This window comes from Haematobia irritans, chromosome 2 (assembly GCF_050003625.1).
Source record: "Haematobia irritans isolate KBUSLIRL chromosome 2, ASM5000362v1, whole genome shotgun sequence".
Classification (NCBI taxonomy): Eukaryota; Metazoa; Arthropoda; class Insecta; order Diptera; family Muscidae; genus Haematobia; species Haematobia irritans.
Genome location: NC_134398.1, coordinates 186,462,904 through 186,945,450, shown reverse-complemented (window position 1 = coordinate 186,945,450; position 482,547 = coordinate 186,462,904). Strand labels below are relative to the sequence as shown.

At 27.0% G+C, this 482,547-nt stretch overlaps 3 protein-coding genes and 5 long non-coding RNA genes across 12 annotated transcripts; 4 read left to right on the top strand and 4 right to left on the bottom strand.

Moving 5' to 3' along the window:
* Positions 1–25,528: 25,528 nt before the first annotated feature.
* On the bottom strand, positions 25,529–218,898 carry Cdc14 (cell division cycle protein 14). 4 transcript variants are annotated; one of them, XM_075297035.1, is made up of 11 exons: positions 217,982–218,645; positions 166,297–166,317; positions 139,924–140,074; positions 82,016–82,788; positions 54,513–54,778; positions 53,905–54,436; positions 53,382–53,520; positions 52,444–53,316; positions 45,389–45,832; positions 26,503–27,467; positions 25,529–26,253 (listed from the first exon to the last, which is right to left on the bottom strand). In XM_075297035.1, exons 4-11 carry the CDS (start codon positions 82,068–82,070, stop codon positions 25,700–25,702), a joined length of 3,828 nt encoding a protein of 1,275 aa, XP_075153150.1. In that variant the 5' UTR covers positions 82,071–82,788; positions 139,924–140,074; positions 166,297–166,317; positions 217,982–218,645; the 3' UTR covers positions 25,529–25,699. The 4 variants fall into 4 exon arrangements, with proteins under 4 accessions (XP_075153150.1, XP_075153148.1, XP_075153147.1 ...); XM_075297033.1 differs by lacking the exon at positions 217,982–218,645 and adding an exon at positions 218,655–218,898 and having other exon boundaries at positions 25,529–27,467; XM_075297032.1 differs by having other exon boundaries at positions 25,529–27,467; positions 217,982–218,646.
* A 1,162-nt stretch (positions 218,899–220,060) lies between these two features.
* LOC142224410 (uncharacterized) lies at positions 220,061–220,696 on the top strand. The gene is made up of 2 exons (XR_012719151.1): positions 220,061–220,442; positions 220,510–220,696. It is a non-coding gene; the product is annotated as an uncharacterized LOC142224410 (long non-coding RNA).
* Positions 220,697–222,308: 1,612 nt separating this feature from the next.
* On the top strand, positions 222,309–366,643 carry Tpr2 (Tetratricopeptide repeat protein 2). Of its 2 annotated transcripts, none has more exons than XM_075297030.1 (4): positions 222,309–223,021; positions 357,161–357,613; positions 357,693–358,537; positions 363,537–366,643. In XM_075297030.1, exons 1-4 carry the CDS (start codon positions 222,897–222,899, stop codon positions 363,623–363,625), a joined length of 1,512 nt encoding a protein of 503 aa, XP_075153145.1. In that variant the 5' UTR covers positions 222,309–222,896; the 3' UTR covers positions 363,626–366,643. The 2 variants fall into 2 exon arrangements, with proteins under 2 accessions (XP_075153145.1, XP_075153146.1); XM_075297031.1 differs by lacking the exon at positions 222,309–223,021 and adding an exon at positions 259,328–260,089.
* Positions 266,093–266,799, bottom strand: LOC142224409 (uncharacterized). Its single transcript, XR_012719150.1, has 2 exons — positions 266,412–266,799; positions 266,093–266,327 (listed from the first exon to the last, which is right to left on the bottom strand). It is a non-coding gene; the product is annotated as an uncharacterized LOC142224409 (long non-coding RNA).
* A 6,116-nt stretch (positions 366,644–372,759) lies between the features above and the next one.
* On the bottom strand, positions 372,760–375,039 carry LOC142224408 (uncharacterized). The gene is made up of 3 exons (XR_012719149.1): positions 374,877–375,039; positions 374,713–374,815; positions 372,760–372,838 (listed from the first exon to the last, which is right to left on the bottom strand). It is a non-coding gene; the product is annotated as an uncharacterized LOC142224408 (long non-coding RNA).
* Positions 375,040–391,461: 16,422 nt separating this feature from the next.
* On the top strand, positions 391,462–392,593 carry LOC142226810 (uncharacterized). The gene is made up of 2 exons (XR_012719755.1): positions 391,462–391,964; positions 392,015–392,593. It is a non-coding gene; the product is annotated as an uncharacterized LOC142226810 (long non-coding RNA).
* Positions 392,594–394,130: 1,537 nt separating this feature from the next.
* LOC142226809 (uncharacterized) lies at positions 394,131–473,341 on the bottom strand. Its single transcript, XM_075297028.1, has 3 exons — positions 472,827–473,341; positions 453,382–454,664; positions 394,131–395,730 (listed from the first exon to the last, which is right to left on the bottom strand). The coding sequence occupies exons 2-3, from the start codon at positions 454,093–454,095 to the stop codon at positions 394,420–394,422; spliced, it is 2,025 nt and encodes a 674-aa protein (XP_075153143.1). The 5' UTR covers positions 454,096–454,664; positions 472,827–473,341; the 3' UTR covers positions 394,131–394,419.
* LOC142226811 (uncharacterized) lies at positions 414,103–417,118 on the top strand. Its single transcript, XR_012719756.1, has 2 exons — positions 414,103–414,344; positions 416,718–417,118. It is a non-coding gene; the product is annotated as an uncharacterized LOC142226811 (long non-coding RNA).
* Positions 473,342–482,547: the final 9,206 nt, after the last annotated feature.

Below are 482,547 nucleotides of genomic sequence, written 5' to 3'. Positions count from 1 at the left end.
TTGTCAAATTTTTATTTCTATAGACTTTCTCTAAAGACAAAAATTTCTATGAAATGAAAGACAAATTTTCCATAAAAATAAAATTTTGACAAAATTTTCTATAGAAATAAAATGATTTTTTTTCATTCGTTTTGTTATTGTTGGTTTTTGTTCCTTAATCATTGTTGTTGTTTTTTGATTTCAGCTTAAAACCATACATTGACTAAACTACAAGTGTAGCTTAACCAACAGAGGAGAAGAATGCCGGCTATCAATGTAAAGCCTTTTTTCGGAGGGTTCAAGTGTGGTTTATTGTTGGGTTTAATGAACTGCCTGAATTTATTCTGATAATTGGTTGATAGTTTTGCTGCAAGTAGAGGATGCTGATGAGGAATGTAATTCCGAAATAAAATTATGACAAAATTTTCCATAGAAATAAAATTTTGTCAAAATTTTATTTTTGTCTTAAGAGAAAATTTCATAGATAGTTTGTATTTAGAGATAATTTCATAGAAATTTTGTCTTTACAAAAAATTTAATACAAACTTTGTTTTTGACGAAATTTTGCAAAATTTTATTTCTATATAAAATTTTGTTTTTTTATCTGTACAGAAAATTTGTCTTTAAAGAAAATTTCATAGAAATTTTGTCTTTAGAGAAAATTTCATAAAAATTTTGTTTTTGGCGAAATTTTGTCAAAAAATTATTTCATAAAAATTTTAGCACAATTTTATTTCTATAGACAATTTTGTCCAATTTTTATTTCTATAGAAGAATTTTGTCTTTAGAGAAAATTTCATAGAAATATTGTCTTTAGGGGAAACTTTATAGAAATTTTTTCTTTAGAGAAAATTTCATAGAAATTTCATAGAAATTTTATCTTTACAAAAATTTTAATAGGCATTTTGTCAAAATTTTATTTCAATAAAATTCTTTATTTTGCCAAGCTTGAGATCTATAGATAGATAGATATCAAGCTTGGCAAAATAAAGAATTTTATTTAAACTGAAGAAGATCGAATAAGAAACAAAATAAATCAAGAAAAATTTTATTTCGTAAAAAAATTTGTCACAATTTTATTTCTATAGAAAATTTGTCTTTAGATAAAAAATTTCATAGAAATTTTGTCTTTAGATAAAAAATTTTATAGAAATTTTGTCTTTAGAGAAAATTTCAATCAAATTTTGTCTATGGAGAAAATTTTATCGAAATTTTGTTTTTGACGAAATTTTGTCAAAATTTTATTTTTATAGAAAATTTTGTCAAAATTTTATTTCTATAGCAAATTTTGTCAAAGTTTTATTTGTATCGAAAATTTGTCTTTAAAGAAAATTTCATAAAAATTTTGTCTTTAGAGAAAATTTCATAGAAATTTTGTTTTTTTTTACAGAAAATTTCATAGAAATTTTGTTTTTTACGGAAAATTTCATAGAAACATTGTTTTTGACGAAATTTTGTCAAAATTTTATTTCATAAAAAAATTGTCACAATTTTATTTCTATAGAAAATTTTGTCATAATTTTATTTCTATAGAATATTTTTTCAAAATTTTGTTTCTTTTCTTTAGAGAAAATTTCATAGAAATTTTGTCTTTTGAGAAAATTTCATAGAAATTTTGTATTTAGAGAAAATTTTATAGAAATTTTGTTTTTGACGAAATTTTGTCAAAATTTTATTTCTATAGAAAATTTGTCTTTAAAGAAAATTTCATAGAAATTTTGTCTCTAGTGAAAATTTCATAGAAATTTTGTCTTTAGATAAAATTTCATAGAAATTTTGTCTTTTTCATAAAAATTTTGTCTTTAGAGAAAATTACATAGACATTTTGTCTTTAGAGAAAATTTCATAGAATTTTTGTCTTTAGAGAAAATTTCATAGAAATTTTGTCTTTATAGAAAATTTCATAGAAATTTTGTCTTTAGAGAAAATTTCATTCAAATTTTGTATTTGGAGAAAATTTTATTTTGTCAAAATTTTATTTCTATAGCAAATTTGATCACAGTTTTATTTTTATAGAAAATTTGTCTTTAAAGAAAATTTCATAGAAATTTTGTCTCTAGAGAAAATTTCATAGAAATTTTGTCTTTAGATAAAATTTCATAGAAATTTTGTATTTTTTCAGACAAATTTTGTCTTTAGAGAAAATTACATAGACATTTTGTCTTTAGAGAAAATTTCATAGAATTTTTGTCTTTACAGAAAATTTCATAGAAATTTTGTCTTTACGGAAAATTTCATAGAAATTTTGTTTGACGAAATTTTGTCAAAATTTTATTTCGTCAATAATTTTGTCACAATTTTATTTCTATAGAAAATTTGTCTAAGAAAATTTCATAGAAATTTTGTCTTTAGAGAAAATTTCGTTCAAATTTTGTATTTGGAGAAAATTTTATAGAAATTTTGTCAAAATTTTATTTCTATAGCAAATTTGATCACAGTTTTATATGTATAGAAAATTTGTCTTTAAAGAAAATTTCATAGACATTTTGTCTCTAGAGAAAATTTCATAGAAATTTTGTCTTTAGAGAAAATTTCATAGAAATTTTGTCTTTAGAGAAAATTTCATAGAAATTTTGTTTTTTACGGAAAATTTCACAGAAATGTTGTTTTGGACGAAATTTTGTAACAATTTTTTTCTATAGAAAATTTCGTAAGAATTTTATTTCTATGGAAGAATTTTGTCCTTAATGAAAATTTCATAGACATTTTGTCTTCAGAGAAAATTTCATCGAAATGTTGTCTTTAGAGAAAATTTCATAGAAATTTTGTCTTTACGGAAAATTTCATAGAAATTTTGTTTCGTAAAAAATTTTGTCACAATTTTATTTCTATAGAAAATTTATCTTTAGAGAAAATTTCATTCAAATTTTTTCTTTAGAGAAAATTTCATAGAAATTTTGTCTTTAGAGAAAATTTCATTCAAATTTTGTCTTTAGAGAAAATTTCATAGAAATTTTGTCTTTACTTGAAAATTTCATAGAAATTTTGTTTTTGACGAAATTTTGTCAAAATTCTATTTCATAAAAAAAAAATTGTCACACATTTATTTATACAGAAAATTTTATCAACATTTTATTTCTATAGCAAATTTTTTCAAAATTTTATTTCTATGGAACATTTTTCTTTAGAGAAAATTTTGTCTTCAGAGAACTTTTTATAGAAATTTTGTCTATAGAAATGACTCGATTTCTCAGGAGATAATTCGAGCTTACTCCATTAGAAGTTAGTTAGGGCCCAAATCGTGTCATCTATCCCAGCCAGATCTATACTGAAGCCTATGGGAAAAGTCCATTCGCCTGGACGGTAACATTTATCAGGCGTATATAGATTTGTATATGACGTTTTGTGTTCAAGTCTCTAATCTCCTTTGTCCATATTGCTCGAATAAAATGAATTTTGGCTATAAAATAAAATCATGGATTTGGTTGTTAATCGTTTGTTTCGATACCAGGCAAACATGAAAAGTAACAAACCTATTTTCATAGGTAACATTTTCATCTTTTGTTCCCTTTCCAATGCAATCCAATGCAGTGTTGCCAGTATTGGGGATATTTTTTCGTAGATGGCAACGAAATTTTTGAGTTGGGGACTTGGGTGGAGAGTTTCCCTAAATTTGGTGTTTTATTCACTTTTATTATTTTTTCAATATTTTCTAAAGAAATAAAAATAAAAATTTTGTATAGAAAAAAAATTTGACAAACTTTTCTATAGAAATAAAATTTTGCAAACATTTTCTATAGAAATAAAACTTTGACAAACATTTTCTACAGAAATCAAATTTTGCAAAAATTCTCTATAGAAATAAAATTTTGACATAAATTTTCTACAGAAATCAAATTTTGCAAAAATTTTCTATAGAAATCAAATTTTACAAAAATTTTCTATAGAAATACAATTTTGACAAAATTTTCTATAGAAATAAAATTTTGCAAAAATTTTCTATAGAAATAAAATTTTGTAAAAATTTTCTATAGAAATACAATTTTGCAAAAATTTTCTATGGAAATACATTTTTTTGTAGCATTTTGGTAGATTTTTTTGGTCGAGTGGCAGCCGTGTTTATATAGAAATAAAAAGAATTTCATGTAAAGCTGATTTATTTATTATGCTGAACCGATTTCGAAAAAGTCGTCAAATTTATGCGAATTCTTCACCAAATCTCCAAATCCAAATCTCAAAAATTTCGTCACCATCCTCGAAAAAATATCCCCAATACTGGCAACACTGGTATGAAATAGAAGAGGAAAATGGGTTTGTTACTTTTCATGTTAGCCTGGTATCGAAACAAACGATTATAGCTCATTATGGGAGCTATTAGAGATGTGCACATGAGTAATACTTTACTCACGCTCACGCACACTCACGACGGAAAAATCTTACTCACCCACACTCACGCACGATATTGTTTGGTAGGACTCACGCACACTCACGTACGATAATGGCGTGACTCACGAAAAATACCGTGACTCACGAACAATTTTTTGAGTAATTTGCCTTAGCGACGTGTCTGAAAACATGATCATTATTAAAATCAAGAGCGTTATTACACCCTTCACAGCCAAGGTGTCACTAAAATTGTAAATTAATTTAACTCTTAAGCGTTTTGTTGGTGAGTGGGATTTTTTTTTCGTGAGCGTAAATCTTTACTCACGCACACTCACGAAGATAATATTTTCGTGACTCACACTCACGCACGACATTTGGGTTCGTTAATCACGCACACTCACGCCGTAGCCATGAGCGTGACTCACGACTCACGCGTGATTCACGAAAATGTTCGTGAGTCACGACAATTTCGTGTCACGTAAACACCTCTAGGAGCTATATGGATAAAGGAAAAAATATCCCCAATCACGCTCACGCACACTCACGCCGTAACCATGAGCGTGACTCACGACTCACGCGTGATTCACGAAAACGTTCGTGAGTCACGACAATTTCGTGTCATGTGCACACCTCTAGGAGCTATATGGATAAAGGAAAAAATATCCCCAATATTGGCAACACTGGAATGAAAGAGAAAATGTTTGCTACTTTTCCTGTTAGCCTGGTATCGAAACAAACGATTTTATTTTATAGTTAAAATTCATTATGGGAGCTATATGGATAGAGGATATCAAGGACCTTGATAAATGATTTTTTTTTTATGACAAAATGTCCATTTTCTCTAAAGACAAAATTTCTCTATGAAGTTTTGAATTCACCTGATTGGTGTACAAACCAGCAACAATGCCTTGTTTCTTTAGACAACAACAATTTGTGATAAACTGGTTTTAGTGAGACAACAACAATTCTAACAAGTACATTAGTAGCGTTTTTCCTATTTTACGATGAGCTCATCGTTGCTTATTAGTTTTCCTGCTAGCCTGGCATCGGAGCAAACGATTCAAGTCCAAATGCATGATTTTATTTTATAGTTAAAATTTAATATGTGAGCTACGAGTATACGGACAAAGAATCTATAACGAAGACTATGGGGAAAAGTCCATTCACCCGGACGGAAACATATCCAGGGTGTCTGATATGTACTGCAACAAAGTAAAGCTTTTTTTAATTTTTTAAATTTTACTGTTTATTGTTTACGATATTTCGGCCCATTGCGGGCAAAGCGCCGAAATGAGCTTGGACTTATGAGTCCATTAAATGGATGACGTTATCGTCCTGGTATCGCCCCCATATAGGACCGATATCCCGATTTGAGTTTTTGGGCCCCTACACCCAGAGAAGGAATATGATCACCTCAAACATGTTTTAAGAGCAAAATGTTATTTTTGGGTGGTGACCATGTAACATGGTTTTCGCAACTATGTTATTTTCTCGAAGATCATGTATCTGATTTCGGCAAGCAGGTTATATTTGACGACAAAATAACATTTTAGTGACAAACATGTTACATGGTCACCATACAAAAATAACATTTGGTTCTTGAAACATGTTTGAGGTGATCATATTCCTTCTCTGCGTGATACATCAGGCTCACTTAGACTATTCAGTCCATTGTGATACCACATTGGTGAACTTCTCTCTTATCACTGAGTGCTGCCCGATTCCATGTTCAGCTCAATGACAAGGGACCTCCTTTTTATAGCCGAGTCCGAACGGCGTTCCACATTACAGTGAAACCACTTAGAGAAGCTTTGAAACCCTCAGAAATGTCACCAGCATTACTGAGGTGGGATAATCCACCGCTGAAAAACTTTTTGGTGTTCGGTCGTAGCAGGAATCGAACCCACGACCTTGTGTATGCAAAGCGGGCATGGTAACCATTGCACCACGGTGGCTTCCCAAAAAAAAAGAGTTATAAAAAATTTAATTAAAATAACTTCCTTTGTATTTAAAATAAAGAACATCTTTAGGACATTTTAAAGTTGTGCCTTTAGAAGAACTTCCAAAAAATTTTGCTGGTAATTTAATACTTACTCGTATAAGTCTGCAGACATGTGGCGGTGAAAATCATTCCCCTATATTCACTTAGTGATGGACGAGGACCTAATGGAATAGCAATCACGGTTGCCACTCGGGTCAAAAATAATCTACCAAAAAGTCTTGTTTTGCTAAATTTTATTTCTATAGAAAATTTTAGCAAAATTTTATTTCTATAGAAAATTTTGGTAAAATTTTATTTCTATAGTAAATTTTGTCAAAATTTTATTTCTATAGAAAATTTTGTCAAAATTTTATTTCTATAGCAAATTTGTGCAAAATCTTATTTCTATTGAAAATTTTGTAAAAATTTTATTTCTATAGAAAATTTGTGCAAAATTTTATTTCTATAAAAATGTTTGTCAAAACTTTATTTCCATAGAAAATTTTCATCAAATTTTGTTTCTATAGCCAATTTGTGCAAAAATTTATTTCTATAGAAAATTTTTTCAAAATTTTATTTCTATAGAAATAAAATTTGTGCCAAATTTTATTTCTATAGAAAATTTTGTCAAAATGTTATTTCTATAGAAAATTTGTGCCAAATTTTATTTCCATAGAAATTTTTGACCAAATTTTATTTCTATAGAAAATTTTTGCAAAATTTTATTTCTACAGAAAATTTTTGCAAAATTTTATTTCTATAGAAAATTTTGGCCAAATTTTGTTTCTATAGAAAATTTGTGCAAAAATTTATTTCTATAGAAAATTTGTGCCAAAGTTCATTTCTATAGAAAATTTTGTCAAAATTTTATTTCTATAGAAAATTTTGTCAACATTGTATTTCTATGGCAAATTTTGTCAAAATTTTGTTTCTATAGAAAATTTTTGCAAAATATTATTTCTATAGAAAATTTTTGCAAAATTTTATTTCTATAAAAACTTTTGTCCAAATGTTATTTTTATTTCTATAGACAATTTTGTCAAAATTTTATTTCTATAGAAAATTTTGACCAAATTTTATTTCTATAGAAAATTCTGTCAAAATTTTATTTCTATAGAAAATTTTGACCAAATTTTATTTCTATAGAAAATTTTGTCAAAATTTTATTTCTATAGAAAATTCTGTCAAAATTTTATTTCTATAGAAAATTTTGTCAAAATTTTATTTCTATAGAAAATTTTGTCAAAATTTTATTTCTATAGAAAATAAAGATATAAAAAATTTGCATATTTGATGGACGAGGACCTAATATCCAAGTGGTATGGCAATCACGGTTGCCACTGGAGTCAAAAATAATCTACCAAAAAGTCTTGTTTTGCAAAATTTTATTTCTATAGAAAATTTTTGCAAAATTTTATTTCTATAGAAAATTTTGTCAAAATTTTATTTCTATAGAAAATTTGTGCAAAATTTTATTTCTATAGAAAATTTTTGTAAAATTATATTTCTATAGAAAATTTTTGCAAAATTGTATTTCTATAGAAAATTTTGTCAAAATTTTATTTCTATAGAAAATTTGTGAAAAATTTTATTTCTATAGAATATTTTCTCAAAATTTTATTTATTTAACAAAATTTTCTCAAAATTTTATTTCGTTTGTTATTATTGGTTTCTCTTTAATCATTATTTTGTTTTTGATTTTAGCTTAAAATGCAATGCATTGACTAAACTACAAGTGTAGTTTAACAACAGAGGAAAAGTGTTGTTGTCAAATTTATTTGGGCAAAGCCCTATGGACTGTAAGATGGTTGGATGTACAGCTGTTTCGGACTTACCACATTCCTCATCAGCATCCTCTAATTGCAGCGAAACTATCAACCAATTATCAGAATAAATTCGGGTAATTCACTCAACCCAAAGTGAACTATACTTGAACCTTCCGAAAAAAGGTTTGATAGTCGGCTACTGCCTAAACAAATTTGCAAGCATATATCTTTTCCTTTTAAGCTGAAATCAAAAACAACAATACAAATTTTATTTCTATAGCACATTTTGTGAAAATTTTATTTCTATAGAAAATGTTGTGAAAATTTTGTCAAAATTTTATTCATTTAGAAAATTGTTGCAAAATTTTATTTCCATAGAAATGTTTTGCAAAATTTTTTTTCTATAGAAAATTTTGTCAAAATTTTATTTCATTTCATTTTGTTTTGTTATGGTTGGTTTGTACTTCAATCACATTTGTTGTTTTGATCTCAACTTAAAAACCAAGATTTATTACGGCAAAAGCTGACTATCATAAACCTTTTTTCGGAAGGTTCAAGAGTGGTTCACTTTGGGTTTGGTGAACTACCAAAATTTGTTCTGATAATTGGTTGATAGTTTTGCTGCAAGTAAAGGATGCTGATGGGGAATATGGTAATTCCGAAACGTGCGTCCATCCAACCATCTTGCAGTCTATAGGGTTTTGCTCAAATAAAATTGACAAGCATTCTTTTCCTCTGTTGGTTAAGCTACTCTTGTAGTTTAGCCAACGCAATGGTTTTTAAGCTGAGATCAAAACAACAATTTTATTTCTATAGAAAATTTTGTCAAAATTTTATTTCTAAAGAATATTTGGTCAAAATTTTATTTCTATAGAAAATTTTGTCAAATTTTTATTTCTCTAGAAAATTTTGTCAAAATTTAATTTCTATAGAAAATTTTGTCAAAATTTAATTTCTATAGAAAATTTTGTCAAAATTTAATTTCTATAGAAAATTTTGTCAAAATTTTATTTCTATAGAAAATTTTGTCAAAATTTTATTTCGATAGAAAATTTTGTCAAAATTTTATTTCTATAGAAAATTTTTGGCAAAATTTTATTCTATAGAAAATTTTGGCAAAATTTTATTTCTATAGAAAATTTTTGCAAAATTTTATTTCTATAGAAAATTTTTGCAAAATTTTATTTCTATAGAAAATTTGTGCAGAATTTTATTTCTGTAGAAAATTTTGTCCAAATTTCATTTCTATAGAAAATTTTGTCAAAATTTTATTTCAATAGAAAAATTTGTCAAAATTTTATTTCAATAGAAAAATTAGTCAAAAATTTATTTCTATAGACAATGTTTGCAAAATTTTATTTCTCTATCTTCCTATAGGAAAATAAAAATATAAAAATTTGTGAAGTACCTTTTAGTTGGAGATGAATATTTTGCAAATTCTACCAAATCATCAGGAATTCTACAAATCTACCAAACAGTAAAAAATCTACCATGTGGTAAAATTCTACAAACTGTGGCAACCGTGATTGCATTGCATACTTCAAAGAAATCAAGAAACAGAATTTTATTATTTTGAAGTACATAATATTTGCATTTATTAGTTCAACATTTTTTTTTTATATGGTTCAGTTTTTTTAATTCATTTTTTGTTTCTTATATTTAAACATTTTGTTTTACATTTTCCATAGAGACGAGAATTATTTCATGCACTATATGAGGATGTGTACGCATTTCCATAATAATTTAAATGAGCTACTAACTATTGTTTCATTGTTGTTGTTTTTATTAGTTTATAAATTATGACTATTTTCATATCCATTATATGCGGAGTTATATATTTATAATTTTCTTTTATACTACAACTGTATATGTATGTACTCGTATTTATATATGCATAGAATATGAGCCTAAATATTTATAAAAATATGGACATACATTAGTGTATTTCATAACAAGACCAATTTCATTTGGATAGCTACTATAAAAAAATATACAAATAAAAATAATTATGTGTATGGATATAGCCTTTCAATATTGTCCATATGGGCATCAGATTTGAATACGAAAAAATTATTTTTAAATCATCCATAGTAATTTTTATTACAGAGAAATTTCATTAAAATGTTCGATAACAAAAATTATCGATTTTGAGTTTTAAATTAAAATAAAAAAGTATAATAAATTGATAATAATTATATTTGTATAATAGTATATTAAAAAATTCAATGTTAACCATAAAAAAAAAACTTAAATTAGGTGATCAAAAATTAAAATTAGGAAACTCGGAAATTTTAATTTTAGGTTGAAATCTAAAATCGATATTATTTTATATTTTAAATATAACAAATAAAATTGGCAATTGTAGGTCGAAAACATTTGTTTAGTACCTATCTCATTTAATATTATAATTTATTATGGTTTTAAATTCTTTAATAAATAAATAAATAACTAAAATAAAAAATGGCAATAGTTAGATTTGTATAAAAAAAAAGTTTTAACATTTTTAATATAAAATTTCAATAAAAAAAACGACAATGAAATTTAAACGATCTAATATGTGTAACGGAAATTACACAAAAATTTATACAAGTCAAAGTTCTGGCGAAGTAGTCTTGATATTCATGATATTCATCACCATCCGATTGATTTTCTTTACAACACTTCATATCTTATTGATATGAAGTATTGAAAATAATTTCTGTAGAAATAAAATTTTGCAAAAATTTCACATAGACATAAAATAATTTCCTATAGAAATAAAACTTTTGGAAATTTTCTTATAGAAATTAAATTTGTAGATAATTTCATTTCGAAATGTTCCAGAAGAAATGACATTTTACATAAATTTCTTAAAGAAATGAAAGTGTGGAAAATTTTCCTGGAAATAAAATTTTGCAAAAATTTCCTGGAAAAACATTTTTGCAAAAACAAAAAAAAAATATATATGATATAGATATGAAATTTTGCAGAAACAATTCCTATAGAAATTTTGCAAAAAAAAACCTATAAAAATGGAGATTTCAAAAAAAATCCTATAGAAATGAAATTTTGCGAAAACTTCCTCTAGAAATGAAAATATTTCGCTAGAAATGCAATATGGCAAAAATTTTCTATAGAAATGAAATGCTAGAGAAATGAAATTTGTCAATAATTTTGATAGAAAATTTTGCACAAATCGCAATCCAGTTGCAATGAATTTTTTCAAAATTTTTTTATAGAAATAAAATTTTGCAAAAAAAAATCCTATAGAAATGAAATTTTGCAACAATTTCCTGGATAAAAATTATGCAAAATTTTTCTTTAAAAATAAAATTTTGCAACATTTTTTTAGATATAAAATTTGGAGATAACTTCCTATAGAAATAAAATTTTGTAAACATTTCCCATAGAAACGAAATTGTGAAAAAGTGTTCTATCGAAATGAAATTTTGCAATAATTTTTTATAGAAAGGCAAAACTTTCCTATTGAAATGAAATTTTGAAAAAAAAAATCCCGTTACAATGAAATTTTGCAAAAAAAAAAAACAAAATACTGTATAAATTAAAGTTTAAAAAAATCCTATATAAGTTAAATTTTGTAAAATATTCCTACGGAAATGCAACTTTGCAATAATTTTGATAGAAAATTTTGCAAAAATCCAAATCCAGTTGCAATGCAATTTTGCAAAAATTTTTTATAGAAATAAAATTTTGCAAAAAATTTCCTATAGAAATGAATTTTTGCAAAGATTTCTTGGATAAAAATTATACAAAATTTTTCTTTAAAAATGCAATTTTGCAAAATTTTTTAAGATATAAAATTTTGCAAAAACTTCCTATAGAAATGAAATTTTACAAACATTTCCCATAGAAACGAAATTTTGAAAAAGTGTTCTATAGAAATGAAATTTTGCAAAATTTTCTATAGAAATGCAAATATTTCCTTTTGAAATGAAATTTTGAAAAAAAAATCTTGTTACGATGAAATTTTGCAAAAAAAAAAATTGTAGAAATTAAAGTAAAAAAAAATCCTATATAAGCTAAATTTTACAAAAAAAAATCCTATGGAAATGCAATAATTTTGATAAAAATTTTTGCACAAAAAAAATCCAGTTACAATGAAATTTTGCAAACATTTGTTATAGAAATAAAATTTTGCAAAAATTCCCTGAAAAAAATTATGCAAAAATTTTCTAGATACAATTTTTTTTTTAAATATCCTATATTTTTCTTTAAAAATAAAATTTTGCAACATTTTAACTAGATATAAAATTTGGAGATAACTTCCTATAGAAATACAATTTTGCAAACATTTCCCATAGAAACGAAATTGTGAAAAAGTGTTCTATAGAAATGAAATTTTGCAATAATTTTCTATAGAAATGCAAAACTTTCCTATTGAAATGAAATTTTGCAAAAAAAAAAAAAAAAAAAAAACAAAATACTGTATAAATTAAAGTTTTAAAAAAAATCCTATATAAGTTAAATTTTGTAAAATATTCCTACGGAAATGCAATTTTGCAATAATTTTGATAGAAAATTTTGCAAAAATCCAAATCCAGTTGCAATGCAATTTTGCAAAAATTTTTTATAGAAATAAAATTTTGCAAAAAATTCCTATAGAAATGAATTTTTGCAAAAATTTCTTGGATAAAAATTATGCAAAATTTTTCTTTAAAAATGCAATTTTGCAAAATTTTTTAAGATATAAAATTTTGCAAAAACTTCCTATAGAAATGAAATTTTACAAACATTTCCCATAGAAACGAAATTTTGAAAAAGTGTTCTATAGAAATGAAATTTTGCAAAATTTTCTATAGAAATGCAAAAATTTCCTATTGAAATGAAATTTTGAAAACAAAAAATAAAATTTTGCAAAAAAAAAATTTGTAGAAATTAAAGTAAAAAAATTCTATATAAGCTAAATTTTACAAAAAAAAAAATCCTATGGAAATGCAATAATTTTGATAAAGATTTTTGCACAAAAAAAATCCAGTTACAATGAAATTTTGCAAACATTTTTTATAGAAATAAAATTTTGCAAAAATTTCCTGAAAAAAAATTATGCAAAATTTTTCTAGATACAATTTTTTTTTTTTGAAAATATTCTATAGAAATAAAATTTTGCAAAAATTTTCCATAGAAGAGAAATTTCGCCAAAAATTCCTATGCGAATGAAATTTTGAAAAAAATGCTATGCAAATGAAATTTTGGAAAAATTTCCTATAGAAAAGTATATTTCTAAAAATTCCTATTTTCTATAGATGATAGTTTCTAAAAATTTCCTATAAGAATGAAATTTTGTAAAAATTTCCTATAGAAATACAATTTGGAAAAAACCTATAAATGAAATTTTGCAAAAATTTTCTAGATACAAAATTTTGGGAAACTTAGAAATGAAATTTTGCTAACATTTCCTATAGAGACAAAATTTGTGAAAAATGAAATTTTGCAATAATTGTCTAAAGTAGTTAATTTTTCAAAGATTTCCTATCGAAATGAAATTTTGAAAAAAATCCCGTTACAATGAAATTTTGCAAAAAAAAATCCTATAGAAATTACATTTTACAAAAATTTCCTATATAAGTTAAATCTTGCAAAAAAAAAATCCTTATGGAAATGCAATTTTGCAAAAAAAAATCCATTTATGAGAATTTTTGCAAAAATTTCCTATATAAATGAAATTTTACAAACATTTTCCAATAAAAATGAAATTTTGAAAAAAATTCCTATAGAAATAAAATTTTGCAAACATTTCCCATAGAAATTAAATTTTTAGTAAATTTTCTATAGAAATAAAATTTTGCAAAAATTTTCTATAGAAAAGAAATTATGCCAAAAATTGTTATGCAAATGAAATTTTCTAAAAATTCCTATAGAAATGATATTTTCTAAAAATTTCCTATAAGAATGAAATTTTGGAAAAATTTCCTATAGAAATACAATTTTGCAAAAAAAAATATAATCTTATTTATATGAACTTTTGCAAAAATTTTTTATAGAAATTAAATTTTGCAAAAATTTCCCATAGAAATATTCGAAAATTTTTCTATAGAAATGAAATTTTGGAAAAATTTTCTATGAAATTTTCTATGAAATTTTCTAAAATTTTCCAATAAGAATGAAATTTTGCAAAAACAAATAATCTATTTATTTATATGAAATTTTGCATAATTTTCTTATAGAAATAAAATTTTGCAAAAAAAAATTCCTATAGAAATTAAATTTTCGAAAAATTTCCTATCGAAAGGCTATATACATACATATAAATTTTAAAATACATATTTAAGCAATCATTCATAATGGATATTTTTGTCATTAAGATATTTATATTTTCATATAATAATAATTATTGGATTAAGGGGAGATGAGGGTTGAACTTTTTTTTTGGCTTTATAATGTAAAACTTAAATAATATTAATACATATATTTGTTTAAATTAACAAAATACATAATATGTTTATAAGACATTGGTATTCTACTATATTCATTTTCATTATTATTTTCTTTTTATTTTGTCACTATTTGTTTGTACAATTTAAGGCATATGTTTTATATATAAATTTTGTTACATGACAATGAGATATAAATTGAATTACCCGAATATGAAATTAAATTTACATATTAATATATAATTGTTATTATAAATATTTTCATATGTAACCATATAATATTTTTTATATCTATAATATAATTCATATATAGATTTACACAGGGTATTTATATATATATAAATAGATGAAACAACAATAACAAAATGGGATTTAATATCTTAGAATTAAAGGGGAAAACCTAAATCAAATTTGATTTGCTTTTCTTTGAAAAATAATGCACAATCATGAAAATGTTTAAATTAATTTAGAAAAAAAAAAATGTTATAATATATATATTTTTTTAATTAAATACATTTGATTTTTAAATCAAGGTACATCATAAAAATCATTAATTCGTTTGATAACATTATATATTATTTTTTTTTTCTCAATATTCTTATATTTTAGAGATTTCTATTTTCAATAATTGTAATTATATATTTACGCTAGTAAAAAAAAATTATATATAAAAAATTCGTAAGAATTAAGATGATGTTTGGGGTGTTTTTTATATATTTGCACTTAGTTTTTTTTTTTTATAGAATTTGAAAGGAAAGTGCTAGGAAGGGGAGATGGAAAATTCTATTTATAATTTTATATGTATGTATATAAAATATGTATTTATTTGTTTTAAAGCATAAACCACATAACATTTTTTTTTAAATAATAAATAAATATAAAAAACATTGCATCAATACTTATATATAAACATTTTATGAGTTTCATTCATAATTTCTAATAATATAAAAGATACTCATATTAATTGAATTTATTAAGGAAATTCAATTAATATTAGAATTATCTGTACACTTTTTCAATAAATTAATAACAATAGCAAAAGTCTTTTACAGACAGAATATATTCGAATTAAAGAACCCCATTTGATCTTTTTGCACAGAAAAAATATTTTTGTCTATACTTTTTTTTTTAATTGGAAGTTCTTCAATTGCCAACGATAATAAAAAAATTTATCGAAATTAAACGAAATTGATATAATTAATTTTTGATTTTTGGTTAAACAAGTAGTTCAAACGAATTAATAGAATTGAATTAATTTTTTATTTGAATATTTTTAAAATTTAATTGGAATTTAAAAACAAAAGAAGATTTTTTTGCCTTAAATTTTTAAAAAAAATTGATAAAAATTATCAAATTAAACAATTAATTGATAATATGAATTTTTATCATTGAACTTTGTGTTAATTAAAAAAATTACTTGAATCAATTAATTTTTTAATAGAATATTCTTTTTAATTTAATTTTTTAAAGAAAAGAAAAAATATTTTTTATCTTTATAATTTCTTACCAACGTCAATTAAAAAATTAATTGTTATAATTTAACAACAAAGAGTTATCCAATTAAACAATTAATTGATAACATGCATTTTTATCATTGAATTTTGTGTTAATTAAAAAAAATTACTTGAATCAATTAATTTTTTAATTGAATATTCTTTTTAATTTAAATAAATATTTTTTTCTTTATAATTTCTTACCAACGTCAATTAAAAAAAATAATTGTTATAATTTAACAACTAATTAATTATACTAATTCTTGTTTTAAATTTTTGTCTCATTGATTTTTGTTTTAACTAAAACAATTTGTTGAACCAATTTTAATTTAATTGAATATTTTTTAAATTTAATAAAAAATTTTACTTGAATATATTTTAATGTACCTAAAATTTTAATTGAAAATATTTTTAATTTAATAAAACTTTTAATTGGAAAAATGTTGGTGATATTTTTTTTCTGTGCACCCAGATTTTCAAGATAAATAAGAAGAATAGTTGAACATGCAAACGTCGAACAACTTTTAAGAGTGGTCATATGCCTGGAGTCTCATTAGTGAACAACATTTTTGGCTACCATGGGTGTCTTCTTGGGAGAAGTTTCATCGTATGTGTTTTAACCAGGAATATTTAATGCGATAGCTAAAAATCAAAATGGTATTTTTGTTTGTCGAAATTTTAAATATAATATTGAGATTTTGTTTATCTCTCATAATCGATTATCGAATGATTTTTTTTTCAAGATAGTCTGATGAAATTTTTCAAATAACTATAACAAAATATTGAATCGATAATCTTAGATTACAAAACGAATATTTTTAATTATAAATCCATAACTATCGATTTTAAATCGATAACTATCAATAGCAATCGCTAACAAATCGAAAATACAAAATTAAATATTAATCAATCTTTCAATAGAAATTGATGACATCAATTTTAAATAAAAAAAAATCGGCTTTAAGGATTATAAACACGGTTGCCACTCGGATCAAAATTAATCAACCAAAAATTGGGGAAAATTTTACCAAAAAACTATCAAACTAAAAAAAAATATTTTGCAAAATGTTATTTCTATGTTTGTCAAGATTTTATTTCTATAGAAAAATTTTGCAAAATTTTGTTTTTATAGAAAATTTTGTCAAAATTTTATTTCGAAAGAAAATTTTGTCAAAATTTCATTTCTATAGAAAACTTTGTCAAAATTTTATTTCGAAAGAAAATGTTTCTTAAAATTTTATTTCTATAGAAAATTTTGTCAAAATTTTATTTCCATTGAACATTATATTTCTATAGAAAATTTTGTCAAAATTTTAATTCTATAGGAAATTTTGTCAAAATTTTATTTCGAAAGAAAATTTTGTCAAAATTTCATTTCTATAGAAAATTTTTCTTAAAATATTATTTCTATAGAAAATCAAAATCCAAAATTTTCATTCTATAGGAAATTTTGTCAAAATTTTATTTCGAAAGGAAATCTATAGAAAATTTTTTCAAATTTTTATTTCTATAGAACATTTTGTCAACATTTTATTTCTATAGAAAATTTTGTCAAAACTTTAATTCTATAGGAAAGTTTTGCAAAATTTTATTTCTATAGAAAATTTTGTTAAGATTTTATTTCTATAGAAATTTTTGTTAAAACTTTTTTGCTATAGAAAATTGTGTGCAAATATTATTTTGTCATAATTTTATTTCTATAGAAAATTTTGTCAAATTTTAATTTCGTCAAAATTTTATTATTATAGAAAATTTGTCTATAAAAAATTTTGTCAAAATTTTAATTCTATAGAAAATTTTGTCAAAATTTTATTTCGAAAGAAAATTTTGTCAAAATTTCATTTCTATAGACATTTTTTCTTAAAATTTTATTTCTATAGAAAATTTTGTCACAATTATATTTTATTTCGAAAGAAAATTTTGCCAAATTTGATTTCTATAGCAAATTTTGTAAAAAATTTTATTTCTATAGAAAACTTTGTTAAAATTTTTTTTCGATAGAAAATTTTGGTCAGATTTTATTTCTATAGACATTTTTGTTAAAATTTTATTTCTATAGAAAATTGTGGGAAAATATTAATTTGTCATAATTTAATTTCTATAGAAAATTTTGTCAAATTTTAATTTCGTCAAAATTTTATTTCTATAGAAAATTTTTGCAAAATTTTATTTCTATGGAAAATTTTTGCAAAATTTTATTGCAATAGAAAATTTTCTCAAAATTTTATTTCTATGTTTGCCAAATTTTATTTTTATAGAAAATATTTTGAACATTTTATTTTGACAAATATTATTCTATAAATTTTGTCAAAATTTTATTTCTATAGAAAATTTTTGCAAAATGTTATTTCTACAGAAAATTTTCGCATAATTTTATTTCAATAGAAATTTTTTCAAAATTTTATTTCTATGGAAATTTTTTTTCTTTCTATAGAAAATTTTTGCCAAATTTTATTTCTATAGAAAATTTTGTTAAAATTTTATTTCTATAGAAAATTGTGTTACAATTTTATTTCTACAGAAATTTTGTAAAAAATTTTATTTCTATAGAAACTGTTGTCAAAATTGTATTTCTATGGAAATTTTTTTCTATAGAAAATTTTTGCCAAATTTTATTTTTATAGAAAATATTTTGAACATTTTATTTTGACAAATTTCTATATTATTCTATAAAATTTGTCAAAATTTTATTTCTACAGAAAATGTTGTCAAATTTTAATTCCGTCAAAATTTTATTTCTATAGAAAATGTTTGCAAAATTTTATTTCTATAGGAAATTTTGTCAAAATTGTATTTCTATGGAAAATTTTGTGAAAATTTAATTTCTATAGAAAATTTTGTTAAAATTTTATTTCTATAGAAAATTGTGTTAAAATTTTATATCTATAGAAAATTTTGATAAAATTTAATTTCTTAAGAAAATTTTGTAAAAGGTTTTATTTTTATAGAAAATTGTGTTAAAATTTTATACCTATAAACAATTTTGATAATATTTTGTTTCTAAAGAAAACTTTTTCAAAATTTTATTTCTATAGAAAACATTGCCAAAATTTTATTTCTATAGAAAATATTGTCAAAATTTTATTTCTATGGAAATTTTTTTCTATAGAAAATGTTTGCCAAATTTTTTTTTTATAGAAAATATTTTGAACATTTTATTTTGACAAATTTCCATATTATTCTATAAATTTTGTCAAAATTTTATTTCTATAGAAAATGTTGTCAAATTTTAATTTCGTCAAAATTTTATCTCCATAGAAAATGTTTGCAAAATTTTATTTTTATAGAAAATTTTGTCAAAATTTTATTTCTATCGGAAATTTTGTCAAAATTGTAATTCTATGGAAAATATTGTCAAAATTTAACTTCTATAGAAAATTTTGTTAAAATTTTATTTCTATAGAAAATTGTGTTACAATTTTATTTCTATAGAAAATTGTGTTAAAATTTTATATCTATAGAAAATTTTGATAAAATTTTATTTCTAAAGAAAATTTTGTAAAAAGTTTTATTTCTATAGAATATTTTGTCAAAATTTTATTTCTATAGAAAATTTTGTCAAAATTTTATTTCTATAGAAAATTTTGCCAAAATTTTATTTCTATAGAAAATTTTGCCAAAATTTTATTTCTATAGAAAATTTTGCCAAAATTTTATTTCTATAGAAAATTTTGCCAAAAATTTTTTCCCCAAGAGAAATTTTGTAAAAATTTTATTTCTACAGAAAATTTTGTAAAAAATTTTATTTCTATAGAAAATTTTGTTAAAATTTTATTTCTAAAGAAAATTTTGTAAACATTTTTTTTTGAAAAATTGTGGCAACCGTGATTATGAATAGATAAACCAATTTATCGAATAGAATGTTTATCGATGGCAAAAAGAATCGATTATAATTTGAAAGTTATCAACTACAGACCGATAACTGTCGATTAGAAACCGCAAAACCGACTTTTAAGCATTCAAAATTCTGAAAAAACGCCTTAGTTTATAAAAATGAACATGTTGTTTGATTAGAAATGACAATAGTTTAACTATCGTCATCGAAAAATCTTTTTTATGTCAGACTGATAGACTCTTTCAATATCGATAATTGTAGATTGCAAAACGAATATTTTAAATTTAAAAACCGATAACAAATTCATAAATAACGATTTAAAATTGATAGCCATCAAGGAATATCGATTTTATTGAATTGACCATTTATTGATAACCATCAGTTATAAATTAAATTTTTTCCACAGCAAAGAGAATCGAAATCTACCGATTATAAACCGACAATTATTATTGTTTATAATTGAAAAATTATCAACTACAAACCGATAACTATCGATTAGAACTAAATATAAATCGCAAAATCTACTTTTAAGTATCAAAAAAAATATAAATAATAATTAACATGTTTGGAAATTAAGAATAAAAATTTGGCTACTGAACAGTCTTATCGATTATTTCGCAAGGGAGTTACATATTTGAATAATTACGTTTTGGATTTAATTCCAAACTGGTCTGAGAATAACCAATCTCTTCTATTTGTTTATTATTTACTCTTAAGTTCAACTTAAAAGTATTATAAACTGCAAATATCATATATTGTAATGGGAAGTTCACATTTAAATCATAGAATTTCAAATCTATAGTGTGAATCGTCCTTAATGTAATATTTTTTTTTGTATGTTTAGAGATTTAGAATTGTTTGGAGATATCATTCAATAACTCATATATTGAAAAGAGTTATAGTGATGTCAGAGAAACATATACAAAATTGTAGTTGTATGAAATCGTTTAATATTTTTTTAACAATAAATTAAAGTTATTGTTTTATTTTAAGATAGAAAAGCAAGCAAACTCTTAATATTACGCTCCCTTCGATATAATTTTCATTTTCTAAAAATTCCGCTTAAATTGTATCAAAATTGTTCAAGAAAATTTTGTTGCATTGTGATTCCGTTTTTTCCTACCTTTCGAAATGAAAAGGGACAAAGTCAAAGTTTCTAACATTCGATAGCCGGTATCGAAACTTTTTTTCTTAACAGTCTCTATAAGTTTACATTTTATTGCACATTTTTTTTTAATTTGAGACTTATCTACTAAAATAGATCAGTCTTGTTCTATACTAAAATATATCGATTACTAATCGATAAGTTTCTATTATGAATCGATAGCTATGAATTATAAACCGATAATTACCTATTAGGAATTGGAAAATGTCTTGAGATGCCTATAAGTAAGGAATGGTGTAAAGCGTTCTAAATATAGAAAATATATCGATTAATATCATCCATATTTGGCAAATTGATGTAAATCCATAAATGTTGTTTGTAAATCGATAAATAACTGTAAATCGATAACTGTCTTGTAGATCTATAACCATCGATTAGAAATCGATAGCAATTGGTTTTTCGATAGATAAACGACAACATTCGATTATAGGAGATTACTTTCGATAATTTTTGATTATAAATCGATAATGCACCAATACACAAATTGATGTCATTTTTGATAGTTTGTTCCTATCTATATTTTCTCTTCTAAAAACCAGATTAAAGCAAAAATCTAAAATATCGATTACAAATCGATAAGTATCGATTGAAAGTAACAACTACACACAAAAAAATTTTTTTCTGTCTTCAATTACAGAAATGATAGTATCAATTAAAAAATTAATTGAAGGTCAATTAAAAAGTTAATTGATCCAAAAAAAATTAATTGATACTATTATTTTTGTGATTGATTTTTGTTTCAATTAAAAAATTTGTTGAATCAATAAAATTTTTAATTGAATAATTTTTAAAACTCAATTAAAATTTTAATTGGAAAATTTTTCGTGAAATTTTTTTGTGTGTAGGGAGTAGGAATCGATAACTATAAATTATAAATCGATAAATTATCTAATATAAATTGGTAAATCACTTTAAAATATAGGTAAGCCGATATGTAAGGATTTAAATTTTTGTTCGCAAATATAGATTCTAAAACTCGCTAAAAAAATTGATAATACATCGATTAATAACGTCTATGTGTTCAGTCATTGATGGAATCCACTAGTCGTTGATCATTAATCGGTAAATATGTAACTATTACACGATAACTATCTCTTGTAGATTCATAAATAACGATTATAAATCAATTACATATGGTTTTTCGACAACATTCGATTATAAGTAGATTACTTGCGATAACTGTTGATTATAAATCGATAACACACCAGTATAGTAGTATTAGTAGATTTGTTCCCTCTCTACTTTTTTTCTTTTAAAAAAATCCGCTTATAAAAGAGAAATCTAAAAATATCGATTACAGATCGATAAGTATCGATTAAAGTAACAATTAGGGATTAGGAATCGATAACTATAAATTAAAAATCCTTAAATTACCAACTATGAATTGGTAGATATCTTTAAAAAAATGGATATCCATCAATTAAGTTAGAGAACCCTTATTAACATAAAAGCCGATAACTAAAATTTTTTTCGGGAAAAATTGATAATAAATCGATTACTATATATTTTGGGAAATTAATGGAATTCGATAGACGTTGATTATTAATCGTAAATATAACTGTAAATCGATAACTGTCTTGTAGATCTATAACTATCGATTAGAAATCAATAGCAATTGGGGTTTCCATAGTTTAACGACAACATTCGATTATAAGTACATAACTTTCGATAACCTCCGATCACAGATTGATAATTATAAATCGATAACTCATAAGTATTAAATTGTTAGTTTTTTTAATATTTTTCTCTTCTAAAAAAATCGATTATAAAAACGAAATCCAAAAATATCGATTACAAATCGACAAGTATCGATTAGAAGTAACAACTATGGATTATATATCGACTTTTAAATGAACGAATTACCTATTACAAAAATATATGGAGAAAATCGATGACTACGACTTTTAAATGGATGAATTTCCTATTATAAAAATATCTGGAGAATATTGATTATCGTCAATTAAGGTAGAGAGTCATCGATTATAAGGCGATAAGTATGGATTAAAAATTTTATGGTATAAGAATCTCTAAATATTGCAAGTTAATCGATTAATAATATCTATATTTAGAAACTTTATGGAAAACGATAGGCTTTAATTATAAATCGGTAAATATCAACTGCAAATCGATAACTATATCTTGTAGATTTATAATTATTATCGATTATAAAGCAATCAATAGTTAAACGAAAGCCATCGATTACGAATAGATAACTTGCAATTATAGTGCTAACTTTCAATTAATAAATCGATAGTAAATCGATTAAGATTCTCTGTATTTAGAAAATTTGTGGAAATCGATAGGCTTTTATTATAAATCGGTGTAAATATCAACTGATAATCGATAACTATATCGTTTAGATTTATAATTATTATCGAGTACAAAGCAATCCGTAGTTAAACGATATCATTTGATTAAAAGTAGACAACATGCAATGACTTCCTATTATATATTGATAACATCCGATTATAAATCGATAACACATACGAACACTAATTGATGTCATTGTTGTAGATTTATTTCCCCACTAAATTTTTTCTTCTAAAAATATCGATTATAAAAACGAAATCTAAACATATCGATTACAAATCGACAAGTATCGATTGAATGTAACAATTATTGTTTATGTATCGATAACTACGACTTTTAAATGGATGAAATATCTTCAATTAAGGTAGAGAGCCATCGATTTTAAGGCGTTAAGTATGGATTACAAATTTACTGGTATAAAAATTTCAAAATCAAATTTGTAGATTGATAACTTTCGATTATAAATCGATAACTCACAAGTAGAAAATCGATTAATAATTTCTATATTTAGAAAATTGCTGGAAATCGATAAATTTTTATTATGAATCGGTTAATATCAACTGATAATCGATAACTATATCTCGTAGATCTATAATTATCGATTACAAATCAAACGATAGTTAAACGACAGCATTCGATTACAACTAGACTTCCGATTATAAATTATTAACTTTCGATTATAAATCGATAACTCACAATTAGAAAAATCGATTAATAATCTCCATATTTAGAAAATTGCTGGAAACTGATAAGCTTTTATTATAAATCGGTAAATATCAGCTGATAATCGATAACCATATCGTGTAGATCTATAATTATCGATTACAAAGCAATCCATAGTTAAACGACAGCGTTCCATTAAAAATAGATAACATGCAATAAATTCCGATTATAAATTGATAACTTTCGATTATAAATCGATAACACAATTGCTGTCATTGTTGTAAATTTATTCCCTGACTACAATTTCTCTTCTAAAAAATCGATTATCAAAACGAAATCTAAAAATATCGATTACAAATCGACAAGTATCGATAATTACGATTTTTAAATGGATGAATTACCTATATATATTCAATTAAGTTAGCCATTGATTATAAGGCGTTAAGTATGGATTAAAAAGTTATTGGTACAAAAATTTCAAAATTTAGAAAATTGCTGGAAATCGATTAATTTTGATTATGAATCGGTTGATATCACCTGAAAATCGATATATCTTGTAGATCTATAATTATTATCGATTACAAAGCAATCAATAGTTAAACGACAGCATTCGATTACAAATAAATAACTTTCGATTATAAATCGATAACTCGCAATTACAAAAATCGATTAGTAATCTCCATATTTAGAAAATTACTGGAAATCGAAAGGCTGTTATTATAAATTGGTGTAAATATCAACTGAAAATCGATGACTATATCGTGTAGATCTATAATTATAGATTACAAAGCGATCCATAGTTAAATGACAGCGTTCGATTAAAAGTAGATAACATGCAATAAATTCCGATTATAAATAGATAACTTTCGATTATAAATTTGAAAAACATTTCGATTAATAGTCACTATATTTAGAGATTATAAGGCGATAAGTATGGATTACAAATTTATTGGTACAAAAATTTTAAAATTTGAAAATAAATCGATTCGTAATGTCTATATTTAGAAAATTGATGGAAATCGATAGGCTTGAATAATAAATCGGTAAATATCAACTGCAAATCGATAACTATATCTTGTAGATCTATAAATATCGATTAAAAAGCAATCGATAGTTAGACGACAACATTCGATTAGGAATAGATAATTTGCAATTATACATTGTTAACTTTCGATTATACATCGATAACTCACACTTAGAAAAATCGATTAGTAATCTCCATATTTAGAAAATTACTGGAAATCGATTAAATTTTATTATGAATCGGTTAATATCAACTGAAAATCGATAACTATACCTTGTAGTTCTATAATTATCGTTTACAAAGCAATCGATTAATAATCTCCATATTTAGAAAATTGCTAGAAATCGATAAACTTTGATTATGAATTGGTAAATATTAACAGAAAATCGATAACTATACCCTGCAAATCTATAACTATCGACAGCATTCGATTACAAGTAGATAACTTGCGATTGCGAAATTTATAACTTTCGATTATAAATCGATAACATAGTATAACATAGATAACAAGTAGAAAAATCGATAACTAAGAAGTAGAAAAATCGATGTTAGGTTTATCGTTTACTCCCTTTTCTAAATTTTCTCTTCCCAAAAAAAAAAAAAAATACCACTTAATTACTTCTTATGCATCATTGAAAAACTGGTGTTTTTATCCCAAAGGGCATTGGGATAAATGGTGGGGGGGGCAATATATCGAAATAATTTCTCTTATATTTGATTAATAAAACGCCGCTTATAGCGTTCATATTTGCGAAGATACCTACGAATAGGTAAATTCCCCAAGTTCTAGTAACTTATTTTCTTTCGCAGTTTTAAAGACAAACGCTGCTGTTGCTGTTGTTGGTCACGATCACTGGAGTTCATTACCCCATATTTGCCACCACTTCCACGTGGCATATATACACCACCCTGACCAGTGGGCGTTGGTATGCCCGATGTTGAGGCCGAAGAGGTTGAAGAGGCTGTGGATGATTCAACCAAATGACCAGTTGGGGTATGCCTGGAATAGCGTGAACGAAAACTTCCACCACCTGTAGTTGTATGACTCTGGGATTGTGATGAATTTGTAACATTGCTGTTGTTGTTGTTATTGGACGTTTGGTTGTTATTGTTGTTGTTGTGACTGCTGGTCTTCCTTAGCAATTTGTTGTTGTACTCATCACATTTATCCTTCTCGATGCGGGTACTACTCAAGGATCTCTTGTTGCGTTTAATATTGCCGCCACCGCCACAGCTGCTGGGTGATGTTGCCGACCCATATGGACTAGAGCACGATGGTATGTGAGATGATGAGACTGCTCCCAGCGAACGTTGTGAGGTTCGACTAAGACGATTTGTATCTAAATTTTGATGGACAGGAGAGGAACAAGGTGATGAGGGCGTAAATGTGGGAGTATTCGAGGCCGATGTGCCCGGTGAGGAAATGGAAATGAGGATGGGATTTGACGGGGATGACATGGTCATGGGAATTAGGGTTGTAGTAATGGTGGACGTAATGAGTAATGGTGAGTGAGTAGAAAAAGTAGATGGAGAGATATTTGTGTTTAATTGTGTTGGAATAATAGCTTCATTATCGATTAGGACATTACTGTTATTGTTCGAATGGATGGTCGTGGTTGTTGTTGTTGTTACTGTTCTAGTGGTAGTATTGGTGTTGGACTTAAGGGTCTCTGCATCAGAGGAGGAATTTGAATGATTGGCCGAAACTGAGGTAGCTGTACAAATATTGGAAGAGGATGATGTTGGTGATGGAGATTTGGCGTTATTGCCAGAGATGCCTGAGATGATGGGACTAAGGCGCTCATCTAATTTCCTACTACAACTACTACTAATGTTGCTGGTGCTCGTGATGGTGCTGCCATCGTCGTGGATGTTCATGTTGCCACCGCATCCCCCCATTGATGAAGACACTGGATTTGAATTCAAATCCAAATTGGCCGATGATGAACGCGTTGTTAGACCACCGCCACTGCCACCGCCACCACTCAAGACCTGAGGTAAAGCTGAAACATCACGATAATAACGGGCCGTGGTTATGGTACATGTTGGTGGCGGTTGACCACCATCATTATGACGATTGTGATAGCGTATGCGGGAACGACCTCTAAGGGTCATATGGTGAGTGGAAGTCATACCGCCACCTCTACCACCACCGCCACCACCACTGTTGGCCCCACCACAAGCCGTTAAACGATTGGAGCTTCTCGATGGCGGTATAGTGGCACAAGAGCCCGCTATTCCAACCGACGAACCTCCTCCGGCCAAGGCAGACGTATTTAAATCTATCAGGGCCGCAGTGGCTCTTACAATGGGAATTTTACTTTCTACGTTGGACGTTGTTGCTGAACTGATTAGGGTATTTTGATAGGTTTTCGTTTGTTTACTTAGGCTACTCAATGTGGGAGCGGCTACATTCGGATGTGGTGAGGAGTTGTTGTTGTTATTATTATTGTTGTTATTGCTGTTGTTGTTGTTGTTGCTATTGTGATGGACGGCAGTGATATTATGGGCGATTTGCTGTTGTTCGGCTTTACGTAAATGCATTAGGCCCATTCTATATATATTTATGGGGGGTATGTGGGAGTAGGCGGACGCGATCATAGGATGGTCAGAGGATTTTTTGTTGATTTTGAAAATTTACAGATGGGTTAGTACACAACAGTAGAGTAGTAGAGGTCGATCGGTTTTTGTTGCAATTCCATTAAGAAAGATAAAAAAGGATTCAATCACCACAAGGAAGAAAAATCAGATTTACATCAGAAGAAGAAAAAAAGAAAGAAAAATGTACAGTGATATTTTAATAAATATTCAATAATATATTCAAGGCAAATACAAAAATGATATGAAAATTGAAAAAAAAATGTAGATTAGATATGTAGAAGTGAAATAAAAACCATTTTGTGAACATTTTGAATTCTTGTCCACTATTCAAACAAGTAAGAAAGACTATAAGCTCATACGGACCTCAACCTCATATAAGACCTACCATAGATTTGAAGCTGTAGAGTGAGTTCATTTTACTTTATTTTCTAAAGAAATAAAATTTTGATAAAAATTTTCTATAGAAATAAAATTTTTATAAAAATTTTCTATAGAAATAAAATTTTTATAAAAATTTTCTATAGAAATAAAATTTTGACAAAATTTTCTATAGAGTAAAATTTGTATAGAAGTAAAAAATTTCTATAGGATTAAAATTTTGACGAAATTTTCAATAGAAATAAAATATTGACAAAATTTTCTATAGAAATAAAATTTCATGTTAGCCTGATACCGAAACAGGCAATTGACGTCCAAATGCATTATATCTAATTATACAATTATTTTTCGAGTTTTATGGACAGATATAGATTAAGGAACATGGGTAATAGAGCCATTGAAAAGAAATCTGTCTATATCTTTCCATAAAGCTCGAAAAATAATTGTATAATTAGAGAAATAAAATTTTGAGAAATTTTTCTATAGAAATAAAATTTTGCAATATTTTTCTAAAGAAATAAAATTTTGCAAAAATTTTCTATAGAAATAAAATTTTGCAAAAATTTTCTATAGAAATAAAATTTAAAATTTTTCTATAGAAATAAAATTTTGCAAAAATTTTCTATAGAAATAAAATTTTGCAAACATTTTCTATAGAAATAAACTTTTGCAAAAATTTTCTATAGAAATAAAATTTTGCAAAAATTTTCTATTGAAATAAAATTTTGACAAAATTTTCTATAGAAATAAAATTTTGACAAAATTTTCTACAGAAATAAAATTTTGACAAAATTTTCTACAGAAATAAAATTTTGACAAAATTTTCTATAGAAATAAAATTTTGCAAAAATTTTCTATAGAAATAAAATTTTGCAAACATTTTCTGTAGAAATAAAATTTTGCAAACATTTTCTATAGAAATAAAATTTTGCAAAAATTTTCTATAGAAATAAAATTTTGAAAAAATTTTCTGTAGAAATAAAATTTTGAAAAAATTTTCTGTAGAAATAAAATTTTGCAAACATTTTCTATAGAAATAAAATTTTGCAAAAATTTTCAACAGAAATAAAATTTTGACAAAATTTTCTATAAAAATAAAATTTTGCAAAAATTTTCTATAAAAATAAAATTTTGGAAAAAATTTATATAGAAATAAAATTTTGCAAAAATTTTCTACAGAAATAAAATTTTGACAAAATTTTCAACAGAAATAAAATTTTGACAAAATTTTCTATAAAAATAAAATTTTGAAAAAATTTTCTGTAGAAATAAAATTTTTCAAACATTTTCTATAGAAATAAAATTTTGCAAAAATTTTCTATAGAAATAAAATTTTGCAAAAATTTTCTATAGAAATAAAATTTTGCAAAAATTTTCTATAGAAATAAAATTGTGCAAAAATTTCCTATAGAAATAAAATGTTGACAAAATTTTCTATAAAAATAAAATTTTCACAAAATTTTCTATAGAAATAAAATTTTGACAAAATATTCTATAGAAAAAAAATTTAGCAAAATAATATTTTTTTGTTTGTTAGTTTTTTGGTAAAATTTTCTCCAAATTTTGTTCGATTATTTTTGGCTCGAGTGGCAACCGTGCTTATAATACGAGGAGACTTTCCCGTAAGAAACGTAAAGATCGCCTCTGGTCTTGTCATACGTGGAGACGTGCTCGTGAGAAACGTAGTCTGTTGCATTGCTCTTATCTTACGTAGAGACGCTCCCGTAAGCCATGAAGCCTTGTTCTTTGCACCTATCTTACGGGGAGATGTTTCCGCAAGCGACGTAACCATAACCATTGTTCTTATCTTCTGCGGATACGCTCCCGTAAACAAAGTAATCTCTATTTTTATACCCTCCGCCATAGGATGGGGGTATATTAACATTGTCATTCCGTTTGTAACACATCGAAATGTTGGTCCAAGACTCCATAAAGTATATATATTCTGGGTCGTGGTGAAATTCTGAGTCGATCTAGCTATGACCGTCCTTCTATTCATTCACGCTAACTTCCGAACGAAACAAGCTTGGCACATTGCAAATGAGCCATATCGGACCATGTTCGCGTATAGCCCCCATATAAACCGGGTTGCGGATCCTCTTGAAGGAGCAAATTTCATCGGATCCGGTTGAAATTCGGTGCGTGGTGTTAGTATATGAGCTCTAATACCCTCACAAAAATTGGTCCATATTGGTCCACAATTACATATAGCCCCCATATAAACCGATCGACTGATTTGACCTCCGGATCGTCTAGGGGGAGCAAATTTCATCCCAGCCGCTTGAAATTCGGTACGTAGTGTTTATATATAAAGGGTGATACGGTCAAAATTTGGTCAATATAAACGTGACGTATTTCTTTCAATTTTGCATTTAAAAAAACCTGAACACCCCTCATTTTGAAGGTGTGTGTGTATAGAATGTTGCTCCTATTTTGATTTTGGAATTCACTCTTCAGTTGTCAAAATGCCGTCCAAGCAAAAAGAGCAGCGTATCAAAATTGTGCTCGCGCATCGCGAAAATCCAAGCTACTCGCACGCAAAGCTGGCAAAATCGCTAAAAGTTGCCAAATCAACCGTTACAAATGTAATTAAAGTGTTTGGGGAACGTTTGTCGACAGCCAGGAAGTCTGGATCGGGGGGAAATCGAAAACCGGAAGCCGCTGAGACGACAAAGAGAGTTGGCGGTAGTTTCAAGCGAAACCCTAACCTCTCTCTCCGAGATGCCGCAAATAAGCTGGGTGTATCGTCTACAACCGTGCATCGAGCCAAAAAACGAGCCGGACTATCGACTTACAAGAAGGTAGTGACTCCAAATCGCGATGATAAACAAAATACGACGCCCAAAGCGCGATCCCGGAGGCTGTACACGACGATGCTGACGAAGTTTGACTGCGTGGTAATGGACGACAAAACCTACGTCAAAGCCGACTACAAGCAGCTTCCGGGACAGGTGTTTTATACGGCAAAAGGAAGGGGAAAGGTAGCAGATATTTTCAAGCACATAAAACTGTCAAAGTTCGCAAAGAAATATCTGGTTTGGCAAGCCATCTGTACCTGTGGCTTGAAATGCAGCATTTTCATAGCTTCCGGGACTGTCAAACAAGAAATTTACGTGAAAGAGTGTTTGAATAAACGTCTGCTGCCTTTCCTGAAGAAACACGGTTGCTCCGTACTGTTTTGGCCGGATTTGGCATCTTGCCATTACGGTAAAAAGGCCATGGAGTGGTACGCCGCCAACAACGTGCAGGTGGTTCCCAAGGACAAGAACCCTCCCAACACGCCAGAGCTCCGCCCAATTGAGAAATACTGGGCTATTGTCAAGCGGAACCTAAAGAAGACAAAAAAAAAACTGCTAAGGACGAGCAGCAGTTCAAGGCAAACTGGCTTTCTGCGGCGAAGAAGGTGGACAAAGTGGCTGTACAAAATCTGATGGCAGGTGTCAAGCGTGAGGCCCGGCAATTCGGATTTGGAAAAGCGAAAGCCTAACAGAATATTTTTCCTGAATTTTATACTAATTGAATTTGAAAAAGAAATTTAATTTGATTTTTTAAATAAACGATTTCACCGATTTACACGCGTTTTCCCTTGACCAAATTTTGACCGTATCACCCTTTAGGCTCCAACATCCACGCAAAAATTGGTCCAAATCAGTCCATAATTATATATAACCCCCATATCCCCAGATTTGACCTCCAGAGGCTCTTGGAAGAGCAATTTATATAGCCTCTAACTCCCATGCAAAAATTGGTACAAATAGGTCCATATTTATATATAGCCCCCATATAAACCGATCCCCAGATTTGACCTCTGAAGCCTTTAAATTTCATGTGCAAGGATATGGCCACTAACAACCATGCCAAAATTGTTCCATATCGGTCTATAGTTATATATAGCCCTCAGATAAACCGATCCCCAATCACACAAAAATTGGTCCATATCAGTTCATAATTGTATATAGTCCTCACATAAGGCGACCTCCATATTTCACTTCTGACTCTCTAATTACCACGCAACAGTTCATATCTGTTCGTAGATATTTACAGACTCCACTATATGCCGATAAACAACAGAATTATATACGTATTTAATCGGACTTTTATTTTTGCCTAATATATACCCCGTATGGACTAACCTACAATTTAGAAGACGATGTTAGGAAGTTTTAAGATACCTTGCCATCGGTAAGTATTACAACAACAAAGCATGTAATTCGATTGTAGGTGATAGTCTTTAGTATGTTTCTACGCTTTCCATGGTGGAGGGTACATAAGATTCGGCCTGGCTGAACTTACGGCCGTATATACTTGTTTCTCTTATTTTACGTGGAGACATTTCCGTAAGCAACGTAACTATTGCCTTAGTTCTTATCTTACGGGAAGACGTTCCCGTAGGCAATGAAATCATTGTCAGTTTTCTTATCTTACGAGGAAACGTTCCTGTAAGCAAAGTAACCATTGCCTTTGGTCTTATCATACGTGGAAACGCTCGTGTAAGCAACGAAATCATTGTCAGTTTTCTTATTTTTGGTGAAGATTTTCCCGTAAGCAATGTAAATCTTTCATTTGTTCTTACCTTACGTAGAAGAGTTCCCATAAGAAACATAACCACTGCCTTTATTTTTATTGTACGTGAGTTCATTCCCGTAAGCAACATAATCCTGGTCATTGTTCCCGTTTGATATGGAGACGTTCTCGTAAGCAACTCAATACTTGTCATTGTTCCTATCTCACGGTGAGATTTTCAGGCGTTTTCGTAAGCAACGTAAATCCAGATTTAACCTCTCCGGCCGTTCCAGTAAGAAATGTACTCCCTGTAATTGCTCTTATCTTACGCGGAAACGTTCCCGTAAGCATTGTCAGTTTTCTTATCTTACGTAGAGACGTTCCGTAAGCAACATAAGCATGGTTTTTGTTCTTATCTTTAGGTTAGGTTAGGTTAAAGTGGCAGCCCGATTAAGATTCAGGCTCACTTAGACTATTCAGTCCATTGTGATACCACATTAACTAAAAGTACCTATTACATATGGGCACGTCTAGTTTTAACCGCTGAACCTTCTTGATTATTTTTCTTTGTTGAACCAACCAGATTGTTCCAAAAACATTAGCAGACTGCTTAAGTTAACGTTTTCCAGATCCGCCAGTATTCTGAAGCTATATGCTCCTAAAAGTTGCTTGCGCTTTACACAAAATGCAGGACACTCACACAAGAGGTGTTTAATTGATTATTTTTCCTCCGCATCATGACAGCTCATACAATAGTCATTATACTTCGCGCCAATAGTTTTTGCAAAATCGCCTATCAGGCAGCGACCCGTTATAGCAGATATCAGGAGTGATATCTGACGTCTCGAGAACATTAGCATATCTAGTGTGCGGTTTAAGTTGAAATGGGGCCATATTTGCTTGGTGTCGTTACAACCCTTGCAATTCTCCCATCGAACATTTGCCATCCTAACAGCCTTCTCACGCAGCATGAGCTTGCAGGTAGCTAGGGGCATACCAACAAATTCCAGTTCCCCTGGAATATGTAAGGTAGTCCCTAGCCTTGCCAACTCATCCGCTTCGCAGTTCCCCGGTATGTTCCTATGGCCAGGCACCCATATTAGGTGAATATTGTACTGCTCAGCCATCTCATTGAGAGATTTGCGGCAGTCGATGGCCGTTTTCGAGTTGAGGAACACAGAGTCCAAGGATTTTATTGCAGGTTGACTGTCTGAGTATATATTAATGCCAATATTTGTTGGAACATTACTTCTCAGCCAATTCGCCACCTCTCTTATTGCTAATATTTCAGCCTGAAAAACACTACAGTGATTAGGTAATCTTTTCGCTATTCGAATTTCCAGATCTTTAGAATATACTCCGAACCCCACTTGTCCATTCAATTTGGAGCCATAAGTATAGAAATCTATATATCTTTTATTCCCCGGGGTCTGTGTACACCACGCCTCACTGTTGGGAATTAGAGTTTCAAACTTTTTGTCGAAAAGTGGTTTTGCCAGGGTATAATCCACTACGTTAGGCACATCTGGCATTATTTTGAGGACCGAACTATGACCGTACATTTTTTCCGACCACAGCGATAGCTCGCGCAACCGCACAGCCGTTGTTGCAGCTGACTGTTTGGCCAAAATGTCTAAAGGCAATAGATGTAGCATGACATTAAGGGAGTCTGTTCCTGTCTTACTAAATGCGCCTGAGATACATAAGCTCGCCATACGCTGAACTTTATCTAAACAAGTCGGTTTCTGAAGTGCCGGCCACCAGACTACAACACCATATAGCATTATAGGTCTAACTACTGCAGTGTATAGCCAATGCACAATTTTTGGTTTTAGTCCCCACTTTTTCCCTATTGCCTTTTTGCACGAGTACAAAGCTACCGTGGCTTTTCTCGCCCTCTCTTCAATATTAAGCCTAAAATTCAGCTTCCTGTCCAAAATAACGCCAAGGTATTTTGCACACTCACCAAAGGGAATTTCAGTACCCCCTAAGGAAATGGGCCTAACCGTGGGAGTTTTACGATCTTTGCAGTACATGACTAGTTCTGTCTTTGCTGGATTTACACCAAGACCATTATCTTTCGCCCATTTCTCAGTCATCCGGAGAGCTCTCTGTATAATATCTCTGATTGTGGATGGGAATTTTCCCCTGACTGCTAGCGCCTCATCATCTGCGTATGCCACCACTTTTATCCTTTCTTTTTCTAGGGAAACCAGAAGGTTGTTTATAGCAACATTCCAAAGAAGAGGTGATAGAACTCCTCCTTGGGGAGTGCCTCTGTTCACATACCTTTGTATGTTTGCTTGCCCTAGTGTGGCTGAAATACGTCTCTTTATTAGAAGTTCGTCTAACAGCCTAAGTATACCTGGATCAACATTCAGAGTTGTCAGTCCATTTAATATCGAGCTCGGATGGACATTATTGAACGCCCCTTCGATGTCTAGAAACGCCACGATTGTGTATTCTTTGACAGATAGTGAGCTTTCAATAAAGCTGACTAGTTCATGCAATGCGGTCTCAGTAGACCTGCCCTTCGAGTATGCATGCTGTCGTTTCGAGAGCAAACTTGAATCCACGCTAGTTCTAAGATACATGTCTATCATCCTCTCCAGGGTCTTAAGTAGGAATGAGGATAAGCTGATTGGTCGGAAATCCTTCGCACTCGAGTGAGAGGCTTTTCCTGCTTTAGGTATGAAGACGACTTTTGTTTCCCTCCACTTTTCTGGAATATATGCTAAGTTTACACATCGTTTATATATGACCGTCAACCAGGGGATAACTCTTTCAGCCACTGCCTGTAACTCCGCCGGAGTAATTCCATCAGGTCCGGGGGATTTGAATGGTCCAAAGCTATTTAAAGCCCATTTTATTCTAGATTCCGACACAATTTCCTCGATAGGAAATGATCGCTGAGCCTCTGTTACACCGCCGGAACATGGTTCAACCGTCTGATTTCCAGGGAAGTGTGTGTCCAAAAGTACCTCCAACGTCTCCTCACTGGACGTTGACCAATTTCCCTCCGATGTTTTAATGAAACCTGGAGCGGTGTTAGTGGATGCTAGTACCTTCCGTAGTCTGGAAGCCTCTGACGTATTCTCAATACTGCTACAGTAATCATCCCAAGAGTTTTGTTGAGACCTTCTCAGTTCTCGTTTATATTCTCTCAGATTCATCTTGTAAGTGTCCCAATCCTCCGGAGCTCTTGTGGACTTTGCTTTGTTAAAGAGCTTCCTGCAGGATTTCCTCATATTACTTAACTCCGTAGTCCACCATGGCGGCCGATTTTTTCCCCTTGGCTTTCCTCTAGGGCAAGCAGCTTTCAGTGAAATGTTGAAGGCCTTAGTAATCCGCTCCACTGCGTGTTCGATATCTTGCACAGTGCTCATATTTGTCTCCGGCATTTCCGGTATCATCGAATTGAACGATTCCCTATACCTATTCCAATCAGCTTTCCTAACATTTGGCGGAAATATGGTCTTTGAAGTACGAACAGCCAATCTGAAACTGATGTAGCGATGATCTGAGAAGCTATGTTCCCTCAAAACTTGCCACTCAGATATCTTATCATTCAGTTCCGGAGAGGTCAACGTTACGTCCAAAACCTCTTGTCTGTTCCTGGTGACGAAGGTTGGTGCATCTCCCATATTGCAAACTACCAGGTTAGTACGCAAAATAAACTCTATTAGCGACTCTCCCCTTGTATTAGTATCACTACTTCCCCAAATACTATGATGTGCATTTGCATCGCATCCCATAATGAGTTTTGTCTTTGTTTTTAGTGACTCCTCAACTAAGGTCTTAACGGCACAGGGTGGCATCTCCCTATCATGTCCCATGTAGACCGAAGATACCCAATATTTGCATGTGGATATCTCTAGACTGGCTACGACAGTGTCTGCATTGCTCAATGAAGGAAGCAGAAACAAGTTTAGTTCGTTTTTAGCAATTATACATGCTCGATTTATATCGGTACCGGTATAATGCAAAAGTTTGAAACCCGGAGTGCTTAATTCACAGATCTTGTTCTTATATATGTATGGTTCTTGAATAAGAACTATATCTATGTCTCCTTTCATCAGGAGAACTTTTAAGGCAGCACAAGCGGCCTTACAATGGTGAAGATTTATCTGGAGGAACCGTAGAACCATCCAAATTTTCAACCACCGTCAAATCAGCCGCTTCAATTGAGTCATCAAGGGCTTCCTCTTCACAGATCTCGGTGACTCTCGCAACAATCTGCGGTTCAGTTTTGGTGAGGCTTGAGCCTGTAGAAACTTCCCGCATATGATTTTCGCCATAGTCTGCAGGTTTTATGTCTCCTTTGGCTTCGCTAGGAGATTTTTCCACTGCTGACTCTACCGGAGGCTTGTCCGTTTCGGAATCCTTTGGCTGATCGCTTTTGTATACCTTCATATGGATATCATGAAAGCCATAACTTACGCGTCCTTGGGGTCTGGGCTAGATGTGGCAGCGACTCTATGTTTAATATAAACACCGCATGCCGTCTTGGTCCATCCACCTCATCCAAACGACCAACCTTCCAATCGGCGGTTGGAAGATCTGGGTTACATTCTTTTAGTCTTTCTAGTATTGACTCAGGATCAGGAGGGTTTGCCGGTATCCATGCATGTGCTCTAGGTTTAGCCGGTATGTCTTTTTTATCGACTAACTCCAAAGCGGCTCCTTCCCAGACTTCACCAATTAGCATCAATGCAGCTTTAAAGCAATCCATAGACCTCTGGTCTGCAAAAGCTATTAACTTATATCGTCCTTGATACCATCCAGCATCTTGCCGTCGAGGACTTGGTCCGGAAACTTTTTTCGCACCTCTGAGTAGACACCAGACATCGCGTTCTCAATGCTCCTTTATTAATAATAGCCATCACAAGGCTGTCTTTTGCAACTGAGGCAAACGATCTTTGATCCCGTTTAGAGGATGGCAGCTCATCCGGTGATCGTTCCCTTTTTCCAGCTTCAAGAATTCCTTGAGCCCATTTTAAGGAATCGCTTTGCTTAGCCGACAACGTGCTTGGGTCGACTGATCCTAATTTCTTCAGGATAAACAAAGCATTTCTTCGTTCCTTGAATCTCTTTCGAGAGGGATTGCCTCCTTTTGATGTCGTCACCTTAGAAAAGGTTCGACTTGCCAAAGTGTCACCGCCAGTCGACCCGTCTACAGGTCGACTAATTGGGCCTGACTCTTGGTCGATGCCCAAATTTATAACTTCAGTCGTTACCCGTCCACTGGGCCCTGAAGTTAGCAACCCAGTGGATGACTTTGAATTTCGCTGCATGGTGGTTTATTATTTCCACCACACGTGAAATTCGTAATAAGTACTTATTACGATGAAATACTCCGCTATTAAAAAACACGTCCGTTCAGTTCGACGGTTGAAGAACAATCTTACGTGAATAAGCTTTCGTAAGCGAAGAAATCATTGCCTTTGCCCTTATCTTAAGTGAAGACTCGTAAGCAATATAATAATTGCATATAATACGTGGAGACGATCCTGTAAGCAACGAAATCATTTTCATTTTTATCTTACATAGAGGCGTTTCCGTAAGCAACGTAACCATTGCCTTTGTTCATTTCTTACGTGAAGAAGCTCCCGTAAGCACCGTAATCTGTGAAACTGTTCCTATCTTTCGAATGCTTTTGTCCTTATGTGGGGACATTTCCGTAAGAAAAGTAGTCTCTGTGATTGCTCTTATTTTACTTGGAGATGTTCCCGTAAGCAACGTAACCATTGCCTCTTCTTCTTACGTGAAGAAGCTCCCATAAACAACATAATATGCGAATCTGTTTCCATCTTACGTGGAGAGGTCCCCGTAAGCAACATAATCTTTGTAATTAAACTCACTTTACGAGGATACGTTCCCATATGTAACGTAACCCTGGCTATTCTTCCCATCGCACGCTCGCGTAAGAATCTTAATCCCTGTTTTAACCTCGACGGCTTCTAATCTTGCGTGCAAATGTTCTCATAGGCACCCTAACGCCTTCTGTCCAACTGGGAGTTATATTAATGTGTTGTAAGAGTGTATTTCCTAACAGCTGAGTCATCGTAAATCGTGGTACGTCCTTCGTGTTGGAATCTTGCGCTGAAGTGGACAAAACTGTGGAATAGCGCAAAGAGCTATTATCACTCACCGCCCTATGAACGTAGTGCCGTTTCAAGCCACGTTCAGACCTTCGTTGGTGAATTCACCTCAATAAGCTGCATTGAAACCCGTAAACTTCTGTTTACGGGTTCCGTCAATAATTGTAGATGCTCAGTCCGTCAGTCCATTAGTCCATCCATACTGGCCACCCACGTCGCTACTAACCCTTAGCACGAGTCATAGCCCAGAATTCAAGGGAAACCCCGCCGTTTCTGATATCCAGGAAGATTTAGTGATAGGTTTCAAGAGTCAAGGATAGAATCCCATGGGAAATTGGGGCAAATTGCCTCTGAAAATTCCATAAATAGAAAAATCACACATTTCAAAAACAATGACAAAATGGTTTTTATATTCACCCTAAAAAACAATTTTCTATATTAAAATAATATAAAAAAATTACAATTAAATTAAAAATAAAATAAAATAAAACAAAACAAAACATGAAAAAAAATACCAAGCCAGTGAGGGGGGAAAACAAAGAAAAATAAAAAACTTAAGACAATACAAACCAGAAATATATAAGGTGTTGAACAAAGGACAGCGAAAAGCCAAACTAAATTAGGAGATTTATAAAAAACCAAAAAAAAGTAAAGAACACAACATCCATTTTTTGGGAATATTATTACGGTTGTTTGTAATTTGTTTTTTTAATAAATTTTATTGAAGGAAAAATTAAACATGCATAAAATATATAAATGGTTTTAATTTAAACATAAAAAAATGGTCAGTAATAGTTGTATATATAGCATTATATAAAATACAATTTTGAATATCTACAAAATAAATACGAGATTTACAAAATAATATTTTTTTCATCATATTATTACAATACATACATAATTTATTAATAAGTATTATTGTATAAAACAAAAAGTTATTATCCAAACAAGAGCTAAAATTTAAAACAATCCAGGAAAATTGTTTTTCTAGGGTATTTATTACAAACAAGACAAAAATATTGGTTAATAACTATTGCTAATAGTTTTGTATATATATTTGTGCATGTAAACTTGCTTTTAATTTTAAGTTTTTTTTTATATAAATCTATAGAAATATTACAAAAACAAAATATTGGAGCAAACAATAATTTCGGGTTGAATTAAATATTTTTTTTAAATTGTTATGTATATAGATTTTATTTATAAATTTGTACATTAACTGCAATTTTTATATGGAAGTCGTGGATGGGTGCAAGATATAGGATGTGAAGTAGGCTTGAAAGTTGTTTGAGGTGTCATTTTATTAGAAACACTTCGTCGGCTTTTAAAGTATTGCATAAGACTTCGAATAAAGCTTTTTGGGGGGTGGAAGGAATAGGAATTATTTTTATAAAAATAAAACAAACTTCTAACCATATATCTGTGTGTTTGGAAACTGTTTGTACAATATTTTACTTTGTACCTGTATTTTATGTTATTGTTAATTATAAACAAATTAAAATTACAACCTCTACAACATTAGTAAGTAATTTTATGCTCTAACTACTTAAATACAACACAAAAATAAGTACAGTAGATTTAGTTAAGAAAAATTAAAAAAAAAATGATTAACGAAATACTGGCCCTATATTGCCACATATTGTTTGTTTTTAATGAATATAAAAATAAAATTCCAAGCATATTTTATCAATAAACACATTTATCACTCACATAGATTAATTGGATCAATTCTAATTTTAATTGAATGAAATAATTTTAAATAGACATCGGAAAGCGATACTATAATAATAAAAAATAAAATTTTGACAAAATTTTCTATAGAAATAAAATTTTTCAAAAATTTTCTAAAGAAATAAAATTTTTCAAAAATTTTCTAAAGAAATAAAATTTTTCAAAAATTTTCTATAGAAATAAAATTTTTCAAAAATTTTCTATAGAAATAAAATTTTTCACAAATTTTCTAAAGAATAAAATCTTGACAAAATTTTCTATAGAAATAATATTTTGCAAAAATTTTCTACATAAATAAAATTTTAGATCGAAAGAAAATTTTACAAAAATTATCTATAGAAATAAAATTTTGACGAAATTTTCTACAGAAATAAAATTTTGACAAAATTATATATAGAAATAAAATTAAGGCAAAATTTTCTATAGAAATATAATTTTGAAAAAATTTTCTATAGAAATAAAATTTTAACATTTTGCAAAAATTTTCTACAGAAAAAAATTTTCTATAGCAATAAAATTTTAACATTTTGCAAAAATTTTCTACAGAAAAAAATTTTCTATAGCAATAAAATTTTGAGAAAATTATCTATAGAAATAAAATTTTGACAAAATTTTCTATAGAAATAAAATTTTTCAAGAATTTTCTATAGAGCTAAAATTGTCTATAGACTTAAACTTTTTCAAAAATATTCTATAGAAATAAAATTTGGCAAAATTCTCTGTAGAAATAAAATTTTGATAAAATTTTCTATAGAAATAAAATTTTGACAAAATTTTCTACAGAAATAAAATTTTGACAAAATTTTCTATAGAAAAAAAATTTTCTATAGAAATAAAATTTTGACAAAATTTTCTATAGAAATAAAATTTTGACAAAATTTTCTATAGAAATAAAATTTTGACAAAATTTTCTATAGAAATAAAATTTTGACAAAATTTTCTACAGATATAAAATTCTGACCAAATTTTCGATAGGAATAAAATTTTTTACGAATTTTCTATAGAGATAAAATTTTCAATAGAATGAAAATTTTGATAAAATTTTCTATAGAAATAATATTTTGCAAAATTTTTCTATAGAAATAAAATTTTTCAAAAACATTCTATAGAAATAAAATTTGGCAAAATTCTCTGTAGAAATAAAATTTTGAGAAAATTTTCTATAGAAATAAAATTTTGAGAAAATTTTCTATAGAAATAAAATTTTGAGAAAATTTTCTATAGAAATAAAATTTTAACAACATTTTGCAAACATTTTCTATAGAAATAAAATTTTGCAAAAATTTTCTACAGAAATAAAATTTTCGATAGAAATAATATTTTGACAAAATTTTCTATAGAAATAAATTTAAGGCAAAATTTTCTATAGAAATAAATTTAAGACAAAATTTTCTATATAAATAAAATTTTTCAAAAATTTCCTATAGAGATAAAAATTTCTATAGAAATAAAATTTTGAGAAAATTATATATAGAAACAAAATTTTGAGAAAATTTTCTATAGAAATAAAAATTTCAGAAAATATTCTTAGAAATAAAATTTGGCAAAATATAAAATTTTGACAAAAAAATTTATAGAAATAAAATTTTGCAAAAACTTTCTAAGAAATATAATTTTAACAAAATTTTCTATAGAACTAAAATTTTGCAAAAATTTTGAGAAAATTTTTTATAAAAATAAAATTTTGAGAAAATTTTCTATAGAAATAAAATTTTGAGAAAATTTTCTATAGAAATAAAAATTTCAGAAAATTTTCTATAGAAATAAAATTTTAACAACATTTTGCAAAAATTTTCTATAGAAATAAAATTTTGCAAAAATTTTCTACAGAAATAAGATAGAAATAAAATTTTACAAAAATTATCTATAGAAATAAAATTTTGACAAAATTTTCTATAGAAATAAAATGTTGACAAAATTATATATAGAAATAAAATTAAGGCAAACTTTTCTATAGAAATATAATTTTGAAAAAATTTTCTATAGAAATAAAATTTTGACAAAATTTTCTATAGAAATAGCATTTTGCACAAAATTCTATAGAAATAAAATTTTGCAAACATTTTCTATTGAACTAAAATTTTGACAAAAATTTTCTATAGAAATAAAATTTTGCAAAAATTTTCTATTGAACTAAAATTTTTACAAAATTTTCTGTAGAAATAAAATTTTGACACGATTTTCTATAGAAATAAAATTTGGACAAATTTTTCTATAAATATAAAATTTTGACAAAAGATTCTATATAAATAAAATTTTGCAAAAATTTGCTATAGAAATAAAATTTTAACAAAATTTTCTATAGAAATAAAATTTTGCCAAAATTTTCTATGGTAATAAAATTTTGCAAAAATTTTCTATAGAAATAAAGTTTTGCAAAAATTTTCTATAGAAATAAAATTTTGCAAAAATTTTCTATAGAAATAAAATTTTGCAAAAAATTTCTATTGAACTAAAATTTTGACAAAATTTTCTATAGAAATAAAATTTTGACACAATTTTCTATAGAAATAAAATTTGGACAAATTTTTCTATAAATATAAACTTTTGACAAAAAATTCTATAGAAATAAAATTTTGCAAAAATTTGCTATAGAAATAAAATTTTAACAAAATTTTCTATAGAAATAAAATTTTGCAAAAATTTGCTATAAAAATAAAATTTGAACAAAGTTTTCTATAGAAATAAAATTTTGCAAAAAATTTCTATTGAACTAACATTTTGACAAAATTTTCTATAGAAATAAAATTTTGACACAATTTTCTATAGAAATAAAATTTTGACACAATTTTCTATAGAAATAAAATTTGGACAAATTTTTCTATATATATAAACTTTTGACAAAAAATTCTATAGAAATAAAATTTTGCAAAAATTTTCTATGGTAATAAAATTTTGCAAAAATTTGCTATAGAAATAAAATTTTGCAAAAATTTTCTATAGAAATAAAATTTTGAAAAAAAAAATTTATAGAAATAAAATTTAGCAAAAATTTTATATAGAATTATAATTTTTCAAAAATTTTCTATAGAAATAAAATTTTGCAAAAATTTTCTATAGAAATAAAATTTTGCAAAACTTTTCTATAGAAATAAAATTTATCAAAAATTTTCTCTAGAAATAAAATATTAATGATGAAAATCGGTTGCTGGTGAGATTTAAACATTAGTTAATTAACATAATTTTATTCATAATTTACTTAATCAATTTATAAATTTTCTAATAAATATTCTAAATCTACTGTACTTTTATTTAACTACAATTAATCATAATTTATTTATATCAAACAAATATATATAAGTCAAAAAGAAAAAAAAAAAACATAAATACATACATAAGAATGCAAGCGCTGGCAACATGAACAAAAACAATTCGAAGGACATAAGTAAACAAAATTTTTAATACGGCAAAGGGACAATAATTTTATAACATTTTTAAATAATTTTGGGCTAACGGACGGGCTTTCACATCACATGTTTTTTCTATTTTTCTATTAACTCTAATTAAGAAATAATAATATTAAAAAAGGGCATTGTAACGACAAAAAAGGGAAAAACTTTTAAAAACCTTAAATTTACTAAAGAAATTAAAATTATTAATATAAATAAGTAGACAAACTTTTTTCGTTTGAAACGTATTTGTAGTAAAAATATTATGTAAAAACAAGAAAAATATCCTTGAAGACATTGAACGCTTAAAGCGATGACGAAATAACAATTATACTAAGGGGACTAAATAGATGTGAAATCATAATGCACGATGTTATTTGTGAGCTTCAATTTAATTTCACTTTAAATCAAAATTTCACCACACTTATTGATCCCTATCTGATTGGCAAATAGATTCCAAAATCTATTGAAAAGCCCCTAACAAACAATGCGAACGAACGAATACAAAATCGTTTGAGTCGGGTAATGAACCTTCTACAAAAAGCTAAAATTGAATAGGCCGTTCTATATTTGCTAGAACTTTGTTGTTGGCCAAATCAACTAATCAACTGTTGATAGTGTTCAAAATCGACTAATCGACTTCTAACGAATATGTTATAGATTTTTAACGAATTTTTTTATCATTTTTTTTTTAAATTTTTGGAAAAGTCAAATTATGACATCGATGTCAATACCATGGATTAACTGTACATGGTCATAAATTTGCAATAGTTGACAATTGATTTATTTTTCGACTTTCATCGAATATGAAAAAATTTTTATCGAAAGTCGATGTTGCCATCATATATGGAAAAGTCGATTTTTTTTTAAATATTTGAATACCTTGAATTTTGCGATTACTGAAAAGTCGACATTGACCTCGATGACAATACCAATATCATAAATCATTTGAACGTGGTCCTAAATCTTTGAAATAGTTGAAAATCGATTTATTCAAAATTTAGACATATAATTCATCCATTGCAAAAATTTTAAAAATCGAAAAATTGATTTTTTTCAAATTAAAAAAAAATATTTTTTCGGATAGTCAAAAAGTCGGTATTTCAAATTTGTTCTATTTTTTTTTAATTTATTTATTTTTTTCTAATATTAGGAAATATCAACTTTTTGAGTTTCAACTTTTTGACTTTTTTTTTTAAATTTGAAAAAATCAATTTTAAGATTTTTTAAATTTTAAATACGAAATAAATATTCCTAATTTCAAGTTTCCCTTTAAATTCAAACTCTAGTTCGATAGGCCGATTTTGTCCAATATCAAGGTTTTATTAGTTGATTGATGCCATTTAAAAAAGAAATATTTGAAAATTACAAAAATTCGGCTTCGTTTTGATCAAATAAAAAAAAAACTCATAACAAGTTACTTAAACATTTTTTGTATCATTTGCAATTAACATCGTGCATATTATTTGGTTCCCCTTATTTATTCATCGCAACAGAAGGGATGGAATCGAAAACAAAGTTATAGAATATGGAAAAACATCAAAAATCTCTATCAAACGCATATAACAAAAGACGAAACAACAACTCTTTCTATAGAGGATTTTGTTTTTCATTTAGTAACATTTTGCTAAACAGAAACTATCAGAGCTATTAGCAAAAAAAAAATATTATTTTACGCAAAACAAAGGAAAAAGGATTTTCGAAAGGAATTAAGCTGTCTGCGTGTAATGTCTGTGTGTGTGGGTGTCTGAAGGGTTAATGTCAAAACTTACCTTTTACTATATATAGCTAGACTTCGTGCTCGGGTTGTTATATTTGTATTGTTAATGCCTGTTGTTGTTGTGGTGGTAGAAGAGGTAGTACCCGTTCCAGTAATGCTTGTTGTTGTTGATGATGATGTATGGACAACTGTGCCACTGTTAATAATGTTATTGTTATTATTATTATTGCAATGATTGTTATTATTGATGTTGTTGTTATTATTGTTGTTGTTATTATTATTTAATAGATTATTGTTAGCTGCTTGAGCTCCACTATTGCTCGAAGCATTAGCTGCCAAACAATTATCATTGGTTGATTTTACAATACCACCACCCATTGTCATAAATTGACCACCTGATCCAGCAGTTTGTGTTGGTAACATATTAGCTATGTTGTTATTATTACGAAAAGGTTGTGATCTGGCTCGGGTATGCCGTAAAGGATTTTCAATTTCCCTGTAAATAAAATAAAATGTGTAAGAGTTTAGTTGTTTCGAACAAAAAACAAAAATATTTCAAAATAGTAAAGTGTGTCCTCTAGGATATCTATTAAAGAAGGTGGGTAGATCTACTTAATCATCATCACAGATGCCTTCTAATTTCCCATAAACTATTTAATAATGGAATGAAATGACAAAATTTTCTCTAGAAATAACATAATGCAAAAATTTTCTATAGATATTAAATTTTGAGAAATTTTTCTATAGAAATAAAATTTTGCAAAAATTTTCTATAGAAATAAAATTTTGCAAAAATTTTCTATAGAAATAAAATTTTGACAAAATTTTCTATAAAAATAAAATTTTGAAAAAAATTTCTATAAAAATAAAATTTTGACAAAATTTTCTATAAAAATAAAATTTTGACAAAATTTTCTATAAAAATAAAATTTTTACAAAATTTTCTATAAAAATAAAATTTTTACAAAATATTCTATAGAAATAAAACTTTGACAGAATTTTCTATAGAATAAAATTTTGACAGAATTTTCTATAGAATAAAATTTTGACAAAATTTTCTATAGAAATAAAATTTTGACAAGATTTTCTATAGAAATAAAATTTTGATAAAATTTTCTATACAAATAAGATTTTGACAACATTTTCTATAGAAATAAAATTTTGAAAAAATTTTCTATAGAAATAAAATTTTAACAAAATTTTCTGTAAAAATAAAATTTTGACAAAATATTCTATAGAAATAATACTTTGACAGAATTTTCTATAGAATAAAATTTTGACAAAATTTTCTATAGAAATAAAATTTTGACAAAATTTTCTATAGAAATAAGATTTTCAATATTGAATAAAATTTTGACAAAATTTTCTATAAAAATAAAATTTTGACAAAATTTTCTATAGAAATAAAATTTTGACAAGATTTTCTATAGAAATAAAATTTTGATAAAACTTTCTATAAAAATAAGATTTGACAACATTTTCTATAAAAATAAAATTTTGACAAAATTTTCTACAAAAATAAAATTTTGACAAAATTTTCTATAAAAATAAAATTTTGACAAAATTTCTATAGAAATAAAACTTTGACAGAATTTTCTATAGAAATAAAATTTTGACACAATTTTCTACAGAAATAAAATTTTGCCTAATTTTCTACAGAAATAAGATTTTGACAAAATTTTCTATAGAAATAAAATTTTGACAAAATTTTCTATAGAAATAAAATTTAGACAAAATTTTCTATAGAAATAAAATTTTGCAAAAATTTTCTATAGAAATAAAATTTTGCAAAAATTTTCTATAGAAATAAAATTTTGACAAAATTTTCTATAGAAATAAAATTTTGCAAAAATTTTCTATAGAAATAAAATTTTGCAAAAATTTTCTATAGAAATAAAATTTTGCAAAAATTTTCTATAGAAATAAAATTTTGACAAAATTTTCTATAAAAATAAAATTTTGAAAAAATTTTCTATAAAAATAAAATTTTGACAAAATTTTCTATAAAAATAACATTTTGACAAAATTTTCTATAAAAATAACATTTTAACAAAATTTTCTATAGAAATAAAATTTTGACAAGATTTTCTATAGAAATAAATGTTTGATAAAATTTTCTATAAAAATAAGGTTTTGACAACATTTTCTATAGAAATAAAATTTTGACACAATTTTCTGCAAAAATAAAATTTTGACAAAATATTCTATAGAAATAATACTTTGACAGAATTTTCTATAGAATAAAATTTTGACAAAATTTTCTATAGAAATAAAATTTGGACAAAATTTTCTATAGAAATAAGATTTTCAGTATTGAATAAAATTTTGACAAAATTGTCTATAAAAATAAAATTTTGACAAAATTTTCTATAGAAATAAAATTTTGACAAGATTTTCTATAGAAATAAAATTTTGATAAAACTTTCTATAAAAATAAGAGTTTGACAACATTTTCTATAAAAATAAAATTTTGACAAAATTTTCTATAAAAATAAAACTTTGACAGAATTTTCTATAGAAATAAAATTTTGACAAAATTTTCTATAAAAATAAAATTTTTACAAAATTTCTATAGAAATAAAACTTTGACAGAATTTTCTATAGAAATAAAATTTTGACAAAATTTTCTATAGAAATAAAATTTAGACAAAATTTTCTATAGAAATAAGATTTTGACAAAATTTTCTATAGAAATAAAATTTTGACAAACTTTTTTTACAGAAATAAAATTTGCAATAGAAAATAATTATTCAAGCTTGAGATCGTTTTTTGTGTGTATTTGTTTCTTTATTCTTCAATATTTCGCAATTCCATTGAATTGCTTCATCAGGAGGATCTACAATAAAAATGATTTGATAATTTTACTCATGCCATGTAAATTATTTATCAAAAAATTGTTTTTATAATTACAAGTAATTATAGTGGTTACTATTGATTTTAGTTTACAAAATGTTTTATTAAATAATTAAAGATTTTAACAAATGTATATCAACAAGTATCAGGAGAACAGGAAATACAAAAAGAATTTCATTATACACCTACGTATACAAAACTTTCAAATGGAAAACAACAACAACACATAAAGCTTACAACTAGAGTAGTATCACTTCGTTCGTCTGTTACTTTTATTGCACTGATTTCCCTGATTTCTCAAGCTTGTATAATTATTTTCTATTGAAATAAAATTTTGCAAAAATTTTCTATGGAAATAAATATTTGATAAAATTGTGGAAATAAAATGTTGACAAAATTTTTTATAGAAATATATGGAAATAAAACTTGGCATACATTTTCTATAAAAAAATAACATTTTGACAAAATTCTCTATAAAAATACAATTTTAACAAATTTTTAATAGAAATAAAATGTGAAAAAATTTTCTATAGAAATAAGATGTTGACAACATTTTCTATAGAAATAAAATTTGACAAACTTTTCTATCGAAATAAAATTTTGCAAAAATTTTCTATGGAAATAAAATTTTGATAAAATTGTCTATGGAAATAAAATTTTGACAAAATTGTCTATTACTTCAATATCTTCAAAATTTCAAATCCATTATCAAAGCCCATTATGAGTATCAACAGGAAGTAAGTTTCCTTTGTTGGAAAACAAAAACATTTAAAATTTGGTGTAAAACATTTAAAATTCGAAAAATTTTTATGGAAATAAAATTTCTATAGAAATAAAATTTTGACAAAATTTTTTATAGAAATGAAATTTTGACAAAATTGTCTATAACATAATATCTTCAAAATGTCAAATTCATTATCAAAGCCCATTATGAAGAAGAATATGTATTCTCTTTTTGTAGAAGAAGTAAGTTTCCCTTGTTGGGAAAAAAAACATTTAAAATTTGGTAAAACATTTAAAATTCGAAATATTTACAGTGCAAAGGATATTTATACAGCCAAAAAATTGTCGCTAATAAGAGATCTGCAGAGCAGTCCAAAAAACAATATCATAACTTGTCTGTGTAAATTCGCCGCAATTTGGATAGCGAAATCGAGCTATAGAATTATCACAAATTGAAGCTTCTGTTTATTTAAGAAAAAAAGAAGAAAGTGTGATACATAGTTGGGATGTCACCGTGGGCATTTCAACGTTGTCACAGTAAAAAAAATTAGCCAACAGGACGATCAAGAACTTAAATCGGGGATCAGATCAGAAATAAAAATTTGCAAAAATTTTCTATAGAAATAAAATTTTGACAAGCTCTTTATAGAAATAAAATTTTGCAAAAATTTTCTATAGAAATAAGATTTTGACAAAATTTTCTATAAAAATAAAATTTTGACAAAATTTTCTATAGAAATAAAATTTTGACAAGATTTTCTATAGAAATAAAATTTTGATAAAATTTTCTATAAAAAAGATTTTGACAAAATTTTCTACAGAAATAAAATTTTGACAAAATTTCCTATAGAAATAAAATTTTGCAAAAATTTTCCATAGAAATAATATTTTGGAAACATTTTCTATAGAAATAAAATTTTGACAAAATTTTCTATAAAATAAAATTTTGACAAAATGTTCTATAACAAGCATATACAGCAGTAATTTCGGCCGGGCCGAATCTTAAATACCCACCACCATGAACCAAATATTAGGGTTTCCTTTGAAATTGAAGGAGGGCTTGAGGACACTTCCCGAAGATAAATTTAAAAATTTCACTTATTAGGACTATATCAGATTCTGGATTTATAAGAACCATTTTTGTTTGAGTTTTAGAGGAATCATTAACATCTCTTGTAAGTGTGCAAGAAAATTATAAAATAACGTCTTGATTTGAAATCTTAAATCTGTAGATTTTCACCCGAGAAATAAAATCTGGAAATTTTACATTGAGTTTCAAGCTATTTTCATGATCAGTGCGCCTTCTATACCCACAAGAAGTGAAGTCTGTCTATATGGAGGCATTACCAAATGGACCGATAAAAACTTAATCCGATACACGTTTTTGTGAGCCTAAAATACCAGAATATTTACAATTTCAGGCAAATCGGATAAAAACTACGGTTTCTAGAAACCCAAGGAGTTAAATCGGGAGATCGTTCTTATGGGGGCTATACTAAAATATGGACCGATACTCACCGTTTGTGGCCCGAAAATACCTCTAGATTTCCAATTGCAGGCAAACTGGATAAAAACTTCGGATTCTAGAAGCCCAAGAAGTAAAATCGGTCTATATGGGGGCTATTTCAAACCATAGACCGATACTCACCATTTGTGGCACACCTCTTTATGATCCTAAAATACCTATAAATTTCCAATTTCAGGCAAATTGTATATAAACTACGGATTCTATAAACCCAAAATGTAAAATCGGGAGATCGGTCTATATGGGGGCTATACCAAAACATGGAACGATACACCGCATTTTTGGCACACCTTTTGATGGTCCTCAAGTACCTCTAGCTTTTCAATTTTTCAAATTGGATAAAAACTACGGTTTCTATAAGCCCAAGACCCCAAATCGGGAGGTCGGTTTATATGGGGACCATACTAAAACATGGACCGATGCTCACCATTTTTGCCACACCTCTTTACGGTTCTAAAGTACCTCTCGATTTCCAATTTCAGGTAAATTGGATAAAAACTGCGGTTTCTATAAGCCCAAGAAGTAAAATCGGGAGATTGGTCTATATGGGGGCTATACCAAAATATGGACCTATACTCACCATTTTTGGCACACCTCTTTATGGTCATAAAATACCTCTAGATTTAAAATTTCAGGCAAATTGGATAAAAACTACGATTGCTATAAGCCCAAGACCCCAAATCGGGAGTTCGGTTTATATGAGGACTATATCAAAACCTTGAACGATATAGCCCATCTTCGAATTTGACCTGCCTGCAGACAAAAGACGAGTTTGTGAAAAATTTCAGCACGATTGCTTCATTATTGAAGACTGTAGCGTGATTACAACAGACAGACAGACGGACAGACGGACGTCGTCATATCGTCTTAGAATTTCTCCCTGATCAAGAATATATATACTTTATATAGTCGGAAATCGATATTTCGATGTGTTACAAACGGAATGACAAACTTATTATACCCCTGTCACCATTCTATGGTGAGGGGTATAAAAATAAAATTTTGACAAAATTTTCTATAAAAAAAATTTGACAAAATATTCTATAGAAATAAAACTTTGACAGAATTTTCTATAGAATAAAATTTTGACAAAAACTTCTATAGAAATAAAATTTTGACAAAATTTTCTATAGAAATAAGATTTTCAATATAGAATAAAATTTTGACAAAATTTTCTATAGAAATAAAATTTTGACAAAATTTTCTATAGAAATACAATTTTTACAAAATTTTCTATAGAAATAAAATTTTGCAAAAAATTTCTATAGAAATAAAATTTTGATAAAATTTTCTATAGAAATAAAATTTTGACAACATTTTCTATAGAAATAAAATTTTGAAAAAAATTTCTATAGAAATAAAATTTTTACAAAATTTTCTATAGAAATAAGATTTTGACAAAATTTTCTATAAAAATAAAATTTTGACAAAATTTTCCATAGAAATACAATTTTTACAAGATTTTCTATAGAAATAAAATTTTGATAAAATTTTCAATAAAAATAAGATTTTGACAACATTTTCTATAGAAATAAAATTTTGAAAAAATTTTCTATAGAAATAAAATTTTGACAAAATTTTCTATAAAAATAAAATTTTGACAAATTTTTCTATAAAAATAAAATTTTGACAAAATTTTCTATAAAAATAAAATTTTGACAAAATATTCTTTAGAAATAAAATTTTGACAAAATTTTCTATAAAAATAAAATTTTGACAAAATAAGATTTTCAATATAGAATAAAATTTTGACAGAATTTTCTATAGAAATAAAATTTTGCAAAAATTTTCTATAGAAATAAAATTTTGACAAAATTTTCTATAGAAATAAAATTTTGCAAAAATTTTCTATAGAAATAAAATTTTGACAAAATTTTCTATAGAAATAAAATTTTGACAAAATTTTCCAAAAAACTTCTAACCTCAAAAATATTTACGTTATAGAATCCTAAACTAAACAAGAAGAAAAGGAGGACCATTCGTTATGCAAGAAAATGAAAACTTACACATTAGCACCGCCAGATCTTGAATTATGCTGACGTCGCATGGCCTTGATTTGATTCAATTTATCACCCTGTGTCTGAGCATTTTTCTTCTCAATGGCTGCCTGAGCCATTTTAACCGATGAGGCTATGGTTGGTCGTTGAAGTGCTGTAGTAGCTGGTTCATATGCTGAAGGTTTTTTCAATTTCTTTTCCGAATATAGTGGAGACCCCACACCGGTGGACATTGTATTGCCATTGTTGTTGCTGCCACCAATCATTGTCACTGTTTCATTATTATTTGTGGGTGGAGTTCTTCGCGCACTTAGTATTTCTGCAGCCAAGGGCGACATACCGAATCGAACAGCTGTTTGTGCAAGCACTGTTGCCGACGAGGTTTTATAATGGTCAGCCATCAATGTGGGTGATTTACGCCTTCGTGACAAAATAAATGTACTATTGATATTCGATGTCGTCGAATCCTCTTCGGTCTCTGTGACATCATTATCATTGTCACTGGCACTTGTGGGCGGTGTTATGGCACCGTCTTTACTCATCAATATTCTTGAGCGGGGAGTGGACGTTGTCGTCGTCGTCGTCGTTGCTAACGTGGTGGTTGTCGACATTGGCTTATTGCCATTTTCATAGGAATCCAATGAGTCCAATTGATTGGAATCACTTTGATCCTCATTCAAATGCATGGTATCGACTTTTTGTGATATTCCCTTGACACGGGTCATCAAGAGTTCAGTATTAGTCTCGTTAACAAGTAACTGGCCAGCAGTTAGAGGACAATTCTTATAGACCATGCTATAGATGCCATATTTATGAACAGGTGTCTGGGCACTAGTGCGCTTGCGCAAACGTTCACCCTCAGACCAAAGCCAAGATTGCTTACTGGAAAACAAAAAGAAAACATCCAATATAAGAATACAAATCAAATATTAGTTCCAGGTATTTACTCTTCCATCCATTGCTGTTGATGACCAATAACCGAACCTGGCCTACATAGACGTAACCAAGCTATAGCTTCCAGAGCCGAAAAATTGTAATGTTTCATGATATAGGCGCCAATCAAACTACCAGTGCGACCAAGACCAGCTAAAGTGAAAACAAAAAAAAAAAAATAATAATGAAAAAATAAAATTCACTGTCCTTGCACAGAAAAAAATTTCACAAAAAAAATCCAATTAAAGTCTTAATTGAGTCTTAAAAAACCAATTCTCTGTCTTTGCACAGAAAAAAAAATCACAAAAAAAAATTCCAATTAAAGTGTTAATTGAGCCTTAAAACATATTCAATTAAAAATTGATTCAACATTATTTTTTAATTGAAACAAAAATCAATCACAAAAATAGTATCAATTAATTTTTTAATTGACTTTCAATTAGTTTTTTCTGTGATTGAAGACATTTCAATTAAAAATTGGATCAATTAATTTCGTGATTGAATAGGATTTTTTTTTTGGGTATTTCAAGACCCTACCTTTACAATGCACTGCTATGGCACCCTTTGTAGTCTCACATATTTGCAAGAATTTCTTTAAAATCAAATCACTAGGTGTACTTCCATCTATGAAAAAGAGATCCTTATGATCGAAACCAGCATTTTCAAAACTTGATGCATGATACACCTTGGCATTCAAACGGATAATGGTGGTGACATTATTACTGCGAAAGTATTCAAAGTATGTCTCGGGCGAGTGACAGGGATATCCATTTGGTAGTGTTTTCGATTTCTGATGTGGCCCACAAAATGCTATGAATTTTTGTGGTACAATCCAATTGAAATCACCATTCTCTACACGTTCATAGTATTCATATTCCTCAGCATCGAAATCCTCAAAGTTGAAGAAACCAGCCTTCATGGCCTTCGAGACAGCATTTAGACAATCGATTAATGAAATTTTATAACCACTGGGCCCATATGAAGCATCACAGAAACGTGTATAGGCAGGTATATCACCCATAACCAGAGGCCTATAGGCCTCTTCAGGGGCTTTGTTTAAGTAGATAATCTGCAAGAACAAGAGTAAGTGGTTACCATTAGAAATTCCTATATTTTTTTTTGTGTCGATTTTTCTACATTCTCACCGAAAAGGCTCCAATTAAGTAGGCTGCATTAACCCTCTTCGCTGGATTCATGGACGTATAATGTATAATTTTCTTATTGGCCAAAGTTTTATTATTTAATTTGGCATTTAGCTTTTGACAATAACGATAGAGCATGCAAATATTGAGTGGACCAAAATCATTGTAGAAATTCTCATAGATGAAATCATCATCAATGGAAAAATAATGTGTAGTGGCTGTGTTTTTGGGTTTGATATTCTTTTTAAATGCCACAAAGTATAAACGATCTGAAAAGAGATGGTAAAAATAGTTATAAAAAAATTAATAATTTTTTTTTAAATATTAATAATATTAGCGATAAATAAATAAATCTTAATTTTCCATAGAAATAAAATTTTGGCAAAATTTTCTAAAAAAAAAATAAAAATTTGACAAATTTTCTATTAAAATAAAATTAAAATTTGCAAAAATTTTCTATAGAAATAAAATTTTAACAAAACTTTCTAAAGGAATAAAATTTCTATAGAAATAAAAATTTTGCAAAAATTGTCTATAGAAATAAAGTTTTGCAAAAATTGTCTATGGAAATAAAATTTTGACAAAATTTGCTATGGAAGGAAAGTTTTGCAAAAATTATCTATAGAAATAAAATTTTGACAAAATTTCTTATAGACATAAAATATTGACAAAATTTTCTATAAAAATATAATTTCGACAACTTTTTCTATAGAAATACAATTTTACAAAAATTTTCTATAGAAATAAAATTTTTCAAAAATTTTCTATAGAAATAAAATTTTGACACAATTTTCTATGGAAATAAAATTTTGGCAAAATTTTCTATGAAAATAAAATTTGGACAAAATTTTCTATAGAAATAAAATTTTGACAAAATATTCTTTAAATTTCTTCTTTAAACTGCACTCAAATCGATTATTTGAAATTGGCAAAGGAAACGAGAAATTTTTGTACAAAGATTTATTTCGGCAAAAGCCGACTATCATAAACCTTTTTTCGGAAGGTTCAAGTGTCGTTCACTTTGGGTTTGGTGAACTACCAGAATTTGTTCTGATAATTGGTTGATAGTTTTGCTGCAAGGAATGTGGTAATTCCGAAACGTGCGTCCATCCAACCATCTTGCAGTCTATAGGGCTTTGCCCAAATAAATTTGACATAAATACATTATTTTCCTTTGTTGGTTAAGTAGTTTAGTCAACGCAATGGTTTTTGAGCTGAGATCAAAACAACAAATATGAAATAAAATTTTGCAAACAGTTTCTATAGAAATTAAATTTTGCAAAAAAAAAAATTTATCGAAATTAAATTTTGCAAAAATTTTCTATAGAAATCAAATTTCGGTAATAATTTTCTATAGAAATACAATTTTTAAAAAATTTTCTATAGAAACAAAATATTAAAAATTTTTTTTTAGAAATAAAATGTAGACAAAGTTTTCTTTAGAAATTTTGACAAAATTTTCTATAGGAATAAAATTTGGACAAAATTTTCTATAGAAAAGAAATTTTTTTTTTTTGGAATCAAAAACAAAAACAAAAGAAATTTTGCAAAAATTTCGCTATAGAAAAGACATTTTGCAAAAATTTTCTATAGAAATAAAATTTTAACAAAACTTTCTAAAGGGATAAAATTTTGACCAAATTGTCCAAAAAAATAAAATTTCGACAAAACTGTCTATAGAAATACAATTTTGCAAAAATTGTCTATAGAAATAAAGTTTTGCGAAAATTGTCTATAGAAATAAAATTTTGACAAAATTTGCTAGGAAAGAAAATGTTGACAAAACTATCTATAGAAATAAAATTTTGACAAAATTTGCTAGGAAAGAAAATGTTGACAAAACTATCTATAGAAATAAAATTTTGACAATATTTTCTATAGAAATAAAATTTTGATAAAATTTCTTATAGAGATACAATTTTGACAATATTTTCTATAGAAATAAAATTTTGACAAAATTTCTTATAGAGAAATACAATTTTGACAAAATATTTTTTAAATTTCTTCTTTAAACTGCACTCAAATCGACTATTTGAAATTGGCAAAGGAAAAGAGACATTTTTGTGCAAAGATTTATTTCGGCAAAAGCCGACTATCATAAACCTTTTTTCGGAAGGTTCAAGTGTGGTTCACTTTGGGTTTGGTGAACTACCAGAATTTGTTCTGATAATTGGTTGATAGTTTTGCTGCAAGTAGAGGATGCTGATGAGGAATGTGGTAATTCCGAAACGTGTGTCCATCCAACAATCTTGCAGTCTTTAGGGCTTTGTCCAAATAAATTTGACATACATTCTTTTCCTTTGTTGGTTAAGTAGTTTAGTCAACGCAATGGTTTTTGAGCGGAGATAAAAACAACAAATATGAAATAAAATTTTCTGAAGAAATGAAATTTTGCAAACAATTTCTATAGAAATTAAATTTTGCAAAAAAAAATTCTATAGAAATTAAATTTTGCAAAAATTTTCCATAGAAATACAATTTTAAGAAAATTTTCTATAGAAATCAAATTTTGGTAATAATTTTCTGTAGAAATAAAATTTTTAAAAAATTTTCTAAAGAAACAAAATTTTTGTAATAATTTTTTGAAGAAATAAAATTTTGTTGGTGTTTTTCCTCTGTTGGTTAAGCTACACTTGTAGTTTAGTCAATGCATGGTTTTAAGATGAAATCAAAAACAAAAGAAATTTTGCAAAAATTTTCTATAAAAAAAGAAATTTTGCAAAAATTTTCTATAGAAATAAAATTTTGACAAAATTTGCTATGGAAGGAAAATTTTGACAAAATTATCTATAGAAATAAAATTTTGACAATATTTTCTATAGAAATAAACTTTTGACAAAATTTCTTATAGAAATAAAATTTTGACAAAATTTTCTATAAAAATAAAATTTCGACAAAAATTTCTTTATATTTCTACAATTTTGCAAAAATTTTCTATAGAAATAAAATTTTTCAAAAATTTTCTATAGAAATAAAATTTTGACAAAATTTTCTATGGAAATAAAATTTTGGCAACATTTTCTATAAAAAAATTGACGCAATTTTATATAGAAATAAAATTTAACAAAATTTTCTATAGAAATTAAAATTTAAAAAAAAATTTCTATAGAAATAAAATTAAAAAAAAAATTCTATAGAAATAACATTTTAACAAAATTTTCTTTAGAAATAAAATTTTGACAAAATTTTCTATAGAAATAAAATTTTAACAAAATTTTCTGTAGAAATAAAAAATTGACAAAATTTTAAGAAAATTTTCTATAGAAATCAAATTTTGCTAATAATTTTCTGTAGAAATACAATTTTTAAAAAATTTTCTAAACAAATAAAATTTTTGTAATAATTTTCTGAAGAAATAAAATTAAAAAAAAAAAATCTATATAACTAGTATTTAATAGATTTTCTATAGAAATAAAATGTAGACAAAATTTTCTTTAGAAATTTTGACAAAATTTTCTATAGGAATAAAATGTGTGTTTTGTTTTTTATTGTTGATTCGTACTTCAATCATATTTGTTGTTTGGACAAAATTTTCTATAGAAAAGAAATTTTGCAGAAATTTTTTTATAGAAATAAAATTTTGACAAAATTTTCTATAGAAATAAAATTCTGACAAAATTTTCTATAGAAATCAAATTATGACAAAATTTTCTATAGAAATAAAATTTTGACAAGATTTTCTATAGAAATAAAATTTTGACAAAATTTTCTATAGAAATATAATTTTGACAAAATTTCTACAGAAACAACATTTTGACAAAATTTTCTGCACAAACAAATTTTTAACAAAATTTTCTATACAAACAAAATTTTGCAGAAATTTTTTTTATAGAAATAAAATTTTGACAAAATTTTCTATAGAAATAAAATTTTGACAAAATTTTCTATAGAAATAAAAGTTCGAGAAAATTTTCTATAAAAATTAATTTTTGACAAAATTTTCTATAGAAATAGAATTTTTACAAGACTTTCTATAGAAATAAAATTTTGACAAAATTTTCTATAGAAAAAAAATTTTGACAAAATTTTCTATAGAAATAAAATTTTGACAAAATTTTCTATAGAAATAAAATTTTGACAAAATTTTCTATAGAAATAAAATTTTGACAAAATAAAATTTTGACATTTTCTATAGAAACAAAATTTTGACAAAATTTTCTATACAAACAAAATTTTGACAAAATTTTCTATACAAACAAAATTTTGACAAAATTTTCTATACAAACAAAATTTTGCAGAAATTTTTTTATAGAAATAAAATTTTGACAAAATTTTCTATAGAAATAAAAGTTCGAGAAAAGTTTCTATAGAAATAAAAGTTCGAGAAAATTTTCTATAAAAATTAATTTTTGACAAAATTTTCTATAGAAATAGAATTTTTACAAGACTTTCTATAGAAATAAAATTTTGACAAAATTTTCTATAGAAATAAAATTTTGACAAAATTTTCTATAGAAATAAAATTTTGACAAAATTTTCTATAGAAATAAAATTTTGACAAAATTTTCTATAGAAATAAAATTTTGACAAAATAAAATTTTGACATTTTCTATAGAAACAACATTTTGACAAAATTTTCTATACAAACAAAATTGTGACAAAATTTTCTATACAAACAAAATTTTGCAGAAATTTTTTTATAGAAATAAAATTTTGACAAATTTTTCTATAGAAATAAAATTTTCTATAGAAATAAAAGTTCGAGAAAAGTGTCTATAGAAATAAACGTTCGAGAAAATTTTCTATAAAAATAAATTTTTGACAAAATTTTCTATAGAAGTAGAATTTTTACAAGACTTTCTATAGAAATAAAATTTTGACAAAATTTTCTATAGAAATAAAATTTTGACAAATTTTCTATAGAAATAAAAGTTCGAGAAAATTTTCTATAGAAATAAAATTTTGGCAAAATTTTCTATAGAAACAAATTTGTCAAAGTTTTCGATAGAAATTAAATTTGGCAAGATTTTCGATAGAAATAAAATTTTGACAAAATTTTCTTATGGAAAAAATTTTGAATAAAATTTTCTTATCGAAAAAAATTTTGACAACATCTTTCTTATGGAAAAAATTTTTAATAAATTTTTTAATTTTTTTCGGAAACACAACACCATGAACTACATGCTCGAATGCATAGACGTGTATTGAATATTGACTTCAATTTAAAAATAAGGATTTCAGTTTTACATTTCAAACTACATAATAAATACGTTTTAGTTATAATACGTGTGCATTATAAAAGTGCACCTATATTTATCGTCAATTTTTCCTTGTATCGAATAGTTTTTTTGCTATAGTTGATGTACTATTACAACAACTCACACGCTTGGAAGAAACCTAATAACAACGTTGATGTAAAATCCATATACATATTTGCTTGTAGTACCATCTTCCACCTACTCAGGCATAAAGTACTCCTCTTGTTAAACGTGAACGTGAATCAAATAAAATTTATTGGAAACTACTATATGAAAATACATGTCCAAGAAAGTAGAATTGCCATTTTCGAATTTCGAAAATTTGAAAGTTGTGCTGGATTGTGCCAGGTTTGTGCCGATTTGTGCTGCAATTTGTTTTTTTTAAATTTTATCAAATAGCCGAGATATTTCGAAAAAAACTTTTTTCAACAAAATTTTTGCCAGAATCGCCATTTTCGAAATTCGACATTTTGACAGTTGTGCTGAGTTGTGCTAGCCGAGTACATTATTGTGCCGTTTAAATAAAAATTCTATCTCTTATAGTTTTCGAGAAATTCTAAAATTTCGAAAAATTTCCAGAATCGCCATTTTCGAATTTCGAAAATTTTAATATTGTATTAAACCGTTATCGACTTGTGCTAAGTTGTGCCGTTGAGATCACCTTTCTATCTCAAGCCGTTTCCGAGAAACAGCCAAATTAAATTTTTAAAAAATTTCAAAAATATGTGTTTGAAAAACGCCAAAATTTAAATTTTCGAATTTCAAAAAACTTAATGTTGTGCCAATTTGTGCTAGTTCAGTACTCATTTGTGCCGTTCGAATCAACTTTCTATCTCAAACCGTTTTGGAGATATTCGCAAAAACTTTTTTTTTAAAAATGCCAATTTATGATTGAAAATAGTCAAAATTTAAAATTTTCGAATTTCAAAAAACTGAACGTTGTGCCAATTTGTGCTAGGTTAGTACTCATTTGTGCCGTTTGAATCAACTTTCCATCTCAAACCGTTTTGGAGATATTCGCAAAAACTTTTTTTAAAAAATGCCAATTTATGATTGAAAATAGTCAAAATTTAAAATTTTCGAATTTCAAAAAACTGAACGTTGTGCTAATTTGTGCTAGGTTAGTACTCATTTGTGCCGTTTGAATCAACTTTCCATCTCAAACCGTTTTGGAGATATTCGCAAAAACTTTTTTTAAAAAATGCCAATTTATGATTGAAAATAGTCAAAATTTAAAATTTTCGAATTTCAAAAAACTGAACGTTGTGCCAATTTGTGCTAGGTTAGTACTCATTTGTGCCGTTTGAATCAACTTTCTATCTCAAACCGTTTTGGAGATATTCGCAAAAACTTTCAGTTTTTTGAAATTCGAAAATTTTAAATTTTGACTATTTTGGCATAAATTGGCATTTTTTAAAAAAAGTTTTTGCGAATATCTCCAAAACGGTTTGAGATAGAAAGTTGATTCAAACGGCACAAATGAGTACTAACCTAGCACAAATTGGCACAACGTTCAGTTTTTTGAAATTCGAAAATTTTAAATTTTGACTATTTTCAATCATAAATTGGCATTTTTTAAAAAAAGTTTTTGCGAATATCTCCAAAACGGTTTGAGATGGAAAGTTGATTCAAACGGCACAAATGAGTACTAACCTAGCACAAATTGGCACAACGTTCAGTTTTTTGAAATTCGAAAATTTTAAATTTTGACTATTTTGGCATAAATTGGCATTTTTTAAAAAAAGTTTTTGCGAATATCTCCAAAACGGTTTGAGATGGAAAGTTGATTCAAACGGCACAAATGAGTACTAACCTAGCACAAATTTGCACAACGTTCAGTTTTTTGAAATTCGAAATTTTTAAATTTTGACTATTTTGGCATAAATTGGCATTTTTTAAAAAAAGTTTTTGCGAATATCTCCAAAACGGTTTGAGATAGAAAGTTGATTCAAACGGCACAAATGAGTACTAACCTAGCACAAATTGGCACAACGTTCAGTTTTTTGAAATTCGAAAATTTTAAATTTTGACTATTTTCAATCATAAATTGGCATTTTTTAAAAAAAGTTTTTGCGAATATCTCCAAAACGGTTTGAGATGGAAAGTTGATTCAAACGGCACAAATGAGTACTAACCTAGCACAAATTGGCACAACGTTCAGTTTTTTGAAATTCGAAAATTTTAAATTTTGACTATTTTGGCATAAATTGGCATTTTTTAAAAAAAAGTTTTTGCGAATATCTCCAAAACGGTTTGAGATAGAAAGTTGATTCAAACGGCACAAATGAGTACTAACCTAGCACAAATTGGCACAACGTTCAGTTTTTTGAAATTCGAAAATTTTAAATTTTGACTATTTTCAATCATAAATTGGCATTTTTTAAAAAAAAGTTTTTGCGAATATCTCCAAAACGGTTTGAGATAGAAAGTTGATTCAAACGGCACAAATGAGTACTAACCTAGCACAAATTGGCACAACGTTCAGTTTTTTGAAATCCGAAAATTTTAAATTTTGACTATTTTCAATCATAAATTGGCATTTTTTAAAAAAAGTTTTTGCGAATATCTCCAAGACGGTTTGAGATGGAAAGTTGATTCAAACGGCACAAATGAGTACTAACCTAGCACAAATTGGCACAACGTTCAGTTTTTTGAAATTCGAAAATTTTAAATTTTGACTATTTTCAATCATAAATTGGCATTTTTTAAAAAAAGTTTTTGCGAATATCTCCAAAACGGTTTGAGATGGAAAGTTGATTCAAACGGCACAAATGAGTACTAACCTAGCACAAATTGGCACAACGTTCAGTTTTTTGAAATTCGAAAATTTTAAATTTTGACTATTTTGGCATAAATTGGCATTTTTTAAAAAAAGTTTTTGAGAATATCTCCAAAACGGTTTGAGATAGAAAGTTGATTCAAACGGCACAAATGAGTACTAACCTAGCACAAATTGGCACAACGTTCAGTTTTTTGAAATTCGAAAATTTTAAATTTTGACTATTTTCAATCATAAATTGGCATTTTTTAAAAAAAAGTTTTTGCGAATATCTCCAAAACGGTTTGAGATAGAAAGTTGATTCAAACGGCACAAATGAGTACTAACCTAGCACAAATTGGCACAACGTTCAGTTTTTTGAAATTCGAAAATTTTAAATTTTGACTATTTTCAATCATAAATTGGCATTTTTTAAAAAAAGTTTTTACGAATATCTCCAAAACGGTTTGAGATAGAAAGTTGATTCGAACGGCACAAATGAGTACTGAACTAGCACAAATTGGTACAACATTAAGTTTTTTGAAATTCGAAAATTTAAATTTTGGCGTTTTTCAAACACATATTTTTGAACTTTTTTAAAAATTTAATTTGGCTGTTTCTCGGAAACGGCTTGAGATAGAAAGGTGATCTCAACGGCACAACTTAGCACAAGTCGATAACGGTTTAATACAATATTAAAATTTTCGAAATTCGAAAATGGCGATTCTGGAAATTTTTCGAAATTTTAGAATTTCTCGAAAACTATAAGAGATAGAATTTTTATTTAAACGGCACAATAATGTACTCGGCTAGCACAACTCAGCACAACTGTCAAAATGTCGAATTTCGAAAATGGCGATTCTGGCAAAAATTTTGTTGAAAAAAGTTTTTTCGAAATATCTCGGCTATTTGATAAAATTTAAAAAAACAAATTGCAGCACAAATCGGCACAAACCTAGCACAATCCAGCACAACTTTCAAATTTTCGAAATTCGAAAATGGCAATTCTACTTTCTTGGACATTGAAAATACACATAAATTTTACACAACGATTGTATGGAAACAAAACGCGACATTGGCACTTGTATCAAAAACATGAGAGCGTCTGTAGAAGAAGGTGAAGGGAGAAAGGGAGGAGTAATTTTTGTATTCTATAAAAAAAAAATTTTTTATCGAAAGTATAAAAAGGTTATATTCGGTGGGTAAAAAGGGGTTGCGCCGATTGTGGAGAACGAAAAATGTATTATGAAAAGTTTTACAAGTTCGCAAAAAAAAGAAACAAAAAATTTACAAATGTAAAACTAAAAAATAATACGAAACTAACTTTGAATTTACAAGCCAATTTGTTTAAGAAAAAGTTTTAAGGAAACCACTAAATTAATTACCATCTTCCATAAAACTAATTGTCGGATAAAAATTCCAGAAAATAATATAAATTATTAAACAAACATTAAAAAAAATAGCAAAAATATTTGGTGTCAAATTCCTACATAATTTATGAAAAAAAAAGTTTATGAATAAAAAAAATCTCGACAATATTATATGAAGTTCGACATTAAAATACAATAGTTTTTTTGGCCGCTAAAAGTATGCTGCTTAAAAAACGACATCACTTTTCAGCAATGCGGCAATTCTGTATAAAAATTCTCCTTAATATATTTAATAGTTTTTTAATAAAAGTTTAAAAAATTTTATGTGTTACAAATAATTTGATAGAAAATAAAAAAATAAAATTAACAAAGACAAAGAATTTGGGATTAGCATACATTTTCGTGAAACAAAATATGTTGCATATAAAAAGGCTTATGTAAAAGCATGTAAAAAAAAGTTTTTTTTTTTAGATTTTTTGATTAATTTGCATATTAGGGAATTTAGACGTAAAAGAATTTAACCGTTTTCACAAGAGATAAGAGATAAGAAAAAAAATTTATTTATTATAAAAACAAAGATCTGCAAAAGCAAAAGTAAGAAATAAAGAGCATTTAATTTAAATTAAAAAAAGAAATTTAGGGAAACCATTAATACAATTACCATCTTCTACAAAACAAATTTTCGGCAGATTATTGCAACAATATATTGTTTAATTTAAAAATCATAAAATATAAATTTAGCAAATTTCAAATTTCTACAACATTTTTATATGAATGTCAAACTTTGACAATACTATATGAAATTGAGCCTTAAGATATGCAATAGTTCTTCCACCTCTAAATATATACTACTTTTTATTGGCAATTCTCTATAAAAAATCTCCTAAATATATGCAATAATTTGTCTTTTCGAGCCACTAAATACATGGTAAAACAACTTCATAACAAATTCTGGCTATTTCAAGTCCAAGGCAAAGGAAAACAAAACTCTTTAAATTGCTGTTAAAGTTAAATTACATCCACAAATAAATGAAAGAATGTGTAGGTTGATTTTAGAAAATTTTAACTAAAATATTTTAATAACTGTAACATTAATTTCATACATTTTGTCAAATTGAAGAGAATTTATTAAACAATATTTTTTTTCTATTTTTTTTTTAATTTTATAATTTGAAGGAAAACAAGTATATACGGCCAGACTGAATCTTATGTACCCTCCACCATGGATTGCATAGAAACTTCTACTAAAGACCACAATCGAGTAACTTGGGTTGCGGTAAAACCGATGGCATATATTAAACGGCAAATAAGGCCGATTAAATACGTATATAATTCAGTTTCACAAATGTTCTATAGAAATAAAATCTTAACAAAATTTTCTATAGAAAAAAAAATTTTGCAAAAATTTTCTATAAAAAAAAATTAAAACAAAATTTTGTATAGAATTAAAATTTTGACAAAATTTTCTATAGAAATAAAATCTTGACAAATTTTTCTATAGAAATAAAATCTTCACAAATTTTTCTATAGAAATAAAATTTTGTATTGAAATAACATTTTGACAAAATTTTCTTCAGACATAAAATTTTGACAAAATTTTCTACAGAAATAAAATTTTGACAAAATTTTCTTAGAAATAAATTTTTGACAAAATTTGCTATAGAAATAAAATCTTGGAAAAATTCTCTACAGAAATACAATTTTGACAAAATTTTGTATTGAAATAAAATCTTTACAAAATTTTCTATAGAAATAAAATTTTGACAAAATTTTCTATAGAAATAAAATCTTGAAAATTTTTTCTATAGAAATAAAATCTTCACAAAATTTTCTATAGAAATAAAATATTGACAAAATTTTCTTTAGTTATAAAATTTTGACAAAATTTTCTATAGAAATAAAATTTTGAAAAATTTTCTATAGAAATAAAATTTTGACAAAATTTTCTATAGAAATAAAATCTTGAAAAATTTGTCTATAGAAATAAAATCTTCACAAATTTTTCTATAGAAATAAAATTTTGACAAAATCTTCGATAGACATAAAATTTTGACAACTTTTTTATAGAAATAAAATTTTAACAAAATTTTTTATAGAAATAAAATTTTGACAAATTTTTCTATAGAAATAAAATTTTGATAAAATTTTCTATAGAAATAAAATTTTGACAAAATTTTCCATAGAAATAAATTTTTTACAAAATTTTCTATAGAAATAAAATTTTGACAAAATTTTCCATAGAAATAAAATTTTTACAAAATTTTCCATATGTTAGAAATAAAATTTTGACAAAATTTTCTATAGAAATAAAATTTTGACAAAATGTTCTATAGAAATAAAATTTTTACAAAATTCTCTATTGAAAATAAATTTTGACAAAATTTTCTATAAAAAAAAATAGAACAAAATTTTCTATAGAAATAAAATCTTGACAAAATCTTGTATTGAAATAAAATTTTGACTAAATTTTCTATAGAAATAAAATTTTGACAAAATTTTCTATAGAAATAAAATTTTGACAAAATTTTCTATAGAAATAAAATTTTGACAAAATTTTCTATAGACATAAAATTTTGACAAAATTTTCTATAGAAATAAAATTTTGGCAAAATTTTCTATAGAAATAAAATTTTGACAAAATTTTCTTCAGAAATAAAATTTTGACAAAATATTCAATAGAAATAAAATCTTGACAAATTTTTCAATAGAAATAAAATCTTGACAAAGTTTTCTATAGAAATAAAATCTTCACAAATTTTTCTATAGAAATAAAATTTTGACAACATTTTTTATGGAAATAAAATTTTGACAAAATTTTCTATAGAAATCAAATTTGGACAACATTTTCTATAGAAATAAAATTTTGACAAAATTGTATATAGAAATAAAATTTTGACAACATTTTCTATGGACATAAAATTTTGACAAAATTATCTATAGAAATAAAATTTTGACAAAAGGATCTATAGAAATAAAATTTTGACAAAATTTTCTATAGAAATAAAATTTTGTTGTTGTTTTTTATTTCAGCTTAAAACCATACATTGACTAAACTACAAGAGTAGCTTAACCAACAGAGGAAAAGAATGTTTGTCAAATTTATTTGGGCAAAGCCCTATAGACTGCAAGATGGTTGGATGGACGCACGTTTCGGAATTACCACATTCCTCATCAGCATCCTCTACTTGCAGCAAAACTATCAACCAATTATCAGAATAAATTCAGGCAGTTTATTAAACCCAACAAAAACCACACTTGAACCCTCCGAAAAAAGGTTTTACATTGATAGCCGGCTTATGCCGAAATAAATTCAAAACAAACATAAATTCGGAGGGTTCAAGTGTGGTTTTTGTTGGGTTTAATAAACTGCCTGAATTTATTCTGATAATTGGTTGATAGTTTTGCTGCAAGTAGAGGATGCTGATGAGGAATGTGGTAATTCCGAAACGTGCGTCCATCCAACCATCTTGCAGTCTATAGGGCTTTGCCCAAATAAATTTGACAAACATTCTTTTCCTCTGTTGGTTAAGCTACTCTTGTAGTTTAGTCAATGTAATAACTGAAATAAAAAACAACAACAATGCTTAAAGAACAAAACCAACAATAACAAAACAAAACAAATGGAAAAAGAAGAGGAGGCACGCTCAGAATAAACCCAGCCATGTGAATTCAAATCGATGATTTGACAGTGGCATAGGAAAAGAGATATGTTTGTTTCGAATTTATTTCGGCATAAGCCGGCTATCAATGTAAAACCTTTTTTCGGAGGGTTCAAGTGTGGTTTTTGTTGGGTTTAATAAACTGCCTGAATTTATTCTGATAATTGGTTGATAGTTTTGCTGCAAGTAGAGGATGCTGATGAGGAATGTGGTAATTCCGAAACGTGCGTCCATCCAACCATCTTGCAGTCTATAGGGCTTTGCCCAAATAAATTTGACAAACATTCTTTTCCTCTGTTGGTTAAGCTACTCTTGTAGTTTAGTCAATGTATGGTTTTAAGCTGAAATAAAAAACAACAACAATGCTTAAAGAACAAAACCAACAATAACAAAACAAAACAAATGGAAATAAAATTTTGACAAAATGTTGACAAAATTTTCTATAGAAATAAAATTTTGACAAAAGGATCTATAGAAATAAAATTTTGACAAAATTTTCTATAGAAATAAAATTTTGACAAAAATTTCTATAAAAATGAAATTTTGACAAAATTTTCTATAGAAATAAAATTTTTACAAAATTTTCTATATGTTAGACATAAAATTTTGAGAAAATTTTCTATAGAAATAAAATTTTGACAAAATTTTCTACAGAAATCAAATTTTGACAAAATTTTCTACAGAAATCAAATTTTTACAAAATTTTCTATAGAAATAAAAATTTGACAAAATTTTCTATAGAAATTAATTTTGCGATATGCACCAATTTTTGTGTGATTGGGGATCGGCAATATAAATGGTGATTCTTTTGAGGTTAGGATTTTCATGCATTAGTATTTGACAGATCACGTGGGATTTCAGACATGGTGTCAAAGAGAAAGATGCTCAGTATGCTTTGACATTTCATCATGAATAGACTTACGATCTGCCACAACGTCGAATTTTCAGTGAATGGGCCCTAGAAAAGTTGGCAGAAAATCCGCTTTTTTATCGACAAATTTTGTTCAGCGATGAGGCTCATTTCTGGTTGAATGGCTACGTAAATAAGCAAAATTGCCGCATTTGGAGTGAAGAGCAACCAGAAGCCGTTCAAGAACTGCCCATGCATCCCGAAAAATGCACTGTTTGGTGTGGTTTGTTCGCTGGTGGAATCATTGGACCGTATTTTTTCAAAGATGCTGTTGGACGCAACGTTACGGTGAATGGCGATCGCTATCGTTCGATGCTAACAAACTTTTTGTTGCCAAAAATGGAAGAACTGAACTTGGTTGACATGTGGTTTCAACAAGATGGCGCTACATGCCACACAGCTCGCGATTCTATGGCCATTTTGAGGGAAAACTTCGGAGAACAATTCATCTCAAGAAATGGACCGGTAAGTTGGCCACCAAGATCATGCGATTTGACGCCTTTAGACTATTTTTTGTGGGGCTACGTCAAGTCTAAAGTCTACAGAAATAAGCCAGCAACTATTCCAGCTTTGGAAGACAACATTTCCGAAGAAATTCGGGCTATTCCGGCCGAAATGCTCGAAAAAGTTGCCCAAAATTGGACTTTCCGAATGGACCACCTAAGACGCAGCCGCGGTCAACATTTAAATGAAATTATCTTCAAAAAGTAAATGTCATGGACCAATCTAACGTTTCAAATAAAGAACCGATGAGATTTTGCAAATTTTATGCGTTTTTTTTAAAAAAAAGTTATCAAGCTCTTAACAAATCACCCTTTATAACTATAGATCGATATAGACTAATTTGCGCATGGTTATTAGTTATTATTATTACTAACACCACGTACCAAATTTCAACCGGATCGGGTGAATTTTTCTCCTCCAAGAGGTTTCGGAGGTCAAATCTGGGGATGGATTTATATGGAGGCTTTATATAATTTCAACCGGATTGTATGAATTTTGCTCCTCCAAGAAACTTCGGAGGTCAAATCTGGGGATCGGTTTATATGGGGGCTATACGTAAAAGTGGTCCAATATGGCCCATTTGCAATACCATCCGACCTACATCAATAACAACTACTTATGCCAATTTTCAAGTGGATAGCTTGTTTCGTTCGGAAGTTAGCGTGATTTCAACAGACGGACGGACATGCTTAGATCGACTTAGAATTTCACCACGACCCAGAATATATATACTGTATGGGGTTTTAGAACAATATTTCGATGTATTACAAACGTAATGACAAAGTTAATATACCCCCATCCTATGGTGGAGGGTATAAAAATTGGAGTTAAAAATTGTTAAAATATCTTTAGCGCTATGCTAAGACAGACACATTTTATTTAAGCAAAATTTACTTAGTTTAGAAAAATATAAACTATTCTATGTGAATATCGAAGGGGTTATATACACCATCTAATCAATAATTATAGAGAAAATTTTACATTAATTTAAATTTAAAAATAGATTTAAATTACAAAAAGAAAAATCTTCAACACAAAAGAAAAAACTTCTTTAGGAGAGAGGAAGACTATAATCTAGTTCATAGGCTCGCATCTCTAAAAGTCTAAAATCAATTACATATTTTCCAAGACTTGTTTTTTTTTCTTTAGTAGAAAGAAACACTAAAAACTATTGCATACTATTAGGCTCTCTTCTCAGAAAAATTGAAATATATTGCATACCCGTAGGCTCTCATTTCAGAAAGTCTAAAATTTATTGCATATTCTTGGGCTAAATTTAACTGATAACTCTAAATGTTCCTAAAATCTAGGCTTCTAAACAAAATTTTACGCATTACTTAATAATATAAGCTTACGAGTATGTTGCAATTGTTCGAACAAATTCCCTATAATCGCTTTAGTTTACGCCCCAATTGAAAAAACTAAACGTTTTAATTTTCAACGATTTACATAAATTTTCCTTTCCCAGGCAAAAGAACTCTGTGCACTAGGCATATACACATTTTTGGTTCATAAAAAATAAAATAGAAGAAACTAGAACTCATTGTTGAATTTCTAATAATTGACTTTACACTTTTCCTTCTTCCCTACTCAATAGCAAATATTCCGTCTGGTTCTATTGGCTTAGACAACAACATTTGCTTAAGTTTCCCAAGTTCTATTTTTACTTGCAGACATGGTTGGTTCGAGTATTGATGTGATGTATGGTATCATTAAAGATTTTGTTGAACTTTTGTGTTCCCTTATTTATTATGCTTATTTATTATTCTATCGGTGATATTCCATGACTTCTTTCAATTTTCTATTATTTCTGGTTATTCTAATTATGTCACTTTCACTTGCCACCTGTCAAATAATGGGAAGTTAACATCAATCAATTGCCAAAGGGCTTGTCATAAAAAAAGCCCCTAATAGTAGGCCACAACTATTCATCAGCCTTAGAATATGCTCATATATTGGTTTTTGTTGTCTTATTATTTATTATTAACAAATACGGCCACATTCTCTTGGCAACCCAATCGATAACATTTAACCCCAAATTTTCTTTGAATATGGAAAAACAAAACAAACAAAAATGTGAGGTGTCATAGCAAGTTTTCTATTTACAATGGCTTTAAGGTTGATCACCTCATTCTGTTTGTCGGTGATTAAATTTTTGATAATAAATATTAAGATTTAAAAGTAAATACAAAAAAATCTTACAAATTGAAGGGATTACAAATAATTTGAAATAAAAAATATTATTTTTAAAATCAAGGAAAAAAACTGAATTTGGGATTAGCATACATTTAGGTGAAAGGTGAACATATATAAAATCATGCATTAAAAACAAGTTTATTAAGGTTGTTGCTCCCAAAAGTATGCAATGTTTTTCATTTTAAAAGTTAATCTAATCTAAATCATTTGGTATTATAACATTTTCAAATATCGCAGGGCCCCACAGGCCTGATTTGAGAAAGAGACGGAAAAATTATAGTCCCATCTGGACACACAACAAAAAATTTCTTTCCTCGGCATCGAACTTTTACACCGATGTAGTATTCTCTTATTGCTCCTTTCAAACCAAACAAAGTTCATTGGGGACAAAAAATAAAAAAACAAGTTTAAAGGGTGATACGTTCAAAATTTTTTCAATATAAACTTGACGTATTTCTTTCAATTTTGCATTTAAAAACCCTGAACACCCCTCATTTTGAAGGTGTGTGTGTAGAATGTTGCTCCTATTTTGATTTTGGAATTCACTCTTCAGTTGTCAAAATACCGTCCAAGCAAGAAGAGCAGCGTATCAAAATTTTGCTCGCGCATCGCGAAAATTCGAGCTACTCGCACGCAAAGCTGGCAAAATCGCTAAAAGTTGCCAAATCAACCGTTACAAATGTAATTAAAGTGTTTGGGGAACGTTTGTCGACAGCCAGGAAGTTGGATCGGGGGGAAATCGAAAACCGGAAGCCGCTGAGACGACAAAGAGAGTTGCCGGTAGTTTCAAGCGAAACCCTAACCTCTCTCTCCGAGATGCTGCAAATAAGCTGGGTGTATCATCTACAACCGTGCATCGAGCCAAAAAAGCGAGCCGGACTATCGACTTACAAGAAGGTTGTGACTCCAAATCGCGATGATAATCAAAATACGACGGCCAAAGCGCGATCCCGGAGGCTGTACACGACGATGCTGACGAAGTTTGACTGCGTGGTAATGGACGACGAAACCTACCTCAAAGCCGACTACAAGCAGCTTCCGGGACAGGAGTTTTATACGGCAAAAGGAAGGGGAAATGTAGCAGATATTTTCAAGCACATAAAACTGTCAAAGTTCGCAAAGAAATATCTGGTTTGGCAAGCCATCTGTACCTGTGGCTTGAAAAGCATCATTTTCATAGCTTCCGGGACTGTCAACCAAGAAATTTACGTGAAAGAGTGTTTTTGAATAAACGTCTGCTGCCTTTCCTGAAGAAACACGGTTGTTCCGTACTGTTTTGGCCGGATTTGGCATCTTGCCATTACGGTAAAAAGGCCATGGAGTGGTACGCCGCCAACAACGTGCAGGTGGTTCCCAAGGACAAGAACCCTCCCAACACGCCAGATCTCCGCCCAATTGAGAAATACTCGGCTATTGTCAAGCGGAACTTAAAGAAGACAAAAAAAATCGCTAAGGACGAGCAGCAGTTCAAGGCAAACTGGCTTTCTGCGGCGAAGAAGGTGGACAAGGTGGCTGTACAAAATCTGATGGCAGGTGTATTATTTTTCCTGAATTTTATACTAATTGAACTTGAAAAAGAAATTTAATTTGATTTTTTAAATAAACGACTTCACCGATTTACACGCGTTTTCCCTTGACCAAATTTTGACCGTATCACCCTTTAAACTGAGAATTTTTTTCGAACACAGACCACGGTTGTCGCAGTTGAAAAATGCTAAAATTCTGTTCGGTAGGATTGGTAAAATTCTAGATGTTTTGGAAAATTTTACAAAAACAGTCCTTACCAATTAAGAGGTACTTCAAATTTCTATAGACATCAAGTTTCAATAAAATTTTGTATAAAAAAACAACAATTTTCTATAGAAATAAATTTTGACAAAATTTGCTATAGAAATAAATTTTTGACAAAATTTTCTACAGAAATAAAATTTTGACAAAATTTTCGTTGGAAAGAAAATGTTGACAAAATTTTCTACAGAAATAAAAAATTTTCTATAGAAATAAAATTTTGCAAAATTTTTCTATAGAAATAAAGTTATTACAAAATTTTCTATAGAAATAACATTTTGACAAAAATTTCTAAGAAATAAAATTATGATACAATTTTCTATAGAAATAACATTTTGCAAACATTTTCTATAGAAACAAAATTTTGAAAAAATTTTCTATAGAAATAAAAGTTTGCAAAAATTTTCTATAGAAATAAAATTTTGAAAAAAAAAATCTATAGAAATAAAATTTTGCAAACATTTTCTATAGAAATAAAATTTTGACAAAATTTTCTGTAGAAATGAAATTTTGACAAAATGTTCTATACAAATAAATTTTTGGACAAAATTTTCTATAGAAAAAAATTTTGACAAAATTTTCTATAGAAATAAAATTTTGCAAAAATTTTCTATGGAAATAAAATGTTGACAATTTTTTTTTAAAACTGTAAAATCTATATTTTCGTGTTATTTCAATCAAAGTCTATTGTGAGTTTGTATGTTTTTTTTTAATATGGTAGATTGTAGTTTTGATTAGATGCTTGATTGACGTTTGCCATCTTCGAGGACAAACAAATTTCGAAAGGTTTTCAATTTAATATTTTTAGCTTTCTATTATTAACATAGAAGAAAATGCTTAAAATAACTTTCCAATATTAAATAAAAACTTTGCATACTTTTAGGCGTAATTTTACCTTAAAAACTATTACAAACTCTAAGGTGCTTTTATATGATTTTACATCAATCATTAGACAATTTCAATAGATCTTTCAAACATAGCAATGATTTTGAATATTTTTACTACATTTGTATAAAAATCACAAGATTTAATCTGAGAATATTTATTGGACCTGTGGATATGATTTGATTATTTGCTAGGTTATGATTTTTGTTATCTTCAAATAACAAATTTTGCAAATTATGAAATTTAATTTTTTAACGTTTCTTTTATCTTCATAGATTAAACTATTTGTTCAGTTTAATACTAGATTGTTGAATCTTATACAATATAGAATAAACGTCGTAAGTGTTAAGTGTTTTTGTTGGGGGCAAATAATTGAACAGAAAATGAGAAAGAAAATCAATACTGATGCCCTCTTAGTATGGTTCACCAAACAATTGGTTTTAAAACATACATTCGCTCGCGTAAACACTTAGCAAAGACCAGACTAAAATCGAAAAAAAACCCTTAGTATGGTGGGTTTTGGATGATTATGTACAAAGCACGTTAATGCATAATTTCATTACAAGAAAATCGAAAATCTAACATTATTGTGTAAGGGTAGGTCATATAAAATTTTATAACTAAGAAAACTAAATTGAATTGACTAAAATTAAATAAAAAACGACAATATTGGCTTTTGATTTAACTTAATTTAACAAATTTAACATAATTTGTGCTTTGTGCCCACGGCAATAGTTTTTGTTTCTTCAAAGAGAAAATTTCATAGAAATTTTGTCGTTGGAGAAAATTTTTTAGAAATTTTGTCGTTGGAGAAAATTTCATAGAAATTTTATTGTTAGAGAAAATTTCATAGAAATCTTGTCGTTGGAGAAAATTTCATAGAAATTTTGTCGGTAGAGAAAATTTCATAGAAATTTTGTCGTTGGAGAAAATTTTATAGGAATTATGTCTTACCAAAAATGTTCATAGAAAAAATTTCATAGAAATTTTGTCGTTAGAGAAAATTTTATAGGAATTGTGTCTTACAAAAAATGTCCATAGAAATTTTTTCTTCGGAGAAAATTTCCTAAAATTCATGGAAATTTTGCCTTCAGAGAAAATTTCATAGAAATTTTGTCTTCACAAAAAATTTTGTTTGCATTGAAAATTTCATAATTTTTTTTTTTTTCATAGAAAATTTCATAAAAATTTTGTTTTCATAGAAAATTTAATAAAAATTTTGTCGCTAGAGAAAATTTCATAGAAATTTGTCGTTAGAGAAAATTTCATAGAAATTTTGCCGTTAGAGAATATTTCATAGAAATTTTGTCGTTAGAGAAAATTTCATAGAAATTTTGTCTTTAGAGGAAATTTCTAGAAATCTTGTCGTTAGAGAAAATTTCATAGAAATTTTGTCTTTAGAGAAAATTTCATAGAAATTTTGTCACTAGAGAGAATTTCATAGAAATTTTGTCGTAAGAGAAAATTTCATAGAAATTTTGTCGTAAGAGAAAATTTCATAAAAAAAACTTTGTCGCTAGAGAAAACTTTATAGACATTTTGTCGTAACAACAAAATTTCATAGAAATTAGAGAAAATTTCATAGACATTTTATCGTTAGAGAATATTTCATAGAACTTTTGTCGCTAGAGAAAATTACATAGAAATTTTGTCGTTGGAGAAAATTTCATAGAAATTTTTGTCTTTAGAAAAAATTTCATAAAAATTTTCTCTCTAGAAAAAATTTCATAGAAATTTTGTCTCTAGAGAAAATTACATAGAAATTTTGTCTCTAGAGAAAATTTCATAGGAATTATGTCTTACCAAAAATATTCATAGGAATTATGTCTTACCAAAAATATTCATAGAAATTTTGTCGGTAGAGAAAATTTCATAGAAATTTTATCGTTAGAGAATATTTCATAGAACTTTTGTCACTAGAGAAAATTTCATAGAAATTTTGTCGTTGGAGAAAATTTCATAGAAATTTTTGTCTTTAGAAAAAATTACATAGAAATTTTGTCTCTAGAAAAAATTTCATAGAAATTTTGTCGTTAGAGAAAATTTTATAGGAATTATGTCTTACAAAAAGTGTCCATAGAAATTTTCTCTTCAAAGAAAATTTCATAAAATTCATGGAAATTTAGCCTTCAGAGAAAATTTCATAGACATTTTGTCTTCATAAAAATTTTGTTTTCATAGAAAATTTCATAAAAATTTTGTCGTTAGAGAAAATTTCATAGAAATTTTGTCGTTAGAGAAAATTTTATAGACATTTTGTCGCTAGAGAAAATTTCATAGAAATTTTGTAGCTAGAGAAAATTTCATTGAATTTTATCGTTAGAGAAAATTTCATAGACATTTTATCGTTAGAGAATATTTCATAGAACTTTTGTCGCTAGAGAAAATTTCATAGAAATTTTGTGGTTAGAGAAAATTTTATAGGAATTATGTCTTACAAAAAATGTCCATAGACATTTTTTCTTCAGAGAAAATTTCATAAAATTCATGGAAATTTAGCCTTCAGAGAATATTTCATAGAAATTTTGTTTTCATAAAAATTTTGTTTTCATAGAAAATTTCATAAAAATTTTGTCGTTAGAGAAAATTTCATAGAAAGTTTGTCTTTATAGAAAATTTCATAGACATTTTGTCGCTGGGGAAAAATTCATAGAAATTTTGTCGCTAGAGAAAATTTCATAGAAATTTTGTCGCTAGAGAAAATTTCATAGAAATTTTGTCGCTAGAGAAAATTTCATAGAAATTTTGTCGCTAGAGAAAATTTCACAGAAATTTTGTCGCTAGAGAAAATTTCATAGAAATTTTGTCTTTAGAGAAAATTTTATAGAAATTTTGTCGTTGGAGAAAATTTTATAGAAATTTTGTCTCTAAAGAAAATTTTATAGAAATTTTGTCTCTAAAGAAAATTTTATAGAAATTTTGTCTCTAAAGAAAATTTTATAGAAATTTTGTCTCCAAAGAAATTTTATAGAAATTTTGTCGGTAGAGAAAATTTCATAGAAATTTTTTCGTTAGTGAAAATTTCATAGAAATATTGTCGTTAGAGAAAATTTCATAGAAATTTTGTTGTTAGAGAAAATTTCATAGAAATTTTGCCGTTAGTGAAAATTTCATAGAAATTTTTTCGTTAGTGAAAATTTTATAAAAATTTTGCCGTTAGAGAAAATTTCATAGAAATTTTGTTGTTAGAGAAAAATTCATAGAAATTTTGTCGGCAGAGAAAATGTCGTAGGAATTTTTTCGCTAAAGAAAATTTCAACGAATTTTTGTCGTTAGAGAAATTTCGTAGAAATTTTGTCGTTAGAGAAAATTGCATAGAAAATTTACATTCATTAACATATAATTTGTGCTCACGACAATATTTTTGTTTCAGTGCATGGAGTACTGTGTTTTAGTGTTAAAATCATAAGGAGTAAACTTAATTCCATAGTCTGTATTTAATGTTATTTCAAAGAGCATATCAACCATAAAAAATCTGTTTATGTGGTCGTTTTACTTTTAACCTTACGGGCTACAATCATTTCTGGGGGAAGGAGGGGCAATTTGAGGAAAATATCACGAGAAAAACCACGAAAAACATGCATTATGTCCTGCTTCATTAATTTCCACATGATGTCCTGCTGTTTATGACATATTTCTCCTCTCATTTGTTGCTGCTGTTGTGTGTGTTAAGCTTCCTTCAACTGTCATACAAAGAGAAAACTAAAGAGGATAAATAACCATCCAGCAGATTGAATCAAAAGGATATGGGCTATTACGAAACGTACATATACAGCCACGCCACCATTAGGTCATATTATATCAGAAAAATATTTCATTTTCATTGTGTTGTTGGTAAAAATTGAGAAGATAAAGACTAGAGCCATCAATCATAGCTCTCGTGGATATTTTTACTTGGTTTGTTAATGGTGTAACACAATTGTGCCAATAAAATAAATTTTGGATAATGCTTAAAAGCATTTATGGATTTATGGTTCAGGTGTAGATAAATTTCATTAGGTACAGATTTATTACCTACGAGGATTGTAAATATAATAAAATTTGCATATCGAAGAGATTTAATGTTTTTTACACTGAAAACAAATTTGGAATAATTTACCATGTCCATTCTTCAATAAACTGTTTATATTTTTTTAATATATATAAATTTAATTTTGTTTTTTAATATTATAAAATGTTAAATTTGTGGTAAGTATAACAAAGAAAAGTGTAGTTCAAAATGTATTTCATATTACGAACCGTTTTTATTTTTCTGTTTATAAGAATTATACACCAAAAAGGCATATTCTTAATACTATATCTAATTTCCTTTTCCGCTTTCAATTCCCTAGAAATAATAAATCATTATCCAATCCATATACGGCCGACAAATGCCGTTTCAAATGAAAAGGCAAGCAACAAACGAAAATTGCAAGAAATTAATTAAAAATAATCAAAGACAAACCAAACAAGTGACGGCAAGCTAATAGACAAAGAGAATAATAAAGGAACGTTCAAAAATCAATAAATAAACTGTTGCATCAGATAAATACCGCCGAGAGAAGAATGAAGGAAAACAAAATTTTTTTCTCATTAAAAGTAAATAAACAATACTTTTATTTTTCAGAAAAAAATGTATTGATATTTTGTCGTTAGAGAAAATTTCATAGAATTTTTTTTTTTAGAGAAAATTTAATAGAAATTTTCAGAAAAAAATTCAGAAAAAAATTCATGAACTTCATAAAAAATTTCATAGAAATTTTGTCTTCAGAGAAAATGTCATAGAAATGTTGTCTTCAGAAAAAATTTCATGGAAATTTTGACTTCATAGAAAATTTCATAGAAATTTTGTCTTCAGAAAAAATGTCATAGAAATGTTGTCTTCAGAAAAAAAATTCATAAAATTTTTTTCTTTAGAAAAAATTTCATAGAAATTTTTTTCTTCAGCAAAGACTCATACTTCATAGAGAATATTTCATAGAAATTTGTTCTTTAGAGAAAATTTTATAGAAATGTTTTCGTTAGAGAAACTTTCATAGACATTTTTTCTTCAGCAAAAAACTCATATTTCATAGAGAATATTTCATAGAAATTTGTTCTTTAGATAAAATTTCATAGAATTTTTTTCTTTAGATAAAAGAATAGATAAACGAATTTATTTTAGAGACGCTTTCATAGAAGTTTTTTTCATTAGAGAAAATTTCATAGAAACTTTGTCTTTAAAGAATATTTCATAGAAATTTTATCTTTAAAGAAAATTTCATAGAATTTTTTTCTTTGGAAAAAATTTCATAAAACAATTTTTCTTTGGAGAGAAAAAATTTCATAGAAATGGTTGCTTTAGAGAAAAAGAAAATGTCATAGAAATGTTTTCTTTACCGAAAATTTCATAGAATGTTTTTTTTAGAGAAAATTCATAGAATATTTTTCTTTAGAAAAAATTTCACAGAAATTTTTTCTTTAGAGAAAATTTCATACATTTTTTCATTAGAGAAAATATACAGTTTTTATTTTAGAAAAAATTTCATAGAAATTGTTTCTTTAGACACAATTTTATAGAATTTTTTTTTGTTAGAGAAAATTTCAAAGATTTTTTTTTTGTTAGAGAAAATTTCATAGATTTTTTCCTTAGAGAAAATTTTTTTCTTTAGAAAAAATTTTATAGAAAGTTTTTTGTTAGAGAAATTTTTACTTTAAAGAAAATGTCATAGAAATTGTTTTCTTTAGAGAAAATTTAATAAAATTTTTTAAGAGAAAATGTCATAGAAATATTTTCTTTAAAGAAAATTTCTTAGCTGATGGCCTCAGTTGTCAATGCTTTTTATATCTTTATACTAATATTATATTTACTATAAATTTTGTATCAACTATAAATAAATAAAGAAAATTTCATAGAAACTTTTTCTTTAGAGCAACATTTCATAGATATTTTTCTTTTAAAGGAAATTTCATAGAATTTTTTCCTTTAGAGAGAATTGCACAAAAAATTGTCTTTAGTGACAATGAAATTGAAATTTTTTCTTTAGCGAAAATTTTATAGAATGTTTTTTTAGAGAAAATTCATAAATTTTTTTCTTTAAAGAAAATTCATAATTTTTTTTTCTTTAAAGAAAATTTCATAAATTTTTTCTTTAGAGAAAATTTCATAGATTTTTTCTTTAGAGACAATTATACAGAATTTTTTTCTTTAGAGAAAATTTCATAGAATTTTTTTTTAGATAAAATTTAATAGATTTTTTTTTTGAGAAAATTTCATAGAAACTTTGTCTTTAAAAAATATTTCATAGAAATTTTATCTTTAAAGAAAATTTCATAGAAAATTTTTCGTTGGAGAAAATTGTATAGAAATTTTTTCTTTAGAGAAAATTTCATAAAACAATTTTTCTTTAGAGAAAAAAAAATATAGAAATGATTGCCTTAGAGAAAAGGGAAATGTCGTAGATTTTTTTTCTTTAGCGAATATTCCAATGTTTTTCTTGGAGAAAAATTCATAGAATTTTTTTCTTTAGAGGAAATTTTTTCTTTACACGCAAAAAAAAATAATTCTTTCCTCCCAAACGAAATTGTAGACAAACAAAGTTCGTTTCTCATTTGCTTTTCGCTGTAAGGATGTGTATTTGGGAGAAAAGTATATACTTTTTGTGATAAACGTTTATTCTTTTCCAGGATGTAAAAACAATTTCATAAGGACAAACTCAACAAAAAATTGCATTTTCCCTCACATCTTTCTCACATCCACGATGTTTTTTAGTTCTTAACACCTTTTCCTGTAATACCAACAATGTAGAAGAAATTATACGATTTTACAAATTTTTAAATTTTTTTTACCTTTCGCCTGGACGGAGAATCGAACCGCGGACCATGCACTTTGTAAGCCAACACACTAAGCACTGACCTATGTACCTGTTATGGTCATCAATAGATAAATGTCCATATAAGTTATATTTATATAGCATAGCTTGCGGCGCCCACGAACCGAATAAACAAAGTTTATTTAAGAGAAAAAAACATTTAGTTTGGCACCGTGGTGCAGTGGTTGCTACGTCCGACTTGCATGCCAAGGGTCGTGGGTTCGATCCCTGCTTCGACCAAAGTTTTTTTTTTTTTTTTCTTTACATATATTCCAGATATTTTCGGAAGATTCCGAAAAAATGTTCTACATTACATCGTAGTATATTAAATTTTGAACTGTAAAATGTGTCTTATTAAAGACCTAAAGTCAGAAAAGAACAGTGTTTGATATAAACGAAATGGATGTGTTGTTGTTTCAAAAATAACTTTTTTTATTGAAAAAATAAAAATTTTGTAACAAACGAATTTTTTTTTGGTGATAAAGTTTAAAATTTTCGAAGCAATTCAAAAAACTCTAACAAACGAAAAACGTTTTCGGTACACGTTTTCCAAACGTTTTGTTTTTTTTTCTTTGCGTGTAGAGAAAATTTCATAGATTTTTTCTTTAGAGAAAATTATACAGAAATTTTTTCTAAAGAACAAAATTCTGTATAATTTGTTTCTTTAGATAAAGTTTCATAGAATTTTTTTGTTGTTAGAGAAAATTTCATAGATTTTTTCTTTAAAGAAAATTATACAGAATTTTTTTCTTTAGAAAAAATTTCATAGAAAGTTTTTTTTAGCGAAAATTTCATAGAAATTTTTACTTTAGAGAAAATGTCATAGACATTTTTTCTTTAGAGAAAATTTTTTCTTTGGATAAAATTTCATAGAAATTTTTTCTTTAGAGAAAATTTTACAAAAATTTTGTCTTTAGTGACAATTTCATAGAATTTTTTTGTTAGAGTAAACAGGAAATTTCATAGAATTTTTTCTTTAAGGTGGGTATTAAGTTCGAGTTTAGCCGATAAAATCGTCATTATTTCACGATTACTTTTCTTTAATAATCCATTGAAAGGAATACAAATTTTGTGAAAATTTGCTTTGGGCAATTCTCCATCAAGTTATAATAAAATTTGCAACAAATATGTATAAATAAATTTATGCCGTTTTTACTGATAGTTTTCACTTTAGCGGCTAAACTCGAACGTAATACCCACATTTAGAGAAAACAATTTTTCTTTAGACATTTTACTTTAGAGAAAATTCCATAGACATTTTTTTCTTTAGAGAAAATTTCATGGAAATTTTTTCTTTGGAGAAAAAATTAATTTTTTGAGATTTTTTTGTCTTCAGAGAATGTGGTAGTTGTTATAATAGCATTGAGTAAATGTATTAGTAATAATATTCATTTTTTTTTGTACTTACTTCGCTGTATTTCAGAAGCCGAAGCCAACAAATCATTGTTGTCATCATCCAACATTTTGCTGCCGAGATGTCTGTTATTCCTGGTATTAAATGGGAAGGGTAATGCAACAGTTGGTGCTGTTACCTCAGGCAATCGATTATTGAGTGTCGATAAAACCAATTGAAAATAACAATTGCGACGATGTTAGTGCGGCAAAAAGATTAATAGCCGCAATAAAACTTGACGTCATATGAACGATGAAGTTTGCTACAATGGTTGCGGGTTCCAAAGAGATTGTAGGTGGAGATCTCTATAATGATATTTGTTCACGTAACACGGTATATTTGGATATTTTGAGTTTAATTTTAGATTACGTTATTAATTTTCTACGAAAGAATTTAAAAATTCTTTTTCGAATATCATAATTTTTTACGAACTTGGAATTTTGTAAAAATATAATTTTTTTTATATTGTTTTCAAAATGCCATTAAAATTTCACCCTTTTACGTAGTCCTCTCGTTGCTAGTAGTTTGGTGTCCTAATTTTACAGGTGCTCTCACAATTTGGCCATCTAACTTCAGTCGCGGTAGTAGCTTTGGCAGCAAATGCTTTTGAAAATATTTATTAATGGTTCAAGCTTTCCCCTAAAGCTGGGAGATCTTAGTTTATTCAATTTTAGTTTTCGTTAGCATGCAAATTTTGCTTTTTCAGTTAATCATCCATTTAAATTCTATTCCTTCTAAGTAAATATTCCAATCTGCAGCAACTGGCATTCAAATAAATGCGTGTTTATCTGAAAGAAAATGAAAAAATATATTTTGATTTAACAAAATTTAGCACAAAATAGGTTTAAAAATTTTAAATAAATTACAAGAGTTTTAGTTTGTTTTTTAAGAGATGAAAAAGACAAATTTCTATGAAATTTTTTCTACAGAAATTTTCCTTAAAGACAAAATTTCTATGAAATTTTCTCAAAAGACAAAATTTTTATGAAATTTTCTCTAAACACAAAGTTTTTATGAGATTTTCTCAAAAGAGAAAATTTCTATGAAATTTTGACAAAATTTTTACAAAATTTTCTCTAAAGACAAAATTTTTATGTAATTTTTCTCTAAAGGAAAAATTTCTATGTAATTTTTCTCTAAAGGAAAAATTTCTATGAAATGTTTGATAAAGACAAAATTTCTATGAAATTTTTCGCTAAAGACAAAACGTCTATGAAATTTCTCTAAAGACAAAATTTCTATGAATTTTTCTCTAAAGGAAAAATTTCTGTGAAATTTTTGCTAAATACAAAATTTCTATGAAATTTTTCGCTAAAGACAAAAATTTCTATGAAATTTTCTCTGAAGACAAAATTTTTTTTAATTTTTTCTACAGACAATATTTATATGCAATTTTCTCTAAAGAAACACATTTTACGAAATTTTCACTAATTAAAAAAGATTTACGAAATTTTCACTAACGGAAAAATTTCTATGAAATTTTCTCTGAAGACAAAATTTCTATGCAATTTTCCCTAAAGACAATTTTTTTTTAATTCTCTACAGACAAAATTTCTTTGAAAATTTCTCTAAACACAAAATTTCTATGAAATTTTCTCTAAGAACAAAATTGCTATGAAATTTTCTCTAAAGACAAAATTTCTATGAATTTTTCACTAACGACAAAATTTTCTCTAAAGACAAAATTTCTATGAAATTTTCTCTAAAGACAAAATTTCTATGAATTTTTCTCTAACGACAAAATTTTCTCAAAAGGAGAAAATTTCATAGAAATGTTGTATTTAGAGAAAATTTCATAGAAATTTTGTCTTTAGAGAAAAATTCAAAAAAAATTTTGTCTTTAGAGAAAATTTCATAAAATTTTTGCATTTAGGGAAAAATTCATAGAAATTTTGTCTTTAGAGAAAATTTCATAAAATTTTTGCATTTAGAGAAAAATTCATAGAAATTTTGTCTTTAGAGAAAATTTCATAGAAAATTTGGCTTTAAAGAAAACTTCATAGAAATTTTGTCTGTAGAGAAAATTTCAAGAAATTTGTCTCTAGAGAAAATTTCAAAGAAATTTTGTCTTTAGAGAAAATTTCATAAAAATTTTGTCTTTAGAGAAAATTTCATAGAAATTTTATCTTTAGAGAAACCTTCATAGAAATGTTGTCTTTAAAAAAAAATTGTCTTTAAGGAAAATTACATAGAAATGATGTCTTTAGAGAAAATTTCATAAAAATGTTGTCTTTAGAGAAAATTTCATAGAAATTTTGTCTTTAGAGAAAATTTCATAGAAATTTTGTTCTTAGAGAAAATTTCATAGAAATTTTGTCTTTAGAGAAATTTTCAAAGAAATTTTGTCTGTAGAGAACTTTAAAAAAAAATTGTCTTTAGGGAAAATTCCATAGAAATTTTGTATTTAGAGAAAATTGCATAGAAAATTTTCCGTTCGAGAAAATTTCGTAAATCTTTTGTAATTAGTGAAAATTTCGTAAAATTTTTTTCTTTAGAGAAAATTTCATATAAATATTGTCTAGAGAAAATTTAAAAAAAAATGTCTTTAGAGAAAATTTCATAAAAATTTTATCTTTAAAGATAATTTCATAGAAATTTTGTCTTTAGCGAAAACTTTCATAGAAATTTTGTATTTAACAAAAAATTCATAGAAATTTTGTCTTTAGAGAAAATTTCATTTCATTGCAAATTTCATAGAAATTTTCTCTAAAGACAAATTTTTTTTTGAATTTTTTTCTACAGACAATATTTATATGCAATTTTCTCTAAAGAAAAAAATTTTACGAAATTTTCACTAATTACAAAAGATTTACGAAATTTTCACTAACGGAGAAATTTCTATGAAATCTTCTCTGAAGACAAAATTTCTTTGCAATTTTCCCTAAAGACAATTTTTTTTTAATTCTCTACAGACAAAATTTCTTTAAAAATTTCTCTAAAGACAAAATTTCTATGAATTTTTCTCTAACGACAAAATTTTCTGTAAAGACAAAATTTTCATGAAATTTTCTCTAAAGACAATTTTTTTTGAAATTTTCTCTAGACAATATTTCTATGAAATTTTCTCTAAAGAAAAAATTTTACGAAATTTTCACTAATTACAAAAGATTTACGAAATTTTCTCTAACGGAAAATTTTCTATGCAATTTTCTCTAAAGACAAAATTTCTATGGAATTTTCCCTAAAGACAATTTTTTTTTTTAAATTCTCTACAGACAAAATTTCTTTGAAAATTTCTCTAAAGACAAAATTTGTATGAAATTTTCTCTAAGAACAAAATTTCTATGAAATTTTCTCTAAAGACAAAATTTCTATGAAATTTTCTCTAAAGACAACATTTTTATGAAATTTTCTCTAAAGACAAAACTTCTATGTAATTTTCCTTAAAGACAATTTTTTTTGAAAATTTCTCTAAAGACAATATTTCTATGAAGTTTTCCCTAAAGAAATAATTTCTATGAAATTTTCTATAAAGACAAAATTTCTATGAAATTTTCTCTAAAGACAAAATTTCTTTGAAATTTTCTCTAAAGACAAATTTCTTGAAATTTTCTCTAAATACAAAAATTTTATGAAATTTTCTCTAAAGACAAAATTTTTATGAATTTTTCTCTAAAGACAAAATTTCTATGAATTTTTCTCTAACGACAAAATTTTCTCTAAAAACAAAATTTCTATGAAATTTTCTCTAAAGCCAAAATGTCTATGAAATTGTCTCTACAGAAAACAATTGCTATGAAATTTTCGTTAAAGCCAAATTTTCATGAAATTTTCCCTAAAGACAAAATTTCTATGAAATTTTCTCTAAAGACAACATTTCTATAAAATTTTCTCTAAAGACAAACTTTTTATAAAATTTTCTCTGACGACAAAATTTTCTCTAAAGACAAACTTTTTATGAAATTTTCTCTAACGACAAAATTTTCTCTAAAGACAAAATTTTTATGAAATTTTCTCTAAAGACACAATTTCTATGAATTTTTCTCTAACGACAAAATTTACTCTAAAGACAAAATTTCTGTGAAATTTTCTCTAAAGACAAAATTTCTATGAAATTTTCTCTAAAGACAAAATTTTTATGAAATTTTCTCTAAAGACAAAATTTCTATGAATTTTTCTCTAACGACAAAATTTTCTCTAAAGACAAAATTTCTATGAAATTTTATCTAAAGACAAAATTTCTGTGAAATTTTCTCTAAAGACAAAATTTCTATGAGATTTTCTCTAAAGACAATTTTTTTTGAAAATTTCTCTAAAGACAATATTTCTATGAAGTTTTCTCTAAAGACAAAATTTCTATGAAGTTTTCTCTAAAGACAAAATTTCTATGAAATTTTCTCTAAAGACAAAATTTCTATGAAATTTTCTCTAAAGACAAAATTTTTATGAAATTTTCTCTAAAGACAAAATTTCTATGAAATTTCCCTAAAGACAAAATTTCTTTGAAATTTTCTCTAAAGACAAAATTTGTATGAATTTTTCTCTAAATGCAAAAATTTTATGAAATTTTCTCTAAAGACAAAATTGCTATGAAGTTTTCTTTAAAGCCAAATTTTCTATGAAATTTTCTCTAAAGACAAAATTTCTATGAATTTTTCTCTAAATGCAAAAATTTTATGAAATTTTCTCTAAAGACAAAATTTCTATGAATTTTTCTCTAAATGCAAAAATTTTATGAAATTTTCTCTAAAGACAAAATTTTTATGAAATTTTCTCTAAAGACAAAATTTCTATTAAATTTTCTCTAAAGACAAAATGTCTATGAATTTTCCTCTAACGACAAAATTTTCTCTAAAGACAACATTTCTATAAAATTTTCTCTAAAGACAAACTTTTTATGGAATTTTCTCTAACGACAAAATTTTCTCTAAAGACAAAATTTTTATAAAATGTTCTCTAAAGACAAAATTTTTATGAAATTTTCTCTAAAGACAAAATTCTATGAATTTTTCTTTAAATGCAAAAATTTTATGAAATTTTCTCTAAAGACAAAATTTTTATAAAATGTCCTCTAAAGACAAAATTTGTATGAAATTTTCTCTAAAGAAACAAAGTTTATGAATTTTTCTCTTAAGACAAAATTTCTAAGAATTTTTCTCTTAAACCAAATTTCTATGAAATTTTATCTAACGAAAAAATCTATATGAAATTTTCTCTAAAAACAAAAATTGCTTCATTTATTTGTATTGGCTTTGGAAATGAATGGAGTTGAGCTAATATTATTTTATGGTAATTCACATTTGTATTGAATGAGCTAATTTTAGTTTGCATTCGTGTCTTTGATGTTGGAATGTGGGTGGAGGGAGAAAAGTTGTAGCTACAATCAGTTCGGTAAGAGATTGTCGATAGTACATATTTACCGTCAAAACACTCTAGTCAGGTAATTAAAATAATGTAATAAATATAATAACGAATATCTATCAAGATACCGTGATGTGAATGATGCGCAAATTAGGAAAATACGAGGCCGCTTTAAAGAATATGAGAAAATATTGTTTATATGTATTGGAGTAGAACAAATCGGAAATCTAAATACAATATATATTTACAAGGGCAATTTTAAATTGTCTGATTTATTATAGTCATCAACGATAATCCATGTGTATAGAAAGGCAATCAACGATGATCTTTTCGTATAGACAAGTCCCAAGCGGTAATCTTTTGATATAGAAAATTTATAAACGATTATCTCTTCGTATAGAAAATTTATCAACGATAATCTTTTCGTATAGAAAAGTTATCAACGATAATCTTTTGTTATAGAAAAGTAATCAAAGATGATGTTTTCGTAGAGAAAAGTCATCAACGATGATCCTTTCGTATAGACAAGTCCCAAGCGGTAATCTTTTGATATAGAAAATTCATAAACGATGATCTTTTCGTTTCGTGGGGAGCCATCGTGTTTATTTTGTAATTTTTTGTAAAAATTTTATTTCTACAGAAAATTTTGATATTTTTTTTTGTTGATTAGAAAATTTGGTCAAAATTTTATCGGAGAGCCACCGTGGTGCAATGGCTTGCATACACAAGGTCGTGGGTTCGATTCCTGCTTCGACCGAACACCAAAAAGTTTTTCAGCGGTGGATAATCCCACCTCAGTAATGCTGGTGACATTTCTGAGGGTTTTACAGCTTCTCTAAGTGGTTTCAATGGAATGTGGAACGCCGTTCGGACTCGGCTATAAAAAGGAGGTCCCTTGTCATTGAGCTTAACATGGAATCGGGCAGCACTCAGTGATAAGAGAGAAGTTCACCAATGTGGTATCACAATGGACTGAATAGTCTAAGTGAGCCTGATACATCGGTCTGCCACCTAACCTAACATAACCTATGATCTTTTCGTACAGAAAATTTATCAACGAAGACCATTTCGTACAGAAAAGTTATCAACGATGACTTTTTCGAATAGAAAAGTCATCAACGATAAACGTTTCGTATTGAAAAATCATCAATATGATCTTTTCGTACAGAAAAGTCGTCAACGATGATATTTTCGTACCGAAAAGTTATCACTGATGATCTTTTCGTATAGAAAAGTTATCAACTATTATGTTTTCGTACAGAAAAGTCATCAACGTTGAGCTTTTTGTATAGAAAAGTCATCAACATGATCTTCTCGTATAGAAAAGTCATCAACGATGCCCTTTTCGCATAGAAAAGTCTTCAACGATAAACCCTTCGTATAGAAGTCATCAACGATGATTTTTTTTTCGCAATAAAAAGTCATCAACGATTATCTTTCCGCATAGAAAAGTCATCAACGATGATCTTTTCGTACAAACGAGTCATTAACGATGATCTTTTCGCACAGATAATTTATCAACGATGATCCTTTCGTACAGAAAACTCATGAACGATGACCTTTTCGTATACAAGTCATCAACGATAAACTTTTCGTATAGAAAAGTTATCAACGATGATCTTTTCGTACAGAAATATCACCAAGGATGACCTTTTCGAATAGAAAAGTCATGAACAATAAACGTTTCGTATTGAAAAACCATCAACATGATCTTTTCGTACGGAAAAGTCATCAACGATGGCCCTTTCGTATCGAAAAGTCATCAACGATTATCTTTTCGTACAGAAAAGTTATCAACGATGACCTTTTCGAATAGAAAAACAATCAACGATAAACGTTTCGTATTGAAAAATCATCAACATGATCTTTTCGTACAGAAAAGTCGTCAACGATGATATATTCTTTTAGAAAAGTCATCAAGGATGATTTTTTTGCAAAGAAAAGTCATCAACGATGATTTTTTCGTACGGAAAAGTTATCAATGATCTTTTCGTATAGAAATGTAATCAACTATTATGGTTTCGTACAGAAAAGACATCTACGTTGAGCTTTTCGTATAGAAAAGTCATCAACGATGACATTTTCGTATAGAAGTCATCAAGGATGATTTTTTTCGCAACGAAAAGTCATCAACGATTATCTTTCCGTAAAGTAAAGTCATCAACAATGATCTTTTCGTCATAAAAGAATTTCTTTTCGCACAGAAAATTTATCAACAATGATCCTTTCGTACAGAAAACTCATAAACGATGACATTTGCGTATAGCAAATTCATCAACAATAAACTTTTCGTATAGAAAAGTTATCAACGATGATCTTTTTGTACAGCAATGTCACCAAGGATGACCTTTTCGAATAGAAAAGTCATCAACGATAAACGTTTCGTATTGAAAAATAATCAACATGATCTTTTCGTACAGAAAAGTCATCAACGATGGCCTTTTCGCATCGAAAAGTCATCAACGATGATCTTTTCGTACGAAAAGTCATCAACATGATCTTCTTTTCGCATAGAAAAGTCATCAACGATAAACTTTTGGAAGAGAAAAGTAATCAACGAAGGCTTTTTTCGTATCGAAAAGTCATCAACGATTATCTTTCCGTATAGATAAGTCATCAACGATGATCTTTTCGTACAAAAGAGTCAATAGCGATGATCTTTTCGCACAGATAATTTATCAACGATGATCCTTTCATACAAAAAACTCATCAACGATGACCTTTTCGTATGGAAGTCATCAACGATAAACGATATATTTAGTAGTCATCAACGATATAGAAGTCATCAACGATAAACGATGATCTTTTCGATACGAAAAGATCATCGTTGATGACTTTTCGTATCGATATATCCTTTCGTACAGAAAATTTATGAACGATGAACGTTTTCTATAGAAAGGCATCAACGATAAACTTTTCGTACAGAAAAGTCATCAACTATAAACGTTTCATATAGAAAAGTCATCAACGATGACCTTTACGTACAGAAAAGTTATCAACGATGATCTTTTCGAATAGAGAAGTCATCAACGATAAACGTTTCGTATTGAAAAATCATCAACATGATCTTTTCGTACAGAAAAGTCGTCAACGATGATTTTTTTACAAAGAAAAGTCATCAACGATGATCTTGTCGTACAGAAAAGTCATCACCGATAATCTTTTCGTACGGAAAAGTTATCAATGATGATCTTTTCGTATATAAAGGTCATCAACTATTATGGTTTCGTACATAAAAGTCATCAACGTTGAGCTTTTTGTATAGAAAAGTCATCAACGATGACTTTTTGTATAGAAACATAACGATAAACTTTTCGCAGAGAAAAGTTATCAACGATGATCTTTCGTATTCAAAAATCATCAATATGATCTTTTCGTACAGAAAAGTCGTCAACGATGATATTTTCTTTTAGAAAAGTCATCAACGATGGCCTTTTCGTACAGAAGTTATCAACGATGATCTTCTCTTATAGAAGTCATCAACGATGATCTTTTCGTAGAGAAAAATCATCAACGATGAGGTTTTCGTATAGAAAATTCGTCAACGATCATGTTTTCGTATAGAAAAGTCATCAACGATGATGTTTTCGTATAGAAAAGTCATCAACGATGATTGTTTCTTATAAAAAAGTCATCAGCTATGATCCTTTTGTATTGGAAAGTCTTTAACGATAATCCTTTCGTATAGAAAAGTAAGCCGCAATGATCTTTTATTGGAAAAAAGTCATCAACGATCATTCTTTCGTATAGAAAAGTTATCAATGAGCATGCTTTCTTATAGAAGTCATCAACTATGATCTTTTCTTATAGGAAAATCATAAACTATGATGTCTTCGCATAGAAAAGTCATCAAGGATTATCCTTCCTATAGAAAAGTCTTCAACAATAATATTTTCACATATAAAAAGTCATGCATTTTTTTCCTATAACTTTTAGATATCGATATTAGTGAAAATCGAATAAGAAATTAAACATTGATTTATTTTAAAATATTTTGTTTGTTTTTCCATAAACGGAAATTTAAATTTCGTAAAATTGTGATGTACTCCTCGTTATAACTTCTGCAATAAATGGATTTAGCTTATTTCATAAAACTGACAAACATAGCGCAATTCATTACCGATACCACTTCATTGAATTGTAGTAGTTTTGTTTTCGAAATTCAAGTTTATACGGAATCTTAAAAATGCAACCATTTTCAGCTATGGGAATGATTGTACTTTAAAAACTTGAACTTGACTCTCAAAATGGAGATACTAAAAAAAATTCATCATTAAGTGGGAATTCAAGGTGAAGTAAAATAGAATGAAATGGTATGGAATTAATTATATTGGCGTCAACAACTTTTATTAGATGGCAGTTTCCGATGGCAAAATTAATGACTTCGTAGTTTAACTCAAATTTGAAATTTAGATTTGTTTTGTATAACGGCAAGTTTAATAGAATGACTGCATTGAAAAAATTTTGTATGTGTTAACAGGTTGGCTGATAAGTTCTCGGTCTGACACATAGATGGCGTCGCTAGTATTAAATGCATATTATTTTTATATAGTACCAACCTTCAAATGATTCGTGTCAAGATTTGACGTCTGTAAGTCAATTAGTTTGTGAGATAGAGCGTCTTTTGTGAAGCAACTTTTGTTATTGTGAAAAAAATGGAAAATAAGGAATTTCGTGTTTTGATAAAATACTGTTTTCTGAAGGGAAAAATACGGTGGAAGCAAAAACTTGGCTTGATAATGAGTTTCCGGACTCTGCCCCAGGGAAATCAACAATAATTGATTGGTATGCAAAATTCAAGTGTGATGAAATGAGCAAGGAGGACGGTGAACGCAGTAGACGCCCGAAAGAGGTGGTTGCCGACAAAAACATCAAAAAAATCCACAAAATGATTTTGAATGGCCGTATAATGAAGTTGATCGTGATAGCAGAGGCCTTAAAGATATCAAAGGAACGTGTTGGTCATATCATTCATCAATATTTGGATATGAGGAAGCTCTGTGCAAAATGGGTGCCGCGCGAGCTCACATTTGACCAAAAACAACAACGTGTTGATGATTCTGAGCGGTGTTTACAGCTGTTAACTCGTAATACACCCGAATTTTTCCGTCGATATGTGACAATGGATGAAACATGGCTCCATCACTACACTCCTGAGTCCAATCGAGAGTCGGCTGAGTGGACAGCGACCGGTGAACCGTCTCCGAAGAGTGGAAAGACTCAAAAGGCCGCTGGCAAAGTAATGGACTCTATTTTTTGGGATGCGCATGGAATAATTTTTATCGATTATCTTGAGAAGGGAAAAACCATCAACAGTGACTATTATATGGCGTTATTGGAGCGTTTGAAGGTCGAAATCGCGGCAAAACGGCCCCATATGAAGAAGAAAAAAGTGTTGTTCCACCAAGACAACGCCCGTGCCACAAGTCATTGAGAACGATGGCAAAAATTCATGAATTGGGCTTCGAATTGCTTCCCCACCCACCGTATTCTCCAGATCTGGCCCCCGGCGACTTTTTCTTGTTCTCAGACCTCAAAAGGATGCTCGCAGGGAAAAAATTTGCCTCCAATGAAGAGGTGATCGCCAAAACTGAGGCCTATTTTGAGGCAAAACCGAAGGAGTACTACCAAAATGGTATACAAAATCGGAAGGTCGTTATAATCGTTGTATCGCTCTTGAAAGGAACTATGTTGAATAATAAAAACGAATTTTGACAAAAAAAATGTGTTTTTCTTTGTTAGACCGGGGACTTATCAGCCAACCTGTTATTATTCATTCATGTTTTAAATTTGTTCTTTTGTCGATATTAACATGTTGTATTATTTTTTTGATCACTTTTAATTTTCTATGTTTTATTACTTAATAAAGTTAATTGAATAAACATTCTTATTATCATAAATTTTCTGGTATTTTATTTTTTTACACATTTCTAAGCAAGCATTTTATAGTTCTCACAAATAAAATTCAAACTGAAACTACCACTACAGTTTTAATAATTCATAATTGTTTTGAAATAAGGCCATAATTTTTTTTCAACACATCTAAAATTAATTATAAGAAAATTTTCACACAAATACCTTAATTTGGAGTAATCAATTTGTATGCGAACTAGTCGTCGTCTGTTACAAACAACAATTCTAGATGCTGACGAAATCAAGACTTTAATAAAAATGACAATCAATTATCGACGATTATGTATGATTGAAATTGTTAACATGGACCACAATTAGCCTGCAATAATCAACACCAAACACTACCACCACCACCACTTTATCGAAGCACTTTACATGAAATACTAACTCTGATGCAAGTTTAATGGTCTGCTAATCTCTGGTGATCTGAACAAATCATGGTGTCAATAAGTTTTTTTTTTTTAATTAATTTTTAGTTTTATTGTCGTGGCACGTTGACTGTGGTGTGCCATAAAAACAATGCGAAAGCAGAGAAATAAAAACAAAATCGATGATGAAAACAAAAAAAAAATATTATGATGCTCAGGCACTGTGAATCGAAATATTTAAAAGGAAACTATTTTATATACAACAAAAACGATTGGAGAATACATAGATACAAATTTTCGATCAAAAGTCATCCAGCACGATGTTCTCAAATAGAAAAGTCATCAACCATGCTCGTTTTGCATAGAAAAGTCATCAACGGCGATCTTTTCGTATACACGCAAAGAAAAAAACGTTTGGAAAACGTGTACCGACAACGTTTTTCTTTTGTTAGAGTTTTTTGAATTGCTTCGAAAAGTATACACTTTTATCACCAAAAAAATTCGTTTGTTACAAAATTTTTATTTTTTCAATAAAAAAAGTTATTTTTGAACCAACAACACAGTCCATTTCCTTTATATCAAACACTGTTCTTTTCTAAATTTATGTCTTTAATAAGACACATTTTACAGTTCATAGTAAAAATTTAATATAGTAGAATGTAATGTTGAACATTTTTTCGGAATCTTCCGACCGTAGTTGGAATATATGTAAAAAAAAAAAAACTTTGGTCGAAGCAGGGATCGAACCCACGACCCTTGGCATGCAAGTCGGACGTAGCAACCACTGCTCCAAGGTGCCCAACTAAATGTATTTTTCTGTTAAATAAACTTTGTTTAATCGGCTCGATAGCGCCGCAAGCTATGCTATATAAATATAACTTATTTATCTATTGATGACCATAACAGGTACATAGCTCAGTGGTTAGTGTGTTGGCTTACAAAGTGCATGGTCCGCGGTTCGATTCTCCGTCCAGGCGAAAGGTAAAAAAAAAATTTAAAAATTATAAAATCGTATAATTTCTTCTACATTGTTTGTATCACAGAAAAAGGTGCTAAGAACTAAAAAACTTCGTGGAAGTGAGAAAGATGTGAGGGAAAATGCAATTAGCAAGAAAAAATTTTTTTTTTGAGTTAGTCTTTATGAAATTGTTTTTACATCCTGGAAAAGAATAAACGTTTATCACAAAAAGTATATACTTTTCTTCCAAATACACTTCCTTTCAACGAAAAGCGAATGCGAAACGAACTTTGTTTGTCTAAAATTTCTTTTGGGAGGAAAGAATTATTTTTTTGCGTGTAGGAAAGATATCAACGATATCCGTTTCATATAGAAAAGTCATCAACGATAATCTTTTCGTATATAAAGGGTGATACGGTCAAAATTTGTTCAAGGGAAAACGCGTGTAAATCGGTGAAATCGTTTATTTAAAAAATCAAATTAAATTTCTTTTTCAAGTTCAATTAGTATAAAATTTTCCAAATCCGAACTGCCGGCCTCACGCTTAACACCTGCCATCAGATTTTGTACAGCCACCTTGTCCACCTTCTTCGCCGCAGAAAGCCAGTTTGCCTTGAACTGCTGCTCATCCTTAGCAGTTTTTTTGGTCTTCTTTAGGTTCCGCTTGACAATAGCCCAGTATTTCTCAATTGGGCGGAGCTCTGGTGTGTTGGGAGGGTTCTTGTCCTTGGGAACCACCTGCACGTTGTTGGCGGCGTACCACTCCATGGCCTTTTCACCGTAATGGCAAGATGCCAAATCCGGCCAAAACAGTACGGAACAACCGTGTTTCTTCAGGAAAGGCAGCAGATGTTTATTCAAACACTCTTTCACGTAAATTTCTTGGTTGACAGTCCCGGAAGCTACGAAAATGCTGCTTTTCAAGCCACAGGTACAGATGGCTTGCCAAACCAGATATTTCTTTGCGAACTTTGACAGCTTTATGTGCTTGAAAATATCTGCTACCTTTCCCCTTCCTTTTGCCGTATAAAACTCCGTCCCGGAAGCTGCTTGTAGTCGGCTTTGACGTTGACTGCGTGGTAATGGACGTTTCGTCGTCCATCACCACGCAGTCAAACTTCGTCAGCATCGTCGTGTACAGCCGCCGGGATCGCGCTTTGGCCGTCGTATTTTGTTTATCATCGCGATTTGGAGTCACTACCTTCTTGTAAGTCGATAGTCCGGCTCCTTTTTTGGCTCGATGTACGGTTGTAGACGATACACCTAGCTTATTTGCGGCATCTCGGAGAGAGAGGTTAGGGTTTCGCTTGAAACTACCGGCAACTCTCATTGTCGTCTCAGCGGCTTCCGGTTTTCGATTTCCCCCCGATCCAGACTTCCTGCCTGTCGACAAACGTTCCCCAAACACTTTAATTACATTTGTAACGGTTGATTTGACAACTTTTAGCGATTTTGCCAGCTTTGCGTGCGAGTAGCTCGGATTTTCGCGATGCGCCAGCAAAATTTTGATACGCTGCTCTTCTTGCTTGGACGGCATTTTGACAACTGAAGAGTGAATTCCAAAATCAAAATAGGAGCAACATTCTACACACACACATTCTTAATGATGAGGGGTGTTCAGGTTTTTTAAATGCAAAATTGAAAGAAATACGTCAAGTCTATATTGACCAAATTTTGACCGTATCATCCTTTATTCGTATAGAAAAGTCATCAACGATGATCTTTTTGTATAGAAAATATGTTTTCGTATAGAAAAGTTATAAACGATGATTTTTTCGTAGAGAAAAGTCATCAACGATGACCCCTTCGTATCAACGATGATCTTTTCGTATAGAGAAGTCATCAACGACAATCTTTTCGTATACAAAAATTATCAACCATGGTCTATTCGTATAGAAAAGTCATCAACGATGGTGTTTTCGTATGGAAAAGTTATAAGCGATGATTTTTTTCGTAGAGAAAAGTCATCAACGATTATCTTTTCGTATAGAAAAGTTATAAACGATGATTTTTTCGTAGAGAAAAGTCATCAACGACGATCTTTTCGTATAGAAAAGTCATCAACGATGATATTTTCGTATAGAAAAGTCATCAACGATGATCTTTTCGTATAGAAAAGTTATCAACGATGATGTTTTCGTATAGAAAAGTTATCAACGATGACTTTTTCGTATAGGAAAGTTATAAACGATGATTTTTTCGTATAGAAAAGTTTTAAACGATGATTTTTTCGTATAGAAAAGTTTTAAACGATGATTTTTTTCGTAGAGAAATGTCATCAATAATAATTTTGTTCGTATAGAAAAGTTATAAACGATGATTTTTTTCGTATAGAAAAGTTATCAACGATGATTTTTTCGTATAGAAAAGTTATAAACGATGATTTTTTTCGTAGAGAAAAGTCATCAACGATTATCTTTTCGTAGAGAAAAGTTATCAACGATGATTTTTTTCGTATAAAAAAGTTATAAACGATTATATTTTTCGTAGAGAAAAGTCATCAACGAAGACCTTTCGTATAGAAAAGTCATCAACGATGATCTTTTCGTATAGAAAAGTCATCAACGATGATCTTTTCGTATAGAAAAGTCATCGACGATAAACTTTTCGTACAGAAAAGTTATCAACGATGATTTTTTCATATAGAAAAGTTATAAACGATGATTTTTTCGTAGAGAAAAGTCATCAACGACGACCTTTTCGTATCAACAATGATTGTTTCGTATAGAAAAGTTATAAACGATGATTTTTTTTCGTAGAGAAAAGTCATCAACGATTATCTTTTAGTAGAGAAAATTTAATAACCATAATTTTTTCGTATAGAAAAGTTATAAACGATGATTTTTTTTTCGTAGGGAAAAGTCATGAACGATGATATTTTCGTATAGAAAGTCATCAACGATGACCTCTTCGTATTAACGATGATTTTTTTCGTAGAGAAAAGTCATCAACGATGACCTTTTCTTATAGAGGAGTCAGCAACGATGATTTTTTCGTATAAAAAAGTCATCAACGATGACCTCTTCGTATCAACGATGATTTTTTCGCATAGAAAAGTCATCAACGATGATCTTTTCGTATAGAAAAGTCATCAACGATAATATTTTCGCATAGAAAAATCATCAACGATATACTTTTCGTATAGAAAAGTCATGAACGATGATATTTTCGTATAGAAAAGTCATGAACGATGATATTTTCGTATGGAAAAGTCATCAACGATGACCTTTCGTATAGAAAGGCCATGAACGATGATCTTTTCGCATAAAAAGTCATCAACGATGATCGTTTCGTATAGAAAAGTCAGAAAAGTCGTTTCGCATGCACAAAAAATAATATCACCAAAATATTTCCAAGAAACAAGTTGATTGAAGTTGAAAATTTGTTCAATTAAAACATTAATTGATACAATTAACTTTTTAATCAAGATAGAAACATTAAGTTAATTAAGACAATGATTGAAATTTTTTAAATGTTGTAATTACAAAAACTTATTGATACAATTAACTTTTTAATCAAACTTGTAAGACTAACCCCCATTTTCATAAAGCTCCGTTAGTGTTCCGTTAACTAACCAACTTTTAAACGGTATTATGGACGAAGCTGTCATCTTGCATATATATTCCATATGCCAGTTAGGAACTTAACTGACGAAAATTTTTCAGTTAAAGTTAACTGGAGAGAAGATATTTGCGATTTACTTTCTGTTAACTAACAGTTAAAGCCTAACGGATCTATATGAAAATGGCCGTAAGTCAGTTAAAAAAAGATGATAGAAAATTTTTTAAATTTTTCATTTAAAATATATTTCAAACAATCAATGTTTTAATCAAACTAAAAACAGTTTACGAAGTAATTGAAAATTGTAACGTTTTTAATTTAAAAAATACTGAGCTTTGCAATTAACATGAAATTTTTAATGGAATCAATTAACAAATTAATTGAAATTTACTCATGAAAACAATTAATTGTTTAATCACGTATTTTTTTATGCCTAATTAAAACTGTGATTGAGCTATCATTTTTGTGATTAAAGACAATTCAATTACAAAATTAATTTGATCAATTATAATCGTGATTGAATCAAAAATAAAAAAAAATTGGGTGTGTAGAAAAGTCATCAACGGTGATTTTTACGTATAGAAAAGTCATGAACGATGACCTTTTCGAATAGAAAAGTAATCATCGACGATCTGTTCGTATAGAGAAGTCATGAACAATTTTCGTATCGAAGTTGTCAACGGCAATGTTTTCCTACAAAACCTATCAACGACGTACACCTTTAATAACTTTTTAATGCAAAATCATTATTGTTGACTACTATTGTATATAAAGATATTAAATTAAATTCCAAGAAGCAAAAGTTTTTTATTTCCAATTTTCACAACTCTGGCATTAACAAATACACTATACAGAAAAAAAATCACGAAAATTTTTCCAATTAAAATCTGTTTTAAGAAATATTCAATTCAAAATTTAATTGATAAAACAAATTCTTTAATTGAAACAAAAATCAATCACACATAGTATCAATTAATTTCTTAATTGACTGTCAATTAATTTTTTAATTGATACTATCATTTCTGTAATTGAAGACATTTCAATTAAAAAATTAATTGGATCAATTAATTTCGTGATTGAATCAGAAAAAAATTTTTGTGTGTATGAACCATTGTACTAATTGTCATTATTTATAGCAAACAAGAAAACAAACCTTAGAAAACAATTCATTCGAAAATAATAGAATTGCAGAGAAAAACAAATAAATAATCAATCAAACTATCCATCTCTTTTCTAAAAAATCAATAAAAACACACACCAATAGGGAGGGTTGGTAGTCATCACTCGTCATTCAACCATCATCATTGCAAAACAATGCATTGCAGTTTTGCAAAAGAAAAAATGTGAAGACAAATTCAAACAAACAAAATGTAATATAAATAAAACTGGAATTTAATGAAACAAAGCCGACTTTAAGAAAGGTTGCCAGCCTGTAAATTAAGTTTCTATTTCATTTGATTGACGAGTGAGTAAAGTTGGCAACACAAACACTATTTTTTAAATTGATGAAAATTTTATAGAATTCTGTCGGTAGAGAAAAATTCAAAAAAAAAAATTATCGTTAAAAAATTTCAAAGATATTTTAACTTTAGAGAAATTTTCAAGAAATTTTGTCGTTACAAATAATTTTATAAACATTTTGTCTTTAGAAAAAAATTCATAGAAATTTTGTCGTTAGAGAAAATTTCATAGAAATTTTGTCGTTAGAGAAAATTTCATAGAAATTCTCTCTCCTTAAAAAATATTTCATAGACATTTTTTCGTTAGAGAAAATTTCATAGAAATTTTGTTTTACAAAAAAAAAAAATTAAAAGCAATTGTCTTTAGAGAAAAATGCATGGAAATCTTGTCTTCGGAGAAAATTTCATAGAAATTTTGTCTTTAGAGAAAATTTCAAAGAATTTTTGTCTCTAGAGAAAATTTCATAGAAATTTTGTCTTTAGAGAACATTTCATAAAAATTTTGTCTTTAGAGAAAATTTCATTGAAATTTTGTCTTTAGAGAAAATTTCATAGAAATTTTATATTTAGAGAAAATTTTATAGAAATTTCGTCGTTAGAGAAAATTACAAAAAAAATTGCTTTAGAGAAAATTCCATAGAAATTTTGGATTTAGGGAAATTTTCATAGAAATTCTGTCTTTAGAGAAAATTTTATAGAAATTTTGTCTGTAGAGAAAATTTTATAAAAATTTTGTATTTAGAGAAAATTTTATAGAAATTTAGTCTTAAGAGAAAATTTCATAGAAATTTTGTCTTTATAGAAAATTTCATAGAAATTTTGTCTTTGTAGAAAATATTATAGAAATTTTGTCGTTAAAGAAAAGTTCATACAAAATTTTGTCTTTAGAGAAAAATTCATAGAAATTTTGTTTTTAGAGAAAATTTTATAGAAATTTTGTCTTTAGTGAAAATTTCATAGAAATTTTGTCTTTAGAGAAAATTTCAAAGAAAATTTGTTTTTAGAGAAAATTTTATAGAAATTTTGTCTTTCATAGAAATTTTGTCTTTTGAGAAAATTTTACAGAAATTTTGTCTTTAGATAAAATTTCATAGAAATTTTGTCTGTAGAGAAAATTTCATAGAAATTCTGTCTTTAGAGAAAGTTTCATAGAAATTCTGTATTTAGAGAACATTCCATAAAAATTTTATCTCTAGAGAAAATGTCATAGAAATTTTGAATTTAGAGAAAATTTTATAGAAATTTTGTATTTAGAAAAAATTTCATAGAAATTTTGTCATTAGATAAAATTTCAATGAAATTTTGTCTGTAGAGAAAATTTCATAGAAATTTTGTTTTTAGAAAATTTCATCGAAATTTTGTCTTTAGAGAAAATTTCATAGAAATTTTGTCGTTAGAGAAAATTTCATAGAAATTTTGTCGTTAGAGAAAATTTCATAGAAAATTTATATTTAGAGAATTATTATAGAAATTTCATAAAAATTTTGTCTTTAGAGCAAATTTGATCGAAATTTTGTCTTTAGAGAAAATTAAAAAAAAAAAATTACCTTTAGAGAAATTTTCAAAGAAATTTTGTCTTTAGAGAAAATTTCAAAGAAATTTTGTATTTAGAGAAAATTTCATAGACATTTTGACTTTAGAGAAAATTTCATAGAAATTTTGACTTTTGAGAAAATTTTACAGAAATTTTGTCTTTAGAGAAAATTTCATAGAAATTTTGTCTTTAGAGAAAATTTCATAGAAATTTTGTCTTTAGAGAAAATTTTACAGAAATTTTGTCTTTAGAGAAAATTTCATAGAAATATTGTCTTTAGATAAAATTTCAAGGAAATTTTGTTTTTAGAGAAAATTTGATAGAAATTTTGTCTTTAGAGAAAATTTCATAGAAATTCTGTCTTTAGAGAAAATTTCAAAGAAATTTTGTCTTTAGAGAAAATTTCAAAGAAATTTTGTCTTTAGAGAAAATTTTATTGAAATTTTGTCTTTAGAGAAAATTTCGTAGAAATTTTGTGTTTAGAGAAAATTTCATAGACATTTTGTCTTTAAAGAAAGTTTCATAAAAATTTTGTCTTTAGAGAAAATTTCAAAGAAATTTTGTTTTTAGAGAAAATTTTATAGAATTTTTGTCTTTAGAGAAAATTTCATAGAAATTCTGTATGTAGAGAAAAATTCATAGAAATTTTGTTTTTAGAGAAAATTTTATAGAAATTTTGTCTGTAGTGAAAATTTCATAGAAATTTTGTCTTTAGAGAAAATTTCAAAGAAAATTTGCTTTTAGAGAAAATTTTATAGAAATTTTGTCTTTCATAGAAATTTTGTCTTTTGAGAAAATTTTACAGAAATTTTGTCTTTAGAGAAAATTTCATAGAAATTTTGTCTTTAGATAAAATTTCATAGAAATTTTGTCTTTAGAGAAAATTTCATAGAAATTTTGTCTTTACAGAAAATTTCAAAGAAATTTTGTTTTTGGAGAAAATTTCATAGAAATTTTGTCTTTAGAGAAAATTTCATAGAAATTTTGTCTTCAGAGAAAATTTCATAGAAATTTTGTTTTTAGAGAAAATTTTATAGAAATTTTGTCTTTAGAGAAAATTTCATAGAAATTTTGTCTTTAGATAAAATTTCATAGAAATTTTGTCTTTAGATAAAATTTCATAGAAATTTTGTCTTTAGATAAAATTTCATAGAAATTTTGTCTTTAGATAAAATTTCATAGAAATTTTGTCTTTTGATAAAATTTCATAGAAATTTTGTCTTTAGAGAAATTTTCATAGAAAATTTGTTTTTAGTGAAAATTTCATATAAAATTTTGTCTTTTGAGAAAACTTCATAAAAAATTTTTCGTTAGAGAAAAATTCATAAACATTTTATCATTACAGAAAATCTCACATTTTAATTTTTTTCCTTACTTTTCACCGCATCCCTCGTTTCATTAGAAGACCTTTATGGACTTGCCTCCAAATACAATTCTTCTTCTCTCTCTATCACCGACCACATTTGAAACGCGGCAGCTTCACATGTAGTTTTATTTTGTAAATATGGCATTTTCAACAATTCTATTACTTGTCATTCCCACATAGGTTTTCGATGAATAGATCTGAGCTGTGCAAATATGACAGCACTCAGTCAGAGTAGACGATTAGGGAGCGAGTAAGGCTAGCAAATAGAATAGAAAACGTGAATTGCGCCCACACTAACTTGTTGTTGTGCTATACATGTTGGCGAATCTTATGGAGATGGGCGGATGAAAGCTGTTTCATTATTTCCATTTTTTTAGGTTTTTTGTGAATTTTTCATGTTGATGTTCTTTCTAGCAATCATTCAAAACAAAACCAAATCGACGTATATATTTAAAAGGTAAACCAAACAATGGTAGACCAGAACAAAAAGCTTCCGTGTGGTTTTATTATTGACACCAGAAATTTTGCATGGTAAGCAACATAGGTGACTTGACTAGAGTATAAAAAAAAAAAATTAGAAAAAAATGTTCATTATAACTTGAAACAAACCGACAAAATTTCTATGAAATTTTCTGTAACGACTAAATTTATGTGAATTTTTCTATAATGACAAAAAAAGTACCATGTGAAAATTTTTTTAACAATTTTTTTTTTTTTAATTTTCAATAACAAAAAAAATCTATTAAATTCTTTATAACGATATAATTTCTATGAAATTTTCTGTAAAGACAAAATTGTTATGAAATTTTCTCTAAAGACAAAATTTCTATAAAAATTTCTATAAAGACAAAATTTCTATGAAATTTTCTTTAACGACTAAATTTCTACAAAATTTTATCTAAAGACAAAATTTCTATGAAATTTTCACTAAGGACAAAATTTCTATGAAATTTTCACTAGGGACAAAATATCTATGAAATTTTCTCAATAGACAAAAAACACAAAATTTCAACGAAATTTTCTGGAATGACAAAATTTTTATGAAATTTTTTCTAACGACAAAATTTCTATGAAATTTTCTGTAACGTAAAAATTTCTATAAAATTTTCTGTAACGAAAAAATTGCTCTAAAATTTTCTCTAACTACAAAATTGCTATGAAATTTTCTGTAACGGCAATATTTTAAGGAAATGTTCAACTACAAAACTTCTATGAAACTTTCTCTATCGTCGAAATTTTTATAAAATTTTTCCAGCGTCAAAATGTCTATGAAATTTTCTATGAATTGTTCTCTAGAGACTAAATTTCTATGAAATTTTCTCTAAAGACAAAATTTCTATAAAATTTTCTCTACAGACAAAATTTCTATGAAATTTTCTTTAACGACAAAATTTCTACAAAATTTTATCTAACGACAAAATTTCTATGAAATTTTCTCTAACGACAAAATTTCTATGAAATTTTCTCAATAGACAAAAAAAAACACAAAATTTCTACGAAATTTTCTGGAATGACAAAATTTCTTTGAAATTTTTTCTAACGACAAAATTCCTATAAAATTTTCTGTAACGATAAAATTTCTATGAAATTTTCTCTAACTACAAAATTTCTATGAAATTTTCTGTAACGGCATTATTTTAAGAAAATGTTCAACTGCAAAACTTCTATGAAACTTTCTCTATCGTCAAAATTTTTATAAAATTTTTCCAGCGGCAAAATTTCTATGAAATTTTCTTTGAATTGTTCTCTAGAAACTAAATTTCTATGAAATTTCCTATAAAAACGAAGTTTATAGGAAATTGTTTCGAAAGACAAAATTTCTATAAAATTTTCTCTAAAACAAAATTTTTATGAAATTTGCTCTAAAGACAACATTTCTATGAAATTTTCTATAATCATAGAATTTTTATGAAATTTTCTTTAGCGATAAAATTTATATGAAATTTTCTACAACGACAAAATTTTTATGAACTTTTCTCTAACGATAAAATTTCTATGAATTTTTCTACAACGACAAAATTTCTGTGAAATTTGTTGTAACGACAAAATTGCTACGAAATTTTCTCTCAAGACAAAATTTCCATGAACTTTTCTCTAACAAAAAATATTTATGAAATTTTCTCCAACGACAAAATTGCTATGAATTTATATCTGACAAAAAAAAAATCTATGACATTTTTTATATCGACAAAATTTCCATGAAATTTTCTATAACGACAAATTTTTGTAACAAAAAATTTCTACAAAATTTTCCCTAACGATAAATTTTCTACGAAATTTTCTATAACAAAAAATTTTCTACGAAATTTTCTATAACAAAAAAATTTCTATGAAATTTTCTCTAACGGTAAAAATTTCTTTAAAATTTTCTCTATAGACAAAATTTCTATAAAATTTTCTCTAAAGACAAAATTTCTATGAAATTTGCTCTTTAAACGAAATTTTCTATAACAACAAAATTTCTATGAATTTATCTTTCACGACAAAAAAATTCTATGACATTTTGTATAACGACAAACTTTCTATGAAATTTATCTAACGACAAACTTTCTATGAAATTTTCTCAAACGACAAAAATTCTATGAAATTTTCGCTTACGATAAAATTTCTATGAAATTTTCTCGAACGACAAAATTTCTATGAAATTTTCTCGAACGACAAAATTTTTATGAAATTTTCTCGAACGACAAAATTTCTATGAAATTTTCTCAAACGACAAAATTTCTATGAAATTTTCTCGAACGACAAAATTTCTATGAAATTTTCTATTTCTATGAAATTTTCTCCAACGACAAAATTGCTATGAGCAGCAAAAAAAAATTTGAAAGTTGTTCCAAAGGCACAACTTTAAAAGCACTTCCAAAAATGTCCTCCCAAAGATGTTATTTATTTTTGACTACACAGGAAGTTATTTTAATTCAATTTTTTTTATAACTCGCTTTTTTCATATTTTTAATGAGTAATTTTAATTTTTTTTGCTTTATTAGATAGGCTAAAAACAGATTAAGAATTAAAAAATGGTACGAATTATCAAAGTTTTGTCGAAAAAATGCTAAATCCAGTCCAGAAAATTTGTGAATTTTTGAAAATATTTGAGATTAAACGCTTCATACAAGCATTGGAAAGCAAAAAAAATCATAGCAATTATACAAATTATTTATTTAGCAAAATATTAGAAAATTTTTTAATTTACATCCAAAATACTGAGTCCGAATCACAATTTAAGAAGTGATGGAAATTCAGTGCAACGGCTATTGAAATAGTGGACATCCGTCTTATGATAAATTTTGCACCACTTCCGGATGCAAAAAGAACATTTTCACTACTGTTTTGGCGACGCATTTTTTGCTGGGTTATATCTGCAAAAAAAAAATTTTATGACATTTTTTATAACGACAAAATTTCCATGAAATTTTTGTAAAATTTGTTGTAACGACAATATTTCTATGAAATTTTCTATACAACATTTTTATGAACTTTTCTCTAACAAAAAAAATGTATGAAATTTTCTTCAACGACAAAATTTCTATGAATTTATATCTGACAAAAAAAAATTGTATGAAATTTTTTATAACGACAAAATGTCCATGAAATTTTCTATAACCACAAAATTGCTGTAAAATTTTGTGTAACGATAAAATTTCTAACGATAAAATTTCTATGAAATTTTCTCTAACGATAAAATTTTCTCTAAAGACAAAATTTGTATGAACTTTGCTCTTTCTACGAAATTTTCTATAACAACAAAATTTCTATGAAATTTTCTCCAACGACAAAAATTTCTGTGAATTTATCTCTGACGACAAGAAATTCTATGATTTTTTTATAACGAAAAACTTACTATGAAATTTCCTAACGACAAAATTTCTATGAAATTTCCCTAACGACAAAATTTCTATGAAATTTTCTCTAGTGACAAAATTTCTATGAAATTTTCTCTAACGACAAACTTTCTATGAATTTATATCTGACAAAAAAAATTATATGAAATTTTTTATAACGACAAAATTTCCATGAAATTTTCTATAAGAACAAAATTTTTGTAAAATTTGTTGCAACGATAACATTTCTATGAAATTTTCTTTAACGATAAAATTTCTATGAAATTTTCTCTAAAGACAAAATTTGTATGAAATTTGGTCTCTCTACAAAATTGTCTATAACAACAAAATTTCTATGAAATTTTCTCCAACGACAAAAATTTCTGTGAATTTATCTCTGACGACAAGAAATTCTATGATTTTTTTTATAACGAAAAACTTACTATGAAATTTCCTAACGACAAAATTTCTATGAAATTTCCCTAACGACAAAATTTCTATGAAATTTTCTCTAGTGACAAAATTTCTATGAAATTTTCTCTAACGACAAAATTTCTATGAATTTATATCTGACAAAAAAAAAAATTATATGAATTTTTTTATAACGACAAAATTGTCATGAAATTTTCTATAAGAACAAAATTTCTGTAAAATTTGTTGCAACGATAAAATTTCTATGAAATTTTCTTTAACGATAAAATTTCTATGAAATTTTCTCTAACGATAAAATTTCTATGAAATTTTCTCTAACGATAAAATTTCTATGAAATTTTCTCTAACGATAAAATTTTCTCTAAAGACAAAATTTGTATGAAATTTGCTCTCTCTACAAAATTTTCTATAACAACAAAACTTCTATGAAATTTTCTCCAACGACAAAAATGACTTTCTATGAAATTTCACTAACGACAAAATTTCTATGAAATTTCCCTAACGACAAAATTTCTATGAAAATTTCTCTAACGACAAAAATTTTCTCTAACGATAAAATTTTTATGAAATTTTCTGTAACGATAAAATTTCTATGAAATTTTCTCTAACGATAAAATTTTCTCTAAAGACAAAATTTGTATGAAATTTGCTCTCTCTACAAAATTTTCTATAACAACAAAACTTCTATGAAATTTTCTCCAACGACAAAAATTTCTGTGAATTTTCTCTGACGACAAGAAATTCTATGAATTTTTTTATAACGACAAACTTTCTATGAAATTTCCCTAACGACAAAATTTCTATGAAATTTCCCTAACGACAAAATTTCTATGAAATTTTCTCTAACGACAAAAATTCTATGAAATTTTCTCTAACGACAAAAATTCTATGAAATTTTCTCTAGTAACAAAATTTCGATTAAATTTTCTGTAAAGACAAAATATAAGATATTTTCTGCAAAGACAAAATATAAGATAAATCCTTTGTAACGATAAAATTTCTATGAAATTTGCTCTACAGACAAAATTTCTATGAAAAATTCTCAAACTAAAAAATATTGTTTTTATGAACAAAATTTTTATTAATTTTTCATGTACGAAAAAAATTATCAAAATTTCTATGAAATATGTTTAAGTTTATTAGTTTTTCTGTGAAATTTGTTGTAACGACAAAATTTCTATGAAATTTTCTCTAAAGACAAAATTTCCATGAACTTTTCTCTAATAAAAAAAAATTTTATGAAATTTTCTCCAACGACAAAATTGTTATGAATTTATATCTGACAAAAAAAAATTCTATGACATTTTTTATATCGACAAAATTTCTATGAAATTTTCTATAACGACAAAATTTCTGTAAAATTTTTGTAACAAAAAAATTTCTATAAAATTTTCTCTAACGATAAATTTTCTACGAAATTTTCTATAACAACAAAATTTCTATGAAATTTTCTCTAACGGTAAAAATTTCTATAGAATTTTCTGTAAAGACAAAATTTCATTTACAAAAAAAAAAATCTATGAAATATGTTTAAGTTTATTAGTAATCATTTAAAACTGATACAAAATGACACATATTCTAAAAATAGAAATAATCTAATGTTCCGGTTTAAGATACTAAATCTAAAAATGGTTATTGATTTATGGGTTTGAATGATGGCAAAAGAAAACAAGGTTATTTATGAAAACTGACAAAAGGTTTCCTCGAGTAACATTAAATTCCCACCAAAAAACAACATAAAGAGAATATGGCAATTTTATGCCCACACCAATCGATTAATTGCCGAATAAATTGTTCAGAATGAAACGTCTACACGAAACATTTAATATGTGAAAATCAGCCATGTGTAAAAAGACTTTTGAAATAAAATAAATAAAAATAATAGCTCGTGCCATATGATAAATATTATATCAGCATATTTGACTTCGAACAAAAAGCTGAAAAAAACACAAAAAAAATAAACAAATTTGACATGACGTGGAATAACGATATCACATTTTAAATCCATCTATGTGAAAAAAATCATAAATAGAAATAATTCAATTAAATATGAAATATATCTACATGGATGGTTTAATTAGCAAACCAAGCATATAATATGTTTATTGTTTTACTATATGTATTTTTTAATGCATTTTTAAACCACTTGTGATTTAATTTTTTAACAAATTCTTCTCAAGAAAAAAAATAAATACAATTTCCTATAATTAAAAATATTTACAAAATGTTTATATGTAAACATTTTTGACAAAATTGATTTCTTATTTTTAGTTAAGTTAATTGCCTAAAAAAAGAAACAAATAATAAAATCCGTATCTGCATAAATATTTTTCTTTTATTTAAGCTATTGTGGTATAGTTTCCAATGACATTGCCTTGATCTAAAAAACGAAATAAAAAAAACAAACAAATAATAATGGTAGCAATAATCTAATGAAATGTTCCAATAACTTTGAATTCTCAAATCAACTGCTAAGATACCAACTAAAAACAATTTGAATGGCTAAAAACAAAGTTCGTAGTTCCAACATTTAAGTATGTTCGACAATTATCACCATAATTGTATGGTACAAACCAACAAATTTAGCATAATTAAATAAAGCAAAAATTATTAAGATTTATACAATTAATAAATAATTGGTGATTTGTATTTAGGATGAAAGCCTCTACTTTAAAATAACACAGATAAATAATTCGAACCTAAATGGGGAAATAGAGTTTGGTGTTGTTTTCGAATGTTCTCTTAAGTGGACATTGGTAGTGAAAGGGTTAATTTTTTTAAATGATTATGTTTTCAAATACAATTAACTTTTTAATTGGAAATATTTTAGTGATAGTTTTTCACAGGGTACAAAAAAGTAACCTGTGAAAACTTTTCTAACAAAAACATTTTTTTGAAATTTCTCTAACGACAAAATATCTATTAAATTTTCTATAAAGACAAAATTTCTATGAAATTTTCTGTAAAGACAAAATTTCTATGAAAGACAATATTTCTATGAAATATTCTCTAACGACAGTTTAATGAAATTTCCTCTAACGAAATTTTTTTTTATAAAATTTTCTTTAAAGAAAAATTTCTATAAAATTTTCCCTAAGGACAAATTTTCTATGAAACTTTCTCTAGTCATTTTTTCTCTAAAAACAAAATTTCTATAAAATTTTCTCTAAAGACAAAATTTCTATGAAATTTTCTGTAAAGACAAAATTTTTATGAAATTTTCTCAAATGACAAAATTTCTATGAAATTTCGCCTAAAGACAAAATTTCTATAAAAATTTCTGGAATGACAAAATTTCTATAAAATTTTTTCTAACGATAAAATTTCTGTAACGACAAAATTTCTATGAATATCTTCAACGACAAAATTTCTATGAAATTTTCTGTAACGAAAAAATTCCTATAAAATTTTTTCTAACTACAAATTTCATTCGGAAATTTTCACTGCAAAATTTCTATGAAACTTTCTCCATCGTAAAAACTTCTATGTAATTTTCTTTAACCAAAAAAAACTTGTATGAAGTGTTCTCTAAAGAAAATATTTCTATGAATTTTTTTTCTAAAGACAAAATTGCTATGAAATATTTTCTTTAAAAACAAAATTTCTATAAAATTTTTTCTAAAAACAAAATATCTATGAAATTTTTTTCTAAAGACAAAATGAAATTTTCTATAATGACAAAATTTGTATAAAATTTTCTATAAAACAAAATTTTTATGAAATTTTCTCTAAAGACAAAATTTCTATGAAATATTCTCTAACGACAAAGTTTAATGAATTTCCTCTAACGACAATTTTTTTATAAAATTTTCTCTAAAGAAAAATTTCTATGAAATTTTCTCAAAAGACAAAATTTCTATGAAACTTTCTGTAACAACAAAATTTATATGAAATTTTTTCTAACAATAAAAATTTTATAAAATTTTCTCTAAATACAAAATTTCTATGAAATTTTCTCTGAAGACAAAATGTCTATGAAATTTTCTCTGAAGACAAAATTTCTATGAAATATTCTCTAAAAACAGAATTTCTAAGAAATTTTCTCTAAAGACAAACTCTCTAACAATAAAAATTTTATAAAATTTTCTCTAAATACAAAATTTCTATGAAATTTTCTCTGAAGACAAAATGTCTATGAAATTTTCTCTGAAGACAAAATTTCTATGAAATATTCTCTAACGACAAAGTTTAATGAAATTTCCTCTAACGACAATTTTTATAAAATTTTCTCTAAAGAAAAATGTCTATGAAATTTTCTGTAAAGACAAAATTTCTATGAAACTTTCTGTAACAACAAAATTTATATGAAATTTTCTCTAACAATAAAAATTTTATAAAATTTTCTCTAAATACAAAATTTCTATGAAATTTTCTCTGAAGACAAAATGTCTATGAAATTTTCTCTGAAGACAAAATTTCTATGAAATATTCTCTAACGACAAAGTTTAATGAAATTTCCTCTAACCACAATTTTTTATAAAATTTTTTCTAAAGAAAAATGTCTATGAAATTTTCTGTAAAGACAAAATTTCTATGAAACTTTCTGTAACAACAAAATTTATATGAAATTTTCTCTAACAATAAAAATTTTATAAAATTTTCTCTAAATACAAAATTTCTATGAAATTTTCTCTGAAGACAAAATGTCTATGAAATTTTCTCTGAAGACAAAATTTCTATGAAATATTCTCTAACGACAAAGTTTAATGAAATTTCCTCTAACGACAATTTTTTATAAAATTTTCTCTAAAGAAAAATTTCTATGAAATTTTCTCTGAAGACAAAATTTCTATGAAACTTTCTGTAACAACAAAATTTATATGAATTGTTCTCTAACAATAAAAATTTTATAAAATTTTCTCTAAATACAAAATTTCTATGAAATTTTCTCTGAAGACAAAATGTCTATGAAATTTTCTCTGAAGACAAAATTTCTATGAAATTTTCTCCGAAGACAAAATTTCTAAGAAATTTTCTCTGAAGAAAACATTTCTAAGAAAATTTCTCTAAAGACAAAATTTCCAAGAAATTTTCTCTAAATACAAAATTTCTATGAAATTTTCTCTAAAGACAAACTTTATATGAAAATTTCTCTAACAATAAAAATTTTATAAAATTTTCTCTAAATACAAAATTTCAATGAAATTTTCTCTGAAGACAAAATTTCTACCAAATATTCTCTAACGACAAAGTTTAATGAAATTTCGTCTAACGACAATTTTTTTATAAAATTTTTTTCTGACGACAAAATCTCTATGAAATTTTCTCTACAGTCGTTTTTTCTTTAAAAACAAAATTTCTATAAAATTTTCTCTAAAGACAAAATTTCTATGAAATTTTCTGTAAAGACTAAATTTCTGTGAAATTTTCTGTAAAGACAAAATTTCAATAAAAATTTCTGGAATGACAAAATTTCTATAAAATTTTCTCTATAGACAAAATTTCTATGAAATTTTCTCTAAAGAAAAAATGTCTATGAAATTTTCTCTAAAGACAAAATTTCTATGAAATTTCCCCTTAAGACAGAATTTCTATAAAAATTTCTGGAATGACAAAATTTCTATAAAATTTTTTCTAACGATAAAATTTCTGTAACTACAAAATTTCTATGAATATCTCCAACGACAAAATTTCTATGAAATTTTCTGTAACGAAAAAATTCCTATAAAATTTTTTCAAATTTCATTAGGAAATTTCCACTGCAAAATTTCTATGAAACTTTCTCCATCGTAAAAATTTCTATGAAGTGTTCTCTAAAGAAAAGATTTCTATGAAATTTTCTCTAAAGACAAAATTTCTATGAAATTTTTTCTAACCATAAAATTTCTGTAACGAAAAAATTTCTATGAATTTCTCCAACGACAAAATGTCTATGAAATTTTCTGTAACGCCAATATTTTTAGAAAATTTTCAACTTTCGCCAGCTTCAAAATTTTTATGAAATTTTCTCTATCGTCATAATTTCTATGAAATATTCTTTAACAACAAAATGTCTATGAAATTTTTTCTAAAGACAAAATTTCTATGAAATTTTTTCTAAAAACAAAATTTCTATGAAATTTTTTTCTAAAGACAAAATTGCTATGAAATTTTCTCTAAAGACAAAATTTCTATAAAATTTTCTCTAAAACAAAATTTTTTATGAATTTTTCTCTAAAGACAAAATTTCTATGAAATTTTCTTTAAAGACAAAATTTCTATGAAATAAGTGGGGAAATAGAGGTTGGTGTTATTTTCGAATGTTCTCCTAAGTGGACATCGGTAATGAAAGGGTTAATTTTTTAAATGATTTCTTTTTTAAATACAATTAAATTTTTAGTCGGAAATATTTTAGTGATAGTTTTTCTGTATGTGTCTGAACATTTTCAATCAAAAAGTTGGATCCATGAATTTTGTGAAAAACTTTCTTTTTTGTAAGTCCAACATTTTGGCACTAAATCAATAAGAACTACTTGTGCCAAGTTTCTAGTCGATAGTTTGTTTCGTTCAGAAGTTAGCGTGATTTCAACATACGGACGGACGGACAGACATGGCTAGATCGACTCAGAATTTCACCACGACCCAGAATATATATACTTTATGGGGTCTTAGAACAATATTTCGATGTGTTACAAACGGAATGACAAAGTCAATATACCAATATACCGGCTTTAACGGAGAAATGCAAATTTTAAAGATTGGTGTCCTAAATTAAAAAAAAAAATAATAATAAAAATCAAATTTGAAGCAAAGGAACATTTTCCTTAAAATAGTGTGAATTGAGTGTCCTAATATTTATGTTACATAATCTTTCATATTAGGTCAATAGTTTTTATTTTAGTGTAGGATTGAATATTGTTCTCCTTACGTCAGTTATCACTCCTAGAATGTATTATGACATATCATCCTGATAGGTAAGTTTCAAACCTCTCACATACCCTGGTTATGTGTTAGGCGTAAGCAAATTTTCTAATTAAATATATGTGATTTTTAAATTAAAATTGTGTGCTTAGATATATAAAACTAAATAATCTTAACATATTTCCATAATATAACAGTTAGCAAGATGCCTCATAAATGATAACTTATCCTTACCATATTAAATGTATCCTTGGGCGAAGCTCTCATGAGTTATTGTCTATAAAGACAAAATATGATTTCTCTCATTGTCGTTGTCGGTGGATTGTTTGTAATTAAATTATTTTTGGGTCAAGGAATGATTATACTAACACCCCATATTACCCTGACACTTCAACACGCCTTATGCCTTATCAAGCCGTCAGTGGTCGGTGTGAGAAATCATAAGACCAGAACAAAAATTCCCTCTTAGCCAACAAACAACGATCTACACATCATTACCATCATCCACAATAATCAAGAGTCCTCTTCTTAATGCCACCACCTCATAGCCACCCATATACGTATTTGCTTCTTTGGAGACATGTATGCTTGTATGGCATGAACCATGCCCATGCCCATCACCCAAAGTGGCTTCTTTTCTAAGATTCCAGTTTGGGTTTATAACATTTTCTATTACCATTTTGCCAATTCATGCACAACAAACACCACCCAGAGAAACCCTAGAGAACTGAACAAGCTGTAATGGTTGAGGGAATCCTTGCGAATGTGACTCTCAACAATTTTCATACGAACATTTGCATGTTAAGCACAAAAGTGAGTTTAATATGCATTTTTGACGTTTTAGTTCAAGTTGGCTAAAACACTAGGGTCTACCGCCGCCACATGCCAATCGCATTTACCACTCTAATTCGTGTTTCACACCAAGAGTAGGCTTACGACCTACTATCCTAGGAAAAGTAGTTGGATTTGATGGCTACCCCACACACATCCTACTATCATATAATTGTCTTAACACCTATGTGAAGTGAAGTGGCAAAGGATTTCACTTTTGTAACCCACTTTTGTTTTTTTTCATTTAAAAATAATAATTTCCCCTTATAAGAAAGAAAAGCATTTCGTGTTTTACAATAAACAAAAAAATATTCATCAAAAACCAAAAGCCAAGGAAAGTGATTAGGGACAACGTTGCAGAGCTTGTCATAAATTTTATTTTTAAAGAAAATACTTTTATTATTGTTAAAAAAATTTTATTTCTATAGAAAATATTTTCAAAATTTTATATGTATAGAAAATTTTTGCAAACTTTTATTTCTATAGAAACTTTACTTGCAAAACTTTATTTCTACAGAAATTTTTTGTCAAAATTTTATATCTATAGAAAATTTTTGCAAACTTTTATTTCTATAGAAATTTTTTGCAAAATTTTATTTCTATCGCAAATTTTTGCAAAATTTTATTTCTATAGAAAATTTCTGCAAAATTTTATTTCTATAGAAATTTTTTGTCAAAATTTTATTTCTATAGGAAATTTTATCAAATTTTTTTCTATAGAAAATTTTTGCAAAATTTTATTTCTATAAAAATTTTTTGCAAACTTTTATTTCTATAGAAAATTTTTCCAAAATTTTATTTCTGTAGAAAAATTTTGCAAAATTTTATTTCTATAGAAATTTTTTGTCAAAAATTTATTTCTATAGAAAATTATTGCAAAATTTTATTTCTATAGTACATTTTTACAACATTTTATTTCTATAGTAAATTTTTACAAAAATTTATTTCTATAGAAAATTTTTTCAAAATTTTATTTCTACTGAAAATTTTGTCAAAATTTTATTTCTATAGACAAGTTTTACAAAATTTTATTTCCATCACAAATGTTTGCAAAATTTTTTTTCTATAGAAAATTTTTGCAAAATTTTATTTCTATAGAAAATTTTTGCAAAATTTTATTTCTATAGTAAATTTTTACAAAATTGTATTTCGATAGAAAATTTTTGCAAAATTTTATTTCTGTAGAAAATTTTTGCAAAATTTTATTTCTATAGAAAATTTTTGCAAAATTTTATTTCTATAGAAATTTTTTGACAAAATTGTATTTCGATAGAAAATTTTTGCAAAATTTTATTTCTGTAGAAAATTTTTGCAAAATTTTATTTCTATAGAAAATTTTTGCAAAATTTTATTTCTATAGAAATTTTTTGTCAAAATTTTATTTCTATAAGAAATTTTTGCAAAATTTTATTTCTATAGTTAATTTTTATAAAATTTTATTTCTATAGTAAAATTTTACAAAATTTTATTTCTATAGAAAATTTTTGTAAAGTTTTATTTCTATAGAACATTTTTGCAAAATTTTATTTCTATAGTAAATTTTTACAAAATTTTATTTCTATAGTAAATTTTTACAAAATTTTATTTCTATAGAAAATTTTGTCAAAATTTTATTTCTATTGAAAATTTTGTCAAAATTTTATTTCAATAGAAATTTTTTGTCAAAATTTTATTTCTATAGAAAAATTTGGAAAATTTTATTTCTATAGAAAATTTTGTCAAAATTTTATTTCTATAGACAATTTTGTCAAAATTTTATTTCTATAGACAATTTTGTCAAAATTTTATTTCTACAGAAAATTTTGTCAAAATTTTATTTCTATAGAAAATTTTGTCAACATTTTATTTCTATAGTAAATTTTTAGAAAATTTTATTTCTATAGAAAATTTTTGCAAAATTTTATTTCTATAGTAAATTTGTACAAAATTTTATTTCTATAGTAAATTTTTACAAAATTTTATTTCTATAGAAAATTTTATTTCTATTGAAAATTTTGCAAAAATTTTATTTCTATAGAAAATTTTTACAAAATTTTTACAAAAAATGTTTACAAAATTTTATTTCTATAGAAATTTTGTCAAAATTTTATTAGTATAAAATTTTATTTCTATAGTAAATTTTACAAAATTTTATTTCTATAGTTAATTTTATAAAATTTTATTTCTATAGTAAAATTTTACAAAATTTTATTTCTAGAGAAATTTTTTGTCAAAATTTTATTTTTATAGAAATTTTTTGTTAAAATTTTATTTTTATAGAAAATTTTTTCAAAATTTTTTCCTATAGAAAACTAGCGTAAGCCGGCCCACTTTGCTGAGCCTCCCGAAGCCTATTTTCTTTAACTTAGTCAACATTAACCTTCGATCTGAAAACAAATTCGAAAAGATTTGAACTCTTCTAAAGAGTAGGTCTGGCACAAAAACTGAAGTACTGATTAATCACTCCATGGTTTCCACACACGTGTCCCGTACATTTCAAAAAATCGGACTACTTGCTTTGTCGTTCATATAGAGAAATAGGGCGGTTATGCAGATGTAAAACGTCGGTATCGAAAATCCTCTACTTTCGTAAATTCACGTACTCTACACGCAAAAAAATAATTCTTTCCTCCCAAACGAAATTTTAGACAAACAAAGTTCGTTTCTCCTTTGCTTTTCGCTGTAAGGAAGTGTATTTGGAAGAAAAGTATATACTTTTTGTGATAAACGTTTATTCTTTTCCTGGATGTAAAAACAATTTTTACTTTTTTTATTGAAAAAATAAAAATTTTGTAACAAGCGAATTTTTTTGGTGATAAAAGCTTAAAGTTTTCGAAGCAATTAAAAAAAACTCTAACAAAAGAAAAACGTTTTCGGTACACGTTTTCCAAACGTTTTTTTTTTCTTTGCGTGTATATTCACTTCACAAACTACCCAACTTCACTATTCCCCTTCCCCAACCAGACATCGAAAAATCATGTGCCCAGTATAACTTTAATCATCGTCTCCCAATTTCAAGTAAATCGGAGAAGATTAGATTTTGCTCCATTTTTTTGTAAAGGGACGTCACTTTCTCTGCAAATTCCAAGAAAATCTGTAAACTTTCCTTCAACTTTCATAGTGTAAGGAGAAGGTTCCCGCCCAAAATACCCAAAAATCAGATACACCATATTGATTTCATAACCTTCCCCTACGGCCTTTGTAAATTTCAAGGAAACTTGAGAATTCTAGATTTTTTCCGGTTTTAGAGAAGGTCTCCCTCCCAGTCCCAATATCGAAAAATGATATAGCGTATATTGTGTAGACGTCCCAGAAAATCTCATGTAAATTATAAGCCCAATTTTTAAACAGCAGGGCAAGGGCCCTCTTCCCTTCCGAATATCACAAAATCAGATATCCATTAAAATAATATAACCTACCCCACATCCTCTGTAAATTTCAAGTAAATTGGAAAAGTTTAATTGTTTCACGGTATGTGCTTGGGGCGAAATGAAGTCTCTCTGTGCTTTTTTATTTTCCCCGATCAAATATTAAACAAATCATATAAATTTCATAGATTACCCCAACTTCTCCGTAAAATTTCAGTAAGTCGAAACATTTTAGTTTTTTCACTGTACTTTAAAAAAAGTCGGACAAAGGAAAGGCCCCCTCCTCGACGAAATATCGAAAAATAAAGTAGCTGCTCTTTGCCTAGACGCCCCCTTCAACCTTCTCTTCAAGCAAATTGGATAATTTTGTTATATTTTCAAAAAGTGGGGCAAGGGGCAGGTCCCCCTTCCCGTCTAAATATTCAAAAATCAGAAACTTCATAATAAACTCATAACCTCACGGCGTGTTCTCTGTTCTCCGAATATTTTTCATATGAAAAAATAAAATTATTTTATAACAAAAGTAGCTGCGATGATTCAAATTATAATTTTTTAAAATGTGCGCTGTATGTAAAAAAGATTTCCCCGCTTTTCCATTGCAACTTTTCTTTGCTATAAACATCATGGAGCCCGAGACCTTTCTAACGAATGCAAAACTGTGGAAATCGGTTCGTGCGTTCTGGAGTTATTGCGTCAGGAAGGAAACCCCAACTTATTTATATATATTCGATTTTTGCAAAATTTTATTTCTATAGACAATTTTATCAAAATTTTATTTCTATAATACATATTTACAAAATTTTATTTCTATAGTAAATTTTTACAAAATTTTATTTTTATAGAAAAATTTGTCAAAAATTTTATTTCTATAAAAAAATTTTGTCAAAATTTTATTTCTATAGAAAATTTTGTGAAAATTTTATTTCTATAAACAATTTTTGCAAAATTTTATTTCTATAAATAAATTTTGTCAAAATTTTATTTCTACAGAAAATTTTGTCAAAATTTTATTTCTATAAAGAAATTTTGTTAAAATTGTATTTCTATATAGAACATTTTGTCAAAATTTTATTTCTAAAGAAAATTTTGTGAAAATTTTATTTTCATAAAAAATTTTGCCAAAATTTTATTTCTACAGAAAATTTTGCCAAAATTTTATTTCTACAGAAAATTTTGTCAAAATTTTATTTCTATAGAAAATTTTGGCAAAATTTTATTTCTATGGAAAATTTTTGCAAAATTTTATTTCTATAGAAAATTTTATGAAAATTTTATTTACGTAGAAAATTTTTTTAAAATTTTATTTACGTAGAAAATTTTTTTTAAAATTTTATTTACGTAGAAAATTTTTTTAAAATTTTATATTTCTATAGAAAATTTTGCAAAATTTTATTTCTATAGAAAATTTTTGCAAAATTTTATTTCAATAGAAAAATTTGTGAAAATTTTATTTCTATAAAAAAATTTTGTCAAAATTTTATTTCTATAGAAAATTTTGTCAAAATTTTATTTCTACAGAAAATTTTGTCAAAATTTTATTTCTATAGAAAATTTTTGCAAAATTTTATTTCTATAGAAAATTTTTGCAAATTTTTATTTCTATAAATAAATTTTGTCAAAATTTTATTTCTATAGAAAATTTTTGCAAAATTTTATTTCTATCGAAAAGTTTGTCAAAATTTTATTTCTATAGAAAATTTTATTTACGTAGAAAATTTTTTCAAAATTTTATATTTCTATACAAAATTTTGTCAAAATTTTATTTCTATAGAAAATTTTTGCAAAATTGTATTTCTATATAAAATTTTTGCAAAATTTTATTTCTATAGAAAATTTTTTGCAAAATTTTATTTCTATAGAAAATTTTGTAAAAATTTTATTTTTATAGGAAATTTTGTTGAAATTTTATTTCTATGGAAAAATTTTGTTGAAATTTTTCCAATGTTTTATATTCTCTAATCTTATAATCTTTCTATAGAAAATTTGGGCAAAATTTTATTTCTATAGAAAATTTTTGCAAAATTTTATTTCTATAGAAAGTTTTATTTACGTAGAAAATTTTTTCAAAATTTAATATTTCTATAGAAAATTTTGTCAACATTTTATTTCTATAGAAAATTTTTGCAAAATTTTATTTCTATAGAAAAATTTGTGAAAATTTTATTTCTATAAAAAAAATTTTGTCAAAATTTTATTTCTATAGAAAATTTTGTCAAAATTTTATTTCTGTAGAAAATTTTTGCAAAATTATATTACTATAGACTGTTTTGCAAAATTTTATTTCTATAGAAAATTTTATAAAAATTTTATTTCTATAGAAAATTTTGTCAACATTTTTGCAAAAATTTATTTCTATAGAAAAATTTTGCAAAATTTTATTTCTATAGAAACTTTTTGTCAAAATTTTATTTCTATATACAATTTTTGCAAAATTTTATTTCTATATAAAATTTTTGCAAAATTTTATTTCTATAGAAAATTTTTGAAAAATTTTATTTCTATAGAAATTTTTTGTCAACATTTTATTTCTATAGGAAATTTTTGCAAAATTATATTACTATAGAATTTTTTTGCAAAATTTTATTTCTATATAAATTTTTTGCAAAATTTTATTTCTATAGAAAATTTTGTCGAAAATTTATTTCTATAGAAAATTTTTGCAAAATTGTATTTCTATATAAAATTTTTGCAAAATTTTATTTCTATAGAAAATTTTTTGCAAAATTTTATTTCTATAAAAAATTTTTGCAAAATTTTATTTCTATAGAAAATTTTATTGAAATTTTATTTCTATAGAAAATTTTGTCAAAATTTTATTTCTATAGAAAATTTTGTCAAAATTTTATTTCTATAGAAAATTTTGTCAAAATTTTATTTCTATAAAAAATTTTTGCAAAATTTTATTTCTATAGAAAATTTTTGCAAAATTTTATTTCTATAGAAAATTTTATGAAAATTTTATTTCTATAGAAAATTTTATGAAAATTTTATTTACGTAGAAAATTTTTTTAAAATTGTATATTTCTATAGAAAATTTTGTCAACATTTTATTTCTATAGAAAGTTTTTGCAAAATTATGTTACTAAAGATTTTTTTTGCAACATTTTAGTTCTATAGATTTTTTTGCAAAATTTTATTTCTATAGAAAGTTTTGTCAAAATTTTATTTTTATAGGAATTTTTGTTGAAATTTTATTCCTATAGAAAAATTTTGTTGAAATGTTATTTCCAATGTTTTATATTCTCTAATCTTATAATCTCTCTAAAAAAATTCTCATAATACCTCACAACCAACCAAGCAAATAAGCACCAAGATTTTTTCTTGCTCCATTACGGGTTCCGCGTGGCTTAATAAATAAGAAAACGAAAACAGAAACGTAAGTGAAGTATTTCCGTTTAGAAATTATTTTCGTTTTAAACTAACCCGCCCTTATTTTCTTTTTTAAATGCAGTTTCTTGTTTTATTCGTCGCGTTCTTGATGGTGCTGGTGAAAATTAACATTTGTAATTTATTTGTGGCATAGTTTTTATTATTACAATGCATATTACTGAATTTTGCTTACATTAATAAAATACGAAAGTTCAAAAGTCAAGATTTTCTTTAGAAAACGAGGTAAATGTCAATGGAGTATTTCCTTATACGTAAGAAAAAAATTATATGATAAATACAATAATAACTAAATAATAAGTTGGTATTTTCAAATAGCTTTAAATGGCTAAATAAATAAATAAAGAGGTAAACAAAATCAATTAATTTTTTTAATTGAACCAATTAAAAAATTAATTCAAAGTGTCTAATATATATATTTTTTTTGTTTAATTGAATCATTATAATTTCTCTTCAAAAGTTCTTTGGGAGAAATTAATTTAATAATAACTAGAAATTCATTAAAAAAAAATATAATTTTATATTCTTTTGCATTTTAATACCCACAAAAATTGTAAACATTTGCCAAAGATAAGATTATGCCCAAAACAACTGCATAAAAGTTCCTCTTGTTTGCAAATCTGATAACAATTAGAGACTATGAGCAAAGATCTCAAAGAGTTTGTGGAAATACAATGTCAGAGGGGGGTTGAAGGATAAGAGAAAAAGTTTTAGATTTTAATAAAAGTTCTTTGTTCAAATTTCCACGAAAGCAACTCTACTAGATATTATTAAAGTTTCCTGGTTTTAGAAACAAAAAACAAAAACAAAAAACCTGGAAAAGAAGTTAACCTTTAGCACCATTACTAAAAAGAAAATTTGTAAACGTAATCACCTAAAAGTATGAGACGATATGCAAATGATGACAATTATAGAAAAATATTTTGCAAAAATAAAAAAAACAGTTTTATGTTAGCATGCAAATTTTGTGATAAATTGCGTTTTACAATGGTCATTTATATTTAGCTTTCAGCATTGCTATGCAGTAAGAATAGTTTTGCCAACACAGAGAAAATTGAATTGGTTTTGATTACAAGTAAATAGAGTATGGCAGAAAGGCGAATATCGAGTAAAGATAACAAAACATAAAAATAATATATTTTCATAATAAAACATAAAAATAATATATTTTCTTGTTTTGATATTTTTATGTTTTATTAATTCTGTGATTTGCTAAATAATTTTTAACATTTTATTGATTTAATCAATTAATTGTTTAATTGATTCAATTACAATTTTAACTCCCTTTTTGGATCCTTTGCATTGCTTTAGAAGTTGTGCCCTGGAAGTTAATTTGAATGAAGAAATTTAAAAAGCGGAAAAAAAATTTTTTTTCATCCATATGTTTTATTACACAATTATTTTCCTATTATCTAATTTTTACAATTTGAAAAACTTTTTCGCTCCGACCAGGGGTTGAACCTGGGTTTGCTGGCACCATAACAGAACGCCTTAACACACTCAGCCACAACACCATTGAACATAAAGCGTCGAAAGGTCCATTCAAATGTTTGTGATATGATCGTAATACGACACCAAGGAATAACATTCTAATTGCTTCTCGAGATGTTCTTTATTAGTATGAACGAAAAAATAAGAAACGCAGGTTCAAATCTCACCAGCGGCAATTTTTTTTATCAAATATTTTTCTAAAAAATTATTTTTTTATGTCATGCATCGTTTTTATTTTTTATTTTCGGCATATATTTTCGTATAAATATATTTTTTCCATTTAAAATCAACAAAAAAATTAAAAATTCTCGTAATTTGCAAAACCTTCTCAAAAGAACTTCCATGGAAGCGAAAAAGTCAAACGGCACAGGTTCAAATCCCAGCGGGGATGATTTTTTTTTTTACTTTTTTTATTAGTTTCTATTTTTTTTTTTAGTTTTTTTATTAGTTTTCTATTTTTTTTTTTGTAAAATTTAATTGTACAAAATTTGCACTTAAAATAGCCTGATTGCGTTCTTTCTAATACTTGTCCACAAGGACTGCATCGGAAGTAGAAAAATATTATTGGGGGATCCCACGATACGCTTTAGAATTTGCAAAACCTTCTCAAAAGAACTTCCATGGAAGCGAAAAAGTCAAACGGCACAGGTTCAAATCCTAGCGGGGATGATTTTTTTTTTTACTTTTTTTATTAGTTTCTATTTTTTTTAGTTTTTTTATTAGTTTTCTATTTTTTTGTAAAATTTAATTGTACAAAATTTGCACTTAAAATAGCCTGATTGCGTTCTTTCTAATACTTGTCCACAAGGACTGCATCGGAAGTAGAAAAAAATTATTGGGGGATCCCACGATACGCTTTAGAAGAAATGGTTGTGCACTTGTCCAAAAGGACTGCATCGGAAGTGGAAAAAACTCGGTGGGAGATTCTGGGATGGGCTTTAAAAGAAATGTTTGTGGAACAACTTCCAATTTTTTTTTGCTGGGCGTATTATAAGTTAGTGTATATGTTTCCAACACCCAGAAGGAGACGAGATAGGCACATGGTGTCTTTGGCAATGATGCTCAGGGTGGGTCCTTGAGTCGATCTAGCCATGTCCGTCTGTCTGTCTGTGAACACATTTTTGTGATCAAAGTCTAGGTCGCAGTTTAAGTCCAATCGCCTTTAAATTTGGCACAAGTTCCTGTTTTGGGTCAGAATAGAACCCTATTGATTTTGGAAGAAATCGGTTCAGATTTGGATATAGCCCCCATATATATCTTTCGCCCGATATGCACTAATATGGACCCAGAAGCCAGAGTTTTACCCTGATTTGCTTGAAATTTTGCACAAGCATAACACTTGGTCGTATAGTCAAGTGTGCAAAATTTGATTGAAATCGGTTCAGATTTAGATATAGCTCCCATATATATAAATATACTTATATGGACCCAGAAGCCAAAAATTTACCTTGATTTGCTTGAAATTTTGCACCAGAGGAACAATAAGTACTATAGTCAGGTGTGCCAAATTTGATTGAAATCGGTTCAGATTGAGATATAGCTCCCATATACATCTTTCGCCCGATATAGACTTATATAGCCCCAGAAGCCATAGTTTTAGCCCAATTTGCTTGAAATTTTGCACCAGGAGAACAATAAGTACTATAGTCAGGTGTGCCAAATTTGATTGAAATCGGTTCAGATTTAGATATAGCTCCCATATATATCTTTCGCCCGATTTTCCGTCATATGACCACAGAGTTCAAAGTTGTAATCCGATTTACGTGAAATTTTGCACAGTGAGTAGAATTAAAATACTAAGTATGCATGTCAATTTTGGTTGAAATCGGTTCAGATTTCTATATAGCTTCCATATATATGCTGTTCCGATTTGGGCAAAAATTACCAAAATACCCACATTTTCATAATAAAATCGCCACTGCTAAGTCGAAAACTTGTAAAAGTGACTCGAATCATAAATCATAAATACACTTTTGCGAAGATGCCTCAAAATTGGTTCAGATTAAAATGTTTCCCATATTTGTTTACTACACTGCACACAAAAAAATTTTTTTCTGATTCAATCACGAAATTAATTGATCCAATTAATTTTTAATTGAAATGTCTTCAATCACAGAAATGATAGTATCAATTAAAAAATTAATTGAAGGTCAATTAAAAAATAATTGGTCCAATTAAAAAATTAATTGATACTATTAATTTTTGTGATTGATATTTGTTTCGTTGATTCAATTAAATTTTTAATTGAATATTTTTTAACACTCAATTAAAATTTTAATTGGAAAAATTTTCGTGAATTTTTTTTTTCTGTGTGGTAGAAAAAGTTTCGTTAATACGATGAATTCCTACGTTGTATTAACGAAATTTTTCATTAAAAGTCAGCCAACGTAGCATTTCATTATAACAACGTAATTTTTCGTTATATTTACGAAACCCTTTATGGAATACATTTTCGGGAGCCACCGTGGTGCAATGGTTAGCATGCCCGCCTTGCATACACAAGGTCGTGGGTTCGATTCCTGCTTCGACCGAACACCAAAAAGTTTTTCAGCGGTGGATTATCCCACCTCAGTAATGCTAGTGACATTTCTGAGGGTTTCAAAACTTCTCAAAGTGGTTTCACTGCAATGTGGCCGTTCGGACTCGGCGATAAAAAGGAGGTCCCTTGTCATTGAGCTTAACATGGAATCGGGCAGCACTCAGTGATAAGAGAGAAGTTCACCAATGTGGTATCACAATGGACTGAATAGTCTAAGTGAGCCTGATACATCGGGCTGCCACCTAACCTAACCTAACCTAACCTACATTTCGTAGTATTAACGAATAATTACGTTGCTATAACGTAGTCTTTTCGTTGTATTAACGAAAATTATTCATTGTATAAATGAAACTTATTCATTGAATGAATGCAGCTTATACGTTGTATGAATGAAAATCATTCATTGTCTGAATGAAAGACGAACGTTGTATTAATGAACACAAACGTTAGATTAATGAAACCTAACCCATTAATGTATTTGAGTGTATGTACACATTACATAGACGCCACAGACGTATTAGAGAGAGAGATTATGAAGAGACGTATTAGAGAGAGAGAGAGAGTATGAAGAGACGTATTAGAGAGAGTATAGAGAGACAGAAATACTCAAAGTCCCATTCGTACTATTAACGAACACATTTCATTAATAATGACGAAAGATACCAATTTTAAATTTATTTTTTAAACGATCCATCGTTATATAACGATCACATTCGTTTTATAAATAAAATTGTCAATTCCAGTTTGGGAGTATATAAAAGGACTGTGTTTTAAAAGCTAAAACTTTCCAAAAGTTTCTCTCTATGTACAAATGATTATAATAATTCCACCTTTGCAAACAATTTTATTCTAATTCTCGAAAAAAAAAACTACAAAGTTTATATTCGTAATATTAACGAAACGTATTTCATTAATATAACGAAAAACAAAAACACAAAATTGTTTTTTTTTTTTACGATTGATTTCATTGTATTAACGATCACTTTCGTTCTTACAACGAAAAATTTCGTTATATTAGTATACTCTTAAAAGAACTCCTGGTGCAAAATTTAAAGTATGTCAAGGCAAAACTCTGGCTTTTGAGGCCATATAAGTACATATCGGACGAAAGATATATATGGAACCTATATCTAAATCTGAACCGATTTCAAGTAAATTTGGCATAATTAACGATACTATTAAACGTATTCGTTGTGCAAAATTTGAAGGAAATCCGGGCAAAAATCTAGCTTTTGAGGTCATATAAGTGGAAATCGGATGAAAGATATATATGGGACCTATATCTAAATCTGAACCGATTGGGTTGATAATTTGCATATTTTACGAAAGCCCCAAAACATTTGGCTGTCCGAAATTTTAAAGAAATACGTTGATAAATACGTCAATTATGACCACATCGGTGATAAATATATATGACAGCTATATCTAAATCTGAACCGATTATTTTCAAAATCAATAGCGATTGTCTCTCAGCCAAAGTAAAACTCTGTGCCAAATTTGAGGACGATCGGACTTAAACTGCGGGCTGTACTTTGCACACAAAGAAAATTTCATTAAAAGTCAGCCAACGAAAAATTTTCATTGATATAACGAAACATTTTAGTGAATACAATGAAAATATTCGTTAATAGTACGAAACGTTACATTGATTGACAGAAAATTCGTTATATTAACGAAAAAAAATCGTTGTATTAATTTCATTGGCTGACTTTTAGCGACACATTTCGTTAATATAACGAAACTTTTTCTATTAGTGTTGCACACAAAATTACATATACAGACAGACAGACAGACGGACATTGCTAAATCGACTCAGAACTTAATTCTAAGACGATCGGTATACTAAATGATGGGCCTCGACTTTTCCTTCTTGACGTTACATACAAATGCATAAACTTATTATACCCTGTACCACAGTAGTGGTGAAGGGTATAAATAGAAACAAAATTTTAACAAAATTTTCTATAGAAGTAAAATTTTGCACAATTTTTCTATATTTTGACAAAATTTTCTATGGAACAAAAATTTCACAAAATAAAATTTTGACAAAATTTTCTATAGAAATAAAATTTTGACAAATATTTCTATAGAAATAAAATTTTGACAAAATTTTCTATAGATATAAAATTTTGACACAATTTTCTATAGAAATAAAATTTTAACAAAATTTTGTACAGAAATAAAAATTTGACAAAATTTTCTATGGAAATAAAATTTCGACAAAATTTTTTATAGAAATAAAAAAATTGTCTATAGAAATAAAATTTCGACAAAATTTTCTATTGAAATAAAATTTTAAGAAAATTTTCTATAGAAATAAAATTTTGACAAAATTTTCTATAAAATAAAATTTTGACAAAATTTTCTATAAAATAAAATTTTGACAAATTTTTCTATAGAAATAAAATTTTGACAAAATTTTCTATGGAAACAAAATTTTTTATAGAAATAAAAAAATTGTCTATAGAAATAAAATTTCGACAAAATTTTCTATAGAAATAAAATTTTAACATAATTTTCTATAGAAATAAAATTTTCACAAAATTTTCTATAGAAATAAAATTTTGCAAAATTTTCTATAGAAATAAAATTTTGACAAAATTTTCTATAGGAATAAAATTTTGACAAAATTTTCTATAGAAATAAAAATTTGACAAAATTTTCTATGGAAATAAACTTTCAACAAAATTTTCTATAGAAATGAAATTTTAACAAAATTTTCTATAGAAATAAAATTTTGACAAAAGTTTCTATAGAAATAAAATTTTAACAAAATTTTCTATAGCAATAAAATTTTAACAAAATTTTCTATAGAAATAAAATTTTGACAAAATTTTCTATAAAAACAATTTTCTATAGAAATAAAATTTTGCAAACATTTTCCATAGAAATAAAATTATGCAAAAATTTTATATAGAAATCTAATTTTGCAAAACTGTTCTATGAAATAAAATTTTGCAAAACTTTTCTATTGAAATAAAACTTTGCAAAAAAATTCAATAGAAATAAAATTTTGCAAAAATTTTTTAATAAAACTTTTTTAAATAAAACTTTGCAAAAAAATTCAATAGAAATAAAATTTTGCAAAAATTTTTTATAGAAATAAAATTGTGAAAACATTTTCGATAGAAATAAATAAAATTTCATTCATAGGAATAAAATTTTCTATAGAATTTAATTTTTGACAAAATCTTGTATAGAAATACAATTTCGACAATATTTTTATAGAAATGAAATTTTGACAAAATTTTCTATAGAAATAAAATTTTTGACAAAATTTTCTATAGAAATAAAATTTTTGACAAAATTTTTTATAAAGTAAAATTTTGACAAAATTTTCTATAGAAATAAAATTTTGAACAAATTTTCTATAGAAATAAGATTTTGACAATTTTTTCTACAGAAATAAAATTTCGACAAAATTTTTTATAGAAATAGTTTTTTGAAAAAATCTTGTATAGAAATACAATTTCGACAATATTTTTATAGAAATAAAATTTTGAAAATCTTGTATAGATATAAAATTTAGAAAAAATTCTATATAAATAAAATTTTGACGAAATTTTCTATAGAAATAAAATTTTGTACAAATTTTCTATAGAAATAAAATTTTGACAAAATTTTCTATAAAATAAAATTTTGGCAAAATTTTCTATAAAATAAAATTTTGACAAAATTTTCTATAGAAATAAAAATTTGACAAAATTTTCTATGGAAATAAAATTTCGACAAAATTTTCTATAAAAATGAAATTTTAACAAAATTTTCTATAGAAATAAAATTTTTACAAAATTTTCTATGGAAATAAAATTTCGACAAAATTTTCTATAGAAATAAAATTTTAAAAAAATTTCTATAGAAATAAAATTTTGTAAAGATTTTCTATAGAAATAAAATTTTGCAACAATTTTTTATAGAAATAAAATTTTGACAAAATTTTCTATAGAAATAAAAATTTGACAAAATATTCTATAGATATAAAATTTCGACAAAATTTTCTATAGAAATATAATTTTGCAAAAATGTTCTAATAATAAATAAAAAGAAATAAAATTTTGCAAAAAAAATCAATAGAAATAAAATTTTGCAAAAATTTTTTATAAAAATAAAATTTTGCAAAATTTTCGGTAGAGATAAAATGTTGACAACATTTTCTATAGAAATAAAACTTTTACTAAATTATGTATAGAAATAAAATTTTGAAAAAATTTTCTCTAGATATAAAATATTGACAAAATTTTCTATTGAAATAAAATTTGGAAAAAAAATGATTTTTTTGTTTGGTAGTTTTTGTTAAAATGTTCTCCAAATTTTGGTAGATTATTTTTGACTCGAGTGGCAACCGTGTCGAGATAGTCGAATGCTAATTTGGCATCGAACACAATGGCATCAACCCGATAACTGCAGTGGCTCAATGGGGCTCTTAATAGTAGTGGTAAAAATGGAAACGGAAACAACAAAACAAGGGCTTGTCAGAAAATATTTTACGGATATGCTAAGGATCGATTATGTATAAAAATTACCTCCAAGAGAATACGAGAGAGAGAGAGAGAGAGAGAGAGGAAAGAAAGGAAAAAAAAAACACAGTAGCCTAAAAAAATATATGAACCCCTAACAAAGAGAAATAATGATGAAGTGTGGTGGTGGTAAAACGGAACTTCCAAATTTCTTGGTTGGAGTACAAATGTAAATTTACATTTATCCAAAGTAGCCGTCTCTATAAACAAGCAAATAGTTGTTGCCCCACTCCTCCCTCTTTTCACTAAAATAACTAATAGTAAACGTGCTGCCAAATTAAAGGGCCCAAATAGGAGAAGAAGATAACCAAAATTGATGGCTGCTACACACACTACCAAAGACGAATATAAATTTGATTTTTTTTGAAGAAAATTGCTAGGGAGTCCCCGCCACACAAAGGTAATAAACATTTGCAAAAGTTCAATTGAATTGGTCTTGTGGGAGAATTTACTTTTGTAGGCCACTACCAATCACCAGCACCATGCCATCGCAGTTTGGCTTAGATGAATTTAGCCCATTCACTGAATAGTTTTGGAAAGTAATCAAAGTCATAGAAAAAAATTGCCCCTTTAGGGATTGAATACAGAAATTTCTCTAAATGAAGATTGAAGATTTACCCTTTTAACCAAAACAAAAGGATTTATTCCAAATTTCATGGTCTTTGAATGGCGTGCAAAGGTGAAAGCCGTTGGAGAAAATGAACGAGATGATGGCCCATGATTATCACCCAAAACCTTTTTACGAAAATTGAATATTTATTGATGTAGAATGCTTATTAAGAATATGGTATTACTCAACATCCTTGGGCGATTAGTATTAGCGAATAATGATATGTGTTACCTTTCGAGAAAAGAAAAATGGAGTATAATAAAGTGCCGTCCAGGAATTTTGACAAAATTTTCTATAGAAATAAAATTTTGACAAAATTTTCTATAGAAATAAAATTTTGACAAAATTTTCTATAGAAATAAAATTTTGACAAAATTTTCTATAGATATAAAATTTCGACAAAATTTTCTATAGAAATAAAATTTTGACAAAATTTTCTATAGAAATAAAATTTTGACAAAATTTTCTATAGAAATAAAATTTTGCAAAAATTTTCTATAGAAATAAAATTTTGCAAAAATTTTCTATAGAAATAAAATTTTGCAAAAATTTTCTATAGAAATAAAATTTTGCAAAAAATTTCTATAGAAATAAAAAGTTTGTATAGAAAAAAAAATTTTTACAGAATTTTCTATAGAAATAAAATTTTGACAAGAGAAATAAAATTTTGACAAAATTTTCAATAGAAAAAAAAAAATTAAAAAAAATCCATAAAAATAAAATTTTGACAAAATTTTATATAGAAATAAAAATTTTAACAAAATTTTCTATCGAAATAAAATGTTGACAAAATTTTCTATAGAAAAAAAAATTTGACAAAATTTTCTGTAGAAATCAAATTTTGACAAAATTTTCTAGAGAAATAAAATTTTGACAAAATTTTCTAGAGAAATAAAATTTTGACAAAATTTTCATATGTTTTAAGGTACTAAAGCACACAGAACCATTTGTAGGGGAAAGTAGGGAACTTTTTTGTCCTTATAGGGTAAACCAAAAATTTTGCCTGGAAACACTGGTGAGATGTGGGTCAGTCGGTCAGCAAAAGCCAAGGAGGACACAGCTAGAGGTGTGCGATCACTCTAACCACATGTTCCTATATTACATCTTTCTCTCCTATTCCTCAGTTAGAGGTGTGTGAACATTCTAGCCACGTGTTCCTACATTTCCTCATCCTCTCTTATTCCTCAGCTAGAGGTGAGGGACCACTCTAGCAACGTGTTCCTACATTACCTCCTTCTATTCTATTCCGCAGCTAGAAATGTGCGATCACTCCAACCATGTGCTCTCCTTTTCCTCATCCTCTCCTATTCCACAGCTAGAGGTGTGCGATCACTCTAACCACGTGGTCCTCAATTTTCCTTCTTCCATCCTATTCCTCAGCTGGAGGTGTGCGATAAAACGACAGGCCAAGAACTAAAGTGGCTTAATATAGGTATTTATCGACATTTTTATCGAATATAGATAGACAATTTTAAGAAATTGTAAAATTTAAGATACATCGGCAAATGTTACCCAGCGTTGATAATATTGTACTTTTTTGGTACTATTTAAGTAAAATATGTACCATGGTAACCCCGTGACGTATTTTGGTACCTTTTTCGATCAATTGTGTCTTTGTAGCCTTAAATACGTTTCGGGCCATTCCAAAACCGAAGACCCAAACTAATCCCTGAGAATCGGTACACTTGAACCCATTTCGAGAACTTTGTTCGCAATACATGGTAGAGGTAAGATTCGGCCGTATATACTTCTTTTATTATTAATGCAAACCATTTTCCGTTTCCTTTAGACAAGAAATATGTAAATGAATTCCTTAATTTCCACATTCTTTATAGTAAAAATATAATTTTTCGTTCTCTCTTACGGCAATTCTCAACTATAAATTATTTCATTTCGACATCATTAGGTGGGTGGTATACTGCGTATATTTTACAAAACCATAATCAAATTCTACCGTCATAACCACTCACCCGGAAAGATAGCCGCACGAGCCATATACCCTAACAATTGGTTGAAGGTAAAGCAAAGGAACCATAAATAATATTTCATCAATGTCGCCTCCCAATGTGGAGCTTTATTTCTCTGCTGATTCGATTGTTAGTTTCTTTTAGTGCTACACATGGAGGTGGCATACATTTCCGTTAATTTTCATAAGAATCATTAAATAAAAACACACACAAACACATAAAATCCGCCAGGATAATATCTAAAGAATATAAAGATACCAAGGATTCAATTCAATGAAATAATCATCATCATCATCTTTGCAGATACAAAGAAATGTTAACGCACACTTATTCACATACTCAATGCCTTAAAGACCGATATACAAAACCCGTATTGGCTGTGATAGTGAGAATAACTGATATGATGGCATCTGCTGAAAGATCTTACAATAGAAGCTGAAAGGAAACCAAAAGGATGAGCAATACTTGAAAGAAAATTGTATTTATATTAAGTCATTAATTAATTACTCATTAACAAAGAAGTTATTTAAGTCTATGATAATTTACTTAAATGCAAGAATTTCGTTGTTTTAAGGAAAATTCATAACATTAATGAAATGTTCATAATATGTATGAACGTTTACATTTGCTTCGTTTTGCATTAAGTTTTTCTTAAGCTACATAGAAACTGTTGTTAATGTTTTATTTCTATAGAAAATTATGTCAACATTTTATTTTTATAGAAAATTTTGTCAAAATTTTATTTCTATAAAAAAATTTTGTCAAAATTTTATTTCTATAGAAAATTTTGTAAAAACTTTATTTCTATAGAAAATTTTGTCAAAATTTTATTTCTAGAGAAAATTTTGACAAAATTTTATTTCTATAGAAAATGTTTGTTAAATTTTTATTACTATAGAAAATTTTGTAAAAATTGTATTTCTATAGAAAATTTTGTCAAAATTTTATTTCTATAGAAAATTTTGTCAAAATTTTATTTCTATAGAAAATTTTGTCAAAATTTTATTTTTAGAGAAAATTGGTCACAATTTTTTTTCTATCGAAAATTTTGTGAAAATTTTATTTCTATAGCAAATATTGGCAAAATTTTATTTCTATAGCAAATACTGGAAAAAATTTATTTCTATAGAAAATTTTGTTAAAATTGTATTTCTATAGAAAATTTTATCAAAATTGTATTTCTATAGACAATTTTGTCAAAATTTTATTTCTATAGAAAATTTGGTCAAAATTTTATTTCAATAGAAAATTTTGTCAAAATTTTATTTCTATAGAAAATTGTGTCAAAATTTTATTTCTATAGCAAATATTGGCAAAATTTTATCTCTATAGAAAAATTTGCCAAAATTTTATTTCTAGAGAAAATAATGTCACAATTGTTTTTCAATAGAAAATTTTGTCAAAATTTTATTTCTATAGCAAATATTGGCAAAATTTTATTTCTATAGCAAATATTGCCAAAACTTTATTTCTATAGAAAATTTTGTCAAAATTGTATTTCTATAGAAACTTTTGTCAAAATTGTATTTTTATAGAAAAATTTGTCAAAATTGTAATTCTATAGAAAATTTTGTCAAAATTTTATTTTTAAAGAAAATTTTTTCAAAATTTTATTTCCTTAATTTTTTAAAAAAATTTCTATACCAATAACATTTTGACAAAATTTTCTATGCCAATAAAATGTTGACAAAATTTTATTTCTATAAAAAATTTTGTCAATATTTTATTTCTATACAAAATTTTGTCAAAATTGTATTTCTTTAGAAAATTTTATCACGACAAAATTTTCTATACCAATAACATTTTGACAAAATTTTCTATGCCAATAAAATGTTGACAAAATTGTATTTCTATAGAAAATTTTGTCAAAATTTTATTTCTATAAAAAGTTTTGTCAAAATTTTATTTCTACAAAAAAATTTGTCAAAATTTTATTTCTATAAAAAATTTTGTCAAAATTGTATTACTACAGAAAATTTTATCAAAATTTTATTTCCATACAAAATTTTGTCACAATTTTATTTCTATACAAAATTTTGTCAAAATTTTATTTCAATAGAAAATTTTGTCAAAATTGTATTTCTATAGAAAATTTTATAACGACTTTATTGCTATGGAAAATGTTGTCAAAATTTTATTTCTATAGAAAATTTTGTCAAAATTGTATTTCTATAGAAAATTTTGTCAAATTTGTATTTCTATAGAAAATTTTGTCAAAGGTTTGTTACTATAAAAAATTTTGACAAAATTTTATTTCTATGGAAAATTTTGTCAAAATTTTATTTCAATAGAAAATTTTATCAAAATTTTATTTCTAAAGAAAATTTTGTCAAAATTTTATTTCTGTAGAAAATTTTGCCAAAATTTTAGTTATATAGAAAATTTTTTCAAAATTCTATTTCTCTAGAAAATTTTGTCAAAATTATGCTTCTATAGAAAATTTTGTCCAAATTTTATTTCTATAGAAAATTTTGTCCAAATTTTATTTCTATAAAAAATTTTGTCAAAATTTTATTCCTATACAAAATTTTGTCGAAATTTTATTTATATAGAAAATTTTGTCAAAATTGTATTTCAATAGAAAATTTTGTTAAAATTTTATTTCTATCGAAAATTTTGTAAAATTGTATTTCTATAAAAAAAATTGTCAAAATTTTATTTCTGTACAAAATGTTTGTCAAAATTTTATTTCTATAGCAAATTTTGTCGAAATTCTATTTCCATAGAAAATTTTGTCAAGATGGTATTTCTATAGAAAATTTTATCACAATTTTATTTCTATAGAAAATTTTGTCAAAATTTTATTTCTATAGAAAAACAATTTTTTTTTGGAATTTTATTTCTATAGAAATTTTCTGCAAAATTTTATTTCTTTAGAAAATTTTTGCAAAATTATATTTATATATAATTTTTTTGCAAAATTATGTGTCTATAGAAAATTTGTGTAAACATTTTATTTCTATAGAAAATTTTGTCAAAATTTTATTTCTATTCAAATATTTATTTCTATTCTATAGAAAATGTTGTCAAAATTCTATTCCTATAGAAAATTTTGTCAAAATTCTATTTCTATAGAAAATTTTGTCAAAATTCTATTTCTATAGAAAATTTTGTCAAAATTTTATTTCTATAGAAAATTTTGTCAAAATTTTATTTCTATAGAAAATTTTGTAAAAATTTTATTTCTATAGAAAATTTTGTCAAAATTTTATTTCTATAGAAAATTTTGTTAAAATTGTATTTCTATAGAAAATTTTGTCAAAATTGCATATCTATAGAAATTTGTTTTAAAAATTTTATTTCTATAGAAAATTTTGTCAAAATTTTATTTCTATAGAAAATTTTGTCAAAATTTTATTTCTATAGAAAATTTTGTCAAAATTTTATTTTTATAGAAATTTTGTAAAAAATTTTATTTCTATAGAAAATGTTGTCAAAATTTTATTTCTAGAGGAAATTTGGGAAAAACCTCTTAGTTGGGGATAATATTTTGCAACTCGTATTCATCGACCGTGTAGTCAAACTAAATTCCGAATATTGTTAGGTTGCATTACATATCACCCATCCTCTACATGCCTAAGTATACATATTTCAATCCTGGCGAATGGACATTTCCATAGTCTTCAGTATAGATCCGGTGGCGAAGATGACTTAATTTGAGTAGAACCCAAAATTCTAAGAAAACATTGAGGAATTATCCCTTTGCGAATCGAATAATATCTACGCCCACTGCTCATCGTCTTTTACTATAATTACAAAACCCTTAATCTTATTTTTATATCCTTTGTTGGTTACTACACCAATGCAACAACAACTCGAAATATATTTTTAGAGTTTATTTCCTCATAAGTAGATGGTACTATTTCTTCACAACTTGAAGGTACTCTTCCCAAAAGATTATGGTGCAGGCTCCCGCCAGGCTGATTTTTCGAAAGAAGAAATACAAATTAGATGGGCTTATATATTAAATTTTTATGTAGGTCTAAAATAATTTAACAATATTTTTGTCTCCATTTCATCAAACATCATTCCTTGAAATTTGTAGTTTCGGGGAGTAGCTCAATTTATCCACTACTGAACATTTTCTTCCCTGTTTGCAATATAACATTTTTCGAGGACTATTAAATCATATTAAGTCTTGAAAACTTCCAAAAGTTCGAACTCGGCTGAGAAGTAAGAAGTTGCCCATTTGTCTTTGTACGTGGGAATTATGTGGAAATTTCCATATTTTTAATATTTATTTATTTTTTTTTTTTTTTCACTGAAGAAGGCAAATATAAAAACCTTAACCAGGATTTAATGAACCGTTTCCTTTTTTAAAGGACTTGGGTGAATACAACCTTAATTTGAAATCCTTGACTACGATATTCGAGCAAAATATCCTAGTAGGGTATCATCCTTTGCAAATATACTCGTAACTCACCCACTTAAATAATGCGAATAACATTATTAACAAGCATGACCTTGTTGCCAATGTATGTTACAATCCAAAGGATGATTGGAGTTCACACGTATCCAAAAAAAATGAAAACCAGTAGCGGAAATAAGGAAAATTACACAATAACAACTACCAAAATAACAAAAACAACCAAAAAATAAATAAGCATTTTCCTCAAGAATACTCAACACTTAATAGGAATTCAATGCCAGAATATAGACATGAGGATGACCTGATCACAGTACATACACTGACATAAAAAATTGTCCTCATATGAATTATGCAAACTTAAATTTTAGGATATGCAATTTACACACTATTAAGGACAAATTTCATTAAAATAAAGAAATTTTAATTAAAGAAAGTTCATAATCTTTGCTTTATGAATTGTTTTATTTCAATTTAAGACACGAATCTGTCAAATTTGCGTCCCTGCGTAAAGGTAGTATGTGTTTGAGGTAAAGCAAAAATTTTCTATAGAAATAAAATGTTGACAACATTTTTTTATAGAAATGCAATTTGAAAAAAATTCCTATAGAAATAAAATTTTGAGAAAAGTTTCTATAGAAGTAAAATTTTAAGAAAATTTTCTATAGAAATAAAATTTTGAGAAAATTTTCCATAGAAATAAAATTTTGAAAAAAGTTTCTATAGAAATGAAATTTTGACTAAATTCTCTATAAAAAATAAAATTTTGAGAAAAGTTTATGTAGACATAAAATTTTGAGATGTTTCTATAGAAATGCAATTTTGAGAAAATTTTCCATAGAAATTAAATGTTGACAAAATTTTCTATAGATATAAAATTTTGAGAAAATTTTCCATAGAAATACAATTTTGTGAAAATTTTCCATAGAAATAAAATTTTGAGAAAATTTTCTATAGAAATAAAATTTTGAAAAAATTTTCTATAGAAATAAAATTTTGAGAAAAGTTTCTGTAGAAATAAAATTTTGAGAAATTCAGAAATAAAATTTTGAGAAAATTAGAAATCAAATTTTGACAAAATTATCTATAGAAATAAAATTTTGAAAAAATTTTCTGTAGAAATAAAATTTTGACAATATTTTCGAAATAAATAAAATTTTTGAGAAAATTTTCTATAGAAATAAAATGTTGAGAAAAGTTTCTGTAGAAAGAAAATTTTGACAAAAATTTTTATAGAAATAAAATTTTGAGAAAATTTTTATAGAAATAAAATTTTGAGAAAATTTTTATAGAAATAAAATTTTGAGAAAATTTTTATAGAAATAAAATTTTGACAAAATTTTCTAAATAAATATTTTTTTTAGAAAATTTTCTATAGAAATAAAATTTTGAGAAAAAGAGTCTGTAGAATGAAAATTTTGACAAAATTTTTTATAGAAATACAATTTTGAGAAAATTTTCTATAGAAATAAAAGACAATATTTTCTAAATAAATAAAAATTTTTGAGAAAATTTTCTATAGAAATAAAATGTTGAGAAAATTTTCTATAGAAATAAAATGTTGAGAAAAGTTTCTGTAGAAAGAAAATTTTGACAAAAATTTTTATAGAAATAAAATTTTGAGAAAATTTTTATAGAAATAAAATTTTGACAAAATTTTCTAAATAAATATTTTTTTTAGAAAATTTTCTATAGAAATAAAATTTTGAGAAAAAGAGTCTGTAGAATGAAAATTTTGACAAAATTTTTTATAGAAATACAATTTTGAGAAAATTTTCTATAGAAATAAAAATTTGACAAAATTATCTATAGAAATAAAATTTTGAAAAAATTTTCTATAGAAATAAAATTTTGACAATATTTTCGAAATAAATAAAATTTTTGAGAAAATTTTCTATAGAAATAAAATTTTGAAAAAAGTTTCTGTAGAAACAAAATTTTGACAACATTTTTTATAGAAATACAATTTTTATAGAAATACAATTCTATAGAAGTCTTTCTATAGAAATAAAATTTTGACAAAATTTTCTAAATAAATTTTTTTTTTTTTAGAAAATTTTCTATAGAAATAAAATTTTGAGAAAAAAAGTCTGTAGAATGAAAATTTTGACAAAAATTTTTATAGAAATACAATTTTGAGAAAATTTTCTATAGAAATAAAATTTTGACAAAATTATCTATAGAAATAAAATTTTTCGTTTGGTAATGTAAAACATTATCCAAATTTTCTATAGAAATAAAAGACAATATTATCTAAATAAATAAAAATGTTTGAGAAGATTTTCTATAGAAATCAAATGTTGAGAAAATTTTCTGCAGAAAGATAATTTTGTCAAAAATTTTTATAGAAATACAATTTTAAGGAAATTTTTTATAGAAATAAAATTTTGATAGTCTTTCTATAGAAATAAAATTTTGACAAAATTTTCCATAGAAATAAAATTTTGACAAAATTTTCCATAGAAATAAAATTTTGACAAAATTTTCCATAGAAATAAAATTCTGACAAAATTTTCCATAGAAATAAAATTTTGACAATATTTTCTAAATAAATAATTTTTTTTAGAAAATTTTCTATAGAAATAAAATTTTGAGAAAAAGAGCCTGTAGAATGAAAATTTGGACAACATTGTTTATAGAAATAAAATTTTGAGAACATTTTCTATAGAAATAAAATTTTGACAAAATTATCTATAGATATAAAATTTTTGGTTTGGTAATGTAAAACATTATCCAAATTTTGGCAGAATATTTTTGGTTCGAGTGGCAACCGTGGATCTGTATCCCAATTTGATATTTATAGAGCCTTGATTTAATGAAAGTTTCTTAAAAAATAGTTTATGTCGGAACCAATACCAAAATCTTTCAGGGAAGATCAATATCTATGAATTCAAGTACTTGTTTTTTTTTTTGAGTGAATAGATGATGTAAAATTTCAATAAAAAATAACACGGAAATATATTCAATTCTTCTTTGTACACCGCATGAGTGTCATAATCAAATTTTAGTTGGAACTGAAAAAAATGTTGTCTTCAATCACTTCTTCAAATTTTGTTTAATCACTAAAAATGTTTAATTAAATTATATTGGATATATATTGGTGATATTATTGCTGTGTGTGCGGTTCACCCTAATATTTGCTCAAACCATAGATTCTACTCTAATTTCATTGTTTTGTATTTTCTTCTGTTGTTCATTTCCAAATGTTCTCCCATTCTTTGGTCCCTCCACATTTCCAACGTGTCTGACTTCATGAAGTGTCAGAGGATTTAACGATAATGAATTGAAATTAAGTGTAAGCGTGGAATACTTACCGTCGTGTGTCAGTGTTATTTTATTAATATATCCTCCAAAAACCAGAAAAAAAGATTCCTTTTATTGAATTGGTTGGAAATTTGGTGCTGGTGTTGATGGTAACATCTGCAAACTATTGTGGCAATAAAAGTAACAATTTTTGTACACAATCTGCAAAGAAAATAAACATAACAAAAGAATAAAGTCATTAATGATATTACTTATTCAGTGTGTCGATGATAAGTGGTTTTTAAAAAAAAATTACTTGCTAAACGTGATTCCGAAGAAGAACAAGCACTTTGAGGAATTATTTTCGGACACTTGTTATTGAAAAATAAATAACATAAAATTTTGTCAAAATGTTATATCTATAGAAAATTTTGTCAACATTTTATTTCTATAGATAATTTTCTGAAAATGTTATTTCTATAGGAAATTTTGTCAAAATTTTATTTCAATAGACAATTTTTGTCAACATTTTATTTCTATAGAAAAATTTTGCAAAATTTTATTTCTATTGAAAATTTTCTGAAAAATGTATTTCTATCATTTTCTGAAAATTTTAGTTCTATAGAAAATTTTCTGAAAATTTTATTTCTATAGAAAATTTTGTCAAAACTTTATTTCTATAGACAATTTTGTCAAAATTTTATTTCTGTAGAAAATTTATCAAAATTTTATTTCTATAGAAAATTTTGTCAAAATTTTATTTCCATAGAAAATTTTGTCAAAATTTTATTTCCATAGACAATTTTGTCAAAATTTTATTTCCATAGAAAATTTTCTGAAAATTTTAGTTCTATAGAAAATTTTCTGAAAATTTTAGTTCTATAGAAAATTTTGTCAATATTTTATTTCTATAGAAAATTTTGTCAAAATTTTATTTCTATAGACAATTTTGTCAAATATTTATTTCTATAGAAAATTTTGTCCAAATTTTATTTCTATAGAAAAATTTGTCAAAATTTTATTTCTATAGAAAATTTTGTCAAAATTACATTTCTCTAGAAAATTTTGTCAAAACTTTATTTCTATAGAAAATTTTCTGAAAATTTTATTTCTATTGAAAATTTTGTCAACATTTTATTTCTATAGAAAATTTTGTCAAAATTTCATTTCTATAGAAAATTTTGTCAACATTTTATTTCTATGGAAAATTTTGTCAAAATTTTATTTCTATAGAAAATTTTGTCGAAATTTTTTTATATAGAAAACTTTGTCAAAATGTTATTTCTATAGAAAATTTTGTCAAAATTTTATTTCTATAGAAAACTTTGTCAACATTTTATTTCTATAGAATATTTTGTCAAAATTTTATTTCTATAGAAAACTTTGTCAACATTTTATTTCTATAGAAAATTTTGTCAAAATTTTATTTCTACAGAAAATTTTCTGAAAATTTTATTTTTATAGAAAATTTTGTCAAAATGTTACTTCTATAATATATCGAAATTTTATTTCTATAGAAAAATTTTGCAAAATTTTATTTCTATTGAAAATTTTCTGAAAATTTTATTTCCATAGAACATTTTCTGAAAATTTTAGTTCTATAGAAAATTTTCTGAAAATTTTATTTTTATAGAAAATTTTGTATTTCTATAGAAAATTTTGGCAAAATTTTATTTCTATAGCAAATTTTGTCGAAATTTTTTTATATAGAAAACTTTGTCAAAATGTTATTTCTATAGAAAATTTTGTCAAAATTTTATTTCTATAGAAAACTTTGTCAACATTTTATTTCTATAGAATATTTTGTCAAAATTTTATTTCTATACAAAACTTTGTCAACATTTTATTTCTATAGAAAATTTTGTCAAAATTTTATTTCTATAGAAAACTTTGTCAACATTTTATTTCTATAGAAAATTTTGTCAAAATTTTATTTCTATAGAAAATTTTGTCACAATTTTATTTCTATAGAAAATTTTGTCAAAATTTTATTTCTATAGAAAATTTTGTCAAAATTTTATTTCCATAGAAAATTTTCTGAAAATTTTAGTTCTATAGAAAATTTTCTGAAAATTTTATTTCTATAGAAAATTTTGTCAAAATTTTATTTCTATAGAAAATTTTGTCAAAATTTCATTTCTCTAGAAAATTTTGTCAAAATTTTATTTCTATAGAAAACTTTTTCAAAATTTTATTTCTATTGAAAATTTTGTCAACATTTTATTTCTATAGAAAATTTTGTAAAAATTTCATTTCTATAGAAAATTTTGTCAACATTTTATTTCTATTGAAAATTTTGTCAAAATTTTATTTCTATAGAAAATTTTCTGAAAATTTTATTTTTATAGAAAATTTTGTCAAAATGTTACTTCTATAAAATATTTTGTCAATATTTTATTTCTATAGAAAATTTTGTCAAAATTTTATTTCTATAGACAATTTTGTCAAATATTTATTTCTATAGAAAACTTTTTCAAAATTTTATTTCTATTGAAAATTTTGTCAACATTTTATTTCTATAGAAAATTTTGTCAAAATTTCATTTCTATAGAAAATTTTGCCAACATTTTATTTCTATTGAAAATTTTGTCAACGTTTTATTTCTATAGAAAATTTTGTCAAAATTTCATTTCTATAAAATATTTTGTTAAAACTTTATTTCTATAGAAAATTTTGTCAAAATTTTATTTCTGTAGAAAAATTTGTCCAAATTTTATTTCTATAGAAAAATTTGTCAAAATTTTATTTCTATAGAAAATTTTGTCAAAATTTCATTTCTCTAGAAAATTTTGTCAAAATTTTATTTCTATAGAAAACTTTTTCAAAATTTTATTTCTATTGAAAATTTTGTCAACATTTTATTTCTATAGAAAATTTTGTCAAAATTTCATTTCTATAGAAAATTTTGTCAACATTTTATTTCTATAGAAAATTTTCTGAAAATTTTATTTTTATAGAAAATTTTGTCAAAATGTTACTTCTATAAAATATTTTGTCAAAACTTTATTTCTATAGAAAATTTTGTCAACATTTTATTTCTGTAGAAAATTTTCTGAAAATTTTAGTTCTATAGAAAATTTTCTGAAAATTTTATTTCTATAGAAAATTTTGTCAAAATTTTATTTCTATAGAAAATTTTGTCAAAATTTTATTTCTATAGAAAATTTTGTCAAAATTTTATTTCTATAGAAAATTTTGTCAAAATTTTATTTCTGTAGAAAATTTTCTGAAAATTTTAGTCCTATAGAAAATTTTATTTCTATAGAAAATTTTGTCAAAATTTTATTTCTATAAAAAATTTTGTTAAAATTTTATTTCTATAGAAAATTTTGTCAAAATTTTATCTATAGAAAATTTTGTCAAAATTTTATTTCTATAGAAAAATTTGTCACAATTTTATTTCTTTAGAAAATGTTGTCAAAATTTTATTTCTATAGAAAATTTTCCGAAAATTTTATTTCCAAAGAAAATTTTTTCAAAATTTTATTTTTATAGAAAATTTTGTCAAAATTTTATTTCTATAGAAAATTTATCAAAATTTTATTTGTTTAGAAAATGTTATCAAAATTTTATTTGTTTAGAAAATGTTATCAAAATTTTATTTCTATAGAAAATTTATCAAAATTTTATTTCTATAGAAAATTTATCAAAATTTTATTTCTATAGAAAATTTTGTCAAAATTTTATTTCCAATGATCTACAGAAATAAAATGTTGACAAACTTTTCTTTAGAAAAAAAAAAATTGACAAAAATTTCTATAGAAATAAAATTTTGACAAAATGTTCAATAGAAATAAACTTTTGACAAAATAATTGTCAAAATTTTATTTTTATGGAACACATTGTCAAAATATCATTTCGATTGACAAATTGTGAAATACCTCATTGTTGGAGAGGAATGTTTTGCAAAACCTACCAAAACATCAGGAATTCGACCAATCTACCCAACAGTAAAAAAATCTACCAATCTTAGTATAATGCTACCAACGGTGGCAACCGTGGATATGAGACCAACAATCCAATTCCAATCCCTTAATTTTGAAGCACATCATTTTTTTTTATTCAAACAGAAAATTAATTGATCCAATTAATTTTTTAATTGCTTCAATCCCAATGGTGATAGTATAAATCACAAAAGTAATTAGAAATAAAAATATACCTAAATGAACTATTAATGGAATTCTTCGACACTTCAGTTATTTGATTCAATTAATTTATAATTATTTTATTTTCGAAAAAACATTTAGTTGTTTTTTCGAAATTATAAAGTGTTTACGTTTCAACCGAAATTCAATTCAAGCGAACTTTTGTAATATTAAATTAATTTATATTGTGGCATTTATAAAATTAAATTACATCTTCATGCATTATATAAAATTTCCATTGTTGATATAATTGGATTAATTTTTAATTGCTATTTTATAGTACATTTTCATTGGATTTCCCTTACATTTTTTTATTGGATTATTTGGCCACATATAAAACAAAAGACTGATGGTTTGCCACCACCAATGCCAATATACATTAATTTTACGATTCGATATCAAACCACAGAATATGATTGCAATGATATTGTTCATTTCAATTTATAGACATTTTATAAAATAGTTAACCTTTCAATTTAAGTAGAAGAGTGCCTTGTAAGTGGGATAAAGAATTGAAAACTAATTTTGAGCATGAAAACGTTTAACAGAGTTTTAGAGAAAATAGACGCTAGAGAAAAAAATATTAAAATTTTATTTCTACAGAAAATATTGCCAAAATGTTATTTCTATAGAAAATGTTGTCAAAATTCTATTTCTATAGCACATTTTGTCAAAATTTTATTTCTATAGAAAATTTTGTCAAAATTTTATTCCTATAGAAAATTTTGTCAAAATTTTATTTCTATAGAAAATTTTGTCAAAATTTTATTTCTATAGAAAATTTTGTCAAAATTGTATTTCTATAGAAAATTTTGTCAAAATTTTATATTCTATAGAAAATATTGTCAAAATGTTATTTCTGTACAAAAATTTTGGCGAAAGTTTATTTCTATAGCAAATTTTGTCGAAATTGTATTTCTATAGAAAATTTTGTCAAAATTGTGATTTCTATAGCAAATTTTGTCAAAATTGTATTTCTATAGAAAATTTAGTCAAAATTGTATATTCTATAGAAAATATTGTCAAAATGCTATTTCTGTAGAAAAATTTTGTCGAAATTTTATTTCTATAACAAATTTTGTCAAAATTGTATTTCTATAGAAAAATTTGGCAAAATTTTATTTCTATAGCAAATTTTGTAGAAATTTTATTTCTATAGAAAATTTTGTCAAAATTTTATATTCTATAGAAAATATTGTCAAAATTTTATTTCTATAGAAAATATTGTCAAAATGTTATTTCTGTAGAAAAATTTTGTCAAAATTTTATTTCTATAGCAAATTTTGTCAAAATTTTATTTCTATAGAAAATTTTGTCAAAACTATATTTCTATAGAAAATTTTGTCGAAATTTTATTTATATAGAAAATTTTGTCAAAATTGTATTTCTATAGAAAATTTTGGCAAAATTTTATTTCTATAGAAAATATTGTCAAAATTTTATTTCTGTAAAAAATGTTTGTCAAAATTTTATTTCTATACCAAATTTTGTCGAAATTTTATTTCTATAGAAAATTTTGTCAAAATTTTATATTCTATAGAAAATATTGTCAAAATGTTATTTCTGTAGAAAAATTTTGTCGAAATTTTATTTCTATAGAAAATTTAGTCAAAATGTTATTTCTGTAGAAAAATTTTGTCGAAATTTTATTTCTATAGAAAACTTTGTCAAAATTGTATTTCTATAGAAAATTTTGTCAAAATTTTATTTCTATAGAAAATTTTGTCGAAATTTTATTTATATAGAAAATTTTGTCAAAATTGTATTTCTATAGAAGATTTTGTCGACATTTTATTTCCATAGAAAATTTTGTCGAAATTTTATTTCCATAGAAAATTTTGTCAAAATTTTATATTCCATAGAAAATATTGTCAAAATGTTATTTCTGTAGAAAAATTTTGTCGAAATTTTATTTCTATAGCAAAATTTGTCGAAATTGTATTTCTATAGAAAATTTTGTCAAAATTGTATTTCTGTAGACAATTTTAGCAAAATTTTATTTCTATAGAAAATTCTGTCAAAATTTTATTTCTATAGAAAATTTTGTCAAAATTTTATTTCTATAGAAAATTTTGTCAAAATTTTATTTCTATAGAAAATATTGTCAAAATGTTATATCTGTAGAAAAATTTTGTCGAAATTTTATTTCTATAGAAAATTTTGTCGAAATTTTATTTATATAAAAAATTTTGTCAAAATTGTATTTCTATAGAAAATTTTGGTAAAATTTTATTTCTATAGAAAATATTGTCAAAATTTTATTTCTGTAAAAAATGTTTGTCAAAATTTTATTTCTGTAAAAAATTTTTGTCAAAATTTTATTTCTATAGAAAATTTTGTCAAAATTTTATTTCTATAGAAAATTTTGTCAACATTTTATTTCTATAGAAAATTTTGTCAAAATTTTATTTCTATAGAAAATTTTGTCAAAGTTGTATTTCTAATAAAAAAAATTTTGGCAAAATTTTATTTTTATAGCAAATTTTTGGCAAAAGTTTATTTCTAAGGAAATTTTATCGAAATTTTATTTCCGTAGAAAATTTTGTCGAAATTTTATTTCCTTAGAAAATTTTGTCAAAATTTTATTTCTATAGCAAATTTTGTCGAAATTTTATTTGTATAGAAAATTTTGTCAAAATTGTATTTCTATAGAAAATTTTGTCAAAATTGTATTTCTATAGCAAATTTTGGCAAAATTTTATTTCTATAGAAAATTTTGTCAAAATTTTATTTCTATAGAAATAGAAAATTTTGTCAAAATTTTATTTCTATAGAAATAGAAAATTTTGTCAAAATTTTATTTCTATAGAAAATTTTGTCAAAATTTTATTTCTATAGAAAATACTGTCAAAATTTTATTTCTGTAAAAAATTTTTGTCAACATTTTATTTCTATACCAAATTTTGTCGAAATTTTATTTCTATAGAAAATTTTGTCAAAATTGTATATTCTATAGCAAATATTGTCAAAATGTTATTTCTGTAGAAAAATTTTGTCGAAATATTATTTCTATAGCAAATTTTGTCGAAATTTTATTTCTATAGAAAATTTTGTCAAAATTGTATTTCTATAGAAAATTTTGTTATTTCTATAGAAAATTTTGTAAAAATTGTATTTCTATAGAAAATTTTGGCAAAATTTTATTTCTATAGAAAATACTGTCAAAATTTTATTTCTGTAAAAAATTTTTGTCAAAATTTTATTTCTATACCAAATTTTGTCGAAATTTTATTTCTATAGAAAATTTTGTCAAAATTGTATATTCTATAGAAAACTTTGTCAAAATTGTATTTCTATAGAAAATTTTGTCATAATTTTATTTCTATAGAAAATTTTGTCGAAATTTTATTTATATAGAAAATTTTGTCAAAATTGTATTTCTATAGAAAATTTTGTCAAAATTGTATATTCTATAGAAAATATTGTCCAAATGCTATTTTTGTAGAAAAATTTTGTCGACATTTTATTTCTATAGCAAATTTTGTCAAAATTGTATTTCTATAGAAAATTTTGGCAAAATTTTATTTCTATAGAAAATTTTGTAGAAATTTTATTTCTATAGAAAATTTTGTCAAAATTTTATATTCTATAGAAAATATTGTCAAAATGTTATTTCTGTAGAAAAATTTTGTCGAAATTTTATTTCTATAGAAGATTTTGTCAAAATTGTATTTCTATAGAAGATTTTGTCGACATTTTATTTCCATAGAAAATTTTGTCGAAATTTTATTTCCATAGAAAATTTTGTCAAAATTTTATATTCTATAGAAAATATTGTCAAAATGTTATTTCTGTAGAAAAATTTGGTCGAAATTTTATTTCTATAGCAAAATTTGTCGAAATTGTATTTCTATAGAAAATTTTGTCGAAATTTTATTTCTATAGCAAATTTTGTCGAAATTTTATTTCTATAGAAAATTTTGTCAAAATTGTATTTCTAAAGAAAATTTTGTCAAAATTTTATTTCTATAGAAAATTTTGTCAAAATTGTATTTCTGTAGAAAATTTTAGCAAAATTTTATTTCTATAGCAAATATTGTCAAAATTTTATTTTTGTAAAAATTGTCAAAATTGTATTTCTATAGAAAATTCTGTCAAAATTTTATTTCTATAGAAAATTTTGTCAAAATTTTATTTCTATAGAAAATTTTGTCAAAATTTTATTTCTATAGAAAATATTGTCAAAATGTTATTTCTGTAGAAAAATTTTGTCGAAATTTTATTTCTATAGAAAATTTTGTCGAAATTTTATTTATATAAAAAATTTTGTCAAAATTGTATTTCTATAGAAAATTTTGGTCAAATTTTATTTCTATAGAAAATATTGTCAAAATTTTATTTCTGTAAAAAATGTTTGTCAAATTTTATTTCTGTAAAAAATTTTTATCAAAATTTTATTTCTATAGAAAATTTTGTCAAAATTTTATTTCTATAGAAAATTTTGTCAACATTTTATTTCTATAGAAAATTTTGTCAAAGTTGTATTTCTAATAAAAAAAATTTTGGCAAAATTTTATTTTTATAGCAAATTTTTGGCAAAAGTTTATTTCTAAGGAAATTTTATCGAAATTTTATTTCTATAGAAAATTTGTCGAAGTTTTATTTCCTTAGAAAATTTTGTCAAAATTTTATTTCCATAGAAAATTTTGTCAAAATTGTATTTCTATAGAAAATTTTGTCAAAATTTTATTTCTATAGAAAATTTTGTCAAAATTTTATTTCTATAGAAAATTTTGTCAAAATTTTATTTCCATAGAAAATTTTGTTGAAATTTTATTTCCATAGAAAATTTTGTGGACATTTTATTTCCATAGAAAATTTTGTCGAAATTTTATTTCCATAGAAAATTTTGTCAAAATTGTATTTCTATAGTACATGTTGTCAAAATTTTATTTCTATGGAAATTTTGTCAAAAACAAACACATTGTTTAGTTAATGGGCTTTGAAGAGACAATGTCGTGTTTAAGGGCCATTCAAATCCATCATTTGGACAGAAAATGTGGAAAGGGTAAATCACTTTTTCTACATTTTCTGTCCAAATGATATTTGAATATCCATTCATACGACGACCTCGTTCCTTTATTGGCCAATATATATTTCATATTCGCTTTTTATGACAAACCAATCGTTCTTGAAAGGATGAAATCCTTCGACAAAAACAAATAATTTCCATATATGAATATTTGTTTGCCAATAACAAAAATAATAAAATAACTTGGAATTTATGATCTATTAGCACCAAAGAACTTACATTTCACTTGTCACATAGGTCAGAGTCGTAGCCGTAGAAAATATAACCATTTCAAATTACAATCTATTTCTAAATTAATAATAAAAAACACATCTCGTACAATTTGAGAATTAAAAAATGTATATATTTGGAAGGCCTTATATAAAGCCTTTCGGAAGTAGTGCAGGGGAAGGCCAATAATTTCCGAATACAAACAACCTTGCATACAATTTTTTCTATAACGTGCAAAAATAAATTTTTAAATATAAAAATATTACAAAGAATTGTCGACAGTAAGTACAAGGGACGGATAATAAGTTACGAAAATTATTTAAAATAATAACAAAAATAAAAACCACCTTTCATACAATATTTCCTATAACTTGCAAAAATAAATTTTTTGAAGACCTAATTTTAGGCCTGTTGGTAAAATTAAATTTAAGTACATTGATATTTATATAAAAAAAAATTATTTTATTAAACCTTTACTCACAAAAAAATGCACTTGAATCCAAAGATTTTGAATTTCCCTTTTGAGATTTTGGTATTAATTCTGAGCCAATAATATGAGCTAAATATTAGAATGATGATCTTATTGATCGAATTTTCATTCCCTGTTTTGCGATAAATTTACAAATTTATTCACTTTACAAAATTGCCTAAAATAATAAAAAAAATCTTTCTCAATCAATTTTTTGAGAATTTACAAAAGAACTTATTTGGAAAGCATTTTTCAAGACCTCACAGAAGAAGGTAATACATTTTTTTCGATTACTTTCAAAATAATATATTGAGAAGATTTTTGAGACTTCGCAAGAGAACTTATTTGGAAGCAAGTCCTGACAGAAGAAGTTATAGGGGAAGGCCTTGATCTCAAATGACTTTCAATGCAATTTTGAGCAGAGTCGCGTCAGTTCGCATGTTTTTCTGATCGCTTTGCAAGATCTATCGTAACATCGATTTCTCCTACAACCTTGAAGTAAAATATATTTTTAGGAATGTCATTACTTCATTTTGATATAGTGGTAATATTTCCTCTAGACTCTATGTTTTCACAACGTTAATAACTTAATCTAGAACCCCAAAAATAATGTTGATTTCTAACGAAAGTTATATGCAGCAGACTTGTTTCACAATTATCCCAAACCTCAGACACAAAAGCTTAATGAAAGCAAAACAAAACTTAAAATTTTTCTGTGCATAATAAAACAAAAAAAAAATATTTCAACTCCCTAACGACCATGCTGGCGGCAACTATGACAGTCTGTCATCGTTGGATAATAATGGTAACGAAAGCAGAACTTTACTACGCGTCTGGAATGCCACCCCTCCACCCTGCCGAAATAGTTTTGTTTCCATGACGTAATTTCTCCGGAATTTTATAGCAATCATCAAAAAGCCTATGGTGTTTTTTATTTTATTTCAGAATTGTTTTTCTTTTGTTGTTGTCCTTGATAATGGTTGTGTATCAAAAACTTTTCTAAATTGTATTTGTATCCTTATTGTGAAATGGCTGTATATAGGATGCTTTGAGATTGTGATGTGCCATGCTTTTGGCGAAGAAATTAAAAAGCAAGAATATGAAATAGAAATAAAATTTTGACAAAATTTTCTATAGAAATAAAATGTTGACAAAATTTATTATAGAAATAAAATTTTGCCAAATTTTCTACAGAAATAAAATTTTGACAGAATTTTCTATAGAAATAAAATTATCTATAGAAATAAAATGATGACAAAATATTCTATAGAAATAAAATTTTGACAATAGAAATAGAAATAAAATTTTGTCTATAGAAACAAATTTTTGAAAAAATTCCATAGAAATAAAATTTTGATAAAATTTTTTATAGAAATAAAATTTTGACAAAATTTTCTAAAGAAATAATTTTTTTACAATATTTACTACAGAAATAAAATTTTGACAATAGGTTCTATAGAAATTTGGATAAAATTTTCTATAGAAATAAAATTTTGACAAAATTTTCCAAAGAAATAAAATTTTGACAAAATTTTCTATAGAAATAAAATTTTGACAAAAATTTCTATAGAAATAAAATTTTGACAAAATTTTCTATTGAAATAAAATTTTGACAAAATTTTCTAAAGAAATAAAATTTTGAGAAAATTTTCTATTGAAATAAAATTTTGAGAAAATTTTCTATTGAAATAAAATTTTGACAAAATTTTTTATAGAAATAACATTTTGAAAAAAAATTCTATTAGAATAAAATTAATAAAATTAAATAAAACAAATTTTCTATAGAAATAAAATTTTGACAAAATTTTCTGTAGATATAAAATTTGGACAAAATTTTCTATAGAGATAAAATTTTGACAAAATTTTCTATAGAAATAAAATTTTGACAAAATTTTCTATAGAGATAAAATTTTGACAAAATTTTCTATAGAAATAAAATTTTGAGAAATTTTCTATAAAAATAAAATTTTCAGAAAATTTCTATAAAAATAAAATTTTCAGAAAATTTTGTATAGAAATAAAATGTTGACAAAAATTTCTATAGAAATAAAATGTTGACAAAATATTCTATATAAATAAAATTTTGTCTACAGAAAAAATTTTTGAAAAAAAAATCTGTAGAAATAAAATGTTGACAAAATTTTCTTTAGAAACAAAATTTTTGCAAAATTTTACAAAAAAAAATTCTATAGAAATAAAATTTTGACAAAATTTTCTATAGGGATACAATTTTGACAAAATTTTCTATAGAGATACAATTTTGACAAAACTTTCTGTAGAGATAAAATTTTGACAAAATTTTCTATAGAGATAAAATTTTGACAAAATTTTCTATAGAGATAAAATTTTGACAAAATTTTCTATAGAGATAAAATTTTGACAAAATTTTCTATAGAGATAAAATTTTGACAAAATTTTCTATAGTGATAAAATTTTGACAAAATTTTCTATAGATATGAAATTTTGAGAAAATTTTCTATAGAGATAAAATTTTGACAAAATTTTCTATAGAGATAAAATTTTGACAAAATTTTTTATAGAGATAAAATGTTGACAAAATTTTCTATAGATATAAAATTTTGACAAAATTTTCTATAGAGATAAAATTTTGACAAAATTTTCTATAGAGGTAAAATTTTGACAAAATTTTCTATAGAGATAAAATTTTGACAAAATTTTCTATAGAGATAAAATTTATACAAAATTATCTATAGAGATAAAATTTTGACAAAATTTTCCACAGAAATAAAATTTTGACAAAAATTTCTATAGAGATAAAATTTTGACAAAATTTTCTATAGAGATAAAATTTTGACAAAATTTTTTATAGAGATAAAATGTTGACAAAATTTTCTATAGAGATACAATTTTGACAAAACTTTCTGTAGAGATAAAATTTTGACAAAATTTTCTATAGAGATAAAATTTTGACAACATTTTCTATAGATATGAAATTTTGAGAAAATTTTCTATAGAGATAAAATTTTGACAAAATTTTCTATAGAGATAAAATTTTGACAAAATTTTTTATAGAGATAAAATGTTGACAAAATTTTCTATAGATATAAAATTTTGACAAAATTTTCTATAGAAATAAAATTGTGACAAAAATTTCTATAGAAATTCAATTTTGACAAAATTTTCTATAGAGATAAAATTTTCTATAGAGATAAAATTTTGACAAAATTTTCTATAGAGATAAAATTTTGACAAAATTTTTTATAGAGATAAAATGTTGACAAAATTTTCTATAGATATAAAATTTTGACAAAATTTTCTATAGAGATAAAATTTTGACAAAATTTTCGACAGACATAAAATTTTGATAAAAATTGTTATAGAAATAAAATTTTGACAAACTTTTCTATAGAAATAAAATTTTGACAAAATTTTCTATAGAGATAAAATTTATACAAAATTTTCTATAGAGATAAACTTTTGACAAAATTTACCACAGAAATAAAATTTTGACAAAAATTTCTATAGAGATAAAATTTTGACAAAATTTTCTATAGAGATAAAATTTTGACAAAATTTTTTATAGAGATAAAATGTTGACAAAATTTTCTATAGAGACAAAATTTTGTCTATAGAAATAAATTTTTGAAAACAAAAAATTCTATAGAAATAAAATTTTGACAAAATTTTCTATAGAAATAAAATTTTGAAAAAATTTTCTATTGAAATAAAATTTTGACAAAATTTTCTATAGAGATAAAATTTTGACAAACTTTTCTATAAAAACAAAAATTTTGACATCATTTTTGACAAAATTTTCTATAGAGATAAAATTTTAACAAAATTTTCTATAGTGATAAAATTTTGACAAAATTTTCTATAGAAATAAAATTGTGACAAAATTTTCTATAGAAATAAAATTTTGAGAAAATTTTCTATTAAAATAAAATTTTGAGAAAATTTTCTATTAAAATAAAATTTTGAGAAAATTTTCTATTAAAATAAAATTTTGACAAAATTTTCTACAGAAATAAAATTTTGATAAAAATTGTTATAGAAATAAAATTTTGACAAAATTTTCTATAGAAATAAAATTTTGACAAAACTTTCTATACAAATAAAATTTTGACAAAATTTTTTATACAAATCAAATTTTGCAAAAATTTTCTATACAAATAAAATTTTGCAAAAATTTTCTATACAAATAAAATTTTGACAAAATTTTCTAAGAAATAAAATTTTGACAAAATTTTCTATAGAGATAAAATTTTGACAAAATTTTCTACAGAAATAAAATTTTGAGAAATTTTTTATAAAAATAAAATTTTCAGAAAATTTTCTATAGAAATAAAATATTGACAAAATATTCTATAGAAATAAAACTTTGTCTATAGAAATAAATTTTTGAAAAAAAAAATTCTATAGAAATAAAATTTTGACAAAATTTTCTATAGAAATAAAATTTTGACAAAATTTTCTATAAAAATAAAATTTTCTATAGAAATAAAATGTTAACAAAATATTCTATATAAATAAAATTTGGCTACAGAAATAAATTTTTGAAAAAAATCTATAGAAATAAAATCTTGACAAAATTTTCTATAGATATAAAATTTTGACAAAATTTTCTATAGAAATAAAATTTTGACAAAATTTTTTATAGAATTAAAATTTGGACAAAATTTTCTATAGAAATAAAATTTTGATAAAATTTTCTATAGAGATAAAATTTTGACAAAATTTTCTATTGAAATAAAATTTTGAGAAAATTTTCTATAGAAATAAAATTTTGAAAAAATTTTCTATTGAAATAAAATTTTGACAAAATTTTATAACGAAATAAAATTTTGACAAAATTTTCTATAGAGATAAAATTTTGACAAACTTTTCTATAAAAACAAAAATTTTGACAAAATTTTTGACAACATTTTCTATAGAGATAAAATTTTGACAAAATTTTCTATAAAAATAAAATTTTCTATAGAAATAAAATGTTGACAAAATATTCTATATAAATAAAATTTTGTCTACAGAAATAAATTTTTGAAAAAAAATCTATAGAAATAAAATTTTGACAAAATTTTCTATAGAAATAAAATTTTGACAAAATTTTTTATAGAAATAAAATTTGGACAAAATTTTCTATAAAAATAAAATTTTGATAAAATTTTCTATAGAGATAAAATTTTGACAAAATTTTCTATATAAATAAAATTTTGAGAAATTTTCTATAAAAATAAAATTTTCAGAAAATTTTCTATAGAAATAAAATTTTGACAAAATTTTCTATAGAGATAAAGTTTTTGCCAAATTTTCTATAGAGATAAAATTTTGACAAAATTTTCTGTAGAAATAAAATTTTGACAAAATTTTCTATAGAAATAAAATTTTGACAGAATTTTCTATAGAAATAAAATTGTGACAAAATTTTCTATAGAAATAAAATTTTGACAAAATTTTCTATAGAAATAAAATTTTGACAAAATTTTTTATAGAAATAAAATTTTGACAAAATTTTCTATAGAAAGAAAATTTTGACAAAATTTTCTATAGAGATAAAATTTTCTATTGAGATAAAATTTTGACAAAATTTTCTATACAGATAAAATTTTGACAAAATATTCTATAGAAATAAAATTTTGTCTAGAGAAATAAATTTTTGAAAAAAAAATTCTATAGAAATAACATTTTGATAAAATTTTCTATAGAAATAAAATTTTGAAAAACTGTTCTATAGAAATAAATTTTTGAAAAAAAAATCTATAGAAATAAAATTTTGACAAAATTTTCTATAGATACAAAATTTTGAAAAACTGTTCTATAGAAATAAAATTTTGACAAAATTTTTTATAGGAATAAAATTTGGACAAAATTTTCTACAGAAATAGAATTTTGACAAAATTTTCTATAGAAATAAAATTTTGACAAAATTTTCTATAGAAATAAAATGTTGACAAAATTTTCTATAGAAATAAAATTGTGACAAAAATTTCTATAGAAATTCAATTTTGACAAAATTTTCTATAGAGATAAAATTTTCTATAGAGATAAAATTTTGACAAAATTTTCTATAGAGATAAAATTTTGACAAAATTTTTTATAGAGATAAAATGTTGACAAAATTTTCTATAGATATAAAATTTTGACAAAATTTTCTATAGAGATAAAATTTTGACAAAATTTTCGACAGACATAAAATTTTGATAAAAATTGTTATAGAAATAAAATTTTGACAAACTTTTCTATAGAAATAAAATTTTGACAAAATTTTCTATAGAGATAAAATTTATACAAAATTTTCTATAGAGATAAACTTTTGACAAAATTTACCACAGAAATAAAATTTTGACAAAAATTTCTATAGAGATAAAATTTTGACAAAATTTTCTATAGAGATAAAATTTTGACAAAATTTTTTATAGAGATAAAATGTTGACAAAATTTTCTATAGAGACAAAATTTTGTCTATAGAAATAAATTTTTGAAAACACAAAATTCTATAGAAATAAAATTTTGACAAAATTTTCTATAGAAATAAAATTTTGAAAAAATTTTCTATTGAAATAAAATTTTGACAAAATTTTCTATAGAGATAAAATTTTGACAAACTTTTCTATAAAAACAAAAATTTTGACATCATTTTTGACAAAATTTTCTATAGAGATAAAATTTTAACAAAATTTTCTATAGTGATAAAATTTTGACAAAATTTTCTATAGAAATAAAATTGTGACAAAATTTTCTATAGAAATAATATTTTGAGAAAATTTTCTATTAAAATAAAATTTTGAGAAAATTTTCTATTAAAATAAAATTTTGAGAAAATTTTCTATTAAAATAAAATTTTGACAAAATTTTCTACAGAAATAAAATTTTGATAAAAATTGTTATAGAAATAAAATTTTGACAAAATTTTCTATAGAAATAAAATTTTGACAAAACTTTCTATACAAATAAAATTTTGACAAAATTTTTTATACAAATCAAATTTTGCAAAAATTTTCTATACAAATAAAATTTTGCAAAAATTTTCTATAGAAATAAAATTTTGACAAAATTTTCTAAGAAATAAAATTTTGACAAAATTTTCTATAGAGATAAAATTTTGACAAAATTTTCTACAGAAATAAAATTTTGAGAAATTTTTTATAAAAATAAAATTTTCAGAAAATTTTCTATAGAAATAAAATATTGACAAAATATTCTATAGAAATAAAACTTTGTCTATAGAAATAAATTTTTGAAAAAAAAAAATCTATAGAAATAAAATTTTGACAAAATTTTCTATAGAAATAAAATTTTGACAAAATTTTCTATAAAAATAAAATTTTCTATAGAAATAAAATGTTAACAAAATATTCTATATAAATAAAATTTTGTCTACAGAAATAAATTTTTGAAAAAAATCTATAGAAATAAAATTTTGACAAAATTTTCTATAGATATAAAATTTTGACAAAATTTTCTATAGAAATAAAATTTTGGCAAAATTTTTTATAGAATTAAAATTTGGACAAAATTTTCTATAGAAATAAAATTTTGATAAAATTTTCTATAGAGATAAAATTTTGACAAAATTTTCTATTGAAATAAAATTTTGAGAAAATTTTCTATAGAAATAAAATTTTGAAAAAATTTTCTATTGAAATAAAATTTTGACAAAATTTTATAACGAAATAAAATTTTGACAAAATTTTCTATAGAGATAAAATTTTGACAAACTTTTCTATAAAAACAAAAATTTTGACAAAATTTTTGACAACATTTTCTATAGAGATAAAATTTTGACAAAATTTTCTATAAAAATAAAATTTTCTATAGAAATAAAATGTTGACAAAATATTCTATATAAATAAAATTTTGTCTACAGAAATAAATTTTTGAAAAAAAATCTATAGAAATAAAATTTTGACAAAATTTTCTATAGAAATAAAATTTTGACAAAATTTTTTATAGAAATAAAATTTGGACAAAATTTTCTATAAAAATAAAATTTTGATAAAATTTTCTATAGAGATAAAATTTTGACAAAATTTTCTATATAAATAAAATTTTGAGAAATTTTCTATAAAAATAAAATTTTCAGAACATTTTCTATAGAAATAAAATTTTGACAAAATTTTCTATAGAGATAAAGTTTTTGCCAAATTTTCTATAGAGATAAAATTTTGACAAAATTTTCTGTAGAAATAAAATTTTGACAAAATTTTCTATAGAAATAAAATTTTGACAGAATTTTCTATAGAAATAAAATTGTGACAAAATTTTCTATAGAAATAAAATTTTGACAAAATTTTCTATAGAGATAAAATTTTGACAAAATTTTTTATAGAAATAAAATTTTGACAAAATTTTCTATAGAAAGAAAATTTTGACAAAATTTTCTATAGAGATAAAATTTTCTATTGAGATAAAATTTTGACAAAATTTTCTATACAGATAAAATTTTGACAAAATATTCTATAGAAATAAAATTTTGTCTAGAGAAATAAATTTTTGAAAAAAAAATTCTATAGAAATAACATTTTGATAAAATTTTCTATAGAAATAAAATTTTGAAAAACTGTTCTATAGAAATAAATTTTTGAAAAAAAAATCTATAGAAATAAAATTTTGACAAAATTTTCTATAGATACAAAATTTTGAAAAACTGTTCTATAGAAATAAAATTTTGACAAAATTTTTTATAGGAATAAAATTTGGACAAAATTTTCTACAGAAATAGAATTTTGACAAAATTTTCTATAGAAATAAAATTTTGACAAAATTTTCTATAGAAATAAAATGTTGACAAAATTTTCTATAGAAATAAAATTGTGACAAAAATTTCTATAGAAATTCAATTTTGACAAAATTTTCTATAGAAATTTATATTTGCAAAAATTTTCTATAGAAATAAAATTTTGCAAAAAATGTTCTATAGAAATAAAATTTTGAAAAAAATGTTCTATAGAAATAAAATTTTGAAAAAAATGTTCTATAGAAATAAAATTTTTGCAAAAATTTTCTATAGAAATAAAATTTCGCAAAATTTTTTCTATAGAAATAAAATTTTGCAAAAAAAGTTCTATAGAAATAAAATTTTGCAAAACTTTTCTATAGAAATAAAATTTTGCTAAAAATTTTCTATAGAAATGAAATTATCATAAAATTTTCTATGGAAATAAATTTTTCAAAAATTTTCTATAGAAATAAATTTTTGCAAAAATTTTCTATAGAAATGAAAATTTGACAAAATCTTCTATAGAAATAAAATTTTGCAAAAATTTTCTATAGAAATAAAATTGTGCAAAAATTTTCTATAGAAATAAAATTTTGCAAAAATTTTCTATAAAAATGAAAATTTGACAAAATCTTCTATAGAAATAACATTTTCACAAACTTTTCTATATTTTACATCTTTACTTTTTCCTTAAATCATGACTACTTAAACGACTTCCCGAAACCAAATCATTGCTCCTGAGTCTGCACTGATATTTCTTTCTTTTTTTTTGCAAATCATCAAGACCAGCAATCCTTTTTTCATTTTGAATATCTTTTCCTTTGCTTCCGTAAAGGATGAACAGATTAGTTTCAGTAAAAAACAACACAAGCCATCAACAAAATCAAATACCCAATTTCCGGTGGCAACCTCTCATGTTTTTTAAATAGATTTTGAAAATGATACTCGCAAAATGGTAGCATGGACATCTGACACTACATTATTTCAGAGTAGTGTTTTTGGATTTTCTTACTTTGTAACAGCAACAGCAACTCCTTCACGAACTCAAAAGATGCATTAACGTCATACATCCTTTTCATAATATCATTTTCAAGAAACATAATTGAAAAAACACGGAACAGAAATAGAATAGTGGACAGCAAAATCCAATTACTATTACATGCTGAATGGTCAAGTCATTGACCCTTTTCCATTACGAAAAACAAGACGAATTTTTATATTTAGGATACGTTAGTGGAAGAAGTACAACGATGATATCATTTAGCATACATAGTTTGAAGAAGATACCAGCTACTTTTGAAAAGAAAAACTTAAATTATACGCATCGGTATAAACAGAAAATTCTTTAGAAAAAAAATTATCTCAATTAAAACAACGTTTACTTGGATCGAAAGATTTTTACCTTCCCTTAGGGACTGTGGCATAGATTCCGAGCCAAAGGCACGATTTTTGTTTTATATGAAGATATTTTTAGGAAGCTACATAGATTTTTTTCGGATTCAATGACGAAATTAATTGATCTAATTATGTTGTTTTTTTTTTTTAATTAAAAAGTCTTCAATGACGAAAATTATCATTTACAATTACAGAATTAATAAGAAATAAAAAATATACTTGATTATAAATATATGGTAATTATAGTTAGATTTTTCTTTAGATTTGAGTCAATATTTAATTTAATTTATTTATTTAATAACTATGACGCTAATTATTTCCTAACAATAAACCGGAAAAAGGAAAAGTAAATTTGAAGAACAAATTTTTACAAAAATTATAAAATTATGTAAAGAGTTCCTATTTATGGGCAACCCTCTACATTCAATGTTCAAAAAAATCGGGCAAAAGAGAGCCCTCTCCTTCGTTCTTCACCAACCAGATATTTCACAAACTACCCAACGGTACCTATAAATTTCAAGTAAATCGACGAATTTTATATTTTTCATTATTGTCCTTCCCAACTTGACTTTAATAATTCAGAAAAATTCTTTAAATTTAATGAAATTGTCTTTAAATTTGTTGTCTTTATGCATCTTGACTACAAAGCAAAAAATCGTTCAAATATAGGACATGTTTTTCAAAACTTTATTTTAAAGAAGTTTTTTACTTCAAACATAGCATAATTTCTACTGGAAGTCGAGTCGTAATTTGGAAAATAAAGTTGCCGTTAACTCGTTTTTAAAGGACTTTGATAGCATATGAAGAAAAAAAGCTGAGAAAGCGAAAAATTAGAATTTGCTTCCTAGAAGCAAGTACACAAAACCTAAATTTAAAAGAGAATTGTGTCTTAAAAGTATCCTTACTTGTATTCTACGCTTCTTTGGCTCGGAATCAATACCAAATTTTTTAAAGTAAAGACAAAATCTTTGGAACCGAGTATGCTTTTTTTTTGCAGTGTATATTAATTTAATCACCTGGGAGAAGGTGATTAAATTAAAAAAGTAATTAATTTAAATTCATAAATTTCAAGTTAAGAGGCTGTATTTTGCTTTTTTTTTAAGGGCCGACGGTTTCCCAGATCAAATACAGAAGTGGACAGCACTCTTAACCGTCCAGAAAATTTTAAGTAAATAAGGGTATTTTCCTTCAAGTTTCATAGTGTAGGGCAACGAGTACATCCACTCTCCGTCCAAATATCCAAAAATCAGGTACTTCATATTAATTTTATAACCTCTCCCTACCACGGTTGCCACAGTTGGTATAATTCTATCAAAAATGGTAGATTTTTTACAGTTTGGTAGAATTCTTGATGTTTTGGTTGATATTGCAAAATATACCTCTCCAACTAAGAGGTACATCAAGTTTATATAGATATAATATTTTGAACAAATTTAAAACAGAGTGTGAAGCTCTGTACACCAGAACAAATCCTTGAAAACGGTTTTGACGAAGTCAACCGAAATATTGGAAATAAAAATAAAAGAAAAACATCATATCTATGTTTTTTAATCGACCTATAGCCGAAACTATGAAAAATAATTCTCAAATTTTCTATAGAAATAAAATTTTAACAAAATTTTCTATAGAAATAAAATGTTGACAAAATTTTCTATCGAAAAAAATTTTAACAAATTTTTCTATAGAAATAAAATTTTTCAAAACTTTCCTATAGGAATAAAATTTTGACAAAATTTTTTGTAGAAATACAATTTTGAGAAAATTTTCAATAGGAATAAAATTTTTTCTATAGAAATAAAATTTGGACCAAATTTTCTATAATTTTTTTTTTGCAAAAATTTTCTATAGAAATAAAATTTTTACAAAATTTTCTATAGTAATAAAATTTTGACAATATTTTCTATAGAAATAAAATTTTGACAACATTTTCTATAGAAATAAAATTTGGACAACATTTTCTATAGAAATAAAATTTGGACAAAATGTTGTTCTATAGAGATAAAATTGACAAAGTTTTCTATAGAAATACAATTTTAATAAAATTTTCTATAGACATAACATTTTGACAAAATTTTCTATAGAAATAATTTTTTGACAAAATTTTCTATAGAAATAAAATTTTGACAAAAATTTCTATAGAAATAAAGTTTTGACAAAATTTTCTACAGAAATAAAATGTTGACAAAATTTTATACAGAAATAAAATTTTGATAAAAATTTCTATAGAAATAACATTTTGATAAAATTTTCTACAGAAATAAAATTTTGACATTTTTTGTAGAAATACAATTTTGAGAAAATTTTCAATAGGTAAAAAAATTTTGAAAAAATTTTCTATAGAAATAAAATTTGAACAAAATTTTCTATAAATTTTTTTTTGCAAAAATTTCCTATAGAAATAAAATTTTTACAAAATTTTCTATAGTAATAAAATTTTGACAACATTTTCTATAGAAATAAAATTTTGACATCATTTCCTATAGAAATAAAAATTTGACATAATTTTTCATCGAAATAAAATTTTGCAAAAATTTCGTATAGAAATAAAATTTTGCAAAAATTTCTATAAAACATTTTGACAAAATTTTCTATAGAAATAAAATTAAAAAAAAAATCTATAGAAATAAAATTTTTACAAAATTTTCTATAGAAATAAAATTTTGCAAAAATTTTCTATAAAAATAAAATGTTGCTAAAATTTTTTATTGAAAATATATTTTGATTCAATTTATATATTAATTGAAAGTTTAAATATTTTTAATAATTTTCTTAACTGGTTTATAGGTCGGCAAATATTCAATAGATTTCTAAAGATTCTAATTTTTTTTAAATAACATTATACAATATGTAATAAAAATATTTAAAAATAAGGTAGTTTTCAAAAATCTATAGAATGTTTATCGACATACAAAAAAATATTTTTTGTCTTCAATCACGAAATTAATTGAACTAATTAATTTTTAATTTAAATGTCTTCAATCATAGAAATGATAGTACACAGAAAAAAATTTCACGAAAATTTTTCCAATTCAAATTTTAATTGAGTTTTAAAAAATATTGAATTAAAAATTTAATTGAATCAACAAATTTTTGAATTGAAACAAAAATCAATCACGAAAATTAATAGTACCAATTAATTTTTTAATTGGATCAATTAATTTTTGAATTGACCTTCAATTAATTTTTTAATTGATACTATCATTTCTGTGATTGAAGACATTTCAATTAAAAATTAATTTGATCAATTAATTTCGTGATTGAATCAGAAAAAAAATTTTTTTGTGTGTATGAATCACCAAAGTCAATTAAAAAATTAATTGATACAACTAATTTTTGTGATCGATTTTTGTTTCAATTAAAAAAAAATTGGAATCAATTAAATTTTTAATTGAGTATTTTTTTTAACTCAATTAAAATTTTAATTGGAAAAATGCTGGTGTTATTTTTTTCTGTGTAAAAATTCAATTTAAAAAAAAAATTGGAATCAATTAAATTTTTAATTGAATATTTTTATAAACTCAATTAAAATTTTAATTGGAAAAATGCTGGTGTTATTTTTTTCTGTGTAAAGTATCTGAAAGGGACATACCCTTCGCTAGATCTTGTTGTATCTCATGGGTGGCACATAAATTGGACAATGCCTTATAGCATAGGTTAGGTGGCAGCCCGATGTATCAGGCTCACTTAGACAATTCAGACCATTTTGATACCACATTGGTGAACTTCTCTCTTATCACTGAGCGTTGCCCGATTCCATGTTAAGCTCAATGACAAAGGACCTCCTTTTTATAGCCGAGTCCGAACGGCGTTCCACATTGCAGTGAAACCACTTAGAGAAGCTTTGAAATCCTCAGAAATGTCACCAGCATTACTGAGGTGGGATAATCAACCGTTGAAAAACTTGTCTTCATGTCCAATTAGCTCGCATTTAAAATTGTAATTAATGTAAAGAAATTGATTTGGACGAAAAACCAGCCTGCGTTGATATCAGGCTAACATAAAAAACTTGTTGATGTTCGGTCGAAGCAGGAATCGAACCCACGACCTTGTGTATGCAAGGCGGGCATGCTAACCATTGCACTACAGTGGCTCCCTTATGCCTTATAATAGGCTTCGGATTCAAATTATGAAATCTATTCCAGATTTAAGATCAAGTTTCACAAAATTATCGAAATTATGAAAAGCCGCAATAACTTTATAGAATAAATTTAGACTTATTAAAGGCCATTTGCTTTTTTAACATATCTATAGAAATTTTCTTTTTTTAACATCCATAAATTAGTTCGTAATCAATACCTTTGAACCAAAGACCATTTTTTCTTTAGTTTTGGATATATTTTTACTTTAGAAATTTAATTTGATATTATTCCATTTATATATGCATTTGCAAAGGTATTCATATAATTCTATGAAAATCTTATTCATACCACAAAAGAAAAAAATCATATTTTTTCGTTGACAAGATGCCAAAATTACAATCATCTTCAATTTTGCACGGCACAAATGCAAAAAAAAAACTAAGAAACATGGCATTCGAGTTCAACAGGGTTCTGTTGAAAGAAATTTCATTGGCCTAAAAATAGATTAGCCTCCCTTATAAGGGTGGTAATAATGTATGTGTGTGGGTTCCTAAACAACTACAGGTAAATGAATTGTGGGGAATTTTTAAAATAGATTTCAAAAAAAAAAAAAAACTATGCAATGCAGATACAAATTTAATTAAAAATAGGCACATGACGTTATAGATTTACTTTCATATATATGCTATATATTTTCAATGGGTGTAATGGAAATGCCGTCGTCAGGATCATTGAACTTTTAATTATTACACCAATACATTATCGAAAATGGCAATGAGTTGGACTGAACTGAAGCTTATATACATATTTTTGTTAAATCAATTTCTAATTAAACTAATTAAAAATTCTTAATAGAGAAATAATTGTATCAAAATTATTTTGTGATTGAAAAACAAAAAAAAAATATCACAAACAATTTTTCAATTTAAATTTTAATAAAAGTGGAAATAATATTGTATTAAAAATTTAATCGATTCAATTAAATTTTTTAATCAAATCAAAAGCAGAAATTAATTTGACAAATTATTTTTTTTTATCGCATTGTTACACTATAATGTTTGATATCAAAGCTAACAGAGGTTGGCTGATAAGTCCCCGGTCTGACACATAGATGGCGTCGCTAGTATTAAATACATATTAGTTTTATATAGTACCAACCTTCAAATGATTCGTGTCAAAATTTGACGTCTGTAAGTCAATTAGTTTGTGAGATAGATCGTCTTTTGTGAAGCAGCTTTTGTTATTGTGAAAAAAATGGAAAAAAAGGAATTTCGTCTTTTGATAAAATTCTGTTTTCTGAAGGAAAAAATACGGTGGAAGCAAAAACATGGCTTGATAATGAGTTTCCGGACTCTGCCCCAGGGAAATCAACAATAATTGATTGGTATGCAAAATTCAAGCGTGGTGAAATTAGCACGGAGGACGGTGAACGCAGTGGACGCCCGAAAGAGGTGGTTACCGACGAAAACATCAAAAAAAATCCACAAAATGATTTTGAATGACCGTAAAATGAAGTTGATCGAGATAGCAGAGGCCTTAAAGATATCAAAGGAACGTGTTGGTCATATCATTCATCAATATTTGGACATGCGGAAGCTCTGTGCAAAATGGGTGCCGCGCTAGCTCACATTTGACCAAAAACAACAACGTGTTGATGATTCTGAGCGGTGTTTGCAGCTGTTAACTCGTAATACACCCGAGTTTTTCCGTCGATATGTGGCAATGGATGAAACATGGCTCCATCACTACACTCCTGAGTCCAATCGAAAGTCGGCTGAGTGGACAGCGACCGGTGAACCGTCTCCGAAGCGTGGAAAGACTCAAAAGTGCGCTGGCAAAGTAATGGCCTCTGTTTTTTGGGATGCGCATGGAATAATTTTTATCGATTATCTTGAGAAGGGAAAAACCATCAACAGTGACTATTATATGGCATTATTGGAGCATTTGAAGATCGAAATCGCGGCAAAACGGCCCCATATGAAGAAGAAAAAAGTTTTGTTCCACCAAGACAACGCACCGTGCCACAAGTCATTGAGAACGATGGCAAAAATTCATGAATTGGGCTTCGAATTGCTTCTCCAGATCTGGCGCCCAGCGACTTTTTCTTGTTCTCAGACCTCAAAAGGATGCTCGTAGGGAAAAAATTTGGCTGCAATGAAGAGGTGATAGCCGAAACTGAGGCCTATTTTGAGGCAAAACCGAAGGAGTACTACCAAAATGGTATCAAAAATTTGGAAGGTCGTTATAATCGTTGTATCGCTCTTGAAGGGAACTATGTTGAATAATAAAAACGAATTTTGACAAAAAAATGTGTTTTTCTTTGTTAGACCGGGGACTTATCAGCCAACCTGTTATTTCAATTAATTCCATAATTGAAGTAAAAAAAAAATTAATTTTTCAGGTTAACAAAAATACAATCTTATTAAAAACTTACATTTATTTTCTTTTATATGAGCTGCAATAGAAAGAAAAACAAATTATTAGAAATAGAACTATAATATTTCTTACTTAATTAATGATATTTATGTACGAATTGTTAACATAAAAATGGGTCATGAAAATAAATTAAAAATAACTTCGATAAACATGGTGGCCATAATCCCACATAATTTCAATATTCAAATTTTATAAGGGTTTTATTTAAAAACATTCAACAGAAATAGAATGTGATTAATTCTAATTGATTGAATTATCATAATCGCTAGTAATATAAATGCAGTCAGAGAAAAACTATTTTCTATAAAATTAAAATTTTGACAAAATTTTCTATAGAAATAAAATTTTGCAAAAATTTTTTTAATAGAAATAAAGATTTTGGCATAATTTTCTATAGAATTAAAATTTTGCAAAAAATTTCTATAGAAATAAAATTTTGCAAATTTTTTATTATAGAAATAAAGATTTTGGCATAATTTTCTATAGAAATAAAAATTTGACAAAATTTTCTACAGAAATAAAATTTTGCAAATTTTCTTTTTTATACAAATAAAGATTTTGCCATAATTTTCTATAGAATTAAAATTTTGATAAAATTTTCTACAGAAATAAAATTTTGCAAAATTTTTTTTTACAGAAATAAAGATTTTGGCATAATTTTCTATAGAAATAAAAATTTGACAAAATTTTCTATAGTAATAAAATTTTGCAATTTTTTTTTATAGAAATAAAATTTTGACAAAATTTTCCATAGAAATAAAAATTTGACAAAATTTTCTATATAAATACAATTTTGCAAAAATTTGTTTATAGAAATAAAGATTTTGGCATAATTTTCTATAGAAATAAAAATTTGACAAAAATTTTCTATATAAATACAATTTTGCAAAAATTTTCTATAGAAATTAAATTTTGACAAACATTTTCTATAGAAAAAAAAAATTAAAAAAAATCTATAGAAATAAAATGTTGACAAATATTTTCGATACAAACAAAATTTTGCAAAAATTTTCGATACAAATAAAATTTTGCAAGAATTTTCGATACAAATAAAATTTTGCAAAAATTTTCGATACAAATAAAATTTTGCAAAAATTTTCTATAGCAATAAAATTATGCAAACATTTTCTATAGAAATAAAATTTTGCAAATTTTTTTTTTATAGAAATAACGATTTTAGCATAATTTTCTATAGAAATAAAAATCTACAATTTTTTTTATAGAAATAAAATTTTGACAAAATTTTCCATAGAAATAAAAAATTTGACAAAATTTTCTATATAAATACAATTTTGCAAATTTTTTTTATAGAAATAAAGATTTTGGCATAATTTTCTATAGAAATAAAAATTTGACAAAATTTTCTATATAAATACAATTTTGCAAAAATTTTCTATAGAAATTAAATTTTGACAAACATTTTCTATAGAAAAAAAAAATTTAAAAAAAATCTATAGAAATAAAATTTTGACAAATATTTTCGATACAAACAAAATTTTGCAAAAATTTTCGATACAAATAAAATTTTGCAAGAATTTTCGATACAAATAAAATTTTGCAAACATTTTCGATACAAATAAAATTTTGCAAAAATTTTCTATAGCAATAAAATTATGCAAACATTTTCTATAGAAATAAAATTTTGCAAAATTTTTTTGTTATAGAAATAAAGATTTTAGCATAATTTTCTATAGAAATAAAAATCTACAATTTTTTTTTTTATAGAAATAAAATTTTGACAAAATTTTCCATAGAAATAAAAAATTTGACAAAATTTTCTATATAAATACAATTTTGCAAAATTTTTTTTTATAGAAATAAAGATTTTGGCATAATTTTCTATAGAAATAAAAATTTGACAAAATTTTCTATATAAATACAATTTTGCAAAAATTTTCTATAGAAATTAAATTTTGACAAACATTTTTTATAGAAAAAAAAATTTAAAAAAAATCTATAGAAATAAAATTTTGACAAATATTTTCGATACAAACAAAATTTTGCAAAAATTTTCGATACAAATAAAATTTTGCAAAAATTTTTGGTACAAATAAAATTTTGCAAAAATTTTCGATACAAATAAAATTTTGCAAAAATTTTCTATAGCAATAAAATTATGCAAACATTTTCTATAGAAATAACATTTTGCAAAATTTTTTTTTTTATAGAAATAAAGATTTTGGCATAATTTTCTTTTTTATAGAAATAAAGATTTTAGCATAATTTTCTATAGAAATAAAAATCTACAAATTTTTTTATAGAAATAAAATTTTGACAAAATTTTCCATAGAAATAAAAAATTTGACAAAATTTTCTATATAAATACAATTTTGCAAATTTTTTTTTTATAGAAATAAAGATTTTGGCATAATTTTCTATAGAAATAAAAATTTGACAAAATTTTCTATATAAATACAATTTTGCAAAAATTTTCTATAGAAATTAAATTTTGACAAACATGTTCTATAGAAAAAAAATTTAAAAAAAAATCTATAGAAATAAAATTTTGACAAATATTTTCGATACAAACAAAATTTTGCAAAAATTTTCGATACAAATAAAATTTTGCAAAAATTTTTGGTACAAATAAAATTTTGCAAAAATTTTCGATACAAATAAAATTTTGCAAAAATTTTCTATAGCAATAAAATTTGCAAAAATTTTTTTATAGAAATAAAGATTTTGGCATAATTTTTTATAGAAATAAAAATTTGACAAAATTTTCTTTAGAAATAAAATTTTGCAATTTTTTTTATAGAAATAAAATTTTGACAAAATTTTCCATAGAAATAAAAAATTTGACAAAATTTTCTATATAAATACAATTTTGCAAAAAAATTTTTATAGAAATAAAAATTTTGGCATAATTTTCTATAGAAATAAAAATTTGACAAAATTTTCTATATAAATACAATTTTGCAAAACATTTCTATAGAAATTAAATTTTGACAAAAATTTCTATAGAAAAAAAATAAAAAAAAATCAATAGAAATAAAATTTTGACAAAAATTTTCCATGGAAATAAAATTTTGACAAAAATTTTCTATAGAAATAAAATTTTGCAAAAATTTTCGATACAAATAAAATTTTGCAAACATTTTCTATAGAAATAAAATTTTGTAAAAATTTTGTATAGAAAAAAAATCGTGACAAAGTTTTCTATAGAAAACAAGTAAGGAAAGTCTAAAGTCCGGTGGGGCCGACTATATTATATACTGCACCACTTTGTAGATCCACATTTTCGATATCATATCAAATCCGTCCAATGTATTGTGTGCTATATATAAAGGTTTATGTTCCCATATACATATATTTAAATCTGACCAGATCTGGACAGAGCTCTACAATATTTGTAAACTTTAAATTTAAGTCGGCTAATGCCCTGCACTGAAAAAAATTGTGACGTAAACTTAAAGATTACGCAATCTAAATTTTAGGATGCGAAATTTACAAAATATTAAGGAAAAATTTCTTTCAAATAATGAAATTTAAATTAAAATAAAGTTTGTAATCTTTGATTCAAAAATCTTTCGCATTAAATTTAGGACACAAATTTTGTAAATTTGCATCCCTCCGTTAAAGTCGCATGTCTTTGAACTAAGGCTAATTTTCCTTAAAGTAAAGAAACACATTTTTTATTTAAAGAAATTGTCCTTAAATTAACTGAAATATTGAAACTTTAGATTTAAGATAAAAACGCTTCAAATATAGGCAAAGACTTATTTTGAGGATTTAGCGTCTTTGGTTTAAAGTTTTTTTGTTTTTTTTGGAATTAAGAAAACATTTTTTACTTTGAAGTATCCGCTATAATTTGGATTTTTAAACTGGCATTTATTTGTACGTGACTTCCTTTATTAATAAACCGCGAAAAGAGAATGAAAATTCGATAAATGAGATCTGTATCCTAATTTTAATTTTATTGGTCCTAGATTTAAAGTCAGATAGGTCACTAAAAAATTTCTTTATTTTAAAGAAGCCGCATCTTTGGCTCGGAATCAATACGAAAATCCTTAAGGGAAGGTCAAAATCTTTGGATCCAAGTAAACTTTTTTTTGAGTGTGTGGTGGAACACAATGTTAGTTAAAAAAATATGGGAAACATTTAAATCTGAACCAATTTTGAGGCAACTTCGCAAAAGTGTATTTATGATTTATCGGTCGATAGATACGTATTAAAAATAAAAGAAAATTTGAGTCACTTTTAAAAGTTTTCGACTTAGCAGTGGCGATTTTATAAGGAAAATTAGGGTATTTTGGCAATTTTTGACCAAATCGGAAAAACATATATATGGAAGCTATATCGAAATCTGAACCGATTTCAATTAAATTTGGCATGTATATATAGTATTTTAATTCTACTCCCTGTAAATCGTAAACAAAACGTAAATCGGACTACAACTTTTACCTCTGTGGTCATATGACGGAAAATTGGGCGAAAGATATATATGGGAGCTATATCTAAATCTGAACCGATTTCAATAAAATTTGGCACACTTGACTGTAGTACTAATTGTTCTTCTTGTGCAAAATTTCAAGCAAGTCAGGGTAAAACTATGGCTTCTGGGGCCATATAAGTCCATATCGGGCGAAAGATATATATATGGGAGCTATATCTAAATCTGAACCGATTTTAATCAAATTTGGCACACTTGACTGTAGTACTAATTGTTCTCCTTGTTCAAAATTTCAACCAAATTGGGCTAAAACTCTGGCTTCTGGGGCCATATAAATCCATATCGGGCGAAAGATATATGTGGGAGCTATATCTAAATCTGAACCGATGTCAATCAAATTTGGCACACTTGACTGTAGTACTAATTGTTCTCCTTGTGCAAAATTTCAACCAAATTGGGCTAAAACTCTGGCTTCTGGGGCCATATAAGCCCATAACGGGCGAAAGATATATATGAGAGCTATATCTAAATCTGAACCGATTTCAATAAAATTTGGCACACTTAACTGTAGTACTAATTGTTCTTCTTGGGCAAAATTTCAAGCAAGTCAGGGTAAAACTATGGCTTCTGGGGCCATATAAGTCCATATCGGGCGAAAGATATATATGGGAGCTATATCTAAATCTGAACCGATGTCAATCAAATTTGGCACACTTGACTGTAGTACTAATTGTTCTACTTGTGCAAAATTTCAAGCAATTCAGGGTAAAACTCTGGCTTCTGGGGCCATATAAGTCCATATCGGGCGAAAGATATATATGGGAGCTATATCTAAATCTGAACCGATGTCAATCAAATTTGGCACACTTGACTGTAGTACTAATTGTTCTCCTTGTGCAAAATTTCAAGCAAGTCAGGGTAAAACTCTGGCTTCTGGGGCCATATAAGCGAAAGATATATATGGGAGCTATATCTAAATCTGAACCGATTTCAATCAAATTTGGCACGCTTGACTGTGGTACTAATTGTTCTACTTGTAAAAAATTTCAATCTATATCTAAATCTTAACCGATTTCTTCCAAAATCAATAGGGTTCTATTCTGACCCTAAACAGAAACTTGTGCCAAATTTGAAGTCGATTGGACTAAAACTGCGACCTAGACTTTGATCACAAAAATTTGTTAACAGACAGACGGACGGACTAACAGATGGACACGGCTACATCGACTCAGGGACCCACCCTATGCATTATTACCAAAGACACCATGTGTCTATCTCGTCTCCTTCTGGGTGTTGCAAACATATGCACTAACTTATAATACCCTGTTCCACAGTGTGGCGCAGGGTATACAAATTTTCAAAAATTTTATATAGAAATAAAAATTTTCAAAAATTTTCTATAGGAATAAAATTGTACAAAATTTTTCGATAGAAATAAAATTTTTCACATTTTTTATAGCAATAAAATTTTTCAAAAATTTTCCATAGAAATAACATGTTGCACAAAGTTTCTATATAATTTCTATACACACTGTTCCACAGTGTGTATACAAATTATGACAAAGTTTTCTATAAAAATTTCTATAAAATTTCAACATAATATTATTTAGAAATAAAATTTTGACAAAATTTTCCATAGAAATAAAATTATGACAAAATTTTCTATAGAAACGAAATTTTTCAAAAAATTTTCTATAGAAATAAAATTTTGCAACAATTTTCTATAGAAATAAAATTTTGCAAAAAATTTTCTATAGAAATAAATTTTGCAAAAATTTTCTATAGAAAAAAATTTTGCAAAAATTTTCTATAGAAAAAAAATCTGCAAAAATTTTCTATTTTGAAAAAAATTTCTATAGAAAAAAATTTTGCAAAAATTTTCTATAGAAAAAAATTTTGCAAAAATTTTCTATAGAAAAAAATTTTGATAAAGATTATTGGGAATTTTTTTCTTCATATTTTGGTAGAGTATTTTTGATACAAGTGGCAGCCATGTCCGGGAGTGAAATCTGGTGATCGGCTTCTATATATAATTTATGGGGTCTAAGACCAATTTTTCAGTGTCTTACGAACCCCTATTCTATGTTGGGGGTATAGTAAAAAAATATTATTATTATAAATTTTAATTTTATAAATAATTCTAATATTGCTTATAGCACCATAGATCCAATCAGAAGACTTAACCATGAATACATATTTCACATGAAATGACTGCACCATCTCTCTACACACTTTATGTTGTTACCACAACTACAGAAAGTTTTAAATACAGAATACTGAAAATTATTTATTTTTTGCTTTACTATAAAAAGAAAAATAATTTTCATAATTACAGAAAACGAAGCCCTTGAAAAAGCATTGACATTTTGTAAAATGTTAACCCAACGAAGGAAAGGGAAAATATTTGGTTGCACAATAATACTTGGGTGTTTCAAAATTCAATTGAAACAGAAATGAAAGGACCTCCATCAACGAATGTATTTTTTGTTATTCGTTATCATGACGTAAATCCTTGCAATGTGGATGTGGTGAATGAGAAGGCGAGAGCGACAAGAAAAGCTTCGCGGTATTATTTTGTTTTAATATGCGAGAAAAACAATAGGCGCAATTTCTTAACATCTTTTAACATTTAACTTTCTTTTGTTTCTGTTTGCTGATTTTTCTCTCATTTAGAAAAATGCTCTTTGTTGTATGATATAAAAGTTAAGGACATCAGTGAGAGGTCCTGCCATACACAAAACAACACAACTAAGGGACAACACAACTGTTTTCAAACAGGTGGGGGATTTCATTTTTTAATTACGATATCGTTGTAATGGGAGCTTCACTTCAGTTGCGTTACAATCAAATTTCAATAATTAAATATTGATTTGAAGGAGGGGTTTTTTCAGGGACCTCATAGCTACGAATATAAATTGTCTATATTCTAAAGGGATTAATGTATGCCATTCAAAAAATATTCCACTATTTGTTGTCTTGTATAGTTTTTACTTGTACTGCAGTCAACCCAGCAACAGATTTGAAGGATTCTTAGCTGGTTTTTAGAACAATGGTGTTAGGGGGACTTCTTTCCTCCCTGGCCGACACGAAAAAATGTAAATGTACTGGAGGAACTTCTAACGAAGAGACGTATTTTGGCCACGGTTACCACTCGTGCCAAAATTAATCTACCAAAATTTGAAGAAAATTTTACCAAAAATCTATCAAATGACAAAAAAAAACTCTTATTTTGAAGTTGATGATCAATTTTTTTTGTGGTTAGTAGAAATGTTTTATATTGAATTTATATAAAATTTTGTTAAAATTTTATTTCTGTAGAAAATTTTGTCAAAATGTTAGTTCTATAGCAAAATCTTTCAAATTTCTTCTCCTATAGAAAATTTTCTCAAAATTTTATTTCTATACAAAATTTTGTCAAAATTTTATTTCTATAGAAAATTCTGACAAAATTTTATTTCTATAAAATATTTTGTCAAAATTTTATTTCTGTAGAAAATCTTGCCGAAATTTGTACACTAATAAAATTTGACAAAATTTTCTACAGAAATAAAATATTGACAAAATTTTTTCTATATTTGTCAAAATTTTATTTATAAAGGGTGGTACGGTCAAAATTTGGTCAATATAAACTTGACGTATTTCTTTCAATTTTGCATTTAAAAAACCTGAACACCCCTCATTTTGAAGGTGTGTGTATGTAGAATGTTGCTCCTATATTGATTTTGAAATTCACTCTTCAGTTGTCAAAATGCCGTCCAAGCAAGCGTATCAAAATTTTGCTCGCGCATCGCGAAAATCCGAGCTACTCGCACGCAAAGCTGGCAAAATCGCTAAAAGTTGCCAAATCAACCGTTACAATCTCTCTCTCCGAGATGCCGCAAATAAGCTGGGTGTATCGTCTACAACCGTGCATCGAGCCAAAAAACGAGCCGGACTATCGACTTACAAGAAGGTAGTGATTCCAAATCGCGCACGCTCACAAAAAATCGCTTCTGTAACATATACTCCCAAACATATTTTGCTTCAAGCATATACATTTTTGGGTATTGCCCAACATTTATATGTTTGATCTCTTCCAATATATAATATGTTTGAAAGCATATTGGTCTAAACAATATATGTTTGGGTAGTCTAAGTTCCAAACATTTTGTATTTTTGCATCCAAATTCAATAATGTTGTCTTCCAAAACAACAATATGTTATTATATGAACATATAATATGTTTGGAAGCATTTTGCACCCAAAATTATTATATGCTTAAAAAAAATTCTCAAAATTTTATTTATTTATTTATATATTTACAATCATAATGAATTATGAAAATAAACAGGTAATATAGGTGCTGACAACATAGGTTTTCGACCTGAATGCTCAAAATTTTGTTTCTGCCCAATTGTATATTCCCCCACATCTTTCGCACTTCCACGAGATTTTTTAGTTCTTAGCACCTTTTTCTGTAATACAAACATTGTAGAAGAAATTATTCAATTGTATGATTTTTTTATTTTAATTTTACCTTTTGCCGGACGGGGATTCGAACAGCGGACCACACAGTTTGTAAGGATCAAAGAAGTAGCTGATCAATTGCCCAAGGAAAAATAAAATGTTAATTTTGTAATAACAAGCAACAACCACCAACTTAATTCAATATCGCTCCCTGTTAAATAGCGCTCCAAGCTACTAAACACATATATGTTTATAGGCTATTTCTAAATTAATATATGTTTGCATCCAAGCATATTATATTTACAAACATTTTATGTCCCAAACATAATATGTTCTAACATATTAACATATATGTCCCAAACATGTTATGCTAGTTTATGAACATTATATGCTTGCACTCAAAAATATTGTGTTTAAAAATTTGTGTTCCAAACATATAATGTTTATAGCCAAACATATGAAAAACAGTCTTTTTCAACCGTGCGATGATAAACAAAATACGACGGCCAAAGCGCGATCCCGGAGGCTGTACACGACGATGCTGACGAAGTTTGACTGCGTGGTAATGGACGACGAAACCTACGTCAAAGCCGACTACAAGCAGCTTCCGGGACAGGAGTTTTATACGGCAAAAGGAAGGGGAAAGGTAGCAGATATTTTCAAGCAAATAAAACTGTGAAAGTTCGCAAAGAAATATCTGGTTTGGCAAGCCATCTGTACCTGTGGCTTGAAAAGCAGCATTTTCATAGCTTCCGGGACTGTCAACCAAGAAATTTACGTGAAAGAGTGTTTGAATAAACGTCAGCTGCCTTTCCTGAAGAAACACGGTTGTTCCGTACTGTTTTGGCAGGATTTGGCATCTTGCCATTACGGTAAAAAGGCCATGGAGGAGTACGCCGCCAACAACGTGCAGGTGGTTCCCAAGGACAAGAACCCTCCCAACACGCCAGAGCTCGGCCCAATTGAGAAATACTGGGCTATTGTCAAGCGGAACCTAAAGAAGACCAAAAAACTGCTAAGGATGAGCAGCAGTTCAAGGCAAACTGACTTTCTGCGGCGAAGAAGGTGGACAAAATCTGATGGCAGGTGTCAAGCGTGAGGCCCGGCAATTCGGATTTGGAAAAGCGAAAGCCTAACTGAATATTTTTCCTGAATTTTATACTAATTGAACTTGAAAAAGAAATTTAATTTGATTTTTTAAATAAACGATTTCACCGATTTACACGCGTTTTCCCTTGACCAAATTTTGACCGTATCACCCTTTATAGAACATTTTGGCCAAAATTTAATTTATATAGGAAATTTTTGGGAAATTTTATTTCTATAGAAAATGTTGCAAAATTTAATTTCAATAAAAAATGTTTGCCACATTTATGTCTATAGAAAATGTTTGCAAAATTTTATTTCTATAGAAAATGTTTACAAAATTTTAGTTCATAGAAAATCTTTGCAATTTTTTTTGTAGAAAATTTTTACAAAATTTTATTTCTATAGAAAATTTTTGCAAAATTTTATTTCCATAGACAATTTTGTCAAAATTTTATTTCTAAAGAAAATTATTGCAAATTTTTTTTTCTAAATAAATTTTTTGCAAAATTTTATTTCTATAGAATATGTTATATTAGCAAAATTTTATTTCTATAGAAAATTTTTGCAGAAGTTTATTTCTATAGAAAATTTTTGCCACATTTATGGCTATAGAAAATGTTATCAAAATTTTATTTCTATAGAAAATGGTTACAAAATTTTAGTTCGATAAAATTTTTTTGCAATTTTTTTGATAGAACATTTTTGCAAAATTTTATATCTGTAGAATATTTTTGCAAAATTTTATTTCTATAGAAAATTTTTGCAGAATTTTATTTCTATAGAAAATGTTTGCAAAATTTATTTCTATGGAAAATTTTTGCAAAATTTAATTCAATAGAAAATTTTTGCCACATTTATGTCTATAGAAAATGTTTGCAAAATTTATTGCAAAATTTATTTCTATACAAAATGTTTACAAAATTTTAGTTCGATAAAAATTTTTGCAATTTTTTTGATAGAACATTTTTGCAAAATTTTATATCTGTAGAATATTTTTGCAAAATTTTATTTCTATAGAAGATTTTTGCAAAATCTTATTTCTATAGAAAATTTTGTCAAAATTTTATTTCTAAAGAAACTTATTGCAAATTTATTTTTTTAAATAAATTTTTTGCAAAATTTTATTTCTGTAGAATATATTTGCAAATTTTTATTTCTATAGAAAATTTTTTCAGAATTTTATTTCTATAAAAATTTTTGTAAAATTTTATTTCTATAGAAAATTTTTGCTGATGGCCTTAGTAGCCAATGCTACTTTTCTTTTTTTATCATACATTTACTGTATGATTGAAATAAACAATAAATAAATAAATAATGAAGAAAATTATTGCAATTTTTTTCTAAATAAATTTTTTGCAAAATTTTATTTCTATAGAAAATGTTTACAAAATTTTAGCTCGATAGAAAATTTTTGCAATGTTTTTTTTTTTGTTGTAGAAAATTTGTGCAACATTTTATTTCTATAGAAGGTGTTGTCAAATTTTACTGCTATAGAAAATTTTTCCAAAATTTTATTTCTATAGACAATTTTTCCAAAATTTTATTTCTATAGAAAATGTTTGCAAAATCTTATTTCTACAGAAATTTTTTGCAAAATTTTATTTCCATAGACGATTTTGTCAAAATTTTATTTCTAAAGAAAATTATTGCAATTTTTTTTTTTTAATAAATTATTTGCAAAATTTTATTTCTGTAGAATATATTAGCAAAATTTTATTTCTATAGAAAATTTCTGCAGAATTTTATTTCTATAGAAAATTTTTGCAAAATTTGATTTCTATAGAAAATTTTTACAAAATTTTAGTTCGATAGACAATTTTTGCATTTGTTTTTTGTAGAAAATTTTTGCAAAATTTTATTTCTATAGAAAATGTTGTCAAATATTGTAAAAATTTTATTTCTATTTATGAAGTACCTCTTAGTTGGAGGGGAATATTTTGCAAACTTTGCCAGTCAACCAGCAATCAAATCTTTGGACACTGCGTTCCCTAAATAAAAAAACGACCATAGACTGTCGTAAATCTCTCAACAAGATGGTATAGCAGTTTAAATTTCACCTAATATGGGTGCTAGCCAAAACAACAAACGTTGGAGCTTCACAGCACAACTAGAACTACCTTACAAGATATTGATAGAATAAGTCTAGCTACAAGTAACCTCATACTTTGTGAGAATGCTATTGAAATGGCGAATGAGTAATGGAAGAAAGGGTGACCAATGAAAATGTGGGTACTTCGCTTGTACGGTAGTGCTCATCAAGAACTCGTTAGCCATAGAAGAAGATGACTCACCACATCCAACAAATCTTCGATTTCTTCCAATTTGTTTGCTGGGCACACCATCAACTTATCTGTTACGTTGTAAATGTAATTTTCTATGGTATATAACAGCAAACAAAACTTGGCTACTGTGCCACATTTGGGCCAAATACAAATAGACAACGACACTCTACTAAACCGCGTTCTGTTCTGTTTTCATGTTCATTACAAGTTAATAAAACAAATGGCTTAAATGGCATATAAACAATTCAAACCACCAGCCAAGAGACAGAGATAGAGAAGTGCATTTTTAAGCAGCTAGCAAAAAAATTTTATGTGGCAACCAAAATAGACGAATATAATCAAGTCTATGAGGGGAAAATGCAACAGAGAGTCGAGTAGAGTTTTATTTTAGTTGCCACGAAAAGAAAAACACAAATCAAGTAATATTGGCCAATATGAAATTGGGTATATGCAAAGACATATACATTCACACAAGGATTCAGCATTACCAAATTAGGGAAATATGTACCAACACTCTAAAGGAGGTATTTGAATTTCAAAGAAAATCTTATCTTTTCATAGAAAATTTCCTCAAAACTGTATTTTCGTAGAAAATTTCATTGAAACTTTTTTTCTAAAGAAAATTGTGTCCAAATTTTATTTCTGTCGAAATTTTCTCAAAATTTTATTTTTTTAGAAATTTTTTTCAAAATTTTATTTCTTTAGAAATTTTTTTCAAAATTGTATTTCTATAGAAAATTTTGTCAAAATTTTATTTCTATAAAAATCTTTGTCTAAATTTTATATCTATATACAATTTTGTCGAAATTTTATTTTCATAGAAAACTTTGTCAAAATTTCATGTCTACAGAACATTTTGTCAAACTTTTATGTCTACAGAAAATTTTGTCAAAATTATATTTCTATAGAAAATTCTATTAACATTTTCTTTCTATAGAAAATTTTGCAAAACTTTTATTTCTATAGAAAATTGTATCAAAATTTTATTTCTATAGAAAATTTTGTCAAAATTTTATTTCTATAGAAAATTTTGTCGAACCTTTATTTCTATAGAAAATTTCGTCGAAATTGTATTTCTATAGAAAATTGGACAAAATTTTATTTCTATAAAAATCCTTGTCTAAATATTATTTCTATATAAAATTTTGTCGAAATTTTATTTTCATAGAAAATTTTGTCAAAATTTTAAATCTACAGAAAATGTTGTCAAAATTATATTTCTATAGAAAATTTTGTCAACATTTTCTTCCTATAGAAAATTTTGTCAAAATTTTATTTCTATAGAAAATTTTGTCAAAAAGTTTATTTCTATAGAAAATTTTGTCAACATTTTATTTCTATAGAAAATTTTGTCAAAAAGTTTATTTCTATAGAAAATTTTGTCAACATTTTCTTTCTATAGAAAATTTTGTCAAATTTTATTTCTATAAAATTTTTTTTCTAAATTTTATTTCTATATAAAATTTTGTCGAAATTTTATTTTCATAGAAAATTTTGTCAAAATTTTAAGTCTACAGAAAATTTTGTCAAAATTATATTTCTATAGAAAATTTTGTCAAAATTTTATTTCTATAGAAAATTTTATCAAAATTTTATTTCTATAGAAAATTTTGTCAAAATTGTATTTCAATAGAAAATTTTATTTCTATAGAAAATTTTGTCACAATGTTATTTCTATAAAAATTTTTGTCAAAATTTTATTTCAATAACAAAATTTGTCAAAATTTTATTTCAATAACAAAATTTTTCAAAATTTTATTTCTATATAAAATTTTGTCAAAATTTTAAATCTACAGAAAATGTTGTCAAAATTATATTTCTATAGAAAATTTTGTCAACATTTTCTTTCTATAGAAAATTTTGTCAAAATTTTATTTCTATAGAAAAATTTGTCAAAAAGTTTATTTCTATAGAAAATTTTGTCAAATTTTATTTCTATAAAAATTTTTTCTAAATTTTATTTCTATATAAAATTTTGTCGAAATTTTATTTTCATAGAAAATTTTGTCAAAATTTTAAGTCTACAGAAAATTTTGTCAAAATTATATTTCTATAGAAAATTTTGTCAAAATTTTATTCTATAGAAAATTTTATCAAAATTTTATTTCTATAGAAAATTTTGTCAAAATTGTATTTCAATAGAAAATTTTATTTCTATAGAAAATTTTGTCACAATGTTATTTCTATAAAAATTTTTGTCAAAATTTTATTTCAATAACAAAATTTGTCAAATTTTTATTTAAATAACAAAATTTTTCAAAATTTTATTTCTATATAAAATTTTGTCAAAATTTTATTTCTATAGAAAATTTTGTCAAAATTTTATTTCTATAGAAAATTTTGTCAAAATTTTATTTCTATAGAAAATTTTGTCAAAATTATATTTCTATATAAATTTTTTACAAAATTGTATTTCAATAGAAAATTTTATTTCTATAGAAAATTTTGTCACAATGTTATTTCAATAAAAATTTTTGACTAAATTTTATTTCAATAACAAAATTTGTCATAATTTTATTTCTATAGAAAATTTTGTCAAAATTGTATTTCTATAGAAAATTTTGTCAAAATTTTATTTCTATAGAAAATTTTATCAAAATTTTATTTCTATAGAAAATGTTGTCAAAATTTTATTTCTATAGAAAATTTTGTCAAAATTTTATTTTTATAGAAAATTTTATTTCTATAGAACATTTTGTCAAAATTTTATTTCTATAAAAATTTTTGTCTAAATTTTATTTCTGTATAAAATTTTGTAGGAATTTTATTTTCATAGAAAATTTTGTCAAAATTTTATGTCTACAGAAAATTTTGTCAAACTTTTGTCTACAGAAAATTTTGTCAAAATTATATTTCATAGAAAATTGTGTCAAAATTGTATTTCTATAGAAAATTTTGTCAAAATTTTATTTCTATAGAAAATTTTGTCGAACTTTTATTTTTATTGAAAATTTTGTCAAAATTGTATTTCTATAGAAAATTTGGCAAAATTTTATTTCTATAAAAATCCTTGTCTAAATATTATTTCTATATAAAATTTTGTCGAAATTTTATTTTCATAGAAAATTTGGTCAAAATTTTAAATCTACAGAAAATTTTGTCAAAATTATATTTCTATAGAAAATGTTGTCAACATTTTCTTTCTATAGAAAATTTTGCAAAAATTTTATTTCTATAGAAAATTTTGTCAAAAGTTTATTTCTATAGAAAATTTTGTCAAATTTTATTTCTATAGAAAATTTTGTCAAATTTTATTTCTATAGAATTTTTTTTACAAAATTTTATTTCTATAAAAATTTTTGTCTAAATTTTATTTCTATATAAAATTTTTCGGAATTTTATTTTCATAGAAAATTTTTTCAAAATTTTATGTCTACAGAAAATTTTGTCAAACTTTTATGTCTACAGAAAATTTTGTCAAAATTATATTTCTATAGAAAATTTTGCAAAAATTTTATTTCTATAGAAAATGTTGTCAAAATTTTATTTCTATAGAAAATTTTGTAAAAATTTTATTTCTATAGAAAATTTTGTCAAAATTTATTTCTATAGAAAATTTTGTCAAAATTTTATTTCTATAGAAAGTTTTGTAAAAATTTTATTTCTATAGAAAATTTTGTCAAAATTGATTTCTATAGAAAATTTTTTACAAAATTTTATTTCTATAGAAAATTTTGTCAAAATTTTATTTCAAAAAAAAATTTTAAAATTTAAATTTTATTTCAATAACAAAATTTGTCAAAATTTTATTTCTATAGAAAATTTTGTCAAAATTGTATTTCTGTAGAAAATTTTGTAAAAATTTTGTCTATAGAAAATTTTATCAAAATTTTATTTCTATAGAAAATTTTGTCAAAGTTTTATTTCTATAGAAAATTTCGTCGAAATGTTATTTTTAAATTAATATTAATTTTGTCTATAAAATTTCGTCAAAATGTCATTTTCATAGATCATCAATAATTTTTTTTTTATCCCTTCGCAATCCTTTTTGATATCTTGAAGTACCATAGATGAAGTAATAAAAACTTTTGACCATTATATACGGCCTCGAGCACAAACCAAACAAATAGATTACTCAATAAATAAATTTTCACTCAGCTTTAATAACAATACAAAAACTATTTTTCTGAAAAATAAAAACCGAAACCAACGATACACCTTAGGGAAAGATAACCAAAGTACAATGGAAGGTAAAAAAAAATCGAACTTTTCAAAAATGACCATGAATGGACGACGGCGTTGAACAAACTCTCACAAAGTTTTGAACTTAAACCAAGTTCATATGGAATATTTACTAAAAAGAATTCATTGTTTGCTGGGCTGGCGTAACAAGAATTCATTCGTCTCTATGTAAAACCCCCATATCATCCCAAAATCCAGTACAATGGATAAAATCAATGATGTCAGAACCTGCTATGGAATCAAAAAAAAAGTACCAACTTACAATGGTTGTGAAAAATAATAGCTGACTGACCATCAACCACACAATAGCTACAATGTAGCGGAAAACAATGATGGTTACAAAACAAAAATGCAAAACATTGGCGTAAATCTGTGCAGAAAAAAAATTAAAATTGAATTTGATACAATCCAACACCACACTAAAATATAAGCGAAAATTTATAGGAAAATAAATTAGAAGTGAAAAGATATGTGTATGGATTTTTTACAAAAATTTCGATGTAATTTTTTATATATTTAATTTCTACAAAATGTTCTACTAGAATAAAATTTTCATTGAATTTTTTAAGAAAATCTAATTTTTATGAAATTTCATATGAACCTCAAATTTCGACACAGTTTTTTACCAAACTCAAATTTCGATGATATTTTTTTATGAAACTAAAATTTTGGAAAATTTTTTACAAAAATAAAATTTTGATGAAATTTTCTAGGAAAAGAATTTATGAAATGTTGAGCACATTTTCTACGAAATTTAATTTTAACAAAATTTTCTATAAGTTCAACAAAAATTTCTATGGAAATAAAATTTTAACGAAATTTTCTATCAAAATAAAATTTCAACGAACTTTTCTGTGAAAATCAAATTTCTAAAATTTTTTCTATGCAACTCAAATTTTGACGAAATATTCTACGAAAATATAATTTCAACGAAATATTATATGAAGATAATATTTGGACGAAATTTTCTATGAAAATAAAATTTGGATGACATTTTCTATGAAAATCAAATTTCGACAAAATTTTTAACGAAAATAAAATATCAAAATTTTCTATGAAAATCAAATTTCGACAAAATTTTTAACGAAAATAAAATATCAAAATTTTCTATGAAAATCAAATTTCAACGATGATAAAATTCTATTAAATAAAATTTCGACGAAAATAAAATATCAAAATTTTCTATGAAAATCAAATTTCGACAAAATTTTTAACGAAAATAAAATATCAAAATTTTCTATGAAAATCAAATTTTGACAAAATTTTTAACGAAAATAAAATATCAAAATTTTCTATGAAAATCACATTTCAATGAAATATTCTATGAAGATAAAATTTCGACGAAAATCGACGAAATTTTCATCGAAAACCAAATATCGAAATTTTCTATGAAAATCAAATTTTGAACTTTTGGCTACGAAAAATTAATTTCTACGAAATTGTCTATGAAAATAGAATTTCGACTAAATTGTCTATAAAAATCAAATTTCGACGAAATTTCTTATGAACCTTAAATTTTGACGAAATATTCTATGAACTTAAAATTTCGACACGGTTTTCTATCAAACTCAAATTTCGACAAGGTTTTCTATCAAACTCAAATTTCGACAATATTTTTTATGAAACTACAATTTTGACGACTATTTTTTTATGAAACTAAAATTTTTGGCGAAATTTTCAACAAACAATAAAATTTTGATGAAATTTTCTACGAAAAAAAAAATTGTAAAATAAAAATGTTGAACAAATTTTCAATGAAATTTAATTTCAACAAAATTTCCTATAAAAAAGTCTATAAAAAAAAAACGAAGTTTTTATATGAAATCAAAAGTCAACCAAATTTTCTATGAACATAAAATTTAAACAAACTTTTCTTTGAGAATCAAATTTCGACGAAATTTTCTATGAAACTCAAATTTCGACGAAATATTCTACGCAAATCAAATATCAAAATTTTTTCTATGAAAATCAAACTTTTAAATTTACTAATAAAATCAAATTTCAAAGAAATATTCTATAAGATAAAATTTGAATGAAATTTTCTACGGAAATTAAATTTGGACGGAATTTTCTATGAAAATCAAATTTCGGCAAAATTGTAAACGAAAACGAAATAACAAAATTTTCAATGAAAATCAAATTTGGCTATGAAAATTAAATTTCTATAAAATTATCTATGAAATTAAAATTTCGACTAAATTTTCTATGAAAATTAATTTTCGACGAAATTTCTTATGAACCTCAAATATTGACCAAGTATTCTATGAACCTCAAATTTCGACACAGTTTTCTATCAAACTCAATTTTCGACGATATATTTATGAAAATAAAAATGTTGACCAAATTTTCTATGAAATTTAATTTCAATAAAATTTTCTATAGAAATTTAGGTTAAAAAAAATTTTTCTATACAAATAAAATTTTAACGAAATTTTCAATGACAACAAAAGTTCAACAAAACTTTCTATAAAAGTAAGGGTTAAAAAAAATTTCTATGAATTTAAATTGCAATTGAAATATTCTATGAAAATAAAATTTGGACGAAATTTTCTATTGAAACTCAAATTTCAACGAAATATTCCATGAAAATAAAATCTGGACGAAATTTTCTATGGAAATAAAATACCGTCGAAATTTTCTTTGAAAATCAAATTTCGACAAAATTTTCAACGAAAACCAAAATTCGTCGAAAATTGTCTATGAAAACATCAAATTTTGAAATCTTGACTATGATATTAAAATTTCGATTAAAATTTCTATGAAATTAAAATTTCGACTAAAATTTCTACGAAATTAAAATTTCGACTAAATTTTCTAAGAAACTCAAATTTCGACGTAATTGTCTATGAAAATCAAATTTCGGCTAAATTTTCTACGAAAATCAAATTTCGACGAAATTTTTTATGAAACTATCAAATTCAAATTTCGACAATATTTTTTATGAAACTACAATTTTGACGACTATTTTTTATGAAACTAAAGTTTTGGCGAAAATTTCTACAAAAATATAATTTTGATGAAATTTTCTACGAAAAAATTATAAAATAAATATGTTGGCCAAATTTTCTACGAAATTTAATTTTAACAAAAGTTTCTATAAAAACTAAAGTACAACAAAATCTTCTATGAAAATAAAATTTCAAGGAAATTTTCAATGAAAACCAAAGTTTTAAATTTGTTATGAAAATTAAATTTCTACGAATTTTCCTATGAAAATCAAATTTCAACGAAATGTACTATAAAAATAAAATTTGGCCGTAATTTTCTATGGAAACAACATTTCAACAAATTTTTCCATCAAAGTTCAACGAAATTTTCAATGAAAATAAAATTTCAACGAACTTCTCTGTGAAAAGCAAATTTCGACGGAATTTTCTATGAAACTCGAATTTCAACGAAATATTCTACGAAAATCAAATATCGAAATTTTCTATGAAAATCAAATTTTGAAATTTGCTATGAAAATCAAATTTCAACGAAATATTCTATGAAGATCAAATCTCGACAAATTTTTCTATAGACATAAAATTTCGACCAAATTTTCTATATAAATAAAATTTCGACGAAATTTTCTGTAGAAATAAAATTTCGAAAAAAATTTCTCTAGAAATAAAATTTCGACGAAATTTTTTATGAAAATCAAATTTCGACAAATATCGTCGAAATTTTCTATGAAAATCATATTTCGTCTACAAAACATCAAATTTCGAAATTTTGGCTATGAAATTAAAATTTCGACTAAATTTTCTATGAAATTAAAATTTCGACGAAATTTTCTATGAAATTAAAATTTCGACTAAATTTTTTAAGAAACTCAAATTTCGACGTAATTGTCTATGAAAATCAAATTTCGACGAAATTTTTTATGAAACTTAAATTTCGACACAATTTTCTATGAACCTTAAATTTCGACACGGTTTTCTATCAACTTCAAATTTCGACAATATTTTTTATGAAACTACAATTCTGGCGAAAATTTCTACAAAAATATAATTTTGATGAAATTTTCTACGAAAAAATTATAAAATAAAAATGTTGACCAAATTTTCTACGAAATTTAAAAAAAAATTCTATAAAAATTAAAGTACAACAAAATCTTCTATGAAAATAAAATTTCAATGAAATCCAAAGTTTTAAATTTGCAATGAAAATTAAATTTCTACGAATTTGTCTATGAAAATCAAATTTCAACGAAATGTACTATGAAAATAAAATTTGGCTGTAATTTTCTATGGAAACAACATATCAACGAAATTTCCATCAAAGTTCAACGGAATTTTCAATGAAAATAAAATTTCAACGAACTTCTCTGTGAAAAGAAACGACGACGGAATTTTCTATGAAACTCGAATTTCAACGAAATATTCTACGAAAATCAAATATCGAAATTTTCTATAAATTTTTAAATTTCATATCTATCAAATTTCACCGAAATATTCTATGGAGATCAAATCTCGACAAAATTTACTACAGACATAAAATTTTGACGAAATTTTCTATACAAATAAAATTTCGACGAAATTTTCTGTAGAAATAAAATTTCGACAAAATTTTCTATAGAAATAAAATTTCGACGAAATTTTCTATATAAATAAAATTTCGACGAAATTTTCTGTACAAATAAAATTTCGAAAAAAAAAATTCTGTAGAAATAAAATTTCAACGTAATTTTCTATAGACATAAAATTTCGACCAAATTTTCTATAGAAATAAAAATTCGACGAAATTTTTTATGAAAATCAAATTTCGACAAATATCATCGAAACTTTCTATGAAAATCATATTTCGTCTACAAATATCAAATTTTGAAATTTTGCCTATGAAATTAATATTGCGACTAAATTTTCTATGAAATTAAAATTTCGACTAAATTTTCTATTAAATTAAAATTTCGACAAAATTTTCTATAGAAATAAAAATTCGACGAAATTTTTTATGAAAATCAAATTTCGACAAATATCGTCAAAATTTTCTATGAAAATCATATTTCGTCTACAAGCATCAAATTTTGAAATTTTGGCTATGAAATTAATATTTCGACTAAATTTTCTATGAAATTAAAATTTTGACTAAATTTTCTATGAAATTAAAATTTCGACTAAATTTTCTATGAAAATCAAATTTCGACGAAATTGTCTATAAAAATCAAATTTCGACGAAATTTTTTATAAAATTCAAATTCAAAAATTTTCTTTGAAAATCTCATTTTGACAAAATTTTCTTTGAAAATCTCATTTTGACAAAATTTTCTACGAAAATCTCATTTTGACAAATTTTTCTACGAAAATCGAGTATTGACATTTTCTATGAAAATTAAATTTCTACGGAATTTTCTAGGGAATTCAAATTTCGACTAAATTTTCTAATAAAATCAAATTTCGACTAAATTTTATAATAAAATGAAATCTCGACGAAATTTCAACTACACTCTAAGGCGAGAATTTCCATAAAAAAAAACCCTAATTTAATATGGTGCCCACATTCCTTGTATAGAGCTACACAACAATCCTTTTCATTGTTGTTGTCGATAAGCGTGGGTGGCTTTATAATCCTCAAATGTGCCAAGGACACGCGTATCTTTTAATCCCTTTTCAATATGTTCTTTTGTCATCTTTTTTTTGGGGAGATTCTCTTCTCAATATTATTGTCATTCGTGGAATTTATGTGACATTTTGTTATTGGCATTTATTTCGTATATCATATTTTCTTTGGAGAAGAAATAAGTATGTACACGCTCACAAAAAATCGCTTCTGTAACATATACTCCCAAACATATTTTGCTTCAAGCATATATATTTTTGGGTATTGCCCAAACATTTATATGTTTGATCTCTTCCAATATATAATATGTTTGAAAGCATATTGATCTAAACAATATATGTTTGGGTAGTCTAAGTTCCAAACATTTTGTATTTTTGCATCCAAATTCAATAATGTTGTCTTCCAAAAAACAATATGTTATTATGTGAACATATAATATGTTTGGAAGCATTTTGCACCCAAAAATATTATATGCTTAAAAAAAAATTCTCCCAAACAATATTGTGCTCAAAATTTTATTTATTTATTTATATATTTACAATCATAATGAATTATGAAAATAAACAGGTAATATAGGTGCTAACAACATAGGTTTTCGACCTGAATGCTCAAAATTTTGTTTTTGCCCAATTGTATATTCCCCGACATCTTTCTCACTTCCACGAGATTTTTTAGTTCTTAGCACCTTTTTCTGTAATACAAACATTGTAGAAGAAACTATTCAATTTTATGATTTTTTTTATTTTAATTTTACCTTTTGTCGGACGGGGATTCGAACAGCGGACCACACAGTTTGTAAGGATCAAAGAAGTAGCTGATCAATTGCCCAAGGAAAAATAAAATGTTAATTTTGTAATAACAAGCAACAACCACCAACTTAATTCAATATCGCTCCCTGTTAAATAGCGCTCCAAGCTACTAAACACATATATGTTTATAGGCTATTTCTAAATTAATATATGTTTGCATCCAAGCATATTATATTTACAAACATTTTATGTCCCAAACATAATATGTTCTAACATATTAACATATATGTCCCAAACATGTTATGCTAGTTTATGAACATTATATGCTTGCACTCAAAAATATTGTGTTTAAAAAATTGTGTTCCAAACATATAATGTTTATAGCCAAACATATGAAAAACAGTCTTTTTCAACCGTGTATGCACTAAATTATATATTATTTACTTGTAATTTTTCCATTATATGCTTAAAGATATTTTTCATTTACTTTGAAATGAGGTTACGGCATATTGAAACACAATAAATTTATGATCTTCAAAGAACACAAACAACTTAATTACTTAGTGAATGTGTGTGGCTCCCAAAATGCGTAATGCTGGGATGGAACCGATGAAAAGGGAGAGTAAAGGCTGTTTTGGGTAACAAACATCATTTAGAAGGCTCAAAGGATGAATTCACTGGTAGTAGGTCTCTTTGTTTGCTTATGAAAAGGTTCTTCAAATGTAGATGGAAATTCCCTGCATGCTGTTATCTCAATTGGGAAAGGAAGCCCAACAAAAGTATTTAAATAGGCTAAAATGCCAAAGTGCTCAACTTCTATAAATATTTTTTTTTTATTAAGAGAAGTGCATTTTTAACCACTTACCAACACCAAAAATTTACTTTGTGAGCTTTATCCACATTGATCAAAATCATGAAATCGAGCATTTTCTATCGAAACTGAAATTTTGTGTAGATCTTTTCCCACCACTTCTCAACACTAAAATGGATTTTCGAAATAGATCATTATTCACACTTCTCATAATTCACTTATAATGCAAGTTTTTTTTTAATTTTTTATATTATTGAAATTTCTATAAACATTTATATTAATGAACATTTTTGTAAAATTTAATTTTTTGAAGATCATTTTCAACCACTTTCCAACACTAAAATAGACTCTTGAAATACGACATTATTCACGCCATTTTTAATATAAGAGGGAATATGCATTGCTTTTTGATAACTTTTTCCATTAATGAAATGTTCTATAAAGATTTCATATGAATAATTTTCTTTTAATTTAATATAGGCATTTTTGAAGAAGTTCATTTTCAAACCAGTTCCCAACACTAAAATGGATTCGCCGGATAAGGACATTATTCACTCCAAATTCTTTTATAAAATGTGTATATTCATGAAACTTTCTAAAAATATTTCATATTAACGAAAATAGTTGTAAAATTTAATGTTGAGGAAATTTTCTATAATTATTGGGTTTTGAATAATTTTAATTTGAACAAACTCAATTTTCTTCAGTTGAAATTTTAATTTTAAAAACGATTCTTGATTTTGTCTTACTTTAAATATTTTGCAATCTTTAATTTGGACAAATCCAACTGATGTAGATGTGAAATTGTGCGGTCTTCTCAATACTTTGGACAGTTTTTAATTTTCCATTTACACGAAAAAACTGTGTAATATTTATTATATTACCATAAATAAATAAAGAATATTTCTATGAAGATTAAATTTCGACGAAATTTTCTATGAAGATCAAATTTCGACAAAATTTTCTATGAAAATAAAATTTCGGCGAAATTTTCTGTGAAAATCAAATTGCGACGAAATTTTCTGTAAAAATAAAATTCGACAAAATTTTCCATGGAAATAAAATTTCGACGAAATTTTCTATGAAAATAAAATTTAGACAAAATTTTCTATTTTGACGAAATTTTCTATGAAAATAAAATTTCGACGAAAATTTCTAAGAAAATCAAATGTTGACGAAATTTTCTATGAAAATAAAATTTTGAAATAAATAATAAAATTAAAATAAATTCAAATCAAATTTTGACAAAATTTTCTATGAAAATCAAATTTCAAGAAATTTTCTATGAAAATGAAATTTCGACGTAATTTTCTATGAAAATAAAATTTCGACGAAATTTTCTAAGAAAATCAAATTTTGACGAAATTTTCTATGAACATAAAATTTCTACGAAATTTTAACAAAAAATCAATTTCACTAATTTTTCTATGAAAATCAAATTTCTACGAAATTTTTCTATGAACATAAAATTTCGACAAAATTTTTCTAAGAACATAAAATTTTGACAAAATTTTCTATGAAAATCAAATTTTGACAAAATTTTCTATGAAAATCAAATTTCAATGAAATTTTCTGTGAAAATCAAATTTCGACGAAATTTTCTATGAAATTTCGACGAAATTTTCTATGAAAATAAAATTTGGACGTTATTTTCTAAGAAAATCAAATTTCGACGAAATTTTCTAAGAAAATCAAATTTTGACGAAATTTTCTATGAACATTTTTATCAAAAATCAATTTCACTAATTTTTCTATGAAAATCAAATTTCTACGAAATTTTTCTATGAAAATCAAATTTCAACGAAATTTTCTGTGAAAATCAAATTTCGACGAAATTTTCTATGAAAATGAAATTTTGGCAAAATTTTCTATGAACATAAAATTTCTACGAAATTTTTATCAAATATCAATTTGACTAATTTTTCTATGAAAATCAAATTTCTACGAAATTTTTCTATGAACATAAAATTTCGACAAAATTTTTCTATGAACATAAAATTTCGAAAAAATTTTTCTAAGAACATACAATTTTGACAAAATTTTCTATGAAAATCAAATTGCAACGAAATTTTCTGTGAAAATAAAATTTCGACGAATTTTCTATGAAAATGAAATTTCGACGTAATTTTCTATGAAAATAAAGTTTCGACGAAGTTTTCTAAGAAAATCAGATTTTGACGAAATTTTTATCAAATATCAATTTGACTAATTTTTCTATGAAAATCAAATTTGTACGAAATTTTTCTATGAACATAAAATTTCGACAAAATTTTTCTATGAACATAAAATTTCGACAAAATTTTCTATGAAAATCAAGTTGCGACGAAATTTTCTGTGAAAATAAAATTCGACAAATTTTCTGTGAAAATAAAATTTCGACAAAATTTTCTATTTCGACGAAATTTTCTATAAAAATAAAATTTAGACGTTATTTTCTATGAAAATAAAATTTCGACAAATTTTCTAAGAAAATTAAATTTTGACGAAATTTTTCTATGAAAATGAAATATGGAGGAAATTTTCTATGAAAATAAAATTTGGACGAAATTTTCTGTGGAAAAAAATATTTGACAAAATTTTCTATGCAACAAAAATGTTGATGAAATTTTCTATAAAAATAAAATTTCCACAAAAATTTCTGCAAAAATTAAATTTGAGGAAATTTTGTTTGCAAATAAAATTTTGACAAAATTTTCTATGAAAATATCAAATTTTGACGAATTGTTTATCAAAAATCAATTTGACTAATTTTTCTATGAAAATCAAATGTCTACGAATTTTTTCTATGAATATAAACTTTCGACAAAATTTTGAAAAAATTTTCTATGAAAATCAAATTGCGACGAAATTTTCTGTCAAAATAAAATTTGACAAAATTTTCTGTAAAAATAAAATTCGACAAAATTTTCTGTGAAAATCAAATTTCGACAAAATTTTCTATTTCGACGAAATTTTCTATGAAAATAAAATTTGGTCGTTATTTTCTATGAAAATAAAATTTCGATGAAATTTTCTAGGAAAACAAAATTTCGACGAAATTATCTAAGAAAATCAAATTTTGACGAAATTTTTCTATGAAAATGAAATATAGAGGAAATTTTGAAATTTTGAAAATTTTGAAAAAAATGTTGAGGAAATTTTCTATAAAAATAAAATTTCTACAAAAATTTCTGCAAAAATAAAATTTGAGGAAATTTTCTTTGAAAATAAAATTTCGACAAAATTTTCTAAGAAAATCAATTTCCAACGAAATTTTTCTATGAAAATGAAATATGGACGAAATTTTCTATAAAAATAAAATTTGGACGAAATTTTCTATGGAAAAAATATTTGACAAAAATTAACTATGAAAAAAAATGTTTATGAAATTTTCTATAAAAATAAAATTTCCACAAAAATTTCTGCAAAAATAAAATTTGAGGAAATTTTCTTTGAAAATAAAATTTCGACGAAATTTTCTATGAAAATAAAATTTCGACAAAATTTTCTATGAAAATAGAATTTCGACGTCTATTAAAATAAAATTTCGAAAAAATTGTCTATGAAACTTTTATCAAAAATCAATTTGACTAATTTTTCTAAGAAAATCAAATTTTAACGAAATTTTCTATTAACATAAAATTTCTACGAAATTTTTATCAAAAATCAATTTTTCTATGAAAATCAAATGTCTACGAATTTTTTCTATGAACATAAACTTTCGACAAAATTTTGAAAAAATTTTCTATGAAAATCAAATTGCGACGAAATTTTCTGTGAAAATAAAATTTGACAAAATTTTTTGTAAAAATAAAATTCGACAAAATCAATTTGACGAAATTTCTATAAAAATCAAACTTCGACGAAATTTTCTATGAAAATTAAATTTCGACGAAATTTTCTATGAAATATGAAAATCAAATTTTGACAAAAATTTTCTATAAAACTATAATTTTTACGAAATAAATAAAATTGCGAAAACAAAATTTCGATGAATTTGCCTATGAGAATCAATTTTTGACATAATTTTATATGAAAATCAAATATCGATGAGATTTTCTTTGAAAATAACATTTGGAAATTACGATGAAATTTTCTATAAAATTTTGACATAATTTTCTATGAAATTAAAATTTAGATGGATTCTATTATGAAAATGACATTTAGACAAATTTCTATGAAAATAAAATTTCGACGCAATTTTCTATGAAATTAAAACTTTGACAAAAATTTCTATAAAAATAAAAATTCAACGTAATTTTTTGGAAATAAAATTTCGGCGAATTTTTCTATCAAAAATTTAATTTTGACGAATTTTTCTATGACAATCAAATTTCGACGAATTTTTCTATGAAAATCGAATTTTGACACAATTTTCTATGTAAATAAAATTTTAACAAACTTTTCTATGAAAACACAATTTTCGACAATCTTTTGTAGGAAACTCCAGTTTCGAAGAAATTTTTTATGAAAATCAAATATCGACGAAAGTTTTTAAGAAAATAAAATTTCGATGAAAGTTACTATTAAAATAAAATATAGCCGAAATTTTCTATGAATATAAATTTTAACGAAACGAAAAATCAAATTTCAACGAAAAATTTTAAATAACATTTTGACATTTGAAATTAAATTTAGACGAAACTTTCATTGAAAATATAATGTCGACGAAATTTTTAATGAAAATATAATTTGAACGAATCTTTGTATGAAAATAAAATTGGGACGAAATTTTCTGCAGAAATAAAATTTTGACGAAATTTTCTATGAAAATAAAAATTGGACAAAAATTTCTATGAAAATGAAATTTCGACGATTTTCTATGAAAATATGGAATTTCAACGTAATTTTCTATGAAAAAAAAAATCGTCATTTTCTATAAAAATACAATATGCAATTTCAACGTAATTTTCTATGGAAAGAAAATTCGACGACATTTTCTATTAAAATAAAATTTCGACAAGTTTGTGTATGAAAATCAAAGTTCAACGAAAAATTTTATAAAAATAAAATTTGAACGAAAAATTCGATGAAAATAAGATTTCAACGAAATAAATGATTGTCATAGAATTTTATTTTTATTTATTTCGTTGAAATAAATTATTTTCATAGAATTTAATTTTTTGTGAAATTAATTTTATTTTTTTTTTTGTTGTATTTCGGTGAAATATATAATTTTTCATTTCAATAAAATTCTTTGATCTGTTTAGCATTTCAACATTTGCAAACGTTTTACATCTCGCTTTTGTAATATTTTCATTTCTTCTTTCCCTTTTAAAAAAGAAATTTCTCTTTAATTACGGACAAAATAAGTGATTTAATTTTACATTTAGATATCTAGGTTTATCGCTTCATCTTGTCTGTCCGTCGATTCATTAACGAAATAATTTTAGAATTTAACACATTTGGGTCTATGTTTGTTAACTCATGGAATGACTTTCGGTAAGGTTGAAAAGGATATGGTAAAATGATATTATCTTCAATATGTAGGATTACAAAAAATAAATGACGTAGAAAAAGGAGACAAAAAAATTGTTTAAGCACATTCAAATTGAAGATAACATTTATTTTCATCGGTATTTAGGATAACGTGTCCTTAAATATCTATTGTTTTTTTGTTTGTTTTGAAGATATGCTGTCACATAAATTTAAATTCCTTTTCCTTTCTAGCAAAACCTTGAAATTATTTTTTTTTCAAAAATCTTTACCATCAACTTTAAGTAACTCTGATAGTGGAACTCTATCCATAGCACCTTCTATTTGCTGTGATCGTTTAACATTTGCTGTGACACATTTGTCGGCCGTTGATTCTTTTTTGTTTGTCATTTGGCATTTCTGGTCATATGTTGGCCAATTTGGAAACGTTCAACCTTCTCATGTCCTTTGCCATTTGTGGTCATTCTCGGATGACGATGGTGCCTTGCAACAGGAAATGCTATTTGTATTGTATGTGAATAAATAACAGGTGAACCCCCAATCCTTTCCGCACGTCATACAATAGACCGACATTTTACGGAAATAACCTGCAACAATATTCCATGGATTTGAGACGGAGGACTATTATTGTTGTTTGAAGTCCATAAAAGCTTGTAATACATTGCAGTATTTTTTTCGACTCCTATTTACATTAGGGCAAAAATTAGCTTTTAGACACATTAAATATTAATATTCTATTTGATTATTTATTACTAGTAAAAGGGAAAATTTTACTCTATACTAAATTTTTCAAAAATTTTATTTATATAGAAACTTTTTCCAAAATTTTATTTCTATAGAAAAAATTTTCAAAAATTTTATTTCTATAGAAAAAATTTTCAAAAATTTTATTTCTATAGAAAATTTTTCAAAAATTGTATTTTTATAGAAAATTTTTCAAAAATTTTATTTCTTCTATAGAAGATTTTTCAAAAATTTTATTTCTGTAGAAAATTTTTCAATTTCTATAGAAAATTTTTAAAAAATGTTATTTTTATAGAAATTTTTCAAAAATTTTATTTTTATAGAAAATTGTTCAAAAATGTTATTTCTAGAGAAAGAAAATTTAAAAAAAAATTTTGTCAACAATTTTATTTCTATAGAAAAATTTTCATAAGTTTTATTTCTATAGAAAATTTTTCCAAAATTTTATTTCTATATAAAAATTTTTCAACAACTTTATTTCTATAGAAATTTTTTTAATAAATTTTATTTCTATAGAATTTTTTTTTTTCAAAATTATATTTCTATAGAAAATTTTTTAATAAATTTTATTTTTATAGAACATTTTGTCAACGATTTTATTTCTATAGAAAATTTTTCAAAAATTTTATTTCTCTAGAACATTTTGTCAACAATTTTATTTCTATAGAAAATTTTTCAAAAATTTTATTTCTATAGAAAATTTTTCAAAAATTTTATTTCTTTAGAAAATTTTTCAAAAATTTTATTTCTATAGAAAATTTTTAAAAAATTTTATTTCTATAGAAAATTTTTCAAAAATTGTATTTCTTTAGAAAATTTTTCAAAAATTTTATTTCTATAGAAAATTTTTCAAAAATTTTATTTCTATAGAAATTTTTTCATAAATTTTATTTCTATATACAATTTTTCAAAAATTTTATTTCTTTAGAAAATTTTTCAAAAATTTTGTTTCTATAGAAAATTTTTCAAAAATTTTATTTCTATAGAAAATTTTTCAAAAATTGTACTTCTATAGAAAATTTTTCAAAAATTTTATTTCTATAGAAAATTTTTCAAAAATTTTATTTCTATAAAAATTTTTTCAAAAATTTTATTTCTATAGAAAATTTTTCAAAAATTTTATTTCTATAGAAAATTTTTCAAAAATTTTATTTTTATAGAAAATTGTTCAAAAATGTTATTTCTAGAGAAAGAAAATTTAAAAAAAATTTTGTCAACAATTTTATTTCTATAGAAAATTTTTCATAAATTTTATTTCTATAGAAAATTTTTCCAAAATTTTATTTCTCTATAAAAATTTTTCAACAATTTTATTTCTATAGAAATTTTTTTAATAAATTTTAGTTCTATAGACCATTTTGTCAACAATTTTATTTCTATAGAAAATTTTTCAAAAATTTTATTTCTCTAGAACATTTTGTCAACAATTTTATTTCTATAGAAAATTTTTCAAAAATTTTATTTCTATAGAAAATTTTTCAAAAATTTTATTTCTATAGAAAATTTTTCAAAAATTTTATTTCTATAGAATATTTTTTCAAAAATTTTATTTCTACAGAAAAAAATCTAAAGAAAATTTTGTCAACAATTTTATTTCTATAGAAAATTTTTCAAAAATTTTATTTTTATAGAAAAATTTTCAAAAATTTTATTTCTGTAGAAAATTTTTTCAAAAAATTTATTTCTATAGAAAATTTTTCAAAAATTTTTTTATAGAAAATTGTTCAAAAAGTTTATTTCTAGAGAAAAAAAGAGTATAGAAAATTTTGTCAACAATTTTATTTCTACAGAAAATTTTTCAAAAAATTTTATTTCTATAGAAAATTTTTCAAAAATTTTATTTCTATAGAAAATTTTTCAAAAATTTTACTTCTATAAAAATTTTTGAAAAAATTTTACTTCTATAAAAATTTTTGAAAAAATTTTATTTCTATAAAAATTATTGAAAAAATTTTATTTCTATAGAAAATTTTTCAAAAATTTTATTTCTTCTATAGAATTTTTTTCAAAAATTTTATTTCTATAAAAATTTTTCAAAAATTTTATTTCTATAGAAAATTTTTTAAAAAATTTTATTTCTATAGAAAAATTTTCAAAAATTGTATTTGTATAGAAAATTTTTCAAAAAATTTTATTTTTATAGAAAATTTTTCAAAAATTTTATTTCTACAGAAAAAAATCTAAAGAAAGTTTTGTCAACAATTTTATTTCTAAAGAAAATTTTTCAAAAATTTTATTTTTGTAGAAAAATTTTCAAAAATTTTATTTCTCTAGAAAATTTTTTCAAAAAATTTATTCCTATAGAAAATTTTTCAAAAATTGTATTTGTATAGAAAATTTTTCAAAAATTGTATTTGTATAGAAAATTTTTCAAAAATTTTATTTCTAGAGAAAAAACTATTGAAAATTTTTCATAAAATTTCATTTCTGTAGAAAATTTTTCAAAGATTTTATTTCTATAGAAAATTTTTCAAAAATTTTATTTCTATAAATATTTATGAAAAAATTTTATTTCTATAAAAATTGTTGAAAAAATGTTATTTCTATAGAAAATTTTTCAAAAATTTTATTTCTATAGAAAATTTTTCAAAAATTTTATTTTTATAGAAAATTGTGTCAACAATTTTATTTCTATAGAACATTTTTCAAAAATTTTATTTCTATACAAAATTTTTAAAAAATTTTATTTCTATAGAAACTTTTCAAAAATTTTATTTCTATAGAAAATTTTTCACAAATGTTATTTCTATAGAAATTTTTTTCAAAAATTTTATTTCTATAGAACATTTTTCAAAAATTTTATTTTTATAGAAAATTTTGTCAACAATTTTATTTCTATAGGAAATTTTTCAAAAATTGTATTTCTATAGAATTTTTTTCCAAAATTTTATTTCTATAGAAATTTTTTGTTAAAAAATTTTATTTCTATAGAAAAATTTTCAAAAATTTTATTTCTATAGAATTTTTTTTAAAAATTTTATTTCAATAGAAAATTTTTCAAAAATTTTATTTCTATAGAAAATTTTTCAAAAATTTTATTTCTATAGAAAATTTTTCAAAAATGTTATTTCTATAGAAATTTTTTTCAAAAATTTTATTTCTATAGAAAATTTTTCAATTTTTTTTTTCTATAGAAAGCTTTACAAAAATTTTATTTTTATAGAAAATTTTGTCAACAATTTTATTTCTATAGAAAATTTTTTTTTTCAAAATTGTATTTCTATAGAAATTTTTTTGTTAAAAAATTTTATTTCTATAGAAAATTTTTCAAAAATTTTATTTCTTTAGAAAACTCTTCCAAATTTTCTTTGCATTTTATTTTTCTTTCTCTCAATTTGTCTGTCAAAAATTACTTGAGTTTATCTTGAGTAGTTATTCAAACAATTTCATAGTTCCATAAATTTTTCAAATGCTCCTATTAAAATGTGGTCATTTCGGTATGGTAAGAAAGTAAAAAACGAATTTATCACAAAACACTCTACTACTTGTAATTTTATTTCCAGAAACTAATGAAAAATTGTGTGAAAAAAAAAAACGAAAACAACTTCCATTTTTCCAGGACCTTGTTTTATCTTAGAACAGTTCATGCTTTCCAGAGTCTATTCCACAAGCAAAATTGTGTTCATTCATTTCCTTGGTCTGCTGATAGTCTCTAGGATATTACGAAAAATAAAATAATGAATGTCCCTTAGAAACAGCATAGACAGCTAGTAAACGTAGTTACTGTAATTGTTTAATAAGTTCATCGGGGATAAAAGGGCCGCTTTGCGAGTCCTTTAAGGCATAATACATTCAAGAAATAAGTTGGTTCTGTTATTCCAGAAAATATTTAATTTTTTTTATTATTGCAAAGGTTTTTTAATTGAATGTAATTTCATTTATGTGTTTAAACCAGACTTTCCATATTTTTAAAAATGAAGGTGTATGGAAGATAGTCCAATACTATTTTAGGCCAAGACCTTCTATCCCCCTTTGAAAAAAGAAGCCATGAGGAATGTCTTGATTGAAAATATTCATCTGATGGCCAAATTTTAAATTATTATTGGATTAGATCTTCATCCACAGCTACTTTAGGACAAGACATTCTATCCCCCTGAAAAAAAAGGAATTCATTCCACAGTTCTTGTTTAGAAATATTCATCTAATACCGAAATTGTAACCATTACCAGCCTGCACTATGGGAATTTCTACGAAGTTTGCTATGAAAATCAAATTTGGACGAAATTTTCTGTGAAAATCAAACTTTGACGAATTTTAAAAGCAAAATTTAAATTTAAAATTTAAAAGCAAATGTTAAGAGCAAATTTCCTCGAAATTTTCTATGAAAATAAAATTTCATAGGAAATTTGCTGTGAAAATAATATACGAAATTTTGACAAATTTTTCTATGAAATTGACGAAAATAAAATTTCGACGAAATTTTCTATGAAAATGAATTTTAACGAAAAATTCTCAGAAAATTAAATTTCAACATAAATATTCTACGAAAATCATATTTTGACGAGATTTCGATAAATTTAAATAGACGAAACTTTCTATGAAACATTTTCTAAGAAAATAAAATTTGGACGAAATGTTCTATGAAAATCAAATTTCCATGAAATTTTCTATGAAAAACAATTTCGACGAAAATTGCGAAAATAAATAAAATTACGACAAAAATGTCTATGAGAATCAAATTTGCATGAAAATTTCGAAGATACTTTCTATGAAAACAAAATTTCCACGACATTTTCTATGAAAATAAAATTTTGAAGAAATTTTCTATGGAAATGTTGTAAATATACTCCCTTGTAAAGAAGTTCACTGTTCTTTAAATTTAAATTAATTTCCCTGAAGACGAGCATCGGAGATGTCTCGAAATATTGGAAAATTTTAAATATAAAAATACAACTCAAAAAACAACAACATCTGTTTTTATTCACATGGCCTCAAGCCGAACTAAGCAAATATAATGAAATTTATACGAAATTTTGTATAAAAAACAAATATCGATGAATTTGTCTATGAAAATCAATTTTCGACTTAATTTTCTATAAAATCAATAATCTGTGAAATATTCTGAATGAAATCAAATGTTGACGATACTTTCTATGAGAATCAAATTTCCACGAAATTGTCTATAAAAATAAAATTTTGAGGTAATTTTCTATGAAAATAAAATTGGGACGAATTTTTCGATAAAACTGAAATTTGGCCGAAATTTTTTATGAAAACAAATTTCGAGTAAAAATTCATATTTAAAAAAAAAAATGAAGAAAAAATTCGACCTTTTCTATGAAAATAAAATTTCGACAAAAATATTTATGAAAATAAAATTTCCACAAAAATTTATATGAAAATAAAATGTCCACAAAAATTTATATGAAAATCAAATTTCGATGAAATTTTTATCGAAAATTAATTTTCGACCTAATTTTCTACGAAAATCAATTATTGATGAGTTCTTCTGAATGAAAATCAAATTTGGACCAAATTTTCTATGAAAATAAAGTATTGAAGAAATTGTTAATGAAAACTGAAATTTAGACGAAATTTTCTAAGAGAATAAAATTTGAACGATGCTTTCTATGACTATCAAATTACGACGAAATTTTCTATAAAACCAAAATTTAGACGTAATCAAATGAATTTGGACATAATAAAATGAAAATAAAATGTTGACGAAATTTTTTATGAAAATGAAATTTGGAAGAAAATTGGACGAAACTTTCTATGAACATAAAATTTGCATAAAAAATAAAATTGGGACGTATTTTCGATAAAATTAAAATTTAGACGAAATTTTTTATAAACAAATTTTGACAAAATTTTCTGTGAAAAATATTCGACATATTCTATGAAAATAAAATTTCGACAAAATAGCCTATAAAAATATTTTGGACATAATTTTCTTTGAAAATAAAATTATAAAAAAAAAAATTATGAAAAATTTTATGACCAAATTTGCAATAGAACTAAAATTTAGACGTAATAAAATGAATATAAAATTTGGACATAATAAAATGAAAAAATTTTGACGAAATTTTTTTATGAAAATGAAATTTTGAAGAAATTTTCTATAAAAATAAAATTGGGACGGATTTTTCTATGAAAATTGGACGAAATTGGACGAAATTTTCCATGAACATAAAATTTCCATAAAATTTTCTATAAAAATAAAATTGGGACGTATTTTCGATAAAATTAAAATTTAGACGAAATTTTTTATAAACAAATGTTGACAAAATTGTCTGTGAAAAAAATTCGACATATTCTATGAAGATAAAATTTCAACAAAAATGTCTATAAAAATAATATTTTGGACATCATTTTCTTTGAAAATAAAATTAAAACAAAAATTATGAAAATGAAATTTAGAAGAAATTTTTCTATAAAAATCAAATTTCGACGAAATTTTCTATAAAACTAAAATTTGGACGTAATTTTCTATGAAAATAAAATGTTGATGAAATTTTTTATGAAAATGAAATTTGCAAGAAATTTTCTATGAAAATAAAATTTGTACCAAATTTTCTACATAAAAATAAAAAATTTGCATGAAATTTTCTATGAAAATAAAATTGAGACGAGTTTTTCGATAAAATTAAAATGTTGAACAAAATTTTCTATGAAAAAAATTTCGAAAAAATTTTCTATGAAGACAATTTTGACAAAATTGTCTGTGAAATAAATTCGAAAAATTCTTTCTTTCCATTATAATGGACTTAATTTTCTATAAAAATAAAATTTTGACAAAATTTCTTATGAAAATGAAATTTCGACAAATTTTTCTATAAAAATCAAATTTCGACTAAATTTTCTGTAAAACTAAAATTTGAACGTTATTTTCTATGAAAATAAAATTTTGACAAAATTTTTTATGAAAATGATATTTTGGACGAAATTTTCTACGAAAATAAATTTCGAAGAATTTTTCTATGAAAAACCAATTAACGACGACCATTTCTATAAAAACCCAGTTTCGACCAAATTTTCTATAAAAATCAAATATTAACTCAAATATTGTTTGAAAATAAAATTTCGATGAAATAGATCTTCATCCACAGCTACTTTAAGCCAAGAGATTCTAGTGCACCGAAAAAAATGAAGGCATGTGCAATGTCTTAATTAAAAATATTTATCTAATGCCGAAATTGTAACCAGTACAAGGAAGGTTGGGAGCCACCGTGGTGCAATGGTTAGCATGCCCGCCTTGCATACACAAGGTCGTGGGTTCGATTCCTGCTTCGACCAAACACCAAAAAGTTTTTCAGCGGTGGATTATCCCACCTCACTAATGCTGGTGACATTTCTGAGGGTTTCAAAGCTTCTCAAAGTGGTTTCACTGCAATGTGGAACGCCGTTCGGACTCGGCTATAAAAAGGAGGTCCCTTGTCATTGAGCTTAACATGGAATCGGACAGCACTCAGTGATAAGAGAGAAGTTCACCAATGTGGTATCACAATGGACTGAATAGTCTAAGTGAGCCTGATACATCGGGCTGCCACCTAACCTAACCTAAGGTTGGTATATTCCAATTTTAGGGCCTTTTGAGACCCCTATATTGAGAATTTCATCCAGAAAAGCCATTATCAGTAGCACTAACAACATTTGTGGTAGTAAATGGCTTGTCAAAGTAGATGACACGTGTACATGTGACCAAACAGCCCAAGCTTTGCAAAATGATATACGTCGGCTCTGGTCTTTTTCGCAAACACCAGCAAAAACACAAACGACATACCGAGGAAAACGTCAATAAACTTAAACCTTCAGCGAAGAGGCGATTATGAGAAGTGGAAGCCGCTAGTGAAAGCAAAAGGAAGAATGAGGGTTTACAAGAACAAAACCAAAACCAACTATAGACCATAATGAAAGTGAGGCACTGTGTCACGACAACGATGTTGACGATGACAACGCCACAAAACCACATTAGCCCTTTGCCATATTCATGGCATATATGTGTGTATATCTATCTTATTGTCTGCCCCTTGCTTTCATCCTCGCTCTTTCTCAATCTCTACCACGAATGAATGACCGTAATGGAATACAACCAATATCTGGCTGTGGCAAAAGGACCAGACCACCACCACTCTATCATTTGTTCTGCTTTCGATGGTGCTGGTGGGGCCATCACCAAATAGTTTTTAAGAGGTTACAGTCTTACTAAGTAATGGTTAATGTTTAAGACTGGCATAAAAGGCATTCATGTCGTTCATCCTGGGTCAAATGTTTTCTTTTTCACCAGTATTTTCCATCTATTATAGATGTTTGTGTACTTGGTCATTTAGGTTGCAAACGATAAAGCCTTTTCATTTTACTGCGATTTATGGGGGGAAGAAAGAGAAGAGTAAGAGGTTTTGGAACTTGTTAATTGAGGAAAGCGTCACATTGAAGACAAATTTAAAAATGTTCACTACTTTTTTATTGGATCTAAAGATTTTAAGCTTCCCTTTATACTTATGGTATTAAATAAAATTTTGTCAAAATTTTATTTCTATAGAACGTTTTGTCAAAATTTTATTTCTATATAAAATTTTGTCAAAATTTTATTTCTTTATTAAAATTTGTCAAAATTTTATTTCTATATAAATTTTTGTCAAAATTTTATTTCTACCGAAAAATTTGTCACAATCTTATTTCCATAGAAAAATTTTGCAAAATTTTGTTTCTATAAAAAATTATTGGAAAATTTTTGCAAAATTTTGTTTCTATAGAAAATTTTTTCAAAATTTTATTTCTATAGAAAATTTTTGCAAAATTTTGTTTCTATGAAAATTTTTGCAAAATTTTTGTTTCTATAGAAAATTTTTGCAAAATTTTGTTTCTAACAATTTTTTTTGTCAAAATTTTATTTCTATAGAAAATTTTGTCAAAATTTTATTTCTATAGAAAATTTTGTTAAAATTTTATTTCTATAGAAAATTTTCTCAACATTTTATTTCTATAGAAAATTTTGTCAAAATTTTATTTCTATAGAAAATTTTGTCAAAATTTTATTTCTATAGAAAATTTTGTCAACATTTTATTTCTATAGAAAATTTTGTCAAAATTTTATTTCGTCGAAATTTCTATAGAAAATACCATCAAAAATTCATTTTTATAGAAACTTTATTTGACAAGTCTCGACGAAATTCGATCGATGAAATCAATTTTCGACGTAATTTTCTATGAAAATCAAGGTTATATGAGTGAGATCTTCTGAATGAAAATCAAAGTTGGACGATACATTCTATGAAAACCAAATTTCAACAAAATTGTCTATAAAAAAAAAAAAATTTGGACGTAATTTTCTGTGAAAATAATATTTTGCAAAATTTTCTATGAAAATAATTTTTGTCAAAATGGTATTTCTATAGAAAATTTTGTCAAAATTTTATTTCTATAGAAAATTTTGTCAAAATTTTATTTTTATAGAAAATTTTGTCAAGATTTTATTTCTATAGAAAATTTTGTCAAAATTTTATTTCTATAGAAAATTTTGTCAAAATTTTATTTCTATAGAAAATTTTGTCAAAATTTTATTTCTATAGAAAATTTTATCAAAATTTTATTTCTATAGAAAATTTTGCCAAAATTTTATTTCTATAGAAAATTTTGTAGAAATTTTATTTCTATAGAAAATTTTGTCAAAATTTTATTTCTTTAGAAAATTTTGTCAAAATTTTATTTCTATAGAAAATTTTGTCAAAATTTTATTTCTATAGAAAAGTTTGTCAAAATTTTATTTCTATAGAAAATTTTGTCAAAATTTTATTTCATTCTTTAAAAAATTTTGTCAAAATTTTATTTCTAAGAAATTTTTGTCAAAATTTTATTTCTATAGAAAATGTTTGCAAAAAATTATTTCTATAGCAAACTTTTGCAAAATTGTATTTCTATACAAAATTTTTTTATTTCTATAGAAAATTTTGTCAAAATTTTATTTCTATATAAATTTTTTTCGAAATTTTATTTCTATTGAAGGTTTTTGCAAAATTTTATTTCTATAAAAAAGTTTATCAATTTTTTTTTTTCTATAGAACATTTTGTCAAAATTTTATTTCTATAGAAAAGTTTGTCAACATTTTATTTCTATAGAAAATTTTGCCAAAATTCTATTTCCATAGAAAATATTGTCAAAAATTTTATTTCTATAGAAAATTTTGTTAAAATTTTATTTCTATTGAAATTTTTTACAAAATTTTATTACTGTTTGCAAAATTTTATTTCTATAGAAAAGTTTGTAAAATTTTTATTTCTATAGGAAATTTTGTCCACATTTTATTTCTATAGAAATTTTTTTCAAAATTTAATTTCTATAGAAATTTTGTCAAAATTTTATTTTTATAGAAAATTTTGTCAAAATTTTATTTCTATAGAAAATTTTGTCAAAATTTTATTTCTATAGAAAAAAAATTTTGTCAAAATGTTATTTCTATACAAAATTTTGTCAAAATTTTATTTCTATAGTAAATTTTGTCAAAATTTTATTTATATAGAAAATTTTGTCAAAATTTTATTTTTATAGAAAATTTTGTCAAAATTTTATTTCTATAGAAAATTTTCTCAAAATTTTATTTCTATAGAAAATTTTGTCAAAATTTTATTTCTATAAAAAATTTTGCCAAAATTTTATTTGTATAGAAAATGTTGACAAAATTTTATTTCTTTAGAAAATTTTGTAAAAATTTTATTTCTTTAGAAAATTTTGTCAAAATTTTATTTCTATAGAAAATTTTGTCAAAATTTTATTTCTATAGAAAATTTTGTCAAAATTTTATTCCTATTGAACATTTTCTCAAAATTGTATTTCTTCAAAAAATTTTGTCAAAATTTTATACCTATAGGAAATTTTGGAAAAATTTTATTTCTATAGAAAATTTTGCCAACATTTTATTTCTATAGAAAATTTTGTCAAAATTTTATTTCTTTAGAAAATTTTGTCAAAATTTTATTTCTTTAGAAAAGTTTGTAAAAATTTTTATTTCTATAGGAAATTTTGTCCACATTTTATTTCTATAGAAAATTTTTCAAAATTTAATTTCTATAGAAATTTTGTCAAAATTTTATTTCTATAGAAATTTTTGTCAAAATGGTATTTCTATAGAAAATTTTATCAACATTTTATTTCTATAGAAAATTTTGTCAAAATTCTATTTCTATAGAAAATTTTGTCAAAATTTTATTTCTATAGAAAATTTTGCCAACATTTTATTTCTATAGAAAATTTTGTCAAAATTTTATTTCTTTAGAAAATTTTGTCAAAATTTTATTTCTTTAGAAAAGTTTGTAAAAATTTTATTTCTATAGAAAATTTTTTCAAAATTTTATTTCTATAAAAAATTTTGTCAATTTTTTTTTTCTATATAAAATTTTATCCAAATTTTATATCTACATAAAATTTTATCCAAATTTTATATCTATAGAAAATTTTATCCAAATTGTATATCTATAGAAAATTTTGTCAAATTGTTTTCTATATAAAATGTTATCAAAATTTTATATCTATAGAAAATTCTGTCAGACACCGAGATGGCTACCTAACTATTAACCCTCTAATGCCCAATCCCGCCTTTAGGCGGGCTTCGTTAAATGAGGAAGCTTTTAGTAAAACACACCTTAAGCCATCGAAAATGGGTAAAATAAAAAGAAAATTTAGTTAAAACTGTTCAAGGGGCTTTGCATCATATACTGAATTTTACCGTATAAATTTTTCTTTTGTCGTTTTCTTGATTTTGTATCTTTAACATTGAATATTTAATCAGCTGGCAAAAAAATTGGGGCATTAGAGGGTTAACATATGGTCAGAGAAAAGAACTATAAATGGGGGACCTGCAGCTTCCAAGAGGCCACCAAAGAGTAGGACCCACTCTTAACAATAATCTTAATTTATTGTTGATTTTACAAAATTCCTCTTAGATATTTAAATCAAGTGTTCGACGAAAGTTCCTACCGGTGTCACAGATATAACAAACCGGCGCTATCATTCGTAATTAGTTGGCAAACATAATAAATGTCATTACTGTCTTGGGGGAAGGGAAACAACAGATTGGTAGGGTGGTGGTTTCTTATTAGTTATGAAAACCCTTTCGTTTATGATTACGGCCGAATTACCTGGGAAACATAAAATATGTGTGTATGTTTTTATGCCATACTCTAGAAGTAACCATCGTCAAGGGTGTAAGCATATGTTGCCAATGGTTTCGCATGGTATAAATTTTGTACGGCAACAACTACGCAAAACGAAAGTGAATTTCATTATTCACGAAAGTACTCACTTATCCTTTGACCTTACGCGTGACAGCCCAAACAAAAGCGAAAAAACGCAAAATTTCATTAAGAATTTATGGCTGTTGTGCTCTTTCAGCAAACTCATTGTTTTTTTTTTTTGAGGGGGATTTCTAAGCGTTTGAAAGCTTTCTTTTATATGTGGTGTCATCCTTAGCAAGAAAAAAATGTATGTCAACGAATAGGAAATTTTGTGGAGATATTTTTGCGTTTGAATTGTTGGAGAAAATAGACTGGCTGTGGTGGTGATGGTATAAGCAACAATTTGGTAGAAAAACAATCATGGAAAATCATGTTACAGCACTAAATGATGCAGAACTCTACTTGAAAGTCTCATTCCCATAGTCATAGGTTTATTAGGGTATACCGCTAAGTAAGGCTTAATGTGCTCTTTGGAGAATCTACTAATACCAATATGTCTGGCAAAAGAAAACAATTGGAAACACATTTATTTCCAAAGTACTTTACTCCAAAATTTTATATAGAAACAAATTTTTGACAAAACTTGCTATAGAAATAAAATTTTCCAAAAATTTTCTATAGAGATAAAATTTTGACAAAATTTTCTACAGAAAAAAAAATTTGCCAACATTTTCTATAGAAATAAAATTTTACAAAAATGTCTACAAATTTTCTACAGAAATAAAATTTCGCAGAAAATGTCTATAGAAATACAATTTTCTATAGAAATAAAGTTTTGCAAAAATTTTCTATAGATATAAAATTTTGCAAAAATTTTCTACAGAAATAAAATTTTGCAAAAAATTTCTACAGAATTAAAATTTTACAAAAATTTTCTATAGAAATAAAATTTTGCAAAATTTTTCTATAGAAATAAAATTTTGCAAAAAGTTTCTATAGAAAAAAAAATTGCAACAATTTTCTATGGAAATAAAATTTTGACAAAATTTTCTATAGAAATAAAATTTTACAAAAATTTCTACAAATTTTACAAATTTTCTACAGAAATAAAATTTTGCAAAAAAGTCTATAGAAATAAAATTTTTTATAGAAATAAGTTTTGCAAAAATTTTCTATGGAAATAAAATTTTGACAAAATTTTGCAAAAAAATTCTACAGAAATAAAATTTTGCAAAAATTTTCTATAGAAATAAAATTTTGCAAAAGTTTTCTATAGAAATAAAATTTTGCAAAAAGTTTCTATAGAAAAAAAATTGCAACAATTTTCTATGGAAATAAAATTTTGACAAAATTTTCTATAGAAATAAAATTTTGACAATATTTTCTATAGAGATAAAATTTTGACAAAATTTTCTATAGAAATAAAGTTTTACAAAAATTTTCTATAGAAATAAAATTTTGCTCCAATTTTCGACAGAAATAAAATTTTGCAAAAAATTTCTATAGAAATAAAATTTTCTATAGAAATAAAGTTTTGCAAAATTTTCTATAGAAATAAAAATTTGCAAAAATTGTCTATAGAAATAAAATTTTGCAAAAAGTTTCTATAGAAAAAAAATTTTGCATAAATTTTCAATGGAAATAAAATTTTAACAAAATTTTCTATAGAAATAAAATTTTGCAAAAATTTTCTACAGAAATAAAATTTTGCAAAAATTTTGTATAGAAATAAAATTTTGCAAACATTTTCTATAGAAATAAAATTTTACAAAAATTTTCTATAGACAAAAAAAAAATAGCAACAATTTTCTATGGAAACAAAATGTTGACAAAATTTTCTATAGAAATAAAATTTTGCAAAAATTTTCTATAGAAATAAACATTTTCTATAGAAATAAAATTTTGCAAAAATGTTCTATAGAAATAAAATTTTGACAAAATTTTCTATAGAAATAAAATGTTGACAATATTTTCTATAGAGATACAATTTTGACAAAATTTTCTATATACAATTTTGACAAAATTTTCTATAGAAATAAAATTATACAAAAATTTATAAAAATTTTACAAATTTTCTACAGAAATAAAATTTTGCAAAAAATTTCTATAGAAATAAAATTTTCTATAGAAATAAAGTTTTGACAAAATTTTCTATAGAAATAAAATTTTGCAACAATTTTCTACAGAAATAAAATTTTGCAAAAATTTTCTATAGAAATAAAATTTTGCAAAAAGTTTCTATAGAAAAAAAATTGTAACAATTTTCTATGGAAATAAAATTTTGACAAAATTTTCTATAGAAATAAAATTTTGCAAAAATTTTCTATAGAAATAAATTTTTGCAAAAAGTTTCTAAAGAAGTAAAAAATTTGAAAAAATTTTCTGTAGAAATAAAATTTTGACAATATTTTCTATAGAGATAAAATTTTGACAAAATTTTCTATAGAAATAAAATTTTACTAAAATTTTCTATAGAAATGAAATTTTGCACAAATTTTCTACAGAAATAAAATTTTGAAATAAAATTTTGCAAAAAAATTCTAGAGAAATAAAATATTCGATAGAAATAAAGTTTTGCAAAAATTTTCTATAGAAATACAATTTTGCAAAAATTTTCTACAGAAATAAAAATTTGCAAAAAATTTCTATAGAAATAAAATTTTACAAAAATTTTCTATAGAAATAAAATTTTGGGAGATTTTTTATATAAAAATAAAATTTTGACAATATTATCTATGGAGATAAAATTTTGACAAAATTATCTATAGAAATAAAATTTTACAAAAATTTTCTATAGAAATAAAATTTTGCAAAAATTTTCTATAGAAATAAAAATTTGCACAAATTTTTTAGAGGAATAAAAATTGTCAACAATTTTCTATAGAACTAAAATTCTAATACATTTTCTATAGAAATAAAATTTTGACAAAATTTTCTATACAAATAACATTTTATTTCTATAGAAAATTTTTGCAAAAAATTATTTCTATAGCAAATTTTTGCAAAATTGTATTTCTATTGAAAATTTTTGCAAAATTTTATTTTTATAGAAAATTTTGTCAAAATTTTATTTCTATCGAAAATTTTTCGAAATTTTATTTCTATAGAGAATTTTGTCAACATTTTATTTACATAGAAAATGTTGTCACAATTTTATTTCTATAAAGAATTTTGTCAAATTTTAATGTCAATAAAATATTTGCCAAAATCTTAAATCTATAGAAAATTTCGTCAATTTTTTTTCTATAGAAAATTTTGTAAAAAAATTTATTTCTATAGAAAAGTTTGTCAAAATTTTATTTCTATAGAAAATTTTGCCAAAATTCTATTTCCATAGAAGATATTGTCAAAAATTTTATTTCTATAGAAAATATTGTTAAAATTTTATTTCTATAGAAATTTTTTGCAAAATTTTATTACTATAGAAAAGTTTGTATAATTTTATTTCTATAGAAAAGTTTGTAAAATTTTTATTTCTATAGGAAATTTTGTCAACATATTATTTCTATAGAAAATTTTTTCAAAAGAAAAAAGAACTAAAATTCTAAAATATTTTCTATAGAAATAAAATATTGAAAAAATTTCTATAGAAATAAAATTTTGCAAAAATTTTCTATATAAATAAAATTTTGCCAAAATTTTCTATAGAAATAAAATTTTGCACAAATATTTTAGAGAAATAAAATTTTGCAAAAATTTTCTATAGAAATTAAATTTTGAGAAAATGTTCTATACAAATAAAATATTGAGAAAATTTTCTATAGAAATATAATTTTGAGAAAATTTTCTATAGAAATAAAATTTTGACAATATTTTCTATAGAAATAAAATTTTAACAAATTTCCCTATGAAGAAATTGTTCTTGAGTTTAATAATTAATTAACGTCTAATACATTTTCCTGAATGGTGGGTAAATAAAAGAAATTATGAAATTATTTTTTTAAACCATTGAATTCTGCACACACTAGCATATTTTCTTTCACTTACAATAGATGTGAGTGAAAACATCTTCTTATTACAATATACTCAGATAAAATTTATTAATAAATTTTGCAATAAAACCTTTTCATGCTGCATGGTCTCTAAGATGCTGCAATGGTTTATGAACTGTCGTCATGCTTGCAAAGCCAAAATAATATTCTTAAAGTACTTTCTTCGAATAATTTATGTAAAAAACGATTAACCTTTTTTATGATACCCTTAAAAATAATTGAAGTGTATCAGTATGTTAAAAATAGAGGAGAAACAAAAAGGGCAACATTTAAGGACCATTTTGGGCGTTTAATTAAAGTTCCAGTTTTTTGTAATTAAATTCAATTAAATTTTATTGGTATTATATTGCAAAAAATAAACATGTGTAAGAGGATTGTACTTTATTGTTTGCTAAGAGAAGAGAAAAAAATATATAGTATTTTCAATATTCTATGGCTCAATAATATTACGCTGAAATACCGTCTGGTAGTTCTAAGCTAATTAATATTGATGTGAGGTGATATAAATTCCTATATGAATATTCGTTTCAGTGCCATCTATATGTGAAAAACAAGTTGTAAATGAATGCAAAATATTGTGATATAATCGTCCATAGAAATTGGCTATACGGGAAGGGATGGAAAAGCCAAATTTTAACCGAAGATATACTGAAACGATTATAACGTTCGATTGGTATTAAAATGTTTACCAAATCTCAAAATTCTTCTGAATCAGAAGTAATGATGCATGGAGCCCCAACTAATTTAACTTTTTGTCATTTTTATGTATTCTATTGAAAACTAAATATTTATATGTTGTTGTCATTTATTTACATATCTCTTCTATGTAAAATCGCTTGAAATAAGCTTGATAAAATTTTATTGAAATTGGTATGATCAAGTGATTATCAAATTGTGCCCTTTAATGTATGCTCTTCATTAATTTTGTTTGCAAAACAATTGAAAATTTTGTACGTTTCTATTGGCGATTATTGCCAACAAAGCTAATTTTTTTTTTGCTTTTTACAGCAACAACAAAAAATACTTATAAAGGGTGATTCTTTTGAGGTTAGGATTTTCATGCATTAGTATTTGACAGATCACGTGGGATTTCAGACATGGTGTCAAAGAGAAAGATGCTCAGTATGCTTTGACATTTCACCATGAATAGACTTACTAACGAGCCACAACGTCGAATTTTCAGTGAATGGGCCCTAGAAAAGTTGGCAGAAAATCCGCTTTTTTATCGACAAATTTTGTTCAAATGAGCCTCATCATTTCTGGTTGAATGGCTACGTAAATAAGCAAAATTGCCGCATTTGGAGTGAAGAGCAACCAGAAGCCGTTCAAGAACTGCCCATGCATCCCGAAAAATGCACTGTTTGGTGTGGTTTGTACGCTGGTGGAATCATTGGACCGTATTTTTTCAAAGATGCTGTTGGACGCAACGTTACGGTGAATGGCGATCGCTATCGTTCGATGCTAACAAACTTTTTGTTGCCAAAAATGGAAGAACTGAACTTGGTTGACATGTGGTTTCAACAAGATGGCGCTACATGCCACACAGCTCGCGATTCTATGGCCATTTTGAGGGAAAACTTCGGAGAACAATTCATCTCAAGAAATGGACCGGTAAGTTGGCCACCAAGATCATGCGATTTGACGCCTTTAGACTATTTTTTGTGGGGCTACGTCAAGTCTAAAGTCTACAGAAATAAGCCAGCAACTATTCCAGCTTTGGAAGACAACATTTCCGAAGAAATTCGGACTATTCCGGCCGAAATGCTCGAAAAAGTTGCCCAAAATTGGACTTTCCGAATGGACCACCTAAGACGCAGCCGCGGTCAACATTTAAATGAAATTATCTTCAAAAAGTAAATGTCATGGACCAATCTAACGTTTCAAATAAAGAACCGATGAGATTTTGCAAATTTTATGCGTTTTTTTTTAAAAAAAAGTTATCAAGCTCTTAACAAATCACCCTTTAGTAGAACATTGACGATTAATTAATTTTATGCCAAGAAAAAGCAACAACTACTTCCAAACAATAAAAGCGAGAATGAGTGCAATACAACACCCCACAACTCATGCGAAACAACCAAGTAAAAAAAAAGGTAATTGACGAATTTAATTTGTTTAGTTCTTAATTAACAAGAATAGTGATGATAAGAAGAGATCGAGCGAGGGGAATTCCAAACATTAATTAAACAAACACCGTAAATACAAGGCAAAATAAAATAAATCCGTTGAGAGTGACAAAATCAAGAGAGATATTGGTGAGAGAGAATTTCACCTACAATCTCACCTCAATGATTTAGAATGAGAGAATATCGAATTAGAGTTGCCAAACATTGTGATTTTAAAGGAATTTAACAAAGGGTGTTTATTGTTAGACTTGATCCAAGAATTGATATAAACGGAATAATAATAATCTAACATAAGGTGTTTTTTCTGACCAATAAAATATAAGACATCTCAAGTGAATTCACAGCGCAGTAGTTTGTCTCATAGACATTATAATACATAGATGGGCCATGGGTGTCAAACTATGTTTGACAGTTCCGAAGATTAACAATAAACGAGAAAAATAAGAGCACGCTTACAATCTCTTTCGTTTTCCATTTGTAGTTTGCCAATTTTACACAAAATTAGAACGTTTATGTTGCACCAGAGGATTTATAAATAAATTAATATATTAAAAGTTCATATTTGAACAAAAAATTGTGACCAAAACCGAGAAAATACGAAATTTAATTTTGAGTAGCATTGCTCTTTACGAACAACACAAAAGCAAATGCACGAAATTTAATATTTGGGACTGACTCTTTACGAAAAAATCAAAACGAAATGTCAGAAAATTAATTTTTGGAACTGACACATTTTTTTAAAGAGACACATGGATCTATATAACATCTATTGTCTATGGTTTGTCTGCACACCGTAGAGGGCTCTTTTTGGTCTGCAATTGAGTGATTTTTTAATTTGGCTTTATTATTGTTTTCTTTCCTTTGTTCTCTTGACGAAACACCAAATATTGGAAAAACATATAAAATTCTATACCTTTTTGTAATGCAAATTGACTGATTTGTACGGTAATTCTCTTTTTTCATAAAGAAATTGAGTCACTTGACTGCGCAATTAAGTGGAATGACTGCGCTCTGCAAATAAATAAAACCATGGTGAATTATCAAGGTATGTCTCTATATTAATTGGTCTATGATTACCACATTCCTCATCAGCATACTTGCAGCAAAACTATGAACTAAATATCAGAATTTCTTCGGGTAATTCACTCAACCCAAAGTGAACTACACTTGAACTAAAAATTTGTTTGCAAATTTGTTTACACAGTAGACAAATTTGCAAGCATATTTCTTTCCCTTTCCAAACTCAAATCATCGATTTGAATATAGTTGGCTGGGATTTTTTTTTGAGCGAACTTCCTCTATCTTCATTCGTTTTGTTTGTTATTGTTGGTTTACTCTTCAATCATTATTGTTGTTTTTGATTTCAGCTTAAAACCATGCATTGAGTAAACAACAAGTGTAGCTTAACCAACAGAGGAAAAGTATTTTTTTATTTTGCAAAAATTTTCTATAGAAATAAAATTTTGTAAAAATTTTAATAAAATTTTGACAAAATTTTCTATAGAAACAACATTTTTCAACCATTTTCCAAAAACAAATTTTGACAAATTTTTCTACAAAAATAAAATTTTGACAAAATTTTCTATAGCAATAAAATTTTGGCAAAATTTTTTATATATATAAAATTTTGACAAAATTTTCTATAGAAATAAAATTTTGACAAAATTTTCTATGGAAATAAAATTTTGACAAAATTTCTATAGAAATAAAATTTTGCAAAAATTTTCTATAGAAATAAAAATTTGCACAAATTTTTTAGAGGAATAAAAATTGTCAAAAATTTTCTATAGAACTAAAATTCTAAAACATTTTCTATAGAAATACAATTTTGACAAAATTTTCTATAGAAATAAAATTTTGACAAAATTTTCTATAGAAATAAAATTTTGACAAAATTTTCTATAGAAATAAAATTTTGACACAATTTTCTATAAAAATAAAATTTTGACACAATTTTCTATAGAAATAAAATTTTGACAAAATTTTCTATAGAAATAAAATTTTGACAAAATTTCTGTCGAAATAAAATTTTGAAAAAATTTTCTATAGAAATAAAATTTTGCAAAATTTTCTAATAATAACTATTGTCTATAGAAACAAAAGTTAAAAAAAAATCTATAGAAATAAAATTAAAAAAATATAAAGAGATACAATTTTCTATAGAAATAAAATTTTGACAAAATTTTCTTCAGAAATAAAATTTTAGCAATATTGTCTATAGAAATAAAAGTAAAAAAACTATAAAGATATACAATTTTCTATAGAAATAAAATTTTGGCAAAATTATCTATAGAAATAAAATTTTGGAAAAATTTTCTGTAGAAATAAAATTTTGACAATATTTAAATCGCTTCGGATGAAATTTGTTCCTGCAGAGAACGCAAGAAGTCAAGTCTGGGGACTAGTTTCTAAGGGTCTATATATATTTATGAATCCTTATGGACATTTTTTGCATGGACGTTAGATATGCCCTCTAACTGATATCGTATACTACATTTCAATCGAGTGGGATGAAATTTGTTCCTCCATGAGGCTTATCACATTATATGTGGATTTTTTTTTTTTTTTGGAATCCCAGGATTTTTGGAGATCCCAAAAAAATAATCCAAATTTGTTAAATTTGTGTCGTTTTAGGATTGTTTATTAATAAGTTGCAGCCTTCATTCTGTGCAAACGGCCCTCAGATTTTATACCCGACACATTGAGTTAATAAAGCCCTAGTAGGAATTGAGGCGGCAGTACTTGCCTGATCTTAGCTGGGCCTATACTAGCAAGCCGTGGCAGGTCCAATGCTATGGGCGGTAGTTGGAATTCGAAAACATGATTAACCTATAGCTTCTCACCGCTTCAGCTACATGATCCTCATGAAGTCTGTGCCTTCTAAAGTTTGTTTTGATCGGATTCGAAATAAGATTTACCAGGAGTTCCATATTGCCTGGATAGTACTTAACGTTTTGTGTTGCAAATTAAAATATATATGCCCTAGACATAAACAAATTGGACCAATCGGACAAATAAAGTGGATTGGATTACGAAGCGAGACCTCTGGTTATTAAAAAAAATATATGGCAACTCTTGCCACACTCACAAGAGCCATGTACATAAATCTCAGTCCGACTATTTTAAAGACAATTTGACTTTTACGCCGTCATTTTTCGCTGCTAGCAGCGGCCACCATTGTGGTTGTGACGCAGAATGGAATGCATGATTGAAATAATAGAATGAAGATGAAAACAACAAAATACAAAAAAACGGAGTTAAGTCAATGAAGCAAAAGGGAAAAAAACAAGAAATACATGATATACGCGACGAGCAACAATAAGAAAAACCACACACAACATAAAAAAACAAACAAGAGATACCGAAGTTGGTGTGTGTGTATGTGTGGCATATTTTGACAGCAAAGTGAAAGAAGAATCACAATGCATTAACAATAACAACAATTAAGATAATGGGAGTAAAACATATAACTGCGTAAACTAAATTTTGGCTACGGTGGAGAACTGCAGCATCTTTACACAAAAATAACCGTTACAATTTGTATAATAATTATAAGATGTGCTATGAAAACCAGTTTCGCTATCACTAATTTCCGGATTTCCTTTTGCAATACAACATCTCTGGTAAGAAAATGTGTCATTAAACTACCGCCACTATAAGTTGCCCACCATTTATAACAAATTTGTTGGGATGATAGCGGCACGAAGACGAAAAGAAATACAGAAGAAAACAAAATCAGCCGACGACATAAGAATGACCAACCACATCCAATGTGGAAAAATGGAAAGAAGCAGAAACTTACCTCACGAGAAGACTTCTGTGTGGTTTTTCCCGCACCAAAAATACCAACCAACCACACACACGAACAAGGTACAACCTTTTTCTTACTCCAAATGCCGTTACTCGAGAGATTTCGTCTCGAGAAAAAAATTACGCACTAATTTTGGATGACTACTTGCTCCCACACCTCCTAAATGATGAAGGCGGTATTGGATCAAAAATCACAAATTTTTATTCAAAATTCTACACTTCCACGTTTTTTTTTTATTGACAATTTCCAGATTTCTTTTAAATTATATACAAAATGTATCAATATTCATTTATCAGGGTTTCCCTGTCACTTGTTTTCTATTTTCGTTTTTTTTTTCGTTTCTATACTCCACACTTGCCCGTTTAACTAACTCCCACTTTTTAGGAATGGGAAAAAAATTCTGTTCGCAATGAACTGCTGTCAACACGTTAATTTTTCTCTTATTTTTCACATAAGATTTTGGTTTTATTCTCAAATTTTCTTCGTTAATTATTCAAGGTGTATAAACGTTAACAAAAAAATATATAAAATAATAAAGAATATGACAATAAGAAGAAAAATAAGAACGCGTTTATAACGAGGGACCTGCGACCACGGTGACAACGTAAACACGTCCGACTACGTTGAGCTCAAATTTTATAATCAAAGAAAATGCCACACTCACAGATTTTGATGAAACAGGGCAATGGCAGAGAGCACACACAGTTTTGTTGACAAGTGTCTGCCGCCACCACAATTCCAATTGGTTATTTTAAAGAAAACAATGTTTTTTCCATTAATCTCTATAACTATAATTTAATACAATGATCTATTTAATTTTTCAATGTGCAAATACGAATAATTTATCACTTAAATTATTTTTTATTCATTAGTTATATCTATGTTCTTCCTCTCTTCAACGTATCTTTTTCAAAATATTTGACAAGTGTCAAATTGGTATTCCAGTTGGAAAGCTGTTGAATCTATTGTTGTCTCTTTCCCTTTCGGAGCGCGTTTTTGAAAAAAAGTGTTGCCACAACATATTCAAAACATATGGCAATGCAAAAGATGGATATTTAATATGGAACGGTTCGCGCAATGAATATCTATAACTTTTTCTGTTACAAATTGTTCTTTTATATCAGAAAAATACGGTAGTTTAAATACCAGCATTTCAAAGTTCCATTTCATCCTCATCGCTACCACAGACTCGTGAGTGACTCTGCAACAATCGCAAACTGCACCAAGAAAAAATTGCCTTCGGAACTAAAGGAAAATATGTTCATCAATTTAGTTTAGCCAATTTATTTCCATTAAGTTAAATTTTTGTTTAAAATAATAAAATTTACTTGCTTCAGTAAAAAAATCCTAAACTTAAAGCAGTTAGGAATAGTTCATTAACTAGAATAAGGAATGGAATTTTACTAATACTGTTTTCTTCGCTGGGTATAAGAAATTACTACTGAACAAGAAAATTTTATTCACTGATAACAAAGCATTCGTAAAAATAAACAAAATATGAACTAAAACCAAGTTTTCTCAAATTTAGTAAAATTTCTTATAAAATAATAATTCTGACTTCCTTTATTATAGAAAGCTTGTCATACATACGAATAACACTTGACATAGAAAAAATTTTCAGTTCATTTGTACTAAGTATTCAATCCTTCTAAAACTTAAGGAGACACACCCTGTCAACATTTTTTGAATTTGGGGGCGCTTCTGAGAATCCCCACTACGTCGAAAACAATCATATACGACACCAAAAACTCGTCGGAAAAGCGCCGTCACTATTGAGAAGTTGTACCAAGCCAAGTTACTACGAACAAGTTTCTCATCAGTGCAATTATTAGGTGCCTATTTAGATCAATTTCGAAGGACGCCAATAAGAACCCCTGCAAACTATCAGAAAAAGTGCATTTTAAGGTAATTGTAGAAGAATCATTGTGGTCAAGTAAAACACGATTGTGTAGATGTTTATTGATTTATAATTTCTTATAAATATAACATTTTTCGGTTTATCTCATCACATTTAACATAATTTTTTGCATTTATAAAAGAATGATGTTTAGTTTTAAGTAGCAAGTTACATATTCCCTGCCAGCATTTCAAAGTTCCATTTCATCCTCATCGCTACCACAGACTCGTAAATTTCACCTCAACCATCGCGAACTGTGATGGGGAAGCATATCAAAAAGTACAAAATGTACCCTGCCAGCATTTCAAAGTTCCATTTCATCTTCATCGCTACCACAGACTCGTAAATGTCACTACAACCATCCTACTGTGATGGGGGGCAGCATATCATAAAGTACAAAATGTACTTCATACATGTATTTTGCCATCACTACTTTTACAAAATCCATTTTATTTTTTGTGAAACGCCAAGCGCAACCAGATTGTTATATTTTATTTAAATAAAAACGAAACAAAAGTTCTGAAAACATAGATTTTACGCTTAAAATTGTGAAAGGTATATTGGTGAACAATTTTTGATTTTCCAAATGGAATAAAGTGATTGTTTTTCAAATATTTTACAGACACGCTGCCTCCATCGAATAAAAACACTGGCTGATAGACGCTGAAACATGTAACTCGCTACTTGTAACTCTACATCATCATTAATGCAAAAAATTATGTTAAATGTGATGTGATAGTGGTATAAATGTTATATTTGTAAGAATTTGTAAATGATTAATCAAATAAATAAATATCTAAACAAACGTGTTTTACTCGACCACAATGATTCTTTTACCACTATCTTAAAATGTGCTTTTTCTGATTGTTTGGAGAGTCTCTTATTGGCGTCGTTCTAAATTGATCTATAAAGGCACCTAATAATTGCACTCATGCGAAACCTTTTTGTAGTAACTTGGCGTGGTACAACTTCTCAATAGTGACGGCGCTTTTCCGACGAGTTTTTGATATCGTATATGATTGTTTTTGACGTACTGGGGATTCTCAGAAGCGCCCCCAAATTCAAAAAATGTTGGCAGGGTACATGAAAGTATTTTGCCATCACTACTGTTAGAGGAGTCATTTTATTTTTTGTGAAACGCCAAGCGCAACCAGCTAGTTATATTTTATTTAAATAAAAACGAAAATAAAGTTCTGGAAACATGGATATTACGCTTAAAATTGTGAAAGGTATATGGTGAACAATTTTCGACTCACAGACTCGTAAATGTCACCACAACCATCGCGAACTGTGATGGGGGAAGCATATCAAAAAGTACAAAATGTACATGAAAGAATTTTGCCATCACTAGTGTTAGAAGAGCCATTTTATTTTTTGTGAAACGCCAAGCGCAACCAGCTTGTTATATTTTATTTAAATAAAAACGAAAATAAAGTTCTGAAAACATAGATATTACGCTTAAAATTGTGAAAGGTATATGGTGAACAATTTTCGACTTTCCAAATAGAATAAAGTGATCGTTTTTCAAATATTTTTCCAGGCACGCTGTCTCCATCGAAAATAAACAAACTGCTTGATAGACGCTGCAATATGTAACTTGCTACTTAAAACTCAACATCATTCTTTTATTAATGCAAAAAATAATGTTAAATGTGATGAGATAAACCGAAAAATGCTATATTTATAGGAAATTATAAATGTTTAATCAAATCAATAAACATCTACACAATCGTGTTTTACTTGACCACAATGATTCTTTTACAATTACCTTAAAATGCACTTTTTCTGATAGTTTGCAGGGGTTCTTATTGGCGTCCTTCGAAATTGATCTAAATAGGCACCTAATAATTGCACTGATGATAAACTTTTTCGTAGTAACTTGGCGTGGTACAACTTCTCAATAGTGACGGCGCTTTTCCGACGAGTTTTTGATGTCGTATATGATTGTTTTCGACGTCGTGGGGATTCTCAGAAGCGCCCCCAAATTCAAAAAATGTTGGCAAGGTACCGGCCTTATGGCTTATGCACTTTACAGACTATCAGTTATTCCGGACGGAATGTCGGTGTTTGTAAAGAATCTTATAGTGTGTCGGATCGATACGACTTGTCGGCGATGACTAAATAATCGGTAAATGTGTTATCGATCCCATAAACATGCAGCAGTATCGATTATGCCTTCGGACTTAACTTATAATATGCACAATATATGGGATATGTTCGACGCGAGCACTGTCGTCCGGAATAACTGATAATCTGTAAAGCGCATTATGAAAGTACTCGTGGTCAAGAGTCGTTAACGCTAAACGACTTTATTTTGTTTACCAATCAAAGATTCTTATTGGTACTTAATTTAATTGCGCTCCGTCGCATAAAAGTACATGGGCGTACGTTTTGTAATACCGCCGTCATCAAATATTAATTATTACCGCCTGCATTGTCTGAACGTGTGTTTTTGTCGCTGCTGCCCCGAAGTTAAACGTGTGGTTTTATTTTTGGTAAAACTAAAATTTTCTATTGCACAAAACACTTCATTTAATTCAACAACTAATCAAAACTAAGATATTTCCCACACGGAAAGTGCTTGGCAGTGCAGCAGCATTTTTCGGATACTGAAAACGCAACTGTATGTGTGTGTGACAGCTAGCAAACAGCCGTTTTTTTCCTGGAGTAGAAGAAAAAAACAGAAACGACATAGAAAAGTTAATAATAATTATTATATATTAGAAAAGTGATCACGTTTGAAATCGTCGCCTTGATATAAAATATTGCTTGTGGTTGATTTGTGTATTGCAATTTCAAGTGAGAAAATTTTGCATAAAACATTTCTAACAAAAGCAACAACAAAAAAAGAGGAACAAGATTTTCTTCTTTTGTTTGCAAAATTCTGCGTATTTTCGCCCCCTCTTTTAAATAAATTCCGTATAGCTTTTTGTGTTTGCGAGATAAGTTTTGTGTGCAGAGTGCGCGTTTAAAATAAACTTGGACAAAAACTGCTGAAAAACAAATTACATGGAAGACGTCATTGTTGTTAGCAGCGATTCTTCATCAAACAGCTCCTCCGATATGGAAATTGAAATGGAACCAACCGAAATGGAAACTACCAGCGAAAGCATAGTTCCCAAGGACAACGCAACGTAAGTACATAGCTACGACGAAGAAGAAAAAAAAACAAGTTTTCCAAAACCTTCAATCATAAACCCCCACGCAAAAAAAACATCAGCCCACAAAATCTGACCATTTTCTAACCACCAACAAAAATCATAACAAAAACAATGTCATACAAATTTCTATGTTATGTTTTCCTATTTTATTCCCCTACTAGTGTGTTTTTATGTAACCAGTTCCCTAGTGAAGCTCTTTTTACAGTTATGTTGCGAAATTCAAACAACTCAGTTATGTTTAAAAGAGTGGAGGAAAAAATATGAGCAAAAGCAAAGTTGTTGATAGAATTATTTTCGTCACTACGAATGACTATTGCATTTTTGGTTTTTTTTTGGTTTAAAATATTTGTTTTCATTGTAGTGGAGAATATTTTTTGTTTTTTTCTTCATTCCTATTCTATTTCCCCTTCACCGTGTATTTCCAATTGGTTTTTAAGCAATGGGAGAGAGTTGACATGTGTTTGGAGAGTTTTGTTATGAGAGGAGAGTTTAAGTGCAATGTTGTTGTATTTATTGTTGGTGTTGTAAACATGTGATGTTCTAATGGATGGTCAAGGATAATTGATGTGTTGTGCTAGAGTGCTGCCAAATATGAGGTTGAATTTATTTTTAATTTTTAAAATTCCTCAATTTTTTTTTGCAAAACATTGCCGAGGGGGAGTGGGTGACAAAAACCCCGAATTGTTGAGTAGCTATATACCACAGCAGTTAGGCTTATAACGATGTTGTAGTGTGGTGGCAGGCATATGTATAATATTAAATTTGGAAAATATTTTGCATAAAAAAATGATTTTAACTTAAACCATGGTCTGGCGGTGCAACAGAGGCTCAGCTGTGATTTCCTATCGAGGAAATTGTATTGGAATCTAGAATAAAATGGGCCTTAAATAGTTTTGGAGCATTCAAATTCCCCGAACCTGGTGGAATTACTACGGCGGAGTTACAATCATTTTAGCCAAACAGTCAGCTGCAACAACGTCGCTATCGCTGTGGTCGAAAAAAAAGGTACACACACGGTCCTCAAAATAATGTCAGATGTACCAAACATAGTGGATTACACCCTTTTCAACAAAAAGTTTGAAACTTTAATTCCCACCAGTGAGGCGTGGTGCACACACACAGATCCTAGGGAATAAACGTTATATAGATTTCTATACTGATGGCTCCAAATTGGATGGACATATATATTCTAAAGATCTGGAACTTCGAATAGCGAACAGATTGCCTAATCACTGTAGTGTTTTTCAGGCTGAAATATTAGCAATAAGAGAGGTGGCGTATTGCCTGAGAAGTAATGTTCCAACAAATGTTGGCATTAAATATACTCAGACAGTCAATCTGCAATAAAATCCGTGTTGATGGCCGTGTTCCTTAACACGGCCATCGACTGCCGCAAATATCTCAACGAGATGGCAGAGCAGTACAATATTCACCTAATATGGGTGCCTGACCATAGGAACATACCGGGGAACTGCGAAGCGGATGACTTAGCAAGGCTAAGAACTACCTTACATATACCAGGGGAACTAGAATCTGTTGGTATGCCTCTGGCTACCTGCAAGCTCTTACTGCGTGAGAAGGCTGTTATGATGGCAAATGTTCGATGGGAGAATAGCAAGGGTTGTAACGACACCTAGATATGCTAGTGTTCTTAAGACGTCAGATATCACTCCTGATATCTGCTATAACGGGTCGCTGTCAGATAGGCGATTTTGCAAAAACTATTAGCACGAAGTATAATGACTACTGCATGAGTTGTCATGATGCGGAGGGAAAGGAATTAATTAAACACCTCTGGTGTGAGTGTCCTGCATTTTGTGTAAGGTGTAAGCGAATTTTAGGGGCATATAGCTTTAGATTACTGGCGGACTTGGAAAACTTTAACTTCAGTTAATGTTTTTGGAACAATCTGGTTGTTTCAACAGAAGAAAATAATCGAGAAGGTTCAGCGGTTAAAACTAGAAGTGGTCATACTATGTAATAGGTACTTTTAGTTAATGTAGTATCACAATGGACTGAATAGTCTAAGTAAGCCTGAAACTTAATGGGGCTGCCACTTTAACCTAATTTAACCTAACTAGATGCACTTGGTCCGGCCCAGCGATGTCCTAACTTTGTTGACCTGTCTGAATACTCATCGTATTTTCTCGGGGTCTATAAATAAGGCCTTCTTGAACAAATTTGGAACTAGCGAGTAACATATTGATCATGAAAGAAAAAAAAGAAAAGGAAGAAAAATTTTGCTAAATTGGGACAGTCTAATTTGATCGTGACGATGTGGGAGGTGTCAGCCAATTCGTTGTCAGAAAGAAAGAGTTTTCTCACCAATAAGCGTTTCATCTTCAAGCCGTCATTGGCACGGCCGAATGATTGGTCGTTGCTGAATTTTTGCTTTACTTTACCCTTTTCCAGCAAGTCAGTGTGGACCACACATTTGAATCAGAGAAAACAAGGACAATTAATGTTGCAGCCGAAATATCTGCTGCCTACCGAAACGAAATCGTGATTGTTTGTCACTTTATCGCCCTCGTTAGCAGCTTTCGAGACACCTGGATGAGGCTCTTCCAAAATTTATTTGTTAGTAGTTTTAGCAGTAGAATAAACACAAATGAACCGGTTATGCAGGTTAGGTTTGGCATAGAGGCAACCCGATATATGAGGCTCACATAGAGTTTTCAGTCAATTATGATACCGCAGTGGCGAATTTCTCTCAGATCACCGAGTACTGCCAGATTCGATGTTTAGCTCAATGAAAAGTGATATCTTTTTTATAGGCGAGTCCGAACGGAGTTTCACATTGCAGTGGGACTACTTAGAGAAGCTTTGGCAAAACTCAGAAATATCACCAGCATAACTGAGAAAGGATAATGCACCACTGAATAATTTTCTATAGAAATTAAATTTTGCAAAAATTTGTTTAGAAATAAAATTTTGCAAGAATTTACTATAAAAAAATTGCCAAAAACGCTCTGTTATGTATTGAAATTGAATATAACACGCGTTGAATAAGGATATTACTAATATTGAGTATTTATTGAATTATAGATACAATGGAATGGTGTTACACAATTGAAGTATTAGTTGCGAATGAAAATATTCCATGATAAAAGATTATATTATAGTGAGAGACTCAAAAGTAGCGAGTGCAATTAAGGGTTATGTTAGTAACAGATTCAAGATACAATTACATAGAATAAAAGGATTGCCATTTAAATAAAATATGAGACACTATAGTCTCCCAGGCTAAAAACGGACGTGGTCTGTTAAATATCCTGGCGGTCGTCTTCTTCGGCTAGATCTTCTCAATGGTGTGGACGAATCTGATGTGGGTGACTGCCGAGTTGTTGCTGATTCAAAAGGTGGAGCAATAGATGAGTTTGTAACTCGTTGCTCGATTCGGATTTCATCATAAGTTGGTTTTGGTCTCGGTGGCAATTCAAACGTTACTTTCTTTTCTGGTTTTTCAATGTTACTCTTGTATAGCTGGTTAATGTGTCGCTTGAGCTCATAACCATTATCGAGCTTGACTTGATAATGCATATTTCCAAACTTTGCTTTGACTGTTCCAAATTTCCAAGTTTGATTGTTCCCGCCATACCAACGCACTTGTACTCTATCTCCCAGGCTTAATTTTCGGACTTTAAGAGTTAAAGCTGTAGATGATCCTTCCTTCCAGGGGCGTATTGCATCCAGTTTAATTCTTAACTCACGACCAAGATATAATTTTGATGGACTATTACCGTCTGCTAATGGTGTTGATCTATATCGAAAAACAATTTCTTGAATTTTTTCATTAATTGATATTTTATCGTTTTCCATGGCTTTAAGTTTATATTTTAATGTTTGAATGTACCTTTCGGCTAAGCCATTCGTGGCCGGGTGCCCTGGCGCAATAAATTTCTGAATAATGCCATTTTGAGTACAATACTCATGAAACATTTTACTTTGAAAAATAGTAGCATTGTCCGAGACAATAATTTGAGGAAAACCGTGAGTATAAAATATATTTTGTAATATAGTTATTGTTTTTTCAGTAGTTGGTGCTTCTTTAATGACTCTTACTTCAGGCCATTTCGATTTTGCATCGACCAATACGAAAAAATAATGATTTTGAAATGGGCCGGCATAATCTATATGTACTCTTTCAAAATTCTCACCTGGTTCTTCCCATTGATGTGTTACTTTCGTTGGATTTTTCTGCACCATGGCACATTCGGGACAAGATTTTACCACATTTTCGATGTCGGAATCTATTCCTTTCCCGAATAAAAACTGGTTTGGCATCTTTGTGCAGCTTGAGGTAACATACCGCTTCGGGAATACATCCAACTTTGGGCTCGAAAATTTCCTCAAATTTAGAAATAATTTTATCGATTGAATTGATTGTGTCATAATTTTTGCCGTTGTCCATTGTACTTTCCAGGTCGATATCGGATAAATTTATTTTCAGATGGCGAATCCACACTCGTCCCAGAAGGGGTGAGTGGTTTGCTGGTACGATAAACATTTGCTCGTTTGAAGACTTGTTTTTGTACGTAACTTTAACGTCAACAACACCCACTGGCACAAACACATCACCTGTATAAGCTCGGAAAGCTATGTTTGTTTTTTTAATTGGGTTTTTTAAATGCAATTTTGTAAACTCGTTTTCTGGAATTAAGGTGTATCCCGCTCCAGAATCCACCTCGAACTTTTGCTGCTTGCCTTCAATTTTTACGTTGATAAAAAACTTGTGTGTATCCACTGACACTTGATTGAAGTTTTGGTAGATATCGATCACCTGATTAATTCCAAAATCAGTAGGGTATGTTCCATCAGTGACAGTCGATAAACAGTTATCGATAGCATTTGTACTCGATTGTTTAAGTCTGTGTTGAATACATACTTGTTGAACATGACCAACTTTTCCACACGATTGACACTTCAGTGTTTGTTTTTTGATTCTGCAATCATTTGACAAATGATTAGTACGACCACAACGGAGACACATACCTTGTAATCCTAATTGGTGGTAATCGATTTTTGTTGATGTTTTCGCTCTGCTCCGGCTTTGACTGCGATGCCTGCTTCTCCCTCTTCGCCTGCTGTTTTGTTTTTGAATTTTGTTGATCTCCACTGCAGCTGATGTTGATGACCCATATGAAATTGCCTTGCTGTCAACTTTTGCGGCCTCTAACGTCGTTGCTTTTTCAACTATTTGCTTGAATGATGCATTAGGAGTTTGCAAAAGTTGTTCACGTATATGCCCGTCTCGTATACCTCTAATAAATTGGGCTCGAAGAAAAATTTCTGAAACGGATTTTTGGCACACACATAAAAACTCGCAACCAGCTGAACGTTGTTGAAGTACAGAAACAAATTCTGATATAGATTGATTCTCGTTTTGCAGTTCACTTAGAAATTTGTGTTGTTCCACAAGGATGTTCTTCTTCGGGCAGAAGTGTGTTTCTAGTAACATGATTATTTCTTCATACTGTAACTCACTGATATTTTTAGGTGCAGCTATGTTGGAAAGAATTGAATATGTTGGTGCTCCAATGTACTGTAACAAAAGTTTTGCACAAGTACTTTTGTCACTAAAAACATTTTTAAGCTGAAAGTGAAGTTCCAACCGCTCCTTATAGGTTTTGAAACTTTCTGTTTTTGGGTCGAAAACATCGAAATTTGTTATGATGTTAACGCTTGTGGTTGTGGCGGTTGCCGGTGTTGAAGCTATTGCTTGTTGATTTTTCATGGCTGTCGCCATAGTGTTGATAGCTTCCAACAATGCCGCTAATTGATTGGAATCCATTTTAGGTTATGGCAGTTGAATCCAGAAATTAATTAATTACAGGAAAAATCTTATTCACAATTTGATGAAATTGAGCTTTATCCTCGTCGCCAATTCTTTGTTATGTATTGAAATTGAATATAACACGCGTTGAATAAGGATATTACTAATATTGAGTATTTATTGAATTATAGATACAATGGAATGGTGTTACACAATTGAAGTATTAGTTGCGAATGAAAATATTCCATGATAAAAGATTATATTATAGTGAGAGACTCAAAAGTAGCGAGTGCAATTAAGGGTTATGTTAATAACAGATTCAAGATACAATTACATAGAATAAAAGGATTGCCATTTAAATAAAATATGAGACACTATACGCTCTATAGAAATCAATTTTTACAAGAATGTTCTAAAGAAATAAAAATGTGCTAACATTGTCTACAGACAGCGTTGCCAGAATTGTTTCACCAAAAACCGCTAGATTTGTCCAAAAAACTAGCCAAAAAAAGCTAAAAAATGTCAAAAAATAGCTAGAAAAAAAGCTAAATTTTTTTGTATCAAAAGTCACATTTTTGATTGAAATTTATCAAACTTAAAGGCTTTGTTTCACTTAAAACGCATATTATTTTAATTGTATTCATTCATTATTTCCATTTCTGTGAGACTGTAAGAAAATCTAAGTCATATTAGCTATGTTTGCGTACTAGATACATTTTGATTACTATCACAAATTTTTACTGGAAGTCCTTCGTTTATATTTCCTAGTAAAAACATTTTTCCCAGTAAACTTGCGATTATCAGCTGGTTAATCATCAACAAGTCCAATGTGCGATATATTGCACAATATCACATAGAACTGCATTAGAAAATATCAATATATTTCGTTTTAACTGAATTAATGATAAATTTTCCTAACTTCTCCTAATATTACCCAAGAGAATAAAACCCATTCTAACTGTCTTGCACGTTTATACTGAATAAATCCATTCCATTAATAAATAGCAGATTTGTTTTGATCCTATCACAACGAATTTTTTTTATTGATTTTTTTTTTTGTGTTAAAAAAATAATACCACATTCAAAACTTTATTATTATTATTAAATTATTTCTATGTTAGATTCCAAAGATTTTGTACACTAATGATTTTGGTATTGATTCCGAGTAAAATTTGAATTTATTCGTTTTTTCAGCTTTTTCTTCATGAGCTATCACATTGCTTTAAAAACGTGCTAACGACAACTTAAAGTTCCAAATTCAGACTCGACTTTAAGTAGAAATTATTCAATGTATACGTTTTTAAAATAAAATGTTGAAACCCCTCTTCTATTTTTGAACGCTATTTTGGTTTGTGGTCAAGATACAAAAACTCCACAAATTTAAAGACTATTTCATTAATTTTGAGAATTTTTTGGAATTGACCCTAGCCTTCTTTCATGAAAAGATACCCATTTTTAAGTTGAATCACTTAACTATAAGGACAAAACGACTTTATCGCCTTTTGGACAAGGGAAACAGTTTATATAAGAGAAATTCACAAATGCTATTATAACCAAAATTCGCGCTTATATTTTAAGGACATGAAATCTTTGGCCTCCAACAATATTTTTTCAGTGTACAAAGCAATTCACATCTACTATTTTAATTTAGAAATATCATAATAACTTTAGAATATTATAATAACATAAAAAGGATAAACGAGTCAAATGCTAATATTCCTAATAATTTACTGACAGTTTATATAAGGATGGTAATAGTAGATTTAATGGTTACGATAACTTTTATGAATACGAAGAAAAAACTTTACAACAAGGTGTATTTGCTGCAAAAATGCCCGCATAATGGCTGGAATAATTATTGTTTCAATTGAGCTTTGAAATATGTGGAAAACCTTATTCTGGCAGCAAGGCTTAGGTTAAAGCGAAGTTTTATCCATATTTCAATAGGAACATGCCGAAAATAAAAAAGCCAAAAATAGCTAAAAGGGTCATGAAAAAAAGCCAGAAAAAAAGCTAAAAGCTAAATGCATTTTTTCCCCGCTAAACGTCTTCAAAAAAAGCCAAATCTAGCGGGAAAAAAGCTAAATTGGCAACGCTGTCTACAGATATAAAGTTTTGAGAAAGTTTTCTATAGAAATAAAATTTTGACAAAATTTTCTATAGAAATAAAATTTTGACAAAATTTTCTATAGAAATAAAATTTTGACAAAATTTTCTATAGAAATAAAATTTTGACAAAATTTTCTATAGAAATAAAATTTTGACAAAATTTTCTATGAAAATAAAATTTTGATAAAATATTGTATGAAAAAAAAATTTGACAAAATTTCCTATACAAATAAATTTTTTTAACTTTTTTCTATAGAAATAGAATATTGACAAAATTTTCTATAGAAATAAAATTTTGACAAAATTTTCTATAGAAATAAAATTTTGACAAAATTTTCTATAGAAATAAAATTTTTACAAAATTTTCTATAGAAATAAAATTTTGACAAAATTTTCTATAGAAATAACATTTTGACAAAGTTTTCTATAGAAATAACATTTTGACAGAATTTTCTATAGAAATAAAATTTTGACAAAATGTTCTATAGAAATAAAATTTTGACAAAGTTTTCTATAGAAATAACATTTTGACAAAATTTTCTGTAGACATAAAATTATTAAAAAATTTTCTATAGAAATAAAATGTTTACAAAATTTTCTATAAAAATAAAATTTTGACAAACATTTCTATAGAAATAAAATTTTGACAAAATTTTCTATAGAAATAAAATTTTGACAAAATTTACTATAAAAATAAAATGTTGACAACTTTTTCTGTTGAAATAAAAGGTTAACAAAATTTTCTATAAATTCAATATAAAACATTTCTTTTGAATAGAACAAAATTTTTTTATATACGAACCACAAAAACTTCAAAATGGCACGAGTGGTAACCGTGATACTAATACTGTAGATGTGAAATGAGGTATAGCTCCTACATATCTAAAATTTCTAGCAAAAGCTCTTTTTGCCTGGCTCTAAACTTGTAAATGAACTGCTTCTGTTCAAAATTTTTGAACGGAGCTAATATCGTCATTTTTGGGGCAAAAATCGGAAAATCGGCTTTTGCTATTTTTTGAGTAAAAAATCGTCAAAATGCCGATAAATCGGCAAAATTGGCAGCCCTGGGTGGCAGCTCGATGTATCAGGCTCACTTAGACTATTCAGTCCATTGTGATACCACATTGGTGAACTTCTCTCTTATCACTGAGTGCTGCCCGATTCCATGTTAACCTCAATGACAAGGGACCTCCTTCTTATATCCGAGTCCGAACGGCGTTCCACATTGCAGTGAAATCACTTAGAGAAGCTTTGAAACCCTCAGAAATGTCACCAGCATTACTGAGGTGGGATAATCCACCGCTGTAAAACTTTTTGGTGTTCGGTCGAAGCAGGAATCGAACCTTGTGTTCATACATCGGTAATAATTATCTAGTGACTTACATTACAAAGTAATCGGTTCAATAGAAACGGTTTTATTAAATACTTACGCTTTTGGAAACAGCATTCCCATTACTGGGTCTACAGAGCCAAATTGGCTCTTTTTTGAACTGCTGGCCTTTTTCTGGCTCTTTCTTATTTTGGCTAATTTCTAGTTTTTGTTTTTCTAATTAAAGTGGCTAAATTGAAGGTCCACTAAAAAAGTGAAAAAAGCGAAAAATTCCAAAAAAAAAATTCCAAAAAAAGGAAATTTATTTCTGTGAACTTTTGACAGAGCAACATATGTCCTATTTTCAAGACATCGATATTTGAATTAAATTTATTTAAATGAAATAATATGTTGTATTTTTTAAGAAATTATGATAGGATGTTTCATTAAATGATTAGCCTTATATTGTTTTGTCAAAAGTCCAAATATATATTTCTATACGATATTGATACTCTATCAATCAGAGAAGAAATTAAATACTTTTATATATTTCCTCAATTGCATTTTACTCAGCGTCTAGGTGTGATGCATTTCATCTAATTTTGTTATTATTTTGCTTTTGTGTTTTTTTGTTTTGGATATATCAGTGAAGCGGAAATACCATAATTGGGGTGCACAGCAGTTAAATTTAAATTTTAAATTTAACAAAGAGAAATCATGCGAAATAGCCAACAGTGAAACAATTGAGATTATCAATGGGTATAGTCGTCGTGTATAGATGAATGTGATGTTGGATTGTGTTACCATAAAATTATGGCAAAATTGGTACATTTGTTGTTGTCTGCTTTCGTTTCAAGGAAAACAACTCGTATTGACATTGAATGTGTGAGGAGCAAAAGTGGGACGAGATTCAAAAGAAATTAAATAAAAAACAAATAGCTTTCTGCCACCGCCTCAACGCATTTGTTTTGTTTTTCATTTTGATTTCTTTATTTCCCTTTTATTTTTGTTTAATTTTCAAGAGAATATGCAAAAAAAAAAAAGTGCGAAAAACAGACAACACAATGAAAACAACGTTGGGTGAAAATATTTCAATCAGTTTTCATCACATTCGAATTCCATTATTTTTGGGTTTTCCTTCATTAAGAATAAATTGTACAAAAATTAAAATTTTCCAATTTGATCTTTTCTTGGTGCATTATTCATTAGATTCTTCAATTAATGTCTTAAAAAATATGTTTTTAACAAAATACATAGATGCCTAACAATGTTCTAGTTTTGTACAAATTATTATGATTGTTACTTTGTAATTCGGTAAGCCTCATTATTTATTTTTTTTATAGGAATGTTCCGTGCCACAATTTTTTTCTATAGAAAATTTTTACAAAATTTTATTTCTATAAAAAGTTTTTACAAAATTTTATTTCTATAAAAAGTTTTTACAAAATTTTATTTCTATAGAAAATTTTGTCAAATTTGTATTTATAAACAAAATGTTTGCAAAATTTTATTTCTATAGAAAATTTGGTCAAAATTTTATTTCTATAGAAAATTTTGTCAAAAATTTATTTCTATAGAAAATTATGTTCAAATTTTATTTTTATAAAAAATTTTTACAAAACTTTATTTCTATAGAAAATTTTGTCAAAGTTTTATTACTGTAAAAAATGTTTGCAATATTTTATTTCTATAGAAAATTTTTGCAAAATTTTATTTCTATAGAAAATTTTTGAAAAATTTTATTTCTGAAGAAAATTTTGTCAAAATTTTATTTCTATAGAAATTTTTCCAAAATTTTATTTCTATAGAAAATTTTATCAAAATTTTATTTCTATAGAAAATTTTGTCAAAAATTTATTTCTATAGAAAATTATGTTCAAATTTTATTTTTATAAAAAATTTTTACAAAACTTTATTTCTATCGAAAATTTTTTCAAAATTTTATTTCTATAGAAAATTTTTGCAAAATTTTATTTCTATAGAAAATTTTTGCAATTTTTTTTGTATAGAAAAAAAAATTTTTTTTTTTCAAAATTTTATTTCTACAGAAAATTTTGTCAAAATTTTATTTCTATAGAAAAGTTTGTCAATTTTAATTTCTATAGAAAAGTTTGTCAAAATTTCATTTCTATAAAAAATTTTGTCAAAATATCATTTCTATAAAAATTTTTTTCAACTTTTTATTTCGATAGAAAATTTTGTCAAAATTTCATTTCTATAAAAAATTTTGTCAACATTTTATTTCGATAGAAAATTTTGTCAAAATTTTATTTCTATAGAAAATTTGTGCACAATTTTATTTCTAAAGATAATTTTTCCAAATTTTATTTCTATAGAAAATTTTTGCAAAATTTTAATTCTGTTGGAAATGTTTGCAAAATTTAATTTCTATAGGAAATTTTTGCAAAATTTTATTTCTATAGAAAATTTTGTCAAAATTTTATTTCTATAGAAAAGTTTGTCAAAATTTCATTTCTATAAAAAATTTTGTCAAAATATCATTTCTATAAAAGATTTTTTCAACTTTTTATTTCGATAGAAAATTTTGTCAAAATATCATTTCTATAAAAAATTTTTTCAACTTTTTATTTCGATAGAAAATTTTGTCAAAATTTTATTTCTATCGAAAATTTTTGCAAAATTTTATTTTTATAGACAATTTTTGCCAATTTTTTTTCTATAGAAAATGTTTTCAACATTTTATTTCTATAGAATTTTTTGCAAAATTTTATTTCTTTAAAAAATTTTTTCAATATTTTATTTCTATAGAAAATTTTGTCAATATTTTATTTCTATATAAAATGTTTGCAAAATGTTATTTCTATAAAAAATTTTGTCAAAATTTCATTTCTATAGAAAATGTTGTCAACATTTTATTTCTATAGAAAGTTTTGAACAATTTTATTTCTGTAAAAAATTTTTTCAACTTTTTATTTCGATAGAAAATTTTGTCTATATTTTTATTTCTACACAATGGACTGAATAGTCTAAGTGAGCCTGAATCTTAATCGGGCTGCCACTTTAACCTAACTTTAACCTTTATTTCTATAGAAAAATTTGTCAAAAATTTATTTCTATAGAAAATGTTGTCAAAAATTTATTTCTATAGAACATTTTGTTCAAATTTTATTTTTATAAAAAATTTTTACAAAATTTTATTTCTATAGAAAATATTTGCAAAATTTTATTTCTATTGAAAATTATTGCAAAATTTTATTTCTATTGAATTTTTTTTCTCAAAATTTTATTTCTATTGAATTTTTTTTCTCAAAATTTTATTTCTATAGAAAATGTTGTCAAAATTTCATTTATATAAAAAATTTTGTCAAAATTTCATTTCTATAAAAATTTAGTCAACCTTTTTTTCGATAGAAAATTTTGTCAAAATTTTATTTCTATAGAAAATTTTTGTAAAATTTTATTTCTGTTGGAAATTTTTGCAAAATTTTATTTCTATAGAAAATTTTCTCAAGATATTATTTCTATAGACAATTTTTGCAAAATTTTATTTCTATAGAAAATTTTTGAAAAATTTTATTTCTACAGAAAATTTGGGCAAAATTTTATTTCTATAGAAAATTTTTGCAAAATTTTATATCTATAGAACATTTTTGTAAAATTTTTTTCTGTTGGAAATTTTTGAAAAATTTTATTTCTATAGGAAATTTTTGCAAAATTTCATTTCTATAGAAAATTTTCTCAAGATATTATTTCTATAGAAAATGTTTGCAAAATTTTATTTCTATAAAAAAATTTTGCAATTTTTTTATAATTTTTTTTTTGCAAAAATTTTATTTCTATAGAAAATTTTATCAAAATTTTATTTCTAAGGAAAATGTCAAAATTTTATTTCTATAGAAAATTTTCTCTTCGTAATATATCCTAGAAGATGGCATGGGTTACCGAGATAACGAGAATAGAAATTTTTTGCTCTTTTTTATTGCTCAAATCCCTCTCGAAATTGGCTATTATGTCATGTCATGTGATTCCTAAGATTCTTTCATTTTGATAAGTTCTGCCAACGATATTCGGCCGTGACAAACAAAAATACGGATATCTATCAAACTTGGGAACTCTAAAAATTCAGAACCTCTCAAAACTGCACAGTTATGTGGGGATATTTGCCATTAAAATTAACTTCTCACAACTGGACAACTTCAGTGTCCACTTTTCAGAGGATTCACTGTATAGTATGCAATTTTATTCTTCCGATGAAAAGAATTCAGATCATCCCATCACACTTTCATTGGATCTCACGCTGTGGCATTTCGTGGATGTCATTATACGATTTACGTCATTCCCCGATGTTCCCACATTAAGATGATTTCAACTGCCTCTTGCTTATTTCCTGCAAAACACCTTACCCTACACTTCAGTGGAAACTATCAGTTTACATTATAAAGCAACTGAAAATAGCATATGCGTCATAGAAATCACAACACCACAACATTGTAATCAATCTTTATATCAGTTATTAAAATGGGAAATTTGAGTGAAAAACAAGAATAAGGGGATTTTGAGGAAATTGCGCACAATTTTTGGTAGATGGGTAAAATACTTGATGTTTTGTTAGATTTTGCAAAGAGGTACTTCATAAATTTTCAATAGAAATAAAACTTTGATAAAATTTTCTAGAGAATTAAAATTTTGCCCAATTTTTCTTAAGAAATAAAATGTTGACAAAATTTTTAAGAGAAATAAAATTGTGATAAAATATTCTAGAGTAATACAATTTTGAAAAATTTTTTTATAGAAATAAAATTTTGTCAAAATTTTCTATAGAAATAAAATTTTGACAAAATTTTCTATAGGAATAAAACTATGCAAAAATTTCCTATAGAAATAAAATTTTGACAGAATTTTCTATAGAAATAAAATTTTGCAAACATTTTCTATAGAAATAAAATTTTTAGAAAATTTTCTATAGAAATACAATTTTGACAAAATTTTTTAAAGATATAAAATTTTGACAAAATTTTCTATAGAAATAAAATTTTGCAAAAATTTTCTATAGAATTAAAATTTTGCAAAAATTTTATATAGAATTAAAATTTTGTAAAAATTTTCTATAGAATTAAAATTTTGACAACATTGTCTATAGAAATAAAATGTTGACAAAATTTTCTATAGAAATAAAATTTTGACAAAATTTTCTATAGAAATAAAATTATGACAAAATTTTCTATAGAAATAAAATGTTGACAAAATTTTCTATAGAAATAAAATTTTGCAAAAATTTTCTATTGAAATAAAATTTTGCAAAAATTTTCTATAGAAATAAAATTTTGCAAACATTTTCTATTGAAATAAAATTTTGCAAAAATTTTCTATAGAAATAAAATGTTGACAAAATTTTCTATAGAAATTAAATTATGACAAAATTTTCTATAGAAATAAAATTTTGACAAAATTTTCTATAGAAATAAAATTTTTACAAAATTTTCTTTAGAAATAAAATTTTTACAAAATTTTCTATAGAAATAAAATTTTGACAAAATTTTCTAAAGAAATTAAATTTTGACAAAATTTTCTATTGAAATAAAATTTTGACAACATTTTCAATAGAAATAAAATTTTGACAAATTTTTCTACAGAAATAAAATTTTGACAAAATTTTCTATAGAAATAAAATTTTGACAAAATTTTCTATAGAAATAAAATTTTGACAACATTTTCAATAGAATTAAAATTTTGAAAAATTTTTCTATAGAAATAAAATGTTGACAAAATTTTCTATAGAAATAAAATTTTGACAAAATTTTCTATAGAAATAAAATTTTTACAAAATTTTCTATAGAAATAAAATTTTCAATTAATTTTGACAGAATTTTCTATCGAAATAAGAATTTTGACAAAATTTTCTATAGAAATAAAATTTTGACAATATTCGTATGGAAATAAAATTTTGAGAAAGCCAATAGGAAAGAAATTGTGTTCCCTCAGGACGATGTCAAATCACACAAATAATATGTGTGTGATATTTCGGCTTCACAGTCTTATAAAAATACGAGATATACTATTCGATAGTTTCCAAACCGTTACTACTTTCCCAAGTTATCATAATATGGACATTTCTTAATAGGTTGGCTGACATTTTTTTTAATTTTCTATTGTTCTAGAAAAATGTTTGCGTTCTAGACCCACGCGCTCTTTGACAATGTTAACAATATAAATTGAATTAGCCAACTACAACCATTTCCAGAATCACTACCGCCCGCCAACATATACAGACATTTTAACATTTTTCAACAAAATTAATTAATTTTATATATTTCGCTATCTAACTGCCTACTGACTGTTGCTAAGACGACGACACTAATAAAAAAAAAGACTTCGTGGCAATTTTAACAATTGACATGATGCAATTTAGTCATCAGTTCTACAATGACACCTGATGTCTTAAATAATATTTTAATTGCATCAGTTGGATGGCTATGGCTGTAATAATAAATGTATAAATTGAATCGAAACCTAACTACCATGATGATGACTGGCCTAACGCTATTCACGACCAGTCAGTCGTTGACCCAATTACAAATCAACCCATAGCCCATTCATACATAAAGCTTGCATACAGCTAAGAAATACTTCCAATTTTCCTTATTCTTTGGTGCGTGCATACAATTCCATTCATCATTCCTTCAAAGGATTTTCTTGACTACTTTTGATGCACTTCTATTCTGAAGTAAAACTAATTAAGGTAGAGGAAGCAACGCTTTCATGAAATTCATACGAATAGCGGGATAAAAAAAATCTTACACCTTAATGCTGTATGGTGCATTAGAAATTTCCTAGGGTCATAATAAATTATTTAAAAAGAAATATTTAGAAATTTAAATATTGAATAATTAAAAAAAAAGAGTTTGGTTAATAGATGTCTTTACAGTGGTCTACATCCAGTGCTATATTTTTTATGAAAATGGAAGAATACCTCTCAACACAAAAAAACGATATATTTTTTCTGATTCAATCTCGAAATTAATTGATCCAATTAATTTTTTAATTGAAATGTCTACAATCACGAAAATGATAGTATCAATCACAGTTTTAATTGGGCATAGAAAAAATTCTGGATTAAAAAATTAATTGACTTCATTAGCAACTTTCAATTAATTTTTTAATTGATTCAATTAAAAACTTAATTGATGTTGATTGCAAAACTAAATTATTTTTTTAATTAAAAAGAGGAACTATTTTCATTTACTTTCTGAAATGGTTTAGAGTTTTTATTTGGAAACAATTGATTGTTTGAAATACATTTTTAGTAAAAAATTTATAAAAAAAATGTTCATCACTTTTTTAATTGACTTAGCCTTTCGAATTTGATTAAAAAGTTAATTGTATCAATTAGTTTTTTAATTAAAAAAATTTTAAATTTTCAATCATTGACTTAATTAACTCAATGTTTCTTTCTTGATTAAAAAGTTAATTTTATCAATTAATTTATTAATTGGAAAAATTTTCAACTTTGTTTGGAAATATTTTGGTGATAACTTTTTAATAGGAACTATTTTGGCGATAATTCTTTTCTGTGAATGCTACCAGTTCGCGTAGCACAACAATAGTTTGCTCGCTTTCGTTATCAAAATTTTGTTGTGAAAAATTCACTTCGTTCCACATCAGCATCTTCTACTTGCATAATAAATTCTGCATAATTGCGGATAGTTGACCAATGTGAATTACACTTCTATAATTTTTTTTAGAAATACAATTTTACAAAAATTTCCCATAGAAATAAAATTTTGTAAAAATTGTCTATGCAAATAAAATTTGTCTATAAAAATATAATTATTTTTGCGAAATAACATTTTGCAAAAACTTTTACAGAAATAAAATTTTGCAAAAATTTCTATAGAAATAAAATTTTTGAAAAATTTTCTGTAGAAACAAATTTTTTTAAAAATTTTCTATAGAAGTAAATTTTTGAAAAATGTTCTACAGAATAAAAATTTTTGAAAAAATTGTATAGAAATAAAATGTTCGAAAAATAAATAAAATTTTCTATAGAAATAAGAGTTTTAAAAAATTTTCTATAGAAATAAAAGTTTTTCTATAAAGTTTTTGAAAAATTTTCTATAGAAATAAAATTTTTGAAAAATTTTCTATAGAAAAAAAATTTGAAAAATTGTCTATAGAAATAAAATTTTTGAAAAATTTTCTCTAGAAATAAAATTTTTGAAAAATTCGCTATAGAAATAGAAATTATATAGAAATTTTTGTAAAATTTTCTATAGAAATAAAATTTTGAAAATTATCTTAAAAAATAAAATTTTGCAAAACATTTTTTATTGTCAATGGAAATAATATTTTAAAAATTTTCAAAAATGTTCTGTAGAGAAAAACGTTTGAAAAATTTTCTATAGAGAAAAACTTTTGAAAAGATTTCTATGGAAACCGAATTTTTGTACAATTTTGTATGGAAATAGAACTTTTGAAAGAAAAATTTCTATAGAAACAAAATTTTTCCAAAATTTTCTAAAGAAATAAATTTTTGAAAAATTTCCTATAGAAATAAAACGTTTGAAAAATAAATAAAATTCTTCTATAGAAATAAAATTTTTGAAAAATTTTCTATAAATATTAAATTTCGGAAAAATTTTTCTGCAGAAATAAAATTTTTGAAAAATTATAGAAATAAAATATTTGAATATTCTATAAAAAGAAAATTTTTGAAAAATTTTCTCTAACAAATAAATTTTTGAAAGTTTTCTGTAGAAATAAAATTTTGAACATTTTCTAGAAAAATAAAGTTTTGCAAAACATTTTTTAAATAAAATTTTGCTTTAGAAATAATATTTACGAAAAATTTCTATAAAATATTTGTGAAAAATTTTTTATAGAGAAAAACTTTTGAAAAGATTTGTACGGAAAATTTTCTATAGAAAATATTTGAAAATTCTATGAAAAGAAAATTTGTGAAAAAATTTCACTAAAAATAAAATTTTTGAACAATTTTCACTAAAAATAAATTTTTTTAAAAAATTTCTCTAAAAATAAAATTTTTGAAAAATTTTCTATAGAAATAAAATTTTGAACATTTTCTAGAAAAATAAAATTTTGCAAAATAAAATTCTATAGAAATAAAATATTTGAATATTCTATAAAAAGAAAATTTTTGAAAAATTGTCACTAATAATAAAATTTTTTAAACATTTTCTCTAAGGATAAAATTTTTGAAAATTTTTCCATAGAAATAAAATTTTGAACATTTGCTAGAAAAATAAAATATTGCAAAACGTTTTTTAAATAAAATTTTGCTTTAGAAATAACATTTACAAAAAATTTCTATAAAATATTTTCTATAGAAAAAAATTTTTGAAAAATTTTCTATAGAAATAAAATTTTGAAAAATTTTCTATAGAAATAAAATTTTTGAAAAATTTTCTATAGAAATAAAATTTTTGAAAAATTTTCTATAGAAATAAAATTTTTGAAAAATTTTCTATAGAAATAAAATTTTTGAAAAATTTTCTATAGAAATAAAATTTTTGAAAAATTTTCTATAGAAATAAAATTTTTTAAAAATTTTCTATAGAAATAAAATTTTTGAAAAATTTTCTATGGAAATAAAATTTTTAAAAAATTTTCTATAGAAATAAAATTTTTGAAAAATTTTCTATAGAAATAAAATTTTTGAAAAATTTTCTATAGAAATAAAAATTTGGAAAATTTTATAAAAAATAAAAATTTTGAAGAACTTTCTATAGAAATAAAATTTTGCAAAAATTTTCTCTAGAAATAAAATTTTGTAAAAATTTTCTTTAGAAATAAAATTTTTGAAAAATTCTCTATAGAAATAGAAATTATATAGAAATTTTTCTACAGAAATAAAATTTTGCAAAACATTTTTTTAACTAAAATTTTACAAAAAATTTCTATAAAATAAAATTTCCTTAAAAATATTGTCTAAGGTATAAAATTTTGCACATTTTTTTTTTTTAAGAAATAAAATTTTGTACAAATTTGTATAGAAATGAAGTTCTCTTCCAAAGATATTCTATGCAAATCAAAACGTTTCAAGTGCATTTTAGGCGAACATTGACCTATGTCTGTTTTTTTGTTGTTTAACAAACATTTGTTTTAATTCATTCCATGACATTCAAACGTCAATCAAAAAAGTGAACATACATTATTGTGTGTAAGAATGGTCAAATTCACCTATGCAAACTTCCTCAACCTACATGCAATGCCTTAGTGTTCCACTTTTATGGCCATTTTATCTCTTACAATGTGAGTACTTCAATGACTGGGTGCAGAAGCAAAGTGAATGAGCAGCAATGGCCTTGACTTTGAACGAGACCAAAGTTAAATTTTATTTTCAAAAAACATTTTTTAGCTAATGAAAGCAATTACACAATATTTTGGAGGTGTAATTTACAAACAATGGAGAACAAGTCAAGCAATCAAATAAAAGTTATTTCCTCATTTGTAGGTTTGAATAATTACCCAAAATATTATTTTATTACATTAAGCAATATTGGCTTGAAAATAATTTCACTCAGATAAAATTTGATTTTAATGTTTGTCGGGTTTTCCCTAAAACGACTCGGAAATTTATTACTCATCTTGGATTTGATTCTACATTGTGTGGCGTGATTGGTGATTCAGATTTGCTTGAGGTTTGATCTTTCTTTCTTAATGACTTAATAGCGGCTTTAACAGATTTGGTGAAAACAAGTTTGATTTTTGGTGTTCTTGTGTTAATAATTTCTTTTTTGTTTTGTTTTGTATGATGTTTTTAAAAATTAGGCAAAACAAGAAAAAACAAACACTTGAAATTATGACATTTTATTAATGCCGTTATATTTTCGAAATTAACGTCATTTTTGATCAATTTACAATCATTGGCAATGATTCATTAATACTAAATAGATTTTTGTGATGAAATGTTTTTATTTTGTTAACGAGGCGCACGTGACAATATTTATGGTTGAGATAAATTGAAAGGCAATATTCTATAAACAAAAAATTGCAACAAAAATGACCCAATTTTTTATAGACTAAAAATGTTAACAAAACTTTCTGTAGACACAAAATTTAGACAACATTTTCAAACTTAAAAGAAAAATTATAAAACCTTCAATAGACAAAAACTTTTGAAATAACTTCGATGGACAAAAAGGTTTTAACAATATTTTCTATAAACAAAGTTTTGACAAAATTTTCTATAAAAAAAATTACAAAATTTTTTATAGACATGATTTTTTTTTTTTATAGAAAAAAAAAATTTGACAAAATTTTCTATAGACAAAAAATTTTGACAAAATTTCTTATAGAAAAAAATTTTTTGACAGAATATGCTATAGACAATAATTTTTGATAAAATTTTTTATAGACAAAAAGTTTTAACGAAATTTCCAATAGACATAAAAATTAAAAAAAAAATCTATTGACAAAAATATTTGACAAAATTCTATAAAATAAAATTTTTTACAAAAAATTATTTAGACAAAAAATTAAAAAAAAAATTGACAAAAATTTCTATAGAAAAAAATACAAAATTGCCTATAGACAAAAAATGTTGACAATTTTCAATAGACAAATAATCTTGACAAAATTGTCTATAAATAAAAAAAAATTGACAAATTTTTTTTTGTAGGCAAAATATTTCGACAAATTTTCTATAGACAAAAATATTTGATAAAATTTCTAGAGAAGAATTTTTTTTTGACAAAATTTTCTATAGACAAAAAATGTTAACAAATTTTCCTATAGACAAAAAATCTTAACAAAATTTTCTATAGACAAGGAGTTTTGACAAAATTTTCTGTAGACACAAAATTTAGACAAAATTTTCAAACTTAAAAGAAAAATTATAAAACCTTCAATAGACAAAAACTTTTGAAATAACTTCGATGGACACAAAGGTTTTAACAAAATTTTCTATAAATAAAGTTTTGACAACATTTGTAAATTTTTTTATAGACAAGATTTTTTTATAGAAAAAAAATTTTTTTGACAAAATTTTCTATAGACAAAAACTTTTGACAAAATTTCTTATAGAAAAAAAATGTTTGACAAAATATTCTATAGACAATAATTTTTGATAATTTTTCTGTAGACAAAATGTTTTAACAAAATTTCCAATAGACATAAAAATAAAAAATCTATAGACAAAAATATTTGACAAAATTCTATAAAATAAAATTTTTTACAAAAAATTCTATAGACAAAAAATTAAAAAAAAAATTGACAAAAATTTCTATAGAAAAAAAATTTACAAAATAGACAAAACATGTTGACATAATTTTCAATAGACAAATAATCTTGACAAAATTTTCTATAAATAAAAAAAACTTGCAAACTTTCCTGTAGGCAAAATATTTCGACAAATTTTCTATAGACAAAAATATTTGACAAAATTTCTAAGAAAAATTTTTTTGACAAAAAAATCTATTGACAAAATTTTCTGTAGGCAAAAAATGTTAACAAATTTTCCTATAGACAAAAAATCTTAACAAAATTTTCTATAGACAAGGAGATTTGACAAAATTTTCTATAGGCTAAAATTTAGACAAAATTTGCTATAGACAAAAAATTTTAACATTTTCTATAGACAAAAAAATTTGGACAAAATTTCCTATAGACAAAAAATCTTAACAAAATTTTGACAAAATTTCTATAGAATAAAAATTTTTGATAAAAAAAATCTATTAAAAAAAATTGTCAAAAATTAAAACATTTTGAGAAACTTTTCACTACACTCAAAAAAAAAGTTAGTTGAATGAACTAAAAGACGGGAGAAAATTATATACAAGTTAAGGATAGAGACTTACTAAATTCGTATTTGTCATAAAATAGTTCATTATTTCTTCAAATTTGTAAATTTTACTACAAAAGTGTCCATTATGAACTTCGTATGCCACTAAAGACATTCTTGCAATTTTGAACTCCAATTTTTTCCTTCAAACTACAAAATTTTCTTTAAAAAGTGAAAAAAATTATTTATGTCTAAAAAATTTTCTTGAATTTGTCGAAAAATATTTACTTATTTTTGTGATATCGGCGCGATGCCAGCGCTTGTAATACTGTTTAGTTAAAAATTTCTAAAAATATTCAAAATTTTCTAAAATTAATCAAAAGTTTTCTTCCTGGTGGGTTCACTGTTTTTTCAGTGTAAACAAAATATTGACAAAATTTTCTACAGATACAAAATTTTGTCAGAATTTTTTCTATATAGATACAAACTTTGATTTCGTATTTTAAGGACATGATATCTTTACCGTAGCTCAATGTGGGTCCATAGGTAGATTTAGTAATGTGGTTGTGGACTACCGTATATTTAATAGAAATTTTTATCTAACCCATAGGGGTGTGTACAATTCGAAGTTTCGACAATTTATACTTGTTATTTAATTCCATCCTAGATCATGTCTCTCTCCTCTCTGCTTCAAATGCGATTATCTCGTAGAAAATATTGTGATTGAATTCTTCAATTTTGTCTCCAACATCTCTCATTCATCAATTATTCATGTTTTCTCATAAATGTGGTACACTTGATAGCTCCGATATGACAGGTTTTGTAATTTTTTTACATCCTAAATGTACGTGGATGTCAAAATGCTTGCATCGCTGTGTATTAACAATGTAGCGCCATGGGAAATGGTAGCGCCAGACGAAAGGTGTAATGTAAACCAATTTTTATTACAATGGTCAAGTGAAACTGAATTGAAATGTGAAGATTAGTGAACGGATGCGCGTACAGAGCCGTAGAAGCGATTTGAAAAAGAGGATTTTATAAAGGGATTATAACGTCAAAAGTATATTTCTGGAAGCTCTTCAATATTTACAATGTATAAACTTCTTGATATCTGTTGAGTGACTGGCCCTAAAGCCCCTATCCCACTGCTATGTCACTGCATGCCACTACTTTGGATGGTTATTTCTTTGCTGTCTTCGTTGTATGAATTGACATAATTCAGTTGCTCTTATCTAAATTGTCCTCCTTTTTTTTGTTCATTAATTGAAAGTTGATGACTGACGAGATAGTTATTACTTGTAGCACTATTGACAATTTAAACTGTTTTGTTTTTCAAATATCATATTAAAGCCGATTACTGTATAATGGATAAATTGACTGCCACATTTAAACGATTTGAATATTTTCCCATTTAAAAATAATTGATAGTGAGTTGAATGAACTGTGAGAAATATAAGTGTATTGCCCGTTAAATTTAGACCACCGCGTATTACAGCGCATAAGGTTAAATATTTAATAGTGAACTTTGATGACAAACTGAAGTTGAAGGCTGCCTTCATCGATAACCCTATTTCCAAAATGAATAGATGGCTGAATTTTATTTTTTTAAGTTTCTGTCTTTGAATCATATAAATTTTCAATAGAAATTTTTTGCAAAATTTTATTTCTATAAGAAATTTTTGCAAAATTGTATTTCTACAGAAAATTTTGTCAAAATTTTATTTCTATAGAAAATTTTGTGAAAACTTTATTTATATAGAAAATTTTGTCAACATTTTATTTCTATAGAAAATTTTATCAAAATTTTATTTCTATAGAAAATTTTGTCAACATTTTATTTTTATGAAAAATTTTCTCAACATTTTATTTCTATAAAAAATTTTGTCAAAATTTTATTTCTATAGAAAATTTTGTCAAAATTTCATTTCAATAGAAAATTTTGTCAAAATTTTATTTCTATAGAGCATTTTGTTAAAATTTTATTTTATGGAAAATTTTATTTCTAAAAAATTTTGTCAAAATTTAATTTTTATGGAAAATTTTGGCAAAATTTTATTTCTATAGGAAATTTTTTTCAAAATGTTATTTGTATAGAACATTTTGTTAAAATTTTATTTTTATGGAAAATTTTGTCACAATTGTAGTTCTAAAAAAATTTTGTCAAAGTTTTATTCCTATAGAAAATTTTGTCAAAATTTTATTTCTATAGAAAATTTTGTCAAAATTTTATTTCTATAGAAAATTTTGTCAAAATTTTATTTCTATAGAAAATTCTGTCAAAATTTTATTTCTATAAAAAATTTTGTCAGAATTAGATTTATATAGAAAATTTTGTCCAAATTTTATTTCTATAGAAAATTTTGTCAACATTTTATTTCTATAGAAAATTTTTTCAAAATTCTATTTCTATTGAAAATTTTGTCAAAATTTTATTTCTATAGAAAATTTTGTCTAAATTTTATTTCTATAGAAAATTTTGTCAAAGTTTTATTTCTATAGAAAATTTTGTCAAAATTTTATTTCTATAGAAAATTTTGTCAAAGTTTTATGTCTATAGAAATTTTTGTCAGAATTAGATTTCTATAGAAAATTTTATCCAAATTTTATTTCTATAGAAAATTTTGTCAATATTTTATTTCTATAGAAAATTTTGTCAAAATTCTATAGCAAAAAATTCTGTAGAATTTGTTCTCAAAATTGTATTTCTATAGAAAATTTTGTCACAATTTGATTTCTATAGAAATTTTTTTCAAAATTGTATTTCTATAGAACATTTTGTTAAAATTTTATTTGTATATGACATTTCGTTAAAATTTTATTTGTATGGAAAATTTTGTAAAAATTTTATTTGTATGGAAAATTTTGTCAAAATTTTATTTTTATGGAAAATTTTGTCCACATTTTATTTCAATAGAAAATTTTGTCAAAATTTTATTTGTATGGAAAATTTTTTCAAAATTTTATTTCTATAGAAAATTTTGTCGAAATTTTATTTCTATAGAACATTTTGTTAAAATTTTATTTTTATGGAAAATTTTGTCAAAATTTTATTTCTAAAAAAATTTTGTCAAAATTCTATAGCACAAAATTATGTAGAAAATTTTGTCAACATTTTATTTCTATAGAAAATTTTTACAAAATTTTATTTTTATAGAAAATTTTTACACAATTTTATTTCTATAGAAAATTTTTACACAATTTTATTTCTATAGAAAATTTTTCAAAATTTTATTTCTATAAAAAATTGTTGCAAAATTTTATTTCTATAGAAAATTTTGTCAAAATTCTATAGCAAAAAATTCTGTAGAAAATGTTCTCAAAATTGTATTGCTACACAAATTTTTTTCACAATTTTATTTCTATAGAATATTTTGTCAAAATTTTATTTCGATAGAAAATTTTGTCAAAATTTTATTTCTATAGAAATAGGATTTTTTGGAAAAATTTAATTTCTATAGAAAATAGTTACAAAATTTTATTTCTATAGAACATTTTTACAAAATGTTATTTCATTATTATTGTTTTTGATTGCAACTTAAAACCCTGCATTGACTAAACTACAAGTGTAGCTTAACCAACAGAGGAAAAGTATGCTTGTCAAATTTATTTGGGCAAAGCCCTATACACGCTCACAAAAAATCGCTTCTGTAACATATACTCCCAAACATATTTTGCTTCAAGCATATACATTTTTGGGTATTGCCCAAACATTTATATGTTTGATCTCTTCCAATATATAATATGTTTGAAAGCATATTGGTCTAAACAATATATGTTTGGCTAGTCTAAGTTCCAAACATTTTGTATTTTTGCATCCAAATTCAATAATGTTGTCTTCCAAAAAACAATATGTTATTATGTGAACATATAATATGTTTGGAAGCATTTTGCACCCAAAAATATTATATGCTTAAAAAAAATTCTCCCAAACAATATTGTGCTCAAAATTTTATTTATTTATTTATATATTTACAATCATAATGAATTATGAAAATAAACAGGTAATATAGGTGCTAATAACATAGGTTTTCGACCTGAATGCTCAAAATTTTGTTTCTGCCCAATTGTATATTCCCCCACATCTTTCTCACTTCCACGAGATTTTTTAGTTCTTAGCACCTTTTTCTGTAATACAAACATTGTAGAAGAAATTATTCAATTGTATGATTTTTTTATTTTAATATTACCTTTTGCCGGACGGGGATTCGAACAGCGGACCACACAGTTTGTAAGGATCAAAGAAGTAGCTGATCAATTGCCCAAGGAAAAATAAAATGTTAATTTTGTAATAACAAGCAAACAACCACCAATTTAATTCAATATCGCTCCCTGTTAAATAGCGCTCCAAGCTACTAAACACATATATGCTTATAGGCTATTTCTAAATTAATATATGTTTACATCCAAGCATATTATATTTACAAACATTTTATGTCCCAAACATAATATGTTCTAACATATTAACATATATGTCCCAAACATGTTATGCTAGTTTATGAACATTATATGCTTGCACTCAAAAATATTGTGTTCAAAAATGTGTGTTCCAAACATATAATGTTTATATCCAAACATATGAAAAACAGTCTTTTTCATCCGTGTAGACTCCAAGATGGTTGGATGGTTAGCTGTTTCGGAATTACCACATTCCTCATCAGCATCCTCTATTTGCAGCAAAACTATCAACCAATTATCAGAATAAATTCGGGTAGTTCACTAAACTCAAAATGAACTACACTGAACCTCCCGAAAAAAGGTATTTGATAGTCGGCTATTGCCTAAACAAATTTGCAAGCATATCTCTAAGTCAAATCATCGATTTAAGTGCAGTTGGCTGGGTTTGTTTTTGAGCGTGCTTCCTCTATCTTCATTTGCGTTGTTTGATTGAAGAGTAAACCAACAATAACAAACAAAACGAAAATTTCTATAGAATATTTTTGCAAAGGTTTATTTCTGTAGGAAATAGTTGCAAAATTTTATTTCTATAGAAAATTTTGTCAAAATTTTATTTCTATAGAAAATTTTGTCAAAATTTTATTTCTATAGAAAATGTTGTCAAAATTTTAGTTCTATAGAAAATTTTGTCAAACTTTTATTTCTATAGAAAATTTTGTCAAAATTTTATTCTATAGAAAATTTTGTCAAAATTCTATTTCTATAGAAAATTTTGTCAAATTTCTATTTCTATAGAAAATTTTGTTAAAATGTTATTTTTTTGTAGAAGATTTTGTCGAAATGTTATTTCTGTAGAAAATTTTGTTAAAATGTTATTTTTGTAAAAAAAAATTTTTAATTTTATTTCTATAGAAAATTTTGTCAAAATTTTATTCTATAGAAAATTTTGTCAAAATTTTATTTTTATAGAAAATTTTGTTAAAATTTTATTGTTTTGTAGAAAATTTTGTCGAACTGTTATTTCTGTAGAAAATTTTATTCAAATGTTGTTTTTGTAAAAAAAATTAATTTTAATAATTAATTTATTTCAATAGAATATTTTGTCAAAATTTCATTTCTATAGAATATTTTGTCAAAATTTCATTTCTATAGAATATTTTGTCAAAATTTCATTTCTATAGAAAATTTTTGCAAAATTTTATTTCTATCGAGAATTTTTACAAAATTTTATTTCTATAGAAAATTTTTTCAAAATTTCATTTCTATCGAAAATTTTTGCAAAATTTTATTTCTATAGAAAATGTTTGAAAAAATTTATTACTATAGAAAATTTGTGCAAAATTTTATTTCTATAGAACATTTTTGCAAAAGTTTATTTATGTAGGAAATATTTGCAAAATTTTATTGCTATAGAAAGTTTTTTCAACATTTTATTTCTATAGAAAATTTTGTCAAAATTTTATTTTTATAGAAGTTTTCTTTGCAACATATTATTCCTATAGAAAATTTTATTTTGATAGAATTTTTGTGTTGCAAAATTTTATTTCTATAGAAATTTTTGTCAATGATTTATTTCTATAGAAATGTTTTTCAAAATTTTATTTCTATAGAAAATTATTTCAAAATTTTATTTCTATAGAAAATTTTGTCAAAATTTTATTTCTATAGAAAATTTTGTCAAAATTTTATTTCTATAGAAACTTTTGCCAAAATTTTATTTTTATAGAAAATTTTGTCAAAATGTTATATCTATAAAATATTTTGTCGAAATGTTATTTCTGTAGAAAATTTTGTCAAAATTTTATTTATATAGAAAATTTTGTCGTTATTTCTGTAGAAAAATTTGTCAAAATTTCATTTCTATAGAAAATTTTTGCAAAATTTTTCTATAGATTTTTTTTGCAAAATTTTATTTCAGTAGAAAATTATTCATGAACGTGTTAGGTTAGGTTAAAGTGGCAGCCCAATTAAGATTCAGGCTCACTTAGACTATTCATGAACGTGTTAACCGCTGCTTAAAATTTCAAATTCAAACTAGACTATCAAGTATCAGATAAATGCTAAGCCGATAGCCTCTAGTTGCTAGTGCCCGTATAAATAAGTTTATTATAATTTGTAATTATAATAAATTAAGTAATAAATAAATAAATAAATAAAATCAGATAAAATCGTCTTCTATGCTGTGCAAAAAGGGCATTTACACTTTAAGGACATGAATTCTTTGCGCTTATGATAATACTATTTGCGGTGTTTATGTCAGCTGACATGAGAAGAGTACTTGTTAATACTTCTTCAACCTAATCTAAACAGAATATTTTATAGATTTTCAAAAATTCTACAAAATCAAATTATCAATTATTGAGTCGCTCTCAGTCTAGACGGGAAGTATGTCTCTAAGAGCAGTGGTGTTTGGGGTCCCACTAAGGTATTTCACTTCAAACCAAAAAAGGTCTAATTGTCTGTATTTGTTATTAATTTCTTAAATAAATTATTAATTTAATTAATTCAAAATCCATATATTGATCTGACCCACACTAATGTTGCTTAAATGCAACTTAGGCATTTTTTGTGTATAGATGTCGCCCAACACTTACATGTATTGCAATGAGTAGCTAATCATGTTATTGAAACTTGCAGACGTTGGCAATAACATACATCATCGTATGTGTTTCGTAAGTTTGACGTGGTAAAAAAAACAGTCTTCATTTGCTTGGTGGGAGGTAATGAAAGAGAGTCTACTTGGGAGAATTAGTTTTACTCATAGACTATAGACTTTAGATAGATGATCCACTATTCTCTTTAAAAAAAATGTGTCAGTTCCAAAAATTAATTTTCTGACATTTCGTTTTGATTTTTTCGTAAAGAGTCAGTCCCAAACATTAATTTTCGTGCATTTGCTTTTGTGTTGTTCGTAAAGAGCAATGCTGCTCAAAATTAAATTTCGTATTTTCGCGATTTTGGTCACAATTTTTTGTTCAAATATGAACTTTTAATATATTAATTTATTTATAAATCCTCTGTTGCATCATACACGTTCTAATTTTGTGTAAAATTGGCAAACTACAAAAAGGAAAACGAAAGAGATTGTAAGCGTGCTCTTATTTTTCTCGTTTATTCTTAATCTTCGGAACTATCAAAAATAGTTTGACACTCATGGCTCATCTATCTAAAGTCTATAGTCTATGGTTTTACTCATAGACTATAGACTTTAGATAGATGAGCCATGAGTGTCAAACTATTTTTGATAGTTCCGAAGATTAAGAATAAACGAGAAAAATAAGAGCACGCTTACAATCTCTTTCGTTTTCCTTTTTGTAGTTTGCCAATTTTACACAAAATTAGAACGTGTATGATGCAACAGAGGATTTATAAATAAATTAATATATTAAAAGTTCATATTTGAACAAAAAATTGTGACCAAAATCGCGAAAATACGAAATTTAATTTTGAGCAGCATTGCTCTTTACGAACAACACAAAAGCAAATGCACGAAAATTAATGTTTGGGACTGACTCTTTACGAAAAAATCAAAACGAAATGTCAGAAAATTAATTTTTGGAACTGACACATTTTTTTTAAAGAGAATAGTGGATCATCTATCTAAAGTCTATAGTCTATGGTTTTACTGATCAAATTGAGAAATTGAAGAGAGTTTATTAAGTACGGAGAATAAAGCTCTCTATATTATTGAAAGGGTTGCCATACAACGGAGTTTCTTTAGAATAATTAATAATATACAAATACGTCATAATGTATAATATATCTAATTTGTATATATTTTTGTTTCTTTTTTTCATTGCAGGTATGTACAAAAATAATTCAAAATTAATATTTGTAATATATGAAAATGATGGGTATGTTTTATTAAAATAAAATTGTGTATTATTATATATAAAAAGATGTTGGAACTAAAAAGAATAAAAGACAGCACAATAGGTAATGTTTAATATACAATAAGATCAAAATTTCAAAAAACAAAATTAGGAAACGTGTGATCAAAATATCATCTGTAATAAGTTCTAATATAGCGTTTTCTAAATGCTCGACAAATTAGCTATATTAACTATATAGATATTTATGGTATACATTGTCCAAATCTGTGATGTATTCAGATGAAGGGACAATATTTCTACCTGAGTCCTCAGAAAATGAATTAGCAATAGTAGGGGAAACATCCCCAATAAATTACTGAATCCGTCATATGCATGTATGGAACAAAGAGTAGAAAGTTTTTTTTTTCATATTTTGAGATGTGTGGTACCTCTTTAAGTATTTTTTTTTAAGAATGTAAAAAAAAATATTTCTTGTGGACCAAGCTAAAAAATATCCAAAATTTCTGGAAATTCCCCACCAAATTCCCAATTCAAAATTTTTCTCCCAGTCCTCGAAAAATTTCTCCTATCTGGGGAAATCTTCAATATAGGCATCACTGGTTTGGACTCGACTACAAGAAGGAGTTCCCTTGGCAGTGAGCTGGACTAAACAGTGTAAGTGCACATAAAATATCGGACTGCCACAATGGCTGTCTTACTTTTTTCAAGAGAAATCTCCAAATGTTCGAAAGTATATACGCAAAGAAACTTCCGACCTAAAAAAGTTTCTCCATGAAAAAATCCCCAAAGAAAATATGTTATAAATATTTTATGTAAATGGTTTTTATTATAGAAATAAACAAAAACAATTCCATATTATGGAATTCTTTAATTGGTAAGGACTTGAACATGTATGTCAGCTGGCAAACAGTTGAAGGATTTTTCAGGGACCGTAAATATTAACTGTTATCCAGAAAATTTAAACTCAAAAATTCTTCATGTTAGAGTCAACGGATTCGTCTCGGAAAGCTCTTTCAGAATCTAAGGTGATATTAAAAAAACGCACCCAACTCCAAAGTTAACGGTTTTTTTCAACGTAAAAATAAAAGGTCATAAATAAAACTCTTTTTTTATGAGTTTTATTTTTTTCCTTCAGAAAATAACTCTCCTTTTTGGAATTTTATTTTTTTTTTTTTTTCGGAAAATAAAACTCTTTTCAGGAGTTTTAATTTTTCCGTCTTAAATTTTTTACAGTTTCTTGTTTTATTGAGTCTATCTCTCATAAAGTTTGTATTAATTTATTTGTTTAATTTAACGAACATAATTTTTTCCAAATTTTCAACGGAAAGATTTGAACGCAGGTCGCTCAGTACCAATTTAAGAGCAGAGAATGCTCTTTCCTCGCAGGAACACACTGTACAGTTCTTGCCAATATATGCAAATACGGATAATTTACTTTTTTTGCTTTCCACACGGACGAAAAAGACTGTTTTTCATATGTTTGGGTGTAAAAATTATATGTTTGGAACTAACATTTTTTAACACAATATTTTCACGCAGGAACATACTGTACAGTTTTTGCCAATATATACAAATACGGATAATTTACTTTTGTTTTGCTTTCCACACGGACGAAAAAGACTGTTTTTCATATGTTTGGGTGTAAAAATTATATGTTTGGAACTAAAATTTTTTAACACAATATTTTTGAGTGCAAGCATATAATGTTCATAAACTAGCATAACATGTTTGGGATATATATGTTAATATGTTAGAACATATTATGTTTTTGGGACATAAAATGTTTGTAAATATAATATGCTTAGATGCAATCATATATTAATTTGGAAATAGCCTATAAACATATATGTGTTTAGAAAGAGAGACCTAGAGAGTATGCTGCAAGTAAAACAATGGAAGTAACCAATTGGCGCGTTAAAAAAATATATCCACACAAGAAAATTTCATTAAAATTTTTTACTACCAATGTATGCCCTAAAGTAAAAAGAGGTTTCTCAATCGACAAAGGTCTTGGCCAAAAATTATCGATTTCATAGAAAGCTTTTGTTTCTCCCTCATTATCAGTTTCTTCGTTTTCTTGTTCCCTGTCAACACTTAGGTTGTTCAAAAATTGACCCAAAAGCGATGTATACGATTGCGATGTATCGCAAACAACCGGTCGACCATCGCATCGGCTATTATATATCTGCAAAGAGAAAAACAAATAAATAACATTTTTAGAAAAAGAATTATTAAATATGTTTACAGCTTACTTGATTCTCACACTGCAAAATCCGAATCATCACTTCTTTAAGATGTGTTCGAGCACACAGTAATTGTAATGGCTCCTACGTTATGATGCACTGAAGACGCGGATCCAAATATAAGGCTGCAAGGAGTGTTGGATTTTTTAGCAGCACTTTTACTAATATTGTCAGAAATTCTGAGCTGGCGGGCTTCGACTGAATGTCAAGCTTCATTTGAAGCCATATTTTAAAGAAATCGCAAAAAAATAATTGCTCTTGAAGCATTTGTGTGGCGGCGTATACAGGCTCCAAGAGGGCTAATAAGTTTTCCACACTTTCCCATTCCGACGGCATCGACATTTTTCAAGCAGAAGGCGACCATAGCAAGGCCTACTTCCAAAAATGATTTTTATTTTCCGAACAAAAAAAAAAAAAAAAATAATAAAACTCCAAACAAGCGTTTTATTTGCTGAAGAAATAAACTCCAAAAAAGATTATCATTTCTGAAGGAAAAAATAAAATTCATAAAAAGAGTTTTATTTATGATTTTATTTAAAGCTCTTTAACAGTTTCATTTGAGTTTTTATTTTTTTAGTCACAAAATAATGATTAAACAGTAAAATCTGGAAATTTTACATTGAGTTTCAAGCAATTTTCATGATCAGTGCGCCTTCTACACCCTCAAGAAGTGAAGTCGGTCTATATGGAGGCATTACCAAATGGACCGATAAAAACTTAATCCGATACACGTTTTTGTGAGACTAAAATACCAGAATATTTACAATTTCAGGCAAATCAGATAAAAACTACGGTTTCTAGAAACCCAAGGAGTTAAATCGGGATTTCGTTCTTATGGGGGCTATACTAAAATATGGACCGATACTCACCGTTTTCGGCACACCTCTTTATGACCCGAAAATACCTCTAGATTTCCAATTTCAGGCAAATAGGATAAAAACTTCGGATTCTAGAAGCCCAAGAAGTAAAATCGGGAATCGGCACACCCCTTTATGGTCCTAAAATACCTCTAGATTTCCAATTTCAGACAAATTGCATAAAAACTACGGTTTCTATAAGCCCAAGACCCCAAATCGGGAGGTCGTTTTATATGGGGACCATACCAAAACATGGACCGATATTGCCCATCTTCGAACTTGACCTGTCTGCTGACAAAAGACGAGTTTGTGCAAAATTTCAGCACGATTGCTTCATTATTGAAGACTGTAGCGTGATTACAACAGACAGACGGACATCGTTATATCGTCTTAGAATTTCTCCCTGATCAAGAATATTATACTTTATATAGTCGGAAATCGATATTTCGATGTGTTACGAACGGATTGACAAACTTATTATACCCCCGTCACCATTTTATGGTGTGGGTATAAAAAATAACTTTTTTGATAGCACTTGTAACCGTTACGGTCTCTGATTTTTTTACGTTTTATTTGTACTGGGTGTTTTGACTAGAGGTCTGCACAATTCCATTTGTAAATGATGAGTACACGTGTACTTGCTACATGAGTACATCTATTTGAGAGAATCGCAAAACAATTGGTACACATTTTGATGAACACCAAAAGCCACGAGTAACTTCTTGTTGCTACTCTGATGTCTTCACTACCAACAAACACATATTCCTCTTTCTCTCTTATTGAAGTGTACTCAGAGTGATCACGTCGAGTATGTTGCGAGAACAAAACTTCATAGAGTACTCCATGTACCACGTGCAGTTTCAGAAATACAAAAAACAGTTACTCTCCATAATATATGTTTTGGTTTGTTATAAAGAACGGCAAACGTTCAGGTAAGTGTGTGACATACATAAATATATGAAATATGTGACATACATACATATCTATGATTAATAATAATGGAAAGTTTTGCTTCGCACATAACTGAGAAATACTTGTGGTACCACATGAAGTGAAGAGAATCCATGTTGTACTTTTTCTCAAGTATTTGCATTTTTATTGTTCCTTTTTTTCGGAACACATATTTTTTCGGATAAGTACTTGGTGGTATTTGACAAGCAAGTGTTCTCTTCACTTCACTACTTGCGCTCTGAGAGAAAGACAGTGTATGTACTATATCCGACAGCGAATTGCATACATGTAGTGAAAAGTTATTCGATGCAGACCTCTAGTTTTGACTTAGACAACTTCAACACTAGAACAATTCAATATGAAATAAATTATTGAAAAGGCTTCGGTTAATCGGCCTCTTGACGCCGACGGCCAATTCGTGGCATATTATCGATTTTTGGGCGAATGTCGAAGCCGACTCTTCGGTCGAGCTCAAACTATTCGGAAATGGGAATGGAAAACAAGAACGTGATTTAGCCTAACCTAAGTGAATACAATAAAATACACAAAACTATCACCAAACTCGAAAGAAAATCTCCAGTTTGGGGAAAAAAAATCCCAAAATCAGGGGCCAAATCACCGCATTCGTCATCGAGTTTTGTTTCGTATAGAGAAACATTTCGATCGCATTAAATTTTTGGATCACCGCATTCGATCGTAATTTATTTTGTCTACTACTTTTTTTACATTGCTGTAAACATATGGTAATAAGAAATTGAAAGAGTTGAATTTCAAAATAATGTTTTGTTATCAAATTATGTTATTTCTGAGATATTTATATTGTTTTTGTGTGTTAAGATATATGTGTAAAAATATATTATGAATCCAAGTGTTTTTTTCCTCGTTTTCGGATTCAGACGATGAGTACAAAGTGGCATTAATAAGGAAAAATATTCGTGACAAAAGCAGTCCTTTAGCATTGCCTGAAGTAGAGTAAGAGTAAATTGTGTTTTTAACATCCATAGATTTAAAAGGCGTTTTCATATGTCAAAAGAAGCTTTTAAATATGTTTCTTGAAAAAATAAGTTTTTTTTTGAAGCGGCTACTGAGCATTCCTTTCTTTGATCCGATTCCCTAAATGCAAGTAATATTATATTTTCTTAAATGTATTTTGCCAAAATGGAATAATAATTACATTTTCACCAACTTTTTTCTTTTTGTTTACCTTTTTTCTGCTCAAAAATCACTACATACTTCGTTTTCGATAGCATGCTACCTATCGTGTTCAACTTCGAGTAGAAACAATTCGATAACGACTGCGGTGATCCGCGTAAACTACATTACGATGACGAAGTACTCGATTTCGACTGCGGTGATTTGGCCCCAGACAAGACTACATGCCACTATTCCTAACCCAAACTATTTGGTAGCATTTCATGTCAGATACCCTGTAGTTGTATTTAATGTCTTACATCTATTTTAATGGAAGTTTTTAATAGTAGTATTTGGCAACTCTGTTAATTAAAAGCTTTTTCAAATCTAAACAAAGAGAGGGAGAGAGAGAATGAGCCAAAGTAAATTCTCTTGCATTATATCCCCCCCTCCCACCTTTGATGATCATTAATCTGAATCTCTTCGTATCTTTTTTACTACTTCGAAGAGGCTTTTGTTTGTTTTCATTTCTTTGATGTTGCAATCAAACAATGCAGAAATGCGTTTAGTCCCATCTTTTGAATGCAGTGCCTCAGTGCGTTCTTAAACGGCCCACGGTAAAGGAGGCCAAGTAAACGATATAATCGTCTGCGACTTTTCTCTTAACACAAAAAGAAGAAGAAGAAATTGAAACGTGTGGCCGGTTTATTTTTATTCAATTAGAAAATATTCATTAAAAACGTTTATATAAGTAAATGTTTTCGCCAATAGATATAAAGTGATTTATTTTATGCAAATATAAATGGTTGATACAAGAAAACAGCAATATAATATATAAAATAAATTAAAAAAAAAAAAAACAAATATTGTTTAAAAGAATATTTTTTTAAGTGATTAAAAAAACAGAGATTTTATATAATTTTAAAAATTTTAGATTCTTTAAAGTTTAATAGAAAAACTTTCTCCCATATAAATCAATCAATTTACTTATCTACAATTTATGTTTGCGTGTTTATTTATTTAAAGAAAAAAAATCACAATCATTTTTATTTAAACTTAATTGCCTGAAAATCAATCTTCAATTACTTGCATTGTCTGTGTGATTGATGATTAACTTTGATGGATGATTGCCAACCCATTGCCTGAGCGACTAACCAACCATCTTTGAAAGTGTGTCAATCTAAAACAGAATGTCTAAATGAACTTTTATAAAAAAAAAGAAAGAAAATAGAAGCAACAAATCATATAAAGCTATAAAGAAAACTGCTATAAAATATTAATGAAATCAGATTTGAAAGAAAACAAACATAATCGTCATAGTTTGTGTTTGATTTTAGTGATTTTCTAAGCTAAAGTAAATCCATATAAACGAAAACAACAACAACAACAGTGCACAAACAACAAATTGCAGTTATCTACATACTGCTGATTGCAATACACCACTCTACGATTGGTGTTTGTCTGTGTGTGTGTGTATGGGAGAGTGAGTGTTGATGTTGAAGCATTACAATTATTATCAATTTGAATTTGTTGTTGTTCCCTATACCAACAACAAACATAATTTGTTCATGCTCTTTTGATTTCCTAAGGCCACACGCCATACATATACACACCACTATAAAAAAACTCACTGTTGTATTTTACTTAAAGAAACAAAAAAAAAACAACAACAAAACTTAAAATAAAACACAAAAGATTGTAATTAATCTCACCATTAACCGCAGCAGAAAACATGTTTTAGTAAGTAATATTTTTTTTTTACTTTTAAAATTATTTTTATAATCAGCAATTTAACTATATTTGCAATGTGGTGGGAGAGGGTTAATCAAGAAAAGGGTAAATTTGTGGGGCGATTGTATAGAATGTTTTGTATGTGCACTTGTAAGACCTTGATTTATTTAGACCGCAAACATTATCAGTATAAGAAAAAATGTATTCATATAATTTTGTGATGACACGATGGCTTAACTACGAGGGTGCGCAAATATGTACTTAGCCTTAAAAAATGGCGATTTATTTTTCCCCACAGTCTCTATTTAAATCAATCGTCTATTTAGCCACCTGCGTTCTCGGAGTAATAAAAACAGGTGTGAATGGCGACGATGACCTCCTTATTCGACTGGTACAAGGGTTGCCTTTTATATTTCGAGATTAGAGAACAAAAACAAATATTAATGATCGAAAATCTATAGAAAAATTTGTCAAAATTTTATTTCTTTAGAAAATTTTGTCAAAATTTTATTTCTATAGAAAAATTTGTCAAAATTGCATTTCTATAGAAAATTTTGTCAAAATTTTATTCCTATAGGAAATGTTGTCAAAATTTTATTTCTATAGAAAATTTTGTCAAAATTTTATTTCTATAGAAAATTTTCTCAAAATTTTATTTCTATAGAAAATTTTGTCAAAATTTTATTATACCCTGCGCCACACTGTGGAACAGGGTATTATAAGTTAGTGCATATGTTTGCAACACCCAGAAGGAGACGAGATAGACACATGGTGTCTTTGGCAAAAATGCTCAGGGTGGGCTCTTGAGTCGATATAGCGATGTCCGTCCGTCCGTGAACACATTTTTGTAATCAAAGTCTAGGTCGCAGTTTTGATCCAATCGACTTCAAATTTGGCACAAGTATGTGTCTTGGCTCAGAATAGATCCTTATTGATTTTGGAAGAAATCGCTTCAGATTTAGATATAGCTCCCATATATATATTTGGCCCGATATGGACTTATATGGCCCCAGAAGCCAGAGTTTTACCCTAATTTGCTTAAAATTTTGCACAAGAAGAACAATTAGTACTATAGTCAAGTGTGCCAAATTTTATTGAAATCGGTTCAGATTTATATATAGGGAGTAGAATTAGCATTGTAGCTATGCGTGCCAAATTTGGTTGAAATCGGTTTAGATTTAGCTCCCATATATAGCTTTCGCCCGATTTACACTCATATGACCACAGAGGCCAATTTTTTGCTCCGATTTAGTTGAAATTTTGCACACACCCAGAGAAATGATTGGTTGGAATTCGATTACAACAACAGTTTGATAGTGGAGACCCACAATTTTTAATTGTGTGGAATAATTGTTAGTTTTTTGTCTTGTTTGATAGTTTATATAATCAATATAACGGTGGTGTGACCAAAAGTTGGTACACACGACCAAATATTGGTCGTTATTTATACATTGAAGTAATTAACCATTTCAATTTATTCCACCCTGTTGTGATAACTGATTTGTTTTGCCAATGTGTCACCAAACCCAACTGAAAGTCCGCCTAGCCAATAAATAAGTGTGTTAACAAATTTTGTAGTCATAAAGAAATTTGTTGCTATGGACTACATAAATATGACAACAAATAAGTTGTTGTTTGATTTCATTAATTATAAACTCTAAATTCTCAAAATTTCAATACAATTCAAATTTTTCATGTCGAGTACCCAATACTAGAGAAAATTCTGGCCATAAAGACTTGCTGTGAATTAGGTATATATTCATTTTAATTCGGTAGCTGCATTCTTAAGTGGTGAGTAACATAATCATCAAATGAAATTAATACCACTCACTCACTTACGTTCTTCCCTACTAGAGATATTTTAACAAATGTGACGATTTCCGAGGATGTGAATGGTAAATATATAGATTGGCTACCTCGCCATCGAACTTAAAATCGATCAGAACTGAAGAAAGATTCTGGTGCAAAGACATAACAACATTTCAAAGTCCATGCGTGAGTCACGATCGGGTAATTGTGAGTGGAGCATCAGCAGCATCTGCATCATTTCCATTCAGTTTTTAATCTCTGTTGGGGTTTTAGGTACATTGGGGTACTGCCACTCAAATCGTGTACTATTAGACAAACTTTGCCAACAGAACACGATCAAAGGTACATTTTTTAACGTTAACGCAATTTTTTTATATTATGTCTTCTGTTCTTCCAGAAATTTTAAAAAAATATTTTGACCTCCTTGGACCTTGTGTAGATTTCGCAACTCTTGCTATTGCAGTTCATAAAAGGTTCTAAAGATGACGATGTTTTATTGTTATTATGTTTTATTAGGTCAATAGTCAATAAAAATATTGATATGTATTAAAATTAAATACAGACTAAAATTAATTCACCAAATGGTTTCTTTAATTTCTCAAACATTGTTTGTCCGAAAATAATAAATAGTTGTTTCGACAAACGAATAAAATCTTATTGGTTGGGATGACCAAATGCCCAAATTTTAGTTATCCAAACAATGTGATATACTGTTGTGCAAGACAACAGTTGGTTGCTTTGACAAATTTTGTCAGTTATATTCTGGTAGTAGATGGGACCGAATAATTTGGTTGGCAAAAGAATTGGTTGGCACCACAAATTTGTTTTCTGTGTGCAGGGAGTAAAATTAGCATTGTAGCTATGTGTGCCAAATTTGCTTGAAATCGGTTCAGATTTAGATATATCTCCCATATATAGCTTTCGCCCGATTTACACTCATATGACCACAGAGGCCAATTTTTAACTCCGATTTAGTTGAAATTTTGCACAGGGAGTAGAATTAGCATTGTTGCTATGCGTGCCAAATTTGGTTGAAATCGGTTAAGATTTAGATATAGCTCTCATATATATGTTTTTCCTTGTAAAATCGCCACTGCTTAGTCGAAAAGTTTTAAAAATGACTCTAATTTTCCTAAACTTCTAATACATATATATCGAGCGATAAATCATAAATAAACTTTTGCGAAGTTTCCTCAAAATTGCTTCAGATTTAAATATTTCCCATATTTTTTTACTAACATTGTGTTCCACCCTAGTGCATTAGCCGACTTAAATTTTGAGTCTATAGATTTTATAGAAGTCTATCAAATTCTGTCCAGATTGAGTTATATTTAAATGTATGTATTTGGGACAAACATTTATATATAGTCGCCAACACATTTGACGGATGTGATATGGTATAGAAAATTTAGAGCTACAAAGTGGTGCAGGGTATAATATAGTCGGCCCGCCCGACTTTAGGCTTTCCTTGTTTCTATAGGAAATTTTGTCAAAATTTTATTTCTATAGAAAATTTTGTCAAAATTTTATTTCTATAGAAAATTTTATCAAAATTTTATATCTACAGAAAATTTTGTCAAAATTTTATTTCTATAGAAAATTTTGTCAAAATTTTATTTCTATAGAAAATTTTGTCAAAATTTTATTCCTATAGGAAATTTTGTCAAAATTTTATTTCTATAGAAAATTTTGTCAAAATTTTATTTCTATAGAAAATTTTCTCAAAATTTTATTTCTATAGAAAATTTTGTCAAAATTTTATTTCTATAGAAAATTTTCTCATAATTTTATTTCTATAGAAAAGTTTGTCAAAATTTTATTTCTATAAAAAATTTTGTAAAAATGTTATTTCTATAGAACATTTTATCAAAGTTTTATTTCTATAGGAAATTTTGTTAACATTTTATTTCTATAGAAAATTTTGTCAAAAATTTTTTTCTATAGCAAATTTTGTCAAAATTTTATTTCTATTGAAAATTTTGTCAACATTTTATTTCTATAGAAAATTTTGTCAAAATTTTATTTCTATAGAAAATTTTGTCAAAATTTTATTTCTATAGAAAATTTTGTCAAAATTTTATTTCTGTAGAAAATTTTGTCAAAATTTTATTTCTATAGAAAATGTCAAAATTTTATTTTTAAAAATTTTAATTTCTATAGAAAAATTTGTCAAAATTTTATTTCTATAGAAAATTTTGTCAAAAATTTATTTCTATTGAAAATTTTGTCAAAATTTTATTTCTATTGAAAATGTTGTCAAAATTTTATTTCTATAGAAAATTTTGTCAAAATTTTATTTCTATAGAAAATTTTGTCAACATTTTAATTTCTATAGAAAATTTGTCAAAATTTTATTTCTTCAAAATTTTTTGGCAAAATTTCTACAAAAATGTTTGCATAATTTTATTTCTACAGAAAATTTTGTCAAAATTTTATTTCTGTAGAAAATTTTGTCACCATTTAATTTCTATAGACAATTTTGTCAACATTTTATTTCTATAGAAAATTTTGTCAAAATTTTATTTCTATTGAAAATTTTAAAAAATTTTGTCAATATTCTATTTCTATAGAAAATTTTGTCAAAATTTTATTTCGTATTTGTTGTTTTGATCTTAGCTTAAAAACTATTGCGTTGACTAAACTACAAGAGTAGCTTAACCAACAGAGGAAAATAATGTTTGTCAAATTTATTTGGGCAAAGCCCTATAGACTGCAAGATGGTTGGATGGACGCACGTTTCGGAATTACCACATTCCTTATCAGCATCCTCTACATGCAGCAAAACTATCAAACAATTATCAGAACAAATTCTGGTAGTTCACCAAACCCAAAGTGAACCACACTTGAACCTTCCGAAAAAAGGTTTATGATAGTCGTCTTTTGCCGAAATAAATCGTTGTACAAACATTTCTGCAAGTAGATGATGCTGATGAGGAATGTGGTAATTCCGAAACGTGCATCCGTCCAACCAACCATTTGTTATTGTTGTTATTTTCCTTTAATCATTGTTGTTGTTCTTGTTTTTTTTTTCAGCTTAAAACCATGCATTGACTAAACCACAGGTGTAGCTTAACCAACAGAGGAAAAGAATATTTTTTTTTATTTCTATAGAAAATTTTGTCAAAAAATTTTTTCTATAGCAAATTTTGTTGTAATTTTTTTGATATAGAAAATTTTCCAAAATTTTATTTCTATAGAAAATTTTGTCAAAATTTTATTTCTATAGAAAATTTTTGGAAAAATTTTATTTTTATAGGAAATTTTGTCAAAAATTTATTTGTATAGAAAATTTTGTCAAAATTTTATTTCCATATAAATTTTTTCAAAATTTTATTTCCATTGAAAATTTTATCAAATTCTATAAAAAATTTTGTCAAAATTTTATTTCTATAGAACATTTTGCTCAAATTTTATTTTTATAGAAAATTTTGTCAAAATTTTATTTCTATAGAAAATTTTGTCAAAATTTTATTTCTATAGAAAATTGTTTCAAAATTTTATTTGTGTAGAAAATTTTGTCAAAATTTTATTTCTATAGAAAATTTTGTCAAAATTTTATTTCTATAGAAAATTTTTTAAAAATTTTATTTCTATAGAAAATTTTTTTAAAAATTTTATTTCTATAGAACATTTTGCCCAAATTTTATTTTTATAGAAAATTTTGTCAAAATTTTATTTCTATTGAATTTTTTTTTCAAAATTTTATTTCTATAGAAAATAACCAAACAAAAAATCTTATTTTGCGATTTTTGATTTCTATAAAAAATTTTGCCAAAAATTTTATTTCTATAGAAATTTTTTATAAAAAATTGAAGTTGGAGAGGAATGTTTTGCAAACTCTACTTAAAACATTAAGAATTCTACCAAACTGTAAAAAATCTACCATTTGTGGTAGAATTTTACCAACTTTGGCAACCGTGTATGTTCAGCTAAAGGGCGAGTTTTTTTTTACCACTGCGACGAGTAATTCTATCAAATCTGCCCTTCACTTTTCTCATCATTTTTGGTGATCCGAAATTAATATTATTAAAAATAATTGAGACCCAAACATATATTTTTTACATCGTGCCTGTTTTTTCTGTATGTATCGAACAATTTTCACAATGCGTCCATATTGTCATTCGAATCAATTTGTCATCATCGGACATCTTTAGTATAACAACAAATTTGGAAATCTCAAAATGAAACAATGATTGAAACACATGTTGTTAATATACCATACAAGGAAATTTCTTTATTTCCTGTTTGTTCATCATAACCTGCAGTATATGTAAGGTGCAGATTTTTTTGGAGAATCATGTAGACTTTGAGTCACCAATAAATTCATTTATATAAAATCAGCCAGCAGATTTTTAAAATCTGGACAATGTATATTTCCTTGTCATGGTGAAGAGATTTGCCAGATTGACCATTGGACGAAATTGTGGTACAGTAAGCTCTAAAAAACACTCAAATTTTTATATCAGTTTTTTTTCTTATTAAAAGAAAAAAATATAAGAAAAAAATATAATGTTTTACTAACTTTTTTATGCATATTTTCTTTATATGAAATGTGCTTATATCCGTTACCCACTGTATTTTTTTTTTTCTAGGTATAAAAAACCGTACGTTTCTTTTTTACCATCTTTAAAACAATAAATTTTATTTTACACTTTTAAATTAAAATTTAAATTTTTCTCTGAACCAGGTGTGTTGGCAATACAGCCTTTGCTTTTATTCAGCAAAGTGTTTTTATTGGTAAACTTTTGTTATTCCCAATTTCTCATCCATTGACTGTTTAATTGTAGCAACAATCGATTATATTTAACTTGGCGAAATAAAAATAATTTTTCTGTGTTCTTATAAATCTATTTAAACTTTCGACATTTTCACTCTTTGTGTTTTATTTTATTGGCAAAACCCACCGCATGTCAAGTCTTCGACCTTCACTTTATCGTGTTTCTATCCAATGATCCCATAAATGGGTGACAAGATTCAAAAGATAGATTGTGTTCACTCGTCTATTAGTTTCACTTAAGTAAATCTTATTTTAAATTCTAATTTGAATTTAAATTATTTCATTTACACATTTGTACAAAGTTCTGTCGCCATACAAAATTTATAAGTGCTTGAGCGGGGTGAGTGCCCCTAAAGATGTACTTGGGTGATTTGTTAACACCGAAACAAAAGAGTTTGATATAAAATCCGATTGCATTTGTTTTTCTTAAAATGAATACAATTTTCTATTGTTTTTTAATCGAAGAAACTTGTTTCAATAGAAATAAAATTTTGAAAAAAATTTCTATAGAAATAAAATTTTGCAAAAATTTTCTATAGAAATAAAATTTTGAAGAAATTTTCTATAGAAATAAAATTTTGACAAAATTTTCGATAGAAATAAAATTTTGCAAAAATTTCCACAGAAATAAAATTAAAAAAAAATTCTATAGAAATAAAATTTTGAAAAAAATTTTCTATAGAAATAAACAAAATTTTCCATCGAATGAAATTTTTACAAAAATTTTTTTATAGAAATAAAAATTTTCTATGGAAATAAAATTTTGATAAAATCTTCTATAGAAATAAAATTTTGACAAAATTTTCTATAGAAATAAAATTTTAACAAAATGTTTTATAGAAATAAAATTTTCTGTGGCAATAAAATATTGACAAAATTTTCTATCGAATGAAATTTTTGCAAAAATTTGTCTATAGAAATAAAAGTTTGCCAAAATTGTCTATAGAAATAAAATTTTGCAAACATTTTCTATAGAAATAAAATTTTGATAAAATTTTCTTTAGAAATAAAATTTTGACAAAATTTTCTATAGAAATAAAATTTTAACAAAATGTTTTATAGAAATAAAATTTTCTATGGCAATAAAATATTGACAAAATTTTCTATCGAATGAAATTTTTGCAAAAAATTTTCTATAGAAATAAAAAATTTTTAACAAAATTTTCTTTAGAAATAAAATTTTGACAAAATTTTTTATAGAAATAAAATTTTGAAAAAAATTTCTATAGAAATAAAGTTTTGAAATAATTTTCTATAGAAATAAAATTTTGGCAAAATTTTTTATAGAAATCAAAAACTGCAAAATAAGATTTTTTTATTTGGTTATTTTATATAGAAATAAAATTTTGACAAAATTTTCTCTAGAAATAAAATTTTGAATAGAAATAAAATTTTGACAAAATTTTCTATAGAAATAAAATTTTGGCAAAATTTTCTATAGAACTAAAATTTTGACAAAATTTTCTATAGAAATAAAATTTTGACAAAATTTTCTATAGAAATAAAATTTTGACAAAATTTTCTATAGAAATAAAATTTTGACAAAATTTTCTATAGCAATAAAATTTTGATAAAATCCTCTATAGAAATAAAATTTTTAAAAAAATTTTATTAAGAAATAAAATTTTTACAAAATTTTCTATAGAAATAAAATTTTGCAAAAATTTTCTATAGAAATAAAATTTTGACAAAGTTTTCGAAAGAAATAAAATTTTGACAAAATTTTCAATAGCAATAAAATTTTGATAAAATTTTCTATAGAAATAAAATTTGTAAAAAAATTTTAGTAAGAAATAAAATTTTTACAAAATTTTCTTTAGAAATAAAATTTTGACAAAATTTTCTTTGAAAAAAAATTCTATAGAAATAAAGTTTTGAAATAATTTTCTATAGAAATAAAATTTTGGCAAAATTTTTTATAGAAATCAAAAACTGCAAATTAAGATTTTTTTATTTGGTTATTTTATATAGAAATAAAATTTTGACAAAATTTTCTATAGAAATAAAATTTTGACAAAATTTTCTATAGAAATAAAATTTTGACAAAATTTTCGATAGAAATAAAATTTTGCAAAAAATTTCTATAGAAATAAAATTTTGAAAAAAAAAAATTCTATAGAAATAAAATTTTGGCAAAATTTTTATAGAAAGAAAATTTTGGCAAAATTTTTTATAGAAATCAAAAACTGCAAAATAAGTTTTTTTTATTTGGTTATTTTATATAGAAATAAAATTTTGACAAAATTTTCTATAGAAATAAAATTTTGAAAAAATTTTTTTATAGAAATAAATTTTTTGCAAGAATTTTCTTTAGAAATAAAATTTTTGCAAAATTTTCTATAGAAATAAAATTTTGATCAAATTTTCTATAGAAATAAAATTTTGAAAAAAATTTTCTATAAAAATTAAATTTTTAAAAAAATTTTCTATAGAAATAAAATTTTTACAAAATTTTCTATAGAAAAAAAATTTGATAAAATTTTCGATAGAAATAAAGTTTTGCAAAAATTTTCTATTAAAATAAGATATTGACAAAGTTTATATTTATATACAAAATATTGACAAAATTTTCTATAGAAATACAATTTTGTGAACATTTTTATAGAAATACAATTTTGACAAAATTTTCTACAGAAATAAAATTTTGCAAAAATTTTCTATAGAAGTAAAATTTCGAGAAAATTTTCTATATAAATACAATTGGCAAAAATTTTCTATAGAAATAAAATTCAAAAAAAAAAAAACTATAGAAAAATAGAATTTTTACAAAATTTTCTATAGGAATAAAATTTTAACAAAATTTTCTATAGAAATAATATTTTACAAAAATTTTCTATAGAAATCAAAAACAGCAAAATAATATTTTTTTTATTTCACAGATTTTATTTGTATCTCCACAATATTTCGCATTCTGTTCTCGTCCTTGTTTCTGATACCAAGTTTTTGTATTACAATTTTATATCCAAGTCCCCATAGATTTTGGTTAATATCAAACCGAATATGTTCCCATGTAGTGTCGTTTTCTTTTTGCAGTGTATGCCCCCACTAGACTACCTACATACTTTGCATTTTATGAATTCAATTTATTTTCTTTATACAATATAGCTTATTTTTTTTTTTTTGCTAAATTATATACGTATGAAGAAAATGAAGAAAATATTTTGCATTATTTTATGATCAACCTGGGCGTGCATGTGAGCGTTGAGTTTGAGATTGGTGTAGTCACTTTTGCCGCGTTGCATTTCCTTTTCCATTTGTGTTTTTGTCATTCATTTATTGCCTTTGTCCACTTTGGATCGTAAATTTTGTATTTTGTTCCGCTTCAAGATTTAGAAAGTTTATGAGATTTTTTTGATTTGAGTTTACCATTCCATATCATGTTTGATTTTTGGTGGCCCCCCAATGGGATAAGAAATTAAGGCATGCCAACGAATGTCATCTACAATATCGTATTAAAATATCTCTCTTGTGTGTAGGAAAAATTCGGAATTCATTCATGAAATTACATTCAATATTATGAATAAATAAAAAAAGGTTCAATTAAAAAAATAATTTATTGTATTTTATTGTAATTTCAGTCTATTTCAAAGTCTACTTCATAATAATAGTATTTTGAAAATATTTTGAACAACTCAAAATTAGTTTAAAATAATTTTTTTTTTACCATTTATTTTTAAGAATATTTTATTTAGTTTAAATTGTTTTGTTTTTTTTTTTTTTAATATATAAAAAAATATATAATAAAAAATAAAAATAAAATAAATGATAAAAAAAATATGTATAATGAAATAATCATATAGACTTTCTACCCTCTATAATTATCAGCATGTTGCGTGTCTTTATAGTAATGATTCATTTAAAGCAAAAAAAAAAGTATGGTTTGTTATCTATACACATTCGCACATTCGCATCATTCACAATTCAGATTCTGAAAAGACTGTTCCACACCTTAGAGTGGTGACCTCAAAAATGTGTACCTACCTTTATTAAATGGCTGATACAAAATTCATTATTATGAATGAAATATTCTGTATATTTGTCTGTGGTATGTCAACAATATTCCAAATTTGGAAAATAGTATTTCGAGTTTTGAGAGCAATGAACTTTCTTGTAGAAATATAACGAAAAAAGAGTGTAAGTTAAAAAAATTACCTTGTACAACTACAACGAAAACAAAAAAAAAATAAATTAATAAAAACGATAGTGTAACAAACAAAAAATTACATTTTTTATAGAAATAATTTTTTGACAAAAATTTTGCAAATATTTTCTATTGAAATATAATTTTGCAAAAATTTTCTATATAAATAAAATTTTGCAAAAATTTTCTATAGCAATAAAATTTTGCAAAAATTTTCTATAGCAATAAAATTTTGACAAAATTTTCTATAGAAATAAAATTTTGCAAAAAATTTCAATATAAATAAAATTTTGCAAAAATTTACTATAGAATTAAAATTTTGCAAAAATTTTCTATAGAATTAAAATTTTGCAAAAATTTTCTACAGAAATAAATTTTTGCAAAAATTTTCTATAGAAATAAAATTTTGACAAAATTTTCTATAGAAATAAAATTTTGACAAAATTTTCTATAGAAATAAAATTTTGCAAATATTTTCTATTGAAATATAATTTTGCAAAAATATTCTATAGAAATAAAATTTTGCAAAAATTTTCTATATAAATACAATTTTGCAAAAATTTTCTATAGAATTAAAATTTTGACAAAATTTTCTATAGAAATAAAATTTTGACAAAATTTTTTATAGAAATAAAATTGTGACGATATTTTCTATAGAAATACAATTTTGCAAAAATTTTCTATAGAAATAAATTTTTGCAAAAATATTCTATAGAAATAAAATTTCGACAAAATTTTTCGAAAAATTTTGTTTTAGTTTAAAAATTAGTTGCATTAATTAAATTTTTAAATTTTAACAATTTTTATGCTATTGTTTTTTTTTTTTTTTTTGCGTATAAACAGATTTAAAATTTCTTAATTCAATTTCTTTTTGGTGTACTATATGTTCTAATGTGGCATGTGAAAGTTTTGCACAATAATTTTGGAATTTTCTTCAATGAAAAAAAAAAAAACGGGCTTTCAATTCCTTAACATTTCTCCATTTTAAGTGCCTTGATCAAGGGATGGCAAAAAGCAACGCAACAGCCATCAAAGGTTCAAGTATTTCAGCCATAGAGTTTTCAAAGTTATTGTGAAAGAGGAAACCATAGTTCCCCCAACTTTTTATTGCCATAAACTTGGTCCTATAGTTGATATGTTTGTACATACAGTGAGTTTGGTGGGTGTGTGTAAAAAAAGTCTTGTACAACGTGTTGCACATTCCATTCAATCGAATTTTCATCCTCATCATCATTGGCATGTTGGTGTAGTCTTCGTGGCAGACGCATATTGCACAATATTGACCCACATTTTACTATACTATTTATATATTTCTGCAATTTCTATTTTAGGAATGTTTATTGAATGTATTTTCTTTGGGTTGATTGGGTGGCGTGAATGTATGCTCCAAAATGTGTTTCTTTGTTGTGTTTTTAGGGTTGAGCAAAAGTAAAATTAAGCTATCATGAAGGTAAACTCCATGATGATAAACCACACAGTACAAAAAAATGTTTTTTTTTTTAAAGATTTTTAATTTCTTTTCGAAATTAATTTTAAAGAAGACAACTTCTTGCATTGGTGCTTTATATGCTAAAATTTGGGTAGGTCGACCAGTTTTGACAAAATTTCTATACAAATAAAATTTTGACAAAATTTCTATACAAATAAAATTTTGACAAAATTTCTATACAAATAAAATTTTAAGAAAATTTTGTATAGAAATAAAATGTTGACAAATTTTTTATAGAAATAAAATTTTCACTAAAGTTTCTGTAGAAATAAAATGTTGACTAAATTTTTTGTAGAAATAAAATTTTGATAAAATTTTCTATAGAATTAAAATTTTGATAAAATTTTCTATAGAAATAAAATTTTGACAAAATTTTCTATAAAAATAAAATTTTAATAAAATGTTGGCAAATTTTTTTAGAAATAAAAATTTTACTAAAGTTTCTATAGAAATAAAATGTTGACTAATTTTTTTAGAAATAAAATATTGAAAAAATCTTCTATAGAAATAAAATTTTGACAAAATTTTCTATAGAAATAAAATTTTGACAAAATTTTCTATAGAAATAAAATTTTGGCAAAATTTTCTATAGAAATAAAATTTTGACAAAATTTTCTAGAAAAATAAAATTTTAAGAAAAATTTCTATAGAAGTAAAATTTTGACAACATTTTCAATAGAAATAAAATTTTTCAAAAATTTTCTATAGAAATAAAATTTTTCAAAAATTTTCTATAGAAATAAAATTTTGACAAAATTTTCTATAAAAATAAAATTTTAATAAAATGTTGGCAAATTTTTTTAGAAATAAAATTTTCACTAAAGTTTCTATAGAAATAAAATGTTGACTAATTTTTTTAGAAATAAAATATTGAAAAAATCTTCTATAGAAATAAAATTTTGACAAAATTTTCTATAGAAATAAAATTTTGACAAAATTTTCTATAGAAATAAAATTTTGGCAAAATTTTCTATAGAAATAAAATTTTGACAAAATTTTCTATAGAAATAAAATTTTGACAAAATTTTCTAGAAAAATAAAATTTTAAGAAAAATTTCTATAGAAGTAAAATTTTGACAACATTTTCAATAGAAATAAAATTTTTCAAAAATTTTCTATAGAAATAAAATTTTTCAAAAATTTTCTATAGAAATAAAATTTTGACAAAAATGATAAAATAAAATTTTAATAGAAAAATAAAATGACAAAATTTTCTAGAGAACTACGATTTGGTCAAAATTTTCTATAGAAATAAAATTTTGACAAAATTTTCTAGAGAACTAAAATTTTTTAAAAATTTTCTAAAGAAATTAAATTTTGCCAAAATTGTCTATAGAAATAAAATTTTGAAAACATTTTGTATAGAAATAAAATTTTGCAAAAATTTTGTATAGAAATAAAATTTTGCAAAAATTTTCTATAGAAATAAAATTTTGCAAAAATTTTCTATAGAAATAAAATTTTGCAAAAATTTTCTATAGAAATAAAATTTTGACAAAATTTTCTATAGAAATAAAATTTGCAGAAATTGTCTATAGAAATAAAATTTGGCAAAAAATTTTCTATAGAAATAAAAATGTAACAAAAAATTGTCTATAAAAAATGAAAGTTTGTATAGAAATAAAATGTTAACAAAATTTTCTATAGAAATAAAATTTGGCAAGAATTTTCTATAGAAATAAAATTTTGATAAAATTTAGTTGGTCTGGTAGGTAAACCAGTTTTGACAAAATGCCAATACAAATAAAATTTTGACAACATTTTTCGATTAAAAATTAAATCTCGACAAAATTTTCTACAGAAATAAAATGTTGACAAAATTTTCTATAGAAATAAAATTTTGACAAAATATTCTATAGAAATAAAATTTTGACAAAAAATGTCTATACAAAATAAAATTTTTTATAGAAGTAAAATTTTGACAAATTGTTCTATAGAAAAAAAAATTGACAAAAAGTTCCTATACAAAATAAAATTTTCTATAGAAATAAAATTTTACAAAAAATTTCTATAGAAATAAAATTTTAGAAAAATTTTCTATAGAAATAAAATATTGACAAAATTTTCCATAGAAATAAAATTATGACAAATTCTTCTATAAAAATAAAATTTTGACAAAATTTTCTATAGAAATAAATTTATGTCAAAATTTTCTAAAGAAATAAAATTTTGACAAAATCTTCTATAAAAATAAAATTTTGACAAAATTTTCTATAGAAATAAAATTTTGACAAAAAATTCTATAGAAATAAAATTTTGACAAAAAATTCTATAGAAATAAAATTGTGACAAAAAATTTCTATACAAAATAAAATTTTCTATGGAAGTAACATTTTGACAAAATTTTCTATAGACAAAACATTTTTTGACAAAAAGTTTCTATTCAAAATAAAATTTTCTATAGAAATAAAATTTTACAAAAATTTTCTATAGAAATAAAATTTTACAAAAATTTTCTACAGAAATAAAATTTTGACAAAATCTTCTATAGAAATAAAATTATGACAAGTTCTTCTATAAAAATAAAATTTTGACAAAATTTTCTATAGAAATAAAGTTTTGACAAAATATTCTATAGAAATAAAATTTTGACAAAAAATTTCTATACAAAATAAAATTTTCTATGGAAGTAACATTTTGACAAAATTTTCTATAGAAAAAAATTTTTGACAAAAAGTTTCTATTCAAACTAAAATTTTCTATAGAAATAAAATTTTACAAAAATTTTCTTTAGAAATAAAATTTTACAAAAATTTTCTACAGAAATAAAATTTTGACAAAATCTTCTATAAAAATAAAATTTTGACAAAATCTTCTATAGAAATAAAATTTTGACAAAATATTCTATAGAAATAAAATTTTGACAACATATTCAATAGAAAATAAAATTTTCTATACAAAATTTTCTATAGAAGTAAAATGTACTCAAATAAAAGCCAATTTAACTTAATTTTGGTTCATGAACTTATTATGTTTGGCGAAATTTTCCTTTACTCTAATAATTTTTTGCGTACGTTAGTTAAAAGAACTAAAACAAGTATATACAGCTGTAAGTTCGGCCGGGCCGAATCTTAAATACCCACCACCATGAACCAATTATTAGGGTTTCCTTTGAAATTTCAGGAGGGCTTGAGGACTTGAGGACTTGAGGACACTTCCCGATGATAAATTTAAAGATTTCACCTATGAGGACTATATCAGATTCTGGATTTAGTTCTAAATTTCAGGCAAATTGGATAAAAACTACGAATTCTATAAGCCCAAAAAGAAAAATCGGAAGATCGGTTTATATGGGGACTATACCAAAACATGGACCGCTACTCACCATTTTTGGCACACCTCTTTATGGTTCTAAAATACCTCTAGAATTTGAAATTGAGGCAAATTGGATAAAAACTACGGATTCTATAAGCCCAAGAAGTAAAGTCGGGAGATCGGTCTATATGGGGGGTATACCAAAACATGCACTGACACTCACCATTTTTGGCACACCTCTTCAAGGTTCCAAAATACCTCTAGATTTTCAATTTCGCGCAAATTGGATGAAAACTACGGTTTCTATAAGCGAAAGACCCCAAATCGGGAGGTCGGTTTATATGGGGGCTATACCAAAACATGGACCGACACTCACCATTTTTGGCACACCTCTTCAAGGTCCCAAAATATCTCTAGATTTTCAATTTCGCGCAAATTGGATGAAAACTACTGTTTCTATAAGCGAAAGACCCCAAATCGGGAGGTCGGTTTATATGGGGGCTATACCAAAACATGGCCCGATATAGCCCATCTTCGAACTTGACCTGCGCGCAGACAAAAGACGATTCTGTGCCAAATTTCAGGACGATAGCTCCATTATTGAATTCTGTAGCGTGATTACAACAGACAGCCAGACAGCCAGACAGACAGACAGAAAGACAGACGGACAGACGGACATGCTTATATCGTCTTAGAATTTCTCCCTGATCAAGAATATATATACTTTATATAGTCGGAAATCGATATTTCCATGTATTACAAACGGAATGACAAACTTATTATACCCCCATAACCATTCTATGGTGGTGGGTATAAAAATGGAAAAAATATACATATATGAAGGTCATCGATTTACTAAATTCGTACTTCTCACAAAATAGTTCATTATTCTTTTAATGCGCCCATTGTGAACTTCGTATGATACTAAAGACATTCTTGAAATTTGGAACGCCAATTTTTTCCCCTCAAACTACAAAATTTTCTTTAACAAGCGAAAAAAAAAATTAATTGACTCTAATAAATTTTCTTGAATTTGTCGAAAAATATTTTCCTATTTTTGAGATATCGGCGTGATGTCAGCGCTTGTAATACTATTTAGTTAATATTTTCTAAAATAATTTAAATTTTCTAAAATCAACCAAAATGTTTCTTCCTGGCGGGTTTTTTCAGTGTGTTGACAAAATTTTCTATAGAAATAACATTTTGACAACATTTTCAATAGAAATAAAATTTTGCAAAAATTTTCTATAGAAATAAAATTTTGCAAAAATTTTCTATAGAAATAAAATTTTGCAAAAATTTTCTATAGAAATAAAATTTTGCAAAAATTTTCTATAGAAATAAAATTTTGCAAAACTTTTCTATAGAAATAAAATTTGGCAAAATTTTCTATAGAAATAAAATTTTGCAAAAATTTTCTATAGAAATAAAATTTTGCAAAAATTTTCTATAGAAATAAAATTTTGACAAAATTTTATATAGAAATACAATTTTGATAAAATTTGGTTGGTCGGGTAGGTAAAGCAGTTTTGACGGGTTTTTCAGTGTGTTGACAAAATTTTCTATAGAAATAACAACATTTTCAATAGAAATAAAATTTTGACAACATTTTCCATAGAAATAAAATTTTGCAAAAATTTTCTATAAAAATAAAATTTTGCAAAAATTTTCTATAGAAATAAAATTTTGCAAGAATTTTTTATAGAAATAAAATTTTGACAAAATTTTCCCTAGAAATACAATTTTCGCAAATTTTTCCATAAAAATAAAATTTCGCAAGAATTTGCTATAGAAATAAAATTTTAAAAACTTTGAATATAGCGTCACTGTGTAATTGGAAATATTTTGGTGAAAATTGTTATATGTGTAGTAGAATTTCTCTTATGGTTCCTCTCCTATGTAATGCTTGATTTTATTGCCTATTTACTTTAAAAGTTTTAGGTTTCAATTTTTCTTTACTTACAACAATGAAAAATTATTTTACTATTTTAAAAGTCCCCCATGCGTGCGTTCACGCTTTGCAAAGTGTAATAGCATTATTCTTGCATGTATTTTAGGTTTTTTGTGTTGCATTATCCATTCATATGCAAGTCATTTCCCAAAAGATAACTTTCTTCGTATGAACACTAAGACGACAACGATGACGACGACGAACAAGTGGTAAAAGTTTTGAATTATAAATTTTTATGCACTTATGTTGCTGCCCTGCTGTCGTGTTAAATATGCTATATTTTATAGTATAATATATTGTCGACTGGGTGGATGGATGGAGAGATTGTCATGAATATGGGAATTATGTCTCAACATAAGTGGAGGGAGTCATGTATAGAAGAAATTCTACTTTTTTACTTTCATTGTTTGTCAAGTAGCTTCTGTTGTTGTTAAATTCTGCAAATGTATAAACGAGAAGTAATTTTACTATAGGTATAGATGTGAAATGTCGTCGTAATATTTACTACAATTAAAATCTAAATTATTAAAAAAAAAAAAAATAAATAACAAATTTTGATAAATCTCCAAGCCATTACACATGTTTATACCCTCCACCATGGGATGGGGGGTATATTAACTTTGTCATTCCGTTTGTAACACATAGAAATATTGCTCTAAGACCCCATAAAGTATATATTTTCTGGGTCGTGGTGAAATTTAGAGTCGATCTAAGCATGCCCGTCTGTCCGTCTGTTGAAATCTCGCTAACTTCCGAATGAAACAAGCTATCGACTTGAAACTTGGCATAAGTAGTTGTTATTGATGTAGGTCGGATGGTATTGCAAATGGGTCATATCGGACCACTTTTACATATAGCCCCCATATAAACCGACCCCTAGATTTGGATTTTGGAGCTTCTTGGAATAGCAAAATTCATCCGATCCGGTTGAAATTTGGTACGTGGTGTTAGTATATGGTATCTAACAACCATGCAAAAAATGGTCCCCATTTTTCAATTCTAGCTCTCTACGTACCGTGCAAAAGTCCATATCGATTCGTAATTATTTGTAGAATTACCTATACATACCTTTTTTGTCTAATATATATCACGTATGGACTAACTCACAATTTAGAAAACGTTGTTAAGAAGTTTTAAGATAACACAACCCAAGTAATTCCATTGTGGATGACAGTCTTTCGTAGAAGTTTCTACGCAATCCATGGTGGAGGGTACATAAGATTCGGCCTGGCCGAACTTACGGCCGTATATACTTGTTATATATAAACTTTTTACTTTTTTTAGAATATTTTATCAAAATTTTATTTCTATAGAAAATTTGGTCAAAAAATTTATTTCTATAGAAAATGTCACAATTTTATTTCTATAGAAAATTTTGCTAAAATTTTATTTCTATAGAAACTTTCGTCAAAATTAATTTTTGTTAGAAAATTTTGTCAAAATTTTATTTCTATAGAAAAATTTGGCAACAATTTATTTCTTTAGAAAATATTGTCAAAATTTTATTTCTACAGAAGATGTTATCAAAATTTTATTTCTATGGACAAATTTTCTATAGCAATAAAATTTTGGCAAAATGTTATTTCTATAGGAAATTTTGTAAAAATTTTCTTTTTATGGAAATTTTGCCAAAATTTTATTTCTATAGAAAATTTTTTGAAAATTTTATTTCTATAGAAAATTTTGTCAACATTTTATTTTTATAGAAAATGTTGTCAAAATTTTATATCTATAGAAAATTATCTGAAATTTTATTTCTGTAGAAAATTTTATTTCTATAGAAAATTTTGTTAAAAATTTATTGTTATAAAAAATTTTGTCAAAATTTTATTTTTATAGAAAATTTTGTCAAAATTTTATTTCTATAGAAAATTTTGACAAAATTTTATTTCTATAGAAAATGCCAAAATTTTATTTTTATAGAAAATTTTGTCAAAATTTTATCTCTATAGAAAATGTTGTCAAAATTTTATTTCTATAGAAAATTTTGTCAAAAATTTAGTTCTATAGAAAATTTTGTCAAAATTTTACTATTACAGAAAAATTTTTTAAATGTTATTTCTATAGAATTTGTGTGAAATTTTATTTCTATAGAAAATTTTGTCAAAATTTTATTTTTATAGAAAATTTTGTTAAAGTTTTATTATTGTAGAACATTTTATTTCTATAGAAAATTTTGTCAAAATTTTATTTCTTTAGAAAATTTTGTGAATTTTTTTTTTAAATTTTATTTCTATAGACAATTTTATTAAAATGTTGTTTCTATAGAAAATTTTGTCAAAATTTTATTTCTATAGAAACTTTTGTCAACATTTTATTTCTATTGGAAATTTTGTCAAAATTTTATTTTTATAGAAAATTTTGTCAAAATTTTATTTTTATAGAAAATTTTGTCAAAATTTTATTTTTTCAAAAATTTTTGTCAAAATTTTATTTCTATAGAAAATTTAGTCAAAATTTTATTTCAATATAGAAAATTTTGTTAAAATTTTGTTTCTATATAATTTTTTTTAATTGTCAAAAACATATTGGGGATTTTTGTGAGGAATTTAAATTTAAATTGGGGGATTTTTGGGGACGAAAACATCGTAATTTGGGGACAAGAGCTAGAAAAATACTGGCAACACTGGCCATTACTTTGCCAGCGGACTTTTGAGTCTTTCCACCCTTCAGAGACGGTTCACCGGTCGCTGTTCACTCAGCCGACTGTCGATTGGACTCAGGAGTGTAGTGATGGATCAATGTTTCATCCATTGTCACATATCGACGGAAAAACTCGGGTGTATTACGAGTTAACAGCTGCAAACACCGCTCAGAATCATCAACACGTTGTTGTTTTTGGTCAAATGTGAGCTCGCGCGGCACCCATTTTGCACAGAGCTTCCGCATATCCAAATATTGATGAATGATATGACCAACACGTTCCTTTGATATCTTTAAGGCCTCTGCTATCTCGATCAACTTCATTTTACGGTCATTCAAAATCATATTGTGGATTTTTTTGATGTTTTCGTCGGTAACCACCTCTTTCGGGCGTCCACTGCGTTCACCGTCCTCCGTGCTCATTTCACAACGCTTGAATTTTGCATACCAATCAATTATTGTTGATTTCCCTGGGGCAGAGACCGGAAACTCATTACCAAGCCAAGTTTTTGCTTCCACCGTATTTTTTCCCTTCAGAAAACAGTATTTTATCAAAACACGAAATTCCTTTTTTTCCATTTTTTTCACAATAACAAAAGTTGCTTCACAAAAGACGCTCTATCTCACAAACTAATTGACTTACAGACGTCAAATTTTGACACGAATCATTTGAAGGTTGGTACTATATAAAAATAATATGCATTTAATACTAGCGACGCCATCTATGTGTCAGACCGGGGACTTATCAGCCAACCTGTTATGGTTTTTAACAACTGGACAAAAATTGGTCCACATCGGTACATAATTATATATAACCCCCATATAAACCGATCACCAGATTTGACCTCCGCAACCTCTTGGAGGAGCAAAATTCATCCGATCCGGTTGAAATTTAGTACGTGGTATTAGTATATGGTCTCTAACAACCATGCAAAAATTGGTCCACATCGGTCCATAATTATATATATAATCGATCCCCAGATTTGACCTCCGGAACCTCTTGGAGGAGCAAAATTCATCCCATTCGGTTGAAATTTGGTACATTGCGCTAGTATATGGCCGCTAACAACCATGCAAAAATTGGTCCATATCGGTCTATAGTTATATATAGCCGATCGCCAATCACACAAAAATTGGTCCATATAGCCAAAAATAATTTTATTTCTATAGAAAATTGTTTCAAAATTTTATATCTATGGAAAATTTTGTCAACATTTTATTTCTATAGAAAATTTTGTCAAAATTTTATTTCTATTATTTGTCATAACCACTGATAGGATCAGTGAATCCAAATGACCACTAATCCTTACAATTGCCAACGCCAATTGGTGAGGTAATAAGCTTGGCAATATTTGGGTATAAAAAATAAAATTTAATGCTTTAAGAAAGAATAGCTTAATTCGATTAAATTCAAATTCAGTATAAACATAAAATAATAATAAAATTTTAATTGTAAATATTAATTTAATTTAATTTAATTTAATTTAATTTAAAACTAATCAAATATGTTCCTTGTTCACCGCCCAAAATAAAAGTTTGCTCTTGAAACATATTTGTTGTGATCACATATCTTCTCTGTGTGCAGAAAAAGGAGCTCCAAAACCCATATGAAAAAAGGCCCTAAAAATGGGACCTAATGAATATGAGTCCTATGATCGATTCCAAAGCAAACTTAGGGCTCATTTTTACTCTTGATTTAAGCGACTGTGGGAATATGACCATAGTGTGTTATTAAAATGTAAATTAAAATCAATTATAAAATGCATTACAAGAACTTGACAAAATATCGTCTAATAAAACTGCATTTTTTTTTAAATTTCTCTAAAAACATAAGAAGAAAAATTTTATTTTGAAAGAAAATGTTTTAACACTTTTTTAATATCATTGACTACATAGACATGTGTTTTTGTATATACGGATTACATGGTTTTCATTCGTACGACCACCGTTTACAACGAACGCTCGAGGGCTCAAAACTAATTAAACAGATGCTGCTGACCCGGTCAATAACTTTAATATTGTGTGCGTGTGTTGTAAGAGCTTCAATCCCCCTGTCCTCCTGAGTCGTAAGCATGTAAAATGGTTTTTGTTGACATTATTTTTGTCGTTGTTGATATTTATTTTTAAATTTAAATATTTCAGGCCGTTCATGTATTTTTGAATGCGGTAAATGGCAAAATGCCCAAACATGAACATTTACATTTACCTCTAATGACATACAAACATTAGAAATGAGAGAAGAGGGGTCCAGCCAGAGTCACTGCATCATCACCAAGCAAGCAACCAACCAACCTGCCGGTGGTACTACCTAACCAAAAAGAGTATTCATAAAGAATAAATAAATATATATATACAGAGTATGTGTATGTGCTTTAAGAGAGCTATGCACAATTTTTGTGCAATCATTAAAATGTAGCTACCCCTCTTCCCTCCTTCCTTCCTGCCTGGGTATCCTGTTTGTTGATGTGTCGTCATTTTCCTATCATGACCAGGAAAAACTACAAATTAATGTTTTGTTGGTGCTTTTTTGCATAGTGAGGTTTGCTGTTTTTTTTTCATCTCTCTCACTCTCACCCTCTCGCTTTCTCTATCTTGGTAAATATGTGACAATACATAAAAAATACCCATTAAAAAGAGTTTAACAATTTCCCATGTTTATTCTTAACTGCGAGAGAGGAGTAGTGTAGAAAGTTGAGGAGATGAGTGATACAACATATTGTTACGTTTTTATATTTAGGCGTTTTTAATTACCCGACAATTAAAACACAGTTCTTTTAAATAACGACAATCTACAATTTATTTACTATGACTTCACACTTTACAATTCGTTCACACTGAAGTTATTCGTTTGACGCTTTAATTAAGACTGACTCGTTAGCAGCATGCGAGCGCTTTTATATATGACGGTGTGGCAATACGAGAACATTCTGGTAGCACTACAATATTCTGGCAACGCCAGAACATTCTTAGACAATGCTAGAAGGATCTACGACCATTAAGTTGTTTACCTGGTGGCTGCCAAACACATACACACTCACATAGATATATGCTCGCATTACTACAACAACAACAATAATGACAATATACATTGAGATGAAATGAGAATGCAGAATAACAAAGCAAAGGGGTTGCTATTCTATGAGAGAGTAAGAACTAACATTTCGGTAAGCAAACAAAAGAACATAAAAGAAATTCAGGAAAATACTAGAAAATGAATAGATGATTCCAACAAGTGATAGCGAAATTTTATCGTTACAATTTGAAATTTTAAATTAACGGAAACTAATTTAAATAAACTTATATCTATAATTATCAAATTCGTAACACTGCCTCCCGCTTAAGCCTGTTCGTCCCGAACAGGCACAGAACCTGTTCCGTAAGGAGCCAATCGTTCCAGATGTACAACTTTCATCTTTGATCTAGGGCTGTCGTCCTTCTGAATCCGGTATACAACATCATTGATCTTCTTGATGACTTTATATGGGCCTTCCCACTGTGTTTGCAGTTTGGGACACAATCCTTTCTTTCGTTGCGGGTTAAATAGCAGAACCAATTCTTCTTCTTGGAAGCCCTCAGTATTTACAGCACGATCGTATCTCGCCTTCATTCTGTTGCTGACCATTTTTATTTTGTTGCGCACTGATTCGTGAACTTCACCGAAAGTGTTTGGGATGTCGTTTCTGTTTTCTTCAATGGCGAGCTCATTAGGTTTAGCGCCGAATATCAGATCTCCAGGCAACTTCAACTCAGTTCCGAATAGAACATTGGCCGGTGTTCGAGAGGTGGAATCATGAATGGCAGATCTATAGGACAGCAAAAACTTTGGTATATGCTCGTCCCAGTCCCTCTGGCCGTTGTCCACCACTTTTCGAAGATGTTCCTCCAGAGTGCGATTAAACCTTTCTACCATGCCATCGGATTGTGGATGTAATGGCGTAGTCCTCGTTTTCTTGATACCAAGGGATTCACACATCTCTTTGAATATGGCCGATTCAAAATTTCTTCCCTGGTCTGAGTGAATCTCGGACGGCACACCGTAGCGACATATCCAGTTTTTGTTGACCACATCCACAATCGTTTTTGCCTCCTGGTTTGGAATTGCATACACCTCCGGCCATTTGCTGAAGTAATCCATGACCACAAGGACATAACGGTTTCCAGAATCACTTACTGGGAAAGGGCCTGCCACGTCCATTGCTATTCTTTCAAACGGGGCTCCTGGTCTATATTCTTGCATAGGACCTCGACTTTTCCTTGTTGGACCTTTCGCCTTCATGCACTTCTCGCAATTGGCTACCCATTCAGCAATTGATTTCTGGCATCCAACCCAGTAGAATCGTTGCTTCACTTTCTCGGCGGTTTTGGTTATTCCCAGATGACCCCCACTGGGACCATTATGGAACTCCGCCAAAACGTCTCTTATTTTGGAATCTGGAACGATGATCAAATTTCGGCTGCTCTTGCCATCTTCGCTTTCCCATTTACGTTGCAGGGATCCATTGACTAGAACTAAACTATCCCATTGAGCCCAGTATGATTTCATAAGTGGACTTTCGGCTGCTATGTCTTTCTTACTGGGCTTCTTGTTCTCTTCCTTTGCCGAAATAATTTTGTTCAAAATGGGATCTTTACGCTGTTCTGTTGGCCAGTCCACTCCAGATTCGATGTGTAACAGCCGAATATCAACAATCTCCTCCTTATGTTCAGCTTTCGAGCAGTGCTTGCATTCTATACTGCAAGGTCGACGTGACAAAGCGTCAGCGTTACCGTGTTTTCCACCTTTTCTATGCTCGATACTGAAATCATAGCTTTGGAGCCTCTCGATCCAACGTGCCAGTTGAGCTTCCGGATTCTTGAATTGTAGCAACCATCGTAGAGCTGAGTGATCAGTCCTGAGCAAGAAGTGTTGTCCATACAAATATTTATGATAATGTTTTACACCCTCTATGACGGCTAGCAGCTCTCGTCGCGTTACACAGTAGTTCTTTTCGGGCTTGGACAACGTTCGGCTGAAATATCCGATGACCTTCTCCTTGCCGTCTATCTGTTGGGATAGCACACCTCCAATACCATGCGCGCTAGCATCTGTATCCAAAACAAATTTTTCGCCCGGAATAGGATACGCTAGAACAGGAGCTGAACATAAAAGTTCTTTTAAATGTTGGAATGAATCCTCCTGTTCGTCGCTCCACTGGAACTTCTGACCTTTTTGCGTCAATTTATGGAGACTAGCGGCGATGCTGGCGAAGTTTGGGACGAATCGTCGGTAATATGTACATAACCCAAGGAAACTTCTTAATTCGTGGAGATTTTGGGGTCGTGGCCAATCTCTGACAGCTTGGATTTTGTCTTCATCGGTGGATATGCCCTCTGCAGTCACATGATGACCCAGGTATTTAACTTCCCGCTGGAAAAGGGAGCATTTCTTTGCGTTAAGGCGTAGACCAGCGGCTGACAATTGCTGGATAACGTCTTTCAAGTTCTTAAGGTGCTCGTCAAATGTTTTGCCCATCACTATGATGTCGTCCAAGTATATCAAGCACGACTTCCAGTGCAACCCCTTCAGTACCCGTTCCATCAATCTTTCGAAGGTAGCCGGAGCGTTGCAGAGCCCGAACGGCATTACATTGAATTGCCAGAGACCGCCATTAACGCCAAAAGCCGTCTTTTCCTTGTCTTTCTCGGCGATCTCTACTTGCCAATATCCACTCTGCAAATCAAGCGTAGAAAACCATGTTGTTCCGGCTAGTGTGTCCAACGTGTCATCAATGCGTGGAAGCGGATAACTGTCCTTTTTGGTGACATCATTCAGTTTTCTGTAGTCCACGCAGAATCGGGTACTTCCATCTTTCTTTTTGACCAGCACAACTGGGGAACACCAAGGACTTGATGATGGCTCGATCACTCCACTCTCCGTCATTTCCTTTATGAGCTTTTGAACTTCGTCTCTTTTTGCCAGGGGAACACTTCGTGGTGCCTGTTTTATGGGCCTTTCTTCTGCGATTTTAATTTCATGTTTCACTACAGATGTTCTTCCTTGATTTCCCTTTTCAGAAGCAAAAGCAGAGGCGTTTTTCCACAACAATTGCTTGGCTTTATTTCTCTCTGACGGCGATAGATGACGTGTCCAAGCCTCGAAATACCCTTCTAGGTGTTTTCTCACTGCTCCATGTGTCTTTGATGAGTTGCCTTCCAAATTGACTATTGCCTCGGCTGGTGTACATTTTCCAATATCAGAAAATTTTACAATTTGCTCATGATTGTCAGACAAGTTCAAGACACGAACTGGTATTAGTCTCTCTTCGTTCGTTGTTACCAGGGCATTTGCTATCAAGATGTTGTTGCTTTTGTTTTCTGCTGGTTCAACAACCCACAATTGGCCGACTTCACAATCTCCATTCATAGAAACCCATATAATTGCTTCGGCGTTCGGTGGTATAGACTCTGACTGGCTCGTTGTCAAACGTCTGACAGGTGTATTCTCGTCGTATCCCACGTTTACCGTTATTTCGGCATCGCACCATGTCATTACACGACGCTTCATATCCAGATTGAGGCCAAAAGCAATCATGAAATCCGCTCCAATTATAACTTCGTCTACTATATCGGCCACAATGAAATCATAAGTAACAGATTTGTTAGCAATAGTTAATTTTACGGCGACCTTTCCATATACGGTTGCGGGTTCCCCTGTAGCCGTGCGTAGCTTGACTCCAATCAGTGGTGTAACTTTTCCTTTTACTAAATCAGATCTAATGATAGACTTTGATGCACCAGTATCCAACGTCAAAGTACGCTTGTCGCCATTAATAACACCCGCAATAGTTAAATTGTTATTTTTCTGTTGAACTATTGCTATGGAGATGGTGGGGCCATCGTCTGTGGGAGCCAGCTCTTGCCCCGCTGAACTAGCTCGATTTAGTTTAAAGGTGACTCACTTGACTGTGGGGTCACCTTCTTATGGCTATTGTTTAATGGAGATGGTGATGTGGACCTTGACCGTTTGCGTCGTGCCTTGCATTCTCGAGCTAGATGTCCCGGCTTATCACAGTAATAGCATTTGATCCGGGATTTATTTGCCTCTTGCTTCATTTCTTGCATTGCCTGCTTAACGGCTTCTTTCACTGAATCAATCACGGAATTTGATTCGTCATTCTCGGTCTCCACCTTACGTACTTTGTGAATTTGAGGACGTGCTAGTACCCTCGCTGTCTCTTGTGTAAGGGCAAATGTTACAGTTTCCACAAATGTAGCTTTTTGTGACGCATATGTTGCACATTTTATGTCTGGGTCTCGAATGCCATTCACAAAGGTCTCAATTTTGATGCGGTCCACAAGTGGGTGACTCTCTCCTGGGTATGCCAATAGCACCAACCGCTCAACTTCTGTTGCAAAATCTTGTAGAGTCTCATTTGATTTCTGGACTCTTCCTCTTAATTCCATTCTGAAGATGTCTTGCTTATGTTCTCCACCGTACTTGCGTTGTAGCGCAGCTATTACTTCCTTATAGTTATTTCTGGAAGAAGTTGGGATACTTTGTATTACATCGGCAGCATTACCCTTCAATGCCAACAGAAGTTCAATTGCTCTGTCGTTGTCATTCCACATGTTTCTGGATGCCACCGTCTCAAATTGGAATTTGAAAACATCAAATGAAGATGAGCCATCAAAAACAGGAGTTTTGATTTTTGGGCCCTCGATTACGCGCACTGGGCCACCTTTCATTTCTAGTTCTGAGATTTTTTTCTCAAGGTGTAGAAATTTTTCATCGTGAACCACAAATTTCTTATCCAATTCCACAATTTGACTTTCAATGTGGTCTACGCGTTTCTCCATACCTTCCGAAAGTTGTTGTAACTTTTCATTAAGAATTCTAGAATTTTCGTCAAATTTCTCCACCAAAAGAAGAGAATTTTCTTCCATCATTTTTCTAGAATTTTCTTGCATTTTTAGAGCGTTTTCTTCCAGCAATTTTCTAGAATTTTCTTCCATTTTTAGAGAATTTGCTTCCAGTTTTCTAGAATTTTCTTCCATTTTTCTAGAATTCTCATCCATGATTTTTCTAGAGTTTTCATCCATCATTTTACTCAAAACACTGAGCATTGATGTGTAATCTACAACACTCGAAGCCACAGACGGAGTTTCTACACTGCTGGTATTGACGAGTATTGATTCATCAATGTCTTCCTTATAATCAAACTCATGCGTCGCAATGTCCATATTACGCCGTTCAAACTCTTCCAGTAGACGCTTTTGAAGCTGGGCCTTATTGCCTGTTGTCGGCAGCTCCAGTTTGCTCAATTCCTTTTTTAAGTCTTCCACTCGAAGCTCATTAAACTTCATTGTAGATTTTTTTTTCGTTATCCCACTTCTGACACCAATTGTTACGTTTTTATATTTAGGCGTTTTTAATTACCCGACAATTAAAACACAGTTCTTTTAAATAACGACAATCTACAATTTATTTACTATGACTTCACACTTTACAATTCGTTCACACTGAAGTTATTCGTTTGACGCTTTAATTAAGACTGACTCGTTAGCAGCATGCGAGCGCTTTTATATATGACGGTGTGGCAATACGAGAACATTCTGGTAGCACTACAATATTCTGGCAACGCCAGAACATTCTTAGACAATGCTAGAAGGATCTACGACCATTAAGTTGTTTACCTGGTGGCTGCCAAACACATACACACTCACATAGATATATGCTCGCATTACTACAACAACAACAATAATGACAATAGACATTGAGATGAAATGAGAATGCAGAATAACAAAGCAAAGGGGTTGCTATTCTATGAGAGAGTAAGAACTAACATTTCGGTAAGCAAACAAAAGAACATAAAAGAAATTCAGGAAAATACTAGAAAATGAATAGATGATTCCAACAAGTGATAGCGAAATTTTATCGTTACAATTTGAAATTTTAAATTAACGGAAACTAATTTAAATAAACTTATATCTATAATTATCAAATTCGTAACAATATCATAGGGTGATTAAAAATGATCTATTTAAATTGATGACTTTGATATTAAAATAAAATACAGAATAAAAAATATAAATGTGAAAGATTTGAAGGATACAAATTTATATGATGGTAATATAACTTATATGTTGATTAATTGATTGGACAAAAATATCTATATATCATTTGTTTTAAATACAAAAAAAAAATAGCATATAGGAAAATAATTTATTTTTGTTAATAGATGGCCCACGAAAGGTTGAGAAATTTGTTAGAGGAAAGCTAAATGGGTCTGCTTAACTGTGTAATCCTTAGTTCAATGTCAAATTTAAATTATAGAAAAAAAAATATCACCAAAATATTTCCAATCAAAAAGTTGATTTAAGTTTTAAAACTTTTTTTAATTGAAAAATTAATTGATACAATTAACTTTTTAATCGAACCAGAAACATTAAAAACTAAATCAGATACACGTTTTTGTGTGTCTATAATACCAGTATATTTATAATTTCAGGCAACTCGGATAAAAACTAAGGTTTCTAGAAACCCAAGGAGTTAAATCGGGAGATCGGTCTGATGCGGGCTATGCCAAAAACGTGGACGGGTACACAAAATATTCAGCACATCTAATTGTAGTTCTAGAATCTAGACCCCAAATCAGTGGGCCGATTTATAAAGGGGGCTATATCATAAACTGTACGGATACACTATATATTCGGCACACCTATTTATGGTCCTAAAAAACCTCTAGATTTACAATTTCAAACAAATTGGATAAAAACTATGGTTTCGAGAATCGCAAAAAAAAAATCATCGAGAATCGCAAAAAAAAAATCATTTCTTGTACACCAATTTATAGTCCCTAAAAACCTCAAGATTTTCAATTTCAGGCAAATTGGACAAAACCAACGGTTTATAGAAGCCCAAGAAGTAAAATTGGGAGATCGGTCTATATGGGGGATATATTAAAACATATACCGATACTCACCATTTTCGCCGCACCTTTTTATGGTACTACAAATACCTCCAGATTTCTCAGTTCAGGCAAATCGGATAAAAACCACAGTTTCTAAAAGCCAAAGAAGAAAAATCGGGAGATCGGCCAATAGGGGGGCTATATAAAAACATGGACCGATACTCACCAATTTCGACACAATTTTTTATGGTCCTCAAATACTTCTAGATTTAAAATTTCAGGCAAATTGCATAGAAATTGGATAAAAAACTACGGATTCTAGCAGCTCAAGAAGTAAAATCGGGAGATCGGTCTATATGGGGGGCTATATCAAAATATCGACCGATACTTAAGATTTTCGGCACAACTCTTTATGGTCCTCAAATACTTCTAGATTTAAAATTTCAGGCAAATTGGATAATAACTACAGTTTCTAAAAGCCCAAGGTAAAATTGGGAGATCGGTCTATATGGGGGCTATATAAAAACATGGACCGATACTCACCAATTTCGACATAACTCTTTATGGTCCTCAAATACTTCTAAATTTAAAATTTCAGGCAAATTGCATAGAAATTGGATAAAAACTACGGATTCTAGCAGCTCAAGAAGTAAAAACGGGAGATCCGTCTATATGGGGGGGGGTCTATATCAAAATATGGACTGATACTTACAATTTTTGGCACAGCTCTTTATTGAAAAAAAGTACGGATTCTAGAAGCCCAAGAAGTAAAATCGGGAGATCGGTCTATATGGGGGCTATACCAAAATAGGGACTGATACTCTCCATTTTCGGCACACCTCTTAAAGGTCCTAAAATAGCTCTAGATTTGCAATTTTAGGCAATTTGGGTACAAACTACGGATTCTAAAAACCCAAGAAGTAAAATCGGGACACCAGTCTATATGGGGGCTATACCAAACCATGGACCGATACTAACCATTTTCGGCACACCTCTTTAGGGTCCTAAATTAACTCCAGATTTCCAATTTCAGGTAAATTAGATAAAAACTACGGTTTCTATAAGCCCAAGAAGTAAAATCGGGAGGTCGGTTTATATGGGGGCTATACCAAAACATGGACCGACACTCACCATTTTTGGCACACCTCTTTATGGTCATAAAATACCTCTAGATTTCAAATTTCAGACAAATTGGATAAAAACTACGATTTCTATAAGCCCTAGACCCCGAATCGGGAGGTCGGTTTATATGTCAAAACCTGGACCGATATAGCCCATCTTCGAACTTGACCTGCCTGCAGACATAAGGCGAGTTTGTACAAAATTTCAGCACGATTGCTTCATTATTGAAGACTGTAGCCTGATTACAGCAGACAGACAGACGAACATGGTTATATCGTCTTAGAATTTCTCCCTGATCAAGAATATATATACTTTATACAGTCGGAAATCGATATTTCGATGTGTTACAAACAGAATGACAAACTTATTATACCCCCATAACCATTCTATGGTGGTGGGTATAAAAAAATAGGTGGACATTGTTTTTCGGAAAAAAATTAAGTTAGACTCAAATCAAAAGAAAAATCCAACAATAATTATAACTGGAAAACTTATAAGAAATTATAATCTCTTGTGAAATTATAAGAAAAATATTTTATCTAATGGAAAAATAATTATAAATAAAAATAACTGATATCCTTAATTAAAAACTAAATTCATTTTTTTTTAATAATGTACCCCATTTTTTGAAAAAAAAAAAATAATAATAATAATAATAATAATCCCACTTTATATTTAAACTTTAGTAAACATTTTTAATAAATCTAAATAGCTCTAGTTCTTGTTTTCAAAAACAATTAAATCAACTGTGTTAATCTCAAATCTTCCCAAGGGATTTTTATTTTCCACAAACTTTGGTAAAATGTTATTCACATATAATGTGGACATTGGCTTTATCTTATCATTGATCTCCATATACTGAATACTTGCACTGCAATAAATTTTTGTTTCCGTTAGCAAGAACTTTTTCGAAAATGAATTATCTATGGTTAGTCACCACCAGTGAGATTAAGGGGATATCGAGCAATTCCCACTTGAGGGAGATACGCTCTCACTCTCTCGCTAACACACACACATGCTCACACTAAACCTTAGATTAGTGCCTAAAATTATCATGCCAACTCATATGATGATGACACAGTCAAGGGGTCAAACAAATACATCCCCTTGCCATTTCCCCTAATTTTCGTAGAAAAAAAAACAACACACACATACGGATATACTCGTTTATATTTCGTTTGTTGTTTTTTTTGCCAATGCTTATCCATGCCGTTGCACACAAAAGGATTTTGTGATATTATCCCGACATAGCTCCCGATCACATGTGTCACACACATGTCTAACAATGCAAAAGGGAATCAAAACAGAACAAAAAAAAGAGAAAAAAACGATTCGAAACACTGCTAGGAAAATATATGCGAAGAGCATCATTAGGACATGAGAGCGGAGAAGGGAATAATGGAGAGATGGGGCCATAGAGTAACGATTTTTAATAGTGTGGTAGGTCATGTTTATTGGAGGGCATGCTGTGAGCTTTATACAAAGGATGTTATTTGGACGCCTATTATTTGATATGTATGTGCGTGTGTGTGTGTGCACTCTTGTGTAGTGTAATCTAGTGTGTGTTTGGGGTTTTGAGTGTGAATTGTATATCATGCACACTTCCCCATATACCGGCTGACTATGCTCATGTGTATGCCTGAATTCGCATGCTGTATGCTTGTGGTGGGTGAGTATCCTTTAAGTTCACTTCACAAATGATGATGGCATATTGGGTGTTGTGCGTCATTTGCAGTTTGCATAGTGTGGCAAATATCCTAGGGTTGTGCAGTATACATTCATAGATGTCACAGTGTTCCGAAGAAGAGTGTGTGTATGAAACAGTTCTCCTCGTTAAAGGAGTGAGATTGGGAAACAAATTTAGAATTTGTCTAACGGTTTAAAAACTATATAATTTTATAAACAATTTGCCAAATCTTGTGCAAAAATATTTCTTGTCCTTAAAATACGAATGAGAATTTTATTTAGAATCGTTTTTGTTTTCTGCATATTTAAGAATATGGATATTTTTTTTAAATGTTAAAACTATAAATGAAGTAAAACTTGCATTTTAATTGTTTAAAAAGTAGACCCAAAAAGCCATGTTTTATTTAACTGAATATCTGCATAAGTTTTGTTTTTTTCAATCTCACTATTTAAGTGAGTTTTACCACACAGCACAATTTTTTTCTATACTCTTGAAACTATGACTTCCTTAAAATAAAAGTGCACTTAAAGTTCTATCAATTTTGTGGTGTGGTCATAGTTTTGGCAAAGTTCCTTTTGAATAACATTCATACACAGAAAAAATATTTTGCTTTGCTTTGGCTTTTGGATTTTGATTATTTTGGTAGTGAGGTTTACAGAAAAAGTATCACCAAAATTTTTTCAATTAAACTATAATTGAATTTTCAAAAATATTCAAATATTAAAAAAATCAATCACTAAAATTGTTGTTGTTTGATAGTTGATTATTTTTGTTTAGTTTTTCGCCAGGTTATGGGAATAAAAACATTGGGAAAAAATATCTGTTTTATTTCCAATGGCCTGGGGCCAAACTAAACAAAAATTATCTTAAAAATTAAGAGTATGGCTATAAGGTGGATGCAACAAAACATGCCGATGTGTGTGATCGTCTTCCTGTTGAAAGACAAAGTCATTTCTGTTCTGCACTATGTTATTGGGAGCCCTGGAAATAGACTAGTGTAACGCCATCTATTGACAAAATATGAAAAAAAGAAAATCCTTTGAAATCTACAAATGCAAATAAAACGAAAATAATAAAAACATATTGAACTTAAGCATAATATTAAATTTGCAAGCTAATTAATAATTAAAAAAAAAAATACACTGAAAAAAATATTGTCGTGAGGTCAAAGATCTCATGTCTTTAAAATACGAATGCAAATTTTGCTTAGCATAGAAGGCGCATTTATCTAATGTAAAGTTTTTTTCCTTGTCCAAAAGTCGATAAACTTTTCACTGAAGTCGTCCTTATAATTAAGTGATTTCACTTAAAAATGGGTATCATAACATGAAAGAAAGAAATGTTTGGGCTAAGGTCAACTTGACTTTAATAATTCAGAAAAATTCTTTAAATTTAATGAAATTGTCTTTAAATTGGTTGTCTTTTTGCATCTTGACTACAAAGCAAAAAAATCGTTCAAATATAGGACATGTTTTTCAAAGCTTTATTTTAAAGAAGTTTTTTACTTGAAACATAGCATAATTTCTACTGGAAGTCGAGTCTTAATTTGGAAAATAATGTTGTCGTTAACTCGTTTTTAAAGCATATGAAGAAAAAAAAGCTGAAAAACGAAAAATTAAAATTTGCTTCCTAGAAGCAAGTACACAAAACCCAAATTTAAAAGAGAATTGTGTCTTAAAAGTATCCTTACTTGTATTCTCCGCTTCTTTGGCTCGGAATCAATACCAAATTATTTAAAGTAAAGACAAAATCTTTGGAACCGGGCATGCTTTTTTTCAGTGTACAAACTCAAAATTTGACTGTTTAACACTATAAAACTAGGGAGCTAAGGGAAAAAATCCTCTAGATCGGTGTGAGGTTCGGCTAGGTATTCGTCTTAGGGGATCTCTTACTGCAGTATTCCAAAAATCTTGCTGCATCTTTGCGGTTATTTTTTATGTCAATGCATCTTGCACTATGATTGGTTAAGAAATGCCGTGAGTATTTGAGAGTGATATAAACACAAATGACAACAAGAGCCAACCAGTTACAGCGTTGCCACAATGAAATTTTATTTTGGACCAAAAGTTTTCCATAATTGGACCAAAATTCCTGCCAGCTGACCATTTTTCCAAATTGAATTAATATCATTTAAAAGTTAAAATTTTTCCAAAATTTTACTTCGATAGAAAATTTTTTCCAATTTTATTTCTACAGAAAATGTCTAAATTTTATTTCTATAGAAAATTTTGTAAAAATTTTATTTTTATAGAAAATTTTGTGAAAATTTTATTTCTATAGAAAATTTTGTGAAAATTTTATTTCTATAGAAAATTTTGTCAAAATTTTATTTCTATAGAAAATTTCGTCAAAATTTTATTTTGTCAAAATTTCAGAAAATTTTGTCAAAATTTCAGAAAATTTTGCCAAATTTTTAAAAAATTTTGTTAAGATGTTATTTCTATAGTAAATTTTGTAACAATTTTGTTTCTATAGAAAATTTTGTAAAAATTTTATTTCCGTAGAAAATTTTGTCAAAATTTATCAGTAGAAATTTTTGTCAAAATTTTATTTCTATAGAAAATTTTGTCAAAATTTTTTTTTTTTACTTCTATAGAAAATGTCCTCAAAATTTTATTTCTACAGAAAATGTCGAAATTTAATTTCTTTAGAAAATTTTGACAAAATTTTATTTCTGTAGAAAATTTTGTCAAAATTTTATATCTGTAGAAAATTTTGTCAAAATTTTATACTGTAGAAAACTTTATTAAAATTTTAGTTCATCAGAAAATTTTGTCAAAATTTCATTTCTATAGAAAATTTTGTCAAAATTTCATTTTTTAGGAAATTTTGTCAAAATTTCATTTCTTTAGGAAATTTTGTTAAAAATTTCAGTTCTAGAGAAAATTTGTCAAAATTTTATTTCTATAGAAAATTTTGTCAATATTTTATTTCTATAAAAAATTTGTCAAACTTTTATTTCTATACACGAACGAAAAAGACTTTTTCATATGTTTGGGTGTAAAAATTATATGTTTGGAACTCAAATTTTTTAACACAATATTTTTAAGTGCAAGCAGATAAAGTTCGTAAACTAGCATAACATGTTTGGGACATATATGTTAATATGTTCGAACATATTATGTTTGGGACATAAAATGTTTGAAATTATAATATGCTTCGATGCAAATATATATTAATTTAGAAATAGCCTATAAACATATATGTGTTTAGAAAGAGAGACGTAGAGAGTATGCTGCAAGTAAAATAATGGAAGTAATCAATTGGCGCCTTAAAAATATATATACACAGAGAAAATATCATAAAATTTTTTTTTCTGCCAGTGTATGCCTGAGGTGAAACATAATATGTTTTAACAATACAACCAATATTTTGTTTGGACCAATGCTAAAAATATATATGCTTGAAGAAAAATGTGTTTGGGGCATATGTTACAGAAGCGATTTTTTTTTTTTGAGGGTGTAGATAGTTATCGCAAAATGTTATTTCTATATAAATTTTTACAAAATTTTCTTTCTATACGAAATTTTTGCACACTTTTGTATCTATATAAAAATTTTGTAAAGTTTATTTCTGTACAAAATTTTTGGTAAAATTTTATTTCTATAGAAATGTTTGTCAAAATTTTATTTCTACAGAAAATTTTGTCGAAATTTTATTTCTATAGAAAGTTTTGTCGAAATTTTATTTCTACATGTTAGAAAGTTTTGAAAAAATACAGATTTGACGAAAATGGACCAAAATCAAGCAAATTCTTTTTGGTCCGACCATCGGACCAAATTTAAAAATTTATCATTTTTGGGACCAATTTTTGGTAACCCTAACCAGTTATCATTTGTATCGTATACAAATACAAATACGATTGTGTTTATGAGTGATTTAACATAGCTAATGTGAGCAAGAGAGTAAAAGCTTTTATTATTGTAAATGATCACTAACATAGCAGTGAGCACTTAACACTAGACAACTAATCAACGTTTTAGAGACGTATGTTTTTTTTTTTGTTTTTCCCTCATTGATAATAAGTGATTTGTATAAGGAATCTATGTAAGTACAAAAGTTAAAAAAATCCACAAATATTGTCACCGTGAAGATAAACTATGATATGTGCCACAGACGTATGTTTATCTACTCGGTAACTTCTAGTAGGTTTAGCTCTCTAGAGTTAACATGGCAATGAGTATTTAACATTAATTATCTCTGTTAATGCCATTTAGAAACAAGTTAACATAAACTTGAATATGGAAATATGGAATATGCGATAAATAAGGAGAGTAGAGTTTTATTAATGTCTGCATGGTACTGTAAGCCACACAATGGACTGAATAGTCTAAGTGAGCCTGAAATTTAATCGGGCTGCCACTTTAACCTTTACTGTAAGCCTGCTATCGAATACCCATCTATGCACAAAACAAAAAAATCTCTCCAAAACGAAATTTTAGGCCAATGAAGTTTTCTTTTCTTGTTAAATTTATTTCTTTTATTTACGATATCCATTGCCACTTTTGTCACCAACAAATGTTGCTGCTCCTTAAAGGAATAACGTTTCGATTCCGAAAAAATAAATTAATTTGTGGCATGTGTATACCTGATATATACATTTTTTGGAATTATTTTGTTATCTGCAAACTCTAACCCCTTTGAGAACAAAAAGAATTCATTTTGTATTGGTCGTATAGTGGTGACTCTATCGTATTCACCCACTTCAACTTTCAATTTTTAAAGTTTAAATCTCTGTGAGGGTGTAACTATCCGTAATTCATTTTACTGTCATGTGATGCACTATAGGCAATGCATACATGCCTTTTAAAGCTTCTAAGCTAAATTTCTTCTTCTTTCTTCAGCGTTTGTTTTCTGCACAACACAGCGTGTATGGTGTAGTGTACGGTTTTTTTTGCTTCTATTGGAATTTAAACCATGTTTATGGTATTTTCTTTTGTTCCGTGTCGATTCCTAGATGATGTGGCCTAAGCTGTTGTAATACGCTTGTACTGTATTGGGTGTGTATTTGAGTGTGTGTATGTGCATTTAGTATATTGGGTTTTATTGTGTAGGTCTTTATGTGATGGGACATTTATTAAACAAACACATTAGCTCATTAAGAGCTTTGGCGTCTGGCTCAGCGTTGCCACAAAGAATTTTTCTTTTGGTTCAACATTTTTCTAAAATTGGACCAAAATTTGTACCAGCGGACAATTTTTCCAAATTACATTAATATTATTTAAAAGTTAAAATTGTTTTCTTCGATAGAAAATGTTGTCAAATTTTTATTTCTTTTCAAAATGTTTATTTCTATTTTTTTTTCTATAAAAAATTTTGTCAACATTTTATTTCTTTGGAAAATTTTGTCAAAATTTTATTTCTATAGAAAATTTTGTTCAAATTTTCTTTCTATAGAAAATTTTGTCAAAATTTTATTTCTATAGAAAATTTTGTCCAAATTTTATTTCTATAGAAAATTTTTGTCCAAATTTTATTTCTTTAGGAAATTGTGTCAAAATTTTATTTCTATAGAAAGTTATCTCAAAATTTTATTTCTATATAAAATTTTGTCAAAATTTCATTTCTATAGACATTTTTGTCAAACTTTTATTTCTATAGAAAGTTATCGCAAAATTTTATTTCTATATAAAATTTTGGCAAAATTTCATTTCTATAGAAAATTTAGCCAAAATTTCATTTCTATAGACATTTTTGTCAAACTTTTATTTCTATAGAAAGTTATCACAAAATTTTATTTCTATATAAAATTTTGGCAAAATTTCATTTCTATATAAAATTTTGTCCAAATTTTATTTCTATAGACGATTTTTGTCAAAATTATATTTCTATAGAAAATTTTGTCAAAATTTCATTTCATTAGGAAATTTTGTCGAAATCCCATTTCTATAGAAAATTTAGCCAAAATTTCATTTCTATAGAAAATTTTGTCCAAATTTTATTTCTATAGACGATTTTGTCAAAATTATATTTCTATAGAAAATTTTGTCAAAATCCCATTTCTATAGAAAATTTAGCCAAAATTTCATTTTTGTCAAAGTTTTATTTCTATAGAAAGTTATCGCAAAATTTTATTTCTATATAAAATGTTGGCAAAATTTCATTTCTATAGAAAATTTAGCCAAAATTTCATTTCTATAGAAAATTATCGCAAAATTTTATTTCTATATAAAATTTTGGCAAAATTTCATTTCTATAGAAAATTTAGCCAAAATTTCATTTCTATAGACATTTTTGTGAAACTTTTATTCCTATAGAAAATTATCGCAAAATTTTATTTCTATATAAAATTTTGGCAAAATTTTATTTTTATATAAAATTTTGACAAAATTCCATTTTATTTCTATAGACATTTTTTATTTAATTTTAATAATTTAACCAACATTTTATATCTATAGAAAATTTTGTTAAAATTTTGAAAAATTGCCGATTTATCGAAAATGGACCAAAATCAACCAAATTCCATTTGGTCCGACCATCGGACCAAATTTAAAATTTAATAATTTTTTGGACCAATTTTGGTCCGATCGGACCACAATGGCAACCATGTTCTGGCTGTCTCTAAAATATTAAGGGGTTATTTTTTGACAATAAGGAAGTATTCACTATATACAGCGATAGAAAATAAATAAATGAAACGTATTAAAATAAAAAATAGGACTTGGAAACAGTGTTGCCAGCAATGACGATTTATCATCGTACTGAGGATTCTTAAGGCCAACGAAATCACATGAAATTTTAGAGAACATTTTTTATAACTCGCCTTTTTTATATCCACAAAATTTTTAATTTACGTCCAAAACACTGAATTCGCATCACACCTTACAGTGAAAAAAAATTTTAAATAATTTTTTATACAAAAAACCAACAAATTTAAAAACGATTAATAAGATATTAATTTTGAAGAATTTCTCAGAATTATTACAGCCAAACAAAATTTTCTTTCATGTTAGGATCACGGTAGCCATAGTTGGTGGAATTCTACAAAAAATGGTAGATTTTTTTTTACTGTTTGGTAGAATTCTTGATGTTTTGGTAGATTTTGCAAAATATTCATTTTCAACTAAGAGCTACTACAATTCCTATAGAGATAAAATTTTGAAAAAAAAATTTTTCTATAGAAACAAAATTATGACAAAATTATCTATGGAAATGTAAAAAACTTGTACAAAAATCACAATGAAAAAAATTGTCCAGAAATAAAATATTGAAAAAAATGTATAGAAATAACATTAAAAAAAATTGTGTAGAAATAAAAATTGACAAAATATTCTGTAAAAATTTCCTATAGAAATAAAATTTTGATAAAATTTTCCTACAGACATAAAAGTTTGACAAAATATTCTGTAAAAGTTTCCTATAGAAATAAAATTATGTGTGTGAAGATAAATTTTAAAATTTAACTTTAACAGAGCAATTTTAACAGGTTAACAGAGCTATGTTAACGGTTAACAGAGCTCTTTTGTGTTAAAAAATAGCGCATTTGAATTTAATTTTAGATTAAAACTTAAAAAATGGCGTTGTATGTGCATTGCAATTAAAAAAACAAATCAATAATAATAGAAAACACAATGAGTAATAACTAACTTAAAGGAATATTAGGAGTATATATCTCAGAACTGTTAAAGAATGGCTGGTTGCAAAAATAAGTGGTAATAAATTGATTTGTTTAAAGTATGAAATTGGAGATAGATAGGTTGATAAAACTGGTACCACATATAGCTCTCGTCGAGTGCTATCAGAAAGTACAAGAGTTATATTCCAAATTCCTTTCAGATGCGAGAAATTTTGAAATTTTAGAAATCTGGAATGGCCCACTGTGCTGGAATGGAAAAAGATAGGTTAATGAAACTGGTACCACATATAGCCCTCGTCGAGAGCTATCGGAATATATACGTGTTGTATTCCGAATCCATTTCAGGTTCCAGCAATTTTGAATGTAAAGTTAAATGATAAAAATCTAAAGTGGCCCACTGTGCTGGATTACAAATAGATAGGTAAATGAAACTGGTACCACATATAGGCCTTGTTGGGCGCTATTAGAATCTACAAGAAATATATACCGAATCCATTTCAGATTCGAGAAATTTTGACTCTAAAATTAAATTTTAAAAATCTAAAATGGCCCACTGTACTGGAATGGAAAAAGATAGGTCAATGAAACTGGTACCACATATAGCCCTCGCCGAGAGCTATCAGAATATATAAGCATTATAATTCAAGTCCATTTCAGATTCGAGAAATTTTGATTCAATAGAAAAATTTTGTAAATATGAAATGGCCCACTGTGCTGGAATGGAGAATGATAGGCCACTGAAACTGGTTTCACATATAGCCCTCGTCGAGAGCTATTAGAATGTATAATCATTACATTCCAAATTCATTTCAAATTCAAGAAATTTTGAAATTAAAGTTTAATTTAAATTTGAAAAATATAAACTGGCCCACTGTGCTGGACACGAAAAAGATAGGTCAACCAAACTTCTACCACAAATAGCCCTTGTCGAGTGCTATAAGAATCTATAGGCATTATATTACGAATCCATTTCAGATTCGAGAAATTTAGAAATTAAAGTTAAATTTTAAAAGTCTGAAATGGCCCACTGTGCTGTGGAATGGGGGAAAGACAGGTCAATGAAACTGGTACCACATATAACCTTCGTCGAGAGGTATCAGAATATATAATTGCTATATTCTAAATTTATTTCGAAATATTGTCAAAATTAGAAATAAAATAGACATATTTTCCTTTTGAAATTTACCTCTGTGACTGCGTAGCAAAATGTGTTAAACCTCGCTGTTATTAATATAACATAACATACTTTACTCTGAGAGTCGCTCTCTTGATTCGACTTTCAACAGATATTGTGAAAATAACATAGCAGTGTCTCACTCAAGTATTTTTGAAATTAAATTTTAAAATAGAAAAATTAAATTTTTTTCAAAATCGTAAAAAGATAGGCGAATGAAATTAACGTCAATAATAGCTCTTATCTAGACCTATCAGAATATATAAGCATCATATTACGAATCCATTTCAGATTCGAGAAATTTTGAATGTAAAGTAAAATTGTAAAAATCTCAAATGACCCACTGTGGTGGACACGAAAAAGATAGGTTAATGAAACTAGTACCATATATAACCCTCGTCGAGAGCTATTAGAATCTAAAAGCATTATATTCCAAATCCATATCAGATTCGAGAAATTTTGAAATTAAAGTTAAATTTTAAAAATCTCAAATGGCCCATTGTGCTGGAATGGGGAAAGATAGGTTAATGAAACTGGTACCACATATAGCCCTCGTCGAGAGCTATTAGAGTATATAGGCGTTATATTCCAAATCCATTTCAGATTCGAGAAATTTTGACTCTAAAATTAAATTTTAAAAATCTCAAATGGCCCACTGTGCTGGAATGGGGAAAGATAGGTTAATGGAACTGGTACCACATATAGCCCTCGTCGAGAGCTATTAGAGTATATAAGCGTTATATTCCAAATCCATTTCAGATTCGAGAAAATTTAAAATTAAAGTTAAATTTTAAAAGTCTCAAAGGGCCCACTGTGCTGGAATGGGGAAAGATAGGTTAATGAAACTGGTACCACATATAGCCCTCGTCGAGAGCTATTAGAGTATATAGGCGTTATATTCCAAATCCATTTCAGATTCGAGAAAATTTGAAATTAAAATTAAATTTTAAAAATATGAAATGGCCCACTGTGCTGGAATGGAGAAAGATAGGTCAACGAAACTGGTACCACATATAGCCCTCGTCGAGAGCTATCAGAATATATAATTGCTATATTCTAAATTTATTTCGAAATATTGTCAAAATTAGAAATAAATTACGAAATATTTTCCTTTTGAAATTTAACTCTGTAACTGTGTAGCAAAATGTGTTAAACCTCGCTGTTATTAATATAACATAACATACTTTACTCTGAGAGTCGCTCTCTTGATTCGACTCTCAACAGATGTTGTGAAAATAACATAGCAGTGTCTCACCATTACCTCATGTATTTTTGGAGTTAAATTTTAAAATAGAAAAATTCAATTTTTTCAAAATCGTTAAAAGATAGGCAAATGAAATTAACGTCAATAATAGCTCTTATCAAGATCTATCAGAATATGTAAACATTATATTCCGAATCCATTTCAGATTTGAGAAATTTTGACTCTAAAATTAAATTTTAAAAATCTAAAATGGCCCACCGTGCTGGAATGGGAAAAGATAGGTTAATGAAACTGGTAGTACAAATAGCCCTCGTCGAGAGCTATCAGAATTTATAAGCATTATATTCCAAATCCATTTCAGATTCGAAAAATTTTGAAATTAAAGTTAAATTTTAAAAATCCAAAATGGCCCACTGTGCTGGAATGGGGAAAGATAGGTTAATGAAACTGGGAGCACATAGAGCCCTCGTCGAGAGCTATCAGAATTTATAAGCATTATATTCCAAATCAATTTCAGATGCGAGAAATTTTGAAATTAAAGTTAAATTTTAAAAATAGGATATGGCCCATTGTGCTGAAATGGAGAAAGAGAGGTCAATAAGACTGGTCCCACATATAGCCCTCGTCGAGAGCTATCAGAATATATAAGCATTATATTCCGAATAAATTTCAGATTGGAGAAAGCGTGAAATTAAAGTTAAATTTTAAAAATTTAAATGGCCCACTGTGCTGGACACGAAAAAGATAGGTTCATAAAACAGGTACCACTTATAGCCCTCGTCGGGAGCTATCATAATATGTAAGCATTATATTCCGAATCCATTTCAGATTTGAGAAATTTTGAATGTAAAATTATATGATAAAAATTTAAAGTGGCCCACTGGCCGGACTGCAAATAGATAGGTAACTGAAACTGGTAGCACATATAGTCCTCGTTGAGTACTATCAAAATATATAATTGTAATATTCTAAATTTATTTCGAAATATTGCGAAAATTAATAAAAAAAATAGACACATTTTCCTTTTAAAATATACCTCTGTGACTGTTTAGCAAAATATGTTAACCGTCTCTATAATTAAAATAACATAACATACTTTACTATGGGACTCGCTCTCTTGTTTTGTTTACAGATTCGACTCTTAACAGATGTTGTGAAAATAACATAGCAGTGTCACCCCATTACCTCATGTATTTTTGAAGTTAAATTTTAAAATAGAAAAATTCAATTTTTTCAAAATCGTAAAAAGATAGGCGAATGAAATTAACGTCAATAATAGTTCTTATCTAGATCTATCAGAATATGTAAGCAGTATATTCCGAATACATTTCAGATTGGAGAAATTTTGAATATAAAGTTAAATTTTAAAAATCTCAAATGACCCACTGTGGTGGACACGAAAAAGATAGGTTAATGAAACTAGTACCATATATAACCCTCGTCGAGAGCTATTAGAATATATAAGCATTATATTCCAAATCCATTTCAGATTCGAGAAATTTTGAAATTAAAGTTAAATTTTAAAAATCTCAAATGGCCCACTGTGGTGGAATGGGGAAAGATAGGTTAATGAAACTGGTACCACATATACCCCTCGTCGAGAGCTATTGGATTATATAAGCATTATATTCCAAATCCATTTCAGATTCGAGAATTTTTGAAATTAAAGTTAAATTTTAAAAATCTCAAATGGCCCCCTGTGCTGGAATGGAGAAAGATAGGTCAATGAAACTGGTACCACATATAGCCCTCGTCGAGAGCTATCAGAATATATAGTTGCTATATTCTAAATTTATTTCGAAATACTGTCAAAATTAGAAATAAATTACGAAATATTTTCCTTTTGAAATTTAACTCTGTAACTGTGTAGCAAAATGTGTTAAACCTCGCTGTTATTAATATAACATAACATACTTTACTCTGAGAGTCGCTCTCTTGATTCGACACTCAACAGATGTTGTGAAAATAACATAGCAGCGTCTCACCATTACCCCATGTATTTTTTAAGTTAAATTTTAAAATAGAAAAATTCAATTTTTTCAAAATCGTAAAAAGATAGGCGAATGAAATTAACGTCAATAATAGTTCTTATCTAGATCTATCAGAATATGTAAGCAGTATATTCCGAATCCATTTCAGATTCGAGAAATTTTGAAATTAAAGTTAAATTTTAAAAATCTCAAATGGCCCACTGTGCTGGAATGGGGAAAGATAGGTTAATGAAACTGATACCACATATAGCCCTTGTCGAGAGCTATTGGAATATATACGCATTATATTCCAAATCCATTTCAGATTCCAGAAATTTTGACTCTAAAATTAAATTTTAAAAATCCCAAATGGCCCACTGTGCTGGAATGGGGAAAGATAGGTTAATGAAACTGGTAGCACATATAGCCCTCGTCGAGAGCTATTAGAGCATCTAAGCGTTATATTCCAAATCCATTTCAGATTCGAGAAAATTTAAAATTAAAGTTAAATTTTAAAAGTTTCAAAGGGCCCACTGTGCTGGAATGGGGAAAGATAGGTTAATGAAACTGGTAGCACATATAGCCCTCGTTGAGAGCTATCAGAATTTATAAGCACTATATTCCAAATCCATTTCAAATTCAAGAAATTTTGAAATTAAAGTTAAATTTTAAAAATCTCAAATGACCCACTGTGGTGGACACGAAAAAGATAGGTTCATAAAACTGGTACCATATATAGCCCTCGTCGAGAGCTATCAGAATACATACGCGTTGTATTCCGAATCCATTTCAGATTCGAGAAATTTTGAAATTAAAGTTAAATTTTAATAATCTCAAATTGCCCACTGTGCTAGACACAAAAAATATAGGCGAATGTTATTAACGCCTATAATAGCTCTTGAATAGGCCTACCAGAATATATAAGCATCATTTTGGAATTAAAGTAAAATTTTAAAAATCTCATGAAGACCATATTAAATATTAAATAAATGTGTACCTGTCGATAGTAGTGATATATGCGTTTAATGTAAAACGAGGCTATATTCTATATTCAAAAAATCCATTATTTAGTTTTGAATTCTTAAATATCCTAAATCTCCATTAATTTTTTTATATGATATTTTTTTACATTAAAAAACTTATTGCCAATGATATTGTCTATATATAACATAAAAAATTGAACACTCAATAAACAATACTATGCAATGCCGATTTTTATATATAAGTCATTTTAATTAAAATAGTATAAATATAAAGTAAGTACTTAAAGTATTCCCCATCCCATCACAGTGGGCCATTTCATATTTACATTCAAAATTTCTCGAATCTGAAATGGATTTGGAATATAACGCTTATATATTCCAATAGCTCTCGACAAGGGCTATATGTGGTATCAGTTTCATTAACCTATCTTTCCCCATTCCAGCACAGTGGGCCATTTGAGATTTTTAAAATTTAACTTTAATTTCAAAATTTCTCGAATCTGAAATGGATTTGGAATACAACGCGTATGTATTCTGATAGCTCTCGACGAGGGCTATATATGGTACCAGTTTTATGAACCTATCTTTTTCGTGTCCACCACAGTGGGTCATTTGAGATTTTTAAAATTTAACTTTATATTCAAAATTTCTCCAATCTGAAATGGATTCGGAATATACTGCTTACATATTCTGATAGATCTAGATAAGAACTATTATTGACGTTAATTTCATTCGCCTATCTTTTGACAATTTTGAAAAAATTGAATTTTTCTATTTTAAAATTTAACTTAAAAAATACATGGGGTAATGGTGAGACGCTGCTATGTTATTTTCACAACATCTGTTGAGTGTCGAATCAAGAGAGCGACTCTCAGAGTAAAGTATGTTATGTTATATTAATAACAGCGAGGTTTAACACATTTTGCTACACAGTTACAGAGTTAAATTTCAAAAGGAAAATATTTCGTAATTTATTTCTAATTTTGACAGTATTTCGAAATAAATTTAGAATATAGCAATTATATATTCTGATAGCTCTCGACGAGGGCTATATGTGGTACCAGTTTCATTGACCTATCTTTCTCCATTCCAGCACAATGGGCCATATCCTATTTTTAAAATTTAACTTTTATTTCAAAATTTCTCGAATCTGAAATTGATTTGGAATATAATGCTTATAAATTCTGATAGCTCTCGACGAGGGCTATATGTGCTCCCAGTTTCATTAACCTATCTTTCCCCATTCCAGCACAGTGGGCCATTTGAGATTTTTAAAATTTAACTTTAATTTCAAAATTTCTCGAATCTGAAATGGGTTTGGAATATAATGCTTATATATTCTAATAGCTCTCGACGAGGGTTATATATGGTACCAGTTTTATGAACCTATCTTTTTCGTGTCCACCACAGTGGGTCATTTGAGATTTTTAAAATTTAACTTTATATTCAAAATTTCTCCAATCTGAAATGTATTCGGAATATACTGCTTACATATTCTGATAGATCTAGATAAGAACTATTATTGACGTTAATTTCATTCGCCTATCTTTTTACGATTTTGAAAAAATTGAATTTTTCTATTTTAAGATTTAACTTCAAAAATACATGAGGTAATGGGGAGACACTGCTATGTTATTTTCACAACATCTGTTAAGAGTCGAATCTGTAAACAAAACAAAAGAGCGAGTCTCATAGTAAAGTATGTTATGTTATGTTATTTTAATAATAGCGACGGATAACATATTTTGCTAAACAGTCACAGAGGTATATTTTAAAAGGAAAATATGTCTATTTTTTTTATTAATTTTCGCAATATTTCGAAATAAATTTAGAATATTACAATTATATATTTTGATAGTACTCAACGAGGACTATATGTGCTACCAGTTTCAGTTACCTATCTATTTGCAGTCCGGCCAGTGGGCCACTTTAAATTTTTATCATATAATTTTACATTCAAAATTTCTCAAATCTGAAATGGATTCGGAATATAATGCTTACATATTATGATAGCTCCCGACGAGGGCTATAAGTGGTACCTGTTTTATGAACCTATCTTTTTCGTGTCCAGCACAGTGGGCCATTTAAATTTTTAAAATTTAACTTTAATTTCACGCTTTCTCCAATCTGAAATTTATTCGGAATATAATGCTTATATATTCTGATAGCTCTCGACGAGGGCTATATGTGGGACCAGTCTTATTGACCTATCTTTCTCCATTTCAGCACAATGGGCCATATCCTATTTTTAAAATTTAACTTTTATTTCAAAATTTCTCGAATCTGAAATTGATTTGGAATATAATGCTTATAAATTCTGATAGCTCTCGACGAGGGCTATATGTGCTCCCAGTTTCATTAACCTATCTTTCCCCATTCCAGCACAGTGGGCCATTTTGGATTTTTAAAATTTTACTTTAATTTCAAAATTTTTCGAATCTGAAATGGATTTGGAATATAATGCTTATAAATTCTGATAGCTCTCGACGAGGGCTGTTTGTACTACCAGTTTCATTAACCTATCTTTTCCCATTCCAGCACAGTGGGTCATTTTAGATTTTTAAAATTTAATTTTAGAATCAAAATTTCTCGAATTTGAAATGGATTTGGAATATAGTGCTTATAAATTCTGATAGCTCTCAACGAGGGCTATATGTGGTACCAGTTTCATTGACCTATCTTTCTCCATTCCAGCACAGTGGGCCATTTCATATTTTTAAAATTTAACTTTAATTTCAAATTTTCTCGAATCTGAAATGGATTTGGAATATAACGCCTATATACTCTAATAGCTCTCGACGAGGGCTATATGTGGTACCAGTTTCATTAACCTATCTTTCCCCATTCCAGCACAATGGGCCATTTGAGATTTTTAAAATTTAACTTTAATTTCAAAATTTCTCGAATCTGATATGGATTTGGAATATAATGCTTTTAGATTCTAATAGCTCTCGACGAGGGTTATATATGGTACTAGTTTCATTAACCTATCTTTTTCGTGTCCACCACAGTGGGTCATTTGAGATTTTTACAATTTTACTTTACATTCAAAATTTCTCGAATCTGAAATGGATTCGTAATATGATGCTTATATATTCTGATAGGTCTAGATAAGAGCTATTATTGACGTTAATTTCATTTGCCTATCTTTTAACGATTTTGAAAAAATTGAATTTTTCTATTTTAAAATTTAACTTAAAATATACATGGGGTAATGGTGAGACACTGCTATGTTATTTTCACAACATCTGTTGAGAGTCGAATCAAGAGAGCGACTCTCAGAGTAAAGTATGTTATGTTATATTAATAACAGCGAGGTTTAACACATTTTGCTACACAGTTACAGAGGTAAATTTCAAAAGGAAAATATGTCGTAATTTATTTCTAATTTTGACAATATTTCGAAATAAATTTAGAATATAGCAAATATATATTCTGATAGCTTTCAACGAGGGCTATAGGTGGTACCAGTTTCATTGACCTATCTTTCTCCATTCCAGCACAGTGGGCCATTTCATATTTTTAAAATTGAACTTTAATTTCAAAATTTCTCGAATCTGAAATGGATTTGGAATATAACGCTTATATACTCTAATAGCTCTCGATGAGGACTATATGTGGTACCAGTTTCATTGACCTATCTTTCCCCATTCCAGCACAGTGGGCCATTTTTGATTTTTAAAATTTAACTTTAATTTCAAAATTTCTCGAATCTGAAATTGATTTGGAATATAGTGCTCATAAATTCTGATAGCTATCGGCGAGGGCTATATGTACTACCAGTTTCATTAACCTATCTTTTCCCATTCCAGCACAGTGGGCCATTTTTTATTTTTAAAATTTAATTTTAGAGTCACAATTTCTCGAATCTGAAATGGATTCGGAATATAACGCTTATATATTCTGCTAGCTCTCGACGAGGGCTATATGTGGAAGCAGTTTTATTGTCCTATCTTTCTCCATTTCAGCACAATGGGCCATACCATATTTTTAAAATTTAACTTTGATTTCAAAATTTGTCGAATCTCAAATGGATTTGGAATATAATTCTTATAAATTCTGATAGCTCTCGACGAGGGCTATATGTACTACCAGTTTCAGTAACCTATCTTTTCCTATTCCAGCACAGTGGGCCACTTTAGATTTTTAAAATTTAATTTTAGAGGCAAAATTTCTCAAATCTGAAATGGATTCCGAATATAATGTTTACATATTCTCATAGATTCAGATAAGAGCTATTATTGACGTTAATTTCATTCGCCTATCTTTTAACGATTTTGAAAAAATTGAATTTTTCTATTTTAAAATTTAATTTCAAAAATACATGAGGTAATGGTGAGACACTGCTATGTTATTTTCACAACATCTGTTGAGAGTCGAATCAAGAGAGCGACTCTCAGAGTAAAGTATGTTATGTCATATTAATAACAGCGAGGTTTAACACATTTTGCTACACAGGTACAGAGGTAAATTTCAAAAGGAAAATATGTCGTAATTTATTTCTAATTTTGACAATATTTCGAAATAAATTTAGAATATAGCAATTATATATTCTGATACCTCTCGACGAAGGCTATATGTGCTACCAGTTTCATTGACCTATCTTTCCCCCATTCCACAGCACAGTGGGCCATTTCAGACTTTTAAAATTTAACTTTAATTTCAAAATTTCTCGAATCTGAAATGGATTCGGAATATAATGCCTATAGATTCTTATAGCACTCGACAAGGGCTATTTGTGGTAGAAGTTTGGTTGACCTATCTTTTTCGTGTCCAGCACAGTGGGCCAGTTTATATTTTTCAAATTTAAATTTAACTTTAATTTCAAAATTTCTTGAATTTGAAATGAATTTGGAATGTAATGATTATACATTCTAATAGCTCTCGACGAGGGCTATATGTGAAACCAGTTTCAGTGGCCTATCATTCTCCATTCCAGCACAGTGGGCCATTTCATATTTATAAAATTTTTCTATTGAATCAAAATTTCTCGAATCTGAAATGGACTTGAATTATAATGCTTATATATTCTGATAGCTCTCGACGAGGGTTATATGTGGTACCAGTTTCATTGACCTATCTTTTTCCATTCCAGTACAGTGGGCCATTTTAGATTTTTAAAATTTAATTTTAGAGTCAAAATTTCTCGAATCTGAAATGGATTCGGAATATAACTCTTATAGATTCTAATAGCGCCCAAAAAGGCCTATATTTGGTACCAGTTTCATTTACCTATCTATTTGTAATCCAGCACAGTGGGCCACTTTAGATTTTTATCATTTAACTTTACATTCAAAATTGCTCGAATCTGAAATGGATTCGGAATACAACACGTATATATTCTGATAGCTCTCGACGAGGGCTATATGTGGTGCCAGTTTCATTAACCTATCTTTTTCCATTCCAGCACAGTGGGCCATTCCAGATTTCTAAAATTTCAAAATTTCTCGCATCTGAAATGAATTTGGAATATAACTCTTGTACTTTCTGATAGCACTCGACGAGAGCTATATGTGGTACCAGTTTTATCAACCTATCTATCTCCAATTTCATACTTTAAACAAATCAATTTATTACCACTTATTTTTGCAACCAGCCATTCTTTAACAGTTCTGAGATATATACTGCTAATATTCCTTTAAGTTAGTTATTACTCATTGTGTTTTCTATTATTATTGAGTTGTTTTTTTAATTTTAATGCACATACAACGCCATTTTTTAAGTTTTAATCTAAAATTAAATTCAAATTTCCAATTTTTTTACATAAAAGAGCTCTGTTAACCGTTAACATAGCTCTGTTAACCTGTTAAAATTGCTCTGTTAAAGTTAAATTTTAAAATTTATCTTCACACACATAATAAAATTTGGGAAAACTTTTCTACAGAAATAAAATTCTATATAAAATAAGATTTTAACAAAATTTTCTACATAAATACCATTTCGACAAAATTTTCTACAGAACTTTTTGCTACAGAATTTTGACAAAATTTTCTATAGAAATAAAATTTTGCAACAATTTTCTATAGAAATAAAATGTTGACAAAATTTTCCATAGAAATAAAATTTTGAGAAAAATTTTCTATAGAATTAAAATATTTACATAATTTTGTATAGAAATAAAATTTTGACAAAATTTTCTATAGAAAAAAAATGGCAAAATTTTCTATAGAAATAAAATTTTGACAAAATTTTCCATAGAAATAAAATGTTGACAAAATTTTCCATAGAAATAAAATTTTGAGACAAATTTTCTATAGAAAAAAACTTTAGAAATAAAATTTTGACAAAATTTTTTTACAGAAATACAATTTTGACCAAATTTTCTATAAAAAAAAAACGTTAGAAATAAAATTTTGACAAAATTGTCTATAGAAATAAAATTTTGACAAAATTTTGTATAGAAATAAAATTTTGACAAAATTGTCTATAGAAATAAAATTTGACAAAATTTCCTATAGAAAAAATTTACTAAATTTCCTTTAGAAATAAAATTTTGCAAAATAAGATTTTTTTTTTGGAAAAATTGTTTCCAAATTTTGTATCCATTTTTATATCAAATCAACTCTAAGGACAAACCAACTTCATTGAAAAGTTTATCGACTTTTGGACAAGAAAAAAAAACTTCATATCCGATAAATGTGTCATCTATGCTAAGCAAAATTCACAATCGCTTTTTAAGGAAATGAAATATGTGGCCTCACGACAATAGTTTTTCAGTCTACAGGATGTAAAAACAATTTAATGTTTATTCAATTTCATACATGTTCCAAATTTTATGATTCGTTCAGAGGGAGAATCGAACTCGAAATTGGTGGATACATACAAGCCGATTTAGAGAAACTTTTTTCCAAGAGAATTACAATTGAATCTCCCGAAAAGTCGGCTATAGAAAACCTTTTTTCGGGAAGTTCAAGTGTAATTCGCTTTGGGTTTAATGAATTATCCAAATCTATCTTGATAATTGGTTGATAGCTTTGTTGCAAATAGAGAGGAATGTGGGAGTTCCGAATACAGAAAATACATATTTTGTCTTCAATCACGAAATTAATTGATCCAATTAATTTTTATTTGAAATGCCTTCCATCACAGTATCAATCACCAAAATATATTAAAAAATTAATAGTTCCAATAATTTTTGAAGTTGATTAAACATTCAAAAATTCAATTAAAATTTTAATAGGAAAATTGTTGGTGATATTTTTTTTTTCTGTGAAACGACATTAGGCTGTGCAAAATTAAAAAAAAAAATAAATAATCAAAAAAGTTTCAAATCCCATTTTAATATTTCATAGGCTTTTTCTAATCTCTTCAACTTTTTTTTTTTGTTTTTGACACACTTCTATAGTTTACCGGAAGTTTTCAGGATACCAAATTCCAAAACTTTTTGTCTATAGATATTCTGTATATCCTACATCCATGACCTCTTATCTATGAGTTGCAAGGCGCCACATTCTTTTCTCTATGCAATACGGGGGGACACATACACATACGTAGAAATGATAAAATATATTCAATATCCGTCTTTGCGCTTTGTTTTCTCAACCATAATCGTTGACATATCATAAATTTCTGTGTACCGTATCATCATCATCACGATATTGTTTTTCGTAGCCAGTCGTCGTCGTTGTCATCCTCATTGGTATCGGCATTGTCATGTATACAATAAAAAAATTTTACCAGTGTTTAGTGTCGTCATAATGTCTGGTAAGATTGGTGCAGCTACTCTTGTGGTATTACGGGTTTCATTTCATTTCAGTTTTTGGATTCAAAAAAATATCCTTACTCTCAATTACACTTGGTAACAGTATTTGTCTTTTCAAAGAATTCAAAGAGAAAACTTCTTTCCAATTATATTTGGACAGATGGTGGCCGCCCGTTTGTCCAAATGCCAATGTAAATTTGAATAATTTCCTAAATAATTTCCATTTCATTAAAAAAATCGTAGAATTTTTGTCGTACTAGTTTTTAACCATAAATATCCCTTGATCAAAATCCCATGACCAAATATCCAATGACAACTATTTTCTATAGAAATAAAATTTTGACAAAATTTTCTATAGAAATAAAATTTTGACAAAATTTTCTATAGAAATATAATTTTGACAAAATTTTCCATAGAAAAAAAAAAATTCTGACAAAATTTTCTATAGAAATATAATTTTGACAAAATGTTCTATAGAAATAAAGTTTTGATGAAATTTTCTATAGAAATTTATATGTTTAAAAATAAAATTTATAGAAATAAAATTTTAACAAAATTTTCTATAGAAATAAAATTTTGACAAACTTTTCTAAAGAAATAAAATTTTGACAGAATTTTCTATACAAATAAAATTATAGTAAAAATGTCTATAGAAATAAAATTTGGGAAAATTTTCTATAATTTTTTTTCTACAAAATTTTCTATAGAAATAATATTTTGACAAATCTTTCTATAGAATTAACATTTTGACATTTTCTATTGAAATAAAATTTTGACAAAATTTTCTATAGAAATAAAATTTTGACAAAATTTTCTATAGAAATAAAATTTTGACAAAATTTTCTATAGAAATAAAATTTTGACAAAATTTTCTATAGAAATAAAATTTTGACAAAATTTTCTATAGAAATAAAATTTTGACAAAATTTTCTATAGAAATAAAATTTTGACAAAATTTTCTATAGAAATAAAATTTTGACAAAATTTTCTATGGAAATAAAATTTTGACAAAATTTCCTATAGAAATAAAATTTTGACAAAATTTTCTATAGAAATAAAATTTTGCCAAAATTTTCTATAGAAATATAATTTTGACAAAATTTTCTATAGTAAAAACATGTTGACAAATTTTCTATAGAAATTAAGTTTTGACAAAATTTTCCTAGAAAAAAAAAATTCTGACAAAATTTTCTATAGAAATATAATTTTGACAAAATGTTCCATAGAAATAAAGTTTTGATGAAATTTTCTATAGAAATTTAAATGTTTAAAAATAAAATTTATAGAAATAAAATTTTAACAAAATTTTATATAGACATAAAATTTTGACAAACTTTTCTAAAGAAATAAAATTTTGACAGAATTTTCTAGAGAAATAAAATTATAATAAAAATGTCTATAGAAATAAAATTTGAGAAAATTTTCTATAATTTTTTTTCTACAAAATTTTCTATAGAAATAAAATTTTGACAAATCTTTCTATATAATTAACATTTTGAAATTTTCTATTGAAATAAAATTTAAAAAAAAATTCCTATAGAAATAAAATTTTGGCAAAATTTTCTATAGAAATTAAAATTTTTAAAAATAAAATTTTGACAAAATTTTCTATAGAAATAAAATGTTGACAAATTTTTCTATAAATAAAATTTTGTCTAAATTTTCTATAAAGTCAAAATTAATTCAACATTTAAATTTTCTATTATTATTTAGAACTTTGACACACTTATAATTCAAGGGATATTTATACACCCAAATACATTTTCGCTATTTGGGGTGATCACAAAATAATAAATAATATTTAAAAATAATACAATAAATATTTTCTTTCGAAGAATCCTTTTTTTAACCACACACCAAATTTTTTTCTGATTCAATCACGAAATTAATCGATCCATTTAATTTTTTAATTGAAATGTCTTCAGTCACAGAAATGATTAAAAAATTAATTGATCCAATTGAAAAATTAATTGATACTATTAATTTTTGTGATTGATTTTTGTTTCAATTAAAAAATTTGTTGGTTCAACTAAATTTTTAATTGAATACTTTTTAAAACTCAATTAAAATTTTAATTGGAAAATTTTTCGTGATATTTGTTTCTCTGCACAAAAATTTTAAACACTGCAAAATAAGATTTTTAATTTTGTAGAATTTTATTCAAATTTTGGTAGATTATATTTGGCTCGAGTGACAACCGTAATGCAAAGTAGTCTCTAGTGCGTATAATTGATTTTGATTTATTACAAATACGCAAGAGAGGACGTATACCAGTGTATAAAAGTGGAGCTCGATTAAGAGTCAGACTCACTTAGACTGTTCAGTCCATTGTGATACCAGTGTATAGGGTAATTTTTAAAGAGATATAGAATTTTTTTTCGAAACACAAAACACATAAAATTCACTAATAAATGCTTTAATGTTGTTTCCAATGTGTCAATTGAAGCTCGAGTCTATATATAGACGTGAGGTGTAACAGAGCCACACAATTGACGGCTCTTGAACTGAAGTAAAATATTCACTGAGCTAGCCTCTCAATAAATTCAGTCTTACACGTGATGTGTGACATGAATATCCACATGTCATATAAGTCAAGCTCTTGCATTTTGGCCAAAAAAGTTGGAATTTCGCATCATCTTTGAAGTAGTACGGCCAAATTATGCCACCAGCCCATACATCTCAACAAACAGATTTTCTGGATTCATTGGCAATGCTTCCGACTGATCTTCACTCCCATTGAGCCAAAATTGAGTTTCGTCTCTGAGCACAATTTTTCGCGCGATGAACTTTCTTTGCAGAGCCTGGATTTGCAAGCATTGTTCGATTGTTAAATTGTAGACGCAACTGAAGATGTTTGACAGTGAAACAAACCATGAAACGTACGCCAGATGTTTAAACCAGTGTTGTCAAAAATCTAATAGCTAAAAAATCACCAAGATTCCATTAGCATCGAGGGTAACTTATCTCTTATCATTTGCAGCAGCTCAATTTCATTTTAATCTCTATGCAATCAGACTTGCTTATTATGGCATATCATAATGTAGGCCAATAATATTATCTATCAACCGTAATAATGATGCGTATACGTCATATAAATATTCAGATTACGTATACGTTGCGACCACATAGTAATCTCTAGTGCGTATGATTGATTTTGATTTATGACAACTCATATGCAATTGAAAGTATTTAACAAATTTTAGAATTATGAAATCATCATATGCCCGTCCATAATTAAAAAAGAATGCTAATTTTTTATAAAAGTTTAAAAATATTTAATATTAAAATGTCAGCATAGCCTATTTCTGGATGTTTGTTTTTTAGTTGATAATTTGCAAAAAGTTGCAGAAAATGTATCCATAGTAAAAGATTTGGACAAAAAATTGCATTCTCTCTCACATAACAGGTTGGCTGATAAGTCCCTGTTTTAACAAAGAAAAACACATTTTTTGTCAAAATTTGTTTTTATTATTCAACATAAGTTAGTTCCCTTCAAGAGCGATACAACGATTATAACGACCTTCCAATTTTTTGATACCATTTTGGTAGTACTCCTTCGGTTTTGCCTCAAAATCGGCCTCAGTTTCGGCGATCACCTCTTCATTGCAGCCAAATTTTTTCCCAGCGAGCATCCTTTTGAGGATGCTGGGGCCAGATCTGGAGAATACGGTGTGTGGGGAAGCAATTCGAAGCCAAATACATGCATTTTTACCATCGTTTCCAATGACTTGTGGAACGGTGCGTTGTCTTAGTGGAACATCACTTTTTTCTTCTTCATATGGGACCGTTTTGCCGCGATTTCGACCATCAAACGCGCCAATAACGCCATATAATAGTCACTGTTGATGATTTTTCCCTTCTCAAGACAATCGATAAAAATTATTCCAAGCGCATCCGAACTTTTGAGTCTTTCCACGCTTCGGAGACGGTTCGCCGGTCGCTGTCCACTCAGCCGACTGTCGATTGGACTCAGGGGGGTAATGATGAAGCCATGTTTCATCCATTGTCACATATCGACGGAAAAACTCGGGTGTATTACGAGTTAACAGCTGCAAAAACCGCTCAGAATCATCAACACGTTGTTGTTTTTGGCCAAATGTGAGCTAGCGCGGCACCCATTTTGCACAGAGCTTCCGCATATCCAAATATTGATGAATGATATGACCAACACGTTCCTTTGATATCTTTAAGGCCTCTGCTATCTCGATCAACTTCATTTTACGGTAATTCAAAATCATGTTGTGGATTTTTTGATGTTTTCGTCGTTAACGCAGAGTCCCGAAACTCATTATCAAGCCAAGTTTTTGTTTCCACCGTATTTTTTCCCTTCAGAAAACAGTATTTTATCAAAACACGAAATTCCTTTTGTCCATTTTTTTTTTCACAATAACAAATGTTGCTTCACAAAAGACGCTCTATCTCACAAACTAATTGACTTACAGACGTCAAATTTTGACATGAATCATTTGAAGGTTGGTACTATATAAAAATAATATGCATTTAATACTAGCGACGCCATCTATGTGTCAGACGGGGGACTTATCAGCCAAGCTGTTATTCAAATGTTATGCGATGCAGTCCACTAATCTATAATCTATCCATCAGCCTGTCCATCTTTTATGTTATTTACAATTCTCATCTGATCTGCTCTCTTTCTCTACTTATACATACACCACACATATTGTGGGGTATAAGTAGTCGTTCGTATTCAGTGATGCCAACTCCCGAAGGGCAAAAAGCACCAAAAATATATTGTAAATTCTAACATAACTCCTCCCACCACAAACTACTAAAGCCAGCTAAAATTCAATGCTATAATAAAAAAAACTCCCAAAGATGTATTATAGAACTTTTGAAGCATGATTTGATTATGAAATTATTAACTTCTATTCAAGTGTACACCTCATCAGTTTGAATGTTTTCATCCAATTAATTTTGATCAGTAATGTCTTTAAAATTTCACACTATTTTTTTTCAGAGAGGAGAAAAACATTTTTTCGACATTAAATTTCGAAATAGTAATATTTCTAATTTCAGTTATGAGTGCTTTTGTGAATTTAATACAAATGTTTTTAATGACATATTTATCAAGTTCAGAAATTCATCACTCGTCGCTAAGCACTTCTAAAGAATACCCTATAAACCAATATTGATTAAAAAAAGAATCAATACCACCTTCATAACAATCAAATTCTATATTTGGCACTACTGTTGAGTTTCTTAAGTTTTTTAAAGTCTAATCCGAATTCTTGTATGAAAAGATATCAATTTAATACTGTTAATACTGTTCAAATAGAAAAAAGCACCAAAAGCACTAAATGAAAATGCCAGAAAGTACCAAGTTGGTGCTTTTTTTGAAAAGGCACTAAAAAGGCAATTTGGTGCTTTTTGGAAATCAAAAGGCACTAAATTTGGTGCTAAAAGCACCAAATTGGCATCACTGTTCGTATTTGATAAACAACTGTTCTCTTCGTTTCACTTTTGAGCTCTGAGAGATCCACAAATATGAAATCTGCATGTCCAGAGAGAAATTCACCACTCTGGTATCACAATGGACTGAATAGTCTAAGTGAGTCTGAAATATCGGGCAGCCACTATAGCTAACCGAAACTAACATAACCGTACCCCATCTTTTGTGTTATTTACATTTCTTAACCGAGATGCTCTCTTTCTCTAGTACTTTCATTTATGGAAGTTCATTTTTTTCGAAACTTACTTAGTTTACAAAACGAACACTCCGTGAATATTAACGTTTTGTTTGATCGATTTGTTGAATCCATGTTTGTGCGCTTGGGCATTGTATGAAGGAATACAACAGTTCCAAAACTTCATACATGCAATAAGCCGCTCAATATATTAAACCACCAATGTAAGCATTTGTTTTGTGCCATGGAACAAATAACAGGTTGGCTGATAAGTCCCCGGTCTGCAACATAGATGGCGTCGCTAGTATTAAATGCATGTTATTTTTATATAGTACCAACCTTCAAATGATTCGTGTCAAAATTTGACGTCTGTAAGTCAATTAGTTTGTGAGATAGAGCGTCTTTTGTGAAGCAACTTTTGTTGTTGTGAAAAAAATGGAAAAAAAGGAATTTCGTTTATTTTTTTCTGAAGGGGAAAAATACGGTGGAAGCAAAAACTTGGCTTGATAATGTTTCCGGACTCTGCCCCAGGGAAATCAACAATAATTGATTGGTATGCAAAATTCAAGCGTTGTGAAATGAGCACGGAGGACGGTGAACGCAGTGGACGCCCGAAAGAGGTGGTTACCGACGAAAACATCAAAAATATCCACATAAAGATTTTGAAAGACCGTAAAATGAAGTTGATCGAGATAGCCTTAAAGATATCAAAGGAACGTGTTGGTCATATAATTCATCAATATTTGGATATGCGGAAGCTCTGTGCAAAATGGGTGCCGCGCGAGCTCACATTTGACCAAAAACAACAACCTGTTGATGATTCTGAGCGGTGTTTGCAGCTGTTAACTCGTAATACACCCGAGTTTTTCCGTCGATATGTGACAATGGATGAAACATGGCTCCATCACTACACTCCTAAGTCCAATCGACAGTCGGCTGAGTGAACAGCGACCAGTGAACCGTCTCCGAAGTGTGGAAAGACTCAAAAATCCGCTGGCAAAGTAATGGCCTCTGTTTTTTGGGATGCGCATGGAATAATTTTTATCGATTATCTTGAGAAGTGACTATTATATGGCGTTATTGGAGCGTTTAAAGGTCGAAATCGCGGCAAAACGGCCCCATATGAAGAAGAAAAAAGTGTTGTTCCACCAAGACAACGCACCGTGCCACAAGTCATTGAGAAAGATGTCAAAAATTCATGAATTGGGCTTCAAATTGCTTCCCCACCCACCGTATTCTCCAGATCTGACCCCCAGCGACTTTTTCTTGTTCTCAGACCTCAAAAGGATGCTCGCAGGGAAAACATTTGGCTGCAATGAAGAGGTGATCGCCGAAACTGAGTCCTATTTTGAGGCAAAACCGAAGGAGTACTACCAAAATGGTATCAACAAATTGGAAGGTCGTTATAATAGTTGTATCGCTCTTGAAGGGAACTATGTTGACTAATAAAAACGAATTTTGATAAAAAATGTGTTTTTCTTTGTTAGACCGGGGACTTATCACCCAACCTGTTAGAATCCATTCAGAAACTTCAGGTTTTGAATTTTTATATCCTCCTTATCATTGGCAGTAACCAACCTTGTTCTTAATTATTGTTTTTATTATCTCTTGGTTTCACAGAAAAATAATGGATTCACAAAAAGATCAGAAAACTGCAGGATTAGATTTTTTTTTTCATTTTCATATTGTTATTCTAAATAAATAAAAATAAATTTTAATGTCTTTTTTTTAATTCTTTGCTTCATAGTGTTAATTTCCCATCACTCCCCAACATTTCTACCCGGACATATACATGAGTAGTAAAATATATTCACTATGCAGAAAAGCAAAAAAAAAAACATAACTTTCATCGCAAACAGAATCAAAGAGCTTCTCCTTTTTCCATCGCTACAATTTCTTCATCATCTTCTTCTTCTTTAAATTCTGTATTTATCCACTCTCTGTTTATGGTCGTGCCAACGAATACTTAGAGAGTAAGGCTTCATTGTCTCTGCCACTATAGAATATGCATTTTACTGATGCACATCCAATGTTAGTAGAATATGTAGGATGCCTGTGAGTGTGTATATGTGTTCAATGTTTATTTGTATTACTTGTGGCAGCTTCGCTGTTGCTGCAGCTGCTGCTGCATTATGCTGCAAACTGAAAACCGAATTGTTTGTGATGGCAATATTTTTACTACGATTCTCACTGGAGTATTTCAGTTTAGTAGTTTCCGTACAAGTTGCAAGTTGCGTAGCGCGTGCTTTTCATATAATTCATCATAGATTTAAGCGGCAAAATAATTCCGAAGATTAACCCAAGAAAACGAATCCCTCTTTATAGTGCGTTTGTGATCTTTTGTAGGGTTGCGGTGCGTGTGAGTTTGGGTGATTGCGTGTAGCGGAGTTGTGGAGTGTGGGTGCGTGATATTGTTTGCTACAGAGTTGGCCTAAAGTCACAGCAAAGAAATTGAAGTAAATTCTAGAGTGTGGGTTTTGTGGTGTTATGGTCGTTCTTGTGTTTGTCACTCGAGGAACTTGGAAATTAATGTGAATTTTTTTGTACTTGCCAAATTGTGTGCAATTAAATTGAAGGACTTTGTTTGTTTTTTATTGTGGAGGAGTTTGTACTGTCGTGTTCTTTCATTTTCTGCATCCTAGAGCTCCATAAGAGGAAAATAGTTTCGTTCATATATGTTGGCTGCCTTCAACAACTCCCCCGGACAAGTTTATTAAAAGTTTTTGTTCCAGAGAACGCCTGCACAAAAAAGGCAGTGATAAGTGATTCCTTTTATATTTTCATCGACAATTAAATTGTGACACTATGCGCTGTGTGTTTTTTTCTTGTCCACTTTAATATCACACATTTTGGTCATATAATTTCGCCGACTTCCTTCCTCCACTGCTGTTGGTGGCCCATATTGCAGCTGCATTTTACCGGCATACTCCTTCTCCAGTCTCAGGTCATTAATTATTGTGTATTACTGTAGTAATTGGAGTTTCACAACGTCGAATTGCCATCTCACTTCATTAAGTGTTCACATTGTGTTTATTTTAATTACATTCCTCTTCCTGTCTTGCTGGTGTTGTCTTTGGTGCGGTTATTAGTGTTGTAGGGGAAATTATTTATGAATCCAGATGAAATTACATTTCTACCACGGTAAGTAAATAACTGAATTATCATAATTTTTTATCTGATTACCGCATTTGAATATGCTCTAGTGAATATTTTTTTGCATATTAAGATGTGGAAGAACATACCTATAAGGGTGGAGAATATTAAATTGTCCCGTAGGATAGGATATTTAAAGTTTGAAGCTGAAAATAATGTGAAAACCCTTGAGCTATAAAATATGTGAAATAATGCGTGTGTGTTCTCTATTGCGTATGTGCTATTATAAATCAATATCAATTATACGCACCATAACGCATACTCCATTTCAAAAGGTCTATATGTCGTATACGTGACATTATTTCAAAGCAAATTAATCAATTATATGCATTATCATAGCATATAAATATGTATGTATACACCCAGAAAAAAGTGCCTTTGAAACTAAAGGAAAAAATTTTCATCAATATAGTTTATCCATTTTATTTCCATTAAGGTAAATTTTTGTGAAAAATAATAAAATTTACTCGTTTCAGTAAAAAAATCCTAAACTGTAAGCAGTTAGGAATAGTTCATTAACTAGAATAAGGCATGGAATTTTACTCATACTATTTTCTTCGCTGGGTATAAGAATTTACTACTGAAAAAGAAAATTTTATTCACCGATAACAAAGCATTCGTAAAAATAAACAAAAACCGAACTAAAACCAAGTTTCCTCAAAATTAGTAAAATTTCTTATAAAATGATAATTGCGACTTCCTTTATAATAGAAAGTTTTTCATACATTCGAACAACACTTGACATAGAAAAATATTTTAGTTCGTTCGTACTAAGAAGTATGCAATCCTTTCAAAACTTAAGGAAACACACTTGTTAGAATATAGGAAATTTTCCTAAATTTCTATTGTCTACCTGTAATCGATACCTGTCATCGTAATCGATGTGTTTGCGCGTGGGCGTAATCGATATATTTGCGCGTCGGTTGTTTTTTAGTTGGAATCGCGTTGTTTCGGAGAGATTGTTAAAAAATAATATGGTAAAATAATATAATAAATAACAAATAAAATATATAAAATATTTGTTATTTTAAATTAGTGAGAAAAATTTTCGTTTTTTTAAATAAATCTATCAATGTTCGTGATAGTGTATAAAGAAAGAAAACACCAGCAGAATAACAACCCTTTCATTTGTCTTCATTTTGGAATCTTCAATTATCAGGTAATATTCAGTGACGCTAACCTTTTGCAACAAAAATGTTTTATGATTTTTTATATTTGTAGGTATTGAAATTGTAAAAGGAGGACAAAATCGTTAGGCAGCAACTTATTAAAAGTGAAAAGTACAAGAAGAAGAAAAAGTGCGTTATACAGTTGATAATATCACACGGAAATTGGAAATAGTGGAATAATAAACTAATATTTCAAAGAGATTCGATGCTGTTGATTCTTAATAAATATATTCAATATATTAATAAAACATGTCTTTTATTGAAGATAAAGTTGCTTATAGAAATAAATAAAATTGTATTTAAAAACGAAGGTAAGCAGTTCTAATTATGAAGTAAAAGTTTTACCACAAATGTGTAAGATTTGTCCAAATGAATGAAAAAATTTCAATAAAATCATTCCATATATGAATTCAAATTAGTTAAATTTTTTCATTCTGTAGTATAGTGGTACATAAATATAGGAAAATGTTAACTAATATATGGAATGCATTATTCCTAATTTCTACGAAAATCACATCGTTCAAACAAATAAAAATGGCTTTGGCGCTATACGAAGTTCAACTTTCTTCACAATGAGTTCATTTTAACTTAAAGAAGGGGTCACTTTTTTTCTGGGTGTACATAGAAAAAATATGACCAATATTTGTTCAATTAAAATCATAATAGAATTAAAAAAAAAAATATTTGTTAGGGAAAATATCCTCTAGATTGGATTGATGTTTATCTAATTATAGTGTTTCATCTTACAAGTTTTTTTTATGTTTATATTTATTTAATTTTATATTTTATTCCTAAACGTGAATAAGCCAACTAGGATCAGTATTCTTTAGGGAATCGCTGTATTCTTAAGATCCAGTTTGCGTCTTTATTTTTTTTGCACTGTTCGATGGTATGCTTGTCTCCAAATTAGAGTGTGTAATTTAGAATATTTCATGATGAGATCACTCAATATACCTTACATAGTGATTGTTTAAAATTGACGTGAATGATTTGAGAGTGATGTAAAATATACAAATGAGGGCAAGAGAAAAAAAAAACTGTTATCATTTGTATCAAATACAGTGCACTGCCATGAACCCACCAGGAAGAAAACTTTTGATTAAGTTTAGAAAATTTTGAATGGTTTTAGACAATTTGAACTAAATAGTATTACAAACGCTGGCATCACGCCGATATCACAAAAATAAGTAAATATTTTTCGACAAATTCAAGAAAATTTATTAGACATAAATAAATTTTTTTCACTTGTTAAAGAAAAGTTTGTAGTACATACGAAGTTCATGATGTACACATTTTTAGTAAAATGTACAAATTTAAAGAAATAAAGAACTATTTTGTGAGAAATACGAATTTAGTAAAACTTTATGCTTAATTTGTGTATAATTTGTTCCCGTTTTTTAGTTCATTCAAAGGATACTTTCTCCAAACATAATAATTCAACTAACAAAAAAGTTAAATTGGCTTTAGTGAAATAGAGAGTTCACTTTTTTTTAATGTGATGTCAATTTAGCTATTTTATACCTAGGTCTAGCTTTTTTTGATGTTGAATTTCTAGAAATTGCTATTAGCTACAAATCTAGATATGTTTGTTTTCAATTTTGCTACCTTTTTAAAAAATGACCAAACGATAAAGATTTCGATTTTAGATATCGATTGTAATCACCAATGTAAATTACTATATTAACAGGTTGGCTGATAAGTCCCCGGTCTAACAAAGAAAAACACATTTTTATACCCACCACCATAGAATGGTGACGGGGTATAATAAGTTTGTCATTCCGTTTGTAACGCATCGAAATATCGATTTCCGACTATATAAAGTATATATATTCTTGATCAGGGAGAAATTCTAAGACGATATAAGCATGTCCGTCTGTCTGTCTGTCTGTTGTAATCACGCTACAGCATTCAATAATGGAGCTATCGTCCTGAAATTTGGCACAGAATCGTCTTTTGTCTGCGCGCAGGTCAAGTTCGAAGATGGGCTATATCGGGCCATGTTTTGGTACAGCCCCCATATAAACCGACCTCCCGATTTGGGGTCTTTCGCTTATAGAAACGGTAGTTTTCATCCAATTTGCGCGAAATTGAAAATCTAGAGATATTTTGGGACATTGAAGAGGTGTGCCAAAAATGGTGAGTGTCGGTCCATGTTTTGGTATAGCCCCCATATAAACCGACCTCCCGATTTGGGGTCTTTCGCTTATAGAAATCGTAGTTTTCATCCAATTTGCGCGAAATTGAAAATCTAGAGATATTTTGGGACCTTGAAGAGGTGTGCCAAAAATGGTGAGTGTCGGCCCATGTTTTGGTATAGCCCCCATATAAACCGACCTCCCGATTTTACTTCTTGGGCTTATAGAAACCGTAGTTTTTATCCAATTTGCCTGAAATTGGAAATCTAGAGGTATTTTTGGGCCATAAAGAGGTGTGCCGAAAACGGTTAGTATCGGTCGGTATTTTAGTATAGCCCCCATAAGAACGATTTCCCGATTTAACTCCTTAGGTTTCTAGAAACCGTAGTTTTTATCCGATTTGCCTGAAATTGTAAATATTCTCGTATTTAAGGCTCACAAAAACGTGTATCGGATTAAGTTTTTATCGGTCCATTTGGTAATGCCTCCATATAGACCAATTTCACTTCTTGTGAGTATAGAAGGCGCACTGATCATGAAAATTGCTTGAAACTCAATGTAAAATTTCCAGATTTTATTTTTCGGGTGAAAATCTACAGATTTAAAATTTCAAATCAAGACGTTAGTTTATAATTTTCTTGCACACTTACAAGAGATGTTAATGATTCCTCTAAAACTCAAACAAAAATGGTTCTTATAAATCCAGAATCTGATATAGTCCTCATAGGTGAAATCTTTAAATGTATCTTCGGGAAGTGTCCTCAAGTCCTCAAGCCCTCCTGAAATTTCAAAGGAAATCCTAATATTTGGTTCATGGTGGTGGGTATTTAAGATTCGGCCCGGCCGAACTTACTGCTGTATATACTTGTTTTTTTGTCAAAATTCGTTTTTATTATTCACCATAGTTCCCTTCAAGAGCGATACAACGATTATAACGACCTTCCAATTTTTTGATACCATTTTGGTAGTACTCCTTCGGTTTTGCCTCAAAATAGGCCTCAGTTTCGGCGATCACGTCTTCATTGCAGCCAATTTTTTTCCCTGCGAGCATCCTTTCGAGGTCTGAGAACAAGAAAATGTCGCGGGGGGGGCTAGATCTTGAGAATACGGTGGGTGGGGAAGCAGCATCGAAGCCCAATTCATGAATTTTTGCCATCGTTCTCAATGACTTGTGGCACGGTGCGTTGTCTTGTGTGGAACAACACTTTTTTCTTCTTCATATGGGGCCGTTTTGTCGCGATTTCGACCTTCAAACGCTCCAATAACGCCATATAATAGTCACTGTTGATGGTTTTTCCCTTCTCAAGATAATCGATAAAAATTATTCCCAAAAGAGGCCATTACTTTGCCAGCGGACTTTTGAGTCTTTCCACGCTTCGGAGACGGTTCACCGGTCTCTGTCCACTCAGCCGACTGTCGATTGGACTCAGGAGTGTAGTGATGGAGTCATGTTTCATCCATTGTCACATATCGTCGGAAAAACTCGGGTGTATTAAGAGTTAACAGCTGCAAACGCCGCTCAGAATCATCAACACGTTGTTGTTTTTGGTCAAATGTGAGCTCGCGCGGCACCCATTTTGCACAGAGCTTCCGCATATCCAAATATTGATGAATGATATGACCAACACGTTCCTTTGATATCTTTAAGGCCTCTGCTATATCGATCAACTTCATTTTACGGTCATTGAAAATCATTTTGTGGATTTTTTAATGTTTTCGTCGGTAACCACCTCTTTCGGACGTCCACTGCGTTCACCGTTCTCCGTGCTCATTTCACCATGTCAGACCGGGGACCTATCAGCCAACCTGTTACAAATTGTCTAAAATGTTCTAAATAGAAATACAATTTTGACAAAATTTTCTATTTAGAAATGGAATTTTGACAAAACTTACTATAAAAATAAAATTTTGACAAAACTTTCTACAATAATAAACAAATTACAAAATTTTCTACAGAAATAAAATTTTGACAAAATTTTCTATAGAAATAAAATTTTGACAAATATTTCTATAGAAATAAAATTTTGACAAAATTTTCTATAGAAATAACATTTTGACAAAATTTTCTATAGAAATAACATTTTGACAAAATTTTCTATAGAAATAAAATGTTGACAAAATTTTCTATAGAAATACAATTTTGAAAATTTTTGTTTTTGATTTCAGCTTAAAAATATAAATATAATATTTGAAGAACAGTTTACCAAAAATCTACCAAATTTAAAAAATCTGTATAAATATCCCGTGGATTGTACACACATGGGACTTTCATATGACCTAACACGAAAATAAAATTTTTTTTAAAAATTTAAAGAAAATTTTATCAGTTTTTTTTTTATTTCTTTAGAAAATTTTGTCAACATTTTATTTCCATAGAAAATTTTGTCAATATTTTATTTTTATAGAAAATTTTGTCAATATTTTATATCTATAGAAAATTTTATTTGTTGCTTTGATCTCAGCTTTAAAACCATTGCTTTGACTAGACTACAAGAGTAGCTTAACCAACAGAGGAAAATAATGTTTGTCAAATTTATTTGGACAAAGCCCTATAGACTGCAAGATGGTTGGATGGACGCACGTTTCGGAATTACCACATTCCTCATTAGCATCCTCTACTTGCAGCAAAACTATCAACCAATTATCAGAATAAATTCGGGTAGTTCACTAAACCCAAAGTGAACTCGACTCGAACCCTCTTGTACTTCAATCATATTTGTTGTTTTGATCTCAGCTTTAAAACCATTGTGTTGACTAAACTACGAAAGTAGTTTAACCAACAGAGGAAAATAAAATTTTGTCAATATTTTATTTCTATAGAAAATTTTTGCAAAATTTTATTTTTATAGAAAATTTTTGCAAAATTTTATTCTATAGAAAATTTTTGCAAAATTTTATATCTATAGAAAATTTTGTCAACATTTTATTTTGATAGAAAATTTTGTAAAAATTTTATTTCTATATAAGATTGTAGCAAAATTTTATTTCTATATAAAATTTTTGCAAAATTTTATTTCTATATAAAATTTTTGCAAAATTTTATTTCTCTATAACATTTTTATTTATATAGAAAATTTTGTCAAAATTTTATTTCTATAGAAAATTTTGTCAATTTTTGTACTTGTTTAAATAATTTAAAAATTGTAGCCTTAGGTACATTCATATATCCTTAATCTTTTAAAAATGTTTACAGTATGTTAATTCCTAGACGAGCTTTCCTTTTTTGCATTGTGTGTATTTTATTTATATTTCAAATAAATCTTATCTCTGTGTTTCAATATTTCATTGTTTGTCTTCTTTATTTACCTAGAATTAAATCTACATTATATGGATGCGTAACTCTTGTTTTTTGTGCTCTCACCAAAATATTTCTAAAAGCACTCGTATCACTTTAACAAAATTTATTATTACTTTTGTTTTTCCAAGCTATATTTTATAAAATTTGGAAGATATGAATGAATTAAGGTCACAAATTAAAATAAATGACACACACACACACTCCACATATATCGAAAACAGCAATAATAATTTTTATTTCTTGTATTTCTTATTTTATGGAGCTTGTAGCTATTATCCTTATTACGGTTATTGTTCTTGTTTATTGTGGTTGCTATTGGTGTCGTTGAAATTCATTCAGCCTTTTAACCAAAAACTGGGGAGTGACCGATATTTATGTGTACATATATAAATGAAATGAAATGATAATCTTTTGTTTTTGAAACTTTGCCATAGTAGTAGTAGTTGTCGTTGTAATTGTCATCATAGTGGCAATACTAGTTGACTTTATTGTACATTTGACACCCCCTGCCTGATCCGTTGGCACAAGAATAACATGTTCTGCCTCAGCTTCATGGATCTGTATGCTGCTGTACTTGTTGTAAATATCTATGGCATTATTCTGCACTATATTAAAATTCATACAACAAAATTTACCCAGGATAAAAACACAAAAACAAATGTATAACTAAATTCCACCTAAAGCTATTATTCCCAGCAAAAAATATTAAAGAAATTAATTTTCTGCTTACTTAGGGCATTAATAGTAATGAATAAATCATTACTGAAAGCATTACGTATAGGATTTTCATGTCTAGGAATAATATAAAATATTAAATAAGTATAAACGTGAGTCCGATATGCAAAAATTATATATTTTATATAAAATTAAAAAAGAAAACTATTTAAAATTCACCTTAGAAAAATATAATGAAAATCTTATTCTCAATATAGTATTTTTTTTTGCTAGGATATGCAACACGGTTGCCATTCGAACCAAAAAATAATATTTGGAGAAAATTTTACCAAAAAACTACCAAACAAAAAACAAAATATTTTGTCAAAATTTTATTTCTATGAAAAATTTAACAAAATTTTATTGCTATAGAAAATTTTTTCAAATTATTTTTTCTATAGATCATTTTGTCAAAATTTTATTTCTTTAGAACATTTAGTCAAAATTTTATTTCTATAGAGCATTTAGTCAAAATTTTATTTCACTAGAAAATTTTGTGAAAATTTTATTTATATAGAAATTTTTGTCAAAATTTTCTTTTGTCAATTCTTTTTGTTCAACTTTTATTTCTATAGAAAATTTTATTACTATAGAAATTTTGTTCTATTTTTTTCTATAGAATATTTTGTCAACATTTTATTTCTATAGAAAATTTTGTCAAAATTTTATTTCTATAGAAATTTTTATCAAAATGTTATTTCTATAGAAAATTTTGTCAAAATTTTATTTCTATAGAAAATTTTTTCAATATATTATTTCTATAGAATATTTTTTTGTCGAAATTTTATTTCTATAGAAAATTTTGTCAAAATTTTATTTCTTTAGAAAATTTTGTAAAAATTTACTTCTCTAGAAAAATTTAAAAAATTTTATTACTATAAAAAATTTTGTCAAAATTTTATTTCTATAGAAAATTTTGTCAATATTTTATTTCTATAGAAAATTTTGTCAATATTTTATTTCTATAGAAAATTTTGTAAAAATTTTATTTCTATAGAAAATTTTGTCAAAATTTTATTTCTATAGAAAATTTTGTAAAAATTTACTTCTCTAGAAAAATTTAAAAAATTTTATTACTATAAAAAATTTTGTCAAAATTTTATTTCTATAGAAAATTTTGTCAATATTTTATTACTACAGAAAATTTTGTCAAAATTTTATTTCTTTAGGAAATTTTGTAAAAATTTACTTCTCTAGAAAAATTTAAAAAATTTTATTACTATAAAAAATTTTGTCAAAATTTTATTTCTATAGAAAATTTTGTCAATATATTATTTCTATAGAATATTTTTTTGTCGAAATTTTATTTCTATAGAAAATTTTGTAAAAATTGTATTTCTATAGATAATTTTGTCAAAATTTTATTTCTATAAAAAAATTTTACTTCTCTAGAAAAATTGTAAAAATTTTACTTCTCTAGAAAAATTTTAAAAATTTTTTTTACTATAGAAAATTTTGTTAAAATTTTTTTTACTATAGAAAATTTTGTTAAAATTTTATTTCTATAGAAAATTTTGTCAAAAATTTATTTCGTATTTGTTGTTTTGATCTCAGCTTAAAAACTATTGCGTTGACTAAACTACAAGAGTAGCTTAACCAACGGAGGAAAATAATGTTTGTCAAATTTATTTGGGCAAAGCCCTATAAACTGCAAGATGGTTGGATGAACGCACGTTTCGGAATTGCCACATCCCTCATCAGCATCCTCTGCTTGCAACAAAACTATCAACTAATTATCAGAATAAATTCATGTAGTTCACTAAACCCAAAGTGAACCGCACTCGAAGCTTCCGACAAAAAAGGTTTATGATAGTTGGCCTTTGCCTAAATCAAAAAAAAAAAAGATCAAAATAACAAATATGATTGAAGTACAAACCAACAATAAAAAACAAAAACGAAAAATTTAATTTTTTTAGAAAATTTTGTCTAAATTTTGGTTCTATAAACAATTTTATTTTGTCAATTTTTTGTCCAAATTTTATGTCTATAGCAAATTTTATCAAAATTTTATTACTATAAAAAATTTTGTCAAATTTTATTTTCTACAGAACATTTTGTCAACATTTTATTTCTGTAGACTACAAGATGGTTTGATGGACGCACGTTTCGGACTTGCCACATTCCTAATCAGCATCCTCTACTTGCAGCAAAACTATCAACTAATTATCAGAATAAATTCATGTAGTTCACTAAACCCAAAGTGAACCACACTCAAACCTTCCGAAAAAAGGTTTATGATAGTTGGCATTTGCCCAAAGAAAAAAAGATCAAAACAACAAATGTGATTGAAGTACAAACCAACAATAAAAAACAAAAACAAAAAATTTTATTTTTTAGAAAATTTTGTCAAAATTGTATTTTGTCAATTAGTTTTTTGTCCAAATTTTATGTCTATAAGGCCGGTATGCACCTCTAGCGAAATTTTCGGTAGCAAAAATTTATTTAAGTCTACAACAAAAAAACAGGGCTGCGTACACAAATTTTAAACCAGCTAATCGCTTTTAAAAATTGTTAATATATGTTCCAAATATTCCTCAAATAAATTGTTTATTATTTACAGACCTTTTAAAACTTTTACGCACACAATGATTGTAATAAATTAAATGTTTGCTGCCAAAATATGCTTTTGACAACCCTGTTATTTTCATTAGAGGTGCGTACCAGCTTACGAAATTGAACGCTACCGAAAATTTCGTTAGCATAAATAGCAATGCATTTCTTATGGGAATGAAATTTTTCGCTAGAGGTGCATACCGGCCTATAGCAAAATTTATCAAAATTGTATTACTATAGAATTTTTTTTTAATTTTTTTCTACAGAACATTTTGTCAAATTTTATTTCTGTAGAACATTTGGTCAAAATTTTATCTTACTCTCTCTCTTTCTTAGATTCTTGGCAATATAGTTAAATTTTCTAGAGGAATAAAATTTTGACAAAATTTTCTATAGAAATAAAATTTTGACAAAATTTTCTATAGAAATAAAATTTTGACAAAATTTGCTATAGAAATAAAATTTTGACAAAATTTTCGATAGAAATAAAATTTTGTCAAAATTTTCTATAGAAATAACATTTTGACAAAACAAAAACAAAAAATATTATTTTTTAGAAAATTTTGTCAAAATTTTATTTCTATAAAAAACTGTATTTTGTCAATTTTCTTTTGTCGAAATTTTATTTCTATTACAATTTTTATCAAAATTTTATTACTATAGAAAATTTTGTAAGTTTTTTTTTCTACAGAACATTTTGTCAACATTTTATTACTACAGAAAATTTTGTCAATTTTTTTTTATAGAAAATTTTGTCCAAAATTTTATTTCTATAGAAAGTTTTGTCAATTTTTTTTTTTTAGAAAATTTTGTCAAAATTTTATTTCTATGGAAAATTTTGTCAAAATTTTATTTCTATAGAAAGTTTTGTCAAAATTTTATTTCTATAGAAAATTTTGACAAAATTTTATTTCTATAGAAAATTTTGACAAAATTTTTTTCTATAGAAAATTTTGACAAAATTTTATTTCTATAGAAAATTTTGTCAAATTATTCCTCTAGAAAATTTAACTTTATTGCCAAGAATCTAAATAAAATTTTGTACAACATTTTCTATAGAAATAAAATTTTGTACAAAATTTTCTATAGAAATAAAATTTTGGACAAAATTTTCTATAAAAAAAAATGACAAAATTTTCTATAGAAATAAAATGTTGGCAAAATTTTCTATAAAAATTTTGCAAAATATATTATTTTTTGATTGGTTTTTTTTTTTAGTAAAATTTGTAGACTATTTTTGGCTCGTGGGGTAACCGTGTTCCTAAGACGAATACCGAGTCAATGTAGGCTTAAGAACTCCTTTAACGAGGAACCCGCCAATTGGACAAACCTCCGATATAGAGAATTTCTTTCTTAACAAAAATATTTTTTTTGTTTTGAGAATATTTATAAATTTATATTTTATGTATAAAATTAAAAAAAAAATTAAAATCATTTTCGAAAGAAAACTATATCAACATTTTAATTATAACGACAAAATAGGTTTCTCAGTTTTGTGGTAGACTACGTAATCATTCTAATGAATATTAAATTTGTCATAGAGAACAGCTTACTCTCTATTTCTTCGACTCTTGGGAAAGAAGTTAAATTTTATGCTATTTTTCCAATAGCTTTTATACTGTTACACACTCTCTCTCTATCTCTCTCTTTATTTTACATAACAAATTTTTAAAAAATTTTACTTCTCTAGAAAAATTGTAAAAATTTTACTTCTCTAGAAAAATTGTAAAAATTTTACTTCTCTAGAAAAATTTTAAAAATTTTTTTTACTATAGAAAATTTTGTTAAAATTTTTTTTACTATAGAAAATTTTGTTAAAATTTTATTTCTATAGAAAATTTTGTCAAAAATTTATTTCGTATTTGTTGTTTTGATCTCAGCTTAAAAACTATTGCGTTGACTAAACTACAAGAGTAGCTTAACCAACGGAGGAAAATAATGTTTGTCAAATTTATTTGGGCAAAGCCCTATAAACTGCAAGATGGTTGGATGAACGCACGTTTCGGAATTGCCACATCCCTCATCAGCATCCTCTGCTTGCAACAAAACTATCAACTAATTATCAGAATAAATTCATGTAGTTCACTAAACCCAAAGTGAACCGCACTCGAAGCTTCCGACAAAAAAGGTTTATGATAGTTGGCCTTTGCCTAAATCAAAAAAAAAAAAGATCAAAATAACAAATATGATTGAAGTACAAACCAACAATAAAAAACAAAAACGAAAAATTTAATTTTTTTAGAAAATTTTGTCTAAATTTTGGTTCTATAAACAATTTTATTTTGTCAATTTTTTGTCCAAATTTTATGTCTATAGCAAATTTTATCAAAATTTTATTACTATAAAAAATTTTGTCAAATTTTATTTTCTACAGAACATTTTGTCAACATTTTATTTCTGTAGACTACAAGATGGTTTGATGGACGCACGTTTCGGACTTGCCACATTCCTAATCAGCATCCTCTACTTGCAGCAAAACTATCAACTAATTATCAGAATAAATTCATGTAGTTCACTAAACCCAAAGTGAACCACACTCAAACCTTCCGAAAAAAGGTTTATGATAGTTGGCATTTGCCCAAAGAAAAAAAGATCAAAACAACAAATGTGATTGAAGTACAAACCAACAATAAAAAACAAAAACAAAAAATTTTATTTTTTAGAAAATTTTGTCAAAATTGTATTTTGTCAATTAGTTTTTTGTCCAAATTTTATGTCTATAAGGCCGGTATGCACCTCTAGCGAAATTTTCGGTAGCAAAAATTTATTTAAGTCTACAACAAAAAAACAGGGCTGCGTACACAAATTTTAAACCAGCTAATCGCTTTTAAAAATTGTTAATATATGTTCCAAATATTCCTCAAATAAATTGTTTATTATTTACAGACCTTTTAAAACTTTTACGCACACAATGATTGTAATAAATTAAATGTTTGCTGCCAAAATATGCTTTTGACAACCCTGTTATTTTCATTAGAGGTGCGTACCAGCTTACGAAATTGAACGCTACCGAAAATTTCGTTAGCATAAATAGCAATGCATTTCTTATGGGAATGAAATTTTTCGCTAGAGGTGCATACCGGCCTATAGCAAAATTTATCAAAATTGTATTACTATAGAATTTTTTTTTAATTTTTTTCTACAGAACATTTTGTCAAATTTTATTTCTGTAGAACATTTGGTCAAAATTTTATCTTACTCTCTCTCTTTCTTAGATTCTTGGCAATATAGTTAAATTTTCTAGAGGAATAAAATTTTGACAAAATTTTCTATAGATATAAAATTTTGACAAAATTTTCTATAGAAATAAAATTTTGACAAAATTTGCTATAGAAATAAAATTTTGACAAAATTTTCGATAGAAATAAAATTTTGTCAAAATTTTCTATAGAAATAACATTTTGACAAAACAAAAACAAAAAATATTATTTTTTAGAAAATTTTGTCAAAATTTTATTTCTATAAAAAACTGTATTTTGTCAATTTTCTTTTGTCGAAATTTTATTTCTATTACAATTTTTATCAAAATTTTATTACTATAGAAAATTTTGTAAGTTTTTTTTTCTACAGAACATTTTGTCAACATTTTATTACTACAGAAAATTTTGTCAATTTTTTTTTATAGAAAATTTTGTCCAAAATTTTATTTCTATAGAAAGTTTTGTCAATTTTTTTTTTTTAGAAAATTTTGTCAAAATTTTATTTCTATGGAAAATTTTGTCAAAATTTTATTTCTATAGAAAGTTTTGTCAAAATTTTATTTCTATAGAAAATTTTGACAAAATTTTATTTCTATAGAAAATTTTGACAAAATTTTTTTCTATAGAAAATTTTGACAAAATTTTATTTCTATAGAAAATTTTGTCAAATTATTCCTCTAGAAAATTTAACTTTATTGCCAAGAATCTAAATAAAATTTTGTACAACATTTTCTATAGAAATAAAATTTTGTACAAAATTTTCTATAGAAATAAAATTTTGGACAAAATTTTCTATAAAAAAAAATGACAAAATTTTCTATAGAAATAAAATGTTGGCAAAATTTTCTATAAAAATTTTGCAAAATATATTATTTTTTGATTGGTTTTTTTTTTTTTAGTAAAATTTGTAGACTATTTTTGGCTCGTGGGGTAACCGTGTTCCTAAGACGAATACCGAGTCAATGTAGGCTTAAGAACTCCTTTAACGAGGAACCCGCCAATTGGACAAACCTCCGATATAGAGAATTTCTTTCTTAACAAAAATATTTTTTTTTTTTTTTTTTTTTGTTTTGAGAATATTTATAAATTTATATTTTATGTATAAAATTAAAAAAAAAATTAAAATCATTTTCGAAAGAAAACTATATCAACATTTTAATTATAACGACAAAATAGGTTTCTCAGTTTTGTGGTAGACTACGTAATCATTCTAATGAATATTAAATTTGTCATAGAGAACAGCTTACTCTCTATTTCTTCGACTCTTGGGAAAGAAGTTAAATTTTATGCTATTTTTCCAATAGCTTTTATACTGTTACACACTCTCTCTCTATCTCTCTCTTTATTTTACATAACAAATTTTTGGATAACATTTTGTCCATTTGGCACATGTATTTCCCTCCAAACCCAGTAATGCCAATTTAGTGCTTTTAGCACCAACAATTATAAGGCTGTACACTTGGATAGATAAAATTAAAAATGCTTCAAATCACATCATACCCAAAATTCTAAAATACGTCTTTGGAAGTTTTTTATTTTTTTGTTTTTTGTTAGTAGTACATTGAAGTTTAGTTGGCTGGAGTAGTTTTTATGGTGGGAACTGGTATGTTAGAATTCATAATATATTTTTGGTGCTTTTTGCCCTTCGGTAGTTGGCAACACTGTCCAAACCCCCATTGCAATCATCATCCTAATCAATAAATAAGCTCTCATAGAGAACAGCGAACTCTCTTTTCTTTGATGCTTTAAAAAAAATAAAAAAAATAAAAAAAAAAACAATAAAATATTTTACTAAACTGCACAATCGTAATTTTTCCAATATCTTTCAAATGGTTATCTCATTTAATTTCCCTTTACACACCAAATTATGGATGACATATTGTCATTTGGCGCATTTACTTCCTCCAAACTCCCACTTCAATTATCATCCTAATCAACAATTAATCTCATAGAGAGTAGCTAACTCTCCCTTTCTTCGATTCTTGCCAAAGCTGTTAAATGTTTTGCCATATTGCTCTCAATCGTTACTATCCACAATATTTCCAATATCTTTCAAACTGTTACCTTTTAATGTTCCTTTATACACCCAATTTTCGATGACATTTTGTTCAATTGGCACCAGGTATTTCCCACCCCTCACAACATTTGTTACAATTTCTATACAAACTTAAAATTAACCACGTAAATACTTTTACTGGCTTTTGAATGTTTCCATAGTTTCTGGGGACTTTAATTGCCATCATATCTGGAGTTCGTTAAAATTTTTTCCTGTCTTTACTTCTCATCAACAATGCTTTTGGTTTTGGTAACGGTTAGTTTGGTTTTAAGTTTTGTATGTGTAATGCTTTTGATGAAACTTTAAGGAAAATATTTTCCCCAAACTTGGCCATAGAGCGAGTGAAGCATATTCATTAAGCAACATGGCGTATTTGGAATATTTGTTTTTGTTTGCCACAAATTATTGCAGTACTTGGTTAAATCTTTTGGCTTGTCCATTTGTTACACCCGGTATTAGGGTAGTGGTTTGTGTGGCATAAATATGGCGAAGTTGTTGTCAATGTAAGTACATGTTGTAATATTTGAGATTCTTTTTAGAATGGGTGGGGGTATGTAAAGTAGTCGAAAATTAATAAATTTAACACAAAAACCGGTGTATGACAACCGGTGGTCCGGTTTATCTTCTTACACCAATTTCGGTTTTAAGGAAAATCTGATTTGCGGTGAACCGGTAGAAGAAGCGGTGTTTCCCAGACCTCAATAATATGTAAAATATGTAAAGTAGTCGAAAATGAATAAATTTAACACAAAAACCGGTGTATGATAACCGGTGGTCCGGTTTATCTTCTTACACCAATTTCGGTTTTAAGGAAAATCTGATTTGCGCTGAACCGGTAGAAGAAGTGGTGTTTTCCAGACCTCAATAACCGGTTTTCGGTTTACATCTGAGAATTTTAAGAAGCTGCGAGGAAAACACTTCCACATTTTTCTTTCAAAATTACGTGTTTTTAACCGGATTTCCAAAATCGGTGCACCGGTTTTGGAAAATAGTCTGGCTTTTTTAAAACGAGTCAAATTGACCCGGGTTTTTAATCAATCTACCTTCATCTTATTTGTCTTATGGTACTTTGTAGTAATCTGAAGAGAGAATCATTTATAGAATAAAAAGATCGCCTCTCTGAATCACATCTCATGTATGATTGATATTATTTTGCTTTTCTTTTCCCTAAGAAAAGCTTCAGTTTTCCATAATTTCCGTATTTTGTATTTTCCAAATGGCATCCCTAATATTGTTGGTATTTCCTTTGGATTTCGCCATCCGTATTGTCACCATCAGCTTTGGTGTTGCTTTTAGTTGGCTTTCCCTGTTGTTTGTTATAATCCTAAGAATTTTTTCTCAACTATTTTTAGTTTTTTTTCCTCCATTACGCCTTGGCAGTTAAGTTTACAGTTTGTCTTGTTATTTTTCTTTTGTGTTTCATTCTCCCATTGCTCTTAAAACCTGTCTCCATTTGTGTGTGTTTTTTTGCTTCTTTATATGTCCATATAGATAGAATAACATGGCATTATTTAAAAATTCTTTTCATTTTCTTTAACGTCCATCTTATTAACATCATTCATGAAAGAAAGTGCACTGACACTGTCTGTCTATTTCCTTCTGCCATCATTGATAGGCGGGGGAGACTATACCATTCAACGACGCCGACTTTTCCTTTTTATCCATTTTGGCCAAAAAGAAACTTGGCTCAAAGAAATACTTCATTACGAAAAATGACCAATATCCGTGATGAAAAAAGAAAACTGTTTTTCTTGTGGCCCAGTTTTCTATTAAGCAAACAATGCATTCAATGTTGATGCCAAGATCCTACCGGAAACGGAAATGCATTGGTCCAGATTTGCAAAAAAAAAAAAAAGTCTGCAAGAAGAATCAGAGGGATTGTCGAAATATTACAGTACTGTGTATGTTTTTTTTCTTTTTTATTTTTAATGGAAATATTTTTAAGTTTTGGAGGTTTTTTATTTTTATCAGAAAAAAATATAGAAATCTTATAACTTAAATAATATTTGTTGTAATAGGCAAAGATTTTTTGGTATAAGGAATAAACTTCTTAACAATCGAAAGAAATTTTGATGAAGATAAAGAGAATATATTTATTTATTTTTTTTTTAATTTAGTCAATATATAGCTTCGATATTTGTTATGTTTACTGTTATGAAATGTCTGCAGTATTTGTCTTCATTTTTGTGGGTGTTATTTGGTTGCTGTACGAGTCCTGTTATGTTTCCATGGGGGAAATAATTTGAGAGTTATTGCGAGAACATTGATATAAAGAGAGATAGATATATTAAAATCAATAAAAATAATAGAGAATTTTGTCGGATAAACTTATTAACAATCGAAAGAAAATTTTATATGTAATATTTATGTTTCTTAAATTTAGTAAAGATTTAGTTTCGATATTTGTTATTTTAACTTTTATGAAATAGTTGCAGTATTAGTGTGGGTGTTATTTGTTTGCTGTTTGAATCCTGTTATGTTTACATGGGGGACAATAATTTGAGAGTAATTGGGAGAACATTGATATAAAGGAGAGAGAGAGAGATTTAAACCAAAGAAAATAATAGGAATGTGGCTGTTGTTTGATTGCTCTTTGTGTTTGGATCTTGTTATGTTTACATGAGGGGAAAGTATACCCAATAACTCGTGAGAATATATTATTGGGAGAACATTGATATAAAGAGAGAAAGAGATATTGAAATCAATGAAAATTATAAGAATTTATTTTCTAGAACCGAACAATGGGTTTTTCTTCATATTTTGTAACATTAACAATCAATATAGTCATATCAAGGAAACTATTCATTGAATTTAACAATCTGGTTAGTCTACATTTATTGTAACCTAAAAGTTATTGAAATTAATTTTTGTGTAATCATATTGAGTGGCTGTTATTTGGTAGCCGTTTTTATTTGAGGGGGGGGGGGGGGGGGGAATACTTTGAGAGTTATCGAGAGAACATTGATATAAAGAGAGAAATAGATATTAAAATCAATGAAAATAATAGGCCATAATTTTTGTGGGTGTTATTTGGTTGCTGTATGAGTCCTGTTATGTTTACATGGGGGAAAATAACTTAAGAGCTATTGAGAGAACATTGATATAAAGGGAGAAAGATATATTAAAATCAATGAAAATAATAGGCACGTGACCAGGGCTGCCAAGTTTGCCGATTTATCGGCATTTAGACGATTTTTTTACACAAAAAATAACAAATGCAGATTTTCCGATTTTTGCCCCAAAATTACGATATTAGGTCCGTTCAAAAATGTTGGCGAAGCAGTTAATTACGATATTAGGTCAGTTCAAAAATGTTGACGAAGCAGTTTGGAACCAGCAAAAGAGAAAATGCATTTGACAGTTGACAGATAGAGAAACTTCAAGTTTTTGCTAGAGATTTCATACATGTTGGAGCTATACCTCATTTTACATCTACAATATTAGTATCACAGTTGCCACTCGTGCCAAAAATAATTCACCAAAATTTTAAGAAAATTTTACAAAAAAAAACTACCAAACAAAAAAATATATTTTTTGAAGTTATTGATAGAATTTAAATATTTTTTTTATTCGAAAGAAATGTTTTATATTGAATTTATAGAAACTTTTGTCAACATTTTATTTCTATAGAAAATTTTGTCAAAATTTTTTTTCTATAGAAAATTTTGTCAAAATTTTATTTCTATAGAAAATTTTGTCAAAATTTTATTTCTATAGAAAATTTTGTCAAAATTTTATTTCTATAGAAAATTTTGACAAAATTTTATTTCTATAGAAAATTTTTTCAAAATTTTATTTCTATAGAAAATTTTGTCAAAATTTTATTTCTATATAAAATTTTTGCAAAATTTTATTTCTATAGAACATTTTTGCAAAATTTTATTTCTATAGAAAATTTTTGCAAAATTTTATTTCTATAGAAAATTTTGTCAAAATTTTATTTCTATAGAAAATTTTGTCAAAATTTTATTTCTATAGAAAATTTTGTCAAAATTTTATTTCTATAGAAAATTTTTGCAAAATTTTATTTCTATAGAAAATTTTTGCAAAATTTTATTTCTATAGAAAATTTTTGCAAAATTTTATTTCTATAGAAAATTTTTTCAAAATTTTATTTCTATAGAAAATAATGACAAAATGTTAATTCAATAGAAAATTTTGTTAAAATTTTATTTCTATAGAAAAGTTTGTTAACATTTTATTTTTATAGAAAATTGTTGTTTTGATATAATGTCTATCAAAGAATATAATATTAATTTATTTTCTATACCTGAACAATGGCTTATCCCAGGTATTAATTAATAATAAATTTTGTGACAAAAGAAGGAAGGCCTATTTATCAAAATCCACAAAAAGATCAATTTTTTTGCTGCATATAAACTATTGAATATAAAAAAAATCCAAATATGGATAAAATCGGAAAATTTTGAAGACGAAAATCAAAGATTTCTGATTTATTCCTCCTATTTTCTTTCCTTATTTGTCACTTTCGCAACTATCAAGCTACTTTTGACATGCATATATTATTTATGGTTTTGCTCAGATAAGAGAAAACAGTTTGAGAGTCATTGGAAAAATATTAATACCAATTGACTAATGTAATGTAGTAATTAGAGATGGTTTCGCAAGATACGTTTGACACGGATGGCTCATCTATAGGTTGTTTATCTATAATTATACTGAGATGAGAGAAAACAGTTTGAGAGTCATTGGGAAATCAATTGAGTAAATTAAAGTAGGTATTGTAAAAGAATTAGAAGTCGACTTTTGAAAATTATATTTTTTTTAATTTCCGAAAGTTGATTTTCAAAAATTGGAAAACTCGTTTTTATTAATTTGGTTTTAAATTTATATATATTATTTTCATTTTATAAAAAAATCGTTCAATTAAAAATTGTCCTGGTATATCCATTTCTCGATAATTACCATTTCATATTTTTTCAATACATTAAATTTGTATTATTTCCTCAATGCATAAAGCCATAGAATTTGGTTTCTATTATGCCTATGCTGATGCCGTGCTTTAGTTTTTGTTTTGTACATAGAATACTTTCTTTTACTTCCTTATTTATATTTATTCTATTTTTATGTGTTTTTTTTATTTTTTGCTTCTGGTGAATATAATTTGCTAAACAGTTTCACAGTCTGAAAGCGAGGAGAAGTGGAAAGAAAGCAGATGCCAGCCGGTTGAATGCACTCACAAGCTGCTAATAGAGGCTTGCTATGCTCAACTATTATGCTAGACGGGCTTTTGGGTATGCTGAAAAAGAAAGCACAGAATATAATATAATATACAAGTTTTCCTTTTCCATGAATTCTATATTTCACAAAAAAAGGAATTAAATATTTTATGGGGTATTTGTGAAAGGCTTACTTTTGTTTTGTTTCCTCTTTTTCCGTCATGATAGTGTTTTTGTTTGTGGTTGCCCGATAATAAAATAATTCTAAAGAAATAAATTAACAAAAAAAAATGGACTTCATTTAAATTATCTGAAAATTATGTGAAATTCCATATTGTGGTTTTGGTATAGAGTTTGTTATTTGTTCTTTATTTTGGGTTTACATCGCTATGCCATAAATAAAATTTCTCCATAGTTTTTTTTCTGAATTATTGTCTGTCAGTAAAGTTCAATGCACAATAAACCATAATATTCTGCATAAAAAAACAACGAAACAAGACTTTATACAAGGGACCTAAATGCAGTTGAGCAGAAAAAACAAGTAGCAAGGATGTAATTTATCTTGTTTGGTGGAATGGGGAAGAAGGAATGTTAATACAGATTTTATATGAAATTTAGTCGCAATTTAGATTTTAAAGAAAATGTTTACCAACACACTCATCCGTATTTTTATCAGATGTGGATGGCGTCGTCCATGACCAGTGCTACCAATCGAATAAAAGATAAAAAAAGGTTATAGCTGTTCAAAAATAAATGAAAAAAAAATTCTATAGAAATAAAATTTTGACGAAATTTCCTATAGAAATAAAATTCTGACAAATTTTTTTATAGAACTAAAGTTTTGACAAAATTTTCTATAGAAATAAAGTTTTGACAAAATTTTCTATAGAAATAAAATTTTGACAAAATTTTCTATAGAAATAAAATTTTGACAAAATTTTCTATAGAAATAAAATTTTGACAAAATTTTCTATAGAAATAAAATTTTAAAATAAAATTTTGAAATAAAATTTTGACAAAATTTTCTATAGAAATAAAATTTTGACAAAATTTTCTATAGAAATAAAATTTTGACAAAATTTTCTATAGAAATAAAATTTTGACAAAATTTTCTATAGAAATAACATTTTGACATAATATTCTATAGAAATCAAATTCTGACAATTTTCTATAGAAATATAATTTTGACAAAATTTTCAATAGAAATAAATTTTTGACAAATTTTTTATAGAAATAAAATTTTGACAAAATTTTCTATAGAAATATAATTTTGGCAAAATTTTCTATAGAAAAAAAATTAAGAAAATTTTCTATAGAAATAAGATTTTGACAAAATTTTCTTTAGGAATAAAATTGTGACAAAATTTTCTTTAGAAATAAAATTTTGACAAAATGTTCTATAGAATTTTCTATAGAAATAAAATTTTGACAAAATTTTCTATAGAAATAAAATTTTGACAAAATTTTCTGTAGAAATAAAATGTTGTCAAAATTTTCTATAGAAATAAAATTTTGAGAAAATTTTATACAGAAATATAATTTTAAAAAAATTTTCAATAGAAATAAATTTTTGACAAATTTTTTTATAGAAATAAAATTTTGACCAAATTTTCTATATAAATATAATTTTGACAAAATTTTCTATAGAAATAAAAATTAAGAAAATTTTCTGTAGAAATAAAATTTTAAGAAAATTTTCTATAAAAATAAAATTTTGACAAAATTTTCTATAGAAATAAAATTTTGACAAAAATTTCTACAGAAATATAATTTTGAAAAAATTTTATATAGAAATATAATTTTGACAAAATTTTCTATAGAAATAAATTTTTGACACATTTTTTGTAGAAATTAAATTTTGACAAAATTTTCTATAGAAATAAAATGTTGACAAAATTTTCTATAGAAATAAAATTTTGACAAAATTTTCTATAGAAATAAAATTTTGACAAAATTTTCTATAGAAATAAAATTTTGACAAAAATTTCTATAGAAATATAATTTTGAAAAAAATTTATATAGAATATAATTTTGACAAAATTTTCTATAGAAATAAATTTTTGACACATTTTTTGTAGAAATGAAATTTTGACAAAATTTTCGATAGAAATAAAATTTTGCAAAAATTTTCTTTAGAAATAAAATTTTCACAAAATTTTCTACAAAAATAAAATTTCGAAAAAATTTTCTATAGAAATAAATTTTTGACAAAATTTTCTATAGAAATAAAAATTTTGCCAAAATTTTCTATAGAAATAAAATTTTAAATTTAGAAATTAAATTTTGCTAATTTTTTCTACAGAAGTAAAAGTTTGCAAAAATTTTTAAAAAAAATAAAATTTTGACAAATTTTTCTATCGAAATAAAATTTTGACAAAATTTTCTATCAAAATAAAATTTGGACAAAATTTTCTATTGAAATAAAATTTTAACAAAATTTTCTATAGAAATAAAATTTTGGAAAAATTTTCTATAGAAATAAAATTTTGACAAAATTTTCTATAGGAATAAAATTTTGACAAAATTTTCTATAGAAATAAAATTTTGCAAAAATTTTCTATAGAAATATAATTTTGACAAAATTTTCTATAGAAATAAAATGTTGACAAAATTTTCTATAGAAATAAAATTTTGACAAAAATTTCTATAGAAATATAATTTTGAAAAAATTTTATATAGAATATAATTTTGACAAAATTTTCTATAGAAATAAATTTTTGACACATTTTTTGTAGAAATGAAATTTTGACAAAATTTTCGATAGAAATAAAATTTTGACAAAATTTTCGATAGAAATAAAATTTTGACAAAATTTTCTATAGAAATAAAATTTTGACAAAATTTTCTATAGAAATAAAATTTTGATAAAATTTGCTATAGAAATAAATATTTGACAAAATTTTCTATAGAAATAAAATTTTGACAAAATTTCCTATAGAAATTAAATTTTGCTAATTTTTTCTAAAGAAATAAAATTTTGCAAAAATTTTTCAAAAAAATAAAATTTTGACAAAATTTTCCATAGAAATATAATTTAGGCAAAATTTTCTATAGAAATAAAATTTTGACTAAATTTTCTATAGAAATAAAATGTTGACAAAATTTTCTATGGAAATAAAATTTTAACAAAATTTTCTATTGAAATAAAATTTTGACAAAATTTTCTATAGAAATAAAATTTTGACAACATTTTCTATAGAAATATAATTTTGACAAAATTTTCTATAGAAATTTAATTTTGACAAAATTTTCTATAGAAATATAATTTTGACAAAATTTTCTATAGAAATAAAATTTTGACAAAATTTTCTATAGAAATAAAATTTTGACAAAATTTTCTTTAGAAATAAAATTTTGACAAAATTTTTTATAGAAATAAAATTTTGACAAAATTTTCTATAGAAATAAAATTTTGACAAAATTTTCTATAGAAATAAAATTTTGACAAAATTTTCTATAGAAATAAAATTTTGATAAAATTTGCTATAGAAATAAATATTTGACAAATTTTTCTATAGAAATAAAATTTTGACAAAATTTCCTATAGAAATTAAATTTTGCTAATTTTTTCTAAAGAAATAAAATTTTGCAAAAATTTTTCAAAAAAATAAAATTTTGACAAAATTTTCTATAGAAATATAAATTAGACAAAATTTTCTATAGAAATAAAATTTTGACTAAATTTTCTATAGAAATAAAATTTTGACAAAATTTTCTATAGGAATAAAATTTTGACAAAATTTTCTATAGAAATAAAATTTTGACAAAATTTTCTATAGAAATATAATTTTGACAAAATTTTCTATAGGAATAAAATTTTGACAAAATTTTCTACAGAAATAAAATTTTGACAAAATTTTCTATAGAAAAAAAAAATAAAGAAAATTTTCTGTAGTAATAAAATTTTAAGAAAATTTTCTATAGAAATAAAATTTAGACAAAATTTTCTTTAGGAATAAAATTTTTACAACATTTTCTTTAGAAATCAAATTTTGACAAAATTTTCTAATCTATTTCTAATTGTAATTGTTCAGTTTTACGAGCCGAATGTTTGGAGCATTAGTATCCCGAAAACTGAAATTCATCAAAAAAAAATCCAAAACTACATCTTAACTTTCTCCAGATAAGAATTGCATTTGAGTTTCTAATTTTTTTTGGCTTTCAATAAAGCCAAACCAATTTAAACTATGGCATCCACATGACCGGCATTTTAACAAACGAAAATTGAAGAACCGCCCTCTCACCACCAGCTAGATTTAACTTTTTAGGATGATGATGATGATGACGGATGAAAATGGTTATCAAAACTGACACGATGTTATATTCATTTTTATCGTTTTTCTTGGTTGATGTTGGCTTTATTGACGATGATGAACATTTTAACAGGAACTAATGTTCCCAGAAAAACATCTACATGGTATCCCGACATCATATAGAACAACTTGAATGGGATGTATGTGCAGTCTGAGGAATACACACATATAGTTCACATTGAAGAGAGTTAATAATAGGAATGTATACAGATGGATTCATAGATAGAATAGTATCCACATTTTTTTTCAAAATCTAATTTGTTTTGGAAAATTTTATCAAAATTGTGTGGAAAATATTGTAAAAATTTCATATGGAAATTTGGCAAAATTTCTTCTGAATTTAATTTCTTATAGGAAATTTTATATTTTTTTTTCTTATAGGATTTTTTTTTTTGCTTATAGAAATTTTGTTTTCTTATAGAAATTCTGACAGAAAATCTTGTCGAAAAAAATGTTAAAATAATTTTGTAAAAATATAATTTTTATAAAAATTTTTTGTAAAAATTTTATTTCTTATAGAAATTTTGTCAAAATTTCTTATATCGTTTGGAAAATTGTTTTATTCAGTTTATTTCGTATGGATTTTTTTAAAATGCCATTTCTAATAACTATATGGTAAAAGTTTTATTTCTTATAGAATTTTTGTCATTTTTTTATTTCTTATAAAGGGTGATTTGTTAAGAGCTTGATAACTTTTTTTAAAAAAAAAACGCATAAAATTTGCAAAATCTCATCGGTTCTTTATTTGAAACGTTAGATTGGTCCATGACATTTACTTTTTGAAGATAATTTCATTTAAATGTTGACCGCGGCTGCGTCTTAGGTGGTCCATTCGGAAAGTCCAATTTTGGGCAACTTTTTCGAGCATTTCGGCCGGAATAGCCCGAATTTCTTCGGAAATGTTGTCTTCCAAAGCTGGAATAGTTGCTGGCTTATTTCTGTAGACTTTAGACTTGACGTAGCCCCACAAAAAATAGTATAAAGGCGTTAAATCGCATGATCTTGGTGGCCAACTTACCGGTCCATTTCTTGAGATGAATTGTTCTCCGAAGTTTTCCCTCAAAATGGCCATAGAATCGCGAGCTGTGTGGCATGTAGCGCCATCTTGTTGAAACCACATGTCAACCAAGTTCAGTTCTTCCATTTTTGGCAACAAAAAGTTTGTTAGCATCGAACGATAGCGATCGCCATTCACCGTAACGTTGCGTCCAACAGCATCTTTGAAAAAATACGGTCCAATGATTCCACCAGCGTACAAACCACACCAAACAGTGCATTTTTCGGGATGCATGGGCAGTTCTTGAACGGCTTCTGGTTGCTCTTCACTCCAAATGCGGCAATTTTGCTTATTTACGTAGCCATTCAACCAGAAATGAGCCTCATCGCTGAACAAAATTTGTCGATAAAAAAGCGGATTTTCTGCCAACTTTTCTAGGGCCCATTCACTGAAAATTCGACGTTGTGGCTCGTTAGTAAGTCTATTCATGATGAAATGTCAAAGCATACTGAGCATCTTTCTCTTTGACACCATGTCTGAAATCCCACGTGATCTGTCAAATACTAATGAATGAAAATCCTAACCTCAAAAGAATCACCCTTTATATTCCTTTTTTAATTTTTGAAGGACATTTTTTGTCAAAAGTACACAGCAAAAAAAATTGGAAGTTGTTCTTTTAGAGCGCATCCCGGAATGCCTTATCCAGTTTTTCTCCACTTCCGATGCAGTCCTTTTGGACAAGTCTTAAAAAGTACGGAATTAGGCCGTTTTAACTGAAAATTTGAGTATTGGACAATTAAATTTCGCAAAAAGAATAGAAAATACTGATAAAAATAATAATTGAAATAGAAAAAAATTGTTTTAGTATTTTTTAAAATTCTTCATCCAAATCAACTTCCAAGGCACAATGACTATCTTTTACATTCCTTGAAAGGATTTATATCGTTATCCTTGCAGCTTTAGCACCATGCCTTTTATGACTACTGGAAGCCACCATGTACACAATTATAATGGAAGGTGGATGGGGAGAAATGAAAGAAGAAAATAGTGATTGTGATTGTAATGCAAAGTGTTTGAAGAAAAGCATTCAGTCTGAAGGACCAACATCATCAGTTGACACGTGATAAGAACGAAGATGATGAGTTTTCCCATTTTGACAAAATTTTCTTTAGGAATAAAATTTTGACAAAATTTTCTTTAGAAATACAATTTTAACAAAATTTTCTATAGAAATAAAATTTTGACAAAATTTTCTATAGAAAAAAAATTTTGACAAAATTTTTCAGAAAAATAAAATTTTGCAAAAATTTTCTATGGAAGTAAAATTTTAACAAAATTTTCTATAGAAATAAAATTTTGACAAAATTTTCTATAGAAATATAATTTTGACAAAATTCTCTATAGAAATAAAATTTTGACAAAATTTTCAATAGAAATAAAATTTTGACAAAATTTTCTATAGAAATATAATTTTGACAAAATTTTCTATAGAAATAAAATTTTGACAAAATTTTCTATAGAAATAAAATTTTGACAAAATTTTCTATAGAAATAAAATTTTTCAAAGAAATAAAATTTTGCAAAAATTTTCTATAGAAATAAAATTTTGACAAAATTTTCTACAAAAATAAAATTTTGACAAAATTATCTATAGAAATAAAATTTTGCAAAAATTTTCTATAGAAATAAAATTTTGACAATATTTTCTATAGAAATAAAATTTTTACAAAAGTTTCTATAGAAATAAAATTTTGACAAAATTTTCTATAGAAATAAAATTTTGACAAAATTTTCTATAGAAATATAATTTTGACAAAATTTTCTATAGAAATAAAATTTTGACAAAATTTTCTATAGAAATAAAATTTTGCAAAAATTTTTCAAAGAAATAAAATTTTGCAAAAATTTTCTATAGAAATAAAATTTTGACAACATTTTCTACAAAAATAAAATTTTGACAAAATTATCTATAGAAATAAAATTTTGCAAAAATTTTCTATAGAAATAAAATTTTGACAAAATTTTCTATAGAAATAAAATTTTTACAAAAGTTTCTATAGAAATAAAATTTTGACAAAATTTTCTATAGAAATAAAATTTTGACAAAATTTTCTATAGAAATAAAATTTTGACAAAATATTTTATAGAAATAAAATTTTACCCAATAAATATGTCAGGTGATAGATAATAATTGTTAAGTTTTACGAGCCGAATGCTTGGAGCATTAGTATACCGAAAACCAAAATTCATCAAAAAATCCAAAACTACATCTTAACTTTCTCCAGATAAGAATTGCATTCGAGTTTCTAAATTTTTTTAGCTTTCAATAAATCCAAACCAATTTAAACTATGGCATCCATATGACTGGCATTTTAACAAACGAAAATTGAAGAACCGCCCTCTCACCACCAGCTAGATTTAACTTCCTATAATAATAAAATTTTGACAAAATTTTCTTTAGAAATACAATTTTAACAAAATTTTCTATAGAAATAAAATTTTGACAAAATTTTCTATAGAAAAAAAATTTTGACAAAATTTTTCAGAAAAATAAAATTTTGCAAAAATTTTCTATGGAAGTAAAATTTTAACAAAATTTTCTATAGAAATAAAATTTTGACAAAATTTTCTATAGAAATATAATTTTGACAAAATTCTCTATAGAAATAAAATTTTGACAAAATTTTCAATAGAAATAAAATTTTGACAAAATTTTCTATAGAAATATAATTTTGACAAAATTTTCTATAGAAATAAAATTTTGACAAAATTTTCTATAGAAATAAAATTTTGACAAAATTTTCTATAGAAATAAAATTTTTCAAAGAAATAAAATTTTGCAAAAATTTTCTATAGAAATAAAATTTTGACAAAATTTTCTACAAAAATAAAATTTTGACAAAATTATCTATAGAAATAAAATTTTGCAAAAATTTTCTATAGAAATAAAATTTTGACAATATTTTCTATAGAAATAAAATTTTTACAAAAGTTTCTATAGAAATAAAATTTTGACAAAATTTTCTATAGAAATAAAATTTTGACAAAATTTTCTATAGAAATATAATTTTGACAAAATTTTCTATAGAAATAAAATTTTGACAAAATTTTCTATAGAAATAAAATTTTGCAAAAATTTTTCAAAGAAATAAAATTTTGCAAAAATTTTCTATAGAAATAAAATTTTGACAACATTTTCTACAAAAATAAAATTTTGACAAAATTATCTATAGAAATAAAATTTTGCAAAAATTTTCTATAGAAATAAAATTTTGACAAAATTTTCTATAGAAATAAAATTTTTACAAAAGTTTCTATAGAAATAAAATTTTGACAAAATTTTCTATAGAAATAAAATTTTGACAAAATTTTCTATAGAAATAAAATTTTGACAAAATATTTTATAGAAATAAAATTTTACCCAATAAATATGTCAGGTGATAGATAATAATTGTTAAGTTTTACGAGCCGAATGCTTGGAGCATTAGTATACCGAAAACCAAAATTCATCAAAAAATCCAAAACTACATCTTAACTTTCTCCAGATAAGAATTGCATTCGAGTTTCTAAATTTTTTTAGCTTTCAATAAATCCAAACCAATTTAAACTATGGCATCCATATGACTGGCATTTTAACAAACGAAAATTGAAGAACCGCCCTCTCACCACCAGCTAGATTTAACTTCCTAGGATGCAAAAGTGTTTGAAGAAAATCATTCAGTCTGAAGGACCAACATCATTAGTTGGCACGTGATAAGAACGAAGATGATGAGTTTTCCCATTAAAATTGTCATAAATAGTTTATCAATCACATCTGGCTGTCAAGAGCAACAAGTAGCACTGGTTGCCATTTACTCAGCATCAATAAGATCTAGTATCACGGCATTGGAATATAGGGCAATGACTTAGTTTGTGGGGAATATGGCAATCGTTTCCTAAATGGCTTGAGAAAATCAATCAATTTTCTTTTAAAATTCGATTTTTTTTTATTTATTCATTTATTTTAGTAATACTAAGCCTTAAAGGCCGACACATGTATTACATAGTAATATTTCATAGCCCATAAAACAAATCTTAAAACTATAAACAAAATAATAATAAAATCACACTAAAACTAAGTTTCGCTAGGTATTTCTACTATTGGTCCCCCAACCACAACTACACATAAAAAATAGTTAATATTTAATTAATATTTAATATCTAATATTCGCCCAAATCAGCAACATAAAACAAATACAGATATAGTACAAAAGGATAAATATAAATATAAAGTTTGTGAAGAAAAGCCTTAAATATTTACCCTTCAGTTCTGAGTCAAGTAAACCAACAGTTTCAGCCGAAAAGCATTGTTGGTGTGGGAAAAAACTCGTAGATCAACGGGTAATGGATTCCATATACGAGCTATACGCACGACAAATGATTTCTCAAAGGCCAAATTAACAATCCTAGGTATAATGATTTGCGTATTGCGACTTGAGAGGGAAAAACTAAACATATCACGTACAAGGTCCGGAACTCCACTTCTAATCACCTTGTAAAAGAAATTCAAGCACTTGAAATTGATAAAAGAATCAAAGTGCATTCCTAGCAAACTCTTGACATGTTCGGTGATATGATCACGCCTCTTCAGGTTGTATGTGAAACGTGCAATAGTGTTCACAATTCGCCTAATTCTCTGTTTAACATAGTCGAAAGTGCCAGACACAATTTCCAAACCATATAAAATATGTGGCATAAGTATGACCTTAGCCAATCTAGCTTTAACCCATGTCGGAAAACACATATTAGTAGAGTAAATCCTACGTAATATACTGTAGACCGTCCTTTGCACCATGTTAACATGAGGCTCAAAACTAAGTCTGGCATCAAGCAAAATGCCCAAGCACCTATGCTGCTCTACAAACTCCACCCTATCCTGACCCACAAATATATCCAGTTCACCTCTACCTCCAAACATAATTGCCTTAGATTTGTGAGGATTTATCACTAATGAATTCAACGTTGCCCATTGGACAACCTTACCAAGACAATTATTTACATCTCTCTCAACAATATGTAAGGACGTGCGATCACAACCGAAGAGAATCATGACATCGTCCGCAAATAAGTAAAATTTGCATGAGATATCAAACAGGCATCGAGGAAGATCATTGATATATAAAAGAAATAAAAGGGGCCCCAAAACCGAGCCTTGAGGCACCCCAGAGTTTATGGCAAGAATCGAGGAAACTTTACCATTCATCGAAACAAACTGTAACCTGTCACGTAAGTAAGACATAATGAGTTTACAAGCCGATCTAGAAAATTTGAACTGGTCCCTAAGCTTTGCAATCAAGGTGGAGTGACTAATCGAATTGAACGCCTTTGTTAAATCTAAAGAAACCAAAACACTAGATTCATTATTGTTAACATGACCTCTAATGGAATCAGTAACATGGAGCAAAAGTCCCGTAGTGCCATAACCTTTCCTAAAAGCAAATTGTCCATCGAAAATATCAGGTCGTGTCTGAATTAATATTTGGTCCTTCATAATATGCTCGCACAATTTCGACAAAACCGGTAATATGGAGATCGGCCTGAGATCGTCTGGACTACTCACCACTTTACATTTCGGTATAGGGACAACGCGAGCAATTTTCCAGGGTGCAGGGAATGTTGAGGACATCAGAATAGTATTAATCAAATGTAAAATCAAATCAGATATATAGGGAAAAATAAGTCTTAGGAATTCCAAGGTTATACCATCTACTCCAATAGCCCTCGATCTAACCTTATTCAAAGCCAAAACAACATCGTCAACATCTACGCAATGAAACGAAAAGGCACCTTCTGTCTCAGGAAAAATGAAGGAGTCAAAAACATCTCTTTCGTCCCTTATTGAAGAGCCACCCACGAAAAAGTCATTAATTTCATCAACATCCTGATCAACCCGTATCTCATCGTCCCCTAAGCACCCACCACCCTTTAGAACCCGCCATAGACCATTAGAATTCAGCCGATTAAAATACCTAAAATAAAACCGCCTCTTCTCTCTACGCATTACCGTTTTGGCCCTATTTCGGTACTTGCAATAAGTCCTCCAATTTCCTGGGGTAGCATCACTTCTATAGTTCCTGAATGCCAAGTCACGAAGAGAACGAGCCAGTAAAACATTGTTTGACTTAATCCAGGCATCACAAGAACAACGAATTACTTTCCTCACAACCGGAACAAAAGTAAACAACTCATTAATTAATATGGAAATAGTAGAACATACCTCATCCATGTCCAAAGAAGACAATGAACTACTGTCAAATTCAGACAAACAACTCGTCAATCCATGCCAATCTATACCCTCATAATCATAGTATTCAATCATCTTCTCAGTATTTCTCATATCAATATCAAACGAAGCGAAGATAAGAGCATGGTCTGATATAGACGGGCACTGTGCTTGTCCAGAGAAGTAGGTAGAACAATTCGAAAACAACATAACGTCTAGTAATGAGGATGTGTCATGAGCTAGATCATAGTGAGTAGGTTTAGAATTGTGCAAGATAGATAAATCTAACCGGAGACACAGTGAACGAAATAAACTTGCCCGAGACACGTCAAACAAGTTGCAATTTAGATCACCTACCAGAATTATACTCGTGTAGTTCAGTAGAAGATCACTGTGAGTTTCCTCAAATTTCTCCAAATCACACGGCGGAGGCAGGTAAACTACTCCAAAAAGAAACCGTTCACCACCTGAATAGAGCTCGATGAAGAGCGACTCACACTTCCCCAGAAGAGAGAATTTAAACACCACTTTATATTCAAGACCAGTGGAGATGTATATACAAACACCACCTCCTCTACAGTTTTGCCTGTCGTTCCTGATAATTTCGTAACCAGGAATGTGAACTGCCCTGTTGGAAATATCAGATTTCAGCCAAGTCTCCGTTATTGCAATAACATGCAGGTGAGAACCACATAAAATGTTCCTAAGTTCATCAAATTTGGTGGACTGTGACGATGGTCTTATACTGCGACAATTCCAATGGCCAGCGTTAAACTTTCCAAAGCCACATCTACGAAATGAAGACTTCAAATATGCATTGTTGCTAATCAAAGGGCCCATATTCAATTCAGAAGACATCAAAAATCAAAATTATAATTGTGGGGGGGATCAAATCATAGTTAAAAACCTTCAGCAAATCTAGTAAAAATAGTTCAATTTTCATTTAATCAATTCAATAAACAGCTGCTGATCGTTAAAATAGTGAGATCAAGAAAGATAGATAAGTTAAACTTTGTTAAAGTAAGAAAACTATTTTGAGAAAAGCTAGATTAGAATAACATAGTTAGATCTTTAGATTTTTGTTTCAATTTCGCGAGATTTTCGATATATAATTCCAAAAATTTAATGCCATCAAGGAATTCAAATTAAACTTAGCATTACAAAGGTTTAAATTTATATACAATGGCTACAATAGTGTTGCGATAAATACCTTTTAAAGCTACACGTAAAACAAGATACAATTTAGCAAAGAGTTAGATACATTGCATTACTGGCATAATAATGTCATTTAGTAAACCAATCAGGAGAAAAAAAAACACTTCAATTTGATATTCGATTTAAAGACAAAAGTTGTAATAAACAACTTAATTCGAATTAATGCAGCAGTACATGTATCTAACTTCTTTGCTTAAGTAATGGTGTACATTAAACACCAAAATGAGTTCCTATACTTCGCTGGTCTCCTGGAGGAGGACAGTGCACTCATTAGGATTCCGAACTACTTCCTTCCCATCAGGAAATACTAGTTTTGCTCTCAGTTTATCAGAATTTAGGATTTTGTATCGCGTCACAATGTGCAAACGTCGAAGCTTCATACAGACCACATTTAGAGCAGAAGCTGCAGGAGAGTAGTGATCATTCAGAAATATGCGATTTACCAAATCTCCACCATCCCCTTTTAATACATCAGACACCTTAAGCGATCTGGTCTTAAAATACTGGCGCATGATGGCATCTCTTATTTTTACGTTATGAAATTTCACCAGGATCCGTTTGCGACTGTTTATGTAGAATGCCTCACTTATATCGGTGTTACTTAAAGATACACCATAAAATGAGCCAATGGAAATAACTGTAGCTTCAAGGTCTGCTATTCCCTCAGGCAGACCACTAATAACAATGTCGTGACGGTTTAACCTTCTATGCAAAATGTTGTTTTCCGCTTTTAGAGAAGCAATTTCAATAGATGTTGTAGAAACAACTTGATCAATTCGCTCATTACACTTTTTGACATCAGCCTTGATTTCTGGCAGGGAATGGATCTGTGTTCTAATTTCATTGAGGGCTTCTTTAATTGAGTTCATTTCTAATGTGTTACCAGAAATGAATTCATTCAACTTCTTATTGACTCCTCGAACCTCCTCAAGCACAACATCAATGCTGGTACCATTATTCATTCCATGTTGACATGAGGCACAAGTATATAGGCATGACGGTACTGCCCTAATCACAAGTAAGTCATTGTCACTGATCTTCGCACACGATCCATGCACCCACTTTGAGCAAACATGGCATCTAATACACATTTGTGTTTTGGTAATGGTAGCATCGCATATGCCACATTTAGTCGGCATCTCGTAGCAAATAGATAGAGGTTATGTCAGCAATGCAGATACAACAACACAAATAATTTCTGAAGCAAGGTTAACAACAACAACAGCAGCGCCAAAATGTATTACGATTAAATGGTCAAAACAGTCAATAAAATCCGAATTCAAGGAAATTATTTTCGAAATTCCAATTTTAACCCCTTTTTACTTCTCACAAATAAGAAAATAGGTATGAAATACGCCAATAAACAAAGTTTATGCCAAAAACTTTATTAACGATCAGCTGCAGTAAAAATCACGTTTACTCGGGCATAGGGTTGCCAAAATAAAATAAATAAAAATAAAAAATTCGATTAAGAGGTTTTGTTAACGATCTTATTGTGAAATTGGTTTTCAAAGATTGTTTCCGCAAAAATTTAGATTTATTGGGGGTTGCTGAAGATTTGCTGAAATCAAATTTTTTTAAATCAATTTTTTTTACTACAAATTTTGTCATTTTAAGACATGGTTCTTGACAGGGTTATAGGAATTTTTCAAAGTGGACAAATATTTCTCTTGAAAAATTTTAATGGTGGTACCCTATGGCTCTATAGCTCCCTGATAATATTCTTAGTTTTTTCCTAATTTTTTTTTATCCATTAAATCACATCTATGCTTTACCACTAATTATATATTTTTCCGATTTTTTCTCTCTAATTTTAGCATTGCTGAAGAAAGGAAAAAACTTGGCAACGACCAATACAAAGCACAAAACTATCAATCGGCTCTGAAATTCTATGCCGATGCCATTTCATTATGTCCGGATTCAGCCACCTACTATGCCAATCGTTCGGCATGTTATATGATGCTCTCCAACTATACGAATGCGTTAAACGATGCACGCACAGCTGTACGCTTAGATCCAAAATTCGAAAAGGCCTATGTTCGTATTGCCAAATGTTGTGTGGCTATGGGTGATATAATTGGGGCCGAACAGGCCATTAAGAAAATCGAAGAATTGGATCCTCAAAGTAATGCTGTCAATACAGAGAAACATGCTGCTCAACAATTACGCCAATTGGAACAGACCGTACAAACAAATTACGAATCAAAGGCGTATCGTAATGTGGTCTTTTATTTGGATTCAGCCATAAAATTGGCGCCGGCTTGTTACAGGTAAGTGGCCTTTGTGGTATATTCAGCCAATGGCTTTATTTAATAATCTGCTCTCTATCTCACTCTCTTTTTGCTTTAGATATCGTCTCCGAAAGGCCGAATGTTTGGCATTTTTGGGTCGTTGCGATGAAGCCGTTGACATTGCCATTAGCATTATGAAATTGGATAGCACTTCGGCTGATGCCATCTATGTTCGTGGCCTGTGTTTCTATTATACGGATAATTTGGAAAAGGGTATCAAACATTTCGAATTGGCCCTTCAACTTGATCCCGATCATAAAAAGGCCAAAGAAATGCGCACGAAAAGTAAAACCCTCAAAGATATGAAAGAAAATGGTAATGTCCTTTTCAAATCGGGACGTTATCGTGAAGCTCAAGCTGTCTACACCGAAGCCTTAAAAATTGACGAGTTCAATAAGGACATTAATTCAAAATTGCTATACAATCGCGCCTTAGTCCATTCCAAAATAAATAATCTACGTGAAGCTGTTGCCGATTGTACGCGTGTCTTGGAGATCAATGACAAATATCTGAAAGCTTTACTTTTGCGAGCCCGTTGCCACAATGATCTGGAGAAATTCGAAGAATGTTGCAATGATTATGAGGCTGCTTTGCAAATCCAAAAGACTCCCGAGATTAAGAAACTATTACGTGATGCTAAATTTGCCTTGAAGAAATCGAAACGTAAGGATTACTACAAGATCTTGGGTGTATCACGTACTGCTGGTGAAGATGAGATTAAAAAGGCTTATCGTAAGAAGGCTTTGGTCCATCATCCCGATCGTCATGCGAATAGTTCGCCCGAAGAGCGTAAAGAGCAAGAACTGAAATTCAAAGAAATTGGTGAGGCTTATGCGATTTTATCGGATCCAAAGAAGAAAATGCGTTATGACAGCGGTCAGGATATGGAGGAACATGAACAAGGTGAGATTAGAGTTTACAAAAAACAACAAATGAATGGAAATGGACACCCACAAACGCCTAATTTTTGTCCACATTTGGGAGGTGTCCACTTATAAGAAATTTTGGGAATACTGTGAAATAGCTCAGAAGTGGTGGACACCCTCGGTCGCCTAGATTTTGTCCACATTTTTTGGGAAGTGTCCAGTTGTGAGAGGTTTATTTTATTGTGTTTATATAGGAAATATCTCACGTTAGGGACATGTACTCGAAAAATAGATCCCTATGCTTGTGTAAAATTTTCTTAAAAATTTATTACGACAAAATTTTCGCAAAATTTCTATAGAAAACTTTTGCAAAATTTCTATAGAAAATTTTATCAAAAATTTTACTTCTATAGAAAATTTTCTCAAAATTTAATTTCTATAGAAAATTTTATTAAAAATTTTACTTCTATAATTTTTTTTTCTCAAAATTGTATTTCTATCGAAAATTTTGTCGAAATTTAATTTCTATAGAAAATTTTGACAAAATGTTATTTTTATAGAAAATTTAAGTACCTCTTAGTTGGAGAGGCAAAATCGACCAAAACATCAATAATTCTATCAATCTACCAAACAGGAACAAATCTACCATTTTTGGTAGAATTCTACCAACTGTAGCAAACATTTATATCTATTACAAATTTTCTCAAAATTTTATTTCTATAGAAAATATTGTCAAAATTTTATTTCTATCGAAAATTTTGTCATAATTTTATTTCTATAGAAAATATTGCCAAAATTTTATTTCTATGGAAAATTTTGTCAAAATTTTATTTCTCTAGAAATCTTTTGCAAAATTTTAATTCTATAGAAAATTTTTGCAAAATTTTATTTGTATAGAAAATTTTTGTAAAATTTTATTTGTATAGAAAATTTTTGCAAAATTTTATTTCTATAGAAAATTTTGTCAAAATTTTATTTCTATAGAAAATTTTGTCAAAATTTTATTTTTATAGAAAATTGAAGTACCTCTTAGTTGGAGAGGCAAAATCTACCAAACAGGAAAAAATCTACCATTTTTGGTAGAATTCTACCTGTAGCAAAATTTTACATCTATTGAAAATTTTCTCAAAATTTTATTTCTATAGAAAATTTTATTTCTATATAGAAAATTTTGACAAAATTTCATTTCTATGGAAAACTAGCGTAACCCGGCCCATTTCGCTACGCCTCCCGAAGCATATTTTCATTAACTTAGTCGACCATTCGATCGACCTTAGCTCTGAAAACAAATTCGAAAAGATTTGAACTTTTAAAGAGTAGAGTCAGTGGAAGTCTGGCACCAAAACTGAAGTACTGATTAATCACTTCATGGTTTCCACACACGTGTCCCGTACATTTCAAAACAATCTGAATATTTGCTTTTTCGTTTATATACAGAAATAGGGAAGATGTAAAACGGACCGGCTTAAGAAACTCCGGGTAGAAGGTGTTCCCTTTCAACGAATTTTTTTGTTTTTTAATTGTTCTATATTCAAATCGTTGAGCAATCTTCTACATTTCCCATGAATTTCAAGCGTGGTTTGTCAAGGGGAGGTATACTTCTCCTCAACATACCGTACAATAAATCGGAAAAAGTAAAAGTACTTTAAAATTGACCATATTAACATTTGTTAAAGTGTTGGACATGGGGAACATGCCTCTCCCAAACATACACCGGAAAATGAAGCACCCTCTACGTTGCCGGTCATCTTCATATAAATTTAAGTTTTCTTACTTAAAAAGTCCGACAGAAGCCTGTGGAAAAATATTAAAATTATGTACCGAGTTCCCATTTATCGACAATCCTCTACTTTCTATTTTCAAAAAAAAAAATCGGGCAAAGGGGAACCCCCTCTTTCTTCGCTACTCCACGACCAGATATCGTAAATTCACGTACCCTATATTCAAACCACCAAACTTCACTATTCCCCTTTCCCAACCAGACATCGAAAATTCATGTACCCTGTATAAATTTAATCTCCCATTTTCAAGTAAATCAGAGAAGGTTAGAGTTTGCTCTATTTTTTTACAAAGGGTTGTCAATCTCAAGAAAATCTATAAACTTTACTTCCAAAAGTTTAATGGTTTCACGGTATGCACTTGAGGAGAAAGAAGTCTCCCTGTGCCCTTTTATTTTTCCCCGACCAAATATTAAAAAATCGTATAGCTCATATAAATTTCATAATCTCCCCCAAGTTCTTCGTGAAATTTCCGTAAGTCGACAAATTTTATATTTTTTTACTGTACTTTAGAAAAAGTGGGAAAAGGGGAGGCCCCCTCCTCGACAAAATAAAGTAGCTATTCTTTGCCTAGACGCCCCCTTCAATCTGAAAATTTCAAGCAAATCTGATAATTTTCTTCCAATTTTCAAAAAGTCGGGCAAGGGGGAGTTCGCCCTTCCCGTCCAAATATTAAAAAATTGGGTACCCCATAATAAATTCATAACCTCACGGCGTGTTCTCTGTAAATCTGAGAATTTTAATCTGAGAATTTTTGTTTTTTACAGTATTTTAAACAAAAGTCGTATAAAGGGGTGGCCCACCTCCGTGATCCAATATCGAAAAATAACGTAGCGTGTTTTTGTCTAAACATCACGCCTAACCTTCCTTGGAAATTTCATCCAAATCGGAGTTGAAAATGTCGGGCGAGGGGGATGTCCCCCTCCCCCACCAGATATCAAACAATGAGGTACCCTATTTTCACCACATGATTACCCCCTACGTTCTCCGAGTATTTTAAATAAAATTATTTTATAACCAACCAAGCAACTGCGATGAATTCAAATTATAAATTTTTGTAATGTACGCTGTATATAAAAAAGGTTTCTCAGTGATAAGAGAAAAGTTCACCAGTGTGGTATCACAATGGACTGAATAGTCTAAGTGAGCCTGATACATCTGTCTGCCAACTAACCTAACCTAGTAGATTGTGTCAAAATTTTATTTCTATAGAAAATTGTCTCAAAATTTTATTTCTATAGAAAATTTTCTTAAAATTTTATTTCTATACAAAAATTTTCTTAAAATTTTATTTCTATAGAAAATTGTCTCAAAACGTTATTTCTATAGAAATAAAATTTTCTCAAAACTTTATTTCTATACAAAAATTTTCTTAAAATTTTATTTCTATACAAAAATTTTCTTAAAATTTTATTCTATAGAAAATTTTCACAAAATTTTATTTCTATAGAAAATTTTCTCAAAACTTTATTTCCATAGAAAATTTTGTTTTTTTGCTTCTTAAGTTCAGTTTTCTGTCTGCATTGTAACTGCGAGGTATTTATACACAGTTTGAAAACAAGTAAGGAAAGTCTAAAGTCGGGCGGGACCGACTATATTATACCCTGCACCACTTTGTAGATCTAAATTTTCGAACCATATCACATCCGTCAAATGTGTTGGGTGCTATATATAAAGGTTTGTCCCAAATACATACATTTAAATATCACTCGATTTGGAGAGAATTTGATAGACATTTACAAAATCTATAGACTCAAAATTTAAGTTGGCTAATGCACTAGGGTGGAACACAATTTTAGTAAAAATTCCCATATTTTTTACTAAAACCTTCCATTTAAATCTGAAGCAATTTTAAGGAAACTTCGCAAAAGTTTATTTATGATTTATCGCTCGATATATATGTATTAGAAGTTTAGGAAAATTAGAATCATTTTTACAACTTTTCGACTAAGTAGTGGCGATTTAACAAGGAAAATGTTGGTATTTTGACATTTTTTGTCGAAATCAGAAAAACATATATATGGGAGCTATATCTAAATTTGAACCGATTTCAATCAAATTTGGCACACATGACTATATTACTAATTGTACTCCTAGTGTAAAATTTCAACCAAATCGGGCCAAAACTCTGGCTTCTGGGGCCATATAAGTCCATATCGGGCGAAAAATATATATGGAAGCTATATATAAATCTGAACCGATTTCAATCAAATTTGGCACACATGACTATACTACCAATTGTACTCCTTGTGCAAAATTTCAAGCTAATCGGGATAAAACTCTGGCTTCTGGGTCCATATAAGTGCATATCGGGTGAAAGATATATATGGGAGCTATATCTAAATCTGAATCGATTTCAACCAAATTTGCCACGCATATCTACAATGCTAAATCTACTCCCTGTGCAAAATTTCACAGGGCCAAAACTCTGGCTTTTAGGACCATATTAGTCCATATCGGGCGAAAGATATATATGGGAGCTATATCTAAATCTGAACCGATTTCAATCAAATTTTGGGCACTTGACTATACCACTAATTGTACTCCTAGTGCAAAATTTCAACCAAATTCGGCCAAAAATCTGGCTTCTGGGGCCATATAAGTCCATATCGGGCGAAAGATATATATGGGAGCTATATCTAAATCTTAACCGATTTCAATCAAATTTTGCACACTTGACTATACGACTAAGTTGTACAAAATTTCAAGCAAATCGGTATAAAACTCTGGCTGCTGGGTCCATATTAGTGCATATCGGGCGAAAGATATATATGGGAGCTACATCTAAATCTGAACCGATTTCTTCCAAAATCAATAGGGTTCTATTCTGACCCAAATTAGGAACATGTGCCAAATTTGAAGGCGATTGGACTTAAATTGCGACCTAGACTTTGATCACAAAAATGTGTTCACAGACAGATGGACGGACGGACAGACGGACATGGTTATATCGATTTAGGACTACCCTGAGCATTATTGCCAAAGACACTATGTGTCTATCTCGCCTCCTTCTGGGTGTTACAAACATATGCACTAACTTATAATACCCTGTTCCACAGTGTGGCGCAGGGTATACAAATTATAGCTTCCGAATTATAGTGAACTTATGCCGCTGTGCCTACTGTTCATTCCAAAAATTAAATTCTAATGCAAAAATTTTACCTCTTATGCCCTACAAGGAAAATCCTTTAATGTGCCATTTTTATTTTATCAATTTAATGATCTAATGTGATTTTTTATGTGATTTTTTTCTTTCAGCCGATTTCGATCCAAATCAAATGTTCCGACATTTCTTCCAATTTAGTGGTGGACCTGGTGGTCAATCATCATTCGGTTTTGAATTTTAAAAGCGAATGAAAAAACTCAAAACAAAAATGTTGCGGTTTATGTAATTACCAGAAATACAAGCGAAAATATACCGCCACAAAAAAACCCCAGGACTCAAACACAGCCAAAAAAAAAACTATCACACAGATCCAACGGCTCCCCGCCCAACTAAATAAAAAACACTATCCAGAACCACAAAATCAGCTGCTATCGGCATTCTGGCCGTCGTCGTTGTCAACATCCGTGTTCCGAAAACTTTGCAAAACGCAACAAATACAATGGAAATTTAAACCGAAAGATATACTTAATTAGAAAAACAAAATGAAGAATCCTTGTTTTTTTTTTGCATGAATATAATAAAAACAAAATGATTTAAAGAAAATAATATAGTTTTTAAAAATTCTAAAAAGTAATTTATTTTAGTTTTTTTTTATATTTGCTCACAAAAAAATACCACACATAGAATTTTTTTTTTTTTTTTTTTTGTGGGTAGAGAAGTTTATAGATTCAGTGACTTGATTTTTGTTTTGATTTTAAAGAGATGTTGATCTTTACTAATTAATAATTAAAAAAAAAAAACAAAAAATTGCCATATGCATATATATATGGTCTACTTAATAAAGTTAAATGATCTTAAAATCGAATGTAATAACTCTCTAGAGACAAATCAGAAATTTCAGAAAATATATTCTGATTAACGGTTTGCGAAAAAAAACTAAAAAATAAAAACTATAGACAAATATTAATTTTTTTCTAACTTTTCCATAATGACAGTCTTATAAATGCAAACTCTATAATAATAAAAAAAATAATAGAAAACTAAACAGAAATAATATTCATTATAAATATTTCAAAAGTAAACTGTAAAAGATTTTTATTTTACCACCGAATTCATTTGTTTTTTAAAAAGAAAGATTTGACTTTGGAAATTTTATTTTTAAATTTCAATGTGTCCAAAATCTTTTATTCAAGCTCAATGTCAAAAAAATTATATTAATAAAACTTATATAAAATGTCATTATTTTTTTTTCTAAGTTAAGTATAGTTCTTCTTCAAGTAATAATTTAATTTAAATTTTCTTCTATATTTAATTGTAAGCCTTTGTTTCATTTATTTATATAAATGGTTAAACATTTTCTTTTTTTTGTTCATTTCTATTTTAATTTACTTTTTTATATGTTTTCGTTTAATATGAATTTCTAAAACAACCATCCCCCTAAATATGTGTTCGAAAATCATTTTCATTTTATTTCTCATAGTGTGATTTGCTTTAAAAGCACACAATATGGAAATTAAAATTAAAGAATCGAAATTAGCAATTTTAATTTTTTTATATAGATTTTTGTTTTCTTTTTAGTTATGAGTGGTTTATAGTCTATTGTTATTGTTAATTATATATTAATTATTATATAGTTAATGTAAACTTATACGATAAATCTAAAAACCAACAAACACTCATATTTTTGTATTTTATTTAATTTTTTTTTTTATTAATTAATTTTTATTACAGCATATTAGGGATTGTTATCAGATATAAAATTCGAAATGTCCTGCTTTGGTGATCAATTAAAGATTTTGTTGAAAAATTTTCATTCATGGCCAAAATCGCCTTAAGTCAACCAATCGATATTAACAAAATTCAATTAATCAACTATTGATCAAAATCGTGTAGGCGACTTTTATAATAGACCAAAAACCATTAGCTCAAAATTCAATGGACTTGAATTGATTAACAAAAATTCGAATTGAGTTCGAAAATTGAACTTCGCTATTACGGATTTTTTATACACAGAAAAAATTAATTTCGTGATTGAATCATAAGAAATTTTTTTTTGAAGTGTCTTCAATCCCAGAAATGATAGTATCAATTAAAAAATTAATTTTATACTATAAAATTTTGGGATTGATTTTTGTTTCAATTGAAAATTTTGTTGATTAAAATTTTCATTGAATATTTTTAGGACTTTAAATGGAACAATTTTCGTGAAACTTGTTTTTTTTGTGTAAGCAAAAAATCGAAGTCGGAACTCGAAATAGTCTTTTGGAATTAGATTTTTATTTCGGAAATCATAGAAAAATTGCAAATGTCATGCTTTGGCAATCTGTTAGAGGCTTCAAAAAATTTCATTTTTGGCCAAAATCGCCTTATATCAACCAATCGATGTTAACCAAATTCAATTAATATCGATCAAATTCGATTAGTCGGCTTTTATGATAGACCAAATTCGATTTCCACAAAATTGAATATGTATTCCGAAATGGTCCTTAATCCATTGAATAAAACTTGGAATTGAATTTGAAAATTGATTTTCGTTATTTCCGGTTTTTATAACTAAAAAATAAAAGTCAAAATACGAAATTGTCTTCTTCGAATTCGTTTTTTTTTTTTTTGTATGAAATCATAGACAAATTCGAAATGTCCGGCTATTTGATCTGTTAAAGATTTGTTGAAAAAAAAAACGTTTGGTCAAAACCCGACTTAAATTAACAAGTCGATTTTTTTATGTGGGCCAAATTTAATTTTTCAACTAATGATATTTATTAAAAAAAGACCCATAGCAGGTTTTTAATAAATCTATTCTCTCAAATTTGAAATTGAATTAAAACTTGGACTTTGTTATTTCGGCTTTTTTTATTAACTGGAAATTCCACTTTTTAATAACTCCCAACTGATTCTTTCTTTGCCCACATATATATGTTGTAATATAAATTAATTATTTTTCATTCACATTTCTTTATGCTTTTTTAAATTTTGTTTTACATCAAAACGCTGCTAAACAAATGTATAAACAAAAATTACTATTTATATTTCAAATAATAATAATAATAATAATACGAAATAAATCATGCAAACTACAATTTAGTCATTTATATTTTACAAAACAAAAACAAAATATTCATTACTTATGGTTTTAAGGTATGTTTAATTAATTATAAATAACAATAATATAAATGAACTTTTCAATAGAATTGTCAAGCAAGAACAATACAACCAACAACAAATAAAGAATCACTTGTTGTGGTGGAAAACTCGAAAATTAATTTTTTTCTTGATGATAGTAAAGAGGGAAAATTACGAAATTAATTTGAAAAATTTTGCCAAGGGGATTTACTTGTTGATTTTTAGTACCGTTTTTTGTCCCCTCTTATGGAAAGTAAGCAGCATATAAATCTTTCAGTATGCTGCCCTGTCAAATCCCAAAAAAATGTCCCATAAATTATTGAGAACTATTATTATGGTTAACTTTCTTGTGTTCCAACCTATATACCGTCGGAAATCAAAACGATGGCGTCTTACCTCATCCCAGTATGTCAAGTTTACTTTGGTCATTTAGTGGGGGCGCTAGTGACCTATCGGCATAGGCTCAGGTTTGACAAGCATAATGACTATGTAAATATGTATGCCTTCCTATTGATTTCTTTCTTCTTACTATCCATTTTTTGACGGTCTTTTTTCTTGAAGAATTGATTTTTAAGGTAATAGAGTTTTTCATTTGTTGCTTTGAATTGTTTCCTCTTCAAGTTATAAAAATATTTCATGTTGCTTTTACAGATTTAATACCGACTAAACGTTAAGTGCACCAGAGACATCTATTGGTTGATAAGATAATTTCAATGCTAAGTAACGGTGCAATTGAGACGCTAGATGTCACTACATGTATAATCTTGGAAAAAATTAAATATTGTTCATTGGCCGTTCCAACAACAGAGATGCAACATCAACAATATATTTTATTTGATTTCTTCTGAAAAGTGAACACTCGTTATTGAATTCTATTCTCCTTAAACTTGGAAACGATAGTATGCTATATCGTATAGCAAATAATAGTAATTCAAATGCCTTTTTGCCAGTACTGTTATGGCTCTTGTTTCCAAATTAGGACGCTTTCCCAAAAATCCATTTATGAATAAAAAAAATTAACGGAATAAACTCTGCTGTAGAAAATCAGTAATTTTTTACAAATTGAAAAAATTATTTCTAAATCTCATTTTGCAAAATTTAATATCTATAGAAATTTTTGTGAAATATGTATTTCTACAGAAAATGTTGTCAAAATATCATTTCTACAGAAAATGTTGTCTAAATTTTATTATAGGAAATGTCGTCAAAATTGCATTTTTATAGAAAATTTTGTCAAAATTCTATTTCTATAAAAAATTTTATTTCCATGAGAAATTTTGTCAAAGTTTTATTTCTATAGAAAATTTTGTAAAAATTTTATTTCTATAGAAAATTTTGTCAAAATTGTATTTCTGTAGAAAATTTTGTAAACATTTTATTTCTATAGAAAATTTTGTCAAAATTTTATTTCTATAGAAAATTTTGCAAACTTTTACTTCTACAGGAAACGTCAAAAATTTGTTTCCATGAGAAATTTTGTCAAAATTTTACTACATAGAGAATTTTTTCAAAATTTTTCTTCTATAGGAAATATTGCCAAAATTTTATTTCTATAGGAAATTTTGTAAAATTTGTTTCTATAGGAAACGTCAAAATTGTATTTGCATGAGGAATTTTGTCGAAATTATATTTCTATAGAAAATTTTGTCAAAATTTTATTTCTATAGGAAATTTTGTCAAAATTCTATTTCTATAGGAAATTTTGTCAAAATTCTGTTTCTATAGGAAATTTTGTCAAAATTTTATTTCCAATATAAAACACATCAATAATCGATTGTTTCTATAACCTCAAGCCGAACAAAATTAATAATCAGAATAATCATAAAATAGGTCAAGAATACTCAAAAAAAATTATTTCTGTAGAAAATTTTGTCAAAATTTTATTTCTATAAAAATATAAAAATTTTGTCAAAATTTTATTTATTTATTTACAAAATTAGGCTTATAGTATAATATAAGAATAATATTACAATAGTAGCATTGGCTACAGAGGCCATCAGCTAAGTCAAAATTTTATTTCTATACAAAATTTTGTCAAAATTTTATTTCTATACAAAATTTTATCAAAATTTTATTTCTATACAAAATTTTGTCAACATTTTATTTCCATATAAAATTTTATTTCTATAGAAAATTGTGCCAACTTTTACTTCTATAGGAAACGTCAAAAATTTATTTCCGTTAGAAACTTTGTCAAAATTTTATTTCTATAGAAAATTTTGTCAAAATTCTATTTCTTAAGAAAATTTTGTCAAAATTTTATTTCTATAGGAAACGTTAAATTTTTATTTCCATGAGAAATTTTGTCAAAATTGTATTGCAATAGGAAATTTTTTCAAAATTTTAATTTTATAGAAATTTTTGCGAACATTTTTTTTTTTTTGTATAGGAAATTTTGTTAAAATTCTATTTCTAAAGAAAATTTTGTCAAAATTTTATTTCTATAGGAAACGTCAAATTTTTATTTCCATGAGAAATTTTGTCAAAATTTTATTGTTACAGGAATTTTTTTTTTTAATTTTATTTTTATAGAAATTTTTGTGAACATTTTATTTCTATAGAAAATTTTGTCAAAATTTTATTTCCATAGAAAATTTTGTCAACATTTTATTTCTATAGGAAATTTTGTCAAAATTCTAATTCTATGGCTGATAAGTCCCCGGTCTGACACATAGATGGCGTCGCTAGTATTAAATGCATATTATTTTTATATAGTACCAACCTTCAAATGATTCGTGTCAAAATTTGACGTCTGTAAGTCAATTAGTTTGTGAGATAGAGCGTCTTTTGTGAAGCAACTTTTGTTATTGTGAAAACAATGGAATAAAAGCAATTTCGTGTTTTGATAAAATACTGTTTTCTGAAGGGGAAAAATACGGTGGAAGCAAAAACTTGGCTTGATAATGAGTTTCCGGACTCTACCCCAGGGAAATGAACAATAATTGATTGGTATGCAAAATTCAAGCGTGGTGAAATGAGCATGGAGGACTCTGAACGCAGTGGACGCCCGAAAGAGGTGGCTACCAAGGAAAACATCAAAAAAAAATTCCACAAAATGATTTTGTATGACCGTAAAATGAAGTTGATCGAGATAGCAGAGGCCTTAAAGATATCAAAGGAACGTGTTGGTCATATCATTCATCAATATTTGGATATGCGGAAGCTCTGTGCGAAATGGGTGCCGCGCGAGCTCACATTTGACCAAAAACAACAACGTGTTGATGATTCTGAGCGGTGTTTGCAGCTGTTAACTCGTAATACACCCGAGTTTTTCCGTCTAAATGTGACAATGGATGAAACATGGCTCCATCACTACACTCCTGAGTCCAATCGACAGTCGGCTGAGTGGACAGCGACCGGTGAACCGTCTCCGAAGCGTGGAAAGATTCAAAAGTCCGCTGGCAAAGTAAGGCCTCTGTTTTTTTGGGATGCGCATAGAATAATTTTTATCGATTATCTTGAGAAGGGAAAAACCATCAACAGTGACTAGTATATGGCGTTATTGGAGCGTTTGAAGGTCGAAATCGCGGCAAAACGGCCCCATATGAAGAAGAAAAAAGTGTTGTTCCACCAAGACAACGCATCGTGCCACAAGTCATTGAGAACCATGACAAAAATTCATGAATTGGACTTCGAATTGCTTCCCCACCCACCGTATTCTCCAGATCTGGCCCCCAGCGACATTTTCTTGTTCTAAGACCTTAAAAGGATACTCGCAGGGAAAAAATTTGGCTGCAATGAAGGGGTGATCGCCGAAACTGAGACCTATTTTGAGGCAAAACCGAAGGAGTACTACCAAAATGGTATCAAAAAATTGGAAGATCGTTATAATCGTTGTATCGCTCTTGAAGGGATCTATGTTGAATAAGAAAAACGAATTTTGACAAAAAATGTGTTTTTCTTTGTTAGACCGGGGACTTATCAGCCAACCTGTTATTTCTATAAGAAATTTTGTAAAAATTTAATTTCAGTAGAAAATGTTGTCACAATTTTATTGCTATAGACAATTTTGTCAAAATTTTATTCCTATTTTGTCATAATATTATTTCTACAGAAAATTTTATCTAATTTTTTTATTTTTCTACAGGAAATGTCACAATTCTAGTTCTATAGAAAATTTTGTCACAATTCCATTTCTATAGAAAATTTTATCAAAATTTTATTTCTATTGGAAATTTCACAATTCTATTTCTATAGAAAATTTTGGCTAAATTTTATTTCTATAGAAACATTTGTCTAAATTTTATTTCTATAGAAAACTTTGTTCAAGTTTTATTTCTATAAGAAATTTTGTCAAAATTTATTTCTATAGGAAACGTCAAAATTGTATTTCCATGAGAAATTTTGTCAAAATTTTATTGCTATAGGGAATTTTTTCAAACTTTTATTGAATAGAATATGCCTCCATTTCAACAGCCGTTGCACTGAATTTGTATCACTTCTTTAGGTGTGATCCGGTTTCAATATTGTGGATGTAAATTAAAAAATTCTGTGATATTTTGTCAAATAAATAATTTTTATAATTTTTTATAATTTTTAATGGATTCTAACGCTCGTCGGAAACGTTTGACCTCAAATATTTTCAAAAATTAAAAATTTTTTCAGATTGGATTTAGCATTTTTTTCGACAAAATTTAAATAATTTGTACCATTTTATGAATTCTTATTCTGTTTTTAACGTATTTGAAACAAAAAAAGTTAAAATCATCCATTAAAAGTATGAAAAAACCAAGTTATAAAAAATTGAATTAAAAGAACTTCCTGTGTAGTTAAAATAAAGAACAATTTTTTTTTCTGGGTAGTTAAGTCAATGCATGGTTTTAAGCTTAAATAAAAAAAAACAACAAAATTTTATTACTCTAGAAAATGTTGTCAAATTTTTATTACATTAGAAAATTTTGTCAACATTTGATTTCTTTAGAAAATGTTGTCAACATTTTGTTTAATAGAAAACTTTCTATAAAAATTGAAGTACATCTTACATTTTTGGTAGAAATCTACCAACTGTGGCAATCGTGACTCCAAGACCCAAGTTCCCAATTCAAAAATTTCGTTCCCGTCCACTCACACTCTTTGCAGGGCTGCCAATAAAATTTTAAGAAAAATCGTCACTTTTTCCCGAAAAAATCGTCATAATCGGCACTTGCATTATAAAAATCGTCCAAAAATCGGTAATTTAAATATTAATATTAAAATAAATGCATCCAGATTTTATATCCTAACCACATAGTGTTTAGGGAATAATAACTTTTATTGACTTTGGACTCCATAAGACAAACTGATCGACTCAGAATCATCTCCTGAGTCGATCTATTCGTATTCGTCCGTTCATCGGTCGGTCTGTCTATGTATTGTTCGCAGGATTCCTGACGTAATTATTTTGTTGAATTGGTTCAGTGCTTTTTGGGCACAAGGACGAACGCTATTGAATTTGGAAAAAAATCGGATCACATATAGGCATCGCCCGATTTCAACAAATGGGGTCGTATTGAGCTAAATAGGTTGTCTTCAAATTTAATACAAGGTAAAGTACCCTTAAAGTAGGCAAAATTTAATCGAAATCGGTTGAGATTTAGATTTTTCCAAATTTTTGAAGCGAGTAAATATCGTCATTTTCGACGCAAAAATCGGAAACCGCTATTTTTTGAGTCAAAAATCGTCAAAATGCCGATAAATCGGCAAAATTGGCAGCCCTGACTCTTTGCATTATAAACAGAGAGAATAAAAAGACAAGAGAACGAAGCAGTGAAGCGAAACTGCGTCAGTAGGTGGCAGTCATGAGGAAAATTTCTCTAATATCATGCAGTTTTTGTCGGCGCTTCTCTCAAATATACAGTTTGCGTCGGCGTCAGTTCAGTTCTATGTCGGCTTTACGAAACGTAAGGAAGATAGGATTTAGAACCTACTTTGTACACAGACAATACAGATTGGTTGTGACAACCGAATTTATTGCCAACCTCCTTTGTGCAGTTGTAGCAATTATCAGTTGGCAGTTGTGTCACCCGACTGATTCGGTCGACACAACTAATGCCTAATGTGGTATTGGTTGGGTCTGCCGACGACATTGGTTGTAGCTACCTTCATCATTCGGTTGTGTTGCCCAACCTTAATTATAATCATGGCCAAATTAAAAACCAATTCCTTCCCAATTAAATATTATATTTTATTTTATTTAAAAATATGAAATGAAAATAAATCTTAACTCATTGTATTTCATATCAAATTATTAAAATTACAATTTATAATTTTTAGCGATTAAGTTGGTTGTAAATCAGCTCGTATATCCTTCGCCATGAATTTGCGCATCATCCTATGTGGCAAAAAATTTTTACTACAAAATAAAAATTGATTAATAAATTAATTAATATAAAGGGTGATTCTTTTGAGGTTAGGATTTTCATGCATTAGTATTTGACAGATCACGTGGGATTTCAGACATGGTGTCAAAGAGAAAGATGCTCAGTATGCTTTGACATTTCATCATGAATAGACTTACTAACGAGCAACGCTTGCAAATCATTGAATTTTATTACCAAAATCAGTGGCAGAAAATCCGCTTTTTTATCGACAAATTTTGTTCAGCGATGAGGCTCATTTCTGGTTGAATGGCTACGTAAATAAGCAAAATTGCCGCATTTGGAGTGAAGAGCAACCAGAAGCCGTTCAAGAACTGCCCATGCATCCCGAAAAATGCACTGTTTGGTGTGGTTTGTACGCTGGTGGAATCATTGGACCGTATTTTTTCAAAGATGCTGTTGGACGCAACGTTACGGTGAATGGCGATCGCTATCGTTCGATGCTAACAAACTTTTTGTTGCCAAAAATGGAAGAACTGAACTTGGTTGACATGTGGTTTCAACAAGATGGCGCTACATGCCACACAGCTCGCGATTCTATGGCCATTTTGAGGGAAAACTTCGGAGAACAATTCATCTCAAGAAATGGACCGGTAAGTTGGCCACCAAGATCATGCGATTTGACGCCTTTAGACTATTTTTTGTGGGGCTACGTCAAGTCTAAAGTCTACAGAAATAAGCCAGCAACTATTCCAGCTTTGGAAGACAACATTTCCGAAGAAATTCGGCCTATTCCGGCCGAAATGCTCGAAAAAGTTGCCCAAAATTGGACTTTCCGAATGGACCACCTAAGACGCAGCCGCGGTCAACATTTAAATGAAATTATCTTCAAAAAGTAAATGTCATGGACCAATCTAACGTTTCAAATAAAGAACCGATGAGATTTTGCAAATTTTATGCGTTTTTTTAAAAAAAAAAAGTTATCAAGCTCTTAACAAATCACCCTTTATATTCGTATCGAAAACAACTAAATACGCAGAAAGATCGAACCGATATGAACTTTTGCGCGGTAATTAGAGAGCTAGAATTGAAACATGGGGTTTGTTTTATATGGGGGCTATATAACTATAGACCTATATGGATCAGGCTTTGTATGGTTGATAGCGGCTATATACTGGCACAATGTACCAAATTTCAACCGAGTCGAATGAATTATGTTATGGGGCTCCGGAGGTCAAATCTGTGAATCGGTTTCTATGGAGGGTATATATAATTATAGACCGATATGGACCAATTTTTCATGTTTGTTGAATACCATATACTAACACCACGTACCAATGTTCAATCGGATCGGATGAATTTTGCTCCTCCAAGAGACTCCCGAGGTCAAATCTGGGGATCGGTTTATATGGTGACTAAATATAATTACGGACCGATATGGACCTAACACCACGTACCAAATTTCAACCGAATCGGATGAATGTTGCTTCTCTAAGAGGATCCGCAAGCCAAATCTGGGGGTCGGTTTATATGGGGGCAATATGTATTTGCAATACCATCCGACCTACATCAATAACAACTACTTGTGTCAAGTTTGAAGTCGATAGCTTGTTTCGTTCGGAAGTTAACGTGATTTCAATAGACGGACGGACATGGCTAGATCGACTCAGAATTTCAGCTCGACTAAGAATATATATACTTTAAGAATATATATACTCAGAGCAATATCTCGATACCCTCCACCCCATCCTATGGTGGAGGGTATAATACCCAACACAATGGAGGACACACAAGAAATTTACTTGAAGACTCATCTCGTAACATATTGCATGAACATCTGCACCTGTTTAGCTGATTTGTACTGATCGTTACTAACATATTGAGATTATAGCAGATTACAAATATTTACTTGTTGCCGACGTCGCCAGCTATCGAGAGAGTTTATATGTTATTTGCTTTAGCACGGAATTAAGTTGTCAACCTCTCTGGCCAGTGGCCAGTAATTTACTAATCTAAAAGACAAAAGTTTTGATTAATTGATCAAATGACAGACTGGATGCTAGGGTTAAATACCTGTTGGAACTGTGAAGATTGGTACATTAAAGTGGTATCTCGGAGCACTCCTTGACCATTGAGGAAGGGTATTTATCATCCGATCTATTACATTCCGAGTTCTCCAGAAGATTAAAAATTAAAAAAATACGTCTTCCTTAGACATGAAATTAATATTTTAATAGAAATGACATTTGTACAATAATTCAAATGGCATTCGGTTGTGAAAGCCATCCGTAAGTTGTGATAACAAAGTGAAAGTTATGACGATTAATTACGGCAGGTTGTGTCATCCGAATACGGGCAAAATTTTTTAAAGTAGAGACATTTAGCTCCTACAACTGTCTGTCTTCTATCACAAACGTAAATCCATTGAAATAATCGAAACATTGCAGTAGAGACCCACGTATGATTGCAAATATAGTACATAGATTGGGGCAATTGATATTTAATTATAAATGTAGAATATTCATTACTTCAACCGATTTCCAACCAATCTCTTCTCTGTGTGTAGTAACAAATGTTCTTTTGTATAAATGTTTTCATTCCATTAAACTGTTTGGCAGACAATTTGAAATTATAACTGCCGATGACTTTATAAAGAATTTATCAAAACAGCGCTTCGACTGCAACGACGGTAATACCAAAGCTGCAGGCATTGTGCGACATCTATACGGTTGACATTTGTTGTTTTTGTAGCAGAGAGCTTTTCGTTATCTTGTTTTTTTATTCTCTCTGTTCTGTGAGCGCCTGAAAGTATGCAAAGATTTAGCGTTACAATTTATGAAACTATCAAGTTGGGCGCCTACAAAGATGGACCTTTAACCAAATACAAAGTTTATCTTTTTTAAGTTAAAGAGAGGTTTGTATGATATTAGAAAAGGATATGTATAAATTCCTGTATGGTTATCGAAAAATAAAACACATTTTACTTTAAATTTTTTTATGTTCCACACACATATATATTTTTATTATAATTACTATTTTTTTGTATTTTTTTCTTGATTTTTAGGTACACATTTATTTCAACGAAAATCATCAAAAATTTCATTTTTGGGTTTTATTTGTTTTTTATGTTTTTTCCAAAATGATGAATAGAAAAAATATGCAAAAAAGCATCCATTCAAAATAAATATGTTGTTGTATGTTATAGTAGATTTTTTACATGTTTTGTTTGTATTTGACTAAAAAAATATTATTTCACTAACTAGAGGAGGGTGTAATTGTACAAGTAAATATAAAGTTTGTTTTTGTTATTGAATAAGTTTGCTTTTGTAATTTAGGTAAAAATTTTATAAAAATTTTAAATAGTATAAACTTAAAAAAAAAAAAAAATAAAATATTAATAAAAATAACAAAAATTTTTATACATAAAAATTTATTGGTCAACATTTTGCTTTAGGTTTAGCATTTACTTAATAAAATATAATATTTATATATAGTATCAAAATAATTTCTTTTCAAATTAAATATATGATAAACTAAAGCAAAAAAGTCTTAGAACATAATGTATTTTTTTAAATTTCCTTCCTATGGATTTATATTTACAGCTAATTCATCTTTATATTTATACATATAAAAAAATCCTGTTTACAAAAAGGTACATTGATATTTTTAATTTATATTTAACATTGTGGGAGTTTATTTTGGTTTATTATTTTTTGTTTTTTTTTTTAATACATTTAATTTTTTATTTCTGGGGGAGAATGGGAAAAATTATTTTTCTTGTAAATATTCAAGAATTAATTTTCGCCTTGTATAAATAAATGTAATTTTATTACATTTATATAATGTTTTGGAATAATTTTAATTTATTTGATGCTATATATTTTTTTCAATTTAATTAAATTATAGAGGGGAGTTAGATAGTACGTAGAAATTTAAAATTTTTTCATTATGTGAAATTCATATTTTTAAAGTGATAAATGAACTAAATCAATATTGAAATAATTGGAATTAGTAGTTTGTCAAATAAAAATAACAAATGGATATATAAATATCGGAAACAGCCGTCAGTATTTTTTGACACTTACCCCTAAATTGGGATGTTCTCGACCTCAAAAAAATTCTCCATTTAACATGTTTGTCGCGGATGTTAGTTACAGCTATCGACAAGCATGTTTATGTTTGCCAAGAAAAAATATTTCCGCCACAAAAATCTTCCATTTGCCTATTATTATGTTCTTGTAACTTGTTTGAGATGATCATATTCCTTCTCTGCTTCTTGTTTGTAATGAAATCAATGCTCTATGATCCCAATGACCGAAATCTCACGCAGAAAATCAATTTTTGAATTTACGAAAACTAAAAATTTAGTGGTACATAAAAGTTTAAAACACATTACCAAACCCAAATCCCAAATAGTAAAACAATATGGCAATCCGTTTGACCGCTTCAGGCAACCGAAGTGGCAACTCTTTGTTTTTGAATTTTTTTCTACAATTTTTGAGAAAATTTTGACAAAATCTTCTAGAGAAATAAAATCTTGAAAAAATCCAATTTTAACGAAATGTTTTAGAAAAATAAAGTTATGACAATATTTTCTAGAAAAATATAATTTATTTCTTAATTTTCTCAAGAAATAAAACTTTGACAACATTACCTATTGAATAAAATTTTGACAAAATTTTCTATAGAAATAAAATTTTGACAAAATTTTCTATAGACATAAAATTTTGACAAAATATTCTATAGAAATAAAATCTTAACAAAATATTCTATAGAAATAAAATTTTGACACAATTTTCTATAGAAATAAAATTTTGTCCAAATTTTCTATAGAAATAAAATTTTGTAAAAATTTTCTATACAAATAAAGTTTTGGCAAAAAATTTCTATAGAAATATAATAAAAATTTGACAAAATGTTGTATAGAAATAAAATAAAATTTTGACAAAATTTTCTATAGAAATAAAATTTTGTTGTTGTTTTTTTGATTTCAGCTTAAAACCATGCATTGACTAAACTACAAGTGTAGCTTAACCAACAGAGGAAAAGAATGTTTGTCAAATTTATTTGGGCAAAGCCCTATAGACTGCACGATGGTTGGATGGACGCACGTTCCGGAATTACCACATTCCTCATCAGCATCCTCTACTTGCAGCAAAACTATCAACCAATTATCAGAATAAATTCAGGCAAAAAAATTATTTCTATAGAAAATTTTCTATAGAAATAAAATTTTGACAAAATTTTTTATAGAAATAACATTTTGACAACATTTTCTATAGAAATCAACTATTGACAAAATTTTTTATACAAATAAAGTTTTTACGCAATTTTCTATAGAAATAAAAAAATTAAGAAAATTTTCTATAGAAATAAAATTTTGACAAAATTTTCGATAGAAATAAAATTTTGACAAAATTTTCTATAGAAATAACAATTTGACAACATTTCCTATAGAATAAAATTTTGACAAAATTTTCTATACAAATAAAATTTTCAGAAAAATTTTCTATAGAAATAAAATTTTGACAAAATATTCTATAAAAATAAAATAAAATTTTCACAAAATTTTCTATAGAAATAAAATGTTGACACATTTCCTACAAAAATAAAATTTTTACAAAATTTTCTGTAGAAATAAAATTTTGGTACAATTTTGTACAACAATCAACAAATTTTCTATAGAAATAAAATTTTGACAACATATTCTATAGAAATAAACTTTTGACAACATTTTTGATACAAATAAAGTTTTGACGCAATTTTCTATAGAATAAAAAATTTAAGAAATTTTTCTATACAAATAAAGTTTTGACACAATTTTCTATAGAAATAAAAAATTTTAGAAATTTTTCTATACAAATAAAATTTTGACAAAATTTTCTATAGAAATAACAATTTGACAACATTTCCTATAGAATAAAATTTTGACAAAATTTTCTATAGAAATAATACAAAAATAAAATTTTGACAATATTTTCTATAGAAATAAAATTTTGACCAAATATTCTTTAATAATAAAATACAATTTTCACAAAATTTTCTATAGAAATAAAATTTTGACACATGTCCTACAAAAATAAAATTTTTACAAAATTTTCTATAGAAATAAAATTTTGGCCCAATTTTCTACAACAATCAAATTTTGGCCAAATTTTCTATAGAAATGAAATTTTGCAACAATTTTCGATACAAATAAAATTTTGACAAAATGTTCGATAGAAGTAAAATTTTGACAAAATTTTATATAGAAATAAAATTTTGACAAAATTTTCTATAGAAATAACAATTTGACAACATTTCCTACAGAATAAAATTTTGATAAAATTTTCTATAGAAATAAAATTTTGACACATTTCCTACAAAATAAAATTTTGACAATATTTTCTATAGAAATAAAATTTTGACAAAATATTCTATAAAAATAAAATAAAATAAAATTTTCACAAAATTTTCTATAGAAATAAAATTTTGACACATGTCCTACAAAAATAAAATATTTACAAAATTTTCTATAGAAATAAAATTTTGGCACAATTTTCTATAACAATCAAATTGTGGCCAAATTTTCTATAGAAATAAAATTTTGCAACAATTTTCGATAGAAATAAAATTTTGACAAAATTTTCGATAGAAGTAAAATTTTGTCAAAATTTTCCATAGAAATAAAATTTTGCAACAATTTTCGATAGAAATAAAATTTTGACAAAATTTTCGATAGAAGTAAAATTTTGTCAAAATTTTATATAGAAATAAAATTTTGTCAAAATTTTATATAGAAATAAAATTTTGTCAAAATTTTATATAGAAATAAAATTTTGACAAAATTTTCTATAGAAATAAAATAAAATTTTTACAAAATTTTCTATAGAAATAAAATTTTAAGAAAATTTTCTATAGAAATAAAGTTTTAAGAAAATTGTTTATACAAATAAAGTTTTGACAAAAATTTTCTATAGAAATATAATAAAATTTTGACCAAATTTTCAGTAGAAATAAAATAACATTTTGACAAAATTTTCTATAGAAATAAAATAAAATTTTAACAAAATTTTCTATAGAAATAAAATAAAAATTTGACAAAATTTTCTATACAAATAAAATTTTGACAACATTTCTATAGAAATAAAATTTTGACAAAATTTTCTATAGCAATAAAATTTTGACAAAATTTTCTATAGAAATAAAATTTTGACAAAATTTTCTGTTGAAATAAAATTTTAAGAAAATTTTCTATAGAAATAAAGTTTTGACAAAAATTTTCTATAGAAATAAAATAAAATTTTGACAAAATTTTCTATAGAAATAAATTAAAATGATGACAAAATTTTCTGTAGAAATAAAATAAAATTTTAACAAAATTTTCTATAGAAATAAAATAAAAATCTGACAAAATTTTCTACACAAATAAAATGTTGACAACATTTTCTGTAGAAATAAAATTTTGACAAAATTTTCCATAGAAATACAATTTTTTTCAACATTTTCTATAGAAATAAAATTTTGACAAAATTTTTTTTTTATAAAAATAAAATATCGACAAAATTTTCTATAGAAATAAAATGTTGACAAAATATTTTTATACCCACTACCATCCCAGCAAAAAATGGAGCACTATTTCAGCAGGATTGTAAGGGAGAGAGGCAGTACCAACTGCTTACAAAACAACCGAATCAGCGCTGATTTTTGTGGGTGATGTCCCGATTAAGAGCAGCTTCCAAATAGCGCTGATATAATTGCTCATTTCAATAACAATATTGCTCAGAAGTGAGCAATATTGTTATTGCCATGAAGGAAAACAGCACTACCTTTCGCGCATCTATACTGCATGAATTGGTTGCAATAACGTAAACGAATGATCATAAATTTGTTTGATTACTCGATTACGTTATTGCCGCCGATACATGCAGTGCGGCTGCACTGCCTACTTTACTGCATACCAAAAAGCGCATCTAAATTTTACTGCTGAAATATTTTTTGCTGGGATAGAATGGTGATGGGGATATAATAAGTTTGTCATTCAGTTGGTAACACATCAAAATATCGATTTCCGACTATATAAAGTATATATATTCATGATCAGGGAGAAATTCTACGGCGATATAACCATGTCCGTCTGTCTGTTGTAATCACTCTACAGCTTTCAATAATGGTGCTATCGTCCTGATTGCAAGCAGGTCAAGTTCGAAGGTGGGCTATATCGGTCCAAGTTTTGATATAGCCCCATATAAACCCACCCCCCCCCCCTCCCGGTGTGGGGGCTTGAGCTTCTAGAAACCCCATTTTTTATTCGATTTTCCTGGAAATCTAGAGGTATTTGAGCACCGTAAATAAGTGTGCCGAATGTGGGATGTATCAGTCCTTGTTGTGGTTTAGCCCCCGGGCTTTTAGAACCCGTATTTGCTATCCGATTTGCTTGAAATTGGAAATCTAGGACCATAAATAGGTGTGTCGAAAATGTGTGCCTATCGGTCTATGTTTTGGGATAGCCCCCATATAGACCAGACCGATCTCCCAATTTTACTTCTTGGGCGTGTAGAAAACCGTTTTTTTTTCGATTAGCCTGAAATTGGAAATATAGAAGTATTTTGGGACCGTAAATAAGTGCGTCGAAAATGGGGTGTATCGGTCCATGTTTTGGTATAGCCCCCATATAAACCCACCTCCCGATTTTACTTCTTGGGCTTCTAGAAACCGTATTTTCAATCCGATTTGCCTAAAATTTTGAAATCTAGTGGTATTTTATAACCGTAAATAGGTGGGCCGAATATGGTGTGTTTCGGTCTATGGTTTGCTATAGGCCCCATATAGACCGATTTCCCGATCTTACTCTTGAGCTTCTAGAATCCGTAGTTTTTATTCAATTTGCTTGAAATTTGAAATCTAGAGGTATTTGAGGACCATAAATAGGTTTTCTGGAAATGGTGCATCGGTCCATGTTTTCGTATAGCCCCAAAAACCAAACATAGCTGTTCTAATAGTTTATTAGAATAATAACGACACAAACATTGTTTGGAATTTTGACTTTGGATAAGCAAAGGCCTCCTATACAAACTCTCTTCAAAAAAGTTGCCTTTTCTACGGTAACTCAATGCACACAAAACAATGTTTACTTTTATAAATTGCATACGATGTTCCATTATGTCGTGTAAAAGATTTTTCTGTACTAATTCTTAATAACATTATAAGAAAGGAAAATTTTGCAAACATGGAAAATTATTACAAAAAGCTAATTAACGCATGCACACAAAAATAAGATTTCCTAATTATAAACAAGTATTTTATTAATGTTTATTTGTCAATGAAAAGTTTGCTATATCAATTCTCAAATCGTTTTAAATTTGAAAACTAAATTAAATAAAAACCAATATCGGAACATCCTATGAATTTTTGAAAATTTGATTATAAAGATCCATTTTCATTATAAATAATTTTCTAAATGAAATGGAATAACCATATTGTAGACTCGAAAACAATTTGGAATTTAAACGCTGGACAACCAAAGGCTTCCTATACAAGAAAGTGGCTTTTTCACTTCAAAAAAGGGGTCTTTTTTGGGGTAAATGAATGCACACAAAACAATGTTTACAAGGTTTAAAAACTGCATACGATGTTCTATTATGTCCTATAAACGATTTTTCAGTACTAATTTTTTATGACATTATAAGAAAGGAAAAATTGTGCAATTATCGAATGAAGGCAAACATGGAAAATTATTGCAAAACGGCCATTAATACATGCACAAAAAAATAAGATTTCCCAATTCTAAACAAGTATTTTATGATTTTATATTTGTCAATGAAAAGTTTGCTATATCAATTCTAAAATACTTTTAAATTTGAAAAAAAAAATCGAAACATCCTATGAATTTTTAAAAAGGGGGCATTTTCTATGGTAACTCAATGCACACAAAATAATTTTTACAAGATTTAAAAACTGCATACCATATTCTATTATTTCCTATAAAAGATTTTTCAGTACTAATTCTTAATAACATTATAAGAAAGGAAAAATTTTGCAATTTTCGAATGAAGGGAACATATAAAATTTGCAAAACTGCCATTAATGGATGCACACAAAAATAAAATTTCCCAATTCTTAAAAAGCATTTTATGATTTTATATTTGTCAATGAAAAGCTTGCTACATCAATTCTCAAATCGTTTGAGATTTGGAAACTCAATTCTCAAATCGTTTTAAATTTGAAAACTAAATTAAAAACCAATGTCAAAACATCGTATGAATTTTTGAAAATGTTATCAGAAAGTTCCATATTCTTAAAAAAAAATTCTAAATGGAAATGGAATAACCATACTGTATACTCGAAAATAATTTGGAATTTAACGCTGGACAACCAAAGGCTTTCTATACAAAAAAGTGGCTTTTCTCTTCAAAAAAGCTGCCTTTTCTATGGTAACTCAATGCACACAAAATAATTTTTACAAGATTTAAAAACTGCATACGATATTCTATTATGTCCTATAAAAGATTTTTCAGTACTAATTCTTAATAACATTACGTATAAGAAAGGAAAAATTGTATAAGAAAGGAAAAATTGTGCAATTTTCGAATGAAGGGAAAAATGTAAAATTATTGCAAAACGGCCATTAATGAATGCACACAAAAATAAGATTTCCAAATTCTAAACAAGTAATTTATGATTTTATATTTTTTAATGAAAAGTTTGCTATATCAATTCTAAAATACTTTTAAATTTGAAAAAAAAATCGGAACATCCTATGAATTTTTGAAAATGTTATCAGAAAGATCTATATTCATTATAATTTTCTAAATGGAAATGGAATAACCATATTGTAGACTCGAAAATTATCTGGACAACCAAAGGCTTCCTATACAAAAAAGTGGATTTTTCTCTTCAAAAAAGCTGCCTTTTCTATGGTAACTCAATGCACACAAAAAAATGTTTACAATATTTAAAAACTGCATACGATATTCTATTATGTCCTATAAAAGATTTGTCAGTATTAATTCTTGATAAAATTATAACAAACGAAATAGTTTGCAATTTTCAAATGAAAGGAAATTTGTAAAATTATTGCAAAACGGCCATTAATGCATGTACACAAAAAGAAGATTTCCCAATTCTAAACAAGTTTTTATTAGTGTATATTTGTCAATGAAAGGTTTGCTAAATCAATTCCCAAATCCTTTAAAATTTGAAAAAAAAAAATAAAAAATAATGTCGGAACATTTTATGAAGTTTTGAATATGTTATCAATAAGATCCATATTCATTCATAATTGCATTTGGTACAATTAAATATAATTATATATTTTTTTAAGAAAAAAACACCGTAGTTATTTTTTATATTGCAAAATAGTCAATAATATCTGACTATCTTCCCCTCATAATATAAAATAGATTTATTTAAAATTCCTTATGGCTTATAGACATTTACAATGACTTTTTTCACATTTTCTCTTTTTTTTGTTTTAATTTTGTTAAACCTTTTTTGTGGTTAAAAAGTATATTTGTTGTTGTTTTTGAAACTTATTAGCTAAATGTTTTTGAAACAATTAAATTCTAAACATTCTTGGGTTTCTTTTCATTCACGTACACATACACACATTAGGCCTTACTTCCTGGCCATGCTGCTGTTGTTGTATCTTATTTATTATATTTTTTTTTTACAGAAATTTCAAATGGTTATTAAATATATTTTACATTTTATTGGGACTTAACTAAATAATTTCTCTAAAAAAAATATGTATATATGTATGTATTATAAATTACCTAAAACAATAACTTAAATATTAAAAAAAAATATTTTTTATTTTTGTTTTTCTTTTTTAATTTTGTAAATGAATAATTTTGTATAATTATAGTATATAATAGTTTTTCTTGTTTATAAAAAAACAAAAAACTCAAGACGACTGTTTTTAGCTATGACTTGAATTGTTTTCCATGTATTTTTTAGTTTTCACATATATTTTTGTTGTAATTATAAAATAATGACTATGTTTTTTAGTTAAATATTTTCTTTAACTATTGAACTTCAGCTTTTTTTTGATTGAAAAAAATGTTTATTTTTTTATTTTATTTTACAACATTTTTAAATGACTGACTTGATTTTACTTTGTATTTTGTTTTAAGACGAAAATTATTGGTGATTATAGTAAAAACTAACAGCGAGGTACTTTGTATTTCTTCATATCCACAAAAAAGTTCATTTTTTCACTTTCGCAAATAGATGTTAAAAAGTTTCCTTCTTTTTTGTCATAGAAGAAATTTAAAACAACAAAGTGTATTTAGTTCGAATTTTTCTGGGCTTTGGAATTATATTTTGTATATTTGTTTGTTTTTTTTTTTTTTTTTGTTAAACTAATATAACAAAATTGGTATTTCTTTGGTTTATGATTTGGGCTTCAATTGTTATTTGGAATTATTTAAGTGTTTTTGTTTTTTTTTTTTTTTTGTATGGCCTATAGAAATATTACGGACTAAATACAAATTGTGTTTCATTTTTCTTATATAGAGAAATTTAAAAAGTTGGGGATATTCCAATAGATTTGAGGATGAATATGGGGTTTATGAAAACAAATCCAATGAGATAATGAATGAATGACCATATCTTCACCCAAAAATATTAAAAGAATTTTAGAATAAATCAAAATTTAAAATAAAAAAAAATTAATAAAAATGCACACATGATTAATATATACAATTCTGAAATCAGCATTTGATGGTAGAACTTTTTGTTGTTTACGAAATGTCTCTATCAATTCTCAAAAAATTGCACACAAAATAATTTTTTATACATTTAAAAACCGTATAAGTTGTTCATATATGTCCCATAAAAAATTTTCCAGTACTAATTCGTAATAAAATTATAGCAAACGGAATATTTTGATATTTTCGAATGAAAAGAATCTTAAAAAAATGCTGCAGATATGCTTTGAACGCATGCACACAAGAATATAAATTTCTAATTCGAAATAAGAATTTCATGATTTAAGATACGACAATAACAAGTTTGCTATATCAATTCTTAAACTCTTTTAAATTTGGAAAATAATGTAAAAAAATAGTGTAGGAAGAACCCTGTGGATTTTTGAAAATGGGCTCTTAAAGATTCATATACCATATAAATATTTTTGTAATACGATTGAGCTATTCATGTCGAAATGGAAGTTGAGTCTCCAATGGATAAAATGTGTTTTCTTTCTATACAAAATCTCTCTATAAGAATGGTACCTTTGCTATGGAAACTTAATGCACACAAAATAAATTATACTACGTTTAGAAACTTGATAAAATGTTCAATTATGTTCAATAAAAAATTTTCCAGTACTAATTTGTAATAAAATTATAGCAAACGGAATATCTTGATATTTTCGAATGAAGGGAATCTTGTAAAATAGTTGCTGTCTTTCATGCCGAGAACGCATGCACACACGAGTAAGAATTTCTAATTCTGAATAAATATTTTATGATTTAATATTCGTTAATAACAAATTTGCTATATCAATTCTTAAATTCTTTTAAATTTGGAAAATAATTCAAAAGAATAATGTCGGAACAATGTACGGATTTTGGAAAATGAAATCTTAAAGATTCATATACCATATAAATATTTTTGTAATACGATTGAGCTATTAATGTCGAAATGGAAATTGAGTCTCCAATGGACAAAATGTATTTTCTTTCTAAACAAAATCTCTCTACAAGAATGGTACCTTTTCTATGGAAACTTAATGCACACAAAATAAATTATACTACGTTTAGAAACTTGATAAAATGTACAATTATGTCCCATAAAAAATATTCCAGTACTAATTCGTAATAAAATTATAGCAAACGGAATATTTTAATATTTTCGAATGAAGGGAATCTTGTAAAATAGTTGCTGCCTTTCATGCCGTGAACGCATGCACACACGAATAAGAATTTCAAATTCTAAATAAATATTTTATGATTTAATATTCGTTACTAACAAATTTGCTATATCAATTCTTAAATTCTTTTAAATTTGGAAAATAATTTAAAAAAATAGTGTCGGAAAAACCTATGGATTTTTGAAAATGAGCTCTTATAGATTCATATACCATATAAATATTTTTGTAATACGATTGAGCTATTAATGTCGAATTGGAAGTTGAGTCTCCAATGGACAAAATGTATTTCCTTTCTATATAAAATCTCTACAATAATGGAACCTTTTCTATGGAAAATTAATGCACACAAAAAAATTATACTACTTTCAGAAACTTGATAAAATAATCAATTATGTCCAACAAAAAAGGGTTTTCATTATTAACTTTTAGTAAATTTATAACGTACGAAATATTTTGATATTTTCGAATGAAAAGAATCTTATAAAATTGCTGCAGATATGCCTTGAATGCATGCACACACGAATAAAAATTTCTAATTCTAAATAAGCATTTCATGATTTAACATGAAACAATAACAATAACAAGTTTGCTATATCAATTTTTAAATCTTTTTAAATTTGGAAAATAATTCAAAAAAATAATGTCGGAACAATATACGGATTTTGGAAAATGAATTCTTTACATTATTTTATTGGTGTACAACATTTTGATATTTGAATTAAAGATCATCTCGGCTAATATTTTTTAATTTGAATAAGATCAAATTTACGGTTCATAGAATTTCGATTTCAAATGTTATTGATTACATTCTTAGTTCAACTCACAAAAGAATAATATTTCATTATTTTGAAATGACTTTTATAAAATGCCCACTAAAATCTGTTTAATATCAATTCCTAATAAAATTTGTTTATGCCATCTATCTATGAAGTAAATTTTATTTTAAAAAATTTCCTTTGAAAAAATTTCATTATAATTTATTAACAAAATTTTATCTTTTATGAAATCTTTTCGAAAAAAGATATATTCTAATGCACCCATAATTAAGGCCATTATCTTTAGGAAGTCTATGTCGAGGCCATAAATCTCCACTACACAGTTTAACAATATCAATTCTTAAGAAATATCCATAATGTTAGTGATAACATTCTTAGATTAATGAACACAAGAATAAAATTTCTTTATTTTGAAATGGAATTTAATATATGAAATATTTCCCCTAAATTCTGTTTAGTATCAATTTCTGATAACATTTTGGTATTAATTTTTTGTGGTTTATCAATGTATCTAAGAAGTACATTTTATTTATAAACATTTCTAATGGAAAATTTTTCATTATAATATCTTAACAAAATTTTGTCTTTAATGAATTTTTTTTGAAAAAAGATATATTCTAACGCACACATAATTAAGGTATTCATCTTCAGAAAGCCTATATGGGGGACACAAATCTCCTTTACACAGTTTAGCAATATCAATTCTTAATAGATATACATAATGTTATTGAGCACATTCTTAGATTAATGCACACAAGAATAAAATTTCTTTATTTTGAAATGGCATTTAATATATGAAATATTTCCTCTAAATTCTGTTTAGTATCAATTTCTGATAAAATGTTGGTATTAATTTTTGTGGTGTATACAATGTATCCAAGAAGTTCATTTTTTTTATAAATATTTCTAATGGAAACAAGTTCATTATAATATCTTAACAAAATTTTGTCTTTAATGAAATCTTTTCGAAAAAAGATATATTCTAACGCACACATAATTAAGGTATTCATCTTCAGAAAGCCTATATGGGGGACACAAATCTCCTTTACACAGTTTAGCAATATTAATTCTTAATAGATACACATAATGTCATTGATAGCATTATGCATATTGTGACAATGACATTTGGTATATAAAATATGCCCACTGTAATCCGTATAATATCACTTCCTAATATAATATTTTTAGTGATTTCTAGAATTATATGATGTGTAAAAATATTATGTGCAATGTAGAAAGTAAATTTTATTTTAAAAATTTCTTTTGAAAATTGTTCAGTATAATTTCTTAATAAAATTTTATCTTTAATGAAATTTTTTCGAAAAAGGCATATACTCATGCACACAAAAATAAAACCGGCATTTTCAAAAAGCCTATCATCAATTTCTCATGCATATTTTAGCACAATCAATTCTTAATAAATAAGAATCTTATTGTGTTTTAAATGGTATCTGATATATATCCATAATTTTTTTTTTTTTTTTGTGTCATGTCGTTAATATTTTTTTTATTAATTGGTGTACATTAAAATTTTTATCTATTGCCGAATAGACATCAATGAATTACTATTGGTAAATTTTTATATAAAATTTTATCTTTAATGAATTTTTTTTTCGAAAAAGGCATATACTCATGCACACAAAAATAAAGCCGACATTTTCAAAAAGCCTATCGCAAGGTCATAGATTTCTCATGCATATTTTAGCACAATCAATTCTTAGTAAATAAGAATCTTATTGTGTTTTAAATGGTGTCTGATATATATCCATAAAAATATTTTTTTTTTGCGTCATGTCGTTTATATTTTTATGAATTGGTCTGCATTAAATTTTTTATCCATTGTTGAATAGACATCAATGAATTACTATTGGTAAATTTTTTTCATTATAAATTGTTGTTAATTAAATTTTTAAAATCATTAAGGTACGGAGATTATTTTTGAAGATCTAATAAAAACCTTAAAAAAATGTGTAAACAAATTAATTTATATGTAATTTTGTTGAGATCTAAATCAATGAAAATTTTTCCTTTGCTTAATTTTGTTGAAGTTTGTTATTTAAATTTATGCACACACATACAGTATTTACATGAGCGTATTAAGTTTTTAATGGATTATTATTTGTAATTAAGAAGGTTTCAATATCAATTAAATTGAAAAAAAAAATAATAATAATGAGGTCATTTTATGTAATATTTTAAAACATATTTGCCATGTTCGGATATACGGAATCGCAAAAGTTTCGTTTCAATTAAATTTAAAAAAAGAAATAATAATAATAATGAGGGCATTTCATGTGATATTTTAATTGACAAAAACATATTCCCCATGTTCCAATATTCGGAATCGCAAAAGTTTCGTTTGTCTATAATTCCTTAACCCTGAAACTTATAAACATAAATCTTTTTGAAGATTCAAAGAAATTCAAATTACAATTGGATTGAAGTCCGAGGTTATATCGATTTTTTCTTCGCTATAAGAAAAATTAATTCTTGCGATTTGCGATTGCGAATATCGGAACATGGGGGATAGAATAATGGAATATTTTTAATATATTTTTTTTAAATTTGTTTTAATTATTATAACCTTTTTAATATTCCAATATTTTTTTATTATAGACATACTCATAAAATTATTGACAAAGGCCTTAAAACCACGCCTACAAAAATAGAATTTTCCAATTCTTAATAAGTATATTTGTCAATGAAAATATGTCTAAATTAATTCCCAATTCCTGTTAAATAGAGAAAATAGAAATTTCCCAATTCAAGATAATTTCTCAGATCGATGCATTTTATATTTTTTTTTTATAAAAATAGAATTTTCTAATTCCTAATAAGTATATTTGTCAATAAAAATATGTCTAAATTAATTCCCAATTCCTGTTAAATAGAGAAAATAGAAATTTCCCAATTCAAGATAATTTCTCAGATCGATGCATTTTATATTTATTTTTTTTTTAAATCCATGAAAAATGTTTTTCTTTGCGAATTTTTAATGTTTTAATTTTTTTTTCTTGTTCATGATGGCATGAATATCCCAAACTTTTTAATTTCAAAAAATACGGTTATCAAAACGCAGAAATACAGCCCTGATAGTGAACAGCACAGAGTTGCATTTCATATTATACCATCAATTAAGTAATTTGTAATAAATAAAAAAATATATATTTATATTTTTCACATATGTTAAGTGTATACACCAATCACAAAGAAGAGAAGAAAAATAATCCATCAAATATATGGACTTTTTCACTGCTCCATCGCGGTAGATGATTTAAAGGCCACGAAATTATCAAATTTTACACGCAACAATTTTTTTTCTGATTCAATCACGAAATTACACACGAAAAAAAAAATGATCCAATTAATTTTTAATTGAAATGTCTTCAATCACAGAAATGATAGTATAAATTAAAAAATTAATTGAAGGTCAATTAAAAAGTTAATTGATCCAATTAAAAAATTAATTGTTTCAATTAAAAAATTTGTTGAATCAATTAAATTTTTAATTGAATATTTTTTAAAATTTTAATTGGAAAAATTTTCGTGAAATTTTTTTGCGTGTAATTGATCCAAATATTTCTTTAATTGAAATGTCTTCAATCACAGAAATGATAGTATCAATTAAAAAAGTAATTGATGCCATTGATTTTTGTTTCAATTAAAAAATTTGTTGAATCAATTAAAATTTTAATTGCATTTTTTTTTTTGAAACTCAATTAAGACTTTAATTGGAAAAATGTTGATGAAATTTTTTTTCTGTGTATGAAACAATATTTTAAGTTGTATTTTTTTTTTCATTTTGAAATTTCATAGAACGAAAATAGCCAATGAAGAGTTAACCCTAGGATAGGCGCTAAGCTTTCGATCACTAAATTGACCTCTTGGTCTGGCCAGACCACATGACTATAATAGACAAATTTTTGGCTATAAACATACTGTATACCTAATCATGGGGTCTTAATTCATATGGAAATTGTTTATATGTGCTAAACATAGTCATTTAAAGCGAAACTGTATCTACACACAGAAAACAGATTGGTTGGAAAACGTTTGCAGTAATTAATATTCGACACTCAGAACATAATATAAGTTGTCTCAATAGTTTCCCAGTATTGTAGAATATTTTTTGTCCCCTACAACCATTTGGTGAAAATTCCAATAAGTTTTCTTGTGTGTTGCAAGATAAATAGTTGTGGCAACCAAATGTCTCTTCTATAAAAAATATTTCCTGACATCGGTACGTACGACCTACCGTAAAGAAATTTCTCAACTGTTATTTAGTAATCATCACTCACATTTGGTAACCACAGCCGAATTCGATTTGAATAATTTTTCAAATGTCAATGTCATCATTGTTAAATTCATTATATTTTGTATTATTAAATCCATAACATGTGAACATGGATTTCAATTCAAAACCAGTAAATATGGTGGAAAATACCGCCAAGATGTAAAACCTCCATGGGCCGCATACAAGGTATTATCTTCAAAAGCTCGCAATGGACTGAAACCGAATAACAAACAATGGTTTGTAGCTGTTTATGCTTAAGGACACAAAATAAAATTTCGAATTTCAGGAATCAATGAAATCATCAAATGCGGACTGAGGAAATCAAGTTTAGTTTTTGGACCGTAAAGCATACTACGGTGGGTTATGGGCGCTAACTTGATTCGGATTTTATTTTGAAGGCGTTTTAAAGGCTATATCATTCGTTGAACTGTTCATCAAATTTTTCATTGAGGAGGTGTTTGTGTCATGGGTAATGATGAAAAGTCAAAGATTTTCGTTCGCAAATTTCAATCTCTTATGGCATATGTACTTCCCTTGGGCCGGGTATGCCGTCTAACATATAATCATTTTTTGTGCTTCTGTATTATGCTCTAAATAATAATAAACCTATAATTTGTAATTTAATAAAATATATGTATCTACTTTTCAATTCGATAGGGTGTATTAATGTGGTTGGGTGGTACAATCGAATAACGAAGTCACCCATAACCTATTTCATCGGCTGACACAACCAACACCAGAAGTGATATTAGTTGCATCTCCCATCATTCGATTGTGTCGACCGAATTACTTAGGTGACACAACTGCCAACAGATAGTTGCTGCAACTTCCAAAATGAGGTTGGCAATAAATTCGATTATCACAACCAATCTGTATTCTCTGTGTACATACTTCCAAAATAAGGTAAAAAGGTCACAAAAAATAATATACAAAAAAGGCCTTAAAAAAATTATAAGCGCTCAAAGTCAAATTTGGTCTGGCCAGACCAAGTAGTCTATCCTAGGGTTAATGGTTGAAAGATGATCTGCGGAGTAATTTTGATCTTAAACCAAGGTTATAAAAAGCTACATGAATTTAATGAAGTCCATATCTAGCAGAAAGCTAAATGAAACTGAGAGAAATGCCTATGGACGTATGGTAAAAAATATTTACCATACATAAAAGTGCTTTAAAGCTTATCTTCTAATATTCAAACTTTTTAAAAGCTTTAATATATGTTATGTTTTTTTATTTTTTTTTTTTGTCAAAAACATGATAGACATGATTAGATAAAAGCTGTTAAGAACTTAAAAGCACAAACGTTTATTAGAAGCTCAATGTTATAAAAATTTGAATTAAAAGAACTTCCTGGTAAGTTAAAATAAAGAACATCATTGGGAGTGCATCTTCTGGAAGTGCTTTTAAAGTTGTGTCTTTGGAAGAACTTCCAATTTTTTTGCTGAGTACATAATCATAAATCACAAACATAAAGGTTTGAAATATATTTGAATTCAAATGGTCTCCAAAATAGTTATTTGAAATCATGACGAATTCAATAAATGTTTGTGTATATTTCTTTCTATTCTTTTTAGACATATTTTTTTTGTGTATGGAAATAAAGAATTTGAAATAATTATTCATGAAAAAATAATTTTCTAAATTTATTGTTTGTTGTATAAAATCTACAAAAAAAAATGGAAAAAAATTTTTTGGAAAATAAGTTTTTTTCGGTTGTAAATATACTCAGACTTCTTTGATTGCCATGACAGTAAAGCCATAAAAACCAAAGTTTAAAACATTTTTAAATTTCAGATAACTTTAAACAATTTTTTTGTGGTGAACTTTAATTTTAAGTAAATGAGTTTTCGGAAGATTTTTTTTGTTACCTTAGTTTTATAGTTTAAAGCCTTTTTGGAAACTCCAAAAACTGAAAACATGGTTTTTAATCTCATTCTATGATATAGATATTGAAAATACCAACGTTAGAAAAATATTTGAAAATGTTTTGAAATCATACAAATGTCAAATATTTTGAATCATATGAACAGTAAACAAACCCAAAGACTGGAAATATTCAATATTTGAATTCATGCAGAACTCATTTATATTTTCAACATTTTGGTTTCTCTTCTTTTTTAGAGATATTCTGGTTTATGAAAGTTGAGTAGTGAAAAGAAGAAAAATATAATTAAAAATTTTCTATAAAATAATAAAATTTTAAATATATTTCGAAAATAAGTTTTTTTAGTAGGAAACTGTCTCAGACAGTTTTGATTATAATGGCAATAATACGAAAGAATTTTAATTTTTTGAATTCTAATCAATGCTAAGCATCACATTTGAATAAGGCTTTACTTCAAATATCTTTCCAACGTTTGTAGTTCTTTCAACAATTTCTAGCAAAGCGAGAAACTGTTTTCAAATTTAATTGGCATATCATGTATTCTCTGCTGCTCTGCTGCTCTCTATTCTAAATAAAGTTTTTATTCTTGAAAGAATACAAAAACATTGCAAATAAATCAATCGGTATTCGCTTTAAATTTTAATCCGTTTTCTATCTACTCTTGCCTTTTTTCTACTCTATCTATTTTCTATTTCTATGACTCTCATGGCGTTTTTTGTCTTTCTCTCTGTTTTTTTTTGCTCTGTGATACATACGAAAGCTTTGAACTAATTCATGAAACGTGAATGTAAAAATTTCGTTAGGATGTGTCACTTGGGCTGTATTCGAGCGCTTCGCTCCAGCTCATTGAACTGACCGTAATAGAGTACCTCGCTGATTAGTTTTTCAGCTATAATACGTTGAGTGCGATCCATGGAACGCAGTTTAACACTAACATTAGAACCTATAAAATCGCAGTCATCTTTATTCAGACTTTCGGCATAGATGGCCGCGGCCGCTGCTGCAGCCGCCGCTGATGAGCTGGCATCTTGGGAATTACTTAAGCCATTGGGATTGCCCACAACACTGCCGGTTGGCTTGAGCCGTTCACTTACGGATGTATTATTGTCCTCCGACATGCTTTCGTTGGAGAGCAAGGAATTCATGAGCATTTGACCGGCTGCACTACTCGACGCACTGGTCGCCGTCAATTTATGCATATTAAGCGGGGAGAATTTCTCATCTATGGAGTCGGTGGAACGTCTGAGACTGGGTGGCAGGACGAAACGGCTGAAATCGAGACCTTTGGCCGCCGCTGCAGCTGCTGCACTAACGCGCAAATCTTGAGCAAAATCATCGGGACCCTCCGTTCCTGTTCGGTTATCCTCGTTGGAGCTGTACGAACGATGAGAATCGGGTGGCGGTGGCGGGTGTGGCGCATGAAAATAGTTTTCCAAGAGTTCTTGCTTTATGTCCAGGTCATCATGATCTCGGCCAGGGCCTCCTGGTATTAGGTGTCTTTGTTTATGAGCTTCAAAGGTATTTGTATTTGGTATAGGACTAGAACCGGCTTCAGTACCGGAGGCACCAGCGCTGAGACGACCACCACCTCCGCCTCCTAAGGAACCACCACTTCCTCCACTACCTCCACCCGTACTGCCATTTCCAGCACCAACGCCTCCTCCTCCACCATCACTGGCAGCGCTGGGTGTCCCATTCGGTCCCGAACTTAGACGGTCCTCATTCGATGCTATGGAGGTGTCGTGCAGATTGGACGGTGTTGATGTTGTGCGGTCACATTTTCTTTCCAGATCTTTGTCATTATCGATATCTGTGGTGTCCATGGGTTTTGAGGGACTACTGGCAAAATCACTATTACTGCTGCCACCGAATATACTACGACCACCACCTCCACTACCACTTGCCCCACCACTACCAGCACTTCCTCCTCCACCACCTCCCAGACTTCCTTTCGCACTGTTATTCAGATCAGCATGAGTAGGGGTGGCGAATGGCATTGGTAAGGTTACATGCAATTGGTGATTACGATCTGTGACTTGAGGCGGGGAAAATGGTCCAGACGGATGCCAAGAATCGAGAGGCGGGTGATTGGCAAGTAACATGGGTAAATTTAAACCCATCTGGAAAGAAAATAAAAAACAAAGAAAAGCCAAATCAATTTGAGAAAAGGCAAATGTCTTAATCATAAAATTCACATTTTTGCCACCTATTGTTGTGCTCTGTACCTTAGACATGATGGGTTAGAGCGAAATAGAAAACTGTTTATGATTTATTCTTGACTTTCAAAGGCCATGGGCGTATGCTGAATGCTCCAATTGTACAAACAATGATCGATATTCGATCGATATTGCTGGTACAATACAAAGCCTTCATAATTAATTATCGAAGGCGTCATTAAAGAGTACGGTCAAGTGTTTTGAAGAAACATAATTGAAATTAAAAACAAATCCGTTATAACATATATCACTAATTCAAAAAAGTACATTTTTCTTTATGGACAACATTTCGATGATTTTTTCTCTAATGACAATTTTTTTAGGAAATTCGTTCTCTAACGACAAAACTTCTATGAAATGTTCTCTAAGGACAAAATTTTTATAAATTTTTCTTTAATGACAAAATTTCTATAAAATTTTCTCCAACAACTAAATTTCTATGAAATATTTTCTTACGACAAAATTTCTATAAACTTCTCTCCAACGACAAAATTTCTATGAAATTTTCTCTTGCGACAAAAATTTCTATAAAAATATTTTCTTACGACAAAATTTCTGTGGAATTTTCTCTAAGGACTAAATTTCTATGAAATATTTTCTTACGACAAAATTTCCATGAAATTTTCTCCAACGACAAAATTTCTATGAAATATTTTCTTACGACAAAATTTCTATGAAATTTTCTCTAATGACAAAATTTCTATGAAATATTTTCTTATGACAAACTTTCAATGCAATTTTCTCTAATGACAAAATTTCTATAAAATTTTCTCTAACGACAAAGTTTCTATGAAATTTTCTATAACAACAACATTTCTATGAAATTTTGTCTAACGAAAATATTTCTAGATAATTTTCTCTGACGACAAAATTTCTAGAATTTTTTAAGACAAATACTCTATAAAAGTTTCTCTAGCGGAAAAAATCTGAAATTTGTCTTCTAACGACTAAATTTCTATGAAATCTTCACTTACGACAAAATGTCTATGACATTTTCTCTAACGACAAAATTTCTATGAAATTTTCACTAACCAAAAAAAAAGGATTATTTTTTGAATTTCTCTAAGGACAAAATTTCTATGAAATTTTCTTTAACGGCAAAATTTCTATGATGGTAAAATTTTCTCCAAAGACCCAATATCAATAATATTTTCTCCACCGATAAAATTTCTATAAAATTGTCTCCAACGATAAGATTTCTTTAAAATTTCCTCTAAGGACAAATTTGCTATGAAGTTTTCTCTAACGACAAAATTTCTATAAGATTTTCTACAACGACTAAATATCTAAAAAAATTTCTACACCGACAAAATTTCTATAGATTTTTTTCCAACGCCAATATATTTATAAAACTTTCTCAAACGACAAAATTTCTATGCAATTTTCTCAAAAGACAAAATATCTATAAATTTTTCTCAAACGACCAAATTTGTATGCAATTTTCTCAAACGACAAAATTTCTATGAAATATTTCCTTACGACAAAATTTCTATGAATTATTCTCCAACGACAGAATTTCTATGAAAATTGATATAACGACAGAATTTCTATGAAATTTTCTCTAACGACATAATTTCTATGAAATTTTCTATAAGGACAAAATTTCTATGGCATTTTCTCTAACGACAAAATTTCTATGAAATTATCACTAACCAAAAAAAAAATTGGATTATATTTTGAATTTCTCTAAGGACAAAATTTCTATGAAATTTTCTTTAACGGCAAAATTTCTATGATGTTTTCTCTAACGACACAACTTCTGTAAAATTTTCTCTAAAGACCAAATATCTATAATATTTTCTCCACCGACAAAATTTCTATAAAATTGTCTCCAACGATAAAATTTCTTTGAAATTTCCTCTAAGGACAAAATCTCTATGAAGTTTTCTCTAACTACAAAATTTCTATGATATTTTCTCTAACGACAAAATTTCTATACGATTTTCTCCAACGACTAAATATCTAAAAAACTTCTCCACTGACAAAATTTCTATAAATTTTTTCCAACGCCAAAATTTTTATAAAATTTTCTCAAACGACAAAATTTCTATGAAATTTTCTCAAACGACAAAATTTCTAGGACATTTTTTTAAAGACAAATTATCTATGAACAAAATTTCTATGACATTTTCTCTAAGGACAAAATTTCTATCAAATTTTCTCCAACGACAAAAATTCTATAAAATATTATCTAACGATAAAATTTCTATAAAATTTGCTCTAACGATAAAATTTCTATAAAATTTGCTCTAACGAAAAAATTTCGATAAACTTTGCTCTAACGAAAACATTTCTATAAAATTTTCTCCAACGACAAAATGTCTATGCAAATTGATATAAAGACAAAATAACTATAAAATTTTCTCCAACAACAAAAAATCTATGCAATTTTATCTAACGACAAAATTTCTCTGAAAATTTTTCCAATGACAAAATATTTTCTTACGACAAAATTTCTATAAACTTTTCTCCAACGACAAAATTTCTCAGAAATTTTCTCTAACGACAAAATTTCTATGAAATTTCTCAAACGACTAAATTTTTATGAAATGTTCTCTAACAAAAAATATTCTATGAAATTTTGTCTAACGAAACGTGTCAAACCTCTCAAGAAAAAAATTCTATGAATTTTTTCTCGAGACTACATTTTTATGAAATTTTCTCTTAAAGGCCGGTATGCACCTCTAGCGAAAAATTTCATTCCCATAAGAAATGCATTGCTATTTATGCTAACGAAATTTTCGGTAGCGTTCAATTTCGTAAGCTGGTACGCACCTCTAATGAAAATAACAGGGTTGTCAAAAGCATATTTTGGCAGCAAACATTTAATTTATTACAATCATTGTGTGCGTAAAAGTTCTAAAAGGTCTGTAAATAATAAACAATTTATTTGAGAAATATTTGGAACATATATTAACAATTGTTAAAAGCGATTAGCTGGTTTAAAATTTGTATACACATCCCTGTTTTTTTGTTGTACACTTAAATAAATTTTTGCTACCGAAAATTTCGCTAGAGGTGCATACCGGCCTTAAGACAAAATGTTCTTTGAAATTTAGTTTAACGACAAAATGTATATGATTTTTTTTTCGAAAAAAATTCTATGAAATTTTTTCTAAAGAATAAGGATCTGTGAAATTTTATATAAAGAAAAAGTTCTCTATGAAATTTTATGTAAACCAAATTTATGCTTATAATTCTATAACGACAAAATTTCTATGAAATTTTATTTAACAAAATTTCGATCAAAAGAAAAAGTTTGTATGATAGTTTATCTAAAAACAAAAGTTCTATGAAATTTTTTCTAACCACGAAATTTCTATAAATTTTTTTCTAACCACAAAATTTCTATGGATTTTTCTCTAAAGACAAAATTTCTATGAAATCTTCTCTAAGGACAAAATTTATATAAACTTTTCTTCAGCGCCAAAATTTCTATATAATTCTCTGCAACAAAATTCTATGAATTTTTTTATATAGCATATTTTATTTATTTTATAATGTATATTGTATATTTATTTTATTTTACAATTTATTTTATTTTTAAATTTTTTATTTCTTTTATTTTATATTTAAGATTTATTTTCTCCGGCAAAATGTTTATTTGTACATTTCACCATGTCTGTCTGTCTATCACTGAAAATATGAAAGTGTTGCAAACAAACTGTGACAATGTCTAATATGCACTTGATATGGGTAGGTACAATAAAAAAAATATCTTTGCAAATGCGTAAACAAACGCAGCATCTACGCCAGCAGTGACATCGTTGTTGAAATGTGATGCTGGCGCAGTTTATGCTGTGGTTGGGCATTGCGACGCTAATGTTACTGCCGCTGCTCGCTTGTTTTGTTTATAAAATTGAAAACAAAAAAAGTGAAAAACAGCAATAACAAGCATTTTGTTTTCGTTTTTCGCAAATAAACAAATATCGATGCAAAAAGAAATTACGAAAAAATACCACAACAAGAGCTAAGTGAAGCTTACAGAATGTGACCTATGTGAAAAAAATAACAGTGGAGCACATTGTGTTCCAAATAGAGCCAATGCGATATGGAAGCCCGCAGACAGTTTTTTCAAAATTTCTGATCAATAATTCATAGCAAATTGTGATGAATTTGAATAGCAAAAATTTAATAGAAATTTCGATGAGTTGAAATTTTATATTAACTTTAAAGTTAACGAAAATGTTATTGAAATGGTGGGGCATTGTAGAAATGTTTGTGCTATTAGAGAATTATTTCAAAAAAATAGTCTCCTTGGGGAAAATTTCAAATAAATTTTATTTTTAGAGAAAATTTCATGGAATTTTTGTTTTTATCGAAAAATTCATAGAAATTTTGTCGTTAGAGAACAAATTCCAATTTTTTTTTTCCGTTAGAGAAATTTCATAGAAATTTTGTCTTTAGAGAAAATTGCATAGAAGTTTTGTTGGTAGAGAAAATTTCACAGAAAATTTTTAGTTAGAAAATTTTTCACATCAAATTTTGAAGTTAGAGAAAATTTCATAAAAATTTTTGACTTTAGAGAAAATATCATAGAAATTTCACAGAAATTCATAGATTTTTTTTTTAGAGAAAATTTCAGAGAAATTTTGTCTTTATAGAAAATTATAGAAAAATGTTGCCTTAGAAGAAAAATTGGAGAAATTTTGTCTGTAGAAAAAAAAAATTCAAAGAAATTTTGTCATTAGAAAAAATTTCACAAAAATGTTGACTTTAGGGAAAATTTCATAGAAATTTTGTCTTTAGAGAAAATTTCATAGAAATTTTGTCTTTAGAGAAAATTTTATAATTATAATTATAAAATTTTATAGAAATTTTGTCTTTAGAGAAAATTTCAAAGACATTTTTTCTTTAGAGAAAATTTCATAGAAATTTTGTGTTTAAAGAAAATTTCATAGAAATTTTATCTTTAGAGAAAATTTCATAGAAATTTTGAAATTTTCATAGAAAATTTGTCTTCAGAGTAAATTGTATAGAAATTGTCGTTAAAAAAATGTCGTTAGAGAAAACTTTATAGAAATTTTGTCATTAGAGAAAATTTCATAGAAATTTTGTGTTTAAAGAAAATTTCATAGAAATTTTATCTTTAGAGAAAATTTCATAGAAATGTTGTCTTTAGAGAAAATTGTATAGAAATTTTATCTTTAGAGAAAATTTCATAGAAATTTTGTCGTTAGAGAAAATTGCATAGAAATTTTGAATTTAGAGAAAATTTTATAGAAATTTTATCTTTAGAGAAAATTTTATAGAAATTTTGTCTTTAGAGAAAATTTTACAGAAATTTTGTCTTTAGAGAAAATTTTATAGAAATTTTGACTTTAGAAAAAAATTTATAGAAATTTTGACTTTAGAGAAAATTTTACAAATATTTTGACTTTAGAGAAAATTTCATAGAAATTTTGTCTTTAGAGAAAATTTCATAGACAATTTGTCTTTAGAGAAAATTTCATAGAAATTTTGTCTTTAGAGAAAATTTCATAGAAATTTTGTCTTTAGAGAAAATTTCATAGAAATTGTGTCTTTAGAGAAAATTTCATAGAAATTTTTGCTTTAGAGAAAATTTCATAGAAATTTTTTCTTTAGAGAAAATTTCATAGAAATTTTGTGTTAGAGAAAATTTCATAGAAATGTTGTCTTTAGAGAAAATTTCATAGAAATGTTGTCTTTAGAGAAAATTTCATAGAAATGTTGTCTTTAGAGAAAATTTCACAGAAATTTTTTCTATAGAGAAAATTTCACAAAAATTGTGTCTTTAGAGAAAATTTCATAGAAATTTTGTCCTTAGGGAAAATTTTATACAAATTTTGTCTGTAGAGTAAATTTTATAGAAATTTTTGTCTTTAGAGAAAATGTCATAGAAATTGTGTCTTAAAGAAAATTTCATAGAAATTTTGTCTTTAGAGAAAATTTCATATAAAATTTGTCTTTAGAGAACATTTCATAGAAATTTTGTCTTTAGAGAAAATTTCATATAAAATTTGTCTTTAGAGAAAATTTTACAGAAATTTTGACTTTTAAGAAAATTTCACAGATATTTTGTCTTTAGAGAAAATTTCATAGAAATTTTGTCTTTAGTGAAAATTTCATAGAAATTTTGTATTTCAAGAATTTTGTTGTTTAATAAAATTTCATAGAAATTTTACCTTTAAGGTGGGTATTAAGTTCGAGTTTAGCCGCTAAAAACATGATTTTTTCACGATTACTTTTCTTTAATAATCCATTTTAAGGAATACAAACTTTGTGAAAATTTGCTTTGGGCTTTTCCCCATCAAGTTATAATAAAATTTGCAACAAATATGTATAATTTCATGCATTTTTCTTACTGATTTAGTTTTCACTTTAGCGATTTTAGCGGCTAAACTCGAACTTAATACTCACCTTTAGAAAAATTGAATAGTTAGACATTTTGTGTGTAGAAAGTGTTTCATAGAAATTTTGTCCACTGTACGAATGTTTTGAACCAAATGACCATACAAAGATGGCTTAGTGAACGGATATTCCGCCACACATTTGTAGAGGGACGGACGGTCAAATGCATTGGTCAGACCACAAGCAGCCAGCAAGCAATCGAAGCAGAATCAGTCATCAGCAACTTGGTTTGTTTTTATTTTGCAATAATGTAACATTTTGTTTGTTTGTTTATTTTTTCTTAAGCTTCTTTGTTTTTTTGCAATGGTCATGATTTGATTGCCACCAAGTGTGAAGGAGGGGATTTCTTGGCATTTGTTGTTGGTTAATAAAGGGTGATTTGTTAAGAGCTTGATAACTTTTTTAAAAAAAAAACGCATAAAATTTGCAAAATCTCATCGGTTCTTTATTTGAAACGTTAGATTGGTCCATGACATTTACTTTTTGAAGATAATTTCATTTAAATGTTGACCGCGGCTGCGTCTTAGGTGGTCCATTCGGAAAGTCCAATTTTGGGCAACTTTTTCGAGCATTTCGGCCGGAATAGCCCGAATTTCTTCGGAAATGTTGTCTTCCAAAGCTGGAATAGTTGCTGGCTTATTTCTGTAGACTTTAGACTTGACGTAGCCCCACAAAAAATAGTCTAAAGGCGTCAAATCGCATGATCTTGGTGGCCAACTTACCGGTCCATTTCTTGAGATGAATTGTTCTCCGAAGTTTTCCCTCAAAATGGCCATAGAATCGCGAGCTGTGTGGCATGTAGCGCCATCTTGTTGAAACCACATGTCAACCAAGTTCAGTTCTTCCATTTTTGGCAACAAAAAGTTTGTTAGCATCGAACGATAGCGATCGCCATTCACCGTAACGTTGCGTCCAACAGCATCTTTGAAAAAATACGGTCCAATGATTCCACCAGCGTACAAACCACACCAAACAGTGCATTTTTCGGGATGCATGGGCAGTTCTTGAACGGCTTCTGGTTGCTCTTCACTCCAAATGCGGCAATTTTGCTTATTTACGTAGCCATTCAACCAGAAATGAGCCTCATCGCTGAACAAAATTTGTCGATAAAAAAGCGGATTTTCTGCCAACTTTTCTAGGGCCCATTCACTGAAAATTCGACGTTGTGGCTCGTTAGTAAGTCTATTCATGATGAAATGTCAAAGCATACTGAGCATCTTTCTCTTTGACACCATGTCTGAAATCCCACGTGATCTGTCAAATACTAATGCATGAAAATCCTAACCTCAAAAGAATCACCCTTTATAATTGTGAGGCTTTTTATTGAGGTTGCATGGTAAAGTGCTGATGAAGAAAGTGGTTTTAATTTGTTTTTGTTTTTTAAAATCTATTTTTAAACTGTCTTCAAATGGATAAAAATAACTACACACTGTGGAAAACTGCTTATTAAATTAATTTTTCCCATTACCATCTTGGGTAGTAACATCTTCGGTATGTTTGGTTGTTAAAGAAATACAGGATAATGACATTGATACCCAATCTAATTGGAATATTGGATTTTCGAAAGAAAATTTTATTTAAAAAAAATTTCATTGAAATTCCATCGTTAGAAAAAAGTTAATAGAACTCTTTTTATTTAGATTTTCTTTGGAGAATATTCTAAAGATATTCTGTTCTTTTAGAGAAAATTGAATAAAAATATTGTTTTTCGAGAAATTTTGTCGAAATTTTATATAAAAATGTTCGGAGAGAAATTTTTATAGAAATTTGACTTATAGAGAACACTTCATTGAAATTTTTATATAAGATTTGGTTTTTATTGGATGTTTTTGTTTTTTTGGTAAGAGACAATTTGTTCAAATTTTGTCGTTAGAGAAAATTTCATAGAAATTTTGTGGACATTTTGGTGTGAAAGAAAAATTCATAGAAATTTTTTGGTAAGATAAAATTTCATAGAAATTTTGTTGTTACAGAAAATTTTATAGAAATTTTGTCGTTAGGGAAAATTTCATAGAGATGTTGACATAAGACAAAAATAGATAGAAAATATTTTTTAACAGAAAATTTCATAGAAATTTTGTTTTAAGGGAATATTTCATAGAAATTTTGTTGTTAGAGAACATTTTTTGGAAATTTTGTCGTTAAAGAAAATTTTCTAGCAATTTTGTTCCCAGCAAAAAAAAAGCGTCGCAAAGAAAGCAGTGAAAATGTTCTTTTTGGATCGGGAAGTGGTGCCAATTTGACACAGAAGCGATGAATTTAGCATGGGCTTGTAATAGGACGGATGTCCACCATTTCAACAGCCGCTGCACTAAATTTGCATCACTTCTTAAGGTGTGAGGAGAAAAATATGAAAAAACGAGTTATAAAGAAATTGACTCAAGTGAACTTCCTGTGCAGTTAAAATAAAAACATCTTTGCAAGTTCTTTTAAAGTTGTGCCTTGAGAATAACTTCCAAATTTTTTGCTGGGAATTGTTAAAGAAAATGTTATGGAAACTTTGTCGTTAGAAAAAATATCATAGAAATTTTTTTGTTAGAGAAAAATTTAAGGAAATTTGGTCGTTAGAGAAAATTTACTAGAAATTTTGTCGTTAAAAAAAATTTCATAGAAATCTTGTTAGTAGAGAAAATTTCATAGAAATCTTGTTAGTAGAAAAAATTTCATATAAATTTTGTCATTAGAGAAAATCTTCTAGAATTTTTTTTTATAAGAAAAAATTTTATAAAAAAATTTTTGGCAGAAAAAATTCAGAAAAATTTTGTCGTCAGAAAAAATTTAAAAGAAAATTGTTGTTAGAAAAATTTTCATAGAAATTTGGTTGTTAGAGAAAATTTTATAAAACTTTTGTCAGATGAAATTTCATAGAAAATTTGTCTTTTGAGAAAATTTCAAATATCACTTTATTGCTAGAGAAAATTTCATAGAAATTTTATTGTTCATAGGAATTTGGTCGTAAGAGGAAATTTCACAAAAGTTTTCTAGAAATTTTGTTGTTAGAAAAAAATTCATAGAAACTTTGTCGTTACAAAAAATTCATAGAAATTTTGTCATTACAAGAAATTTCATATGAATTTTGTGGTAAAAGGAAATTTCATAGAAATCTTGTTGCTAGAGACAATTTCAAAGAAATTTTGATGCAAGAAAAAATTTCATTAAAATTTGGTCGTTAAAGAACATTTCATAGAAATTTTGTTTTTAGAGAAATTTTCCTGAAAATTTTTTCGCTAGGGAAAATTTTCTAGAAATTTTGTTGTAAGAAAAAATTTCATATAAATTTTGTCGTTAGAGAAAAATCCAAAGAATTTTTTTGTAAGAGAAATTTTGAAATGAAATGAAATATATATTTTATCATAACAGAGAATTTCGTAGAAATTTTGTCGTTAGAGAGAAATTCATAGTAATTTTGTCGTTAGAGAAAATTTCATAGAAAGTTTGTCGTTAGAAAAAATATCGTAGGAATTTTGTCGTTAGAGGAAATTTTATAGAAATCTTGTGTAGAGAACATTTCATAGAAATTTTGTTTGCAAGAAAAAATTTCATGTAAATTTTGTCGTTAGAGGACATTTCCTAGAAATTTTGTAGTTAGGAAAAAATTCGTAGAAATTTTATCGTTAGAGAAAATTTCATAGAAATTTTGTTGAAGGAAAAAATTTCATATAGATTTCGTCGTTACAGAAAATTTCCTAGAAATTTTGTCTTTAGAGAAAAATTCATAGAAACTTTGTCGTTAGACAAATTTCATAGGAATTTTGTCGTTAGAGGAAATTTTATAGAAATCTTGTTAGTAGAGAAAATTTCATAGAAATTTTGTTGCAAGAAAAAATTTCATATAAATTTTGTCGCTAGAGAAAATTTTCTAAAATTTTTTTTTTAAGAAAAAATTTCATAAAAAGTTTGTCGATAGAAAAAACTTCAGAAAAATTTTTGTCGTCAGAAAAAAGTTTAAAAAATTGTTGTTAGAAAAATTTTCATAGAAATTTGGTTGTTAGAGAAAATTTCATAGAAACTTTGTCGTTTGAAAAAATTTACTAGAAATTTTGTAGAAAAAGTTTCATAGAAATCTTGTTAGTAGAGAAAATTTCATAGAAATTTTGTTGTAAGAAAAAATTTCATATACATTTTGTCGTTAGAGAAAATTTTCTAGAAATTTGTTTATAAGAAAAAATTTCATAAAATAATTTTTGACAGAAAAAAATTCAGAAAAATTTTGTCGTCAGAAAAAATTTTAAAGAAAATTGTTGTTAGAAAAATTTACATAGAATTTTGGTTGTTAGAGAAAATTTTATACAAATTTTGTCATCAGATGAAATTTTATAGAAAATTTGTCTTTAGAGACAATTTCACGTATCACTTTATTGCTAGAGAAAATTTCATAGAAATTTTATTGTAAGAAGAAATTTCACAGAAAATTTTCTAGAAATTTTGTCGTTAGAGAAAATTTCCCAGAAATTTTGTTGTTAGAAAAAACTTTATAAAAATTTATGGTCAGAAAAAATTTCAAAAAAAAAATGTTGTTAGAGAAAAATTCATAGAAATTTTGTCATAAGAGAAAATTTCATAAAAATTTTGTCATAGGAGAAAATTTCATAGAAAATTTGTCGTAAGAGAAAAATTCATAGAAATTTTGAGAAAAAATCATAGAAATTTTGTCGTATGGGAAAAATCCAAATAATTTTTTTTGTAAGAGAAAATTTCATAGAAATTTTGTCATAAGAGGAAATTTCATAGAAAATTTGTGGTTAGAAAAAATTTCACTTACATTTTATTGTTAGAGAAAATTTCATAAAATTTTTGTCATCAGAGAAAATATCATAAAATTTTTGTCATTAGAGAAAATTTCATAAAATTTTTGTCATTAAAGAAATTTTTTACAGAAGCCTTGTCATTAGAGAAAATTTCAAAGATATTTGTCGTTAAAGAACATTTCATAAAACATTTGGCGTTTAAGAAAATGCAGTAAAATCTGGAAATTTTACATTCAGTTTCAACATTCAACATTTGGCGTTTAAGAAAATGCAGTAAAATCTGGAAATTTTACATTCAGTTTCAAGCAGTTTTCATGATCAGTGCAACTTCTGTACCCTCAAGATCTGAAATCGGTTTATATGGAGGCCTTACCAAATGGACCGATAAAATCTAAATCATATACACTTTTCTGTGGGTCTAAAATGCCCGTATATTTTCTATTTGTGGCAAATCGGATAAAAACTATAATTTCTAGAAACCCATCACACCCCAAATCGGAGGGCCGGTTTATAAGGACCGACACACCTCTTTATGGACCTAGAATACCTCAAGATTTCCAATTTCTGGCAAATTAGATAAACACTACGGATTCTAGAAGCCCAAGAAGTAAACTGAGGAGATCGGTCTATATGGGGGCTATATCAAAATATGGTCCGATAATCACCATTTTTGGCACACCACTTAATGATCCTAGAATACATCTAGATTTCCAATTTCAGGTAAATTGGATAGAAACTATGGTTTCTATAAGCCCAAGACCCCAATGTAAAATCGGGAGATCGGTCTATATGGGGGCTATACCAAAACATGGTCCGATAATCACCATTTTCAGTACACCTCTTTATGGTCCAAGAATACCTCTAGATTTCGAATTTCTGGCAAATTAGATAAAAACTACGGATTCTAGAAGCCCAAGAAGTAAAATGAGGAGATCGGTCTATATGGGAGCTATACCAAAACATGGTCCGATAATCACCATTTTCAGTACACCCCTTTATGGACCTAGAATACCTCAAGATTTCCAATTTCTGGCAAATTAGATAAAAACAACGGTTTCTATAAGCCCAAGACCCCAAAATCTGGCAATTGGTTTATATGGGAGCTATATCAAAACCTGGACCGATATAGTCCAGGTTTTGATATTCGAACTTGGCCTGCGTGCATACAAAAGACGATTCTGTGCCAAATTTCAAGACGATAGCTTCATTATTGAAGACTGTAGCATGATTATAACAGACAGACAGACAGACGGACATGCTTATATCGTCTTAGTATTTCTCCCTGATCAAGAATATATATACTTTATATAGTCGGATATCGATATTTCGATGTGGTGGGTATTCTATGGTGGTGGGTATCAAAAAATCGCGACATTAAAAGTCGGTTTTTCAATAATCGACCTTCCAATTTTTGAATTTTTGCAAACTTTGAAAAGTTAAAGGTAAATGAAAAAGTCAAAATTTCGTTTGATTTGATTCTCATTACAATTCCTATTACATGATTAATGTTGTCTATTAAATGTAGATGCCGCTGCTGAAGTCAAACAAACTACCGTTACAGTCATACTTATGTCGTCGCTATTGAATTTATTCAAATATAAAATTAATTTTATTGATTTGTTGCAAAAAAGAAAGTTGACAGCTTTATAGTTAATGTTTATATTCTATTGAACGACGGCGACGACGACGACAATGTGTAATTTATTTAAATAATCAAAACAACCTAAAGTAGGAAGAAGAAACAACAAATATGCATTGAATGACACAAGTGACGTTGAGTGACTAGGAAAAAAAATATAAATAAACGCAAAAACTAAAATAAATAACAAAACTGAAGGTGAAACAAAACAACAGCAACAACTACTACTAGTACTAGTGCAGTAAAATGCAATGTGATATAAATGAAATGGAAGTAAATCGAAATATAAGTCTATTTACATACATTTTCCTTGGATAAATTCATATTTCCGACTTTTATTCTTCTTCAGCAGTCCAGAGTACTACGATGCAAATGTCGCCGTTGAAAGTATTTAACGGTAATGTCAACGCGATAGGCAAAAGTAATGCGTTTGCTTTGCGTATTTGATACACTGTACTGTTGCGGTGGGAATGTGTATGTGTGTGTGTGTGTGCTAGTTAGTAAGACACAGAACAGTGTGTTTAGTTTAGAATGTCACCACGAAATACGGTTTTGTTGTTTTTGTTCTTTATTTACATGCGATTATTTCTCTCTTTTGAAAGCACAAAGTCCTTATTGAGGCTTTCTACTTGAAGGTAATTCTATACCGTATTTCTTTATTTGTTTGTTTTTTTTTTCTCTTCTTACATTATTTTCCGGGTTTTAATGTGTTTAGCTGGTTTTAATGAGTTTCCTTGTTTCATAGATTATTTAAATTAAATATATGTATATGTGAATTTGAATTGTTTATCGCTGGCATATTATGGTTAGCTATAAGAAATTATGGAGATACCACAGAAGATATTTATATTGTACAGTGAAATCTCTTAGAAGAGGCACCCACGGTCGCCTAAATTTTCTCCATATTTGGAGAGAGAGGTTAATTTTTATGTAATTATATATTAAATATCCCAAATAGAAGGTCCACTTTTGTTCGGTTTTCAGAGTGTGCAAGTTTGCGAAGTTTTGAAAGTTATAATCTGACAAAATACTTGATTTAAAAAATACTTTTTATACTAGTTTATTTTGTTTGTAGCTTCAGCCACACTTAGGGTCATTTTCTCAATGGCTTTGTTTTATTTATTAAGCCGATAAAACAGCTGATCGAATACAAATGTTTTACTAACATATGGCTTGGGAGCCACCGTGGTGCAATGGGGAGCATGCCCGCGTTTTTCAGCGGTGGATTATCCCACCTCAGTAATGCTGGTGACATTTCTGAGGGTTTCAAAGCTTCTCTAAGTGGTTTCACTGCAATGTGGAACGCCGTTCGGACTCGGCTATAAAAAGGAGGTCTCTTGTCATTGAGCTAGCGATAGCTAGTGTATCAAAATAACTGGTTTTCATGAAAAGATCCGGTTTTTGATTTTGCCCAAACCGGTTAACCTTTTAAAACCGAAAAAATAAAAATCAATGAAAATAAGTTTTAAGCACTTATTTTATTATATTATTATATTTTTTCGTGAATGGTGACGAAATTCCTGAGTTGTGGACTTGGAGATTTGGTGGGAATTTCCATAAATTTGGGGATTTTTAGGGGGATTTTTTTCGAGATATCGGTTTAATGTTTCTTTTTAACAAAATTTTATTTCTATAGGAAATCTTGTCGAAATGCTATTTCTTTATAAACAATTTGGCCAAAAATTGTATTTCTATAGAAAATTTTGTCTAAAATTTATTTCTATATAGAACATTATGTTAAAATTGTATGTCTATGTAGAAAATTTTCTCAATTTTTGTTTTCTATATAGAAAATTTTTATTTCTATAGAAAATTTTGTCAACATTTTATTTCTATAAAAAATTTTGTCTAAGTTTTATTTCTATATAGAACATTATGTTAAAATTTTATGTCTATGTAGAAAATTTTCTCATTTTTTTATATAGAACATTTTGTCAAAATTTTATTTCTATAGAAAATTTTGTCTAAATTTTATTTCTATGTAGAAAATTTTGTCAGAAGCTATATTTCTATATAGAAAATTTTGTCAGAAGCTATATTTCTATAGAAAATTTATGAAGTACCTCTTTGCAAAATCTACCAAAACATCAAAAATTCTACCAATCTAGTAAACAACAAGTATATACGGCCGTAAGTTCGCCCAGGCCGAATCTAATGTACCCTCCACCATGGATTGCGTACAAACTTCTACTAAAAACTGTCATCCACAATCGAATTACTTGTGTTGCGGTAACACTTGCCAATGACAAGGTATCTCAAAAAACTTTTTAAAATCGTCTGCGGGGTATATATTAAACAAAAACAAAGGCCGATTAAATACGTATATAATTCAATTTGACAAAATTGTCTATAGAAATAAAACTTTGATAAAATTTTCTATAGAAATAAAATTTTGACAAAATTTTCTATAGAAATAAAATTTTGATAAAATTTTCTATAGAAATAAAATTTTGAGAAAAGTTTCTATAGAAGTAAAATTTTGACAAACTTTCCACAGTAATAAAATTTTGGCAGTAATAAAATTTTGGCAAATAAAATTTTGGTAGATTATTTTTGGCGATTTGGACCAATTTTTGTATGATTGGCCATCGGCTATATATAACTATAGACCGATATGGACCAATTTTTGCATGACTGTTATCGGCCCTATACTAGCGCAATGTACACAATTTCAACCGAATCGGATGAATTTTGCTCCTCCAAGAGGCTCCGCAAGCCAAATTTGGGGTTCGGTTTATATGGGGGCTATTTATAATTATGGAACGATTTCGACCAATTTTTGCATGGGTGTTTGAGGCCATATATTAACACCACGTACCAAATATCAACTGAATCAGATGAATTTTGGTCTTCCAAGAGGCTCCGGAAGTCAAATCTGGTGATCGGTTTATATGGGGGCTATATAAAATTATGCACCGATGTGGACCAATTTTTGCATGGTCATTAGAGACCATATATTTACACCATGTACCAAATTTCAGCCCGATCGGATGAAATTTAGAGGCTCCGCAAGCCAAATCGGGGGATCGGTTTATATGGGGGCTATATATAATTATTGACCGATGTGGACCAATTTTTGCATGGTTGTTAGAGACTATATATTAACACCATGTACCAAATTTCAGCCGGATCGGATGAAATTATCTTCTCTTAGAGGGTCCGCAAGCCAAATCTGGGGATCGGTTTATATGTGGGCTATATATAATTATGCACCGATGTGGACCAATTTTTGCATGGTTGTTAAATACCATATACTTACACCATGTACCAAATTTCAGCCCGATCGGATGAAATAATCTTCTCTTAGAGGCTCCGCAAGCCAAATCTGGGGATCGGTTTATATGGGGGCTATATATAATTATGGACCGATGTGGACCAATTTTTGCATGGTTGTTAAATACCATATACTAACATCATGTACCAAATTTCAACCGGATCGGATGAAATTTGCTTCTCTTAGAGGCTCCCCAAGCAAAATCGGGGGATCGGTTTATATGGGGGCTATATGTAATTATGGACCGATGTGGACCAATTTTTGCATAGTTGTTTGAGACCATATACTAACACCATGTACCAAATTTCAGCCGTATCGGATGAAATTTGCTTCTCTTAGAGGGTCTGCAAGCCAAATTTGGGGGTCCGTTTATATGGGAGCTATACGTAAAAGTAAACCGATATGCCCCATTTGCAATACCATCCGACCTACATCAATAAAAACTACTTGTGCCAAGTTTCAAGTCGATAGCTTGTTTCGTTCGGAAGTTAGCGTGATTTCAATAGACGGACGGACGGACAGGCTCAGATCGACTCAGAATTTCACCACGACCCAGAATATATATAATTTGTGGGGTCTTAGAGCAATATTTCGATTCAAAGTTAATATACCCCCAATCCTATGGTGGAGGGTATAATAAAAAATCTGGTAGAATTCTATCAACTTTGGCAATGTGTCTACCACCCAATTTTTTGTTGTGGTTCGAAATCTTGATCTTATTGCAGCTTGCTGGATTTGACAAAATTTCAATTTTTAAATTGTTACTAATATTCTACAGCAGAGCCTTTTTGCTTATTTCTTTTTTTTTCAAAAAAATATATTGAGCAATAAATTAAAAATTATATTTTCCCGTTTGTTCCAATATATTTCCAACTCTTAATTTCTTTTTATTTGCATTTTAATGTGTCGAACCAAACGCGTAAAGGACAAGTAGTGACCTAGCTCCGTATATGGTTTGATGTCCTCATCAGCCAATTTCCCATCTTCCTAAGTATATTGTCTTTGGAATATACTCGCTGCAGGTATACAGTGACGCACATAAGTATTGACACACCAAACCTATTTTAAAAGTGATATGAAGCCATTTTAAATTAAACAAATTTTTAATTTGGATTGTAACTGCATTAAGAATCAAGATCATTTTTTATTTTAGAAACATTTTTGTTCTTTCAATATTTAAATTATAAAAAATTAAAACAAGGCACATTTTGTGAGGAACAAAAGTATTGGCACAGGTAGTTCTAAATTAGTTTTTTGGTACATTTATTAGTTTAGTCTAGACAATGGATGGACTAAGTTTTTTTTTTGTTTAATTTGTAACTATATTCCCCCATTCTTGCATGAACAATGTACCAAATTTCACCAAAATAGGCTGATAATAGTGGCCTTAATACTGCTAACAAAAAATACATGGTCAAACGGATGGATACCAAGGGCAGGAGCTGGCTCAGAGTCGATCGGTATACATTTTATGGAGCTTAAAATATTTATGGTAGACACATTTTTTCGCAAATACCCTGACCATTATGTGGCTTAGGGTGCTGTGCCAATACTAATGTAAGGCACTGTATGTTTCCACCCATATGCGAGAAAACTTGGTTAAATCATTTAAAATGAATGGCAGTTATTCCATAAAACAAATGTCATAAATCCAAATAATTTGCAAAAAGATAATTCGTTGTATTCATTTTAAGTGAAATATTGCCACAATACATTTTTAGTGTCAAAGGAATGTTGTAGAAATATACGTTCAGATCATAATTTTACAAATCGCCTACATTAAATATTTTATAGTGATTAGCATAGGAAATAACATTAACCAGACAACATTTTTTATACAAATCAATTTAATTAGTGTTGTTTTTTAACAAAATAATTTGCACACTCATATTAAACAACTATATAATTTAAATCAAACTTTCATTTAAATTTTCCGCACTATTTATAAAATCTACAACTTAGCCATATACAACACTGCTTTCCGTCATATTTCGACATCATCAATGCCACACCACACATCAAAAACATCTCTGTGTACCAAATGATGATGCTGTGACGCACACAGATACCGGGATAGAGAGACCGACAGTTAGAGAGAGAGAGAGTGGGATAAGACAACAAGAGAGTTCGTAAAATTTGAAGAGAATATTTTTCCCGATTGCAATTCACGTTATTTCTTTGTTTTTGGCGCCAAAATCAAAACAAGGAAATACAAGCATTAGTAGTTCCCATTTATTCTGTAAGTGCGAATGATAAGGCAACGCAAATGACGAAATCAACAATACGCCGTTGTCCGACCGACACCGAGGTGATCCAATCAAATCAAATTTCAAACTAAACAAATAGTACGTATGAAACGAATATACGGCGGCACAGAGTACGCGCTAGTCGTAAGCAAACAACCGTTAACTGCGACAATTTACGATAAAATGCGAAGAAATGAAATATGTTGTTTTGTTTTTTTGTTTTTGCTTAGCTTTGTTGAGTGAGTATGTGTTTTTGCTTGAATTGCTATTTTGTTTATCTTCTTCTTGATTTGCTTTACTTACTAATACGACAACAGTAAGTAGTAGCAACAATAAAAACGGGTCTGTTGGGGACACCGCCATTGTTGAATTGTTGGGCTCACAGAATATTTCAGACGAGTTGTTGTGTGGTGTAAAAAATATGAATGTGAGACTATGTGTATGAGGTGAGAGCATACGGCTGCAATCGAACTTTTGTGGGGAAATATTCCCCAAGTAATGACATGCGTATTTTACTCCTAGGTTCGGGGGGGGGGGGGGGGGGGGGGCATAGCGTTTGTAATCGTCATTGCTTGCTTTAGTGGAACGTAGTAATATTCGTAACCAAAAAAAAAAGCATGGTGTGGTGAAATTAGAAAATAACCAAAAGTAAGATATAATTTTGCACAGTGGAGTATAGAAAATGAAATATTTTCAATGTTGTACAAAAATTAAGAAAAATTTACTCGAGAAGATATTAGTTTAAAAAATACATAGAAGAAATGTTTAAACAATATCAACTTGGGCGACACGATAGGAATATTGAAGGTACTGACACTATTACACTAACAAAGATAAAAATCTTAACTCAAGGCAATTCTTCTAAATTTCAGTAGTAAAGAAATGTATAAAAAAATGTTGACCAAATACATTATGAAAATTAAATTTTGCCCAGAAAAAAATATCAACCAAAATATTCCCAATATCAAATAAAATAAAATTAAAATTTTTAACAAACTAACCCCCATTTTCATAAAGCTCCGTTAGTGTTCCGTTAACTAACCAACTTTTAAACTGTATTATAGACGAAGCTGTCATCTTGCCTTAATATTCCATAGGCTAGTTAGGAACTTAACTGACGAAAATTTTTCAGTTAAAGTTAACCGGAGAGAAGATATTTGCAATTTACTTTCTGTTAACTGACAGTTAAAGCCTAACGGAGCTACATGAAAATGGCCGTAAGAGGTGTTAGTAACCTGCTTGTTTGGCCAGAAGCCGTTGTTATTTTTTCGTTATTTATATAAACAACTACGAGCGTGGCTGGTTATTTGAGAGTATATAAGTAATCTTTGAGATGGTCAAATAATTATAATACAGTTAACTGGTTGCCTTAAAATATACGATGAAGGGTTCTCTTATTTAGTTCACAATTTGTAGAGCTCTCTGAATAATCATCCGTTATTCTTAAGAACAAAATCTATAGAAATAAAATTTTGGGAAAAAGTTTTTTATAAACAAATTTTTTTGAGATTTTTCTATAGAAATAAAATTTTGATAATAAATTCTATAGAAATAAAATTTTGAGAAAAACTACATATATGGGAGCTATATCTACATCTGAACCGAGTTCGATGAAATTTTGCACATACCGTTAGTACTATAGAGGACTGGATCTAGCCAACTTTGTGTAAGATCGGTTAATAAATAAGGGTTCTATGGCCAAATTTGGGAAAATCGGGCTATACATATATATGGGAGCTATATCTCAATCTGAACCGATTTCGATGAAATTTTGCACATACAGTTAGTGCAATAGAAGATTATATTTGGCCAACTTTGAGTACTATCGGTTGATAAATAAGGTTTTTATGGCCAAATTTAGAAAAATCGGGCGGTACATATATATGGGAGCTATAGCTAAATCTGAACCGATTTCGATGATTTTTTGCACATATAGTAAGCGCTATAGAAGATTATATTTAGCCAACTTTGAGTAAGATCGGTTGATAAATAAGGGGTTTGTGGCCAAATTTGGGAAAATCAGGCGATACATACATATCTAAATCTGAACCGATTTGGATGAAATTTTGCAGACTTTAAGGGCGATGAAAAAGATTATTTTTTGCAAAATTTGGTGATGATCCGTTTGTAAAAAAGTGCAAAGTAACCCCATTTGTCGAAATCGGGCGATACATATGTATGGGAGCTATATCTAAATTTGATCCGATTTCTTCCAAACTCAATAGCGTTCGTCCTTATTCACAAAAAACTCTCTGTACCAAATCCTGTAAACAACAAATACATGGACAGACGGACGGACACCAAGCGCTAGATCGACTCAGGAGGTGATTCTGAGCCGATCGGTATATATTTTATGGGGTCTAAAATCAATATTTCTTGTAGGCATATTTTTTGGCAGATCAAACTTATTATACCTTACCACTATGTGGTTTAGGGTATAAAAAAGCAACAATGCTCTGATACAATACTTTGAAATTTTTATAGACTCAGAATTTAGTAAGTTGTCTTTTGATTTCGTAGCAAGACGTTATTCGCGCGGTATCGTAAACAATTTAACAAAAAATAGTATGTCTTTTTTTTATTAGTTTGTAAATTATATTCTCTATTTTCAGGTACATACTGTGCGTTCCCGTGACATCTTGCTATTATGTAATTAAATTATTCTATCTTGTATTCTATTTTGTGATTATTAATTTTAGCTTTAAATATGTTTGAGAAATATACTTAGTTTTTGTTTAATATAATAGATTATAATAAATAAATAATTAAAAATAAACAAATTATTTTTTATCGATTTTTTCTAATTATTACAATACTGAAATTAAGCCATTTATATATGTATGTTATCTCACAGTTACTAGTTATTTCTGGTGCTAATTGTATTGCTAAGAGTATCCAATTGATTCCCTGCAATGACATCCCCGTGTTAAATTCACCAGTTAAATACAAGTCGAGTAGATTTAGGAGTAAGTACTGGTACTTATTGGTTATGGATGCAATTAGTAGTCAATAACTAGTTACTTGAACAAGCGGGAAATGTTACTCCCTTTTTCTTATTACGAACCTTTACACAATATAATGGAATTAAGAAAAAAAACGGTAACAGAAAATAAAACGTTTATGGAAAAATTGTGAACTTTGATATAATTATATAGATTATATGTTATGTATATTTAAACTTCAATTTTAATTTTCATGCAATTATTTTTAATAAAATTAATGTTTTAACAAAGTTAAACGAATTTTCATAATTACCAAAAAGTTCAAAATGCGACGTATAAAACGATGGCTAACGAATGATTACGTTCCACTAACTTAAGTTATTCATTGACAATGCCGTTACTGCTCATATATTGTGAAATGAGAGGGAGAGACACACGGACACACACACATACGTATATACTACTAAAGTCATCGTATTTACGTAGTATTTTTTTTTTGCGCCTAGGTACAACAACAACAACTATCCATACGCAGAACATCATCGACCACAACAATGCTTATTAATAATCATTGTTGTTGTCCGGTTTTTTGTTTGTTTTTATTTGTAAACAACTTAAAAATGCGGAATGAAATATAAATACGACACACGAAAAGAAAAAACAAATAATAAAACGCACACACGCCAATAAAATACAAAAAAAAAATACATGGTCGTAAAATCGATGGATCGAAGTTTCCCTCCAGCAGCAAACGCGTATACCAGGGATCTCATTAGGAATATTGACCTTCTGGGATCATTTGTGGTTGTTGTTTTTTTTTGTCGTTTAATATAAAAATAACTGCATTTTAAATTGACAGTATAATATTTTCTAAGCTATTAAAGTAAGTTAGGTATGGTAAGGGGATTGTCTGTTATAGACACACACACATACTTTCAATACTCAAGTGCACCGTGATCAGGGATGGAAAATACTATTTCTAAGAAAGTACAAAAGAGTTACTTTTTTCAGCGAAAAAGTACTTTTCAATAAATTTCATCAAAAATTCCATGGGAAGATTATTGTCAAGTGCTTCTTTAGACTGAATTTTAAACAAAAAAAAAATTGTTTGTCAACTATTCAATTTTAAATATTTTTTTAGTTTTATATCCGCTTACAAAGACTACTGTAGTATTGTAAATCACCATACACAGAAACAATTATTATTCCAATTAAAGTCTTATACGGTGTTCCCACAATGCATGTTTTGGGGTTTGAAATGTTTTCCCTTTATAAGCACTTCAAAACGAGTCGTTTTTGCCATACTAAAAATCTTCAAAACACAAGTTTTCCTCCAAAACAAGTCAATTTTAGAATGTGAACCCACCTAATTTGGAATATACCCCGAATAACATACCCTATTCAAAATATAGCTCAAAATATTGAAATAAGTTTCATAGAAAAAAAGAATAAACAAAGGCTTTTAAGAACATGGACATGTGAAAATAACAAAAATTTTTTTCCCTTTGCGCTCGTGGTAATTATTTGGACATAGTTTGCATATATGTGAATTTCGAGTAAAACTAAAACATCTCAACCCGGTGTGAACGGTGAAATGTTTTGGAAAAAAGAATGAGGAAAACGAGTCGGTGGGAACATAGCATTAAAAAAATATTCAATTAAAAATTAATTTAAAAATTTAAATTAATTAAAAATTAAGTTTTAAAAATATTCAATTAAAAATTAATTGATTCAACAAATTGTTTAATTGGAATAAAAATCAATCACAAATTAGTAGTATCAATTAATTTTTTAATTGGATCAATTAATTTTTAATTGGACCAATAAATAAAATTTTGACAAAATTTTCTATAGAAATAAAATGTTGACAAAATTTTTCTATAGAAATAAAATTTGTACAAAACTTTCCATAGAAATAAATTTTTGACATTTTTTATAAAAATAAAATTTTAACAAAATTTTCTTTAGAAATAAATTTTTGCCAAAAATAAAATAAAATTTTCAAACGAAAAAATAAAAAATTACAAAATTTTCTGTAGAAATAAAATTTTGACAAAAATTTCTGAAGAAATTAATATTTGCAAAATAATTTTTTTTGGTAAGGTTTTCTCCAAATATTGGTAGATTAGTTTTGTCTCAAGTTTCAACCGTGGGTGTAATGGTTCGCATTATTTTATTACGCTATCTATAACTTATATAGAAAGTGTTCGTTTGGAAGCGTAATATAGAATCATATGTATTTTTTTTACCAAAACATTCTTGAAATTCAAGAAAATCGTGTTTGTGATTGGTTTTACAAAATCGAAATTTTCTTCCCGCATGAATTGTATAAGACTATTAGCAAATAATTAACAAACTTATTTACTACTACCTTCTCAAAGTATTAAAATATTTTGCCAAAACTATTGTACCATAAATCTGATATCGGCTCAAAAATGTCTACACAAAAGGTACTAAATCATTCGCGGGGGTACTACAGTACTGATCAGGGTGAAAAAGTATTGAAAAAAGTACTATAGTACTGCATTTTACATCCCTGAGCGTGATGCAAGCCTAGTGGTGAACAGCATTGCCACAATGAATTTTTATTTTGGACCAACATTTTTCCAAAATTGGACCAAAATTCGTACCAGCAGACCATTTTTCCAAATTACATTAATATAATTTAAAAGTTAACATTTTTATAAAATCGATAGAAAATTTTGTCAAATTTTTATTTCTATATATTTTTTTCTTATTTTGTCAAAATTTTATTTCTATAGAAAATGTTGTTAAAATTTTATTTCTATAGAAAATTTTGTCCAAATTTTATTTCTATAGACGATTTTGTCAAAATTTTATTTCTATAGACATTTTTGTCAAACCTTTATTTCAATAGGAAGTTATCGCAAAATATTATTTCTATATAAAATTTTGTCAAAATTTCATTTCGTTAGGAAAATTCAATTTCTTTAGGAAATTTTGTCAAAATTTAATTTCTATAGAAAATTTAGCCAACATTTTATATCTATGAAAATTTTTGTCAAACCTTTATTTCTATAGGAAGTTATCGCAAAATATTATTTATATATAAAATTTTTTCAACATTTCATTTCTAAGAAAATTTTGTCAAAATTCCATTTCTTTAGGAAATTTCGTCAAAATTTAATTTCTATAGAAAATGTAGCCAAAATTTTATTTCTATAGACATTTTTGTCAAACTTTTATTTCAATAGGAAGTTATTGCAAAATATTATTTCTATAAAAAATTTTTTCAAAAATTTTATTTCGTTAGAAATTTTGTCAAAATTTAATTTCTATAGAAAATTTAGCCAAAATTTAATGTCTATAGAAAATTTAGCCAAAATTTTATTTCTATAGAAATTTTTACCAAACTTTTATTTCTATAGGAAGTTATCGCAAAATATTATTTCTATATAAAATTTTGTCAAAATTTCATTTCTTTAGGAAAATGTGCCAAAATTCCATTTCATTAGGAAATTTTGTCAAAATTTAATTTCTATAAAAAATTTACCCATAATTTTATTTCTATAGAAAATTTTGAAAAATTACCGATTTGATGAAAATGGACCAAAATCAACCAAATTCGATTTGGTCCGACCATCGAACCAAATTTAATAATTTTCTGAACCAATTTTGGTCCGATCGGAAATTTATGCAAAATTTTATTTGATGAAAATGGACCAAAATCAACCAAATTCGATTTGGTCCGACCATCGAACCAAATTTAATAATTTTCTGAACCAATTTTGGTCCGATCGGAAATTTATGCAAAATTTTATTTATCTATTCTATGTTAAGCCCCAATATAATTTAATAGAAAATATATTTTCTGTCACATTTATCTTTATTGGATATAAAATCCACCTCAAGAATAAATATACCGTAGTCAAAAATGACGAAGGATTAAGAAGGTCCTTATCAAAAGTTCTTAATAATGTGCGACAGAACGTTTGTACCCGGATATAAAAAAGTAGTCCCTTTACAATTGAAGTGAGAATAGGGAATTCTTTCAGTGTATACGAATATCCTTGATTGGTATAACCAAAACAATTCTTATCATCAACTAATACCAATATCAATACAAAAATAATAAAAACAATAGTAACAAAATAAAAAAAAAACAACAATAATAAATATCCGTACATTGATGGAAAAGCAATCATGTGTATGAGTAAAAATAAACAACAACAAAATAGAGGAAATAATCTTCATTGAACATTGGGAGTAAATTTTGATATGGAAGACCCAATTTTACCAAAAACTGATGTGTGTATTTACACATGCACATACATCACATCCATTTTATGTGTGGCTGTGTGAAAGCACTCATGTACAAAAAATCAACAAAAGAGCCAACGGCAAGGTAAACAGAAAAAAAACATACAAATAAATACAAATAAAAACTTAACAGCAATAATAATAAAAACATTCAACTTCAACTAAATAACAAAACAATTCGGTACAAAACAACAACAATACAATATCAGCATGCTCCTTCGGTAACCTATTCGAATTCACCACCCCTGCCACAAACAACAACAACAACAATGTCAAATTAAAATACACCAACTGCAACAAAACATTGTCTAATAATCAAATCAACAGTATTGGTGCATTGCACAAGTACAGTGCAGCAGGTTGCAAATTTGTCATATGCAGAAAGAATATCACCAATATTTTTTTCAATTCAAATATTAATTGAATTTGAAAAAAAAAATCTAGTAAAGGATTTATTGATTCAATTAATTTGATTAAAAATATATTTTATAATGCTATTTTTATTTTTTTGAAACAAAAGCAAAAAAATAACGAAAAGTTTATAGAGAAACTATAACTAAGAACCAGAAATTTGTATTTTATTCTTATTAATTGCAAAAATTTTAGATTTTGTTTTCGGAGATGGCTGGACCACATTAATCAGACAGGAAATAAATCCAACCAAATAAGGTAAATAATAAGTTGAACTACATCACAATCAAATCAACTTGAAATAAATAAAAATAAATCTGAATAAATCCGTTCATTTTATGTGAGTGCCCAGCAAAAAAAAAAACAAAAAAAAAAACTTGGAAGTCCTTCGAAAGGTACAACTTTAAAAGCATTTGTAAAAACGGCCTTCCGAAAGAAGTTCTTTATTTGAACTGCACAAGAAGTTCTTTTGATTCCATTATTTTTTAAAACTCGCATTTTTCATATTTGTAATGGGTAATTTTAACTTTTTCATTTCAAATTGGTTAAAAACAGAGCAAAAATTAATAAAATGGTAAAATTATTCAAATTTTGACGAAAAATATGCAAAATTCATTCTAGAAAAATTGCGAATTGTTGAAGTCAGACGTTTTAGACACGAATTAGAATCACAGTTGCCACAAAAATGGTAGAAATTTCCTATAGAAATTAAATTTTATAAAAATTTTCTACAGAAATAAAATTTTGCCAAATTTTCTATAGAAATAAAATTTTTACAAAAAGAAATAAAATATTTGTTCAAATTTTATTTCTATAGAACATCTTCTAAATTTGTTCTTTCTATAAAAAATTTTGTCAATTTTATTTCTATAGAAAAATTTGTAAATTTTTTTTCTATAGAAAATTTTGTCAAAATTTTATTTCTATAAAAAATTTTATCAAAATTTTATTTCTATACAAATTTTTCAAAATTGTATTTCTATAGAAAATTTTGTCAAAATTTTATTACTATAGAAAATTCTGTCAAAATTTTATTTATATAGAAAATATTGTCAAAATTTAATTTCTACAAAAAATTTTGTCAAAATTTTATTTCTATAAGAAATTTTTTCAATTTTTTTTTTATAAGAAATTTTTTTCTAGACAGTCGAGCCAAACAAAAAATCAACCAAAATATGGATAAAATTTTGCCAAATTTTCTATAGAAATAAAATTTTTACAAAAAGAAATAAAATGTTTGTTCAAATTTTATTTCTATAGAAAATTTCCTAAATTTGTTCTTTCTTTTTGTCAAAATTTTATTTATAAAATAAAATTTTGACAAAATTTTCTATAGAAAAAAAATTTTGACAAAAATTTTAATTTTTGTCAAAAAAATTTGTATAGAATAAAATTTTTTAAATTTTTTTTTTCTATAAGAAATTTTTTTCTAGACAGTCGAGCCAAACAAAAAATCAACCAAAATATGGATAAAATTTTGCCAAATTTTCTATAGAAATAAAATTTTTACAAAAAGAAATAAAATGTTTGTTCAAATTTTACTTCTATAGAAAATTTTCTAAATTTGTTCTTTCTTTTTGTCAAAATTTTATTTATAAAATAAAATTTTGACAAAATTTTCTATAGAAAAAAAATTTTGACAAAATTTTATTTTTCTATAGAAAATTTTGTCAAAATTTTATTTCTATAGAAAATTTTATCAATTTTTTTCTATAGAAACTTCTATCAAAATTTTATTTCTATAAGAATTTTTCAAAATTGTATTTCTATAGAAAATTTTGTCAAAATTTTATTACTATAGAAAATTCTGTCAAAATTTCATTTCTATAGAAAATTTTGTCAAAATTTTATTTCTATAAGAAATTTTTTAAATTTTTTTTCTATAAGAAATGTTTTCTATGTAGTCGAGCCAAACAAAAAATATACCAAAATACGGAGAAAATTTTAAAATTTTGGCAGAATTTTCTATAGAAAATAAAATTTGATAAAATCTTCTATAGAAATAATTTTATTTCTATAAGAAATTTTTTCAAAATTGTATTTCTATAGAAAATTTTGTAAAAATTTTATTTTTGTAGAAAATTTTAACAAAATTTCTACAAACTGTGGAAATATTTTCTAGGGAAATAAAATTTTGACAAACTTGTCTATACAAATAAAATTTTGACAAAATTGTCTATAGAAATAAAAATTTGACAAAATTTTCTATAGAAATAAAATTTTGACAGAATTTTCTATAGAAAATAAAATATGATAAATTTTTCTATAGAAATAAAATTTTGACAAAATTTTCTATAGGAATAAAATTTTGACATATGTTCTATAGAAATAAAATGTTGACAAAATTTTCTATAGAAATAAAATATTGACAACATTTTCTATAGAAATAAAATGTTGATAACATTTTCAATAGAAATAAAATTTTGACAAAATTTTCTATAGAAATAAAATTTTAACAAAATTTTCCATAGAAATAAAATTTTGACAAAAATTTGTATAGAAATAAATTTTGACAAAATTTTCTATAGAAATAAAATATTAACAAAATTTTCTATAGAAATAAAATTATAACAAAATTTTCTATAGAAATAAAATTTTGATAAAATTTTCTGTAGAAATAAAATTTTAACAAAATTTTCTATAGAAATAAAATTTTGATAAAATTTTCTATAGAAATAAATTTTTGATACAATTTTCTATAGAAATAAAATTTTGACGGAAATTTCTATGGAAAGATATTTTTGAAAAAAATTTTTGTAGAAATAAAATTTTGACAAAATTTTCTATAAAAATAAAATGTTGTAAAATAAGTTTGTTTGTGTTTGGTTGTTTTTTGGTAAAATTTTCTCCATATTTTGGTAGATTTTTTGTTTGGCTCGAGTGGCTAGAATTCATAAAAAATCATAAAAGATAGAAATTATTTATTTGAAAAAATATCACAAAATTTTTTTATGGTGGACATCCGTCCACCATGTGCCGTTTTTGCACCACTTCCGGATCCAAAAATAACATTTTCACTACTCTTGTGGTTTTTTGCTCGGTGGCGTATGATAAATATCGATTTTAATATTCTGATGTTCATACGCCCCATGGAATGGATAGCATATGAAAAATATTTTAACCCTCTAATACCCCAATTTTTTTTTGGCAAGTGATTAAATATTCAAAGTGAACGACACAAAAGGAAACGAAACAAGGAAAATGTATACGGTATATGTATATGCTGCAAAAACTCTTGAACAGTTTTAACTAAGGGCGTTTTCGATTCGCAAAAAATATGTTGCCTTGGTGTTACGCTACTTTTTCCCTAATTGACAATTCGCCAAATTATGATCGTGTAATTCTAAAGTTATTGTTAATTTATAATATTGTGAGGTATAAAGGATCCAAAATCTATGGCAGTGTCCTTGATACGTTGCAATCAATTTCGAAAATGTTGCACCTTTTTTCCCAATCTAAATCGCCATAAGTTTTATTTTAACCATTTTTGTTGTCTTAAGGTGTGTTTTACTAAAAGCTTCCTGATATATCGAATCCATTTAGAGATTTAATTAAAATTAAATATTAAATAAAAATAAAATTACTAAATTATATGAATAAATTTGTTGAAGCAAAGATCATGAACTTTCTTTTAATTAAAATTTCTTTAATAAAAAATACGGCGATGGGCCTTATTAGCTAAAGGAAAAATATCCAAAAAAGAAACATAAAATAATACTATTGACCAAAACTAAAATTTAAGAAAGAAAAATTATAATTATGTCTAATACATTTTCTTGAATTTATGGAAAAATATTTACTTAATGTTTAAATTTATTTTTTTTTAAATTAAGCTATATTTTCTAAAATCAACCAAAATGTTCATTCACAGTTTTTTGCTAATATATCCCCCACCACACGCTCACAAAAAATCGCTTCTGTAACATATACTCCCAAACATATTTTGCTTCAAGCATATACATTTTTGGGTATTGCCCAAACATTTATATGTTTGATCTCTACCAATATATAATATGTTTGAAAGCATATTGGTCTAAACAATATATGTTTGGGTAGTCAATTTCCAAACATTTTGTATTTTTGCATCCAAATTCAATAATGTTGTCTTCCAAAAAAACAATATGTTATTATGTGAACATATAATATGTTTGGAAGCATATTGCACCCAAAAATATTATATGCTTAAAAAAAATTCTCCCAAACAATATTGTGCTCAAAATTTTATTTATTTATTTATATATTTACAATCATAATGAATTATGAAAATAAACAGGTAATATAGGTGCTAACAACATAGGTTTTCGACCTGAATGCTCAAAATTTTGTTTCTGCCCAATTGTATATTCCCCCACATCTTTCTCACTTCCACGAGATTTTTTAGTTCTTAGCACCTTTTTCTGTAATACAAACATTGTAGAAGAAATTATTCAATTGTATGATTTTTTTATTTTAATTTTACCTTTTGCCGAACAGCGGACCACACAGTTTGTAAGGATCAAAGAAGTAGCTGATCAATTGCCCAAGGAAAAATAAAATGTTAATTTTGTAATAACAAGCAACAACCACCAACTTAATTCAATATCGCTCCCTGTTAAATAGCGCTCCAAGCTACTAAACACATATATGTTTATAGGCTATTTCTAAATTAATATATGTTTGCATCCAAGCATATTATATTTAAAAACATTTTATGTCCCAAACATAATATGTTCTAACATATTAACATATATGTCCCAAACATGTTATGCTAGTTTATGAACATTATATGCTTGCACTCAAAAATATTGTGTTTAAAAATTTGTTTTCCAAACATATAATGTTTATAGCCAAACATATGAAAAACAGTCTTTTTCATCCGTGCATGTGGCGGGTATAAAAAGTCCTAGGGTATAAAAGTTTCTAGATTTCACTCACAATTATAATTCGGCCACAATTTCTTTTTCTTATGAACAAAAATTGCATATAAGAAAAAAAACGACGCAAATAAGGAAACAATAATTGTGTGCTTTTCATAGTTTTTATATTCCTTATCTATTGTAACATCAAATCTAGCTGCACCTATTATAATGTTCAGTACTGTATTCTCTGCATTAATGTCACTCACACATGTACTTTCCTTAGTACTCATACTGTTTATTTGTTTGTTTTCATATTTAGCTATATGGTTTGTGGTGGAGTGAAAAACATCACTATTGTATTTTTTTTTTTGCTCTGTTCTCTCCGTCTATTTTCACTTTGTTTATTTGCACATCATTGCAAATTAACGAGAGTGGTAGTTGAAGGGTTGCACAACTCTTAAGAACATCAAAATGAATGTTAACGAAAGCGGACAGTTATGAATAATAGAAGTAACAACATTAGCGTATCTATACAATTTTCAGCTCAGAGGAGGGGATATTGGGGGGCTATATCCCCTGAATGCAGTAATAATATTTAGTGGAAAATTGCAAATAGGTTTTCAAATTCTGGTGGTGAGAGGGTTATCATTTTTAGTGCAACATTTGTATGAGCTATCCCAAACATCGTTGCATTGGTGTTCTATTCATCAAAGCAAATTTTGTCAATGTTGCCAGATTGTTTCACAATAGCCATTTATCCAAATATGATGTCATAAAATGTAATAAACTATATTAATAATTTCACTAGCAAATAATTGTTACAATTTAAACAATTTATTCATTAATAATGAGGAATTTCATTTATTGTCGGTCTTTGTATTGAAACAACTGATGTCAGTGTTGCACAATTTTGTTTATGTTGTTGATAACTGTTACTTTGTCTGTTTTTAATCCCTCCTGGATTGGTATCCGGCACTAAAGGAAAACATAATATCACTCACATTTACTTTCCCTTCATTCTCATACCAGACCTCATTTACTGTACTCTACACTTAAATTACAAGATGTGCACTCGTCTGTTTGCTCATCTTCATAACAAATATGCATGTAAGTATAAATATGAAATTGTATAAATACCTTTTTGTTGTGCGAAAATAAAAGAAAAAAAAAAATAAAAACAACATAATTTCACATATGAGACATTCTACATATAAGAAATTAGAAAGCCGTTTTCTAAAATATGACTTATTGTCATATTGTTTTCGGAGTAGATATACAACCGAAGAGTATATCACTCTTATGGAGAGAACAAACACTTCTCTCGAGTGAAGCTGTTCGTTTGCCTGCATAGCTTGCTGGATTGAACTTTAAATAAAGAGAGAAAGAGAAGGATTATAGAGAGCTTAAGAATACAATAGAAAATAAATACATATATCATCCAAAAATGTATATATAATGCAGTTGGTTAAAAAACACATCATGCATTAAAAGGGTTTTTCTAATTTGCTAGAGCCTTTTGTACAAAAATAAAAAATGATTTTAACATTTCCCAAAATATTCTCTCTTTGCAATTTGCTATGTCATGAAATTCCCCATATGTTTCCACACACAACAACAACGTTACTCTTTACTTTAACAATGTTAAGTTGATAATGATGTTTGCTGTTGTTATTTTGTTAACGCAAATATCAACGCAATGAAGGCTGCCAACAACATTAAGCTTGTCGTGCTTAGGTTGAGATGGTTTAGTGTGGCGACTGCATACTAGAACAACAACAACAACCACTACTATGTAGACAAAACCTACATTGACAATAACAGCAACAAAACAAATCTTCATTCATCTATTTACGAGTGATAGTAAGAAGCAGTGTTGCCATTTTTGGGTTATTGCGAAAAAAATTGGTACTAAAAAATTGTACGAAATCAAAGTCCAATGAATTAACACCCCAAAGAGAAAAGGCAAGAATGTCCCAAAGATATAATGAAAAAGGGAAAATAAACCATATTATATAACCCAATATTATTAAAAATATTAATTAAAATATATTAATATTTAAAATAAATTAACTTTATACGAAAATTAATCACAAATCAATTAAATTTAAAAAAAGTTGTAATTAGTAGAAAGAAAGTAATATAACATTTGCTTTAAGGTTTTTTAAGAGAAATTTTTCAATCTTTGGTATAAAAATATATAAGTTTCAAATATATCCAAAGATTTATTTTTTATATTAAATTTTTTGAATTAATTACATAAACATATCCATATATTGCAATAAGAAAATGGAAGATTTATAGAACCTATATTTAAAGTTGGGCTGCCTTCTTGCAATATCTTTATTTAAAAAAAATGTGTATTTGGAATCAATAATCCATACGTGAAGACTATGGTCGACTTTTGCAAAAAAAAAACGTCAGATCAACGAGCTCAATTTCGCAGTTAATTAAAGATCGATAGAAGGGATTATGAAACTCTAGCAGAAGAGCGCACTAAGAGAATCGAACTAATTTAAGGCATAGATTTTGTCTTTGCACTAATTTTGGTATTGATGCCGAGTCAAAAAAGCGGACAATTGAAGAAAGGATATTTTTGGACACAAATCTCTTTTACATGTAAGTTTTGCATACTTGATTCTAGGAAGCAAATTTTAATTCATTACTTTTTTTACCCTTTTCCTTCATGTGTTATCAAAGCTCTTTAAAAAACATGTTAACGGCAAATTAAATTTCCAAATTCAGACTCGACTTCAAGTAGAAATTTTGCTATGTTGGAAGTAAAAATGTTTTTAAAATAGAATAAAAACGCTTTTTAAAAATGTAAACGCTTTTATTGCTTTGTAGTCATAGATACCAAACGTCAACAATTGGTTTTAGGCATGATTTTTGTGCAAATATGAACTTTTGCATCAGAAATGTTAAAATTTTGGGTAAAATTGTAAAATATTTTACATACACGAAAGGGATGGAAAATACAATTTTTAAGAAAGTACAACAAAGGTATTTTTCTTGAAAAATTCATTGAAAGAGTATTGCCAAGAGCTCTTTTAGACTGCATTTTAAAGAAAATAAAATTTTGTTTGTCAACTCCTTAATATTAAATATTTTTTTTTTAGTTTTATATCCGCTTACAAAAACTACCGTTGCCAAAAAAATTTCTATAAAAATATAATTTTAACAAAATTTAACAAACTCTAGAAATAAAAGTTTGACAAAATTTTCTATAGAAATAAAATTTTGACAAAATGTTTTCTAGAAATAAAATTTTGACAAAATTTTCTGTAGAAATAAAATTTTGACAAAATTTTCTGTAGAAATAAAATTTTGACAAAATTTTCTACAGAAATAAAGTTTTGACAAAATTTTCTATGGAAATAAAATTTTGACAAAATTTTCTATAGAAATAAAATTTTGACAAAATTTTCTATAGAAATAAATTTTGACAAAATTTTCTATAGAAATAAAATTTTGACAAAATTTTCTATAGAAATAAAATTTTGATAAAATTTTCTATAGAAATAAAATTTTGACATTTTGTAGGGAAATCAAACTTTGACACCATTTTCTATAGAAATAAAATTTGGCAAAGTTTCTATAGAAAAAAAATTGGCAAAATTTTCTATAGAAATAGAATTTTGGCAAAATTTTCTATAGAAAAAAAATTGACAAAATTTTCTATAGAAATAAAATTTTGGCAAAATTTTCTATAGAAACGAAATGTCGACAAAGAATAAAATAAAAATTTGACAAAATTTTCTATAGAAATAAAATTTTGACAAAATTTTCTATAGAAATAAAATTTTGACAACATTTTATACAGAAATAAAGTTTTGACAAAATATTCTATAGAAATAAAATTTTGACAAAATTTTCTATAGAAATACAATTTTGACCAAATTTTCTATAGAAATAAAATTTTGACAAAATTTTCTATAGAAATAAAATTTTGACAAAATTTTCCATAGAAATAAAATTTTGACAAAATTTTCTATAAAAATAAAATTTTGACAAAATTTTCTATTTTTGAGAAAAATAAAATTTTGGCAAAATTTTCTATAGAAATAAAATTTTTACATTTTGTAGAGAAATCAAACTTTGACACCAGTTTCTATAGAAATAAAATTTGGCAAAGTTTCTATAGAAAAAAAATTGGCAAAATTTTCTATAGAAATAAAATTTTGACAAAATTGTCTATAGAAACGAAATATTGACAAAGAATAAAATAAAAATTTGACAAAATTTTCCAAAGAAAAAAATTTCCGTAGAAATAAAAGGTTGACAAAACATTCTGAAGAAATACATTTTTGCAAAATAATTGTTCGCATTATTTTAGTACGCGATCGAGAACTTCTTATCTAGATAGTGTTCGTGTGGAAGCTTAATATAGAATCACATGCTGTTTTCATATGGATTTTACAAAACCGTTATTTTCTTCTCGCATGAACTTGACTGTTTTGCCAAATTTGTACAAGACTGTTAGCAAATAAGTTTGTTAAAGACTTTCTCAAAATATTGAAATATTTTGTCCAAACTATTGTACCATAAATCTGATATCGGCTCAAAAGGTACAAAATCATTCGCGAGGGTACTACGGTACTGACCTGAGTGAAAAAGTGTTGAAAAACGTATTATAGTACTGCATTTTTCCATCCCTGATATACGATCATCTATGTAAATTTTTAATTCTCTGATGTAGGGAGCTGAGATATTTTTTTCCAAGTCCTGTCCTCGATAAAAAAAAAACAATATGCTTTCGAAGTCACACATACACCTTCCATTTTAATTTGTTATCATCATTTTTGTAATACTTTTTTAATTCGGAATATTATTAAATATACAAATATTGTTGATATTTCTCAGATCAAACGGCAAGATATTTGAGAGACACATCCAAGCAAACTCCATATCATTACTTTGGCAGAGACCTCTAGTGCTTCAATATTGCGATGACAAAACTGTGTCTTACTCTCAATAGTCTGCAGAGAACATCACTCTAAAGAGGTGATTGGTTTAATATGGGGGCTTTATGCAGCTGCTATTTATATGTGAGAGTGTGTTGATATTTTGCACTTAAGGAACTGTATGTAAACAAAATGAAGAGAAATTCAACATTTACAGCAAATGGTTGCACGTAGTAATGCGTGTAAGTATGTCTGTTCCACCTACAGTGTGCAAGTTTTATAGAAGGTTAAAAATAATACCAAAAAAAGGCCAACAACAATAGTTAATATGTACGTCAACTAAAAATGTAAACAAACTGATTATTAACATTCCTTGCTAATGAATAAATAACATAAGTAGCAACTTCAATAATAGCAACAACAACAACGTTGTAGGTAAAACATAGGCACAAACATCAATGTCTAACAACCATGAACAAAACACAAAATAAATAAAAATATTAACATTAACGTGCTGTGGGGCTGTGTGAACAGTGGATAGCAGAGTTATCGTTGAGCCACTCACTATAATGGCAAAGTTGGCACATTTTCTTAACAATGACATTTTTTTGTCACACACTTTTCGAATTTTTATTAATAAATAAATTTATTAATAGCTGATGGCCTTATCAGCCAATGCTACTTTTCTCTTTTTGTCATACATTTACTGTATGATTAAAATAAACAATAAATAAATAAATAAATAAATAATAAATTTATTAATAAATTTTTGTTTCTTTGTGAAAAATTAAGTTCCTCTTGGGCGACGTTTTAAAATAAATATGTCAACTAAAAATAGTTTCATTGGGATTGGGTTACGTATTTTCCGAAAACATTTAATGAATAGTAAACATATATAAAATAATTCCGACCAAAATATTCAGTTTGTAATTTGAAATATTTTTTTTATTTAATAAAAATATTTATTGGGACAATAATTTTGTTTAAAAAAAAATTCCAACATATTTTTAACTGATTCAATTTTTTTAATTTGATTAGAAATGTAATTGTATCAGTTAATTTGACGATTTGAGTACGTTTCAAACTTAAAACCTATTAATTGAAAATATTTTTGTGATATTTTTTCTGTATGCTTTTCACAATGTCCAAGTTCGGGAGGTACTAATATTTGGTAATATTTATAAAGCAAACTAATCGCTTAACCCTGGAAAGTCGTCCTTATTTTTGTACACTAACGTCATCCTTCGTGATTTTGACTACGGCTTAGGTTAGGTGGCAGCCCGATGTATCAGGCTCACTTAGACTATTCAGTCCATTGGGATACCACATTGGTGAATTTCTCTCTTATCACTGAGTATTGCCCGATTCCATGTAAAGCTCAATGACAAGGGAGCTTGACTACGGCTTATTTCAAGACACTATAATTTGCATCGCGGAAAAAAATTAGAACCAAAATTGACTTTATGTTCTTTTTCAATTTGTTTTTAATTAGTATAATATAAATATTCAAAAAAAAAAAAATAATAATAATAAAAATGCATAAAATTGTTCAATTATTATAACTTAAATTTATATTTTCCCAAACCACTAAAATGCATTTTAGATCGAAAATGAAATTAAACGTCGTCATTTTGACGAATGACGACTGTCTATGGTTAAAACATTTACAATTTCAAAGAACAATAATTAAATTATTTTTCCATTTATTTACCTTCAACATAAGCTCAGCCAAAGACATATGGCAACACTCTGTATGACAACTCTTAATTTAAGCGCAAAATGTAACTATATGCCGTTTTTATACACCTCTGTTAACATTACCAACGACAACAAACACCCTATTCAACCATGTAAGCAAGCAGAGGCATTTTAAGATACTGTTGATGGAATATCATCGAATGTGCTGGCATGCATGCACATTGTTGTTGCCATAGTACAATGACAATTGTAATTGTGATGATGAGTAAATATGCATATGAAGCTCAAAAAGTGTAAACAAACAAAACATGCAAACCCCACTTTGTTTGCAGCAAAGTGTATATGAGTGAATGCGCACCGTGTTGAAGTTTTTACAAATAGTGCAGAGTGCAATAACAAAACAAAAAAAAGAAACTGAAATAACATGTATGACAGACAATGACACATTAGCATGCAACCACCAATAGCAACAACCATAACAAAATCATGCTATTGCATATGGCTGGTGCATCTTTGCACTCGGTATTGTTGTTGCAAAAATATTAAAAAATATGTAAACAATAACAACAATGCACCATAAGATAGATAAACAACAGAAATATTTATGTATATACGTAAATATGTATGGAGATATGAGTGACAGTTTGATTGTTTGGGCATGGTATCAGATTTTCGTTAAAATCAAAAATTAATTGAGGTTTGCTAAGAAAAAAGTGGAAACATTGAAACGCTTTTGCAATAAATGGTGATAAATAATGTTATTTGGAAATTTAAAAATTCCGAATATATTTTTGTTAAAACGTCCAAGTCATCATGTTATTTAAAATATCGTTAGCTTAATGTGTAAAGGTGCTAAGTAAAATTTTTGAAATTTTAATAAATTGTGAACTAAACCTATTTTCGAAAAACTGTAAATGTAGTTACCGTAAATGCTTTCATTACAAACAAAGCCTACTCAACCTAAAATTGGACTTAGCACTAGGCTGTCCATTACATCTTTTTAAGAGAACATGTTCTCTTTTTATGTTCGTATCTTCACTCTCTTTTTTTGGTGCCGTATTTTTATGTCCAACAGTGCTCTTTATGTACTCTATTTCAAAAAAAATCTTAGATTGATGGAATTTTATTTATTTAGTAGGAATTCGCCACAATTGTTCGCCACTAATTGTTTACTGGGATAAATCTGTTGACAAATTAAAGGCCAGAACACAATTGCGACGTTTCGACGTACGGCGTAAAAATTAGAAATAGATGTAATTGAACGTACGACGTAAATACGCCAATACGTTGTCGTTATATTGTTTATTTTTTAAGAAAATGTGATTCTTTTTGTTTTTTATTGTTTTGTTATATATTTATTTCGTTGTTTCTATCATTAGAAACTATTATTATTTTAATTTTAACATCAATAAAATTATTAATTATTTAATAAAGAATTTCTTTATTGTAAACTCTTTTTTAGTTAAAAGGTTCAAATTTTTTAAAGCGAAAGTTCTCTTTTGAAAATTATCCATATGGAAACCCTACTTAGCACGTGTATTTTAACAGGTGCTTAATTTTACACATCATTACCAAACTGAGATAAAGACAGATATTTAATATATATTTTTTTGGTAAACTATATATATAAAATATGTTGGTCCTTTCGTTAAAGTTGAATATAATTAAATATATTTGTATTAATTAAAACTGTCATTAAATTCAAGTATGAATTAAATTTTGAACTTTTTTATAAGAACTAGAATTAAAATATTTTTTTTTTTTTTTTGAGTTCTATGTCTTCATCTAGGAAACAATACAATTTAGTGTCATTGCTTTCATAATTCTTTACTTCATTACCACCCTGTAAAGTGGTGGGGGGTTTTATTATTCCTCAATGGATCCGTTATTATCTCTTACTACGCTGCTATGTACTATGCATGTACTCACAAAATCAACAATCGTCAACGAGTTATACGCAGTAATGGTGAAATTGTATTGAGCAATCTTATTTGCATTGCATGTGCAGTAATAAGAAGAGAGTGAGGTGAAACGTAACGAAACGTAAACGCAAGGGGAAGGGATATGAAATGCGAAATTACAAATGCATCATAGTTGGTAGAGTTGAAATTTACGCATGGATGCATATTGTTGCTGTCGCACTGTGAGCAGTGAGGCGAGAACAACAACAATAACAAAAATAATGATGAAAAAATACACAGATAGGTAACAAGCAAACCCATAGATAACAAATAAGTAAGTTAAACCGAAAGCAACAACGAAATTAAGGATTATATTGACAATGAGAGAGTTGCAAAAAAAAAAACAATATCTCACGCATGCACTGAAAAAAATATTTTCGTGAGCACAAAGATTTTTTTGTGCTTAAAATACAAATTCGAGACTCAATCCTCTGATATAACGGTTTTTATGCCTTGTCCAAAAGTCTCAATGAATTGAATTAAGTTTCAATGAATTGTTTATGGTTGGCTAGTTTTTTTTTAACTTTAAAATACCTATTTTGATATAAAAGAAAATTAAGTCAACTTGTCCTAAAAAATCTGAAACAAATGTTTTATATTAATGAAATCGTTCTTAAATTTTGTAACTATAGAATATGTCTATCATGACATTATTTTAAACACGTTTTTTACTTGAAACAAGTCGTAATTTCTACTTGAAGTCAAGTCTGAATTTGGAAATTGAAATTGTGGTTAACAAGTTTCTAAAGGGACTGCAAAATAAAATTTATTTTATAGTATCAAGTACGAAAAATTCAAATTTAACAGATAATTCCGTCTTATCCGCTTCTTCGAAAACCAAGCAAGCTTTTTTGTTTAGTGTGGTGAGGTATAAAGCAAATACACCACTACCATATAAATCCCATCACTGCAGAGTGAGCAAAGATTAGTTCAACATATGTGTAGGAGAAAACAAGGTGTTATGGTGATATTGGATGGGAGTATTATTATGATTTTTAATACTGACTGATGTAACAAGTATGAGTGGGGTTTCATAAAGCAAGCAAGAGATTAACATGTAGGCCTTAGTTTGTGGGGGTTTGTGGTGGTGTGGTGATGATGTTCAGGTGTTAATAGTGAGAATATGATGAGCATTGTGGTTTGAGCTCACGATGAGATAAATATACGTAGCGTAGCACTCTATCTATCACCAATATACACGAAGTAAATAATGCGGTCGTTACTATGGTCGCATTGTTTTGCTACCGTGACGATGTTGTTATATTTTATGCCATTATTTAAACTAGCTGTTGTTGTTGTTTGCTATCTCCATTGCTGTTATGTTATGACGGCCGAATGAAATTAACTGTGATGAAGATGATGTTGTTCTTGTTGATGATCATGTTCTCGATGGGATAATAATTATACCTCACTGTTGTTGCCATTGTCGTTATTATGGTAGGGCTCTGTTATTATTGTGCGTTGTTTGTATGCTATTTCCTTGACCATTGAGCGAATCTGTCAAAACAAGGCGGAGAGTAAAGAAGAAGATACTACACTCTATACATTTTCAAATGAAGGGCAGCCCATATGGTGTAATGCAATGAAATAGAGAGTGAGTGAGTGAGTGAGTGAGTGAGTGAATGAGACTCAAACAAATATATTTTGCGCGGGCTTATCATATTGGAAGAAAAACTATAAACAAATATGCAAATACAAAACAAAACAAAAAAATAATGCAATGCTTTGCAATATTTTTGCGATGTTATTTCGATTAAACTGCGTAGAAATCTACATTATGAGGTAGCGTGGTCTTTTTTATTTTGAAAGATAGAATAACACACATATATAGCGATAAAGGTGAATTTATTCTTCAGATGGGATGGTACACAGAAAAAAATATTACCAAAATATTTACTATTAAAAAATTAATTGAAGTTGACATGGTAATCAATTAAATTCATAGAATTGACTTTTTAATCAGATTAAATTAAATTATCCTAATTAACTTTTTAATTAAATAAAAAAAATATATCCAATTAAAAGTTAAAAAAAACTTGGAAAATTCATTAGAAAGTAGAAACTCTTATAAAATAGGAAGAAAAATAATTATGAATAAATAAATAATAATACAATATATTATTGATTGCTTCATTAAAAAAAAATTATTTGAATATTGCGACCAAAATCAATTAAATTTTTAATTGAATCAATTAAATGATTAATGTAAAGTGTCGAAAAAATCAATTAATTGTATAATGAAGTAGATTTTGTTATTTCTAATTAACTCTGTGATTGATATTATCATTTTCGTGACTGAAACAATTTCAATCAGGGTATATATAGTCGGGCGGGGCCGACTATATTATACCCTGCACCACTTTGTAGATCTAAGTTTTCGATACCATATCACATCCGTCAAATGTGTTGGAGTTTATATATAAAGGTTTGTCCTAAATACATACATTTAAATATCACTCGATCTGGACAGAATTTGATAGACTTCTACAAAATCTATAAACTCAAAATTTAAGCCGGCTAATGTACTAGGGTGGAACACAATGTTTTAAAAAATATGGGAAACGTTTAAATCTGAAGCAGTTTTGAGGAAACTTCGCAAAAGTTTATTTATGATTTATCGCTCGATATATATGTATTAGAAGTTTAGGAAAATTAGAGTCATTTTTACAACTTTTCGACTAAGCAGTGGCGATTTTACAAGGAAAATGTTGGTATTTTGACCATTTTTGTCGAAATCAGAAAAACATATATATGGGAGCTATATCTAAATCTGAACCGATTTCAACCAAATTTGGCACGCATAGCTACAATGCTAATTCTACTCCCTGTGCGAAATTTCAACCAAATTGGGCCAAAACTCTGGCTATTCGAACCATATTAGTCCATATCGGGCGAAAGATATATATGGGAGCTATATCTAAATCTGAACCGATTTCTTCCAAAATCAATAGGGTTCTATTCTGACTCAAATTAGGAACATGTGCCAAATTTGAAGGCGATTGGACTTAAATTGCGACCTAGACTTTGATCACAAAACTGTGTTCACAGACAGACGGACGGACGGACGGACATGGCTATATCGACTCAGGAACCCACCCTGAGCATTATTGCCAAAGACACCATGCGTCTATCTCGTCTCCTTCTGGGTGTTACAAACAAATGCACTAACTTATAATACCCTGTTCCACAGTGTGGCGCTGGGTATAAAAATAAGTATTGAGGCATCTCATATTTTTGAATGCTTTATGTCTTTATAGTTACAAAAAATTATTGAATTTAAGAACGATATCTATTATACATTAGAAGTAGGTGAGACACCTATCTCTAAGGACAAGCACCTTCAATGAAAAGTTTATCGACTTTTGCTCATGAAAAAAAGCCTTGTATCAGAGAAATACTTCTTTTTTTCTTTTTCACAAGAATAAAATTCGGATTTTAAGGACATGAAGTGTTCGGCTTACGATAATATTTTTTTAGTGTATGAATTATTCGTACTATCCCATGGGTGCAAACTTATATCGTTTTTATTTTATTATATGTTTATGTAGACATTTATTTTTCATTTCATTTTCATTTATTTATTTTGGGTTCCTAATACACAAGATATATATCTTATAATGAGTATTAGAATCAATAATGTTATAATAAATATAATAAGTAGAAAGATATTTTAAGAAGTATAATAATAATAATAATTATGAATAGGAATTACATATAATATGGTTATGAATTAGATAATAATATAATTTTTTTTTTCATTTAAATTTAAAAAAATGGAAATCTGTGGTAATTTGAAAAACCTTCTCAAGAGAACTTCCATTAAAGTGAAAAAGTCTACTGGCACAGGTTCAAATACCCGCTGAGATAAAATTTTAAATTTTAGTTTTATTATTTTTTACCTTTTGATAGATTTTCTGTTCTTTTTGCGACATTGAATTGTCCAAAATATAAATCTTGACTTTAAACGGCGAAATGGCATATTTTTACGACTGGTCCATAATAACTTCATTAGAAGTGGGAAAAATTGATGGAGGTTCCCGGGATGCTCTTAAAAAGAAATGTTTGCGGAACAACTCCTATTTTTTTTTTTGCTGGGATATCATACAATAATTCTCCGAATCATATTTTTTTTGCATGTTCTAAGGCAGGCTTTTATGATTTCAACATACGATAATAAAATTAATTTTTATACCCTCCACCATAGGATGGGGGGTATATTAAATTTGTCATTCCGTTTGTAACACATCGAAATATTGCTCTAAGACCCCATAAAGTATATATATTCTGGGTCGTGGTGAAATTCTGAGTCGAACTGAGCATGCCCGTCCGTCCGTCCGTCTGTTGAAATCACGCTAACTTCCGAACGAAACAAGCTATCGACTTGAAACTTGGCGCAAGTAGTTGTTATTTATGTAGGTAGGATGGTATTGCAAATGGGTCATATCGGTCCACTTTTACGTATAGCCCCCATATAAACGGACCTCCAAATTTGGCTTGCGAGGCCTCTAAGAGAAGCAAATTTCATCCGATCCGGCTGAAAATTGGTACGTGGTGTTGGTATATGGCCTCTAACAACCATTTAAAAATTGGTCCACATCGGTCCATAATTATATATAGCCCCCAGTAAACCAATCCCCAGATTTGGCTTGCGGAGCCTCAAAGAGAAGCATATTTCATCGGATCCGGTTGAAATTTGGGACATGGTGTTGGTATATGGCCTCTAACAACCATGCAAAAATTGGTCCACATCGGTCAATAATTATATATAGCCCCCATATAAACGGATACCCAGATTTGTTCTCCTGAGCCTTTTGGAGAAGAAAAATTCATCCGATCCGGTTGAAATTTGGTACATGGTGTTGGTATATGGCCTCTAATAACCATGTAAAAATTGGTCCACATCGGTCCATAATTATATATAGCCCCCAATAAACCGATCCCCAGATTTGGCTTGTGGAGCCTAAAAGAGAAGCATATTTCATCGGATCCGGTTGAAATTTGGAACATGGTGTTGGTATATGGTCTCCCACAACCATGCAAAAATTGGATGACATCGGTCCATAATTATATATAGCCCCCATATAAACCGATCCCCCGATTTGGCTTGCGGAGCCTCTAAGAGAAGCAAATTTCATCCGATCCGGCTGAAATTTGGTACATGGTGTTAGTATATGGTCTCTGACAACCGTGCAAAAATTGGTCCACATCGGTCCATAAATATATATAGCCCCCATATAAACCGATCACCAGATTTGACCTCTGGAGCCTCTTGGAAGACCAAAATTTATCTGATTCAGTTGAAATTTGGTACGTGGTGTTAGTATATGGCCACAAACTCCCATGCAAAAATTGGTCGATATCGGTCAATACTATATATATATAGGCCCCATATAAACCGATCCCCAGATTTGACCTCCGGAGCCCCTTGGAAGAGCAAAATTCTTCCCATTCGGTGGAAATTTGGTACGTGATGTTAGTATATGGTATTCAACAACCATGCAGGAATTGGTTCATATCAGTCCATAATTATATATAGCCCCCATATAAACCGATCCCCAGATTTGACCTCCGGTGTCTTTTGGAGAAGCAAAATTCATCCGATCTGGTTGAAATTTGGTACGTGGTGGTAGTATATGATATTTAACAACCATGCCAAAAGTGCTCCATATTAGTCCATAATCATATATAGCCCCCATATAAACCGATTCCGAGATTTGGTTTCGATCCCCAATCACACAAAAATTGGTCCATATCAAGTTCATAATTGTATATAGCATACATATAAGCGACCCCATATTTAAATTCTGGCCCTCTACACACCAAAATTTTTTTTTCTGATTCAATCACGAAATTAATTGATCCAATTAATTTTTAATTGAAATGTCTTCAATCACAGAAATGATAGTATCAAAAAAAAAATTAATTGAAGGTCAATTAAAAAGTTAATTGATCCAATTAAAATATTAATTGATACTATTATTTTTGTAATTGATTTTTGTTTCAATTAAAAAATTTGTTGAATCAATTAAATATTTAATTGAATATTTTTTAAAACTCAATTAGAATTTTAATTGGAAAAATTTTCGTGAATTTTTTTTGTGTGTACGTACCGTGCAAAAAGTCCATATCGATTCGTAATTATTTGTATACTTAACTATACATAACTTTTTGTATAATGATATATCCACGCATGGACTAACTCACAATTTAGAAAACGACGTTAAGAAGTTTAAGATACCACAACCCAAGTAATTCGATTGTGAATGACAGTCTTTCGTAGAAGTTTCTACGCAATCCATGGTGGAGGGTCCATAAGATTCGGCCTGGCCGAACTTACGGCCGTATATAGTTGTTGTTTTTTTTCATATTTACATATATCAGAGGTTTCGTATACGATTTCCCATCAATATAAAATTGTTTTAATTTTATGCCATTATTTTTAGATTTCTTCGAAAAATGGAACAAGATCACATGACGTCTTAACTAAATTAGCATTTTCATTGTTATTTTTATAATGAAACAACATAGAAACTTTTAAATATTAAATAAAGTTATTTAAATCTTGAGGGTCAAAATCTTTGAATTTTTTTTAGGTTATAACCATTTAGGCTTAAACAACAAAAATTTCGAAAATTTGAAGGACATTAAAATAAGTCCAAGACTTGGCAAGTTAATAAATAAACCGCTCATTGCATGCATTGTAAGGTTTTTATACTCTCATACGAATCTAGGCGCAGCTAAAAATCGATATTCAAAGATACTGATACTCTCTCTCTCTCTGTTTTCAGATTTCTTTAATAAATGGGCAAAATCATATGATTAGCATTTTATCTAAATCATTATAAACGTACGTTATTGTTATTATAAACATAGACTTCTAATTATAAGTCAAACCTATTGACGTTTTAAATTAAAGTCTCATTCAATATCTACTCTCGTAATATTTGCATGCTCTCTTTCTATCTCTCTCTCATTCACTCTGTACAAACGTCATCACCTGTGGTAATATAAATCGAGGTGATGGGTTTACTGTTGTTTACAATTCACTATGCTAATACAGATATTATGATTATGAATACACATGTAAACATTTATATACACATACATACGTCTTTACCATACTCCCTGCCTTTGATATACTTTTGTTATTGGCAATGGATTCTTTTTTTTGTTTTGTTTTTGCATATTGCTTATATTTTTGTGAGGGGGAGGTAAGTTCGTTAATTCGTTTCCATTCAATTCCTGTATGTTTGGTTATATGTGTTTATTTGCATTTTTTTATTGTGTTTTTACAACTCAAACGACCGCGAACATGCAACCGACCAATAAACAAACAAAGAAAAAACCCCAAGAACTCTTCGCTACATTATTCTGGGCTCCTGGTTATTGATGATGTTATTTGTCAACAACATTTGTGGTGACTGTTTTTCTGCTGCGCCGCCATTCAACAATGGTGGGTGAACAGTTTAATTCGTAATTCCGGCTATCAACTGCATTATCATCATCACATAGAGGTTTATCATTGCATGACAATTATCATTACAAGGGATGGCATCTGATAGCAGAGGTGAGTGCGAGAGAGAGAGAGTCATTTATTTATTTGGTAGAGCACATAAAATATGTAAACGTTAGAATTGCTTGCTAAATGCATAGAGGGATATATTAGAATACTTCTATGGAAATGGAATGTGACAAATCGTTGAATTTTCCAGCACGAAGAAATCGCTTGCAAACAGACAATTTTCATGCCCGTGAGTGTTATTATTATTATTATTATTATTATTATTATTATTATTATTATTATTATTATTATTATTATTATTTTTTTTTTTTGATAAAGAAAAACTCCATTGTAATTTTGTGGATAGAATACAAAACACTCTGTTTCTCGTTGTAAAATATTTGAAAAATATTTAAAAAAAAATAATTAAAACATGAACATTGTATAACTTTATTTTGCCACAGAATAATAGTAAAAAAAATAAATCTGTAAAACCTCTTATGAAACGGTAAAACCTCTCAAACTTGGGCACTCTGAAAACCTAACACCTTCCAAAAGTGGACAGTTGTCTGGTAACGATTGCTATATTGAAACATTAAAATTAACCTCTTATATCTAACACATTTCAAAAGAGGACAAAATTTAGGCATCGGTGGGTGTCCACTTTTCAGAGGTTTCATTATAATCAATTTTGAGATTTTAATTTAAATATTTGTTGAATCTATTAAATTTTTATTGAATGTTTTTAAAAGAGAAGTTTTTGTATAGAAATAAAATTTTGACAGAATTTTCTATAGATATAAAATTTTGACAAAATTTTCCTTAGAAATAAAAATTTGAAAAAAAAATTAAAATTTTGAGGAAATTTTCTATAAAAACAAAATGTTGGCAACATTTTCTATAGAAATTTTGGCAACATTTTCTATAGAAATTTTGACAACATTTTCTATAGAAATTTTGGCAACATTTTCTATAGAAATAAAATTTTGAGAAAATTTTCTAAAAAACTACAATTTTGAGAAAACTTTCTACAGAAATAGAATTTTGAAAAAATCTTCTACAAAAATAAAATTTTGACAAAAATTTCTATAGAAAGAAAATTTTGAGAAAATATTCTAAAAAAAAAAAAATTGAGGACATTTTCTATAAAAATAAAATGTTGACATTTTCTATAGAAATTTTGGCAAAATTTTCTATCGAAAAAAAATTACAAATTTACAAAAAAAATTGAGGAAATTTTCTATATAAATAAAATGTTGACAACATTTTCTATAGAAATTTTGGCAAAATTTTCTATAGAAAAAAACTTACAAAATTTTCTATAGAAAAATTTTTATAAAAATAAAATTTTGCAAAAACTTTCTACAGAAATAGAATTTTGAGAAAATTTTCTACAAAAATAAAATTTTCTACAAAAATAAAATTTTGAGAAAATTTTCTACAAAAATACAATTTTGATAAAATTTTCTAAAAAAATAAAATTTTGAAAAACTTTATATAGAAATAAAATTTTGACAAAATTTTCTAAAGAAAAAAAATTTTGGCAATATTTTCTGTACACACAAAAAAAGTTTTTCTGATTCAATCTCGAAATTAATTGATCCAATTAAATTTTTAATTGAAATGTCTTCAATCACGAAAATTATAGTATCAATGACAGTTTTATTTGGACATAGAAAAAATTCGTGATTACAACTGATTGATTTAATTTGCAAATTTCAATTAATTTTTTAAATGATTCAAATTTAAAAAATCAAAACTCAATTAATATTTTAATTAAAAAGTGGAACTATTTTCAATTACTTTCTGAATTGGCATAGAGTTTTTATTTGGATTAACAATTGATTGTTTGAAATAGATTTTTAATTAAAAATTGAAAAAATGTTCATCACTTTTTTAACTGACTTGGCCTTCCGAATTTGATTAAAAAGTTATTTGTATCAATAAATTTTTTTTAATTAAAAATTTTTAAAATTTCAATCATTGACTTAATTAAGTTAATGTTTCTATCTTGATTAAAAAGTTAATGGTATCAATTAATTTATTAATTGAAAAATTTTTCAATTTCAATTAACTTTTTAATTGGAAATATTTTGGTTATATTTTTTTCTGTGTAGAAATAAAATTTTAAAAATGTTTTCTATAGAAATAAAATTTTGACAAAATTTGCTATAAATAATAAAATGATATAATAAAATTTAGTATAGAAAAAAATAATAAATAAATTTTGAGAAATTTTTCTATAGAAATAAAGTTTTGATAAAATCTTCTATGGAAAAAAATTAAGAAATAAATTTTGAGAAAACTTTCTATAGAAATAAAATTTTGAGAAAACTTTCTATAGAAATAAAATTTTGAGAAAATCTTCTATATAAAATTTTCGCAACATTTTCTATAGAAATAAAAATTTAAAAAAAAATTCTAAAGAAATTACATTTTGTAAAAAATTTTGGTTAATTTTAGTAAAATTAGATTATTTTTAGAAAATTTTTACTAAACAGTACTACAAACAACATAATATAAACAATATAACAAAAATAAGTACATATTTTCGACAAATTTAAGAAAATGTATTAGACATAGTTATTATTATTTTTTTTTTTCATTTGTTAAAGAAAATTTTGTAGTTTGAAGGAAAAAATTGGAGTTCAAAATTGCAAGAATGTCTTTAGTGCCATACGTAAGTTCAAGATGGGCGCATTTGTAGTAAAATTTATTAATTTAAAGAAACAATGATTTATTTGGCATCAATAAAGAATTTAATAAATTTTTAATTTGTGTATAGATTTGTTCTCGTTTTTTCAACTAAGGTACGCCAAAAAATTATTAGAGTAAAGGAAACTTTCTCCAAACATAATAATTCCATGAACTAAAATAAAGTTAAATTGGCTCTAGTGAAATAGAGGACTCACAATTTTTTGTTTGAATGTAATAAATCTTTTTCTAAACTTTTTGTTAAAAAAAAAAATACCCTGAACAAATCATTTTTCTATACAGAATATAAATCAATTATAAATCATTATATATAGAAGACCATAACTGAATTACCGAAGGACAAACCGTTTGTACCTCTGAACCTTCTGGTATATATGCTACGTAATTGGTGAATATCAAATAACGGTCATTATTGTGACACCTTCTTCCCCATTGTATTTTTTTTTAAATTTCGTTTTGTTTTATTTCAATTCAATGCCTGCCTGCCTCAACGATACGTAGTAAAAACAATAGCCCCCATCCCCAAATAAACATGTGCAACCCCTTCATCATCGTCATCATCATCATTACCATCGTTGGCGTCGTCGTCGCACATGAATTTTGTTTACATTTTTCAATGATTGCCATAAATACCCCGCTGCCTCGTACACCATCGTACAAAATCGCACTTACCTACCACCTCTCTCTGTCAACCATCATGAATACTCTTAGCAAAAACTCTTCCTTCTTACGATTATGTTTTGTTGTCTCTCATTCATTCGCAATAATAAACAATACAACCTTCAAGCGTAAATAAAATACGACGCTGACGAAGTACGTATACGTTGTATATATATGTAACTTTGAATCGATGTCGAACGATCCGTTGGTCGGTCGTTCGGTTTGCCTGACTGTATTTTTGTTCTTATGTTGATTCATCTTTTGTGTTGTTTTTTCACTTTTGGTCGAGAGAGAAAAGCAACGAAAATACCCTTACAATGCAACAATATGCTGCTGGGCCGAACTATATCACATTTACTACTACCCATTACTCACACACAATCTTGATAGCACTGTGTCAATAATACTTGAATGAAACAAAATAAAAGCAAAAACAATTTTATTTCGAATTGACACCCTACTTCTGGCCAAACTCTTCTCTTATGTTATCTTCTCAAAAACTGTAAGAATTTTTACCAGCTCTCTGGTGTGGAGCACCTGTTCGTATGTAGGAAAAAAAGCCCGGAGAATATTTGGTTAACATGTTCTCATCACACAAATAATCTACATACATATGTATATATGTACATATAGCTGTACGTATTCTCCCTTTCTTTGCATATCATTATGCTGAAGTTCTTTGTCCGATGAGGTAAGTCCACCATCAATTTTATTCCGTATTGTAGAGATTAATTAGCCGAATGTTCTTAGGTTTTTAAGAGAATCTATGAGAACGCCAATCAAAGCTTGAGCAGTATTTCCAAACACAAATGTTGGACATAGCATCAGACCTGAGATAGAACAAAATGTGTATTCAAGAAAGCCATATATATATATTGTGATCGTAATTCAGTTTGGTTTGGTTTAATTTAGTTTGGTCTTGTTTTCGTTTTTTTTAGTTTAAACATCAACAAAATGTTCCCAACAAGAAATCTATGTTTACTTTAGATGTTTTTACATTTGAATTATAAGAGCCTGTTCGAAATGGAAACTTTTTGCTATCATTGGTAAAAATTTGACATAAATCGAAGTGACTCTATTTTTTCTTGGAAAAGGTGTGCAGAATTTCATATGCATATTTTGCAGAAAGAAAGCGGCATGTACAGATACACAGTTGAGTTGAGATTTAATGTGAGCCATATGTACATTTCTTCAATCATGCTGTTACAGGTGGTGTGAAGAAATAATCAAATCTCAGGCTATTTCTGAGAAATAACCACCGATAATATACACACTAGAGTTGTGTACGTGACACGAAATTTTAGTGACTCTTGAGAAATTTTGTGAGTCGTGAGGCATGATCAAGTAAAGCTCGTGAGTATGATCAATCTGAAACAAATCTCTTCGTGTGTAAAATTTCTTTTGGAAAATCAAACTCACAAAATCACTCAGACTCACACTATATAAATTACACTCACGACTTCAATCGAAGTGCTTGAATTCAGGGATAGAAAATACAATTTTTAAGAAAGTACAAAAAAGGTATTGTTTTGAGCGAAAAAGTACTTTTCACTAAATTTGAACAAAACATCCATTGGAAGTTTTTTTGTCAAGAGCTCTGGACAATCTTGAAGCGATTGTCTTTAATCATTGATTTGAATTTAACGTATAAATTTCTTAAACTTATTTGAATTTTTGTAAATGACCAATTGAAGTACGTCAGAATTGTAATAGAATAGTGTCACTCAACTAAAATGAAGTTGTCATATGTACATTGTTGGCAAGTGGTATCTATATTAAATTTTCATTCTTGCATCAACATCTCGCTGGTAAGAATCTCGGCTCTTTAATAAAACTTTTCTTTGAATTCAAAGTGAAACGTTTTTTATTCTTTTACCTCATTTTCAATATTTTGTCTTATTGATGAGACAAAATATTGAACTCTAGACTCAAATCTCTATTATCTACAGTGCACTCTAAGCACAGGAGGAGATTCCAGAGGAATTCAAAGGTTTACAATATACCCAGTTTAATCTATTGCCGCTGCTCCACAACTGTTTCTCTTATTCTTGGATTCCATTTGGACCATCCCCTTCTCTAAAGTTGTTCAAGCTCATTTAGACTGAATTTTAAAGAAAATAAAATTTTGTTTGTCAACTCCTCAATTTAAATCTTTTTTTGGTTGTATATCCGCTTACAAAAAATACCGTGTTGCCACAGTTGGTAGAATTCAATTTTTACAAAATTTTGTATAAAAATAAAATTTTGACAAAATTTTCTATAGAAATAAAATTTTGACAAAATTTTCTATAGAAATTAAATTTTTACAAAATTTTCTTTAGAAATAAAATTTTGACAAAATTTTTTATAGATATAAAATTTTGACAAAATTTTCTATAGAAATAAAATTTTGACAAAATTTTTTATAGATATAAAATTTTGACAAATTTTTCTATAGAAAAAAAATTTTGACAAAATTTTCTATAGAAATTAAATTTTTACAAACTTTTCTTTAGAAATAAAATTTTGACAAAATTTTCTATAGAAATAAAATTTTGACAATTTTTTTTATAGATATAAAATTTTGCCAAAATGTTCTTTAGAAATACAATTTTGACAAAATTTTCTATAGAAATAAAATTTTCGTTTAATCTATTACCGCTGCTCCACAACTCTGTCTCTCATTCTTGGATTCCATTTGGACCATCCTCTCTAAAGTTGTTCAAGCTCATTTAGACTGAATTTTAAAGAAAATAAAATTTTGTTTGTCAACTATTTAATTTAATTTTTTTTTGGTTGTAAAGGGTGATTCTTTTGAGGTTAGGATTTTCATGCATTAGTATTTGACAGATCACGTGGGATTTCAGATATGGTGTCAAAGAGAAAGATGCTCAGTATGCTTTGACATTTCATCATGAATAGACTTACGATCTGCCACAACGTCGAATTTTCAGTGAATGGGCCCTAGAAAAGTTGGCAGAAAATCCGCTTTTTTATCGACAAATTTTGTTCAGCGATGAGGCTCATTTCTGGTTGAATGGCTACGTAAATAAGCAAAATTGCCGCATTTGGAGTGAAGAGCAACCAGAAGCCGTTCAAGAACTGTCCATGCATCCCGAAAAATGCACTGTTTGGTGTGGTTTGTACGCTGGTGGAATCATTGGACCGTATTTTTTCAAAGATGCTGTTGGACGCAACGTTACGGTGAATGGCGATCGCTATCGTTCGATGCTAACAAACTTTTTGTTGCCAAAAATGGAAGAACTGAACTTGGTTGACATGTGGTTTCAACAAGATAGCGCTACATGCCACACAGCTCGCGATTCTATGGCCATTTTGAGGGAAAACTTCGGAGAACAATTCATCTCAAGAAATGGACCGGTAAGTTGGCCACCAAGATCATGCGATTTGACGCCTTTAGACTATTTTTTGTGGGGCTACGTCAAGTCTAAAGTCTACAGAAATAAGCCAGCAACTATTCCAGCTTTGGAAGACAACATTTCCGAAGAAATTCGGGCTATTCCGGCCGAAATGCTCGAAAAAGTTGCCCAAAATTGGACTTTCCGAATGGACCACCTAAGACGCAGCCGCGGTCAACATTTAAATGAAATTATCTTCAAAAAGTAAATGTCATGGACCAATCTAACGTTTCAAATAAAGAACCGATGAGATTTTGCAAATTTTATGCGTTTTTTTTAAAAAAAAAGTTATCAAGCTCTTAACAAATCACCCTTTATATTCGCATGCAAAGAATACCGTGTTGGTAAAATTCTACTGTTTGGTAGATTGGCAGAATTCATGGTACTTCATAAATATTTTGTAGATAAATAAATATAAAATTTTGACAAAATTTTCTATCGAAATAAAATGTTAACAAAATTTTCCATAGAAATACAAGTTTGACAAAATTTTCTTTAAAAATCAAATTTTTGGATAAAATTTTCTATAAAAATTAAATTTTTGATAAAATTTTCTACCGAAATAAAACTTTGACAAAATTTTCTATAAAAATAAAATTTTAACAAAATTTTCTTTAGAAATAAAATTTTTACAAAATCTTCTATAAAAATAAAAATGTGACAAAATCGTCTATAAAAATAAAAAAAAAATATTCTATAGAAATAAAATTTTGACAAAATTCACTATAGAAATAAATTTTGGCAAATTTTTTTAATAGAAATAAAATTTTGACTAAATTTTTTTATAGATATAAAGTTTTGACAAAGTTTTCTAAAGAAGTAAAATTTTGACAAATTTTGTTTATAGAAATAAAATTTTGACAAAATTTTTTTATAGATATAAAATTTTGACAAAATTTTCAATACAAATAAAATTTTGACAAAATTTTCTATAGAAATAAAATGTTGACAAAATAAAATTTTGACAAAATGTTTTATAGATATAAAATTTTGACAAAATTTTCAATACAAATAAAATTTTGACAAAATTTTCTATAGAAATAAAATTTTGACAAAATTTTCTATAAAAATAAAATTTTGACAAAATTTTTTTATAGATACAAAATTTTGACAAAATTTTCTACAAAAATAATATTTTCACAAAATTTTCAATACAAATAAAATTGTGACAAAATTTTCTATAAAAATAAAATTTTGACAAAATTTCTATAGAAATAAAATTTTGACAAAATTTTCTATAAAAATAAAATTTTGACAACATTTTTTATAGATATAAAATTTTGACAAAATTTTCTAAAGAAATAAAATTTTGACAAAATTTTCTATAAATATAAAATTTGACAAAATTTTCTATAAATATAAAATTTGACAAAATTTTCTATAAAAATAAAATTTTGACCAAATTTTTTTATAGATATAAAATTTTGACAAAATTTTCTAATGAAATACAATTTTGACAAAAATTTCTATACATATAAAATTTTGACAAAATTTTCTATAGAAATATAATTTTGACAAAATTTTCTATAAAAATAAAATTTTGACAAAATTTTCTATAAAAATAAAATTTTGACCAAATTTTGTTATAGCTATAAAATTTTGACAAAATTTTTTTATAGATATAAAATTTTGACAAAATTTTCTAATGAAATAAAATTTTGACAAAAATTTCAATACAAATAAAATTTTGAAAAAATTTTCTATAGAAATAAAATTTTGACAAAATTTTCTATAACAATAAAATTTTGACAAAATTTTTTTATAGAAATAACATTTTGACAAAATTTTCTAAAGAAATAAAATTTTGACAAAATTTTCAATACAAATAAAATTTTGATAAAATTTTCTATAGAAATAAAATTTTGACAAAATTTTCTATAAAAATAAAATTTTGTCAAAATTTTCTTTAGAAATACAATTTTGACAAAATTTTCTATAGAAATAAAATGACGACAAAAACTTACATAAAATTTTGAAAAACATTTCCGAAAGAAAAAAATTCGCGGGGGTACTACGGTACTGCCCAGAGTGAAAAAGTATTGAAAAAAGTACTATAGTACTGCATTTTCCATCCCTGGCTTGAATATGCATGGTCGTGAGAGTACAATTTAAACGAGAAAACAGGGTTGCCTAATATTAACAATTTCAAGTGTAGACTTTATCAAGCGGCACCAATTAAGTCCTTCTCGTGATAATTTTTTTTCTTCAAAATTTTATTTGAATCAAAAAATTGTATGTGTTTTATTCTGCCCACCTATGGCCGTTACCTAATAAAATACTTTTGAAATGCCGTATGCCAAATGTTGTATAAAAACTACATATATGCACGCGTTACACCCTTTGAAAGAATGGAACCGGTATTTGCTTGTTAGCGGCGATGATTATCAATTAAAATTAAATGTAGGATTCCGAGAATGAAGCCGCCGCCGACTAGTTTTTGCCAGTCAAAGCCGCCTCCGAAATTGATTTTATAATCAAATAGACAAATTTATATCGGCTTAGCCGACAAGTTGGCAAACCGCCGCCGCCAGAGGCAAAAAATTAATCGCCGACAGAAATGGGTCGGCTTCATTCTCTGGTAGGATTTATTGTACAATTTATTACAACTAGTTGTACAATTAATCTAATAAGTTGAGTACGATAAAATCACGTATAGTGAAGAAAGTTACAAAACTTAACTGAAATTTATTTAATTTTTAAGATAGGACTGAAAATAGAATTATATAGGATTTTTTTGGGCCTTGTACACCGAAAGAATTCTCTTCGTTAATTTTACGAAGAATTCTTCATTAACTATTCTTCGTGAATTCTTCATTAAAATAACGAAAATTTCATTCATTTTCGTAAATTTTACGAAGAACATTTTACGAATATACGAAACTTCTACGAAATATTCTACATTAACTTTTCTTCGTAAAAAGTTCGTACTTTTAACGAAACTTTCTTCATATTTCATGAATTTTGTGAAGAAGTTTTTACGAATATTTTACGAAACATTCTGCGTTAAAATTTCTTCATAAAAAGTACGAAACATGTTCTTTGAAATAACGAAGAAGTTTCATTGTAGTTTTAAAATTTCCGTTCGCGACATAAAATTGTCTTTTATAATGAGCTTGAGTGTATTCCTTTATTCTATTTTTTTATGCAAGTCTATGCTACTTCTCATTTGGGTGATAGAGCGCTATGAATAAAAGTGAAGCAATAAAACTAAAAATTATTAAAAAACTTAAGATGTAAAGTAGTGATGTCATTTTTCACATTTGTAACTACAACCAAATGCACTTTCGACTGTAAATTTTTTTCTAAAAGTTCGAACATTTTTGAAAAAAAAAGTACGAAAGTTTTTCATAAAAAGTACGAACATTTTTCATAAAAACTACGAAAGTTTTTCATAAAAAGTACGAAACATTTTCATAAAAAGAACGAAATTGTTTCATAAAAAGTACGAAGATTTTTCATAAAAAGTACGAAGATTCTTCATAAAAAGTACGAATTTTTTTCTTACAAAGTACGAAAATTTTGGAAGAACATTTCTTCGTAAAAAGTACGAAATATTTCGTACTTTTAATGAAAAGTTTCTTTGGTTGTAAAACAATGACAAATTTCGTACTTTTAACGAAATTTTTCGTTCTTTTTACGAAGAAAATTCTTTCGGTGTAGATTGTTCAGCAAGAAGCATAGCAGGCGATTTCGCCATAATGCAAATTTATTTCTAAGGTAAACAACGTATTTGATTCTCTATGAAAATTTCATCTTGATGGGCGCTGGGTGTTGAGAAATGGAAAAATTTTCAGGCCCCTAAAATGCTGCGTTATTCGGCCGCTTCATTTTCTGCGCCCAATATTAGGAAACGGTCTATGGGCGAAAACTTATAAAAAAACTGTTATATCGTTGAAAACAATAAATCTTTCGGGAATATTCCCATTTTCAATTAATAATTGGAAATAGTGATTCATTGTGAAGTACTTACCGCACCGAAATATTTCATTTCTTTACTTCTCATACGCCGATGCTGTGATATCGTGGGTGTTGATGAGGCCGCCGATGCTGATTCATATCCTGAAGCCGTTAAACCATTTAGAGCAGCAGCAGCTGCAGCTGCTGCCGCAGCATGATGCTGATGCTGATGATGATGATGATGCGGGTGATGATGATGACCATTTGTTGTAATGCCAGTACTGCTGCTGCCACTGTTATTGAGGCTGTTAACGGAATTCGCAGAATTGGATGATCCATTTAAACGACTTAATACAGCGGCATCTATGCTACCAGCCCCTCCTCCTACTCCACCACCTCCTCCCCCTCCCGCTATGCCGGGCATTGCACTTGCACTCCCACCACCAGCTTCCATGAAATCGAAACGCTTAAAGGCATACCATTTCGAGGGATTCGGCTGTATGCCCTGATACAATTTTACCAACATTTTATGTTTCTCTCTCCTATACTGAGTGAGCAGGACATTCATTTTTCTCTCCACCTCGGCTTTACTGCAGCCAAAACGTTCGGCAATTTCTGACCATGCACGAAAACGGCACAGTTTATCTTTGTACTTTGGATCGGCACGATTCCATAGTTCGGTATGCGATCGATATTGTTCAATGAGTTCGAGGGCATCGTCATTGGTCCATTCCATGATTTTGGCATGCATGAGGCTGTTGCGCAATGCTGCAGGATTGAAATTCATTAGAGAGTCTTAGAGAGATAGATAGATATTGAATAGGAAGAGATTTAGAGTGTGACGAAAGAGACCAAGAGGTCGATAGAGAGAAATAGGGAGCGTTTCTTTATTTCTTTGTGTTTGGCTTGATTCTGAGAATTTTCTTCCTATTGAGGGAGAGAGAGAGTGGGAGAGGTTGTGATCGCTTTGTCTCCAAAAGATATGTGATGATATGCTTTCTAACGGCTTACAACTTGAATATCTCTTCTTGCTTATCTAGACCTTAAAGTTGTGATTACCGAAAATGTGGTCCCTTTTCTCTGATGTCTTGGGAACTTATTTTCTCCTTCAAAGGCTATGTTATTTGTGTTTTGTGGTTTTTCTTTTCTTATCAAGGAATGTTTTCAAGAAATATACTGCGTTTGATTTGTGTTTTTGCTTCAACTATCCATTTCAGCAGCATATTGGCTATTTTAGTACTGTGTTAATGTCTTTTTGGTTTAGAAATTAGGAAACTTCTTCATTTGGAATAGATAGCGTATTTCTTTTTTTATTATTCATTTCCAAGAAGCCCGGTAGGCTTTTGATATTTTTTACTGAAATTAAAAACAAATAAACGGGAAGATTTTATTATTTATTTATTTATTTTTTTTTTTAAATTAATTTTGTTATAATCAAAATTTACTTTTAATTTGAGAAATTTTCTTGAAATAAATGAAACTTCAATTAAATTAAAATTAACTCTTAGTGATTGCATCGCTTCCACTTCCAGGAAAAATTGAATGACATCCAGGACTTTTCACGACTCAGACATGGTGATCTGGTTATGGCGGAGGACTTTAACTCACGAGCGATTTAGTGGGGAATACGAACTACAGACCCAAGAGAAAGGAAGAATCTAGAAATGCTCGAACAGAAATGCTCTCATTCCGACTGCTAGGCGACTTCTAGGAGATGGATCGTCAACAAGCTCAAATGGATGCATTAATCGCAGAACTAGAAAGACGCTCGGAGGAAAATCAGAACAAATCCAAGGCAGATGATCAATCATACAATGTCAACAATAAAGGCCTGCTGCCAAATAAGAAGCATAACACTGGACGCAAGGCGGTATACCGACCTTAATGAATGCAGACGTAATTGTATAAAGTCCAGGAAGAAATACACCAAGGCAAGACGCAGGAGTGAAGTATGATACTTTTGTGTCTGAGGACATTATTCAGAAGATAAGAGAATAGAGAGGCCTAGAGACATACACAGGAAGTGGCCAACAATACATCTCATTCCGACTGATAGGCGAAGTTATTACACGACGAAGAGAAACTCGCGAGACTTCTAGGAGATGGATCGTCAACAAGCTCAAAAGGGATGCATTAATCTCAGAAGTAGACAGGCGCTCGGAGAAGAATCAGAACAGACTAGATGCAAGGCAGATGGACGAATCATACGATGTCAACAATAAAGTCTTGCTGCAGTAAGGCCATGCCAAATAAGAAGCATAACACTGGGCGAAAGGCGATATACTGGTGGAATACCGACATCAATGAATGCAGACGTAATTGTATAAAGTCCAGGAGGAAATACACAAGGACAAGACCACCAGGGGTGAAGGAGAGACAACGCGTACAAAGAGGCAAATAAACAATTACAGTACAGTATAAGTAAGAGTAAGAGAGGTAAATGCGAAGAGATAAAATTAGATATAAACAATAAATCTTGAGGATTAGGATACCAAATAGTTATACAGAAACTATGTACGAGAGGTCCGGTGGACAAGATGGATGAGAATGAAATGCGGAACATTATGGAAACTATATTCCCAACACATGAAATTAGAGAAAACGAGAACGATACAGAAGCGCTCACAAACATCCCTGACTTTAGAACAGAGGTGTTGTAAAAAGCCCACCAAAAGCCTCAAGGACAAGAAGGCACCTGGTCCTGACGACATATCCGCTGAAATAATTATGGAAATAGCAACCAAGCGATCCGAGACCCTACTTGCTATGTACAACAGCTGCATGATAGAAGGCATCTTCTCTAAAGTGTGAAGGGAACAAAGGCTAGTTCTTATCAGCAAGGGCAAGGGCGAACAGGCGTCGCCATTGTCGTATTGTGCAGGCTGGAAAATTATTCGAACAGCTTATCAAACCATGACTTGACGAGGCTTTTAGGAATGTTGGTGGATCTATCCGCGAGAGTTGGAAAATCGAACCTTGGAGGATGTATCAGACGCCGTTCGGTCGACACAACAGGGCACTCACGCTTCGAGATCTATAATTCGATTGGCGTCTCAGGATATTAAGAACGCTAAGGTGGATAGACGTAATATAAACCCTAGAGTCGATATTTAACATACCGAAATACTTGACAAGAATATTGAGAGATAACCTCAAGGACCGAATTTTGATATATGACACTATAAACGGCCTAAGTAGAATGGAGGTAACCTCTGGTGTCGCACAAGTCTTAATCCTTGGACCAGATCTCTGGAACGCAACATACGACGAGATACTAAAGATATCCATGCCAGAAACATTCCTTCTTGGCTGACATGCCAGAAACATTCCTTCTTGGCTGTGATAAAAACACAAAATACTGAAGAGGCTCAACGCATACTGCGCCAAACCATGATACGCGCGAAAGACGTATTACAAGCACGGATACTTTCAAAAGTATCTCCATCGGATGGGAAAACGCAGCTCTGAGAACTGTATTTACGAAAAAGAAGAGGTCGCGTACATACATTCCTTAGGTGTAGCCGATGGGAACGATGGACAAGTGAGTCTGATACATTGGGCTGCCACCTAACCTAACCTACAGGGAACGACAGCTCTGAGAATGACTTCAGCATACCGCAGGGTACCGGGGAAGTCTCGTTGGTGATAGAAGGAACGATCCCAATAGACAAGGAAGGAACGATCCCAATAGACCAAGCGATTGAACGGCAAAAGGTTTTCGAGACTAAACAACAAGGCGCGACGGACATGATACTGAACATTCAACAAGAGACCAGAGATAGATGGCAGTATGAGACAAAGGGCAGATGGACTTTTAACTGACATAGAGTTATGGCGAGAGAAAAGATATGGGAAACTAACGTATTACATGCTCGGATACTTTCAAAAGTATCTCCATCGGATGGGAAAATGCAGCTCTGAGAACAGTATTTACGAAAAAGAAGAGGTCGCGTACATACATTCCTTAGGTGTAGCCGATGGGAACGATGGACAACACTAGATGATGAACTTGGAGATGCCTCTCCGAGAAATAGATGGTACAGAGTGAGAGGAACTGGGAGGTAATTGGGCGGTTTGTAGAACACGTTCTCCGCAAGAAAAACTTTGACATGGACACTACGACATTAGTATTGTAAACATGAATCTGGATGCGGACAAGAAGTAGAGAAAGGTAATCTATCTTCATGCCAGAACTGGAGGGGCATAAACATGGGCAACATAGTAATATCGCATATCCCTAAGTAAGCGGCTATCAGATTTTGTGAATCCAAGCTTTTTTAGCCGGTAGCCGAATGAAGTCCGACACACGGGTCGGTACACTGTCAGGTGCATAGAGCATTTAAATTAAATTAAATTAAATTAAATTAAATTAAATTAAATTAAATTAAATTAAATTAAATTAAATTAAATTAAATTAAATTAAATTATATTAAATTAAATTAAATTAAATTAAATTAAATTAAATTAAATTAAATTATATTATATTAAATTAAATTAAATTAAATTAAATTAAATTAAATTAAATTAAATTAAATTAAATCAAATTAAATTAAATTAAATTAAATTAAATTAAATTAAATTAAATTAAATTAAATTAAATTAAATTAAATTAAATTAAATTAAATTAAATTAAATTAAATTAAATTAAATTAAATTAAATTAAATTAAATTAAATTAAATTAAATTAAATTAAATTAAATTAAATTAAATTAAATTAAATTAAATTAAATTAAATTAAATTAAATTAAATTAAATTAAATTAAATTAAATTAAATTAAATTAAATTAAATTAAATTAAATTAAATTAAATTAAATTAAATTAAATTAGATTAAATTAAATTAAATTAAATTAAATTAAATTAAATTAAATTAAATTAAATTAAATTAAATTAAATTAAATTAAATTAAATTAAATTAAATTAAATTAAATTAAATTAAATTAAATTAAATTAAATTAAATTAAATTAAATTAAATTAAATTAAATTAAATTAAATTAAATTAAATTAAATTAAATTAAATTAAATTAAATTAAATTAAATTAAATTAAATTAAATTAAATTAAATTAAATTAAATTAAATTAAATTAAATTAAATTAAATTAAATTAAATTAAATTAAATTAAATTAAATTAAATTAAATTAAATTAAATTAAATTAAATTAAATTAAATTAAATTAAATTAAATTAAATTAAATTAAATTAAATTAAATTAAATTAAATTAAATTAAATTAAATTAAATTAAATTAAATTAAATTAAATTAAATTAAATTAAATTAAATTAAATTAAATTAAATTAAATTAAATTAAATTAAATTAAATTAAATTAAATTAAATTAAATTAAATTAAATTAAATTAAATTAAATTAAATTAAATTAAATTAAATTAAATTAAATTAAATTAAATTAAATTAAATTAAATTAAATTAAATTAAATTAAATTAAATTAAATTAAATTAAATTAAATTAAATTAAATTAAATTAAATTAAATTAAATTAAATTAAATTAAATTAAATTAAATTAAATTAAATTAAATTAAATTAAATTAAATTAAATTAAATTAAATTAAATTAAATTAAATTAAATTAAATTAAATTAAATTAAATTAAATTAAATTAAATTAAATTAAATTAAATTAAATTAAATTAAATTAAATTAAATTAAATTAAATTAAATTAAATTAAATTAAATTAAATTAAATTAAATTAAATTAAATTAAATTAAATTAAATTAAATTAAATTAAATTAAATTAAATTAAATTAAATTAAATTAAATTAAATTAAATTAAATTAAATTAAATTAAATTAAATTAAATTAAATTAAATTAAATTAAATTAAATTAAATTAAATTAAATTAAATTAAATTAAATTAAATTAAATTAAATTAAATTAAATTAAATTAAATTAAAATGAATTAAATTAAATTCACTTGAATTTCAATAAATTAATTTTAAAGTTAGAGTTGAAAATAAAAATTAAATTATAGGTAACAGCAGAAATTAAATTATCTTTAATTATAAAAATTAAAACTAAAATAAAATTATATAGATTTGAGTATCATATCATAACATTAGATAAAGCTATGTTGAATTATTTATAATGATCTATTTTATATTAATCTCAATTAATTTCTCCTAGATAAGATATTTCAATAAAATATTCCAATAAATCGGCACAATTAAATCCAAATGAATTCCAATCATTATCACATTTCTATTATAATTCTATAGACAATTTGACCTTTTTGGGGACACAAATTCAAAAAAAAAAAAAACTTAATAAAAATTTATTTAAAAATAACAAACTATTAATAAATATAGCTACAAAAACAAACAAAGACCACATCAAAAAAAATCCCCCTAGTAAGGCAAAATGTAAACAAACAACGTTCCACGTTCAATGACTTGATTTATCTCCACAGAGTTTTTTTCCAACGTTTGTTTTTCGCATTTTGTTTTAAAAATAGCAAAGCAAACACAAACTGATTAGAGCCCATTACTATTTTTAAGCCAATTCAGCAAATGATCGTAGGTAGCCACCAACAAACCCTCCAAGCACAAGGCAAACACAAAACGTACAGGTTGCTACAAAAGCAGCGAAGAGGGTTTGAGATTGTTTTGCACTATCTGAAATTTCCAATTTCTATGAAAATTTCATTTGTGTTTGTTTTATTGATTTGTGTGTACTTTTGCCAAATGTTCTGAAGTAAATTCTCTTTTTTGGTTTCTCTTTATGTGTACTTGACTTTTGCCCCATTTTTATAATATAATGCATAAACGTAGTTAGGGAAGATTTTGTTTTCTGATAACAAAATATATCAGTCTAATAGAACAATAAATTTTTTAGAAAATTCCTGAGTGAATCATGAGAGCTTTTGACGCTTAAAAAAATCTATAAGGTGTACTGGAATAGTGAGAGATAAAGCCTCTATGTTTACCATGGAGAATAACATTTGCACCTTTGTTTTTGTTTGGCTACTGTTATCCTTTGTGATCACAATGTATGTTAATTGCTCTTACTCCCACACACATGCACATTTACATTTTTAATTGCCTAACATTACCATTCTCAATAATTTTTTGTTGATGCTTTGTGACCTGACTCTCGTATCTTTTGTCGCCATTCTGTTTTGTCTCTTTGTTGTGATTGCCCGCTTGTTTGGTAAATCAATAAAAGGTGTTTAGTCTGTTTCTTTTACGTTTTTGTTTTTGTTGGCTTATTTTATCAACTTTGATAAGCAATAAAAATTGCGTATTTCATTAATAATAGCACAAATTGTTACAAATATATTTGATGTGTTTATCAACAAGATAAAATAATTCAGAAGATAGTAGATGATAAGGCCAATGTTTTCCAATAAAAAAAAATACAATGATTTTTGTGTGAGAATAAACACAATTTTAAGAAAATCATATTTTTTATGAAAATTAAATTTCAATGGAACCTGTAAAATTGAAATGTTTATGAAAAAGGGATCAAATTTTGTAGTAAATTTTCGTTACTTTTGAGTTAAGAAACAAACAGTGGCAAAGTTTTTTGAAGAAAATAAAATTTTAAAGAAATATTTTAAGCTAATTTTCGAAACGAAGGATATAAAAATCAAGAAACGGGTTTTTCGAATAATCAAACTAATGAAAAAATTCAGAAAGTCTAAGTCCACATTCTAAGCTCAAAAAATCGACCAATCGTCTTTTGACTTTTTAGAATAGAGTCAAATAACCCATTCCACATTGTATCTTGACCAAAAAGGACTGATCGACTTTAAGTATCGAAAACTGACTTAATGAAAAATTTAAAAAAATATTGTTTAATATGGTAGATTTTATTTCCAAGACTAAATAAGACAGGTATGAATTTCACAAATTTACTATGCTTCAAATTAAACTCTGATTTCTTAACATTACATTTGTTTTGAGTCAATTTTATCACAAGGGAGGGATACCTACATATGTTACAAACAAAATATCAAAATGCTAAAAATGTTATGATGAGTACAATAGCCATGTTCCCCAATAAAAATCAAACCGAAAAATTTTAGCAGTGAGAATAACATCCATACAAAATGGGTATATCTCTCAAAATGAGATACTCGAATTATGATGTACAAAGTTATCACTGTATTTGTGAGGTGACCATAATTTCGAGAACAATGATGAGTAACATTTAGATAGATCTCCTTAACTTATGTTAATCTCTCAATGTCAGAGATTAGTATTACGATTTACAAAGGTATCATCGTATTTGTGAGGTAACCATTAATGCGTCTTTCATTGTTCTCAATATAATTATATTGAGAACAATGAAAAAACAAACAATGTTATGATGATAATAGACATGTTACTCAAAAAACTGAAAGAGAAGAGTTACTGTAGGGAGAATAACATCCACATAAAATAGGAGATCCGTCAATGTAAGGTATTAGAATTAATATGTACAATTATATAACTGTGTTTGTAAGGTGACCATGACAATCAGGGATGGAAAATACAATTTTTAAGAAAGTAAAAAATAGTTTTTTTTGAGCGAAAAAACACTTTTAACTAAATTTCAACAAAAATTCCATTGGAGTATTATTGTCAAGAGCTCCTTTAGACTGAATTTTACAGAAAATAAGATGTTGATTGTCAACTACTAAATTTTAAATATTTTTTTAGTTTTATATCCGTTTACAAAGACTACCGTTGCCACAAAATTTTCTATAACCACGCAATATTAACAAAATTTAACAAACTCTAGAAATAAAAGTTTGACAAAATATTCTATAGAAATAATATATTGACAAAATTTTCTATGGAAATTATATTTTGACAAAATTTTCTACCGAAATAAAATTTTCTACGGATATAAAATTTTGATAAAATTTTCTACCGAAATAAAATTTTAATAAAATTTTCTATACAAATAAAATTTTGACAACATTTTCCATAGAAATTTTCTATAGAAATATAATTTTGTAAAATTTTCTATAGAAATAAAATTTTGACAAAATTTTCTACCGAAATAAAATTTTGGCAATATTTTCTATAGATATAAAATTTTGACAAAATTTTCTATAGAAATAAAATTTTGGCAACATTTTCTATAGAAATAAAAGTTTGACAAAATATCTTATAAAAATAAGATTTTGACAAAATTTTCTACCAAAATTAAATTTTGATAAAATTTTCTACCAAAATAAAATTTGGATAAAGTTTTCTACCAAAATAAATTTTGATAAAATTTTCTATAGATATAAAATTTTGAGAAAATTTTGTGTAGATATAAAATGTTGACAAAATTGTCTATACAAATTTTCCAGTTTGACAAAATTTTTTATAGAAATAAAATTTGGATAAAACTTTCTATAGAAATAAAAATTTCTAAAGAAATGAGATGTTGACCAAATCTTCTATAGAAAAAAAATTGACAAAATTTTCTATAAAAATAAAATTTTAACACAATTTTCTATAGAAATAAAAGTTTGACAAAATATCGAAATATAATTTTGATAAAATTTTCTATAGATATAAAATTTTGATAAATTTTTCTATAGAAATAAAATTTTTACAAAGTTTTCTATAGAAATAAAATTTTGACTAAATTTTCTATAAAAATAAAATTTTAACACAATTTTCTATAGAAATGAAAGTTTGCCTAAATATTCTATAGAAATAAAATTTTGACAACATTTTCTATCGAAATAAAATTTTGGCAACATTTTCTATACATATAAAATTTTGACAAAATGTTCTATAGAAAAAAAAAATTTGACAAAATTTTCTACCGAAATAAAATTTTGGCAACATGTTCTATAGATATAAAATTTTGACAAAATGTTCTATAGAAATCAAATTTGGCAAAATTTTCTATAGAAATAAAATTTTGGCAAAATTTTCTATAGAAATAAAAGTTTGACAAAATATCCTATAAAAATAAAATTTTGACAAAATTTTCTACCAAAATAAAATTTTGATAGCATTTTCTAGCAAAAAAAAATTTTGACAAAAATTTCTACCCAAAAAAAAAATTTTGATAAAATTTTCTATCTAAATAAAATTTTGATAAAATTTTGTGTAGATATAAAACGTTGACAAAATTTTCTATACAAATTTTCCAGTTTGACAAAATTTTCTATAGAAATAAAATTTGGATAAAACTTTCTATAGAAATAAAAATTTCTAAAGAAATGAGATGTTGACAAAGTCTTCTATAGAAAAAAAAAATTTTACCAACATTTTCTATAAAAATAAAACTTTAACACAATTTTCTATAGAAATAAAAGTTTGACAAAATATACTATAGAAATTAAAGTTTGACAAAATATACTATAGAAATAAAATTTTGACAAAATTTTCTACCAAAATAAAACTTTTCTATAGATATAAAATTTTGACAAAAAATTCCATACAAATTTTCCAATTTGACAAAATTTTCTACAGAAATACAATTTTGATAAAATTTTCTATAGAAATAAAATTTTGATAACATTTTCTATAAAAAATTTCCATAGAAATTTTTCTATCAAAATTTAATTTTCTATAGAAATAAAATTTTTGCAAAATTTTATATGGAAATAAAATGGTGACAAAATCTTCTATAGAAATAAAATTTTGACAAAATTTCCTATAAAAATAAAATGTTGACAAAATCTTCCATAGAAATAAAATTTTAACAAAATTTCCTATAAAAATAAAATTTTAACAAAATTTTCTGTAAAGATAAAATTTTCTAACAAAAATTTTTATAAAAATAAAATATTGGCAAAATTTTCTATAGAAATAAAATGTTGACAAAACATAAAATAAAATTTTGACAAAATTTTACAAAAGAAAAAAAAATTTGACAAAATATTCTGTAGAAATAAAATTGTAACAAAACTTTCTGAAGAAATACATTTTTGTCAAATACTATTTTTTTGGTAGTATTTGGTAAGATTTTCTCCAAATATTGTTAGATTATTTTTGTCTCAAGTTTCGACTGTGACTGTAATGGTTCGCATTATTTTAGTATGCGATCGATAATTTCTTATGTAGAAAGTATTCGTGTGGAAGCGTAATATAGAAACACATGCTTTTTCAAAATTCAATAAATTCAATAAAATTGTGTTTTTGACTATGGCTTTTATAACATCGAGATTTTCTTCTAGCATGAACTTGTCTGTTTTGTCAAATTTGTAAACGACTATTAGCAAATAAGTTTGTTAAAGACTTTCTCAAAATATTTAAATATTTTGTCAAAACTATTGTAACATAAATCTGATATCGGCTCAAAAATGTCTAGGGTACTGACCACTGGGTGAAAAACTATTGAAAAAAAATACTATGGTACTGCATTTTCCATCCTTGATGACAATGATAGTAACATTTAGATAGGTCGTCTTAACTTATGTTAATATGAGAAATAACATAAATATGTAATCAAAGCGATTAGAGAATAACATACACACAAAATGGGAGATCTCTCAAAGTGGAGAGATTCTTATTAAGATGTGCAAAGTTATCACTGTGTTTGTGAGATAACCATGTTATCGATGACAATGAGGAGTAACATTTTGATAGATCGCCTTAACTTAACTGTTAACACAAGGAATAACATAAATACCTAATAACATTTAATGAGAATCTTTACATGAAATAAAAACATAACATTACATTGTAAATCGCTAAATCGGCCTTTTAAAGGCTTTGAATTGCTTAAATAAAATAAAATAAAATAAAATAAAATAAAATCAAATCAAATCAAATCAAATAAAATCAAATCAAATCAAATCAAATCAAATCAAATCAAATCAAATCAAATCAAATAAATAAATAATAATGATGTTAATGCTATAATCGATTATGGTTTAGCCCTGCTAAAATATTTATTAACTCAAAAATTTACAAGATTACAAAAAAAAACAAAATTAAAACGTATATATGTCTTTATATAGGAGTATTAGTTTAATTTAAATTTAATAAGCATCATATGCTTATTTCATTTCATTTCATTTAGATTTTAATCATGTGATATTCATAGAATTTTTTTGTTTTTTGTTAATTTATTTTATAGAAATATTTAGTCTATTTCAGACAAATGTGCTTATTTTTTATTTCAATTAAATTATTGCTGCGACTTAATGTTATCACAAATCTTTACGTTTTTTTGTTATCTGCAAAGAAGCAAAATGCAAAGAAGGAAACCACCCGACTCATTGTGTTTTTTTTTTGCCAATTTTGCAAAACAAAAAATTATTCTTTACGTGTCAACGGCCGTTTCATGGATTTTAGGTGATGATGTTGTTTTTGGGTTTTATTTATTTTGTTTTTATTTGTCTCAAAAATGCTCACATATTTATAAATGCTTTTAATTTGATATTTTCAAGTTATTTTTAAATATTCATTGTTTATTTTTAAAAATGTTAATTATAAACATTTTTTTTTGGTTTTAATATTTTTTTCCTTAAAGTTTTTATTTTATTAATCCAACACTCCAATGTGATCTTTTAAAAATGAAAGTCGATATGAAAAAGAGAAAGAACAAATAACCCAAGAAGATATAAATGATTTTTGTATTCGAAAAGACACTCATGATCTCCCTCATCATAGCAAACAACCATAAAAAAAACTGGCAGCTATTAGATTTCCAAATTCATTTTGTTTTTGCGAGGAATTTCGCGCAGTGACCTTGTTTTTTAATGACGTAGTCGGTATATTTCGCCTTTGATGTTATTTGTATTTTATTTAACCGGTTGGTGAAATGACTGAAATAGTCTTTGCATTTTATACATTTATTGCAAACATATATAAATATTAGCAAATTTTGGGGAATTTGCAAAAGAAGAGAAAATTTGTGAGAAATTATGTTTGATACAAAAATTTAATAATATTTTATATATTTTATAATTATATTTCTTACACAATAATAAAAAATATTAGCAAATTTTACAGGATTTGCAAAAAAGAAAATTATATTTTATAAAAAATTAAATAATAATTTATAATTGCGAAAAAAGTTTAATGTCTGTTGATTTATGAAAATATTTCTTTAGAGAAAGAGTTTCATAATTTCTTTTAAAGAAATGTTCGTACAAACCTTTTCCTTAAAAAACTTTTGTTTTAGAAAAAATCATAGAAAAATTTTCTTTAGAAAAATTTTTTTAATTATTTTAAAGAAAAATTTTAGAAAACATTATTGGTGAGATTTCATGGGAATTTTTGTTAGAAAAATCATAAAAATTTTATTTGTGCAGAAAATTAAAAAAAAAAAAAAAAATAAAAATTTAAAACAGTTTCATAGAAATTTTTTCTTCACATAAAATTTCATAAACTTTTTTCTTTTTTCTAATAGAACTTTGGTCTTTCGGGAAAATTTTATAGAAATATAGTCTTTTGAGAAAATGCCATATGAATGTGACCTCAAGAGAAAATTTTATACGAATTTTGTCTTAAGTGAAAATTTAAAACAAATTTTCTTTAATGAAAATTTTATGGAACTAAAAACTTACACAAAAACTTTCTCCTTAAGGTTAGTACTAAGTTCGAGTTTGGCCGCTAAAATCAAAAATAAATCTGTAAAAAAAGTATAAAATTAAATGTGTTCGATGCAAATTTTAATATAACTTGATGGGGAATAGCCCAAAGTAACTTTCTATAAAGTTTTTATTCTTTAAAACGGAATAGTAAAGAAAAGTAATCGTGAGAAAATGTAGATTTTAGCGGCTAAAGTCAAACTTAATACCCTCCTTTAATTACAAATTTCATAAACAAAATTTTGGTGAAATTTTTTCTAAGAATATTAAAAAAATATATTCTGAGAAACTTTCTGCAAAAATTCTTCTGAGAATTTTGGTCTTTTGAGAACATTTTCATAGGAATGTGGTCTTACGAGAAATTTTGTCCTATTTCATAGAACATTAAACAAACAAAAATTAAAGAAAATTTTATTGAAATTTGCCAATTCGAAATATTGAAAAGAAATTTTTTCTTTAGTGAAAATTTATTTAGCAAAAATTTCAGAAAGTATTTTAAGAATTTTTCTTCAGAGAAAAAAAATGACAAAAATGGGGTCTTTTGAAAAAAAATGTTGCAAAATTTCATTGAAATTCTTTTGTGAAAATTTCATTGAAATTTTGAGTACGTAAAAAATTTCATAAAATTTGGTATTTAGAGAAAATAAACATTTAGTCTTTGAAGAAATTTCATCAAAATTTTGTCATTATAGAAAATTTCAAAAGAATTTTGTCATTAGAGAAATTTTCACACGAATTTTGTCTTTAGAGAAAATTGCATAGAAATGTTGTCATTAGGGAAATTGTCACAGGAATTTTGTCGTTAGAGAAAATTTCATAGAAATTTTGTCTTTAGAGAAAATTTTATAGAAATTTTGTTTTTCGAGAAAATGTCAACAAAATTTTGTCTTTACAGAAAATTTCATAGAAATTTTGTCTTTAGAGAAAATTTCATCGAAATTTTGTCTTTAGAGAAAATTTCATAGAAATTTTGTCTTTAGAGAAAATTTCATAGAAATTTTGTCTTTAGAGAAAATTTCATAGAAATTTTGTTTTTCGAGAAAATTTCATAGAAATTTTGTTTTTCGAGAAAATTTCATAGAAATTTTGTTTTTCGAGAAAATTTCATCGAAAGATTGTTTTTCGAGAAAATTTCATGAAAATTTTGTCTTTAGAGAAAATTTCATGGAAATTTTGTCTTTAGAGAAAATTTCATCGAAATTTGGTATTTAGAGAAAATTTCGTGGAAATTTTGTCTTTACAGAAAATTTCGTGGAAATTTTGTCGTTAGGGAAAATTTCGTGGAAATTTTGTCGTTAGGGAAAATTTCATAGAAATTTTGTCTTTAGAAAAATTTCATAGAAATTTTGTTTTTCGAGAAAATTTCATTGAAATTTTGTTTTTCGAGAAAATTTTCATCGAAATTTTGTTTGTAGAGAAAATTTTCATCGAAATTTTGTCGTTAGGGAAAATTTCATAGAAATTTTGTCTTTAGAGAAAATTTCATAGAAATCTGGTTTTTCGAGAAAATTTCATAGAAATTTTTTTTTCCAGAAAATTTCATCGAAAGATTGTTTTTCGAGAAAATTTCATCGAAATTTTGTCTTTAGAGAAAATTTTCATAGAAATTTTGTCTTTAGAGAAAATTTTCATAGAAATTTTGTTTTTCGCGAAAATTTCATAGAAATTTTGTTTTTCGAGAAAATTTCATCGTAAGTTTGTTTTTCCAGAAAATTTCATCGAAATTTTTCTCTTTAGAGAAAATTTCATTGAAATTTTGTTTTTGGGGAAAATTTCATTGAAATCTTGTCTTTCGAGAAAATTTTACAGAAATTTTGTCTTTAGAGAAAATTTTACAGAAATTTTGTCTTTAGAGAAAATTTCACAGAAATTTTGTCTTTAGAGAAAATTTCACAGAAATTTTGTCTTTAGAGAAAATTTTATCGAAATTTTGTTTTTGGGGGAAAATTCATCGAAATTTTGTCTTTAGAGAAAATTTCGTGGAAATTTGGTCTTTAGAGAAAATTTCGTGGAAATTTTGTCTTTACAGAAAATTTCATCAAAAGTTTCTTTTTCGAGAAAATTTAATCGAAATTTTGTTTTTCGAGAAAATTTTCATAGAAATTTTGTTTTTAGAGAAAATTTCATAGAAATTTTGTCTTTCGCGAAAATTTCATCGAATGTTTGTTTTTCGAGAAAATTTTCATCGAAATTTTGTCTTTAGAGAAAATTTCATGGACATTTTGTCTTTATAGAAAATTACATAGAAATTTTGTTTTTCGAGAAAATATCATCGAAATTTTTGCCTTTAGAGAAAATTTCATAGAAATTTTGTTTTTGAGGAAAATTTCATTGAAATTTTTTCTTTCGAGAAAATTTGACAGAAATGTTGTCTTTAGAGAAAATTTCACAAAAATTTTGTTTTCTTTTTAGAGAAAATATCGTTAGAAAAAATTTAAATTATTGAAATTATGTCTTTAGAGAAAATTTCATAAAATTTTTTGTAAAACAAAAATGCACATAATTTTTGTTTAAAAAAAAAAAAATTGCAGAAATTTTGCCCTTGGTGAAATGTTCATAAAAAAAATTTTAATATTTTCTAGAAATTTGGTCTTTTTGGGAAAATTTTAATGAAATTTTGACGTTAGGGAAAAATAAAAAAATTTAAAGACATTTTGTTGAATTTTGGCAATTCGAAAAAAAAAATTATAAAAAAAACCTTTTTTTCTTTGGTCTTTCAAAAAATGTCATCGATATTTTGTCATTAGAGAAAATTTCACAGAAATTTTGTCTTTACAGAAAATTTCATAGACATTTTATCTTTAGAGGAAATTGAATAGAAAGTTTGTCGTTAGAGAAGATTCATAAAGTTTTTGCTTTCAGAGAAAATTTCATCGAAATTTTGTCTTTAGAGAAAATTTCATAGAAATTATGTCTTTAGAGAAAATTTCATCGAAATTTTGCCAAAAACAAAGTTGCTTAGAAATTTGGTCTTTACAGAAAATTTCATAAAAATTTTGTCTTTAGAAAATAGAAATTTCGGCCTTTTGAGAAAATTGTAATGAAATATTGATTTTAAAAAAAGTTGTGTAGAATTTTTCGCTATACACCCAGAGAAGGAATATGATCACCTCAAACATGTTTTAAGAGCAAAATGTTATTTTTGGGTGGTGACCATGTAACATGGTTTTCGCAACCATGTTATTTTCTTTGAAATCATGTATCTGATTTCGGCAAGCAGGTTGTATTTGAGGAGAAAATAACATTTCAGTGACAAACATGTTACATGGTCACCATACAAAAATAACATTTTGCTCTTGAAATGTGTTTGAGTATGATCATATTCCTTCTCTGCATGTAGAAATTTCCATTTTTATATGTATGGAAATTTTGTTTTTGGAGATAATTTTTCTTTCGCTATAGAAAATTTATCTTTCATTTTCATAGATTTTTTTTGTATAGAAATTTTTCTTTTTTGAAAATTTGTGTGTGGAAAAAGATGATAAATGAGATACATTGTGTCTTTAACAATAATACACTGGAGCGAGCAGTGAGTTGACTTAGCGGTGTCCATCTGTCCGATTGTGAACATATTTTTTAATTAAATCCAAGATACCAATTTTAAACTAAGCGGCTTGAAATTTCGTATAAATCAAAATTTTGGGTCAGAGTCGATCCCTAGAGATTTTTATAGAAATCGCTTCAGATTTCGATATAGCTTTCATATATTTCTTTTTCCTGATTTACACCAAAATGACCACAAAGACCAATGTTTCACTTCGGTTTTTTTTTTTAAACTGTACAAATATAATGTTTAGAAAATTGTTGCCATTTTCATAGAATTTTTTTCCGTTAGAGAAAATTTCATAGATTTTTTTCTTAAGATAATATTTAATAATACGTTTTTCTTTATATATAATTCAAAAGAATATAGGCTTAGCAGATGGGTTTCTTAGTTTTTGCTCATTTATATATAATTTCATATTTTGTAATAATTTTTCATTTAGAATTTATTAATTTTGATTTTGTTTTTTTTATTGTTGAAAATTCCATATTTTTTGTACTTTTATGTTTTTCATATTGTTTATTATAGATAGATTTTTAATTTATTAACTGTACACCACCGTGTATCTATTCGCAAGATAGAAGTCTCGTTTATCGTTCTTATTCATAATTTCTCAACATCTTTCCAACAATAATCTATAAAAAAGAAACGAATTCTCTTTAATTTCAAATACTTTTGTTTGTTTTTTCGAGTTCTTGTTTTTTTTTTTTTGAGAATACATGACACAATAATTTTAAACATTTCAGAGGACATTGTATACTCATGCTCTACAGGAAATAAATATGTGGAAAATATGGTTTTTATGTGGTTGTATGGGTTACTTTAAAATTAAAACCCATATTTTTTTTTTAATTTTAAAGCAGTTTTGTAACGTGATTAATTTGTTGCTCCGGCCTTGATTTTGTTCTACATTATTTTCATGTTTTTTTTTACTATGTTTTTTTGTTATGTAGATTTGATATGACAGTTAGTTACACTGTTACAGTTCCGATTTTTATTTTAAATAGTTTAAAAATATTTAAGAAAAATAAATCAAAATTACTTGAAATTGATTTTTTTATTATTTTTTGTATTTGTTTGTTTCTTTTATTTTCATAAGATATATTAATACATAAGTAATTTATTTGCTTGGTATTATTTTTTTCTCAAAATATTTAGGTTCTCCCTTCTGCTGATATTTTTGCTTACACCGTAAGTAAATTAATTTGATTAGATTTTTCCCCCATTTTTTTGGTTCTTTTATATTATTCTTTTTTTTTTATAATAATCACACTAAAAAAATTCGATTATAGGTATTTATGTTTTTCATCCAGTTTTAAAATTTACAAATTTTTACATTTTTTTCATATTGAATTTTTTTCTTTATTTATTTTATTATTTTTTTTACATTATTTTTGTGTTAACATTCTTAGTTTTATGCACAGGAAAAAGTTGTTTTACACGTATTGAATTATTTGTTTTTTTTTTTTTTTTGCTTTTGCTAATAAATATATTTTTTTAATGAAATTTATTTTTTTGCTTTGTGAATTTTTGTATATTCTTTTATTTATCCTAATATTTCTAATAAAATAAAATCTTAATTCCACTTGAAAACTCTTTTGTATTTATTGGTTTCACTTTTATTAATTTCTCTGTTGCCTTTTTTTGTTCTTATATCATCATGTCTTATTTTAATTGTTTGTAAAATTCATATATAGAATTATTTTCGTTTTGAACAAATCCACCGTAAACTAGACCGTTTTAGAAAAATCATTTTAACATTATTTGAAAATCTAAAACACTGAATGCATTTCTCCTCATTGCCTCACTGCAAAATGCATAAGACAAAAACAAACATAAACACCATAGTCTCACACACAGTCACACAAACAAACCCATTAAGGTCATTCTCAAACACAAAAAAAAATTGAATTAAATTGTTATACACCTTAACATTCATTTTGCAACGGAAGTAGGAAATGATTTTGAACATAGCGGCAAAACTAACACAAATCCAAAAATTTGCTAAACATATCGTGGAGAGAATAACTCAAACCATTTATATGTATAAATGCTAATTGCTCTCAAACAAACAAATTTTACTCTCCGGCAAACATTCCTTCTTCGGCAAACATTGGAGAGCATAGAAGCGGACACACACACGCACAAATACACTTTAGCATTAGCCATTCACTCTCTGGCAAACATTTGAACGGATTCACACACACACAAACATTCGTTTATATCACACAGGGTGAATTAAAAAATATTTGCTGTGTGGGGGATTTTTTTGTCTCATACTCTGAGCTCTACCTCAGTGGTAGCAACATCATGCAACCAACCAGCAACATTACTTGCCTGGCAACATTTCCTTTTTAAAAATTTTAGCGCCAAAATTTTCGTGATCAATTTTTTAAGTGTTTTAATTTTTTGTTTTTTTTTTTTTTTGAAAAAGAAAAATAATTTAAAACGAAAAATAAACAAAGGTGTTTCGTTATTTACCCACCGTTTTCTTTTAATCCAATATTCAACGTGGCTTTCTTAAATGGGGTCTCTATCACTAAGTTTTTCTGTTTTTTATGTTTTTCTTCACGAGTTAGTTAATTTTTGTTTTTTGTTCTATTTAAAACAGACAAATGTTATTTTCTATTTTTTTTTTCGTCTTCATTAAATTTTCACGAGACATTCGCGTGCGTTGGTTTGTTTGGTTTTTTTTTCTTTCTTTACTTCTTGGAAAATGGTTTATATGAATATTTATTTTTTTAATTCCACAACGTCGCCTATAATTTGCAATTATTTGAAATTGTTTTCCGTTTCATGTTTTCTGCTTTCTACACTTATTTGTTTGTTTTTACAATTTTTTTTTTTGGCAATATTGTTTGTTGTTTAAATGCGAGTGTATTTGGTTTGTTTTTGTTTGGAGCGCTCGCTCTCTCATTTGTATATAAAGAACCAATGCCGCCGACCGACCGACCAACCGAGCGACAACAAACACCGTAAAACACTACCAAACCTTATGAAATCGATTTGTAACTGAAATGCTCACAAATGAAATGAAATTTCTCAACGTAGTCGACGTCGTTGTTGTCGTCTCGTCAACATGCTGCCTTCGTTGTAGTCGTCGTCGTTGTCGTCGTCAACACACATCACGACGACGACGACGACGACGACAACCGTGTAGACTACAGAAACAATGACGATGATGATGATGTTGGGGGCTGTTATTGCTGTTGCTTCTATACTTATGATGTTTTTATTGTTTTGTTGCTGTTGTCGCCACGTAGATTTTGTTTATAAGCCGGGGATGTGTGTTGAATATGATGATGGGTGGTGCTATTGCTGACGTCGACGACTACAGGCAATGTTGTTTGTTTTGTGATGTGTACGGTGTGATTGCAGCCCCACACAACACACACACACACATACTATTTATGAAGTTCGGGCGTAATGAAGAAAGCTCATAATGAGCATAAGTTGTTGTTTTGGTGTTTTTTGTTTTTGGTTGTTTTGCATTTTGTTTTTCAAAACAACTTTGTTTGGCATAAACATCAACAACAGCCATATCTACCTACCTACCTACCCTACCACCATGCACCAAGCATTGGGGGAAAATTAGTCAAAGTAAAAATGTGCATGTTTATCAAGATGATGTTGTTGTTGTTGTTTTGGTGCTGGCTTATTTGAATATTTCTCGAGCAACATAATTAAGGATGATAAGGTGGCATGGTATTATAAATGGAGATAATATAGTCTTTGCAACTCAATTTGAAGCACCTGTTTTTTGGCTTGGTAAAGAGCAAATTTTTGGATTATACAAAATAATAAAAGAAACTTGTCTTTAGGTGGTAGGCAGACATTTTGTCCTTGAAAAAAAAACATATTAATAATATATTTATATGTTTAAGAAAAGTTGTGTTTCAAAGACATTTGATTTTTAGAAAAAAAAATGAAAGGGCATTTGTCCTTTTTGAAAAATTTAGTCTCTAGAAAAAAAAAAAACAAAATTTTATATTTAGCAAAAAATTCTAAAAATTTTATTTTCAGAGATATTTTTTTCAAATATTTTTTTTTTTAGAAAAAATTCAAAAGAAAGTTTTCTATACGAAATCTTAAATTTAGTCGGGCTGAATAAAAATTTCTAAAATTCAGCCTGTCCGAATAAAGATTTGCTATAGGAAACTTTAATTCTGCCTGACGGAATAAAGTTTTCTATAGGAAAACAAAAATTCAGCTTGGCTGAATAAAGTTTTCTGCAGATAAAATCAGCTGAGCTGAATAAAGTTTTCTTTGGGAAAATTTAAATTCATACTTGCTGAATGAATTCAGCTCGGCTGAATATAGTTTTCTGTAGGAAAACTTAAATTCTAACTTCAATTCAGCCAAGCTGAGTCAAGTTTTCTATAAGAAAACGTCAATTCAGCCAGTCCGAATAAAGATTCCCTATAGGAATACTTAAATTCTGCCTGACGGAATAATGTTTTCTATAGGAAAACAAAAATGCAGCTTGGCTGAATAAAGTTTTCTGCAGAAAAACTTAAATTCAGCTGAGCTGAATAAAGTTTTCTTTGGGAAAACTTAAATTCATACCACCTGAATGAATTCAGCTTGGCTGAATATAGTTTTCTGTAGGAAAACTTAAACTTAAATTCTAACTTCAATTCTGCCAAGCTGAGTCAAGTTTTCTATAAGAAAACGTCAATTCAGCCAGTCCGAATAAAGATTTCCTATAGGAATACTTAAGTTCTGCCTTTCAATTTTATTTTCAGAGATTTTTTTTTCAAATATTTTTTGTTAGAGAAAATTCAAAAGAAAGTTTTCTATACGAAATCTTAAATTTAGTCAGGCTGAATAAAAATTTCTAAAATTCAGCCTGTCCGAATAAAGATTTGCTATAGGAAACTTTAATTCTGCCTGACGGAATAAAGTTTTCTATAGGAAAACAAAAATTCGGCTTGGCTGAATAAAGTTTTCTGCAGAAAACAATTAAAATCAGCTGAGCTGAATAAAGTTTTCTTTGGGAAAATTTAAATTCATACTTGCTGAATGAATTCAGCTGGGCTGAATAAACTATTCTGAAGAAAAACTTAAATTCTAACTTCAATTCAGCCAAGCTGAGTCAAGTTTTCTATAAGAAAACGTCAATTCAGCCAGTCCGAATAAAGATTCCCTATAGGAATACTAAAATTCTGCCTGACGGAATAATGTTTTCTATAGGAAAACAAAAATGCAGCTTGGCTGAATAAAGTTTTTTGAAGAAAAACTTAAATTCAGCTGATCTGAATAAAGTTTTCTTTGGGAAAACTTAAATTCATACTTTCTGAATGAATTCAGCTTGGCTGAATATAGTTTTCTGTAGGAAAACTTAAATTCTAACTTCACTTCTGCCAAGCTGAGTCAAGTTTTCTATAAGAAAACGTCAATTCAGCCAGTCCGAATAAAGATTTCCTATAGGAATACTTAAGTTCTGCCTTTCAATTTTATTTTCAGAGATTTTTTTTTTTTCAAATATTTTTTGTTAGAGAAAATTCAAAAGAAAGTTTTCTATACGAAATCTTAAATTTAATCAGGCTGAATAAAAATTTCTAAAATTCAGCCTGTCCGAATAAAGATTTGCTATAGGAAACTTTAATTCTGCCTGACGGAATAAAGTTTTCTATAGGAAAACAAAAATTCGGCTTGGCTGAATAAAGTTTTCTGCAGAAAAAAATTAAAATCAGCTGAGCTGAATAAAGTTTTCTTTGGGAAAATTTAATTTCATACCTGCTGAATGAATTCAGCTTGGCTGAATAAACTATTCTGTAGAAAAACTTAAATTATTGCTATAGGAATACTTAAATTCTGCCTGACGGAATAAAGTTTTCTATAGGAAAACATAAATTTAGCCTTGCTGAATAAATTTTTCTGCAGAAAAACTTAAATTCAGCTGAGCTGAATAAAGTTTTCTTTGGGAAAATATAATTCATACTTGCTGAATGAATTCAGCTTGGCTGAATAAACTATTCTGTAGAAAAACTTAAATTCTACCTTCAATTCAGTCTAGCTGAGTCAAGTTTTCTATAAGAAAACGTCAATTCAGCCTGTCCGAATAAAGATTTGCTATAGGAATACTTAAATTCTGCCTGACGGAATAAAGTTTTCTATAGGAAAACATAAATTTAGCCTTGCTGAATAAATTTTTCTGCAGAAAAACTTAAATTCAGCTGAGCTGAATAAAGTTTTCTTTGGGAAAATATAATTCATACTTTCTGAATGAATTCAACTTGGCTGAATAAAGTTTTCTGTAGAAAAACTTAAATTCTATCTTCAATTCAGCCTGACTGAGTCAAGTTTTGTATAAGAAAACGTCAATTCAGTCTGTCCGAATAAAGATTTGCTATAGGAATACACAAATTCTGCCTGACGGAATAAAGTTTTCTATAGGAAAACATAAATTCAGCATGGCTGAATAAAGTCTTCTGCAGAAAAACTTAAATTCAGCAAGGTTGAATTTAGGAAAACTTAAAATCGGCCGCGCTGAATAGGATTTTCTGTATAATAAATTAAATTCAGCATGGCTGGATACAGTTTTATATAGAAACACTTCAATTCTGAATAAAGTTTTCTTTGGGAAAACTTAAATTCAACTTGTTTTTTAGAGGAAAAGTTAAATTCTACCGGGCTGAATAAAGTTTTCTATAGGAAACCTTGAGTACAACCGGGCTGAATAGGGGTTTTTATACGAAAACCTAAATTGAATTGGGCTGAGTAGGGTTGTCTGCAGGATTACTTATATTCAGCAAGGCTGAATACAGTTTTATATAGGAAAACCTAAATTCTGAAAAAAGTTTCGTTGTGAAAACTTAAATTCAGCCTGGTTGAATAAAGTTTCCATAGAAAAACTTAAATTCAGCCAGTTTTACTGAAGTTGTCTTTAAGAAAACTTAAATTCATCCGGGCTGAATAAAGTTTTCTGGAAGAAAACTCAAATTCATCCGGGCTGAAAAAAGTTTTCTTTGGGAAAACTTCAATTCATTCTGGCTGTTTACTGTAGGAAAACTAAAATTCAAACTTAAAATCAGCCTAGCTGAATAAAGTTGCCTATAAGAAAAAGTCATTTCAGCCTAGCTGAATAAAATTTTCTATAAGGAAACTTCAATTCCGCTTAGCTGAATAAAATTTTCTATAAGAAAACTTCAATTTAGCTTCAAGAAGACTTAAATTCAGTACGGCTGAATAAAATGTTTTATTGGAAAACCTAAATTCATCGTTGCTGAATAAAGTTTTCTTAATCAAAACTTAAATTAAGCCTGGCTGCATAAAGTTTCTCTACAGGAAAATCCCAAATTCAGCCGGTCTGAGTAAATTTCAGATGGGCTGAATAAGGTTTTCGTTGGGAAAACTTCAATTCATTCTGTCTGTATAAAGTTTACTGTAGGAAAACTAAAATTCAAACTTAAAATCAGCCTAGCTGAATAAAGTTTCCTATAATAAAAAGTCATTTCAGCCTAGCTGAATAAAATTTTCTATAAGGAAACTTCAATTCCGCTTAGCTGAATAAAATATTCTATAAGAAAACTTCAAATTAGCTTCAAGAAGACTTAAATTCAGTACGGCTGAATAAAATGTTTTATAGGAAACCCTAAATTCATCGTTGCTGAATAAAGTTTTATTTATGAAAACTTTAATTTAGCTAAAATTCAGCGTAGTTGAATAATTTTCTTTTATAAGAAAACTAACATACAATCTGGCTTAATATGGTTTTTATACGAAAATATGGATTCAGCCTGGCTGAGTAAAGTTTTCTATAAGAAAAATTCAATTCAGCATGGCTGATTAAAGTTTTCTTTATGAAAACTGAAATTAAGCCTGGCTGAATAAAGTTTCTCTACAGGAAAATCCTAAATTCAGACGGCCTGATTATATTTTTCTATAGGAAACCCTAATTCGACCTGGCTGAATAATGTTTCCTATAGGAACATTTAAATTCAGCCTGACTGAATAAGTTTTTTTTAGGAAAACTTAAATTCATCCGGGCTGAATACATTTTTCTGTAGGAAAAAATAAATTCAGAGTCGTTGAATAATTTTGTATAAGAAAACTAACATTCAGTCTAGATTAATATGGGTTTTTATACTAAAACATATATTTAGCATGGCTGAATAAAATTTTCCATAAGAAAACTTTAATTCAGCCTTGCTGAATAATGTTTTCTATAAAACAACCTTCAATTCAGCTTCAAAAAAAATGCAATCTAACTTAATATGTTTTTTTATACGAAAACAACGATTCAGCCTGACTGAGTAAATTTTTTCCATAAGAAAAATTCAATTCAGCATTGCTGAATGAAGTTTTCTATAAGAAAACATTTATTCAGCCTAGCTGAAAAATGTTTTCTAAAAGAAATCTTAAATTCAGCTTCAAGAAAACTTAAATTCATTGTTACTGAACTTAAGTTTTCTATAGGAAAACCTAAATTCAGCATGGTTGACTAAAGTTGTCTATAGGAAAACTTAAATTCACCCTGGCTGAATACATTTTTCTGTAGGAAAACTTAAATTCAGCGTCGTTGAATAATCTTTTTATAAGAAAACTAACATTCAGTCTAGCTTAATACGGTTTTTTATACGAAAACATAGATTGAGCCTGGCTGAGTAAATTATTCCATAAGAAAAATTCAATTCAGCATGGCTAAATGAAGTTTTCTATAAGAAAACATTTATTCAGCCTAGCTGAATAATGTTTTCTAAACGAAATCTTAAATTCAGCTTCAAGAAAACTTAAATTCATTGTGACTGAACTTAAGTTTTCTATAGGAAAACCTAAATTCAGCATGGCTGACTAAAGTTGTCTATAGGAAATCTTAAATTCAGCCGGGCTGAATACGAAAACCCATGCCCAGTCTGGTTGAAAAAAGTTTTCCAGAGGAGAACCAAAATGTACATGGTGGAATAATGTTTTCTAGAGGAAAACTTAAATTCAGCTTGGCTGAATAAGATTTTCTTTAGGAAAACTTCAATTCACCCTTGCTGAATAAAGTTTTTCATAGCAAAATTTTAATTTAGTCTGACTAAATGATGTTTTCTATATGAATTATTCTCTTGGAATGTATATATTTTATACATATTTGCAACGATCAAATCTATTTGGCCTGTTTTCTAGTTTCCATTACTCATAACTCCAGAGACAAAGCAATTGACCCTTACCGCATTGCTTTGAATTGCCCGATAATTTGCCAGTGATTCCTTTTATCTGTCGCTGTGACTGACTCACTTGGATGTGAGTCGGCGACAACAATGAACGACATCTTCATCGCCATAAGCACGTTCATATTTACAGACAACGACGACGACAGACTGACTCATTTTTATTTGTTTTGTTTATTTTATTTTTTTTTTTGCATTTTTTTCCTCTGAACGCTCTTTGTTTGTTTGTCTGTTTATCGTTATGCCAATTTTTGTATTTTTATATTAGCAATACTACCCTGTGTTTAGTTTGTAAGTGTGATGCGTGAGTGAGTGAGTCGGTAAGTAAGGTGAGAGGACTTTCACGTGATCAAAGAAAGTACCCTTTAGTGTGTAAACACAATCTTTACGAATGTCAGTATGCGTACTATTGCTTATGTGTATTTTTTTAGGGGAAGCCCGAAATGACCAAAGGAAATACTTGAAGTATATCGGTATGTCGTTATGTTTAGCGGTTCCTTTGAAACTCACCACTAGGCTTTGTTGTGTTTTTGTAATCCTGAAAATATTTTAGGTTGTGTTTACATACTAAACAGTATTTACAATTACATGAAAAATTTCTCAATGCTCATTAATTTTTGTGAGATAAATCACATTTTAAAAACACACTTGTATTAGTCAAGAGAAGAAAAGAACACTCTATATAAATAAGAAATTCACCACTTTCAACACTATACGGCCATTGTATCAAACCTAATCTAACTTACGATATACTCTCAATCATGTCTGCGAGACAACAGCAACTACACCAATTTCTCTCACTTATTTCAAGCTTTCGAATTTTCTTCGTCTTTAAGCATTTTGACATCCCTCCATTTTTGTTTGTCTTTGATTTTATTACCAGTGACCTTCTCATATCACGTTCACATCCCCTACGTATACCGACTCTTCACACAATCCTTCTTAGCATTGAACTGACGATTACCCATCACTCCACCTCTCAACTATATATTTTGGTTAGGCATTCCCTACTTTGGTTTGTTTGTTGTCTCCACCCATTTTCTCCCATTTCGAGTGATATTTGTTTATGTTGGACGCTAAAACTTGGACGGCAATGGATGATGGGTTGGGATGTTTGTTTGTTTGCCAACATTTTTCGTTTGTGGTTTATATTTACTCTTGAGTTCAGTCACAACTCATCCATCCAAACATTCAATATCAGTGGCTAAAATCGAAAAAAAAAGTTCGCTTGGCATTACACAGTAGATGGTGGGGAGGACATTCGAGTCGAGGTTTATTAGGTCTTGGTAGGCAAAGAAGTAGTAAGTATTAAGAGGAAAAAAGAAGTTTGGAAATAAAATTCCATAGACTCCATGGATTATTCGATCGGAAAAAAATTTTATAGGAAAACTTAAATTCAGCTTGGCTGAATAATGGTTTCTGTATGCCAAACATAAATTCAGCCGCGATGAATAATGGTTTTTATAGGCAAAACTTAAATTCAGCATGACTGAACAAATTTTTCTATAGAAAAATTTAAATTCAGCCTCGCTGAATAAAGTTTTCTATAGGAGAACTTGCATTTTCTATAGCAAAACTTAAATTCATCCTGGCTGCATAAAGTTTTCTATAGGAAAATTTAAGTTCAGCACGGCTGAATAAAGTTTTCTATAGGAAAACTAAAATTCAGCACGGCTGAATAATGTTTTCTATAGGAAAACTTAAATTCAGCTTGGATGAATAAAGTTTTCGATACGAAAATTTATATTCAACTTGGCTGAATAAAGTTTTCTATGAGAAAACTTAAATTCATGCAGGCTGAATAAAGTTTTTAATAGGAAAACTAAAATTCAGCCTGGCTGAATAAAGTTTTCTACAAGAAAAATAAAACTCAGCCTGGCTGAATAAAGATTTCTATAGGAAATCTTAAACTCAGCCTCTATGAATACAGTTTTCTATAGAAAAACTTAAATTCAGTCTGGCTGAATAAAATTTTCTATAGGAAAACATAAATTCAGCCCAGCTGAATAAAGTTTTCTATAGGAAAACTTAAATTCAGCCTCGCTGAATAAAGTTTTCTATAGGAGAACTTGAATTTGGAAATAAAATTCCAAAGATTGCATAGATTATTCGATCGGAAAAAAATTTATAGGAAAACTTAAATTTAACTTGGTGAATTTGGCGGTTACTAGAGGCAAAACTTAAATTCAGCTTGGCTGAATAAAGTTTTATATGGGAAGTTTGACTAAAGTTTTCTATAGGAAAACTTCTACTGGGCCTGGCTGAACAAAGTTTTCTATAGAAAAACTTAAATTCAGCCTCGCTGAATAAAATTTTCTATAGGAGAACTTGAATTTTCTATAGTAAAACTTAAATTCATCCTGGCTGCATAAAGTTTTCTATAGCAAAACTTAAATTCAGCTCGGCTGAATAATGTTTTCTATAGGGAAACTTAAATTCAGTCTGGCTGAATAATGTTTTCTATAGGAAAACTTAAATTCAGCCTGGCTGAATAATGTTTTATTTAGGAAAACTTAAATTCAGCCTGGCTTAATAAAGATTTCTATACGACATCTTAAATTCAGCCTCTCTGAATAAAATTTTCTATAGGAAAAGGTTAATTCAGCACGGCTGAACAAATTTTCTATAGGAAAACTTAAATTCAGCACGGCTGAATAATGTTTTCTATAGGAAAACTTAAATTCAGCACGGCTGAATAATGTTTTCTATAGGAAAACTTAAATTCAGCTTGGATGAATAAAGTTTTCGATACGAAAATTTATATTCAGCTTGGCTGAATAAAGTTTTATATACGAAGACTTAAATTCAGCCTGGCTGACTAATGTTTTCTATAGGGAAACTTCAATTCAGCCTAGCTGAATAATGTTTTCTATAGGAAAACTTAAATTCAGCTTGGATGAATAAAGTTTTCGACACGAAAAATTATATTCATAAAAATTATATTATATGAATAAAGATTTCTTTAGGAAATCTTAAATTCAGCCTCTCTGAATACAGTTTTCTATGGAAAAACTTAAATTCATCCTGGCTGCATAAAGTTTTCAA

Bases quoted from the DNA above. Each gene is read 5' to 3' on its own strand.
- Cdc14 (XM_075297033.1), bottom strand. From the start codon at position 82,070: ATGTTGGATGATGACAACAATGATTTGTTGGCTTCGGCTTCTGAAATA. The intron at 53,521-53,904 runs GTAGGGTCTTGA...TTTTCACTTTAG, and splicing joins CATAGCAGTGCATTGTAAAG to CTGGTCTTGGTCGCACTGGT. The intron at 53,317-53,381 runs GTAAATACCTGG...TTTGTTTTCCAG, and splicing joins CAACAGCAATGGATGGAAGA to TAAGCAATCTTGGCTTTGGT.
- Tpr2 (XM_075297030.1), top strand. From the start codon at position 222,897: ATGGAAGACGTCATTGTTGTTAGCAGCGATTCTTCATCAAACAGCTCC. The intron at 357,614-357,692 runs GTAAGTGGCCTT...TTTTTGCTTTAG, and splicing joins TTGGCGCCGGCTTGTTACAG to ATATCGTCTCCGAAAGGCCG. The intron at 358,538-363,536 runs GTGAGATTAGAG...TTTTTCTTTCAG, and splicing joins TATGGAGGAACATGAACAAG to CCGATTTCGATCCAAATCAA.
- LOC142226809 (XM_075297028.1), bottom strand. From the start codon at position 454,095: ATGAATTTCAATCCTGCAGCATTGCGCAACAGCCTCATGCATGCCAAA. The intron at 395,731-453,381 runs GTAAGTACTTCA...TTTTCTTTCCAG, and splicing joins AAATGAAATATTTCGGTGCG to ATGGGTTTAAATTTACCCAT.